Source organism: Pinus tabuliformis, chromosome 4_2, assembly GCF_031772625.1.
Source record: "Pinus tabuliformis cultivar Carrire ecotype Pingquan chromosome 4_2, CPIR1, whole genome shotgun sequence".
Classification (NCBI taxonomy): Eukaryota; Viridiplantae; Streptophyta; class Pinopsida; order Pinales; family Pinaceae; genus Pinus; species Pinus tabuliformis.
In genome coordinates, this window is record NC_142304.1 from 302,598,716 (window position 1) to 303,175,431 (window position 576,716).

The 576,716-nt window shown below is 40.0% G+C and overlaps 1 protein-coding gene across 1 annotated transcript; it reads left to right on the forward strand.

Moving 5' to 3' along the window:
* Positions 1 to 54,967: 54,967 nt before the first annotated feature.
* Positions 54,968 to 487,108, forward strand: LOC149169188 (SMAD/FHA domain-containing protein). Its single transcript, XM_089428601.1, is given in 14 exon segments — positions 54,968 to 55,199; positions 55,296 to 55,679; positions 113,186 to 113,271; positions 115,186 to 115,265; positions 156,246 to 156,301; positions 224,652 to 224,700; positions 275,472 to 275,630; positions 275,756 to 275,851; positions 330,980 to 331,093; positions 331,232 to 331,362; positions 373,733 to 373,977; positions 458,773 to 459,056; positions 459,058 to 459,637; positions 486,575 to 487,108. Coding segments are annotated over 13 exon segments (2,274 nt in total). The 5' UTR covers positions 54,968 to 55,199; positions 55,296 to 55,335; the 3' UTR covers positions 486,625 to 487,108.
* Positions 487,109 to 576,716: the final 89,608 nt, after the last annotated feature.

Genomic DNA, 576,716 nt, shown 5'->3' on the forward strand with positions numbered 1-576,716 from the left:
GTCTTGAGAAGTTGCTATAGATTCAGGAACTATTCGTGTAGAAACATTTTGAACTTCTAAAGTTGGTGACACTGGATATTATTGGATCTCCTTACTCATTTCTTGAACAATTGCCTAAACAGTTTCTTGAGCGTCAACTGATTCTTTAGCTTGTCTTCCTCATAGGAATCAATTTCCATATGATCATCAAGCTAATTTTTCTAATCAGGGGATTCAATATTTATGATCATTTTTTCTTAGAGAGAAATACCTTGTTCCTTAATTGTCATCAACATTATACTTTCAGTATGTCTTGAAGCTTTTGTTTGACTAGTTTCTGATTGAACGTGATATTTATCTATTGGAATGGAAGAAACAGGTAACTCTGAAGGATTTGATACCTCAACATTTTCTTCTTGTGTAGACCAATAATCAAATCCCATAAGAATATTTGTGAAAAAAGAGTTAATACCTTCTAGAAGTTTCAATCTTTCAATTGATATACCATAATTTACAGTTCTTTGCCTGAGGTGGTAATCATATGTTTCCTCTTTGAACTTTTGCAACTTGACCTTTTCCTCCATTCTCATGAAACGATCCTTTGATTAAACTTGATCAAAATTATCATAATTGATAAAAACATAATCAAAGGGTGGTTGTTAATGGAGATAAACTTTTGAAAAATTCATTTAGCTTAAATGAACAACAATAACATTTGATATCATTTTGGGATTCAACTGCGTTAAGTAATGGATGATTGATGCTATGTGATTCATTTCACTAGTTTCAATCCCACTTCTTCACCCTTGTGAGCATCACCCGATGCAATGAGTGCTAAGTGAACTATTCAAAAATCATGAGAAATTAGTCAGTTACGACTACCTCTCATGGAAATGGTCATACATGAATGACTTACTTAACGCAGTTGAATCCCAAAATGATATCTAATATAATGCACTGCGTAAACCCCCATACTTAAAAACAATAACATTATTTGGATCATATTTGTAATGGGGAAGTGCTTGCAACCAAATTTCATGTAGATTGTTTGCTTCTCCCATAATATGCCCTTTGTCTTTCAATAACATTTGGCTAATTTTGATAAGAAAAATAGGCCATAATTTCTTTTGTATTTTATTCAAAAACTTGGTAACTCCATTCAAAGTAGTTTTATTTAAATTCTCTTTGATTTATAATCTATCTAGAATGAAATGAGGCAAGACATGAGGTTCTACCTCAATTCCATAGACTTTAATGTAAGAAATTTTTTCTTCAAAGAACCAACTCCAATTTGAGGTAATGTGGACCAAAGTTCTTTTCTCACCTTAGGTGGAGTCCTTCCATACAAAAAATCATCAAGAATAAGCATAGCATTGTCACATACACCATAAATAAAGGTTCTTGTACCTACTTTCCAAAAGAATAGAACGTAAATGTTAAATGTCTTGTGGATGGTGTAGAAAGTAACTCCATTTCATCAAGGGGAAAGGCATTGATGCAATAACAATATCCATAAGATATGATGACATAAAGAAACCTTTTTCAACACTCGGAGGTGCGGCTAAATATACCTTAATTGCTTATGAATTGTTTTGAGATAATATATCAACCCAATTAAACCTCTCTAATTGTTTGAAGATTACATAGATGTGTGGAACCCAATTTTTTCTGGTGGAAAAATCGTAACTTTCTATTAATTATAAGAAGTTACATATGTAGATGCACATAATGCATTATTTTAGTATCCCAAGTTGCAACACTCAAGAATTTGGTGCCCATATAATCAAAACCAAAAAACTAAAAACTAAAATAAAAAATAAGATTGGGACTAAGAAAAAGATCTTAATCGCCCTCTTCTCCCTTTCTTCTTTTCTACTTTTCACCATCCTCCTTGATCAGGAGTGGTTGTTACAATAATTAGTTGGTTCTCTTTTCTTTGCCTCAAATGTTCCTTATCTGAGTTTTAGGTCCCAAATGTATAAGGACGTTTGGATCCTCATATCTCCTTCTCCGTTGGCATTTATTGGCCTAAGTGTCCTTCTACTCTTGCATTTTGTGAAACTGGTACCATTGTTTCGTCCTGGTTCAATTTGGTGTTCACTGAAGATGTCTGTGGATTTTGGACTTCCTCAGTGATGGGGGGTCCCAAGTCCTCCTCTTCCTCTTCTTCGTCCGGTTGTGGTGTTGGGAATTGCCATCCCTTAAGCTTTTTGACTGGTTTATTTTTCCTCCTCGCATATTTCTTTTCCAAAGGACATGTCGTTTGTAGATGTCCATTTTGAAGACATAAACGACATCTAAATGTTGTGTTCTCATAATCTAAGAACTGGTTGTTGTGTGTCAAAAGGATACGGTTAGGTATTCCTTTACTGAGGTATACCTCAACACATATCCTGGCAAAAGTATAAATTGCTTCTTCAATTCTTTGTGTATTCATCTTGATGTATCTCCCCAGCATGTTTTCAATTCCTTCCAGTACTTTTGAATGCCAAAAGTGAAGGGGTAAGTTATGCACTCTTACCTAGACTGGTATTTTGGAGACTGTCATTGAATTAGCATCAAAATTTGGGAACCATGGGGTGATAAATATTCCCGTGTTTCCCCAAAACCATGGAGCCTCATGGAAAACTTGATCTCTAATATTTGATGATTTGAATTTTACTATGAAGAATCCCTTGGAGCATAAATGAATCTCACATTTTACCCTCCATGTCTTAAAGATCCACAAGTTTTGGCCAGAAACCATTGAACCTGCAAATTATTTCCTAGGATTGATAGGTTGTACAAATATTATTGATCTCTGACAGATCTACTGTCTACCAAAATATCATTCATCTGCTCCATAATATAGGGCCCAAGATTATTGAGAGTTTGTTCATGTTTACATAAAGCTACAACCTTTCCTTTGAGGGCGTCTTTGAATGATGTAGATCTATTGGTTTGTCCTTTGGCTAACCTCAGACCCTTGGGGATATTAGATCTTGTCTAACCCCCCGCCCCCCGCAACCTCAGTTTAATGATGATCGAGGAGTTTTGTTCTACACCATAGTCTCTTAAGCGTCTTTGGTCCTGCATGGATCTACCCACATAGATCAAATTTTGCAATTCCATTAGAATAACAATTTTTTATAGATCTCTGATTTCAGACCTTGCACCAGTGAATCCTTTCAAATCCACAAGATGATCAATATTCCTATTGGGGTTTGTACAAAAAATTGGAAAAATGCAACCTTGCCAAAAACAAAATTTTCTCGTAGCTCACTAATGTATACTCTTCGAGGAAAAAACTTCCATGTTGTCCTCGTCGGATTCTACCAGGAACCAATTTATGGAGCTAATATCTGGTCTTAAATCTACCAGATCCGAAGGAAAGCTAAATAATCTCCTATATATTCTATTTCTAACCCCATATCCACATCCCTCCACTGATCCTTTGTCCTTGTTTCCTTTTTTTCATCCATATATATCGTGTAGGTATTGAATGGACAGATGTGTGGAGGCTTCAACTTCAGTGTTTGTTTATGCAATTAATAGGGCCATTTTGTTGTGAGCACTGCTCCCATGGAGGATAAACCCCAGATCCAGGCCAACATGAGAACAAACAATCAAAAATTTCTACCATCTACCTCTTTTATGGTCACCTCCACTAGATTTTGTCACGGGGATCCTCCTCTTTTCAATTCCAATCATCAGAATACCAGTCGAGAATTTTCGCCATGCCTATTTTGGAAAAGTGAGAGCTCCCTTCATGAGATCACCAAGACTATTTGCATCATTTTTAATATGGAAATCATTCTTGGGGCAAGCCCAAATAATGGAGGCTTCCACAGGGTTGAGCCCCCCTATTTGATTTTTCTCCTTTGACACATAACGCCAAAAAACTAGTCAAATCTCCGTAGGAAAAGGCACACAATGGCCACATACAAAACTGTGATAAAAATAAGGCACAAGCTACCCTTGCCCTAAGATGCCGAGAGGACCAATATAGAAGTAGACAACGACTGTGGTTCCATGATCATCACAACAAGACGATAAAACCCTAATGCCCACGTTTTCCATCTTCCTCCCCTTTTCAACTTTTCAAAATTCGTTGTATGGAATTAGGTTATTCGCCTTGAATGGAAAGTTCATCCTCCAAGAAACCTTTGACATGTTATAATTAGAAACATCTACGTGGAACCCATTACTTTGCAATGTTTGATTGACCATAAAATATTGTGAGCATTTTAATCACAAATATATAAGGTCTTTTAAAAAGGACTATTGGATAATCTTTTCTAGTTTTGATTCTAGCCCCTTCGGGATCATGCAGGCACTTCTTGATAACTAGGGTATAATCCTTATTATTCATACTAAGTAAATTGTTATGGAAATAATTTAGAAAATCTATATCCAGAAGAATTTCAGGAGAATTAATTTTATAAATAGACCTAAGAACTTCTAGCTTATAGGAAGAAATTGCATTTTTATCATGGTCAACAATGGAGCAAGTGTGAACATGAAATGGAGAAATAATCCAACTTACCATGTCATAATAAGGGAACATGGTTGGCCTAGTAGAAATTTTATGCATTTTGGTCCTTTTAATTGCTTCATATTCCACAAATTTATTGTATGAGTTATCATTTGAATTTTCATGGTCATTCCTTCAATGTTTAAAAAAAAACATAGACTTCTTCCCATGAAACAGAGCATGCATCCCCAGTTCTGTATGATGTGTCTGAGATAAATAGTGAATTTGGATTTCTTTCCTCGGGTTCTAGAACTTTTGTTGCTTTCATCTTCATTTTAATGTTCTGAACTTTGGGCCTTGAAGATTGAGTTTTACCTTTATTTCCCATTGTTTCATTTGTAAGCAATCAAATAAGAATGATAAGATATACAAATTTCAAACAAATGAAAAGTTGAATTCAAATAGAAAAATGGGTTAAATACTAACCAACATAACTCAAATTCTTGAATAACTTATTACTCTTTCATGAAAAATGGAGGAATTGAGCACAGAGAGCAAAGGAGGATTTAGATTGTAAAAACTCAATTTACTGGACTATAATTGTTCTTCGAATAATAAAAGGGTAACCTTTTTGAAAATCTCATAGTGTAATAGTTTCTTATAAAAGTAAATATGTAAATTTTTGAAATTCTCACAAAGTTAATAACCTGTAAACGTGTGAACTGAAACCATTAAAGATCAATAAATGCAACAATAAATTTTGAATCATTTGTCATATCAATGGTGAAGTACATGATCAGGAGTTTGAAAGGTCGAGGTGTTTATTAGGTTGATGTTTAAAACAAGTACCAAGTAGTCGAGTTCTCATTAGCATGAGTGCTGAGTTTTATTGAAAAACTTATAATAATAAAACAAAAAAGGTGAAAGAACTGAATTGAAATTGAATACTTGGAGGGTCGGGATGATCAAGACTAAGGAGGTCGGGATGACTAGGACTCAGGAGGTCAGGAGTAAAGAAAGTTGGGATGATCGAGTAACAAAGTTTTAGTGCATGTACCAAATTTTGACCCTTCAAACCTAAAAGCATATTTAAACTAAGGAAATAATTCTTTTACTACTCAAGTATTTTGGGCGGTCCTTTTTAGCGATATGAAAAATAAACATAAAAATTATAAAGGGTGCATATTTGTTTAGATTTAAAAAAAAAAAATGAGGGATTTTTGTAGACCTAACAACAAATGGCAAAACACTAGAAGAAATAGTTATCTTTGCCACTAAATATTTAAAATTCAAATAAATCTAAAACTTTAGAAATTTTATCTAAAATTAATATGATTCTAAACATGTCTAGTATTTAGAAAATAAGATGAGAAGTCAAATGAAGTACTCATAACATGTCTAAAATTTAAGAGAAGAGCCAAATGATGAAGTTCAAATTGTTTTCAGACATAAATTTAATCAATTTTGAACTTTTGATATTGAGTTTTGAATATTAATACTCTCAAAACAAATTGCTTCATGTTTTCCTCATCTCTCGTTTACCCACCATTTCAACGTCTCCTGCACGCATCCATGACCCCAACGAAGATGCCTTAGTATCATAGAAGAATTGACCCGCTGCCAATAAGCATCCATTGCTCCAACGAGTTTCCTAATGCTTCCCACATTTTGTTTTGAAATGCTTTCAACTCCTTTTAATTTGATATTGTTTTGGTACTGAATATGTGTATTGCTTTTGCAACTTTTTTGGATATCTAAGAAGTGGGGTGACATGAGAGTTGTTTTAAATAGCAAAATTTTTGATGCATTACTAATTCTAACTTGGTATTTTATTATTCATCATCAATAAAATAAAGTGCTATTTTATGTGAAAGTGAACGGAGCTCTCCTAAAAATACATGTCAAGTATTCTCTTCATTGATGAAAACTTTTAGTAAATAAAGTAATATCAAGCATAGAAGATTGTACATAATTAAAGATTGATTTTCCCTAAACATCTTGATCTGTTTGAATAATAATATTATAATGATAAATATACATTTCTTGACAAGTGTAACCTTTGTTGAGATTATACTACAAAAATAAATTAAAAGAAAATCACTTGTACAAAGAAAAATCATAAAAGTATTTACAAAGAATAAAATAAAATTTCAAGGAAACCAACTTCTTTAGTAAATGGTGTTTTATTTACATATGGTCCAATGATATTTAGGAAAAAAATCTCTTCAAAATTGGCCATTCATAGGCGTATTGTGAATCTTGCCTCTAATGTTTATAAAACGTAAGTTGAAGGATAAAGCTTTGAAGATATTTTGAAAGGGTTGAGCCATAAATTTTGGAATTTGGAAGGTATTATTTTTTCCTCGTGGCTCTTATCCCATTTGAGAACTAAATCACTACTATTAAAATCCCTATCAGTGATTGAACGTTTATCAAACCATATTTTAATGATTTGTTGAAATTCATGGAATTTGGCTTTAGTTTTTTGTCTTTCCTCCTCTAGTTCCAGCAAGGTATAAATTCTAATATCCATGTCTTTGATTGAATTTTGAATTACAACCTAAGCTAATTGCATGTATGGTAGGAAAATGTTCAGTGGGAGGATGGCCTCCTTACCATAGAGAAGGAAGTATGGGGAATTCCCTAATGCTCTCTTTGGAGTAACTTTGCCAACCCACAGAGCATTGGGAGTTGATTATGCCAATTTCTTTGATGATTTTGAACAATTTTCTTTAATCTTTGGATTTGATTCTTGTTAGTCGATTTTGCTAATCCTTAGGCTTACCTCACATGCTACCTTGTCACCTGCCACAAACATCCCGCATATTTCCTTTAACTCCTCATTCGTGAGAAAAATATCTTCAAATATATGAGATTGCCCTTGTAATCCACATCATCCTCTCACAAAGGCATAGTTCTAATTTTAACATATAACCAAAATAACAATTAAAGGTTCAAAAAGTGCAAAAAGACCATTCGAAGAAAACTTAAAACACCTTCCCAACCCTCCTAAAAAATAAAATAAAAATAAACCAAAAGCGAGCTCATTCTTTGCATCGAGAGGCACTCTCCAGCGTAGTATGGTAGAGATTGTTCAATCCAATTTGAAGATAGTCTTGTTGGAGACAACATTGAAGATTTCTTTTGGAACACTCTTGAAGCAAGGGCTGGTGATGTTTTGAAGAATTGATTGAAAGTTTTATTAATGACCTGAGAAATTTTGGAGCATATCTAGAATTATTGAAAAACCCTTGAAGACTAGCATACATATATAGTAAAGGGTTGTTGACTTGTGAAGTGTTCTTGAAGATTTGGAACATACCTTAGAGGAGCCTTCATTGTCTTGGAAAATTCTCAGGACAACTTATTGAAGACATCTTGGAGACATTTTTTTAAGACCATGATGCATTTCTAAAGACATCATGAGATAACCTTGGAGAAATTGTTTGGGTAACATGAAGAGTTGTGGAGACACCTTCATGAGAATACAAAGTTGTCATTGATGAGGTAGGTGCCTTGGAGATCGTTTGTGGGCAGTGTTGATTGAAGATATTGTCAGGGCTCATTGAAAAATATATTGGGAACCATGAAGAATCACTAAACTTATCTTGACAAATTGAAGCCGTGGGTTGGAGCCCTAGAGCTTGGTGCCTTAAAGTGACAACATTGGAGCCTTGGGAAGATAGGGTTGGAGCCCTAGAGGTTGGAGCTTCATGAAATCCAAGTCGATGCTTGGCAAAGTACATGTTGAAGCCTAGTGGATTGGAGATTCATGTATTCATATAGGGTTGGAGCCCTAATTATTATTGTACTTGATCATTGTTCAGTTTGTGTTCTAATTATAAGTGATCTTAACTAGTAAAAATAACAATTGAAAAGAAATATTGATTCACTCCCCCTAAGTATTTCCAACAGAGATTCACTACCTTTCTCCTCAAGGGAATATCTTCCAGATGAAAGATAAGAAATATGCTCCCTTCTCATAAAGAAAACTCGTGCTTCAAACCTAGAAGATGAAACACTCAACCCTTTCAACTCTTGACAACAATTAAGAATATGCTTAAAAAAAATTACGTTAAACTCTTTTGAATAATTTGGCCAGGTGCCGAACGCATTAAATTTTTGTTGCTTGCACAACAATGACTTTGAAATGGTTGCTCTAAAAGATATGTTCCGAGACTGTCACGACCCTAACGGGATAATGAAAACGGCCTTGTAGAAAATAGTTTCCATCTTGTATAAACCATGACCTCGGTGATGGAATTACGTGCATTTGGGTGGATTCCCCTTTTGCAACTCTCTCAAAAGCAATTTCAACTTGGCCTCCACCACGTGTTACCAATGTGATGACACATCCCTCAATTGATGGCCACCATGAATTACTTTGGCCGTTAGCATCCCCCATCAAAGAAACATACTACTCCACAATGAAATCGGACGTTCTTAACCAATTTGGTCCCCGTACAAATCGTAGAATAATTATTAGACAAACTACAAATTTACAGAACTTTTTTTAGCATTTTGCAATAGATATTTTGTAGAATAGCTAATGCCCTGGACAAATTTCTCCAGCAAATAGAAGAATTTGATCTTTCTTTCTCCAGGGATAATTTTCTTTCGACACCTCTAAAATAAACCCTTGGGCAATATGCAATAAACCCTTAGGCTAGTAGGAAGACCAACTCTGATACCACTGTAATGTTCAATTTAATTTTTACAGAAATTGTTCAAAAATTTCGCCGTTAGTTTAAATAAACCATGAGCACAATTTTGAACCACAAGATCAACATCAAAATGAAAATAAATTATGTAACTGAAGAATAAACAAGACAAATATGCAAAACTCAGCCTTATTTTATTAAATAGAGAGTACATATAAAACTTGTAATGGCTGAGAGAATGGCCGCAAAAGAAATCTACTCCAATGCTGCAAGGGCCCTCCACCAAAACTGAACTGAAATGTCACATCTAAGCTCTCATATGAATATTGGATGAATTCACCAAGGGGATATGGGTACTTGCCCAATCCCACTGAATCACCCGAGGGTTTCCGTCCTGGGGCTACCAAGGAAGTAGAGAAATGGGTTCTCAACCTCTCATACGAGAAGAAATATCAAATCCAATATGTCCTCTAATTCCCACCTCCTCCTCTTTTTATAGCTCTGATGGACCCCTCTAGAAGCTCCTATTTTATTATTATTATAATCATTGAGCACATTTCCCTTAATTAAAATATTCTTTTTTAATGAGGGAAAATGGTAAATTGGGCATCATGCCTCCTCAGACCACTGAAAACGAGTTCTAATTATCCCATTCGGTAGATATTCTCATTCTAGTTCCAATGCGCTATTACACTAAGGTGTTCTGCCAAGTATTCCTCCTGAAATTCCACCTTAAGCGTAATTAATTGAGTCAGACCCGCTAATAACTCTGTTTTTTGAAAGTTGTCAGAATGCAATGGAAAGAAAGGAAAACTATGTAGATGATGGAATATACCAAACGAATGCCATCGGACCACATAAAAACTCCTCAAAACCCCATGAAACATCTCCAAAAGCCCTTGGGCTTGCTGAGGAAGTAAACCTACACTTGTGACCCATCTGCCTCCAACCCTAAAAGTCCATCCATAAGGAACACCAGAAAAAAAAGGAACATCACATCCAATTCCCTTTATTTTTTCTATTTACAATATTTACATGGATTTACCTAATCCCAAAGATTAGGTGTCAACATTAATCAACTGCAAAACTTGGAAAAACAAAAAAAAAAACAAAAAAAAAAAAAAAAAAAAAAACAAAACAAAAAACAAAAAAAAAAAAAAACAAAAAAAAAAAAAAAAAAAAAAACAAAAAAACAAAACAAAACAAAAAACAAAACAGAAAAACAAAAAACAAACAAAAACAAAAAAAAAAACAAAACAAAACAAAAACAAAACAAAAACAAAACAGACAAAAAAAACCGTTCAGGGTGGAAGGAAAACTAGCTCTAATACCACTATAAATTCCAAAAATGTTATTACATAATTTTTCGAGAGGATTTAACAAGAAATTCATAGAGCTCGTGGACAATAAACTACAAAATCTAGCTACTTTATTTATTTAATTTTGAGAAGGAAATTACATCAAATTTAATATGAAACGTAACAGATAGATAAGCAGGAATAAACTGGTCTTCTTCAAAATCCTTCTTTAGCTAGACTCCTTATCTGAAATGTATGGTGCTTCAACCTTCTAACAATTGCTCCAAAATCTCACCCTTCCTTGCTAAGCACCACTAAAGAACTTGAAGTGGTTCTTCCTCTTGACTAGCTAGGGTGGAATCTTTCACCACCAAAACTAATCACCACCAACTAGGGTGTATCTCTCAACACCGAAACTAGGAACTATACAAGGGTTTTCCCGTAACACGGTAAGCTGCTAAAGTTGCCAAATCCAACTCACAATAATCCAAATATTCATGTCCTCAAATGATACCTTGGCTTCCTTTTATTGTGATGGTTGTCAGAATACCATGGGTCTTCTGAAAACCATGGGTTCTTTTCCTTCTTTTAATAAAGTGACTTTTTTATAAGGTTTATTCTTTAATTAATTTTTAAGTCACTTAATAATCACTTTTATTAATTTAATTACTCAATATCACCTTAGAGATGACATTAAATAATTAAATTAGTTAGTTGGTTTTTTGTTCTAGAAAAGGGACATTACACGATGTTTATAATCAAATAGATGAATTAAAAAAATCACTTAAAACATGTTGTATAACATGTGCTCCCTAGACTTTCCTTAGGGATGCAATTAGATTTAGATCCTCTCTGGTGAAAAAATTCAACCCTTATATGTTTCCATTCAAAATCAAAGTCTTCAGGCACACTCTTCTTTCCTCGTTGTGCCCATAGATGTTAACTATCAATGACCTCAAGTCCAACTCCTTCACTTCTAATTCAATTTTAATTCTAGACTAAATTATTGTCGATGCAAAGGCCACTAGAGCTAGATCCCATCCAATCACTAAATCTCCTAACATCCATTAACATCTAGAAGACAAAAAGACCAATTCTTTAGGAGCGACAAAAGAATCCAATATTCTTGCTACCTAAATACATAGTCTTCTAAATGAAAGCAATTTCAACTTTATAGAACCTAGACAATCTTTTAGGGGCTAGTCATTTTGGAGCACCCCTAACCCCCCTTCTATTAAAAGATAACAATATCATGAGGGGACCCTTGGATGGGTTTTTTCAATTCTAGGCACCCTGTGAATGAATTCCTACTTATATTTACCCCCCCCCCCCCTTGCCTATTGTTTAGTAAGGGAGATATGTGAATTCCTATCAATGCCCAAAACCTGATTTACTTTCAAAGCCAAATCATCCACCACTCCCATCCCTTCTTTCACTTTAGATTTAGACATTAAGGCATAATTAATCGAGCATGAAGCCTTCCTTTTAGAAGATTTTTGGCTATCCAAAGTCTCAAAGGTAGGACCCAATGGAGCGATGAAACTCTTCACCTCCTTTAACCCTAACAAGGAGATCTATTTCAAAGAAAGACTCCTATAATCTTCAAAAACTGTAGTAGACAACTTCAAAGACATAGATGAATATGACATTTCAACCTCCATATTTTCATCTTGATCATTCCAATCTCCCATCAAAGGATGATTTGGGATAAGGCAACAAAATCAAACCCATTAATAACTCTGTTTTTTCAAAGTTGTTAGAATGCATAGGAACGAAAGGAAAACTATGTAGATGATGGAATATACCAAGCGGATGCCATTATACCACATAAAAACTCCTCAAAACCCCATGAAACATCTCCAAAATCCCTTGGGCTCGCTAAGGAAGTAAACCTACACTTATGACCCATCTGCCTCCAACCCTGAAAGTCCATCCATAAGGAACACTAAAAAAAAGGAATATCACATCCAATTCCCTTTATTTTTCTATTTACATGGATTTACCTAATCCCAAAGGTGTCAACATTAATCAACATCAAAACTCGAAAAAAATAAACCCTTCGGGCGGAAGGAAAACTAGCTCTAATACCACTATAATATCCTTTTATTATTTAATTAAAAATTTCCAGAAATGTTATTACATAATTTTTCGAGAGGACTTAACAAGAAATTCATAGAGCTCGTGGACAATAAACTACAAAATCTAGCTACTTTACTTATTTAACTTTGAGAAGAAAATTACATCAAATTTAATATGAAACCTAACACATAGATAAGCAGGAATAAATTGGTCTTCTTCAAAATCCTTCTCTGGCTAGACTCCTTATCTGAAATGTATGGTGCTTCAACCTTCAAACAATTGCTCCAAAATCTCACCCTTCCTTGCTAAGCACCACTGAAGAACTTGAAGTGGTTCTTCCTCTTGACTAGCTGGGGTGGAATCTTTCACTACCAAAACTAATCACCAACAACTAGGGTGTATCTCTCAACACTGAAACTAGGAACTATACAAGGGTTTTCCCGTAACATGGTAAGCTACTAAAGTTGCCAAATCCAACTCACAATAATCCAAATATTCATGTCCTCAAATGATACCTTGGCTTCCTTTTATTGTGATGGTTGTGAGAATACCATGGGTCTTCTGAAAACCATGAGTTATTTTCCTTCTTTTAATAAAGTGACTTTTTTATAAGGTTTATGCTTTAATTTATTTTTTGATTTACTTAATAATCACTTTTATTAATTTAATTACTCAATATCACCTTAGAGATGACATTAAATAATTAAATTCGTTAGTTGGTTTTTTGTTCTCAAAAAGGGACATTACACGATGTTTATAATCAAATAGATGAATTTAAAGCATCACTTAAAACATGTTGTATAACATGTGCTCCCTAGACTTTCCTAGGGATGCAATTAGATTTAGATCCTCTCTGGCGAAAAAATTCAAACCTTATATGTTTCCATTCAAAATCAAAGTCTTCAGGCACATTCTTTTTTCCTCGTTGTGCCCATAGATGTTAATTATCAATGACCTCAAGTCCAACTCCTTCACTTCTAATTCAATTTTAATTCTAGATTATTGTCGATGCAGAGGCCACTAGAGCTAGATCCCATCCAATCACTAAATCTCCTAACATCCATTAACATCTAGAGGACAAAAAGACCAATTCTTTAGGAGCGACAAAAGGATCCAATATCCTTGCTACATAAATACATAGCCTTCTAAATGAAAACAATTTCAACTTTGTAGAACCTAGACAATCTTTTAAGGGCTAGTCATTTTGGAGCACCCCTAACCCCTCTTCTGTTAAAAGATAACAATATCATGAGGGGACCCTTGGACGAGGTTTTTCAATTCTAGGCATCGTAATGATTTCCTACTTATATTCTCTTACCCTCCCCCTTGCTTATTGTTTAGTAAGGGAGATATGGGAATTCCTATCAATGCCCAAAACCTTATTTACTTCCAAAGCCAAATCCTCCACCACTCCCATCCCTTCTTTCACCTTGGATTTAGATATTAAGGCATAATTAATCGAGCATGAAGCCTTCCTTTTAGAATATTTTTGGCTATCCAAAGTGTCAAAAGTAGACCCCAATGGATCTATGGAACTCTTTACCTCCTTTAACCCTAACAAGGAGATCTATTTCAAAGAAAGACTCCTATAATCTTCAAAAAATGTAGTAGACAACTTCAAAGAAATAGATGAATATGACATTTCAACCTCCATCTTTTCATCTTGATCATTCCAATCTCCCATCAAAGGATGATTTGGGATAAGGCAACAAAATCTTTGATTGGGTCAGAAACTCAAAGCAATGAGGAAGCTCTAATTATAGAATTCTTCTCAAGTTCACCTTGAGAAGGAAGTTGATCTATAAAATGTTGTGTATATTGCACTAGAACAATTTGTCGTAATAGATTTGATAAAATAATTGAAATCTATATTATGTGGGTTAATTATCCTTCATATTTCATATTTCTCAATAGTTGATTTTCTGCTTAAAGAATGAACTAGTTTAAATGTGAAAAATAAAGAAACACAAAAAAATACTCACATGATCTGCAATAACACAAGTTTTACCAAGGAAACCTTTATGGGAGAAAACCCAATTAGAAGGTGAGGTTGTTTTGCTCTCTTTTCTTTGGTATGGAAATGCACAAATATAAAGGAGGTGAAACTCTCTATGGAGTTATGCAAAACATGTAGCCTCTAAGGCTATTATAGAACTTTAACTACCTCTATTTCGCTCTTTAACTTCCCATTCCTATTTTTTCTTCTCGACTATGGAATAGAACACAATAACATAGAATGGAACCTCTACTCTTCCCAACAACCCAATATTTAACATAACATGATAGCCAACTAAAGCCATTGAATCACATCCTTGAAGTCCTCATTTTATATGTATGCCTCTCAACATGCATCATGGGCGAAAGGCTCCACGTGCATCATAGTTCCTATGGCTATACTTTTTGATGTGGGTGGCCTTGAAAACATGTCTACCAACCCATTTGTGTTGCCCTTCTTATGCTTGATGAGTAGATGGAACTATTGTAAGAACAATATCCACTTGCAGTATATGGGTTGTTGTAGCTTACTTTGGGCTTGCAAATACTATAACAATTGGTGATCTATGTGGACGATGATCTCCTTACACATTAAATAATATTTCCACTTTTTAACAACTTGCACTAGGGCATAAAGCTCCTTGTCATAGGTAGAGTAGTTAAGAAGTACCCCATGAAATACCTCAAAATGATAACATATAGGCCTTCCTCCTTACATCAAGACCTCTCACATGGAATACCCACTTGCATCTATCTCCACTTCAGAGGGATTTTGCAAGTTTGGTAATGTGAGAATTAGTACTTGGATATTTTTTCTTTTAAGCTCATCAAAAGCATTATGTTGATTCTTCTCCCACTATAAACTCTTGTTGCTTAGTGTTATGGCATAGAGTGGTGCAACTACCACTGGAAATGAAACTATAAAAAATCACATGTACTATGTTACGCCAACAAAACTCCTAACTTTAGAGACATATTTAGGAACTAGTCACTTCATGATGGCCTCCATCTTTTAGGATCTATCTTAAGCTCGCCTTCACCAATCGCATATGCGAATACACCAAAGACTACCGAGAAAACTGATATCTCTTAGGATTAGCCAAGAGTTTTTGTTTCTTCAAATTTCTCGCAGCTATATAAGATGTGAGATATTCTCCTCCCATGTAGCACTATTAACTAGTATACCATCTAGATAGACTATAACAAAGGAATCTAGATATGGGAATAATATATCATTCATTAGTCTCATGGATGTAATTGGTGCATTACATAAACCAAATGGCATGACCAACTATTCATACAAACCTTGCCTAATTTTGAAGGTGATCTTTTGAGTATCTTCTTCTTTGACTCGAACCTGTTGATATCGTGATTTTATATCTAGCTTAGTGAAGTATTTTGCATGTTGCAATTGATCTAACAGATCATTGAGCTTAGACATAGGGTATTGATTCTTTAGCATATTCTTGTTTAATGTTATGTAATCGATGTGCATTTTCCTTAGTTGAATCACACCCTACTCTAAAAACTATTGCAACTGCTTCTTCACTTAATTTGGTTATAGAACAAACTATCTATATGACCCTATAATTGACCATGGAGAGTCAAGCAAAAATTATATTTCATGATCCACTTCCCTCTTGGGTGGTATCCCTATAGGCTCCTGAAAAACACCTCTATATGTCGGTAGAGAATCCTCCAATTGATGCTTCTCTTCAATACACCTTGCTAGGGACACTTTTGCTCTTATTGACTCATAATGAGACTATTTTTTTCTCAAGAAATAATAAAGCATATTTCTAACTAGAATGATTGGCTTTTTCGATTGGTTGACACTTACTAATGAAATCCTTGACTTGCCTTTATGCACACTAATGAAGAAGTATCTTCCATCCTTGATGAAATTAGATTGGTTAGTTCTCTGCATGAAGGCTACACCCCTCATATACATGTAGGGATTTCCAAACACTTCTCCACATAAATCAAGTGATAGTATGTCCAATTCCACTTCATCAACAAAATAAAACTTATAATAAATTTAATATTGCACTATTTTGTTACCTTGATCTTTGCATCCTTGTTTACCCATCCCTATCGATATGGGCTAGGATGATCGTGAACCTCCATTCCAAGCTTGTTGACTAGATCCACTGTTATGTGATTAGGTCTTGAACCAAAGTCGAACATAACATATAACTTGGTATTTTTGACCTAGATCTCGTTGTGGAAGAGTTTGGTCATCTTTTTTTTCTTGGTGATGAAGGCTACTTATGTTCACCCCCTTATGTATTGATGTGCAAACAATCTTCTCATCCACAATGGAGCTACTTTCAACTTGATTGATTAAATCAGTGGCCAAGATATTATTCTTCTTTGCATCCTTCTTGCAGTTCCTCAGGTTCAACTCTACATGTAGTTTCCAACACTTTTCCTTAGTACGAATATCGATATTACAATGGTTACAATGGTGTGCAATGGTTGTTGACATCTTATCCTTTCCCCCCTTTCCACTTCTCCCCCTCCTTGGAATGTTCTTGGTGCTCTTTCTACTTGGAACCAGTACTACCTCATTCATTGCCCTTGGATTAGAAAGCATCACTCTCTTTGATATATGTTTATGTAAACTCCTCATATCTTTGAGGAGTGCATTTGGGTTCTAGGGATAGATACCTGATCCGAATTGGATCCATGATGAAAAATTAGAGAACCATGACTGTATCAAATCAGGACAAAACTTCGAATTCAAATAGCACAGAGCGATCAGAAAAACCTCTGAACAGTGGCAGTTGGCAGCCAGCGTGGAATGACGAGGACCTCGGTCAAAGCGCGCTGACCGAGGCCCATGGAGACCACATAGGAGGCGAAACTAGCACTTGGGAAGCCCGGATCGGGAAAAGGAGGCAGTTTCTGATGCGCGATTAACGCTAATCGCGCATCACTGGGCAAAACCCCTCGAGAAGGAAGGGCCCCAAAGCGCTTGGTCGCATGGAAGCCGGGAAAACCATGGGGAAAGCGCTAAAGGCTAAAGGCGGGACCCGTGCTCCAAAACCGACGGTATTTATCGGGGGCACCCTTGGGTGGTAAGCGGATTTGGAGAAAAATGAGCAATTCCACTCAATGCCCGACGCGTGGCAAGCGGAGGAGAGAGAAAACCGCCGCTCATCACGTGCTAACGGTCGAGCAAGTCAATAGTGCAAAATGAGTGAATATCATTGGATCTGAGGAATCCAGATCTAACGGCTGAGAACGCACCCAATGAAAGAACCGAATTCGACGGGGGATTAAGCGGCGATCTATAAGGATTTGAGGTTCGATTTGACCACTGAGGTGGCGGATGAGTCATTTCCCGACGTAACCAAAGAACCAAACCGGCGAGGAAAAGTTGGCGCAGTTTGTTGGAAGACAAGTGGCCACTACCTGTGAGCTGATGACCATGACGCAGAGACAGGGGATTCCAAGCGAACAGCGACAGGCGATCCGATGGGAGGCAGAAGGGGAATCGAACAGTCGTGAGATCGACTGGCTTTAAAGCCATGAAAAGAGAACAGAAAGGACAAGAGAGGACATCGAGAGGAGGAACCAGAGAGAAGAAGACGAAGACAAAGAAAGGAAGAGACAATGAAGCAAAGAGCAGAAAAGACAGAGAGCTAAGTTGACTTGTAGCATAAGGTAGCATCGAGCAATCCCTGAAAGGATCTGTCGAGGACTGAGCACCACATTGGGCTCCTTCCATTAAAGACCCAAGAGGTCAAAAGCTGGTAAGACAAAGAGTATATGCACTCTAATGGCTTGGGGAATCCAAGAACCACCCTGCCAAGCAATTCTATTTCAGGAGACTCAGATTGAGCTCCTTATTGTAATTATCTGCTTTAAAGACACAATAAAAGAAGGCCACCACTGAGAGTTGGACCAGAGATGTAGCCCTAGAGGATAGGGTGAACTCCTTATTAATTTGTTGTGTTCTTGTATTTGCTTACTATGTTTCTCTGCTGTTTTCCATTTTCAGTGTCTGTGTATTTTGCAATCTGATTAATCCGTTGCCTAAAATGACATAGACACACACCATCACATGAGTCTGTAATACCTACATTCGATAATTAATTAACTGAGATCACTCGTAGGGTGATTATCAGATCAATACCCAACATGATCGCCATCTTTTTAAACTCAATGGTCTACTCCTGTACACTTTGCCCTTGCCTCTACTTGAAATGGTACTATCTAATCCATTCATCCTCTACATACCCAATAGTGTAGAATTAAGATTTAATGAGGGTTTTACGATGGCTCTGAATGTGCGCATGGCCGCTCTGCTGTAACCCTAGTCGCGGCTGGTTGGTTACTCCCTCCTCTGTGCGGTCTTCTCCACTATGGATCTCGGAGGTGGCCCTGAGGCCCCTCCTCCCCTGTCTCCAAAGCTCGAAGCTTTTAGATCCCTCATCACAGCTGCTAGGAAACGTCCGATCTCTAGTTCACAGCAAAAATTTCATCAAAAAGTTGGAAAACATCCCCACGATGACCTTGCCTGTGGAGGAAACTTGCAGAACAGCGCTGAACCTAGCTGAAAGAGGCCTCATTGGCCAGTTCACAGGGCTATGGCCATCCCCAAAAGCAGTTGAAGAATGGGTTAAACAGAACTGGATACCTTTGGTTTCGGAAGGAATAAAAAGTCATTTCGTTGGCAAAGGGTTTTTTGTATTTGTGTTTGATAATGCGGAAGATAGAAGCCTGATCTTCAGAAACAGGCCATATTTTATGGGCCCTCAAGGGCTTTATCTGAATAAATGGTCACCAGATTTTGATCCGGCACAAGATGTGCCCACGGCAGTGCCTGTATGGGTGCGTCTTCCACATCTCCCCCTTCACTACTGGAGCCAGAGATCGCTGCAATCCATTGGTAATGCTCTAGGCAAATACATAGACCAAGCGCTAAGGAAGGATCAATTCTCCTGTGCCCAAATATGTTTAGAGGTTGATCTGGAAGTCGGATTACCTGAAGCCATCAAACTTTCGGTTGCAGGTTGGACACATATCCAAGAGCTTGACTACGAACAACTCCCCTTCAAATCTTGACACTATCACGAACATGGGCACTTCGCAAGATACTGCAAGAAGAAAAATGAGGAGGCAACAGAGAAAGAAAAAGGAGAACAATGGAAACAAGTAAAGAAAACAACAAACAACAGACAAAACAATAAAAACAAATGCAAAGAGACAGGGAACAAATCAGGGCAAGAAAGTGCAAACATTCAGAACACGGGAAGCAAGGAAACCATCAGCATCGAGGAGGACAAAAATCCTTTTGAATCTCTCAAAACGCCTTCAGATTCTCCAGAGGCAGAACGGGACGGTCTCCCCCAGCTGAACAACACCAACTCTCAAGATCCAGGTAATACTACAAGCCCAATTCCAGGTAGTACTTCTTCCCCTTCATATGCAGACATAATTATATATAAAAAAAAAGGATGTATAAAATGCGGGCTCTTCGAATGATGAGACCTTCGACAGGCCATCAAAGAGAGCCGAAAGGAAATCAAATAAGGAAACCAGGGAAGAAGAATCAGAAAGACAAAAAACCATTGGAAGTCAAGCCACCATTGAGATGACCCTCGGGAGGAATACCAGACCAAGTGTTCCTAAGGGAGGTGGACCCACCCCAACAAGTTGTAAATGATGCAGTTGGTCTCTTGGAACTGCAGGGGTTTGGGGAATCCCACTAAGGTAGAGGCTATTAAAGATCTATTAAAAATGGAATCCACAGACATACTCATGCTTCAAGAGACAAAAATAAAAAGGGAGATCCTTCTAAACACAAGCAACACAAAATGGAAATTTGATTTAGGAAAGGTAGTTAGTGCTAGAGGTTCGGCTGGAGGAATAGGCACATTCTGGTCTAAAACCACCTTTTCTCTTGAAAGATCCTATGAGACTCAACGTTGGATCTATATTGAATTGCGCCATAAAACAAGCAACTTCATCTTAGGTCTTTTCAATATGTATGTTCCCGTGCATTATGTTGAAAAGAAAGAGTGTTGGAAGACACTCTCGATCTATTTAGAACTCCTCAATCCTAAGAATATAGTCATAGGAGGAGATCTGAACATTATTATGGATCCTAAAGAGAAGAGAGATGGGACCTTCACAACGGATCCTCTCCTCTTCACAATGGAAAATCTCATTCTCCAGTGGGATTTAGTAGATTTCAAGCCAGTGAAAGGAGAATACACTTGGACCAACAATAGAACAGGGGAAAATCATATTTCAGCAAGGCTGGACAGATTTCTCACCAGCAGCTCCATCATGATGGACAAAAGAATTATTTTCACCAAGATTCTTCCAAAACTTACCTTGGACCACAAACCTATCCTTTTTTGCTTAAAGGAAGAAGAAGACTTAGGTCCTCTCCCTTTCCGCTTTAGCCCTCTCTGGGCTAAAAGAGAAGGGTTTTTCAAAAAAGTTCAATCAGCCTGGGAAAAAGATGTAACAGGCTCCCCAAGCTTTGTGTGGGAACAAAAAATGAAAAATGCAAAGAAGGCCCTAAAAGAATGGATAAAGAAGGCTTTAAAATCCCCCACTAGCCGGAGGAAAGAAGCAGTCCATCAGCTGGCAGAAGTTCAATTCGAAATGGAAAAGAAAGAAATCTCCCCCATGGAATTAGATAAAGAAAAATCTGCTCAAAGGAAAACATATAGCTCCTTTAGAAGTGAAGAAGAATATTGGCATTTAAAGTCTCGTAGCTTGTGGCTCAAAGCTGGGGGCGGAAACACTACATACTTCCACAGACAGTATAGGGCCCGCCTTTCGTGAAATTATATTGCAGAAATCACTACCTCCAATGGATAGGTGTGTAAAGGATTTGATCAAATAAAGGAAGTTGTTGAGAAGCATTTCCAAAGCCTTCTTAGTGCTGAAAGGGATGGGAGCGAGGAGGATATATAAGATTTCCTCTCAAATATTCCGAACCTAGACAGCCCAGATGATAACGACATACTCTTGAGCCCAATTACGGAAGAAGAAATATAAAAATTGTTTGGTCCATGGAGCCGGACAAAGCCCCTGGGTCTGATGGATTCTCAATCCATTTCTACAGAATATGCTAAAAGCTAATCAAACCAGATCTTCTTAGATTGATACATGGATTCATGGGGAAGGCAAAGGTCGGAGGTAGAATAAATTCCACTTTTCTCACCTTAATCCCCAAGGAAGCAAACCCAGGATATTTTGAAAGATACAGGCCGATTTCGCTTTGCAATGTTTCCTATAAGATTGTGGATAAACTTTTGGCGAATAGAATCAAACCTCTTCTGCAAAAATTAATTTCTCCAACACAAGGGGGGTTTGTGACAAGAAGACATATACTGGACAATGTCATCCAAGTTCAGGAAGCTCTGCATTCCAGCCACTCTCAAAAAGAACAAGGTATGCTTATCAAACTGGATATGCGCAATGCTTTTGATAGAGTTAATCACTCTTTCTTGTACATGGTTCTTTCTTCCTTTGGGTTTAGCCAGGACTTCATCAACCTCATCAAAGCTTGTTTAGAGAAGATATCGATTGCTCCAGTGGTAAATGGAAGACCTGCTAATTTCTTTATAGCCACCAGGGGATTGAGGCAAGGCTATCCCGTATCCCTATTCCTCTACATACTAATGGCAGATTCCCTGAGTAGAAAGTTGACCTTGGAAAAACAAGATGGCAGCATACCTGGGATTAGAATTGAGAAAGGAATTGACCCAGTGAACACTATTTGCAGATGATTCACTTTTGCTTGGGGGAGCATCTCCAAGAATAGCAAATTCCTTCAAAAACATTCTCTAGAAATTCTGTAACATCTTGGGAGCTCTTATAAGCGAGAGGAAAAGCGTTGTGTATGGTTGGAACACAGAGCAACACATAATTGACAAAATAGCAAATGATCTGGGCTTTACAGGATACGCTGGTTGGGATAAAATTAAATATCTTGGCCTCCCAATAACGCTGGGCTCTAACAGAAATCAGTTGTGGGAGGAAGTAATTTCGAAATTCAGGAAGAAAATTGTTGTGTGGGGAGGCTCTTGGCTCACTACCGGAGGCAAAATCATGCTCATCAAATCAGTCCTCACGGCTCTTCCTACATACCAGGCTTCTCTAATGTTGGCTCCAAAATCAATCTCCGATAAAAAATCCAGACTTATGCGCAACTTTCTGTGGAATGGAGGACGCGGAAACAATAACAGATTCCACTTGATAAGTCGGGATACAATGAAACGACCACTCGCAGAAGGAGGATTTCAAATCCGAGATCCCTTGCATGCATACTTAGCTATGGGCTGCAAATTATTATGGCAGCTTTACGCTGGTCCAAATCACCTAGTCAGCCAGATTTTCAAGCTCAAAGACCTCAAAAATTAGTAAAAAACTTTTTACAATGGAGAAAAACCACAAAGGAACACAGGCCTGGAAGTTGTGCAGCAGAGGCATAGAATTATTCAGATCCTACCTGTATCGAATTCCTGGAAATGGAAAAAACACAATGTTATGGAGAGACAGTGTCATGGGTCATCCCCCTCTAGCAGAAGTTAACAAAATATCTGAGTTAAGAGCCTGGTTACATGCAAAAGGAATCCGGAAAATAGAGGACATATCAGGCTGGGATACCAATGGGAACTGGCAGCGCTGGACTTTCCCTAGAATCCCAGAGCATTTAAACCTCAATTAGATGCCCTTAAAGACGTTATTTCTGATTTTGCTCCGGTGCACAAAGAAGAACAAGACTCTTGGGGATGGGGTAAGACAGGGGTGTATACGACAAGTCAAGGGTATCTCCAGATGTAAAGTAAAAAGGAATCGTCTCATCCAGAGTCCATGTGGAAATAGATCTGGGATAGCTTCAGCATCCCCAAAATTAATTTCTTCTTCTGGACTTTGTTCCACAAAAAAATTCTGACTCGAGAAAACCTGTGCAAAAGGAACATAGCAGGCCCACATCGATGCGTCCTCTGCAAATGCGCATTGGAAACTTCAGATCATCTATTTATAGAATGCGAGTTTGCGAAGGAGGTCTGGTCCATATTCCTGAATGGACTGAATGTTCGTCTTCCATCTCAAAGCTTGATTGAAATCATGTTTTCCTCTTGGAAAGCTAGCTACCCTCACAACATAGTTATCAAATCTATATGGCACCGAGTGTGGATAGCTGCCCCTAAGTATGTTTGCTGGAAGCTTTGGCTAACCCGAAATGAAATCATCTTCAATAACACTGAATTGCCAACAGCAAAAGTGGCTGAGTGAGCAAAGAACCTCCTCTTAGAAACCTTGAATCACTCTTCAGTCAAAGATGACAACTCTCTCTAAATTGAAGAAAGGATGTGGTTGGATGCTTACACTTGTAAGGCCGGACACCCAGCAAACACACAACCAATCCATAAGGAAAGATGGTAGATCCGAGATCCAGAGGACAGATTCCAACAGTGGTGGAAATCCCAGGGCAAGTGCATAATCTTTTTTGATGGAGCCTCAAAAGGTAACCCAGGGAGGTTAGGAGCGGGAGGGGCGATCTTCTTTCCGAATGGAAACAAAGAAGACTTCAGCTGGGGTCTTGGACTGAAAACCAACAACCAAGCAAAAATTCTCAGTCTATTGAAAGCTTGCCAAATGGCCAGAAAAGAAAATCCAAGCGAAATCTTAGTTTTTGGAGACTCAGAAATGTTGATAAAAGCAATAGTAAGCAAGAAAGGGCTTAAGGATCCGGTGCTAAACAAACAACTAACAAGAGTGAACAGAATCCTGAAGGATTTTCCCTCGGCTCAAATTTTCCACATTCTCAGAGGATTAAACAAGGAAGCGGACAGATTGGCAAATATAGGATGCACGCTGCAAAATGGAATGATCAGTATAAATGCAGATACACCGACCAAGGCATTTATCCCCTAAGTGGGATACTGTGCTTAAGTCAATCTGAAGAATGTAATGGTTGATTAGGCTTTTCCAAACCTGTCTTTTTATCAATAAAACATAACCAGTCTAGTTAAAAAAAAAAAAAAAAAAAGATTTAATGAGGGTTTTGAAGTCCTCCCACCCAGTTATTGGTAGATCACCCTCCAGCCTAAGTGTTTTCATATGGCTTTCCCACCAAGTTAATTCATGTCCCTCCAACTTCAGTCTAGCAAATGAAATATTTTGTTCTTCATCTATATGGTGAATGTTGAAATAAAGTTCTAGTTGTTGCAACTAGTGATTCAAGTTTAATGTATTGATCTCTCCTTGGTGTGGTTTTATGTCCACTTTCACTTTCATCTTGAATAAGGACCATGAAAGGTGAATGATACTTGAACTTGGTTACTCTTCGTTAGGCACTTTCCAAGACTCCTTTTTTGGGTCTTTTTAATCTCCAGATTGTAGAAATTTCACCTATAGAACAAACTGATATATGCAATGGCCTAAAGCATAATACTTGTTCTACTTCTACAAAACATTAAGTGGAAGCATAATCGAATTCATGAGCAACATCAAGTAGAATCATGCATATCTGATCAAGAGAAATAATCAGACATAACATAAAATATATCGTTGGGGAAAGCACCGGCATAAAACCCCAACTCTGTATTATCAATCAAGTGGAGATCCTCAACAACATACAAAAAGAATAAGCTCAATAGCTATCCTGCTCTCTCTGTAATCAGAAGATGAAATCCATGACTACCTAGGCCTCAATATATAGGTCACAAGTCCTCCAATCTCCTATAATAGATCCTTCTCCATGCAATGAATACTTACTAGAAATATCCAAGCATTTGATAGTACATTGTCCCACATCTGATCTCAACTGGGTCTCTGACAGAACTGACATGCAATAGTTATCCATGAGTCAATTCTTAGTTATCTAAAATAATAGTTGTCACATGCATGCAAGCATTAACAAACTGTATTTTATTATTTTAACAACTTGTTCAAATAATATAACTGGACTTGACTAGTTAGAACTAAGTCAACTGATTCTCTCTTTTTTCTGGGGGAATAAGGACGTAATTTTATTCATATGAAAAAATTACATGTTGTAGATGCCATAAGCATATGCAGTTCGTTGTCCATAAAGAGGACAAAAATTACAATGAAATGAAAAATAAAAATCAGCAAGCCTGTGCTTTTCTGCCCTTCTTCTTCTCCACCCTCCTCCAACCTTCCAAGTTAGGCGAGGGTGTAATAGTGGCCAGCTGGATTTCCAGTGCGTTCGATGGAAGTTCCTTGTCGAATTCAGATCCTTCAGATCCATGTGTTCTTTTTATGCCGCTTACTTCCATAAGAGGTTCTTGACGCTATTGTATATTCTCTAGCCCCAAATGAGAGACTAGGGTAATTTCCTCCTAAGTATTTTTATGCTCCGGATATATATCAGTTTCTGTTTGGTTCTCTGTAGGTTCTGTCTGCATGTCCTCTTCTTCCATCAAGTCGGTCTGCTGCCACCCTTTTGGCCTTTTTTTTTGTTTCTTTTTTCCTTTCCTTTCTAGGCAGTGGACAGTTGAATTGGAGATGACCAGTTTGCATGCAGCTGCAGCATCTGAATGCAGTGTTCTCATAGTCGAGTGATTGTGTCCTTAGTGTATTGTTGTAGTTCAATGTGATGTGTTCAGGCAGTCCCTGACTCAGGTCCACTTCAACACAAATCCTGGAAAAAGTGAAAATTCCCCTGCTTACTCTATCTTCATCAATTTTTAGGAATTTTCCCAAAGTATTCCCAATGGCTAATAAAACTTTTTGATGCCAAAAATGTAGAGGGAGATTATGGAGTCCCACCCATACAAGCATTGTAGAAATTTTCATAGTGTTTGCATCAAAATCAATAAACCAGGGAGTGATGAAGAGGCTAGCATTTCCCTAAAACCATGGCCCCTAATTGATAATATTGTCGTGTTCTTGTTCTGTGTAGAAGCTAACTATAAAAAATCCTATTGAGCATAGGTGTATATCACAGTCTGGTGTCCATGAGGAGTAAATCCATTGATGCAGAGCATCGGATTTTGGCCAGTATCCATTAATTCTACATATGACAGCAGTTTTGGATAGTTTTGTGTGTAGTTCAGTTACCTCTGTTAGAGATACTTGGATCGTTGGGGATTCCAGTTTTTGTTCCACTATATAGGGGCCTGGAACCTCTGGTGTTGGTGTTGGTTTATGCTGCATTTTTTCTTTTCCCTTGACTGCGTCTGTAAAGCAACCTGTATTTTTTGAGTTGTCTCCATTACACCCTCCAAGCAGTCTTAGATTTAGAAAAATGGTTGAATCATTGCTGATGCCATATTCCTAAAGTGAGAGGAGGTCCTGTAGACTACGACCAGAGAATATCATGTTTTGGTATTTGGTGGGTGTCCCAAGTTGGTTCTGTATTTCCTTCTTTACCTCTTGAATATTCAACCCCTTTCTGATTCTCATGCAATGATGGCTGCCCTCTGTCTTTTTGATGAAGATTTGAATCAGTTCTTCACCCACGCAGTTAGAATCAGTCATTTTGGTACCACGATCGGACGATTTGGGCTGGTTCTCTGCAAACCCCGATTCACCCCTCATGTTTATTTTTTTTCCGCTTCCTAGTGCCTCCAGATTTGGATTATGAGGGCCATTTTTTGAGTACTCTGTCACTGCGCCAGGATAAATTGGGTCCGCTTTATTCCATCCTCTTTCATTTGCTTGGGCTTTCTCTAGTTCAGATGTGAACCAGGACACTGAAAGCCCCAGTTCGCTTTTCCACACTCGTTGTGGCTTGTTAGTGGCGGGACTGTGGCTAGGGGTTGTCGCAAGCCTGACAGAAAGAGATATAACGATGACCTCGCGCAGCAAGCCAGGAGCCCAAGCCACCGATACTCCGACCAGAGGCAAGAGAGGTCAAGGTTCACGCCCAGGAGCAGTGATCAAGTATATTTTGCCCCCACCGAGGAGATCAGGAGCATGCAGGTGTGGTTGTAATAAAAGAAACCCATTTTGCAAAAATAAAAACTGTAGTGTTACCTCTTCTAAGCGTGTTTCATTTCTCAGGTGAGTGAAGACGCCATACGGCTCGTGCACGCCCTCAACCAGTCTGTTTTGAACCTGTGGGAAGGTCCCTGCAAGATGAAGAAGAGAGATCGCCATTGGAGTTGCAGAGCACAGTTCCCGCCTTTTCACTTCATGTCCATTTCATTCATCATTCATGAGATGCACATTATTGACAGTCAATTGATTCTCTCATTATAGAACTCATACTTATTCCCTCAATCAGTGGAGGAAATTAAGGATAAATTCCTCAATCAGTGGGACAACTCATGTGCATTCTCACAAAGACTTCAAAATCAAATTTCCTTAACTAATTAACTCAACTAAATTAATTAATTAATATTTCCAACTGCTGTTAAGACCAAAATTATTTTTACTTCCTATAGATAGACTAGGGACTGCTATAAATAGGAAGGGACCTAGAAATGCTATTTTTAGAACTTTCTATTTTTAGCAATTTCACCTCTCACCCAATGTGGCCAATGAATTCACTGGCCAAACTACTATTTTTAGACATGCTATTTTTAGCAAGTCTATTTTAGCACATTCTAAATTTAACATTTCTTGTTGCACATTTTTCAACACATATTTCCCCTCTGATCTAACCATTGAGTTAAATCCTCCATCCTCTTCGAATATTCCAAGATTACTTGATAAAGCCACTATGAGGAGGTTCATAATTGCAATTGATGCCATTGACTTGCACTACTAGCATAAGAAATCTATGTTAGGCCAAATCATAAGGGTTATCATGAACAAAATTGTCGACCATGGCTAGGGTTTTGCAGCTTTTTACTTAAACTAGGTCTTAGATCCTGCAACGTCCCACAAAATACCCCAAAGAAAATTGCTTTGGTATATGATCTGTAAATTGTCAGGGATATTGCACTAGAACAATTCATCACCATAGGTACGATAAATTGAAATTTATACTATGTAGGTTAATTATCCTTTAGATCTCAGACTATTAATAGTTAATTTTATGCTTAAATGTGATAAATGGAGAAACATAAACAAACACACACACACTATCTACAATAGCATAAGTTTTAACTTGGGAAACCCTTGTGGGAGAAAACCCGACTAGAAGTTGAGGTTTCTCTACTCTCTTTTCTTTGGTATCAGAAGATGTAAGTAAAAAAGAAGAGGTACTCTCTGAGTTACGTGAGACCTATGGCTCGTAATCCTACTACATAACATTAATCTTCTCTGTTTTGGTTTCCAATTTCTCTTAAACATGGTGTTATCTCAAAATCAGGCCTTGGAAGGCTGCAGACCAAGAAGACTTCAAGTAACTGTTTCAGACCAATCTTTTAGCTAAGGCTTAGCCTCCTTAGCCTGAGAGGGCTCTCTCAAAGGATTTAAGGTTTCTGATTATAATTGAGATGGCTAACTCTTTACAAAAACAAATAGGAATGAGGCTGGTAAAATCTAAATTAACAAGCATCCATTGGGCTCATGGAGTCATATGTCATTTAGCATCAACAGTGAATTGGGTTTGCAATAAAATCAAGGCATTCAGACTTCAATGTAGATAAAGTACAACAGACACAAAAGGGACAGTATTTGAGCATATGAAGGAAATTAGAACACTGCAAGTGATTTCTAAGTAATCAAGTACTCATAATACTGTATACAACATGAAAGACAACAAGAGGAATTCATACATTGAAGTCACTATGATTCTTGAGCAGCAGAAGCCATTTATTGTATTACCAAAAGAAACAGAGTCTTTACATAAGCTTGACAACAGAGCTTTTTTTACATAAACTTCCAACCCTTTTTACATTTCCCTTTCTCCTATTTATAAAGTTCTTCTACCTGACTGAGGTTCCTCCTCAAACCTAAGGGGAACTCGAAATCTATTTCTAATGACACCTGTTCAACTTTTAACTGCCTATTAAATATAACAAACTGTAACTAGACTTTCCAGAGAATTAAATCAAATAGGAGTCTAACTCCTTATTATGTTAATAATAGCCTTGATTATAAACATTCTCGTTCTTTGACATTTGGTCCCTTTTTAGTTTGGTTGTGATGAATGTTCAAAACTCCATGCTAGTCTTCAATGCCACATCTTCTCCATTGCCCTAAAACATAGGGAACTACCCTTGCTCATCGGTCTTTAGTTTGCCTCAAAATTTTTGAATCCAAAGAAGCATGTCCTTTATCCTTGATTATCCAAAATGTAACAGATGGCCACGTCCTTGATGTGTTGTCCACCTCTTTTATGTGTAAAGGCAAAAACTCTTTCAAGTTGTTTTGACCTATCTTGAACTGTGGTAAATGTGCTCAATTTATGACAAAAATTTTAAGTTGGATTCGAATCCATATTTTCTCCACCTGTCTTGACCTGGTTGAATGTTTATAACTTCAGATGATGCCTTGTATACATTCCCCTTTCAAAATTCCCGCTTATGTTTCAAAACCGGTTGATTGATATTGGATTATTTAGCTTCAGCAGTTTCGTAGCGCGCTACGAAACCGCTGAGCTCTAGTCATCACCTTCAGCAATTTCGTAGCGCACTACGAAACTGCTGAGTTGTTTCAAAAATCACAGTTTCAACCCAAAACTTTGCTATTTGAGCACTTTGTTGTTAAAACATTCTTTCAACTGTTCCAAGACCTTCCAAAACTGAATGGGAATGTTTGAAAAGATTATATCAAGCAAAACCATCAAAACTTTGAAACATATCCTTACTTGAAGTGAGATTTCTTTATGAAGATTATTTTCATTGGCTCAATTGTATCTTTAAGTCTTCAATTTGTTTCTTCATTACTTTGATCCCAGACCTAAGGTTTGTATTGACTTTTCTGATAAATTGAGCTTCTTTTATTGCAGGAGTAGTCCAGCTACGGAATTGAACATTAAAATCAACCACCTCAGGAATTTGAAATGTTTGGTCCTCCCACCGAGCTTGCATTTGGTTGAAATAAGCCTCCTTAGCTGCAAATTTCCTAGCAGCTTTCTTCAATCTAGCAATTTCAAAGTTGGCAGATTCCAATCTCCTTTTCAAGTCTTCCACACTACCTTCTTCTTGAGTGGCAACTGTTTTGCCTTTATCCTTTCTTTCATGAGGCCGTGTCACCTCCCCTGTTTCATCAGCTCTTGGTGGTACCTCCTGTACTTGTTTGAACTTCCTTGTTATGGGTCTCCTGGGCTTAAAAACAAATTGATCAACTTGATCATCAAACTTGAGTTTCTTTGAGGCTTTTACCTTCTTAGCCTCCTCTTTTCCTGGTTGTATCAACTCAGCTTGAACTAGTGGGGACTCTTCAATGTCAATTGCTTGCAATAAATCATTTAAGTCTCCCTTTGAAATAGGGCTTTCTTCAATACTCACTGACTTACCTTTTTCTTTAGCCACCTGGCTCCTAGTTCTTCTTCTTTGAACTCCTCCACCTGTGCTTGATTCATGTGCAGTTTCTTTGACCTGAGTTTTTTCTTTAATTGACTGTTGGGGTGTATCCTGAATAGTCAGTGGCTTGGTAGACTCTCCAACTTGTTTCCTTGCTTTTAACTTTGAAATCCTCTTGGCTCTTGTTTCTGCTTGAGGACCGGTTGTTGTTGAAGGTTCTTTTGCAGCTTGAGGGCTGAGACCGGTCTTGCTTTTGAAACCGGACATGAATATAAATGTGTCCCAGTCTCTGCCTACCCTCTGGAGTTCATGTAGAACAATCAACTTAACCAAGCCATGGTGGAACAATGAAGTCTCACAGGCTTCTTTTCTCAGTTGTACCTTGTCACACATTTTACTTAAGCTGCAGAATAAGTAAAAAGGTAGATCAATAGATGTTTTCCCTGTGAAATGCAACAGAAGTTTAAAATGGTATGAATACACTTTGTTATATCTCCCTTCACAGGTCAGATACTTCTGTATACAAGTAAGCAATTGGGCATATGATTCTTTAACATAACTTCTAAGAACAGACTTGCTCAAATCTGAGTTAATGAACTCCTGCTTTAGAAATTCTTTGCATGGATTCATGTCAAATTTGAAATTCTTGAACCAATTTTCTTGCCCTCTTGGAATTTTTGTAACTATGGATATCATGTCTGGTGAGACCTGCAATTCCAGCATGCCAACCTTTGAGTTTATCCCTGTGAAATTTAGTGCAAATTCCTTAGTAACTTGTGCATGACCTCCCTAAAGCTTCTTGCAAAAATTCCAACATCCAGCTTGTTTAAATGCATGCTCTACTTCTCTGCTCTTCAAGGTTATGTCTAAACCTTCAGGCTCGTTCCTCAGACATTTGCCTGATCTGTGGTCTTTCCTTTCTGTCGATCCCTCCATGAAGATTCAGTGTAATGGAGTCTGGAAATGCTAGTGCTGCTCAAAATCCAAACTCTGCCTCGCCTGAAAGCTGCCTTGCTTGATGACAATGTTTTTTCAAATTGAAATCTTGCAGATTTGTTTCTCATGCAAGGCTTACAATCATCATTAAAACTGTGCATACTTGGCTTTCCTTGGAACTTGTATTTCGTGTGTATCAACGTACCTGGTGGTTGTAATAATGGAGATAAGCGGTTGGACGTGATAAGTGGAGTGCACAAACTGACAATGAATGACGCATCCATAGATTAACTTGACAGATTTGACAGTTGGGAAAGATTCGCTGCAGAATGCACGAATCTCCGATTTCGCAGCGCGGTTAGTGTAAATTTTGAATTATGCGTTGTGAAATCGCCTAATAACGTATTGCACTGCGAAATCACCTAATGGACTTTCGCGTTGCGAAATCAACTAATGGACTTTTGCGCTGCAAAACTGCCAAAAAGGATTAATGCGCTGCGAAAACACTTCAGGATGGTTACATGCGCTACGAGATCACCTAAAGGCTTTGTGGCACAAAGTAATTTTTTAAACCAAACTGACACATGGCTATGAGACCGGTGATGAATGAGAATGCATACTTGACTCAAGACCCCCTAAGACTCAGACTCTTAGAAAAAACAAAATCAAACTTAGACTAACACCGACCTTTATCATCAAGCTAGTATGAGAAATTTTGGCATTAAAATTATTAAGTGATAACACATGGAACAAAATATAATAGCATAAAATGGAACCCTTACTCCTCTTAGTGGCTCAAGACTTAACATAGCTCGATAGCCAACTATAGGTAATGTTTGATTTCCTCAATAGAGTTATGGGTTTGAACCTTCTAGAGTCTTCTTAAAAGTCCACATGACTAGCCCATTGACATGAGTAATGGTGTTGACATGGCATCCTCTCATACCATGGTGGTCAAAATAGTAGGTCAACATGAGGGAGATATAACTTTTGCATATGATTTTCATTGACATGATTCTTGCGTCGTTTGACAAGTCTTTGAGTGTAGATCAACAACCCAAGGCTTGATGTTAAAACAATAATTTTTTTCCCCCAAAAGATGTTGTTTAATGCTTAGAAATGGCCATGGAAGGTTCAAACACTAATTCTCCAACTTAGTACACGCCATTAAAATGACCTTGCAAGTTGATTCCTCCATTTGTTTCCACTTCGAAAACATCAAGACAGATGAAAAATAATATAATGACCAATTTCAATTAGAAGATGAGAGAGGAATTCATAAGGGGGCTTACCTATAAAAATGAGCAGGTTATTTGTTGCTTTCGCCTTCAGAGCAAGGTTCCCAACATCCTTCAACACATCAGTTGTATCTTTAGATAAAATCTATTGCTCAAGACCTTTTGAGACTTCTTGAGCATCCACTTTAACCCCCACCTTCAATTTCTTATGCCAAAATTATGGAGCTCGAAGAGAGAGGGGATTGTATATTTTACATTGAGCTCTAACATGCTTGACCTCATGACATTTAAAGCGTCTAAATTCCACCTTCCAATAGTCAATTTTCTACATGAAAACCCAACCATTAACAATCAACTCAACTTCCACTGAGAGGCATTTCCTTAGATCAACTTCGACCATGACACACACTCATCAATGATCAATATTTTTATCCGACTATCTTCCAAACAAATGAAATGACCAATTGAATCCTTGATAGAATAATTTCTTTCCACAAAGGCCAAGGTAAACAAAGGGTTATTGCCCAAATATTTTTAGAAAAGCAAGACTCTCTTATGGTGTCAAAGATTGACTTCCAATGGTTTAGAACCAACCTTGACGACCCCCATCTCCAATCTACATATAACACTTTGCCCATGTCTTCTTTGCCACATAGAATAAAACTAATCCAACTCCATACTAGGGCATGTGACACAAGGATGTAACCAAGTAATGGCTCCCAATTTGCCTCCAACCATCCTTTTAACAACGTTGATGAAATTGATTTTTCATAGAACCTACCAAAAATTGCTTTCTCCATCAAGTCTTATACTGCACTCAACTGTATGTCTTCCTCCAACACTAAGCAAACTTTTCCAGGATTATAGTGTATGCAATTGCTCTTCTTAATTGATCGCTCCTTTAGTTTGATATTGCCAACTTCCTTAGTTGCCACCACCTTCTCTTTAATCTTAAATACAACTCCATGAAGCAATGACTCAACCTTCCTTAGGCACAAAGGACCTTTTGTAGCCCTATTCTTAGCTAAAGAATTGGTCTCATAATTAATAAGCTTAGACCCATTATTCAATTATTGTTGGAGCGAATCAAGTGTTGTTAGGATGTCTCTATATGAAGCATGCTTACCATCTTAAATGGGGCTTAAGGATTTGAAGGATGTCAAGGGACTTTTTATTAAAACAATGCCACATGTCCTTAGGCTTACCTCACATGCTACCTTGTCACCTGCCGCAAACATCCTGCATATTTCCTTTAACTCCTCATTCGTGAGAAAAATATCTTTGAATATGTGAGATTGTCCTTGTAATCTGTTGAACCCTGAAACTACATCTCTTCTACACACTTTTCTAGACTTTTTCCCCTCACCAGTGCCTCATAAGCTATCAAAGATCATTACCTATTGATTCTGAGAGTGCATTTAAGTGGTTTTCTAACTATATTTTTGTGTTTGCTATTTGAATTAGATTTTTCTCATCAACTATGGAATGCAGCCACTTTCCACAACTGACTTGACATTCTGCAGTTGTTTTTGTTGATCTCTAGGTTATCACGCTCGACTAATAAGTACCTTTAGGTACTCGACCCCAAGGGAGAGGATGCGTAAGTAGGCTCGACTAGGTGTCAGCAAGCAAACAAGGCACGTGGGCAATTTAGAAATGATCTGGACATGGACCAGGTCCTATTGGTTTAGCCAAATTCACAGAGGAAAGCCTTGGTCAAACGAGGAGTTCTACGGCAAACAGGTCTCTGTTTTCAACACGTGAATGGTCTGAGACCGTTCCTAGATCCATGGATTCATTTTGACAGTTGTAGACTGCCTCCACGAGGCAAATCCAACAGCCACCTTTTGGTAGATTGAATGATCATGGCAACCAACTCGTTAAGCTCACGGGTGCTGTCTTTTTACATGTCCTCTGCTGAAGGTGTTCCATAGGAAAAATAGTTATGTAATTTCCTTTATAAATAACGTGTTTGCAAACGCATGTAGCTAGTTTTTTTTTATGTAGTCTTGTTTTTAGTTCATGTACTGTGCCGTGACATTGGTCCTGCTGTTGTAACGGGAGGATCCTTCCTCTGTTTTGCAATATAACAAGACTCTGTTTTACATGACTGTGTGAGCGTAATTTCAAACTGACAGCATGTTAACCAAGGCCGTGCAGAGGGCCCCTGTTGGCTAAGGTTTCGTTTCTGTATTTCTGTAATTTTATATGTTGTTGTCTTATTTCCATTGTAGATATTTCATAGTTTGTTCACCTTTGTATATTTCATATTTTAGTTATGGTGTTAATGTTTCATTCCTGTACATGATTTTCCAAGCATTGTATATTTTTTCTAACACTGATCAGTGTGTTTCAGGATAGGTTAGGCTCGGGCATTTTCATACAATTTTTGCAATAAAATAGTGACATGAGATTGGCCTCTCTGCTGACTTTGCTTTTCTTAGCTTTCAATTTCGGTTATGCTTTGATTTCAGTCTTATTCATTTGTTGTTGATAGTTAGTTTAGATATCAAATTCTTCATGTCATTTAACGTTATCTCCAGAGCCATGGCTTAACCCCGAAAATCTACTTGGCGAGCTATCGGATTATGAGTGAGGTGATTTGATTTTACTTTCATTTCTGCAATTAGATATCAGGTTCTTCATGTTATTGACGTTATCTCCAAAGCCATGGCTTAACCTCGAAAAGCTACTTGGCAAGCTATCGGACTATAAGTGAAGTGACTTGATTTTATTTTCATTTGCAAGTAGGTAATTTAGATATCAATTCCTCATGTTATTGACGTTATCTCCAGAGCCATGGCTTAACCCCGAAAAGCTACTTGGCGAGCTATCGGACTATAAGTGAAGTGAATTGGTTTTACTTTTATTAGTTTGCAGTTTTTTTTTTTATTTGTTTGAGTGCAATAGCTTAACTTTTATTTATGTATTTAGATGAGCAGTAGAGATAGTGATTTCATGATCAGTAGTTTATCATTTGTTTGATTTGAATAGCTGCACATTTACATTCTTGTTCAAGTACTATTTTCATCACTAGTATGTTTTGAGATCCTCTGAAGCGTTAAGCTCTGGAAGTCATCATAAAGGACATAATTGCCTTAAAATCTATATCCATACTTTCCTTCTAAAGTATTCTTAAAACTTAGGAATAGGGTTTCCATTCGCATTAGGAAACAAACCAAGATAAAACCCCCCAAAACAAAATAAAATTGAAAAGAATAAAAAGTAAGAAAGAGGTTGTCTTGCACATATAGTGGGCCACACTTCATCAGTTTACGACTCCCTGATTGATAATTAATGTAGCAATTTAGGACATACTAAATTGACTAAACATTTTGGCGCCGTTGCCGGGGATTTGTAACTAGGTAGCCGATCTCTTAAAAAAAAAAAAAGGGAAAAATTGATAACTTCTTGAAGTATGCTCTCCTCTTGCACCTAGTGTAATCTGGAGGATCAGAAAAGAGAGTTTTGTTTTTCTTTTTTCTTTTTACGAAATCGGTTGCTTTATATATTCAAAAAAGGATGGAGGAGACTTAGCTCCAAGTTTACAAAAGATGAAGTCACAGTAGAAGCTTGTGACTGTATTTCAGAGTGGCAGTACAGATAAATGCCTTTCCTGTTCACATACAAATTCCTCGAGCAGGTATAGATTCTTATGAACTGAGACAACAACAAGCTGGTTTTAAAAAACATCTAGTCAATGGTGATATGGCTGATATGATGGGCGTTGGAGGCCTCAGGCTGGCTGTCTACTGCTGCAGGTCTGGCGCTGGAGGAGCTGGTGCTTGGTCCATGTGCACTGTTAATCTTGTCCACCATGAACCTGAGGATCTCAACTGACTCTTGAATATGAGCGCAGGTGTTGGAGAGGGCGTTGAATTGCTCCTGTAAAGAAAAAACACGATGAAGAAACAGATTAAGATCAACTTCATATTTAGCTGTGAGTATCCTCGTGGCAGCATCGATTTTTCCATCTAACAGGCATTGGTGAGTTCTGACTTGCTCGAGCTCGGCTTGGAGGTCCCTGCAATGTAGGCAGTCTTCGCTTTTGTCCATGAGGAAAGTTTCAACTCTCGCTTGAAGCGGCTTGGGAAGGAGACATGCTTTTACAGTTGTGAGATGGATGAAGACAGGACAGAGAGGGCAAACAACCTGAGGATCAGGCGCTAAAACAGTAACGAGAAATCCGCAGCAATGAGAAACAGGAGGAAAAAAGGGACAAGGAACTTGGAAGTATGAACCTGAGCGAGGGAAGCAGACCAAGGGAAGCCTGAGAGAACATTTGGGGCTCAGTTGATCCACAAAGGAGGAGGCAAGGGCATGAGAACGGAGGAGAGGCGCACTGTGAAAATGAAGGGGGAGATCGCTAGAATAAATAGCGGAAGAATAGACCCGCTCAGAGGACCAAATCACAAGGAGGGGGCGTGGGCTATCACATGATCTGCGATTTGAAATCCAATTTGCTGATTCAAAGCCATCATGAGTGAGATTCGACTGCGCAGGCAGAGATTTGCTGCAGGAGGCATCAAGAATGAGGTGGATTTGATCAGATTCCTTGGTGGCAGAGGCGCAGTTCATTGCATCAAGAATGAGGTGGATTTGATCAGATTCCTTGGTGGCAGAGGCGCAGTTCATTGCATCAAGAATGAGGTGGATTTGATCAGATTCCTTGGTGGCAGAGGCGCAGTTCATTGGGGGGAGGTGAAAAGGGCCAAACATGTGAGTCAGGGGATTTGGGTCAATCATAAGAGTCAGGGGATGAATTGGTGTAGACTTGCGCGATTGCATTAGAGGTTCCCTTTTTCCCGAGAGCATGCCTGACTAGCTCGCTTATCAGCTTCTTGGTTGTTGGAGCGTAGGACATGGAAGAAGTGGTATTCCCAATCCTGTGACAGCAGATTTTTGCACCGACCAATGATTTGATGGAGAAAAATATTGGAAGCTTGTCTTTTGCTGTTCATTAAGCTGATTATTATGGCCGAGTCACCAAAAATGAGGGCTTTGCTGATACCCTGTTTCTGAAGCTGCAACAGTCCTTGGTACAGTCCCAGAGCTTCAACTCTGTTGTTGGTTAGATTACCCAAACTCCATTCAAAGGAAGACACAGGTGCTCCTGTAGGATAGAAAATAATGCCCCCAGCGCCGGCTGCCCCCAGATTAGATTTAGATGCTACGTCAAAGAATAAAGAATGAGATTTCTTTGAAAGGAGCCATTTGCTAAATTCATCTTTTGTGAGGCGAATCTTCCATTCAGGATTGTCGACTCTGCGTTTGATCTTACTGATCTTTGTTGCTGACATGCTGCTGGTTCTGTCTATAAGATTACCAAAAAAATTTCGCTCCTCTGCCCAAAGGCTGACTCGATCGGTTTTCTTTGTTATTTTAGAGGCTATAGTTTCCGAAGCAAGGCTTGATATTTTGATGAGAACGTGCCTGATGGTTGTTGTTTTGTCTCGGAAGATCCTATTATTCTGAGCTATCCATATGCACCACAGAAGAGCAAAAGGAGTGGCATTCCAGAATCTTCTAGTTAGGTTTTGCTTCGTTGGTTGTCAAGGATAATTCCTCCTCCAGTTATTTAAGGCTTCATCAATAGTGTGTTGGGGATTCCAAGTTGGGGGAGCAGAGGTAACGATGTTGTTCCAGCATGAGGCTGCGAAGGGACAAGAAATAAATAAGTGTTGTATGGATTCCTCCGCAGTTTGACAGTTGGGACACCTAGAAGGTCCGACGATGCCTCTTTTCCTGAGGTTCTCTGCAGTTAGAAGCTTACCATGCAGAAGTGTCCACATGAAAAATTTAATTTTTGGAATTACTTCAGCTCTTTTTAAGATCTTCCAGTGAGCCCAGACAGCAGCGGGATGTTCCATGTTATTCATATAGTTGTATCCTGCTTTGATGGAATATTTTGCTCCCGAAGGGTCCCAACGAAACTCATCTTTTTCACCTTTAATGGTGGGAGCAATACTGTGCAGATAATTGCAAAGGGAATCAAAGCTTTCTTTGAGATAGTGGGTTATAGGAGGAAATTCCCATCGAACCCAGGTATTCGATGATACATTCCATTGTGAGATTTGACTCAGGTTATATATGCCTTTACTTTGCAAATAATGAATAATAGGTCCCATACCTGGAAGACTGCTTATGGAAGGGTTCCCCATGATTTTTTCTGAGCCAAGGTTCACCGTTTCACCTCCTTTTGGCACTTTAGAAACATTTGGCGCCATGAATGCAATGGCTTTTTTACACAGTTTCCATATCTTTGTACAGTGTCTGTTGGGTATCTCTGATGAAAGAATATGCAGTCTTGATTGATTTAGATATTTTGTTTCTAGGACTTTTTCCCACCATGCGGTTTGACTGTCCATAAGTCTCCAAATCGATTTCCCACCAAATTCTAAGTTCATAAGAGATGGGGACCTAATGTCGGGACCTCCATTCTCTGGACTTTGGATTACATGTTTCCAATTTACTAGGTTGCACTTTTTCTTTTCATTCTTGCCCCCTTGCCATAGAAAGAATCTGAGGATGTTGTCCATTTTTCGGTGGAATGATGCTGGAGCTTGGCCCAAAGAGAATTGATATAAGGGTAAGGAGGAGAGACCTGATTTTAAAAGTACCTGTCGTCCAGCTGGGTTGAGCCACAAGGTTCCCCATCTTTGTACTTTCCTTTTCATTTTGTCAAGTGTTAAAGCCCAGACTTCAGTCTTTGCTTTCCCTATGGTTACTGGCATTCCCAGGTAGCTGAACCAGTCCCAATTTAACTTGCAGGGGACACCAAAAATGTTGGCAATACTATGTATTGTTTGGGATGAGGTATTCCATCCATAAATACAACTTTTAAGATGATTTATTTGACCTCCGGAGTATCTCATAAATTTGTCGAGCAGGGACTTGAATCTTCTTGCAATAATGGTGGTCGCCCCCCCTAACAGAAGGGTGTCATCGGCAAATTGGGAATGGTTTATATTTTTGATGCCTTCTTCAAACTTGATGCCCATAATGAGTCCTGATTGCCTCGTTTGATCAAGGGCACTGCTGAATATTCTGCCATAAGGATAAAGAGATAAGGGGATAAGGGGCAGCCTTGTCTTAATCCCCTTGAAGACTGGAAGGAGGGACCGGGTCTTCCGTTGATGAGGGGAGCGATCCAAGGTCCAGAGATGCAAGCTCTTATGACATTGATGAGGAGAGGTGAGAAGCCCATCTTTTGAAGAACAACAAATAAAAAAGAATGCCTTACCCTGTCAAAGGCATTGGCCAAATCTAGTTTTAGGATGAAGCCTTTCTCGTTCCTTGCATGGCTAGAATGTATGGCCTCTTGAACTAAGAGAATAGAATCTGCAATTTGTCTATTAGCCACAAAACCTCCTTGGTTTTCTAAGATGAGCATCAGGAGAAGGGGTTTGAGCTGAGAGGCTATGATTTTAGTGAATATTTTGTAAGATGAATTGCACAAAGATATAGGTCTGAAACAAGAGAAATTGGATGGGCGATTCTCCTTGGGAATAAGAGCCAAGTGGGTAGAATTTGTTTATCCACCAATTTTGCCTTTTTTTTGGATCCACTTGATGTACTTGATGAGGTCCTTCTTTATCAGTTCCCAATAGTCCCTGTAAAAACATATTGGGAATCCATCAGGCCCAAGTGTCTTGTTGGGTTGGAGACTCCAGATTGCTTCAACTATTTCTTCCTCTTTTATTTCTGCTGTCAGGTTTTTGTTCAGATCCTCTGTAACTTTGGGATGCAAATGCTGAAGCAAGTCATCATAGGATTCTTCCTCCTGAACCTCAGATAAAAGATCCTTAAAATGTTCTGTGGTTGCTTCTTTGATATCTGTTTGCTCCACATGTTGATTCCCTGCGCTGTCCATGATGGTAGTTATTGTGTTTCTGACTTGTCTTGCAGTGTCTTGTTTGTGGAAGAAGGAGGTATTCTTGTCTCCACTTTCTAGCCATATTTTCCTTGATTTGATGTGCCACTTTTCTTCCTCCTGCCTTTTAATTTTTCTCAGTTTATTGTACAGCTCTTCTTATTGGATTTTTTCGTTTTGATAGTACTCCTTTTGCTCTATTGTACGTTGAAGTTCAACAATTTGTAGTTTTAGCTCATGCTTTTCTTTTTCAGGCTCCTTATAATACGATTTGGCCCAATGTCTAAGCGCTTTTTGCACATTCTTTAATTTGTTCTCCCATATATAGCATGGGGAACCTTCAATATGTTGTCTCCACGTTTGCTGGATGATGTTTCGGGCATCTTGTTGATCGCTCCATATATGATTGAACTTAAAAGAAAGCGAACCAAGGGCGCAACGATTATCCAATGCGAGAGTGATCAGATAATGGTCTGATATAACAAAGGGTAAAACAACAGAGTTAACTGATGAGAAGGTTGAAAGGAAGGAGATATTGACCAAGAATCGATCCAATCTCTCCATGATATTATGGCCACCCAGCCTCCGATTGCTCCATGTGAACTTGCGATTTTTTGGAGCTATATCTATTAAATTGCCAGAATGCATTATGTTTTCCATTTGGCTCCTGAAAGGATCTGGCTGAAAATTTCCTCCACGCTTTTCATTAACATGCAAAATTAAGTTGAAGTCGCCGCCTACTATGATGTTGCTATTCTCTTTTTCCAAGATGTGGTTGCTAAGAGTTTCCCGGCAGGCTTCTTTGTCCTTGTAATGGTTGGGTACATATACATTGAAAATGATTATCTGTTGGTTGCTAATATTATTTTGCAGAACAATTTTTATCCAATGCTGGTCAACTGTCTTAGCTTCGCTGCGCCAATCATTTTGATTCCAGATGGTGGTTATTCCTCCCGAAGCTCCTATGGCTTCGCATATGCTTCCTTTATAATCTTTATACTTTCCAATGATTTTGTTGATTTTTGATCCTCTTTGTTTTGTTTCCTGAAGTAGAACAATGGATGGTTTCTCTTACGCTATGAGATCTTTTAGAGCATTGATTTTGGAGGGGTGCCCAAGTCCCCTGTTGTTCCAAGAAAGAATTTTGATCATTTCAGACCTGTGGTTCGAGGAGGTGCTCTGCCTCCCTTGTCTCTGCTTGCTACTTCTTGATCTTTTATGCCCTGTATATAAGACTCTATTGGATTCTGCAGACCAAGGGCTATGTCTTTCTGAGTGTTTTCATCCCTATGTTGTTTTGATGTCTTTCTCCTTGGCTTCTTTTGGCCATCAAGGGAAGATCCCTGATCTTTGGAATTACTTCGAGTGATTCTAGGGGGAATGGGTTCATTTAAGAGGGGAGGAAGGGTTGTCATAGAGTGTGGGGAAGAGGGTTGTTCAGGAGGGTTTGAAGGAGAGGCGTCATCTTCAGGAAGGGACAGAACATGGAAGGGGTTGGAGGATGGAGGCAAAAGAAGAGGTTTTCCACCATGAGGAGGGGGAGGCGAATGATGGGAAGGGGAAGGCGGGGGAGATGGAGGAGGAGATGGAACTGGGGCAGAGGTTTTTAGAGAGGAGGGCCCGAGTTCATTAGGTAAAGAGGAGCTGGGTGCTGATTTTTTCCTTTTAACTACTTCCCATTGTTGTTCTTGAGAATTATTATCCACATTAATGATCTTAGTACAACGATTAGCAAAGTGACCATACTCGTGACATACCTTGCATTTGAAGGGGATTTGCTCATAATCAAGCTGTTGTATGTGCGACCATTCATCAACTTTGATCTTGATGGCTTATGGAAGTCCTCTGCCTAGGTCGACCTCGACGCAGATACGGGCGCATGCTTGCATGTTGTCTCTCAGCTCGCTTCTGTCAATATACTTTCCGACTGCATTTCCTATGGCTCGCACAAATTCATCTCCCCGGCAGTGTAATGGGAGATGGGGGAGACGCACACAAACAGGGACCGCATTAGGGATATCAAGCTCTGGATCAAAGTCTGGCGTCCACTTATTTAAGTACAGACCTCTGGAGTCCATAAAATATGGCCCATTGCGAAAAATCAGATCCTTGTCATTCTTCGTCTCGAAGTGGAAGGTGAAGTAACCCTTCCCACAAAATCTAATAGCAATTTTCCCCTGAATTTTGTCCGCCCAGTTTCTTTCCACCCACCTCTGAACAGTTTTAGGTGAGGGCCAAAGACCAGTGAATTTCCCTATCAAACCCTTTTCGGCCAAAGCAAGAGCAGCCATTCTAGGCAGAGCAGGAGGAAGGGAAACCTCTTGTAATCCTTCTATTTTTTTAACGAATTTGGACATTGCAGGTCGAGTTCGTTGTGGCGGCAAGGAGTTAACCAGGGCTGAAAAAGCCCGCTGCTGAGCGACCTCCTCCGGTGGAACCTCCGGAGGGGCCATCTGAATGGAGAGGAGCGCGAACCAGGAGGTTAATGGCGGCAGGCCTGCGCGCGCGCTAGGGTTCTCAGAGCTCCCGTTAGTAGTTCTTTCTGCTAATCAATTTTTATTATCCAGATCAGAAAAGAGAGTTATTAGTTCAATAATTTCTTGATTATGCTCTCTTCTTGCACCTAGTGTGACCTGGAAGATTAGAAAGAGAATTATTAGCCTGACTTAAAAATAATTAAAAAATAAATAAAAAAATGACATGCATAGAGCAAGAGATTCTAGGGGAAGGTTTATAGCTAGGGCCAAAAGTTCGATTTTCACAACTCTGGCTACTTCAAGGCATAGACAAGATACACCTCCATCTTTGACTCACACTCCCAGCCTTAGGATTCCTGGAATTCAAGGGGCAACAGCTGAATTAGGAGATTCTCCCACACTATCTACTAAATCTGATCTAGGAGAAGAACCTTTCTTCACTTCTACAGGGGAACATATTGCAATCAAAGAAGTAGAATCACCTGAAGAAGAGGGAAAGGAAGAGTTTCTCCCTCGTTCACCATTAATAGAAGAACCAGAAGACTCAGAGGAAACTATCATGACAGAGGAAGTAGTAGATGGATTTGGAGGAGGGGGTAGAGGTAGAGGAAGAGGAAATAATGGAGTAGGTAGAGGTAACAATGGGGGAAATAGGGAAGGAGATCACTCATTTGGATTCCCTATAGCCGATAAGGAAACTCATACAACAATGAAAAGCATTTCACCATCTGTCCTCCCAAAATTTTATGGGTTGCAAAGTGAGGATCCTGAAACATTTCTATTTGAGTTTGAAGTCTTGTGCTGAACCTATGACTATATGGAAGACTCTCAAAAACTCAAATTGTTTCCTTTAACTTTGAAAGGAGCTGTTTTGAAATGGTTCATGGGATTAGTCACTCAATTTATTAGGACTTGGAATGATATGAAACAAATATTTTTGGATAGATACCTGGATTATTGTATGCCCACCAATCATAAGGATGAGGTATTTAAGATGATGCAAAAAGAAGATGAAAACTTGGAGGATTTACTTGAAAGATTTCAATACAACTTAAAGAGAGAAAAAATGAGTAATTTAGACGAGGAAACATTGAAAGCCCTTCTATTGAAAGCCATTAGAGATGAATCGATAGATATTTTAAACATGACGGGAAAGGGAGACACCACTTCGTGACATATCAGAACTATGTGTCCATCTCTCAAGGGGAAAATCTAAAACTGGAAAAGGGCCGAGAGATCCTTCTTTTATTAAAGCAAACAAATCTGCAACTAGATCAGTAAGTAGGGCAGAGACTGGCAATATGCTTGATGAGTTCAAAACTGATATTCTAGGGAGCCTTAGTGAACAACTAGACACCCTTAAAATACAAAACAAGCAGAAAGCAGAAGCTGATGCCTTGGCCATCTTTTGTCCAAAATGTAGAAAGAAACATGCTCTAAGGGAATGCCCCTTGGATGTAAAAGTTGTAGAAACATGTATGATTGGTCAGAAATTCATGAGACCAAGGATTGTCCTTCAATTCCTGGGCTCAAAGCTGTCTTTCAGGAAGATCCAAATTCAGTAGAGTCCCTTTGTTTTGTTTCAAGAAGACCGTGGCAGGGGCAACAAAATCAAGGATTTAACAATCCTATGAACTTTCAGCTCCCGCCAAATTGGAATTCTTGGCAACAACCTTGGCCCCAACCTCAAAATCCATACCAATCATGGGCACAAGGGATGCAAATCCTTATGGGAGATTTGCTCAGTTTTATCAATATTCTCCATCTTTTCAATCAACAAAATCCACAACTTCCAAATCAAAACCCACAACTTTCATTGCCATTTCCACAACAACAACCTTCTCAACAAAATCCAAATTCTCAACTCTTGCTTCCATTTCAACAAAAGACAAATCAACTACCAGCCCAACCATTGCCAAATCCCAACAACAAAAATTCTCAAAATGCTTACATGGTAGAAGGACAACAATTTCCTACCTATATGATTGTTCCTCTTAATGATGTTCAACTCAGATCTGGTAGAGTTTTAGAAAAGCCTTCTATAGATGTTCAAGAGCAAGGTACCCCTGAGGAGGATTCTCTTAAAGTCAATAAAGGTTATGAGGAAGCATCTCTTCAAAACCTAATCATTCAAAAAGAAAAAGAAAAAGAGTCAACCCCCACAACTCCTATAGTTGAGCAACCTACATCTTCATCCATGCCTTCTTTCCCTGAAAGATTACAAATTGAAAAAGGGGTGGAAAAACAAATCTTGTTGCCTCACTATGATTTTCTAGATGCATTAAAGAATGTCTGTATCAAGATTCCCTTGCTACAAGCCATTAGAGAGATTCATATTCTAGCAAAAACAATAAAGGAGTTGAGTCTTAAAATACCAGGAAGGAAACTAAGAGATACAAGAAGAATCCACCTGGTAGGAAGAATTGCAAATATCATGATGGGAAAAATTACCATGCAAAAGTATGTGGATCCAGGTAGTCCAATTGTCAAGACACATATAAATGGGATAGAAATTCCAAACACTTTGATTGACTTAGGGGCTGCTATAAACATTATGAGTAGACAGACTATGGAACAGCTTAAACTTCCTAATCTTCTTTTTACACCCACCTTACTGCAACTTGAAAATAGATCAATAATCAAACCAGATGGTGTACTAGAAGATATTTCAGTCTCCTTAGATTCTTGGGAATATCCAGTAGATTTCATGATTTTGACTCCCAAGAGTAATTTAGGAGGGCATCCACTTATCTTAGGAAGACCTTGGCTAGCCACAGTTGATGCTTTCATTAGTTGTAGATCTAGGGATATGTATATTTCTGATGGTAGTTCAACAAAGAAATTCAATTTGTATCCTCCAGCAAAGAAAATTACAGAAGTAGGAGACAATGAATGGGTCGACGATGAAGATATTATACAACCTGTCTTTACTGTCTCTGAAATTAGTGAAGATAGTCAAATTTTGAAACATCTCCAGAATATGACCACACACAATTTCAATTAGATTCTAATATTGAATATTTATCATCAAGACAAATGTCCCTTTACTCTATGGAAGAGTTTGGTAGCTCTACCATTGAAATTTTTCCAGGAAAAACACTGAATATCTACAAAAAATTGGAAAAGTCATAACAGGAAGAGCTAACCAAAATCTTGCAAAGACATTCTACTGCCTTTGCATGGGAGTATACTGATATGAAAGGTATTGACCCTAAGACTTGCATCCATCATATCTATATCGAGGAAAACAGTAGACCAATCAGACAACCTCAGAGAAGGATGAATCCAAATCTTAGGGAGATAGTGAAAGAAGAGCTCCAAAAACTACTCAATGTAAATTTCATTTACCCAATTTCAGATAGCTGATGGGTTTCTCCTTTGGTTATAGTACCCAAAAAGAATGGTAAATGGAGGGTATGCATTGATTACAGGGAATTGAATAAAGCAACTTTGAAGGATCACTTTCCTTTGCTCTTTATCGATCAAGTATTAGATACATTAGTAGGCAAAAAGTATTTTTCATTTCTGGATGGTTTTAGTGGTTATAATCAAATTCAGGTAGCACCAGAAGATCAGGATAAGACCACATTTACCTGTCCATGGGGAACTTTTGCTTATCAAGTGCTTCCTTTTGGATTATGTAATGCACCCACAACATTCCAAAGAGCAGTAGTAGGAATTTTTTCTAATCTAATCCATGATTGTGTAGAGGTATATATGGATGATTTTACAGTTTATGGTGATTCATTTGAAGAGGCATTAGAAAATTTGGAAAAAGTCCTTATAAGATGTAAAGAAACAGACCTTTCACGAAGCTATGAAAAATGCTTTATGATGTTTACTGAAGGTATTTTTTTCGGACATCATATTTCAGGGGATGGGATTAAAGTTGATAGATCAAAAGTTGAAGTCATCTCCAAGTTACCTATTCCAAATTGTCAAAAAGATGTTAGAAGTTTTCTGGGATTTACTGGATATTATAGAAGATTTATAGAAAACTTCACCAAAATAGCATCTCCACTCTTCAAACTGCTTACAAAAGACTATGAATTCAAATGGGGTCCTGATTGCCAATCAGTATTTGAAACTTTGAAAACAAGAATATCTGAAGCGCCTATCCTAAGAGGACCAAATTGGAAACTTCCTTTCCATATTTCTATAGATGCTTCAGATACAGCTCTAGGCGCTGTATTAGGACAAAAAGAGTTAGTTCCTTATGCCATTTACTATACCAGTAAAAATTTAACTCCCACTAAGTTGAACTATACTGTGACTGAAAAAGAATTCTTAGCTGTTGTTCATGCAATCAATAAGTTCAGACATTGTATAATAGGCTATTAAACTTTTATTCATACTGATCATTCTGCAATTAGATATCTAATAAAAAAACCCATTACTAATGGTAGAGTTACAAGGTGGCTCCTACTTTTACAGGAATTCAATATTACTGTGTTAGATAGACCAGGGAAACAAAACACAGTAGCTGATTTCTTGTTTAGGATTCAGAATACTAAAGAAGATTCTCCTGTAGAGGACAAGTTTCCTGATGAATATTTATTTGCAGTAACTACTAAGACTCCTTGGTATGCAGATATAACTAACTATTTGGTGACAGGGAAACTACCTCCACATTTATTTCATAGTGAAACAAGAAAGATTATTCAGGAGAGTTCAAAATATTCACAGATTTCTAACGAATTGTTTAAAACAGGGCCAGATCTTGTGATCAGAAGATGTGTTAGGTAAGATGAGATGCTTGATATTCTCAAAGCATGTCATGATGAACCATGCGACAGACACTTTGCTGACAAAAGGACAACCTATACAATCCTCTCTTTAGGAGATTATTGGCCATCCCTCTTCAAAGATGCAAAACAATATGTCAAAAGATGTGACAGCTGCCAAGGAGTAGGGAAACCTACCCTCTCAAATGAAATGCCATTACAACCACAGGTACTCATCGAACCCTTTGAAAAATGGGCTTTAGACTTCATTAGACCTATTAACCCACCATCTAAACAAATAAAGTATATATTGGTATGTACTAATTATGTCACTAAATGGGTAGAAGCCAAAGCATTATTTTCTACTACTCAGCATTCAGTTGTTAGTTTTATTTATGAGGATATTTTTACTCGCTTTGGTGTTCCAAGAGAAATTGTGACAGATCAAGGAGGTCAATTCACATCCAAATTGGTGGAGAAGCTGATGAAAGAGTATAAGGTCAAGCACAAAAAATCTACTCCTTACCATCCGCAAGCAAATGGTCAAGTGGAGTCTACAAACAAAGTTATTGAAGGCATCATTACCAAGATTGTTCATCTACACAAAAGAGATTGGGCAGAAAGGCTTCTTGAAGCCTTATGGGCCTACATAACTACATGGAGGAATACAACAGAACATTATCCCTAAGAACTTGTTTATGGGAAAGAAGTTCTGCTCCCCATTGAGTTCCAAATTAGAACCTTCAAGATGGCAGTTCAATTGGGAATGGATCTATCAGAAGCCCAAAAACATAGAATGGAGCAGTTGAATGAACTAGATGAGATCAAACAAGAAGCAATCCTAAGAACTGATCTAGTTCAATATCAAAGAGCTAAGTGGCATCACAAATACATCAAAGAGAAAAAGTTTCAAGAAGGAGATTGGGCATTGCTATTTGATTCCAAGTTCAAAGATTTCAAAGGTAAATTTCAGATTCATTGGCTTGGGCCATATGAGATTGACAAAGTCTTTAGCAATGGAGTAGTAAGAATCAAAACCATTGATGAATATCAAACTCCTCTTATTGTGAATGGTCACAGATTAAAGATCTATCATAAGCCACTCTCAAAGGAGGACTTTGTCAAAATCTTTCAAGATAATTCTGCAATAAGGCTGGTGAAGAAGAATCCTTCTTCTCCACCAGCCTAATCTTTGTTCTTTTTTGTTTAAAAATAATAATTTATATATATATATATATATATATATATAAAATAATTTGTATAAGCCTGAAGACTAATCACTGCTTGGCAGTCTTATACAGAAAATACAGGGCGAAAATCAGAAACTTTTAACGCCCTATATTTTCCAAAAAAAAATCCCTCTCATTTTATTCATAGTTTCATGTCACTTCACTTCATTTTGCTTCACTTCACTTCATTTCATTCCATTTCATCATCACATCCCACCAATAAAAGCCCTTTCATGACCTGTTTTCATATATCATTCACTCAGTGATCATTCATTTCCATCCATCTCCATTCAGTCATATGTTCACTGTGTCAGTTTCCGCAGCTAAAAACTGATTCCGCAGCTAACACTCTGTTATTCAGCACTGACAATCAGATGTTAACCAAATAATGATGAGAACCAAATGCAGGTATGACAAAGAAAAATATTTTGAAGATATAAAGCACCTAAAGCACCAACAAGAAGCAACCAATCAAAGGTTAGTGGACGAAAGTGGCAAAATTCTAAGGTATGAGCAAGATTCATTTCAAATAGCATTTTAAAGGACATTCTATATAGTTATGAAACCACCAGCTCCATTATGTGTAATGATTCGCATTGATAGATTTTATAACCTCTCCATGGCCTTTACATAATTCCACCACGGACTTTGCATTAATTTTTAACGGCCTCATGATCCGCCTCCGAATTTAACTCGTGTTTAATTGTATGTTGGCATTCCACCTGTTGAACCGGGTAATTATGAGGACGTAATCTATTCGATCACGACTCTTTCTTGCCGCACGAATCCGCAGTCATTTTGAGAACACGCTAACGCCTATTCTGCAGCCTTCTAGTTCAAAGTTTTGCCAGGCTCACTCTATTTCCATACTATCCCATTGAAGTTGCATTTGTTATTTCTGGCCTGTTTACATAAGCCTCCGCTCTGTGAACTCATTTTCACTACCTGTTCTCTGCTCTTCTGTTTACAACTACTGGTTTTTCTCCACAATCCTTCTCCATCTCCCGCTAACACAACCGTTTCACCTCCGTCAATCCATTACTCACAGTCCATCACCCATAGACGTATTTTAAGGTAGGAGGAAGGAATGGGCCTTATGCTAAGAGCAGAGCCGGATGGGCCTAAATTCATGGAGGATTATCCACATTTGAAAAGCATATTAAGGAAGGCACGGTGGCTGCAGTTCATCCAGAAATTCAGAGGTCACAATAAAGAAGTCACGAAGACATTTGCAAGGTCTTTTAATGGCGTGGAAGTTGAGGTTGGAGATCTTAAATTTTTCAGTCACAAAGGCATCTATCGCAACAACAACGGAACTCCCACAGGAGGGGAACGGTGGTTCAAAAGCAAAAACTTTGATGAGAGGGCATGAAGGATTATCTTACGCAATCTAGGTATGGATATAACCATTTTCAAACGTGGAATCCCTGTCTCTGCTCTAGAGGAAAGGCAGACTAGTTTATTATTGATAATCCATAAGTTTATTACATGTGAAGGATGGTTTGGGTCCATGTACATGTACCACATCCGGTTGCTAATGAATGTTCTAGAAAATCAAACCATCAATTTGCCTTACTTTATGTTGAATAGCCTGAAAAAGATGTCCATCACTGTACAAAAGAATCTGGATGACATAGAACCGCACCTTTACCATCACAGCCTTATAAAAATTTTGATTGAAAAACAGTTGAAGGAAATGAAAGATACTTGGGAACAATTCTTGATTAGAAACTTCTTTCAGGACCCACCTAAAACACCTAAAAGTAGCTCAGCAAGGAAAAGTAGGAGAAGTAAAACAAGTGTGAACATTTAGGACACTCCTACTAACATAGCTAAAGAAACTAATAAGGAATAGAAGCTGTTTGAAAGTAGGAAGGAAAGAACTGAGGTTAGGAAGCAAGGAAAACTAGAGGGGAAAAGAAATATTGAAGCTGTCTATCAAACCCCAGAACCTTCCTCACAAGAGGATCAAATACTTTCTGAAAGACTAATTTACCTTCAGGAACAATCATCTGCAGCAAAGAGAAAAGGGAAAGAAAAACAAAGTGTGGAGAAAGGAGACACTAGCTCACAAAATCTAAGGAGGAGCTCTAGACTTAAAGGAAAACTGAAGAAAGTACAAACTAAAGGGGTCCACTTCATTGATTTAGGAGGGGAAACACCAGAACAATCTCCAACAATCCCTCCTGGCCGTAGCCCACAACATACTCCTATTTCTCAACTAGATTTTGAGATCAGTCCTTCTCAGCCAGATTTTGGGGACAACCCAAGAAAGGCTACACCTGAGATAGATCCAACCCAGTAAGAAATGTATGATTTTATTGAGTCGTTGGAGAAGACTGCCACAGATCAAGGCACTTCATCTACCCAGCCTAATACAACCCAGGAAGCTCTAATCCAATCACTAAAACAGGAAGTTTTTGAACTAGAAGTCCTAAATAGACACATCAAAAGAGAAAATGAAACATTGAAAGAACAAAGCAGGTTGGATAAGATTATTTACGACAACAACATGTTGCATCTTGTGCTGTGGCAAAAGAAAAATAGGAAATTGAAGAAAAAGAGCAGGAGGTTGAGCAGAGCTCTTATCAACCTCAAATTCAGGTGCCTAATGAGAAAGCCTAGGATGACAGTGGTACCAAGAAAGAAGAAAAGAAGGCTGGATGTGTTAGCAGAGGTCTCAGAACACATGAACTGAAGGGAGGATGGTCACAGTTTTGGTTGCATGAGGACATGCAACACCTTCACAGTGGGGGTATGTTGAGCCCTGAAACTACATCTCTTCTACACACTTTTCTAGACTTTTCCCCTCACCAGTGCCTCATAAGCTATCAAAGATCATTACATATTGATTTTGAGAGTGCATTTAAGTGGTTTTCTAACTATATTTTTGTGTTTGCTATTTGACTTAGATTTTTCTCATCAGCTGCGGAATGCAGCCACTTTCCGCAGCTGACTTGAGATTCCGCAGCTGTTTTTGTTGATCTCTAGGTTACAGGTGTCAGCAAGCAAAACAAGGCATGTGGGCAGTTTAGAAATGATGTGGACATGGACCAGGTCCTATTGGTTTAGCCAGATTCGTAGAGGAAAGCCTTGGTCAAACGAGGAGTTCTACGGCAAACAGGTCTCTGTTTTCAACACGTGAAGGGTCCGAGACCGTTCCTAGATCCATGGATTCATTTTGACAGCTGTAGACTGCCTCCACGATGCAAATCCAACAGCCACCTTTTGGTAGATTGAATGATCATGGAAACCAACACGCTAAGCTCACGGGTGCTGTCTTTTTACGTGTCCTCTGCTGAAGGTGTTCCATAGGAAAAATAGTTATGTAATTTCCTTTATAAATAACGTGTTTGCAAACACATGTAGCTAGTTTTTTTTTATGTAGTCTTGCTGTTAGTTCATGTACTGTGCCGTGACATTGGTCCTGCTGTTGTAACGAGAGGATCCTTCCTCTGTTTTGCAATATAACAAGACTCTGTTTTATATGACTGTGTGAGCGTAATTTCGGATTGAAAACGTGTTAACCAAGGCCGTGCAGAGGGCCCCTGTTGGCTAAGGTTTCGTTTCTGTATTTCTGTAAAGTTTTTATATGTTGTTGTCTTATTTCCATTGTAGATATTTCATAGTTTGTTCACTTGTGTATATTTCATATTTTAGTTATGGTGTTAATGTTTCATTCCTATACATGATTTTCCAAGCATTGTATATTTTTGCTAACACTGATCAGTGTGTTTCAGGATAGGCTAGGCTCGGGCATTTTCATACAATTTTTGCAATAAAATAGTGACATGAGATTGGCCTCTCTGCTGACTTTGTTTTTCTTAGCTTTCAATTTCGGTTATGCTTTGATTTCAGTCTTATTCATTTGCTGTTGATAGTTAGTTTAGATATCAAATTCTTCATGTCATTTAATGTTATCTCCAGAGCCATGGCTTAACCCCGAAAAGCTACTTGGCGAGCTATCAGATTATGAGTGAGGTGATTTGATTTTACTTTCGTTTCTGCAAGTAGATATCTGATTCTTCATGTTATTGACATTATCTCCAGAGCCATGGCTTAACCCTGAAAAGCTACTTGGCGAGCTATCAGACTATAAGTGAAGTGACTTGATTTTATTTTCATTTGCAAGTAGGTAATTTAGATATCAATTCCTCATGTTATTGATGTTATCTCCAGAGCCATGGCTTAACCCCGAAAAGCTACTTGGCGAGCTATTAGACTATAAGTGAAGTGAATTGGTTTTACTTTTATTAGTTTGCAGATTTTTTTTTGATTTGTTTAAGTGCAATAGCTTAACTTTTATTTCTGTATTTAGATGAGCAGCAGAGATAGTGATTTCATGATTAGTAGTTTATCATTTGTTTGATTTGAATAGCTGCACATCTACATTCTTGTTCAAGTACTAATTTCATCACTAGTATGTTTTGAGATCCTCTGAAGTGTTAAGCTCTGGAAGTCATCATAAAGGACATAATTGCCTTAAAATCTATATCCATACTTGTCTTCTAAAGTATTCTTAAAACTTAGGAATAGGGTTTCCATTCGCATTAGGAAACAAACCAAGATAAAACCCCCAAAAACAAAATAAAATTGAAAAGAATAAAAAGTAAGAAAGAGGTTGTCTTGCACATATAGTGCACCACACTTCATCAATTTACGACTCCCGGATTGATAATTAATGTAGCAATTTAGGACATGCTAAATTGACTAAACATAATCCACATCATCTTCTCACAAAGGCATAGTTCTAATTTGAACATATAACTAAAATAACAATTAAAGGTTCAAAATGTGCAAAAAGACCTTTCGAAGAAAACTTCAAACACCTTCCCAGCCCTCCTAAAAAATAAAATAAAAATAAACCAAGAGCGAGCTCATTCTTTGCATTGAGAGGCACTCTCCAGCGTAGTATGGTAGAGATGTTTTTTTCTCATGGTGAGAAAGCATATCATAACTTAGTTATCAAACCAACAGTGAGGGCAACAATCTTTGGCTGCTATCCGCAAATGTAGGCTCATGTGTCACTGTTATTCAAGGAAAATCACGCCACTTGGAATAACTCGTTGGTGGTTCGTAAGGGGATAGGCTTTCACTCCTGCCAGATGCCTCTAGGCCTTGGGCCGTTAACATGTTTCCTTACGTTTGAGGAAGACGAGCTCTTAGCCAAGCAGAAGCAGTTTTAGGGCATACTCTAGGCCCTTGTATGGTAGAGATGTTGTAATGTAATGTTTAATATTTTGAATAAGTCAAATTACACAAAAACAGATTAAAGAAAAATAAAATAAAAATATGAATGTAATATATTGTAAACATTTTAACTCCATAAAAAAAAGTGAAACTATTTAAATAACAAAATAAAAATAACCCTATAAAAAAATGGTAAATATTATTGATCTATGTTATTGAAAACCCATAATATTATCCCATTGTATTCATGTAAAATATAACCTATTTAAAAGAGAATTAAAGCCAACCTAAATCCATCTTTATTTTTTCTTATTATAAAACCATTTTTACTTTAACGAGTGATCAAACGTTATCAACTAATATCACAATATTTAAGTAACAACCGTTATCAACTAATATCACAATATTTAAGTAACAACCGTCATCAACTAATATCACAACAACATTTAAGTAACAATACAACTACATTTGACATTAGTAAAATACCATTTTCAAGTTTGGCCACTTCTTTTTCGCAAAATACTTCGGTCCTTCATTGAGCCCGGACTAATTATGTCCTTGCTAAGGTCGTTTAGCCCTTCCACATGTTGGCTGGCGAGTAACTAACTTTCTGTGCAAATCTCTAGTTTCGAATTTCAGAGGCTACAGGCACGATACAGAGTGTGCAGGTACACATTAGGCCAGGCTACATAGCCGATATCAGGTATTTTCGGTTTGCAGATGCCCTCCATCTTTTGTAAATTAATGTTTTTCTGGAGTAATTTGCCGTTGATGTAAGGCGGGTTAGCAATTGTTGCAGGGATTTGAGCGATACTTCTTTTGCTGTACAATTGAACACAATGAAGGTCCCAATGGGTCCTCCCCCTCCACGGGAACCCAAAAATCTTCCTCAATCTGTTTTGCCGCCTTCGACAATTGATGCTGTCCCTTCGAATGAGATTTCTACTGAACACGCACAAAACGCCGAAGTTGTCGTTGAGAGTGCCAATCTAACCTCACAAGAAGGAACAGGAAATACCAGTTCGGAGGATTCAGAGAGCCCAGCCATGGAGGTTAAAGAAATAGCAACCAAAACACAGATTGACAATCGACCATATCAAATACCTGCATGGAGTGAACCTCCTGGTCAGCCTTATTACCTTGAAGTTCTCAAGGATGGAGCCATTATCGATACGCTCAACGTGTAAGTGTTTTCAAATTCTCGATTTTGTAATGTTATGTTAGTGCCAATATGTTGCTATAGAAGTAATAACTGTAACTGACTTTCACTGAAGAGGGTAATTTATTTCATAGCCAACAAGGTTTATTATTAATAGGGGAATTGATCAGCTTTTTCTGTTGCCGAAACCCTTTTTTCTCACTTTTCTTAAACAAAATGTATGTCGAATTTACAAAAACAAATATTGTAGTAATGCAGAAGTATCGTGGTAAGTGCGATATTCTTTTAGCAGTGATATAGATTCATCAAATTCTGTTAGCAGTATGTCAAGTCAAAGTGGGTGACGATATTCCCCCTGCCATGGTTCAAATTCTCCGAGGCATGTTTCGCCCTCATAGGCGCCTTGCAAATGGGCCGTTTCAAGTGGTCGTGGCCAGGTGCAAGTTTTTCTTTAGTGAAAGTTGTTTTTCTTCATGCCCAACATACGTTGGAACTTAAAATATTTGTTTGCTCAAAGCTTTAACAAAAATATCTGGCAACTGATGTGTTGCCTTACGAAATTGTAGCTCTGTTACCCCGCACTAACCTCTGACAACATTCTTCTTAATCAAATTGCCTCAGATGCTTCTACCATACTGTTCCTAAGAAAATCCTGCCAGGCTTCTACCACACTTTCATACCTAGACAAACACGCAGGGCTTCCTGGATTGTCATATCAAATGGCTTCACCGGACCTCACTTTGTCTTCTCACACCTTCCGTTTGTAACCAATCATCCACATATAGTATAACAATTAGGGTCCAACTTTTTTCTGTCACCTTTGCATATTTTCAGGTCAGAGGGGCTTCTCCTGATTCTGCTCTCTTGGAAATACGGCTGGAGCTTGTCCCATATAATATGATGCTTTCCTTCATTGAAACACCAAATGTTCCATTTGATGTTCTACAAATTCTTCTGGCTTCTCCATGTACGCATCTTCATAATGAATCCTCTAATAAAGGCACACTTTACGTTCATCGGTGAACAATCTAGCTATTCTAGAGTTGCCAACACTAGTATAGTTTTGACTGTATCCATCTTTACTATGGGGGCAAATATTTCCTCATATTTTACACATTCCTTGAGTGCAAATCCTTTTGCTACCAACCTCTCTTTGTGCATTTCATCTATACCATCTGAGTTATACTTAGTTTGAACACCCATTTACTTCCCTTCAGGAAGTTTCACTAGCTTGTAGGTTCTATTTTTCTGAATTGACCCCGTCTTGGATCTCATGGCATCATGCGATACAAGTTTCTCATTATGATTTGCCTCTTAAATCGTTGTGGTTCATCCACATTTAGCAGTGTAGTCAATGATGCATAATTCACCTATGATTTCTTCCTGTCTCACAAACTTCTCCTGATTTGTGGAGTTTGTTCCTTATCACTGTGGCATCTCTTGTTTCTGTCTGTGGGTTGTGTAGTGTCCCTAGGCTGCTAAGGGACACTACTACTACATATACTTGATAAAACATACCAATAACAGGCATAGATCTCAAATATAGCATATGTAATGTGAACAGATCTCAAATAGAAGGATAGAGAGGAAACATTTACATAGAATCCAAACACTTGATTATAAAAGAGATAAAAATATACTTCAGTACCAACTGTACATGTTACCACAAAATCTAGGAGCCTAGTGCAATGCCTCACTAGGCAACCTAGATTTTAGGGAAAGAAAGAGATCAGCCACCACTCTCATCTCGGTGGCTTCTTTTCTGCTGTTTTGTGGTTGGATGTTATACCCACAAGGGAGGCTTCCCTATCAAGGCTTAGAGGATAAATGACCTAGGGTTACTAAGACAAATGATTCTCTAAGGATCTTGCTAAAAATATCACCTAGAAAAATCTTCAATGAACAAGGTCTCAAGTGTGATAAGAGCTTAATGGTTATGGGAGAAGGTATTGGCAAAGCCTTGGAGGCCAAGATAGGATTTACAAATGTTCAAGTACACTTTCAACCAACCCCAATAAACTAAGAAAAGGCTGCTATAAGTTAGGGCTTCAATGATGGGCAGATTTATAGCATGCAAAACCATATAACAGCCAAGAAATAACCTACAAAGGATAATATCAACAAAGGCTTGAAGGCTATAAGGGAGGTATGCAAGGGATAGGTCAACAAGAAGTTTTTAATGGCTGAATATGCACAAAACAACAGCATAAACCTATGATGTCAGCCTGAAATTTTAGGGTAAAACATGCAATAAATGATAGATTTTGCTTTTAAGGCAATAATAAATGCAATTCCTACCTTTAATATAATAACATATCAGTGTAAAAATGCTATTAAATGCAGATTTTGACCAAACCCTAACCCTAGTTACCATGAAATAGAAGAAAGAGAAAAAATTAGAGTGATCAACACAACAAGACTAGTGCCTCTATTCAATTGGGCAATGGAGTCAAATAGGTCGAGGTCAAAGTAGGAGGACCTTAGATGAAGAAGGGTGGAAGACAATTCTCTTCCCTTAGAAACCCTAGCAACTTCTTTCATAGGAGATTTAAGGTCAAAGGATGCATGAAAACAAGTTCTTTTGATGGATTTTTGAATGACAAATTTTGCATAAATATGTAGAAACAAGAGTTCATAAAAAATATTGCACTTTTTAATATGGCACAAGATAAACCCTAATTTCAGAAATTACATGCAAAATGGAAGAAAATAGCATTAAACTTACACCATTCAAGCAAGAATCACTTCATCAATCCACAAGATAGTCTCTCCATGCAATAAATATCCTCCCCATGACAATTCACACTCTACTTAGCCATTGCATCCAAGAGAACAAGAGAAAATGCTAATGCACACTCTCTAAATAGAAGAGAAATGAGCATGTATGATGACGATCCAAAGGAAAGTGACTTCCCACTATTTATATGAGGGCAACTGAGTCACTTTTCTTTAATTTGCAATGAAATCCCTAAATGGTTTGCTTAATGCGCTCAACAAGTCTAATATGGCACAAGCCGACCTAAAGATAGCTTTATAAATAGATAAATCACAAGAAAATGTCATAAATTCTCCACATGTGTGGGAGGAAAGGCTTTCCAACATGACGTCATCCTCCATAATGTTAGAATTCATGCAAACCTAGTACCCGCCACTTAATTCATAGCAAATTAACGATTTGCTGATTAATTGCATAGCTAGATTCATTAACACAAAAAATTAGAGGAGGGAAAAACATACCAATCTCAATCAGGAAAAGATGACACAACATATTCTAACCAATCAAAGTTCTTCATTAAATCCTTTAGAAACATATTCTAACCAATCAAAGTTCTTCATTAAATCCTTTAGAACTTACTTGGGCTCCCTTACTGGGAAAATGGCCCAATTGAGGAAATACATACAACAACTGGGTCTGATCCAACCGATCAAGCCCTCCTTGGTTGATCTAGATCTCCTTGTTGCTCCCTTCCTTGGACCGAACACACTCACTGAGATGCCTATCTCAATCTTGTGCTGGTATGGTGTGTCTTCTCCTTCTCCTTAGACTTGCTTTTATAACTTTACATTGGGCTAAATCCCTAACCCTAAACTCCAAAGTGATTAATGGTCGAGATTAAGTCTTGCCTTACTTGAGATCAAGGGTTGAGATTAAAAGATTAAAACATAATTACTAAAGTAAATAATTTGCTTTTCCTAAGTTTACTTTAGCTCAATAAGCCAACATAATAATTATGTGCTTTTCCTAAGTCTAACTTAGGCTAAGTTACAAAAACAACTTGCTCACACTAGAGCAAGCGTTTAAGGAGATCTTAGGCGACTTTTGCATGGTTAGACACTTAGGCATGTGCAAAAGTACGTGCTACAAACGTCAACGCTCCCTTTTAGTGAGGGAGGTACTTTTGTCACTTGGAATTGACTTTGACCTTGGAACTGCATCTGCTGCCTTGTCTATTTCGTCTAAGCTAGAAGCCTTCCTTGCCATCTGGTCTAGAAACATCTTCAAAATCTTGTAGTCCTTGCCCTGGTTCCTAGAATCCTCATGCTCTTTAGCATCTTGTAAGGTCATCTTGTACCAAGAGACCTTCTTGACAGATTTGGAGGAATTGTCGATTGCTCCTCCCCTCCTCAACATGAGGGATGACTCCCTCTGAGTTGCTCAAGCTTCAGAGCTACCTGATCCTTGTTCTCTATCATTATTCTTGTTAAAATTGGCAACTAGGGGCAAATTTTACCTTGGGACAACTCATTTGATGGAGATGATGATTACATTAAATTCCTCTTTTCGAGAGGACCAAAATTGATATAAAGATCATCTAATTTGGACAAGCAAAAGTGTGTTTTTGAATTTATGCCCACACATGTGCAAATTGTTCAGGTCGGCCACATCATCATGTAGGCTCATGAAGCCCAATGGACATGTCACTTCACCCTCAACGACTTGTATAAATATAAGTGACCTCTCACCTCATTTGGCATCATCATCACTCACACTTTCTCTCTCTCCTTCTCTCATTGGTTCGTACAACTATTGGGCATTCTCTTTCTCTCACACGTGTGGAAAAGGAGGACGAATTTCAGACAAAATTATAGGGCCAAAAATTTTAGACTTTTCTGCAGTTTGACCAGCAATGACTTTGACTTTTTGGGCATCCTTTGACTTTGATTTTTTGGGTGAATTTCTATCTCAGTAGGCTGCATTTTTGGGCATAGGAACTGAGGCAAAAGGAGGACTTTGACCTGCTTTGACCGTAGGTTTGACTTTAGGTTGACTTGCTTTGACCGTAGGTTTGACTTTGGGCTTAATGTGACCAACAAGGAAGGCAAAATTTGACTGGGTTTGATCGAGCTCCAAGTGGATTGTTTTCTGCTGCGTTAACCATCGTTGAATTCTTGGTTAGGGCTGATTTGACTGCTGTTGACTGAGAGCAGTATTGCAGATTTTACAGGGCTGTTTTGGATAGTGATTTGGCAAGTTAATTTTGACTTTGACTTTGTATGACTTTGTATTATTGCACTCTCGCTCTCTACTGAAAATTTGATATAATAATAACAATAATTGATCAAAGGGTTTTCCCCACATGGGGGTTTTTCCCTGGCATCTGCCAAATCTGGTGTTCTCTTGTCTTGGCTTGTCTACTGCATTTCATTTTATGTTCTATCTACAGTTACTATTAATGTGATTTATGGTTAAGGTGATTTCTATTGGAAAACTAAATTGGAAATTGTCATTGAACTGCTAAAGGAACATTGAAGTAATTGTGCTAAGCATAGAACATACCATTGTTAACTAAAATTAGCATGGTATCAGAGGACAGGTGAAGACAAAGCCCAAGCAAGAGAGAGAAAAGAAATCACTAAGGGAGATCTATTAGACAAGATCATTGGACTAGCCTCAATGGCTACTACGTCTTACTTCAAATATGAGGATAAGCTCAAGGAAAAATTTGACTATCGTGCATGGAAGATGACTTTGGATTTGACTTTGGAAGAGCATGATGCCACGGACTATGTGGAGGGAAGAGTGCTGGAGCCTCCTTCAAATGCACCGGTTGCTACAAAGACAAAGTACAAGAAAGGTGAGGTCAAAGCTAAAAGAATTATCATAGATTCCATTCAAAAGCATTTGGTTCCCTATATTTCTGATTTGGGAACAACTAAGGAGATGTATGATAAGCTGGTTGGGATGTTCAAAACAAACAATGCAAGTCAAATCCTCTTTCTCAAGAAGTTGAAGGACATCAAGATGGATAAAGGGGAGTCTATCCAATCCTATTTCTTGAGGATCATACAAATCAAGAATGACTTTTATCTATTGGAGAAGTTATTGCTGACAGGGAGCTCACTCTCATTGCATTTGGGGGTCTTTCAAGAGCATGGGATGTGTTTAACACAATCATTCTTAACAATGATAGGATTCCAAGTTTCGATGAATTATTGGCTAGATGCACTCAAGAAGAGATGAGGATGATGGAGAGAGACAAGCCTTCAAATAAAAATGAACCTACTGCTTTCTCCGCTCATGCAAAGAAGAAAAATGATGCTGGTCCACGGAGACAGGGTCAAAGATTCAAGCAAAGATTCAAAGAAAGAAGGAAAGGAAGGTGCTACAATTGTAACAGGTTTGGTCACTATGCTAGAGAGTGTCCTCATAAAAAGAGTTATCCAAGGGATGATGACAAAAACAACAACAATTTCAAAGGCAATGGCAATCAAAGGAACAACAGGTGCAACAACAAAGGAAAGAGGAATGCTCCTGCTACTTGATATGGAAATGGTCGACCTCCCAAAAGGATGAGAAATTCTAGGTATGAGGAAAGCAATGTTGTAGAAAAACAAAAGGAGTTTTATCTTATTTCTGCTTTATCTACTGCCTCTTCTCTAGGTACTTTGGGTCATTGGTTGATTGATAGTGGAGCCTCCAGGCACTTCACTGGGTACAAAGAGGCCCTCTCAAATTTGATTGAAAAGAAGACTAATTTGGAGATCATACTTGGAGATAATGGCACCTATCTCATGAAAGGGATCGGCACTGTTACTCTTCTCTTGAATCAATGTCAAACCATTCATCTACAAGAAGCATTGTATGTGTTTAATTTGAAAAGAACTTGGTGTCCATTCCTGCAATGAAAGATAAAGGCTTCAAGGTAGCATTCATTGATGGAAAGGTACGTATTTGGCAAAGAAACCCTAAAAATGCATTTACACTTGGATTTAGGGTTGATGGTCTTTATCAAGTTGAAGTCCTTTGGGAGCCTTGACTTGCGATACTTCTCTTCAATCTGAATTATGGCACCAGAGATTTGCCCACCTTCATTACAAAGCCTTACCTGGGGTAAGGAAGATGGTCACAGGTATGCCCGAGTTCAACATGAATCATGAAGGAGTTTGTCAGGGTTGTGAAGTTGGGAAACTTACAAGGGGACCATTCCCTTCAAGTGAAAACCAAATTATCGATATTCTTCAATTGGTCCATTCTGATCTATCTGGTATGTTGCTCGTAACATCATTGGGAGGATACTTATACTATGCAATTTTTGTGGATGACTTCTCTCACAAAACATGGATCTATTTCTTGAAGAAGAAGGATGAAGTGTTGAGAACCGACAATGGAATCAAATATGAATCAAATGAATTCAATGACTTTTGCAGAGAGGCTGGCATTAAGAGGGAGACAACCATTGCATAGAGGCCTGAGCAAAATGGAGTTGCTGAAAGGAAGAATCGAACAATCATGGAAGCCACCCGTGCCATGCTTCACGATCAAGGTCTACTGAAGTTCTTATGGGGAGACGCTACCAACATTGTCGTGTATGTTCAAAATAGGAGCCCGCACCAATCACTGGATTTCAAGGCACACGAAGAAGTTTTCACTGGTAAGAAACTTGATGTTTCTCATTTTAGAATATTTGGTTGTCCTGTGTATTTTCATGTGCCTAAAGAGAAAAGAAACAATTTAGAAGCATCTGGGAAGAAAGGTATATTTGTGGGCTACTCTGAAAATTCAAAGGCATATAGAATGATGTGCCTGGTCAAAGAGACGTGGAAATAAGCCATGATGTTACCTTCGATGAAGACACTGCCCTTGGGAAAGCCAAAGATCTCCCCATTCCAAGGAAGGATAATGACGATGCTGATCCTAACCTATACTTCAAGGTTCAAAAGCACATGCCTCTCATTTTTGTCCTTTATGTAGATGATCTCTTTTTGACAGGTATATTTATGTTTGAGCATCTCTACTATTCATTGAATTATTGACTTGTGGTAATCTCGGGATTAATTAAATGATATGTACTATATGTTAACAATCAATTATTTATTGCACTGAGACATGTATGGTTGTGTCAATTAATATGTTTGGGCATATCTACTGCTATTTATATGAGCTATTTCCTTTTGTGTTTGGGAATATCTACTACTACTTTTATGTATTAAGACTTAGAATATAACGTTCCTATATGAGTTAATCTAATAAAGGAACATCATATGTGACTTTTAATATATAATAATGAGGCATTAAGATTAAAATATATTATCAAGAAAAGGCAGTTAGGTTATTAACGGCCTACTAGCCAACTACAAGAAGATTGTTGTCAATGTATGCAATGACCCCACCATTAATAAAATTACTCGTGTTCATATCCTTTCTTTCGATTTATTGTGTGATGCATAAAGGATTTTATAGCATGGTATTTGAGTGATACCCACCATTAATAAAATTACTTGTGTTCATATCTTTTGTTCCAATTTATTGTGTGATGTGTTACACACGTTTTGTCATAGTTCCAAGGAAGCAGTTGTACCATTTTTTTTTTAAAGTTCAGAAACACAGTGAACAGATTATTATGTCATTGTAAACCCATTTTGCAAATTTGTAATGTAAATGATGCTAGTACGATTGTTAATTATGTAACAACCTAGGCAAGCCTATGATTTCGGCGACAAATTTCATCTTCGGAGGTTTTTTGTTTCACTGATTATCTGTGTTTCTAAACACGGATGATCGACATAGTTATTCCCTCCAACCTCACCTCAAAGTTAGTGTGGGATTTATCGTCGAAGTTTTAGATGAGTTTTAGTGTTTTAGTCGTCTTTTGTAAAAGTGATTTGGGAATAATTTAAGCTATTTGGCTAAATTATTTTATTACAAATCACTTGGTCTACTAGATCATATTGTATTGCAGAATTGGGTAAGTTTTATGAGGGTCTATGTCGAACGAGTATTTCCCCTTTGAGGGTTGAATTTGTAAAATCTGATGTAAAAATATTTTAGTGCATGGTCCCTCATACTTAGACACCATGGCTAAAATATTTGAGGGTGGAAAAATAATTAATCCTTCATGAGTCAATAATTAATTTTTTGGCAAAAATAATTTTTTTGTCTATGTAAAACTAATCTATTAATAAAAACATAATGTACAGAGAGGCATCGGCCTCTATGGGACTGGGTCAACCATATGACCATTTTAAACAACAAGTCTTGAAGTCTAGACTGCCCCAGATGGGGAAACCAGTCCGAGAACGAGATAAAATTCGATTCATTCTGCCCACGCAGGGGTGACAGTTCCAGAATTCAAAATTTACTAACAAAATAGACCACTGTGAAAAGACTATAAAATTCAAAAAGGTCTGCCAAAATTGACCACTGTAAAATTCAAAAACACTGGCCAGTATTAACCACTGTAAAACTAAAAAAACAAAACTCAGATCCCGAGCTAGACACGTGACCTGTAGCATGCAGCTGCAAGGTGTCTTAGGATGGTGGCTTTTCTTCCACGATCGGACACCAACCATAATCTTCAGAGTCAGTTTCCGCTGCCTGTCTGCCACCTGCAGTGTCCTGAGGCTCATGGTCTTCCACCTGTATGCCTTTGTCTTTGCGGGTGGCGTTGCCTCCCGGAGTCTTCTGTCTGCTGCTGGACAGATGGTTTGTTTCTATTGGCGGGCTGCTGGAGCTTGGCTCCCCCTGGATATTGACGAGCGAAGGAGAGGCCTGGTGCGTCTCATGGCTGTGTTTTGGAACTACGCATGAGCCAATGACTTCCCGGAAGTCCACCGTGACTGTAGCGATGATTACCGGTCGGTCCATGGAGCAGAGAAACCTGAATTGAGCCTGCTGGGATGTAGCAGAGAAATCTGTGTGCTGGGTGGTTCCACCGGCGCGCTGAGCCTCACGGGAGCCAGCTCGACCTCGGCCGCTGCGAGTATCCAGATATCTCCCCTGGAAGCAGGAAGAGGAAGGGCTGGGGGGTGGGGAGGCTAAAGGGGAAGTTGAAACAGAAGGAGGCGAAGACGGGGGCCAGATGGCACTACCACGACTGCCACCTCGCCTACTTCGCATGTGATGGCGTTGCCGCATGATTCTCTGGGTTGGAAGCCGCAACGAGGAATGAGCCAAAGGAGCAGGGAGCGGGGTAAGAACAACAGAGGGAAGATTGTGTTGAAAAGGTGAAGTCAAGTCTGGGCCAGAGACAGGGGCTGAGACCTCAATTTGCAGGGCGCAATGGAGGGACTGAGAGAAGTATAGACCATTACCCAGGTCGACGCAGCAGAGGAGTCTGCAATGTCTACCCATGGCGGTGCGAAGGCTGGGCTCTTCAGCTATAGGGTGGCAAGTGCAACTTAGAGGACAAATGGAGAATTGGAGAGGGTAAGGCTCCATGGTTCTGTTATTGCAGGGGATGTCTCGATCCTCCCAACGAGGTGATGGCGCCTACCGAGGGATAGTGGTCTGCGTTAAATTCCCACAAGGGAAAGCACAGGTAACCATGTGGTTCAACCACCTGCATGTCTGGCAGCACGCCTGACTTAAATACTCATCTACCACCCGCATCCAGGGATGCTGCATCCATTTGCACTAGGGTGGTGTATTCCTGTTGGTGTGTGGCATCTTTCATAATTTCGATCGAGCCTGTGTATAGAGTTCGATTGCTTGCCACCCCTAAATTGGCTAAGAGGTCAGCCACTTTGTTGCCGTTTCTCTTAATGTGTTTGAAGGTGATTGCTCTATTGGTTGCAAGCCAATGCTCAATGAGTTGCAAACGAGCTGCAAGTCTCCAGCTACAGGACAACTTGTTTACTGGAGTTCCCTGAGTAAGTTGATGGGCCATGTTGATGAGGATTTGAGAATCACCTTCGATTATTAAGGGAAAGTATCCATGCCGCTGAGCGAGCTTGAGACCTTGCCACAATCCTTCCAGTTCAGCCGAATTGTTTGTGTCCCATCTTGAAGTGCCTAGGTAAAGAAGCAGAGGTTTTCCATAGTGATCCCTGAAGATTCCTCCATGTCCGGCCTGACCTGGATTACCTTTAGAAGCGCCATCAAAGTTTAGCTGGGTGAATCCAGGAGGTGGAGGGTACCATTTGTTGGAAGGGTGGTGGTTAGGGAAGGATCTATTGGGCTGCTCTTGAGTCTGGATGATCCTGAGATTCCAATTCATCCATATGGTCTGTTCTTGCGTATCAGTGGGGAAATCAGCTTCGCTCCAAGTTTGGAGTGCTGGAGTTTCCTGAAGATTACTGCATAGAGTGCTCCATATGATTTCTATGAAGGTGGATTGATTCCTAAAGATACGCCGATTCTTTCCTTCCAAATTGTCCAGAGGAGGAGTCCTGGAACGATTCACCATAAGGAGTTAAGCAGGGGACTCTTGAACGGGTTTTTAGCCCAGTGACGAATGGTTTTGGTGATGTCCTCTTTAACTCTGCCATCTTTCTGACATCTGAATATGGTTTTTTCCCAAAGTTTGTTTGCCAAATAACAGGAGTCCATGAGATGTTGAATAGTTTCCTCTTGTATTTTGCAGTTGGGGCATCTTGAGGGGCCATGATAATTTTTTTTCCTTAAGTTGTCCCAAGTGAGAATTCTTTTATGACAGAGCAACCATAGAAAAGTGGAGATCTTGGGCCAAATTTTAGGAGACCATACTTTGTCCCAAAGAGGGTCCTTGTTAGTCTGAGTATTGATCATAAGGTTGTAGGCCTCTTGTGTGGTGTAGGTTCCACATGGTTTGTATCCCCAACGAAGGATGTCCTTTTCTTCAGAGAATCTGATTAGCCTATTGGTTAGCTCGGTGTCCAACTCCTTATACATTATCTCTGTACCCTGCTTGATGATGTGTTCTGCTTTGCGCCATTGTCTATATCCCTGGTCCAAGGTGGGAGTCCAGTATTGATTGACCGTTTTCCAACGATGAGCTTCCTCGACCTCTGTTTGTGGAAGTGAGATTAAGTTGTTGAGTTTGGGTCGCTGCTGCCATGAATCCATCCAAAAGCGAGCACTTGTGCCGTTTCTTATTTCCCAAAAGCTGTGCTGATGGATCATATTTCTGTGCAATCTAGCTGCATTCCAGATTAGGGAACCCTTACCCGTATCTGTGAGTCTGATTAAGTCTTTAGCCGGCCTATGGTTGGCATACTTGGCTCTCCATAGGATCGCCCAGGGTGTTTGCGGAGCTGTAAGCCACTTCCACCAAATTCTTTCTCCCATGACTGCGTTACTGTGTTGAGGGTCTCGAAGACCGATTCCCCCAAGGTGTTTTGGGAGGCAGACAGTTGCCCATTTGACCAAAGCCCATTTGCGATTGTGTCCCGTTGATCCCCATAGAAAGTTCCTTTGAAGATCTTTGATTTTTTTGAGAACCCATTTAGGTGCTGCTAAAACAGAGAAGAGATAAAGAGGCATAGATTGCAAAACAACTTTAATAAGGATTAGTCGGCTAGCCATATTTAGGGCTCTGAAGGTCCAAGAAGCGAGACGAGCTTCAAGCTTATCGAGGAGCAGATGCCAAGAGGAGTGCCTAAGGGCAAAATCAGTTAAGGGAGCACCAAGATACTTGGAGGGGAGAGAGGCGACAGAGAATCCTAGAATGCGGGCGATGGAGGTTTGAGTTAAGGCGGGCGTATGAAAAAAGAAGATCTGGGATTTAACGGTGTTGATGCTGGCTCCAAAGGCTATTGAGAAATCGTCAAGGAGGGATTTGAATATCCGGGCTTCTTGGACCGAGGGATGCCCAAATAACATGTTATCGTCCAAGAATTGCTGGTGGGTTATGGCCGGGGAATTGTGGAGGGGTATACCACGAAGCTGTTGCTCATGGAGGGCATGTTTGATGGTCCTACCCAGCCCTTCAGCCATTAGAACGAAGAGGAAAGGAGAGAGGGGTTCCCCTTGGTGAATGCCTCTTGAGGGCTGAAAGGGGCGGAGGGAATTCCGTTGACCAGAATGGAAAAGAAAGTAGAGGAGATTAAACTCAGGATCCATCGGACCCAAACATGTGAGAAGCCAAACGCTGTTAACATTGATTTAATGTACACCCAGCTCAACTTATCAAAAGCTTTTGAGAGGTCGATTTTTAGGAGCATACTTGCTTTCTTGTGATGCTTGAGAGAGTGGATGATCTCATGGGTGAGGATGATACCATCTATGATTTTCCTTCCTTCGACATAGCCTGATTTCTCTGGCGAGATGGGCAGGGGTAGCAGCGGCTTCAAACGGGAAGCCATAACTTTAGATATGATTTTGTAAATGACATTGCAAAGGGCTATGGGCCTGAATTTGTCCGGAGTATTAGAGTGATCCTCCTTGGGGATGAGAGTGATGAAAGTTGTATTTAGAGAGGGAAGCACCCAATGAAGTGTTTGGGACTCTTCAACTACCTGCCAGACCTCCTCTTTGATAATATCCCAGAATCTGTGAAAGAATGTGGAGGTAAAGCCGTCTGGACCAGGAGCATTTCCTTCCTGAAGCTGTTGCATTTGCTGATTCCACCTCCTGGAAGGTTATCGGATGTAGTAGCAATTGATTATGTTCATCTGTGATCACCTTTGGGATATGTGGGAGAATCTTGTCAATTGCTGGCTGTTTATTGATATCAGGTTCTTGATGGATTGATTTGAAGTGCTTGAGGAGTTCTTTTTCAATGTCCCCATGGTCTTCCAATCGGTCTCTGCTGGTTGTGAATTTGGGTGATGTTGTTATGCATTCGCCTTTGGATGGCAGTACGATGGAAGAATTTAGTATTCCTCTCGCCTTCCTTTAACCATCTTATTCGTGATTTCTGTTTCCAGAGGATTTCCTCTTGTTTTTCTCTTTCTGTAATCTGAGTCTGTAGATTCTTTTCTTGTTCGTTGAGGGCTTCAGTCCTTCCTTCTTTTATGATGGTTTGCTGGAGTTTCTCCATTTCCTGATCAAGGGCTCTATGAGCTTGAAAAATGTTTCCAAAGGTGGCGTGGTTCCATTGTTTGATTTGCGCTTTTAGGAGCCTTAGCTTTTGCCAGAATTGAAACATTTTTGAGCCTACAAGGGGAGAAAAACTGTTCCATGCATGCTGAACTAGATCTTTGAAATTTGGATGGGACAACCAGAAAGATTCAAAGTGGAAGGGTCTCCTTGTGGAGTTTCCTGGTCTTTACCACTGGAGCGAGATGGGCCAATGGTCCGAACGGGCAAGAGGTAGAATAGAGGTTGAGAATTCGCCTCCCAGGTGGATAGCATTGTCTGCGAGCAGAAATCTGTCTAGCCTTGAAGCAATCTGATGCGGCCCAGATCTTTTGTTATTCCAGGTATGGATTCCGTTGTTGAAGGGCAGATTGATTAGCCAATTGCTTTGAATGAACTCCTTGAAGTACTCACTTTCATTGTCCAATCTGATTCGGCCTCCTACTTTTTCCTCTAATTTAGTGATCATATTGAAGTCGCCCCCCGTAATCCAAAGTGGATGTGTCCAATTGGCATTGAGCAGCGTGAGCGTATCTAGAGTTGTGGTTTTGTCCGCAGCAGCTTGAGGGAAATAAACATTGGTTAGGTGACCGTGCACATTGGTCCCTATGATGTGGAAGTTAGCTTGAATGAAATGATGGTTTGCATGGAAGTCTGTGAGCGCAATGGCTTGTGCGTTCCATGCTATAGCTAATCCTCCCGAGGCTCCTATAGCATCCACCGTCATTGTGTGACTACCAGGCCATGCTTTTGAAAGAATGGTGCTGAGAAAGGTATGGTTACATTTCGTTTCTTGCATAAAGAAGATATGAGGTTTCTCCTTCTGTATCAAGTTTTTTATCATTCTGTATTTCCCCGGGCCATTTAGCCCTCTTAAATTCCATGATGTGAGCTTCATGGGTCAGGGTTGGGGAGTGGCCTGTAGTACTTTGTGAGTTTAGAATATCTTCCAGATTCTACCAACATTTCCCTGATAAGGATGGTTCGTTGTAGATCTGTCTTTCTCCCACGTTTCTTGGTATCCTTGAACAGGTTTTTTCCATCCCACTGACTTCCGGATTGAATTCCTAGAGATCGTTGTTGATGTGCCTTGGATAGGATGACCTCTAGACTTTCTAGCTGTCTTGCCGGGATCTTATCAAATTGTTTTTGCTTGCATGCTTGCTCAAGGCTAAAAATGTCCAGGTCTCCTAGGTCAATACTTTTAGGCTCATCATCCATCTGCTTGAGTTCACTGCTCTTGGCCATGTTGTTCGTTGCATGCTTGGGATCAATCAGAAGGGTATCGATGTCCATACCATTAGGTTTCCAGGCCGGATATTTATTGGAAACAGTGGAGGGGAGGACTTGGGTTTGCTCGGGGACCTGGTCAGGAGACGAATCCGCACGGGGGTGAGCAGAGGGTTCATCGGGGATCGCATGAGAGTGCATGGGGGGCTAAGAGTCCACTGAGTCATGTTGAGCTAAAATATCAAAGCCATTGCTAGTGGAGGGAGTAGGATTGCTGGCAAGGGGATTTTTGGGTTGAGAAGCAGGCTTTTTATGATTCCGTTTCCGAGTGTTCACTTTAGTATATCCTTCTTGATCAGGTTGTCTAGTGGCAGTATTGGAGGAGGATTTAGCATTAAGCGGGCAGTCCCGGAATAGGTGTCCATGGGCATGACATTTTCTGCATCTAAATGGAACATGTTCATAATCTATAGTCTGAATCCATTCAAAGTCATCATGAAATAAACTTACCGAGTCCGGAAGAGCTTTGTTCAAGTGCATGTAGACACAGATGGGACATAGGAAGTGTACCTTCTGTGTTTTGTTTCTTCTGCAACTTTTATAATCTCTCCCAAGCCATTTCCAATGTCTTTTAAGGTCTCCTCATCCCAATATTCCAGCGGCAAGGAATATATTTGAATCCAAACTGGTGCTGAGCTCAGATCTTCTTTATTGAATCGTTCGATCCAATCACGTAGATAAAGCCCAACAACGTTAAAGAAATAAGGGCCATTGTCTAAGACCCTATTGCAATCTTCTATGCAGTTGAATATCGCTGTAAAGAACCCCTTTGGTCCTAGCTTCAGATTGATGTGTCCTTTTGGTTTCCATTTGGCTGCTATCCAGCCCTGTAAGGCTTTCTCTGTTGGCCAAAACCCAATAAATTTCCCAATAAGGGCATGATCTTTCATGTATTGGATTTGGGTGTTGATTCTTTGACTGGGCAACTCTATTTTTGGTCGTTCTGCAGCTACAGGTTTGCAGGTCGCAGAGGTTACTTTGGGCATCTCATCATCGCCTACTGCGTTTTGTTGCCTGTCCGGGGGTATATTGTCTGTACCCTGTGAGTCGTTATGCATATCATGTGTATGCTGATCTGTGTGCGAAGCAGAGGCATTGTTAGATCTGTTCTTGTTCAAAATCGCAGGGTTCACCATGGGGGGAGGCCCCGAGTCCTCCCCCATCGGGGTTGCCATTGGGGCTAAACAATTAGCTGGCTTGTATGGTTGGCAAGAGTTGCAGGGTCGATGGAACAGGGGCGTCGTGCTCAGAGTGGAACGCCGTCGCAGCGATTGGGAAAACCCTAGATCTCCATGGTCCGTGCTCTTCCACTTATCTAATTTTTTTCAACGCTTGGCAAAAATAAAATTAAATCCTAAGCAAGAAAATTAATTAATTTAGAGTCAAAATTACAATGTTAGATAAATTCATTTCTCCAAGTGGAAAAATTCGTGGGTCTAAAAGAAGTTAGTTTTTGGAGGTCCTCCACCAAGAGAACATTGGAAATTTCAAGAAAAATTGGACCCCTGGATCTTGGTGGTTAAGTCAAAGTCAAATTTTTGAGGGAATTAGTTCAAAGTAATTATTTTTGGACTAATAAATAATTATTTTCGACGGCAGAAATTCAAAGATGATCAAATATTTATCAATGTTAGAGATTATTTTAATGGGGATCAAACCAACTAGTTGTTATTTTCCACTTGGAGGATTTATCTATAAATTAGAGGCCATTTTGCTTCTCAAGTCATGATGAAAGCTCTGACTCTAGTCTATGTAATTTTGTAACGTTGGTTTTGTTCCACTGATCTGTTGGGAACGTTTGAAATATCATAATAAAAGACTTTGGGGTTTAGTTCATGGTGTTCTTTGTCCGATGATCTGTGGTATGTGCTTTCCTATATTGTGCTTAAAATTTTAAAGTTTGTTTATTCATTAGATGGTGATAAGAACATTCTATTGGTAGATTTTGGGTCTATCTTAGGTGATCTGATTTGCCATATGTCTAACAAGCTTTCTTGAAGAAAATATATAGAGTTTGTAGGTTCCCTGACCCTTGGGCTCCAAGTTCATAGACTTTGGAGGAGAGCCAACCTTGTTTGGGCTCCGAGATTTTTTTTTTTTTTTTTTTACTTCACTTAGGCTATGGGAATTACCATAACTTTCGAAACACATTTGCTCTATGACCATTATTCATCATTTAAAAAATTATTTACTCAAAAATATTTATTTTAAGCATTGTATATCGCTGTATAACTTGTAAATTATTTTTGTAGAATAATTTTTGTAAATAAAATTTTCTAACCCTTGTTTTGCAACTATTTGGGTTTGGGGTTTTATTTTAAATTTTATGTTTTGGGGTTTTTAGCATACTTGTAAATATTCTTTAGATTTATTTTATTTTGTAAATAATTTTTAGATTTCAAAATTGTAAATATTGATTTATTTTTAGTTTAATTTTTTTTAATTAGATTTAACTTTTAATTTGAAATTCAAATTTTACTTGTAAAGTTTTTATCCCACATTCAAAATTTGAAAATAGTTTCTCTAATTTGTGTCTATATATACTAACCTTTCACCTTGTATTTTCTATTATGCAAATAATTTCACTAACCCTTTGCATTTTAATTTTTTCTTGTATATAATTTCTTGGGGTTTTTATTTTATTTTTGTATATATTGGGTTTTTGTGGGAAAATTTCTTTTTATTTCTACGGGTAAAATCTTTCAAGGGATCAAAGAAAGGAGTAAACTTTTAAAATTTCCAACCCTTAAAACCCTAGACGTCTAGGGTTTTTGAGACCATTTTTGCAGGTTGCTTACTTTCAAATTGGGGAAGAAACCCATTTTCCGAAGGTCCTAGCCCTTACCCATACTAAAAGGCTAGTGTTTGGAACCTATTTTGCAAGCATTAAGAAGGCCGTAGGCCCTACGAGGGCTAGATCTCATTGCAAACAAGGATTTCTTCAAGGGATTGGCATTTTAACTCTAATAATTTGTGATTGCAGTAGTCATAAAGGTCCGATCTTTGGGTTTTGAGCTAACTGTTTCTAAGTGCAGGTGTTGAGGAGTGATTTCTCTCACATCTCCAAACTTGGCATAGGCCACTAGGCCTTGGGGTTTCCTTCTATTATCTTCATCTTTCATTTGAATTGGCTGCTTAATTGATATAAGATATGATATATTGATATAACAATGGCATAATCATCATAATACAAACGTAAAGAATCCACACATTAAACTAATAACTCATACAAGACATCAAAATATATTACAAGGGTTTGATCTATCAATTTTATTGCTTTATGTTGGTTATCATATAATTTTCAAAGTCTGATTTGAAATTGTAGAGGTCTGATCTTGTTGACACCTAATCATGAGGATTGGGTGAACATTTGTAAATAATGTAAATAATAAGTAATGGAAAAGGAAGAGTCATCGGGAGGTGAAACCCAAGAGTCACTCTCTCATGTATATAACTATGAACAATCTAAATGAATGAACACAGTTGATTTGAGGAGTTACCTCCTGGCTTGACATGGTATCAGAGCCAGCTCCATTCTTGGCTTTCCTCTCTACCCTTGTAACTCCCTCCTACCTATGTTCTGCCTATTTTGCAGAATTGACACCTCTGCCATGCTCCTGAGGCCTGAACCCACCTTACCTACACTGTCATATACGTTTTCTATTCCCTGCGTGAACTACTCGTCTCCCCATACCACTCCACCATCGAGTGCCGAGTCTCCAATCTCATAAACCATTCTTATTGAATACCCTAGGTCCTGAGCCACCCTGATGTTGTTTGCTTCTTGATACTGCTTTCTTCGCTTCCATCGTCGATTATGCCTTCATAGTGGCTCTAGCAAGACTTTGTTGCCAACATTGGGGTGTGCAAAGACCCTAAAACCGAAGCCGCGAGCAGTCCCGTGTTTTGATCTGTATTATCACGCTGTCCACGACCTTGCTGTAGGGCTTGAAGTAGTCCCGGAGGGTGTCCTCCGTCGTCCAACTCCACGCATAGTGCTTGGTCTCCATACCACTGTGGTTCTGTTGTTGAGATTTGCGTTGCGGTTTCCTCCATACAGGCTTACATATTCAGTTGTGTATTAACACTGTGACGCCCTACATCACAATGTGAACGCTGCATACTCCAGTTTCCATACTTTGGTTAATACCACCATACGTTAAAGAGGACGACCTTAATATCACCACCTCTGCTCTCCGCCTTTAATACCACTATACGTTAAAGTGGATGGCCTTAATACAGCCTTAAATCGCTCTTCGCCTTTAATTCCACCATACTTTCCCATACCGTTGCCATACCCATCCCTCCATACGTTGGCCTCTGTCCATATGTTGGTCAACCAACACCCTCTGACCACGCTGTTTATATTGCGTTATTTATATGTTTATATTACACAGTTTATATTGCACTCTCCCCACATACCACCTCCCCCAAGTAATAACTCGCCTATCCAGAACGGTCGTTCAAGATCAAACACACTCATTTTTAATGAGCTGTGGAAATGAGTTTGTGTTGGAGAAGGAGACAATGAACCAGCGAAGCCTACCTCAGACAAGGAATTTCCATTTGGGAAAACAAGAACAGCAAGGCCTATGCCTTGATTGCAGCATCTGTAAATGAAGAGGTGAGTCGCCATATTTCACCATTTTCGAATTCTTTTGAAGCCTTACAAAAATTGAAGGAACTCTATGACTCACACTCTGCGCTTGAAGTTGTCCAACTGATGATTAATTTGTTCCGCCTTGAATTACAAAATGATGATCTTCTTGCTCTTGCATTGATCCAGATTTAAACAAGAACACAACAAATTACAGAGATAACCATAAACACAGAGATGCAACGGAAATAATACTTCATTTCATTAATGTAAAATACTGAAATATGCTTACAAACAACAATGGAAATAAACCAACTAGGGTGATGGTAGCTTATCTCTGAGAAGAGATGTGGCAGCCACATGCCTCTGAACTGTGTTACAATGAGGCTCGAAGGCCTATTTATTGTTGAGAAACAATGGAAAACCCTAAACATCCAAAAATCTAACCCTAGAAGATGAAAAAGCCAAATTGTGGGCCTAGTTTGGGTAAATTGGTACATTGACTTCCCGGGGTCGTAACTTTGGCATATGATCTCCGTTTGACGCGCACAGTATCTCATTAGAAAGACCATATCAGAGTGGTCTGAGTTTCCTATAGGCTCCGATAAGACGTTCCTTTTGCAAATGCAACTAGACTTTGTCGCCCACCTAAAACTTGTGTGGCACCCGATGTTGATCATGTCGCTGCTTGTAGTTGGCATTTGATTTCTCCAGAATGTCATGGACCCGCTGGCGAATATGTTGGATGTGCTCAATGACGCTGTTTGCCTTATCTATTTCGGGTTGGACATGAGCCGAATCTGCGTGAGTAGCTGCAAATGGAATGGCCACATCAATGGGACACATTGGCTGGAATCACAAGCCCACCTGAAAAGGGCTGTGGCCAGTCGAGCTGTGAAGAGTCCGGTTGTAGCTGTGCTGAACATAGGGGAGACTCGCGTCCCATGTGCGTGGATGCTTTGAGTTGTACATGCGCAGAATGTGTACGATCATCCTATTGACAACCTCTGTCTGGCCATTAGTTTGAGGATGGAAGGCTGTGGACTTAGTGATTTTGGTGTCGAGCATCGACCAGAGATTGGACCAAAATGTACTGAGGAACCTACTGTCCTGATCTGAGATGATAGACTGTGGGATCCCAAAGTGTACCCACACTCGTTCAAAGAAGAGTTTAACAGTGGCTTCTGCTGTGATATTCTTCTTGCAGGTAGCCATAATGGCCATCTTCGAGAACTTGTCGACGACCACAAAAACACAATCGTTTCCATGCTTAGTGGAAGGAAGGCATGACATGTAATCCATGGAGATGGATTCCCAAGGTCGACTAGGGGTAGGTAGCGGGGTGTAGAGGCGTTGCTTCATGATGGCCGGTTTGGCAATGGCATAGGCAGTGCATGATCAGATGTACTTCCCGAAATCTTGTCGAATATTTGGCCAATAGAAATACTTCTGCAGTACTGCCACCGTTTGCTCGACCCCGAAATGTCCAGCAGCCTGATTGTAGTGTGCTTCCCAAATCATCTTGACATGCTCGCTTGAAGGAACACAAAGGTGACCCAGGTGGCATAACAGCGCATCCTGGAGGTGAAAATCTGGAACATGCTGACCCTCCAAGAGTGTCTGGTATGTGTGGCCGAATTTTGGGTCGCTTTTGTAGAGAAGTGGCCAATCAGAAGTCTCGTGCCCACAAGAGTTGAGCACAGTGGTTAATGCCATGATCGGTGGTCGACTGAGGCAATCTGCAACTTTATTGGTGCTACCCTTCTTATATTTGATATTCAAATGGAACTGTTGCAGGTATGTGGACCATTTTTGATGGCGATCATTCTGCAATTTCCCTTGGGTCTGTATGAACTGCAGGGGTCGGTGGTCTGTGTGGATGACCGTTTCCTTCCCCAAAATGTAATGCTTCCATTGTTGGCAGACCCGCACAATGGAATACATCTTTTTGTCGTAAGTGGGATACTTCCGGACTATGTCTGAAAGTGTCTCACTGTGATATGCCATTGGATGCTTGTGTTGAGTAAGGACTGGCCTAATAACATTGTCAGAGGCATCTGTCTCGACCTCAAATGGTTGTTGCAAGTCTGGTAATGCGAGCACTAGTGCCATGCAGAGGCAATCTTTCAACTCTGTTGAGATTTAGACCAAAAGAATTTTGCTTTTGCTCCTCCCTTGGTGACTTAACTCAAGGGCCAAGTGATATGAGAAACTCCCAACACAAACCTGCGGTAGAAGTTGGCAAGCCCTAGAAAGCTGCGAAGCTCTGTCAGAGTGGTTGGAGATGGCCAATCTCGAATGACTTGGATTTTGGCTGGATCCACATGCACCCCCTGTTCATCAATAATGTATCCTAGATATTGAACCTGGGTCATGCCAAAAGTGCATTTCTCTAAATTGGCACATAACTTGTGTTGCTGCAGTGTTTGGAGAATCTGTCGGATGTGGTGGAGGTGCTTTTCCCAACTCTGGCTGAAGATCAGGATGTCATCCAAGTATACCACTACAAATGAGTTGGTGAATGGTCGCAAGATGTCATCCATTAGCCTCATGAAGGTTGCAGGGGCATTCGTCAATCCGAAAGGCATAACCAACCATTCGAAAAGGCCCTCCTTGGCTTTGAAGGCAGTCTTCCACACATTGGAGGGTTCGATTGGTACCTGGTGATATCCTGACTTCAAATCGATCTTGCTGAAATATTTTGCCCCCTTCAGTTGGTCCAAGAGGTCATCAATCCGTGGGATCGAGTACCTATTACGGACAGTGATCTTGTTCAGCGCCCGATAGTCAATAGAGAGTCTCCAAGTCCCATCATTCTTCTGAACCAACACGATCGGGCTCCCACAAGGCGATGAACTTGGACGGATGTGACCTTTTTGCAGCAGCTCTTGAATCTGCCTCTTGATTTCATCATTCTCCAGAACGGAGCGTCGATAGATTTGTCCATTGAGCAGCGGCGCACCTGGGGTCAGATCGATGGAGTGCTTGACCTGATAGTGTAGAGGAACCCCTGCGGGGGAGGTGAAGATGTCCTTGTACTCCTCCACAACCTTGTCCATCTGTAGTTGTCATGCGGAGGGGCCTTGTCTGGAGGTCGTGGCCACCGCCTTCTTCTTTCCTTGAGGGCGTACCATCAAGAAAACAAATTTCCCGGTTTTGGAAACGAGCTTACTGCATTGTTTTGTAGTAATCAAAGAGATGGTGGTAGGCGGTGCCACCTCTGGTATCCTGTACAACTTATTTCCCAAAGTAACAATAACAGCACGGGGCCTTGATTCATAAACAACATGTCGCTTCCACAGGTATGGTTGTCCTAATAATACATCACAAACTTCAAGGGGAGCAATTTCACACAATACCTCATCCATGAAGGGCTTGATGTTGTATGGAAGGCGACACTGCTGGCTCACACGAAGATCCCGTCCTTGGTGAAGCCATCTAATGGTGTATGGTTGTGGATGTGCTGTGGTCGGTAAGCCTAGCCGCTTCACGACCTCTGCCGAAATGAGGTTCTTTTGGCTCCCACTGTTGACAATGAATTGTAGCGGCGAGCCCACATCAGGTAGTGGAAGAGGCGCTCCTCCTCCTCTGAATCTTCGGGTTCCTCCTTCTGGATCTTCGTGGTGGCAACAGTGGCGTTGGGCTCTACATCGATAATCTGCTTCCCTTTGTCATTCCCCTTGTCGGGTTCTGACTCAGAGTCGGAACATGCATCTGATTCTGAAACCTTTAGTTCGGCCACTAGTGACTGCTTGGCCCGACACTCACTTGTGTTGTGAGTGGAGCTTTTATGAAACTCACACCACTTTCCTGTGTCCTTTTTTGGCTTCACGGCGTTGTTCTTTGCTTGTAGCCTTGGCAGGTTGTCTTGGGCCGCCCCGCCTTGGCTTTGTCCTTTGTTCTGCGGTTTGGGGGCACCTTTCCCTTGCTTCGGATTCGCAGATCGAAAGTCTCGCTTCTTCTGTTTAAACTTTTGCTCGACCTTGATGGCATATCGGTATGCCGTGCCGAGCGAGGGGATGTTCAGGAATTCTATTTCTCCCTAGATGTACTTGTGCAGGCAGTCGCGGTATTTGAGTGCCAAATGCTGCCCCGAATCTTTGATACACAACTTTGTGCGAAGGGTATGGAAAATATTGTTAAACTCTGGTACGTCTTGGTCCCTTCCCTAGTGCGGCGTGGTCCACTTTATGTATTGATCCTCATAGCTTTCGACAGGGTAGTACTGCTCCTTGATGGCATCCCGGAATGAATCCCAAGTGGGTGCGGCTGAAAATAGTGAGCCTGTACTTTCATCCTTCTGCTCGCAGTAGGTTTCCCACCAGTCCTTGACGTGGGGGGCTGCTTTGAGAAGAGCAAAAATAATCTTTTCTCGACTGGAAAAATCATGAACAGAAAAATAACCCTCTAGCAGATTTAACCATTTATCGACGACATCTGCGTCTATCTGACCCTCAAATATGGGGATTTCAAAATTAACTTGTACCTTAAACGGTGTGGCGTTTCTAGAGTAGCTGTTGGAAGCCGATGCATCGCCCTTGGGTAGCCGCTGAAGGATCTGGGCAAAGCTGTCCATCATCGCGTTCCTTTGTCGTTCGAGGGCTTCTTCGAGCAAGATTTTGATAGGATCTCCTGCCCCTTTCTCTTTCTTTTCATCCTCCATGGGAGGCCGTTGGGATTTGCGAGGTTGGTCTTGCAAAGGTTCGACCAGTTCAAGCCCTAACTCCTTATATCCCAACCTCGTTGGGGACATGCAAAGAAAAACAAAGAAAAAGCAGACCGCTCTGATACCACTGATCCGGATTTAAACAGGAACGCAAAAAATTACAGAGATAACCATAAACACAGAGATGCAGCGGAAATAATACTTCATTTCATTAATGTAAAATACTGAAATATGCTTACAAACAACAATGGAAATAAACCAGCTAGGGTGATGGTAGCTTATCTCTAAGAAGGGATGTGGCGGCTACATGCCTCTGAATTGTGTTACAATGAGGCTCGAAGGCCTATTTATTGTTGAGAAACAATGGAAAACCCTAAACATCCAAAAACCTAACCCTAGAAGATGAAACACCAAACTGTGGGCTCCGTTTGGGTAAATTGGTACATCAACTTCCCGGGGTCGTAACTTTGGCATACGATCTCCGTTTGACGCGCACATTATCTCGTTAGAAAGATCTATTCGAGAACCACGACTTTGGGAAGAGCAACATCAGACCCATGTTGCTCCCAGTTTTCCCAAAAAATGTCGTTTAGGGCCTCAAAACGGCTCTAGAAGTTCAGGACCCGAAAAACTGCTAAAAATAGTAAACTGTGCTTCAATTAAGGAAACTGAAAAGCTGAAAGAAATGATGGTGGGGGTCCAAGTGGATTTGGCAGGTGGTCACCAATATCCACATGGATCATGCATCAGAAGTAAAATCTATTATGCATGATATCAAAGTCACTAATGTTGAACTAGACATTCCTCTGATAGCTTTTGTCAAGGCACTTTATCCCACTTATAGATATTATCTTGAGTCATTGCAAGCAAATGGAAACCTCAAAGAAATTACCTTTGACTCCCTTGTGAATAAATTTGTTGAGAGAGAGAAAGCTTTTGGGAAAAAGATAGCTCCAAAGTCTTCTGAAGTTGTATGTCTTGCACATACAGAGAAGAATCATGCTCAAGATTCTTCCAGAGGAAGAGGTGGTCGAAGAGGAAGAGGAAGAAGAAATTTCAAAGGGGGGGGGGCAGACTCTCTCAAGGAGAAAAGTCTGATTTGCATTGCATATGTTGCAATAGAGATGGATCACATGATGCATCCACATGCAAGTTGCCTTGGGATAGAATTGAGCAGGAAAGAAATCAACCCAAAGGTAAAACCAATGACAGAGAAAGGTAAAGCACTTGAATCCGCTCACTATGTTGTGGCACATTGTAATATTGGAGTAAATGAAGACTTGTTTAATGCTTCACTTGCTTCTTGGAAAAATGATTGGTTGCTTGATTCAGGAGCAACTTGCCACATGACTTTTAGAAGAGATTTTTTTGAAGAATTTACTGACAATGTTGATGGAGCAATATACTTTGCAGACAAATCAAAACTCAAGCCATCAGGGCTTGGCACAATCAGGCTCAAATTGCCTAGTCTTCCAGACTTTCTTCTGCATCATGTTTTATATCTCCCATAGCCGAGGAGAAACTTACTGTCCTTGGTCCACATCCGCCAGCAAGGACACTCCATTCATATGTTTGATGGCAAGGTTAAGGTGAGAAAAACATCAGATCACTTACTTGTCATGACGGAGATAGAAGAAAAAAGGCTTTTCAAGCTGCAAGGTACCTCTGTTTGTGCACAAAATTTCTCATACAATTCTCATTATGATGAAGGTACATTTCCATCAAGTCTATTAATGCATGCTAGATTTGGACACTTGAACTACGACAACCTTCTCTTGTTGAAGAAAAATGGTGTTATTGGTTTGCCTACAATTCCTAGGAAACTTCAACAATGTGATGCTTGCATTCTAGGAAAGCATAGCAAACAATCTTTCATGATTCACATTCCAGACCACATAGAAAACTTGAACTCATTCATTTAGATTTATGCGGTCCAATGCCCGTTCCTTCTGCAATTGGAAATAAATATATGATGACATTTATTGATGACTACACTAGAATGTGTTGGGTTTATTTATTGAAGAACAAATCTGATGCTTTTCGAACATTCAAAAACTTTCATACATGGATTGAAAATGATGCACAATCTCATATTGGCTCTATTCACACGATAATGGAAAAGAATACACTTCAAATGAATTTTAAAACTATCTTCGCCAACATGGGATCAAACATCAAACCACTGTGCCTTATAATCCTTGGGCAAGTTCCAGATCTGATATGTTTGCTACAACCATTTATGCAGTCATATAAACTAAATAAGAATCATCAAATTTGATTAAAGATCATCTAAAAATCACTCAAATTGATTAGCTAATCATTAGAGCTTATTTGACATTAATATTTAGGCACCTTGTTGGTTTATTAAGGACCGAATCATTGATTTTCTGAGTTATTACAGATCTGATATACATCATTTTGAGGTCTGATCTGAGCATAATAAATCTGATCTATAGTGTCTAAGCAGTCCTATAATCAAGTGAATATCATTGGAAGTTAAATGCATTGATTTTTTAGTTTATCTTTGGAATCTTGCATCACTTCTTGACTGCTGATATAAAATTGTAGACCTATGAATACAAAGTTGCAGCAATAATAAATCACATATAACTCTCTAAAATTGATTAAGAAAATTTTACAATTCATAATCATTCATGGTTGAAGTGATTTGGGCTAAATTTTAGTCATTGACATCTTGTATTGGAAATCATTGGCTAATTAGATAAGTGCTCTAAGTTTCCTAAATTGCTATCATTGTTATCACTTGTTGGTCAATATCTTTGTGGAATTATTGTAAGAAGATCTCTTGTTGGTTGTTGGCACTTGTATCATTGAGCACTTGGTCTTGTTTAAGATTGTCTTTCAATATATTGTTAAGTAATCTTGTTATAATATAATCAACATCAAGTACTTGAATCACATAAACAATCTTAACTCAAGACTCACTCATAATCCTTGCATATCATCTTAAGAATATTCTTGCATCTAATAATTTACCGCCAAGCATAAGCTTAGTTGATAGACATTTAGGACAACCTTTCTCAGCTAGATTGAGGAGCCCAACACTTTTTTAGTGGTTAACACGGTGACCTTGTAGTAGTTAGAGCCACAGTCTCTGCTGCGCTAGAGGCATCAGGTGGTTATAACACAAGGGCAGGTATCGTTAATCAAGCTTTTGCTTGCTTCCCATTGGCTTCTATCCCACAACCTATTCTAGAGACTAGTTCCAAAATAGTTAAGAGGAAGGAACCATCTAGAACATGAATATAATTAAAAGTAACCAAGATTCTTGCATTTCACCTAAGTCTTAGGATTTGCATAGCATATAGGTTAGTTAAGCATTCAAGCAGCGGTTGTTCATCCGGTCATTTGGTCCTTAATTGATATAAAGCAAGTAAGTTGACTCCATAAGGCACTGGTCTCATTGATAATTAAATCTAATCTCTAAAAGCTTGCTAAATCAACCAAGTGGCTAGGCCATTCAATCGTGTCTCTCAGACTCGTTGGTTGCCAACTTGTCTTTCATTTCTATTTTCCATAGGGAATAGCCCCCATAGCTTGTTGTTGGGAGACAACGAGAACGGAGTGGGTGAGGATCAAAGTGACAACCCCCGTCGCCTTGAGTCGTTGTTGCACCGTCCGTGTACAATCTGAGCGACAACATTTTTTTGCGTTGTTGCCGGGGACCATTTTGTTCTCGACGTTTGAACGACATTCTTTAAATCTTTCATCTTCATCATTCATCTTTAATCGTTTCACTTAGCCAACAACTCCACAACATTCCTGGCATTTTTGCAATCTCTTCATCTTTTCATCACCTTATCTTTTCTCCTCTCACTAATCTTTTCATCTTCTTTATCCACACCTTTAGCACTTGTACATCTCAGTTGGTTTTCTGTGTGGGTGGCGACTCCACTTATTCATTCATTCACAAGAGCTTACTCGACAAGAAATCCTGGTAGCTTGGTTAACCTCGCTCTCGATCCTGAAAAGTCTTTAAGAGCTCGGTTAAACAAATTACATTCTAGAGAGCATTTAGTCTTTCTCAGACAGGAAGCCCTCCCTGATATCCATCTTCTTCTTCTTGACTAACTTTTGTTTTTTATCATTTTGGATTTTAGAGTTAGATTCATGTTCATGTGGCGACTCCACTCCTTCCATTTTTTGCTAGAAACCCTCTTCTTGTAGACTTTTTGCTTATCTTGAATAGGGACCTCTTGCTGATATCCATTTGCTTTCAAGTGAGCAAGTAATCATGAATGACTTGTTCCCTCCTTGTAGTTTTACTAACATTCAGGGTTATCCCATGATATTCCAGAGAAAGCCATTGATAATTTGCCTTCTTTTCAACGCAATGGTGCAGTTAATGCTAATGATCATCTGAAGATATTGAATCTTTTTGTGGTTAAGTAGTGGAACAATGTTAACTATAATCATGAAGACATTAAGATGCAACTCTTTGTCTTTTCCTTGGAAGATAATGCTATGGATTGGTTTCATCATTTTCCTAATGATTCTTTTGATTCTCTACAAGCTATAATCAATGCCTTTATTAATGAATATGGAGATAAGAAGTATGAAAAGGATTTACTTCGTGCCATTTATAGTCTGAAAAAGAATGAAGATGAGAATGTTCAAGAATTTAATAGGACATTCAATGGCATTGTAAGAGATTTATCTCAAGATTACAAACCTCCTAACAAGCTTTTGTTAGACCATTACATTAATGCATTTGACACTGACACTTCTTATGAGTTGATGCGCGGGAAACCCACTAATGTAAGGTTGCTCATACTTTAGCTAAGGAATTAGAAAAGGACAAGAAAGCATCTGGGAAGTTTGGGATTCCAGATTTTAAAGAGGAAGAAACTAAAGAAAAGGAAAGTGATCTTGTTAAAGAATTAGCTCAAATCATTAAAAGTATGCAAGTTGAGCATAAAAATCAAGTCACTGTCATGCATAATCGCCTAATTAATATGGAGGAATCTCAAGAGAATGAGCTGCAGAATAATAATGATCAATCTTGGCCATATTGCAGTCCTTGTGAAAGTTTTCATGATGAATCTACTTGTGCTATTGCAAGAGGAATCTTGGGTAGTGGCATTGTAGGGACAAGTGGCCAAATTAACAATGTTATTGAAGAATCACATTGCTTGCCTATAGAAGATCATGATAAGCATCTTGTTAAGGAATTAACTCAAATGATCAAAGACATGCAATCTAGTCAAGTAAGATTAATAACAGACCACACTAGAGAAATGAGTTCCATGGAGAACATGTTACATGCTATGGAAGTTATTCAGTATAATCAAAGGATCTGTTTTCAAAACACGATAGAGACCTTGAAGGATGATCACGCACAACAAATAAGAACAATGGAAGAAAGACAATTACAGGTAATCAATGTCATGGAGGTTAACTTCTCTGAGAAGATAAAGACCATGGAGCATAATGACACACAAGAAATGAAAGCCTTGGAAGCTAAGCATTTCACTCTTCAAGACAAATTCGTGAAGACAAAAATCAATCAAGCAAAATTAATAGTAAGACATGCCAAGGAAATGAGTTCCATGCAGAGGAGGTTGGAAGAAATGAAAAAATTACAAAAGTTGCAGCCTAATCCATAACTTTCAACAGATCACAGTCTTTCCAACCAGCTGATCCAGGACCCATCTTGTTGTGAGTCTCATGAGGCAGTCACATATCCCGTTCAGATGCAAAATGAAGGGAGATAGGTCACAAAAGTCTTGGGCATTCCATCCCACCATCTTCAGCGTCAGGCAAGTAGGTCTACATTAACCACATCATCACCAACATCACGGTCCGCCAAGAAGAAACAAAGAAAGAAAAGAAACAAAGGAAAAGACAACTCTAAGCTTCCACGATTTGCCTTGTATGAAAGAAATGGGAACATAAAGAAGAAGAAGTTTGATGCATCCGATGGCCGGGAGCAACTCGATATTCAGACAAGACAGAGTCCTTCGATATGCAGGATCGGGCATGGCACATCCGAGAAGCAACCCACAGACTTGCCGAAAAGTCGGCAGATGCTCAGTATGCACTATGTTGAAGACATCTGATGCCATAGGGCATCTTTGTATAGTATATCTAACCCTACTCCTTTTCATTTATGTCATTAGTTAGTTTTATTTCACGCATTTAAGTTACATGTTTTTTCATTTCAGTTTGTTAGAGTAGATTTTTTCTATTCCAACAGATATTCTATGTATGCATGATGATTTCGATCTTGAATGGATATCTATTTGATGGACTTTTGTTTTCTTGGATACAAGATTCTGGATTCTCACATTGCTCCATTGAAGCAACGTGTCCCCATATGGAGCCAGATGTTGCACACCTTTTGTCACAGTTCCAAGGAAGCAGTTGTACCATTTTTTTTAAAGTTCAGAAACATCAGCCAAAAGATTATTGTATCATTGTAAACCAATTCTACAAATTTGTAATGTAAATGATGCTGTTACAACAATTAATTATGTAACAGCCTAAGTTAGCCTTTGATTTTGGTGACAAATTTCATCCTAGGAGGTTTTTCGTCTCACTGATTATCTGTGTTTCTAAACACGGATGATCAACAAAGTTTTTCCCTCCAGCTTGACCTCAAAGCTAGGGTGGGATTTATCGTCGAAGTCTTAGGTGAGTCCTAGTGTTTTAGTCGAGTCTTTTGTAAAAGTGATTTGCGAATAATTAAAGCTATTTGGCTAAATTATTTTATTACAAATCATTTGGTCTACTAGATCATATTGTGTCGCAGAATTGGGTAAGTTTTATGAGGGTATATAGTGTACAGGTATTCCCCTTTTGAGGGTTGTAAAATCTTATGTAAAAAATATTTTAGTGCATGGTCTCTCATACTTAGACACCATGGCTAAAATATTTGAGGGTGAAAAAATAATTAATTCTCTCATGAGTCAATTAATTAAACCCATTTTGCAAATTTGTAATGTAAATGATACTAGTACGATTGTTAATTATGTAACAACCTAGGTAAGCATATGATTTTGGCGACAAATTTCATCTTAGGAGGTTTTTCGTCTCACTGATTATCTGTGTTTCTAAACACGGATGATCGACAAAGTTTTCCCTCCAGCCTCACCCCAAAGCTAGGGTGGGATTTATCGTCGAAGTCTTAGGTGAGTCCTAGTGTTTTAATAGAGTATTTTGTAAAAGTGATTTGGGAATAATTTAAGCTATTTGGCTAAATTATTTTATTACAAATTACATGGTCTATTAGATCATGTTGTGTTGTAGAAGTGGGTAAGTTTTATGAGGGTCTATAACAAACAGGTATTCCCCCTTTGAGGGTTGTATTTGTAAAACCTTATGTAAAAAATATTTTAGTGCATGGTCCCTCATACTTAGACACCATGACTAAAATATTTGAGGGTGGGAAAATATTTAATTCCCTCATGAGTCAATTAATTAATTAATTAATTTTTCTGGCAAAAATAAAATTAAATCCTAAGCCAAAAAATTAATTAATTTAGAGTCAAAATTAAAATGTTAGAGAAATTAATTTCTCCAAGTGGAGAAATCTATGGGTCTAAAAAAGTTAATTTTTGGGGTCTCCCACCAAGAGAACATTGGAAATTTCAAGAAAAATTGGACCCTTGGACCTTGGTGGTTAAGTCAAAATCAAATTTTTGAAGGATTTAGTTCAAAATAATTATTTTTGGATTAATAAAAAATGGGTTTTATGAGAAATTCGAAAATTCCTCAAAAATAATTATTTTCAATGGTGGAGATTAAAATATGATCAAATATTTATCAACGGTCAATATTATTTGGACGGGGATCAACCCAACTAGCCGTTATTTTCCACTTAGAGGATCTATCTATAAATTAGAAGCCATTTTGCTTCTCAAGTCATGATGAAAGCTTTGACGCTAGTCTATGTAATTTTGTAACGATGGTTTGTTCCAATGGTCTGTCTTTTTTTTTTTTAAATTTATTCTCTGAATAAGACTACTCCTATATTGATACAAAATATTTTTACAAAGAGGTAGCGACCTCAAGAGGTCTAGCCCCGGAAGGCGGCTTACTCGCTTTACAATTCTGAAAATTGACTCAAGAAAACTAGCAGAAGACCGACTAGAACCCGAACCATGACTGGTACATAGAGACAGGAACCACATTGTCCAAAAAAGTAGACTAACCGGAGTACCGAAACTACTTGATTGAGCTGATACATATGACCCGAACTGAAAACTTAGTAAAAAAAACAACTAAACCTTTAGCCTTGAACAGACACGGAAACTGCAACAGAGAACGACAACCTGATTATGCATCTTGAGTGGTGGAAGGCACTTCTTCCACAATCTGACATCCAAAACTGGAGGAATCATCATCGTCTGAGGGATGGCCCTCTTCTCTTGGCGAACCACCTTCAATCGGAACACTCGGACGCGCCAGAGTTGGCTTATCCTGGGAGGCAGAACCACTTGGGACTTTGTTCTGCTGGCTATGATACTGAGAGGTACCTGGCAACTCTTCCACCCTCGGCTCCGTAGTCGCATTTGGAGTTGCCGACACCAAGCCAACTGCGCCTTCGCTCAGCTGAATAGTAACCGAAGCAATGAAAGAGTGATTGCTAAGAGTGCAGGGGATTTGAAAGCGGGCTATATGAGCGTGAGAATGGAGGGAGTTCGACAGTAAGGCCTGGTTCCCCCGACCTCGACCACGACCTCGCCTGGTGGCTGGATGGCTTTCTGTGCCGAAACCTGATGAGCAAGAAGAAGTATCCGAGGAAGAGGAAGATGCCTGGCGAATGGGTCGACCACGGGAGCCTCCCCTTCTGCAGCCCATTCTTTGGCGCAGAATAGGCATGCTGATCAGAACAAAAGGAACAGTGCAAGCAACAAATCTTTGCGGACCAGGAGAGACTGGAAGGGGGAGAGTAATCACGCTCGAAGGAGACCTAAAAAAGCAGGAGGACAAACGACAAATGAAAATGCTGGTAGGACTTTGGAAAACCAGGAGTTCCAGCTGAGAATCTACCCCACGTTCCTGAGCGCAATGGGTCCTTGGATTAACCCAAGAGCAGAGCACTGCAGCTACGAGGAGACCAGACATTCGCAGAGGAGGAACAGAGCAAAATTGGAGGAGCACCATGAAATAAGAGCGAAGATGCAAGTATAGAATGTCGCGCTACATTAACGCAGCAATGAATAAGCTTGCCGGGAGATTGAAATTTGGCAGCGAATGAGGCCAGATGGCGTTGAATGTGCTCCACGCGCCGACCCATCCCGCCGTCTTCGTACCCCTAACTGTACTATTCACCCACATCCTGGATGTTCCACTGGTCTGTTGGGAACGTTGAAATATCATAATAAAAGACTTTAGGGTTCAGTTCATGGTGTTCTTTGTCCGATGATTTGTGGTATGTGCTTTTCTATGTTGTGCTTAAAATTTTAAAGTTTGTTTATTCATTAGATGGTGATAAGAACATTCTATTGGTAGATTTTGTGCCTATCTTAGGTGATCTGATTCGCCATATGTTTAACAAGCTTTCTTGAAGAAAATATATAGAGTTTGCAGGTTCCCACCCCTTGGGCTCCAAGTTCACAGACTTTGGAGGAGAGCCGACCTTGTTTGGGCTCTAAGAATTTTGTTTGGTTTTCTTATTTCGCTAAGGCTGTGGGCAATACCATAACTTTCGAAACACATCTGATCTATGGTCATTATTCATCATTTAAAAAATTATTTACTCAAAATATTTATTTCCAAGCATTGTATATTTGTATATAACTTGTAAATTATTTTGTAGAATAATTTTTGTAAATAAAATTTTCTAACCATTGATTTTTTTTCACAAGAATGGCTATGGATTGTATTAGTTGGTTGGCCTAAATGTCAGAATTCTGATTACAATGGGAGTTGTCCAGGTCCAAATAGAACCGACCTCCTGAAGTACTGAAGGGTTTGTATTCCGCTTCCAGCTCTTTTTGAGTTCTACAATGGAGTTGATTTATGTGATTTGCCCAAGCTTGAAAATGCAAACAAACTGATTTAGAATCAGGCAATAAAACATATCTGCTGAAATGATTATGGAATTGGATCCCATGTTTCTTCCCTGTCCCTTATCATTGCCCCGACAGAGAGAAGTATGACTTTATTTGCTTCACGATCTGCTTCTTTGTTGTTATCTCTTAATACATGAAAATATTTCAAGTTTTGGAACAACTTCCCCAAGCTTCTAATTCTATGAATCAGCCTTGCTAATCTTAAGTCCCGGGGGGCAGTATTGGTCACCATGAGCTTTATGATCACTTGAGAATCCCCAAGTATGATTGCCTCCTTGATTTCCAGATTCAATAGCAGCTTGAGACCTTGGTAGAGGGCCAATGCTTCCGCTTGAATGCTGGAATTGAACCCCAGCCCCCAGGCAAAGCTGTGGATCAGAATGCCTTCCGTGTTATTAATCGTTCCTCCTGCCCCAGCCTTGCCAGGATTTCCTTTTGCTGCCCCATCGAAGAAGAGAGAATAAACCTTATGGTTGGAGATCCAGTCTTGAAATTCTTCCTTATTTATCCCCCTTACTTGCCATTCCTCAAGAGGAATAATGTTTCTGTCGGCTTGACGGAATTGCAGGTTTAAGGAAGTCCCCCAAATAATGTCGAGTTGACTAAGATTCGAGTCGTCTTTTTGATCCTCCAGGCATTCTTTTAGCTGAATTTTTACCTTAGCCACTACCACTTTGACATCGTGCTGGGTGTTTCTGAAGATTCTGCTGTTCCGCTCTAGCCAGATCTGCCAACAACAAATTTTGAGGAGGGAAGACCAGGCGACCTTTATCACTTTGTTTTTAGGAGGGGGAGCTGGATATCTGTTCTGCCAGTTAGTGAAGAGATCGGTTATGGAGGCAGGAAGTTCGAAATTTGGATTCCAATGCTCCATCAGTTCTCTCCAGACCTGCACTGCAAATTTGCATTTTAATACAAGATGGGTGACACATTCCGCCTTCTCTCTGCACAAGGAGCATCTAGACGGGCCATAGATACCACGCCTCTGCAGGTTCTCGTCGGTGAGGATTTTTCCGTGGCATAGAAGCCAACTAAACATATCTATCTTGGGCAGTGATGGGATGCCCCAAACAGTCTTCCACGGGGCCGGATCAGGAGGAACATATGGAATTGCAGCAAGGTTCGAATAGCCACGTGCAATAGTATAGCCCGCAGCTAAGGAGCCCCAACCTCGTCTGTCTTTCCTGCGAATGTGCGAAGGGGCAGCTCCATTTAACATATCGCAGAGGTGATTGACGTCCTGTAGAAGTTCCGCCGGTGGATCAAGGAAGTTCCAGCCAGCCCAACGCGTCCCTTCCCACTTGGAGATGTCCCAGAGAGTGTATTTACCTGTGTTTGTAATCCAATCACGCAACTTCTTCATGGAATGGCAGTCACCGATCGGATCGCGATCCATTATGCGATCTGTCCATATGTTGATTTTTTTCCCATTTCCAGGGATCCAATAGGCCTTGGAGCGGATCAGAGGGGCAGCTTTAGAGCTGAGTCTGGCGAATGAAGAGGTGCCTTGGGGAAGAGGCCCGTCCAGACATCTTGTCCTCTCGCCTGCAAAGTATTTCCTCCAAAGCGCTAGCTGAGCCTAGCTAGGCTTGGGCGCTATGATTTTCCAAAGTAGCTTGGCTCCCATGGCGATGTTTTGCAGGGGAAGCTTCTTGAAGTTTAGGCCTCCCTCCATCTGAGGTTTGAGGACTGTCTCCCAGTTGACCAGGGGGATTTTCCTCTCGTTTTGCTTACCCCCCTTCCAGAAGAAATTTCGAATGTGCTGGTCCATTTTTTGAAGAATGCCGACAGGAGCTAGAAGCACTGAGAACTGGAATAAGGGGAGACTGCAGAGAACAAATTTGATCAGGACTGACTTGCCTGCTATATTTAACCAGTTATAGCCCCATGCCTGAAGTTTGATCTTGAATTTTTCTAGTTGAGGAATCCAATCCCTGCTATAGGCACGCTTGAGGAAGATAGGCATCCCTAGATACTTAAACGAGGTCCATACAGCTGAAGCAGCAAATCCTAAACATCTGGCAATGGAGTTGAGCATAGAGGGCGAGGTATTCCAGCAGTAGATGTGACACTTTCCCTTGTTGAGACTGCTTCCAGACATCATGCCAAACTCATCTAGAGCCTCTTTGAATCTGGTGGCTGAGTGGATCGAAGCAGCCCCAAGTAGCAGTGTATCGTCTGCAAACAGGGCATGATTTATGTTCTGAGCTCCTCTCGCAATGCAAATCCCTGGAATCTCCTGATCTTGCATTTTTTTGTTTAAATGAAAGCTGAGAACAGAGGCTTGGATAACAAACAACAGAGGGGACAGGGGGCAGCCCTGCCTTAATCCTCTTGTAGCTTTAAAGAAACCAGCAGCTCTGCCATTAATTAGGGGAGCTATCCATGGCTCCGAGATGCAAGCCCGGATCCAGTTTATAAAGCTCTCTCCGAATCCAAATTTTTGTAAAACATTCAATAGAAAGCTATGTCTAACATGATCAAAAGCATTTGCTAAGTCCAGTTTGATGGCCATACCTCTTTCCTTGCGCTGGTGGCTGGATAGGATTGCCTCTTGAACTAAAATGAAGTTGTCCACCAGCTGTCTTCCATGGATGAAGCCCCCTTGATTCTCTGGAATGATTTTAGGAAGGATGTGTTTCAGCCTGCTAGCAATGATTTTGGTGATCAGTTTGTAGCCAATGTTACAAAGAGAAATGGGACGAAATCTGTTGAAAGAATTGGCGCCCTTCTCCTTAGGAACAAGTGCAAGAAACGAGGAGTTTGTGCTTCCTCCAATTTTCTGACAGGCTTGCGATTTTTGGATCATTTTAAGGAGATCTTTTCCCACAATGTGCCAGCAGGATTGGAGAAACCTAGTAGAGAAACCATCAGGTCCTAGGGCTTTGTCAGGGTCCATGGCAAAGAGAGCGGCTTTGACCTCATCCATGGTGACTTTGGCTTCTAGCTGGTGATTCATATCAGCTAAGATTGAAGAGGGAACCCCATCCAGAAGACAAGAGTTCTAAGTCCCATTAACCTCTTCGCTGTACAAATTTTGAAAATGGAGAAAGGCTGCCTGCTTGATGCCTGTAAACTATGTTGCAAGAAACGTGGGGCAGAAGGGCGTTTCCGTACAGAAACGGGTACGAAACGCTGAAACTCGTTTGGTACGGCCCTGAAATGCGTTTCAGGCCGTACTGCCACGTTTCACGAAACTGAAACGTGGCCAGTACGGCCTGAAACGCGTTTCAGGGCCATACGACCCATGTTTCAGCATTTACTTGTGTTTATTTTATTTGTTTTCTAATCTATTTTTACGTTAGCCTAGTGACTTCTAGTTGCTTCCAGATGCCTGTCTAAAGTTATAAAAGTGAACTTTTGCCCTAGTGTTGATATGCAGTTCATGGTAATGTTAAATTCTTAAAGTAAAAGTGATATTCTCCTTTATTTTTCATTTTCATCCTTTTACTTAAATTTTTAACATTACCATGAAATGACTCAGGATGTTTGAGAGTGGTTTCGCCCTCATTGGATTTCATATGGAGAAAGTAGAATTTTAGATCTCACTCAAAATCCAGCAGACTTATCTGTTTTTCAGGATTTCAGGATTGGGGGGATTGCAATGTTTCCATTGGATTTTATCATGTACTAGGGTATGGAACTTGTATTTAATCAAGAGAACCAAGCCCTCTATGCAGGGGAGACTCCCAATAATCAAGAGAATGTAGGGTACTAGGGTATGAAACTTGTATTTAATCAAGAGCATTAAGGTTGTTCGACTATGTAGGAGGAGACTCCCAATCAAGCACGAGACAAGAAATTAGAAATTTCTCGTGGCTGATTTTGGATATTTCTATTTTCATTATGTGATTATTCATGAGTAAATGTGATGCAAATTTAGATACTTATAGTTTATGCATTGACAATTGACAGTTTTATCATAATGTAATAAATTAGAATGTATCATATATGCTTTATGATTGCACATATTTCTTAAATGTCCTAATATATATATATATATATATATATTCGCGTTTCCCCGTTTCCAAAATTTGGGGAGGTCGCGTTTCCCCGTTTCCAAAATTTGGGGAGGTCGCGTTTCGTATCGCTTCCCGTTTCGGAAACTCGTACCCGTTTCGTGCAACCTTGCCTGTAAAGTATTTGTGGATAACAGCTTCTTCTTTGATTTCAGCTATGTAGTTGAAGCTTTTTCTGGCTTGAGATTGTTTGTGAAAATATGAGGTGTTTTTGTCTCCTGCTTTGAGCCATAGACAGCGAGATTTGACCCTCCATGTTTCCTCTTCGTTTAGGCAAGCTTTGTGATATTGCTGTTGAAGATGGACCTCTTTGTCAAGAATTTCTTTGGAGATGTGGGCCTCCTCTGAGAGCTGATGGTGGGCATCTAGCAGGCTTTGGATTTTTTTCCTTTCAGTAGCTGGGTTAGGAAGAGTTTTGGCCCAGCTTTTTAGGGCAGATTTCACTCTTCTGAGTTTTTCTTCCCAAATATAGAATGGAGATCCGTTGATTGGCTGAGACCAACTTTGCTTGACAATTTGCAGAAGTTGGGTTCCTTGATCCAAAGAGGGCTGAACTTGAAGGGGATGGGGCCAAGATCAGTGTGAGTTCGGAGGTTCAGCTTGATGGGGTTATGATCAGAGGTGCTACAGGGAAGAATATGCATACTGGCATCTAAACCAAGCAAAAGGAAGGAACTTTGCACAAAGAATATATCCAGCCTTGCTGCAATATGCCCAGGACCTATTCTTTTATTTGACCACATGAACTTACCTGAAACAGGCTTGATATCTAGCAGGTCCCAGTCTTGAAGAAGATCCTCTGCCCATTCCCTTGCCGGGTCTCGCACAATGCTTCCTCCACGCTTTTCTGAAGAATGCAGCGTGAGATTTAGGTCTCCTGCAATGATGATGTTTTCTAGAGTGTCCAGATCCGCTTGGTTTCTTAATGAGTCCCAGCAAGTCTTTTTTTCTCCAGCGCTGATCGGCACATAAACATTGAAGAGGCAAAAGGTTTCTTTAGTAACTACATGCTGCATCTTTAACATCAACCAGTGGGTGGTTGAAATCTCAGTTATTAGTGTAACGACCCATCTCAAATCACGAACAACATAGCAATAGTAGCATGCATGTGAGGCATACATATGATAGCTACATATGCATGCATCATATACATTGCACTAGTATATATATATATATATATATATCGACTATTCATGGAGAATGTCTAAATATAAGATAGATGAATTAATTATCAAAGGTGTTAATTAAATACCTAATAGAAGAAATATACACTCAGTAAGAAACATAGTTGAGTTTATTCATATGTTTACATATAAACCAAAATGTATACTAATAAAACTAAATCCATAAACCTTATGATTAAACTTGGTATTTTATAAAACATAAAATAATATGTAATATTTAAAATCATCATAGTCTTATACTATTGATAAATTAAAATACCAACTGTCATAATTAAAGTGACATCAATCGATGTTGTGAGGATCTGATTCAATTGAAAGCAAAAATCATGGCAAAGCAATCACTGCCTAACAAAAGATATTACCCTTCCATAAAGGCGGTGAACATTATCCTTTCTTAAAGGCGGTGAACATTATCCTTTCTTAAAGGCGGTGAACGTTATCCTCTCATAAAGGCGGTGAACGTTATCCTTTCATAAAGGGCGGTGATCAGCTACGTAGAGAAGGAGGGACCTCTACTATTTAAAGGGAGGAAGGAGGATTTCAAAAGGGGGGAGAGACAGGGGAAAGGGAAAGAAAATAAAGTTGTTGGAGGGGGAAACCAGAGGGGGATTTTGGAACAGAAAATTGAAGGATTTTGGGAACTGAAAATTGGGAAGTCTTCAACTGTTCTTGGAGTTTTGGGCACGGGGGCCAGTGGACTTCCATTTCGGAAGTTCTCTGGATCTGGGGACCGCAGAGGTTGACCCCAGATAGGCAGGGAGGAACAAGTTGGTTTGGTAATGGCGGCAGAAAACTCGGAGCAATGTGATCAACACCAGACGGGAGAACCAGGTATGTAGAGATTCAGGTACACAGATGCAGAATTAGGTACACAGATGCATTTAATTTGATAGAAGTTTGAAAGAGGAAATCTGTCAATCTGATTAAAATATAAAACTGGAATATCAGTCTTTACAGTCCTTACAGTCTTTACATTTCAGTCTTTACAGTCTTTACATTTGATACAAATGGAATATCAGTCTTTTCATTTCAGTCTTTACAGTCCTTACAGTCTTTACATTTCAGTCTTTACAGTCTTTACATTTGATACAAATGGAATATCAGTCTTTTCAGTCCTTACAGTCTTTTCAGTCCTTACATATGGTATCAGAGCTTAAATTCAAACACTGGGGACCTTAGTGGCTACCATCATATAGCTGGAATTGTAAGAAAGTTCTTCTATTTAAGAGTTTACATATCCAAAACTTTATTGAAGCTTCCAGCTGATGTAAACATAATGACCGTTGAATAAAACAGTTTACATATTCAAAACTTTATTGAAGCTGCCAGCGGATGTAAACATCATAATAACCTGATTGAATAAAAACAGTGAAAACATATTAGTGTTCAAACCACTAATTAGTTCCAAAAGAACTACTCCAAAGCTGAAAACATCAGATTTTAAAGAAGCCCTTCCCATCATTGCATATTCAGGAGCAAAATATCCAAATGTACCCAGTAATTTTGCTGGTGAACTTGGTTGACCATTAAGATCAACACTTGTGATTGTCTTTGCAGTACCAAAATCAGCTACCTGAAAAAAAAAAAAAAAAAAAAAATCAACCACAACACAATAACTCTTCTTAAACCAGTAAACAAGCTCAGGTGGTATAGAAATTTATTGTTTTGAAATACTTGCAGGTTGTATGTGAAGTGACCTGCAGAACAGCTGCCACAAAGTTATTTTATAAAAGCATTACTGACGAAAGGAAATCCTTGTTTTTATGACAGTAGTTCATTCAACCTTCCAATAATATAGAATATTATGGAGACTCTGTTGAGAAAATAATAACACCAATCTAACAGTTGTAACTAACAAATGTTATCTCTCACTTGGTACCAAATTCCAAGCTAAAGAATAAATGCATTTGTTTGGGGTTCTACAATATCTGACCTAAGTGAAGGGCCATGTAAAAATAATCCCTACAAAAACATTCTGTAGACTTGTTCTTGAAACATGGGTTATAACTTATAAGAAATAAAATTTCATCAGCTTTTATTATATGGGTTGCCATTTAGCCTTTTAATGAAACAAGAGAACATGAAAAGTTTCAGCAAAGCGTCTACAACAATCATCTGACGCAGTGCAAAAGCAAGGTCTTAACTCTCGCTGAGTGTAAATCTAAAAAGCTCACTAAAAGTTTTTCCTTAACCAACAGTACCGCACCTAATTGAAGTACATCACTTTCTGTCATCAGTATGACACACTGAGTAATCAAACAAAGTAGTAAGATACAGTGTTGAAGGGGGTTAGAGGAGGAAGGGTTCTGCTATGTTTAGAGGTGCAATAAACTAGCAGGCTGACCCACAGGTGGATGAAGGCGCAGTTCTACACCTCATCTCTATTTTGACTTAGGAAAATTTTAATTTAATTTTCCCGTAGTCAAAAATTGAAGTGATCTCAACCATCCATTGAGATCTAATCTCAGCCATTCGTAGAGGTGGTGGGCACAGGTCGACTTCAAAGGAGCAAAAGGGCGCAGATTTGGTTCATTATGCACTAGACGACTTGGTGGTTTTAGCTCAGCACTAGAGCAGCTAGGGTTTTCAGCTATTGAGAGTTCAGTTCAGCACACTAAGGAAAAGAAAGGAGTGCCATATGGCCAGTACAAAATCAATCAACATTTTACATTGTCACATAAAATATTAACTCATCATATCTTCCATCAACCATGGGAACTGTTTCAAAGAAGTTAATTTTTCAACTGAAAAATTAAGGCAGGAAGCATGCATATTTATTCTCATCTTCTTTAACCAAAAGGCCAAGGGAAGGTACACTGACCCGCATGGCAGAGTAATAAAATGAAAGAAATATACAATGAACTATACAATCTACTACTGTATTTCATGGAATGAACAATCAAGACTATGCCAGACAGCAGATTATAGATACTGCTCCACATAAACCATATTCAGGTTTTCCTTGTTTATTGTAGTATAAACTGCTTATTAGCAATTCTGCATGAAGAACAGAAAGATAAGCTAAAAGTTCAATCTTGCTTCTAGGACATAAATGGAAAAACTGTACAAATGATATATAAAAATAACAAATTATTGAAATAGACGGTCTGGGCATGGTTACACATAACCTTACCATATCATATAGAACATAAATCCAAAGTTAGTAGCATCATATTCTAGCCTTATGTCAATGAACACAAACTGTTGTTGATATTTCAAAAGATCGAAACTGAAATGCTGGATTTTCACCTTAGCTCTCCACTTGCTATCAAGGAGAATATTGCTTGACTTAAAGTCACGATGCAAAACCCAGGGAGTGGCTGCTTCATGAAGATATTCCAGACCTCTTGCTGCTCCAAGTGCAATACGAACTCTGGTCTGCGTCCTGCCTCTGATTTTGGTCGCTTTACAGGAAGAGGTGGCTATGCCAATAATTCCTGGCGAAGGGTCCTTTGGATTGGTGATTTGCCCGTCTCGCGAGCTTGCGAGGCAGACATTCGAGGTTGTGGAGGAATTTGTGGTCGTCTTGCAGGAGCGGGGTATCCGGAACTGCGGCAGATGCTCTGCATCGGAGGCATAGATATGAGAGGGTGTGCACGTTGTTATAGCGACGCCAGGCCGGCTGAAGGACATGCTGGCCAAAAAGAAGATGAATCTGGATAACTGCAACGTGGCGAAGAGACAATTACCGTAAAGAAGCAGTTTTTAAACCATTATCTCAACCGTTCACCTTCCGTATAGTTGGATGACCATGTGGGGCGATGCCGGGAGAGCCAGGTGGAAAGGTCATGATCCCTCCACATTTCATTTCATACAATCGAATGGAGGCCACTTGTGAGAATTCTGGTGATCGGTGGCAGTGAACCACAGAAGTCTAGTGCGTTCATGACACATGCATCTCGTTCAAACCATCGATTCAATCAAAATAAATAAATTATCTAAAATATTCATTTCATTTTTTTGTAAAACTTATATCATTCATTATACTTTTAACTTATTTAATCAGTGTGGATATGCGAAAGAGCGATCCAGAATAATAGTAAGTAATTGTGATAATTGGGGGAGGTCAGCGATCGATTCTCGGGCGCTACCAAGTGCAAGCGCCAGAACAAGAGATGCTAGGTCCAGGCCAATTCCCTCTTCTTAAATCAAGCAGAAGCAGCAGGTGGATCTTGATTCATTGCGGCGATCTGTGGTGGTGGTTTTAAGGAAAGGTCAGGCAGAGACGTACAAGAATGGAGAGGTTGAATTTATGCCGTAAATTGGAAAACAGCTTGCGGCAATTTCTTCATTTTCATCACGATGTTCTGGATGTTCCTCTCCTAATTTTCGATTCTCCTTACGGACGGTATTTGACTTCATAGGCGCTTCGGAAGTTTCGTCGTCCTTTAAATTTGAAGCAATGAAATGATCTTGCTCAACAGCAATCAAGGCGTTTCCTTTGAAGTCTCTATCGATAATCCCTTTCCCTGAATATGGCGCTGGAGAACGGTACCTGCACGAATTCTGCAGATGCACTGGACGGCGCCGGCGGGAGGCAACCGGAGGAGAAGGGAGAGGACAAGTGTTTCTCACTGCAAAAATTCAAGCTCTACGAGACTCGATCGAAGTTTTATATAATAGGAAGGGACAACACACAGATATTGTAGTGCGAGGACGAGTGCAAAGACGAGGAGAAGCGAGTGGAGTTCATATCGAATTGTTTGGGTAAAAAATATGCGAAGCTGTTCGGTCATGGCCTGTTAAAATGCACCCGTAAATTTTGTACGCAAAATATGCGAAGCTGTTCGGTCGGCATGAAATTTGAATAGAAGACTGAAAATGCCCCGAAGGCGTAGAAGGGATGGTACTGGTATACAGGGACTGCTGCCTCTCCACAGGAGACCATCCCTGATCCATGCAGTATCCTGCTGGTAGATAATCTATTCCCATTCCATCCTCACTATGAAGATGAGCACGCCAGTTTAATATTGTATATTGTCAGTATATTTAAGTTTAATTCAACGAAGATTTCCATAGTTAATAAAAATTAAGTGCAAGGAGACCAGGCTTTAGTATTTAAGTTGTAGCAGAAGCATTTCAAACTCTCGAGGGCACAAATTGATCGGTAGAATAACATTTCTATATGGACCTGTTCAAGCCGTGTGATTCAATTTTTTTTTTTTTCGATTTAACCTAATTAGAAGGCGGCAGTTTGTGCTATTTTTTTTTTTTACTTATTTCTCAGAATTCTGTATTGTGCTTCTTAGAAAAGTTAGGTTACCAAAAGAAAAGTTAATTTCGGCATCTCAGTTTATTTATTTATTTATTTGAAAAATTTCCCAGAATATACCCTGACGAGCTGCACAAAGAGTGGACTTCCTTTGTCACTTTGGCAATCCGAGGGGTACGACTTGCACTCAGTCTCATCCTCTTGATACTTAGGCTGTACGGGTGAGGCAGACCATATCGAGAATCGAGAAGAGATCTCTTGCACCAGATCAAAACAAACGGTTGTCAAGAATATGCTATGATAAGAAAACATCCAAATCAATATTCCCAGGTTATTAAAGTAAACTAGATTACGAAATTGTTCAATAGATAAATTTGTTCAGCGGCGGACCAACCCAATGAAAATGAAAATAGTGTAAAGACTGGCCCTTTGAAGATAGGCTAGCTGAAGATTGAGGCTCGTTTGCTAAGTGGGACACATTGGATCTTTGGCCTAGAATGTGATAATCCAGTTAAGTTCACAACTTCATTTTTTGAAAATATGTTCTGGTTGGTTTTTTAAACAACATACGTTTAAGAGAGTAAGCTAAATTTTGCACCAAACTCTGATCTTATCGTATGACATAGGAGAACGTATTTCTAGTACAAAATTTGTTTAAAAATTGGTTGTCGAGGTCCCGAGGATGACAATAAACGTCCAGCCAAAATGTTACTTACCTTAGAATAGAATAATCTTATCCCTAAACTACCTGTCCTATTTAATCTTATCGTGACTTCCAGTTTTAACAGAGTATTCTAAGCGTGCTCCCAAGTGGGCATTATATCTTCAAGAACCACTTTATTTCATTAATGCCAAGCACCTCTCCTCTTTTCTTTGTTTTACACCTTTGTGAATGTGTTAGCAAACCTGTCTTCATTTCTGTTGTATACAACCTTAACTTCTGCGTTTTGCCTTTGCTTGCTGATAAGTGTTGTTGGATCTCAATACGTTTGCTTCTTGCATGAAACACTAGTTTCTTTGCGAGCTCAGTCACACTCTGTCACTGATTCGCTGAAGATCTATGCTTCCTAAAAACTCTTCGTAGCAATTTTACTTCACATGTTGCAGTTATTGTTGCTTCATATTTTTGTCCTATAGACCTGTTTGCATCCAATGCCACTCCGGCAATTTAATGAGTTTCCTTGTTTGATTTTTCTGTATGGTATCACACTCTTCCTGCATTGCTTTGTTTCATTTCTCTAATAAGTTCATCTTCAATATAGAAAGCCAGGTGAGCTATCTTTCTCGCAAATTCGCTTCTTAGATATCAATGAGATGAATCTCTTCAATTGTTTCTGCCCCATACAGAGAGATTGAGAGAGTGGTTTGAAAGTAAAGATGTCCAGGGAACAGGCCAAATCAATGCTTTCGATCTGAAGAAAACTCTAGTTGCTGGCAATCTCCACTTCTCAGATTCAATTGACCAACAGATGATAAGACAGAAATGGAATCATGAGCTTTGCAGAATTTGTGGTTCTTAGCAAGTTTCTCTCAAATATATGTATCATTTTCAGCTTTCGTTGCCTTTAAAGAACTTCATCAGTAAATGTTAAACCACTTGCAGGTTTTTGAAAATAAAATTTGTTGCAAAGGAAATGTATCATTTATGCCAGTTCTGTTTCAAAGGATATTATTTCTAGTTTTTCTATTATTTATCACTCCAGATATGCAAATAAGATCAGAAAAGCTGAGAAGAAGAGTATTCAGATGATAGCCTAGTTCTTTCATATGTAAACAATGACTTAACCCAGGATAACGATTATGACATAAAATTTTACTCTTGGAAAGAAGCAAAAGAAAATTATAAATTATCGGTTGATGCCCTACTACTGTTGCCTCCTTGATGTCCTTTCCAAGGTTTTCAATGATGAAGTTTCCTTCACATTGTGTACTCAGAGTCATTTCAATGTTATTATTTGTTCACTACATCAACATTATTGGACTTTCACAACTAACAGCTATGTTTAGCGTTAAACATATAGAAAAGAAAGCCATAAATTTCATGCACGATCAATACACGAAAGAATGATTTCCAATTATTATGCTTAACGTTGCTGGTGCATGGATACTTATATAAATTATGACTTATGTTAGGGATGGATATTTATAATTTTAATTTTATTTTATTGTACACATCAACATGAATGATGAAATGGAAATAAAAGAATGAGTACACTTTACTACAAGATGTGAAAATGAACTTACAAATATATTGGCTAGATATAGCCAAGTATGTTATATGAACTCAAAGATCAATATCATAGATGAGAGTTTATTAAACTGCATAGAAAATCGTTATCGGAATACAGTTGATTTTGAATATGTCAATGCATATGTTATAATTGTGGGCAAGTGTTTACATTGCAGATAGTATCATTACCAAACCGACTACGTGATGACAAAACTCCAAGAACAATTGAAGCCTAATGAGATTCCATGATAGGGTGTTAACCCTAATTCTGCTAGGAGGGGTGGAGGTGTTGCCCACCGTTTATCCTCTAAAACCTGGGGTCATGGGAGGATTGTGCGAGTCACGCTCCCCTAGACGTGTGATGATGACTGCCGGATGCCTACTGGGAAATCAGGTCGATATAGTCGACGCTGCCATCCTTAGAGTTTATGCATGGTTAGGTCAGTATAGCTGACGCCATGGCATACTCCAGTAGAGGACGGATAGGATGGGAGCGGAAGAGATTAGGAAGGATAGGATGATTTTAGAATAGCTTGGGAACCTGGTTTGGGCAAGGCATGACCATTAAATTAGAAATCTTTCATCGTTCAAAATCACAATTTTAAAGTGTCCTCTCGATCCTAAATGAAAATTCAATCACATAATACAATCCTTGCATACCCTAAAGGAATTATCAATATACTTTATAAACCCTTAACTTCGGGACGAAGTTCTTTTGAAGGAGGGGTGTATGTAACGACCCATCTCAAATCACGAACAACATAGCAATATTAGCATGCATGTGAGGCATACATATGATAGCTACATATGCATGCATCATATACATTGCACTAGTATATATATATATATATCGACTATTCATGGAGAATGTCTAAATATAAGATAGATGAATTAATTATCAAAGGTGTTAATTAAATACCTAATAGAAGAAATATACACTCAGTAAGAAACATAGTTGAGTTTATTCATATGTTTACATATAAACCAAAATGTATACTAATAAAACTAAATCCATAAACCTTATGATTAAACTTGGTATTTTATAAAACATAAAATAATATGTAATATTTAAAATCATCATAGTCTTATACTATTGATAAATTAAAATACCAACTGTCATAATTAAAGTGACATCAATCGATGTTGTGAGGATCTGATTCAATTAAAAGCAAAAATCATGGCAAAGCAATCACTGCCTAACAAAAGATATTACCCTTCCATAAAGGCGGTGAACATTATCCTTTCTTAAAGGCGGTGAACGTTATCCTCTCATAAAGGCGGTGAACGTTATCCTTTCATAAAGGGCGGTGATCAGCTACGTAGAGAAGGAGGGACCTCTACTATTTAAAGGGAGGAAGGAGGATTTCAAAAGGGGGGAGAGACAGGGGAAAGGGAAAGAAAATAAAGCTGTTGGAGGGGGAAACCAGAGGGGGATTTTGGAACAGAAAATTGAAGGATTTTGGGAACTGAAAATTGGGAAGTCTTCAACTGTTCTTGGAGTTTTGGGCACGGGGGCCAGTGGACTTCCATTTCGGAAGTTCTCTGGATCTGGGGACCGCAGAGGTTGACCCCAGATAGGCAGGGAGGAACAAGTTGGTTTGGTAATGGCGACAGAAAACTCGGAGCAATGTGATCAACACCAGACGGGAGAACCAGGTATGTAGAGATTCAGGTACACAGATGCAGAATCAGGTACACAGATGCATTTAATTTGATAGAAGTTTGAAAGAGGAAATCTGTCAATCTGATTAAAATATAAAACTGGAATATCAGTCTTTACAGTCCTTACAGTCTTTACATTTCAGTCTTTACAGTCTTTACATTTGATACAAATGGAATATCAGTCTTTTCATTTCAGTCTTTACAGTCCTTACAGTCTTTACATTTCAGTCTTTACAGTCTTTACATTTGATACAAATGGAATATCAGTCTTTCCATATCAGTCTTTTCAGTCCTTACAATTAGCGAGAACATGCTATCATTCCATAGGGATCCCAGCCCTCCAGAGGCTCCTTGGGCTGAGACAACTGTTGCTTTGCTCTTATTCCAGAGTTTTCTACTTAAGTGAAGGAGGTCCAAGTCCTCCATCTTAGTCTCCTGGAGGAGGAGTATGTCCGGGGCTTCTATTCTTATTAAATTTCTTATAGCCTCTTCTTTGGTTTTGCTCCCCATACCCCTGCAGTTCTAGGAGATTATTTTCATTATTTACCTTTGCTTTGGTGGGCTCCCTTGGAGCCTTGATGCTAGTTTCTAGCCATCTTTGGTTTTTTTGCTAACAGCTTCTCCAATGTAGGTTGGCTGCCCTGCAACTTGTCCTTATACGTTTCATGCTCCCTTTTCTCCCGATCTGTTTTGCGCCCTCTTGTAGATCTCCTTACAGAGGTTTGGGAGTCTCCTATTTCTTCTTCCTCCTCCGATGCTTCCGATTCTTGGTCCTCTTCCTCAACTTCTTCTGGGGTTCCTTTTGAGCTTTTTGCAACACCTGAGTCCTTGGAAAGGTTGGGCTGACCACCTTTCTCTGGAATGGCTGATTTCTGGGCCACGACTTCATGGGTGTCCTCTGGTTGAGAGTTGAGGGGATCAAACCTGTTTTCTGGGGCAGTCTTAGACGGGATCTGCTGAGCAGGGCCCTGACGAGGATTGCCATTAGATCCTCCCGTCTTCTGAGCCTTGAGAGAAGTTTTAGTTTGTTTGACTTGGTTCCAGCCGTCCTCCTTCCCTTGCATAGATTCAATGTTGGACGGACAACTTCTGGCGAAATGGCCATAAACATGGCATTTCTGGCATTTAAAGGGCAGCTGTTCATAGTTTAGTTTCTGCATGTGTGTCTAGCTTCCCACCTTGATTTTAATGGCCTCTGGAAGTCCCACCTCCAGATTTACCTCCACGCAGATCCCGGCACAATCATATTGATCCTTGTTATTCGCTCGATCTATAAATTTCCCTAGGGCATTTCCTATGTGCATCAATGAATCCCAATTCCAGCAATGCACTGGGAGGTTTGGCAGCCTGACCCACACTGGGACAGCTTTGGGTACATCTACTGCTGGATCGAAGTCCGGAGTCCATTTGTTCAGGTACAGACCCTGGGGGCCCATGAAGTAGGGGCCGTTTCGAAAGATCAGGTCTTTATCGTCCTTTGAGGTAAACTCGAAGAGGAAGAATCCTCTCCCCAGAAAGTAAGAGGTCACACTTTCTTGGATCAACGGCGCCCAGTTTCTTTTGACCCAGTTCTCGGTGGATTTGGGAGAAGGCCATAGTCCAGTGAACTGGCTGACAAGAGCTCACTCGGACAAGGACAATGCAACCTGGATCGGGGTTTCCGGAGGGAGGGAGATCTCAGGAATATCGTCCAGTTTCTTGACGAATTTCGCAGCTTCGACATTCTTCTTCTTAGGGAGACCTTCCAGGAGGCGGTTAAAAGCCTCAGCTGATGAGGTCGGCGGGGGGGGAGGGGAGATAGCCGCCTGGGGAGTGCCTAGCACCTCCATGGACACAAGCTCTGAGGGGAGCTTGCTAAACTCGATCCGGGCCTGCTCAAACCTCCATTGAACTGGCTGACCGCATGGCAGGGGGAAAGCTACCTGCGAGCCCTCCCGCAGAGAGCAGGGCGGCGGACTGCGGGCTTGCATGCAGTCTGCAGGACGCGCGGGGAGCAGATCTGGGCAGAGCCGAGGGCGATCTCTCAGAGCCGCAGCTTCTAACCATTGATTTTCAACTATTTGGGTTGGGGTTTTTTTTTAAATTTTATGTTTTGGTGTTTTTAGCATACTTGTTAATATTCTTTAGATTTATTTTATTTTGTAAATAATTTTTAGATTTCAAAATTGTAAATATTTATTTGATTTAAGTTTTAATTTTTTTAATTAGATTTAACTTGTAATGACCCATTTATAAAAATTAAGAAATATTAAAAAAAATAATATAATAATTAATTAATATAAAGTTATAAACTTTATATTTAAAATAATATTAATGAAACTTCATATTTAGAATATATATGAAAATCATATTAAAATACAAAACAAACCTTATAATTTAGAAACGAATACCCAAAATCAAATGCATAAAACATAATAGAGTTAAGGGCCAACCACGTGACTGAGTCATAAAGCACGAAGGGACTAGCTTCTGGTTTGAGAGACGTGGACAGGAGCGTGGCAACAGGGAGGGAGGCGGTGGTTGCATGCGGGAGGGCGGCCACCGCCAAGCCCGTGGTTAAAAGTTAAAACCGGAGGTCTGAATTGAGAACAGGGGGGGGAAAGAATAGAGCGAGAAACCAGAGGAGGAATTCAGCAGTGAGAGAGAGATTTTGCCATTGGAAGAGCTTTAATCAGTCTGAGGTTCTGGGCACGGGGGACAGTAAGCTTCTGTTGGGAAGCTTACTGGATTGAGCAACCAGGCTTTGCTCAGTCTAGGCTGGGTGGAATTGGTTTCCCGGTAATTGGTATCAGAAGCAACCACAACGCCATCAACATCACCAGAGCAACACCAAAGCAAGCAGCAGTTCAGGTAGGTGTCCAAATTCTTTTACTGTATTCCGGTTCAGTTTTGTTCTTACTGTATTTAGTTCTGGTTAATTCCGAATTTCAGTTTATGGTCGTTATACATGGTATCAGAGCCAAGTTCAATTTTTGAAAAGGCAACAACTCCTTTCATTTGACACCATGGCATACTCCAGTAGAGGACGGATAGGATGGGAGCGGAAGAGATTAGGAAGGATAGGTTGATTTTAGAATAGCTTGGGAACCTGGATGGAGCACGATATATCCATTAAAATCATAAACCTAAAATTCTAATTTTGTTTTAGTCTCTTGATATTAAAATAAAATTTTAAAACTAAGAAGGGGGTACTAATTACTATCATAAGTAATCAGATAAGATAAAACTCTAACTTCGGGACGAAGTTTTCTGAAGGGGGAGTGTATGTAATGACCCATTTATAAAAGTTAAGAAATAATAAAAAATAAATATAATAATTAATTAATATAAAGTTATAAACTTTATATTTAAAATAATATTAATGAAACTTCATATTTAGAATATATATGAAAATCATATTAAAATACAAAACAAACCTTATAATTTAGAAACGAATACCCAAAATCAAATACATAAAACATAATAGAGTTAAAGGCCAACCACGTGACTGAGTCATAAAGCACGAAGGGACTAGCTTCTGGTCTGAGAGACGTGGACAGGAGCGTGGCAACAGGGAGGGAGGCGGTGGTTGCATGCGGGAGGGCGGCCACCGCCAAGCCCGTGGTTAAAACCGGAGGTCTGAACTGAGAACAGGGGGGGAAAAGAACAGAGCGAGAAACCAGAGGAGGAATTCAGCAGTGAGAGAGATTTTGCCATTGGAAGAGCTTTAATCAGTCTGAGGTTCTGGGCACGGGGGACAGTAAGCTTCTGTTGGGAAGCTTACTGGATTGAGCAGCCAGGCTTTGCTCAGTCTAGGCTGGGTGGAATTGGTTTCCCGGTAATTGGTATCAGAAGCAACCACAACGCCATCAACATCACCAGAGCAACACCAGAGCAAGCAGCAGTTCAGGTAGGTGTCCAAATTCTTTTACTGTATTCCGGTTCAGTTTTGTTCTTACTATATTTAGTTCTGGTTATTTCCGAATTTCAGTTTATGGTCATTATATAACTTTTAATTTGAATTCGAATTTTACTTGTAAAGTTTTTATCTCACATTCAAAATTTGAAAATAGTTTCTCTAATTTGTGTCTATATATACTAACCTTTCACCTTGTATTTTCTATTATGCAAATAATTTCACTAACCCTTTGCATTTTAATTTTTCCTTATATATAATTTCTTGGGGTTTTTATTTTATTTTTGAATATATTGAGATTTTTTGGGAAAATTTATTTTTATTTGTACAAGTGAAATCTCTCAAGGGATCAGAGAAAAGAGTAAACTTCTGAAATTTCCAACCCTTAAAAACCCTAGATGTCTGCGGTTTTTGAGCCCATTTTTGCATGTTGCTTATTTTCAAATTAGGGAAGAAACCCATTTTCCGAAGGCCCTAACCCTTAGCCAACCTAAAAGGCTAGTGTTTGGGACCTATTTTGCAAGCATTAAGAAGGCCGTAAGCCCTACAAGGGCTAGATCTCATTGCAAACAATGGTTTCTTCAAGGGATTGGCATTTTATCTCTAATAATTTGTGATTGCAGTAGTCATAAAGGTTCGATATTTGGGTTTTGAGCTAACATTTTGTGAGTGCAGGTGTTGAGGAGTGATTTCTCTCACATCTCCAAATTTGTCATAGGCCATTAGACCTTGGGGTTTGCTTCTATTGCCTTCATCTCTCATTTTAATTGACTGCATAATTTATATCAGGTCTGACATATTGATTAACAGTGACATATCATCATAATACAAGCCTAAAAAATGCACGCACTAAGCTAATAACTCATACAAGACTTCAAAATAAATTATAGGGGTTTGATCTGTCAATTTTATTGCTCTATGTTGGCTGTCATAATTTTCAAGGTCTGATTTGAAATTGCAGAGGTTTGATCTGAAAGTTTCAGTTCTGATATAGTTGTTACAATAGTGTATTAAGGACATAAACACACATAAAATAAGGCTAAATTCATTAACAAGGCGCTTAAGGCATTGAGCATTATTCTTGTGGTTAAATTGATTGCATATTGATATAAGTTATTTTTTTGGGACTGTTGGGCAATTTCCAGATCTGATATGTTTGCTACAACCATTTATGCAGTCATATAAACTAAATAAGAATCATCAAAACTGTATAAAGATCATCTAAAAATCACTCTAATTGATTAGCTAGTCATTGGAGCTTATTTGGCATTAATATTTAGGCACCTTGTTCGTTTATTAAGGACTGAATCACTGATTTTCAAATTTATTACATATCTGATATATATCATTTGAGGTCTGATTTGAGCATAATAAATCTGATCTATAGTGTCTAAGTAGTCCTATAATCAAATGAATATCATTGGAAGTTAAATGTATTGATTTTTTAGCTTATCTTTGGTATCTTGCATCATTTCTTGACTGCTGATATAAAATTGCAGAGCTCTGAATACAAGGTTCCAGCAATAATAAATCACATATAAGTCTCTAAAATTGGGTAAGAAAAGTTTACAATTCATAATCATTCACGGTTGAAGTGATTTGGGCTAAATTTTAGTCATTGGCATCTTGTATTGGAAATCATTAGCTAATTAGATAAGTGCTCTAAGTTTCTTAAATTTCTATCATTGTTATCACTTGTTGGTCAATATCTTTATGGAATTATTGCAAGTTGGCATTTGTATCATTGAGCACTCGGTTTTGTTTAAGATTCTCTTTCAATATATTGTTAAGTACTCTTGTTATAAGATAATCAACATCAAGTACTTGAATCACATAAACAATCTTAACTCAAGACTTACTCATAATCCTTGCATATCATTCTAGGAATATTTTTGCATCTAACAATTTACCTCCAAGCATAAGCTTGGTTGATGGACGTTTAGGACAACTTTTCTCAACTAGCTTGAGGAGCCTAACACTTCTTTAGTGGTTAACACGGTGATCTGGCAGTCATTAGAGCCACAGTCACTGTAGCACCAGAGGCATAGGGTGGTTAGAACACAGGGGGAAGTATCTTTAATCAAGCCTTTGCTTGCTTCCCGTTGGCTTCTATCCCAAAACCTACTCTAGAGACTAGTTCCAAAATAGTTAAGAGGAAGGAACCATCTAGAACAGACATATAATTAAAAGTAACCAAGATTCTTGCATTTCACTTAAGTCTTAGGATTAACATAGCATATAGGTTAGTTAAGCATTCAAGCAACGATTGTTCATTCGGTCATTTGGTCCTTAATTGATATAAAGTGAGGTGACTCCATAAGGCACTGGTCTCATTGATAATTAAATCTAATCTCTAAAAGCTTGCCAAATCAACCAATTCGCTAGGCCATTCAATCATGTCTCCCAAACTCTTTGGTTGACAACTTGTCTTTCATTTCTATCTTCCATAGGGACTACCCCCATAGCTCGCTGTTGGGAAACAGCTAGAACGGAGTGGGCGAGGATTAGAGTGACAGCCCCCGCCTTGAGTCGTTGTAGCACCGTGCCTGTACAATCTGAGCGACAACTTGATGCATAGAGAATTTAATAGCATGGTATCTGAGTGATACCAAAGTATATGGGCCAAGAGATACCCGAGTCCATCACGTTATTGTTCGAGGGTATAAAAGGAGAAAGCACAGAACATTAAATCGAGAGGGTTGATGCTGTATCATATATCTACTTGGTGTATCAACGGAATGAAGCCGCCATATGGTAACTGAAAGTTGCCACTATATCAAATAGAAAAGAGAGCCACCGTATCAAATAAGAGAGGAAACTACCATATCAAATAAAAGGACAGTGCCAATTATCAGATCGAGGGAGTTGCTCTATTTGGTCATCAAATTAAAGAAGCTGCTTAATCAATTTTTTGAAAGTAGCTGCTACAGTTCAGTTACAAAAATTCAGCTCTATGCACAGTATAGAGGACCATAACAAAGCAATTTGCATAGGAATTTGTTTACGAACATAAAATTTTGCTGATTGTAATTCAAGGAATGAGCCGACCTTTATCCACTGTTCATCAAATTATAGGGAGCTGCTGATCATTCAAACAGAGCAGCCACAATTCAAACTCTTAAGTTCACCAGTGGCAAGAACAGAGCTAAATTTAGAAGGCAGAGTGTTACAACAATTTTTATCTTATTGAATTTTTTCATTTTAGATTGCTCAGCTCATTTTCTGAGAGTGCAAACCATTCTAGAAAAATTCGATAGATGTAATTTTCATACTTGGAAAGTGCAGATTTAAATGTATTTAAGGAGTGAAAATTTATGGGGAATTGTCAAAAGCACTGAACCAGAGCCTACAGAGCATAATAAATTGATTGATTGGCAAAATAGAGATAAAAATACCAAATCAATCACTGGCCTTGCTTTTTTCAGATTCAGAATTACATAATGTTGATCTAGACAAATCTTCTAAAGCAATCTGGGAGAAAATGCAAAAGTTGTTTGGTCCAAGAGGTGTAAATGCAATTTTTTTTAATTTACAACTCTTTACATTGAAAATAGCTGCTCAAACTACTATGTCCAGCCATATACATGATTTTAAGTCGCATATAAAATAGTTAGCTGAAGTTGGTGCAAAAGTAGAAGAGGAGGATGTAAAAGCTCCATTGTTAAATAGTTTACCTTCAACTTATAACGATGCTATTTTAAATTAAGTCAATTGTCATTATAGTCCTTAGATGATATGATATCATCTCTTTTTTCTGAGATAAAAGGCTAAATAAAAGAGATTCAAAACGTGGTTTGCTTCCAGAGAATGCAGCACTTACTAAAAAATTAATGAGCAGAAAAATAGGGAAACAAATAGTGAAAAAAGATTTTTAATGTTATTATTGCAGAAAAATATGTTACAACATGGAATTGCAAAAATTGATCCAATGATCTTGTAAAAGGGAAGCTTAAAGACAAACGAAAACATATTATAACCTTGACAATGAAAAATTTCATAATTGAAGGATCATCTGAGCCTAAATGTGAAGTTGAGAAACGTGACAATGAAACAGAGGAGAGTTTCTTGTTTTGATCTGTCGAATATTTGATACAAGAAGGTGTCAAAGAAGGTTTAACTTTTCATGGATTGCTGTCCCAAGTAATTTGGGAATTTGGGAATTTCAATAATTCGTGAGTTTGGTAATTCAGGGAATTCAGGAACTTAAAAATTTGTGAATTTGAGTAATATGGAAACCCAGGAGTTTAGAAAATTCAGGAATTCGGGAGTTCTACCCTTACGAGGGTGATGAGGCAGCATGATGGAATACCTGCAATATTCGAGATTTGTAGAGCAGAGAAGCTGCTTAAAGAAAATATTTCTTTTAATGTTTTTGTTGTCAATCAAGCTTTAATGGTTAGAACTTAGAAATGTAGCATTACAAGGGGGTTTTAGAATATAACGTTTCAATATGAGTTAATTTATAATATTTAATAATGACAGTCATTGAGATTTGAAAATGTTATTTAGAAAAGGTGGTTAAGTTATGCAACTACCTACTAGCCAAGTAGGAGAGGGTTGGTGTCAATGTATTCAACAACTCTCCCATTAATAAACGTACTTGTGTTCATATCCTTAGTTCTAACTTCTCATTTCTTGTGTGATACATTATCAATTTTATAACAATATGCCCCCTATCATTGTACATTAAATCGTTGGATTGGAGTTCTCTCCATGTATTCCTGGTGTCTCTCTCTCCAGTTTGTTTGTGTGGAGGTTTTTATTTGATCGTGAAACCTGTCATCATATTCCAACACTACACTGTTACCTTGGGTACCATGTATTTTTTTCTATTCAAAATAATTCTAAAATTTGTTAATATGTAGGATTGCCTCTGTGCTGAGTAACAAGGTTATGGTTGGTTTATAGAACATTTCCTTGTATAAGATGGTTTTCCTTTGGCTGCATGGTGATGAACATGTGGAATATTGCTACAAGTGAATATAATATTGACATTATCTACAATTTTTGACACACAGTTCTGAAAAAGGTGCATATATGTTTGGACGCAATCACCTATGTGATTTTATTTTGGAGCATCCAACCATTTCTCGGTATCATGCAGGTAGGGTCACTTCTCTTGTTCTTTGTTTTGGCAGATAAGGTCATATCTATAAGAATTACTGCAATATGTTTGGAAAATAGGTTTGACTGATTACATTTTGGTATGCCTTTGGAGTGTATGTTGCTTTTATATTTTTAAATATCATGATTCTAAACCATTAGAGAGAAAATATGCAAAGTTTGCTCATGTATATACCACATAAGGATGAATATAGCAAAATGGTATTGAGTACAATACATATGCAAAGCCAAATGCATACATATAGACTCTAAGTGGCATCTAGAGTCTGAGAAACATGCTATAAGCTTCTAGGTTACTACATAATATGGAGTGTTCCTTAGTAAGGATTTCTGGGAATACTTTTGTTAGGTCTTCTTTGTAGCATTGCAGGCCTTTGAGGTCTAAAGAAAAGTTAAAACAAACAGATGTTCTATTGATGAAGCAGCTACCACATGATCAACTGCATCTAACCCTTAACATTGGATTGATAAAGCATCTATCACATGATCAACTGCATCTATAACCCTAACCATTAGATTTTCATTTTGGCTTGCTTTTCTAGTATTGAATTTATTCTGGTTATATGGTATTGTGCGGCCATTAAACTTCAAGAAAAATTTCCTGTTTGGTATATTATGAATAAAAAGGATACTTGCGCCATTGAGGAGGCTTGATGGCATTCAAGTTGAATTTGTACTGTGGTTATCTGAGACTGTGAGAACCAATTTTCTCAATAATACTGGACGCTCTTAATCTATTTTGATTCTGACATGTATGTAGCTAGGGATTCATATATCTTCTGTTTTTGGAATATCATGAAATTTTTTTGATGCTAAATAGTCTCTCTCAATGGATCTTTTTGGCTGTTGGAGAGTGTGTCTGAGTCTCTGATGAAAACATGGATCATGCAATCAAGAGCCTTAGTAATCTTTGCCTTATCCCATTTGAGGAATATATTTACTGCAGTTGATGGTTTGGTTTATTAAGATGGCTGAAGTGGACCAGTTCTGTGCCAAACTGTCTGGTTTGGTATGGAACCAGCCCCCGAACTGGTTCAACCTCTAGGCTCTGGTTCAACGTATCTGGGGGGCTGACTGGCAGGTTTCGGTTCTGATTTGGCTGGTTTTGCAAAACACTGATGCCAGCTGATGCCTTTCTTCAATAAATTGAAGACTTAAATCAACTTACTGGAGATTCCAGTATCTACTCCAAAAACCACGGTATGTGGTTAGAATCTTTAGATCCAGACCATAGTAGCAATGTTTCTCAATTTCAAAGAAGGAAAAAAAGTTATGTGCTAATCTGCCTCAAGTAGCTACTTCAGAATTTCACAAAAAGTAATTGCACCATTTATTTTAAAATACCAAGTATTTATATAAAATACATGTGAATTGACTATATATGTGAAACTTTGTGGGTGGTAATAATAAAATAATAATTCCTTTAATGCAAGAGAAGATAATGTCCACGAGGGATCAAAAATAGGTCATTGGGACTAGAAAATACAATTTATAATAGTCCTGTTGGAGTGCCAAAAGAAAAGAAATGCAAGTGAAAATAAAAGGAGGGTGTAAGAAGGGATAGACCAAGTAGGTAAGCATAAAATCCTGATAAGAGAGAAGCACTCCTTAGCGCTGTATATAGAAGGAGATGTCGAGGTGGAAGAGGAGATATCCCTGTCTTAATCAATAGCTCTCTCTCTTTCTACATATAACAAAGATTCACCAACTATGGTCAATTCAATTCCCCTTTATGTATTTCAAGTGACAATGACATCACATATGGAGAGTGTAGTGTTGTCCTGAACTGATTTTTGTAGGATATCTCTGCTTCTCCCCTTTTAAATGTATAAGATGAGTACAGTTTTTGGATTGCTTTATTGTCTGATCTTCTTGCTTGTGGTTGTATTTTCAGTTCTGCAGTACAAAGGAAATGGTGATGTATTCATTTATGATCTTGGAAGTACTCATGGCACTGTTGTTAACAAGATTCAGGTAGTAATCTTCATTAAGCATTGTGCTCTATTTCTCTTAAACATATTTTATATAGTGGCGATTATTTTTATTTGAAAATAAATGCATTGCAAGAAGATTTGACATAATTATCTTGTGACTATGGAATTTCGTGGAAAAAGTCGTAACATTATCCCTGATATGAACTTATGGTTATGGTATTGATTCTGAATGATCTAAATAGTTTAGGACATTTGGAGTAAATTAAGCAGCATTTGTAGCAACCAGAGTAAATACTTTTGTTGCAGCATGTGTAGAATATCTGCAAGATTATTCCATATATATTTGGTTATTTCATTCTTTGGTAGGGCAAGCCTTAAGCTGGCCTTACTCCTTACAAATAGTCAAATGTACGTCCCAAGATGTTATGGATTTGTGTCCATGTCACCATCATGTATATAAAACACACACACATATAGAAGCCATATGGTTAGCATGCATGCAACCTACTGATACTCTAGGGCACATTGATGATGCATTTGATATACTAAATACTTTGAGTGAGATTAACAATTATGCCTGAGACTACAGCTGCCATGTGGAAAAAATTCACACATGTTAATGATTTGTGTCCATGTCATCATCATGTATATAAACACACATGCATATAGAAGCCATATAATTAGTATGCATGCAACCTACTGATACTCTAGGGCATATTGATGATGCATTTGATATATTAAACACTGTGAGTGAGATTAATATGCCTGACCCTACAGCTGCCACGTGGAAAAAATTCACGCATGGTCAGTGCCGCTTGACATCATCGCTATTATTCATTTGAAAAAAGTCCATACATGATCATGGTTCACTAATTCATGGCTCTACTGACTCAACATGCTTACCATTACTCATCTTCAAAGTGAAAAGTAGAATGGGGGACTGTAGCTTGAAAATGCATCGATCGGATTGGAATTTTGTGTATCCTTGAATTTTGAGTATCAAACCTATTACTGCAAAGTTTAGCACCCTAGTGCAAAGCTTCTCTAAGCACTCTAGATTAAATGACAACAACAGGATCAGTTACCACTGTTACCTTAGTAAGTGTTTCCCTGCTGTTCTTTGGATGGATACTATCCTCATAAGGGAGGCTCCCCTAGTGGATCTTGGAGATTAGATAACCCAAGAATTCCTAGGCTAACTAACCTCCAAGGGTTCTGCTAAATAAAACACCCAAAGATGATATTCATAATATTCAATAAGGATGAGGTGAGAAATAGTTCAATGTAACTAGTTCAAAGGAGAAATGGCTAAATCTAGAGGCCTTAAACTGACCTGGAGAGGCTCAAATAGATGCCAGATGCATTATACCATTAAATTATCAATTGTTGTAATAAATTAAGGTTTTAAAACAATACAATTTGCAGCATTTATGACAACAATTATAAAAAAACCTATAAACGATGATAAACAATAAATATGCAAAGGCTATTGATTGAGTAAATAAAGAAATAAGTTGCAACAAATTTTCAATGGCTGAAATTGTATAAAACATCTACAAAACCCTAGATGTCAGCCCTAAAAGGATGGCTGAAAAATGCATAAAAACTGATTTTGTTTTTTTAATTAAAAAAAAACCCTAGGACTATGAAGTCTAAGGTATTTTATTCTATTATATGTGGATTTTTTTGTAACATAATCGAAAATCACCCTAGGAAAAATAAAAAAATTATGGTTTATTTTATTTATAAAGATTGACATACTAAATGGATTATTGCTTTTTTCATTCCTCGGGAGGTCTATGGCTGAAGACTTGATTGGAGCGAGTTAAGAGAAAAAACCTCTATATTAAAACCCTGGTGATTTTCAATCTATTAGAGATTTAAGGTCAAGGAAACTACACTAAGGCTCCTTGATGGATACTTGGTGAAAATTTTGCAAAAGGAGATGTTAGAGCCATAAAAGATTCAATACATTAAGATGAAAATTTTGAGTGAAACATGAATTCTACAACAATTACAAAATGGAAAAAGATTACTCACAATAAATTTGCACAAATCACCATTGAATCACTTCATTAATCCAAGAGAAAATCCCTCGAAGTGTATTATCCCCCCTAAGACGATTTGCTACATCAGTGCTCCCTTGTGTTTGAGAGAAAAAGAACTAGTGGATGCTCTCTCAAGTGCGTAAAATGAGTGTGTGTGACAATGATCCAACCTAAATCGACTTCCTCTATTTATATAGGGCAACCAAGTTGATATAGGCCTAAAATTGACTAAAATCCCTAACAATAATAAATTAAGTGTTTGCGAGTTAAGTAGGACACAAGCCGGCCTAAAAGATAGCTATCTAATGATAGAACATAACATAAAGCCTCCTTTAAGCCCACACTTGTGAGCGAAAGCTCCTCCAAGTGTGATGGCATCCTTTAAAGGTGAATATCTCCATCAAAAAGTGCCATGGATAGGTCAAAAGAGTGCTCCTCACTCAAAGGTCATCTTGTCATCAACAAGGTGTCCACTCATCAAGCAAAACCCTCCTCACCAACGTCATCCTCATCCAAGCCCACGTCATCACTCCAAGCCACATGAGTGTTACATCACAAGGTTAAGGCATGATGTCTGATGGACCTTTATTTACCATTCTAATTGCTTAGAGAGACAACCAAATATGTTCAATTAATTGTCAACCCAGGGTTTGTAGGGAACTTGTGAATTGTTGTGCATCATATATGCTAGCATAATCATGTATGCGTCTGAAGTTGTGTAACTAAACGATTGTCAAAGTTCAAGATATAAAGATGCTAATACAAGTCACCAGGCAATCTAAATCACACCTTCAATCCAATCCACACTTGCAGGAATGTAAAGGCAAATTGCCTAATCTTTAAATTACTGGAAACGCCCCTTTAAAACACCAGAAACCTCGTTCAATGTTTCAGAAACGGAAATGGATACGAAACGACACGAAAATGACACTGAAATGTTTCAGGTTTTTTGGAAACACGATCCTATTTCTGAAATGTTTCAGTGTTTTTGGAAACGTAGGATCCTATTTTTGAAATGTTTCAATATTTTTGGAAACGCAGAATCCTATTTCTGAAACATTTTGTGCATTTTTAAGGGTTTTGGATCCGTTTCCAGAATTTCTTGACTTGGATATGACGTTGAATGCCATGTCTCATATGACTTTGTTTGATGAGGAGGCACCAATAATTGCATCTTCATGTGGAAATGGTAGCAATGTTCCCACTCATGGAGAGGATCCAAACGCTGATGTGGATCTTAATTACATTGATGAAGACATATTTGATGATATGTGAATGTAATTTATGATTTTTAAACTTTTGAACAATGAACATTGAATACCGTAATATGTCATATGGTAGTAGACTGCCAGTGTTAGTTTATTTGTAATTTGTACTATGTAGTGTGCATTTAGCATTATTAATTTTGGTGATGATGTTGATGATTGAATTTGGAAACAGAAACTTGATGATCTGTTAAATGTTATAATAATCATTAATGATGATGACAATGTTTAAACTTTATGCTGAATTGATGATAATAATTTGTTTATGTTGAATTCATGATGATGATTATGCATTTTTAAATATAGAATCTAGATTCTAAAAGATCAATCGTAAGATGAAATATATATATATATATATATATATATATATATATATATAAGTGTGTGTGTGTGCGCCATTTCCTTGCCGTATCCTATCTAGATTTTTTGAAAATTCACCATATCCATTTCAAACCCCGTTTCCATATCTGTTTTAGTGCAACTTAGTGCAAGAAAGTAAATCACTTTTACAGGAAAGTAATCACATTAACATCTGAAGGTAATTTGCTCAAGTATTAAAATGATCTTGGTTGTTGTAACTGATATGCAATTGCATGCGCAATGAAATGCATTCAATAAAAAACCATTAATTCACACTTGTTTGGTAAAGAATGTTGGACATGTAATCCGTTAGGGTTATGGTGAAAAATTACAAGTATAAGAAACCTTGGAAGTTGAATTCAACGGTTTCAATGTTGTATTTATATGTACATCATTCTTAATGAAAGTTGAATCCATTCCAATAGTGTTATCAGAACAATGGTATATTTGCCCTGCTAAATAGCTTGAGCCTCTATTTTGTGGCCTTTCTTTCCAGTAGTTTGTTCGGCATCCTTGTGTGTTGCATCAGGGCAGAGCAAATTTAATCTATGATTGAAGCGACACTGGTTGTTGAGATTAGGGAATTTGGTGAACACTCTTGTATAATTTCAAGTCGGCATGAACTTCTTGAACAAGCGTTCGTGGCTCTACATACCCAACTACGAGACACATGGAAGTTGAAATATGGTGGAGGTGTGATGACTCGAACCTTTGTGGTTAAGATAGCCATTCACTGATAGCATTGCAAATTATCCTTCATGTGTTCCTTAATTGTTTGAAGACTTTGCAATTGCATGATTTGATGGGCCTGAAGGAGGAAGAGCGGAAAGAGTTCCTCGAGTTCATATAAAGATCTTGCAAGAACGAGTTCTGAAACCAGAGCTACAGGAATAAATGATTAAGCGGTGGCCTCCAAATAGCATGTTGTGTTTAGATACCAATCACCTCATGCAAACACATCCTGCAAAAATGTTGACAACTGGTCATGATAGCAGACTAGGTGAGTTTTTCTCATTCTCTTCAAACTTATAGCCTTGGAGAGCCTCTATTGTCTCCTCTTAATTGAATATGGCCAATGCTTGTTTGTTCTCAGCTAATACTCATTGATGCCTTCCTTCTCTATGTTATGTACATCATTGATGCCTTCCTTCTCTATGTTATGTACATTTATTGATGAGCTTCGTAAGGCAGCAGAAATTAAAAGGGATTACAATGCTTGCATCCAAAGTGCCTCTTGAAATAAGATTTGAATTTGAGACTTTAAAACATCAAGATAGCAAGAAATTTAAGAACTTTGCAAACAAAACAAATGTGATGGAATGGGTTCTTGGTTTATTTTATTAATTAGTGCTAAGACAAAGTTACAATTGAACTCTAGTCCTCAGACCTCATCCTCGCCCAAATATTTGGATCTCACAATGAGGAGCCAATAGAGTTAGAGGGTCCCTAAAAGATAATTCAATCAACTTAAGTTGGAGGTAAGCTTTAGTGAGGTTTGGGGCCTTCCTATACTAAAATGCCTAGATGAAGTGCAATTGTGTTAATTCCCCAAATTATTCTAATGCTTCAAAGAGAAATAGTTTGCAAAACTTGAGAGGCTAGAATGTAAATAAACTCATGTGTTTGCACCATTGAATGGAAAATAAGCAAGTGAAATGGAATAGATTTCTTTAAGCTACAATTGTTTCAAATAAATGATAGTGCTCCAATAGTTTTCATGACATATAGCATAAGTTGACCAAATAGTGAGGCATATACTTGAAGAAATTATGAAACAATTAAAACTTGCCAAAGTAGGAAGTGTTTACACATAAGATGAAATTTTCTAAAATTACAATTTGGAAGCTATGCATGTGGGAATTTAAATACAAGATTAATAAAAATTTGCATGTGGAGTGAAATGTGTTGATTTTAAGCATGCACAATATGAAATTAAAAGCTGGAAAGCTAAGAAAAACTAGAAGCAAGATTAGGGCATCCACAAGAATCCCTCTAAATGAGGAAGGGGGATGCCATGGGAAAAATCCCAAGCTCCCTCCAACAATTTTTTTAATCTTTTATTAGTGCTTAGAGCAAGTAAAAATGCCTCTAAGAGGGCTGCTCACAATACGAGAGAGATTTTTACAAAGATGGGACTCTAACAAAGCTAGACTCTCTCCCCAAAAACTATAACAACAACAAACTTGAAGATGGAAAAAACTCCAAAACAGATTCACAAGGCTCAAAAGGCCCACAACCTAGATGTGTTTGCAACTTTCTTCCAAGTGCTTATGGCTTTTCTAGAAATCAATGTTTGGATAGCGTGAGGGGGTACTTGCCATAAGCACTCACGAGTGAAGCAAGTAAAAATGCCTCTTGCTCACAATACGAGAGAGATTTTTACAAAGATGGGACTCTAACAAAGCTAGACTCTCTCCCCAAAAACTATAACAACAACAAACTTGAAGATGGAAAAAACTCCAAAACAGATTCACAAGGCTCAAAAGGCCCACAACCTAGATGTGTTTGCAACTTTCTTCCAAGTGCTTATGGCTTTTCTAGAAATCAATGTTTGGATAGCGTGAGGGGGTCTTGCATACACACGAGTGAATAGTTTTCCAAAGCTTCTCTTCAAGCTCCTTGTTGCCCAATGCTCAAGCCTATGGGCCGCGAAACAAAAAAAAACCAATTGTTAGTGCGAAATTAAGAAAAAGAAACCAAAACTAAACTTAGAATATAATTTACAAAGTACTGGCTTAAGTAATGAGAGTGAACCCCTGTACTTGCCTAGCTTTGGAAATGACTCTTGAATAGAAGATATAACTTTGAAAGAACTAGAATCAAAGAAGTATTTTGAATTTAAATGGATGATCAAGTAGCTATAGAGTAAGAAAACTCCCTTTTGCTCTTTATTGGATGAAAAACTTGGAGGGCTAAGTTTTGGATCGTTGTGACTCTAGGAGTGAGTTGATCTAATTGAGATTTCTCCCACTTCCAGATGGATTCCTGCATACAATACAAAAGATATTTCTTACACACTTGAATACGTATTAGTTTGCACAAGATTAGAGCAATATAATGAATAAGATAAACCAAGCATTCCTCCTAAAATGAATTGGCAAGCTTATCCGTAGAATACTATTCTAAATCAATGATATGTGCAAGATAGCTTGAACATATCAATCCAAGCAAGATGGCAAGTATAAACTAAAGTCTAATATTAATTCAATATGCTGAATAAATTAAGCACAATAGCAGTAGCATGAAATGACATCACCTCATAACTCCAAGAGAACACCAGCCATATAGCCCCAAAGTCTTGATTGTATTAAGAAAGTATGCAAGTACAAAATGATAGAGTTTCGTCAAGCCCAATAACTCATTACATGATACGATATGAGAGCATATAGCCTCATTATGTGGAGAGTTGGGAGCAAATCCCAAGGAAGAATGCATGTGAAAACTGAACTTGGAGCAAATCCCAAGGAAAGATAAGTCAAGTTTGATGTGGAGAAGATAGAGACATCAGATAAAAATTGAATTCCATATGTGCACATCAAGGGAAATCGAATTCCATATATGGCATAGTAAATTCATCCATGAGTGAATCCAAGTACCGTGATATCTCTAGTCAACAAATGCAAACTCGAACTAAGTGATGCCACATATGTAGATGATCCCCAGATAGATTTGCGCAAGTCCCCAGGAACTGCGTGATTTCTCCATGTGCAACTCGTAGTCTGGCCAAGTGAAACTCGTAATCCTCAAGAGTGGAGTGCTAAGAGTAGAAGAACCTTAGATAACTGTGAGATGAAGCCCCATCTAATCTTCAGTCCAAATATACCATAAAATATTCCTTCAGTGCATGAGCTCCTCTAATAAATTCGATTTTCCACATGTGCAACTGCTGCTTTATCTCTGGGAAATTCGATTTTATGAAATAATGGTGTATTTGTTTAGTCATCTTCCACATGTCCGTTGACTCAACTCTTTGACTTAGGATAACTTCGATGTTATTTCCATGTCATTCTGTCACATGGAATAATTGATTTCTCTCTATTTTTTTAACTCTAGCCTAATTAAATGCCACAATTTACGCTAAACTTAGGAAATGTGGGTTTTGAGGGTCCAAAACACATTATTAACCCCTCAAAGTGTGTCACAGTAGAAAGTTGAGGGCGAGGGGTGTAATTTTTATTACTCATACCCCATACAACTTCTCTAGACTACACTTATTACAATTTAAATACAATTTTATTTGCAATTTTTGACCCGCGGGAAATATAGAAAGCTAGAAAATGACTACTTAGACCTAACCAAATTCCACGAAATTTTTGTGTGATCTAGTATGGTAATATACATCAACTCTAGACACTAAGATGTGTTAGGGCTCAACCTTCAAACCGTCACCCCGACTTTGGGGTAAAAAGTGTGAAAAAACCCAGAAAATTATCTGACTCTGAAAAAGATGGGATAATTAATCAGATAAAAAAAACTCGTTTGCTGATAGAGTCCCAACATCTTAGGCCTATTACAGACTCAAAACTCATCATTACTAGCATCACTTATTACAATTCCCTGCTGGGTGTGGAATTTGGGTACAAGAAAGATGATGAGAAGATAGAAGTAGAGTTAAAAGAACTCTGTTGATTAATGATATCTGATGGTACAAATGTCCTTTGGAGTATCCATGGGCATGGAGTCTTTCATATAATGATCAGGTGTCATCCCAGTGGTCAACAGGTTGTAGTAATCATTTTGCTCCAATAGAGTTCCAATCTCTTGGATCATATTGTTGCACATACTGTATCAAAATTGGAACTACCCGATTTGACTGTACAAGAAAAGCAACATCGATGAATATTTGAAGGCCCATAGTTTTCCACCACGACGGGCATAACCAATAAATGTTTGTTATCTTGCTTCTATCTACAAAGAATCGAAGACTGTTGCTGTTGTTCTTGATGTTGGAATTTGGGTAGCTCGAAAGGTATTTTAGAGAGAAGGAAACCCACCAAAATTCAGTTGGTTGGAAAAGTTACCCAAGTGGTTGGGGTTTTGACCCAAAGTTGTGGGTTTGGACCCAAGTCAATTAATCGTTTATTCTAATTTATGGTTAAAGGGTTGAGTGGGCAAAACCTTAAAGGACCAAGGGTTCTCCAAATAACCTAAAGGAAAACTATAAATAAGAGGCCAGGCCTAAACACACGTGGAGAAGGACTTTCTCTTGTGGAGAGAGGGAGTCTAAAGGGCCTCGTCACAGATTTGCCTTAGAGGAGCCATAATAGCAAGGAGGCGGAGTTTCTCAATGATCTGGTCAGCTAAAGGAGCTGCTACCAAAAGGGAGAAGCAGGTTGTTTAGGAGGCGTTACCCACCATTTTGTGGGTAATATCCCTAGGAGATTTTTTTTCTCTAAGATGGTCCTCAGCTGGCAGCAAACAACCCCTTACAGCCACCAACTAGCTCATTGTGCCATTTTCTCCGCCACTTGAGCCAGCCATGTGGTCCCTCGCCCATCTACCATGATCGTATGTTTGAAGGTGGGCTTCCCAAATCTAAAGGCATATTCTTTCATTTGTGACCTAGTTTGGCGAACTTGTCACCAGAAGTTAGAATATTAGCACATTATTTTATTTTTGGGGCTTATGTAGGCCAAAGAGACTAATTTGAACTCCTCATTAGTGTATAAATACAAGTGAGATGAATTCATTTTCCCATCATCACTTTGGATTGGATTTCTTCTCTATGTTGAGAATTTCATACTTTTACTTAGTGGATGAATTGGAGCTTTATGGATGAATTTTGACGTGTGGATATTGGTCTATCTTCTCTTGGAGCTCCTCTCGTCAATTGTGAATGGTTGGGTATACTTTGTTACATGTAAGTACATGCTCTTTTGATGTTATTCTTGTTTACTTTTGTCATATACGTTGGACTGAGATTTTCTCTGTTCTAAGGCTAATTGCTGCATGCATTTATTGCTTAAAATTGTGGAATTTGTTTCTATTATAGCATATCTCAATGTATGGGCCATGTAATATGAGCGAAATCTCCTAGGGTAATTCTATCAAAGAATTTGACCTTGATAAGCCATTTCCTTTGCACATCGAAGTATAAAAGCTGCAAGGTTGCTTCTCCTTGACCTAGAAGGCTAGTGAAGTGATCTTGAGGCCTCCTTGACTGGGAACCAAGAAATCCTACTCATATTCATCATAGAATCCATTCTCCCAAAGATTAAGGCACTGATCTACCAAGGGTGGTCACTAAAAATCATATTCTTTCACCTCCTTCCAGGTCTAGCCAAGTTGGGGTACCTAGGGCATCAATTTCCTGACAAGCTAGCCCTCCAAAAAATTCGATCTCCTAGGGTCTCCTGCGCTGGCCTTTCCTCAAGCTCTCCTCCAATTTTGAAGCCATTCCGATGGTGGAGTTGGGAGAAAAGCCAAGCCCTAGCTCCGGGATCAAAACTTGCCCTGCCATCCCTAAGGCTAGTATCTCATAGGGTTATAATAACATCCTCAAGTGAAATTCTTCCTTTGATCCTTCCCCCCCATCTACAGTAAGAATATCATTGGTTGCTACATACTTTCTTCATACCTTAGACTCGGGTCCACTTGGCCTTGTGTGGTCCTGCTCCTTTCAAAGATCATTCTTCAAGGACCATCTGGGATACCAATTCTAACAAGGATTTTAGGGATTGGGGCACTCCTTCACAAGTCTTTTCCCATAAACCTAACCCTCAAATCCTCTCTTCCTTTCCTTGGAATACATAGTACCTTGCTTAGAAAGCAAGCAAGCTCCAGCCTTTAAAGCCTTTTTGGGAAAGGGTTTATTTGGGTCACTCATATCCATTGACTTATCCTTCATCAGTGACTCCATACATACCGGGTCTTCTCCCATCAATGAAAGTCTATAAATAGAAGGGAGCCTTAACTGAGGTGATAGTGGGCTAATTCTGCATTTGTTGCCCTTGGCTTAGCATTTGCCATTTAGGGATCCCCCTGTTGTAGCGGCTATAACCACCCTCCATAATTTTTCCTTCGCTTCGTTTTGGAGCCTCCCTACCAAAATCCTAGCAGCATGTCTTGCACTACCTAGGTACTTTTGTTTTCAGTCAATGTTACTTGGGAGCGGGAGCAAAAACGGGAGCAGGAGCGACCATTTTTAGAAGCTCCCGGTTTGGGAGCGAATCCGGGAGCGATTTTTTAAAAATATATATTTTTTATATTTTTTAATTTTTGATACATATATGTCAACAAAAACATGTAGAATGATGAATTAGACATAAAAAACATAAAAAAACATAAAAAAACATAGATTGATCATTGAACCATATCACATCAATCATCTAGAAATTATAATTGTCATCAACCATGTCCACAAGTTAGTAAAATACATATTACAACTGCAACATATTGAGTCTTATAAATCATGATTCATCAAATTCAATCTTAAAGTTTCAACTTCAAGCTTTCAGAATTGAAAATTCAATAACATTTATCATCATTGATCACCAAAGTTGTACTTGTAAGCTAAGTTTAACCATTACAAGAAGTAATATCGAAGATATTTCTAAGTCCTAACTTCTAACTGTTAACATGATATGAAATGTTAAAAATTTATAAAATGAAACATGAATAATGAGATGAAATGAAACAACTTTATTCTTTCACAAAGCATCATATTTATAATTCACAATCATTACCAATGAGTTATAATTGCCAAGGCCCAACTTCAAACTTCAAGTTTTCATTGTCACAGTGATATAATGTTTACAAAAAATATCATTATGATATGAAAGAGTCAAGAGTCAAGAGTCAAGGACTCAAAACTCAACAGTTATGAAAACTAAAGTCTAATAGAAACTAAAAAAGACAAGTAAATTGTAAATCTACATGTGGTCCTTGCCACGAGAGTCCCCAGGAGTATAAGCAGGTCGTGGTGGTCTTCTAGGAGTCTCCCGCACAGACCGATGACCAGAACTAGAACCTCCATGCGAGGGTGTAGATGGAGGTGGCGACAACAAAGGAACAAGACTCGGACCTCGAGCACTGCTACTGGATGGTGGAGGTGGAGGTGGAGGTGGCATGGCTGCTGCTTCATTTTCATCCCTTACAAGTTCCTCTTCTAGTTCTTCAATATGTACAATGCCATCCTCCAAATTGTCATCCTCTGGGTGATTGTCCCAAATTTTATATGTGGGATCCTCATTAGCCCGATCACAGTAATGACTCAACAACCTCAAGTTGTAGTGCACATAAACCAAGCTTTCTGCTCGGTTTTCATTGAGTCTGTTTCTTTTCACATTATGTATATAACTGTAGGTGCTCCGACACCTCTCTGCAGAAGAAGAATTTACAACTTGTGAAAGAACTTTTTTTGCCAATTTTGGCAAAAGTCCGTGGCCGCCATATGTTTCCCACCATGTGAGAGATTCAAATTTATCTTTGTCGTCCATTGCATGGAAGTTACCATACAAACCAGTGCCACTGAAGTATCTGCCTATTTCAAGGCGCACAGCTACACATTCCTCCCTGTCAGATACCAACTTTTCTAATGCTTCCAAATATCCTTTAGTTACCTCTGGATCTAAATGGGGTTTGGTCCTAACCCCACCCCCTGCTGCAGGTTGGCCCAACCAAGATGTAGAGTAGTATTTTGGCGTAAGGATATATGCCAAGCAATGTAGTGGAAGGTTAAGCCTATTCCACCGTTCACACACACATTCATGAATCAGTTTGTACAAGTTGGGATCTCTATTATGAACGATGTCTTTTATTTCCCCCAACATGGTATCCATTTGCTCATACACCTCGCCAATCACTGGTTTGTCTGTATCTGCAAACCGAATCATGTGATAAATTGGCTTGGTGAAATCCAATACCTGCCTCACACTTGTCCAAAACTGCCCATCAAGAGCGGCCTCCTCCACCATTTCAAAACCTGCCATGTCAGCTACATTTGTAGCCCTTTCCTTTAACACTTGCCAATGTGAACTTGATACCATGCTAGCTAATGCCTCTCTTACCTTCAAAAGCGCCTGAAGGTGAGGTAATAGCTACCAAATCTAGTCTTCGCAATCTTCAGCAACTCCAATTTCGAGTGACTGCGGAAAAGGCCATGGGTATTGCTATGATTTGTAATAAATTTTATCATTTGTTTGCCTTTCTTGTACAAATCACCAATCCATTGGTATTGTTCATTTTTGTTTTTGACAATATCATGCAACAGAAGGTTCAATGTGTGAACCAAACATCCAGACCAAAATATGTTGGGGTATTTATCCTCAATAATTGCTCCCGCTGCCTTACAATTAGGAGCATTATCAGTGATGACTTGGATGACATTGTATGGGCCAATACGCTCAATTGTTTCAAGTAATGCTTCTGCAATGTTGATGGCGGTCTTGAACTTGTCTGAGTAATCATGTGCAGCTAGAAAGATGGGACCACTAACAGACACAACAAGAACACTTATCAATGGCTTGCCTTTTACATTTGTCCATCCATCAGATACAATGGAAACCCCATGGTCAGTCCAAGAACTTGTCATTTTATTCAAAGAATGTGATATTTTTGCTTTTTCATGATCAAGGCCAACGGTTCTTGCCTTGTCATACCCAGGGCTCTTGTATCCTTTAGGGGCATCATTTATGGCAGAAACCATTTCGTGCCAATAAGGTGAGCGTAGAACATTAAATGGTATCCCACATGCATAGAAAAACCTGTAAACTTTTGAATCCACATCATTCCTACACCCCTCATCAAGGAAATCTGATATGGTTCTACGCCTTAAAGATGATGACCCTGTGCCTCCATGTCCATATCCACTGCCTTGGGAGGATGCTGAAAGAGTTCTTTGTGATTGTGAGCTTGGTTCAAAGAAACCCCTTGATTTTTTTGTTCTGTATTGGGATTCCTCCTCTTCCCTTATGTATTTGGCTCTATCCACTGTTGACACCGCTGTACAAGTTTTGATTCCTATTTGTTTCTCTCCATCCCATGGCCTTTTCCCGCAGAGGTGTCTTCTAGCACGGGTGTATGAACCTGTGTAGTCAGTGTTGCAATGGGGGCAATGAAATTTAGTGGTTCCACCCCCTCTCCCTGTTTCAGCCCTGTGAACATATTTCCACAATGGAGTTTGGTCTTGTTTAGTTTTTTGAGGGTCATGTTCACCCTCCTCCAGCTCCTCATCGGGGTTTTCACCCATTTGACTTTCTCCGGCTTCTTCATCCCCCTCTTCAGTTTGGGGCCCCCTCCGTTTCCTACTCTCCAGCACCATAATAACCATAAAAGGGACCAGGAAGAGAAAAATTCCAATAAATATAGCCAGGTCCATGGTGTTTGATGTTTGTAGGGTTTTGATTCTTGAATCTGCAAATTAATTTAATTTATTGGGATTAATTAATTTAATTTATTAATTTAATTTAAATATATGATTTTTAAACTCAAACAGTTAAATTAAATTAACTAAATTACTACCTAACCAGCTAAACTAACTAAATTACTAAGTTACTTACCTCTGCAGGCTTGCTCCTCGCTCCTTGGCACTTGCTCCTCGCTCCTCAGCACTTGCTCCTCGCTCCTTTGCTCTTGCTCCAGCTCCAAACTCAAGCTCAATGAAGTTAGAATGATTTTTTTTTGGCCCATTGGGCTTTTAAAACCCAAATTTTTTTAAATTTTTTTTTTATTTTTCGGGTCCGCGGATTTTTTTTTTTTTTTTTCTTCGCCGAACCGCTCTCGGCCCAGCTCGAATTGCTCCCGGCCCGGTTCGAATCGCTCCCGGAGCGATTTTTAATGCCCGGGAATGATCAGGGAGCGATCGCTCCCGAGCATTAAAAATCGCTCCGGGATCGCCGGAGCGATCGCTCCCTATATCGCTTCCTAACAGACCAGGGAGCGCAAATTTTTTTAAGGGAGCGCGCTCCCGAAAATCGCTCTCGTCCGGGAGCGATTTTGGGAGCGCGCTCCCGAGCCGCTCCCGCCTGGAGCGCGATTCGGGAGCGGGTTCGGGGGGGGGGCGCTCCCCCGCAACATACTTTTCAGTTGAGTTTATCTTTGGCTTTACAGCTTGTGTTTTCTAACTTGTCTTGCTTTTCGACCACAAGCTGACTTCTCGTGACTTGGTTTGATCCCAGTTCTTGTGTTTTCTTGGAAAACTGCGCAGTCCTAGAGGGCAACCTGCCTTGCTCTCAGGAATTGCGTAGAGTAGCCCAAAAGTCTGCCTTTCCCTAAGAAACCGCGCAGAGAAGGCAGTTAGCCTTGCTCTCAGAAACTGTGTAGAGTAGGCAATCAACCTTGCTCTTAGAAACTGCGTAGAGTAGGCAATCAACCTTGCTCTCCAGAATTGTGCAGATCATCCTGGTAGTGCGCTGAGGCTCAAAATTGCGTAGACCCAACTGACAACTTGTCTTCAACTGGGAAACTACGCATAGCATGAGAGGCAGCTAGAGCCACTCAGCCCATGAATTGCGTAGAAGCATTCTTCAGTTGCTGCCCGCTGCATGTGCCGGTATGTTGCTCGGTTCCCTCCAGAACTGCACAATTCTTCCTTGCATGCATGGCAACCTTTCCTGAAAAAGCAAAAAGCAAAAAGTGAAAAAGCATCACTAGAAAATAGGGATCTATTTTTAGCACTGGGAGTTACATGCAAGTTGATTTTAGAAAGTTCCCGCCACCTGTTGCCTTTTCCTAGATTTTTGGCATGCACATCATAAAACCTAAATCTATCAAATCTATTGAAACGACGCCTCAGAGCTCACTCTACGCATTCAATCTTGGAGCTCTGGCATTCCCGAGGCATCTAGGAATCTTCGACACGATCCTCATGACTTTTTTGGGTTTCTTTTCATGCCTTTTGCTGCTTTTTTTGTCGCTTTTCTTTCCTTGGCTTGTGCGAGTGTTGTTTGTTGAAATTTGGTACCGGAGGACAGGTGGTTCCCTAAGGCTTTGATCTTTGGCCTAGGGAAAAGTGTCCAAAAGAATTTAATTTTTCTCCTAAAGTGACTTTATAATTCTTATAAAGTCAAATCTAATTTAAAAGCGACTTTAAGTGATAAAGTTACTAAAGTCTAATTTTAAAGTGACTTTAATAAAGTCAATGTAAAATTAGAAAGGAAAAGTGACTTTGGAAATAAATGACTAAGTGGGTCTTTATTAAAGTGGGGTGAATTAAAAAATAGAAAGTGAGATTTAAATGAGCATTTAATCTCAGCCCTAGATCTCAATCTATTTCAGCCATTGGATTTAGGGATCACCCAAATGTCATTTAGGGTTAGATTAAAGGAGGAAAATGAGGAAAAGGTCATTCATTCTTTCATGAGTAGATTGGGAGAAGGAGAGCAAGAGAGCAAGGGAGATTTCTGGACAGGGAGGAGAAGGAGGCAGCAGCTTGGCACGCATTCCAAGGAAGCATTTCAGCAAGTCTGTACAACTGAGTTAGCATACAGTGAAAGGCAGATTTTTGGGCATGATTTTCAAGGAGGTCGTATAACAATTTGCACAGAAATCGAGGAGCAGAAATCTGAGTTTGTTGGCACGATTTTCAAGGAGTCCATACAACAATTTTCAAGGACGTACAATAGTTTTCGGCACAGAAATCGAGGAAATCGTATAGCAGAATTTCTGGCAGCTTGCACGATTTTCTAGGCAGGCCGTACAGTAGAATTTAAGGCTGAAAATTGGCACAGAAATCGAGGAGGAAGTACAACATTTATTGCTGTTCAGATTTTGCTGTTTGCAAGTTTTTCCAGTTGGCTGTGAGGCACATAAAACGAGATAAGTTGTAAAAGTTTACTTGCTGAATATTTCTCACTGTAAAAAGCATTTTTCAGAAATAAGGAGCAGCTCTCGAACTGGTTTTCCCCAAGAGTTGTAGGGGGTTTTTCCAGGGTCACCTTGACAAAAAATTACTGTGTTTAAATGTGTTGAATGGCTGTTTATATGTGCTGATTTTTATATTTCTGCATTTTCCAGCATTCTGTAAAATTTCCAGAATTTGTGTTTTCAGCAAAAATTATTTTTCAGTTGTTAAATGTATGGATATGGGAAAGGGCATTTAACTATTTTGGATAAATAAGGTGAAACTGAAAATCGGGGTGGGAAATGAGAAATTTTTACATGGTATCAGAGCTTGAGCGCTGAAGTGCGGTTTGGGACAACAAGGAGGAAAATTATAGCTTTCTGATTTTTCACTCAGAAAATTCCAGTGAGCTGATTTTTCACAAACAACAGTTTTATCTTTACTACAACAGTGCTATTTTTCAGTTTTAGGACAACAAGATGTCATTGGGATTGAGGGTGGAGGATAGGCTGGATGGGCATACAAATTACAGTGTTTGGAAGGAGAGAATGCAAAGTATCTTTGTGGTGGCAGAAGTCTGGGACATCATGGTGCATATCACACATAACCCTGTTGTTGTGCCTACTGATGCTATTCAGTTGACTGAGTGTAATAAAAAGAATAACAAGGGTAAGAGACTGATTCTAGACGGAGTCAAAGACCATTGCATTCCTCATGTGAGAGGAAAGAGAAATGCCCATGAGATGTGGACAACATTGTCCAATCTTTACCAGAGTACCAATGAGAACCGGAAAATGGTCCTGAAGGAGAAGCTGAAGACCATTAAGATGGGTAATGACAGTGCAGCTGGATATCTCACAAAGATTACTAATGTGAGAGATGAGTTGGCAGCAGTTGGAGAGGACATTCCACCCACTGAGTTGGTGCGGATTGCAGTGAATGGCCTCCCCCTTTCATGGATAAACTTTGCTGATGGGGTTTGTGCACATGAGACCCTTCCCACATGGGAGAGGTTTTGGGATGATTGCATTCAGACAGAGATCAAGAAAGGTCAGGTTGGAGCAGCCAAGCCAGTTGAGCAGGATGAGGACGTAGCACTGTCGGCAGGAGGCAAGAAAGGCAAAGGGAAGAAGCAGGCTTCCACAAGCAATGGTGGGGCAAAGGCAAAGGTAAAGGTAAATAGGGTAACACACAGAAGGACTATTCCAAGGTGAAGTGTTGGAATTGTCAAAAGATAGGGCACTATGCAGTTGTGTGTCCGGAGAAGAAGAAGAAGAAGGGGAAGAACCAGAGCGTGGCAGCTTCAGCAGAGGTTGAGGACTTTGTAGTTCGTTTTGACCGGGAGTTTGGGTTCACTGCGTATGAGTGCTCTAGTGCAGGATCACTTGCCACACAGGTTCAGAAGGAGCATGCTTTTCCCTCGATTAGCGGAGCATCTTCGGGTATCTGGTATGTGGACAGTGGGGCTTCACGTCACATGACAGGAGTCCGTGAGTACTTCTTAGAGCTTTCAGAAAGTGGCACTGATATAGAGGTAGTACTCGATGATGACAGAGTTGTTAGAGCAGTCGGGGTGGGGACACTGACATTTCAGAGGGAGTCCAAACCTCCCTTGAAGGTGTCAGATGTTCTTTATGTGCCAGGGATGAGGAAGAACCTCATATCCGTCTCAGCTTTGGAGGATAGAAGATATGAGGTACTGTTCAGGGGAGGACAGGTGTTGATGTATCCCAGGGGCACTCTAGCTGATTCAGCTAGAGTGATAGGTGTATGCCATGCAAAGGTGTACAAGTTTGCATTCCAGTCCCTTTTGGCATTGAGCAGTAGTACCGACAGCAGAGCTAGCAGTTCTGAGCTATGTGAGATTTGCCACTGCAGGATGGGACATATGTATCATGGAACCTTGAGGACCTTGCGGGAGATCACTACACGTGTGCCAGATTTCAGTACTGATCACTTTGATACTTGCAGAGGATGTGCGATGGGCAAGTTTGCCAAATCCCCTTTCCCCAGCAGTGACAACAGAGCGACTGGGATACTTGATTTGATTCATTCTGATGTGAGCGGTTGGATGTCTCATGTTTCCTTGAGTGGATATGAGTACTATGTTTTATTCATTGATGATCACTCCAGGAGGACCTGGATTTACTTCTTGAAGACCAAGAGTGAGGTCCTCAAGCGGTTTCAGGACTTTAGAGCTCTTGTGGAGACACAGACAGGTCGGAAAATCAAGTCCCTGAGGTCGGACAATGGGGGAGAGTACACCCTTGGAGAGTTTGTTGACTATTGTGCGGAGGCAGGCATTAGGAGGGAGTTCACTGTTCCTTACAACCCCCAACAGAACGGGGTTGCGGAGAGGAAGAACAGATCCATCGTAGGGGCTGCCAAAGCCATGTTACATGATCAGGGGCTGCCATTGTTTTTGTGGGCAGAGGCTTGCAACACAGCTGTTTATTTGCAGAACAGGAGTCCGTATCGTGCCTTGGGGCACATGACTCCGGATGAGGCTTTTTCTAGGAAGAAGCCTGATATTGGTCATCTTTGTATCTTTGGGTGCATTACATACTCCTACATAACCAAGGAGAAGAGGACCAAACTAGAGCCCACCGCAGAGAAGGGTATCTTTGTGGGCTACAGTGAGACCGCAAAGGCCTTTCGGATTTACATTCCTGCACAGAGGAAAGTTGTTGTCAGACAGGATGTGAAGTTCGAGGAGGACAGGGCCTTTAGGAGGTCACGGGAGTTAGAGTATCTGGATCAGCCATACCCTTAGCAGCAGTTGAGTCAGTCGCAAGGATCCAGTGGGCGGGGATCAGGAGGATCCGGAGGTACATCTATGAGGATGTCAGGTCTGTCAGTGAGCAGTGGCTCACCGAGCCAGAGGGGTGGTGCTCCGGGCAGCATGCAGAGTAGTTCATAGAGCAGTTCACTAGGGAGTCCACTGATGGACAGTTCACATGGTACCTCAACTTCTACAGGTTCAGGTGCAGGCAGGAGGACAACAGACAGACAGTCAGGAGTTCATGCTCCTGATGATGATGGGGAGGAGGAGTTTCATTCTCCTATGGGAGAAGTGCACTCAGGGAAGAGGAAGCCCAAGTGGCTTCAGGACACCTTGAGAGATGCCACATCTGTTGCTGAGCCTAAGAGGCCGGTCAGAGAGAGTAGACCACCTGAGAGGTTTTGTAGCTATATGGCAATGGTTACCAGCATCCTTGACTCTGAGCCTTCTAGCTATGAGGAGGCAACTAGCCAGCAGGTCTGGAGAGAGGCCATGCAGGAGTATTCTTCTATCATGGAGAATGATGTTTGGGAGGTGGTGCCGAGGCCTGAGGGAAAATCCGTGGTTACTTCCAGATGGATTTACAAGGTAAAGCATGCTGCAGATGGCAACATTGAGAAATTCAAAGCGAGGTTTGTGGCTAGAGGGTTCTCCCAGGTAGAGGGAGTTGATTATGAGGAGACCTTCGCTCCCGTGGCTCGATATACTTCGATCCGCTCCATTATATCGATAGCAGCAGAGATGGGTTGGAAGATCCACCAGATGGATGTGAAGACTGCATTTCTCAATGGCTTCATACAGGAGGAGGTGTACATTGAGTAGCCACAGGCTTTGAGGTGCATGGGAAGGAGTCCCATGTGTGCAGACTGAAGAAGGCCCTTTATGGCCTGAAGCAAGCTCCGAGAGCTTGGTACTCCAGGATAGATACATATTTGCAGGGGATGGGTTTCACAAAGAGTGAGGCAGATCCAAACCTTTACTTTATTGTGATAGGTGAGGAGCCTCTCATTCTGGTGCTGTATGTGGATGACTTGGTCATTACAGGTGCATAGAGACTTGTAGAGCACTGCAAGAGAGATCTTGCGGCGGAGTTTGAGATGAAGGACATCGGTTTGATGCATTACTTTTTGGGTTTGGAGGTGTGGCAGGAGGAGGGACATTTCTTCCTGGGGCAGGGGAAGTATATTGTGGACATCCTTAGCAGATTCCACATGGAGGATTGTAGATCCATGTCGACACCGATGATCACCAACTGGAAGAAGCTTCATGCTTCAGATTCCGAGTTGATGGATCCCACATTGTACAGGCAGCTGATTGGTTCTTTGATGTATTTGGTCAACACTAGACTAGATATTTGTTTTGCAGTCAACACGATGAGTCAGTTTATGTGTGAGCCTAGGAAGGTTCACTGGGTGGCTGCAAAACACATTTTGCGGTACTTGCAGGGGACAGTGGATTATGGTCTGGACTACAGGCAGGGGGATGGAGTGAGACTGGTAGGTTATACTGATTCTGATTGGGCAGGTTGTGCTTCTGATAGGAAGAGCACTTCAGGGTGCTGTTTTGGGTTGGGTTCAGGAGTAGTGTCATGGTTCAGCCGGAAGCAGCAGTCAGTAGCATTGAGTTCAGCGGAAGCAGAGTATATGGCAGCCAGTCTAGCTAGTTGTGAGGCCATCTGGCTTCGCAAGATGTTGTTTGGCTTATTTGGTCAGCTGTTGAGACCTTCAGTGATTTACTCTGATAATTAGAGTTGCATTAAACTCACGGAGAATCCAGTATTTCATGACAGGTCAAAGCATATTGGGATCAAATATCATTTCATCAGAGACTGTGTTCAAAAGGGTGTTGTGAAGCTTGAGTATATTCCCACTGATGAGCAGGTTGCAGATATTCTTACCAAAGCCTTACCACGAGGCAAGCTTGCCTACTTCAGAGACAAGATGGGTGTGGTGAGGAACACCTTCCTCGGTAAGGAGTGTTGAAATTTGGTACCGGAGGACAGGTGGTTCCCTAAGGCTTTGATCTTTGGCCTAAGGAAAAGTGTCCAAAAGAATTTAATTTTTCTCCTAAAGTGACTTTATAATTTTTATAAAGTCAAATCTAATTTAAAAGTGACTTTAAGTGATAAAATTACTAAAGTCTAATTTTAAAGTGACTTTTATAAAGTCAATGTAAAATTAGAAAGGAAAAGTGACTTTGGAAATAAATGACTAAGTCTTTATTAAAGTGGGGTGAATTAAAAAATAGAAAGTGAGATTTAAATGAGCATTTAATCTCAGCCCTAGATCTCAATCTATTTCAGCGATTGGATTTAGGGATCACCCGAAAGTCACTTAGGGTTAGATTAAAGGAGGAAAAGGAGGAAAAGGTCATTCATTCTTTCATGAGCAGATTGGGAGAAGGAGAGCAAGAGAGCAAGGGAGATTTCTGGACAGGGAAAAGAAGGAGGCAGCAGCTTGGCACACATTCCAAGGCAGCATTCCAGCAAGTCCGTACAGCTGAGTTAGCATATAGTGAAAGGCAGATTTTGGGCACGATTTTCAAGGAGGTCATACAACAATTTGCACAGAAATTGAGAAGCAGAAATCTGAGTTTGCTGGCACAATTTTCAAGGAGTCTGTACAACAGATTTTCAAGGAGGTCGTATAGCAGTTTTTGGCATAGAAATCGAGGAAATCGTACAACAGAATTTTTGGCAGCTTGCACGATTTTCTAGGCAGGTCGTACAATAGAATTTAAGGCTGAAAATTGGCACAGAAATCGAGGAAGACGTACAACATTTATTGCTGTTCAGATTTTGCTGTTTGCAAGTTTTTCCAATTGGCTGTGAGGCACGGAAAACGAGATAAGTTGTAAAAGTTTACTTGCTGATTTTTTGCTGAATATTTCTGACTGTAAAAAGCATTTTTTAGAAATAAGAAGGAGCTCTCGAACTGGTTTTCCCCAAGAGTTGTAGGGGGTTTTTCCAGGGTCACCTTGACAAAAAATTACTGTGTTTAAATGTGTTGAATGGAAGTTTATATGTGTTGATTTTTATATTTCTGCATTTTCCAGCATTCTGTAAAATTTCCAGAATTTGTGTTTTCAGCAAAATTTATTTTTCAGTTGTTAAATGTATGGATATGGGAAAGGGCATTTAACTATTTTGGAGAAATAAGGTGAAACTGAAAACCGGGGTGGGAAATGAGAAAGTTTTACATTGTTTTCCTTGTGTTATCGAATGACCGCTGGTGTTTTAATGTATTTTAACTTGTAGAAGTGTTGTTTCAAGTTTTGCATTGCATTTCCTTAGTGTTGCACACATGACCTTGTTTCCACACTAATGGTCGGCGTTGTGGCGACTCGCTTCATGAGATTCATTGTTCTTCTATTTGATTGATTCTTGCAATTGCTCTGATTGCATGAATATCCATTCACTCAGATCTGCACCATCTTTGCACATGCATTTAGTCCTACTTGAAGAATCTAGGGCATGTAGATATTAACTTGTTTTTTCAGTACATGATAACAATTTGTGAAGCATTTATACAATTTATCTTAGCTTAGTATTCTATTCATTATTAGAATGTGTGTTTACTTCATCAAACTACTACCAAAACAAAAAGAGACAAGAACACAAATGTTTGGCTCTCTGCCAGGGCCAAAACCTCTCCCACTTGGAGAGGAAAACCCATGCGTAAATTCTTCTTATAGAAATTTCATTGACGAATACCAAGACCATGACCCATGACTCAATCTGCCTCTCCAAGACCAAGCCATCAATCCTCTTTGTGTCACTGCTGAGATCATTCTCTTCGTTGCACCACAAAGGTCATCACCATCGTGATCTTCATCATTGCTGCAACACCATGCCCTTCATCACTGCTGCAACACTATGCTCTTCATTACTGCTAGAACACTATGTTCTTCATTGAAGCCTTCATCATGATGATTGTGCATTATATCTTTAGCATGACTGTATACTTGCTGAGACAATGATTATTATTGATGCTTCTCATCATGATGCCGAGACTACTACAGAGACATCATTCCTGCATTGTTAGTATGCTATTGATTCTTCTTATTATACGTTGACTGCACTACTACTCCTTAGTGACTGTGTCTTATTATGAGATCATCGTATACATACAGATCCGAGTCTTCACTGAGATATGTTCAAGATCATGTCACAATTATGCTAAGACTTCATGTAGAATTCAGAGATCTATCAAAGGATGATCATTGTGCTTCCTATCATTGAGATATGCACTATCGAGGACGATAACACTACCATCCATATCACAGTGATCATCACCGAGACTTCATGTTGTTTGCTACAGGAATACCTTCGAGATTCATATGTGAGATCAGGTTGTCTTTAATGCTGAGGTCCTCATGAAGATTAGGACTAAGCTGAGAGTGTATCTAGCCAAGACCTTAGTTCATTGCCACGTCCATTAAACGAGGTCATTCTGCTCCATTTAGCTGAGGTTATGACTGCACTTATACTCCAAACGAAGTGCAGTCAAACCCCCCTTTTGCTGCGGCTTCTTGACACACTAGTCTACGACTGCTTAACCCTATTGCGGTTCCATGACTTGACTGCGACTAATTGCCTTGACTGCAACTTCTCTTCTATGCTTGCGGCTCCATCTCATTGCGGCTACCTTATGACTGCGGCTCCATCTCATGTGAGTTCTACCTTTTGAGCTGACTCTTCGTGGGTATTTATAGTGATGAGGGTTCTATATGTGAGCCGACATAACTTCATGAACCGATGTGTCTTTATACCACGCTGACATAACTTGTATTTATGTATTTAATTCATATTTTGGGCTGACATGAACTTCCTTTGATGTTTTCGCTTGTAGACTTCTTGTGCTTGTTTTTGAGGCATTGATCTTGGTCTTGGAGCGCTGCTACACTTGTTGAAGACTTGTATACATTTACATGGACTCATAACATGATTCTTCGACATAGAAATAAATCCTAAAGACATCAAGAAGAAGTCTTTTACCTAGAGACACTTTTTTCTCATGAGCAAGATTGCAAAAATAATTTATTTCCTTTTATTACATCAAATACAAAGATCATGTCATTATGAAGACCAAACTTAGTTACACTTTCTTCAACATTTTCAAGTCGCCCTTGGGAAAATCCGGACTACCTTGGCCCAGATCTCGCCTTGCCCGGTGTTGACCACTATATGTCAATGATCCATAGCAATACACCCCCTTTTTTTGCAAAAGGGATAGCGACTAATTGATGTGTCCGTGCTGTCCAACTATTATCATCAGCTTGATTTCCAAGATGTTATGTAAACCCATTTTGCATGTATATGATGTAAATAATCTCAGTAGAACCGTGTCATGTATGTAACGACCTAGGTAGACCTACTTTTCTAGTGAGGATCTCCATTTTAGGAGGTTTTCGTCTCATCGATTCATTCTCGGATGGTCGACAGAGTTTTTCCCTCCAGTGTTACTCCAAAGCTAGAATGGATTCTGTTGCTAGGATCTTAGGCGTGTCCTAATGTTCTAGATTGAATCTATGTAAAAGTAATTTGGGAATAATCCTAACTATTTGGTTAGATTATTTTATTACAGATTACTTGGTTTGTTGGATTTATTTGTGTCGCAGAAGTGGGTAATCTGTGAGTGTCTATTGCAAATGGGTTTTCTCCCTTATGATGTAAAACTATTAAAATCATGATGTAAAGTGTCTTGAGGATTGGGAAAAATAATTTATCCCCTCATCGACTAATTAATTAAATTTTCTGGCCCAAAATTAATTAAAATCCTAAGCCAAAAATTTAATTAATTCTAGGTCCTAGGTAAATTTAAATTCTCCAAAGGAAAAATTCCTCTGTCCTAAAAAATGAAATTTTAAAAGGTCCAAAGACTAATGTAAATTAATTATTTTGATAAATTTTAAACCTTTGATCCTTGGCGTTAAGTCAAAGTCAAATTTTTGGGGAAATTAACTCAAAAATTTAATTTTTGAGTTAATTAAAATGCATTTAAATGAAAATTTTGAATTTCCTCAAAAATTAAATATTTCGACAGATGAGATTAAAAAAAATTTTGATCTTCATCAACGGTTGAGATTACTTTGACAAGGATCACTCGAACTAGTCGTTGGAGAATTTATCTTTCAATAGGAGGTCATTTGTCAGTCGATCTATCCGATCTTTGAGTCGTGTGCTTAGCAAGAAACTCTGGTATAATTTATTTATTTTTTATTTTTTGGATAATAAAGAAAGACTTTTGGGTTAAATTCTGTTGGTGTTACTCTTCATGGGAAAACTGTAATATATTTTATTTTCATGCATAATTTTTCCTAAAGCCACTGATGATAGCTTCTGAAGAGTGATTTGAGTACATGTATCTTGCTCATTTGAGTACATGTATCTTGCTCAGTTGCTGGGGTTTGAATAATAATTTAAATTTTGAACGTAATAACAGGTATCTCTATTTGTCTGAATTTCATTATTATTTTCTCGCTCTATTTTTGAATTTTGCAAGGAAACATTGATTTTAAATTCTTGGGCGTTAGGGGAAGTTTTCAGTTGCACTAGCCAGCTCCTGATCTGTATTTTCTGAAGAGTCCAGCGAAATTAGCTCCGGGCTTATCATAAGATTTTTGTTGGTGATGCACAAAGGGTTTCGAGGTAGCACCTCCTTTAAAATTAAAAAGAAATCTTTTAATTTTTGTGGCATAATGATAGATCTGGCTACTTAAAAGTTTTTAACTTGTAATTATTGTAATTATTTAATTGGTTTTTGGGGTTTTTTTTTTCAATTTCATCTTTTTGTATATCTTTTCTGGGTGTTTTGTTTTTATTGTTTTTGCAGCTGCAGATCTGAAGGAAGATTTTTGTTTGAAGCCAGATCTAGGCCCTGGAGGGTAAGATCTGGCCTCAATATCACTTTGCAGGGATATTATTCAACCTTTTTGCAGTCCAAGGGTTTTAAAATTTAAAATTTGGAAATTTTACAAGGGTTTCAAGGCCAAATCTGAAGCATAAAAATATATTGGTGTGAAATTCATTTTTTTCTGGGTTTATTTTGGGTTTTCTGAGGCTACTGTTGGCTGCCTGGGACTGCCTGCTGGGTTTTTTATCTTTCTTCCTTCAGAAAATTATGAATTTTTTTATTATAGAAAACCCTTATCCCTCAATTACTCCAACCGTCATCTCCCTCTACTGTGTTTTTTCCCCATTCAGAATTTCGAATTGTTTGCAACAAAACCGACTCCTCAACCCCTCCCGTGGGTCATTACCACAGGACGGAAACCCTCAGGTGATTCAGTGAGGTTGGGTGAGTACCCATCTCCCCTTGGTGAATTCATAGGAGAGCTCAGCAGTGATATTTCAGTTCAGTTTTGGAGGGCCAACACAGTGTGGGAGCATATTCTTGAGGCCAGTTTTCCCATCTTAGCTATTTTATGGTATCAGAATGTAAACACCAGTTTATATTATAATAAAGATGAGATTATTTTCTGCCTATTGTTTCATGGAATTGCATGCACTTATCTATTATATTTTACATGGCGATCTTCTGTTAATAGAATGGTGATTTTACAGTGAAATTTTGGTTGAGTTAAATTTCTGCATATTTAGTTTAAAAATTTGGCAAAATATCCTGAAAGGGATATTACAGTGGTATCAAAGCTAGCTTTTCCTGCCAGCCTAGAGGGTCTCAATTTTAACTACAAATTGTCCATGGATTTAATTTTGTGCCAAACCCTATTTTGTGGAGGAACCAAACTGCCACATCTTCAATAAGAGATTGACAAAAATGTCCTTTGCATGATAATTGTGCGACAATTCAAAAATCAAATTATGAAAGTGGATTCATTTTGAATACAAAAGCGAAAGTATCATATGGAGCCCACTCATATTTTATAAAATCCGTCAAGTCAAATTTCAAAGGCCGAATATTAATTTACATTGTGAAGAGCCATGAAATTATCCAAATTTTATAAAGGGAGCCATGAACATTAATTCTTTTAAGGATCACTTTTGGCATCGAATTTCAAAGGTCGAATGCAATTAGTGTGTACAGAGTTGGTGCTTGGATCAAAAAGTTTGGAGGTTGGATGAGGTATTTTTGTTGGGCTCAGTTAGGCAATTTGGCGACGGTCCATAGCAGTGATCGAAGTTGACTAGTCTTAGTGACATTGATAAGTCACAGGCTAAGTTGCAGGAAATGTTGGCCAGGGGTCCGTTTCCGGCCGAAAACGAAACGGAAACAAGGAAACTCGCACTGTACGAATTGGAAACTTGTTTCCGGCCGTATTGGCCCGTTTCATGTTGGGGAAACATGGCCAGTACAGCCGGAAATGAGTTTCCAGGCCGTACGATGGAGTTTCCAATTAACACTTGACGTTTTCTTTTATTTTGTTTTTATTTTTTCGCTTCTAATTTTTTATTGGGCGATTAAAATATCTTCTAGATGCTTCTAGATGCCTCTCAAGTTATAGAAAGAGGATTTTTTTGAGTGGGACAGCCTAATGTTCAAGCCTATGGCCCTAGTGTTGATACGCATTTCATGGTAATGTTAAATTCTTAAAGTAAAAGGATGAGTAAAAGTGACTCAGGATGTTTGAGAGTGGTTTCACCCTCATTTGATTTCATATGGAGAAAGTAGAATTTTAGATCTCACTCAAAATCCAGCAGACTTATCTGTTTTTCATGATTTCAGGATTGGGGGGATTGCAATGTTTCGATTGGATTTTTTCATGTACTAGGGTATGGAACTTGTATTTAATCAAGAGAACCAAGCGCTCTATGTAGGGGAGACTCCCAATAATCAAGAGCACATAAGGTACTAGGGTATGGAACTTTTATTTAATCAAGAGCACTAAGGTCGTTCGACTATGTAGGAGGAGACCTCCAATCAAACACGAGACAAGAAATTAGAAATTTCTCATGGCTGATTTTGGATATTGCTATTTTCATTATGTGATCATTCACGAGTAAATACGATGTAAATTTAGAGACTTATAGTTTATGCATTGACATTGACAATTTAATAATAATGTAATAAATTAGAATGTATCATGTATGGTTTATGATTGCACATATTTCTTAAATGTCCTAATATATATATATATATATCTATATATATCTATCTATCTATCTATATATATATATTTTGCGTTTCCCCGTTTCCAAAATTTGGGGGGGTCACGTTTCGTACCTGTGCTTGTTTTGGAAACTCGTACCCGTTTCCCCGTGTCGTGCAACTTAGATCACAAGTGATTACTAATTCTCTGGAGTCGTGCGAGGCCACTAAAGGGCCGAGTTCCTATTGCAAGGAGGCAGAGATACACTTCCCTCTTTTGCTGGGTCGAGAACTGTTTATGCAGACCAACTTATCAGTGCAGAAGCCGAATTCTTCATTTTGTTAGAGACCAGTAGCTGCAATTATCATTATCCGGGAGCAGCATTGTCATTTAACTCATTTCTTGGTGTTGGCAGGGGGTCCTCTAATTTCTGGGCGTAAACATAGGGCCTGGGCATAATTCCTGCACATCTGGGCGTAATTGCCAGGCTAAGTTCCATTGATTTCCGAGGGTCAAATAAACGGTGTGATGGGCCATTATTGAGGGCTGCTTAGCAGACTAGTTTCTGAGAGTGGAAAAATTGATTTCAGAGTTTCCAAGGCCTGAGGCTGCATTATCTGTAGCAGACAAGCCATTTCAAAGGCCTGTGTTTCTTGAAGTTGTAGCTGCCTATCATAGGGGGATCAAATGACAAAAATTCTTGTGCCATATGAGAAGAGGGAAAGAGCACAAGGCATAGACCATCATTTTTCTGGAGTTGAAAACAAATTTTCCCTTCCATACTAATTCATGCTGCTATACTCTGTGGCTTGCTGAAGATCATTTTGGGCTTAAAAGGCTGTAATCCTTTGCTGGACGAGTCTTCAATTTGGCACACAAATCTGTGGGTGGAATGTGGAGCGTATTATCTCTGTAGGGAGTCGAGTTACCTTAAAAGCACAGAGATTTTTCTATTGGAGGAGACACGCATTTCTCATCCCTCTGGCTGCGCGTGTGTATGGAAAGTATTGGCCAAGTTGCTGGTGTTTGCGGGACAAATTTCCTAGTTCTTCCCCTGAAATCCCTCCTTGGTGACAGATTAGCACACATCATTTTGATTGGCTGAATCTGACACTGAAAACTGAGTGTATTGGCTGATAGGAGTGAAGTTTCAAGCTGGCACGAGTTGGGTGTTGTCCATCCCATCAAAGTGGTCATACGCTGGAACTGATGATGGATTCCCTCATGTGACTGGGTTGTACTACTGGAGGAAAGATGTTGCTGGAGCTAAAGGGGCTGAAACTATTGAAGCAGATTGCATTCCTGAAGAGACAAAACTCATTTGGAGCAAGTTCCAAAGAGGACGAATTCTCAGATTTTCCAGACTTGTTCTCAAGGAGCCAAGTGATATTCGCATTGTGGATCAGCCTTCAGATAACAAATCTATATCAGCATAGGTACACTAGGTTCCTCTATTAAATTTATGCCTTATACTTATGTCTTAATGACTGTGGAAAAATGTATGATGAAATGCAAATGGTTCTGGGTTAGTTGGTTCAAAATGCCTGGGGTTTGATGGCTGTAGTGTCAATGTCACAATGATAGATATATGTGGGTGTCCCTGTAATCCTCATTTTTGAGCTGGATTGTTTTTCATTTGCCTTGGTTAGCAGAGAGGGTAGTGTCTTGCATACTATTGTAGCTTTATATTTTGCTACAATTGATATTAAAGTAGCATTTTGCATGTTTCAGTGTGACTCTTGGAGGTCTGAGTAGTTATTGTCCATTGTATGGCTATGTACCCTAGTTTGATTTGTATTGCTGAAGGGATTTAATGAACATAATTGGTGTCAAGCCGAGTGTTGGGCTGTCATACCATGGTAAAGGGACTGTATTGAGTCAATTGGTCATTTATTGTATACTTTGTTATGCTGTCAGTCCTAGTCATATATATGTAATTGCCGTCATTGAACAAAAACATGGATGAAAATTTCACAAAATCCCTTCATAAGCTAGCAGCAACAATCAACCGATCATTCTCCAAAGGGATACTTACCTTGCTACAACAAGAGCAACCACAGAAAAAACATGAGTTGGGATACAAAATTTATGCACTTGGAACATATTTGAGATGCATGGGGGTTGCAACAAAATCCATACTCAAACTAGAAGAACTTGCTTCACTCCTTTCCAAGGTGGATCAGTCAGATGGGAAGAGCTTGATTTGGGCTCTAAAACCAACCATGCTTGCCTTAGTACAACACAAGTATTTGGAGCACCCTTGTCTAGGAGTCAAACTTCCAGTTGCCTCCTGTCTTAGTAGTATCATGATGTTAACTGCACCTATACTTCCTTACAATGACGACCTTATGAGGAGAGTCTTCAAACTTATAGTGGAGACCTTTCAGGGTTTGGATAACAGTGAGAGTCCTACATTTGGGAAGAAGCTTGAGATTCTAGAAGTCATGGCCTTGGTTAGCTCCTATGACCTCATGTTTGAGCTGGGATGTGACAACTTGATCCTACAGATGTTCCAATGTTTCTTCAGCATTAGGGAACATCATCCCGATATAGTCATAACACACATGCAGTCCATTTTCTCCTCATGTATAGAGGCCATGATGCCATTTGCAGGACGTTGTAGTTTAGGTTGTTGGCTATTTGGAGGGAAGCATAGTTGGTTTCACCTGCTGCTTATGAACTAGCAGAAAGGTTAGTTGAGTAGAACATTGGACAGTTTAGGAGACGATTGACCCAAGAGGAGTTGCAGTGGATTTATGGCGACCAACCATGCAGCAAGAATGAGATGAGGAGGAAGGGTCTTTGTTATTGATTTGTGGTAGCATCGGATGTGCTCTAGCCATGAAAATTGGTGGAGAGGCTAAAGCACATGAGATCTCCAAGACCCAGAAATGGTTTGGGGAAATTCCACCCGGTTAGAGAGAGATTAAAATAATTAATATTTTTAATGGAGTTCCCAAGTCTAAACTTAGGAAAATTAAAATATTAATTGGTATTAATATAAAACTGGGTGAGAATGTTCTTAATGACATGGATCAAGCCAAATCTAATCTTAGCCGTTGATTAGAGACTTAATCTCGGTTGTTGAAGACTCAACAGGAAAAATATAAGAGGAGGCTTGAGGGTGAGTTGGGGATACACCAAGATTGATTAGTGAGTTCGATTTTCTAGAGCGGGGTTCGCTGAGAAAATTCGAGCAAGTGATCTGTTGCAGCGAGGGGTAGTGAGTACATAGCAGAGAGGTAGAGATAGTGCTTGAGGGTCAGCGCAGTGACAGAGAGGCTACGCAGAGGCAGCAGGAGCCTCACAGAGGCAACTAGAGACTGCGCAGAGGCTGAGAGGCCTGTGTGGGTGACGGAAAGGGCCAGAGAGCTAATGCAGAGAGGCAGAAGGCTGACACAAAGGGTTCTAGAGCTATGCAGAGGCTAACAGGGCTGACGCAGAGCCTTGGAGGAGCGTAAGAAGGATTTTCTTGGGGCAAACTAGTGTTGAGAAGCTGAATATCTGTCTCCGAGAAGAGGTATTACTGCCGTGTAAAAATATCTGTTGGGTTAGCCAGTTTGGCACCCTAGTTGTACTTAAGAAATCTGCATAATAATAAAACCCTCAGAACTACTGCACCGGTTTTCTCGCATTGTGTTTTTCCGGGGATGATTGTCCAAAAATAACGGTGTCCTTTGTGTGTTTGTCTAGTATTTCAATTGTTGATCTGTATATGAGTTAAGGCTGCATTTGTGTTTATTTTCAGTATTTATATGAATAAACAACTTGTTAAGGAATAAACAAGTAGGTGAAATAAACCAGATAATGCAGTAGGCATTTCTAATGGGTAATATTTAGAAATTTCAACATGTATCAGAGGGTTGCAGATCAAAGGAGGACTGAAGGCACCAACATAATTAGAAGTATTTGCAGCAGAGCTGGAAGGCTCAGTTTCTTCAGCTGTGGGTAGATTGTGGATTAGGAAGCTGGTGGGGTGCTGTTGCTGTCGAAGCAGAACAGTACCTAACGGGATAGAACCAAGGTAGAGGGAGTTGCTGCTTTGACGAATTTCTAGCCAAGAAATCTAGATCCGAGTTGCAGTTGCAAAGAGGATTGGAGAGGAGCGGATCGACAATTGGCTGGAAGATTTCCAGCAGGGAATCCAGGACTTAGTGGGAGATTTCCAGGAGGGAAGTCGAATCTTAGTAGGAGTCCAGAAGAGGGAGCGGAGATGGCAGTGAATAGACTGAGGGATCAGGACAGGTTGGATGGGGCTTCCAACTTTGTCATCTGGAAGGCCATGATCTTGTCAGTGCGGGATAGACATCGCATCAAGGGCTTCGCCTTGAGAACCGTGGCTATCCCAGTCGACCTAGTTGATAATGAGAAATATGAGGATGCAATGGCGAAGGCAAAGTGCATAATCCTTGATGGGGTCAAGGATCATGTCGTACCACGTATTGCCGAGAAGAACATGACAAAGGAGATGTGGGATACTTTGATGACATTGTATCAGGGCACTTCCGTGCAGTGAAAGATGCTATTAGAGAATCAACTGTGGTTGTATCAGATGCAAAAGGGGGGGTAGATAGATCCATACCTCAGATTGCAGGAGATTTGGGACTAACTGACTTCCATAGGGACCACGCCAGATCAGGAGTTCATGGTGAGGACCACCCTGAATGCAGTCTCCAAGGATTGGGAGACATTTGTCCAAAGCATTTTGGGCAGAGCTAATCTTCCAGGATGGGAAGAGATGTGGGCAACTCTTCGCCAAGAAGAGATCAGACGGTTGACCAAGGTAGGGAGTAGCAACAAAGGGGGTCGAATCAAGAAAGAGGAGGAGGATGCGGATCTGGCATCTGCGGGACAACAAGGGAAGAGGAAGAAGGACATCTCCAATGTGAAGTGCTTCCATTGTGGGGAGCTGGGTCATTATGCAACCCAATGTCCCAATAAGAAGAATAAGGGAGAGGCTTCTGACTCCAAGGCAGCTCTGGCTAAGGCGGAGAAAGAAGTTGAGACTGATGGCGACTGTGCCATGAGTGCTCATGCACCTCTAGTGAAGAGGTGGGTTGACATCGAACTGTAGTCAAGATGATTACAAAAGATGAGGGGCAGGATCTTTGAGGTACCCAAACTCCTGGATCATGTCCGACTACGGGAGCCCCGAATCACAGTAGCAAGATGACGGATGTCGAGTAGAAGCAAGATGTGATGAAGCGACAAGGCAGTGCTAGAGTGCAGAGGTCTATAGCAGTGCAGTGGGGGTTGCAACAGTGCGAGAGGCACAATGGAGGTTGCAGCAGTGCGAGAGGCACAAAGGTGGTTGCAGCAACACAAAGGCAGCAGAGGGATCATATGATAGCAATAGAGGTAGCTTCAGCATCATGAGGCTTTCGGACTGACAAGGAAGTCAGTAGTTGGGTAGATCAGTTACTTAACTTCTCAGTAACTGAGTTGCAGTGCTATGGGCAACATGTTGAGAGGGAGTTGCAATACAGATGTAGCAATGGCAGTGGTAGAGCCATAGGCAGTAGTACAGGAAGCAACAGTGCAGTGGATGTAGGGCAATAGGCCCAACATCAACACAGATTCCGGTGTGGAAGGATCACTGTGATGTTCAGTGGTGGAGCATTATTAGAGCACATTCCTCGCTAGAGGGAGTGTTGATTTGTGGTAGCATCGAATATGCTCTAGCCATGAAACTTGGTGGAGAGGCTAAAGCACATGAGATCTCAAAGACCTAGAAATGGTTTGGGGAAATTCCACCCGATTAGAGAGATTAGAATAATTAATATTTTTAATGGAGTTCCCAAGTCTAAACTTAGGAAAATTAAAATATTAATGGGTATTAATATAAAACTGGGTGAGAATGTTCTAAATGACACAGATTAAGCCAAATCTAATCTTAGCCATTGATTAGAGATTTAATCTCGGTCGTTGAAAACTCAACATGAAAAGTATAAGAGGAGGCTTGAGGGTGAGTTGGAGATACACCAAGATTGATCAGTCAGTTCGATTTCTGTGGTGGGGTTTGCTGAGAAAATTCGAACAAGTGATCTGTTGCAAGGAGGGGCAGTGAGTACATATCAGAGAGGCAGAGATAGTGCCTGAGGGTCAGCGCAGTGACAGAGAGGCTACGCAGAGGCAACAACAGCCACGTAGAGGTAGCTAGAGACTGCGTAGAGGCTGAGGGGTCTACGTGGGTGACGCAGAGGGCCAGAGCGCTGACGCAAAGAGGCAGAAGGCTGACGCAGAGGGTTCTAGAGCTACGTAGAGGCTAGCAGGGTTGACGAAGTGTAATGTTCCTAAGTAGGAATATGAGTGATATTTTAGACAAATAAACAGTGCAACAGCCTAAAATTAAAAACATGCATTATACATCCATAAAACACTGTAAATTTGGAATTGCTGAGCCATATATGATAAAATCTGAGAGCATAGGTACAATATAAATGAGATGGTGCACCTAGGCTTGTCTCAAGGACAAGTTGGACCAATCCTAGGTGATGGAATAGCTGAGCTGAAGGCTGCCCAGTTGCTGCAACACTCTGCACTACGCTGTCCCAGTAAAACTGTTGTCTTGCTGAACTTCGACCTACTGGAATGTGCCCAAAAACCACCCAGAAAATTATATCCTTTCAGCCTTAGACTCCTTGGACAAAACCTAGAAAAACCCAGAAGGGAATTTCTCTGGTTTTGATTTTGGATTTTCGGCCTCCTTGGAGCCTCTCCCCAACTACTACTGCCAAATTTGACTTGCAGGAAACAACCTGCAAATCCCTTTGAAAACACCCCTAGAACACTGGGTTCACCGGTATTGACTAACTCCTTGCTCCTCGGATGACCCTTGGCCTGGATGACTGCTCTCCCAAGCACCATGGGTTTGCTGCTAGAGGCCTTTATGCAGTACCTTTGTCCAAAACTTCGACTAACTGTTGCGCTGGTCTAGTTGGCTGCTACTCCTGCAAAAATGCCCTTTCTATGCTGCCTCTTCAACTCCCCGCTCTCCCAACAAGCTGTGAATCCCCTTGCTGATCTATTCTCGGCTCTGCCTAAGTATACGTAGTTTCCTCTCTATGCTGATGGTTGAAGTGTGTCACTATACCGGACTCACTGAAACTCTCGTGGAACGACCTCCCTAGGGCGGGCATGGATGGTCCCCCGAAGAAGAGGTTGCATCTCCTGTGTGAGAGATTCGTGGCTAAACAACTGGTAGACTCGCTAAGCAATAGAGCGTACAAAAGAGTGTTTGTTTGCAAATGTTCAAGTTGAAAACAAAATGAGAGTTGATCTCTCTCTATAACTCCTTGGGCCTCCTTAGCCTCATGTGGACCCCTTCATCCACCCATTCGATTTTCCCTCCAAGCATATCGAATGGCTAATTCGAACTCCTATGTGGGTGGCCCCCACATTCCATTAGCAGCTAAATAAAGTCGATTTGGCCCCTAAGTCCCTAAGTCGAAAGTGTGGGGCCCTCTTCCTAGTAAAAAATGTGCAAAATTGTATAGCAACACCCTATTACTAATTTGTTTGAGAAGGGACATGGCAATCCTCTCTGTCCAAATGTTGCTTTCCCTCAAGCAACCTCAAAGATGGGTACTCCAAAATATGCTCACCCTCCCAGGTGGCATCCTCATTTGACAAGTTCTTCCAATGCACCGAACATTGCTTGTCCTCAAGCAATGCCTGAACAAACACCTTCTCTAACTGTGAACCCCCACTACCACCCTTAATGAGGAGCCGATAGGTACAAAGGCACCCAAATTTACAATAGAGTTGCGGGATGACAACCACCTACAACAACATGGAGAGCACATAGAGGGGCAGTTCGTGACTCATGTTGAGCCCATGGTGGAGGAGGACAGACAATCTTCTTTGGGGCATGACACACAGAGCCTTGGAGAAGCGCAAGAAGGATTTTCGTGGGGCAGGCTAGTGCTGAGAAGCTGAATATCTGTCTCCAAGAAGAGGTATTACTGCCATCTAAAAATCTCTGTTGGTGAGCTAGTTTGGCACCCTAGTTGTAATCAAGAAATCTGCATAATAATAAAACCCTCAAAACTGCTGCACCAGTTTCCCTGCATTGGGTTTTTCCGGGGACGATTGTCCAAAATTAACGGTGTCCCTTGTGTGTTTGTTTAGTATTTCAGTTGTTGATCTGTATATGAGTTAAGGCTGCATTTGTGTTTATTTTCAGTAGTTATATGAATAAATAACTTGTTAAGGAATAAACAAGTAGGTGAAATAAACCAGATAATGCAGTAGGGATTTCTAATGGGTAACATTTAGAAATTTCAACATTTGCTTCATCTGCAAGGAACCTGACCACTCATGTTTGAGAGATGCAGAGGAGATGGTAGAGGTAGAGTAGGAGGATATTCCTTCTGCCTTTCAGGATGAGGACTCTTCTTTGGATGAGTCCATGGGGTCATATGAGGGTGCCTCCGGGGAGCATGAGCAGTCATGTGGAGTTGTTGACAGCAGACCCGATCTATATTCCAGTGTGTATGGTGAGTAGTCAGTGGACCCTATGGGAGACATTCGGGATGATGAGTCACTAGTGATGATTCAGCAGGAGCAACATATGGTGGAGCATGAGTCAACTGAGGAGGATGATATGCATAGTATGCATGATGAGCCCATGATGGAGGATGATGAGCCGCTATCCTTGGGGCCAGCCATCGATGAGGAGTAGGCAGATATACAGACAACTCGCAGGGTGGTAGTGTTTGCAGACACATGTCCTCAAGAGGTGCGAGGGCTTGACGGGATAACTTTGCATGAGGTTGGTAGACTGGAGCAGCATGGAGTTTCGAGCCAGATGAGGGTGGATCTTTTTGATATGGTGGTGCATCCATCTTTGGGCTGGCCCACTGACGAGGTGCAGTACTTTCAGGGAGAAACCCTCTCCAAGAGTACATGGACAGGGCTTGCATCACAATTTGGCCACTTGTAACCATTACAGGGAGAGGTAGGGTTTTCTCGATGGATATTGTTGACTGACCAGGCAGAGTTGCGTGAGTGGGGCACCATGCAACATAGGAGACTTATCACATATACAGGTGCCTATGCATCCGATCCATCCCACAGGATGGATTGGCGAGAGATCATGAGTTGGTATCCTATTGATGGTATGATATCCTTAGTCAGTGGTGTAGTAGAGCAGGGACCCCCAGACATGTCAGGGACTACATGCTCCAATGGGTAGTGGGATACAGGTCGACAACTCTTCAGCATTCCATCTCGACATTAGGAGAGCAGGATTAGCATTGGATTGAGTCAGGGGTTGGACTGGAGAGAGGTGATGAGATGGTACGCAGTCAGTGGGGTAACATTCACAGCCAAAGCTATAGCACCGCAGGAGCCATGGAGAATTGATGCTTGTTCTCGGTGGCATTGGGATCCAGGAGGATTTGTTGATGACAGGTTTAGTCCGATATGGGCTTGGGATTCGGGCATTGAGGGGTTCGTTCATGGTGGGTTGACACAGAGGTAGAGCATCACCCAGTGGTTTGTATGGGATTCGAGCATTGGGTCTCAGTTGCGTTGGGCCACCAGACTGGTCCACAGGTTTGGATTTGCTTGAGGGCAAGTAATCTTGTGGTGGGAGGACTTGTAATGTTCTTTTTTTGGTATTCCTCATGGCATGGTTAGGATGGACTTTCAGGGCCGGGGCAAAGTGGTCAGAGGAGCAAGTTTACTTCATCAACGGGCCCAGAGGCTTCGAGAGGTGTTTCATGGGGTTTTGAGGAGTTTTTATGAGGTCCAATGGCATTCACTTGGTATATTCCATCATTTGCACAGTTTGCCTTTCGTTCAGTTGCATTTCGACAACTTTCAAAAAACTAAGTTATTAATGGGCTTGACAACATTAATTTTGCTTAAGGCAGAATGTTGGGAGGAATACTTGGCAGAACACCTTAGTATAATAGCTCGTTGGAATCAGAACGAGAACATCTATAGGATGGATGGCTAGAAGTGATTTTCGATGGCTTGAGGAAGCATGGTGGCCAATTTACCACTTTCCCACATTAAAAAGAATATTTTAATTAAGGGAAATGTGCTCAATGATTAAAATAATAATAAAACAAGAGCTTCTAGAGGGTTCCATCAGATCTATAAAAAGAGGAGGAGGAGGCCATTAGAGGACATCTTGGATTTGATATTTCTTCTTGTATGAGAGGTTGAGAACCTGGTTCTTCACTCTAGCAGTAGCCCCAGGACAGAAACCCTCGGGTGATTTAGTGAGGTTGGGCAAGTACCCATCTCCCCTTGGTGAATTCATCCAGAATTCATAGGAGAGCTCAACAGTGATATTTCAGTTCAGTTTGGGAGGGCCAACTGCAACATAGTATGGGAGCAGATTCTTGAGGCTAGTTTTCCCATCTCAGCTATTTTATTGTATCAGCGTGTAAACCCCAGTTTATATTATAATAAATCTAAGATTATTTTCTACCTATTGTTTCATGGAATTGCATGCACTTATGTATTATATTTTACATGGCAATCTTCTGTTAATAGAATGGTGATTTTACAGTGAAATTTTGGTTGAGTTAAATTTCTGCATATTTAGTTAAAAATTTGGCAAATTTGGCAAAATATCTCAAAGGGATATTACAGGTTTTTTCTCTTGGATGATTATTGGTGATCTTTGATGATGTGTGCTATGCAAATATGAGTTATCTTCTTCCAATCTTGTTCTTGTTGATGAATTAGGTTTTATTAAAAATTTCACCAAAGTTTTTTTGAAATTTTGTCCTCCTTGCACAAGATTTGTTATCAAGTTCTCTTGAGGTGGCCTACTTTTAGCTCCCCCCTTTGAATTTCCTAGAAGATAGGACACTAGGGTTAAAGGGTTGAGGGACACGACTTTGTCTCCCTTGATTTCTTTGAATCCACATCCATCTATTTTCTTCTAAATATTTTTACTCCTAGACTACATTGGCCCAAAATTGAGAAATGCACTAGTCTTATCTCTTGTGCCAATCCTTAAAACCCTATATATATAAGTTGTTCTAGGGTAAAATAGGGTTTATTTACAACAAAATCATACATTTTCAGCGTTATTTGTCTTGGATGTCATAGTCCTAGGGTTTTAAACAATCTATCTCTCGCCCCCACATGGGATTCCCAATCCAAGTATTGAAGGGCCACATTTGAGCAATCGCTCTCCCATGCCTGCTCCAAGTTTTGCATGTAACCTGCATGCATGGGACCTGCTAAAAATGTAACTATTTCTGAACTAATGCACTGAAAGTGATGCCTGTGAACCAATCTGAAGAAAACTTGGTCAAATTTTGTTGATGTTTGTAGCTTGGGTAGGTTCTTCTGCACTAACCTAAGTGTCTAGGCATGCAAAAAGCACCCACAGATCTCTTTATGACACTTGCTTAAGTGTGAGCAAGTTGCATTTGTAACTTAGCCCAAGTTCAACAAAGAAAAACAAATAATTATTATGTTGGCTTATTGAGCTAAAATAAACATAGGAAAAGTAAATTAATTACATTAGTGATTATGTTTTAATCTCAGCATTGATATCAAGTGAGGTGAGATCTAATCTCGGCCATCAATCACTTTGGAGATTAGGTATAGGGATTTAGATCAATGTAAAGTTATAAAAGCAAGGCTAAGGAGAAGGAGAAGACAAAATTGGGCCATTTTCCCAAGACAGGAGCCCAAGTAAGTTCAGAATTTTAATGAATGTGATTGGGTAGAATTTGTTGTGTCATTTATTTTGTGATTGAGATTGGTAAATTTTGCTGCCCTGAACTTTTGTGTTGATGAACCTAGCTGTGCAATTAATCATTAGATCTGTAATCTCCTAGGATATAAGTGCTGGGTACTAAGTTTGTAGGAAAACTAACAACTCTTGCACTGTGAACTGTGGTATTGAATCAAGAATATGCTTGGTATAACACTTGAATTTGGATGGGAAAATTCAGTGTTAATTGACTATCATAAATGGCCCTCGTAACTAATTGAGGGCCACATTTAAGCAATCACTCTTCCATGCCGGCACCAAGTGTTGCATGTAACATGCATGCATGGAACCTTGCTAAAAGTATAACCAAAATTTGAACTAGAATACTAAAGCAATGCTCGTTCACCAATCTAAAGAAAACTTGGCCAAAACTTGCATTGTGAATGTTGGTACCAAATTAAGAATGTGCTTGGTTTAACGCTTGAATTTGGATGGGCAAATTCAGTGTTTACTATCACAAATGACCCTCGTGACTCATTGTAATTGTAGTTGTATATGGCAATGCCAGGCAATGACATGCTATCTTGACTCATGCAATCTTATCATTTATTGCTTTCAGCCAAACATCTTCAGTAATTCAAATGTCAAACTTTGTTTTCATGGTCATTATTGTTGACCGTGGTGATTCTCAATTGTGATTGATCAAGTGGTACCTGCTGGAATAATGGACCTATGGTACACTATGGCAACAAGGTTGTTATGAATTGCATCCCTCTTACCGTACCAAGATTTCTCTTATCTGCCAGACCAGATGAAGAAGGAATTGTTCATTGGCATTTGATTTCTCATGTTGTGGTTTTGAACCTAACCTATATGACTCTCGATTCCCTTGAATTGGAAAGTTACTAATTGTTAAAATGTTGTTATGCATAGGTTTTGAATTTTGATGCCACCAAGTTTGTTCCAAGAACAAATATATTTTTGTTTCAACTGTACAATGTTTTTTTGATATCCTCTAATTTTTGGCGTTTTGTCTCTTAAATTCAGGTTACACCAAACATTTACAAACAATTGCATGTAGGAGATATATTTCGCTTCGGCACGTAAGTCACATTATATCCTTTCTAATTAAAACAAAAAAATAATAGAAATATCTTACTTGAGTCATTGAACTTTATTTATTTATGAGTGCCGTATGGATTTTACAAATTTATATGCAATTTTTCGTAGTCGTAAGAAATTTTTTAGTTGAGTGCTTTAAGTGTGCAATTTTTTTAAAGCATATATACTATAGTTGATAATTATCAAGGAAAACCTAGCATGAAATATTGTAATGAATTTCTTACAGATTTTTAAGATCTCTTTATCTTTCCCAACATGATATTTTGCAATAAGGCCTTCATGTAGAAGCTAGTTATGTTTTCTCATCATGTTTTTATAAGTTTCCTTTGGTCCATAGAAGTGGTATGCTGTAATTTTTGTAACCACTATTCTTTCCTATTAAAATATCAAAATTTCCCATGAGGGAAAGGATTTATAATAATTCCTTAGTTCCACTTTAATTGAACAAAATAGCAATTGTTAATGTGGTTAGGTGGAATTCATGAGGTGTCATTTGTTATTGTTGTTTGATAGCTTAATCATCATTCTAACTAGTTGTTTGTCCTCTAAAGGCTAGCACTATTTCTTTATTCCCAATTGTTATCACTTGAAACTCGAAGGTTCCATAATTTTATCTAAATGTTGTGCATGCAACTCAATGGAATTCTGGGGTAACAAACACTCAAGTTTCTCTCTATTTCTGCTAATAACGAAATTACAGCAAACTAATGTTGCTGTAATTTAACAAAAAATTGAACTAAAGTGATCTAAAATGCCCAATTATATACCTAAATGCCTAAGATGCACAATTCCCAATGTAGATATGATAGATCTCTTTTGTACGAGGAATTAATCAATGAACCATTAACTTTAATGGAGTCAAGAAAGATGGAAAGAAGAAGAAAGCAAATAGGGTGGAAGAACAATCTGAATCCTACTGCTAAGGTCAAGTGAAACCAAGATTGAAAGCATGTAAAATTCCTAGCAACATAGAAGTTTTACTCAAAAAACACAGATAATAGTGTTGAATTTTGGTAGCTATGATTGTTAATTTTCCATGAAATTCTGGAACTACTTGGATGATTTTCTGAAAGTGAATTCTGAAATCTGAACTAGTTTACTTCTCACCAAGATACATAATTTCTTAACAAGAGATAAACAGTTGAATAGCACATAGAGATAAAACACAGCACACAGATTTACACAATTATTTTTCTCAGGAACCCAACAGGGAAAACCTGCTTCTTTCTTTATAGTATTTGTGGATCTAGATTGTCATTGATATCAATATGGCAATATTCTGGATACTAAATAATGATGTGAAGCCAAAAAGAGCATATCTGTGAAGCAACAGGAGCAAGAAGCCAAAGAGGAGAAGCCATTGTGAAGCCAAAGAGTAAGAGGAAGAGTTCATCGGAAGCCACCAAAGAAGAGCTATCGGAGCAGAGGATAGCTATCGGAAGAAGAGCTATCGGAGCAGAGAAGAGCTATTGGAAGAAGAGCTAACGGAGCAGGGCATCGGAAGTCATAGGAGTGAAGAGAAACCACAGGAGCAATGAGCCAAGACAAAGTAGATCTATTGCATATGCCAAGAGTAAGAGCAATATCAGAGGAAGGAATAAACCGTGGAAACCTCTTAAAAAGTTCACAGCGCATAACATAAACTGGAGGAGTTAACATATCATATTGGTGGGTTCTGTTACATGCCACCGCGTAAAACCCCGATTGCGATATTACTGCGGACCCAACGACACCACTATAATATGACTCAATATGATATCGCATCCGTCGCATAATCGCAAACCCTAAAGCTCATTATGTATCATTGCCCAAAATTTGCGATTGCGATATAAAGTGCAGACCCGATCGTTCCATTATAACATGCCCTAAAGAAATATCGCATCCGTCGCATATCGCAAGTCTTAAAGGGATGTCACGATAAAACCCCTGATTGCGATATGTATTACGGACCCGATCGCTCCATTATGATACGTCCTAAAGAAATATCACATCCGTTGCATCGGAAGTTTCATATTGCAAGTCTTAAAGGGTTGTCACGGTAAAACCTCCGATTGCGATATTATTGCGGACCCCACTGCACTATTACAACATGGCTTAATATAATATCGCATCCGCAATATCACGGGTTTCAAAGGGATGATGCGTAAAACCTTCGATTGCGATAAGGTTGTGGACCCGACGATTTATCAAAATGGGTTTAATATAATATTGCATCCGCTCCATCGGACGTAGGGGATTGGCAATCTTTTGACCTTCGAAGTTGCGATTGCGTGATTTTCATGAAGTTGCGACTGCGGGATTTAAGTTGTGACGTGGAATGTGGGGACCGCCAGACATCTATTATAATGTGGGTATAACCTCTCCTTCATGATTCCGGAAATAAACAAGTCTCTGATGTATTTTGTAATGTGCGACCTCATACAACATGTTGGCCTCCCTCCAATAAACGGGTCTTTTGGGTATTGGTGAAACTCGTATAAAAACGAGTTAAAACGCTTCACTTCTATGCATCGATCTAAAACAGAGAACAAGAAAAGTTCACAACTCGTGAACTTGAAGAAATAGAGGAAGCTAAAGGCCGAGCGAAGAAGGAAGTTGAAGACAGAGTGAGAGGACAATCTTTTGACCTGATTCATCTTGGAAGGCTCGGACCCGAAGTGAGGCCATAGCGCAGACAGCGACTTGTTGCAAAGACTACAAGGATAGGGTTTGGTAAAGAAGTCCTTGAAAGCAATATAATATAATCAAACATTTCTTAGAGTAAATCTATAGGGTCGGAGCCCTTGGGGTTAGTGCCTCAGAATTGGAAGGATTGGTGTCCTTGGAGTTGGTGCTCCCAAAATTCAAGGTTCATGCCTAGGTAAAATAGGGTCGGAGCCCTAGAGGTTGGAATCTCATCAAAGTCTAAGTTGGTGCTTGGCAAAATTCATTAGATATTATCCTCAATATTTTTCTATATTTTAATAAAATCGTTTCTTTGATTAAGATTGTAAAGAATCTAAACTGGTAATAATAGCAATTGAAAATAAATACTGATTCACCGCCCTCTCAGTATTTCCAACAATTGGTTTCAGAGCCAACTTCTTCAGAATCAGCTTAACAGTTGGAAGAAGGATTCTTAGTTACAATGAAGAATCAAGAAATGACAGGAAGGCTTCCCTTGTTCGATGGTACTAACTTTGGTTTTTGGAAAAAGAGAATTTCCTACTACTTGATGTCCCTTGGACCAGAAGTTTGGAACGCTGTTTTGAATGGGTACAATGTCCCTCCCATTCTTCCTACTAATCAAGATGAAAGGAAAGCATACATTGCAAATGCCAAAGCTCTAAATTCCATTACTAGTGGAATTACTAATTCTGAGTTAACGAAAGTCTTGAATTGTGACTCGGCCAAAGAAATATGGGATAAGCTGGTTAGCTTATATAATGGGGACTCCAAGGTTAATGAGGCAAAGCTTCAAACTCATAGGAGGTAGTTCGAAAGTCTGAAAATGGATGATGAAGAAGATATTGCATCATACTTCCTCCGAGTAGCTGAAGTAGTCATCTCTCTTAAAGCATTAGGAGAAAAGATTGAAGAAAGCACTGTTGTTCAAAAAGTCTTAAGATCTGTCCCAGAGAAATTTGACTCCAAAATAAGTGCTATAGAAGAAATGGAGGACCTAGACACTCTCAAGATGGATGAACTTCATGGAATCCTCATTGCCTATGAGATGAGAAAAGGAATCCCAAGTTCCAAAGATGCAACATTCATGTTGATCAGTGGTTGTCATTGATGTCAACCCAGGTAGCACTAGGGGTTAGCCAGATCTTGCATGGGCATTTGGACTTGACAACTTACTCTATTATGAGTCAAGAATCTTCTAGATAGATTTTTTGCTGATATATGGCACACCACCTAATTCTTCACGGTTTGAGAGATATTCGTGTTTGAAGTTAGCAACTCCAATTAGTGGGCTAAAACCCTATGGGGTTGTGGCATGGCACTCATAATTGGTTGTGGTCATTGAATAGTCAATAATTAATAATGTTTTTTTCCCTAAACTCTCTCCAACATTCACTTGTTGAGGACCCTCTCAACTCAAGACATTCATATAAATAATGACCCTCATATCCTCCTCTAGTAGGGATTTTGTGGCTTCAAACAGGTCATCGTGGCATTTTCGCTATAACTTTTTTTCTGCGAAGCTTCAGAAGCTGAAATTAAAACCCATTTGAGACAAAATCATGATGAACCTCGTGATCGAATTTCAGATCTTGGTTCACTATATTTTTGGAGATATGATCTGAGGAAGTTAGGGTTTTTGCAGGCTCTCGAATTCCATGTCAAACAGGTGACGTTGGGAAATCGTCATAACTTTCTCTCTGAGCATTGGATTCAAATTTCGTAAATAGTCACAGAAAGAGGACAAACTGTAGTTTGTTGAGTAACGTTTTCAGGGCCGAAGGTCGCAACAGTGACACGTGGCACTTCGTACAAGTTCGCTCTACTGAATCAGTCTATAATCAGGTCATCGTGGGGGATTGGGCATAACTCTTTCTTGAAGAATCCAATCTTGATCAGACTAGTGCGGTTGGAACAAGGACTCATAGGGCTACCACAGGACGAAATTTCAGACCCTGGAGATCCAAAATTACATAGATACAACAGAATCAATATCGAGCTCCTAGAAGGCAAGAAAAAGCATGCATTCAAGGATGACTGCAGTAAGGACCACACATCAACAGTCAAGGGTAAGTCTCTTAGAATGAGGTATGTATGATTAGTGTTTACATTTGAAATATGAGTATCATCTCTGACATATGTTTTTGCAAGACAACGTAAGTATATATAGGGTCTCGGATATATCTCTATGTCTGTATATGTCATAGTTAGTTTTGATACCACATTTCGAATGTCCTATTCTTGATACTACACATTTGATGCTACATATTCTTGATGCTACACCAAGTCTACTAAATGTATATGTTGTTGTAAGTTCATGTTACTTGTCTTTTCATAGTTGATAGAATGGTCTCCGTTGTTGTACTTAGAACTTGGTCCATCACAAGTCTAGGGTCTGTCATAAGTTTTTATTGTATATATCTTTAGGTAGTTTTGGATATAGTCTTGCATAGAGTCCAGGCCTATATAAAGAGTGGGAGTCTTTGTCTACTGCTGCAACAAGTCAACAACAAAAGTGACAAGCACACTTCAGGTACACATTGTAATTTTAATTTGTATTTATTCATTATTATGCATTTACATGTGTTTTGCAAGCAGAGGTAAAGTGAAGGGTATTTTGTTTTGTTTTGGGATTGGTTTCGCAGGGCAAATTTTGCATGCAGGTAGAAGAAGATTCAAGTACAACTTCAAGCCAGAATTCAAGAGCAGAAGTATCAAATCAAAGGAAGCATTGCAACGGGACATCGTTTGAAGACATGACAACCATCTGTATATTGTGAATAAGTGTCAAGGCCAAGAGTCATCATTGTAAAGTTGTAAAATAGTCATTTGTAAAAGTGTCATCATTGGAAGAGTCATTATTGTAAATGTTGACACCTAATCATCAGGATTGGGTGAATATAATGTAAATAAATAATAAGTAATATGAACAGTCATCGAGAGATGAAGTGAACAGTCTCTCCCTCATGTATATAATAAAGACCAACCTGAAGGAATATGAAATACGAATCAATTTTGCTTTGAGGATTTACTGCCTGGCCTGACATGGTATCATAGCCAAATACCCAAAATAGTTGTAACTCCCTTCTGCCTACTGCGCTCTCTGTCCACTGCCCTTGTGCGCTCTGTCTGCCATAAGTGATTCTGACCCATTCTGTGCCCACTGCATAATTATATTGCTGCATAATTATTTTGCGCCCACTGCATAATTGTATTCTGAGCGGACTGAAGGCCATCTCTGCTGTGTGTTAGGATGGACTGCTGAACCGTTGCTCATTCCACGCTGTTGTGTTGAGAGCATTACTGCTGCTGCGTTGAGAGCACTACTGTGTTGAGTGCATGAATCGTCTCCATGACCAAGTTTACTGCATGAAACGTGCTGGTGCGTGAATCAAAGCCTCTGGTGCGTGAATCAAAGCTGCTGGTGCGTGAATCAAAGCCTTTGGTGCGTGAATCAAAGTTGCTGGTGTGTGAATCAAAGCCTCTAAAGATCTACTAGGGTATGTTGCATTCGCTTCTATTCGGGGAGCCCGATGAGAACATTGCCATTGTGCTCGGAGACATCTGCGATTGGCTTACCGAGAGAATTGACTGAAAATCTAACAAAAGCAATGCCAGTGCGGATTGATTGTTGAAAGTAATAATTGATTTCGATATTCAGAGTTACTGTGTTTTTATAGATATTCTAGTCTAAAGTAAGAAGTGGTGGAAGCGCTGAATGACACTGCACTTGGTACGCTGCCTTTCGATGTTGATTTCTTCAATTCCTTTGAAGATGATTTCGATGATTCCGATATAGCGTGATGGATTCCAGTTGATTCTCTGATGGCACTTACATGTTTTTTACATTTTTGCGAATACACGGTGTTAAAAACCCAGTAAGGCTTCAATAATCTTGAATGGCAACTTGTATTTATTGTTAATTCAAGGCTCCAAGTTTGAACCATGTGAAAATTGGTTTGTGGTAGCTATCCTATGATGTGTATGTGAGTTGAGCCATGCGTTGAATGTACATGGTATCCTATGATGTGTATGTGAGTTAAATGCCATGCGTTGAATGTACATGGTATCTTGAACTGTTTTGGTACGCTGCCTATGAAGCGCTGTCCTATGATGTGAGTTGAGCCCTGATTTTGTGCATGTTTTAAAATTGTCGCTGTGTGTTAAAATTTTTTGAAGGGCTGCATTGGGTGATCAATGTAAAAAGAAATTGATATATATTTTGAATAGTGCTGATATATATGTCTTGGGTATTGACATTTGCTGTCAAGTTGAGTTTGCTGTCTAGTCATATCAGAACTATATTTTTTTCCCATTAAGAGTAAAAGTTTTGCAGCAGAAGTTTTTTTGTTACAGTATGCATTCAATCATATCCATCGTGGGAATAGTTCTCACTGGCAAAGAGAACTATCCTGAGTGGTCGCGGATGATAAAACACACGCTCATTTTCAATGAGTTGTGGAAAGGAGTGTGTGTTGGAGACGGAGACAAAGAGCTAGAACAACCTACCTCAGACAAAGAGCTCATCATTTGGGAAAACAAGAACAACAAAGCTTATGCATTAATCGCAGCATCTGTAAATGAAGAGGTGAGTCGCCATATTTCGCCATTTTCAACTGCTTTTGAAGCCTTACAAAAGCTGAAAGAACTCTATGACTCACATTCCGCACTTTAAGTTGTTCAACTCATGATTAAACTCTTCACTCTTGAACTGCAAAATAATGATCCTCTTGCTCTTGCATCTGAAGTAAAGTCTATAATGCATGATAACAAATCCACTAAGGTTGAATTGGATATTCCTCTTATCGTTTTTCTCAAGGCACTTTATCCTACTCACTCCAATTATTTTGAATCATTGCAAGCAAATGGAAATCTCAAAGATATCACCTTTGACTCTCTTGTGAAAAAGTTTGCTGAAAGAGAGAAAGCTTTTGGAAAGAAGACAGCCCCTGAATCTTCTGAAGAGGCTGTGTGCCTTGCTCATAAAGAAAAGAATCCTGCGCAAAATTCTTCCAGAGGAAGAGGTGGTCGAAGAGGAAGAGGAAGAGGAAGATATTTCAGAGGCTGGGGGGGTAGACACTCTCAAGGAGAAAAGGCAGATTTACACTGCATATGCTGCAAAAGAAATGGCTCACAGGATGCCTCTACATGCAAGTTACCATGGGACAAAATTGAGCAGCAAAGAAACCAACAGAAAGGTAAAATTGATGATACAGACAGAGGTAAAGCACCTGAATCTGCTCACTATGTTGTGGCACAGTGTAATATCGAAGTAAATGAAGATTTATTTAATGCTTCACTTGCTTCTTGGAAAAATGATTGGTTGCTTGATTCAGGAACAACCTGCCACATGACTCATAGAAAATATATTTTTGAAGAATTTATTGACAATGTTGATGGAGCAGTATACTTTGCAGACCAATCAAAAATCAAGCCATCAAGGCTTGGCACAATCAAGCTTAAACTTCCTGGTCTTCCAGACTTTCTTCTGCATCATGTTCTATATCTCCCACAGCTCAAGAGAAACTTGCTGTCCTTGGTCCACATCCACCAGCAAGGTCACTCCATTCATATGTTTGATGGCAAGCTTGAGGTAAGAAAAGCATTTGACCACTCACTTGTCATGAGGGGAATAGAAGAAGAAAGGATTCTCAAGCTGCAAGGAACCTCTGCTCGTGCACAACATTTCTCATACAATTCTCATTATGAAGAAGGTACACTTCCATCAAGTTTATTATGGCATGCTAGATTTGGACATTTGAACTATGACAGCCTCCGCTTGTTGAAGAAAAATGGTGTTGCTGGTTTGCCTACAATTCCTAGGAAACTTAAGCAATGTGATGCTTGCATTCTAGGAAAGCATAACAAACAGTCTTTTCATGATTCACATTCAAGAGCACATAGAAAATTGAACTCATTCATTCAAATTTATGTGGTCCAATGCCTGTTCCTTTTGCAAATGGAAACAAATATATGATGACATCTATTGATGACTACACCAGAATGTGTTGGGTTTATTTATTGAAGAACAAATCTGATGCTTTTCAAACATTTAAGAACTTTCATAAATGGATTGAAAATGATGCACAATCTCATATTGGGTCTATTTGCACTGATAATGGAAAATAATACACATCAAATGAATTTGAAAACTATCTTCGCCAACATGGGATCAAACATCAAACAACTGTGCCTTATAATCCCCAACATAATGGTGTAGCTGAAAGAATGAATAGGACAATCTCAAATATGGTACAATCCATGCTCTTCTTCAAAAATGTAAAGATAATGTTTTGGGCTGATGTTGTTCTATGTGCTGCATATATAAAGAATAGATGTCCATCTAATGCTATTAGAAACAAGACTCCATATGAAATGTGGTATGGACATGTTCCTTCGGTAAAGCATCTTAGGGTCTTTGGTTCCACCTATTATGCCTTGATACCAAAGGTACATAGAAACAAACTTGGTGCTAGAAGTCGTAAATGTATCTTCCTGGGGTATTCAAACACCTCCAAAGCATATCGTCTCTATGATGAAGTAAATAAAAAAGTTTGTTGTATCTAGAGATGTAATTTTTCTTGAATCATCCAAAACTGACAATGTTGTTGAGCGGCAACTTGATCGCTTGGATAGATTCGCATAAGCAAAATCATTTCAAGAATTTGATAATCAGATTCCACATCTTGAAGGGGGGATTCCTATACTAGATCAACATGTGGAGTCTTCTTCTGAAGAACACTCTCCCCTGCATGAAACTCCAACAACAGATGATACTTTAAGTGATGTGATTGACAGAATTGGGAGACTCAACCTTGATTCAGTCCCAACTCAATCAACGGAGCAACCTGGACCAACTGAGAAAGGTCCCCCAAAGTGTCTGACAAAGACACTTGAAAGTGTTCATCCTGATGAGGTTGCAAAGACAGGGACTAGAAATTCAAACCGACAAAATGGAGGTGATGTAGATGACTCTAATTCACTTGTTGATATGGATGTTTCTTATGATTGTGAATTGAACTTGTCTAAAGATTTTGAACCAACTTCCTTCAAAGAGGCTGCTTCTCATGATGAATGGAAAGAAGTGATGCAAAAGGAGTATGATGCCCTCATAAAGAATGGCACTTGGAAGCTGGTTGATCCTCCATTAGGAACGAAACCAATTGGCTGCAAGTGGGTCTACAAGAACAAGTATAAAGCTGATGCCTCACTTGACAAGCACAAAGCTAGGGTTGTGGCAAAAGGTTTTGCACAGAAGGAAGGGGTCGATTATGAGGAGACTTTTACCCCCATAGCAAAATGTGCTACCATCCGGACACTTTTTGCCCTAGCAGCTCAAAACGATTGGAAAGTCCATCAAATGGATGTAAAAGCTGCTTTCTTGAATGGAGATCTAAAAGAGAATGTTTTTATGTCCCAGCCTGAAGGATTTGCTGTGAAAGGACATGAACATAAAGTATGCAAACTTGTGAAGTCCCTGTATAGCCTCAAACAAGCACCGCGGGCCTGGTATGAAAAACTAACTGAGCATCCTCTGAAACTCAATTTCAAACATTATGATCCTGATGATGCAACTTTATTTGTCAAGAAAGTTGGCAAAACAGTTGTATATCTTGTGGTATATGTAGATGATCTTTTGATGATAGGGAACAATGAAAGCTACATTGCATCCATAAAGAAGGAATTGGGGAAAAGTTTTGAAATGACTGATTTGGGCTATGTTCATTACTATCTTGGTATTGAAGTAACCCAACATCCGAAGTCAATATTTCTTTCTCAAAAGAAATACATTGGAGATTTGTTGAACAGGTTTGGCATGACAGAATGCAATCCTCTTACTACTCCAATGGAACAAAACTTAAAGCTCACAGTTATTGAAGGAAAAGAATTTGAGGATGCAACAAAGTATAGACAGCTTGTAGGAAGTCTCAACTACCTAACTACTACCAGACTAGACATTTCGTTTGCTATTGGAATCCTCTCCAGGTTTATGCAAAAGCCTTGTGAGGGACATTGGTCTGCTGCAAAAAGAGTTCTAAGGTACTTGAAGGGAACTCAAGACTTTGGAATCAAGTATACACAGGTGGACGACTTCAGCTTGATTGGATACTCTTATTCAGACTTCGATGGAGGCAAAGAAACTGGGGAATCTAATTCAGGATATGCTATGGGTCTTGGATCAGGAGCTGTCTCCTGGAGATCGCACAAACAATCAGTTCCAGCAGATTCCACAACAGAAGCAGAATACGTGGCAACAGCTAAAGCAACAAAAGAAATTGTGTGGCTCAGGAAAATTCTTGAAGATTTGCAGGTAAAACAAGTACAATCAACTCCACTCATGATTGAAAATACCTCTGCAGTAAAGTTGGCCAAGAACCCAAAGTTCCATGATCGAACGAAGCACATCAATACCAAATATCATCTGATTCGACATCATGTTGAGGCAAAAACAATCCATCTCCGTCATTGTTCCACTAATGAGCAAATTGCCGACATCTTCACCAAAGCAATTGGAAGAGAAAAGCTTGAACGATTTAGAATGATGCTTGGACTCACCAACATCCCTTTAGATTAAGGGGGCGAATGTTGACACCTAATCATCAGGATTGGGTGAATATAATGTAAATAAATAATAAGTAATATGAACAGTCATCGGGAGATGAAGTGAATAGTCTCTCCCTCATGTATATAATAAAGACCAACATGAAGGAATATGAAATACGAACCAATTTTGCTTTGAGGAGTTACTGCTTGGCTTGACAGTAAAAGAGTCAATCTGCCTAGAGTAAAAAAGGCATTATTAGGAGGTATAAGAGTCTCTATTTGGGGTGATGTCATGGTTGGGTTGTAGGTCATAGAGTGATTGGGTATTTGGTCAAGTACACGAAAATCATTATATATCTTATTGTATCTTGGATTTTTGTCCTTGGTTTGAGAATCCATAGTCTTGTCTTATTTCAGTTATTATAGGGTGATAGGGAGGTGCTAGGTAGGTGTATGAAGTCACCTACAGGTTGGGGCCGTGAACACTTCAGGGTGGTAGGGTGGTGCTAGGGCGAGTTGTGGCTTGCTAGGGTGTTGGGGCATCCATTCAGTTGATTACTGAAGAAACCAGGGCATTGGGGCGTCCTTCCAGTGGGAGCTAGAGAAGAATGCTTTTCTAGAATTCTAGGAAGTTGTTGCTTTCATTTCAGTTGGGGCTGAAGATTAAAGAATTTATTAGAAAAGCGTTCGGTGGTTTTTGACCCGGAGGGGGTTTTACACCTAAAATTCTTGTGCTTACTGTGTTCTTTTATTTACTGTTATTATTGCATTAATAATAATTGAAGATTAACTAATGCTTTGAAAAGATTTAAAAGTGTTAATTGCTAAGAAACACTGATTCACCCCCCCCGCCCCCCCTCAGTATTTCCAACAATTGGTATCAGAGCTAAGTTCCTTCAATAGTAGTCTAACAACTGGAAGGAGATCATGGAGTATACTAATAATAGAGCTCCTTTGTTTAGTGGAAATAACTATGCACTTTGGAGTGGAAGAATGCAGGTTCATTTGTTGGCGCAAGGATACGAAGTATGGGAAATCGTTGACAAAGGCTTCACACCGACCCAGGATGAACAAGGTAAGAAAAATATGGTATATGATGCAAAGGCTAAAGATCTTATTATCAGTGGGCTTATCGAATCTGTTTATCTTAAGGTATTGAGTTGCAAAACTGCTAAAGAGGTATGGGGCAAGCTTGAAAATATATATGTAGGTGACTCAAAGGTGAAAGAAGCAAAGCTTCAAATTTTCAGGGAAAAATTTGAGCAACTCAAAATGAGGGAAGATGAAGATATTGCTACATACTTTCAGTGTGTTGATGAAACAACAAATACATTGGAAGGTTTGGGAGAACTTATTGAAACGAAAATTGTTGTCCGAAAGATCCTCAGAACCTTGCCAACAAGATTTAACCCTAAGGTATCTGTCTTGGAAGATAGATTGAATTTGACCAATCTCAACATTGATGAATTGCGTGGAATTCTTACGGCATATGAAATGAGGATTGAAGAAGAGGATGGCACATCTCACTTAGAAACAACATTTGCCGCATCCAATAAGAATGGTAAGGACAAGCAGACTTAGAAAGCAAAAATTTGCAGTTGTAAGGATGAAGAAAAGGAAGAAGACGAAGAACAACTCTCAGATAAAGAATTTGCCTACTTCATGCGGAAAATGAGAAAATGTACGGGAAAGTTCAAAGGTAAATTTCCATTAATATGTTTTGACTGTGGTGAGGTTGGGCATTTTGCAGCCAAATGTCCTCACAAAAATGAGGCTGCTATGAATGGAATGAAAGGTCCTAGGAAGTTCAAGAAACAAGGCAAGAAGAAATGTTTTAAGAAAAGTTTCTTCAGCAAAGAAGATAGTTTCTCATCCGAAGAACACTGTGATAACGAAGAAGAATTCAACGGAAGAGTATTGTTTATGGCCAAGCACAATAAGCAAGAGGCACCTGATGAAGAATAAGAAATGACTGAGGTTGAATTTCCAAGCGAAGTGATCAGGGTTATCAAGGAGCCCAAAGCCGAGAAGAAGCATGTCAACACTCTTGAAGATGAATTGAAGTAAAAAAGAGAACAGGTCCTCAACCTTAAAATCAAGGTTGAAGAATACAAGCAAATTGAAGAATCTCTCAGGAAAGAATTAAAGGAAAACAAGAAGGAAAGAGAAGCAGTGGAAGCTAAAGTATTTGCTCTATGAAAGGAAGTAAAAAATGGAAAAACTTTTCAAAACTACGCGAACAGTTCAAAGACTTTGGATGAACTCATCAGCAACCAACGATCATACAATGACAAGACTGGTCTTGGTTACAAAGAAAAATTCGAAAATAAGGCGAGTTCTTCTATGACAATTAAAGAAAATGGATATGCAAAATCTACCAAGCAGATAGTTCTCTCAGCTAAATCAAGAGATCAAGACTTGCAGGAAGAACCCTGGAAGACAATTGCTCGAAGAAGATTTCCTCCCAGGTACCAACATATCTTTTATGGTCATTGTTATTCATGTGGAAGGTTTGGACATAGAGCTGTAGAATGTCGCGTGTATGTTTGGAATGAATATAATTCCAAGAGATCCTTTAGAAATGGATATTCCAGAACTCAACATAATATCAACAAATTTGATCATTTGAGAGATGATGTCGAATGTTACAAATGTAACAATTTTGGACATACGGCGAGGGATTGTGAAGTTCCAGACATGTACAACTATTATCGACAAAACCCTAGAAGCAAATTTGCAGGATCACAAGATAGACACCAAGCAAAATCTTACATGAATAACATTGAATGTTACAAATGTCATAACTATGGACACATAGCTCATAACTATAGGTACAAGATGGAATCAACCATGAATGAAAAGCTTGACGACGAGAATAAGAAGGTTTGGAAGGGAAAATAGGTATAGGATGAACAAGTACAAGATGAGCAAGAAGGCAATAAGATCCCAATAGTTATGCTTTCACGATTTGTAACAAATTGTGAGGAATCAACAGCTGCTTCGGTTAATGACTCGAGTCAAGACGGTCTGTTAAATGACACACTATTCTTAATAATTCAACTTATCGACTCTTAGAAATTTGAAGATGAGGAGTCTATGCAACAGTATATGACACAAGTCTACGATTGACAGATTCAAGAAAGGAAGCGCTGACAAGCAATCTCTATGTGAAAGTGGATCAAGACAATCTAATGATTATCGAGATATCTCAGCATTATAAACGAATATTCATATATCAAATCAAGTACATCAAGGAAATGCTCAAGAAATTCAAGATGGAAGATTGCAAACCTATCCTTACCCCCATGGTAATAGGTTACAAGAAGATTCGTCAACGGATGTGGACCAAAGGTTGTATAGATCCATGATTGGTAGTCTCCTATATGTGACAGTCTCCTTGCCAGATGTGATGTAGGCAGTTGGACAAGTTGCATAATTCCAAGCAACACCAAAAGAATCTCATATTATTGCCGTCAAAAGGAATTCTTCAATACCTTAAGGGTAGAGCGGAATATGGTATATGGTATCCCAAATGAAAGGATCTGGTTATCCAAGCTTATACAGATGCAGATTGGTCAGGAAGTGTTGATGATCGTAAAAGTACTAGTGGAGCAATGTTTTATCTAGGTGGTTGCCTTGTCTCATGTTTAACTAAAAAACAAACTTCAATCTCGTTATCCACAGCAGAAGTAGGATACATCGCGACAATAGCTTGTTGTACTCAAGTTCTCTGGATGAAGCAAACCTTGCAAGATCTTCAAGTTAAGTTTGATGAGCTTATTCCCATCTTCTGCATTAACACCAGTGCCATCAATATCTTCAAAAACACTGTGATGCATTCTAGAACAAAGCACATTTTGATCAAATATCATTTCATTAGAGAGAAGGCCGCCGAAAAGAATATCAAGCTTGAATATGTTGGCACAAAGGAACAAATTGCTGACATCTTTACCAAACTATTACCTCGTTAAGCATTTGAGTATCTTCGCCAAAAGCTTGGGATTCTCCCAATTTCTCTTGAGAATATTTCTCTTATCTAACTAAGTAGAAAGGGGGAGTGGAGGTGTGTAGAGGTCTGTAGGATGACAGTTTGTCAGGGCGAGTTACCCTTTGCCATTGATGACAAAGGGGGAGAGAAGGCAGTAGGAAGAGGTGTCATGATAGCAGGGGAGTACTTGTGTTGCCATCAAAGCTGAAGGGGGAGATTGTTGATCAGTGGTTGTCATTGATGTCTACCCAAGCAGCACCAGGGGCTACCCAGATCTTGCATGGGAATTTTGACTTGACAACTTTATTCTGAGTCAAGAATCTTCTAGATGGATTCTACTCGTCAAGATGTTTCCGTTGATATATGGCACGCTACGTAATTCTTCACTGTTTGAGAGATTTGTGTTTGAAGTTAGTAACACCAATTATTGGGCAAAAACCCTATGGGGTTGTGGCATGGCACTCATAATTGGTTGTGGTCATTGAGTAGTCAATAATTAATAATGTTTTTTTCCCTAAAATCTCTCCAACGTTCACTTTTTGAGGACCCTCTCAACTCAAGACATTCATATAAATAATGACCCTCATATGTAACAGTCCAAAATAAATATCTAATTAACTTATTAACATTAAATTTAAATCAAAGTGGCACTTACCTAGCCAAACAATCATGTAATTAATTAATTAAATTCAAACTATGAATACTGCTTGCCCGTGCTTACCTGTGGTAGAAGTAGGCTTACCGCAACCAAGTTTTGGGGACGACTCTCCACCCAACCGTAGGCTCAATTGTGCAAGGATTTGCTACAACTGGCCACCCCCGAGCCCTCAATCAATGTACTATTGCCAGTGACTCCTATGTCTTAAAACACCATTCTCCCAAGAGAATGAAAGATAGAATCTTGGAAAGATGGAATGCAAGAATGCCTCTCATCTTCCTCACCATCTATTAAATAGAACAACATTGGAAGGGGAACCACATGCACACACTCCATGTGTCTACATTTATTTCTTTACTTTTCTTTTGATTTTTAGCTTTTCTTGTTTTATTTCCTTCTTTTTGATAGTTTTCTTGTTTTATTTCTATTTATTCTTATTTAGAGTTTTAGTATGGTTATTACTATTTTTATTTTTATTATTTTTATTTATTTTCTTTGTATATATTTTTAATATCATTTATTATTTAACATTTATGATTTATTATTTTATTATTTATTATTAATTGATTTATTTATTATTATTTATTATTTATATTATTAATTATTTTTATTATTTATTATTTATTATTATATTATTATTTATTATTCTTATTATTTATTATTTATTATTAAGGGGAGGGATATTACATCATATCCTCTTCTAGTAGGGATTTTGTGGCTTCAAAAAGGTCATCGTGGCATTTTCGCTATAACTTTTTTTCCGCGAAGCTTCAGAAGTTGAAATTAAAACCCAATTGAGCCGAAATCGTGATGAACCTCGTGACCGAATTTCAGATCTTGGGTTGCTATATTTTCGGAGATATGATCCGAGGAAGTTAGGGTTTTGCCAGGATCCCAAATTCCATGTCAAATAGGTGACATTGGGAAAATCATCATAACTTTCTCTCTGAGCATTGGATTCAAATTTCGTAAATAATCACAGGAAGAGGACAGAGTGTAGTTTGTTGAGTAGCGTTTTCAAGGCCGAAGGTCGCAACAGTGACACGTGGCACTTCGTACAAGTTTGCTCTACTGAACCAGTCTATAATCAGGTCATCGTGGGAGATTGGGCATAACTCTTTCTTGAAGAATCCAATCTTGATCAGATCGGTGGCGTTGGAACGAGGACTCAGAGGGCTACCACAAGGCAAAATTTCAGACCCTGGAGATCCGAAATTACATAGATACAATAGATTCAATATCGAGCTCCTAGAAGGCATGAAAAAGCATTCAAGGATCACTGCAGTAAGGACCACACATCAACAGTCAAGGGTAACTCTCCTACAACAAGGTATGTATGATTAGTGTTTACATTTGAAATATGAGTATCATCTCTGACATGTTTTTGCAGGACAACGTAAGTATATACAGGGTCTCGATTATATCTCTATGTCTCTATATGTCACAGTTAGTTTTGATACCACATTTCAGATGTCCTATTCTTGATACTACACATTTGATGCTATATATTCTTGATGCTACACCAAGTCTGCTAAATCTATATGATGTTGTAAGTTAATGTTACTTGTCTTTTCACAGTTAATAAAATGGTCTCTGTTGTTGTACTTAGAACTTAGTCCATCACAAGTCTAGGGTCTGTCATTAGTTTTTTTTATTGTATATATCTTTAGGTCAGTTTTGGATATAGTCTTGGATAGAGTTCAAGCCTATATCAAGAGTGGGAGTCTTTGTCTATTGTTGCAGCAAGTCAACAACAAAAGTGACAAGCACACTTGAGGTACGCATTGTAATTTTATTTTGTATTTATTCATTATTATGCACTTACATGTGTTTTATAGGCAGAGGTAAGTTGAAGGGTATTTTGTTTTGTTTTGGGATTGGTTTTGCGGGGCAAATTTTGCATGCAGGTAGAAGAAGATTCAAGTACAACTTCAAGCAAGAATTCAAGAGCAGAAGTATCAAATCAAAGGAAGCATTGTAGCGGGACATCATTTGAAGACATGACAACCATCCGTATATTGTGAAAAATTTTCAAGGCCAAGAGTCATCATTGTAAAGTTGTAAAAGAGTCATTTGTGAAAGTGTCATCATTGGAAGAGTCATTATTGTAAAAGAGTCAATCTGCCTAGAGTCGAAAAGGCATTATTAGGAGGTATATGAGTCTCTGTTGGGATGATGTCATGGTTGGGTTGCAGGTCATAGAGTGATTGGGTATTTGGTCAAGTACACAAAACTCATTATACATCTTATTGTATCTTGGATTGTTGTCCCTGGTTTGGGAATCCACAGTCTTGTCTTATTTCAGTGTTTATAGGGTGACAAGGAGGTGCTAGGTAGGTGTATGAAATCGCCTACAGGTTGGGGCCTGTGAACACTTCAGGGTGGTAGGGTGGTGCTAGGGCGAATTGTGGCTCGCTAGGGTGTTGGGGCATCCATTCAATTGATTACTGACAAAACCAGGGCGTTGGGGCATCCTTCCAGTGGGAGCTAGAAAAGAATGCTTTTCTAGAATTCGAGGAAGTTGTTGCTTTCATTTCAATTGGGGCTGAAGATTAAAGAATTTATTAGAAAACCGTTAGGTGGTTTTTGACCCGGAGGGCGTTTTCCACCTAAAATTCTTGTGCCTACTGTCTTCTTTTATTTACTGCTATTCCTGCATAAACATTAAAAATAATTGAAGATTAACTAATGCTCTGAAAATATTTAAAAGTGCTAATTGCTAAGAAATACTGATTCACCCCCCCTCTCATTATTTCCAACAATTCAAGGCCTGAAAATAAAAAAAGGGGAAAGGGTGGAATAACAACAGTGATGACTCCGATGTTGAATCCGAATTGGCGCAATTTGTATGAAGGCTAAAGAAAGGATCCAAGCTAAAAGGTAAGCACCCTCTTATTTGTTTTAGATGTGGAAGAATAGGTCATTATGCTACAAAATGTCCTCATAAGCATGACAGTGATGATGAGTTAGATTCAAAAGGAAGGATATACAAAAAGAAAAAGTTTACTAAGAAGAATTTCCTTTCTAAACAAGATGAATTTGATGAGGATGAATATGTGGTCATCAAAAAGAAATCATTCAAAGGAAGTAATGATGAATCATATGAATAAAATGACTATGCTGGAAACAAGGAAGTACTATTTATGGCATTCACTGAAGATGATGAGTCAAGACAGGAAAATGAAGAAGATACAAACGAATTACTGATTAGTGCCATTGAAGAAAATGAAAAGTTACGAAAGAAGGTCATCACACTTAAAACAGATAAAGAGGAAGCTAATAGAAGGGAGGACGTCATATATGAAAGACATAAAGACATGTAGCCGAAATAGTATGTCTCAAGAAAGAATTAGAATAAATCAGTAGAAGTTGGCAAAGTTCTCAAACACTTGATCACATTCTCAACACTCAGAAATCTCAAAGTGACAAGTCCGGGATCGTTTTTTCATCAAGTGCTAAGGATAATACAAGAAGCTATGTCGACGTACTTTGCAACAATCCAAAAAAAGAAAAATCATCTGATCAAAGGGCCGACTCAAATCCAAAGAATGAAGAAAGAGCAACTCCAAGAAAGAAGGTTTATTCAAATCATGTCTATTATAACAGGTACCAAAATATCTTTCTTGGGCATTGTTATTATTGTAAAAATTTTGGTCATCAAGATAAACATTGCATGGCTCGTAAGAATGAAGCACCAAGATTGAAGGGTTAGACAAACAAACTGTTGGAATTTCTAAGTCTGACATGTTAGAAACCCTTCATGCACTTTATTGATTTATTCCTACCTACTTGTTCTGTTAATAAACAAGTTATTTACCATGTAAATACTGGAAATAAATACAAGTACATGCTCAACACATTACAGATTATCAACCGAAGGAAACAAAACAAGCATACAAGTGACACCGTTGTTTTTGGACCAATGTCCTCGGAAAAACCCAATGCGGGAAAACCAGTGCAGCTATTTGAGGGTTTTATTATTATGCAGTTTTTGAATACAATCTGGTTGCCAAAACCGGCTCACCCAACAGAGAATAATCGCGACAGTAGTACCTCTCCTTCGGAGACAGATGCTCCGTCTGAAACCCCGGATAAACACTTCGTCAGCTTCTCAGCTCCAATCTGCCCCACAAAAAACCGCAGCGTCAGCCTCTAGGGACTGCGTCAGGCTCTAGGGATTGTGTCAGCCTCTTCTGCCCTCTACGTTAGCTTTCCCGAATCCCGGCAGTTCAGGCAGCTCCTGACAGTTCCGACTTCTTCCCTCTGCGTCAGCTTTCCTGATAGTTTCGATAGTTCCCAACAGTTTTGGCTGTTCCTTGTAGTTCCGGCTGTTCCCGATAGTTCCGACTTCTGTCCTCTGCGTCAGCTTTCTCGGCTGTTCCGGTAGTTCCCAACAGTTCTGGCTGTTCCTGACAGTTCCGGCTTCTGCCCTCTGCGTCAACTTTCTTGGCTGCTGCGTTGATCCTCCTGACACTATCTTGCCTCTCTGCTTCTGTATTCATTGCCCCTCAGCTGCAACTCTGATCACTCTCTCAACTTTCTCAACAAACCCAACCTAGAAAGTCGAAATCTTGATCTCTTGGTGTGTTCTCCAAGTGACCCTCAAGCCTCCTCTTATACTTTCTCGTTGACAGGACAACGACCAAGATTAAGTCCCTAATCAACGACGAAGTTTAGATCTAGCTTGATCCATGACTTTTGGACCATTCTAACACAATTTTATATTAATTCGCATTAATATTTTAATTACCTTAAGTTTAGACTTAGGGACTCCATTAAAAATATTATTATTTTAATATCTCCCAAACTGTTTAGAATCTGCCCAAACCCCTTCTGGGTATTGGAGATCTCATGTGCCTTAGCCTCTCCACCAAATTTCGTGGCTATAGCACATCCGATGCTACCCCAAATCAACACTCCCTCTTAGCGAGGACTATGCTCTGACAATACTCCTCACTGAGTATTACTCTGATCAGCGGGTATTGGTCCCTGATGCTAGGCTTGCTGCCCATCATTTGTACTGTTGCAGCTCGTACTGTCGCCCATGGCTTTGCCACTGCCACTGCTGCATCTGTATAACAACTCCCTTTGCATCCGTGCTGTTGCCCATGGCTCTGCAACTGCCACTGTTGCGTTTGCACTGCATCCCCTTTCATCATGCTACATCGTGCTGCCCATAGCACCACCACTGCTAACTGCTGCACTGCAACTATGTTACTGAGAAGTAAGTAACTGATCTCCCAACTCTGACATCTCTGTCAGGCTAGAGACACTCTCGATGTTGAAGCTCCCTCTGTTGCTGACAAGTGCTCCCTCTTTGACCTCTGCGCTGCTGCAACAATTACCTACATCTCGCACCATTGCATACCTCTCTATGCCATCCTGCATTGGCGCAACACTCCCGTGCCTCTCGCACTGTTGCAGCCTGCTAGCCTCGCGCTGTCCTAGGAATCCTGCACTGTAGCTCTTTCTGCCGCTCCATCCTCATCTGTCTCTACTGACATCCGCTAGTCCTGCTACTCCTCTTCGGGGCTCTCGTAGCCAGGTCTAGTCCAAGAGGCTGGGTACCTTGAGGATCTTGCCCCTCATCGCCTGTAGTTCGCCTGACTACAACTCGATGTCTCCCCACTTCTTCTCAAGTGGCACATGAGTACTCATGGCATAATCGTCATCCCTCAAGGTGAAGGCCTTGATACAATGTTTATCTAGAATGGACAGGATCCTGGCCTTCTAGACCACAAAGTTGGATGCTCCGTCCAACCTATCCTGATCCCTCATCCCTACTCTTCTTTGTCGTCTCCTTCGAGTCTCTTATTTCTCACCTAGAAGTTCTCGGTTCGACTCCTGCTGAGTCTCTCTACTTCCCATCTGGAAATTCTTGGTTCGACTCCTCCGAGTCTCTCTACTTCCGTGTGGAAGTTCTCTTCTGGACTCCTTCTGAGTCCCGTTTTCCGTCCTGAAAATCCTTCTAGCAACCGTCAAGCTGCCCTTCTTGGATCGTCTGTGCAACTGCACCACTAATCTGGATTCCTTGGCTAGAAATCCGCCTCGGTAGCAACTCCCTCCCCTTGGTCTTGCCCTGTTAGGTACTGTTCTGACTACAATACCCCACCAGCTTCACTCTGCAACATACCCACAACCTCCTAAGCCCCAACAAATTGAAGGTTGGAGCTTCTAGGCTCTGCACAATCTCGGCTCCAGCAAAATTTGCAATTCCTGGCCACGGGCGTCAATCCTTCCTGACTGAGAAAGATGACCGGGCATTGCGTTGGTTGAGTATGCTCCCCTCTGCCACTGCGCTGATCCTCTTCTCAGCTCAAACTTGATGACGCAGGCATTGTGTCATCCATTCCTTGCTGCTTCTCTGCTAAGAACAACTTCTGTCACTCAGGACAACTGTTTTCTGTTGCTGCTTTGCTCGGCTGATGTCCTCAGTTCTCCAGTGATCTGCAACCATCCTCTGATACCATTGTTGGAATTTCTAATTCTGACACGTTAGAAACCTTTCATGCACTTTACTGATTTATTCCTACCTACTCGTTCTGTTAATTAACAAGTTATTTACCATGTAAATACTGGAAATAAATACAAGTACATGCTCAACACATTACATATTATCAACTGAAGGAAACAAAACAAGCACACAAGTGACACCGTTGTTTTTGGACCAATGTCCCTGGAAAAACCCATTACAGGAAAACTGATGCAGCTATCTGAGGGTTTTATTATTATGCAGTTTTTGAATACAATCTGGGTGCCAAAACCGGCTCACCCAACAGAGAATAATCTCGGCAGTAGTACCTCTCCTTCGGAGATAGATGCTCTGGCTGAAACCTCGGATAAACACTCTGGCAACTCCTCAACTCTAATTTGCCCCACGAAAAACCCCAACGTTAGCCTCTAGGGACTGCGTCAGCCTCTTTTGCCCTCTGCGTCAGCTTTCCTTGCAGTTCATGCAGTTCCCGGCAGTTCCGGCTTCTGCCCTCTGCGTTAGCTTTCCTAAAGTTCCGGTAGTTCTCGACAGTCGGGCAATTCCGGCTTCTGCCCTCTGCGTCAGCTTTCCTGGCAGTTTCGGTTTCTGCCCTTTGTGTCAGCTTTCCCGGCAGTTCTGGCTTCTGCCCTCTGTGTCAACTTTCCTGGCTGTTCTGGTTGTTCCCGACAGTTCTGGCTTCTGCCCTTTGCGTCAACTGCTTCTGTATTCACTGCCCCTCAGCTGCAACTCTGATCACTCTCTCAACTTTCTCAGCAAACCGAGCCCCAGAAAGTTGAAATCTTGATCTCTTGGTGTGTTCTCCAAGTGACCCTCAAGCCTCCTCTTATACTTTTCTCGTTGACAGATCAACGGTCGAGATTAAGTCCCTAATCAACGACTAAGATTAGATCTGGCTTGATCCATGACTTTTGGACCATTATAACACAGTTTTATATTAATTCACATTAATATTTTAATTTCCCTAAGTTTAGACTTAGGGACTCCATTAAAAATATTAATTATTCTAATATCTCCCAAACTGTTTAGAATCTACCCAAACCCTTTTAGGGTATTGGAGATCTCATGTGCCTTAGCCTCTCCACCAAATTTCGTGGCTAGAGCACATCCGATGATACCTTAAATCAACACAAACCATGTAGTCTCAAAGGGCAAGGACAAATCAAGACGTTCAACTCGTTTGATCCTTTGGTCAAATTTGATCCAATTTTCTCATTATGTAATGATAATGGACATAGCGAACAAAATTGCCCCCTCAAAAATAGAGAAGCAAAAGATGAAAATCCCAATACGGATAAATGTGTTCTAGCATTATGTGCTCACGGTGAGGAAAATCTGTTGGCATTTTGGCTCAGGTATGGCGCTATGATACAGGTGTTGTCCTTGATGGCAACTCTCTTTGATGACAGATCTCCGTTCAGTCTACAGAATGAAGAGAAATCTCATATACGCAGGTTAATTAAGTCCAAGTTGCGTATACACGCTGGTGATATGCATACTAAGTCGCGTATACGCAGGAGAGCTATATAATAAGGCGCGTATACACGCAGATGCATGAACAGAAAAGTGCGTATATGTCGGGAAGTTTCCTTTTCGTCCATGGTAGTTAGTCCTCGGTACTTGTGCCCATGTCTTTGGACCAAAGTACCTCGACAGTCGTGTAGATCTCTAGTTTCGCAGTTGATGGTTTTGGATTTCTATGGTTTTGGCTCTTGGTATTGAGCAAGGCCTAAGGCTATATAAGGAGAAGAAGATCATTAGGCAAAATCATCTTTCGAAAAGGCTTGAATATCTGAAAAAGAAAGAGATCTGATATGCAGGTTCTGGGTTGCTTGATCTAAGCCAAGGAGAGATCACATCGGTTGATGGAAGACTAGATCTAAGGATAGATCGGGATCTAATGGTTTGAAATGCACTATCATGATATGGTTGATTATGCGTATTTCTAGATCTGCATACTGTCGCAATGTTATGTTCTGGGTCTAACTGATGTCTGGTACAGCTGCAAATTGAGAAAGTTTATTTTTAGATCTGTACGCAGGTTGGCTTCGGTAAAAGCGCGTGTATACGCGGGTTTTGCTCATTGAAGTAGCGTATATCTTTTGAAGCTTGATTTTGGGTTTACAGTTGGGTCTGACTGTTATTGCAGAGTTCTGTAGTCTGCTCTGTGTTCTGGTAACTGGTGATTGACAGGGTTCAGTGGTTCAGTGATTCAAAGTTTGGTTGTTTTATGCTTCAATGATCTGTTGTGAAAGGTGAATGAATTGTGGCCTTCAGATTGTAATGTTGTGCTTCAGGAATATCCAGTCTGAAAATGTATGAAAGGTGGTACCTGAAGGAAAGAAGATTGTAGGTCAGCACCTACGTACTAGTATCTTGGCTAGTACAAGAGCAAAGGGGGTTGGAGCTCCCTTCCAAGGAAGTTTGGAGAACGAGAGAAGGTTGTAGCCTTCTGCAGGTTGTAGCCTGCGTACTGGTATAAGGCTGCACCAGTACAAAAGATTGTAAACTGAAGTTTCATATTAAAGAAAGATAGAGACAACTTGCAGCAGGTGGTTTTCACCCACATTGGGTTTCCACCTTATATCTTGGTGTTCATGTGTGTGGCTTTTGATCTGTTCTGTTATACTGCACCTGTTTACTGTTAATGTGGTGAATAATGTCCTGATGAACTTAACTGAAGAATAAGCTAACTAAATTATGAGTTTTCTTCTTATACGCTGTTTTATTTAGTCACAGTAGCGTGTACACGCTGGTTCACTTAACTGAAGTAGCGTATATGTTTCTGAGCATTGAAAAAGTTTGATTGATCTGATAATACTGATTCACCCCCCCTCTCAGTATTATTTCCAACAAAATCTTTGGTTTGTGGATAGTGGGTGCTCCAGAAAAAAGGAAAGAAATGTACCTTTGGGAGTGGGTCGGCCAAAATTGCTGGAAAAGTAACCGTTACCCTTATTAATGGAAAAGGAAAGGCTCAAAATGCTTTGCTGGTAGATGGGCCCAAACACAATCTCTTGAGTGTTAGCCAAAACTATGATCAAGGACATAATGTTGTCTTCAACACTAAAAATTGTGAAATAAGGAACTCTTCCTCAGGAGAACTTGTGGCAAAAGGAGTTAGAACATCAGATAATGTCTACATTCTGAACAAAATTCAAGAAGACAAATGTTATCTAAGTCAAACAGATGAAAGCTGGTTGTGGTATAAGCGATTGGGGCATATAAGTTTTGATAAATTGATAAATATCAACAAAATCAATGCAGCAAGGGACATTCCAAAGATGTCCGAACCAGATCACGCTGTATGTGGCCCATGTCAACATGGCAAGCAAACTAGAACCACCCACAAGACTAAGGGGTTCTCCACATCAAAACCTCTAGAGATCATTCATGCAGATTTATGTGGACCAACCAGAACTCCAACATTCCAACTAGAGATCATTCATGCAGATTTATGTGGACCAACCAAAACTCCAACACTCCAAGGAGAAAGGTATTTTGCTTTATTTGTTGATGACTATACTAGAATGATGTGGGTATATTTCATAAAATATAAATTTGAAGCATTTGAATGTTTTAAGAATCTTAAAATTCTTGTAGAAAATGAAAAGGATTCCATAATTAAATGTCTTAGAACGGATAGAGGAGGATAATTGACATCAAAAGAATTTGATGAATTTTGTAAAGAACATGGAATCGAAAGAGAGCACTCTGCTGCTAGAACACCTAAGCAAAATGGGGTAGTTGAAAGGAGAAACCGAACTGTTCAAGAAATGACAAGAACTATGTTACTAGCAGCTGACTTGTAGCCAAAATATTGGAAGGAAGCAGTCGGAAAAAGTTTATACCTTGAATCGAACTCAACTAAGACCAAATAACGAGAAGACTCCTTATGAATTATGGAAAGGAAGACCTGCTTCAGTAAAATACTTCAGGATTTTTGGAAGCAAATGCTTCATAAAGATCAATGATGACCCACCAGGAAAATTAGATTCTTGGGTTGACGAAGGAATATTTCTTGGGTATTCTACCAGAATCAAAGCTTACAAGTGCTACAATAATCGATTACGGAAAATAGTGGAAAGTATTGATGTGAAGATTGATGAAGGGCTTCCAAAAAAGAAAATTGAAGATCATGAAGTTGACCCCTTTATTGAAGAAAGCAAAGAAGAACCTGAAAATGAAGAAAAATATCAAGAAAAACCAAAAGAAAAGGAACCATCTCAAACTCCTTCAAAACTAAAATTCCTCCAAAAACATTCACCCGGAAGAGCAGATTATTGGAAATGTAGACGAGGAATACAAACCCGAAGAAGGATGACAAGTACACCAAAGAGAAATGATGTTGCTCTCCTATCTATGGTAGAACCAAAAACTTTTACTCAAGCAAGGATCCTCATTGGGTGGAAGCCATGGAAGAAGAAATGTCTCAAATCGAGAAAAATGAGACATGGGAGCTGGTACCTCGTCCAAAGGATAAAAATATAATTGGAACTAAGTGAGTGTTCAAAAACAAAATGATTGAAGATGGACAAATCATCAGAAATAAGGCAAGACTTTTATGTAAAGGTTATTCACAAATATTGAGGGAATCGATTTTGAAGAAACCTTTGCATCGGTAACTCGTATGGAAGCTATAAGGATGTTCTTGGCATTTGCATGCTCAAAAGGATTCAAAGCCTATCAAATGGACGTAAAATCAACATTTCTGAATGGGGAACTCAAGGAAGAAGTCTACATGGAGCAACCAGAAGGTTTTGATCTTGCAGAAGGAAAAGACTTTGTATGTAAGTTGAAAAAGGCATTATACAGTTTGAAACAAGCTCCTAGAGCGTGGTATGCAAGATTGGATCACTATCTACAACAACAAAACTTCAAAAAGAGGGTGGCAGGAAGTAATATCTACATGAAGATGGATGAGGATAAATTACTAATCACCCTTGTATATGTTGATGATCTGATTTTTGCTAGCAATAATGATGAAATGAGCCATGAGTTTGCTCAAAATATGTCAAAAGAATTCGAAATGTCAATGATTGGTGAGCTATCCTATTTCCTTGGACTACTAGTATCGCAAACCACAGTAGGTATGTTTTTCTCTCAAACAAAATATCTCAAAGACATGCTTAAAAGATATGGAATGGAAGAATGTGCACCTATGAGCACACCGATGACCACAAACTGCACATTAAGCAAAGATGATGAATACCCCCCGGTGGATGCAACTCTTTATAGGTCAATAATTGGAGCTCTGTTATACTTAACTGCTACAAGGCCCGACATTATGCAAGCAGTGGGAATGGTGGGAAGATTTCAATAAGCTTCTAAGCAATCCCACATGTTGGATGTGAAAGGAATTCTCACATACTTGAAAGGAACTCTTGACTTTGGTCTTTGGTATCCCAAAAACACAAATGCTACAGTCACAACTTATACCAATGCTAATTGGGCTGGAAGCATGGATGATTGTAAAAGCACTAGTGGAAATGCATTTTTCATAGGAGATTTCCTGGTAGCTTGGCTCAACAAAAAAAATCATCTATATCTCTCTCTATAGTTGAAGCCGAATATATAGCCGCAATTGACTGTTGTACACAAATACTATGGATGAAGGAAGCTTTGAAGGATGTCAACATAGAAACTAAACAACCAATCACCATCTATTGTGATAACACAAGTGCTATCAGTCTCAGTAAAAATCCAGTGATGCACTCAAAAACCAAACATATACCAATCAAGTATCATTTTCTCCGTGAATAGGTGGTTGAACAAAACATCAAGTTGGAATATATCAATACCAAGGAACAGATTGCAGATATTTTCACCAAAGCTCTTCCTCAAGAAGCATTTGAACATCTCTGTCAAAAAATGGGGGTTATTGCTCTAGCATCACACTAAACCGATTCTTAAAATGCTGCATGACAGGGGGGCAGTTTGACAGGAGGAGCAGTTCGATAGGGGGAGTCCTTGTGCACTCCTTTGCCATTGATGTCAAAGGGGGAGAGAAGAAGAATATTGCCATCAAGGACAAAGGGGAGATTGTTGATCTAGATTGTCATTGATATCAATATGGCAATATTCTGGATACTAAATAATGATCTGAAGCCAAGCAGAGGAGATCCGTGAAGCAACAGGAGGAAGAAGCCAAAGAGTAAGAGGAAGAGTTCATCGGAAGCCATCAAAGAAGAGCTATCGGAGTAGAGAAGAGCTATTGGAAGAAGAGCTAACGGAGCAGTGCATCGGAAGTCATAAGAGTGAAGAGAAACCACAGGAGCAATGAGCTAAGACAAAGCAGATCTATCGCATATGCCAAGAGTAAGAGCAATATCAGAGGAAGGAATAAACCGTGGAAACCTTTAAAAAAGTTCACAGCGCATAACACAAACCGGAGGAGTTAACATATCATATCGGCGGGTTCTATTATATGCCACCACGTAAAACCCTGATTGCGATATTACTGCGGACCCAATGACACCACTATAATATGACTCAATATGACATCGCATCTGTCGCATAATCACAAACCATAGAGTTCATTATGTATCACTGCCCAAAATCTTCGATTGCGATATAAAGCGTGAACCCAGTCGTTCCATTATAACATGCCCTAAAGAAATATCGCATCCTCGCATATCGCAATTCTTAAAGGGATGTCACGATAGAACCCCTGATTACGATACGTATTGCGGACCCGATCGCTCCATTATGATACGTCCTAAAGAAATATTGCATCTGTCACATCAGAAGTTTCATATTGCAAGTATTAAAGGGTTCTCACGATAAAACCTCTGATTGCGATATTATTGCGGACCCGACTACACCATTACAACATGACTTAATATAATATCGCATCCGCAATATCACGGGTTTCAAAGGGATGATGCGTAAAACCTCCAATTGCGATAAGGTTGTGGACTTGACGATTTATCAAAATGTGTTTAATATAATATCGCATCCGCTTCGTCGGAAGTAGGGGATTGACAATGTTATGTGTAGACCTCTGAAGTTGCGATTGCGGGATTTTCATGAAGTTGCGTCTGTGAGATTTAAGCTGTGACGTGGCATGTGGGACCGCCATACATCTATTATAATGTGGATATAACCCCTCCTTTATGATTTCCGGAAATAAACAAGTCTCCGATGTATTTTGTAATGTGCGACCTCATACAACAAGTTGGCCTCCCTCCAATAAACATGTCTTTTGGGTATTGGTGAAACTCGTATAAAAACGAGTTAAAACGCTTCACTTCTATGCATCGATCTCGGGCATCAAAACGGAGAACAAGAAATGTTCACAACTACTTGAAGAAACAAAGGAAGCTGAAGGTGCAGCAGAAGCCGAAGGTCGAGCGAAGAAGGAAGCTAAAGACAGAGTGGGAGGACAATCTTTTGACCTGATTCATCTTGGAAGGCTCGGACCCCAAGTGAAGCCATAGCGCAGACAATGACCTGTTGCAAAGACTACAAGGACAAGGTTTGGTAAAGAAGTCCTTGAAAGCAGTATAATGTAATCAAACATTTCTTGATAGAGTAAATATATTGGGTCAGAGCCCTTGGGGTTGGTGCCTTGGTAAGATAGGGTCGAAGCCTTAGAGGTTGGAGCCTCATCAAAGTCCAAGTTGGTGCTTGGCAAAATTCATCAGATATTGTACTCAATATTTTTCTATATTTTAATAAATTCATTTTTTCGATTAAGATTGGAAAGAATCTAAACTGGTAATAATAACAATGGAAAAGAAATATTGATTCACCCCCCTCTCAGTATTTTCAACAATATTTTAATGACAAACTTGAGCGATTGAATCTCTTATAAGACAATCTGAGAACAAACTTGTTATTTGTTGTACTAGATTAAAAACACCCTGCAAAACACGTGATTCCTGTCGCTGCTTCCTTGCGGCCTGCCTAGCCCAATTTCCTTTCCCACAAGTCTTCTATTTCCTAGCACAGAGGGCCTCTTATTCTTTAGGACTCGGCTCCTAAATCCTAGCGCAATTCTGCCACAAAGAAGCCTCCTCAATACTACACACTAGCTCCTCTAAGGTACACACTCACAAACAAAGATGATCTCACACAAACTTGTGCTCTCTCTCACAATCTCGTGAGCTGTGTCTTGTCACAATCCTTCATGCACAAAACAACAATGAATTCCTTGTGCCTTCGTCCTTGCTTTATAGATTTGATCCATGCTAATTTTGGGCCTTGTTCAAATTTAGAACTTGAGTCTCTAATTGGCAAGTTAACTGAGTTGAACTGTTTCTCTCTCCAATCATAACTGGAGTCACAACTCGTCCTTACTTCAATCAATGACTGAAGTTCCCAACTCGTCCTTTTCTAAACTCGAACTACCACTCGAATTGTAGCTAATCTGAAGAAGGGTCCATGTAACTGATCCTTCAACACTACGCATGAACTTGTGAATATTATTCCCACAAACTGGAAATAAACTCACCATCTCCATGAACTCGCTCCATGGTCAAAGAAGGACAACTTGTGGTCTTTCGGGCTAAGGCACACACCAGAGATTACCTTCGCTCACTACGCTTTTCAACGATTATTGGTCTTCATTTATTGCATAAGCCCACAAAATTAAAACAAAATGAAAATATAAATTTGATTATATGTTGGCTCCAAATAAAGGAGGAAAAAAGTAAAAAAATTGAATTTCAATTTTTGCCTCCAAAAGTCAAGTCGGCCATTTAAAAGGTTGTCATGTCCCTTCTCAAATGAATTAGTCACGGGGTGCAGCAACACAATTTTGGCATCAATTTTGGCTTAGGAGGAGGACCCCACACGCAAAACTTAGGAACTATAGGCAATTCGATTTATTTCTGGCAGCTAGTGGAATGTGGGGGCCACCACATGCATAATTCGAACTTGGCCAAGGAATGCGTTGGAGGGAATTCGAACTAGTGGAAGGAGGGGCCCACAAGAGGCTAAGGGGGTCCAAAGTGATAAAAGAGGATGGAGCTCTCATTTTGCAGCATTCTGATTATTTCACAAACAAACTTACTCTTGTACGCTCTGCTGCTTAGCGAGTCTACCGACTGTTTAGCCATGAGTCTTCCGCAGGGAAGATTCAACCTCTACTTCGAGGGACTATTCGTGTTCGCCTTAGGGAGGCTATTCCATAGAGGTTACAGGGGTTTCAGCATCGATTCACAGTTCATCCAACCACGCAGAGGAACGGATTGCGTACTTTCTTAGCAGCCAAAAATACGTAGAGGAGGATTGAGACAGCCAGGAGGTCCCTAACTTGCTAGGAGTTTTGGGAGCAAGGAAGGTAGAGGGCTGAGAATATTTTCTTAGGGTTTTGCAGCCAGCCATTGAGTACACACAACAATACGCATTTTTGGGCACAGGGATTGCGCAGTGGCCTTTGGTAGCAAATTCATGGGGCTTAGGTGAGCAACCATCAGGGCCAAGGGCCATCCGAGGAGCAAGGGATCAACTACTACAGGTGAAAGCAGCATTTGAGGGGTGTTTCCAGGTGGATTTGCAGGTTGTTTCCAACAAGTCGAATTTGGTAGCAGTAGTCGGAGAGGGGCTTCCAAGAGGCCGAAAACCCAAAGTCAAAATTAGAGAAATTCCCTTTAGGGTTTTTTTCTGGGTTTTGTCCAAGGAGTTTAAGGCTGAAAGAATAGAATTTTCTGGGCGGTTTTTGGGCACATTCTAGTAGGTTGAAATCAGCAGAACAATAGTTTTATGGGACAACGCAGTGCATAGTGGTGCAACAACTGAACAACCATCTTTCCAGCTATTCCATCACCTGGGTTTGGTCCAGCTTGTCGTTGAGACAAGCCCAAGTGCACCACTTCATGCATATATTCTACTCATGCTCTCATATTTCATAATATATGGCTCAACATTTCCAATTTTACAGTGTTTCATGCGTGTTTGATATATGTTGTTGATTTTATGCTGCTACATTGTTTGTTCATTTGAAATATCACTTAAATTCCTGTTTAGGAATGTTACATTGGTATCAGGGCCTAATTCTTGGCTTAGTTGTGGGGTTGGATTCCTATGAGAGGAGAAGACTGGGAGAACATCAATTACCGAACGTAGAGGTACATGAGCAGAGAAAGGGAGCTAGAAATCTTTCTAGACACGGAGGAAAGAGGGAAAACAATGGCCAGAGAGGAGGAAATGACGGAGCCCAAGAGCAGGGAGGAGATGGCTTTCAATAGCCCTCTTGAGGGCTCTAAGTGACTTGGCCAAGGGGCATAAAGACATGCTAGAGGAGATTAAATCACAGAGCCGTGATAGAGCCACACATAGAGGGTTTTTGTGTGGAGATACTTTTGGGGCTTCTTAGCCCTTCGATCATCCCTCACCACTAGCACATCACCCTTCAGTGAGTGTGCCCACTAGGGCCACACTAACCTCCTTCGTGCCAGTAACACAGATCGAACCAGCAAGGTAAGAAGACACTCCCTAGATGGGGGATTACTTCAAAGAGTGGCAGGCAATGGACGAAGATTTCAAAGAAGCCCTCTCCTTCAGAGATTACTGCAAGCTCAAGCAGAGTGAGAGGAACAAGGGGTACGGAGGACAGGGGACCCAAAACTATGAGCTGCAGAGAACTATAGGGAGGATGTACTTCTCTACATTTGATGGCACTGCCAAGTGCACAACCAGGGCTTGGGTTGAGAAGATGGACACATACTTTCAACTCAATTGGATGACGGAACAGGAGGCCATTAAGATGGCAACGTTGCACTTGGAGGGGGAAGCTGATGACTGGTGGTCTCACAACCTAACCACTTTGGGGCATGCCCAGATAGTTTCGTAAGAGGACTTCACCAGGAGGGTGGTGGAGCGATTTGATCAGAGGGATTCGAAGGCATCCTTTAGGGAGATGGCACAACTGCGTCAAACAGGCAACCCATAGCAATATTTTTCTGATTTTTTGCGTGTGTTAGTGATTGTCCCAAATCTGTTCGAGGCCAGGAGGGTATACACCTTCATTGAGGGTTTGCTTGAGCCTCTGCGTGGACTGGTGAAGTCACGCAGACCCTCCACGCTGCAGGAGGCGGTGGTGTGCGCCAGAGATTTACAGGGGGCCATCCCCAAGACCAGAGCACCATTCCCTGCACGGACCCCTTTCCCACAAAAGGGGCATGAGACTAGACCCCCACCACTGAGGACCACATAGGGGAGGGGGCAGCTAGATGAGGAGACACGGAAGGACCTCCGGAGGAGGAAGTTATGCTTCACATGCAGAGAGCCTTGGGCACCAGGCCATAGGTGCACAACGGGTAGAGCACATTACATTGAGGTCTTTTTTGACAGTGACCAGGAGGACGAGGTGGAGCAGGATTGTGGTGGGGTAGATGGAGAGAGTTCGGGGGACAGAGGGCCACCACCACCACCACCTCCATAGGGAGGGGCATCTCTTGCCTCATCAGTGGGAGTCCATGCTTTTTTATGCGGGATTCCTATGTTCATGACACTCAGGATTAGAGATGGTACAAGGCCTCAGGGAGGACGTGCTGCAGCACGTAAGGGAGTGTGAGACCTGCCAGCGGAACAAGGGGGAGCTGACTCACCCTGTAGGGCTATTACAACCACTTCCCATTCCAGAGGGGAAATGGGAAAGTATCTTGATGGATTTCATCATAGGGCTCCCCACATTACAGGGGAAGGATTGCATATATATGTGGTGGTCGACAGGCTGACCAAATTTGCCCACTTTGTTACCATCCCCACTAGATTCATGGCTGCCCAGGTTGCTGAGTTCTTCCGGGAGTTTTTCAGACTACATGGACTCCCCAAGAACATTGTTAGCGACAAAGATAGTAGATTCATGGGTCGCTTTTGGCTTGAGCTTTTCAGGTTGGTTGGGACGGAGCTTACTTCTAGCACCAGACCCCAGGCGGACGACCAGACAGAGAGGGTCAACCAGTGGTTGGAGGGGTACCCAAGGAACTATGTGACAGGTTAGCAAAGGACGTGGATTTGGTGGTTGCACTTGGGCGAGTTCTGCTACAACACCACGCACCACATGTCTATCGTTTTGACTCCTTTTCATGCCTCTATGGTTATGATGCTCTAACTTTTGCTGATGTTATTTTCGGAGACAGCTGGGCCCCAAAGGTCAAAGGCTGGATCCAAGAGAGCAATATATCCTCAAAGCTCTCGAAGATAATCTAACGACAACCCAGAATCAACAAAAACTATATGTAGATTGACATAGGGTAGAGAGGCACTTTGAGGAGGGGGACCTAGTGTATCCCTGGTTGCAGCCTTATAGACAGTCTATGCTAAAATAGAAGGGGTCGAGAAGCTACAATCATGCTTCTATGGGCACTACCAGGTGACTAGGCAGGTTGGGGAGGTGGCATATGAGCTAGCGCTGCCTCCGGGGAGCAAGATCCATAACATATTTCATGTCTCATGCCTGAAGAAGGTGTTGGGACAACAGGTGATTTACCCCCGTTGGATGATGAGGGCCATTTGGTGCTGGATCGAGAGGCCATAATGGAAAGCAGGGAGAGAACACTGAGGAGCAAAACTAGGAAAATCAGATTATATCTCTTGTTGAATTGGACAATTTCTCTAAGAAAAGGTCGTTGGGTCTTTCCCCAATTAGGGTTCTCCCAGGGTAAAAATATGTCTCTTGTGTTTGGCTGTCTCTTCATGATCCCACTGTCATTATTATTTTACTACTGTGATTTTCTATGTATAATTGCTTAATGATAAGATGGATTAATTAAGATATCATTGGAAAGTAATTATCAAACTAGAAGATCCTAAAAATCAACATGGTATGACAGATGGTTAAAGAACAACCATTAAAGGGACGTGAAATAAGGCTAAGGTGTATAGAAGAGAGTAATCGAGACCTTGAGAAAGTTAGCCAGGGGTTCTTTGCTAAGGATGCAGGATTGTGAATTTAGGCTGCAAACCTAGAAAGAGGAGGCTGAGAGGGCCTTAGGATGGCCTTAGAAAGGCTGAGAAGGCCTCAAGATGACCTTAGGAAGGTTGAATGGCCTCAATATGACATCAAGAGAGGCCGAGAAGTCTCAAGTTTGTAACCAGATTGTATAAGAATTGCCACAGACCTATGGGATGTTGAAATTTGGGCAGCTTCATGATGAATTTCCCCAAAGGGAAACCCAATGACCCCAAGGAAGTCCTACCTTGCCCAAAGGAGAATTTAAGTTGGACAAAGGAATTATTATTGTTATTAAGTTTGACACTCCTCTTATTATTTATTGGGATATAAATTTGGGGCAAGCATTTGGAAAAAAATATTATTAAAGGAGAATTTAAATTGGATTCAAGAAAATTATTATTATTATGATCGAGTTAGCCTTAATCTCAAGTCGGCTTGCCCCAAGGGACGTGCCCCTTCATATGAAAGATCAACTATAAATTCGCCATCATGTGCCTCATTTGAACACACCAGATTCGCAAACAATCTTTCTGTGGTTTGTATAGCAAATAATCTTTTTGTGGTTCGTATGGCAAACTATCTTGCTATGGGTTGTATAGCAAACAATCCTTCTGTGGTTCATATGGCCAACAATCTTTCTGTGGTTCGTATAACAAACAATCCTTCGATGGTCGATATGGCAAACAATCTTTTTGTGGTTCATATAACAATCTTTCTGTGGTTCACACTTGTAATCTCACCTTTAGCTTGCACTAGACACAATGATTCGCTATACCCTGTGTATGGTCCGCATTCTATTTAGTATGGCTCGCATCCTCATAGTGGTTAGTAGGTTATGGCTCATGTTATTGACACAATGGCTGGCTCACATCTATTTTGAGGCTCACACACTATATGTTATGGTTCAAATATCTTAAGTTATGGTTCATATAACTTATGCTATGGCTTGCATCTATGTTATGGCTCGTCCCCTGTTGCTCTTGTATGATGTATGGACAATAAACTATATATAGTGAGACCATGATTCATATAATAGTAATAACATGACTAAGTGATGATATCACATGACAATAACCCTTTGCATTGCAACGAGATTTTATATTACATGACTGTAATTTATATGATGGTGGCTTGAAGGCATGGTAATGATCCTTGATATAGAGAACAATAATCGTTGTTGATGTCTGGAAGTGGCTGTAACAATGACCATGTTCTGTGATGTCAGTAACATTGGTATCATGACATATGATGACAGTGACCATGCTCTTATGTTGACAGTGACCTTGCTCTTATTCATGACAAGTAATTATGACACTTAACAGTGATAACATACTCTTGTTGGCAGTGAATTTTTTATATGTCCAAGACCTCAATATGGCAGATATAGCAGTAACCTCTATATGGCAATACATCGCAGTAATTTTGATATGACAATGTCCATGACATGACAGTGTGGCTATGGCAGTGATAACCTGATTAATGGCAGATGCGACAGTGTCACTATAGCAGATGCGATATTGTATATGATAGTGATATGATAACAACTCTCTTGGACTTGTTTTGTTCAGTTCACAAATGAAGTTGTGAACTGACTTGGGTTGGACCTAGGAGGCTTGATGTGATTGTTGTATCTCATTCTCATTGTACTTTGTATCTCAATTGAACAATTGATGAATATCTAATAGAAGAAGAATCTGGTTGGGTTGTCCCCCTTGGTGGGGTTTTGCCTTGGTCTCTGACCTAAATCCTGGTGTCTCTATTGTGCACTCTTTTCTTCTATTGTTCCTTCCTGTTTCATTGCATTGTAGATGTTTATTGTTTTCTCTACATAATTACTAATGATTATTTGATGTTATGGGGTGAATGTAATGTGTAAGTGATGAAAACATTATGAAAATGCAATTATCTACAATAGAGAACAATCTAGCCCTAAAAAATTCACATGGGAGACCAACAATGCAAGATTTAAGGGATGGAAATTTGTTAAGAGAACAACTTGACTATTTCCCTATGCAACTAGAACCATAGGGTGCTAATTGACACTTACCATAGTTTGAAGAAAGCGATCTCAGTATGCCTTCTCTTTCTTTCAAAATTTGAAAAATCTTGCAAGGTGAATCTTGGAGGACTGAACAAATATGGTGAAGTTAAGGGCTTTCATAAGATTATAATGAAGGAGGACGCTGAGAGATCTTAGGAGGTGAACAAAAGAAGCCAAAAGGCCACAAAAATTTATGGAACAAGGAAAGGACCAGTTCAGATTGTGAGTAAATAAATATTCGCTAAAATGACTTGTTTGTGAAATTTGTTGGAAGAAGATGAACTTAATAGCAAGAGTTATTATGGTATAAATTTGTCCCACACTGATCAACTAAAAGAAGCCCCTGTATAAGGATTAGAGGATAGTCTTATGAAATTGTAGGACATGAGAAGATATTGTTGAAGGTTTGCTCTTATTGATCAGGGTTTAGATATTGGAATGCCATATTGAAAAAGACATCTTATTTTCATGGAGCATTCTTTGTTGGAGATTTGTTTTTTTTGACATGGAAGTTGGTAAAGAAGCAAAATACAAACTATATTTGCTTGGATTGATATTGGTGGTTTGACCAAGATGGAACATCCTTGATTGATTGATAATATGATGGAATAAGGCAATCACAATTTCATCTCATATGCAAAGACATGAGGATTCTATGGCATATTCATTTCACTTATGGTTTTGGACAAATTAATTACGTTCTAAATTGACTACATCAGGATTTGTAAACCCTAGAATACTTGAAGCGTGATCTGGTGTTATTCTGAAGTCTGTGGCAATATTGAAGCTATGGCATAAAATCGAGCTTTTGAAACATCGCCTAAGCCCATTCTAAGTTGATCTTTAGGCCTTTGTTGTAGCAAGATTGTGCTTGTTGTTGATCACAAGGGTTCATTGCTGAAGCTACTAAGACTGTCAATGTATTGATAAATGTTTATTAAATTGATGTTTAACTTGCCTTGCCTAAGCTTAACTCATAATGATGTCATTGAATATAGTGAGAGTGTTGGCTGTGTCATGATTAATGTACTTGATAAGTATGCTGAGTGAAGGGCCGCCTGAGCTAAGAAGACAATTGTTGCCATGATGACTAGGAAGAGGTTTTATACTGCTATGCATATTGCATTATCCAAGAACTTGTTTTTCTAAAGCCCGGTATTGCTAGGGCTATTGAAACATAATGTGTATTTGGCAGTATCGTTTATAGGAGTGCTAATCAAAAGACAACCTGGTACAAAATTGAAAATCCTAGGGTTTGTGGGATGAATCCCTAAATCAAGACCTATAATGTTGAATACAAGTGAAGTTGGTGTGATTCATCTGCTTGATAACATGAGGATGACTTGGACGAAGAAACCCTAGCTCATGCAAGAAAGAAAAGAAAGCAACTTGTTGATGATGAGGACGAGGATGATGAGCTTGTAGATGGATTTTTGCAAGAAGACAAGGATCGAGAGGGAGCTGACAATTCCCCTACAATCCTCAGATCAAAAGATAAGTACTTTATATCCTTCTTCCTTGATTATTGCTTTATTTTTGGTCAACCTCTTGTCTTTGTACCTTTTGCTTGGCCATGATTGTTTCTTTCATGACCTCCTAAAGAGGGTCATAGGCTAATAGGGCTCTTGCAGCAGATGGAAGAATCAGGAAGATCGAAGAAAAGCTTGTGGCAATAGGACTCCCCCAGAATTGAGCATAAACTCATCTAGAGTGATTCATGTTGAAGAGGGAGAAATTGTACTAACATGCCAGATGATCGGAAGAGCTCCTAGTTTAGAGGAAGTAGATAGGCTAGCAAGTTTGAAAGATGCCATGATGGAGAAAATTGTGCTGAAGACAAGTCAGTGGTGACTTCCAAGTGGATCAACGAGACTAAGTATGTAGTAGATGGCGGCATAGAGAAGTACAAAGTGAGATTCATGAGGATTCTCCTAGAAAGAGGGAGAGCACTATGAGGAGACATTTGCTCCAGTTTTCAATTACACTTCTATTAGAATTATTATTTATGTTGCCTCTATTATGGGTTGGAAATTACATCAGGTGGATGTGGAGATCGCTTTCCTGAATGGAGTAATTGAGGAAGAAGTGTACATAGAACCACCTTAGGGCTTTGAGGTACATGAGAAGGAATCTCATGTTTGCAGATTGAAGAAAGCTTTGTACGGACCTTAGGCATGGTATTTTTGGATTGATGACGAGTCTTGGTTGATGTTGTTATTATATGACTTGTTTTTAATGGAGTAGGAGGACTCTCATGACAGAGGGAGCAATAGTGGCAGGAGGATTGTTAATTTTCCAGTGCTCCATGCTTAGCACAATTGCTTATTCCAATTCTTCTTCAATTAGCAATCAATTATCCAATAAATTCAGTGTTCCAGTAGCAATAAACAATTGTAGATAGAACAACAAATCCAATGCACAATAGAAGACAACCAAGAGCAATAACAAGAGACACAAGATTTGGTCAAAGACCAGGCAAAAACCCCACAAGGGGGAAAACCCTTTCAAAATTCTTCTTCTATTAGATTGTCATCAAATATTCAACAAAGAGATATAATGTTCCAATTCATCAACAAAAGAGTCAGAGTCAAACCTTTGACTATCTAAGAGACCAACCAACCAATATACAAACGATGGGTCTCAAAGTCAAATTTGCAAATTTTGTCCAAGTTAGCAGCAGTGAATGATGCTCTAACCAGTCGAAAAGTCAATGGTCAACAATCCTCCAAATGAGCTCGGTCAACAATCAAACGACTCGACATTCTTTGCTGGTCAAACCTCAATCGAAAAAATCCTCAAAAGTTTGGTCAAAGGAGAGGGAAATTATGCCGTCAACTTCAGTCAAGGTTTGCGGTCAACCTAAATCAAACTGCCTAGAAAAGTTTGGTTCTTTGCCCAAAGAATTTGGCCTCCAAAAATCAAAATTTTGCAAGTCAGTGCAAGTCAAAACATCAAGTCAAAGTTGGTCAATGACTTGGTCAAACTGTCCCAATCAGAAAGTCAACACAGGAATTAGAAATTGCCGCCTTCACTTTGCATGTGTGAGCTCGAACCTCCAAATGTAGACTTGTATGAACCAATCAAGAGAAGAGAGAGATGTGATGATGTGTTGATGCTCCAAATTGATGTGACATGAGGTCTATTTATATGAATCTTAGGAGGTCGAATTAACATGCCCAAGGCGACTTGTACTTTTGTGAACTTATGGGTTTCACTTCAAAAATTAAATTTTTCCTTGACCAAGTTAAATTCTTCCAAGGGTGAGGAGGGGTCTTTCTTGATGAGGAAGGTTGTCCAAAGGAGGGAAATTGTCCCTGAGTTGCCAAATTAACACTCTTAGCAGCTAGGGAGAAATTTCTGATTGCATCTTGAATCTGATCTCAAAAATCTCGTTATCGTCATCACTAAACCAAGCCATTTCTTGTCTTTGCTCATCTGCTGAACGCTCTCGGATCTAAAGAAGAAGAATTCACACCACTGGAAAATCGGCCTCTCTATGCAGAAAAATCGATCTCCAAAAGACTATGGAAATTGCTGTGATAAAATCCTCCAACAATCTTGTCTCCAAGCACTATTGAACTCTCTCTATTGATGCCCTTGCGTTGCCTCCGTGCCCTTGCTATCGCTGCAATATTGTGTGTCGATGTGTTCTCCAAATTCCTATCGATTGCCTCTTGTAATCTCTTGTTGACAAATCAATGGCCATGATCTAATCTCAATCGATGGCTAAGATCATCTTGACCCCTTATCATGACTTTCCGGAAGTCTCTAGAGGAAATTTTATTTACCCCAATTAATATTGATTAATTAAGCCATTTTGCTAAGTTAGACTTGGGAAAATTAATTAACTGCCTAATTAATTCTAATCAAGGCCTTTTCTTGCAAAAGCTTTTCTGGGTATTGGAGAAAATGTGTTCCCAGGCCTCATACACACAATCTCAGACTAGAACACTTGTTCGAGCTACATAAACCAATAATGTCCATGCAACAAGATAAATCTGGGGATTCGGGTTCCAGTCCCCACTCAACTTTGTAGCAACACTGCACCAGTGGGTTACTTATTGGCTTAGATAACCTCGCATAAACTTGGTGATGGAGCCCATCTTTGTCTCGATAGTGGTGCTAAGGCATAGATTCAAGGATCTGACATCTGGCCCATTCTTCAACTGTCAAATCATTTGAATAGCCCGACCCCCGGATGTCAATGACTCTGGGACTTGTGCTAAGGGTAGTATCCAACATCTGAGTGTTAGCTTAAGTGCCTATGGTTTACCGTCTACACTCCTGGTCATCTGGGTGCGTGGTGTCCTTTTTCCCTCCGGACTCTAAAATCACTTAAAAACACCAAAATATTTAACATTGAGAAGCCTTGCCAAACCAACTTCTTGGCACGAATCCTGAGGTATGTCGCATCATCTTCCATGTCACTACAATATCATCTACCACGTCGTCTCTTTGTCACCTGTCATGCCACATTGTTTGCCATGTCACTCTTTGTCGCTTGTCATGCCACCTTTGCCTCAATAGTGGTGCTAAGGCCTAGATTCAGGGATCTGACATCTGGCCCATTCTTCAACTGTCAAACCATTTGCATAGCCCGATCCCCGGATGTCAATGATTCTGGGACTTGTGCTAAGGGTAGTATCCGACATCCGGGTGTTAGCTTAAGTGCTTATGGTTTAATGCCTACACTCCTGGTCATCTGGGTGTGTGGATGTCCTTTTTCCCTCCGGACTCTAAAATCACTTAAAAACACCAAAATATTTAACATTGCGAAGCCTTGCCAAACCAACATCTTGGCATGAATCTTTGAGGTATGCCACATCATCTTTCATGTCACTGCAATATCATCTACCATGTCGTCTCTTTGTCACCAGTCATGCCACATTGTCTACCATGTCACACTCTGTTCCCTGTCATGCCACCTCGCTGCCATGTGTCACTTCGAAAAACTTGCACTTGGCCACCCAAAAAGGCAAAATCCACTTGCCATGAGTCATGACCATAGAGTGCTATGTCATCATGCCATTTGTCTATGCCACATCACCTTGCCATGTCATCACAGTGCCAGATGTCCTCACCTTAGTGTGCCATATCATTAACTTGGCCATGTTAATCACTCTTTCACTGCTACCTATCTCCACGTTTGCTGCCATGTAATATCGGGGTCCACATGGTGTTGGGCGTTGGGCAATCAGGGATATGGCTGTTTTCTTAGGCATTGCCCTTTTGCTTTCTCTGAGGCCCAGATGCTTGGATGCCTTGGTGCATCCGGATGGGTCTGGATTAGTGGTCATCCACCAAGTTCGCATCGCTGTTTGTCTCTCGAATGGCTGGATATGCATTGACCAATTGGAGCCATGACCATGTCTTTTGGTAATCCATTAGTTCAAATTCATGTTCCCTTCATTCTTGGGGAGTTAGACTAAGTGCCATATACCATTGGTAAGCTCTCTGAGAGGGCTATCAAACCAAACACTTGTCATGGCCTTTTGAACAAGGTACTTGTAGGTAAAATGCCCTCAAAGATAGACTACTCAACAAACAACTAAGACATCAATGACAATATAAATTTAACTCATTACTAATACACTCAACAAGCTCACCCTGAACTTGACATCAATGACTAGACTTTGACATCTTTGACAGCAACAAACTGCCAACAATTGCAACAATCTTCCCCTTTGGCATTGTTGGAAACACCACCAGACATTGCTGGTCATTGATGGCTTTGGGAGCCTTGACTCCCCCTGTCAGGTTGCTGAAACTCCCACTAACTCTGATAACTCTGAAGTTCAACTGTCTACTCACTCTCCCCCTTGCTTTGAAGTGCCAATGTCTGCTCATTCTCCTCTTTGCTTTGAGGTGCCAATGTCCATGCCAATGTTTGATCATTCTTGAATCTCCCTTTCTGACATCAATGGCAAAAGGCTTTAGCTGCTCCCATTGATTGGATATAACAAGTTGCTGATTTTAAATGCTGTTGAACATAATGGTTGCTGCTACTTAAACCAATTGATTCCAATTGAAGGAAGACAAAAAAAGCTTACAGGGCATGCAAACCTTCCATTTCATCGTTCTTATAGTGCACTCTACTCCCCCTGAACATGTGCTACCCTAGCTGATCTTGAAGCTCCCCTTGAGCTCACTCTCTTTTCTTCTTTTTGACATCTTGACATACAACTATTCTTGCCATATTTGGACATCTGCCCTCTTTCCTCGTGAAAAAATCTAGTGATAACCTCTCAGCCCCTTTATGGTTCCAGACTTCCCCTGGACATATGCTTCCTTTTGGGAATCAAACTTTAGGTGCTATTCCTTTTCACATCTGATTGCCTGTCTGATATTCCTCAGGACCTGTTTGATGTGCCCTGTCTTTGCTACAGTTAAGCTTTTTGATGTAGCCTTGGTTCCTTGTCTCACTAATGTAGACAACTTTTCTGTCTTCTGCAGTGCACCTTGTGAATAACTCATGGTGTGTTGGACTGTAGTTGGGTATTGCTCTTTTTATTGAGAATGCAAAGGAGAGATTACCTTCAATCTCTCATTATTGTCTTTACTTCCTTTCAGTACATATACATTATCTGGAATCCTGATTCCTTTTGCCACTAATTTTCCAGAGCCTTCCTTCCTGATTCTTTATCCTTTAGATTTGAATGTGACTTCATGTTCTCTATCAACCATTTGACTTACACTCAAGATGTGCTTTAAATCTTTAACAAGTAGAACATTGTCAGTATTAATCCCTTTATTATCAAGGTTAACTTTTCCTTTTCCAGTTACTTTGGCTGATGTGTCATTTCCAAGAATAACACTACCATCCTTGACCTCTTTTAGAGAGAGAAATCTACTTTTATCTCCTGTCATATGATGAGAGCATCCACTATCTGTATACCATTGATCATCTGTATCTTGAGCACATAGAAGTAAGTTGCATTTATTTTGCTCTTCTTGCTCTTTTTTCCATGTCTTTGTACTTTGATTTCTGTTAATAGTATTTGTTTCTGATTTCTTCTTCCTGATATGAGTAAGTTCTTTCTGTTTGGTTTGCTTTAAAGGCTTTATCCACTTCTACAATCTTTTGCCTTGTGCCCAAAGTCGTTACGTATGTAGCATTCAACAAGATCTAAGAAGGGGGCAAAAGATTTGTGATTTCTGATGACATGCTTACGACAACTTGAGTTGCTGCTCACAAATTCATTCCTTGAGATCTTATATGCTCTCTTGCTGCTATTATTCAACATATTCTGATATCTTTCATAATATCTACAATCTATTGCCTTGTGTCGAAAAATATTGCAAGAAAAACAATAGCCATAGAAACAACTTTGGTACCTGGGAGTACTTTGCCATCGAGGAGGGAAGCTTCTGATTCTTTGATGGCTGTCTTTGAGGGAAGTGAGGTCTTTGTTGATTTATGACTTATTTTTGTGGCTATTCGAATTGCTGTTATTAACTCTCCTTTGCTGCTATTGAGTTGTATTCCTGTCATTTTCCCTTCTTTGTTGCTGTTGATTTTTCATTTGATCTTTGTGGCTGTTTGAATTGCTGTTATAAACTTTCTTTTGCTGCTGCTGAATTGTATTGCTGTCATTTTCCCTTCTTGGCTGCTGCTGATTTTTATCATTTCCTTTGGCTGCATTGCTGTCAAGTCTTTTGACTAGCTGATAAATTCTTTGTCTTCAGCTTTCTTGGTGCTTGATTCTCCTTCATAGCGCAGACCAATTTTGATGAGCAGAGATCTTTGATTGCTGAGAACACCATCTAGGATTTTGGTACTCGTATCAATTGATTTAGCTGATCATTGGCTTTTTCTAGATCATTTCGTAGTGAAACAATTACAACTTCTAGTTTCTGACAATGACCTTCTCCTTCATTCAGCTAGTTAGTCACCACTCATTTACTCATTTCACTTTTTTGGGGAATCTTCAGGATAACAATTGTTTTCCTTAATTTAACAAAATCCTGATCCTTATCCTCATATCCCTGCAACAATTCTTTCTGTCTCTTATTCGTTACTATGAGAATTTTTATCTCCTCTAGAGGATAGATAATTTATTTTTCTAAAATATATCTTCTCATCAAGGTCTTCTTCTTCTGTGGATTGTATTTCTTTAGCGCCATCTGATTTGCGATCTTTGTTCTTTCTTCTGGGTTTCTTCATTGCATCGAGGAAAGTATCAAGATCACACTCATTATCTATTTTTCCTTTCAACTTCTTCTTTCTCTAACCCCAATGTCTCTTTCATAGTCAGGAGTGGACTCTCTTCTTCATCACTACTAGAAGTACATCTATTATCTTCTTCAAATAGACAGTCATAAGGACTTCTGTTATTTTTTTCATGGGGTGTTCTGTCAACTCTCCTTTATTACTACCATTTTCTGAACTTTCATATGAACAATTAAAGGCAAGATGACCTATTCTTCTATAATTACAACAGAATAGTTGCTTACCTATGAATTGCATTGCATCTTCTTTAGCTTTAGCTTCGTCCTCTGAATATTAATTTAAAGAAAGAATATATTTAATATTTTGTAAATAAGAATACATATATTTGTGCTTTTAGTAATACTCATATCACATGTAGTTTGCCAAAAAGAAATGTTTTATCTATACTAGATACCATACTTGTATCTATATCCATGTGACTTTGGATGTATAGAATTAAACCCATGCTGCTTGATCATCTACCTATTTCCTAAAGTGACTCCTTCCCAATGATGAGAGATAATAAAGTTATTGGCATATTTAAATCCAATCTCTTACAAAGACACTCGAGTTTGGAATTCCTAGAACACATACTTTATTGCCTTTCACATAACACTCAAGCTGGTCATTCCCATAATACACACATCATTGCCTTTGCCTTGTGAAAAATCACGCAACACCCATCTATTGGATTCAAGTGGCGAATTTTGTATTTCAATGCTAGGATTTGAATGATTACTAACCTTTAGAACATTCTAATCTTAAAAGGTGAGTGGGTTTTCCAAACATCCAGGGCCCTGTTACCCACCAAAATGGGTAATCCCTTAGGAGAAAAGTTTTCTCCTATTTTGGACAACCAACAACCCTACACATTAGCTTGATGATGATGATATGCCAACTCCTCCACCATTTGCACCAATCACTAGATCTCTCACCATCCGACATTACTCTTGGATTAAGGTGGGCTACCACTCAACAGGAACTCTTCATTTTGCAATCGGGTGCTTTTACTTGATGTTTTGGGCATTTAATATGGATAAAGGGGTGATGGGTGATTGACCGATCTTGATTGTAAATCTATTCTCTCACCTTAATAAGGGGTTAATTGTTAGGTCTAGTTCAATGGGACCTCCCATGAGGCCTTAAGGTTATAGGAGGGGTACTACTTGGAAGACCTGGATTGAAGTAGCATGTTCATTCTCCCTTCACCATCTTTCACACTTTCCATCTGACATTACAAGCCTTTTATACCATCTCCATTTTTCGGGTCCAACTTATCATTGGTTCATTGGGATTTGACACTCACTTATCCACATCTTGAGAAGGGTTGGGAAACATTGCCTTGGAGGTTGTTGCAGCGAAAAGAACGGAAAAACATAATATGGTGCCAATGAAAGAAAAAGAAAATAAAAATGCAAAAGATGGCCGCGACATAAGTTAGCATGTGGGAAAGAGCCTAGCATGAGCTTTACTCTCCTCTTTAGCCATCACCCAGTTCTTGAGCACTTGGTGCTCCATCTCATTAAAAGAAACCCTTACATATGCCTACCCTAATGAGTGATAAGCTTCCTCATCTTAAAGGGTAAATTAAATTCTATATCATAAAGAGAGCTTTGATCCTTGAGCTATGTATCAAAATACAAAGCATTATCAAAAGGGAGTAAAAGGCGCACCAAAGGGGTGGAAAATTCAGGCTAATTAGGGTAACTCATGCATCGACAATTGCTCCCTCCATTACATCTATGCATTCAGGACGTGGACTCCCATTCGCTAGTCCCTTGCCCATGGCACTTGGCCATGAAGTCTTTCCCCTCCATTGCCACATACTTACACCAACATCTATTGTTTAACCTTGGAAATGCCTCCTGCCCTTGGCCGTTGGAAGCACCTAATAGGGTTAACTACTTAGCCATCCCTACAAAGGTAGGGAACACCTTTATGGGACTTGGTCTAGTTAGATATTTGAACGTGATTCCAGTTTAAAGTATTAATATTCCCTTAACAATTAATTATGGTCCACTTAGATGCATCTATGATCTTAATCTCTAATGAATTGTTGCTTTCACTTGAGTTTGAGTTGGTTTTTCCAGGTGGTTCAGAGTAGCAGAGGCCTTGAGGGCACTCCATTCCACATGATGCTCAGGCCATATACTACATTCCTGAGAGCATGATGTCTTAGCAGATGTAGCATTGCACATTTTGATGATTTGAGTAGTTGATATACATCCCAGAGCACCCCTAGGAGCGAGAACGCTGGGCTTCTCTTATCTAGCATGCATGATTCTTGATGATGTACCAGTGGACCCAACATGCCCCCAGGCCAACCTTGATACTACTTGATGGGCATGCCATGATCTAGGGCCTAGATGAGGATGGTCATCCTTAGGATGATTGAGGAGGGCTTTTTGCACCTAATGGAGCCCTAATGCTAGAGAGAGGAGGCATTGCGTTGCTCACTTGACATCTGTGTGTTGAATTTTTGTAGCTATGTTTGGTTTTCATAATCTATTTTAGCCCTACAAAGCAAAAGAAATGATAAATACAAATGTAAAATTCAAGTTGGCTTCAAAAGAGGGAAATTCTATTTTCAAAGATCGAATGTGTGAAGTCCCCACTTAATATGATTTCTAATCTCTTATGAGAAGGCAAATGAGGCAAGTGTAGATTGAAAGGAGTTTTGATTTGCAAAAGCAATATAAATGGATCATTATGTCTGACCGTGATGTAAGGATGAAGTGATCAAGGGCTTCTTAATGCACTACATAGAGAGTGACAATCATCAAGCAACTCAGGGAGTGACCGGAGCTACATCAACCATGGATTCGCTGCGCTTTTACCAAGGCATCAAATTTTGATGAGGAATCAAGATTTTTGGCACTTTTGTCCATGTAGGAGGTTTTTGTGAATATTTGGATCAGCTCCAAATCATTTTGCTTAGTCGGAAGATCAAGTGTTTGGTCAAGTCATGAAGATGGAGGTGCATTGCGCAACTGCACTGCGCTTTTGCTGCAAGAAGAAGGTTTGGGGTTTGAAGGTTTGTGTTCGGCCTAGAAGTTTTCTCATGGGTTTGAAATATTGTATGGACCATTCCATGCCATCCCAGTACCCTCAACATGTTAGATGATGGCTAGAGATAGTATAAGCTTGGAGTGCTACACTTTCACACGGTCATCATATTTTCACAATATATCTTAAACCATATACCTATTTTCCACGAAATTTTTACAGTAGATTCATGGGGGTGCGATGAATAAGCTCACTTAATTTCAGGTCAAAATGCTTCACGGTTTTTGAGAAATGAGCAATGATCATCTACATCCATTTTTGGATTTTCTCCAGATCCGTGAGTTAGATTTGGCTTAATTTTTTTGTGGAGAATGGTTATAATGATATTAACTTGCTGTCAAAAAATCAGTTAAGTCTGGCTTACTGTTTAGGAGATATTCAAAAAATTGTAGTCGCTGTGCTTCTTTGCCGCGTTTTTGCTGAACTAGGAGGTTGTGCAGCACTGACGCTGCGCTTTCACACAGTCAGCCTTCTGATCGATTTTTTCATGTCAAAATCTCTTGTAATTTGTTTTTATGATCATTGTAAATATTATGAAGCATCCTAGGACTCATAGGCTCGATTTGGACTGAAAATTTAATGTAATATGCTTGGAAAAAGATTTGGTCAAACAATCCCTAGTTTTTAGAAATCAATTCTATTTTCATTGCATAAGTTAGAAACATAAATCCCAATGAGGAATTCGGTTCCTAGAGGTGGGAACAGACTTGTATTAGCCTATTTATGATGTGATTGTAATCAAGCAAAGGGGTTGGTCAGGTTTAGGAGAAGGGACATTGTGTACTACACTTATTTTGATATATTTTATAGTGAATGAAGACAAAGGTGGAATTTACAGGGATTCTTGTGTTAGTTTTCTTTGGAGATGTGCTTTATTTCTTTGTAAGTTATCTTCTATAACAATCATGCTTTGAAATGTATCCTCTTGTTTAGTTAAACAAAGATATTGACTTAGAATTCACTCCAAATAGTGCTCTGTTTCAGTTTGCTAGACATCTATGTTTTTTGCTAAAATGATAGTTAGAATTCATCTTGGTGTTTGATGCTCTGTTTGTCATTTTCCATTTGTCTTCCACTCACCCTCCTACAATGAATTTAAACTAAAAAACTCCAAAGTGACTACCTACTTTGCCGCTGTAGAAGCTCCTCTTTCTCTTCATTTAATCACTGGAAACTTAATTAGGTAGACATGACTCCATGTCCAATGGATCTATCTCCTTTCCTAACAACAAATCTTTGAAAATTTATAGCCTAGGGAAATTACAGAGTGCTAACAGGATCTGGATTTCTTTGGCGCCAGAAATCCTTTAAGGAACAAGTTCCTTCTAGACTCCCTCTAAGTCCTGATTTCCTTCACGGAAATCCTCCTGCCAAATAATGTTGAATCACCCCTTCTCCAATCCTCCATTGCTGCTGCTTAGCAACCCGGACCTAGATTTCTTTGTCAAGAAGTCCGTTAATGTAGTGACTCCCTCTACCTCGGTTTCGTCTCCACAGACACTGTTCTGCAACAACAGAAACTATGTCCCACGAACACCATAAATTGAATCTGCACTGCTCCTACTGCCCCAACAACTAACTGATCTGAGCCCCTCAGGCTCTACGCTAGCCCAGAGAGCTGACGTAGTCATTGCGTGAGCTCTTGTCAGCTACTGCGAGCTCCTTGCAGCTTCTGCGTCTCCTCCTCCTGGGTTAGAAAGCTGACGCAGGCACTGCGTGAGCTTCTGCGTCACTTCTTTGGCACTGCATCACTCCTTCAACTGCTCCTCTGGCTCTGAAATAATGCTGTGACTCGGGACAACTGCCTCTCTGCAGCAGATTTGTTAGATTTCCCGACTGATGGCTTTAGTGTCCAATGATCTGCTTTCCTTTGATACCATGTGAAAATTTTTGAATCTTTACAAACATAAATCCTACTGTAGTCACTGGTTTAACATCTTCTACCAGCACCACAGATCGAATCTGCACTGCTCCTACTTCCCCGACAACTGACTGATTTGAGCCCCTCAGGCTTTGTCCTGGCCCAAAGAGCTGACACAATCACTGCGTGAGCTCTTCTCAGCTATTGCGTCTCCTCCTCCTGGCTTAGAAAGATGACACAGGCACTGTGTGAGCTTCTGCGTCACTCCTTTGGCATTGAGTCACTCCTTCAACTGCTCCTCTGGCTCTGAAACAACATTGTCACTCCGGACAACTTCCTCTTTGCAACAAATTTGCTGGATCTCCCGACTGATGGCTTTAGTGTCCTATGATCTGCAATCCTCTAATAGCATGTGAAAATTTCTGAATCTTTACGAACAAAACTCCTACTGCAGTCATTGGTTTAACATCTACTTGTTATTTCATTCAACAAGTTATTTAATTTATAAACAACGATGAAAAAACACTGTTGTAGACTACAATGACATACATATCATAAATTGAAACAATATATGAGACAAACACACAAGGGACACCGTTATTTTTGGACAACACGTCCTTGGAAAAGCCCAACTTGGGAAAACCGGTGCAAGAGATAGAGGGTTTGTATTATTAAGGGAGCAGAATTTGAGTACAACAAGTTGCTTCTCACACCGGCTAACCTTTCAAAGAAATCTTGGCAGCAAGAAATACATATGAGGGTTTACCTCATTCCCAAAGTCACAGCTGATCCAATGAGTGATTTGACTCCCGACAAACATTGCGAAATCCCGGAGCAATCACTGCTTGGGCTAGCGTCTTGCCTTTAGGAGACTGTGCCACCCCTTCTGCTTGATCGATTTGTTGGAGGAAGACTGCTGTTCAACCCTCCCGGCTCGTAACCTCGATTCTCCGGCAAAATCTCAGACTTCTGATGAATACTCTGCATTGCCACTCAAGAGACCCTCCTGGCCTGCGTCAGCATGGCGTGAGCCCCTCCTGGGCTGCGTAGGCCTCTGTGCTGCCTCTCTGATGTTATTGTTGCCTTTCTGCCACGTACCCTTTGGCTCAGAATTCCTTTCCGATCGAAATCTCTGCTATGCCTCTCCCACTGCAACTCAGATCACTTGTTCGATTTTCTCAGTAAACCACGCCCCAGAAAAATAGAACTGATTGATCAACTTGGTGTATCTTCAACTGACCCTCAAGCCTCCTCTTATACTTTTCGTGTTGATGAATCATTGGGCGAGATTAAGTCCTTAATCAATGGCTAAGATTAAAATAGACTTGATCCTCATCTCTTAGAAGCTTCTCACCTATATTTTTATTAATACCCATTAATATTTTTAATTTCCTATGTTTAGACTTAGGAACCACATTAAAAATATTAATTATTTTAATAACCCACAATCTAGGTGGAATTTCTCCAAATGATTTTTGGGTCTTGGAGATCTTATGTACTCTAGCCCCTCCACAAAATTTTGGAGCTAGAGCACATCCGATGCTACCCAAAATCAATAGGAATCACTTGTGATAAGTTTCCATTAGAAAAGGAGAAGAGAATCCCCATGGCTTGTATAAAAGCTCCCAAGCCTTAACCAAACACATTTAGAGAGAAATCCCACTTAATTCTATCATAAGTCTTTTTCAGAATCTATCCTTAGGAAAAGGGCCATTTGACCACAATCTAATGTTTTCTGGTCCTTATTAAGGTTGTCTAATATGAAGCGACCTTTGGTAATCTTGTTTTGTCATACTATATAAGTGCATGGAATAGTCTTAGTATTGTTGGCTAATGCTCTAACTAACCCCTTGGATAAGGTGTTGCAACAAAATCTAGCACCCCCAAATGATGTAAAGGCCCAAGATCGAAGGGGCTAGTCTTGTGCATCTTAGCAAGGGTCCCACTATGACCACTATAGCTCTTCATCTCACTTTTGGTTGGTTCCTGTCCAACTTAAGGGGGGCTTCCCTAAATGGTAAGATTGCTAAGGCTATAGAGTGGAGGCATAAGGTGATGTTGTGAAGAGTAAGCCAAAGCAAAGTGGATGGTTGTAGCATATATGGAATAATTAATGGTGTTAGAGTTAAAGATGAAAGAAAACCCCAATACTAAGTGCCTAATCACACCTTGGGAAAATGGAGTTGAGGAAGCATAGATAAAAAAGGACAAGTGGATGAAGATGTAGAGAAATAAGGGCTGCTATGCATGCCATAAACCAATCCTAGCTTGATGAAATATATTGCAAAAAGTGTCCTTGGAAATCTACGCGTTCTATTCAAAATATTGGTATGAAGGTGATACCATGTCATTCTAGCATTGGTTAGGTTTATTAACTCTAACCTAGATACAACAACAACAATAATGAGAGTGGTTAAATCCTCACATTAGATTATCCAAATGAATCATGGTGCATTATAAGGCCTTCACATTAACAATTCAAAGGTCTCTTACAATAACAATCAACATATGAAAACATTATTGTTAATTCTCTTGCAAACATAACACCTGATAATCCATTGACCTATTAGATTAACGATCTACTGAACGAATGCACGACTAGGCTATCAACATTAAATAAGCGGAAGCAAAAACATAACCAAATCAAAGAAATAATATAAAATTTGAGTAGCTAGATGCCTCCTCAATCCATGGTTTACCTTGTCACAATTATGTGGACACACACCACTCAAGAAGAACTCATCCCCCAAAAATAGGAAAGAGATTACATCAAGAGTCTCCAATAAAGGGCGCACAACTAAAAATAGGTATGGTTACCGTAGAGAATTATCTCTCTAAGAATTGATATATGCAAAATATAATAAAATAATCTTAATCTTGGAGGATCTACTCAAGGGTTTACCTAGAAGTGCGTCACAAAGTGCGCCCTCCAAGCTGCATGAGAGATAAAACAATAAAATATTCCTCCTAGGAGAATGCTCTATAACCAACCTCCAATAATGCTTTACAACCAACTTCCAATCAGAGCAAGTGGTTCATAAAATGCATGTAACTAATCCATGTATGAATCCCAAGGCAACCAACTCCATGGATGAATGTGTCAGGTGCCAATTTGATGGAGTGCTTCACAACAATAGAAGTGATCAAATGTCAAAATAGAAAATGGAACATCTTCACAATACCAATCTAAGGAGACAAGGGCAAATTAGGGTTTTGACCATGCCTAAACTCAATGAAATAATAATTATACAACTCCATAAATAGTGAGAAGTGTCTCCACAAGTGTGCCCTCCAAGGATATGCTCTGATAATAGTAATGCAACCAAGTAAATACAAGCACTGTGACACATGGGGCCCTCTAGCTATGCCAAACACCTCTCAATAAATTCCCTCCATAACCACCTCAAATAAAATGTGTCAAGTCAAAGAGGTGAGGGTGCTCTCCAATGAAGGTCAAATGATGACAAGTGTAGTTGAAATATTCATGCAATAAAGATGGGAGAGCACCTAGGACAGGTGTGCCCTAGAATGATGTTCCATGTAACTAACTCAACCATCCAACAAATAATATAACATCTCCATCTGAAGTGCACCCTAGGAAGAAGTGCTAAGGTGGTTGGAACTCATGACTATCCATGCCAAAACCATGTGTTTTTCCCGATACCATTAACAAATCCCATTAAACCTGTGCACTTTAAAGTTTAAAGAGTGCACCCTAGGAGAATGTCCCAATCTCTCCATCAATAAATCATGAATGCCTTGGAAATTATGCATAATAAAAGAGCACTTCATAATAAAGCTTATAATACCACCAAATAAGTCATCCATATGTGAATAGCTACCAAGTGAGTAGTGTGCTCAAGCCATTAACCTCCGAGGTAATCAAATGGATTAATTTAACCACTAAATAGTTAAATCATCCTGAATCTATGTGCAAAAAGGTTAATGCTGGAATAAAACCATAGTCCAATCTCCCAATATCATCAACTGATTAAATCAACATGAACATGTGCGCCAATTTGGGGGAGGGGGAGGGCGCTGGTGTGTTCTCTAGCAAGTGTGCTCCAACAAGTGTTGTACCATGGGAAAGTGATATATCTCCTAGTAAAACCCACCATAATAACAACACAATGATAAAATTGACGCTCCATCTAAGGTTGAACCTAGGTTGCACCACCAAAAGGACTATGACATGATAAACCTCATCAAATGTTAGAAAAAGGATTGATCATTAAAAATGTATGTAGTACTATTCCCCACTCTAACTCAAACTTAAAGAAAATTATATCAATGAGGGTAATAACATCATCAAACACATTCCACCTAGGTGATGTAAGTTAAATATACTATATTAAGTCCTATCACCTAGGGAAATCCCACCATGGAGAAGCACACAACCACAACACATCCATCTAACCACATCAACATCATAAGAGAAGGGGACAATAGAAATGTTAATACATCCAATCAAGTATGTCCCCACCATACATCAACATAGGAGGATCATGTAGAACACCCCTCCTAGTGAAAATCCAACATCATCACAGTTAAGTTATGGTATGTTCTATGCTTATAACAGTTTACTTCTTTTTCTTATTATATTCCACCGATTAGCAATCACATGTACATAAAGTAAAGTGCAGATAGAACATTAAACGATCGACAGAAAACAAGCCAAGACAAGAGACACAAGATGTGGCCGCTAGCCAGGGACAAACCCCACAATGTGTGGGGAAACCCTTGTTGGAAATAATACTGAGAGGGGGGGGGTGAATCAGTATTATCATATTAATAAAATCTTTTCATTTCCATAATCAGATTCATATATGCTACTTCCACAACTTCTTACGATTAAGTTAATTGATCTTCAATGAGTGCATTAGAACATTATCAACCATATCATCAGTTAACAGATGCAGTAACATAGAAAAGATCATCACACATAAGGCACACACATGAACACCATGATATAAGGTGGAAACCCAATGCGGGAGAAAACCACCTGCTGCAAGTCATCTCAATCTTCTTCTTAATAGGAAAATTCTTTTACAATATTTGTACTAGTGCAGTCTTATACCAGTACAGGAGCTACAACCCCCTTTGCTCTTGTACTAGCCGATCCATTTACTAGTACGCAGGCTGCTACCTGCTACAATGCTCCAAAGATTTCCTTTAGCTCTTGTACTAGCTTAGATACTAGTACGTAGGTGCTGAACTACAATCTTCTCACCTCCAGGTACCACGTTTCATCAATTTTCATACTGGATACACTGAAGCACAACACATAATCTGAAAGGCCACATTTCATCCAATTTTCATACTGGACCCAACAACAACATAAACAAGCTTCTGAATCACCCAAGCACTAGATCCATACATATACAAGTGAGTCATCAACCAGATCTAGTCCATCAGATCACATGAAGATAAGTCATTATGAACCCGATCCATTCATCTATCAAAACTGAAACATACTCTATCACTTCTCAGAATACTGTCATAATATCAGAAACCAGACATCACTTCAAAACCCAGAACACAACAATGATAAATATGAACAGCTAAATAGATTTCAAGAGAAGTACGCAGCTTCACCCATGTAATGCCTGCGTACAGTACGCACTGTTCCCAACTGAGCACCTGCGTACCCACGCACTGTGCCTCAAAGACTTCCTGCGTACCTGCGCTCTGTGTCCAATGAACTGCCTGCGCACCTCCGCAGCTGCAACGCTTCTGTGCCTGCGTATCTCCGCACTTTTCTTTCACTGTACCTGCATACCTTCGGGTATAGATAATTTCAAGACTTCAAGAATAACCCAGACTGTCAGATCTACAGATCTGATCATGCACCGAAGAGATCTCAATCCATCAGTAGATTCGCCTTATTTAGATCTAGACATTACTCCCAAGAGATCATAATATTTTAGATCTAGCTCTCATAAGATGTTCAACCCAAAAGCATACCCAAGCCAAATGATCTCCTTTGCTTTATATAGGCAAGCTCTTCCTCAAATCATGGATCAATACCACGGGCCAAAACCATAATAACACAATACCGTCGGCTAAATACCAAGGGTTAAACATAAGAAACCCCACGTGTGCTTTTCTCTGCCTTGAAGTAAGTGAACTGGGGGTACGCACTTCATGAACGGGATAACTGCGGGTATGTATGCACTTTATGTAAGATAGACCTGCGTGTACGCACCTTCTGTAAGGTGTACCTGCGTACCCCTTATTTTCTTCCAATCTGAGAGGCTACTCATTAATCTTTGCTACTGACTGGTTGTATTGTGATCCATCACCTGTATAGGTTGCCATCAAGGACAACACTTTAGCCATAATGCCAACAACCCTTTGATCAAATCTTCTTTTATCTTCAATAATTCAGCAGAGAGAAATAGTACAATAAATCTGATTCATATCAGCAGTAGCAAACCCTAGATCAGTAGCATCAGCATTAGCGGCTTCATTAACAAACTAGGGCAGACCATATCTCACAAACCGACAGTCGGATTGACTTCATTCCACCACCAAAAGTTTCGGCTTCCAGAGGAGGTTTAGATGAACCTACAGCGCAGTTCCAAAGAGGAGATCTTCTAGGCCACGCAAGTCAATATTTACTTCTGCAGTTGCAACTTCAGTTTCAACAGTTTTTGGCTTCAAACTAGGGCAGTCGATATCTTGCAAACCGTTCGTCGGATTGACTTCATTCCACCACCAAAAGTTGCGGCTTTCAAAGGAGGTTCAGATGAACCTACAACGCAGTTCCAAAGAGGAGATCTTCTAGGCCACGCAAGTCAATCTTTACTTCTGCAGTTGTAGCTTCAGTTTCAGCAGTTTCCGGCTTCAAACTAGGGCAGTCGATATCTTGCAAACCGTTCGTCGGATTGACTTCATTCCACCACCAAAAGTTGCGGATTTCAAAGGAGGTTTAGATGAACCTACAACGCAGTTCCAAGGAGGAGATCTTCTAGGCCACGCAAGTCAATCTTTACTTCTGCAGTTGCAGCTTCAAATTCAACAGCTTCCGGCTTCACATGTGTGAGAGAGAGAGACCCATTTCAGCGCAGTAGAGAAGAGACTCATATCTGCGCAGTAGAGAGAGAGAGAGATGTGATGAGATGAGTGAGTCTAAATGAGGAAAAGTCCTCTTATATTTATACACAACGTTGGTGGGTGAATAGATGCGACTGTTGGGCTTCTGAGCCTACATGAGTTGTAGGTCGGCTTGATAATAATTCCATAATCAAAATAAATTCATATCTCCATGAATACTTATCGGAATTGGATGATCTTTATATCAACCCTACACCTCTCGACGAGAGGAATCTAATAAAAATATTATTAGCCATGAATAAGATGACCCACATGAAGTTTTGCCCTGGTTGCCAATTTTAACACTCCTTCTCAACCATGGAGAACTTCATCTGCAATTTGTCTATCGGTCGTTACTATTCATCCATCAAATGCACTGCCTTGTACAACCTGACCCTTGCCCTGCTCTGCTCTATTTTGCCTGTTCTGCTTTGTCTTGTTCTGCCCTGCACTGATCTGTACTGTTTTGTTTTGTTCTGCTCTGCTCTTGCATTGTTCTGTTCTACTCTGCTTTTGTCCGAATTATGAAGAAGAAGAAATGATCGAGGATGTGTCATACTAACTCAAAGTCAGTCTCAGAGTATGTACCACTGGTCCCAGACCAATCTCAACCAACCCAAAGTCAGCGTCATAGTGAGTACAACTCCAATGGTCCCAGACCAATATCATCCTCCACTGACTCAAAGTCAGTCTCAGAGTATGTACCACTGATCCCAGACCAGTCTCAACCGACCCGAAGTCAACGTCATAGTATGGTACAACTCCTACCACTGGTCCCAGACCAGTATCATTGATCCCAGATCAATGGAGGTCATCCTAGCGTAGGGAGTACGATAGTTACAACGATGCGTCCATCGGTACTACTATGGTCCCTAACTTCATTTCCCTGCTCATTGATAAGATGAGAGGTACTTCCCATGAGTCCCAGACTGCATGGGTAGGATGCCTCGACAGGAGAACTAATCAATCCTGTCCTCACAGGAGAACACATCAATCCTGCTACAATTGCCATGGAGAACACATCAATCCAGGCCGCCATGGAGAACACATCAATCCAGGCCTCACAGGAGAACACATCAATCCTGCTACAATCGCCATGGAGAACACATCAATCCAGGCCTCACAGGAGAACTAATCATCCTGCTACACAGGTGATCGAATCATCCTGTTCCACAAGAGAGCGAATCATCTTGTCCCACAAGAGAGCGAATCATCTTGTTCCAGTGTGCACCACCAGGGGAGGGTGAGTCACCCTGTGGTCGTGTGTTGCTCCAGTAATAACCGCAGGCCCTCAGAGCTCCCAGAGCTCAATGTATGCAACATGCAGGACCCTTGTACAAGGGTTTCTTACGGACTCCAAGTCGTTTGGGAAAATCACAGATTAGATCTTTCCTCGGGGCTTTGACAAGGTGTATCAACCTGTACATCATCTTAATGCGATGGAGCCTCCTTGCTCATCAACTTACCATATCCAAGATGATGTCTATCTGCTGGAGCAATCGACGAATACGGGATTCCTCAATAATCGAATCCCACCTCTGGTTGTTATAGAGAATCACAGTGGTATCCAATGTAAATCCAAACAGCTCACTGAAGAGCTTTCGCAACCAGACTACCTCACACGAGGTTATGCTAGCAACAATATATCCTGCTTCGGCGGTGCTCAAAGTCATCGACTTCTGCTTCCTGCTCATCCAGGATATTGAAGCAGATCCCAAGGTGAAACAGCACCCGGAAGTGCTCTTACGGTCCACCACACTGCCTGCCCAATCAACAGCAGTATATCCAAGTAGTCTCACATCTCCGGCAATGTATCTTAATCCATGAGAGATTGTGTCCTGAAGACATCTCAAAAGATTCCTAGCATCAATCCAGTGAGGCTCAACCAAATATGAGCTCACAATGCTAACTGCAAAAAAATATGTTCGGACGGAGGTTCACCAAGAACATCAATGCGAATGAGTTTATGAAACTCAGAGGCATTTCCCAAATCTGGTCCAACATCACTACCATATAACTTCTAAAAGTTAAGATCCTTGAGGTAGTCACAGGCTTGCAGTCCATCATACCAAATCTTTCCAATATCTTTACCACATATTTCCCTTGAGATAGGAAAATTTCCCTTGGCTTCTGCCATACTTCAAGTCCTAGGAAGTAGTGCATCAGTCCTAGGTCTTTCATTTCAAATTCAGAGGCCAGCTCCCTCTTACATTTGTGAATGAGAGGGTCTGCACCTGTTAGAAAGAGGTCATCCACATACAATACCAGTATGAGAGGCTTGTCATCTTCAACCTTAAAGTAAAGGTTAGGATCGACTTCACTCCTAGTGAATCCCAGCTTCATCAACTAGCTATCGATCTTCTCATACCATGCTCGGGGTGCTTGCTTCAGCCCATAGAGAGCTTTCTTCAACTTGCATACATGAGATTTTCAATCATAAATCTCAAATCCTTCGGGTTCCTCCACGTAGACCTCTTCTTTGATCGAGCCATGCAAGAACGTAGTCTTGACATCCATCTGATGTAGGTTCCATCCTTGTGAAGCGGCAAGGGCTATGATCGAGCAGATGGTGTATATCTGGCAACAGGTGCAAATATCTCATCATAGTCTATACCTTCCTTTTGGGAGAAACCTCGAGCAACAAAACGAGCCTTATACTTTTCCGTGCTTCCATCTGCTGCATGCTTTATCTTGTAAAGCCATTTTGAAGTAACAATTGTCTTGTCCAGGGTCTGGGAACTACTTCCCAGACATCATTCTCCATAATAGACTCATATTCTACGGTCATAGCATCCTTCCATACTTGATGCTTGACGGCATCTGAGAATGACGAAGGCTCATTTTGTATGATCGTGCTCATGATGGTCAGGTATCCTTGATACCTATTAAGTTTCTTACTTTGACAGAAGGTTCCTCAGGGTGCAACATGTCCTTTAGCATCATCAAGTATCCCCCTAAGCCATGAAGGCCTCTTCCTAGAAGAGGAAGGCTCATGTGGATGAGAATCTATCAGATCCATGGGTTCTTCTACATCAGGCATTGATTCATCATCCTTTTCTTTCGGTTCCCTGGTGTTGGCTTCTTGAGAGCTCCTCAAAGTCGAAAGATTGTTCACCTTGCGATGAACTTTTCTTTAGGAGTCTTGGAACCCAATGCTTGATGAGGGCATCAATTTTGTACATATACGACAGTGATTGTAGTTTCAGCCCATAGAAACATCAGAGGTCTTTGATCATGTAGCATGGCCCAGACAGCTTCCATCATCGTGCGGTTCTTCCTTCCCACCACACCATTCTGCTCAGGAGTATGTGGGTAGTAGTCTCCCTCTTAATGCCAACCTCAGGTATGCGTGAGTGAACCAATTGTAATATATCAGAGGTCTTGCTTTGGCTTGAGGGGAATGGTCCCCTTTTGAGTTTTCCTTCAGCACATCCTGGACATACACCTTCATTCTCTATTCAGAATTCGGGCATCCCTATCACCATTTGTCTTACACCGAGTATAGCTTTATAATGAAAGGGGGAAAACCTCTAATGCCAAAGTTCGGACTGAAGAGATGTGTCATAAGACATGACACCTAGCAGACTTCCATCGACCTGATATAATGAATCAACACTAAACCCAAGAGTAAAGGCATCTTTAACATTATTTTTCCATATACATACCTTGCCATCGCTGAAGGTTACCTTGTAGCCTTTGTCTTCCGTTCCCGAGATGGACACTAGGTTCTTTTTGAGGTCAGGTGCATTTAATACATCCTGGAATTTCTGGCCTTCTTGAATGCTTGTCCTCTTCCTTGATTCCCAGCTCTCCTCTTACCTTTGCTGTTGAATTTGTCATTCCTTTGATTGCCATCAAAGGGATTTTTATCATCGTCCTAGAGTGAGTCCTTTCTATCAGGGCACTCCCTTGCATAGTGACTTGCTTTATCGCAAATGTAACATTGTCATTTCCTTCTAGCCTTAGGTCCAGCCTTTCCTTTTGATTTAGTCCCATAATTATTTCTTTTCTTTGCATGAAAAGAAAAGGCAGCAGGAGGACCTTTAGGCATGGGCATTTCTTACACTTCTTCCCTTGTTTCTTTTTGAATGCATCTAGCCATTAATTCCTCGAAACCAGGAATTACATTATAGTTCAGAAGAGTAGTCCTAAACACATACCATTCAGATGGTAATCCTTCAAGAGTTGTGAGTGCCATTTCTTTGTCAGTAATAGTTTCCCCAATAGATAGGAGATCGTTCTTGATCTCGGTGATTCTTAAGAAGTATGCTTGCATACTTTCATCTTTACCCTTCTTGATTTCCCTCAGCTTATTTCTAAGAAACAAAACTTGATTTGCATCATTAACTTTAAATAAACTCACCAGTCTGTCGTAGATTTCCTTGGAGGTGTCTAGATCAGAGATGTAGGCCACCAAGCGCTTGTCGATAGGGTCCCGAATGATCTTCTTTGTTTTGACTTCTCCATTTTTCCATTTGTTCCAGGCAGCAGCAGATGCATTTGATGAAGGCTCAACAATATTGCCTCTTACATGGTCCAATACTCCTTGATCTTCAAGGGTTAGATCGATAGACATCTTTCATCCGTGATAGTCAGCTTTCTCACGGAGCTTGTCTTCGGCAGGAAAGAGTGTTGAGGACCCCATAGTTCTTTTAGGATAGCCTTGCCAATCTTCTCTTCAATGATTGCTCTTGCTCTTGCTCGGGCTTTGTCTTCACCTCAGCTCTGATACCATGTTAAGTTATGGTATGTTCTATGCTTATAACAGTTTACTTCTTTTTCTTATTATATTCCACCGATTAGCAATCACATGTACATAAAGTAAAGTGCAGATAGAACATTAAACGATCGACAGAAAACAAGCCAAGACAAGAGACACAAGATGTGGTGGCTAGCCAGGGACAAACCCCACAATGTATGGGGAAACCCTTTGATCAAATCTTCTTTTATCTTCAATAATTCAGCAGAGAGAAATAGTACAATAAATCTGATTCATATCAGCAGTAGCAAACCCTAGATTAGTAGCATCAGCATTAGCGGCTTCATTATCAAACTAGGGCAGACCATATCTCACAAACCGACAGTCGGATTGACTTCATTCCACCACCAAAAGTTTCGGCTTCCAGAGGAGGTTCAGATGAACTTACAACGCAGTTCCAAAGAGGAGATATTCTAGGCCACGCAATTCAATCTTTACTTCTGCAGTTGCAGCTTCAGTTTCAACAGTTTCTGGCTTCAAACTAGGGCAGTCGATATCTTGCAAACCGTTCGTCGGATTGACTTCATTCCACCACCAAAAGTTGCGGCTTTCAAAGGAGGTTCAGATGAACCTACAGCGCAGTTCCAAAGAGGAGATATTCTAGGCCACACAAGTCAATCTTTACTTCTGCAGTTGCAGCTTCAGTTTCGGCAGTTTCCGGCTTCAAACTAGGGCAGTCGATATCTTGCAAACCGTTCGTCGGATTGACTTCATTCCACCACCAAAAGTTGCGGGTTTCAAAGGAGGTTCAGATGAACCTACAAGGCAGTTCCAAAGAGGAGATCTTCTAGGCCACGCAAGTCAATCTTTACTTCTGCAGTTGCAGCTTCAAATTCAACAGCTTCAGGCTTCACACGTGTGAGAGAGAGAGACCCATTTCAGCGCAGTAGAGAAGAGACTCATATCTGCGCAGTAGAGAGAGAGAGAGATGTGATGAGATGAGTGAGTCTAAATGAGGAAAAGTCCTCTTATATTTATACACAATGTTGGTGGGTGAATAGATGCGATTGTTGGGCTTCTGAGCCTACATGAGTTGTAGGTCGGCTTGATAATAATTCCATAATCAAAATAAATTCATATCTCCATGAATACTTATCGGAATTGGATGATCTTTATATCAATCCTACACCTCTCGACGAGAGGAATCTAATAAAAATATTATTAGCCATGAATAAGATGACCCACATGAAGTTTTGCCCTGGTTGCCAATTTTAATAGAAGCGCACAACCACAACACATCCATCTAACCACATCAACATCATAAGAGAAGGGGACAATAGAAATGTTAATACATCCAATCAAGTATGTCCCCACCATACATCAACATAGGAGGATCATGTAGAACACCCCTCCTAGTGAAAATCCAACATCATCACACCAACATAATGCAAAAGTCACTAGGAATTTGCTATGATGTCATGACACGTTAATTTTCTAATATCATCTTCTAACCCCTTGGGGCACTAGGTCCATCATCCAAGAACAAGATGTAGAACATCCAAGAGAAACACGTACACCAAAAATCATACCATTATGAGATAGCGTGCTCCAAGATACTAGTGAATATGTAACTAAGGAGTGATCAACAAGGCAAGCACATGCAGGAGGACCCCGAATCATTAAGCACAATCTTCTGACCAAGGAGAGTGAGACTCCCCCAACTAAAGACCTCCTTTAATTATCCAATGCCAATGAGGATAAGGGACTCCATTAAGATGAATCCCCCCAAGCTAGTCCAAAACTCCAAGGTACCAACAACAAATCTTCATCAATGTGGAGCCTCTTACAATATGAGGTGTAACAAAAGGCATTAAACAAGGTAATTGGTATCCATCCTCTCATTATGTCTCCTTTTCTCCCCATGGATTTATGATAAATTAGGCCTACATTCACATGCTCTCCCTATATGATCCATCTCCAAAACCTTCTTGCCACATAATTAGTAGATCATTAACAATTTCAATTCTTGAATTTGTATAGAAGTCAAAGGGAGCTTTTTGTACCTAGAGTTTACTATCTTCCATGCGTTAAAAAGCCTTATTTAACGTATTGGTATTTAAGGGTTATGATAGACACAAGTACTCAAACTTTGGTACTTTAGAAGGAACAACCCACCTAATAACTTCCTTCGCCTCCTTTCTATTAGCATCAAATCCTCCATAGGTACACATCCTTTGGATGTTATCATGGAAAATGTCTTTTATCTTGACTTCAGTTTTGTCCACGTTTCATAGTTTTTCTTTAATTAGTAAAATCCCTTCGAAGGCCTATTTTCACTTTAAGTAATAGAAGTACATCTTTGTGACATTCTTTCCATATTTATCCCAATTCATCTTAGCCCTATTTATAGATCCTTTGGCTCTTCAAAACGTTAAGGGAGATGTTATAATTTTGGATAAAAAAGATCATCCTCTAGTTCGTCTTAAGCTTGGCATGGTTTATCTTAACATGACACTCTTTGATTTTCAACTCCAAGGTATCTTTCCCCTGAAATCATGGACAAATTTTGTTGTCCTCAATACAACAACTCACCTCCATAAATATCAACCTACGCCACCTCTATGGGCAAGAAACATGATTCACGATTCTTGACATAACAGGTAGATGATATTCTGATTCTGAATGTGGATAATTCAACTTGTAAGGAAGATTTATTGGAGCCTCCAAACTCCATCTAGTAGCCATTGTGTCTAGTCTATAGGAAATTGGTATGCGCATATTACTGAGTCTTCCACTATGACAAACCCTTTGTGTTGCTTGTGGAAGGAGAAAATAGGATTGTTCCGTAAAAAATGAACTTGGGCTAAATACTATATAATCCCTTTTTGCGATTTGAGTAAGTGTACACCTTCCGCCTTTCAAATGTGTCTATTTCAAGTTAACTCTTGATAACTATAGAACAATCTTATAATGTGACCAACTTTTTCTGTTAAGAGGTTGTAATGTTTTTTTATTTGTTTTAATCTCTATCATCATCTTGCTGGACTAGGATGGATTTTCCTTCAAAAATGTACCTAGTGGTTGGTAAAGAATGGGTATTCAACTACTACAATTGAATTTGTCCAATAACATTATCTGATTTTTACATGAAGTTGTTTTGGCAACCAAAATTGTTACTAGCATCAAGCAAGTGGTTCTTTTTCACCTTATGTAATCAAAGATACCATCCAAGCCCACATACCACCCCTTCTCTTGCATCATTAGTTGTACGCCTAAATTCACCTTGCTGACATCTTTGCATTAATGATCTAAATTCAGATCTAGTGACTTTTATTTGATTGCCTTGAGTGCTTTCCACGTAAGTTCTTGTGTTCCATGTCTAAAGGTGTCTTGACCTTTTCAAGACATTAGTGTGAATTTCATGGTGACTATATATAAAGTCCTCACTTGAGGATTGCAAAGTTATTAATTGTTTTCACTATATTTGACATACGATTGTCTTCAGAGGAAGATGTGACATTAGTAACATTTTTTGTTATAATTTTGGTTTAGTCATTTGTTTGGATTGTGCCCCTATTGTTGTTCTAATGAAGATCGTCTGCCTTTTTTCACATCACTAGAAACAACTCTTCCTCTTGTCTTGCAACCTTTCCTTGGGATTGGTGTCTACAATTTGCCTCATTCTCACTTCTCCCACTTCGACCTGTTGAGAAGCCAAGTGTAATGAAGATGATGGTTGATTTCTCTTAACTTGATAATTACTTGTGAATATTATTTGGCTTCTTATTACTTTTATGTTCTCTTCATCAAGCAATTATACAAATGTTCAAAGCATAATCATCTTAAAGAGACAAAGAACACCATAAATTAAGCTCCAGGTTAGGGTAAAACCCCACAAGGGGGAAACCCAACTATCCTTCCTTATAGAGTCAAATCAAAATGAGATATCCAAGACCCAAGACCAAGACCAAAACTTCCACAAAGATCCCAAGTCAACCCTCCTTCAAGTCTCCTCTAATCAAGTCAAAGTCAATGCAAGTCAACGCTTGTCAGATCCTCTAAAATTTGGTCAAATCACAGAAAATTTTTGAACCTGTAGTGGAGGCCGAATTTTGGCCCTGTAATTTTCACAAAGTTGTCACAAAATCTTCTCACGTGTGAGTAGAAACAAGGCAGAAAACCCGAATTTTATCTTTCCTTTGACTTCTATCTCTCGCCTTTGACTTCGACTCTTTTTTCTTGATTAGGCACAAAAATCAATGATAGATGTGATGACTTAGTGAATGAATCGAGCTGACTCTTATATATCGTTGTCCACGAGGGTTGAATAGGTGCCACATAGGCCAACTTGGTCTTTGTTTGTCTCTGACTCAAAATAAAAATTCTTTTTCTTTTCTTACAAAATGTCCAAATGAGACTTGACTCAAATACATTTCTTTTGGACTCATAATAAATTCTTTTGACTCTATAAGCATGAAGAAAATGCTTTGACCAAAAATAAAATAATAATAATGGATATAATAAATATGTCAAAGATAAAAATTACATTTTATTACATTATCATCTCTCTAAAAGACAACCTTCAATGAGGTGATTAAGGAAGACACATTGAAAAGCCATTGTGTAAATTAAGATGGATACCTTTTAGACATGGATATGATGAGGTAAATGAAGTTGAATGATGGGTGTTAATAGGAGGGTTTTTCACTAGACCAATTTTATCACATACTCAAGTGTCTAAAGTAAATGCATTTGAATGATGAGTCTTAGTGGGAAGGTTATTCACTAGACCAACTTTATCACATGCTCAAGTGTCCTATTGCTCACCAGTAGTCTTCTGAACAACTTCATTATTTATTTCTATACATGTACCCCATTTTTTTCATTAGGTTTTCAAATTCAATCCAAAGGAACTAGTTGTGCTAAGAAGTGCATTTAAGTGAGAAATCATCTCTCTAGGATTGTGCATAAGGTATAGTTTCTGTAATCATCAAAGTTTCATTAAGCAAGACACCCCATCCCGCCTCTTCAAAACTAAGATCCACACAAATCTACTCATACTCAAATGCCAAAGAAGTAATTGCCTTCCATCTTTTGGATCCCTATTCCAATAATACTATTTATAATGTCTTTATCTAATGACATTTATCTAGGAAGGTAGACGATCACAGTTCTTTTCCCCAACCTTTCTAAGGCAAATTTGAATTTAGTATCATTTTGGAGGTTGGTATCAAAGTATCCAAAATTTGTGTTCTTTGTTTCTGGAATCACATAATATGCCTTCTTTTCCATGATGCCCATTGTATCTTGTTGATTGAGTTTTATTGTCCCCCATTCTATACCTCATTTGAATACCAAGTACATTAATCCTTAGGTGCATGTGCATGCATTCACACACTCACATACATGTAGCGAGAGAGAGAGAGAGAGAGAGAGAGAGAGAGAGAGAGAGTTATGTTTGTATATACATCTTTTGACAGATTACTTAAATTGTGGTTGAAGCATCTTAGTATTCACCTCTATTTAGGATGTTGCCTTGTTCTCCTTGTACTTACTATATTACCCATCATCCTTCTGCTTTTTATGTCTTTAGAAGTGGTTTTGTGCTATAGCGGTTGGTATAATGAAGGCGCTTTTATATTTTGCGGCATTTTCATGTGTAACTTCTCTTCCTCTTACAATAGGGATTAGCCTTTTGATAATGACGTGTCGTTAAATGAAAAGGTTTTTGTGAATTGAAGAATAAACATACCTAAGGAAAAATTGTGTTTAATAGCATTTTCTTGAAAGAATTGCATGAATATGTTTTATGGCTATTAGTCACATATCAAGGAAGTTGTATGGTCATAGTGTTTAGTGAACAACGACATGGTGCATTAGGCACTCTAAATACAGTGTATAAAGTCATGCATTTGATTTACAATTTATTAGTTGGTGAAATTAGTCATAAAAACATGTAGATTGTAGATTTTATTGGATCTTTAACATAAATAAATTATGAATATTTTGTTTTTCCCATTACAAGGATTTTGATTTTAAAGTTGATTAACAATTTCTCAAGTGAAGTGTAACACATTTTTAATGTTATAATGGTTATGTTGGTTTGAAACAGTTCCTCGCGTCTATATGTTTTGCAAGGTCCTACAGAACTGATGCTACCGGTATGCTTTCTTAAGTTATTTGTGGTTTGTGAACCATAGTAGAATGGAACCATCCATGGTAAAATTGTCTATAATAGATAAACTTGTTACGAATAAAGAGGTAAATAATAAAGTAGTAATTCTATAGTCATTTGCAATCGTTTGAGCATTTTTTTGAAGTTTTACTTCATATCTTGATTAGACTAATTTCTTGTTTGTTTTTAGCATCTTCGGGTTTTGTACATAGGCTTTTTGTGTTGATTAACAAAAATCTTCTATAAAACATTTTGATAGAAAGAACATAAAATGTCCTATAACTTGTTATGTCCTTCTAAAGATAGGCTATGACAACTATCTAAGCCTTATCGATAACATATGTATTGTAGTATTCTCTACTTTTAACACTGCAAAGTTCCCTAAGTAATATGAAATATTGTCATAGTCTACCATGTAAATGTGTAGTCTCATACATGTAACAATATTTTAGTTTTTACATTGATTGGTGGTTGGTGCAACATATCAATGAGGGTTTGTTGAAAATTGGCAGCTGAGGGATGAATTTCCTTAAAAAAAATCTCATTTCTGACAATTCTGGAGTGACTTTCTAAAAATAGAAATTTACATCTAGTATTTGAAGTATGACTTTCTAAAAATAGTAAACCACCACACATCAATTGGTAATCAAGTATAGTTGAAGGAAAATCATTTAACTTATCATTAATCAATCCTAATAGTTCAATCTCGACTTAATCATCAATATTATTATTATTATCCTTTATGATACCATGATATTATTATTGAAAGGAATTACAAGTCGCCTTACCTTCATCACCTCAATTACTTTGCACCTCTCTCCTTGATGAATCACATGGCACTACGTAACTCTCTCTCTCTCTTAATGATACATTACACTCTCTCTTACGCACTCATTAAAGACATGGCATATTCCTCTTACACTCATTAAAGGCATGTCATAAAAGATTCCTCTTACGCTCTCTTTAATGCATATGTTACACTCTCCTTATCTAAGGCACACGTACCTCTCCTTAATTGCATAAATTACTAAGGCATGCTGTTCTCTCCTTAATGGCATGAGTTACGCTCCCCTAAATGGCATATGTTACTCTTCTTCAAGGCATGCATATTTGCTTCTCCTTTATCACAAGAATTCGTTTCTCCTCATATATATGTGTCTCATGTCTTCTCACTTGACTACTACTTGTGCATTGTGAAAGAAGAATTTGAACTTGAGAAAGAGTTGGAGAGACTTGAAGAAGATTGTGAGAGAGAGACTTGGAAAGTAAGCGCAGAACTTGGTAGGCTGCAGTTTATTTAATTGAAATATTTGCCGTAGCATCAAATATTTTCCATAACACTAGATATTCAGATATCTTCAGATATCTGGTAGCATCGGATGTGCTCTAAAGCTCAAAATTTGTAGGGAGGCTTGGACACATGTATTCCACAATACCCATAAATCGTTTTGGGAAATTCCACCCGAAATTAGTTTTATTAAGATAATTAATTATTTTTAATGGGTATTAATCTAACTGTGAGTGTAACTTCTAAATGAATACAAGGATCAAGCCAAAATGATCTGAGCCATTGATTAAAATCTAATCAGGGCCGTTGGTTCTCAACAGAAGGATTATAAGAGGAGGCTTGATGGGCATTTGGAAAACACATCGAGTGAGAGATTAGAGATCGAATTTTTGAAGAGAGCAGCGCAACAGTGGCCAGAGAGAGATTCAAAGTGATTTCTTGCAGTGAGGGGCAAGGATAGTTCTAGTTGGAGAATTTCTTGATCCAGGAATACATTGCAGAGGAGGCAGAGGGAGATTCGGAAGAGGTAGCGTAGAGGTTACGTTGGGTAGCATAGGCTGATGCAGTAACAACGCAGAGTTTGTGAGGAGATCTGTATTTTGCTGGAGAGGTCAAGTTTTGGAGCCGAGAGCCGAGGTGTGAGACTGGGAGGGTAGAAATCGAAGTCCAGAAGCAAATCAATTAGTAGGAGTGATGCAATCCTTAGAAGCTGCGATGCAGGGCCTATGCAAAGATAGCTAGGGGCTATCCATTTCGTGGCTGGATGAGTCAGGATCTCCAGTGATAGTGCGAGGTATATCTCACTCATCTCTTTGTTAGTGATATTCTCTGTATTGGATAGGCAACAAGGCATCCAAAGATTGTATTCAGAAAAAACTACTGCTTAATAATACAAACCCTCAATTGGTGCATCGATTTTCCCGCATTGGGTTTTTCGGGGGACATTTCTCCCAAAATAACTGTGTAAATGTGTGTGATGTTTATTTCTCTCCTGTGCTGTATTTAGTTTCCGCAGTATTTTGTGTAGGCTGCAGTGTATTTAATTCGATATTTGCAGTAGCACACAACAAGTAAATTGGTTAATCGAATTAACAATTAGAAGAATTAACATCAGTTGCTACAATAGGAATTGGGTAACCGATTTTTCACAATGGCATCAGAGCACAAATCATGAGCAGAAGAGCCTAGAAGCAGAAAGGAAGAGGAGTTTGAAATTACTGCAGAGGCAACAGTTCGAAACCCCAACAGGCAGCGCAGTCCTTGGGCCAGAAGGTCGAAGTTTTGAGGAGAAATCAATTTCTTTGAGTGAGTCGACAAAGAAATTCGATCTTCAGATCGAAGCTTTCCGAAGGCAAAAGGGAGCAACGCATTTTTCCTTGTAGAGTAGATCTTCAGCTAGGACGCAGATATTTTGCAGCAATTGCTGACAGAATAACGTCAGTGAGAGAGAGAGAGACACTGTTGAAGGAATTCTTCCTTAGAGGACTTCCAACCAAGAATTCCGATTTCTCATTGAACAACAACAAAGAGGAGCTGATCTAGTAACTCCAACAATGAGTGTGTGGTCTAGCCTGGTGCTACATAGAGGAGAGAGGAGGTAGTTCGATAGTTCATTGGCAGAGATAGCAGCTAATGGGTTGCGAGATCAGGATCGGTTGGAGGGTGCATCCAACTATGTGATCTGGAAGGCAAGGATCTCATTCCTTCTGGATGAGCACGATCTCAAAACCTACATTGACAGTGTGGCAGTTGTACTCGCAGATTCAGATCTGCTCAAGAAGTACAAGGTTGAGATGGCAAAGGCCAAACGATTGATCCTCGATGGGGTGAAGGATCACATAATGTGTCACATTGCCGACAAGGATACAACCCGATAGATGTGGGAAGCATTGGCCACACTATACGAAGAATCTTCCGAGCAGCGAAAGGTGTACTTGGAGCAAAAAATGAGATCCACACAGATGAAGAAGGGGGAACACATTGATTCGTTCTTAACAAAGCTTCAGGAGATCCAAGACTCGTTGGCAGCTGTGGGGTCAACACCTCAACCTACCAAGATGGTGAGGTTGGCCCTAAATTCAGCCTCAGAAGAATGGCAAGTGTTTGTCCAGAGCATCCTGGGCAGAGAGAGATTGCCAAATTAGGAAGGGACGTGGACCGCTCTTCAGCAGGAAGAGTTGAGGAGAGACTTAGTCAAGTGAAAACTTGATAGTAACAGTGACAGTAGTGGGACGAAGAAAAAGGAGGATGAGAACGCAACCCTTGCATCTAAGGGGCAACATGAGCAGCGAAGGAAGAAGAAAGATGTTTCGAAGATCAAGTGCTTCTGGTGTGGTGAACTTGGTCACTACACTACACAATGTCCTCTCAAAAAGAAGGACAAGGACGAGAAGCATGATCTGAAGGTTGCATCCGCACAGATCGAGGAGGAGGAATTTGCCATGATTGCCCAGAGGTGGGGTGACATGGAACTGTAGTTCGAAAGAACTCTAGATGGGCAGGATCCTTGATATTTCCGGTTTACATTATTATATGTTGATCCACTGTTATTTTATCACTTCTAGGTTATTATATCATTTGCATATATTTGGTTGGAGTTTTTGCTGGGGTTTGAGGAATATTCTGGGTTAGGAATATTACAGTAATCCTCAAGAAATAGGATTGAATGTCTTCGTCCTTGCCCTTCTTAATATCCTTCAACTTATTCTTGAGAAAGAGAATTTGATTAGCATTACTAACCTTGAACATGTCGAACATGTCGACCAACCTGTCGTATATCTCCTTGGAGGTCTTCAATTTGGAGATATAGGTTACCTGATGTTTGTCAATGGAATCCCTGATAATCTTCTTCGCTTTGACTTTAGCCTTATTGTATTTGGTCTTTGCAGCAACCAGTGCATTTGAAGGAGGCTTAGGGATTTTACCCTGCACGTAATCCATCACTTCCTTCTCTTCCAAGGTTAAATCAAGAGACATCTTCCATCCATGATACTCAGATTTATCATGGAGCTTGTCTTCAACCGGGAAGTAGGAAGAGGAACCCATTGAGTCTTTTGTCCTTGTCCAACTGTCTTTGGTGATTGCTCTTTCACTCTTGCTTGGGCATTGTCTTCACCTCTACTCTAATACCATGTTAATTTTAGGGAACAATGGTATGTTCTATTCTTTAGAGCAATTTTACTCCAATTTCTTTATGAGCCCAATATCAATTTTAGTTTAGCAATCACATAAACATGTAAGTAAAATGCTGATAGAACATAAACATAAACAATAGAAGACAAGACAAGATAAGAGGACACAAGATGTGGCACCAGCCAGGGACAAACCCCAATGTGGGGAAACCCTTGATCAAATCTTCTTTTAGTCTTCAATAGTTCAACAGAGAGAGATAGTACAATTTATAAATTCTGATAATTTATAACAACAACAAAAGAGCCCTAACCAGAAAAGTCAACGCTGGTCAACAGGGTATATTTCTTCTTAAATTCATCTCGGTCAAACCTAGTCAACTTCGGCCTCCAACAACAAGTCTAATAAGCCCAAAACAGTTCGAAAATGTTTAGTCAAAACCAATGTTTTAAAAACCGGAACCGGTAACTGGACCGGTCCACCTAATGAACGGGGTTTCAAACCGGAACTGCTCGAATCGGGACTGGTCTGGTCTAAATGAACCAGTTTAAAAAAAATACATTAAATAATTAATTTTTAATGAAAAAACTATTTTTAAGATTTAAAACCATGATTCCAAGCCAATGGAAACAAAATATGCAAGGTTTGCTCATCTATATACCATGTAAAGGTGAATATATCAAAATGGTATCAAGTGTGTTGGAAATACTGAGAGGGGGGGTGAATCAGTATTTCTTATTTTTTGTTCTAGTGATTGTCAAAAGCATATATAGATATGTATATGTATACACAGAACACAGAAATCGACAACGGGAATAAATGCTTTTATTAAGACTCAAGACAGTGCAATGAAATAAATACAATATAAGTATATCTGACTATGAATAGTTTCCAAGCTCCAACTTGGACTTCAGTGAGGCTCCAACCTCCAGAGCACCAACTCTGTTTTGCCAAGACACCAATCTTGGACTTTAGGAGCACCAACTCCCAAGGACTTCAATCCTGTTCAGTTCTGAGGCTCCAACCTCTTGGGCTCCAACCCAACCTTGATATAAACTGGTTCTGCTGCTTCTGCCTCTGCTGCTTCTGCTGCCTCTACAGTCTCTGCTACTTCTGTTGCCTCTGCACCCTCCGCTGGTTCTGTTGCCTCTTCTCTGGTTTTTTTTTTCACCACAACAACAACCAATCCTCTGTTTTTGCAGTTTTTATACATTCCTGCGCCTCTGTCCATTCATTTCCTCTTTCTCACTGGCTCTTTGGCTTCCTCCTCGCCTCCTTCAGCTTCCTCTGTCTAATCGTTTGCTTCTTCAGCTTCCCACTTTCGGTTTCATCTGTCTATCGAACGTTCCAATATTCACAGGACACGTACAAAAGGAAGAGAGGCCGCATACACCAAGTTGTCATAACTTAACGGACAGCCACATCCCAATTGCAATCATTATCGCCAGAGTCAGTCTCCTGAACTATCGGGAGAATTATCGTATGCATTTTTGCCTCAGAGGCGCGCAGGCCAAATATCAAATTACACAGGAAATATATGAAAAAACAGGCGAAAATGCTAAAGGGCGGACTTCAAGAATCATAGCACCCGTATCTATAATGTATCGGGTCCGCAGCATTCATCGCAATTGGCGATCGCAAAGGGCCGATGGGCCAATCCACTTGTGGATGCGATATTGCATTGAACCCTGTTTTATATGCCCGTTGGGTCCGTTCCTTTCATCGCTATCGGCGATCGCAACATAACTATAGTCACCAATGGCCGATGGCCGATGCGATGGATCGGATGCGATATATTATTCAATCAAACTTTGATATGCCATCGGGTCCGTGTATATTGTCGCAATCGGAGGCAGGGCCTTTACCACTCTCGATACCCGCTCCGAAATGCCGGATGCGATATATTATAGACTGTTTTTAATAAGTCCATCGGGTCCATGCCTCTATCGCAATCGGCAGATTATAGCGCCATCCCTTATGACTTGCGATCACTGCGGATGCGATATGATATTAAGGCAGTTTACAATGGAGCCGCAGGTCCGTGTTATTATATATATATATATATATATATATATATATCCTCAGTACTCCCGATAGTTCTTTCTTTGGCATTGTTGCGCCGATAGTGTATAAAGCCCTGTCTATATATGAGTTTTGGCCTCCGATATATGAGTTTATGGCATATATGGCTCCCAATAGCTCCCGATAGCTGTTATGTGCATGTTTATATGATTTCTGGCCGCCGATAGTGTTAAGGCATATGAATATGGGTTTTCTCCTCCAATGGCTCTCGATAGTGTTAAACACATATATGCATAGTTTATATGGTTTTTAACCGCCGATAACGTTAAAGCATGCATTCATGGGTTTTACAAGCCCGATAAACATAACTGGATATATCTATATGAGTTCTGCTTCCGATGGCTCCCGATATGCTGTGTATGCTCCTGATAGGCTCCCGATAGGCTCCTCTGGCTTGTTGAAATATTAATTTCACCTGCGCATTTATTTTTACAAAACAGCTGAAGAAAACCACCAAGCTCATCGGACCGCTTTTGCTGTGAAAGTGGTATTCCGTAAATCTCACCCGATGCAATAAAATTTTTCCACACGTCAACTGTACTTTTCACAAAACCACTTTCTATCGGGATGTAACATTCGTTCTGTTTGGGCGAGCGATGATCGTTGGATTAGTATGAAGACTGTTCGCCGTCGGATCGAAGTCAAAGCTGGGTACGGTCAGAAAAATTTCCAACATGGCTTGGTCTGTTCCTATGTGGCTCCTCTTGCTCCTCTTGGCTCCGTCTGCTCCTCTGATGGCTCTGTCTCCTCCTCTTGAATATTGCCATATTGACATCAATGACAATCTGTGTCCAACAATCTCCCCCTTTGTTATTGATGGCAATATTCTTCTGCTCTCTCCCGCTTTGACATCAATGGCAAAGGAATGCATACGAACTCCCCCTGTCAAACTGCTCCCCCTGTCCTGCTGCGTCTTTATGAATGAACTTGAGTGATGATAACGAAATAACCCCCATCTTTTGACGCAGATGTTCGAATGCTTCCCGAGGAAGAGGTTTTGTGAAAATATCAGCTATCTGCTCCTTAGTACTGATATATTCCAGAGCGATGTTTTGTTCAGCTACTTGCTCACGGAGGAAATGATACTTGATTGGTATGTGTTTGGTTCTCGAGTGCATCACTGGATTTTTGCTGAGACTGATAGCGCTGGTGTTGTCACAATAGACGATAATCGGTTGATCTGTACATATGTCGAGATCTTTTAGAGCTTCCTTCATCCATAGTATCTGAGAGCAACAGTCTGCTGCGGCAATATACTCGGCTTCGACTGTGGATAATGATATGGATGACTGTTTTTTGCTGAGCCAGGATACTAAACAGTCTCCTAGGAAGAATGCATTTCCACTAGTACTTTTCCGATCATCTATGCTTCCAGCCCATTCAGCATCGGTGTATGCAGTTACCGTTAGTGTTGAGTCCTTTGGGTACCAAAGACCAAAATCAGAAGTTCCCTTCAAATATCTGAGAATTCTTTTTACAGCGAATAAATGAGATTGTTTGGGCGCAGATTGAAATCTTCCCACCATTCGTACTACTTGCATTATGTCTGGTCGTGTAGCTGTTAAGTATAGAAGGTCTCCAATCATTGACCTGTAATGAGTTGCATCTACTAGAGGGGAGTCATCATCTTTGCTCAGTTTGCAGTTTGTGGTCATAGGTGTACTCACGGGTGCACAGTCCTCCATTCCATATTTTTTGAGCATGTCTTTTAGATATTTGGCTTGAGATATACACAATCCTGTTCTGGTTTGAGATATTTGAAGTCCAAGGAAGTGGGACAGCTCTCCTATCATTGACATCTCAAACTCTTTTGCCAAGCTTTGAGAGAATTCATGGCTCATTTCATCATTATTACTAGCAAAAATCAGATCATCGACATAAACAAGAGCAACTAGTAACTTACCTTGATCTGTCTTTATGTATAGATTGCCTCCAACCACTCCCTTTTTGAAGCCTTGGTGTTGGAGATAGTTATCCAGTCTTGCATACCAAGCTCTAGGAGCTTGTTTTAACCCATATAAAGCCTTTTTCAATTTACAGACTAAGTCCTTTCCTGCTGTTAGATCAAAACCTTCTGGCTGCTCCATGTAGACTTCCTCCTTGAGTTCCCCATTTAGAAATGCTGATTTCACGTCCATTTGATAGATTTTGAATCCTTTTGAGCAAGCAAATGCTAAGAACATCCTGATAGCTTCCATACGGGCCACTGGTGCAAATGTCTCTTCAAATTCAACTCCTTCAATTTGTGAATAGCCTTTGCAGACAAGTCTTGCCTTGTTTCTGATAACCTGTCCTTCCTCATTTATTCTATTTTTGAACACCCATTTGGTTCCTGTTATGTTTTTGTCCTTTGGACGAGGTACCAACTCCCATGTCTTGTTCTTCTCAATTTGGGACATTTCTTCTTCCATTGCTTTTACCCAATGAGGATCCTTACTTGCTTCTGCAAATGTTTCTGGTTCTATCATAGATAGGAGGGCAATGAATTTTCTCTTGGGTGTGACTGATATTCTTCTTCGGGTTTGCACACCTTCATCTTTATCGCCAATGATCTGCTCTTCTGGATGATGTTTTTGGACATATTTCAACTTTGAAGGGGTATTAGGTGGTTCTCTTTCCTCTTCTTCTTCTTCTTCTTCTTTCTCATCTATTTCTTCTTTTGTAGGTTCTTCTTCTTCAATGAGAAAGTCATCTTCATGTTCTTCAATTTCCTTTTCTAGAAGATCTTCATCAATCTTTACATCAATGCTTTCCACTATTTTTTTCAGTCGATAATTGTAGCACTTGTAAGCCTTGCTCCGTGTAGAGAATCCAAGAAATATCCCTTCATCAACCCGAGAATGAAACTTTCCGGGTGAGCCATCATTTATTTTTATGAAGCATTTGCTTCCAAAGATCTTGAAGTACTTCACCGAAGCAGGTCTTCCTTTCCATAGCTCATAAGGAGTTTTATCACAATTTGGTCTCAATTGAGTCCGATTCAGTGTATAGACAACTGTCCCTACTGCTTCTCTCTAGAATCTAGGCTGTAAGTCTGCTGCTAATAGCATGGTTCTTGCCATCTCTTGGACTGTTCGGTTTCGTCTTTCAACTACCCCATTTTGCTAAGGTGTTCTGGCAGCCGAGAATTCCCTTTTAATTCCATGAATATTACAGAACTTACTGAACTCGTTTGATGTGAATTCTCCTCCTCTGTCTCTTCTGAGGCACTTAATTTTTGAGTCTTTTCCATTTTCTACAAGGGCTTTGAAATTCTTAAAACACTCAAAAAGTTTCAGATTTATACTTTATGAAATATATCCACATCATTCTAGTATAATCAACAACAAATAACACAAAGTACCTTTCTCCTTGGAGTGCTTGATTTCTAGTTGGCCCACATACATCAGCATGGATGATCTCCAAGGGCTTCGATGTACAGTGTTCCTTTGTCTTGTGGCTGGTTCTGGTCTGCTTTCCATGTTGACATGGACCGCACACTGCTTGATTTGGTTTGAACAGCCTTGGGATATCTTGTACAGCTTTGATCTTGCTGATATTGATCAGATTTTCGAAGCTTGTATGTCCAAGTCGCTTGTGCCACAGCCAACTCTCATCTGTCTTACTCAAGTAGCATTTATTTTCCTGAATCTTGTTCAGAATGTAAATATTGTTTGGTGTTCTCACCCTTTTTGCCACAAGTTTCCCTGAGGCAGTGTTCCTTATTTCGCAGACTTTGGTGCTGAAAACAACCTTATGTCCTTGATCACAGATTTGGCTGACACTCAGAAGGTTGTGTTTGAGTCCGTCAACCAGCAGAGCATCCTTAGCTTTTCCTTTTCCCTTTATCAGAGTAACTGTTCCTTTTCCTGCAATTCTGCCAGATCCGCTTCCAAAAGACACATTCCCTTCCTTTTTGCTCAGTGAGACAAACTTCCCTCTGTCCCATGTCATGTGTCTGGAGCACCCACTGTCTACAAACCACTGGTTTCCATTATTTTGAGCACATAGAGCTAGGCCGCATTTGTCCATGCTGGAGTTCTTGCTACTCGTCTTTCTTCCTTTGAGTGGGCAGTCTTGTTCATAGTGTCCATTATTGTAGCAAAAAGAGCAAATCAGATCAAATTTGGTCAAGGGATCAAATGAATTGAAGGTTTTGATTTGTCCCTATCTTTTGGGGGCATATGAGTTGACTACTCGGTCCTTTTGCGTTGTCTTTTCACTTCTGCGAGCCATACAGTGTCTAGCTTGGTGACCGAAGTTTTTACAGTGAAAGCAGTGTCCAAGAAAGATGGTTTTGAAGCAACCACGGTTTGAGTCGATTTCCTTCCTGGGAATTACTCCTCCCTCGTTCTTTGGATTTTTGATGGGCCCTTGGTGGAGTACAGGTTTGTATTTGCTGTAGTGTCCAGGATTCGACTCCACATTCTTCTTTGGAGTAATTCTTTCTTCATTCTTGGAATCTGGGATGCACTTTTGAATCTTGATAACATACTTTTTCATCTTTTGGATTGCAGGAAAGTGCATCGACATAGCTTTTCACACTATTCTTAGTGCTTGAGGATTCTCCTTTGAGACCTATTCCAAACTTGTCATGTTGAGGTTTTTGATTTTTCAGAATAGTCTCAAGTATTTGAGAGCTTTTACAACCCTTTTTAATTTGCTCCAACTCCTTTCTCAGAGACACTAATTCGGCCTCGCGTTCCTCACAAGTCTCTTCTTTTTCTTTAAGCTTTGCTACCAAGAGATCTTCTCTCCTTCTTATTTCCTCGTTGTCCACTTTGATAGAAATGATTTTGTTCCGTAGTTTCTCATTTTCTTCAATGGCACTTATTAACAGTTCATCTACATTTCCTTCCAGTCCTGAGTGATCATCATCTGTGAGTGCCATGAATAATGCTTCTTGGCTTTCATCATGATCACTTTCCTCATCTGATTTCTTTTGATGACCATAAACTCATCCTCATCAGACTCATCTTGCTTGGAGAAGAAGTTTTTCTTATTGAACCCTTTCTTTTTATGTGCCATTCTTTTAGAATTTCCTTCATCATCACTGTCATGTTTATGAGGACATTTTGCTGCATAATGACCTATTTTACCACATTTAAAACAGATAAGAGGATACTTGCCTTTAAGCTTAGATCCTCTCTTCAGCTTTCGTACATATTGAGCCAATTCGGATTCCACATCTGACTCATCACTACAGTCATTCCTTTCTTTCACTTCCTTTGACTTTGAGGCCTTGAATGCTGCATCTTTGGAGCTAGGGCCACCTTTCCTCATTTCATAGGCAGTGAGAATTCCATGGAGTTCATCCATTTTGAGGGTATCTAAATCCTTTGCTTCTTCTATAGCACTTATTTTGGAATCAAATCTGTCTGGAAGAGACCTTAATACCTTTTGAACAATGGTACTTTCTTCCACCTTTTCGTCCAATCCTTTCAGGGAATTTACTACTTCAGCTACTCGAAGGAGGTATGCTGCAATATCTTCTTCATCTTCCATCTTCAAACTTTCAAATTGTCTTCTGTGAGTTTGCAGCTTTGCCTTTTTTACTTTTGAGTCTCCATCGTACAAACCAACTAGCTTCTTCCACATTTCTTTGGCAGAGGTACAGTGCATGATTTTTGTAAACTCGGAATCAGTGATTCAGACTTCAAGGCCAAGGGACATTAAGTAATAAGTCATCGTTTTCTTCCAGAAACCAAAGTTAGTGCCATCGAACAGAGGAGGTTTTCCTGATGATTCATGATTTCTCATCATGGCTGCGGATCCTTCTTCAAGTTGTTAGGCTAGTATGAAGAACCTGGCTCTGATACCAATTGTTGGAAATACTGAGAGGGGGGGTGAATCAGTATTTCTTATTTTTTGTTCTAGTGATTGTCAAAAGCGTATATAGATATGTATATGTATACACAGAACATAGAAATCGACAGCGGGAATAAATGCTTTTATTAAGACTCAAGACAGTACAATGAAATAAATACAATATAAGTATATCTGACTGTGAATAGTTGCCAAGCTCCAACTTGGACTTCAGTGAGGCTCCAACCTCTAGAGCACCAACTCTGTTTTGCCAAGACACCAATCTTGGACTTTAGGAGCACCAACTCCCAAGGACTTCAATCCTGTTCAGTTCTGAGGCTCCAACCTCTTGGGCTCCAACCCAACCTTGATATAAACTGGTTTTGCTGCTTCTGTCTCTGCTGCTTCTGCCTCTGCTGCTTCTGCTGCCTCTACAGTCTCTGCTGCTTCTGCCTCTGCTGCTTCTGCTGCCTCTACAGTCTCTGCTGCTTCTGTTGCCTCTGCACCCTCCGCTGGTTCTGTTGCCTCTTCTCTAGTTTTTTTTCACCACAACAACAACCAATCCTCTGTTTTTGCAGTTTTTATACATTCCTGCACCTCTGTCCATTCATTTCCTCTTTCTCACTGGCTCTTTGGCTTCCTCCTCGCCTCCTTCAGCTTCCTCTGTCTAATCGTTTGCTTCTTTAGCTTCCCACTTTTGGTTTCATCTGTCTATCGAACGTTCCAATATTCATAGGACACATACAAAAGGAAGAGAGGCCGCATACACCAAGTTGTCATAGCTTAACGGACAGCCACGTCCCAATCGCAATCATTATCGCCAGAGTCAGTCTCCTGAACTATCGGGAGCATTATCGTATGCATTTTTGCCTCAGAGGCGCACATGTCAAATATCAAATTACACAGGAAATATATGAAAAAACAGGCGACAATGCTAAAGGGCGGACTTCAAGAATCATAGCACCCGTATCTATAATGTATCGGGTCCGCAGCATTCATCGCAATTGGCGATCGCAAAGGGCCAATGGCCGATGGGCCAATCCACTTGTGGATGCGATATTGCATTGAACCCTGTTTTATATGCCCGTTGGGTCCGTTCCTTTCATCGCTCTCGACGATCGCAACATAACTGCAGTCACCAATGGCCGATGGCCGATGCGATGGACCGGATGCGATATATTATTCAATCAAACTTTGATATGCCATCAGGTCCGCGTATATTGTCGCAATCGGAGGCAGGGCCTTTACCACTCCCGATACCCGCTCCGAAATGCTGGATGCGATATATTATACTCTTTTTAATAAGTCCATCGGGTCCATGCCTCTATCGTAATCGGCAGATTATAGCGCCATCCCTTATGACTTGCGATCACTGTGGATGCGATATGATATTAAGGCAGTTTACAATGGAGCCGCAGGTCCGTGTTATTATATCGCATCTATATATATATATATATATATATACTCCTCAGTACTCCCGATAGTTCTTTCTTTGGCATTGTTGCGCCGATAGTGTATATAGCCCTGTCTATATATGAGTTTTATGAGTTTTGGCCTCCGATATATGAGTTTATGGCATATATGGCTCCCAATAGCTCCCGATAGCTGTTATGTGCATGTTTATATGATTTCTGGCCGCCGATAGTGTTAAGGCATATGAATATGGGTTTTCTCCTTCGATGGCTCCCGATAGTGTTAAACACATATATGCATAGTTTATATGGTTTTTAACCGCCGATAACGTTAAAGCATGCATTCATGGGTTTTACAAGCCTGATAAACGTAACTGGATATATCTATATGAGTTCTGCTTCCGATGGCTCCCGATATGCTGTGTATGCTCTCGATAGGCTCCTCTGGCTTGTTGAAATATTAATTTCACCTGCGCATTTATTTTTACAAAACAGCTGAAGAAAACCACCAAGCTCATCGGATCGCTTTTGCTGTGAAAGTGGTATTCTGTAAATCTCACTCGATGCAATAAAATTTTGTCACGCGTCAACTGTACTTTTCATAAAACCACTTTCTATCGGGATGTAACATGCGTTCTATTTGGGAGAGCGATGATCGTTGGATTAGTATGAAGACTGTTCGCCGTCGGATGGAAGTCAAAGCTGGGTACGGTCAGAAAAATTTCCAACATGGCTTGGTCTGTTCCTATGTGGCTCCTCTTGCTCCTCTTGGCTCCATCTGCTCCTCTGATGGCTCTGTCTCCTCCTCTTGAACATTGCCATATTGACATCAATGACAATCTGTGTCCAACAAAGTGCAATACATATCCGCAACAAAATACATAATCAATGAGGCTCTAAATGGCCTGTAGAGTTTGAAAACAATGCTCTAAGCTATGGCGTCACTGAACTACTACAAGTCTACATATCAGTGATCAACAACATGGTCACTCGTCATCATGATCAAACTCATCACCACAACTAGACAAGAGATCATCAACATGAGCTACATAAATAATATGCCTCCGAGTTTGAGGACTCTTAAAACTCCTCTACAACTTTAGTAGTAGTAGCAAAAATAGACATCAAAACTACAAATCACTGATCAACATGTTCACTCATGAAGCTCAACATTGATTCAACACTACTAGAAATACATAAACATGATCAACAAGAGATGCATGAACATCATCTAGCTCAGAGTCTTCAGACTTGGATTGCTCAACCTTATAACATGATAGAAATTGAAAAGTTTAACATGCCTAACCAATGATTTTGGTTTGAGTGAAGGGTTCATCTCCTCAACCTTATAATGTGGTAGAAAAAGATTAGCATGCCTAACCAATTGTTTTCCTTTGAGTAAGGGTGCATTCTTGTTAAGGCCATGGTAGAGGAGTTCAACAATCAATACCACCAACATCAACAAAGTTCAACAATCAATGCCACCATGATCAAGGTTCTTAAAGGGCTTCATGCTCTTGATCAAATGCCAATCTTATGCCCTCACGCATGATAGAATCAAATGGAAACATTGCAAACCCCCAAACCATGAAATCCTGAAAACCATCAGGTTCACTGAATTTTGAGTGAAATCTAAAATTCTAGTTTCTCCATATGAAATCCAATGAGGTCGAAACCACTCTCAAACATCCTTGAGTCATTTCATGGTAATGTTAAAAATTTAAGTAAAGAGATGAAAATGAAAATTAAAGGAAATGTCACTTTTACTTTAAGAATTTAACATTACCATTAATTGTCAACATTGTTAGGGTTGATATGTGTCAAGAAAATGAGAGGGTAGGCATGTTTTTCTCGGACGGACTATTTTTGGAGGAAAACCTCCCCAAATTTCCCTCAAAACAGCTTCAAAACTCGTAAAAATGCATTTTTTGGGGTTTATAGTTGCCCTGGCAATAAACCGACCGGTTTAGGACAAAACTCGCTGGTTTGACCACAACCTGGCCGGTTCCGTCCTAAACCGGCCAGTTAGGACCGGTTTGTCCACTTTTTTGGCGAAATGGAGGGTCAGACTGGGTTTTTCTGCTGGTTTGACCTGGTGGGCTAGCTAACTGGTCGGTTTGACCGGTTACCAGTTCAGCCCGACCGACTTTTAAAACACTGGTCAAAACTGGTCAACAAAAGTCAACCTTGCGACTAGCCCTAATACAATCAACATTGGTCAAATAGGAGGTCATATTGCCTCGGTTCTTGTGTCTAGATCTGCAACCTGCTAGGATAGAATTCCTCCACCCAAAATCACACTAAAACAGGTCAATGCCTGGTCAACACAGCCCAAAAACAATCTCTGAAATTTTCGGTCAAATCTTGTCAACACTGAAACAAAAAATTACTGTCCTTTCCTTTGCACGTGTGGAGAGAGAAGCTGCTCAGAATCTGTACCCAATCATATGAGGAGAGAGAGATGTGTGAAGAAGACTGATGTCCAAATGAGGATGAGGCATCATGTATTTATAGGCAAGCTATTAATTTTAGGTATGTATGTTCTATGCTAGAGCAATTTATTTAATTTCTTTTCCATATTAGCAATCACATCAGCATAAAGTAAACTACAGATAGAACATAAATATAAATCGCAGAAGACAAATCAAGACAAGAGGACACAAGATGTGGCGCAAGCCAGGGACAAACCCCACAATGTGTGGGGAAACCCTTGATCAATTCTTCTTATATGCTCTTCAAAGTTCAGCAGAGAAAGAGAGATAGATAGTACATTTACAACAGAAGTCAACATTTTGACTTATCTAGATCTGAGGATAGATCATCTCCTATAACTGAGATTAGTTGAAGACATTCTGCTTCAACTGATCCTCCAAGGTGACTCCTTCACCTATCATCGTTTTGCATTTCGTCCATTTGCTGCACCTAACTGTGTAGCACCATCATGCTGTATCATCATGCTGCTCATGATCACTGTGCTGTCCACACATCATGTTGTCCATGACCTCATACATCAAGCTGCCCATGTGTTGTGCTGCTTCATGATTCTATCATGCTGCCCATTCATTATGTAGTGCTGCTTCCAAAAATTATTGAGCTGTTCTCAATCATCATGGATCTGCACCTATCTGATGTGTACTCAATGACTATGATGCTGCTCTCATTATACATCACATTGCTACCCCAAATCAACAAGTATGCTGAGAATGACAGATCCGGTCTTTTCATTGTAATATACTCCTTTAATATGGCTGTGGAGATTCATAGATCTTCTTTGCTGTCTGTGCATCATCATGTTGCAACACTATAATACTGTCATCAGCCTTAGATGCTTGCTATGGCTTGCAGCGTAGCAAAGCAGCTAGGCTATAGATCTGAAATCTTCCATGTAGTCTCAAACTACACAATCAAGCTGTCATCTACAGTAATCTGTTTTATTGCTTGAGTGTGAAAGCTGTGCGTGTATATATTGATTGCGTGTATATATATATATTACCTGAGTGACTGCATGTCCCCTGAGTGACTGCGAGTATATATATATATTCATTGAGCTGCGTATCCACTTGGGTTGTGCATATGTATATTTATTGAGTTGCTGTTGCTGTGTATCCACATGCATTCATGAAGTTGCTGCTTACATCACTGCGTGGATAGCGTATGTATAATGATGATCTCGAATAGGATATTCTAGCCTTTTACTATCTTCACTCTACATGAAGAATCATCCCATACATAACAACCTCTCGATTTTGTAATTTCGTGATGCCAAATGGATGACTATTATAGGTCAGCGAAGATAGAATCCTTTGCTTCAGTATGCAGATGCACGTGATGGGAGAGATAGGGCTTCTCTAGCCCTTAGATGGGTTCAGTTTTTGTGGTACTGATATATCCATCCAATCTGCGGCTAGATTGGATCTACAACCCAACAATGTTCCCATGAAGCCCTTCTCTCGTTTATCCTTTCACTCCGCTGTCCTTCAAGAACGAATTATGATTGAATGTGTGTATGCATATTGCTAGGGCATCATCCACGTATAAGCTAGGGCATTCATGCATGGTATTATATCTCCTTATGTATTGCGTTCTCCTCATGATCAACATATAATGTCTGCAGCTCTTCCATATGACAACGGAGTAGATTTATCACGAGACTGTCTTGCGTGAAAGGAATAGCGTATTCCCAGATTTGCGTATCAATGTACAACATCACCGTATTCCCTGATCTGCGTATTAATGGTCTCCATTATCAGTGTATAAGGTCCAGCGTATAAGGTCTTTGCGTCCATCCTCATAAGCCCGCGGCTTATTGCAGCTAGGGTATTACAGTGGTTAGGGCATCATCTTTAGTCCAGCATATCTTCTTGTGTGTCTCTCCTTCACCAAAAACCCAAGACATGGTGAGGAGGAGATCACATGAAGTGTGTGCTATGTTAATGACTCCAAATCCTCTCTTATTTATACTAAAAGTGTGGATGATTGAATAGACATGACGTTTGGGCTTCTAGAGCCTACATAAGCGCTGGTCGGCTTGATAATAATTACATAAACAAAATAAATTCATATCTCCATAAATACTTATCGGAATCGGATGATCTTTGGATCAATCCTACACCTCTCGACGAGAGGGATTCAATAAAAATATCAGCGGCCATAAATAAGCCGACCCACATGGAGTTTGGCCCTAGTTGCCAGTTTAACACTCTCTCTCAACTAGGGAGAACTCCATCCGTTGATCCATAAGTCCAACTGTATTATCTTTGTCATCAGTGCCTTGCACTGCTCCACCTAGCTCTGCTGGCTCTTCTCTGCTCAGCTTTGCTCAGCTCTGCTCAACTATGAAGAAGAAGAATTGATCAAGAATGTCTTATACCATTCTCCACTGACCCGAAGTCAGCCTCAGAGTGTGTACCACTGGTCCCAGACCAGTCTCAACCGACCTGAAGTCAGCTTCATAGTAGGTACCACTCCTACCACTGGTTCCAGACCAGTATCGCAGTCTCAGAGAGTGTACCAATGGTCCCAGACTAGTCTCAACCGACCCGAAGTCAGCGTCATAGTATGTACCACTCTCACTGGTCCCAGACCAGTACTGCACTGACACAAAGTCAGTCTCAGAGTATGTACCACTGGTCGACCCGAAGTCAGCGTCATAGTAGGTACCACTCCTACCACTGGTCCCAGACTAGTATCATTGATCCCAGATCAATGGAGGTCATCCTAGCATAGGGAGTACAGTAGGTACAACGATGCGTCCATCGGTACTACTATGGTTCCTAACTTCATTTCCCTGCTCATTGATCAGATGAGTGGTACTTCCCATGAGTCCCAAACTGCATGGGTAGGATGCCTCGACAGGAGAACACATCAATCCTGTCCTCACAGGAGAACACATCAATCCTGCTACAATCGCCATGGAGAGCACATCGATCCAAGCCTCACAGGAGAACACATCAATCTTGTTATAATCACCATGGAGAACACATCAATCCAGGCCTCACAGGAGAACACATCAATCCTGCTACAATCGCCATGGAGAACACATCAATCCAGGCCTCACAGGAGAACACATCAGTCCTGCTACAATCACCATGGAGAACACATCAATCGAGGCCTCACAGGAGAACACATCAATCCTGTTACAATCGCCATGGAGAACACATCAATCCAGGCCTCATAGGAGAACACATCAATCCTGCTACAGTTGCCATGGAGAACACATCAATCCAGGCCGCCATGGAGAACACATCAATCCAGGCCTCACAGGAGAACTAATCATCTTGCTACACAGGAGAGCGAATCATCCTGTTCCACAAGAGAGCGAATCATCTTGTCCCACAAGAGAGCGAATCATCTTGTTCCAGTGCGCACCACTAGGGGAGTGCGAGTCACCCTGTGGTCGCATGTTGCTCCAGTAAGAACCGCAAGCTCCTCAGAGCTCCAAGAGCTCAATGTATGCAACATGCAGGACCCTTTTACAAAGGTCTCTCGACGACTCCAAGTTGTTTGGGAAAATCACAAATTTGATCTTTCCCTGGGGCTCTGACCTGCACATCATCTTAGTGCGATGGAGCCTCCTTGTTCATCGACTTACGATATCCCAGATAAGGCAGTATTTGATGTCTATGTGCTGGAGCAATCATAGAATACGTGATTCCTCAATAATCGAATCTCGCCTCTAGTTGTCACAAAGAATCACAGTGGGATTCATCATGTGTACTCACTGAAGAGTTTTCACAACCAGGGAACTTCATACGAGGTCATACTCGTAGTTATGTATCCGGTCTCGACGGTACTTATAACAACTGATTTCTGCTTCTTGCTCATCCATGATATCGAAGCAAAATCCAAAGAGAACCAACACTGAGAAGTGCTCTCGTGATTCTCCACAATGCTTGCCCAGTCAACATTCGAATAATCATGCAGTTTTCATATTTCTGGCAGTGTATCTCAATCCATGAGAGATTGTGCCCCGAAGATATCTCAGAGGATTCTTGGCACCAATCTAGTGAGGCTCAACCAAATATGAGCTCACCATGCTAAATGCAAAACATATGTCTCGACGGAAGTTCACCAAGAACATCAACGTGGTTGAGTTTATGAAACTCAGAGGCATTTCCCAAATCTAGTCCGACATCACTACCATATAGCTTTTGAAAGTTAATATTCTTGAGGTAGTCACAGGCTTGCAGTTTATCATTCCACATACGGAATCCAACTCCTTCTATCTCCTACAAATGAGAGTGTCTGCACCTGTTAGACATAGGTGCCGGTATGAGAGGTCTATCATCCACAACCTTCGAGTAATGGTTTGGATCGATTTCACTCCTAGTGAATCTCAGCTTCATCAGACAGTTGTTGATCCTCTCATACTATGCCCGGGGTGATTTGCTTCAAGCCATAGAGGGCTTTCTTCCACCTGTCTACATGAGATTCCCGTTCATGAATCTCAAAACTCCATGGGTTGTTTCAAACCTGTGGACCTGCTACTTGAGGGGAATGGTCCCCTTGTAAGATTTTCCTTCTGTACATCTCAAACATGTAGTTTCATGCTCTTTTTGAATTCAGGCTTCCCTGTCACCATCTGACTCACAGACCTCCGGTGCTATGTGTCAATGGACATGGTCCTACTCGTGGACTTCCTGTAACTTAATACAACCCTGAACTCAAAAGCATCTTAGAAAATTCTATTTTCAAACATGTACCTTTCCATTGATGAATGCCACCATAAAACCTTTGACTTCCATTCCCTTTTCGGGATAGGTGGCATCAGCTCCAAGTGTAATCCCACGATTGTTTCCATCTCTACCAAATTAGAGAGTGCACCCTTCTATCCGATGAAGTGCCTTGAAGCACTACAATCAATATGCCAGATTCCCAAAGAATCTGAAGGAGAGGGCCAATACAAGATAACACTTCTCTATCTTATCAGAAACAATATTTGATTCTTCTTACCTGGGGTTCCTTGCTTCCTTGAAGAGTCGGCCGTGTCTTTGATGACCTGCATCTCTGTCAGTCAGACACTCCTTTGCATAAGGGCCGAATTCATAACCAAGACATCTACCTTTCCTTCCACCCTTAGATCCGAACTTCCCAATGAAGTGATCTTTAGGTATGCCATCATAAGTTTTGTTGCGCCATTCTGATAGTATGCTTTGCTTCCACTTCACCCTAAGTGAATTGTGAAGAACCCATTGATCCTTTTGTCTTGTCCCAACTATCTTTGGTGATTGCTCTTTCACTCTTGCTTGGGCATTGTCTTCACCTCAGCTCTGATACCATGTTAATTTTAGGTATGTTCTATGCTAGAGCAATTTATTTAATTTCTTTTCCATATTAGCAATCACATCAGCATAAAGTAAACTGCAGATAGAACATAAATATAAATCGCAGAAGACAAGCCAAGACAAGAGGACACAAGATGTGGCACAAGCCAGGGACAAACCCCACAATGTGTGGGGAAACCCTTGATCAATTCTTCTTTTATGTTCTTCAAAGTCCAGCAGAGAAAGACAGAGAGATAGTACATTTACAACAGAAGTCAACATTTTGACTTATCTAGATCTGAGCATAGATCATCTCCTATAACGATGAGATCAGTTGAAGACATTTTGCTTCAACTGATCCTCCAAGGTGACTCCTTCACCTATCATCGTTCTGCATCTCGTCCATTTGCTACACCATCATGCTGTATCATCATGCTACTCATGATCACTGTGTTGTCCACACATCATGTTGTCCATGACCTCATACATCAAGATGCCCATGTGTTGTGCTGCTTCATGATTCTATCATGCTACCCATTCATTATGTAGTGCTACTTCCAAAAATTATTGAGCTGTTCTCAATCATCATGGATCTGCACCTATCTGATGTGTACTCAATGACTGTGATGTTGCTCTCATTATACAACATCACATTGCTACACCAATTCAGCAAGTATGTTGAGAATGACAGGTCCGGTCTTTTCATTGTAATATACTCCTTTAGTATGGCTGTGGAGATTCATACATCTTCTTTGCTGTTTGTGCATCATCATGTTGCAACACTATAATACTGTCATCAATCTTAGCTGCTTGCTATGGCTTGTAGCTTAGCAAAGCAGCTAGGCTATAGATTTGAAATCCTCCATGCAGTCTCAAACTACACAATCAAGCTGTCATCTACAGTAATCCGTTTTATTGCCCAAGTGTGAAAGTTGTGCGTGTATATATTGACTGCGTGTATATATATATATATATATTACCTAAGTGACTGCGTGTTGCCTGAGTGACTGCGAGTATATATATATATATATATTCATTGAGCTGCGTATCCACTTGGGTTGTGCATATGTATATTTATTGAGTTGCTGTTGCTACGTATCCACATATGTTCATGAAGTTGCTGCTTACATCACTGCGTGGAAAACATATATATAATGCATATATTACAGCGTTCCATTCCAATCAGCAATGATGATCTCGGATAGGATATTCTAGCCTTTTTCTTCACACTACATGAAGAATCATCCCATACATAACAGCCTCTCGATTTTGTAATTTCGTGATGCCAAATGGATGACTGTTATAGGTCAGCGAAGATAGAATCCTTTGCTTCAGTATGCGGATGCACGTGATGGGAGAGATAGGGCTTCTCTAGCCCTTATATGGCTTCAGTCTCTATGGTACTGATATATCCATCAAATTTGCGGCTAGATTGGATCTACAACCCAACAGTGTTCCCATGAAACCCTTTTCTCGTTTATCGTTTCACTCCGCTGTCCTTCAAGAACAAATTATGATTGAATGTGTGTACGCATATTGCCAGGGCATCATCCACGTATAAGCTAGGGCATTCATGCGTGGTATTATATCTCCTTATGTATTGCGTTCTCCTCATGATCAACATATAATGTCTGCAGCTCTTCCATATGACAACGGAGTAGATTTATCACGAGACTGTCTTGCGTGAAAGGAACAACGTATTCCCAGATCTGCGTATCAATGTACAACATCAGCGTATTCCCTGATCTGCGTATTAATGGTCTCCATTGACAATGTATAAGGTCTTTGCGTCCATTCTCATAAGCCTGTGGCCTATTGCGGCTAGGGTATTACAACAGTTAGGGCATCATAGTGGTTAGGGCATCATCTTTAATCCAACGTATCTTCTTGTGTGTCTCTCCTTCACCAAAAACCCAAGACGTGGTGAGGAGGAGATCACATGAAGTGTGTTTTATGCTAATGACTCCAAACCCTCTCTTATTTATACTAAAAGCGTGGATGATTGAGTAGACATTACATTTGGGCTTCTAGAGCCTACATAATAGCTGGTTGGCTTGATAATAATTACATAAACAAAATAAATTCATATCTCCATAAATACTTATCGGAATGAGATGATCTTTGGATCAATCCTACACCTCTCGACGAGAGGGATCCAATAAAACTATCAGCGGCCATAACTAAGCTGACCCACATGGAGTTTGGCCCTAGTTGCCAATTTAACATAAGCGTTGAGGATGAACAGACGTGACTGTTGGGCTTTTGAGCCTACATGAGTTTGCTGGCTGACCTTGACACTTTGTCCATAATATAAATCAATTCATATCTTCATTTGTACATGTTAGAATTGGATCATCTTTAGATCAATCCTACACCTCTCGGAGAGAGGAATCCAAGATGACCCATGTGGAGTTTGGCCCTAGTTGCCAATTTTAATAGAAATCTAGGGCATTAAATATTAGGTGATTTCTCTGAGAGATAATTGCTTGTGAATGCTTTTTACCTTTTAGATTAGATTCTTCTCTTTAGATTATTATTGTGTTTTTCTTTCATCAAACAGTTACCAATGCATAAACAATAAAGAGACAAGAGACACAGAATGTAGGCTATTCGCCAGGGCCAAAACCTCTCCCACTTGAGAGGAAAACCCACACAAATTCTTCTTCTTATAGAGACTTCAATTGATGAATACCAAGACCAAGACCCTTGACCTATTTTCCACTCCAAGACCAAGACACAAATCCTCCTTGATGAGATTCTTCCTGTAATGATCAAATCTCTGCTTCTTCCTCCTTCACGGCTACTCTTCAGAATTTCGGTCCCTTGGTTCAGTACTGCACTCCTTGGTTCTAGTTTAGAAATCCTTAGCACATGAGCTTGACCAACTTTGACCTTATATCTTCTTCGCTCTAGAAGGAGACTTCTTCTTGATACTTCGACTTTGTCTTTCACCCTAAATGCTCTCTCACTGTGACTGTGATACCTTAGTCGTCTTTTTGTGATGCATAGGTCTGCAATCTCGCACGTGTGGACGTAAGTTGGCCCAAAAATAGTCCCAAAACATCACTAGTGACCTCGCTGCTCCTTTCCTTCTTCCTCGCTGGTTATTAGGCTCCCTTGATGACCTTCACACTTCTTCCTAGCTTCAGATCTTGACCAAATTACTTCTTTGAAATGGAATCCAAACTGCCCTATTTATAGTTGTTTGCCCATGTATATTACCCGACATGTCTATTTGAGAGATTATATTATTCTTTTGAAACTGACTTGAAGGAGGTGACTTTGTCTTGGTCTTGGAGGGCTTTCTTATACTGATGTAACGTGCCCAAGTAGGGTCCTTTATACATAACATAGACTCGAATTGACTTTTATGACTAGATAACGAATCCTAAATGCTCACAATAGGATCCATCACTAAAAGTAAAATTCCTTGCTCATGGAATCCATGAGACAAGCATTACAATAATAATTTTATTTTTCTTCTTTACATCAATTACATAAAATCACAATTACACATGTCATTATGAAGACCGAATCTAGTTACAGTTTTCAACAACTTCTTTAATCTATCATTCTTACAAGCAAATTTATTCTTTATTTGAAGAATGATTAAATCAGAGTCCCCCTTGATACTAAGCAATTTAATTTTCAAGTCCTTTGCCAACTCTAGACCTATCAAGAAAGCCTCATATTCCGCTATATTGTTAGTTGCATCAAATTCCAATCTATAGGCAAACTTGAATATGACCAAGGGGAGAGGTAAGGACAGTTCCAACACCCTTACCAAAATTTGAATGGGCACCATCAAAATTCATGTGCCAAATCCAATCCTTCTTACTTTCCACCTCTTTCTCCAAAGGACCATCCATAAAGTTAGCCAAGATAGCATAATTTCCCAAATCATCAGATTCATAAACAATTTCATTGTAAGGTTTCTTGGGATTCTCCACATGATACTTTCTCTCCATTAGGGATGGTAGCCTAACTTAGATCCATTTGTAAACTACCCCCTATATTAGTTCCCCACTTCCTAGACAACAACATACCCCAAGCATTAGGCACATTAATTACCACAATATCCATGGTGATCATAATATCATGATGCACTGCCAAGTGGACTTGAAGATCCTTTATCAAACAACAAACTTCAATAATTTTTGAATCCATAGCACAAATGTTGTGGTAAGGTATAGAAATCCTCTAGTTTAATTGATTCATGACCTTCTTGGTCATGACACAAGATGATGCCCTAGAATCAAACATACACTTATGCCAGTGTTGCGGGGGAGCGCCCCCACCCCCCTCGCTCCCGCTCCCGATCCGCGCTCCGGGCGGGAGCGGGTCGGGAGCGCGCTCCCGAAATCGCTCCCGATTTCGGGAGCGCGCTCCCTAAAAAAAATTTCGCTCCCTGCCTTTTCGGGAGCGTTTTCGGGAGCGTTTTGCCTTTTTTGCATTTTTTTTTTTGTAGTAATGTTCGAAATGCATATTTTTTTTTGAAAGAAACAAATAGTTTTTGAGTGGGGCAACTTAATGATCAAGTCTAGGCCCTAGTATTGATATGCTATTCATGGTAATGTTAAATTCTTAAAGTAAAAGTGACATTTTCTTTAATTTTCATTTTCATCCTTTTACTTAAATTTTTAACATTACCATGAAATGACTTAGGATGTTTGAGAGTGGTTTCATCCTCATTGGATTTCATATGGAGAAAGTAGAATTTTAGATTTCATTCAAAATCCAGCAGACTTATCAGTTTTTCAGGATTTCAGGATTGGGGGATTGCAATGTTTCCATTGAATTTTGTCATGTATTAGGGTATGGAACTCATATTTAATCAAGAGTACCAATCCCTCTATGTACCTTGATGTTAGTGACATTGGTTGTCGAACTCCTCTATCATGACCCTTCTAAAAATGTACGCATCACTCAAACAAAATCTTGACTTGACATGCTATGCTTTTTCTATCTTATGTTAATGCTTAGAGGGTGATATTAATGACAAAGATCCCTATACAGATACAAAGGTAATGACAAAGATACCTCTGGATATTAATGCTTGGAGGGTGATATTAATGACAAAGATCCTGATTTTGCAACAAGACTAAAAAATTAGACATTTCTCGTGGTGGCAAGAGGCCCAAGCATAAGAAATAGATAATAGATTTACTTCTCTTCTCTAGTTTCTAGTAGCTTTTATAACTATTGACTCTTTCATATTTATTATGATATTTTTTTAAACAATATATGACAATTTAAGTTTGAAGTTGGCAATTATAACTCATTAGTAATGAATTATGAATATGATGCTTCATGAAAGTTGAAAGTTGTTTCATTTCGTTTCATTTTATAACATTTCATTTCATGTTAGATATTATTTGTTGTAATGGTTACACTTAGCTTACAAGTACAACTTTGGTGATCAATGATGATAAATGTTATATATTGAATTTTGAAAGCTTGAAACTTTAAGATTGATGAATCATGAGACTCAATATGTTGTATGTTACTATGTTACTAACTTGCGGACGTGGTTGATGAAGATTATAACTTCTAGATGATTGTTGTTATATGGTTCAATCTATGTTTTTTTATGTTTTTTATATCTAATTCATCATTCTACATGTTTTTGTTGACATATATGTATCAAAAATTAAAAAATATAAAAAATATATATATTTTTAAAAAATCGCTCCGGGATTCGCTCCCAAACCGGGAGCTTCTGAAAATGGTCGCTCCCGCTCCCGCTTCCGCTCCCGCTCCCCGCTTCCGCTCCCGCTCCCAAGTAACATTGACTTATGCAAAAGTAACCCATTGACCAATAATGTAATAAAGAAAGGTTGATGGTCCTTGTTACCTCTACACATATCACTACTTTGCAAAATGATAGGGACATCCTCACATCCATCCTTAGAAAAATTTGACATTTCTTTCCCATGAGGAGCATCAATGGCTTTCAACAGCTTAGACTTTTGGGAGGGAATTTTGAGGATTTCAGTCATAGGTACTAAAATATTTGCATTATTTATCCTACCTCGCAATCTATATTTAGCCCAGATATAGGAGTGAAAGTCTTAGGGTCATTTTGATTTTTCTCTTGTTCCTTGCCCTTTCTTTGGTAAGTCAAACTTCTATCTTTGGCTATCTCTAAAATTTGATTTGATGAAGGCCTTTCTCCATATAATTCCTTGATCTTATCCAACTCACCAAATTTGTTCACACTTTTGGAAGATGGAGACTCCTTATTCACCTTCTGGCTACTGCCCATAAATTCCATCGAATTCTCTATGGACAAATGATGCTCTTTTGCAAACCAAATTTATTTGCTTACTTGTCCCATCCATTCCTCCTAAAATTCTTCTCACATATGGACAAGTGGCTTCATCATGCATTTTATCACAAGGTCTACAATAAGGAATAGAATCATCAACTAAATTATTAGACTCAAGTGGATTTGGTGGCCCATGTTCATTGGGAGGTCCTCTCTCTTGCCATTTCTAATTTCCTCTATTTTGAAATCTCCCAGCTTGATTCCTTTCCATGGCTACCAATCTATTTTGGATGGCATTCATTTGATTATTGTGATTTGCTTCCATGGTTTTGATGAGTTGGGTTAACTCTTTTATAGGATCATGTGCACTTTCTTCCTTGGCCTTCCCCTTGGAATCATGATACTTTGATGGCCCTCTACTATAACCAGGAATTTCAGACTTTCTTTATTCATTTCTAGCCTTTTCCATTTCAAGGGCCCCAGTTTGAGCTGCATTTAGAGTTTCAGGCTTCTTTCTCCTCAGCTCATAGGATGTGTCAACACCAAAAGCATCCAAATAAGAGCACAACAAGAAATTTTCAGGAGGCTTAACATCATGAGGCATGCTTTTCACCAAGCCATTGAATCTCTTGTTAAATTCCTCCATAGTTTCATTCTCCTTTTTCTTGATAAAGCTAATGGCATTGGTCAAGTGCTTATCTTCTTTCTTCTCTCCAAACTTATCCATGAAGGCACTAATGATGGTTTCCAATGAGTCATAAGAGTTAGCAAGACACTTAGTGAACCAATCAAGAGCATCCTCTTCTAAGGAGAGGACAAAGAGTCTCATCTTTACATCCTCATAATTAGACATTGAAATTATTAACGTGTGATGCAACACTAATGACATTGTTACCTTGAAAAGAAGACAACTTTTCAATAACCTTGTCAGGGATATTGTGAGGATAACCATTAATGTTAGTAAAGTGACAAGGAGCAAAAAGATTACTCAAGATGTTAGGCTTTACTTGTTCTTGAAAAAGCAAATGGATATCAGAAATAACATCACGCCTAAGATGAGCAAGAAGTCTACTATGAGAGAGTATTTAACCTCGCTCTAAAAACCCTTTCAGGTTCAAGAGTGGGGCTAACTAGACCACTTGGATTTCTCGTAGTAGAAATTCTTGCAGAATTTGATTCAAGTGGAGTTGCCACTTGAGTAGGATTCTAACTCTAAAAATCCAAAAATGCAAAAACCAAAAGTTAGTCAATTTCTCAGGTACAAAAAGACTTGTCCCCGACAATGGCACCAAAAGAATGTGGCCGCCTTGCTTGCACACTTGGGTAGTGTGGGAAAAATCCTCAACCCACAAGGTGTAACTTGGTGACAACCTAAGAGATGGGGCTATCACGTATTCCCAACTCTCTCTGTTAAAGCTCTCTCCTAGTTAAGCTAAAGGGGGTGTCTCTAATGAAGATTAGATGAGATGAGATGAGTTTCTAGGAAATCTGAAGTTAATGGGACTACTTCAAGATATGAGCAAGCGTTTCTAGTCCAGTCTAGAGGAAAAGTGCGAATTGTCTCAGAGAAGTAGCGACAGGTAGAGAGGTTGTCGGCAAGGGTTTTCGGTGATCAGATAAGAGATTCACAGAGCAAATCGAGCGCAAAGATACGCAACATAAGGGTTTTGCAGTTGCATATCAACACAGGTAAAGGAAGAGAAAGCACACATATTTTTCACAGAGGGATTTTCTAGGAAATTCTGAGAGGGCTTCCAACATTCTAGTAGTAAAGGAGGCCGTGATTTCCAACAGAAGAAGTTTGTAGCAGGTAGTACGAACTGCCAGTGCGAGCTTGCTAGTCGGGCCAATGCATGCTTCAGGATCAACAGTGCGTGTGCCACTGCCGGAGAAGGTTCCAGAGGTAGAGTGAGTTGCCTAGGAGTGAAGCATCAGGCAATGCGAATTTCCATAGGAGATTTCAGAGGCTAGTGTGAATTCCCCTGTATTAGTTTTCTAGTGTGAGCTATAGAGGAGAAGGTCAAGTTAATTTGTCGGAAGGAGAAGGAGATATCCTAGTTTATTAGTTCTCTAATTTTTGAGTTTCATAGAGATGGTCGCAGCAGGACTCAAAGATTAGGACAGGTTGGATAGAGCCTCCATCGTTGGCATCTAGAAGGCCAAGATGTTATTCCTTTTAGATGAGCATGGTCTGAAGGGGTTTGTGACCATAGTTATAGCTGTACCAACAAATCCTATTTTGTTACATGATTTATAGGAAGAACATGTCCAAGGCAAAGAGGATGGTCTTAGATGGAGTAGAGGATCATATTGTCCAACATATTGCAGAGAAGGGAACTACAAAGGAAATGTGGGATGCCATAAGCTAGATGTACTGGGATCCTTCAAGAATTGGAAGATGATACGCAAGGAGAAGCTCATAACGATCAAGATGTAAAAGGGCAAGAATGTAACATCCTATCTCACCAGGATTAAGGGCGTTAGAGATGAACTTGCAACAATTGGAAACAAGCTAGCAGAAGACGAACTCGTGTGTAGAACTCTAAATAGGTTTACCAAGGAGTGGCGAACCTTCATTCAGGTGATTACTAGACGGGATAAGCTACCAGATTGGGAACACTTGCGGACTGAGTTCACTCAAGAGGAGTTGAGGCTCAGTCTTGTAGATGGTAATATTGGCTGTAGTGACAAGGGACCAAGAGGAAAACATCGCTCTTGTAGGGAAGGGAAAAGCAAAGGAGGGTTCCAATGAGGGACATGACTCTAAAGAAGACAAGAAGAAGAAGTACCCGTCGAAGGTCAAATGCTTTGGATGTGGTGAACCTGGTCACTACATTAGCTAGTGTCCAAAGAGGAAGAAGGGGAAGCAAACAACAACTTAGACAAAGATTGATGATCTGTTCGCTAGGTTGGAGGATGAATTCGCTATGTTTGCAACATTATCCTTAGATGGAGGAGTATGAGATATCCCAAATTGGGTAGGGTCAGAGGTAGGAGCAACAAGGAGGTCTAGATCTAGCCAAAGAGGGCTTGATCAGTAGATCAAATCCAGTTGCTATGGGTCCCTCAGTTGGATCATTACCTTTGCTGCTGGAGCCCAACAGTTAAAAATGGCAGGAGGATTGAAAGGTCAACAAGGCGCAATCAAATACTTGACAGACAATTGCAGAGCCAGTTGTGAGGCGCAGTCAGACATTCAAGAGACAATTGCAAAGACAGTTGCAGTGACTTAGTAGATTAGGAGAGATCGAGTTTCCAGTGGCAAGTGCGAATTCCAGGAAATTCGTATGATTGGTGTGGCAGTCTGAATTGACCAGTTGCAGAGTGCAGGCGCAATTCCATCCAGAGAGAGACTCCAGGAAGGGGTTTCCAGCCAGAGTAGGTTTGCAGCATTCCAGTTAGGAAGGGAGGCCGAGATTTCCAACAAAAGAGGTAGGAACAAGTTCCCCAGTGGCAATGCTATGAAATTCAGTTAGCCAATGCATGTTGTTGGAAGGAGTGTGAGTAGCCGAGAGGTTCTATAGAGAGTTTCTGAGGATAGAACGAGTTTCCCAGTATCAGTACTGCAGAGTCCAGGCAGGAGTGCGAGTGGCAGGGAGGATGCCGATTTGATTTGCTGGGGGAGATTTCCCAGTTCTTATTCAGAGGGAGATCGAGACTCACTATTGCAGTAGTTGCAACAACAGTGTTGTGATAACAGCAACACAGGGGCATCACTATTGTAGTAGTTGCAGCAACAATGCAGTGATAGCTGCAATGCAGGGGCATTAGTAGTGTGAGATCAAAGTATGCAAAATAGCATGGCGGACAATGACTGCTAGAGTATTTTCTTCACAATGATTTCCAGTGACAAGAAGTCAGATCAACTAGAAGATGTGAAGAAATGAGCTCATCAGAGGTATCACATATGTCAGACACTAGTAGCATGGATTAGTTCGGCTACATCACGTTCCCACAAACCAATAGTTGGTTGATATACTCATGAAAGCCCAGGGGAGGGAAAAGTTCTTCTACTTCAGAGAACAAATGGGTATAGTGGAGAACACCTTCCTCGCTAAGAGGGAGTGTTAGATTATGGTAGCAGCGGACAAGTGTTCTAGTCTCTATGATGTTTAAGAGGCTAAGGAACATGAGATCTCCAAAACCCAGAAAAGGTTTCGCGAGAAAAGACTTGGAGATGCCTCAATTAAATTAATTAGCCATAATTAAAATATTTCCTAAGTTTAACTTAGGAAAATTGGTTAATTAAAGTGAACTAATTGAGGAAGTTCGATTTTGCTCTAGAGACTTCTATTGATGAAGTCAAGTTGATCTTAGCCATTGGTTGAGATGTAATCGTGGCCATTGAGACTCCAATGAGAGATTATAAGAGCAGGTCAAAGGGATTCAAGAATGTATTGAGTATTTTGTGAGTAGTTCGACTACCCAGTTGTAGGTGTTGAGCACGGGCGCAGTTGAAGCTTGGGAAGCATCGGAGGCAAGGATTTCAGCAGAGATTTGAGAGCAGAAGTCTGAAGGAATTTTCCTCAGTATTTTCTAGTGTCTAAGAGACAAGAACAGGAGGTCGCTACAACAGTGCTAGTTAGCCAGATTTCCCAATTCGAGTTGCCAGAGGAGCCATGTTTCAGTTTCCAGAGCGGTATGACGAATTGCATGAAGGTGATTCTGGGGTCGTATGAACCGCTGGAGGTACCCGTACACATTTCTAGTCAGATAGTGTGACTAGCCCGGAAGTGCGAGTTGCCAAGAAAGAGGGCCAGACCGATTGCAGAAGGAGACAATGTATATGCAATATATTTTTCCAATAGAGATTGCCAGAGCTTTGCTAAAAAGGAAAGCAGATCATTGTACTCTTGAATTACTGAATAATAATAAAACCCTCATCTCCTGCACTGGTTTTCCTTTCGAGGTTTTTCGAGGGACAATTGTCCAAAAACAATGGTGTCATAATTTTGTGTGTGTGCGTATTTCTCAGTTCCAGTTTTTATATTCTGCAGCATATGTTTATTGGTGAATTTTGCAATTGTGAATTTATCATTATTTACTGTAATATTAATTTACAGTTGACAAATAAACTGCAATTAGGTAGGAGATAAATATCCAGTAATTGCAATCGTGGAAATTTCACAAATCCCTCAAATTTTGGATCATCCAGGGATCTTCACACATGTGGACACCTCAGTGCACCTTGGCATGGCATTTAGAGCCCTAATTAGGCATGATGTAAGGATTTAGAGAATCTACGATTCACACATGTGGGAAATTATGGTCGACTTTGTTATTCGCTAGTGGGTTGGCTTGTAACCTAAGTTAATTTCATGTCAAACTTGTTATTAGGGGCTTCATTAAACTAAGTTACTTGATGTAAACTTCATATAAGTAGAGGTTACTATCATTTCATTTGGATCATCAGTTATGCATCAATTCGACTCTCTGAGAGATTTCGTCCTAGCTGAAATTTGTTTTGTATCTTGTGGAGATGTGATCTATTGTGGAGTTCTTTTCTTATGGAGCTATACTTTGGTTTTGGAGATGTCATTTTGGAGCAATAAATGATTGGTTCATGGATTTATCTTATAACTTCTCTTTCTATTGGAATTTATTTTATGGCTATTGCATGGAATGGATATTGTTTAGGGTTTCTATGTGCTAGTTATTATTGAAACTTTTTCTATGGAATCTTAACAATGGTGTTGTATGCATTACTCTTCTAGAATTTGTGTGACAATCCCATGAGTGAATCTTCATTATAAACTCTTTTCATTGACCTTGCTTGCTCTTAAAATGATAGCTAGGGTTTGAATTTCTCATTTCCTTACTCCTTGGTAGGGTTTAATATTTTCTCCTAAGTAGACCTCCCTTAGACTCCATCACCCAAGGTCAAGGCATTGGTGTAATTCACATTGTTGATCACACTTAAGTTTTACTTCAAATCATATTCTTCTCCCCAAATCTGATTTTTTACCTCTTAAGGAAAGCCGTTAGTCTAGGGTTATGTTCAATTTCAACTAGGGTTAACTGTGTTGCCTTGTGGAGGGATTCAACACTTGGTTGTGAGGTCATGTTCGCATGGCTAATTTATCCATTTTTAGGGCTACTGTCCTTTGCCCTAGTTGAATTTTTCCTTAGCTAAACCCTAGTCTTGCCCTAGGCTTCAAATTGGGGCTTACCGAAGGCTTGTTGTGCCACAAATTGAGCATACTTATCCATTTCAAGCCTTTTCATTTCCTTGCGATTTTAGGTAAGCCTATTGACCTTGCCTATTCTAAAACCCTAGGTCACTTTGTGTTTTAATTAGGCCACTTGGAGAGAACACATTGCCTTGTTTAAGCTAGCTGAGTCTTCTTCCTACGAAGAGTATCTCTCCTTGGCCTATTCTTGTCACCTCTAATCCTTGAACTTGATATATCCTTTAGGTGACCTAAGTCATGGAAGCCTCCCTTATGGTGAAAGTCCACTAAAGGGTAGGAGGTAGTGGCCGTGGTGATAGTGGGCCACACCTTATAATGTTGTCACTTTGTCTAGCCTTTGTCTTTTGAGCTTCCCTCCAAAGGCCTACTAGATTTTGAGGTAACATCTTCCGGTGCCATGCCAAGGAGGATTTGAGTCAAAGTTCTCATTATTTTAAGACTAAGCTTCACCTTTCTTGAAGAGAACTTTTAAGACGACAAAATAGATTCTCTTCTGGCAACTCCTAAAACTAATCCAATCAAGACCCTCGATAGTTCTTTTGATGATACCATAACTCCAAGAAAGAAGAATACACAAAAAACTACTGAAGCAACTACATCCCCCCATTATCCCTAAAAGTTTTGTGGTTAGTTGGCTCTTTGTAGACAACACCACCCCCAACACCATGGAGAAACAATGGCTCATAGCTTCATTTAGGCCATTCGATGTAAGCCAATTCCCCGATTCTCTGCATCCCTTACTTGAGAAATATTGCAAATGGTTGCCTAAGTTCTATGGTACTGACGCCACCACTATAGAGAAACATATGCATGAGTTTTACTAGGCAATTTTTACTAAGCTAATGATGGAGGAAGATGTAGTGATAATGCTCTTCGCCTTGACTTTAGAAGGAAGTGCTAGGGATTGGTACCTTAGTTTACCCCAAGGTAGTATCACTGATTGGGATACCTTTCACCAGGCCTTCAACAAGATATGGGCTACAACCAAGGAAGGAGTTATCCTTCTTGAGAAGTTCCTTGAAGCTACCAAAACTGAGAAAGAAACTGTTAAGGAATTCACTTAAAGATTTGAAAACGTACTCAAGGAGATCCCTATTTGGTATGAGCCAACTGACAACACCATCCTTGATAGGTATGTGAGATCAATTTATGGGCATTTGACATATGTGCTCGGAGACAAAGGGCCTAAAAACTTGGCAAAAGCAAAGGTTCTAGTTATTGAGATAGAAAAAAATATAAATGCTACTAAGATTGATTTATTCAATTATCCTAGGGCTCGAATCGAACCTAAAGTTAAGCCTAGTGCCCAGGGCAAATGACATTAATGAACAAATTGGCTAGGATGGAGAGAAAAATGGGGTCTCGTCCAAACTTCCATCCTAAGCCACAATTCAATTAAGTGAAACCTTCCAAAAAGAAGGTCACTGAGGGAGACCATGGTAATCAACAAAGTGTTCCAAACACCCTTTTCCCAAAACAATTTGGTGGGACAAGAGGAGTCTCCTTGGTGCCAACCTTGTGAGGAAGCCCTTGAGCACCTCAACGTCATTAATGATGGTGCTCCATTTAATGTCTTTCTTGGGGATTCTTATTTTCATCCAGAGCCTGATCAAGTCCATATTGATGATACTAATGATCAAGCTATAAGCCAATCATGGCTGTGGAAAATTGTGGAAGGTTTAAAGGTTTTCAATATTCGAGAAGAGATGCTGACCAAGGCCAAGAAAGTTCTAGCTCTGACACTACATCCCAAAAGAGGGACAAATATCAGGGACAAACTCAAAATAAGCCTAGGCCAAAACCTCAAAACTCTAATGCTGCTTTGGATGTTGATGTTGAAGAATCTAGGGCAATTAGATATAATAGGATTCTTCATACTTTATAACAATTTGTGAGGCACTTTTTTCAACTTAACTTGTTAGCTTGATCTTCTTCTCTTATTATTATTGTATGTGTGTTTACTTCATCACACTGCTACCAAAATAGAAGAACAAGAACACAAGAAATTGGCTCTCTGCCAGGGAAAAACCTTTCTCTCTTAGAGAGGAAAACCCTTTCGTAAATTTCTCTTATTGAAGCTTCTTATTGATCAATGCCAAACCCTAGACCCTTGACAAGAATATCCTCCAAGCACAAGTCAAGTCCTCCCTTCTTCCGACACTTCGTTTCCCGACACCTCGTCTTCCTCCTTCTAACACTTCGTTCCTTAACATTTCGTCCTTCTTCTTCCTTTGGCAACTGGTGATAGACAAAGACCTTGTTTATGTGAACTCTAGAAGAGATACTTATCTTTGATACTTAGTGAGATCCTTCACCTATGAAGATACCTTCCTTCTCTTGTCCAACTGAGCTTCTTCTTGATGTGTAGTTGCAGACTTGACATGACAACATTGCAGCTCTAGTTTTTCACACGTGTGCGAGGTTTCCTTGTAGATTTGACTCCTTTCTCCTTCGCTTGGGAGAGCCTCTTCTTCGCTTTAGTGGGAGGCCTTATAGGCCTAAGTTTCTATAGCCCAAACAAAGATAAATATGCAACTGTGATATTGCTGCTGTAGTGACCATAGACAACCCTCCTTTCCTCACACGTGTGACTGTAATCTACCCTTAGAACAACCCTTTACACTTCGGTTTTGTCTCGTCCTTCGCCGCTGCACTAGATGGTATTTATGCTCGTCTTTCTTCACCCTTTTCTTAGCTTCTTATCTCGTTGATTTCAGAGGCTTGATTGCTTGTTGTTGGAGGAGTGGACAACACCTATATATAGAGGATTGCCCCTCCTTTAGGCCGACTTGAGGCCAACCTGAGGACTTAAGGCCGACTTGACTTTTCCACTTTGTTTTTTCTTCTTTGGTGATGTCGTTGCATGGAGAGGACATGTGACTTTGCTTGGAGGGATATCTTTGACTCTAATACATAAATATACATGGTGTAACATGCCCTTAACAACATTTTCTTTTGATTGTTTGACTTACCTGTAGCACTTTGACATGTGCTAGACCTATTTCAATGAGCAAGAAACTCATTGATAAATATAACAAAAATAATATTTCTTTTCTTGTATAAATACAAATATCAAAATTACATTTATGAAGATCAAACCTAGTTACACTTTCTTCAACACTCCCTCTTAGCTAGGGAGGTATTCATAGATCATTGCAATTGTTGAAGTTTCTAAGTCTACTTAGTTAGAAGCCATCCATGCACTTTATCTGATTTATTCCTACCTATTTGTTATTTTACTTAACAAGTTATTTACAATGTAAATACTGAAAATGAACACTAGTGCATGCTCAACATATTACAGATCAATAACTAAAGGAAACAAAAACAATCACACCATATGAAAACATTACTTTTGGACCAATGTCCTCGGAAAAACCCAATGTGGGAAAACTGGTGTAGCTATCTGAGGGTTTTCTTATTAAGCAATATTAGAGTACAATCTGGGTGCCGAAACTGGCCTACCCAATAGAGAATTTCCTTGGTAGTAATACCTCTTAGCTTGAGACAAATCTCTTGGCTGAAACCCCGGATAATCCTTATGGTACCTCCTCAGCACCAATCTGCCCCGGAAACCCCAACGTCAGCCTTTTTTGGACTATGTCACCCCTCTTTGCCCAACGCTGGCCCTGCTTCACCCCGAATGGGTCCGCGTCAGCCTTTGGAGGCCCTGCATTAGCCCTCTGGCCCTCTGCGTCAGCAACGCTGGCCTCTCTGAGGCTCTGCGTAGCTCTCAACTACCTCTGCGTGGCCTTGCATGAGCTCTGGCTGCTACTGCGTCACTCTCGCTGGCTACTCTGCTGCTCTCCCGACACTATCTCTACCTCTCTGTCTCTCTGTACTCAATGCCCCTCAGCTGCAACTCCTGATCACTAATTCTATCTCTCTTAGCAAACCCCGCTCTAGAGAATAGAATGATTGATCACTCTGGTGTATTCTCCAAGTGACCCTCAAGCCCCCTCTTATACTTTTCTTGTTGACATATCAACAGCCAAGATTAAGTCCCTAATCAACGGCTAAGATTAGATCTGGCTTGATCCATGTCTTTTGGACCATTCTAACATAGTTTCATATTAATTCACATTAATATTTTAATTTCACTAAGTTTAGACTCAGGGACTCCATTAAAAATATTAATTATTTTGATATCTCCTGAACTGTTTAGAATCTGCCCAAACCCTTTCTGGGTATTAGAGATCTCATGTGCCCCAACCTCTCCACCAAATTTCGTGGTTAGAGCACATCCAATGCTACCCCAAATCAACACTCCCTCTTAGCGACGATTGTGCTCTAACAATACTCCTCACCAATGTTTTAAAACTCCGACTTCGGCTCGGTATCGACTCGGCCGGTTTGATTTCAGTGATTCAGTTGTTGTAAAAAATACATTAAATATTTTTTTTTTTTTTATAAAAAACATAATTTTAAAGATTTTCATTCATGTTTCCAAACATAGAGCTTTAGAATATAGAGATAAGACAACATATGATCAAAGTAGGCTCATGAATATGTCCATTATATCAAAATGGCACCCAGTGCAATGTCCAATACAAAGTTCATACTTAGCCACCAATGCCAAGATTCTTTTTTGCGTCAGCCTAAGGACAATCACTAGACTACAACAACAATAATACCAATTCTCTGCCCTTAATGAAGTCTCAAAACCTTTGATTTAATTATGGTCAAGCTCCAAAAAAATAAGAGGTAAATATGTATTAATTTGTTATATACCTAGGGGGGATAGGCCCATTACCTTATTACTAACTACTTGTGGTCCCTTACATGATATGGGTTAACCACCTTATTTATTACTATGGCCCATCCCATTATTACATTATTACCTTGGGTACCTCCCTTGGTACCCACATTATCCCCCCTAGGTATATAACATTATTAGTCCCTTGCCAAAACGCTTGCCTTTTTAAAAACATTGTATGGCTCAATGCATTGTTTCAGTTTTCTAACTCATGCCACTAGGATAACTATACTTCGGCCTTGTAATTTTCAAAACTTTATCATAGTGATAGATTACTTTAGGGCTATAAATATGCAATAAACAACAACCCAATCATTGATATGTAGGTGGCAAAACAACTTTTGACAAATGTGCTTCAGGCTTTTTGTCAAAGAGCCGAGCCGATCGAGTTATTACCGAGCCGGTCGAGTCATTACTGAGTCGGCCAAGTTGTTACCGAGTCGACCGAATCAATGGTTGGCTCGGTAACAACCAGGCCAACCGTTCCGTTTCGGCCACCGAGCCGACCTAGCCAGGCATTGACTCAGTTTGACTTTGCTGAGTCGGAGTCGACTCAGCTGTTTTTTAAAACAATGCTCCTCATTGAGTATTACTTTGATCATCCGACATCGTTCCCTGTGCTGATGCTAGGCCTGCTGCCAACCATCCTCTGCACTGATGTATCTTGTATTGCTGCCCATGGTTCTGACACTGCCACTGTTGCATCTGTACAACAACTCCCTCTGCATCCGTGCTGCTGTTGGTCCTTTCTCCCAGCACTGCATTCACATTGCACCTCCTCTCATCATGTTGCATTATGCTGCCCATTGCTGCATTGCAACTCAGTTACTGAGAAGTAAGTAACTGATCTTCCAATCTGACCTCCCTGTTGGGCTAGAGACCCTCCTGATGCTGAAGCTCCTTCTGCCGCTGACAAGTGCTCCCTCTTTGACCTCTGTGCTGCTGCAACAACTCCCTGCATCTTGCACCATTGCACACCTCTCTATGCCATCCTGCACTGGTGCAACACTCCTGTGCCTCTCGCACTGCTGCAGCCTGCTAGCCTCGCGCTGTCTCGGGACTCCTGCACTATAGCTCTCTCTGCCGCTTCATCCACATCCATCTCTACCCACATTAGCCAGTCTTGCTACTCCTCTTCGAGGCTCCTGTAGCAAGGTCTAATCCAAGAGGCTGGGTACCTAGAGGATCCTGCCCCTCATCGACTGTAGTCCGCTTGACTACAGCTCGATGTCTCCCCACTTCCGCTCAAGTGGCGCATGTGCACTCATGGCACAGTCATCGTCTGTCAAATCTTCCTTCTTTGCCCTTGCTGGCGCTGCCTTAGTCTTAGAAGACTCTCCCTTACTCTTCTTCCTTAGACACTGGGTCGCATAATGGCCCTACTCCCCACAGTGGAAGCAATTGATCTTGGAGAGATCCTTCTTCCAGTTTTCCTGCTTTCCCTCAGATGCTAGGGCAACATCTTCCTCCTGTTTGACTTTGATCCCCTTGCTACTGCTACCCGTCTTCGATTGGTATCTGATCTCTTCCTGGCGAAGCGCTGCCCACATCTCGTCCCAAGGTGGGAGAGTTCCTCTGCCCAGTATACTCTGGACAAACACCTCCCAGTCTTCTGAGACAACATTCAGGGCTGTCCTCACCATCTACTCCTGATCCTGTCGATTCTATAGCAGTCCTCCGAGGAAGGAGTCAACCGTTTGACCCTTCTTCATCTTATACGGCCTCATCTGGTTCTCAAGCAACATTCTTCTCTGCACAGAAGTATGCTGGTAGAGGTTCTTAAGAGCTTCCCACATCTCAATTGTTGTTTCCTTCTCGGCTATATGTGGTACCACATGATCCTTGAACCCATCAAGGATAATGCACTTGGCCCTCACCATCGCCTCCTCGTACTTGTCGTTATCATTGGGGTTGACTGGGATAGCTATTACCTTCAAGGCAAAGTTCTTGACACGATTTCTGTCAAGTACGGATAAGATTCTGGCCCTCCAGACTGCGGAGTTCGATGCTTCATCCAGTCTATCCTGGTCTCTTACTCCGTGTAGTGCCATGATGCTCTTCTACTTCTCTCCTGGAAGTTTTCTGTTCGACTCCTCCGAGTCTCTACTTCCCGTTTGGAAGTTCTCTTTTGGACTCCCTCTGAGTCCCGATTTCCCTCTTGAAAATCCTTTTGCCGCTGTCGAGATGCCCTCTACTCTGATCGTCTTGTGCAATTGCACCACTAATCTGGGTTCCTCGGCTAGAAACCCTCAGAAACAACTCCCTCCTCTTGGCCTTGCTCTGTCAAGTATTGTTTTGACTATAGTACCTGACGAACTCCACTTTGCAATATCCCCACAGCGTTCTAAACCCCAACAACCTGAAGGTGAGAGCTCCTAGGCTCTGCGCAATCCCAGCACCAGCAGCTCGACCTCCTTAGCCAACTGCGTCAGCCTTCCCAGTTTTTGCGTGGCTCTACTGGAGGCTCCCTTTGCCTTCCTTAGCCTCTGTGCTGCCTCTTCCCGGCTCATCCTTGATGACGTAGGCACTGCGTCACCCTTCCTTGTTGCTGCTCCGCTAGAAACAACTTATGTCACATCGAGACAACTATTTTCTGCTGCTATTTCTCTGCTTTGCTGATGTCCTTAGTCCTCCTATGATCTGCCATCACGCTCTGATACCATGTTGAAGTTTCTAAGTCTACTTAGTTAGAAACCCTCCATGCACTTTATCTGATTTATTCCTACCTACTTGTTATTTTACTTAACAAGTTATTTACAATAAAAATACTGAAAATAAACACTAGTGCATGCTCAACATATTACAGATCAACAACTAAAGGAAACAGAAACAATCACACCATATGACACCATTATTTTTGGATCAATGTCCCCGGAAAAACCCAATGTGGGAAAATCAGTGCAGCTATCTGAGGGTTTTCTTATTAAGCAATATCAGAGTATAATTTGGGTGCCGAAACTGGCCTACCCAACAGAGAATTTCCTTGGCAGTAATACCTCTCAGTTTGAGACAAATCTCCTGGTTGAAACCTCGGATAATCCTTCTGGTAGCTCCTTAACACCAATCTGCTCCAGAAACCCCAATGTCAGCCTTTTCCAGTCTGCCTCAGCCCCTCTCTGCCCAGCGCTAGCCCTGCATCACCCTGGATGGGTCTGCGTAAGCCTTAGGAGGCCTTACGTTAGCCTTTGGGCCCTCTGCGTCAGCAACACTGGCCTCTTTGAGGCTTTGCGCAGCGACCAGCTGCCTTTGCATGAGCTCTGGCTACTACTGCGTCACTCTCGCCGGCTACTGCACTGCTCTCCCGGCACTATCTCTTCCTCTCTGTCTCTCTGATCACTAATTCTATCTCTCTTAGCAAACCCCGCTCTAGAGAATAGAATGACTAATCACTCTGGTGTATTCTCCAAGTGACCCTCAAGCCCCCTCTTATACTTTTCTTGCTGACATATCAATGGGCGAGATTAAGTCCCTAATCAACGACTAAGATTAGATCTGGCTTGATCCATGTATTTTGGACCATTCTAACACAGTTTCATATTAGTCCACATTAATATTTTAATTTCCCTAAGTTTAGACTTAGGGACTCCATTAAAAATATTAATTATTTTAATATCTCCTGAACTGTTTAGAATTTGCCCAAACCCTTTCTGGGTATTGGAGAACTCATGTGCCCCAACCTCTCCACCAAATTTCGTGGCTAGAGCACATACGATGCTACCCCAAATCAACAACAATGTGTTTGGCTATTTTTCAATCTTGAAGAATTCACATAAGAGAAACCGGATTGGCAATCCATCTGTTATAGCATCATAATAACCAACATTGTTTCTATCAAGGCCTTGACTAACAACTCTATCTCTCATAAGATCATAGCACAATGTTGGCGAGACCAATGGCTTATAGACACATTAATCATTGTATATCAAGGTACATACCCACCCGCCTGTTCACTGAGTATGACCTTCTAGGACTATTCTTGTCTTGGGTTCCCAACCCTCAAAGAATATCGTCTCTCTTGCCTACTCTTATCTTGGATGCCCTACACATCCTCAAAGAGTATCGGATGCCAGATGATTACCCAATCCTTCCATTCTTTCTTCCCAAGTGAAGACAAGAATGTTGTGTCTATCTCTTCCTCTTAATTGAGGAAGACATGCCCAAGTTTCCTCTGACCATAATATTGATCAAGCTCCTTTGTAATTGGGAACTTGTTAGAACTCCCTCTTAGCTAGAGACGTGTCCATTTATCAACAAATTATTCTTTGTGGGTCCTTCAACTGCTTGATCTCCTTTTTTTTGATTTCATGAAGTCTTTGTTTGAACTTCTTCTTGGTAGGGCACTGACGATCGATCACTTTCCTTCCTAGCTTGTCATGTCATTACTTCCTTCGTGGAAAGTGGCCTTCTTGATATATGTTAGGTTCTTTCGTCATCTAGCTACTCCTTTGTCATCTGACTATGCTTCGGAATATTTATCACATAGATGCTTAGTTGTACTTGCTTGTTCCCATACTTCGATTTAGTAGCCCTTCATGACTTCATCTTGATATTGCTTCAACATCAAATAGTGCTTGGATGGCTTCTTCATCATGACATCTTTGTAGAGTTGAATCAATTATTTGCACCTTAATATCTCCAAGGCCTTCATAGGTGTCAAGGGTCCTTTGATCTTTTTCTTCCTTTGTCAGAGTTTTCATGCCTTCTTTCGGGAGATGTCTTTAATGGATCTTGTCAGATAGTGATTCTTTGTGACCATGGTGTTCTTCACATGCTTGATCTCTTTCTTCATTTGCTTCTTGGATTGATTAGTCAACCACTTTATACTCCTTATGGGAGCACTTCTTCATGTTGACCTTCTTTGTATTGTAGTGCATGCTTTCGAGCATGTCATTGGTGAAAAAGATCCTTTTATGCTTGATCATGTTTTAGAACTATTCCCATGACTCAATAATATATATGATGATATGACTTAAAATTTGATGTATACATACCTCATCTTGATCCTTATTTGATGGTTGTTCTTGATTGGTGTAGCCTTTCTTGCTTCATCGACATGACTTAAACTTTGATGTATACATACCTCATTTTGATCCTGCTTTGATCATCTTGGCTTCATTTGATGGTTGTTCTTGATTGTTGTAGCCTTTCTTGCTTCATCTTTTCTTGCCTGCATATCATCCTTTGTTGAATCCCATGAATGGGACTCCCAATGAGACATCTGCTCTTATTTATGAACCTTCTTTTGAAGATTCTATTAGAGGATCTTGAAGACCCTTATCCTGCAAATGTTTCTTCCTTTTGTTGATAGAGGCCTTCTAAGATTCTTAGTTATGATCAATTAATCTTTCATTGTGTATGAGGTCCTATAATAGGTATGCTCCTTCTATATGAATATCTTGAGCTATATCTACACCATGCTCCTATATTCTAGAAGATGCTACTTAACCATGCATTCTATCCTATCTCTATATGCTCCTATGCTACTCAAAACTTTGAAAGAAGACATATGTAAAGAAGTTGATTTAGTCATAGTAGAGATCTGGAGGATATTCCTTCTTTTGCTTCTTGTCTTCTTCTTTCACTTCTTGAGTTAAGTGAGCTTCTTCCCTTTTTCTCTTGTTGTTGTTGTCCTTCTTAAGTTTGGTACAATCCCTTTTGTAGTGTCCATATTCTTGACAGCGAAAGCATTGGACTTTGGATATATCTCTGTTGCTTGTTCTTCATGGACCAAATTTGCCAAATTTTCCTTTTCTCTTGGCCATGGTAGCAAATGCTTGCTCCTTTGATCCCACATCATCCGTTGCTTTGAGTATAGTCTCCTCAATTTTGCATAGAGACCGTAGTTCACTTAGTGGGGTGGCTTCCTTCTTGGCATATATGCTTGATGTGAACTTGCCCCAATCCTCAGGTAGAGCATTGAGTACTACAATTGTCATTTCTTTGTCAGACATGACTTCTCTTAGTTCTTGAAGTTGATCTCTCATTTCAGAGATCTTCATGAAGTAGGGAGCTATTCCTTCCTTTGATATCTTCATCTTGTACAACTCATTACGTAGAGATATCACTTCTCCCACTGTGCTTACCGAGAATAGATCTATTAGTTTATCATTGATTTCTTTTGATGTTTCAAATTTGGAGACATAAGGAATGAGAGAGTCCTTGATGGATTCTATTCGAATCCTTTGAGCTCTTGTCTCATCCTTATTGTAGTTGGCTAAGGCTTGAGTTTGTTCCTTAGCAGGGATAGTGGTATTCCCTTTGATGAGGTATAGAAGTTCATTCTTCTTGACAATTAAATCAATCCTCTTCTTCCATGCAAGGAAGTTAGTAGTCCCAACTAATTTGTTGCTTTCCTTGCAAAAAGACATTGATCTATGTTCAGAAGGGGACATATATATGTACTTGATAGAGTTTGTGATGTAGTAGTCTTGCTTTCTTCTTGAAGACTTGATGGCTTGCCTTCTTGGATCTTGATGATCTTCAAATTGCTTCCTTCAAATAGACTTGCTTGATGATGAGATATGCTTGGAGAGTGAGGCTTGACTTGTAGTGCTTTTTCCTTTGTAGATGATGTAATTTGGTGTAGACCCTTCTTTGGATGGATCTTCTTGTAGGTGCCTTTATATGAAAGGCTTCTCTTCTTGCTTAGTAGTCTTCCTTGATGGATAGTAGATAGTAGACCTTTCTTGTTCTTGATGAATTTGAGACTTCTTGGCTTGATGCTTCAACCTTGTAGATGTTCTTGAGATGTCTTTCCTTGATGAGTCACCTTATGAGTGTTCTTGAGATGCCCTTTCCTTGATGTGTCACCTTAGCTTTGATACCATGTTGAAGAATCTAGGACAATTAGATATAGTAGGATTCTTCTATACTTGATAAAAATTTGTGAAGTTCAATTTAACTTGTTAGCTTGATCTTCTTCTCTTATTATTATTGTATGTGTGTTTGCTTCATCAAACTGCTACAAAAACACAAGAAACAAGAACACAAGATATTGGCTCTCTACCAGGGAAAAACCTCTCTCTCTTAGAGAAGAAAACTCTTTATTTCTCTTATTGAAGCTTTTTATTAATCAATGCCAAACCCTAGACCTTTGACAAGAATATACTCCAAGAACAAGTCAAGTCCTTCCTTCTTCTGGCACTTTGTTTCTCGGCACTTCGTCCTCCTTCTTCCGGCACTAAGTTCCCTGACACTTCTTCCTTCTTCCTTTGGCAACTGGTGATAGACCTTGTTTATGTGAGATCTAGAAGATATACTTATCTTTGATACTTAGTGAGACCTTCCTTCTCTTGTCCAACCGAGCTTCTTCTTGATGTGTAGTTGCAGACTTGATATGACAGCACTGCAGCCCTAGTTTCTCACACCTGTGGGAAGTTTCCTTGTATATTTGAATCCTTTTTCCTTTGCTTGGGAGAGCCTCTTCTTCACTCTAGTGGGAGGCTTTATAGGCCTAAGTTTCTAGCCCAAACAAAGATAAATATAAAACTGTGATATTGCTGCTGTAGTGCCCACAGACAGTCCTCGTTTCCTCACACGCGTGACTGTAATCTACCCTTAGAACAGCCCTTTACACTTCAGTTTTGTCTCCTCCTCCTTTGCTGCATTAGAGGCTCCTCATGCTCATCTTTCTTCACCCTTTTCTTGGCTTCTTATCTCGCTGATTTCAGAGGCTTGATTGCTTGTTGTTGAAGGAGTGGACAGCCTCTATATATAGAAGACTGCCCCTCCTTTAGGCCGATTTGTGGCTGACTTGACTTTTCCACTTCGTTTTTCCTTCTTTCGTGATGTCGTTGCATGGAGAGGGCTTGTGACTTTGCTTGGAGGGATATCTTTGACTCTAATACATAAATATACATGGTGTAACATGCCCTGAAGGGTCTTCAATATTTTCTTTTGATTTTTTGACTTACCTACAACACTTTGACATGTTCTAGACCTATTTCAATGAGCAAGAAACTCATTGATAAATATAACAAAAATAATATTTATTTTCTTGTATAAATACAAATATCAAAATTACATTTATGAAGACCGAACGCAGTTACACTTTCTTCAACAGTTGATATGGCTAATGTTTTGGCTAAGGTGAATGTACAAGTCCCTCTTTTGAAAATGGAAAAGCTTCCATCACAAAGGAGGCAAATTAGGAAGGCTTTCAACTTTGAAGAAGAGCTTGAGGATCCCCCAGTGATCTTGCAAAACATGTATTTTGATAAGAAAAATGGAGGGCAAGCCAATCTCAATGGCAATTGCTCTCAACATATATAAAGAATACATGTATGCATTTTTTTTTTTTGTTGATTGTGATTTAAAGGGGGTCCCATTTGTGTGTGCATAATGTTGCCTTGATTTGAGCACAACTGATAATATTCTCATACAAAATGAATCTAGGTAGCTATCAAGATTATTGTTAGAGTTTATATTTAACATAATAACTAGCTGTAGCCAGTTGGGACTCATTGAGGCAATTGACTTGAGGTACTTGGCACACTCAACATACTTGTACTTGTCATACCCCATGACTGAAAAAAAATGTGAAAGAGTTCATTTTTAATGTAGAGAGAATTACTCAGAACTTTGATGATTATGGATTTGGGATACTCAATATTCTTGGCTAGTACTCAACAATATTCACGAGTATGCTGAGTATAGACAAATCAGTACCTGGTTGATGCAATTATGGAGCATATTTGACATACATGCGAGTATGAGAACTTTTGAATGGGCATCCTAAGAAAAGTGGCATACTTAGAATATGTATAGATCTTAACGATTGGATGTTGTAACAAAGAAAGATCCCTTTCCCATGCTATTTGTAGATTCATTAGTAGAGGTGGTTGTTGGGCTTGAAATCTATTCCTTTCAACTTTTCTTGGGCTATTAGTAGATTAACATATTACTAAAGGAAGAGTTGTAGACCATTTCTCTCAAAGGATATGGACCTGGTGAATATTGCAAATATGTCAAGCATAAGATCATGTTGGGCAGACCAAAGTAATTTCAGAATGAAACAAGTAATTCTTTTATTCTTGGCACAAAGTAGTAGATATTTGATTTGAAGATTATAGGAGAAGTGCTAATACAATTTTTTGCAGAAATGGAGGGAAAATACAATTTTGTTGTGTTAAGTTGACCAAGCTGTGACCAATAAAATGTATGGGTGGTGATACAGTCAACAGTAGTTTGGCTGTTTTGCCACATGCTGACCTATGTTGGTTGGGTGATGCCATGATGACTTAAACATCCTGAAATGCGATTTTTTTGGAAAAATAATTTTATTGGAAGTTAAGAAAAAAGAAATTTCATGGGAGAGAACAAAAGAAAAGTACAAAGTGGATCCATGTTGGAGATTTATTGGCAGCTTTCATGTAAACGAAAAATATATAAAAGGGAAAAGTTTAGCTGCTATGAAAGTTTCTTGCATGCAAAGCAAGCGGCAAGAGATCAAGTGCAAGAACACCACTAACACAGCATTAGAGAAGGACCTTTCTTTGAAAGGAGGAAACATTAGAGGAGGAGGAGATTGGCTCTTTTCATGCCTATCACCAGCCCCCTTGAGAAGACCATTGTAAACACGGCTACTTGGCATACTTGTTGAGCTTCCAAGTACTACGATTTCTGCTGTACGTACTATTACTATTGATATCTCTTTTTTTGTTTCCTCTTCATCTGTTGAGGATTTATACTTGTCTTTGTAGTTGAGGAGGATACTTAATATTTGAAAGCTTGGTATAGATGTTAGGTACAAATTGCATTTTTTCATTTTAATGCTGATTGTAAATAAGAAGGGGATTAATATATAATGCTGTTATATATTAAATTATGTCATAATGTACTTACATAATGAAGTGATCAATTGCAAGAATATTGCTCATGTTGTGTTCGCCTAAATCGCTAGCCATAGTTAGCCTATATGGGCATGTAGGAGACACAAGTGTTGATCATTCTCCTCGAGTCTTACTGTGGGTATGTAGTCCTCTTGTTAAGACTACAATTATATTATCCTTTGTGCAGTCTTGTAATAATAATAATAATATACTCCATTTTTCATTTATTTGTGATTGTGTCTATTTGAGTGCTTTTTGTTAGATTTGTTTGGGTATCTTGTCATGTCTCCATTTTTATTCTTCTTATAGTACAGTGAGGGTGGATTTCCAGGGCAAGAGATGGCCAACTCAGTGGAGCAGGTTTATGTCATCAGGGGTCCTGATGGAGTTTTGAGAAGTTTTTATGGGATTTGAGGAGTTTTTATGGGATTTGATGGCATTCGCTTGGCATATTCCATCATCTGCATAGTTTGCCTTTCATTCCGTCGCATTCCAACAACTTTTAGAAATCAGCATTATTATTGGACATAACTTAATTAATTATGCTCAAGGTGGCATTCCGGGGAGATTAATTGATGGAACACCTCAGTGTAATAGCCCATTGGAACCGGAAGGAGAAGATCTATAGGATGGGATGCTGAGAAGAGACTTCCAGTGGCCGAAGAAAGTATAGAGAAAGTATGGTGGGCGATTTGCCATTTTCCTTAGTTAAAAATAACATTCACTAGTCATTTAATTAAGGAAAATAATTAATTGGAGAAAAAAGGTCAAAAGTGACTTAAGTGAAATAAAATAATATTAAAGGTCACTTAAGATAAAGTCAATGGAGGAGCTTCTAGAATAATAATAAAATAAGATGCTTCTAGAGGCTTGGAGATCTATCCATCAGATCTATAAAAGGGGGGGATGAGATCATTTGAAGACATCGGGGATTTGAGTATTGTTTTTGTGGAGAGGTTTGAGAACGCAGTTCTCTACTTCAGCAGTAGCCCCAGGACGGAAACCCTCGGGTGATTTAGTGAGAGTGGGTGAGCACCCATCTCTTCCTTTGGTGGATCCATTCAGGGTTCACAGGTTGCAGTGATTTGGTTTTCAGTTTGTTTTGGGAGACCCAATGTGGCATTATTGTAGATCTGTTGAGGCCAGCTATCTCAGCTATTTTGTCATTGCAGCATGTAAAACCCCAATTTATATATTATAATAAAGCTGAGATTGTTTCTGCTTACCATGTTATGGAATTGCATGCATTTTATCTGTTATATTTTACATGGCAATCTTCTGTTTATAAGTAGAAATCTTATGTGAAGGGGTTGTTCCAAATTTTCTTCGTTTGGGACATTACATATCTCCTACTTTTTCTGTTCTCTTCATGTGATTCTGAGGTTTGTAACTTAAGGAAGTCGTTTGAACATAGTGCAGTTAGACATTTCATTTTTCTAGATATTTTTTTAGCATCGAACTCCTTTACATATAATTTTAACTGAGGCAAACTCAAACTATTTTACATTGATTCTTGAAATGAGTAGTTTAAGTTTCAAGGACTTAAAGAGGACAAGCCTTGCTGGGTGATGACAATTGTTTCTTTTGTAATATTTTCATCCAGAGTTATGTTTTTTTGAAGTAAAACTCCAAAATATTTCTGGGAATTGGTGAGATAATATTGTCCTTTGTCGATAAGCTTCAGGGAATGGGGTTATTAGGTTTTTGCCCTACATTGAACTGGGGTTTACATGTGGGTGTGATTGCAAAGTTGTCATATCCAATTTTATTCTTCTCATTAAGCAGGTTGGAATTAATTTGGTGTTCTGATGCTTGCTCATTTCCTTGCCTGAATAAAAAATGGAACAGCTCTTTTTTATCTCATGTCAATGTTGATGTTTCATCTTTTGAAATAATTCAACAATCAGTAACATGAGGGACAATGGAAAAGAAAATTCTTTTTACAAATGTGAATGAACATTTTGGAAAGCAGCAATGGTTTAGTAATGTTCTCTGTTGGTTTAGTTTATAATAGTTTTATGATCTTGATGTTCACTCTCCACAATCTAGTCTATGGTTTCTTAGTAATTCATAAATTCTTGAGTTTGATGTTTATAATTGCATCTATAGGTCCAAAATTGCAAAGTATTTGGATCAAATGTCATAACCACAGGCATTCTGTTAGTATTTTACCAGTTGGTAGTCAATTTATGCTTTACGTTATATCTGCAGGTTTGCAATTCTGTTTTCTAACACTTCTACGTCTTTCCCACAGGAAAGGCCAGCAGGTGTGAGGCAGAAGTTGAGTGAAATCAATTGTTTAGATGAAATGGCTGATATGGAAGCTTCTCTTTTACGTGCAAGGAGAGAAGCTTCACTTGCAGAGGGTATTTCATGGGGTTTGAGGGAGGATGCAGTTGCTGATGACATAGAGGTTCTCATTTTAAGTGCTGATAATTTACTACTCTATGCACACAGCGAGTGTAATTTTTCACTTCAATTTCATGACACTGATATTTTGTTTCTTTCACACTGAATAAGCTTTTAATTTTTTTGTAGGAAGAGGAAGAGGAGGTGACGTGGCAAACATACAAAGGTCAGCTGACTGAGAAGCAGGGTAAAACTCGAGATAAAATTATCAAGCGGAATGAAAAGGTAATGGATGCAGTCATTTGTAGAAAGCTGGTTTAAGTGATGAATATCAATTTCCAATGCATGTATTTTGAATTGGGATAAGAATTTCAGTTGCATATAAAATGCAGTGGTAGATGGAGGCAGGGATATCTCTTCTCCCTTTCTGCCTCAACTTTTATTTCCAGTTAAAATGTGTATGTTGAATGAGGGCCTTGTGCCTCTAGGGTTTTGCTCTTTTGCCTTACCTTGATCTTGCTAATCTCTCTTTTATTGACATTTGTATCTTTCTTTTGAGTTTTAACATTTTAGTATCTAGGATTGTTCTAGGCACTCCCTTAGTCTATTGACTATTGATTGTAGTCCCTAGTACTGTTGATCATTTCATGGTCATTTGTGGAAATTAATAAAACTATCTCATCTTATAGTGGGAAGTGGTGCAATGTAATCCACAAGTCAGTGAAACTAAGCAATGCCATTAACACTAGAAATAGCTAGCAATTTTTTTCAAGCTAACCTTTGTATTTTGTCAAGTAACCTGAGAGTTTTACATGGAATTTAGTTTGATTCTTTGAATGTTTTCAATTGGTCCAAACTTCAAAGTAGTTTCCCCTTGCACATAAGTCAATCATGACAAGGATTTCAAATTCTAACATATCTTGAAATCGATACTGAATATATCCTAATCAATGACTTAATGCAGTCGAAAGCTTTAGTAACACTAGGCATTGGTCAAACTTTCTCAACCTAAACCTGTGTAGGAAGCTTCATAGTTGTGGGTCACCACAGAGATGTTTGTTCTTCCACCTCTACATCTACTTCTACTTTGAGTACAATATAATATCTGTATGTCTATTAAGGGTTCAACCTCTTAGTTCACCCTCTATTGTTCACTACTTTTAGTTTCATTTGATTTGTGTTTCCTTTCTTCATTACTTAGGAATTCTGTCAACAGTGTGTAAAACACAGGACATGTGCCAAGCACGTGCCTTTGCCATGTATTACTTGTTTAACTATAAAAAACAGTTTTATCTGCTATTTTCTCACTTTTGGTTGTATGGAAAAAGTTGTTACGCCCTCTCATTGTGTAGGTGAAGGGTAAAATTGAGGTTTGAAGGGATCCCAAGTGTTTTCTAAATGTTCTATTTTCTCAAAAGATTGGATCTTGTTCTTTTTTCATGATTTCTGTTACGACCAAAATTCGTACTCACAAGTTAAATATTCCATAACACTTGGAATATGAAGATGTCCATTGAGGATATATATATATATATATATATATATATATATATATGAGAATATGATGATGAGATTGTTACAAATGAGGGTCTGCTTATATACCTAGGTAGGTGTCCCTTCATTAATGGTCATGTCTTTAGAGACATGTCTCTTCTATAATAATCATTAATTAATCATTATTATGATTGTTATATATATATATATATAACATTGCCTTCCTCTTCAGAAAGCTTTGTCCTCAAAGCTTATTGTTGACAAGGTGTATCCTCCATTTCGTGCCTTGTAATCTGGTTGCATCTTTTACGTTTTCTTGGAGTTGTCATCTTTGTTGATACAAGATGATATGATCCTCTGAGTGATAAACATAATTGTTGCGTTGAGAAGGGATTTGGCCCTCCTAAATTGATTTCTTGTGGAACCTTGCAATTATTTGATAGCTGGGATAAATTGTTATTGTAAGACTGGATTATGGTGTCGTCGACGATCTTGGGAACGTAAGTCACTTGTTTCTGGTTTGGGTATGCAGGCTAGTTGAGATGTCTTCTTTTATGATTTGGGTGTCAATAAAGAGTTCTTGTGATTTGATCTCCCTTTAACCCGTTTGTGGCGACTTCTTGGTTTACTAGAGGTATCTGATTTCCTTCAGGTATAAAATTCGGTTGGTAAATTGTGTTGGAAGGAAACTTGGTCGCTGAGATTTAATTGCAGGAGACACAATTAACACTTGTAATAATATGTATTTTATTCAATATTCAGATAATGAGTTACAATCCCTTGGACGATATGCCTAAATAGGTAGTGACTGGTCACGAGGTTGATTGATCATGACTTTTGACCATAAGCCCTTTCATAACTAATATTAATAAGATATTTAATAATTAAAATTTAATATAATATAATTAATTGATTATTTATTTATTTATGAATTAATTATTCATAACATTGCCCCACCCTTAAAAATTGCTTTGTCCTCAAAGCAAGGGTAACGAGGGGTATTGTTGTTGGAACTTCTCAGTTTCCCATGAGGAGTCTTCTTCTGGAAGTTTTTTCCACTTGATCAGGTATTCTCTAATAGTTTTGGAACGTAGTACCTTCTCTCTGGTTGCAAGGATACCTTCAGGTTCTAAGACAATCCTTCCTTCTTCATCGACTTCAGGTATCTCGGTTTGAGCTGATTGGTTTTGACCTAGTACCTTTTTGAGACATGAAACATGGAATACGTTGTGGATTTGATAGTTATCTAGTAGTTTCAATCCATAAGCTACATCATTGATTTTCCTGATTATTTGGAAAGGCCCATAGAACTTCAGAGCTAACTTATTCTTTCCTTGTTGTTTCAAGGATAACTGCTTGTAAGGTTGTAGTCTTACGAAGACCCAATCTCCTCCTTTGAATTCTCGTTCTGAACAGTGTTGGTCAACTTGTTGCTTCATTTGATTTTTGGCAGTTGCTAGGTTTTCCTTTAATATTTGGATAATCTTTTGACTTTCTTCCAAATGGTTCTTCATTGCTTGAACCTTAGTGTCATTTAATGCAAAATCCTTCCATCTCGGGGGTTCATAACCATACAGAGTCTGGAATGGCGTCATTTTGGTTGAGAGTGGTGTTGTCGCGCAAAGTGTCCAAGCAGCGCGACAATGCTCAGAGTAAGGGCTGTCACACTTAATCCTTACTCACTCTGTTTAGACTCTTTCCTAGGCAAGCCAAGGGGGGTAGTCCCTGAGGTAAATGGATGAGAAAGCTTGTGGATCACGGGCTCTAGGAGATTTTAATGATAGACAACTTGATGAATCTCAACGATTAAATCAGATTGATAGATTAAATGCCAACGTAAACAAGACATGACCACAAGATTGAAACAATTATAGACTAGTGCCTTCGATATTTGAATTAACCCTCAATAAAACAAGCTATCCAGAACGATTTTCAATATGTGATGAAAAGTGACAATCATAAATAATCCACAAAAACGCCCAACACTGTATCACGCAAGATATTCCAGATTTAAAGTGATTATCATTAATGATCCAAGATCTAGAAAATTTTCTCCAACAGTCAATATGATTTAACAAATTTATTGCTTGACCATAGAAAAATCATGAAAAATTGCATTTAATGACCAAATGACACTAAGGAACTTTAGGCTGAAAATTTTTAATTATTCCTTAGGAACTTAATTTAATCAAAGGGTTAAAAAATAAAAAAAGATTTAATGGGCCATAGGCCAAATTAAAAATTCTAAAGTTTAAGCAAAAAACCCCTTAATTTTGTTTATTCTTAGTCACAAAATATTTTGAGATTTTCTTATTCTTTTAGAAACTTTTAATGTTTTAAAATTTTTCCAATTTTATATTTTTTTTAAATGTTTTTTGAATTTTTTTAACTTTTTAAATGTTTTTTAAGACTTTTATATTTTTTTAATCAAAATCAAAATGAAATAAAACGAAATCAAAAGAAAACAAAATCAAAGTATCTTTATTTTTATTTTTATTTTTTATAAATTTTTATGACTTTTAATTTTGTAAAAAATAAAAATAAAGATAAAAATAAAGTTTCAAAATATAAAAGAAAAATCAAAAGTCTCTCACACAAAAAAAAAACACAAAAAAAGGTTTTTTATTTTTTATTTTTCTAAATGCTTAGATTTTTATGTTTTAAGATTTTTTAAAATGTTTTAGATTTTTTCATTAAATGACATGAGCTAACCTAACTATATACAAACTAAATGAAATGAAAATCAAATAAACTAACCCTAACACTAAAAAGGAAATATAAACAAACGGAATGAATAAAAATAAAATCGAAAGCATATGTTTTGCAGCTACAAGCTTTGACGGTGGAAGGGAGAAGAACCCGACTGCAAAATGGATGATCGATGGTCGCAGAAGGGAATGCAGGTTTGGACGGAGCTATTGGCCAGCAAGGGAGGTTTGCTAGACGGAGGGAGATAGAGGAATAACGCAGGGGCAAGATGAGACTGCGTGGAGGACGCAGACTGAGGGTTTGGCTAGCACGCAGGAAGGTATGTTGGCAGCGGAACAGAGATGGCGGTACTAGGTAAAGGATGCGAGGAGGCGTTGAAGGTAGCCACGTAGAAGTTGCGTAGATATGGCAACAACCAGCTAAATGCGTTTGCAGGGGAGGAAGGGTGTGTAAGCATGCGTGGAAGGGTTGAGGGTAAGGAAAGTGGAATGGGCAGCTGCATGGGATGAGTTGACAGCGAGGCAGAGACGGAGCTTTGGTAGCATGGAAGGTTCACTTACCAAGCTGAAGCTACACGCAGGTAGAGTGAGAAGCTGGATGGAGGATAGACAAGGTTATGGCAGCGAGGGTTTGTTGCGGATAGTATGCAACAAAAAATCATGGAGGACTGACAGCGATGGAGCGTTGGCAGTGCTAGGCAGCGAGCGTTTTGTAATTTTTTTTTCGAAATTGCACAATAAACCACAAAAACCAGGCAACCAATCAATCTGCAAAATGGTGGCCCAGAACTTCCACTTGAACCTTAATTTTTTTTTTTCCAGAAATCTTAATTAAATTTTTAAAATCGCTTTGCCTCAGATTTCTGAATGAAACCCTCACGAAAATTTCCAGATTTGAAAATAAATTTAAACCCTTGCAAAAAATGATGCTGATGGACCTGCAGAGATACGGATCTTATCCTCCAGGGCCTAGATCTGGACTCTGCACTGCTTTCAGCTTCAGATCTGTCGTTGCAATACAACAAAAAAAAATCCAAACGATATACACAATGACCCAAAAAACACTAAAATCCTGAAAACCAAAGTTAGAAAACTAAAGTTAATTACAGATCTATGCACATAAATGGCAGATCTATCAAATCTAGGGAGTGTGAATCCGACTCCGCTCCCAGATCTGATGATCTGAGGCTCTCAACAGCCAGATCTAGTGATTTAGCACACATTTTTTTCTTTTTGAATTTTAGAGGAGGTACTAAGCTCAAAACCCTTCATGCACCACCCATGAAAAAAATATCTTATGATAAGCCCGGGGTCAAATTTAAACTGGGCTTTTCAGAAAACACGCATTGGGAGTTGGCTGGTTCAACCAAGAACTTCCTCGAATGCCCGATGATCTAATAATCAAGGATTTTCTTGCAAAACTCAATTCAGCGGTCAACATAGAGCGAGAAAATGATAATAAAATTTAGATTTAATAGAGATACCTGATATTATATTCAAAACTTAAATTATCATTCAAACCCCGATGACTGAGCAAGATACTTCTACTCAAATTGCTCTTCAGAAGCTATTATTAATGGAAAAAAAGAAACTACGCATGAAAATAATAAATCTTACAGCATTTCCATGAAGAATAACATCAGCGGAAATTAACCCCAAAGTCTTTCTTTATTGCTCATAAAAAGATTACAAGAGAGAGCTTTTCGCTTAGTACACGATCAAAAGATCGGATGATATTGACTGACAAATGACCTTCCTATTTAAAAATAAATCCTCCAACGGCTAGTTCGAGTGATCTTTGTCAAAGTGATCTCGACCATTGACGAGGATCAAAATTTCTTTTAATCTCATCCGTCGAAATTTTAAATATTGAGGAAATTTCGAATTTTTCAATTAAATGCATTTTAATAAATTCAAAAATTAAAATTTTGCATTTATTTCCTCAGAATTTTAACTTTGACTTAACTCCAGGAACCCAAGGCATAAAATTTAGCAAAATAATCAATTAACCTTAGTCCCTGGACCTGTTAAGATTTAATTTTTTAAAGGATCCATGAATTTTACCTCTGGAAAATTTAAGTTTAACTAGGACCTAGGACCTATGAGGGGATAAATTATTTTTCTAACCCTCAAGACACTTTACATCATGATTTTTACATTTTTACATCTCAAGGAAGAAAACCCATTTGCAAAGGACCCTCACAGACTACCCAGTTCTGCGACACAAATACAATCTAGCAGATCAAGCAATTTGTAATAAAATAACCTAATCAAATAGTTAGGAATATTCCCAAATCACTTTTACATAGAGTCGATCTAGAACACTTGGACTCCCCTAAGATTCTAGTGACAAAATCCATTCCGGCTTTGGGGTAAGGCTAAAGGAAAACTCTGTCGACCATCCGAGAATGGATCGGTGAGACAAAAAACCTTCTGGAATGTAGTTCATTACCAGAAAACTAGGTTTACCTAGGTGATTACATTCACGACACCGATCTGCTGAGATTATTTACATTATACACATGTAGACTAGGTTTACATTATGAGATGATCCTCAGGCTGATGATGATAGCAGGATGGCAGGAACACATCGATCGGGCGTTATCCCTTTTGCGAAAAAGGGGCTGTACTGCTATGGGTTGTTGACACGTAGTGGTCAACATCTGGCTCTACTTGGGGACACATTGCTGCACTGGAGGAATTTGAGAATCCAGAATCTGCATCCACGCAACACACAACAAAACATAAGTAGCATCCATCCAAAAATCATCATGTAACGTTAAGCACAGGAAACATATAAGCTCTTCATTTATTAACTAGTCTAATAACATGAAAAACACAAATCTAACTACAAAATGAAATACTGAAATAATAAGGCATAAGGTTAGAAATACAATACAAAGATGCCCCATGGCATCAGATGTGTTCAATATAGTGCATACTGAGCATTTGCCTGCTTTCAGGCAAATTTGTCGACTACATCTCAGATGTGCCATGTCCAATCCTGCATACAGTAGGACTTTTTCCTATCTGAAAATCACGCTGCTCGCGGACATCTGATGCATGATCCTCAGGCTGATAATGATAGCAGGATGGCAGGAACACATCGATCGGGCGTTATCCCTTTTGCGAAAAAGGGGGTGTACTGCTATGGGTTGTTGACACGTAGTGGTCAACATCTGGCTCTACTTGGGGACACATTGCTGCACTGGAGGAATTTGAGAATCCAAAATCTGCATCCACGCAACACACAACAAAACATAAGTAGCATCCATCCAAAAATCATCATGTAACGTTAAGCACAGGAAACATATAAGCTCTTCATTTATTAACTAGTCTAATAACATGAAAAACACAAATCTAACTACAAAATGAAATACTGAAATAATAAGGCATAAGGTTAGAAATACAATACAAAGATGCCCCATGGCATCAGATGTGTTCAATATAGTGCATACTGAGCATTTGCCCGCTTTCAGGCAAATTTGTCGACTACATCTCAGATGTGCCATGTCCAATCCTGCATACAGTAGGACTTTTTCCTATCTGAAAATCACGCTGCTCGCGGACATCTGATGCATCAAATCACTTTCTCATTCTCTTTCTCTTGGGCTTTTTCTTTGTGGCAGGGTGTATCACTGATGACGTGGAACATTCTGTTTCAAAACTCTCAGATGAAGTATGTAGGGCATGCATGACATGTCTTTCTTCATTCTACATTTGATTCTTACCAATTTCTGTTTTATCTGGGTCACCTTCAATTAGTCACTTTTCAATGGAGCAAATGACCTCCTCATAATAAGATGGAGCTTGTTGCAGCAGATAAGGAGGCTTCTGATCTGTTGACGTTTCCTTGTTCCTTCATCCTCTGACCGATGTTGAAATTTCTGTACCTGTATTGTTATGGCATCCATCTGGTTAGAGTGCTCAACCTTCATAGCATTGACTTCCTTGGCATGGCTTTCCTCCATGGTCAATAACTTATTTTGAAGACATATCTGACTAGCTTCCACATCTTTTATTACTTTTTCATTCTTTGCTTTCATGCCCATTAAACAGTTTTGCATATAGTTTATCTCTTTCTTATGATTTACTTGCATGGTAGCCAACTGATTATTATAATCGAATCCCAAGATGGTCATTTCTTCATCCATAGTTAATAACTTGCTTTGCATAAAAAAAATCTCTCTGCCATGTTTAATTTTCATGATTTCCATTTCCTTATCACGTTTTTCCAGGTGGGTGTATAAAGTTCTCATATCCTTGACGTAATCAGTTACAAATTTTTCTTGATTAAGCTCCATATTTTTTACTAGCCGCATTAGCTCTTCTATAATTTGCTTATCATTTTCCCTTTCATTGTCGACACTAATTTGACAACTTGTCCCTGTTTTTCCACTGTCATGGATTTGATCTGCAACAGTACAAGTGGATGGCACATTCTGATATGGAGAATTGTCTTGAAATCTTTCATCGACAATTGGATCCTTCACAAAATCACTTTCATTATGTTGCATAATTTTAGGGGCACAAGGCGAGCTACCTTGATAACCATATCTATCTTTAAAAGCATTGACGATATCTTGTAAAGAAGTGAAAGAATCTTCAGGACAATTATTAAACCAATTCAAAGCATCACCCTCTAAAGAAAAGGCAAATAGACGCATTTTGACATCTTCATGATCATACTAAGGAGAACTACAATATATACGCATTGTACGAATAAACCTACATAGATGCTTTCTAATAGCGATTGAATCACCACCCGAGAATAAAGACAATTTATGAATGGCCACTTCCGAAATATGATGGAGAACATCAGTAAAGTGACACGAGGTAAACGAATAATCCATGATGAATACTGAGGGACCAAATGGATGATAGAGAGAGACTTCTGCTCAAGAATTATCAAGAGATCCACAAGAAGGGAGCTTCTAGTAGAGATTCTTGTAGAAATGAAAGAAGTGGTGTCGCCACTTGAACATGAATCTAACTCTAGGATCCAAAAGGCAACAAACAACCGGATATAAGGGAGGGCTTCTTGTTTGAGAATTAATAAATGGAAGAAGTGGAGTCGCCACCCAAACAAGAAACGAACCGAAATGTCCAGGTGCTAAAGGTGCAGATGAAACGATTAACGAGATGATGAAAGATAAGGCGATGAAAAGATCAAATGACGCTAGGAAATGCTGTGCCGCTTGACAGGCTAATGAATGGCGGAAAAAATGAGATGATTAAAATGATGTCGAAGAAACTAAGGACATAAAACCTTTGCCCCTGGTGGCAATGCCAAGGGGTGCTGACTTTGCCAGCTCGAATGAGAGATGAGGCAGAGAAAATATGAATGTCGAAGAAATGTCTTTGAAACGCCGAGAATAAAATGGCCCCGGCAGTGGCGCCAAAAAATGTTGGCATTGCCTGTAAAAATGATAAAGATGATATGAGGAGAATGAAGATAAAATGTCGGTGAAGCGCCGAGAATAAAATAACCCCGGCAACAGCGCCAAAAAATGTTGTCGTGCAAAGTGTCCAGGTAGCACGACAACGCTCAGAGTAAGGGTTGTCACTCTTAATCTTTACTCACTCCATTTAGACTCTCCCCTAGGCAAGTCAAGGGGGGTAGTCCCTAAGGTAAATCGATGAGAAAGCTTGTGGATCACAGGCTCTAGGAGATTTTAATGATAGACAACTTGATGCATCTCAACGATTAAATCAGATTGATAGATTAAATGGCAATGTAAACAAGACACGACCACAAGATAGAAACAATTATAGACCAGTGCCTTCGATATTTGAATTAACCCTCAATAAAACAAGTTATCTAGAACGATTTTCAATATGTGAAACGAAAAGTGACAATCATAAATAATCCACAAAAACGCCCAACACTGTATCACGCAAGATATTCCAGATTTAAAGTGATTATTGTTAGTGATCCAAGATCTAGAATTAAGTAATTTTCTCCAACAGTCAATATGATTTAACACATTTATCGCTTGACCATAGAAAAATCATGAAAAATTGCATTTAATGACCAAATGACACTAAGGAACTTTAGGCTGAAATTTTTTAATTATTCCTTAGGAACTTAATTTAATCAAAGGGTTAAAAAATAAAAAAAGATTTAATGGGCCATAGGCCAAATTAAAAATTCTAAAGTTTAATCGAAAAAACCCCTTAATTTTGTTTATTCTCAGCCACAAAATATTTTGAGATTTTCTTAATCTTTTAGAAACTTTTAATGTTTTAAAAATTTTCCAATTTTATATTTTTTTTAAATGTTTTTTTGGATTTTTTAAACTTTTTTAATGTTTTTTAAGACTTTAATATTTTTTAATCAAAATCAAAATGAAATAAAATGAAATCAAAAGAAAACAAAATCGATTTTTATTTTATTTTATTTTATTTTATTTTGATTTATTTATTTATTTTTATAAATTTTTATGACTTTTAATTTTGTAAAAAATAAAAATAAAGTTTCAAAATAAAAAAGCAAAATCAAAAGTCACACAAAAAAAAGGTTTTTTATTTTTATTTTTCTAAATGCTTAGATTTTTAAATTTTTAAGATTTTTAAAAATGTTTTAGATTTTTTCATTAAATGACATAAGCTAACCTAACTATATACAAACTAAATGAAATGAAAATCAAATAAACTAACCCTAACACTGAAAAGGAATATAACAAACGGAATGAATAAAAATAAAATCGAAAACATATGTTTTGTAGCTGCAGGCTTTGATGGTGGAAGGGAGAAGAACTCGACAGTAGAATGGATGATTGATGGCCGCAGAAGGGAATGCAGGTTTGGACGGAGCTATTGGGCAGTGAGGGAGGTTTGCTGGAAAGAGGGAGATAGAGGAATAACGCAGGGGCAGGATGAGACTGCGTGGAGGACACGGACTGAGGGTTTGGCTAGCACGCAGGAAGGTATGTTGGCAGCGGAAGAGAGATGGCAGTATGCATGTAAAGGATGCGAGGAGGTGCTGAAGGTAGCCATGTAGAAGGTGCGTAGATATGGCAGCAGCTAGCTCAATGCGTTTGCAGGGGAGGAAGGGTGTGCAAGCATGCGTGGAAGGGTTGAGGGTAAGGAACGTGGAATGGGCAGCTGCGTGGGACGAGCTGACAACGAGGCAGAGACGAAGCTATGGCAGCGTGGAAGGTTCACTTACCAAGCTGAAGCTACACGTAGACAGAGTGAGAAGTTGGACGGAGAATAGATAGGGTTATGGCAGCGAGAGTTTGTTGCGGATAGTATGCAACAAAAAATCATGGAGGACTGACAGCGATGGATGGCTGGCAGTGCTAGGCAGCGGGGGTTTTGTAATTTTTTTTTTCGAAATTGCACAGTAAACCCCAAAAGCCAAGCAATCAATCAATCTTCAAAATGATGGCCCAGAACTTCCACCTGAACCTTATTTTTTTTTCCAGAAATCTTAATTAAATTTTTAAAATCGCTTCGCCTCAGATTTCTGAATGAAACCCTCACGAAAATTTCCAGATTTGAAAATAATTTAAACCCTTGCAAAAAATTGATGCTTATGGACCTCCAGAGATCCAGATCTTACCCTCCAGGGCCTAGATTTGGACTCTGCACAGCTTTTAGCTTCAGATCTGCAGCTGCAATACAACAAAAAAAACACTCAAACAATATACACAATGAGCGAAAAAACACTAAGACCCTGAAAACCAAAGTTAGAAAACTAAAATTAATTACAGATCTATGTACATAAGTCGCAGATCTATCAGATCTAGGGAGTGTGAGTCCGACTCCGCTCCTAGATCTGATGATCTGAGGCTCTCAACAGCCAGATCTAACGATTTAGCACACAATTTTTTTTTTTTTTTTTTTGAATTTTAGAAGAGGTACTAAGCTCAAAACCCTTCATGCATCACCCATAAAAAAAGAAATATCTTATGATAAGCCCGGGATCAAATTCAAACTGGGTTCTTCAGAAAACACGAATCGAGAGTTGGCTGGTTCAGCCGAGAACTTCCCTGAACGCCCAATGATCTAATAATCAAGGATTTTCCTGCAAAACTCAATTTAGCTGTCAACATAGAGCGAGAAAACGATAATAAAATTCAGATTTAATAGAGATACCTGCTATTATATTCAAAACTTAAATTATCATTCAAACTCCAATGACTGAGAAAGATACTTGTACTCAAATCGCTCTTCAGAAGCTATTATTAATGGAAAAAAAGAAACTACGCATGAAAATAATACATCTTACAACATTTCAACGAAGAGTAACACCAACATAAATTAACCCCAAAGTCTTTCTTTATTGCTCATAAAAAGATTACAAGAGAGAGCTTTTCGCTTAGTACGCGATTAAAATATTGGATGATATTGACTGACAAATGACCTCCTATGTAAAGATAAATCCTCCAACAGCTAGTTCGAGTGATCCTTCTCAAAGTGATCTCGACCGTTGATGAGGATCAAAATTTCTTTTAATTTCATCCGTCGAAATTTTAAATATTGAGGAAATTTCGAATTTTTCAATTAAATGCATTTTAATAAATTCAAAAATAAAAATTTTGCATTTATTTCCTCAAAATTTTGACTTTGACTTAACCCCAGGGACCGAAGACATAAAATTTAGCAAAATAATCAGTTAACCTTAGTCCCTGGACCTGTTAAGATTTAATTTTTTTAAAGGATCCACGAATTTTACCTCTGGAAAATTTAAATTTATCTAGGACCTAGGACCTATGAGGGGATAAATTATTTTTCTAACCCTCAAGACACTTTACATCATGATTTTTACATTTTTACATCTCAAGGGAGAAAATTCATTTGCAAAAGACCCTCACAGACTACCCAGTTCTGCGACACAAATACAATTTAGCAGATCAAACAATTTGTAGTAAAATAACCTAACCAAATAGTTAGGAATATTCCCAAATCACTTTTGCATAGACTCGATCTAAAACACTAGGACTCCCCTAAGATTCCAGTGACAAAATCCATTTCGGCTTTGGGGTAAGGCTGAAAGAAAACTTTTCCGACCATCCGAGAATGGATCGGTGAGACAAAAAACCTCTCGGAATGTAGATCGTTACTAGAAAACTAGGTATACCTAGGTGATTACATACACAACACAGATCTGCTGAGATTATTTACATTATACACATGTAGACTGGGTTTACATTATGAGATGATCCTCAGGTTGATGATGATAGTTGGATGGCAGGAACACATCGATCAAGTGCTATCCCTTTTGCGAGAAAAGGGGGTGTACTACTATGGGTCGTTGACACGTAGTGGTCAACAAGTGGCATTGTACCACCATTCTGCTAAATGCAACCATTGTGACTACTTGCTTTGCTTGTCAAATATGCAGCATCATAGGTTTGTTTCTAAACACTTATTTATTATTTCTGTTTGACCATCTCTTGTGGATGGAATGATGAACTCATGTTAAGGGTTATTTCGGCTTGATTGCAAAATTCCTTCCATAATTTTCCCTTAAATCTTACATCTCTATCACTAATGATGACTTTAGGTAGATCATGTAGTTTGTAGATGTTTTTGCAAAAGACCTCTGCAATTTGGTTGGTTGAGTCCATTTTCTTGACTGCCACAAAGTGAGCATATTTAGTGAGTATATCTACTACAACAAATATTTTTCCTTACTATTAGATATAGGTAAATTGTCGATGAAATCCATGGAGATTTCTTTCCATTTTTGATTTGGAACATGTAAGAGATGTGACAATCTAGGAGTTGAGACGTTTCCGCTTTTACTTCTTTGACAGATGTCGAAGTCGGCGACATACTTTTGAATTTCCTTACTCATTCCTTTCCAATAGTATGATTGGCGTGCATTGTAGTATGTCCTAAAGAACCCAATATGCCTGACTGCAGGGGAATTGTGTGTTTACTTTAGAGCTTTTATTTTAAATTTCGATGAAGGATTTAGGTAAATCCTACCCTTATACCATAATATGTCATTTTTCCATTCAAAATTAGTGTTGAAGTTTCTAATTTTACTTAATTTAGAAACCCTTTATGCACTTTTCCTGATTTATTCCTACCTACTTGTTAATTTTCCTTTAACAAGTTATTTACAAAGTAAATGCTGAAAATAAACACCAGTGCATGCTCAACATATTACAGATTAGCAACTAAAATAAACAAGAACAAACACACCACATGACACCATTATTTTTGGACCAATGTCTCCGGATATACCCAACGCGGGAAAACCTGTGCAACTATCTGAGGGTTTTCTTATTAAGAAATATCAGAGTACAATCTGGGTGCCGTAACTGGCCTACCCAACAGAGAATTTCCTTTGCAGCTATTCCTCACAGTTTGAGAGAAATCTCCTGGCTAAAACCTCGGAAAATCCTTTCGGCAGCTCCTCAGCAGAAAACTGCTCCTGCAACCCTAGCATCTGCCTAATCTCGACTGTGTCAGCTCCTCTCTATCTCATGCTGGCCCTGCGTCAGCCCTAGGAGGCCTTGCGTCAGCTCTGGGAGCCTCTGCGTCAGCTATGTTGGCCCCTCTGTTGCTCTGCGCAACACTTGTCTACCTCTGCGTAGCCCTACATGAGCCCTTGCTGGCTCTGCGTTACCCTCCTTGGTTGCTGCACTGCTCTCTGAACAATCTCTGCCTTCTCTGTTCCTCTGTACTCAATGCCCCTCGGTTGCTCTCCCGATCACTGATTCTATCTTTCTTAGCAAACCTCGCTCTAGAGAATAGAATGACTAATCATCTGGTGTGTTCTCCAAGTGACCCTCAAGCCTCCTCTTATACTTTTCCTGTTGACATCTCAACGGTCGAGATTAAGTCCCTAATCAACGGCTAAGATTAGATTTGGCTTGATCCATGTCTTTTGGACCATTCTAACACAGATTCATATTAATACACATTAATATTTTACTTTCCCTAAGTTTAGACGTAGGGACTCCATTAAAAATGTTAATTATTTTAATATCTCCTGATTTGTTTAGAATCTGCCCAAACCATTTCTAGGTATTGGAGATCTCATGTGCCCCAACCTCTCCACCAAATTTCGTGGTTGGAGCACATTTGATGCTACCCCAAATCAACACTCCCTCTTAGCGAGAACTGTGCTCTAGCAATACTCTTCACTGAGTATTAATATGATCATCCGGCATCGGTACCTGTGCTGATGCTAAGCCTTCCTGCCCAACATCCTTTGCACTACTGCCTCCTGTACTGCTGCCCATGGTTCTGCCACTGCCATTACTGCATCTGTACGACAACCCCCTCTGCATCCATGCTGCTGCTGGTCCTTTCTCCCAGCACTGCATCCGCACTGCACCTCCTGTCATCATGCTGTCCACTATTGCACTGCAACTTAGTTACTGAGAAGTAAGTAACTGATCTCCCAACTGACCTCCCTGTTGGGCTAGAAACACCCACTGATGCTGAAGCTCCCTCTGTTGTTGACAAGTGCTCCCACTCTGACCTTTGCGCTGCTGCAACAACTCCCTGCATCTTGCATTGTTACACACCTCTCTGTGCCTTCCTGCACTGGTGCAACACTCCTGTGCCTCTTGCATTGCTGTAGCCTGCTAGCCTCCCGCTGCCTTGGGACTCCTGCATTGTAGCTCACTCTGCCGCTCCATCCGCATCCGTCTCTACCCACTCAACCAGTCCTGCTACTCTTCGTCGGGGCTCCCGTAGCAAGGTCTAATCCAAGAGGCTGGGTACCTCAAGGATCCTGCCCCTCATCCCTTGTAGTTCGCTTGACTACAGCTCGATGTCTCCCCAGTTCCGCTCAAGTGGCATGTGTGCACTCATGGCACAGTGATCGTCTGTTAAAAATTCCTTCTTTGCCCGTGTTAGCATTGCCTTAGTCTTGGAAGACTCTCCCTTACTCTTTTTCCTTGGGCACTAGGTCGCATAATGACTCGTCTTCCCATAGTGGAAGCACTTGATCTTGGAGAGATATTTCTTCTTTCGCTTCTCCTGCTTTCCCTCAAATGCTAGGGCCACATCCTCCTCCTCGTGCTTGACCTTGATCCCTTTGTTCCTGCTACTTGTTTTTGACTATTGTCTGATCTCTTCCTGGCAAAGAGCTGCCCACATCTCGTCCCAAGGTAGAAGAGTCCCTCTGCCCAGGATGCTCTAGACAAACACTTCCCACTCTTCTGAGATAGCATTCAGGGCTGTCCTCACCATAAGCTCCTGATCCGGTGTCGCTCCTATAGCAGTCAACTGATCTCGGATCTCATTCAGTCCTCCAAGGAAGGAGTCAATCGTTTCACCCTTCTTCATCTTATACAACCTCATCTCGTTCTTGAGAAACATTCTTCTCTGCACAGAAATATGCTGGTAGAGGTTCTTGAGAGCCTCCCACATCTCAACTACGGTTTCCTTCTCGGCTATATGTGGTACCACATGATCCTTGACCCTATCGAGGATAATGCACTTGGCCCTCGCTATAACCTTCAAGGCGAAGTTCTTGACACGATTCCTGTCAAGCATCGATAAGATTCTGGCCCTCCAGACTGCGAAGTTTGATGCTCCGTGCAGTCTATCCTGGTCTCTCACACCGTGAAGTGCCATGACGCTCCTCTACTTCCCTCCTGGAAGTTCTCTGTTCGACTCCTTTGAGTCTCTACTTCTCGTTTGGAAGTTCTCTTCTGGACTCCCTCTGAGTCCTGATTTCCCTCCTGGAAATCCTTCTGCTGCTTGTCTAGATGCCCCCTACTCTGATTGTCTTGTGCAATTGCATTGTTGATCTAGGTTCCTCGGCTAAAAACCCTCGGTAACAACTCCTCTGGCCCTACTCTGTCAGGTACTGTTCTGACTACAGTACCTCACCAGCGCCACTCTGCAATATTCCTGTAGCCTTCTAGACCCCAGCAACTGCCTCTCTGTGAACTGCGTCAGCCCTTCTCTGCCTCATGCTGGCTCTGCGTCACCCAGGATGGGTCTGCATCAGCCCTTCTCTGCCTCACGCTGGCTCTACGTCATCCAGGATGGGTCTGCATCAGCCCTGGGATGCTCTGCATCAGCCCTCTGGCCCTCTGCATCAGCCCTCTGGCCCTCTGCATCAGCAACGCTGGCCTCTCTGAGGCTTTGCGTAGTTCTTGACTTCTTCTGCGTGGCTCTCGCTGGCTCTGCGTCACACTTTCTTGGCTTCTGCGCTGCTAAAAACAACTTTTGTCACTCGGGACAAATATTTTCTGCTGCTATTGCTCTGCTCGGCTGATGTCTCTTAGTCCTTCTATGATTTGCAATCATGCTCTAATACCATGTTGAAGTTTCTAAGTTTACTTAATTTAGAAACCCTTCATGCACTTTTTGCTGATTTATTCCTACTTACTTGTTAATTTTCGTTTAACAAGTTATTTACAAAGTAAATACTGAAAATAAACACTAGTGCATGCTCAACATATTACAGGTCAACAACTAAAAAAAACAAGAACAAACACACCACATGACACCATTATTTTTGGACCAATGTACCCGGAAATACCCAATGCGGGAAAACCAGTGTAGCTATCTGAGGGTTTTCTTATTAAGCAATATCAGAGTACAATCTGGGTGGTGTAACTGGCCTACCCAACAAAGAATTTCCTTTGCAGCTATACCTCACAGTTTGAGAGAAATCTCTTGGCTGAAACCCTGGAAAACCCTTCTGACAGCTCCTCAGCACAAAACTGCTCCTGCAACCCCAGCATCTGCCCAATCTCGACTGCGTTAGCCCCTCTTTGCTCATGTTGGCCCTGCTTCAGCCCCAAGTGGACTTGCGTTAGCTCTGGGAGCCTCTGCGTTAGCTACGCTAGCCCCTCTAGTGCTCTATGCAGCACTAGGCTACCTCTGCGTGGCCCTGCATGAGCCCTTGCTGGCTCTGCGTCACCCTCCTTGGCTGCTGCATTACTCTCCTGGCACAATCTCTGCCTTCTCTATTCCTCTGTACTCAATGCCCTCAGCTGCTCTCTCGATCACTGATTCTATCTCTCTTAGCAAACCTCGCTCTAGAGAATAGAATGACTGATCATCTGGTATGTTCTCCAAGTGACCCTCAAGCCTCCTCTTATACTTTTCCTGTTGACATCTCAACAGCCGAGATTAAGTCCCTAATCAACGACTAAGATTTGATCTGGCTTGATCCATGTCTTTTGGACCATTCTAACACAGATTCATATTAACACACATTAATATTTTATTTCCCTAGGGACTCCATTAAAAATATTAATTATTTTAATATCTCCTGATCTATTTATAATCTGCCCAAACCCTTTCTGGGTATTAGAGATCTCATGTGCCCCAACCTCTCCACCAAACTTTGTGGTTGGAGAACATCTGATGCTACCCCAAATCAACAATTAGGATGTTGATTGATGCTTTCAGTTTTCGAACAAGACTCTGGATCCTTGGCATATTCAGTTCGGATCTCGTCCAACCAGTCAGGGACTACTACCAATGTGGAGCATGTTGTGGTGTCTTCATCTTTATGTGAGAGAGCATCGACAACCACATTATCCTTTCCCATTTTGTGTAAAATTTCCATGTCAAATGCAGCCAGTTTCTTTATCCACTCTTGTTGATCTGTTGATAATGTTTTTTGTTGTAACATGAACTGAAGACTGTTATGATCTGTGTGAATTGAAAACTTGCTTCCTAATAAGTATTGACGCCACTTGCTTAACGCATGAAGAATGGCTGACATCTCCTTGTGATAGGTAGACTTAAGCTTTCCCTTTTATTAAGCTTTCAACTTTCGTAAGCTATGGGGCGACCGTTTTGCATTAGTACTGCTCTAATCTCAAATCCCGAGGCATCACATTCTACCACAAAAGATCTGGAGAAATTTGGGTTTGCCAGAACCGAGGAGGATGACATTATCTCTTTTAAGGATTCAAAGCATTCGTCTTTCTTATTGTCTCATTGATTTTTTTTTCTTTAGTAGGTTTGTTAGGGGAGCAGTCACATGTGCATAATGTTTTATGAACCTTCTATAGTATCCTGTTAATCCAAGGAATCCCCTAAGTTTTGATCTATGAAACCGGATTCGTCCAAAACAGGCCACGTGTCTGAATCCCACGAATCCGACACGATTCGATGGGAATTCGAATCCTAAAATGGGACACCACGTGTCCTAACAGGACACCATCGAATCCCGGTCGTGCCCAGTTAGCACACTTCGTGTCCCAATTTTGGGATTCGAATCATAAAAAAGTGAGGGTTTATGAGGTTTATGAGGGTTTATGCGTGAGGGTTTATGAGGTTTGTGAGGGTTTATGTAGAGATTTGAATTTTGTATGTATTATGCATGCTATAATGTTACTAACTTACTTTGTAAATAGTAAAACTAACATCTAGATGAAGATCTATGAGTGAGGGTTTATGAGGCTTATGAGGTTTGTGAGGGTTTATGAGGTTTGGGAGGGTTTATGAGATTTATGAGGTTTGTGAGGGTTTATGCAGATATTTGAATTTTGTATGTACTATGCATGCTATACTAACTTACTTTGTAAACAGTAAAACTAACATCTAAATGAAGATCTATGTTTGAAATCAATGAATTTGTATCATTAATGAGAATTTGTGTAAGAAATATCTAATTTTTAATATATATATCTATATATATATATATATATATATATATATATATATATATATATATATATATATAGTGAATCCTACGTGTCCTGTTTCGAGGGGTCAACGTGTCCGAATCCAACACTCAAATCCCCGTGTCAGGTGAATTAGGTTTTGATATATTCATTGGCTTGGGCCAATCTTTGATTGCTTTAATCTTGTTGGGATCTACTTCTTTAAATATGATGTGTCCCAGATATTCAACTTCCTTCTGTCCAAAGGTACATTTTGATAATTTTGCATAAAATTGATTCTTCTCCAATATGGAAAGTACTTCTTCTAGATGCTTGAGGTGCTCCTTCCATGTTTTGCTGTAGACGAGGATATCATCAAAGAAAACCAATATGAATTTTCGCAAGTATGGGTGAAAGAGTTCATTCATGGTTGCCTGGAAGGTGGCTGGTGCATTTGTTAGACCAAATGGCATTACCTTAAACTCATAATGCACTTCATGAGTTTTGAACGTAGTCTTCTCAACGTCTTCTAATCTTACTTGAATTTGAAAATAGCTTGACCTTAAATCTAATTTTGAAAAATATTCTGCGCCATGGAGTTCGTCTAACATCTCATCAATAAATGGAATGAGAGATTTGTGTTTAATAGTAATCTTGTTTAATTGTCGATAATCTATATACAACTGGAAGGATCCATCTTTCTTGCAGACTAATACTACTGGAGCCGCATATGGACTTCTGCTTTTCGTAATGACTCCACATTTTAGCAAATCTTGTATTAGCCTTTCTATCTCCGTTTTATGATGATGGGGATAGTGACATGGCTTGACATTCATAGGTGCCACATCCGGTTTTAACTTCCATGATGTGCTTGATCTTCCTGAAATACTTTGTCATATTTCTAGATTAGGGATGTAACTTCATACTGTTGGTGAATCCCCTCCATAGATAATAACTCTAATTGTTGGAACTGTGCGGCGAATACCAGAGCTCCTTTGCGAATAAGTTTCTTCATTTGTTGTGCCGATATGATTTGGGTAGGAGGAGCCTGGAAACCGAAGAATTTATACTTTCTTCCATTCCACTTGAACTTAGTGAATTGTTTTTGGTGTTTTGTGGAATATGTCCCCAACGTTTGTAACCATTGTATTCCCAGGACAACAACTACACCTCCAAGGGAACTATGTAAAAGCTAGACTCCATTTCGTAATCGTTTAATTGCATTTTAACTTTATGGCACTTCCCTATTCCATCTATTTTCTTTTCATCTGCCACCATAACCTTTATATCTGTCACAGGATATGCAAATAAATTTAGCTTCTTTGCGACATTGACATCTATAAAATTGTGGGTGCTTCTTGAATCTATTAACACAATAACATTTTTCTTCTTAATATGTCCCTTCAACTTTAATGTTTGTGACTGGGCTATCCCTATGATAGCTGTCAGAGAAATTCTCGACATATTTTCTTCTTCTAGATCTAGATTGTGAGTCACATTTTCTTCATTAGTTTCTTCGTCAATCACTATCTGAAGATTCTTCTTCTTGTTCTGCTTTGCAGTTGTAGACCTTTTGTGTGTTCCACTTGTGTCCCAGAGAGTATTTGTCTTTGTACGTTGAACATTTGCCATCCTTTTTATTTTCAAAACTTTATTGTTGTTTTCCTCCTTCTCGCAATGGGGGTGGAATGTGCTTACTAGATTTGTCTAGAGAATTTTCGCTTGTCTTTTCTTTTGAGTAACTGCTGGATTTTTCATCACTGGCATGTGTTGTTTTATGGAATTTATATTTTTTCTCAGTAATTATTGCTACATGTCTCACTACTTCAATAGTTTTGGGCTTGTACAACTTCAATTCTGCTTGGATATACTGCTTAATGTTGGAAAATCAGAAAGGCAGAAAGATTTTCTTTGTTGATAATTATTTGTGATATTCTTATATTCGTATTAACTTTCTTGTGTTCTTCTTTTAGCTTAGTTCATCAAGCAATTACCAATAACCATAACATGAAGATAAAAAACACCAGATGTAGGTGAATAACCAAGGAAAAACCCCTAACTAGGGGAAAACCCAGTCAACAACTCTTCCTTTAATAGGTTAACGAGATGATCCAAGACTCCTTGACCTAAACACAGACTTCCTCCAATCACCAAGTTAACCCTTTCCTTCTTCTGTAGATAATAACATTCCAGTAACAACTTCGACCTAGAACTTTGACCTTACAGCAACAATTGGGAGCAGTAATTGAACTTCAACCTAAATGCAACACTTTGATCTAGAAGCAGCAATAGAATTCCGACCTCCCTAGTAACAGAACTTTGTCCCGACAGAACTTCGGCCCAACAACAAAAGAACTTCGATCCTGATGCAGTACTTCGACCTTCCAGCAATGGAACAACAAATTCACGAGTGTGAGAGAGAGACAACCCAGAAACTTCGACTTTTATCCTTCTCCAACACTTCTCCTCCTTCTCTAGGAATTTCACACTTATTCTGCTCCTTTTTCTATATCAAACTTGTGTGTGAGTGTCTTTTGAATGAATTGAACGACACTGTATATATATACCCTTTTCTAGAGTTCGAATTACCATCATGTAGGCTGACTTGATCAGGTAAGGGCCGACTTGGTGTGGAGGTGAAAAATGACTTATTTTACTCAATAATAATGCTTTTTACATGATTCAAAAACCCAAGCAGGGTCTCATTAAATGGACAATGACTCAAATGACTTAATATAAAACCTAGAAGTCCTCAATGGGGACTTTGACCTAAAACTTGATGACCTAAGCATAAAACTCTTGCTTTAATAAGTCATAATAATGATAATAATAATATTTGTTTTTCTTTCTTTTGATAAATACATTTCATTATGACTCAAATACAATTATGAAGACCAAACCAAGTTACATTTTTCAACACTCCCTCTTAACTAGGGAGGTATTCATACTTACACATATATATACAAGTACATGGAAGATCTCAAAACACATGAACCATGAAGATTTCAGGCACACTCGGTGCCACAGACTAGATTCCTGACCAAGGAAATCTATCAAGGTGGGACTAAGATGGACTAAAGCTTTTAACCTCTGTAGCTACCGTTAGGATTTCTTACTAATCATCAACCTAGGGAACTAGGTGCGTAATGCAAGGTCAGAGCTTTATGCCCAACGCCACCCTCCCTACTTCGGGAACTAGACATCAACACACAGGCCGATGAGATGTCCTCCCAGGTATACACAATGCCTCAACACATCAAATCTCTCCTGATCAAATAGATTGGTAGCATCGAGCATGCTTCGAAAACTTCGAGAAATTTACCTGAACAATCACAACCCCAATTAGTAACAAAATTTCAAATATACATAAGTAAACACAGACCTTTGGGGTTTTTCAATCATATTAATGTTGCTTCATAATTTATCACAGTAGGGCTTAGAGGCTTCTAAGCAAATCTTGACAAAATCTTCCTCAATCATATAGCTTCCTTTCCTACTTCTCATGCAACAACATTTTCTACAACTAGATCCTGCTTTCCTTCTTTCCATGTACATTCTCCAATTTCTTCTTCAAGGTATCCATCATGACTTCAATATTCCCTCCTTCTCAACTTGGGAGATATACCCTTTCTTTTATCTATGCTCCCTCTTAACTTAGGGAGATCAACTTCTTTTTCATAAGATCGAAGAATCTTTCGTGTCTTCCATCCTTGTTATCAAAGTCATCTTGATCATCATCATTCATGATTCATATAACTTTCTTTATCATGCTTATCAATCAAATCAACTTTACTTACGGACATCATCTTGAAAATTATGTACCTGCACAACTTTGACAACAAGTACAACCAAATACATATATATGAAGTTAACCATATTATAATCATAATGGAAGCATAAGACTTTAGACATTAAATACCTAAACCTAGTTAGGCTCACAATCAGCAAGAGATACATACCTTTTTAAACCTACTTATTTCTTGGGTTAGGTTATAACCCCTAGATCACATCAGTAACTCAATCAAGATATTAGTCTCATTATATGTAGGGTCTCAATATCTTTTCCAGAGATATGACATACTCTACTGTAGTATATTGCAAACCCTAGAAGCAATTCAAACAAGTACACTTTACAATGCATCTAACAACTTTAGAATTCATATGTTAGACTTCTACTAGGATTTAATGCAAACCCTAGATTCCATCTTAGAGACACTAAGCCTTAGATGTCAACAAATAAAACCAAGCACAACACAATCTAAGGTTTCAATGATATGACCAACTTCTACTAGGGTTTGTTGTAAACCCTAGATTTTATCATCATAATGGAAACACAATCACCATATCCTAGAATATCAAACTTCTACTCGTGCTTAGTTACAAACCCTAGAACTTATGAACATCAGCAATTAGGTTAGCACATATGCATATCTAGGATTTCATAATCATGCACAAACATATCATAATAACATATATTAGATAAACCCAAGACACAAATATCAATACATTTAAAGTTAGACATATAGCAATCTTGATTAGGGCAGGGTTTTGATCAGACAGACAAACATACACCTAGGGTTTCATTCCTAGGAGCTTACTCTCGATATATAAAGGCTTTCCTCATAAACCCTAATTTATCAAAACCTCAAGGTCTAGGAATACACAACCCTAAAGGACTAGGGTTTTCATAACAATACTAAGACTTCAAACATGACATTACTATCAAAACCCCAAACATCAAAAGAATAGTGTTTTTTAGATTTCATCAGTAACCCTAAGTAGACGAGGGTTTTTCACATTAGCATACCCTTAGGTTAGGGTTTTACAGAGAACCTTTTAGAGTTCCACAAACATGATGTTTTTAATGAGGCTATATTTAATTTAATGATTAGTCTCCCAAATAAGGATCTTTAAGGTTCAAAAGTCCTAGACATAACACTTGTTAGTAATGTAAAGCAAATTTATTTGAATGAATGAATATACCTTTATCACAAAGAGAACAAGGCTTATGGTCTAAAACATACCTTTAAGTTGTTAGACAAACCTTATAGACATCAATTCCAATAGAACTTATATCATGCGTTGTCTTGTGAGTTCTTCTCCATAGCCCCCTTGAGCATATCAACAAGCTTTTCCTAAACAAAGGAAATATAAACAAAAATGTTATTAGCATCTAGTACAAACACATTTAGATACGAAAAGGAAAACCAAATATAAAAGATAATACAAGGAGTAAGATACTTATCTTTGGAAAAATGGTGAGGGCTCCCTCTAAATCCAATCTCGGGGGATACCTATAACTTTAACAAAACAATTCAACAATGTTTTTCCAAAGCATGTTAAACCTAGTACTAACACTCAAAATACAAAACAATATAAAAACTTGGAGTATAGGGACTTAGTAGTATAAGTCCTTTATTTCTGATTCTTCGATTTTGTTCTTCTTTGGAGATCCTTCTTCGGCAACATTTGCTTGATCCCTATTTCTCTTTCTATTCCTCAGATTATTAGGAAAATAGCTTCTATAGTGACCCATATTGTGACAATTGTAGCGTTCAATCTTGGATAGGTCTATCTGCCTTCTAGGCCGTTTAGACTTCTTGAAGGTTCCTTTGTTCTTGTGATGAGCGGAATAGGCATTTGAAACTTTCTCCTGTTCATTCTCTTTGATGCTCACTAATGAAATTTTGACTTCTTCTTGACTACACGCATTCCATAATTGTTTGAATATAGGAGTTTCCTTCCAACTGTTGAGACCTGATGAAAAGGCACTCCAAGATGTTGTTAATTCTAGAAGTGCAATGATTACAAGCTCCTTTTTAGGTACGATCTCATCGATTTCCTGGAGTTCATCTCTGATTCTAGCTATTCTTACAAAGAAGGATGCCACAATGTCTTCCTTTGTCATCTTTATAGTTCTTAGTTCATTCTTAAGACTTGCAAATTGACCAAGATTCTTGATTGTGAATAATTTGGATAAGGCCTCATACATCTCTTGAGTGGAATCTATGTTGGATATATATGGGATGCGGTTGTCCTTTATTCCATCCACCATTAGGGTCATAGCCAATATCTCTGTTTCTTTGAAATTTGCCTTTCTGCATCACTTGGCTCATTTGTAGGCTTCTTTACTTTTCCTTTGACTAGATCCAAGACTTTATTCTTCTTGAGGATGAGATTATCCTCTTTTTCCATGCCCTGTAATTGGATGCTCCTTCTAATTTGTTTTCTCCCTTCATTGAGTTAGACATTGTTCTTGAAGATAATAGGCTTGACTTCTTATGTGATCCTTTTCCTTGACCCTTATTCAAACCTTTTAAACTCCTTATTCTTCTTTCAATAGATCTTTAGACTGCCTTTTTCCTTCTTCTTCACCTTAGCTTTGAAACCATGTTGGAAAATCAGAAAGGCAGAAAGATACTCTTTATGTTGATAATTACTTGTGATATTCTTATATTTATATTAACTTTCTTGTGTTCTTCTTTTAGATTAGTTCATCAAGCAATTACCAATTACCATAACACGAAGATCAAAGACACCAGATGTAGGCGAACAACCAGGGCAAAAACCCTATTTAGGGGAAAACTCAGTCAACAACTCTTCTTTAATAGTTTCACGAGATGATCCAAGACTTCTTGACCTAGACACAGACTTCCTCCAATCACCAAGTCAGCCCTTTCCTTCTCATGCAGATGATAACCTTCCAGTAACAACTTCGACCTAGAACTTCGTCCTTGCAGCAACAACTAAACTATGACCTAGATGCAACACTTTGATCTTGAAGCAACACTTCGACCTGGAAGAAACAACAAAATTTCAACCTGCTTACTAACAAAATTTCTACCCAGCAGAATTTTGGCCCAGCAACAAAAGAACTTCGATCCTGATGCAGTACTTCAACCTTCTAGCAATGGCCTAACAAATTCACACGTCTGAGAGAGAGACAACCAAGAAACTTAGACTTTTATCCTTCTCCAACACTTCTCCTTCTCTTGGAATTTCACACTTTTTCTGCTCCTTTTTCTATATCGAACTTGTGTATGAGTGTCTTCCAAATGAATCGAACTGCACTGTATATATACCCTTTTCTGGAGTTTGAATTACCCTCATGTAGGCTGACTTGATCAGGTAAGGGTCGACTTGGTGTGGAGGTGACAAATGACTTATTTTACTCAATAATAATTCTTTTTACATGATTCAAAAGCCCAAGAATGGTCTCATTAAATGGACAATGACTCAAATGACTTAATATAAAACCTAGATGTCCTCAATGGGGACTTTGACCTAAAACATGATGATCCAAGCATGAAGCCCATGCTTTAGTAATAATAATAATAATATAATTTCTTTTTCTCTTTTGATAAATACATTTCATTATGACTCAAATACAATTATGAAGACTGAACCTAGTTACATTCTTCAACACTTAAGTCCACATCTATACATTTTTAGCACTTCATCAGAGAATCCTCTTTGTCATACACCTAATACTTCCCATTCCTGGGTGTATTCGTTTACAAAGCCTTTTTGCTTGAGATGAGCGAATTTTTCGTAGACATTATCCTCTTTTTCGTCATGAAATCTCTTTAGTAAGGCATCCACAAAATTCTTCCAAATAAATGAATGAGCTTCGCATTTGTTGGACCACCATAGGAACCAATCATATGCTTCAACTTCCAAGTTGTTAGATGCAGTCATGATCTTTTCTTGCTCACCTATTAGTGGGATTGACTCAAAAATGGCCTCTATTTTATTAACCCACACAATAGCACCTCTATGATCTTTACCATCATATTTAGGTAATTCTCTTTTAATTCGTTGGTAGTCCTTTTCTGGAAATTTCATATAGTACTGACCTCCTTGGAAGTGTATTTGCGGTATTTGCAGAATTTCATGATTTAAAAAATCTTCGCCTTCTGGAGTCTTGGGACTTTGTGTTGGTTTTTGAGTGATTAAGGGATTAAAAATTGGATTGGTTCCTCCCATTAACTGGCTCAACATTCTCTATTTTTCTAATATCGCTTGCCATTTTCTCTTGAGTTACAATTATCCTTTCTTGACCCTCTCCCAACTCTGTTTGCTTCCTTTCGACATTATTGAGGTGGCGTCGCATTTTATCAAGTTGTTCTTGAAATTTTCTTGCGTCATCATTATTATTCTCCATTTTCAACCACTTCTTGGTAGAACCAAATTTTTTTTATTAACTAAATAAATTTTTATTTTTTCCAATAGTATATTTTTTGAATTAATTTTTTATTTAAATTTATATAATTAATTAACTATATAATATAGTTATATAATTATAACTTTTACAGAATAATTGAACTCTATATATAAATTATTATATGTATATATAACTAAACCAATATGGTTACACTGTTAAACGATACAACACGTGATTTATGACCACGATGTTTGGTGGTAACAAGACGACGGACTGAGGTAGAGATGTCAGGACCTAGGATGCATCGGTTGAAGAGAATTGAGCGAAAGGATTGTCGACCAATCACGTGGGTTGATGGATAAAGTGGAGTTGGTCAGCAGTGGAAGCGGTGTCGAGCTATCGGTCTGGTGGCCGACAACGAGGACAGTGTTATGTAGCGGACAGGGTTATGCACAAGGACAGACAAAAGAGAGAGCATGGATAGCGGACAATGAGCGGGTTCTGGAACAACGAGAGGGAATTGTACGCCGGTGGGGATGTGAGCCGTGGAATACAACATGGAATGTGAAGAGCGTCACAAATATGGACACAATTTGAACAGAGAAGCAATCAAGGGACAATGTTTGGTGGACAACGACAAATGTGGATGTGGCTGAACCATGTGACCAGTGGAAGGTACACAGTGGAAATGGAGACAGGGTGGATGAACAATGTTGCAGGCGGGAGAATCAAGAGCTCTGATACCACTGTTTGTAACGAATAAAATATATATAAATAATGTAAATGATAATAAGCATAAATAATTATTAGTTAATTAGTAATTAAGCTGAAGAGGCATGTCTAAATGAGAAATGACTCTTCATGAAGAGACACTTGCTTGGTATATAAGCAAGCCTCTCGTTCTCATTTGTGAATTATCATTATCATTCTTATTCACATATTTAATATAATATTTATATCCTTAATGGATAATTTGATATTCCAAGTCTTTTGGAGTAATTAATCTAAAGAAGGAACTTTGTTCGTTTCATTTGGTATCAGAGCCACGTTGGTTGATCACCATGCCTTTGGCTATCAACCTATCATCAACTTCGTTGCTGTCATAATTGAAGTGTTTTGCTACATATTGGGAGATTCTCCATTTTTTTAGGTCTTTGGCCATTATAAAAAAAAAAAATTAATAAAAAATAAAGAAGGGTATATAAAAAAAAAAGAGGAAAGGAAATAATATATTCTGAAGAAAAAAAAAAGTGAAATATATATATATATATATATATAAAAGGGTTTTACATTATTGATGAAAGTGCATAATAAGGATAAGCGGGAATCTTTTCAAGTATATTTAAAACTTTTTACGTGGAGAAGCCCGTGATTTTAAAAACAAAAAATGGTAATTGCCCATGATATTTTAGAAAGTTAAAAGAAAAAGAAAGAAAAACAAAAAACAAAAGGAATACGTTTTACTTTTTAAGTGGAGAACATTTTAACGGAGGTTTTACTTTTTACGTGGAGAACATTTTAACAGAGGTTTTACTTTTTACCTGGAGAACATTTTAACGGAGGTTTTAAAAACAACCCACGGTAATAGCCCATGGTATTTTAAAAGTTAAAGAAAAAACAAGGATACAAAAGCTCTTACGTGAACGTAAATATTACTTTTTACAGGAGGTTTTAAAAACAACCCATGGTATTTTAAAAAGTAAAAGATATTTTGATAACATTGGAGAAAAAAGGTGTGATCTAAATAATTTTAATCGTTTAAATCTAATGTGACCGTACCAAGAGTCACGTCTCATCCAAAGACTCATCCAAATTCTAAAAAAAATATTATTTTAATTATAAAAAAAGGATACTATATAAGCCTTATATAGTTACATATAAAAGAAAAGTGGGTCTCAAAAAAGTATATATTAATTTTATATAATTATAATTTTATAATATATATAAATTAAAATTATATAATATATATAATTTATAATTATATATAAAAAAAATATTATTATATAAGAATTTTATTAAAAGAGTGAACAAAAGAAGAAGAAGAAGCAAAAGAAGAAGATAATATTTGAAATATATATATATTAGATTTTTATAAGAGAGAAGTGGAAATATATTTTATAGATTAAAATAAAAAGAGAGTTAAAAAAAATATTATATATAAAAGAAAAAAAAAATCCCAAGTTCATCTTAACAAAGTAAAAATGGAGTCAACTGATAAAGAAATTGAGTGTAGTCCAAAAATGAGAGATGAAAGGTTTCCTGAAACCTTTGGTAAATATGTTGATACATTATTTCAAATCAACGGATCGCTCGCAGGAAGGGACATCATAATCTCTATCTGTCCTGCTGAAAGAAGTAATTATGTTAGTCCTAAATGTGCTAACCAATTGGTGATTCCTGAATCAAATATAGTTGAAACAAATATTTTTGGCAAACAATACAATATAAGCAATTTACACCTAAATATTGGAGATTATACTTTTACCTCAAAATTCACCGTGAAAACCTTACGTTTTGACGATATTGACATTGATAGTGACATTGTTTTGGGGTTACCTTGGATGGAAACTCTAGGTTCCTTTATTCTAAATACAAAGAAGAAGTTTTTAACATTTTCTTACAAGAAGAAGAAAATAACGCTCCAAGATTTTACACTAAAACCAAATTCAGTAACACCAGAAGATATCTCAGATATTTCAAAAGTAATGTCTCAAGAAGGTAAAAAGCTATTACAAAATATGCAAAAAGAAATTGACGAAATCAATGTTGACGAAAATGAAGAAGTTTCTCGATTTAAAAACCATAGCGAAAAATTGCTGACACAAATTAAGAAACTTGAGAAGGATAAGAAGTCATTAGAAAGCCAGGTCCAACAACTTATTAAGAAGGAAGCATCAAATGTAGGAATTCAAGTTGATGACAAAACAACGAATATCGATTCAGTGAATGTCACAACTCAGGAAGAAGACGAACAAGTTGAAGAAAACACACGCTTGGATGTTGCAGTTCAAACAATGGTCATCCCAAGTGAATGTTCCATAACCAATTCAACAACATCTTCGCCAGAAGAAAATCTAAAAACTTTATATTTGCATCTGAATCATGAGAATAGACAAATCAACCTATTAGAATATATCTCTATTTAGTAATGCTCAGTCTTTTAGCTGTTTCTATTTTTTCTTTTAGCAGTTTCTTAGATGAAACTGTTTGTTCTATATTCTACATAGAAACCTGATGTTTCTATTATTGTAAATATCTTTGTATTATCATTGAGCTGTTTGCTCCAGGTTAATCAATTCATTCGATATTCTTTTACATGCGTGTTTCGCACTGTTTTATGGTATCAGAGCAAGGTTAAGAGATTTCTTGAACAGTAAATCTCTCTGCATCGTAATCTCTTGAGTCCTTTCTAAGGTCGAGCCCTCTGTAAGCCAGGCAGCCTTCACTGAGTCTTAGCCTCGGCTTTGCTCGCTGTGATAAAAGCTTACAGTCGTCCATCTCGATACAGAAATGGATTCTTCCCTTGCATGATCGTTTTATTAAGGAAATAACTTTGTGGCGGTGACTGTTTTCGTGGGAGCGGAATTTTTTTTGGCTGACTAGTTTGCTTGGAATCGTGAATCCGGCTATCTTCTTCTTCGCCTGGTGGCTACTCGACCACAACGTGGAATTCCTCAGCAATCGTGATCCAGGTGTTTTCTCTCAAAACTCATTTGTTTTTTTTGAAAGTCGGAGTCGTGGGTTGAAAATTCGATCTGCAGGCAAAATCGTGGTTTTAGTCTCAATTGCTGTCAAACCCGTGGATATCTGTGGATACGCGTGCAATTTGAAACTTGTGGATAGATATTTGACACCTGTGGATATATATTTCAGATCTGTGGATACATATTTGAAAACCGTGGTCAATATATACATTTTGAAACCCGTGGATTTATACCTCAGACCCGTGGATACATTTTTGAAACCCGTGGTTCATTCTGTGGATAAATATTTGAAACACGTTGTTCATATATACATTTGAAACCCGTGATATATATTTCAGACCCGTGGATGCAAATTTCAAACCCGTGTTTATTTTCAAACGCGTATATGCCTGAGACGTGACGTGAAATATATATATACGTATATACCTGAGACGTATATATCCGTGGTGTTTGCCGGCATACCTGAGACGTGAAATATATATACGTATATACCTGAGACGTATATACCTGAGACGTATATATCCGTGGTGTTTGCCGGCATACCTGAGACGTGGTGTTTGACGGCATAAGTGGAGTGGTGTTTGCCGGCAGTGTAAACGTGAAGCTGAGACAACACATATCCACATAAAGGTATTTTCAGATCCACGTAGTTTCCAGATCATAGTGACGGCATAACGCATCTTTTCAGGGATTTTCCAGTGACGGTATTTTCAAGTGACGCCATCTTCCAGATTCACGTGGTTACGTAGCGGTTTGATTAAAAGTTTATTGTGATTTTCTTTTGAAGTGGTGGGACCAGAACAGCGTATACAGCACAACTTGGACAGCTTCAGTTTACAATTTGTTAAGGTTATGTGTCTCGGCCCTTATTTCCTGTTTCTTTATCTCTGAAGTTTGACATTTGTTTGCTCAAGGCTGCCTGTGAAGAATTTGTTCTGCAGCCTGTGTTAAACCGGCAGCTGTATAATCAATAAAATCACTTCAAACAGCAGTGTAAGACTTGTGAAAGAAGGGTACAGCTACAGCAGTGGAATCTGCTCTATTGCCATTTCTTTTAGACTGTGGAAATATATTTTGTGTGCTGGACTTCTGTATTGTCTTTGAGAAAATGGCCACGCTCACCAATCTGATGTTAGAAGGAAATCAAGCCTTTTACGCCTTTATGGCTAAAAGGTCTTCAGATCATGTTCCTTCTTCTGCATGGTACATTGATTCTGGTGCATCACGCCATTTCTCTCATAGGCGTGACTGGTTTATTGACTTCTCACCTTTCAGTGATTCCGTGGTATTTGGCGGAGGTGAAAAGTACACAGTAGCTGGCAGAGGTACAGTTCAAATTCAGTCTGGTGGGCGCACACTCATATTTCTGAATGTATACTATGTTCCTGGTATGGAAATTAATCTGCTGTCTGTCAGCCAGATTATGAGGAATTCTCCTTAGCTTGATGTTGTGTTCAGTGCACACAAGTGCTCTATTATTGACAGAGAGACTAGTCTAACAGTTGCTGTTGGCTTAGAGGACCATGGTCTATATAGGCTACTTGACACCGGTGACTCTCCAGAAGTGGCTCTAGCAGCACGTGTCTCTCCCATCAGTACTCTTTGGCATCAGCGATATGGGCATCTAAATATGCAGTATCTCTCTCAGCTCTCCCGGGAGGGACTTGTGTCAGGATTACCTGATATTCAGACTCAGTAGTTAGGGGTATGCGGCGCCCGTCAAGCAGGAAAGCAACATCGGTCTTCATTCAAGAATGGAGAATCTTGGCGTGCATCTAAGGTACTCCAGTTACTTCACGCTGATATTTGTGGTCCTATGAATACAGCTTCTATCACTGCTTGCAAATATTTTTTACTTATTGTAGATGATTTCAGTAGAAAGATGTGGGTGTATTTTCTAAAAAATAAATCTGATGCACTTAGTACCTTTCAGAAGTTTAAAACCTTAGTTGAAAAAGAGTCTGGCTATAACATCATGACTCTTAGGACCGACAATGGGGGGGAATTTTGTTCTTCAGCTTTTGCCAATTTCTGTGATATTCATGGCATCAAACATCAGTTAACCGCACCCTACACTCCTCAGCAGAACAGTGTTGTCGAGCGCCGCAACTGCACGGTTGTTGAAATGGCTCGTTCCATGTTACAACACAGGAGTGTTCCAAACAGATTCTGGGCTGAAGCAGTATTTACTGCTGTTTACCTTCTTAACAGATCACCCACTCAGGCTGTTATAGGGAAGACTCCTGAAGAGGTTTGGTCTGGCCGTAAGCCTAAGATCAGTCATCTCAAAGTATTTGGCTCAGTTGCATATGTTTGGATTCCAGCTGCTAAGCGCTCTAAGTTGGATTCCAAAAGCCAGAAACTCATGATGACAGGGTACAGTGATCATCACAAAGCCTATAGGCTGATAGATATAGCTACTGGTCGTCTTAGCTTCAGTCGGGATGTAGTCTTTGATGAGGACAGAGGATTCTTTCAGCAATGTTCTGAGGATCAGCCTCACAGTGTTCTTCTTCCAGTCGGTCCACCTGATGGGAGGGATGATGTAGCATCAATATTAGATAATACTCTATCTGAGCTTCCTCCAGAAGCTAACCCTCCTCTTGCTGTCCCTATTGCTCTTGAGCCTTCTCCACCTCCTTCTGATATTGGTTCCTCTGCTCCTGATATTGGTTCTTCTTCTCTTCGGCCTAAATGGTGGGCTAAAACCATAGGTGATCTCCGGGATGATGAGCTCCTTGAAGGTAGAACTTCTAGACATAAGAACAGACAACAGTCTACAGTCAATTTTGCTCTTATGGCTAACATACACAGTATTTTTGAGCCTCAAACCTATTCAGAGGCTAAGGGTACATCTGAGTGGGAACAGGCTATGGAAGCCGAATTCCAAAGTCTTCAGAAGAATCATACATGGACACTTTCTGATCTTCCTGCAGAGAAAAAACCCATAGGCTGCAAATGGGTGTATAAAGTGAAATACAAAGCTGATGGAACCATAGACAAGTATAAAGCTCGTCTTGTGGCTCGAGGGTTCTCACAGAAGGAAGGCATTGACTATGAGGAGACTTTTGCTCCTACAGCCAAGATGAGTACCATAAGGCTTGTGCTTGCCCTAGCAGCTCAGTTCAATTGGAAAGTTCATCAGATGGATGTAAAGAGTGCTTTCCTAAATGGTGATCTCCAAGAAGAAGTCTACATGACGCAGCCTCCAGGATTCAAGGTTGCTGGTCAAGAACAGAAAGTGTGTCGGTTAGTTAAAGCAATCTATGGATTGAAACAAGCTCCTCGGGCTTGGTACATGAAAATTGATCAGTACCTGACAGATCAGGGTTTTCAGCGGAGTCCATCTGATGCAAACCTGTATATCAAGCATACTGGTGATGATATCTTGTTTGTAGTTGTCTATGTGGATGATCTTATCATTATTGGCAGCTCTGCACATTTGATCCATGGGATCAAACAAGATCTATGCAGAACTTTTGAGATGACAGACTTGGGACTTCTTCATTACTGTCTGGGGGTTGAAGTGTGGCAGACTGAAAATCAGATCTTTCTTTCTCAGTCCAAGTATGCCAAAAATCTTGTGGAAAGGTTCAGAATGCAGGATTGCAAACCGGCCACGACTCCTATGGAACCAGGGCTCAAACTTTCAGCACAGTCATCCTCTCCTCTTGTGGATGAAACTTTATTCAGGCAATTAGTGGGCAGTCTCATCTATCTTACTGCTACCAGACTTGACATCAGTTTTGCAGTAAGCTACATTTCTCGCTTTATGTCAGCTCCTAAAGCTGATCATTGGATAGCAGCAAAGCGGGTGCTACGATATGTGCATGGTACTTCTGATTATGGCCTCTTATATACTCGCAGCTCCAATCCTATTCTCAGTGGCTACACTGACTCTGACTGGGCCGGTTCGGTTGATGACCGTAAATCTACAGCTGGGTATGTGTTTAGTCTAGGATCTGGTGCTGTTACTTGGACTAGTAAGAAGCAACAGGCAGTGGCTCTCTCCTCAACAGAAGCAGAGTATCGGGGAGCAGTTAAGGCAGCCTGTGAGGCAGTTTGGCTTCGTCGTATGCTTGCAGATATGCATGTTTTTCAGACAGGGCCTACTTCTTTGTTTTGTGATAATCAGGGAGTGCTCAAACTTGCCAAGAATCCAGTCTTTCATGAACGAACAAAGCATGTGGAAACTCACTGCCACTACATTCGACAGCTGGTTGAAGACGGCTCAGTTTAGTTGCACTATGTTCCCACAACAGAGCAGCCTGCCGATATTTTCACCAAGCCTCTTGGTCCTGATAAATTTGTAAAATTTCGCGGGTCTATTGGTGTTGTAAATAGATTGAGCATTAAGGGAGGGTATTAGAATATATCTCTATTTAGTAATGCTCAGTCTTTTAGCTGTTTCTATTTTTTCTTTTAGCAGTTTCTTAGATGAAACTGTTTGTTCTATATTCTACATAGAAACCTGATGTTTCTATTATTGTAAATATCTTTGTATTATCATTGAGCTGTTTGCTCCAGGTTAATCAATTCATTCGATATTCTTTTACATGCGTGTTTCACACTGTTTTACAACCAAGCTGTGTATCAGGACCATTCAAACCGTAGACAACAAATTAATGTTTCAGAGAATAATGATGTAACATCAATCCAGTCTTATGCTAACAAGTCGTTACAAATTCGAGTGATCAAAGTACTATACATAAGATTAATTTGGGATGGTTTGATCCCTTCTCAGTGCGACAATTTTGTTTGTCACTAAGAAGATCATATCAGCTTGTATCGACGAAGATGACTATTCCGAGATAGAAAGACTTTCGAAGCTGAAAAAGAGATCAAACCTTTTTCATCGACAAAGCTTCTTTTAACTGCGTATTAAAAGCTTCCTTTGAACAGTGTATTAAAGCTGCATTTGAAACCCCCTTTCTGTGCAAAATTAGACAACGTTTGAGAACCAACTATACGACTGCGGCTAGGGTTTGTACTGATTGCGGTTAGGGCACATAAACCTTCCTTAAACTGCGGCCAGATCTCCTTGACATGACTGCGGCTTCTTCTTCAATGCCTCCATTGACTACCTGAACAGGTCTGTGTTTAGGCTACTATAGGTAGCGTATGAAGGCTTCTAGGACAGCATATCAATGTCTCCCTTGACTGCATTTTAGGGCTGCTCCATTACTGCGGCCAGATCTCCTCTAACTGTGGCTCCATTCCTTGACAACGGTTCCTTTTCATGATTGTGTATAACTGCATCTAGGGCATCACATTGCTGTGTGTATAGTTGCTTCCCATTGCTAACGGATTAGGGCATCGTATGGTAGCTAGGGCATCATACTCTTTATTATCTCTCCTTCTCCAAAAACCCAAGACATGGAGAGGAGATCACCTAAAGAGTGTATCCATAATGATTCCAAATCCTCTCTTATTTATACTAAAAACGTAGAGGTTGAATAGACATGTCGGTTGGGCTTTTGAGCCTACATAAGATGCTGGTCGGCTTGACAATAAATCCATAATCAAAATAAATTCATATTTCCATAAATACTTATCGGAATCAGATGATTTTTAGATTGATCCTACACCTCTCGACGAGAGGGATCCAATAAATATATCAGTTGCCATAAATAAGCTGACCCACATGGAGTTTGGCTCTAGTTGCCAATTTTAACACTCCCTCTCAACTAGGGAGAACTCCATTCACTGATCCATATGTCCAACTGTACTATCTCTGCCATCGGTGCCTTGCACTGCCCTGCTCAGCTCTGCTCAACTTTGCCCTGCTCAGCTTTGCTAGCTCTACTCAGCTCTGTTGGCTCCCCTCTGCTCTGCCCAGCTCTGCTGGCTCCGCTCTGGTCTGCTCAACTTTGCTTTGCTGGACCATGAAGAAGAAGAATTGATCGAGAATGTCTTATAACATTCTCCACTGATCCGAAGTTAGTCTCAGAGTGCGTACCACTGGTCCCAGACCAGTCTTAGCCGACCCAAAGTCAGCGTCATAGTGGGTACCACTCCTATTACTGGTCCTAGACCAGTATCATTTGTCTCAGAGAGTGTACCACTGGTCCCAGACCATTCTCAACCGACCCGAAGTCAGCGTCATAGCATGTACCACTCTTACTGGTCCCAGACTAGCCTTCCATTGACCCTAAGTCAGTCTCAGAGTATGTACCACTAGTCCCAGACAAGTCTCAACTAACCCAAAGTCAACATCATAGTAGGTACAACTCCTACCACTGGTCCTAGTCCAGTATCATTGATCCTAGATCAATGAAGGTCATCCTAGCATAGGGAGTACGGTAGATACAATGATGCGTCCATCGGTACTACTATGGTCCCTATCCTCATCTCCCTGCTCATTGATCAGATGAGAGGTACTTCCCATGAGTCCCGGACTGCATGGGTAGGATGCCTTGACAGGAGAACTTAATCAATCCTGTCCTCACAGGAGAACTAATCATCCTGCTACACAATCGCCATGGAGAACACATCATCTAGGCCTCACAGGAGAGCTAATCATCCTGCTACATAATTGTCATGGAGAACACATCATCCAGGCCTCACAGGAGAACTAATCATCCTACTACACAGGAGAGCGAATCATCTTGTCCCACAAGAGAGCAAATCATCTTGTCCCACAAGAGAGCGAGTCATCTTGTTTCATAGGAGAGCGAATCATCCTGTCCACAGGAGAGCGAATCATCCTGTCCCACAAGAGAGCGAATCATCTTGTCCCAGTGCGCACCACTAGGGGAGGGTGAGTCACCCTGTGGTCATATGTTGCTCCAGTAAGAATCGCAAGCCCCCAGAGCTCCCAGAGCTCAATGTATGCAACATGCAGGACCCTTGTACAAGGGTCTCTCGATGACTCCAAGTCATTCGGGAAAATCACAAATTTGATCTTTCCCCAGGGCTTTGACAAAGTGTATCGACTTGTACATCATCTTAATGCGATGGAGCCTCCTTGCTCATCGACTTGCCATATCCCAGATAAGGCAGTATCTGATGTCTATCTGCTGGAGCAATCGTCGAATACGGGATTCCTCAATAATCGAATCCCACCTCTGGTTGTCACAGAGAATCACAGTGGTATTCATCATGTGTACTCACTGAAGAGTTTCCACAACCAGGGAACTTCATACGAGGTCATACTCGTAGTTATGAATCCGGTCTCTGTGGTATTTATAACAACCGACTTCTGCTTTTTGCTCATCCATGATATTGAAGCAGAATCCAAAGAGAACCAACATTGAAAAGTGCTCTAATGATCCTCCACACTGCCTGCCCAGTCAACATTCGTATAATCATGCAATTTTCATATTTCCGGCAATGTATCTCAATCCCTGAAGACATCTAAGAAGATTCTTGGCACCAATCTAGTGAGGCTCAACCAAATATGAGCTCCCCATGCTAACTGCAAAACATATGTCCGGATGGAAGTTCACCAAGAACTTTCCTAAATTTGGTCCAACATCACTACCGTATAACTTCTGAAAGTTAAGATCCTCGAGGTAGTCACAGGCTTGCAGTAAATCTTTCCACATTCGGAATCCAACTCCCTCTGTCTTCTACGAATGTGAGGGTCTGCACCTGTCAGACATAAGTGCCGGTATGAGAGGTTTGTCATTCACAACCTTCGGATGGTTTGGATCGATTTCACTCCTAGTGAATCTCAGGTTCATTAGACAGCTATTCTCATACTGTGCAAAGGGTGTTTTGCTTCAAGCTATAGAGGGCTTTCTACCACTTGCATACATGAGATTCCCGCTCATGAATCTCAAACTCTTCGGGTTGTTCCAAACCTGTGGCATGAGGGGAATGGTCCCCTTATAAGATTTTCCTTTGGTACATCTCAGACATGTACCTTCATGCTCTTTTTGAATTCAGGCATCCCTGTCACTATCTGACTCACAGACCTCTGGTGCTCTGTGTCAGTGGACATGGTCCCCTAGTGGACTCCCTGCCTTGATACAACCCTGAACTCAAAAACATCTTTGAAAAATCTATTTTCAAACACGTACCTTTCCATCGATGAGTTCCATCCTTAAATTTCCGAGATGGACACCAGGTTCTTCTTGTGATCAGGTACATAAAAGAGATTGAGGAGTTCCTTGCTTTCTTTGAAGAGTCGGTTATGTCCTTGATGACCTGCATCTCTGCCGTTCTAACACTCCTTTGCATAAGGGCCGAACATATAACCAAGACATCTGCCTTTCCTTCCACCCTTAGGTCCGAACTTCCCAATGAAGTGATTCCGCAGCTCCATTCTGATAATATTCTCTGCTTCCACTTCACCCTTAGTGAATGAGAAGAGGGATAATGATCCCATTGATCCTTTTGTCTTGTCCCAATTGTCTTTGGTGATTGCTCTTTCACTTTTGCTTGGGCATTGTCTTCACCTCAGCTTTGATACCATTTTAAATTTAGGTATGTTCTATGCTAGAGCAATTTATTTAAATTTTCACAGTTAGCAATCACATCAGCATTAAGAGAAACTGCAGATAGAACATAAATATAAATCGCAGAAGACAAGCCAAGACAAGAGGACACAAGATGTGGCGCTAGGTAGGGACAGACCCCACAATGTGGGGAAACCCTTGATCAATTCTTCTTTTATGTTCTTCAAAGTTCAGCAGAGAAAGTGAGAGAGAGAGATAGTACATTTACAACAGAAGTCAACACTTTGACTTATCTAGATCTAGCATAGATCATTTTGTTGAAATTTGGTACCAGAGGACAGGTGGTTCCCTTAGGCTTTGATCTTTGGCCTAGGGAAAAGTGTCCAAAAGAATTTAATTTTTCTCCTAAAGTGACTTTATAATTTTATAAAGTTAAATCTAATTTAAAAGTGACTTTAAGTGATAAAGTTACTAAGTCTAATTTTAAAGTAACTTTTATAAAGTAAATGAAAAATTAGAAAGGAAAAGTGACTTTGGAAATAAATGACTAAGTGGGTCTTTATTAAAGTGGGGTGAATTAAAAAATAGAAAGTGAGATTTAAATGAGCATTTAATCTCAGCCATTGATCTAAATCTATTTCAGCCATTGGATTTAGAGATCACCCAAAAGTCACTTGGAGTTATATTAAAGGAGGAAAAGGAGGAAAAGGTCATTCATTCTTTCATGAGCAGATTGGGAGAAGGAGAGCAAGAGAGCAAGAGAGATTTCTGAGCAGGGAGGAGAAGGAGACAACAACTTGACACACATTCCAAGGCAGCAGTTGAGCAGATTTGTACAGCTGATTCAACACATAGTGAAAAGCAAATTTTTGCACAAAAATCGAGGAGCAGTTTGCTGATTTTTCTGCACACAAAACGGAGGCCGTACATCATTTATTGCTGTTCTGTTTGCTATAATTTCCAGATTGCTGTGAGGCACGGGAAAGGAGATAAGTTGTAAATTTGCTTGCTGATTTTTTGCTGAATAATTCTCACTGTAAAAAGGCAATTTTCAGAAATAAAGAAGAGCTCTCAAACTGGTTTTCCCCAAGGGTTGTAGGGGGTTTTTCCAGGGTCAAGTTGACAAAAAATATCAGTGTTTTAATGTGTTTTAATGGCTGTTTTTGATTGCTGATTTTTAATTCTGCAATTTCCAGCGTTCTGAAAAATTTCCAGAATTTGTGTTTTCAGCAATATTTATTTTTCTCAGTCTGTTAAATGTATGGTTATGGGAATGGGCATTTAACTACATGGGAGAAATAAGGAGAAACTGAAAACCAGGGTGGGAAAACAGAAATTTCTACATGGTATCAGAGCTTGAGTGCTGAAGGGCAGTTTGGGACAGCAAAAGGAAAAATTACAGTTGCTGATTTTTCACTCAGAAAATTCCAGCAAGCTGATTTTTTCATAAACAACAGTTTTATCTTTACTACAACAGTGCTATTTTTCAGTTTTAGGACAGCAGGATGTCATTGGGATTGAGGGTGGAGGATAGGTTGGATGGGCATACAAATTACAGTGTTTGGAAGGAGAGAATGCAGAGTATCTTTGAGGAGACAGAAGTCTGGGATATCGTGGTGCATACCACACAGAACCCTGTTGTTGTGCCTACTGATGCTACTCAGTTGACAGCTTATAATAAGAAGAACAATAAGGGTAAGAGGCTGATTCTAGACGGAATCAAAGACCATTGCATTCCTCATGTGAGAGGAAAGAGCAATGCCCATGAGATGTGGACAGCATTGTCCAATCTCTACCAGAGTACCAATGAGAACCGGAAGATGGTCCTGAAGGAGAAGCTGAAGAACATTAAGATGGGTAATGATAGTGCAGCTGGATATCTCACAAAGATTACCAATGTGAGAGATGAGTTGGCAGCGATTGGAGAGGCTTCTCCATCCACTGAGTTGGTGCGTATTGCAGTGAATGGCCTCCCCCATTCATGGTTGAACTTTGCTGATGGGGTTTGTGCACGTGAGGCCTTTCCCACATGGGAGAGGTTTTGGGATGATTGTATTCAGACAGAGATCAGGAAAGGACAGCTTGGGGCAGCCAAGCCAGTTGAGCAGGATGAGGATGTAGCACTGGTGGCAGGAGGCAAAAAAGGCAAAGGGAAGAAGCAGGCTTCCACAAGCAGTGGTGGGGGCAAAGGCAAAGGTAAAGGTAAACAGAGTAATTCACAGAAGGACTATTCCAAAGTGAAGTGTTGGAATTGTCAAAAGATGGGACACTATGCAGTTGTGTGTCCGGAGAAGAAGAAGAAGAAGGGGAAGAACCAGGACGTGGCAGCTTCAGCAGAGATTGAGGACTTTGCTGGTCGTTTTGACCGAGAGTTTGCGTTCACTACGTGTGAGTCCTCTAGTGCAGGATCACCTGCCACACAGGTTCAGAGGGAGCATGCTTTTCCCTCGATTAGCGGAGCATCTTCAGGTATCTGGTATGTGGACAGTGGGGCTTCACGTCATATGACAGGAGTCCGTGAGTACTTCTCAGAGCTTTCAGAGAGTGGCACTGATATCGAGGTAGTACTCGGTGATGACAGAGTTGTTAAGAGCAGTCGGGGTGGGGACAGTGACATTTCAGAGGGAGTCCAAACCTCCCTTGAAGGTGTCTGAGGTTCTTTATGTGCCAGGGATGAGGAAGAACCTCATATCCGTCTCAGCTTTGGAGGACAGAGGATATGAGGTACTGTTTAGGGGAGGACAGGTGTTGATGTATCCCAGGGGCACTCCAGCTGATTCAGCTAGAGTGATAGGTGTACGCCATGCAAATGTGTACAAGTTTGCATTTCAGCCCCTTTTGGCATTGAGCAGTAGTACCGACAGCAGAGCTAGCAGTTCTGAGCTGTGTGAGATTTGGCACTGCAGGATGGGACATATGTATCATGGAGCCTTGAGGACATTGCGGGAGATCACTACAGGTGTGCCAGATTTCAGTACTGATCACTTTGATACTTGCAGAGGTTGTGCGATGGGCAAGTTTGCCAAATCCCCTTTTCCCAGTAGTGACAGCAGAGCGACGGGGATACTTGATTTGATTCATTCCGATGTGAGCGATCGGATGTCTCATGTTTCCTTGAGTGGATATGAGTATTATGTTTTATTCATTGATGATCACTCCAGGAGGACCTGGATTTATTTTTTGAAGACCAAGAGTGAGGTCTTTAAGCGGTTTCAGGAGTTCAGAGCTCTTGTGGAGACTCAGACAGGTCGAAAGATCAAGTCCTTGAGGTCGGACAATGGAGGAGAGTACACCCTTGGAGAGTTTGTTGACTATTGTGCGGAGGCAGGCATTAGGAGGGAGTTCACTGTTCCTTACAACCCCCAGCAGAACGGGGTTGCAGAGAGGAAGAACAGATCCATCATAGGGGCTACCAAAGCCATGTTACATGATCAGGGGTTGCCATTGTTCTTGTGGGCAGAGGCCTGCAACACAACTGTTTACTTGCAGAACAGGAGTCTGCATCGTGCCTTGGGGCACATGACTCCGGAGGAGGCTTTCTCTGGGAAGAAGCCTGATATTGGTCATCTTCATATCTTTGGATGCATTACATACTCCTATATACCCAAGGAGAAGAGGACCAAACTAGAGCCCACCGCAGAGAAGGGTATCTTTGTGGGCTACAGTGAGACCTCAAAGGCCTTTCGGATTTACATTCCTGCACAGAGGAGAGTTGTTGTCAGACGGGATGTGAAGTTCGAGGAGGACAGGGCCTTTAGGAGGTCACGGGAGTTAGAGTATCTGGATCAGCCAGACCCTCAGCAGCAGTTGAGTCAGTCACATGGATCCAGTGGGCAGGGATCAGAAGGATCAGGAGGTACATCTATGAGGATGTCAGGTCCGTCAGTGAGCAGTGGCTCATCGAGCCAGAGGGGTGGTGCTCCGGGCAGCATGCAGAGCAGTTCACAGAGCAGTTCACTAGGGAGTCCACTGATGGACAATTCACACGGTACCTCAGCTTCTACAGGTTCAGGTGCAGGCAGGAGGACAACAAACAGACAGTCAAGAGTTCAGGCTACTGATGGTGATGAGGAGGAGGAGTTTCATTCTCATATGGGAGAAGCATGCTCAGGGAAGAGAAAGCCCAAGTGGCTTCAGGACACCTTGAGAGATGCCACATCTGTTGCTGAGCCGAAGAGGCCGGTCAGAGAGAGTAGACCACCTGAGAGGTTTTGTAGCTATATGGCGATGGTTACCAGCATCCTTGACTCTGAGCCTTCTAGCTATGAGGAGGCATCTAGCCAGCAGGTCTGGAGAGAGGCCACGCAGGAGGAGTATTCTTCTATCATGAAGAATGATGTTTGGGAGGTGGTGCCGAGGCCTGAGGGCAAATCCGTGGTTACTTCCAGATGGCTTTACAAGGTAAAGCATGCTGCAGATGGCAGCATTGAGAAATTCAAAGCGAGGTTTGTGGCTAGAGGGTTCTCCCAGGTAGAGGGAGTTGATTATGAGGAGACCTTCGCTCCCGTGGCTCGATATACTTCGATCCGCTCCATTATATCGATAGCAGCAGAGATGGGTTGGAAGATCCACCAGATGGATGTGAAGACCACATTTCTCAATGGCTTCATACAGGAGGAGGTGTACATTGAGCAGCCACAGGGCTTTGAGGTGCATGGGAAGGAGTCCCATGTGTGCAGATTGAAGAAGGCCCTTTATGGCCTGAAGCAAGCTCCCAGAGCTTGGTACTCCAGGATAGATGCATACTTGCAGGGGATGGGTTTCACAAAGAGTGAGGCAGATCCGAACCTTTACTTTATTGTGATTGGTGAGGAGCCTCTCATTCTGGTGCTGTATGTGGATGACTTGATCATTACAGGTGCAGAGAGACTCATAGAGCACTGCAAGAGAGATCTTGCGGCGGAGTTTGAGATGAAGGACATCGGCTTGATGCATTACTTTTTGGGTTTGGAGGTGTGGCAGGAGGAGGGGCATTTCTTCCTGGGGCAGGGGAAGTATATTGTGGACATCCTTAGCAGATTCCACATGGAGGATTGTAGACCCATGTCGACACCGATGATCACCAACTGGAAGAAGCTTCATGCTTCGGATTCCGAGTTGATGGATCCCACATTGTACAGGCAGCTGATTGGTTCCTTGATGTATTTGGTCAACACTAGACCAGACATCTGTTTTGCAGTCAACACGATGAGTCAGTTTATGTGTGAGCCTAGGAAGGTTCACTGGGTGGCTGCAAAACACATTTTGCGGTACTTGCAGGGGACAGTGGATTATGGTCTGGACTACAGGCAAGGAGATGGAGTGAGATTGGCAGGATACACTGATTCTGATTGGGCAGGTTGTGCTTCTGATAGGAAGAGCACTTCACGGTGTTGTTTTGGGTTGGGTTCAGCAGTAGTGTCATGGTTCAGCCGGAAGCAGCAGTCAGTAGCACTGAGTTCAGCGGAAGCAGAGTATATGGCAGCCAGTCTAGCTAGTTGTGAGGCTATCTGGCTTCGCAAGATGTTGTTTGGCTTATTTGGTCAGCTGTTGAGACCTTTAGTGATTTACTGTGATAATCAGAGTTGCATTAAACTCATGGAGAATCCAGTATTTCATGACAGGTCAAAGCATATCGGAATCAGATATCATTTCATCAGAGACTATGTTCAGAAGGGAGTTGTGAAGCTTGAGTATATTTCCACTGATGAGCAGGTTGCAGATATCCTTACCAAAGCCTTACCACGGGGCAAGCATGTCTACTTCAGAGACAAGATGGGTGTGGTGAGGAACACCTTCCTCGGTAAGAGGGAGTGTTGAAATTTGGTACCAGAGGACAGGTGGTTCCCTTAGGCTTTGATCTTTGGCCTAGGGAAAAGTGTCCAAAAGAATTTAATTTTTCTCCTAAAGTGACTTTATAATTTTATAAAGTTAAATCTAATTTAAAAGTGACTTTAAGTGATAAAGTTACTAAGTCTAATTTTAAAGTAACTTTTATAAAGTAAATGAAAAATTAGAAAGGAAAAGTGACTTTGGAAATAAATGACTAAGTGGGTCTTTATTAAAGTGGGGTGAATTAAAAAATAGAAAGTGAGATTTAAATGAGCATTTAATCTCAGCCATTGATCTAAATCTATTTCAACCATTGGATTTAGAGATCACCCAAAAGCACTTGGATCACCCAAAAGTCACTTGGAGCTATATTAAAGGAGGAAAAGGTCATTCATTCTTTCATGAGCAGATTGGGAGAAGGAGAGCAAGAGAGCAAGAGAGATTTCTGAGCAGGGAGGAGAAAGAGACAACAGCTTGGCACACATTCCAAGGCAGCAGTTGAGCAGATTTGTACAGCTGATTCAGCACATAGTGAAAGGCAGATTTTTGCACAAAAATCGAGGAGCAGTTTGCTGATTTTTCTGCACACAAAACGGAGGCCGTACAACATTTATTGCTGTCCTGTTTGCTGTAATTTCCAGATTGCTGTGAGGCACGGGAAAGGAGATAAGTTGTAAATTTGCTTGCTGATTTTTTGCTGAATAATTCTCACTGTAAAAGGGCAATTTTCAGAAATAAAGAAGAGCTCTCAAACTGGTTTTCCCCAAGAGTTGTAGGGGGTTTTTCCAGGGTCAAGTTGACCAAAAATATCAGTGTTTTAATGTGTTTTAATGGCTGTTTTTGATTGCTGATTTTTAATTCTACAATTTCCAGCATTTTGAAAAATTTCCAGAATTTGTGTTTTCAGCAATATTTATTTTTCTCAGTTTGTTAAATGTATGGTTATGGGAATGGACATTTAACTACATGGGAGAAATAAGGAGAAACTAAAAACCGGGTGGGAAAACAGAAATTTCTACACATTTCGTATAATGATGTGATCAGTTGAAGACATTCTGCTTCAACTGATTCTCCAAGGTGACTCCTTCACCTATCATTGTGCTGCATCTGGGTCTCTTGCTGTACCATTGCATACTGCACCATGTTGCACTAATCATGATTATCATCATGCTGCCCATGTCCATGATCTTATCCATCATCATGTTGCCTTTCATGTCCATGATCTCATCCATCATCACGCTGCCCTTCATGTCCATGATCTCATTCAACTTCATGTTGCCCATGATCTTATCCATCTTCATGCTGCCCATACTAATGTGCATCATCATTATCATGCTATCCTAATATATGGCATTCTATCACTGCTGTTCATTGTGATAGGGTTGCTGACCACCTAGGAGAGTCTCTCCTAATCCACGCTGCCACCCACACTCAATGCATACTGAAATACTCCCATGGAACAGCCTTAGCTGCTTGCTATGGCTTGCAGCCTAGCAAAGCAGCTAGCTGTAGCTTATCGAATCTTCCAACAGTTCTAGACAAATCATGAATTCATGGCTATTCATGACCTTGAAACTACGCTGTCACCTACAACGATTCTGGCTGCATTTAGGGCTCCTGAACAACGTCTTGAGGCCTCTCCTTGATGATTGTAATGATAGAGCCTTCTTCTAGCTATGAGACAAAACCTTACAAGCTGTGGAGAGGTCACTTTTGGACAACGTTTAAGGTTACTTGACAATGGCTAGATGTCTTGGCTCTTGTGCGGATAAGTGCTGCACTTAACAACGTATTGGAGCTTCTCTAAACTGCGTATTAAAAGCTTCCTTTGAACAATGTATTAAAGCTGCGTTTGCAACCTCCTTTCTGTGCAAAATTAGACAACGTTTGAGAGCCAACTCTATGATTGCGGCTAGGGTTTATACTAACTGCGGTTAGGGCACATAAACCCTCCTTAAACTGTAGCCAGATCTCCTTGACATGATTGGGGCTTGTTCTTCAATGCCTCCATTGACTGCGTGAACAGGTCTGCGTTTACGTTGCTACAGGTAGCATATGAAGGCTTCTAGGACAACATATCAATGTCTCCCTTGACTGCGTTTTAGGGCTGCTCCATTACTGCGGCAAGATTTCCTCTAATTGTGGCTCCATTCCTTGACAACGGTTCCTTTTCATGACTGCGTATAACTGCATCTAGGGCATCACATTGTTGTGCGTATAGTTGCTTCCCATTGCTAACGGATTAGGGCATCGTATGGTAGCTAGGGCATCATACTCTTTATTATCTCTCCTTCTCCAAAAACCCAAGACGTGGAGAGGAGATCACCTAAAGAGTGTATCCATAATGACTCCAAATCCTCTCTTATTTATACTAAAAACATAAAGGTTGAATAGACACGTCAGTTAGGCTTCTGAGCCTACATAAGATGCTGGTCGGCTTGCCAATAAATCCATAATCAAAATAAATTCATCTCTCCATAAATACTTATCAGAATCGGATGATCTTTAGATCGATCCTACACCTCTTGACGAGAGGGATCCATTAAAAATATCAGCTGCCATAAATAAGCTGACCCACATGGAGTTTGGCTCTAGTTGCCAATTTTAACATGGATTCCGGATTTGGAATGGTGAATTGCAAGCCTGTGACTACCTCGATGGAGAGCTGAACTTTCAGAAGTTATGTGGTAGTGATGCCAAACCAGATTTGGGAAATGCCTCTGAGTTTCATAAACTCATTTGCTTTGATGTTCTTGGTGAACTTCCGTCCGGATATATGTTTTGCAGTTAGCATGTTGGGCTCATATTTGGTTGAGCCTCACTGGATTGGTGCCAAGAATCTTCTGAGATATCTTCGTGGCACAGTCTCTCATGGATTGAGATACATTGCCGGAAATATGAAGCTGCATGAGTATTCGAATGTCAACTGGGCAAGCATTGCGGAGGATCACCAGAGCACTTCTCAGTGCTCGTTCTCTTTGGGTTCTGGTTCGATATCATGGATGAGCAGGAAGCAGAAGTCGGTTGTTATAAGCACCACCGAGACCAAATACATAGCTACGAGTATGATCTCGTATGAAGCTGCCTGTTTGTGGAAGCTCTTCAGTAAGTTGTTTTTACACATGATGGATACCATCGCGGTCTTCTGTGTCAACCAGGGGGGATTCGATTGTTGAGGAATCCCGTATTCGATGATTGCTCCAATAGATAGACTTCAGATACTACCTTATCTGGGATATGGTACGTCGATGAGCGAGGAGACTCCATCGCATTGAGACTGATGTACAGGTCGCATACATTTTGTCAAAGCCCTGGGGAAAGTTCAAATCTGTGACTTTCGTGAAGGACCGAAGGACTTGGAGTCGTTGAGTGGCCTGCTTATAAGGGTCCAACATGTTGCATGCATTGAGCTCCTGGAGCTTCGGGGGGCTTGGTGTACTTAATGGAGCAACACATGACCATAGGGCGACTCACCCTCCCCTAATGGTGCGCTGTGTACAGGGTGAATGTCTCAGCCTTCCCTTGTGATACCCCGATGCGACTTAGGGACAGGATGAACGGTTCTCTTGTCGAGGCACCCTACCAAAAAAAGTCTGGGACTCATGGGAAGTACCTCTCATCTGGCCAATGAGCAAGGAAATGGGGTTAGGAACCATAGTAGTACTATTGATGGACGCATCGTTGTATTCACTGTACTCTCTATGCTAAGATGACCTCCATTGATCTGGGATCAGTATGAGTGGTTTGAGACACTCTCTTGTGATATTGATCTGGGATCAATGAATCTGACTTCGGGTCAGTAAGAGTAATATGAATCACTCTCTTGGAACTGATCTGGGATCGGTAAGAGTGGTATGACACACTCTCTTCATATGGAACTAACTTTGGGTCAGTAGAGAATAGTATGAGACATTCTCGATCAATTTTTCTCTTCATGGTTCAGTAGAGCAAAGCAGAGTAGAGTAATGTAGGGCACTGATGCTAGAGATAGTACAGTCGGACATATGGATCAGCGGATGGAGTTCTCCCTAGTTGAGAGGGAGTGTTAAAATTGGCAACTAGGGCCAAACTCCATGTGTGTCATCTTATTTATGGCAATTGATATTTTTCTTGGATCCCTCTTATCGAGAGGTGTACGATTGATCTAAGATCATCTGATTTCGATAAGTATTCATGGAGTTATGCATTTATTTGTGTTATAAGACAATTCGGCAAGGTTAGCCAACAACCAAATAAACCCCACATGTTGTCAACGTTTTAGTATAAAAGGAGATGACTTGAGAGTCATTTCTACACACACACTTCTATCTTGATTTCTCTCCACTTGTCTTGGGTTTTAGTGGAAGAGAAATCTAGGAGTGGAAGCCCTAGACATTGGAGGAAAGAAGACTAAGGGAGTTTCCCTAGAAGATGATGCCCTAGCAAGGAAAACACAGTCCTAAGGAGGATGCCCTAGCCGCAATCCCAAGGAGGATGACCTGGCCGTAGGACGAAAGGATGTCTAGCCGCAGTCTGCCCTAATCCAAGAAGACACAGTCATGTTGTGAAGGAGATAGCCCTAAGTTGGAGGCAAGGGAACTCTGTCTTAGCTGCAGCAAAGGAGAGCTGAACAATGTGGTTGAAGAGGCCTGCTTGGAGGAGTTCTTAGGTGCTCAACGCTTGGTAAAGAGCAGTGTAGACTGCTGTGGGTAAGGTGCAGCCCTACAAACTGTTTGGAGGGCAAAGTATGGTGGTTTGAGTGGGCTGTAGGTGGCAACAGAGGTCTGTGGTAGGTCGCAGGTCTAGCCACTCCAAAACAAGGCAGAGTGAAGGTGTATTGGGGGCTGTTTATGCCCAAAACAATAGTAATGGGAGCCACCACTTCTCCAAGGTTAAGCTGCAATCTAGAAGGGCTGTTTCAATAGTTGATCAAGGGTTATTACAACAGCGAAATATGCCCTAACTAGCAACAGTGGGACAACAGTGTTGCTGTATATAGCAGAAATGGTTCATGGTGCTGCAAACTCATTGGACAACACAATGATGGGACAACAACATATTGGGACAACACAATGATTAGGAAAACTATGACATTGTGTAGCAGTGGCACTATAGGACAACAACAACAACGTGCAGGAAGCATAGCGCTACAAGCACATTGGGACAACATTATGGTACTTGGTGCAACAAGTACACAAAGCAGCAATGGTGCAACAAGCACACGAGTGACAACATGGTGCAGCAAGGTACAACAGTGCTAAACACTAGGATAGCAGTGCGGCATAAGGTCCAACATTGTGATGATGGGTGCAACATGGTGCAATAAGGTGAGGTGCAGCATGATGACGAGATGCAACACAATGAGGTGAAGGTGTCACCTTGGAGAATCAGTTGACGCAACATGTCTTCAACTGATCTCATGTATCATCTTCCTAGAGATGATCTATGCTCTTATCTAGATAAGTCAAAGTGTTGACTTGTGTTGTAAATGTACTATCTCTATCTCTCTCTGCTGAAATATTGAAGAACATATAAGAAGAATTGATCAAGGGTTTCCCCACATTGGGGTTTGTCCCTGGCTAGCGCCACAACTTGTGTCCTCTTGTCTTGGCTTGTTTTTTGCGATTTATGTTTATGTTAGTTTACTTTAATGTTGATGTGATTGCTAATCTGGAAAAGATATTGAGCTAATTGTGAAAATTGAAATAAATTGCTCTAAGCATAGAACATACCCAAAATTAACACTTGCTAAGTGTGTAGCCTTTGCACACCTCTTGCTAGTCCATGCTGCACTGTGGCAACCTTGTTGCTATCTCCTTGAGAATCTTAAGTGTGCTATGGTGCAGATGCCCCATGTGCCTATGCCATAACTCCCTAAGCTCCGTGCTTCAGTTATGACCCCCTCTACCAGTTAATGATGTGGCTGCCTCAAACTGTAATTGTACAGGCTCTTGTGCCTAATCCCAATTTGCTTAGCCACCTTGGAGTTTGAGGGTTTTATAAAAACCCTACCCTGTTTGAAGGTCACCTCGTATCCCTCATCGTCTAATGCTGAAACTAAAACAAGGTTTTTCTTGAGCTCAGGTACGTAAAGGACATCTTCGAGAAACAAAGGGTTTCCATATTCCCTCTTTAATTGAACTATACCAGTACCTTCTACCCGATACTTGCCATCTTGTTCCATCTCAATGTCAAACTACATGTACCTTTTTGACAATTTGTTGAAGCACTTTTTGTTTTCCATTAAATGATAGTAGGCACCGCTTTCCACATGCCATAAACTGGTAGCCACTGAGCGTGCCATGCAAGCAATGAGTGAAAAATCCTTCTCAAAATGAGATGAGAACTCATCTATCTCTACATAGGTTGCTACTTGGTCCTTCTTGGACCCTTTCTTCCTGTTAGGGCATTTAGTAGCATAATGCCCAAATTTAGTAAAATAATGGGAGACTCTCGAAGATTTCGAGAGACACATTGCACCATGGGGGACTTTCCGTGAAATTAAGAAGCCGAACAGGTATCAAGGATATTTGACTGCCATGAGCACTATCATTCAAAATGAGCCTTCATCATTCGAAGAAGTCGTGAAGCAACAAGTATGGAAGGATGCTATGAATGAAGAATATGAGTCAATTATGAAGAATGATGTCTGGGATGTGGTCCCTAGACCCCAGGACAAATTGGTTGTCACCTCTAAGTGGCTCTACAAAATCAAGCATGGAGCTGATGGAAGTGCAGAAAAGTTCAAGGCTCGCTTTGTTGCTTGAGGTTTCTCTCAAAAGGAAGGTGTATATTATGATGGGATATTTGCACTTGTTGCCCGATAACCATCAGCTCGATCATAGCCCTTGTTGCCTCGCATGGATGGAACCTTCATCAGATGGATTTCAAGACCGCTTTCTTGCATGGTTCGATCAAAGAGGAAGTCTATGTGGAACAACTCGAGGGGTTTGAGGTTCATGACCGGGAATCTCATGTATGTAGGTTGAAAAAAGCTCTCTATGGTTTGAAGCAAGGACCCCGGGCTTGGTATGAGAGGATTGATAGTTATCTGATGAAGCTGATCCGAACCTTTACTTTAAGGTTGAAAATGATAAACCTCTCATTCTGGTACTTTATGTGGATGACCTCTTTCTGACAGGTGCAAACCCTCTCATTCACAAATGTAAGAGGGAGTTGGCTTCTGAATTTGAGATGGACCTAGGACCGATGCACTACTTCCTAGGGTTGGAGGGTTGGCGAAAGCTAGGTGAAGCTTTCCTATCTCAAGGACAATATGTTGTGAAGATATTGGAAAGATTTGGGATGGTGGACTGCAAGCTCGTGACTACCCCGATGGAATTTAACTTTAAGAAGTTATGTGGTAGTGCTGCTGGACCTGAATTGGTCAATGCTTCTGAGTATCGTCGACTCATAGGAGCATCGATGTTCTTGGTGAACTCCCGTCCGGACATATGTTTTGTAGTTAACACATTAAACCAATATATGGTTGAGCCTCATCATATACATTGGATTGGTGCCAAGAATCTTCTGAGATATCTTCGGGGCACAATCACTCATGGACAGAGATACACTGCTGGAGATGTGAAGCTGCATGGTTGTTTTGATGCTGATTTGGTTGGCAGTGTGGTGGATCACAAGAGCACTTTTGGATGCTGTTTTTCTTTGGGTTCTGCTTCAATATCCTGGATGAGCAGGAAGCAGAAATTGGTTGCCTTGAGCACTGTCGAGGCCGAATGCATAGCTTCTAGTATGGCCTCCTGTGAAGCTCTCTGGTTGAGGAAGCTCTTCAGTGAGCTGTTTGGACATGTGCTGGATACCACCGTGATCCTCTCCGACAACCAGAGTGGGATCTGATTATCAGAGAATCCCATGTTTCATGATTGCTCCAAGCATATAGATATCAGGTACCACTTTATCCGGGATATGGTACAACGAGGAGCAATAAGGTTCCATCAATCAAGAAATGCTCTTTGTTGACTAGTATCATTTCAACAAAATAAATGAGGAATGTTTCATAAGATGCCTCATCATCTTTCAAGAGAATTCACCAAGACAAGGTATCATTCAAAGGCTGCAAACAGGCTTTATACTCATGAACAGTCTTTTGCACGAAAAAAGGGAATAAGACCCATAAGTGACAATTTAGAAGGAAAACCAAGTCTATATTAACTCTCATAGATGATTACATGATGGTCGAGTTCTGGTCGAGTTTCAGGTACGAGTATGGCCTTAAACACTAGGTTCCTAGAATTTTCGTGCAAGCAGCAACATAGGTTGTATGATATTGATCCGACATCGGAATCGGTAGAGGATGCTAACTTGATAGTGTTTGATCTTGAAATTGATGACTTGGGGTGGATTGGTTTGGTTTCAGATCCACAAGCAGGAGTAGCATGAGGCATGGTAGGCACTAGGTGTGCTTCTACTAGTACTACTAATGCAGTTTCAGATGTCCTAAGAAGTTCAATGAGTTGGAGCCAAAGGATGGTTGTATAGCTCATACTAAGGATCCCATTTCCAGAGGTTGTGATGAGTTTAATGATTAATCATGTTAATTAGTGTGATGTTGTAAGCTAGTAGCCTGTACTGTGTCGTTTTTGGACTCTACAGGCCATCTGGAGCCTGGTTGATTATGTATTTGGTTTTGGATGTGCTGCACTCAGTGCCATTTTGATATATTAACCCTTACATGGTATATACACGAATATATTTCACATATTTTGTTTCTAATGGTTTAGAAATCTTTAAAATATATTTTTTTTCAATAAAATTTTAATATTTTATGTATTTTTAAAGTAAACTAAACTTTAAATTTCTCCGAGTCTCAACCATCAGCTGGTTTTGAGTTCGAGTCTGAGGTTTATAACTTCACATAGACCGATTTCATTTGTTGCACCTTACATTGCTGTTCATGGTTATATTAGATAGGTGATGTTTGTGTTGCAGGACTTCCATGATAAGATTTTGCAGCATATGTTGATATTTGGAATAGGCTCTTAATATCATAAGGTGTCTTTGTAATATGTTTTGCCTATCCTTTACATTTCCTGATTGTCAAATTGGGCATGTTTTGGGTATTTCCATCTACCAGTTTTACTTTGTAGGTCTGACAATCTTTTCTATACCCTTTAACATTTCCCAAATTGCTTGGCAGATCAATATAGTTTGACTTTTCTGCCTGTTAACTTGATGGACTGACCTGACAATACATAAAAGAATTTCGTCAGGCATATGATCAGAAGTTGTGTTGTATGAATTCCAAACATCCAAGTCTACTTATAGTTATTATTATCCTGATTATACCAGACAAAATTTTAAAGTGATGATTTTTTTCTTAATGCTGACATCAACTGCTACCCTGTGTCTGATTTTAATTAATTTTTTTGAATCCTTGTCAAGAAGTGCTACTCACCAATTTTTAGGCAATTTTGAAATGTACCTGTCTTGAGTAACTTTAATTTACTTGCTAGTATAGTAGTGATCTGATTAATTTGACATTATTAATGCACTGGAGATTGCCCTTTCATGTTTAGTTCTGATTATTTAGCTTTGTTAAGAAACAAATTCTGAGTATCTGCGACTTATCTGTTTGTAAAGGTTGCTAATTTGAAAAAGGAGATTGATGCTATTCAAGCAAAAGAAATAGCACAGGGTGGATTGACACAAGGTCAACAGACTCAAATTGCTCGAAATGAACAACATATTGAACAGGTTAGTGTTTTTGGCCGACTTGGTTGTGTATTGCACTTTTCGTATTCTGCTGAAGGTAAAAGCAATTTCTCATTCACCACAGTTAGGCTGTGCAAAATTACTGAACTTTGGTATGCTGATGTCATGATTGCTATTCAGATTCTTGATGAGCTTGAGAGTTTAGAAGAAACTCTTAACCAGAGCATCCAAGAGAGTGTTGGTGCACGGATTGGAAAACCAGGTTATGCAAAGAAGAAGCCAACTGATGAAGATGAATATGAGGGACAAAGGTAGATTCAGGAATACTTCCATTTGTACCTTTGTTGGAAGTTTTAAAACTTATGACAATGCAAAAAAGAGTATAAATTGGTTCATGAACTAATTTCAGGCTAATCCCCCAAATTGTATAGTTTAGAAGTACATTAAGAATGTAAAAGGTGTTGATGGGAAGAATGGGTGATCCTATGAACACATATCGTTGGCAGATGTATATAACTAGAAAACAAAAGTTAAAAATTAGTTACATAAATAGCTTGCTACTTTTAGTGATATGGTAACATATACACATGGATGTCACAATGAACCATGAGACTGTTACAGCAAACCCTAGCACCCACATATGATGTAAAGTCCTAAGCATTAAGGAGCTAGTTTTGTGTACTTAGGAAGGTTATACCCACAGTCAGCATTAGTAGCTACTAATTCTTCCTCACACTTTCGGTTTGTTCTTCTATAGCTCAAGGGGGGCTTTGCTAAGGTAAGATTGCTAAGGCTATGGAGTGGATGCTCAAGGTGATTTTGTGAAGAAATCGCCTAAGCAAAACAAATGGTTGTAATGAAATGTATAATGAGTGGTGTGAGAAAGGGAGCATAAAGGTGGAAATCCCTAGACCAAGTGCCAATCCATATATGGGCTAAATGGACTCAAAATTGTATGAATCCAAGATGGCTAATGCATGAATATGAAAGCGAATAAGGGCTGCACTGCATGCCATAAATCAGTCTTAGCTTGCAGAAAATTGATGCTAAAAATTATCCTTGGAGAGCAAGGGGTGCTACTCTAAAACAAAGACATCAAGGTGGTGTTGCATTACTTCAAGCAACAACCTAGTTTGTTACATGCAAGATTAATATAACAACAACTAAAATTGAAATGCAAATCTCACATTACTTATCTAAATGGAAGATACACCATTACAGGGCCTGCAAGACTAGTTACAAGGGTTTCCAACAAAATAGACATGTGAAGGAATTGCATAAGTAAAGCCTCACATAAGATTGGAGGAATTGAAGATACACCATTACAGGGCCTTTAAGACTAGTTACAAGGGTTTCCAACAAAATAAACATGTGAAGGAATTGCATAAATAAAGCCTCACATAAGATAGATGCAATTCCTCCAATCTTCCATTAAGTTTGCAAAAGTAATGTACAATGTAGTCCAAGGGGATTGCTCCTCAATCCCAAAATTCCCACGACTAGAATGGAGAGGGAGCATCTCTTTAGTGAGTCTCTTCTCTGATACAAATAAAATATTTATTTTCTAACCAACTCCATAACAAGTCCAACAGATACCTTAATAATGCAGTAGTTGATCTTTCCTGAATCCATGGTTGACTATGTTACACCATGTGGAAATTAGACTCTTGAAGGAAATTTTCCCTCATCCAAAAATATTAGTAATATGTAACAAATAATGCTCATGAAGGGGATGTGCCACCAAAAATAGGCATCAAACCAAGTCAAATATAGAGTGTCCACATGGACTGTGCCCTCCACATGTATGAATTTCGAGATAACCAATTCCATGGATGAATGGAAAGATGCCAAGTGGATGAAGCACTCCTCAAGAAAACATGTAGTCAAAACCCTTAGGGAAAATGAAGACAGGTTAACTTCTACATGAAGCAGCAATGTAGTAATTTTGCAATAGAGCAAAACAAGAAAAGAGATTTATTGTGCTACCAAGGTGTGGAAGAGGTATTTTCATGTCAATGTATCTTGGGTAGGTACTTTTGTATATGACTAAGTGTGTAAGCATGCAAAAGTCACCCAAAGTGTCTTTAGGATACTTGCTCAAGTATTGGGTAAATTGCTTTCTTATCTTAGCCTAAGTCTAACTTAGGAAAAACACATAATTTGTTATGTTGGATATTGAAATAAAGAAACTTAGGAAAAGTAAAGTATTTACTTCAATGATTGTTTTAATCTCAACCATTGATCTCAAGTGAGGCGAGATCTAATCTTTGTTGTTAATCACTTTGGAAATTAGGGTTAGGGATTTAGCTCAATGTAAAGTTATAAAAGCAAGGCTAAGGAGAGGAGAAAGACACACCGTTCAGTAGCACAATACATTGGAAGAGGCATCTCATTGGTGATTGGAGAAGGATTTCCATTCTAGTGTGCTTGGTTTGAGGAAGGTGCAAAAGTGCAACATAGGAGATCCAGATTAGCCAAGGAGATCAAGGACAGATCTAGGGTATGTTATAATTGTATTTTCTTCAACTAGGCTTGTTACCCACCAAATTGGGTAACCCCATAGAAGAATACTTTTCTCCTACATTTGATAGCGAGCCAGCCAACAACCCTTGGCAACCATTATTTGACAATGATATGCCATGTGCCTCTGCCATTTGCATCGGCCACATGCCTCTCACAATTTGGCATTTACACTTGGATGAAGGTGGGCTGCTATTCAAAAGGTACTTTGATCATTTTCCAATCGGGTGCTTATGCTTGTTTGTTTTGGGTGTTTATTATGGATAACGGGGTGATCTGGAAGGTTGAGCGATCTTGACTGTAATTTTGTTTTCTCACCTTATGAGGGGGATTAATATTTAGCCCTAGTCATGTTAATTGAAGGTAGATATGGAAGGGTTTCACTAAATTTAGAAGTGCACTAAATTTGGCAGAGGGATCCGCAAGTGAAGCTAAGGTGCAATTTTACTTTTTCTTAATTTTGACTTAGGAAATATGTAATTTTCCTATAGTGAAAAATAGAATTGATCTCAGCTGTTTGTGGAAGATAGAAGGCCAAGTCGACTTTATAAGGAGAGAAAGGGCGTAGACTTAACATATCATTATGCACTAGAGACTTTTGTGTTCAACTCAACAAAGAAGGGTTTCCAGGGCAACGCATTAGTGCAGAGAGAGGCCAAATAGCCTCAATGAATTCTTTAGCCACGTGCATCCCTTCCAGTGCCGATTTAGCCTGCACGAGTCCGTACAACTACACATATAGGGAGGACGAGTTGGTTAGAAGTGCGCAGATTAGTGTGTTGGAGGTTAGCGAATAGAAGGGGAAATTTTCCCAATATTTGTAATCTATCTATGAGATTTCATTGCTGAGCATAATAATAAAACATACAAGTTGGCAAGTTTTCCTCAATTGGGGTATCTTGGGTAATTATTGTTGTATTGCTTATTGTGTGCTTTTGTGTTCATGAATATATTTTCCACTTCTATTATTTGTTAGAATACTCGGCGTATTTAGTAAAAGTGTTTGGAGTTCAGTTTACAGTTTCTTCATCGTAATTTTTTTATTAAATTAGAAGCTAGGTTTTAGAAAACTAAATTGGTATCGGAGCGAGTCTCTGATTGAAGACCAAAGAGTGTGTTATTTTCCTTAGGAGGAAGTGAAAGATGTAGGAAAGGGGATGCATTTCACTTTAGGGTTGCACAAGGGTTTCCGATTGCATACTCTAGGGACAATTTGCACTAGGGTTTTCTCCTAGCAGGTTCTACACAAGGATTTTTGAGTAGTTCAAACAAGCAGGATGGCATATTTAGGGTTGAGATTTGAGGATCGCCTTAATGGGGCCACAAATTTCTGTTCTGGGAAGGATAGGATTGGTGTAGTTTTTGAGGAGCAAGGAGTTTGTGGAGTCCACCAACCACTCCAATCGATCCTTAACAACTGGCCTAGCATAACAGGAAGGATGCAAAGGCCAGAAGAATAATCCTTGACGGAATCAAGGATCATGTCATACATCACCTTTCCGGGAAAATGACAACAAAGGCTATGTGGACAGCCATCTTAGGGCTGTACCAGGGTATGAGTGAGGCTAGGAACCTGGTACTCATAGATAAACTCAGAAATATTAAGATGACTAAGTCTGAGTTCGTGGTCTCTTACCTGACCAGATTCACCGAAAAGTGAAGGACGAGTTAGCCGGGGTTGGGGAGACAATCTTAGATAGAAACCTTGTTAGTTTTGCACTACCGGGTTTTCCCAAGTCATGGGAAATTTTTACTGATGCTATTAGTGGCAGGGAAAATCTACTTGGATGGGAGAGGGTATGGAGTGACTGCATGTAAGAGGAGATCTGGAAGCAATCCAAATTTGGGTCTTGTGCAAAGACTGAGGAAGAGGAAAATTTTGCCCTAGCTAGCAAGGGGGGTAAGATCAAGAGCAAGAAAAATTTAGGAGGGGCCAAGTCCAGTTTTGGAGGCAAGAAGAAGAAAGATCTTAGCAAAGTGCTTCTTTGTTGAAGTTTCTAAGTTTACTTAATTTAGAATTCCTTCACACACTTTTTCTGATTTATTCCTACCTACTTGTTATTTTTGTTTAACAAGTTATTTACAAAGTAAATACTGAAAATAAACACCAGTGCATGCTCAACATATTACAGATAAACAACTAAAAGAAACAAGAACAAACACACCACATGACACCATTATTTTTGGACCAATGTCCCCAGAAAAACCCAATGCGGGAAAACTGGTGCAACTATCTGAGGGTTTCCTTATTAAGCAATATTAGAGTGCAATTTGGGTGCCATTACTAGCCTACCCAACAGAGAATTTCCTTAGCAGCTATACCTCAGAGTTTGAGAGAAATCTCCTCGCTGAAACCTCGGAAAACCCTTCTGGCAATTCTTCAACACAAAACTGCTCCTGCAACCCCATCATCTGCCAAATCTAGACTGCATTAGCCCCTCTCTGTCTCACGCTGGCCTTGTGTCAGCTCTTGGAGCCTCTGTGTCAACTACGCTAGCCCCTTTGGGCCACTGCGCAGCACTTGGCTGCCTCTGCGTGGCCCTGCGTGAACCCTTTCTGGCTCTGCGTCACCCTCCTTGGCTGTTGCGCTGCTCTCCCGGCACAATCTCTGCCTTCTCTGTTCCTTTGTACTCAATGTCCCTCAGCTGATTCTGTCTCTCTTAGCAAACCTCGCTCTAGAGAATAGAATGACTGATCATCTGGTGTGTTCTCTAAGTGACCCTCAAGCATCTTCTTATACTTTTCCTGTTGACATATCAACGGCTGAGATTATGTCTCTAATCAATGGCTAAGATTAGATCTGGCTTGAACAATGTCTTTTGGACCATTCTAACATAGTTTCATATTAATCCAATTAATATCTTATTTTCCCTAAGTTTAGACTTAGGGACTACATTAAAATATTAATTATTTTAATATCTCCTAAACTGTTTAGAATCTGCCCAAACCTTTTCTGGGTATTGGAGATCTCATGTGCCCCAACTTCTCCACCAAATTTTGTGGCTAGAGCACATCCGATGCTACCCCAAATCAACACTCCCTCTTAGCGAGGACTATGCTCTAGCAATACTCCTCATTGAGTATTACTCTGATCATTCGACATTGGTACCTGTGATGATGCTAGGCCTTCTTGCCCAACATCCTCTGCACTGCTGCCCATGGTTCTGCCACTGCCAGTCCTGCATCTGTACGACAACTCCCTCTGCATCCGTGCTGCTGCTGGTCCTTTCTCCTAGCACTGCATCTGCACTACACCTCCTCTCATCATGCTGCATCGTGTTGCCCACTGCTGCACTACAACTCATTTACTAAGAAGTAAGTAACTAATCTCCCAATCTGACCTTCCTGTTGGGCTAGAGATACCCACTGATGCTGAAGCTCCCTCTGCCGCCGACAAGTGCTCCCTCTCTGACTTCTGCGCTACTGCAACAACTCCCTGCATCTCGCACTGTTGCACACCCCTTTGTGCTTTCCTGCACTGGTGCAACACTCCCGTGCCTCCCGCACTGTTGCAGCTTGCTAGCTCTGCGCTGTCTCGGGAGTCCTGCACTGTAGCTCTCTTTGCCGCTCCATCTGCATTCGTCGCTACCCACCCAGCCAATCCTGCTACTCCTTGTCGGGGATTCCGTAGCAAGGTCTAATCCAAGAGGTTGGGTACCTCAAGGATCCTGCCCCTCATCGCCTGTAGTCCATCTGACCACAGCTCGATGTCTCCCCACTTCCGCTTAAGTGGTGCATGTGCACTCATGGCAGAGTCATCGTTTGTCAAAACTTCCTTCTTTGCCCGTGCTGGCACTGCCTTAGTCTCGGAAGACTCTCCCTTACTCTTCTTCCTTGGGCACTAGATCGCATAATGACCCATCTCCCCACAGTGGAAGCACTTGATCTTGGAGAGATCTTTCTTCTTCTGCTTCTCCTGCTTTCCCTCAGATGCTTGGGCCACATCCTCCTCCTCCTCCTTGACCTTGATCCCTTTGCTGCTGCTACCTGTCTTTGACTGCCTTCTGATCTCTTCCTGGCGAAGAGCTGCCCACATCTCGTCCCAAGGTAGGAGAGTCCCTTTGCCCAAGATGCTCTAGACAAAAACTTCCCAGTCTTCTGAGACAACATTCAGGGCTGTCCTCCCCGTAAGCTCCTTATCCGGAGTTGCTCGTATAGCAGTCAACTAGTCTCAGATCTCATTCAGTCCTCTGAGGAAGGTGTCAATCGATTTACCCTTCTTCATCTGATACGACCTCATCTGGTTCTCAAGCAACATTCTTCTCTGCACAGAAGTATGCTCGTACAGGTTCTTGAGAGCCTCCCACATCTCAACTGCCGTTTCCTTCTCGGCTATATGTGGTACCACATGATCCTTGACCCCGTCAAGGATAATGCACTTGGCCCTCGCCATCGCCTCTTCCTGTCATTATCATTGGGGTCAACTGGGATAGCTACTACTTTCAAGGTGAAGTTCTTGACACGATTCTTGTCAAGCACTGATAAGATTCTGGCCTTCTAGACTGCGAAGTTCGATGATCCTTCCGGTCTATCCTGGTCTCTTACCCCGTGTAGTGCCATGACGCTCCTCTACTTCCCTCTTGGAAGTTCTCTGTCCGACTCCTCTGAGTCTTTACTTCCCGTCTAGAATTTCTCTTCTGGACTCCCTTTGAGTCCTGATTTACCTCTTGGAAATCCTTCTACTGCTTGTCAAGATGCCCCCTAATATGATCGTCTTGTGCAACTGCATTGCTGATCCAGGTTCCTCGGCTAGAAACGCTCGGTAACAACTCCTCTATCCTTGCTCTGTCAGGGACTGTTCTGACTACAATACCTCACTAGCTCCACTCTGCAATATTCCTGCAGCCTTCTAGACCCCAACAACTGCCTCTCTATGAATTGCCTCAACCCCTCTCTGCCTCATGTTGGATCTGCGTCACCCTGGATGGGTCTTCGTCAGCCTTGGGATGCCCTGTGTCAGCCCTCTAGCACTTTACTTCAGCAATGTTGGCTTCTCGTAGGCTTTGTGCAGTTCCTGACTTCTTCTACGTGACACTGGCTGGCTCTGCGTCACACTTTCCTGGCTTCTGCGCTGCTATAAACAACTTTTGTCACCTCAGGACAACTGTTTTCTGCTGCTATTGCTCCGCTCGGCTGATGTATTTTAGTCCTCTTGTGATCTGTAATCACGCTGTGATACCATGTTGAAGTTTCTAAGTTTACTTAATTTAGAAACCCTTTATGCACTTTTTCTGATTTATTCCTACCTACTTGTTATTTTTCTTTAACAAGTTATTTACAAAGTAAATACTAAAAATAAACACCAGTGCATGCTCAACATATTACAGGTCAGCAACTAAAAGAAACAAGAACAAACACACCACACGATACCATTATTTTTGGACCAATGTCCCCGGAAAAACCCAATGCAAGAAAACCGGTGCAACTGTCTGAGGGTTTTCTTATTAAGCAATATCAGAGTACAATTTGGGTGCCGTAACTGGCCTATCCAACAGATAATTTCCTTAGCAGCTATACCTCAGAGTTTGAGAGAAATCTCCTGGCTAAAACCCAGGAAAATCCTTTCGGCAGTTCCTCAGCACAAAATTGTTCCTGCAACCCCAGCGTCTCCTCAATCTGGACTACGTCAGCCCCTCTCTATCTCACACCGGCCCTGCGTCAACCCCAGGAGGCCTTGCGTCAGCTCTGGGAGCCTCTACGTCAACTACACTGGCCCCTCTGGTGCTCTGTGTGGCCCTGCGTGAGCCCTTTCTGGCTTTGTGTCACCCTCCTTGGATGCTGCGCTGCTCTCCCGGAACAATCTCTGCCTTCTCTGTTTCTCTTCACACAATGCCCCTTAGCTGCTCTCTCGATCACTGATTCTATCCCTCTTTGCAAACCCCGCTCTAGATAATAGAATCACTGATCATCTGGTGTGTTCTCCAAGTGACCTTCAAGCCTCTTTTATACTTTTCCTGTTGACATATCAACGGCCAAGATTAAGTCCCTAATCAACGGCTAAGATTAGATCTAGCTTGATCCATGTCTTTTGGACGATTCTAACACAGTTTCATATTAACCCACATTAATATTTTATTTTCCCAAGTTTAGACTTAGGGACTCCATTAAAATATTAATTATTTTAATATCTCCCGAATTGTTTAGAATCTACCCAAACTTTTTCTGGGTATTGGAGATCTCATGTGCCCCAACCTCTCCACCAAATTTCGTGGCTAGAGCACATCCGATGCTACCCCAAATCAATATTTTCTTGTCATCAGTTTGGGCACTACACTAAGTGTCCATATAGGAAGAAGGGGTCCAAGAAGGATCATGTGGTAGCATTAGCAGAGGTGGAGTAGTTCACTTCTTAGTTTGAGAGGGAGTTTTTGCTCATAGCTTGCATGGAAAGCTCAGTGGCCAATAGCGTGTGGTATATTGATAGTAGAGTGCCCTATCATATCACTGGGAAGAAGGATATTTCAACCAGTTGACAGAGAAGGATATGCAGTTTCATATAGACATGAGAGATGATGGCAGGTACTTAGCATAGGGCGTGGGTAATGTCAAGTTTGAGAGGGAGTGTGCGAATCCTCTCTACCTTAGAGATGTCATCTACGTCCCAAGGTTGAAATAAAACCTTGTTTCAGTCTCAACCTTGGAGAACAAAGGTTATGAGGTTATCTTCAGGAGAGGAAAGGCCTTTCACAAGCCTTCCAAATTCAAAGCAACTAAGTAGATTAGAGTTAGGATGAAGAACCTCTACAGGTTATAGTTTGAGACAGTCGTGACCTTTAGCAAAAAAGATATTAGTGCGCATAGATGTGACCTTGGGGAGCTTTGGCATATGCGTATGTGTCACTTACACCATGGAGCACTAAATATTTTGAGGGAGATTGCCATAGGGTTGCCATAGTAAAATGTAGATCAACAGGACATGTGCAAGTGCTGCACACTTGACAAGTATGCCAAGACATCCTTTCCCCTCAAAGACAACAGGACCGAGAGAATCTTGGAGCTGGTCAGTTCGAATGCGTGTGGACCATTTTCCTCTGCATCCCTATTGGGATACAAATATTACGTCACCTTCATTGATGACCACTTGAGAAAGGCTTGGATCTTCTTCATGAAGAAGAAAGATGAAGTCTTCTCAAAGTTCGTGGATTTCAAAGCCTTGCTGGAGAACCAGACTGCTTGGGGGATCAAGGCACTTAGGTCAGATAATGGTGGGGAGTACATCTCCAATGCCTTCAAAGACTTGTGTGCCAAGGAGGGCATCAAGAGATAACTCAACACACCTTATAACCCTTAGCAGAATGGGGTGGTTGAGTATAAGAACCAGAGCATTGTTGGAGTGGCCAGGGCTATATTGGATGACCAGGGACTGCCTATGTTTCTTCGGGCAAAAGCATGCAACACTGTGTTGATTTTTGGGTAGCATCGAATGTGCTCTAGCTCCAAAATTTTGTGGAGGGGCTAGAACACATGAGATCTTCAAGACCCAAGAATCGTTTGGAGGAATTCCACTCGGATTGTATTTTATTAAAATAATTAATATTTTTTTATGGGTATTAATGAAAATATGAGTGAGAAGCTTCTAAGAGACGAGGATCAAGTCTAAATTAATCTCAGCTGTTGATAAGAGACTTAATCTCGACCGTTGATTTTTCAACAGGAAAAGTATAAATGGAGGCTTGGGATCAGTTGGAGGAGATGCACAGAGAGATTGAGGAAATCGATTTTCTGAGGTGAGAAGTTCTCAAGAGGGAAATCAATTGGGGAGATCTTGCAGCTGAGGGGTAGTGATAGTCGAGAATACAAATGGAGAAGCAGAGAGAGGCTTGTGGATGCAGCGCAATAGTCAGGAGAGCTGACGCTGGGCCAGTCTAGGCCCACGCAGCCTTGATGCAGAGCCAGAATGACTAGCATAGAGGGACAAAGCTGTCTTCGATGCAGAGAGCCAGAACAACCGGGAACTGCCGGAATAGCCGGGAAAGTTGATGCAGTGGGCAGAAGAGCTGACTTAGAGCCTCAGAGAGCTCCCCGTAGGCCCATGTAGTTACTGCGAAGGGGCAGCGCAATTGTAGCCAGGGCCAACCAATTTTGCTGTTGGAATTTGCCGGGTGAAGTGAGGTAAAACTCATCGAGTTTTTCCACCATTGTATTTCTATCACTGGTTTTCCGGGAGGGCAACCAACATTTGTATTCAAAACTTCTGCTTAATAGAAAACCCTCAGAGCTGCTACACCGGTTTTCCCGCATTGGGTTTTTCTGGGGACGTTTAGTCCAAAAATAAGTGTGTCCTTTGTGTGTTTGTCTCATTTATTTTTCATTGGTTGATCTCTATATTGGTGTAGGCTGTAGTGTATTTGCGTTAATATTTTCCAAGTATTTATGAAAATAACTTTTTAAATGAAGAACACAAGTAGGTAACGCAAATCAATTTACTGCAGTAGGATTTTTGGTTTGTTAGATTCAGAAATTTTCACACATTATAGTCTTTTTGCAGAACAGGAATACACAGGGAGCTAGGCAAAGTCATACTAGAGGAGGCTTTCACAGGAAAGAAGTTTGACATGTCTAACTTTCGGATCCTTGGCAGTGCTATTTACTGCCATGTGTCTTTAGATAACCTAAAGAAGTTGGAGCGCACAATAGAGAAGGGAATTTTCGTGGGTTACAATGAGACATCTAAGGTATACAGGGTGTATGTCTCAACGCTCAGGAAGACAATGATAAAGCGTGATGTGAAGTTTAAGGAGGAGAGGGCTCTCAGGAAGTCCTTAAAGCGTGAGTAGGGTGCGACACAGGAGGAGGAGTAGCAAGTTCCCAAGTAGGAGGCTCAACCAGCTCCTCAGACTTCATCACAGTTGGTTGTTGGGCAAGCCGAGCAACACATAGTTGAGGAGAAAGTGCATGAACAAGAGGAAAGAGTAGAGCTAGAGTTTCCCACTCAGCCAGTGACTCCCAGTGCAATGAGAGGACAAGCTAGGTGGGAAGATCAGTTGATTAGGGTGGCTCTGGAGAGAGTTGGAGCCCCCATCTCCACATTTAGACAGAGTAAACAACCACAAAGATATACATGGTACATGGCGTTTATGACTAAAGTGATAGACTCAGATCCTTCTTGTTATAAGGAGGCAACTTCTCAACAGTGATGGCGAGATGCCATGGTGGAGAATTCCTTTATCATGCAAAATGACGTTTGGGAGATTGTGCCAAGTCCAATTGGCAAATCGGTGATTGGTTCATGATGGGTGTACAAGAATAAGCATGTTGGCGATTGGAGTGTGGAGAAGTTTAAGGCGAGATTTGTGGCCAAAGGTTTCTCTTAGGTTGAAGGGATAGACTATGATGAGATGTTCGCACTAGTGCCTTGGTATTCGTCCATTAGGACTATTCTGGCGATTGCAGCACAAATGGGGTGGAAGATCCACCAATTAGACATGAAGACCTCCTTCCTTAATGAAGTTGTTGAGGAAGTGATATGTTTTGAGCAACTTGAGGGGTTTGAAACTTTCAAGAGAGACACATGTTTGGAGGCTGAATAGAGCTGTTTATGGGCTCAAGCAGGCACCAAGGGCATGGTATCCCCGGATAGACAACTATCTTCTTGGATTGGGCCACCAAGAGTGAAGCTGACCCTAACCTGTACTATATTTTGGTTGAGGGCCAACCTCTCATTCTTGTGTTATATGTTGATGATTTGATATTGACAGGGGACAAAGAACTCATCCGCGACTCCAAGAGAGATCTTGTGGATGAGTTTGAGATGAAGGATATAGGGTTGATGCACTATTTCCTTTGGCTGGAGGTTTGGCGGGGTGATTGGGAGATATTATTGGGACATGGTAGGTACACATATGAGATTCTTAGGAGGTTCCACATGCAAGATTGCAAGCCTATGACCATGCATCTAGTCACAAACTGGAGGAAGGTGGATGCTACCAGAGTTGAGCAAGTAGATGCTACTATCTATAGGCAACTCATAGGGTCGTTGATGTATTTGGTGAACACATGACCAAACATTTTCTTTGCAGTCAACCAATTGAGCCAGTTTATGGTTGAGTCGACTAGAATGCATTGGGTTGCTTCCAAGCACGTGTTGAGGTATCTCAAGGGCACAACAGATTATGGGCTATTGTACAAACAATTTAATGGAGTGAGCCTTCGGGGATCCATATATGCATATTGGGCAAGGGGTTCAACAGACAGGAAGAGCACTTCAGGTTGTGCTTTCAGTGTTGGATCAATAGTTGTTTCTTGGTTCTGTAGGAAGTGGAGCTCGGTTGAGGCCGGTTATTTGGTTGAGGAAGCTACTTGTTGGGTTGTTCAGTTAGAGGTTGAAGCCCACAATCATAAACTATGCTAATTAGAACTGCATCAGGCTCTCTAAAAATCCAGTATTTCATCACTGCTCCAAGCACATCGAGATTTGGTACCACCATATCATAGATTGTGTTTAGAGGCATAAAGTCAGACTCCAATATGTTCCTACAAAGGAGCAGATAACAAATATATTGACGAAGGCATTGGCAATAGGCAGATTCGTCTCTTTCAGAGATAAACTAGGTGTAACACCTTCCTCTCTAAGAGGGAGTGTTAATTGAGGTTAGAGATTGAAGAGTTTTGCTAAATTTATAAGTGCAATAAAATTGGCAAAGGGACCCACAAGTGAAGCTAAGGCACAATTTTACTTTTTCTTAATTTTGACTTAGGAAAATTCTAATTTTCCTATAGTCAAAAATAGAATCGATCTCAGCTATCCATTTTTGGAAGATGGAAGTCCAAGTCGACTTTATAAGGAGAGAAAGGGCACAATCATAGCATATCATTATGGACTAGAAACTTGTGTGTTCAACTCAACGAAGAAGGGTTTCGAGTGCAGCGCATTAGGGAAAAGAGAGAGGTCGAATAGCGTCAGCGAATTCTTCAACCTACGTGCCTCTCTTCCAGGGTTAAGTTAGCCTACTTAGAAGGGGTCAAATTAACTTGTATGAGTCTGTACAATTGTGCATGTAGGGAGGACGAGTTGGTTAGAAGTACGCAAATTAGTGTGTTGAGGTTCAGAATAATAAGATACACAAGTTGTAGGTTTTCCCTAGTTGCAGTTTCCTAGGTAATTTCTAGTGTATTGTTTATTGTGCTTGTAATTCGTGAATTTATTTTCCTCTGCTATCATTTGTTAGAATACTCATCATATTTAGTAAAAGTGTTTGGAGTTTGTTGGAAATACTGAGAGGGGAGTGAATCAATATTTCTTTTACAATTGTTATCTTATACTAGTTAAGATCACTTAGTAAAGCCAAAACACAAGATATACAACAAATGGATAACTTTATTAACAGGAATAACGAGGAATCCAATCCTCTTTTACAATAATAATTTGTACAATCACAGTTATAATTCCTTTAGGGCTCCAACCCTAGACAAAGACTCCAATCTTCAATTTCAAATTAGGCTCCAACCGGTACTATTAAAATTGGAAACTAGGGCCAAATTCCACTTTGGACAACTCATTTGAAGGAGATAATTATTGCATTGAATTTCTCTTTTCGAGAGGAGGAAAATCGACCTAAAGATCACTAAATTTGGACAAGGAGAAATTTGTTTTTGAAGTGAAGTCCACACATGCAATTTATCAAGGTCCACATCATGTAGGCTCATGAAGCCCAACAAATATGTCTTTTTACCCTAATCGATTCATATAAGTAAGATAGACCTCCCACCTCTTTTGGCACCTCATCAACCCACACATTCTTCTCTCTCTTCATCTGATTGGTTCGTACACCTCATTGGGCGGTTGTTCCTTTCACATATGTGCCAAAAAGGAGGACGGATTTTAGGAAGCCAAAGATCTGAAGCTGTCTGCAAGTTTGACCAATGTTGACTTTGACTTTTTGGTCAGAATTTTAGTTCGATCTTTTGGGCATCTTTCTATTTGGGCAGTGTATGCTATTTGGCACAAAAAATGAGAATTTTTGGGCACTCTGACCCGCGTTGACCGCAAGCCTGTTTGACCACAGGTTTGACTTTAGGTTGACTAAGTTTGACTACAGATTTGTGGACTGTTTTGGGTTGACTTTGACCAGCAAGAGAGACCAAGTTTCTCTCTCCTTTGACTAAGCTATTGTGGAAGGCTTTGACTACACTTCGACTGCTGTTGACTTTCTGGTTTGCATTGATTTGACTGCTATTGTTTGAGAGTAGAAATTAGAGAATTTGATAGGGCTGTTTTGTATAGTGATTTGGCAAGTCAAATTTGACTTTGACTTTGGATTATTGTACTCTTTCTCTCTGTTGAACATTTGATATTTATAATAAGAAGAATTGATCAAGGGTTTTCCCCATCTTGGGGTTTTTCCTTGGCTTGAGCCAAATTCTGGTGTTCTCTTGTCTTGGCTTGCCTTCTGTATTAATTGTTTATGTTCTATCTCTAGTTATTGTCAATGTGATTAATGGTTAATGTGATTGCCATTGGAAATTAAGTGGAAATTGTCATTGGGCGAATAAAAGGACATTGAAGTAATTGTTGCAAGTATAGAACATACCGTAGTTATCTAAGATTAGCATGGTATTAGAGCCCAGGTGAAGACAAATCCCAAGCAAGAGAGAAAAGTAATCACTAAGTGATCTGTTGGACAAAGATTATTGGACAAGCCTCCATGGCCTCTACATCTTACTTCAAGACTGAGGACAAGCTCAATGACAAATTTGACTACCATGCATGGAAGATGACTTTGGAACTGACTTTGTAGGAGCATGAAGTATTGGACTATGTGCAGGGAAAAATGGTGGAGCCTCCTTCAAGTGCACCTGCTGCTGCTAAAATGAAGTATAGAAAAGGTGGGGTCAAAGCAAAGAAAATTTTGATTGGCTCCATTCAAAAGCATTTGGGGATTCTGATTTGGGAACTTCTAAAGAAATATATGATAAGTTGGTTGGGATGTTCAAAGTGAACAATGCAAGCCAAATTCTCTTTCTCATGAACTAGTTGAAGGACATCCAGATTGATAAAGGGGAGTCTATCCAATAATAGTACATGACAATAACTCAAATCAAGAATGACCTACTATCTATTAGAGAATTTATTACTAACAAGGAGCTCACTCTCATTGCACTTGGAGGTCTTTCAAGACCATGAGATGTATTTGTCACCACCATTCTCAACAATGATAGGATACTTGGTTTCAATGAGTTATTGGCTAGATGCACTGAACATGAAGCAAGGATGATGGAGAGAGATAGGTCCTCCAATGGAAGAAAAGGAAGGTGCTATAATTGCATTAGGTTTGGCCACTATGCTAAAGAGTGCCCTCACAAGAAGAATCCTCCAAGGAATGATGAAAACAACAACAACAATTTCAAAGGCAATGGAAATCAAAGGAACAATAGGTTTAACAACACAGGAAAGAGGAAAGTTCTTGCTCTTCGAAATGGAAATGGTTGACCTCCTAAAAGGACAAGAAATGCCAGGTATGATGAAAATAATGTTGTAGAAAAACAAGATGAGTTCTATCTTATTTCTGCTCTATCTACTGTCTCTCCTTCGGATACTTTGGATCATTGGTTGATTAATAGTGGAGCGTCAAGGCACTTCACTGGGCACAAGGAGGCCCTCTCAAATTTGGTGGAGAAGAAAACTAATTTAAAGTTTTTACTCGGAGATAATGCCATCTACCCCGTGAAAGGTATAGGAACTATCACTCTTCACTTGAATCAAGGTCAAACCATACATCTACAAGAAGTATTATATGTGCCTGATTTGAAGAAGAATCTCATATCTATTTCTGCGATGGAAAATAAAGTCTTCAATGTGGTATTCATTGATGGAAAGGTACATATTTGGCATAGAAACTCTAAAGATGCATTTAGTCTTGGATTTAGGGTTGACGGTCTCTGTCAAGTTGGTGGAAGTCCTTTGGGAGCTTTGTCAAGTGATACTTCTCTTCAATATGAATTATGCCACTGGAGATTTGCCCACTTACATTACAAAGCCTTGCTTGGGGTAAGGAAGATGCTCACAGGTATGCCCAAGTTTAACATGAATCGTAAAGGAGTTTGTCAGGGTTTTGCAGCTAGGAAACATACAAAGGGACCATTCCTTTCTAGTGAAAGCAAGACTATTGATATTCTTTAATTAGTCCATTTTGACATGTCCGGTATCTTGCTCGTAACTTGTTAAATTGGCAACTAGGGCCAAACTCCATGTGGGTTAGCTTGTTTATGGCAGCTGATATTTTTATTGGATCCCTCTCGTTGAGAGGTGTAGGATTGATCGAAAGATCATCCGATTCCGATAAGTATTTATGGAGATATGAATTTATTTTGATTATGGATTTATTATCTAGCCGACTAGCAACTTATGTAGGCGCAAGAAGCCCAAACGTCATGTCTATTCAACCTATACGTTTTGGTATAAATAGATGAGGATTTGAGGTCATTTGAGATATATTCTCCAAGTAAACTCCTCCTCTCCATGTCTTGGGTTTTTGAAGAAGGAGAAGACACATAAAGAGAATATGTTGGATGCCCTAGCTGCAGGTATAGCTGTAGTAGAAAGAGCCGCAATCCATATGCTATGATGAGGGCACATCCACGCAGCAGATGAGGTCTTAACAACACTGACAAATGAAGATCTATCTACACACCATCATAAGAGATATTTACACGCAGTTCATGACAACGTGATGCCCTATATGCAACAATGGAAGACTTCTACACTTAGTCAACGTAAGACCATATATGCTGTTCATGACAGCGTGATGAATATGCTCCGTTGTGTAATAGAATACGCAGATATACATACGCAACAGTATGAAGACTCTATACGTTCCTGGAGACACAGTCTATACGCAGCCATGGAATATGCGGTCTTGGAAATATTGAAACGCAGTCATGAACCAACGCAGTCTTGAAGACTGATCCCATGCAGTCAACACATTGTTATGAAGACTCATTTTCAGGTCATACACATACGTTGGAAGACCTTATACACTGCAATAGAAACCAAATGCACAGCAATGGAAACAATACGCAGTTATAGAATCTATACAGCAAGGACAGTCATGGAATCTGAATGCTGTCAAGGGAACGCAACATCATATGCTGTCTAGAAGCCTCAATATGCAACGTAGTGAAGAGATGAACGATGTCAATGGAACGCAGCATCATACGCTGTCCATAAGCCTAAATATGCAACGCAGTCAAGAGATGAACGATGTCAATGCAACACAGCATCATACGCTGTCCAGAAGCCTTAACATGCAATGCAGTCAAGAGATGAATGATGTCAATGGAACGCAGCATCATACACTGTCCAGAAGCCTCAACACACAATGTAGTCAAGTGATGAATGCAACACTCATACGCTAAACCCTAACACGCAGTCAAATGTAGCCACAGTCTATACAGTCAACATAATGCTCTCATCTTTTATACGCAAGGCAGAGAGTTGATCTGTGCTCCTGCTAGCTCATTAGTAATGTCTCGGCATCAATTTAAGGATGAGCTTCTCAATCGTTGTCATCTCACAGTTATCACTACAGTTTATATATAGTATTTATATGAAACTGTCATTATAATAATGTAGCCCTAAATGAAGTTATCTAACAAAGAGCATAGTGAAGATCTCAATAGATCTCATCATAGGAAAGATGCTGTTGTAACAACTTCAAAAGGTACTGCAAGCATGATCTCAGTAAAGGTGCAGCAATGGTGCAACTGTGATGAATGATGCAACGGGCAACATCATGATAAATGAGATCATGAGCATGGGCAACATGATGTATGGGTAGTGTGATTTATGAGATCATGAGCAGCATGATGATGCATGATGCTGCATGATGGTATAGGTGCAGCAAATGGACGAGATGCAACATGATGATAGGTGAAGGAGTCACCTTGGAGAATCAGTTGAAGCAGAATGTCTTCAATTGATCTTATTGTTATACGAATGATCTATGCTAGATCTAAATAAGTCAGAGTGTTGACTTCTGTTGTAAATGTACTATCTCTCTCTCTCTTTCTCTGCTGAACTTTGTAGAACATAAAAGAAGAATTGATCGAGGGTTTCCCCACACATTGTGGGGTTTGTCCCTAGCTAGCGCCACATCTTGTGTCCTCTTGTCTTGGCTTGTTTTCTGCGATTTATATTTGTGTTCTATCTGCAATTTATTTTAATGCCGATGTGATTGCTAACTGTGAAAATTTAAATAAATTGCTCTAGCATAGAACATACCAAAAATTAACATAACTTCATTAAGAGGATACCTATACTATACAATATTTGTGGATGACTTCTCACGCAAAACATGGATCTATTTCTTGAAGAGGAAGGATGAAGTGTTCAAATGGTTTCATTCTTCAACGCATTGGTGAAAAATATCATAGGGAAAAAAATCAAGACATTAAGGACAAACAATGGAACTGAATATGAATCAAATGAATTCAATGCCTTTTGCGGAGAGGTTGGGGGAGACAATTGTTCCATACACTCTTGAGCAGAATGGCATTATTGAAAGAAAGAATCGAACGATTATGGAAGCCACTTGTGCCATGATCTATGATCAAGGTTTACCGAAATTCTTATGGGGAGAAGTTGCGAATACCGCTGTATATGTTCAAAATAGGAGTCCACATCAAGCCTTGGATTTCAAGACACCCAAGGAAGTTTTCTCTCGTAAGAAAAATTGATGTTTCTCATTTTCAAATCTTTGGTTGTCCTATATACTTTCATGTGCCTAAAGAGAAAAGGTATAAGTTGGAAGCTTCCGGGAAGAACGGTATATTCGTTGGATACAATGAAAATTCAAAGGCATATAGAATCTATGTACCTAGTCATAGAGATGTGGAAGTAAGCCGTGATGTTACCTTTGATGAAGATTCAAGACACTGCCTTTGGGAAAGTCAAATATCTCCCCATCCCAAGGAAGGACGATGATGACGCTGTGGAAAAAAAAGATGAACCTCTAACGGATGAGCCTATGCTTGATGTTGATGGGCTGATGGTTCCTATTGATCCACCTCCTGGTGATCCCTGAAACTCAAGGAAATAACCACTATGGCTCAAAGATACTCTCGAAGATCCTAAAATACATATTGCTCCAAGAGGGACATTTTGCAAAAGCAAGACGCCCAACAGGTATCAAGGGTACTTAGCTACCACGAATACTATTGTTCAAGCTGAACCTTGCACGTTCAAAGAAACTGTAAAGCACAAAGTATGGAAAGATTTAATGAATGAGGAATATGAATCAATCATGAAGAGTGATGTCTAGGATGTGGTGCCTGGACCTAAAGACAAGTCTATGGTCACCTCCACATGGATTTACCAAATTAAACCTGGAACTAATGGAAGTGATGAAAAATATAAGGTCAGATTTGTAGCTCGTGGGTTCTCTCAAAAGGAAGGAGTGGAATATGAGGAAATATTTGCACCGGTTGCCCGATATATCACTATCTGATCTATTATTTCTCTTGCTGCCAATCAAGGATGGACCCTGTTGTCGCGTAGATTAACACGACAACGTTCAGACTGGGGAATGTCACCCTGATCCCCGATCCCTCCGTTTAAGCCTGTCTCCCACGGCTAAGGGGGGTAGACCCTATGATATGACGAAGACCAACTGTCGACCAGTTGGTTGGGAGACACGAGATACGATATGATAAGCACTAAAAGGATTTGATTAATTTAGCAGACCAGTGCCTTAAGAGATTGTTGTTAAAACGATTACTTGTTAGATGATATAGAAACATAAACCGTGAACAACAATCATTTGTCATCACAAGATATCAGCTAAACTCACAATGCTCTTAGAATGACCAAAACGATATCCAGCAACTGAGAATTTTGAAAAGATGAATGCTTTAAACCACCACGAGAATCATAAATCATTAACCAGATATCATATTCGTATCTCGACTTGAAAATTTCAATCTCAGCATAAAAGATATAACATGATAATTCCCTGAGTAAAACAACTGAAACTGGCAAAAATATCCACGATGCTTTTATGCTTTTCAAATTTTTTTATTTATTTATTCAAAATGAACTAAATCAAAAATTAAATTCCTAAACTTAAATTTTTAATTTTTTTTTTTTTTTTTTTTTTTTTTTTTTTTTTTTTTAAATCTAAAATTAAAACTTAATTAAAATCTAAATAAAATAAAACCTAAGAAAATTCTGAACTAAAACATTAAATGAAAACCTAAGTCTAACACAAAAAAATCTAAATTAATTTAATCTAAAACTTTAATATAACAAGCCTAACAATTAACTATACAAACATATAAACCTAAATCTAAAAAAAACTAAACATTTAATGAGAAAAATATAAAACTTTAAACTAAGAAACAAAAATAACCTACGCTAACACTATATACTACCCTAGCTATATAATACGCTAACCATATAATACACTAACTATATGCTACACCCAAAAAAAAAACTAAACTACATACTACGCTAATCACCAAAAATGAAATAGTTCCTAAAACAAATGAATTTAATTCTTACGAAAAAAAAGGGACCCTATCGAAACTGAAAACCCAGGCGAATGATCGGGCTTCATACACGATCATATCACGACGTTAAATCCAAAATAGCTGAACGCTGACAAAACAATGAAATCGTGACCCTCCGTCAGCGTGAATGGAGATTGACTGGCTTGCGTAAGATCGAATTTTTGCTAGTCGGTTGAAATTTTCGATGGCGAACAGAGAGAAGATAGGTGACGACAGCAACCTCCACGCACGGCGCTGAGCAATCCTGCATTGAAAATTTTCGATTTGGATATGATTGAAATCGACGAACCCTTACGCTCTCAGCACGCTATGAATTCGTTCTCAGCACTCTCAGTCGATGGTGATAGTCATGTAATGAAAACCTGAGCACTGCATTTGAAAAACTTTGATTTGCTGGCGTTAAACAAACTTAAATCGAATCCACGCATGTGTGTTTTGTTTGTCTGCGTGAATGAAAGCCGGCGGCAGCCACGCTCTATGCCTTTGATTGCCCTGTTTTGAAGTTTACTTTGAGCCTCAGCCACCGAGAAAAGGAAAACGTGACCCAGCCTCAGAACCAAAGGAAGAATTTGACGCGCTGAGAAAATTCTCAGGACGTGCTTCGACCTTTATACAATGGCAATTGGAGCTGCACACTATTATCTTCTCACGGTTTTGATACCCAGGCCCACGGTTTTGCAGTTTCCGGCACTAGATGGAGGCGTTTAGGCAAATCATCTGAGTTGTTTGCAGGTATGCGGGCTGGATCAGAATGCAGACACGCTGGTTTGATAGACAGTGACGGTGGCCTTGAATATCTGAATTGGAGTGCAGGCTTGCTGGGTTCCGAAATTCGATCAACCCCTTTATGATTTCGAGAATCTCTTTCTGAAAATTTGATCTTGATGAAAACCCTGTACAAGAAAACAAAACCCTAATTACACCCGTATATAAAGAAAAACTTGAAACCCCGAGACAGTTGATTAATTTACAGATTTTGGCCCCTTAACAGCCAGATTCAGCAATAAGAACAGAAATAGTTTAAAGAACAAAAATTTCAGATTTTCACTATGAAGAACTTCAGAAAATCTCTCATGCAAATTAGGAAAAATAAACTGAATGATAGACCCAGGATCAAATCCGACTAGGCTCAGCAAAAAATGCTTGCGGGAGTTGGCTGGTTCAGCCGAGAACTTCCCCAAACGCCCACCAATCTTCTTCGGTAAGGGTTTTCTGCACAGCTCAGAACAACCATCAGTAAAGAGGGCAAAAATGCTGCTAGATCTCAAAAAGTAATGGAGATACCTGCCATTACTTCAGAAACCCTAACACCACTCAAACCCTAGCAAGTGAACAAGATACCTGTGCTCACAATACTCTACAATAAGCTATTATTAATGGCTGAAACATAAAATATGCAGAAACTAAATTAGCTCACAGCACTTCCAGAGAGTAACACCAGCAAGATTTGGACCCCAAAGTCTTATTTCATTAAACAGGTTACAAGAGAGCTTCTTCAGTACCAGACTCACAGATCCCATGATCTGAAATGACCCCCTAAGACCCTATTTAAAGGAAATGTTTCCAACGGCTAGTTCGAGTGATCCATGTCGAAATGATCTCGACCGTCGATGGAGATCAAGACATCTCTTAATCTCATGCGTCGAATTATTAAAAAATAATATTTTGCATGCATTCACTTAAAATATTATTATTTTATTATTTAGGGTTTTTGCTTTATTTTATAATTTTTATTTTTATTTTATTATTTTATTATTATTTTTTTAATTTTTTAATTCATTTTTAAATGTATCCTCGAACTTAGCCTTTGGAAAAATCACCTAGGACCTAGGACTTAGGACTCATGAGGGGGTTCCAACCCTCAAGACACTTTTACATCATGACTTTTACAATTTACATCTTAAAGGGGAAAACCCCTTTATCATAGACCCTCATAAACCACCCAGTTCTGCGACACAACTATAATCTAGCAGATTAACACACTAGGATTCTCCTAAAATTCGAATGACAAAATCAATCCCGACTTTGGGGTCAGGCTGAAGGAAAACTCTGCCGATCATGGATCGGTGAGACGAAAAACCTTCCGGGACGTAGATTATCATTAGAAAGTTAGGTCCACCTAGGCAATTTACATACACGACTCATATCTGCTAAGATTATTTACAATTCATACATGCAGACTGGGTTTACAATCAAAATGATCAAGCTGCTGATGACTGTAGGATGGCACGGACACGTCGTTCAGGTGCTACCCCTTTTTGCCAAGAAAAGAGGGGGGGTACTGCATGGGTAGTTGACCGGTAGTGGTCAACAGAGCCTACATCAAATGGATGTCAAAACTGCTTTCTTGCATGGGTCGCTTAAGGAGGAAGTATACTTGGAACGACCTTAGGGGTTTGAAGTACAAGATAGAAGGACACATGTCTGCCGGTTGAAGAAAGCCTTCAATGGGTTGAAACAAGCCCGTAGGGCTTGGTATTAAAGGATTGACAATTATCTTGTGAAGCTAGGATTTATTAGAAGCTATGCTGAGCCAAACCTATACTTCAAAGTTGAAAAGGACATGCGTCTTATTTTTGTCCTTTATGTTGATGATCTCTTTCTAATAGGTGCAGGTCCTCTCATTTATCAATGCAAGAGGGAGTTGACTTCCGAGTTCGAAATGAAGGACCAAGGATTGATGCATTACTTCCTAGGCCTGAAAGTTTGGCAAAAGCCAGGCGAGATTTTCCTTTCTCAAGGAAAATACATTGTGAAGTTGGTAGAAAAATGTGGGATGGTGGAATGGAAGTCTGTGTCTACTCCGATGGAACTCAACTTCAGGAAGCTATGTGGAAGTGTTGTTGGGCCTGAATTGGAAAACCCTTCTGAATATTGAGAACTTGTGGGGGCCCTGATGTTCTTGGTAAAATCCCAACCGGACATATGCTTCACTGTAAATACTTTGAGTTAATTTATAGTTGAGCCTCATCACATATGTTGGGTTGTTGCAAAGAATCTCTTGAGATATCTTCGTAGCACTATCAACTATGGTCTCAGATACACTCTCGAGAATTTGAGGCTACATGGATATTCTGATGCTGATTGGGCCAGTGTTGCACGAAGCGCCACCCCCCCTGGTTCCAAGCCCCGAAGCGCGTCCCGTACGGAAGCGCCTAGGAAGCTTGGCCGGAAGCGCGCTTCCGAAATTTTTAGACGCTTCCTGGAAATTTGGAAGCGCTGGCGCTTCCGAAGCGCCGAAGTGCGCTTCGTACGGTGCTTCCCAGACGCTTCCCAGGCGCTTCCCAGACGCTTCCCAGACGCTTCCAGAAAAGCTTCCGGAAAAGCATTTAGAAAATCGTTTTTTTTTCAATTTTTTTTTAAATTTTAGGTGAGTTTGCTTGTTGGGGGTGGGTCCACCTTGGGTTAGGGTGACAAATGAAAGCAAAAAAAAATATAAATATAGCAGATGCTCCCTCATCTGGTCCCTTGGTTCCTAGGTTCCATGGTTCAACACCAACAGCAGGGGGTTCTTCTTCATCAGTTTTAGTGCCACGACTTCCAGAGGCACCATCTTCTTCATTGCCACCACGTGGAGGCCCGCCACCACGTTCTATTCGTGGTGGAAGGAGGAGAGATTAGTAGATATATTCACAATCTACTACTTTTTGTCATAGATTACTCATTAGACTTGTAGACTTGTGAATTTGAATTTTGAACCTTTTTGGCTTGGCGGTGACCAAGTGACATATTTTGTAAAAATTATTATTTGAATTTTGGACATGACAAATGTTTTTTTTTTCTAGTTAAGACTAACCTAAGTACCCACGAGGGATTTGAACCGGTGACCTATCGCAAGGAGTGCCTTAACATCGCACCCATTCACCGTCAATCCAAAGCCCCGTGGGCTGGACATGACAAATGTTGACAGTTGCTCACTTGCTAGATAAATCATAATATGCTCTATGTTTTATGTTTTATAATATGCTTAAATGTTTTATGTTTTATAATATGCTTAAAAATTTGATGTATGTTTGTAATAGCTAGAATATAGATGATTGTTGTACATACTAGTAACTACAATGGAATCATGGATGCCATATCTATCTTGATTTATGCAAAAATATGCATGTTTTCATGTCTTCTACAATTAATTTGGTATTTGGGATGTTTGTTTTGAGTATAAATGCAAAAAAATATAAATATAAATATATATATATATATATATATATATATATATATATATATATATAGCAGACGCTTCCGCGGATGCTTCGCTTCCTAGATTTTTGGAAAATGACGCTTCCGCGCTTCCGCTTCGCTCCCGCTTCGTGCAACATTAGATTGGGCTAGCAATGTGGTGGATAAAAAGAGCACGCCAGGATGTTGCTTCTTGTTGGGATTTGCTTCGATTTCTTGGATGAGTTGGAAGCAAAAATCGATTAGTCTAAGCACCGCTGAGGTTGAATATATTAGTATGGCCTGTGGTGAAGCTGGTTGGTTGAGGAAACTCTTTAATGAGCTATTTGAGCATGTGTTGGATACGACCGTTGTCTATTGTGATAACTAGAGTGGGATTTGCCTTTCAGAGAATCCCTTGTTCCACAACTTCAAGCACATTGATATCAGGTACCACTTTATCTGAGATATGGTACAACGGGAGCAATAAGGCTCCAACACATCAGGACTGATGAGTAGGTTGCTGACTTCCTCACAAATCCCTTGGGGAAGGTCATGTTCTTAACCTTCTGAGAGAGACTTGGAGTCATGGAAGGACCCTCCCATGAGGGTCCCACTTGAGTTGGACATTGAGCTTTGGGAGCTCCTGGGGGCTTAGGGTACTTCTTGGAGCTATGAGCAACCATAGGGTGAGTGGTTCACCTTTCCCTACTGGTACACTGTGTATAGGGTGAGTGGTTCACCTTCCCCTGTGATACCCCATAATGATATATGAGAGCATAGGGTGAGTGGTTCACCTTCCTCCATGATGGTTGACATGTGTGTAGGGTGAGTGGTTCACCTTCCCCTATGATTTATGATATATGCATAGGATGAGTGGTTCACCTTCTCCTATGGCATAATAGCAGGATGAGTGGTTCACCTTCTCCTGTGGATGCCCCGAAATACATCCTACCCATGTAGTCCGGGACTCTTGGGAAGTACCTCTCATCTGGCCAATGAGTTGGGAAAAGAGGATAGGGACCATAACACTACAGATGGATGCATCGTGTACTGCAATACTGTTAAAATTGGAAACTAGGGCCAAAGTCCACCTTGGGACAACTCATATGATGGAGATGATTATTGCATTGGATTCCTCTTTTTGAAAGGTCCAAATTTGATATAAAGATCATCTCATTTAGACAAGCAGAAGTGGAATTTTGAATTTATTCTCTCTCATGCACAAATTGTTAAGTCCGACCTCAACTTAATGTAGGCTCAAGAAGTCCAATAGATGTGTCCTTTCACGCTCAATGAATTGTATAAATAGGAGTAACCTCTCTCCTCATTTAGACATCATTCACTCACGCATTCTTCTCTCTCTTCTTCTGATTGGATCCTACAACTATTGGGCAACTTCTCTCTCTCACACGTGTGGCTGGAGGATGAGTTTTCTGGGACAGATTGCAAGCCGAAAATTTCAGAGTTTAGGGACAGTTTGACCAACGTTGACCAAGGTGTTCTTGACCAAGTTTGACCATGGTGGGCTAAATCAGAGAACCGAAGTTGTAGAAATTTCATACTATTAACCAGCATTGACCAAGACCTTCCAGGCATCATTTGAATTCGATCTTTTTACCTTCTGATTAGGCCGAGTATGAATGGAGAAGATCGAGTTGTTTTGAGGACATTTTATTGCTGCTTTGACCAATGTTGACCTTCTAGTGAGGGCTGATTTGATTGCATAATTTGACAGGGTTGATTTGAATGTCTATTGGGCAAGTGACTGTGTATTTCTCAACATCTCCAGCACTGGAAAATCCTTTGAAACTCTCTGTTGTTGCTCCCTCAATATTTGTTGGTCTCCTTCTCTGGCTTGAACTCACTTGTTGAATATCTGCAACTAGATAGCTCGATCTGCCAAGGAACTCACTCCCCTCTTTTTCGATGTGTCTATCTCCATCCCCATCAACCTGCTCTTATAATCTCTTGTTGGAGCACCAATGACCATGATTAAATCGTTATCAATGACTAAGATCATCTTAGACTCGATCCGTGTGAGTCTCTAGAGCTTTCTCAATATTTCTTAATTAATTGTTGTTAATTAATCAATTTTCCTAAGTTAGACTTAGGCATTTATTTAATTATTGATCAATTAACTTAACTGAGTGGTCTGTAGATGTTTTCGCCCTAAACCTTTAATGGGTTTTGGATATCTCGTATTATTTAGTCTATCCAACACAAATCGAGACTAGAAGACTTGTCCAATGCTACAAAAACTAACTCTCCCTCTTAACAAGGAAGGTGTTCTATCTTCTCCACTGCATTGCTATACTCATCGACTTGATGAATATCCTAAAGTCTGTAGTTGGACCATCTCACACTGCTGATGTTTAACAACTGTGATACAACTAGATCTCACTGCCCACCAATACTGCGCATGCCTTGATTCATCTGCTAGCCCTTAATTGAATCACCTTGCATCTGCGTTGTTGCTAACACTGCACTGTGCGTCTTTGCACTATTGCCAACACTCCCTGTGCTACATCTAATCTCATGTTGTTGCTGCTGCTGCAACCACTGCAACTGAGAACTAATGTGCAGATCTACTATGTCTCTATACTGACTCTGCAACTGTCTCTTTAGTCTCCGACTGTGACTAGTTTTTGCACTATCTACTGAGTAATTGTCTGTGCTACATCTGTCTCTACACCCCTCTGGTAACTGGCTGCAACTAGTCTCTGCATTGTCTCTCAAGATCTCACCGTCCCTACTAACACTGATCCTCCTGCTGCTGAAATCTGTGGGCCCCTGTAGCAAAGGTTATGATCCATATGAAGAGTATACTACCACTGCTGCTGCTCTTCCATGGACCTTGCCCGAACTGCAACTCTGAAGTTATCACGCTCCTCCATTTGGAGGTGTTGTTGTTATCAATGCAAACTCCTCCATCCTCGAGGTTAACTCATCTATCTCTGCCAAGCTGCAGTCTGCTACTGCCCCTTCTTGTCCTTCTTTTTCTTGGGACATTGGCTATTGCAGTGACCAAACTCACAACTCCTGAAGCATTTGATCTTCAACAAATCTTTCTTCTTGTTCTCTCCTCCTTTTGAGCCTTGTCCTTGACTAGGACCTTTCTTCGCCTTCCCTTTGGATGCAAGGGCTACGTTCTCCTCATCTTTCTCAACCTTTAGGCCCTTTTCTACTGTTGTTGGTAGTACCCTAGACAAGACTAAGCCTTAGCTCCTCTTGTGTGAAATCACTCCATAGGCGTTCCCAATCAGACAATTTGTCTTGTCAAGTAATTCCCTGGACAAACATTGCCTACTCTTTGGTAAATCCATGTAGTGCTATACGCACAAGTTCGCCATCCTTTGGTTTCTCATCTACTACTACTAGCTCATCATAGATGTCCTGAATTCTGGTGAGATAAGGAGTTACGCCTTCTCCTTTCAATATTTTTGTGGTCCTGAGCTTCTCCTCAGGAATCATCTTACGATTCTTTGAAGGATCCTGGTATTGCTTCATGACGACAACCCACATTTCCTTTGTTGTTGCCTTCTCTACAATATGTGGAATGATATGATCCCGAACCCCATCTAGGATCATCCTCTTAGCCTTGGCCATTTCTTTCTTGTAGGTTTCCTGTTGTTAAGGATTTGTCGGTACGACAATAACACTCTCCACAAACTCCTTCAATCCATATTCATCCAACAGGAAAGTCATCCTAGCCTTCCATATGCCAAAGTTAGAGGCTTTATCAAGCCTATCCTGATCTCTTGAGTCATGCTAAGGCCATCTCTGCGAAACTCAAAAACTGGGAAAATGAATCAGGAAACTCCCTCTCTTTCCAGTGGCCTTGCTTTTGCTACTTGCACTCCGTGGCGGAGATCTGTTACTGTTTGCCTCCAGAAGTCCTTCTTAGGTAAATGTACTGCCTTTTGTTTCTTACTGAGATTACTCACTGAACCTTTCAGATATTGTTAAAGTATATGCAACTACGCTCAATTTCCATTTTGGATAGCTCCTTTGATGGAGATGATCATGGCATTAAATTCCGCTTTTCGAGAGGACCAAAATCAACCTAAAGATCACTCAAAACAGATAAGGGAAAGTGTACTTATGAAGGAAAGCCCACATATGAACATTTGGACAAGGTTGACCCCATATCAAATTGGACACCCATGAAAGCCTATAAATATAAGTGACCTCAAGCTCATTTGAAAAAAATACAAGCATCTTCTTCTTCTCTTCTTCATTGATTGGTTTGCATAGGTCTGAGGCTGGGACGACAAAAGAAGTTCACAAAAGGCCCGAAATTACAGGGTCCGAGGCTTGCATTTGTTCTAGGGTTTTGTGTTACAGTCGGTGCTTGCCACAGGGTAGATTCGACCACAGTCGTAGGCATCACAAGCTCAAGGGAGCGATTGGAAACCTTCAGTTGCCTGCACAGTTCCTCATCCATGCGACTGGGAAGTTTGACGGAGTTTTGATCATTGACCATAGATGGGAAAAGTTGTCTTTGATATATTTTGATGTTGGAAACATATTTCTGAATATTGTTGGGTTGTTTTGTTGGATGATATTGTATTGGGCTCATTGTACTCTTTACTGAACATTTTATGACAATCTAATATAAGAAGATTTTTCAAAGGGTTTTCCCCCTAGTGGGTTTTTTCCCTGGTCTTTGACCAAATTTGGTGTCTCTTGTTGATGTGTTGATTGTCTCCTTTGTCATTGCATTTATTGTTCTATCTTCAATTACTGTTGATGAATGGAAATAATAATTGTATTTGGAAAGATTGCTAATTGAAGTATTGAATTGGGCTAAAGTAATTGATACAACATAGAACAATCTGAAAAATTAACATGGTATCAGAGCTAAGGTGAAGTACAAGCCCAAAAGTAGACAATATTTGAAGCAATCATCTTTGGAAAGTTGAAGGATCTATTCTAGTCAAGTTAAGATGTCTTCTTTCTTCAAGGAAAATGAAAAGTTGGGTGACTCATCTAATTTTGCTGCATGGAAAGTCAGGTTGGAGATCATAGCTGATAACAATGATGTTATGGATTACATTCAAGGAGAAGTGCCTAAGCTTTCGAAGAATGCTTCCATTGCTGTCAAGAACAAGCACAAGAAAGGTGAGTTAAAAGCAAAGCAAATTATAGCTGATGGTTTACAAGATAATCTACTTGCATATGTTGGAAATTTGAGAAGGTCTAAAGATATGTATGATAAGATATTTGGCATGTATGAAGTCAACAATTTGAATGAAATCATCTCCTTGAAATATCAATTCAAAAACACGAAAATGAACAAGGAAGAGTCTGTGCAATTTTACATTATGAGGATATCTCGCCTTAGAGATCAATTGCAAAGAGTTGGGGAAATTGTGTCTGACAGGGAATTGGTGATCGTAACTCTAAGAGGTCTCCCTCCTGTTTGGGAAACCTTCATCACTACCATAAGAAACAACAATGTCCTCCCGTCATTTGATGAAATAGTTGGAAAGCTCACTCAAGAAGAATCAAGGATGATATCAAGAGGAAGGATTCAAAAGCATGAAGAAAGAGAACTTGCTGCATTCGTCACACAAAATAAAAATAAGAAAGAGAAGGTCCATCAAGAAAGCCTCCACCTCGAGATACAAAAAGAAGGAATGATAGAACATCATCTCACATTGAATGCTACAATTGTCACAAGAAGGTCATTATGCTCGAGATTGCCTCGAGAAGAACAATGGTCCACGCTACAACACTAGAAGCAACAACAAGTTTGATGATCAAAGAAGAAGAGATGACCGAAGGAATGATTGCAATGGAAGAGATGAAAGAAGAAGAAATACTCCAAGTGACCATGAAGAAGATCATCGTCCTCAAAAGAAGTCAAGATACTCCAGGTATGAAAGTAATGTCGGAAAACAATTTGAATATAATCTTATTTTTGCTCCTACTAGTTCCTCTCCTCCATATTCATGGGATAGTTGGTTGGTTGATAGTGGGGCCACTCATCACTTCTTTGGTTATAAGGAAGTTCTCTCCAATTTGGTGGAGAGGAAGTCAAATTTGAAAATCGTTCTTGGAGACAACTCCACTCATCCCGTTAGAGGTTTTGGGTTCATCAAATTTCATTTGAATTCGGGAGAATCTATTTTGCTCCACGATGTGATGTATGTGCCGAGGTTAAAGAAGAATTTGGTATCAATATTCACTTTGGAAGACAAAGGGATGATGGTTGCCTTCATCAGGGGAAAGGTTCTTACTTGGCTTGTTGGATCACCTATGAGAGATGCATTCACATTAGGATCAAGATATGAAGGACTCTACAGGGTTACTAGAAGACCACTTCTAGCATTGTTCCATGATACTCATCATTTGAGCGAGCCATGGCACCAAAGATTGACCCATCTACATTATGATGCTCTTCCGAAATTGGAGAAATTAGTCTCAGGGATTCCCAAGGTTCAAGCCCAACATGATGGAGTATGTCTAGGATGTGCCAGTGGGAAGAAGACAAAGGGACCATTCCCCTCCAATGAGAAGAAGACAAATGACATCCTCTATCTCATTCATTCCGACTTGGGTGGTCTAATTCCTGTACACTCTCTTGGTGGTCATCTTATATCACCTTGATTGATTACTTTTCAAAAAAGACGTGGATATATTATTTGAAACACAAGGATGAAGCCTTCAAAATGTTTAAGGAGTTCAAAGCTTTGATTAAAAATCAAACAGGGAAGAAAATCAAGATATTCAAGTCTGACAATGGTGGAGAGTACACTTCAAATGAATTCATTGATTTTTGCAAGAAGGAAGGTATCAAGAAGGAAACGACTGTGCCCTATACTCCCAAACAAAATGGAGTAGCTGAAAGGAAGAACATGTCTATTGTAGAAGCCGCTCGTGCCATGCTCCATGATCAAAAGTTGCTAAAGTTCCTTTTGGGAGAAGCAACGAATGTTGCCGTATATGTTCAAAACAGGGTGCCTCATCAAGCATTGGACAACAAGACCCCTGAAGAAGTGTTCACAGGTATCAAGCCTAATTTTAGCCATCTCCTTATTTTTGGATGCCCCGTATACTTTCATGTGCCGAAAGACAAAAGAAACAAGTTGGAAGCCACAGGAAGAAAAGGTACATTTGTTGGATATTGTGAAAATTCTAAGGCATTTAGAATATATATTCCTGGTCAAAGGAAGGTTGAGATTAGCAGGGATGTAACATTTGATGAAGATGCTGCCCTTGGAAAAGAAAGGGACCTTCCTCTGCCTCCTCCTCTTGAGAAGAATGATGATATGGATATTTTGGATGGTCCTGCTATGCCCGAATCTAAGACAGATATTGTTGATGATCCCATGGAGCCCTTTGATCCCTTAGATCCTCCTCTATGTGATCCTCCCGCTAGGAAGAGGTCGCTTTGGCTTTGGGACACATTACAGGATGATGAGAGACGAGCTCCTGTTCAAAGATCATTTAGATAAAGGAAGAAGCCATGCAGGTATCAGGGATATGTTGCAGCCATGAGCACTATGGTTCAAGCCGAACCTCCCACATTCAAAGAAGCCGTAAAAGAACAAGTTTGGAAAGATGCTATGGCCTAAGATTATGAATCAATAATTAAGAATGATGTATGGGATGTCGTGTCGAGACCAAAGGGAAAATCTGTTGTGACTTCAAAATGGCTATTCAATCTCAAGCATGGAGTTGATGGTAGCATTGAAAAATATAAAGCAAGGTTTGTGGCCCGAGGTTTCTCCCAGAAAGAGGGAGAAGATTATGATGATATATTTTCACCTGTGGCTCGATATACAACCATTCATTCGATAGTTGCCCTTGCCGCAAGTCAAGGATGGACCCTTCATCAGATGGACGTGAAGACTGCATTCCTCCATGGCATGTTACAAGAAGAAGTGTATGTTGAAACTTGAGCAACCACAAGGATTTGAAGTGGAGGACTGAAGGACACATGTTTGCAGGTTGAAGAAGGCACTATATGGTTTGAAGCAAGTCCCCAAAGCATGGTACATCTGCATAGACAGTTATTTGGTAAAGCTGGGATTCACAACAAGTAATGCCGATCCCAACCTCTACTTCAAGGTAGTCCAAGGTATGCTGTTGATTTTGGTTTTATATGTTGATGATCTATTCTTGACAGGTGGTGAGCCTTTGATGATCTAGTGTAAGAGGGAGCTAGCCTCTGAATTCGAGATGAAGGACCTTGGAATTATGCACTACTTTCTAGGCCTTGAGATGTGGCAAAGGCCTAGTGAGATTTTCTTTTCTCAAGGAAAATATGTTGTGAAGTTGTTGGAAATATTTGGAATGATAGAATGCAAGTCACTACCCACACCAATGGAAATGAACTTCAAGAAGTTATGTTGAGAAGCTACAAGACCCGATTTGGCGAATCCATTCGAGTATAGACAGTTGATTGGGGCTTTGATGTTCTTAGTAAACACCCATTCAGACATATGCTATGTAGTGAAGACATTGGCTCAATTCATGATTGAGCCTCTCCATGCACACTGGATCGCTGCCAAACACATAGATATTTGCATGGGACTATCACACTTGGTCTGAGATATTCTGCTAGAGATGTTCGACTTCATGGATATATTGATGTTGACTGCACAGGAAACCTTGTTGACAAGAATAGTATGTTTGGATGTTGTTTTAGCCTTGGATCTGCCATGATATCTTGGATGAGCAGGAACCGTTGAGACAGAGTATATTGCCGCTAACATGGCTAGATGCAAAGTAGTTTGGTTGAGGAAGCTCTTTGGAGAGCTATTTGAGCAAGTCCTAGACACCACAGTGATATATTGCGACAACAAGAGTGGGGTCCGTCTGGCAGAGAATCCCGTATTTCATGACAAGTTCAAGCACATAGAGATTCAATATCACTTCATTCGAGACATGGTGTAGAGAAGAGCCGTGACTCCATCACATATCGAAAGATGAGCAAATTGCAGATATTCTTACCAAGGCTTTGCTGAAGGGAAGTTCTTGGTCTTCAGAGAGCATCTTGGATTGACGGATGTGACCCCTCCTAATATGGGGCATCACTGATCGAGAAAACTGAGCCAACTCTTCCCCTTTGTCTAAGCTCCTAGGGTGAGGAATTGAGATAGAGGGCTCCTAAGGTTGAGGGATCTCTAGACAATAGGGTCATAGATGTTGCTCCCCTATTTGTTACCCATAGGGTTGGATATGTTTCTCCCCTATCTTGGTCTTTGCAGAGTATACCCCAGTTAGCATCATACCCACAAGTTCGACTTGTTGGGATTACCACTCCCCGTCTAGCCAACAGGTTGAGAGTGTACTTGGGGTTGTACAACCCAAGCTGATTATGATGCAAGTGTTCTACCACATGAATCTTGAGGGTCATTGTTGGGAAGATCAATGAGCAATATGATGGGTTGAGATGTGCTCCCCTATATCACCTATTGCTCTATATGGGGTTGTAGATGTTTAGCTCCCCCATGAGATTTTGGGTTGAGATGTGCTCCCTGATATTGTTTTTGAATTGAGATATGCTCTCCGACATTATAGAGGGTGGAAGCTAATGCTCCCCGATTCTTCTTCTTTAGATTCGAGAATGTTTCAGCAGATAGAGTTGAGCAGAGATGGGACATGATATGATGACAGGATATACATGATAAGATGTTCGATGATCAGATATTGACAGGTGGAATTCTCCCTAGTTGAGAGGGAGTGTTAAAAAATATGCAACTACGGTCAAATTCCACTTTGGACAACTCATTTGATGGATAGATGATGGTATTAAATTCTTCTTTACGAGAGGACCAAAATCAACCTAAAGATCACTCAAAATGGATAAGGGAAAGTGTACTTGTGAAGGAAAGCCCACATATGCACATTTGGACAAGGTCAGCCCCAAAGCAAATTGGACACCCATTGAAGCCTATAAATACAAGTGACCTGAAGCTCGTTTGAAAAAAACACCAAGCATCTTCTTCTCTTCTTCTTCATTGATTGGTTCACACAGGTCTGAGGCTGGGACGACAAAAGAAGTTCACAAAAGGTTTGAAACTATAGGGTTCAAGGCTCACATCTATTTTAGGGTTTTGGGTTACAGTCACTGGCTTGCCACAGGGTAGATTCGACCATAGTTGTAGGCATCACAGGCTCAAGGGAGCAGCTGGAAACCTTCAGTCGCACACACAACTCCTCATCCATACAATCAGGAAGTTTGACTGAGTTTTGACCATTGATCGTAGTTGTCTGCCAATGGGAAAAGTTGTCTTTGATATATTTTGATGTTCGAAAGATATTTCTTAATATTGTTGGGTTGTTTTGCTGGATGATATTGTATTGGGCTCATTGTACTCTCTTTCGAACGTTTTATGACAATCTAATAGAATTTTTTTTCAAAGGGTTTTCAACTTTTCCCCGTAGTGGTGTTTTTCCTTGGTCTATGACCAAATCTTGTGTCTCTTGCTGATGTGTTGATTGTCTCCTTTGTCATTGCATTTATTGTTCTATCTTCAGTTACTACTGATGAATGCAAAGACTAATTGTATTTGGAAAGATTGCTAATTGAAGTATTGAATCGGGCTAAAGTAATTGATACATCATAGAACAATCTGAAAAATTAACAGATATCCTTCTCCGGGATCTGGCACACGATCTGTACTCTTGACAACTCGAATTGGCTATTGTGGCAAACCCACATGACTTTTTGCAACTGGAAATCTCAGATCTCCTCTTGATAACTAGATTTGGAAACCCTCTAAGAAAACTGGCAGTCTCCTATGTGTGCTTTTCTCTTCCACCTAGCGCTGATTTGTTGCTGCAAAACCTGCAACAAGCCAATTGCACCCAGATCTGCTCAACAAAATCACTGATTTGCTCACCAAAACCCTCTATCCCACAAATCCACTGAATGCAAACTCCGCTTTTGAGGCTAATTGAATTATCCTCCAACCCAGATCTGGAAATCGAACCGTCTTCTTTTGCAATGCGCACTTCTTGATGGCTTGTGCAAATCTTGAGAAATTCGTGCTTAGAACTCCCTCTGAATGCGCATAATTTCTCCTTCTTGCTACTGAGCCTCTGATCTAATCTTCAATGTTTTGATACCATGTGAAATTTCCTTGAACTGTAGTAACTGGAATTTACTCTTCTAACTGGTTAGCCGTTTATTAATTTTCTGATTAATACTGAATAAATCACACTGTAATTCTTCACAAATAAATTCAACGAAAGCTAAATAAAATGTTGGAACTGAGAAAATAGATGCACACACAAAAAAAAATGACACCAATAGTTTTGGACCTAACGTCCTCGGAAAAACTCTGAAGGGAAAACCGATCTATCAGATGAGGCTTTTTTCTATTATTATGCAGCGAAAATTTGAGTACAATAATCTTGATAACAAATTGACAATCCTCCAACAAATAATCTCGTCAAAATAATTTGGAGAAAGTTTCCCCTTCTACAAAATCATTGAGCCTCCCTCTCGCCTGCTCACACTGCCTCCTGGCTGCTCACACTCTTGGCCTACACAGTTCATTCGACCTTTGGAACTGCTCCAAAATTGGCCGTCTAGCTTTCTCTTGCCACTAAATGTTTTTCTAGCCTTTGGCAATTGATCCAACCTCTTCCTCTCGATTCGTCCTCTTGGATTGGCTAACTCGCACTCCCTGGATGACTTTCTCTGCAGAATATTTTGGCCTCCCTTTTGCTGACTCTCTAGCATTGGAAAATCCTCTGAAACTCTCTGTTGTTACTCCCTCAATCTCTGATGCTCTCCTTGTTTGGCTAAAATTCACTTCCTTGCTCAATCTCTGCAACTGGATAGCTCGGCCTCCTGGCGGTTCACACTCTTGGCCTACACAGTTCATACGACCTTTGGAACTGCTCCAAAATTGGCCGTCTAGCTTTCTCTTGCCACTAAATGTTTTTCTAGCCTTTGGCAACTAATCCAACCTCTTCCTCGCGATTCGTCCTCTTGGATTGGCTAACTCGCACCCCCTGGATGACTTTCTCTGCAGAATATTTTGGCCTCCCTTTTGCTGACTCTCTAGCATTGGAAAATCCTCCGAAACTCTCTGTTGTTACTCCCTCAATCTCTGATGCTCTCCTTGTTTGGCGAAAACTCACTTCCTTGCTCAATCTCTGCAACTGGATAGCTCGATTTGCCATGGAACTCACTCCCCTTTTGTTCGATGTGTCTATCTCCATCCCCATCAAGCTGCTCTTATAATCTATCTTTGGAGCACCAACGACCATGATTAAATCATTATCAACCGCTAAGATAATCTTAGACTCGATCCATGTGAGTATCTAGAGCTTTCTCGATCTTTCTCAATTAATTTTTGTTAATTAATCAATTTTCCTAATTTAGACTTAGGCAATTTTTAATTATTGACCAGTTAACTTTAGTGAGTGGTCTCTAGTTGTTTTCTCTCGAAATCTTTTTTGGGTTTTGGAGATCTCGTATTCTTTTGCCTCTCCAACACAAATTGAGACTAGAACACATGTTCGATGCTACCAAAACTAACAATAAGTGACATAAGACAACTTGAGAATACAAATCATTGGAAGTGATTATCAAGATTAGACAATCGGTTTCTATTATAAGAAAAATCAACATTGTGATCCTAGGTAAGCCTATTGACCTTGCCTACTTTTAGACCCTAGGTCACTTTGTGCCCTAATTAGGCTTTTTGGAGGGAACACATTGCCTTGTTTATGCTAGTTGAGCCTTGTTCTTAAGTAGAGTGTCTCTCCTTGGCCTATCCTTGTTACGTCTAACCCTTGGACTTGATATATCCTTAGGTGACCTAACATTGCGAAGCCTCCCTTGTGGTGCAAATTTGTTAATGAGCATGAGGTAGTTATTGTGGTGATAGTGGGCCAAACCTCATAGTGTTTTCACTTGGTTTAGTTCTTTTCTTGTGATCTCCCCTCACAAGGCCTGCTAGATCTTGAGGCAACATCTTCTAGCCCTGCTACCGGGAAGGATTTGAGTCAACCTCCTCGTTATCTAAGCTTTGTTTCATTCATTGAGCTCATCCCATAGACAAGTATAAATCTACTCATTTGGAAACTTTATTGGAAGAACGAAGCCCTAGAGTTCTTCACTGAGCTTCAAAATTTCAATGCTTGTAGGGTGAAGCAAGCATCTCTTAAGACATTTTGAATTCACCTTGGGGACTCCATATGGGAAGATAATGAAAATTTCATGGGACAAGAAATGGTTGTTTGAGATTTGCATGACATATTCCCTACTTTGGATGTCAAGAACACTCCTAGATATCCAAATAGTTGGGTTACAAGTACTATGGAAAAGGTCCCAAAGTTTGATCATAATTCATTTTCAACAATTGATCACATAGGAAAATTCATCAAATATGCTTTAAAGGTCAATATCATTCATCGAGATACTCTTGTAAGGTTATTCATTTGTTCTCTTTGGACTTGTTAGAATGATTCGATTAAATATTCTAGTGAACTTGGAAGACTTCTGTTGAAGTTTTTAGTGAAATGTTTCTTCAGTATTAGGCGCCAAGGTTCTGAAGTGATGAAGATGTCCGTCAACATCTGGCCATAGCCCTCCAAAGGGAATTTTATTTTTCTAAAGATGTAGGAGCTAAAGAAAAAGATCATTGTCATCCAACAGAAGGCATCAACCCTAATCATCAAGTCGATCATATTGAAGAGAATCTTGATTATTCCATTGATGAAAGAAATTAGGGCTTTGGTTAAAGAGGAATGCTATGAGCAAGAGGAGGAATCCCCTCTGGATCAAGACGAATATGTCGAAAGTGATCTTGTAGATGACCCAGGAATGGAGCATGGTGGGGATCTTGCTGAAGATGATACCTTGGCAAGTGGAGTTGAAGCAAACTCCACCCTTCTCATGGACGTTAAGTTTGATGATGCACTTTCTAAAGACCTTGAAAAGGGTGATGCTATAATTCCCTGGAGGTTAACATTTGTGACTTTTTGCATATCAAATAAGGGAAGTGGGATATGAGTAACCATCATTTTGACAAGGATCTGATTTATGACACTGAAGATGATGTTAACAACAACCTTGTCCTCCCTTGCGCTTCATATAATCAGGAAGATATGATTGTTGATGTATTTGAGCCATCCTTAGATCCTCTTGTGGTCATCCTTCAATCATATTCAGGTCGCATAAATTTTGAATATGATGAGCCAACATTGGTTGACCCTTCCGAATTTGATTGTGGTGACGAGTAGCGTGGTTGTCGAGATCATTTCCACCAACCATCTTCTTCATCGTACCACTCCCAACATGTCCCTAAAGATATCAATGAAAATTGTATGCCTGAGATAGCTATTGAGAAAGAGTTCCTGAAGTTGATCATCAGTTACTCCATACTTTGGTTGCAAGAAAGGATTAGCAGAAGTAAGCAAAATTTTGTTTCCCCTTTTTCATCATCTATCCCTTCTCATGGTAGCAAAACTGATCCATGGATATTTTATTTTCCCATCTTCGACCTATATGATTCAATATGTGGGTATTATGATATAGATTATTGTGATGTTTTCTTGTTCGATCTCATGATTAATCATAGAGGTAAGAGGTGTGATATAGATCTAATGATATGTTGGCTACATTGAGATATATGATTATACTTAGGCGATGTAACATGTGCTAGCATAAAGTAACTAATTGCATTTGTGTGAGCATTCTAATATCCTGCATTCTTATATTTTGTTTCATTGTAGATTAGATTGCGTTTAGATACATTTTTATTTTTTGCACACAATTTCATCATCTATAAAACATGGGTGATAACCTACACCCAATGCACATGCTCCCAAACAAATTGACTTGGATGTGTAGGTTATAGGTCTGCGAGCCCAGGGATTGCTGGAGTTCTCTTGAACTCCCCGTTCAAGCATATGGATAGTGGAGCCACACAACATATGATAGGAGCATGGGAGCTATTCGACAACTTGACTGAGTAGGACCCGAAATTGCATGTTAATTTTGGTGTTGATACCAAACATGTGAAGGGAGTTGGAATAGTGATATTCCAACTTAGTCACGAGTCAGTTTGGAAGTGAAGGACATGTTATGGGTGTCGGATTGTCTCTATGATAGAGAAGAAGGGGTTTTTTGTAGCATTCCAGGATGGATAGGCATTGATTAGATCCATGGGATCTAACTCTAATGAGGGCCATGTCATTCGAGTTAGAGAGACCAACCTGTGTAGGATAAAAGGCTACCCTATTCTAGTGATGAATAGCAATAGGACAATGATAGAGAACAAGAGATGGGAAGCTTCAAAGGTTGGGCAACATAGAGGGAGTCAACGTTTAGGTTCAGGCATGAAGGACCAATTGGCGTGTTCTTCTAGGTCTGTTAAAAAGGTGTCATGGTATGAGATGACCTTACATAATGTTCTAGAGTTGAAGGCTAGTAGGAACAAGTTTAAAGGGAGCAGGTCATCGAGGGTGATTTCCGAACTAGGTGGTAGGGAAGGCTTCCAATTTAGCCGGAGGAGCCATGGCAGCGGATCTAGTTCCATGATCGGAGCCTGTTCTAGGTGGTAGAAGTACCTCCCTTGCTAAGAGGGAGCATTGATGTTGTAGCTTGGGCAGGTACTTCTGCGCAAGCCTAAGTCTCTAGGCATGTAGAAGTCAACGAAAGTCTCTTTAGGATACTTGCTCAAGTATTGAGTAAGTTGCTTTTATAATTTAGCCTAAGTCTAGCTTAGGAAAAGCACGTCATTAATTCGGTTGGCTATTGAGCTAGAGAAACTTATGAAACGTAAATTATTTACTTTAGTGATTATGTTTTAATCTCAACCATTTATCTCAAGTCAGATGAGATCTAATCTCGTCCATCAATCATTTTGGAGATTAGGGTTAGGGATTTAGCTCAATGTAGAGTTATAAAAGCAAAGCTAAGGAGAGGAGAAAGACACACCATACAACAACACAACATATTGAGAGAAGCATTTCAGTGGTGAGTGAAGAACAACTTCCATTTTAGTGTGTTTGGTTTGAAGAAGGTGCCTAAGTGTAGCATATGAGATCCAGATCAGCCAAGGAGATCAAGGACATGTCTAGGGCCTGATCAACTGGATTGGATCCAGCATATGTTGTAGTTGTATTTTCTTCACTTGGGCCATTATCCTAGGATGGGAGCCCAAGCTGGTTCCGTTTGAGTTACTAATGAAGAATTGATTTGATTGGGCAAGAATTTGTATGTGTGGTATGTGATTGAGATTGGTTGTTAATAATAAATATTTTGCTTCCACTGAAGAATTATGTTAAGAACCTGGATGTGCATTTATTCAGTAGATCTGTATTCTGCTAGGTTAAAAAAGTGCTAGGTGCTAGGTTCAAGAAATTAACAATTCAATGTTCAAATCAAAATTTGAACCAGTTGTGGAGGATTAGAATTCTTCAGCCAATCTTGACTCTCATCCGAATGGTGAGTCAGTGATCAGATGGATAGTTGGTGATATGGCTTGTTCCACATCAATGATGTTGGTTCCATGTCATGCAGTAAAGGTACAGTTGCTGATTGCTGACACCATTTAGAAGAGGACTGCTGATGATGTTCACAGCTCGCTTAGTACTGAAAAGTTGCTTTTGTTCTGGGACAAGCAACTATGTTTAATATGACCATTATGGGAGGGTATAAGATAAATATCATAATGGCCATATTATTTACTCAAGAGTTTCTGTTTATTAGTGTACCTTATTATAAAGTTATGTTGTGATCTAATCATGTTATAAATTAATGTGAGTCCTGACTTCAGTAAGAATGTCATTATTTAGGTGATAAGGTGTTTGGCAAGTTACATAACGTACATTCACTATTCCTCAGAACCTCTGAGAAATGATCAGAAAATGTTCTGTCATCCTTTTCTCAACCTTTTATTGTGCTTGGAGGCTCGCTATGCAATTGGAAACCCTTTTTCCCTTTTCTTTTTTCTCATTTCTTGTTGTTTGAAGGGGGTCGGCTGTTTAATCAACTATGGTTGCCCGAAAGTGGAATCCTAATACATCCTGTTGGTTTAAGAATACATTTTGCTAATGCTTTATTTTTAACTGTGTTTAGATTTCTATTATTAATATACACATGCATGTGCAAACATATATTCACACATAAACACTCTGTTTCCGATGTTGCAAAATTTTCAAATGGGTCCATTTCTGAAACTTTTACTTTTGGAACAGTTTTGTCTAACATGGTCGATATGTAGTTCCTTGAAATTTTAAAAAGCTAATTCTTCATCTGTAGACTGTTATGATTTAGTAACACACTGGTTTGTTTTGGTTGAGGCAAGAGGGAATGGAAGGGGTTGAAGATGCTGTAGGTGGGCAGACATTGCTATCCTTGGCTGTCTGTTTCAAGTAAAACTCAGAGTTGAAGTTGAATTAGAAAGCTTCTCTTTCCTTCTTTGTTTGGCATGGGATTCAAAAGGAATGGGCATGTTCATGTTGGTAATCAGTTGTAGGTAATTGTCATTTTGATCTTTGTATAATTTTTTCTTGCAGTGATGATGATGAATTCTATGACCGGACAAAGAAAGGAGCAAGAGAGAAAAAGGAAGAGAGGCAGCAGATGGTTGAGACTGCAGAGACATTGCTTGAAAAGAAGGAAAAACTTACCAAAGAGATAGAGGATACAAGGGTAGCACTAGAGGCAGAGGAACCTACTAATGAGAAACAAAATGCTGAAGGGAATTCTGAATCAGACGATCCCTTGGATGCATTCATGACAGGAGTGTCATCTCAAATAGGTTAAAGCTTTTACCTTCTATCATGTGTACAATTGTTATTATTTCATTCTAAATTCCCTTTTTATTGGCATCCAACTCTGCAAACGAGATTTCATTAATGTGCATACTCAATCACCTCTTTTGACCTTGTATTTCTGCAAATTTATCTTCATATTTACCTCATATACTTATTAATGATATTTGCCAACTATTTGGCGGTGTATGCTGACTCTGTGAAATCAGGGAATATGTTAAAGGATTAAATCGTTTATAGGTTGGCTAAGAAAATTTATTAAATTTATTAGACGAGGAAAATTATGTTATGTGGAAAAGTAATTACTTGCTAATTATGTTAGATTTGGCAAATGTCGAGAACTAATATCTTAAACGAGTATTTGAAAGATATTTAAATGACCGATGAATCTATGTTTTCTTAATCTACTTAAAGACAGCCAAATGGCAATAAGTAGCTGTAGAGTTCCTTGGTGATAATAATCTTTTAGTAGAAGAATGTAGTGTCCTAGGAAAATTTTGCCCTAGTGTTTCCTTAAGTAACTTAGGGTTTTCAAAAATTCCTTTTTCTTATTCAGATAATGACACATAAATTTCAATAAGTGTGATCTTTAGCAGAACAGTAATACTTTGTTCAACAACATAATAACATTCAACACAATGCTTCAACAATGTCAATGCAACTCAGATTCAACAGTTCCACTATAAACTGAATTTCAACTGACTTAAATTACCGTGCAAACCAAATGTCAGCTATTCTGATCTGCACCTTTGGAAACCATCTTACTAGTATTAACCAGAAAATACCCAGCTAGCTTAGGACTGATGACTTCCTCTTCTGTGTACGGCTCCCCTCAGGAGCTCTTCAAACCCTCTTCACTGCTTGTGAACTGACCCAGAAGATCTCGATCTTGTGACAATCTTGGATCAAAACCTTTCCTGGCCTTAGTCAATAATTCAAAACTCTGTACAGGATCCCGAGTTTCTCCCACGACTTCAGGACTGCCAGCGCATAAGACCTCGGAAACCCTCTGTCTCAACTTGGCACGAATTGAATAGTTTTGGGTACTTCAGATCTGCTACAGGTTAGTATTAGCCATCCGACAGTCTTGGAGTAGTGAGGAAAAGTGACATCCACTACAGAGAGATTCAGCCTGCTTTAGATTAATTTACTCAGGACTTCGATCTGCCTCAAATTCGGATTTTGTCTGTCTAGTAAGCCTTGTCAAGCTTCAGGCAGGAGCTTCGCTGGTCTGTCTTGATTTTTGGCTGCCACAGAGATTTCGGCCTGCTGGCCTCAAATACTTCGGCTGCCTCAGGACTGCATACCCCCGCTCAGAGAAAACTCGATTTATTCCAAAGAGATCTCAGATGAGTTTGTCCTGCCTTTCCTTCGATTTTCCACCACAAAACTCACTGCCTTCACAGTTAGGATGTTTTCCCTGTTGCCAGAACAAACAAATATAAAAGATAAAGACAGAATTACTAACGAGAGTGGAATATTTCACCACCGAAATTAGTTGGAGAGAAGGGGTATTAAAAGGCTCAAAGCTATAGCTCAAGAAAACAAATGATTTGATCCAGACTTGATGATGATTGATTTGATCTCAACTCTCCTCTATTTATAGGTTTTCCATAGGCACTGAAATGTGGGGTTGTGGGTGCAACCCCCAATTTTGGGTGTTTTTAGCCCCAAACGACCCAACTTGTGCCCACCTTTATCAAGACTACAGCCTATGGGGTTGGATAGGCTATTTCATCCTTCATCACCCCATCAATTTGGAGACGACATTACAGTCCTCCTTTACTGAAATTGCTTGCCCTCAAGCAATTTCAAATTGGGAACTTGTAAAACTCGTTATCCTTCCCATGTGGCGTCTTCTTCCAGAAGATTCTTCCATCTAATAAGATATTCCGAAATTACTTTGCCTCTTAGTTTCCTTTCTTGTAGTGCCATTATTGCTTCTGGGATTAGCTCCAACCATCCCTCTTCATCCAAAGGAGCTAGTTTGATAGAAGTAATGACCTGTTTCCCGACAACCTTCTTGAGAGAGGAAACATGGAAGACATTACGAATTTTTTATTTTATTTTGGCAGCTCTAATTCATGTGCTTCTCCTTTTTTCCAGAAAACTTTATAGGGTCCATAAAACCTCAGCTTCGACTTTTCTGCACCTCTTTTCTTAAGTGTAGATTTCCTATATGGTTGCAGTCTTAGAAATACAAGGTCTCCTACCTCAAAACTACGTTCCATTTGGTGCTAGTCTGCGTACACCTTTTGCTGATTTTGGGCAGCGTGGATGTTTTCTTTGAGTGTCCTGAGAATATCCTGACTTTCTTGTTTCCAATCTTTAGCTAATGGGGCCTGGCTGTCTCCAAAGACAATTTCAAGAAAGGATAGACCATCATAACCGTACAGTGCTCTGAAAGGTGTCACCTCAATAAACAAATGATAAGTGGTGTTGTAACAATGCTCCCCGAGGTATAGCCATTTCATCCATGCCTTCTATTGACCAGTCATGATGTTACATGAGTATCATTCACTCCATTTATTCACAATCTCTATCTTGCCATCTGTTTGCAAATGATAGCTGGTACTTGGGGTTAATGTAACGAACAAAGTTCGTGTACTAAGAGGAATACTCTGATACCAATGTTATGAACAAAGTTTGTACTTAAGTTAAATACTCCAGAAGACTTGGAATATATAGATCTCCATTGAAGATACAAGAATATATATTAAAATGTATGAATAAGAATGATAATGCCAATGAGAGTGAGGGCCTGATTATATACTCTAGGCAGGTACCTCTTCATGGAAGGTCATGTCTCATTTAGACAGGCCTCTTCAATACTAATCAGTATTATAATTATCATCATTATTTATATTTATATTATTTTTATATATTTTATTCATAGCATTGCCTTCCTCTTCAAAAAAATGTCCTCAAAGCATGTTGATGAAAAGGCTCGATTTTTTATTTTTATTTATTTTTATCTGTTTCGAATGTCTTCTTGTATCGGAATTGTCATCTTCGTCGATACAAGACGATATGATCCTTGGAGTGATATATAAAATTGTCGTATGAAGGAAGGATGTGACCATCCTAAATTAATCTTCTATGGAATCTTTCGATTACTAGAAACTTGTGATGAATTGTTATCCCTGGGTTGAGTTGTGTGCACTTCATTATCCTTTTGAACATAAGTTTGTTGTTTATGCTCTGAGTGATATGGATTCGTAGATTGCTTGAGATGTCTATTCTTGTGATTCAGATGTAGATAAGGAGTTCTTTTGGTTTGTCCTTCCTTTATCATGTGTGTGGCAAGATTCTAATTTACTTCAGGTTCTAATGTCATCAAGTTGGTTACAGAATCTTCACTTGGGTTTTTCATCGTTTGGACTGCAACTTTTGTATGTGTTCTCCTTCCAACTGGGTTGTCATCTTCTTGAGTTCTAATATTGACTAGTTTGGTATTTGTTCCTTTTTGTTCAACTTGGATGCTATGTCTGAAGACTTCGATATGTCTTTCATGTTGAATTATTCTAGCTTGTTTTTCAAGGATTTCTTGTCATTTTTAAGTTTCTTAATTTGCGTCAATAATTTCTCGTTGTGGTCCTTGAGGCGAGTAACTTCTTCATTCTTGTCCACGGTGATTTTGTTAATTTCCTTTTGCATATTTTGTATTGCATTTTTACTTTCTTGAATAATGACTTTTGAAATTTCTTGTATATCTTCTGGTGTTATGGAATCTAGCTTCACTGTAATATCCTATAATGTTATCTTTTTCTTTTTGTATGAAAATATCAAAAACGTTTTCTTTATATTTAGGATAATAGATCCTAATGAATCGATCAAGGGCAAACCCATAATTATATCACTATTGTTGCAAAATAAGGTTTTAATGGTGAATTGCAAGACAAAAGTATAGTCTCCAATACATAGTTGTAGATTGCTTATGTGTGTCAACAAAATTCATTTCAATTATATTTGATTCAGGAATCACTAATTGGTTAGCACATTTAGTATGAACATAATTAATTTTGAGTAGAATCAATAGAGATGATAATATCATTTTCTGCAAGTGATCATTTGATTTTAAATAGAACACCGACACATATACTAAAAGTTTTAGGAAATCTTCCGTCTTTCATTTCTGAATTAGACTCAATTTTTTCCTCGTCAGCGATTGTCTCCATTTTTCTTTGTCACAATGAACTTAATGTTTTTTTAAAAATAACACTTTTATCCTTTATAACAATACTTTTATTTTTTCGTTAATTTGAACGTCAATACTTTTAATTTACCCCTCTTTTTTCTTTAAATGATGTCTTTTCCTTTTTAAATTAATATATATATATATATATATATCTATATATAAACTTTCTGGCTATATATATATTCGTAAATATCGAAGAAAATAAAAATTGGCTTTCACAATAATGTTATTTTTTTAAACCTCTTAAACCTTTAAGCTTGAAATATTTCTTCGAAAATTAAAATTTTCAGACGTTGAGGTGTGACTTTACGAATGGATGGAATCGAAACGATATGCGGAGGTGTGACATTGCGAATGGGTGGAATCGAAACGATACGCGAAGGTGTTTTGATTTGGAACAGATTAATGGAGGATTGAAAAAGGGGGGCGACGGAGTAGTCAGATGGAAGAATATGTCGGGTTGTCGGAACTGACAGGGAGAACGGTCGTGAGTGTGGTCGATTGCGGAGTTGTGAGTTCCCAGAGGTTTGTGTGTCAGTCGGTGGGTTCTTGCAGTGGTGGCGGTGGTGACAATGGGCAGGGTTTGGCGGCAGAGCATATCTTCGCTGACAGAGACAAACCACGACAACACCGATTTTTTTATTTATTTTGGCTTTCTTTTCATTTACATATATTAGTATGTAACGAACAGGAAAAAAGAACGTTGATAGCAGGTAGGACTGCGGCTATTGTCACCAAATTGATGGCGTTGATTGTTGCGTGGTTGTACGAATGGTTTGAGCGGTTGGAGTGATGGGCTGTTCGATGGGTTCGAGCAGCGTTTTCAAAAGCAGGATATATGCGACTTTGGTTTGTGTCGAATTTGATTAGTGGTGATAGTAGTGAGCCACGGTGGTGTACTGAAGCGACCAAGTACTTGTGGCAGAAGGGGGGACGGTCCAATCGATCATCAGTGACTCGAGAATTTGTTGCCCGTTCAGTGACTAGGTAAAGTGGATTTTGGTTTTTGATTTATTTATTTATTTACTTTCAATATAGAACTTTGATTTATTTATTTATTTTTGTATTTTGGTATTTTTTCACTCTTTTTTTTTTAAATATGTATCTCCTTTTTTTTATGAATATGTAGTCTTTTTTTAACATATATATATATTTTAAACTTTTATTTTATTTTTATTTTTTAAATTTTGTTTTTTTATTTCTCTTTTTTTTTCTAATTTCCATTTTTTTAAAAATATCTATGTATATATATATATATATATATATATATATAATTTTAATTTCCCTTTTTTTAAAATGGTCGAAGGCTTGAGGATGAAACTTACAAAATGGATAACCTCCACACTGTGTAGTGAAATGCTTCAACAACAACAAGGTTGATGAATTTTGTCGGCAAAAGACTTGGATCGAACGACAAGGCTCTGTGTAGCGGTTGAGCAGCCTGAGGATCACACTGCTTTGATACTAATGTAACGAACAAAGTTTGTGTACTTAGAGAAATGCTCTGACACCAATGTTACGAACAAAGTTCATCCTTAAGTTAAATACTCCAAAAGACTTGGAATATATAGATCCCCATTGAAGATACAAGAATATATATTAAAATGTATGAATAAGAATGATAATGCCAATGAGGGTGAGGGTATGCTTATATACCCTAGGCAGGTACCTCTTCATGGAAGGTCACGTCCCATTTAGACATGCCTCTTCAATACTAATTACTAATAAACTAATCATTATTACAATTATCATCATTATTAATATTTATATTATTTTTATATACATTTTATTCATAACAATTAATTTTGTCTTGACTAGCCTAAAGAGTTCCTGCCAAAATGCCCGCATGAATCTGCTATCTCAATCACTGACTATATTTAAGGCAGTCTGTGAAGCCTGAAAACTTCCTTGAAGAAAAGCTCTACTGCATGTTTCGCTGTGTAACCAGTGGGAATTGCAAAGAAATGTGCAAATTTCATCAACCTGTCAACCTCTGTATAGATGCAATCTTTGCCTTGTGTTTTGGGTAGTCCTATAATGAAGTCCATTGAGATGCTTTCCCATTTTTGTTATGGAATTGGTAAAGGCTAGAGTAAACCTATAGGATAAGTGTGCTCGACTTTATTCTGTTGGCATGTCATGCATTCCTTAACATATTTTAATACGTCATCTTTGGGACCTTTCCATCAAAACCATTACCTAATCTGTGGGTAAGTTTTGAAGAATCCCTTGTGTCCGGTTGATGGTACATCATGTGCAACCTTCAAGATTTTCTCCTTAAGCGTAGATTCAGGAACCATCTTGTCCTTATAGTAAATGACATCATTAACTATTGTGTACTTGTCATCTTGAATGAGTTCATCCGTTAGTGCACCGACAATTTGTTCTTGAAATACTCCACCGAGAGGTGAGCCTTTTAGTCTTCAGTGAGCTCTATGAGAGAACATGTTGCTGGTTTTCTGGAGAGTGCATCAACCACAATATTCTTCTTCCCCTTTATGTATTCAATTTCAAAATCATAAGCTTGGACCTTGCCTACCCACTTTTGTTGTCGTTCATGTTACCCACCACCCATTGGTGACCCCATAGGAGATTTTTTCTCTTAGAATTGTCTTCACCCGACAACCAGCAACCTCGACAACCATTAGTGTAGCCAATATTGTGCCAATTGATCTTCGTGCCCTGAGCTAGTCATACGTCCCCTTGCCCATCTGTTGAGAGCATGTGTTTGAAGGTGGGCCATCTAATCTTGATGGTATGTTTTTCAATATGCGATCGTGTGCTTATGCTTGTTTTTCCTTGGGCACACTTGGGTATGGATTATTGGGTGACTTGGAAGGAGGAAGGGTTTTGACTATAGTCTTGTTCTCTCACCTTAATTGGGGGGTTAATCCTCAACCCTAATCTCGTGGGATCTCCCCTATTGACTTATAGCTTTAGGATGGGCACTACTTGGGAAACCTCGATTTTAGTGGCGCGGTCCCATTTTCCCGTTTCATATTTTTCACTCCTATCTGCACATTACATGCCTTATTTCAACATCTTCCCTCTTTGGGTCCACATGGCTCTGGTACTCCCACTCCCCTTGTCTACATGTTTAGGTCGGGCCTGGAATGTTAACCAAGAGATTGATGCAGCTCATTTTTTTTTTTAGCATATCATGGCCACATACAAAAGGAAATAATACCACAAAATGCAAAATATGGTCAGGACGTTAAAAATTAGCGCGTGGGAAAAAGCCAAACATGATCTCTACTCCTTATCATTATGGCTATCACCTTGGTTCCGAGGGCCCCTATGAGTTCCCTCTGCATCATTAAGGAACCCATGCATGTCCCAACCCTTGGTGGACGATGAACTACCCCACCCTAAGGGGGAAATAACTGCTTATATTATACACAACATGCTCTCATCTCTTGGAGCCCCGAGCAGTAGAATATAATAAGGAAGGGTGGAAAAACAAAGGTCGAGGTAACTCATGTTCCATGCTTGCTCCCTCCTACATTCATACACCCAAATATGTGGACATCTCTCAGCATTATCACCCTTGAGTCAATGGCATTTGGCCTTGAGACCCCCGTGTCCCCATCCACTGCATCATTATCCACATGAGACCTAACACTTGAAGGATGTACCTTGGACATGTCCTTCCTTTTAGGGGTTGGGAACACCTAATAGGGTTGTTCATTAACCACTCCTACCTAGGTAGGTAACAACATTGCATGCTCAAAGCACCAAATTGCGAAGAGAAACCCACTATGAAGTCTCATTTTTGCCCTTGACTAACAAGCTTATTCACTCAATTGCGCTAATGAATTATTGTGTCTGAAGGTGAGTAGACACATTGGGTCTTATACAAGATTGGTAGGTGGTTTCATCATGGGCTGGGCAACTTAACTAAGGCCTAAGCCCACCTGAGTATCTTATTGACACTTGTAGGGGAAACGTTGAGAGCCATGGGTTTCCATCATGTGAAAGAGCATTATCTCATGCCATGGGCAGCCTCAGCACCTTCAACAACTTGTTCATTGCAACACATTATATGCAAGATGATGCACTTGGACAAGCAGTGTCCCCAACCGACTTTACAGTATATCTAGGGTTTGGCAATTGATCTGAAGCCCATAAGAGGTTTGTCTCATCCTTGAGATATGGGAGATGTTACCCACCACCAGTGGGTAGTATCCATAGGAGAAAATTTTTCTTCTAAATGGTCCTCAGTTGGTAGCCAACAACCCCTTGCAGCCTGCCAGATAGCTCGATGTGCCACTATCTCCACCACCTAAGCCAGCCATATGCTTTCTCGCCCATCTGTTATGATTGTATGTTTAAAGGTGGGCCTCCCAACCCCGGAGGTATAGCTTTTCATTGTGTAGTTGGGTATTTTTGTTTACTTATCATGGACACTTTTTGGCATGGATTAGTGGGGGGATTCAATGGAAAGAGTGGGCTTGGTTTGTACTCTTGTCCCCTCTGTCCAATTTGATGGTTACCCTTGTATCCTAGCCCCATGGGACCTCCTTTATTGGCTACTAGATTTAGAAGTGGCACAACATGGGAAACCTCGATTTTGGTTGCGTGCTCTCGCTTCTCGACACCATATATGTCACTCCCCTCCCCTCATTATAACCCCATTCACCATGTTTCCCATCCATGTCCACATTTGTCCACTGGGCCACAAGGAGTTAGCCTCCCCCTCCCCTTGTCCACACCTTGGGTTAGGTATGGAACAATGCCCCAAAGGTTGATGCACAACTAAAAGAAAAGAAAAAGCATAATTTGGCCACTGTCAACAGGAAATGTACCATAACATGTAAAATATGGTCGGGACATATAAATTTAGTACATGGACAAAAGCAAACATGAGCTTTACCCCTTTCATCATGGTCGTCATCCTAGCTCTTAGGGCCCCTGATATTATTTAGGAACCCATGATTGTCCCAACCCCTGGTGGGCGATGAACTATCCCACCTTAAGGGGATATTCACTGCTATACCCTACACATCATGCTCTCATTCCCTGGAGCCCCAAGTAGTTACAAAAGGGAAGTCAATCAAAGGCAAAAGGCATATGAAGAAGGGTGGAAAAACAAAGGCCGAGGTAACTCATGAACCGTGATTGCTCCCTCCTACATTCATATACCCAAGTGCGGGCTTCCCCTATTATAGCTACCCTTGTACTGTGGCATGTGGTTTGGAGCCTTCCCCCTGATGCCCCACTCCATTCCATCATTATATCACATGCCACCTACCACTTGATGGATGTACCATGGACATGTCACCCCTAATAGGGTCCTTGCTTAACTTTCTTCTTGAGCCTAGAGACACTTGTACATGCTAAAGGATGCTATGGAAGGGCATGCCACTATAAAGTGTCCACCTGGTTCCATGATTTGTAAGATCTTTTGCTCCATTGGGAGGCGAGGGGACGCATTGGATCTTATAGGATTGCAAGTGGGTCTCCATTTGGGGTTTGGTCTCGCTATACGGGGTCCAAGCCTTCAAGAGGGTCATATTGGCATTTGTAAGGTGAGCGTTGAGAGCCATGAGCCTCCACCATAGCAGAGAGCAGATTGTCACTTCATGGATCCTTCAACACCATTCATTGATTGCTCGTGTTCCACCTTTTTGGATGAGGATGATGCACGTGGACCACCATGTCCAGCGGACTTCACACTTGTACCACACACTTGGCAGATGTTCCAAGGCCTAGATGAGGATATGTATCGCCATGGGAGACAGAGGGAGGGATTATGTCATCATTATAGCCCTTAAAGATGGTATACAAGCATTATTGATCCACTTAGAGATCCATGAGGATGTCATTGTGCCCCCCGTACCCACTGTTGAAATTTTTAAGTTTTACCCGTTAGAAATTTTATCTGTATTCTCTGGTTTATTTTGCCTACTTGTTTAATTACTAACAAGTTATTTAACCATATAAATACTAAAATAAACACAATACAGTCTCAACCATCTACAAATCAATAGCTGAAAGAAATAGACAAACACATAAGTGACAACATTATTTTTGGACAATCGTCCCCGGAAAAACCCAATTTGAGAAAACTGGTGCAATAGTTCTGAGGGTTTTATTATTAAGCAGCTTTTCTGAGTACACTAGGTGCCAAACTGGCTCACCCGACAGAGATAAAAATCTGGCAGTAATACCTCTCTTTGGAAGTAGATATTCTGAAAGTCTGCCCCACGAAACCCTCTCTAGCACAATTTGAAGCACTGCATCAGCCCTCTTGGCCTCTGCGTCAACCCTCTGAGGCTCTGCGTAGCCTCTCTAGCACTTTGCGTCACTTCGGCAGCCTCTGCGTGGATGATGCAAGGCCTTTTGGCCTCCGTTATCCAAATAGAAAATGGCATCAACCCATGGTATTCATCCACCCATAGTATTCATTCACCCATGGAATTTAACTATGGTATTGTAAGTGGCATCCACCCATAGTATTCATTCACCCATGGAATTTAACCATGGTATTGTAAGTGGCATCCACCCATGGTATTGTAAGTGGCATCTACCCATGGTATTTTCCCATGGTATTGTGACATCCACCCATGGAATTTACGTGTGGTATTGTAACCGAAAAAGGCTATAAGTAACAAGTCGCATTTTATAAAATGACAGGTTGTCCACCACAATGTAGCTTTTACAATTATTCTCCGTTTTAATAAAATGTTTCTTTGTGGTTTTGTTTATTGGGAATTCTCGTCTTTTTCTTCTGGCAATTCAATTTTTCATATCTTTTTCTTCTGACAATTCAAATTTTTAGATATTTTTCTTCTGGCATTCTCTTCACATCTCTTTTATGCGAAAAAGAGGAAAAGGAGAAGGTCAAAGAAGGACGAAGAAAAATCAAAGGAAGTCAAAATGCTTGGATTAGTTCTCTCTCAACCACGTGCAAGTCGAAGTTAGGGTTTTTGCATTGGGGTTATCTTTGGTTCGATCTTGGAGGAAAGAGAAAAAGGAAGTCAAGCAAAGGTCACTTAGGGTCTCACTAGCCCTAAGTCTCAAGGAGAGACATGCGAAGGGGAAAGGAGGCCATACGAAGAAGATCAAAGTCTTCTTGAGGAGCAGCAATTGTTGCTGGGAGACAAAATTTCGGATCTGAAGTAGGAGGTTGAAGATACTGTAGTAGGATGCCGAGTTGATCTTGATCTTGGAGTGTATTTGTCTAAGTCACTAGGTCATGGTATCCGTTAATTGAAGGATCTAGATGAAGAGAAGAGATTTAAGGGTTTTCCCCTCAAGAGGAGGGGTTCTGGCCTTGGCTTGCAACCAATATACTGTCATTGTTCTTATTGTTTTGGTAGCTATTTGATGTATCTCACACTAAAATAATAAGGAACAAAGCTAATAAGGAAAAAGGTAACAAAAACAATTATAAAGTTAAAGAGAATTAACATATTCACTGCCCTATTGAATTCTCAACATGGTATTAGAGCTAAGGTTATCTAAGGGCATCATGAAGATATCCTCTACAGTGAAGAAGTTCATCAAGAAGATCGCAAGCCATCTCAAGAAAAGTATCAAGGAAGCATGAAGTTTGTATCTTCTTCAAGGAAGGTATCAATCAAAGAAAATGACGAAGGTCTCTTCTCGGCTCTCTTTGGCACATTCCAAGATAAAGACATTTGGGTAATTGATAGTGGTGCATCAAGGCACGTGATTGGCCATTCCATTCGATTGAAGGCCTTATCAAAAGGAAAATCCACTTATTTAGTGGAACATGGAGATAACAAGAGCTATCCCGTGAAAGGTATTGGATCAACCTCCATAAAGTTGGAAGATGGAAGCAACATTCACCTCAAGAAGATTCTATTTGTTTTGGGTTTGCACAAGTACTTACTTTCCATTTAAAGTCTAGAAGATAAGGGTGATAGAGTAGCCTTCATTAATGGAAAGTTCGTTGTATGGAGTAAAGACTCAAGTATAGATCAAGCTAAAGTCATTGATATTCGAGAAGGAAGACTTTATAGGTTGATATCTCCTGTGGCCCAAGCCCTAGTTCACATTGAAATTTGCCCATGTGAACTTTGGCATAGAAGATTTGGTCATCGACATTTTAAAATCCTTCTGACTCTGAGTTCCATAGTAGATGAAATTCCTGATTTGAAGGAAGATCATGAAGGTGTTTGTAAAGGATGTGCATTAGGTAAGAATACCAAGAGACCACTGGGAAGCAGTGCTTCACGGAAAAAAAAATCTTGGATCTCATTCACTCTGATGTATGTGGCCCCATGACTCCTTAATCACTTGGAGGTCATCTATATTATGTCACATTTATAGATGATCATTCAAGAAAAACCTGGGTTTACTTAATGAAAACCAAGGATGGAGTATTTTCAAATTTCAAGAATTCAATGTTGAAGTGGAGAACCTTATAGAAAAAGAAAAGTCAAGATATTAAGATCTGATAATGGAAGAGAATATACATCCAATGAGATTATAGCATTCTGTAAGGAGTGTAGGATTAAGAGGGAGTTGATAGTCCCATATAATCTTGAGCAAAATGGAGTTGCAGAACGAAAGAATAGATCCATTGAAGAAAGTGTGAAAGCAATGTTACACGATCAGGATCTACCTAAGTTTCTGTGGGGAGAAGCCATGAAGACATTTGTTTACATTCAGAATCGAAGTCCGCACGGATCTCTAGACAACAAAACTCTGGAAGAAGTGTTCACTGGAAAGAAGCCATCTGTAGATCATGTCCAGATCTTTGGGTGTCTTGTATATATCCCCATACTAAAGGAAAAAAGAAAGAAGCTAGATCCTTCAGGCATGAAGGGAACATTTGTTGGGTACAAAAATTCATCAAAAGCATATAGGATCTACATGAAAGATGGACATCACATAGAAGTCAGTTGTGATGTCATATTTGATGAAAACATAGCATTCAAGAAATCAAAGGAACTTTCCATAGACTCTGATGATGAAGAACTTCCGGTATTTGAGGAGGAAGTTGACAAGGGGGGAGAAGAATCACACCATGAAGAAGAAGGTCCTAGTGAACCTGTTCAACCTGTGGTCATCCCTGAAACAACAAAAATACCTAATTGGTTGAAATCTACTCTACTTGAAGCAAAAGGTCATGATGCAGCGAAAGGATCATTCAAAGAAAGAAAGAAACCCAAGAGATATTTTGGATATGTGGCATACATGAAAAATCTAATAGAAGCAGAACCATCCACTTTTGAAGAGGCTGTAAATAATCAGGAATGAAAAGATGCCATGAATGAATAGTATCAATCTATAATGAAAAATGGAGTCTGGGAGATTGTACCTAGGCCCGAAGACAAATCTGTGGTTACTTCCAAGTGGATCTATAAGATCAAACATGTAGCAGATGGAAGTATAGATAAGTATAAAGCAAGATTTGTGGCTAGGGGTTTCTTTCAACATGAAGGCATCGATTATGATGAGACATTTGCTCCAACAACAAGATATACAACAATTCGATCATTAATCTCTCTAGCAGCATCGATGGGATGGAACATCCACCAAATGGATGTCAAGACTGCATTTTTGAATGGCACAATAGATGAAGAATCCTATATAGAGCAACCCTTGGTATTCGAAGTTAAAGATAGGAAGGCAGATGTTTGAAGATTGAAGAAAGCATTATATGGCCTCAAACAAGCACCAAGGGCATGGCATGCTAGAATGGATGCATACCTACAAAGAATAGGCTTCACAAAAAGTTTTATTGATCGAAACCTCTATGTTAAGGTTGTAGATGGAGAACCTATAATCATTTTTCTATATGTAGATGATCTTCTCTTGACAGGTGTAGAAGGTTGAATTGAAAAATGTAAGAAGCAACTAGCAGCAAAATTTGACATGAAGGATCTGGGGCTGATGCATTACTATTTGGGACTAGAAGTCTGGGAAGGACTTGATGAAGTTTACTTGGGTCAAGGAAAGTACATGATCAAAATATTAAAGAAGTTTGACATGACGGTTTTGCAAACCTATGACCACCCCGATGATCACAAACTTGGAGAGACTAAGGAGTTCTGAATCTAGCCCTGTGCATCCTTCCAAGTATAGGCAACTTATTGGCTCATTGATGTACTTAGTGAACACTCCACCAGACATATGCTTTGTAGGAAATGTTCTCAGTCAATTCCAAGTGGAGCCAAAGCATGATCATTGGGTAGCAACAAAACAAATCTACAGGGAACCATACACTATTGTTTGAAGTATGATAGAAGGAATGATGTCCAATTGATTGGAAGTATAGATTTTGACTGGGGAGGCAGTGAGCAAGATGGAAGGAGCACTACGGGAGGATGTTTTAGTTTGGGATCCTCCATGGACTCATGGATGAGCAGAAAGCAAGACACAGTTGCTTTGAGTAGTGCTGAGGCTGAATATGCTGCAGCTTGTGAAGTAGGCAGAGAAGTAGTATGGTTGAGGAAGCTCCTATCCGACCTGTTTGAAGGACCGATGAATCCTACATTGATACTTTGTGATAACACCAGTTGTATACATTTGTGTGAAGATCCAGTGCTTCATGGAAAGAAAAAGCATATAAACAACAAGTATCACTATATTCGAGAGCTTGTGCAAAATGGTGTGTTGCAACTATAGTATATCTCCACTGATGAGCAGGTAACTCACATATTGACAAAGTCACTTCCGAACAAGAAGCTTGTGTACTTGAGAGACAAGCTTGGTTTAGTTGATGTATCCTCCCTAATTGAAAGGAAGATATAGACACTACATTCTTGTCTTCACTTTGGAAGAAAGAATGGAGGGTTGGGTAACCATCTGACATTCGATACTATTTGAGAAGTTTCACCCATAGTTTAGCTTAATACTCGTTATTTATTTTAATTTCCTAAGTTTAGACTTAGGCACCCATTAAAAATAATTAATTATTTTAATAAAACTGTCTTCGGTGGAATTTCCCAAAATGATTTCTTGGTTTTGGAGAATGCATGTGTCTAAGCCTCCCTGCAAATTTTGAGACTTGGAGCACATCCGATGCTACTAGAAATCAATAGGTAGTCGTGGGCCGATATTCTTTGAGAACTAGCTACCCAAGATAAGAATAGTCCAAAGAAGGTCATACTCGGTGAACACCCGGTTGGAGTATGTACCTTGAGAGACAATGATTATGGTGTCTATAAATCATTGGTCTTGCCAGCATTGTGCTCTGATCTTGTGGAGAGATAGAGATGTTAGTCAAGGCCTTGCTATCTAACAATACTGGTTAAATATGATGCTAGACAAATGGGTTACCAATCCCACTCTTTTTATGAGATCTCTTTAGATTGAGAATGACCATGTACCTCTTATGAATACCTTCCTAGTTAAGAGGGAGTGTTGAAAAATGTGTAACTAGGTTCGGTCTTCATAAGTATGAAATGTATTCGTTTAAATTATAAAATGAAAAGAAATTATTATTGGAGCATGGGTTTCATGCTCAAGTTCTTTTATTTTATAGGTCAAGCACCCATTGAGTGATTCTAGGGTTTGTCCTAGGTTTAAGAGTCATTGTCATATATTGAAGACACCATGTGCAATTGTATCTTGTAAAGATGTTTTTGTCTTTAAAGTGTCGAAATTCCCTTCAAGATCAAGTTGGCCTAGAAGTTGTCAAGTCGGCCTACATAAAGAGCCACATCTACCCTTGTAGAAGCCTATATAATAGAGAGGAAATCGTCCTCCATTAGACACACTCACTCACATCTCTTTTATGTGAAGAAGAGGACAAGGAGAAGGTTGAAGAAGAAGGACTAAGAAGAAATCAAAGGAAGTCGAAGTGCTTGGGTTAGTTCTCTCTCTCCCTGTGGAAGTTGAAGTTAGGGTTTTTGTGTTAGGGTTATCCTTGATTCAATCTTGGAGGAAAGAGCAAAAGGAAGTCAAGCGAAGGTCACTTAGGGTATCTCACTAGCCTTACGTCTCAAGGAAAGACAAGTTAAGGGGAAAGGAGGCCATACGAAGAAGATCGAAGTCTTCTTGAGGAGCAACAACAATTGCCGGGAGACAAAATTTCGGATATGAAGTAGGAGGCCGAGTTGATCTTGATCTTGGAGGGTATTTGTCTAAGCCACTAGGTCATGGTATTCGTCAATTCAAGGATCTATAAGAAGAGAAGAGATTTAAGGGTTTTCCCCTCAAGAGGAGGGGTTTTGACCCTGGCTTGCAGCGTATATACGGTGTCATTTTTGTTATTATTTTGGTAGCTGTTTGATGTATCTCACACTATAATAATAAGGAACAAAACTAATAAGGAAAAAGGTAACACAAATGGTTATCAAGTTAAAGAGAATTAACATATTCACTGCCTTATTGAATTCCCAACAATTGTTACTGAAATCTATTGTGATTGCTATTGGATTCTGAAGTGGAATTGCTATTGGGTTAGTAAGAGATTGAAGTAATTGTTGCAAGCATAGAACATAAATTAAAAATTAACACCATCACCCTGGTTCCTAGGGCTCCTATGAGTGCCCCTAACCCCTGGTGGGCAATGAATTGCCCCACCTTAAAGGGGTAATGATTGTTGAGATTGAAGTAATTGTTGCAAGCATAGAACATAATTTAAAAATTAACACCATCACCCTGGTTCCTAGGGCTCCTATGAGTGCCCCTAACCCCTGGTGGGCAATGAATTGCCCCACCTTAAAGGGGTAATGATTGCTATATCTTACACATCATGCTCTCATCCCCTAGAGCCCCGAGCAGTAAAATAAAGAAAAAATCAATAAAAGGCAAAAGGAAAATGAAGAAGGGTGGAGAAACAAAGGCTGGGTTAAGTCATGTACCGTGATTTGTCCCTCCTACACTCATATACCCAAGGTATGGGCTCTCCTCATCATAGCTACCCTTGTCCCATGGCATGTGGCTTGGAGCCTTCCCTTTGTCGCCCTTTCGTTCTATCATTATTTAACATGACACATGCCATTTGAAGGATGTACCTTGGACCTGTCATTCCAATAAAGGTTGAAACCACCTAATAGGATCCTTCATTAACCACTCCTACTTAGAAAGGTAATACTATTACATGTTCATAGCCCCAAATTTAGAAGAGAAACCCACTATGTAGTTCTCATTTTTGCCCTTGATTAACAAGATTATTTACTCAATTGCACTAATGAATTATTGTATTTGAGGGTGAGGAGACACATTGGATCTTGTATAGGATTGCAGGTGGGTTTTCATCTTGGACTTGACCTCCCTCTAGGGGATCCAAGCCCTCTAGAGGATCACAATGGCATTTGTAGGGTGAGCGTTGAGAGCCATGGGCCTCCGTTCACGCAAAGCATTGATTGCCACACCATGGGCTTCTCAATGCCACCATTTGCTTTTTCGTGCCCCAGTTATTCAAGATGATGATACACTTGACCAAGATGCCCCAACTGGCTACACATTGCACCCAAAACTTAGCAGTTGATCCAAAGCCCAAAGGAGGTTATGTCTTTCCTAGGAAGACATGGGAGGGCATGTGTCATCTTCTAGTCCTCATTGATGGAGCATTGACTTGATCTTGAGCCAGTTGGAGACCCGTGAGACCCATTTTGGTGCCCCAAACCCAAAATAGGGGTCTTGGAGATGTTTTGCAACATAAGGTGGTTGTCACCTTCATCATCATTTTTGAGGCCCTCTCCCACATTTCTAGCACAAGAGGCCTCAATGCTGCCCCTCTAGGCATCCACACATGCATGATGTCAGCCTTGCGTGGGCTTTGGAGAGATAAAATCATTTTAAAGGCTATTAGGGTTGGTTTGTAACCATGGGTGGGTTATTTAGTACATTAGACATGTTTTATGGGCTTTGTCTTTTGTAATTTGAACTAATAACACTAGTATAAATAGATGAGACCTATTCTCATCTAGACATCATCACTTGGATTTTCAACCTCATTAGAGAATTTGGCCCAGTAATTTGAGGATATTTTTGGATGTCTTTGGGATGCATTTTGATGTTTGGATTTATCTTGTCATCTTTTTGGAGCTTCTAATGTGTTGTTGATGAATGGATATACTTCACATTGTCTTGTCAGTGTTTCTTTATGGTGAAATTATCTTGCAAGTAATGTCTAATGCATGGAATTTGTTCTCATGATAAGAATTCACACTTTTTTTATTGAATTTTTTTCAAAATTTTAATCTTGGGAAGTTTTGCATGTGTTATATGATGTGGAAAGAATGTTCCAAGTGGATAATGGTTGCATTGAAATCCTTGAAACTTCATTAACTAATGCTAAAGAGGGTAATTGTTGAAAGGGGTAACTAGGACTTCCTCTTTTAGCCTCCTTACAGGTCAATTTAGCCGATTATAAGCACCCATGACTCCATACTCCCAATGGTCTAGGCACTAGTCGAAGTCCCTTGGTGGTCACACATAAATTTTCCTTCCTTTTCTCTTCTAAAAATTTGATCCTTTAAGGATAAGGAGGCCATCTAGGGCTTGGTGCAAAATCTCTTGGAGGAGGAATTTTTGAGTTTGGCTTGGATAGAAATCTTCCTTTGTGTCTCCTCTAAAGGTGCTCAAGTTTTGGTGGAATTCCCACGATGGATTCTCCATAAATTTTGATGCCCTAGTTATCGCATCAAGAGGGAACCCTAGAGGCTAATCCTTCAACTTGGGGATTCTTTGAAGCCAAATCTCTTTAGTGCTTGGTGAAGTAAATCATTCATTGCCTTTTCTCTCTCCTACCTTGACTTTGGATGCACATATATATTGTATCAAATTTCAACCCTAGGTCTCGTTAGTTTCTTTTTCCGAGGGGTTCTTCATGGAAAGTCTTAATAGCTTCTCCCAAAGCTTACACTTTGTTGAGCCTTTCCATTGAATGAGCTACCTTGCCTCACTTCAAGCCTATTATAGAGACATATATCACAAGTGAGTAATATTGGGGCTCCTCCCATTGATGAAAATCCAAGAAGAGTAGGGGACTAAGGTTGTGGTGATAGTGGGCATCTGTCCCAGGTGTTAAGCTGCCCTCTAGATTTTTTCTATTCAGAAGGCCTGCTAGTTTTTGCAGCAGCATGTCATAAATAAAGAATCTTTGTCATTCCAAATTCACATTTTGATGCCTTGGCATAGAGTGATTGTTGTTGCATTATGCACAAAATTTCATCTTGGTGCCCCAAGTAATCTTCCCATGTCTTGTTGTATATCTTCCTGTCTTGTTGTATATGAGAAGTCTTGGAAAATGTAACTAGGTTTGGTCTTCATAAATGTACTTGAAGTCAAAATGTAATATATTTGTCGAAATAAAGCAAATTTTTATTATTATTAAATTAAATGTACTTGTTAAAGTATGGGTTTCATGCTTGGGTCAATTGTTATAGGTCAAGCCTCCATTGTAGGCTTTATGATTATTTATTTGGGGTCAAAATCAATTTGTTTATTAATCAAAGACTCCTCCATCATGTCTCCTTCTGCCGGCTTCAAATAGATCATCATCATGTTGACTTCATTCAAGAGAAATCATGTCGGCCTACTCACATATGGAAACACAACCTTTCGACGAAGTTATGTCGGCCTATTACACATGGAAACAACTATATATATGCAGGTAAGGTCTTTGCATTAGAACAATTACAGAAGTTCGGATCTCATAAGAAAAGTTTCGGTGCCATCTCAGAGAGGAGTTACAGGGACAGTTTCGGTGCTATAACAAAGTTCAGACAAGAATCTCTAAAGTAATATTTTGATGTCACTACAAGAGTTCAGATAGAGTACAGGGATGATCTCAGTGTGGTCACAGAAACTCGAATTATCTCTGAAATGAAATTCGGGTACCAGGTAAGGTAATGCGGATTAAGGTTTTGTGCTACCACAATCTTGGTGCCTCAATAGTAATAACAATCAACAATAGATCTTGGTATAACTACAGTGATACAAATTTGGTATCACAACAGTGAGAAAGTTTTCATCACAGTAAGAAGATCTCCGTGCTATTTATTTGGGGTAGCATCGGATGTGCTCTCGCCATGAAAATTGGTGGAGAGACTTGTTAAAATTGGCAACTAGGGCCAAATTCCATGTGGGTCATCTTATTTATGGCAACTGATATTTTTCTTGGATCCCTCTCATCGAGAGGTGTAGGATTGATTTAAAGATCATTCGATTCCTATAAGTATTCATGGAGTTATGAATTTATTTGCGTTATAAGACAATTCGTCATGAAAATTGGTGGAGAGACATGTTAAAATTGGCAACTAGGGCCAAACTCCATGTGGGTCATCTTATTTATGGTAGCTGATATTTTTCTTGGATCCCTCTCATCGAGAGGTGTAGGATTGATCTAAAGATCATCCGATTCCTATAAGTATTCATGGAGTTACGAATTTATTTGCGTTATAAGACAATTCGTCAAGGTTGGCCAGCAACCAAATAACCCCCACATGTGCACAATGTTTTAGTATAAATAGAGGTGGCCTTCAAGTCATTTCAACACACTTGGGATCTCTTCCTCTCTCTACTTGTCTTTGGGTTTTAGTAGGAGGAGAGATCCTAAGGAATAACGTTGCCCTGATCCAGAGTGCAGAAAGGCGGAACTGTCGGAAAAGCCTAAACTACCGGAAAAGCCGGAACTGTCGGAAAAGTCGAAAAAGCCGGAAAAGTTGGAACTGCCGAAAAAGCCAGCAAAGCTAGAAAAGCCAGAAAAGTCGGAAAAGCCGGAAATTCCGGGAATGCCGAAACTGTCAGAAAAGCCAAAACTACCGGAAAATCCAAAAAAACTGGAAAATCTGGAATGGCTGGAACTTCCTGAAAAGATGGAACTGCTAGAAAAGCCAGAAAAGATAGAATTGCCGAAAAAGCCGGAACTTTCGAAAAAGCCAGAACTGCCAGAAAAGTCGGAAAAGCCGGAAACGCCGAAAAAGCCAGAAATGTCGGAAAAGCCTTAACTGCCGGGACTGCTGGAACTGTCGGGAACAACCGGAACTTCCGGGAACAGCTGGAACTGCCAGAACTACGAGGAACAGCCGGAGCATCTGTCTTAGGAGAGCAACATGCAATGGACAACTAACATTGGGACAATTGTATGGTACTTAGCATCAAATACACCAAGCATGCAATGTTACAGCTAGCATGCAAGGCACAACTAGCATGCAACAACAAGCATGCTAAGGACAACAAGCATGCTAGGGACAACAAGCAAGCAAGGGGCAACCAACACATAGATCAGGGTGGCAACATGGTGCAACAATGGCACATGATGCAGTACAATGATCGGTACAGTCATGATTAATGAAGCGTGATGAGATGCAGCATAGTGATAATGGGTGCAACATGGTGCAACGCGGTGAGGTGCAGCACGATGATGAATTGCAGCCCAACGATAGGTGAAGGAGTCACCATGGAGAATTAGTTGAAGCAACATGTCTTCAACTGATCTCATTATCATCTTCTTAGAGATGATGATCTATCCTCTTATCTAGATAAGTCAAAGTGTTGACTTCTGTTGTAAACGTGTTATCTCTCTCTCTCTCTGTTGAACTATTGAGGAACATATAAGAAGAATTGATCAAGGGTTTCCCCACATTGGGGTTTGTCCTTGACAGGTGCAGACCCTCTCATTTGCAGAAGTAAGAGGGAGTTGGATTGCGGATGTGGAATGATAAACTGCAAGCTTGTGACTACCTCGAGGATCTTAACTTTCAAAAGTTATATGGTAGTGATGTCGGACTAGATTTGGGAAATGCCTCTGAGTTTCATAAACTCATTCGCGTTGATGTTCTTGGTGAACTTCCGTCCGGACATATGTTTTGCAGTTAGCATGGTGAGCTCATATTTAGTTGAGCCTCACTGGATTGGTGCCAAGAATCTTCTGAGATATCTTTAGGGCACAATCTCTCATGGATTGAGATACACTGTCGAAAATATGAAATTGCATGATTATTCGAATGCTGACTGGATAGGCAATGTGGAGGATCACTAGAGAACTTCTCAGTGCTGGTTCTCTTTGGATTCTGCTTCGATATCATGGATGAACAAGAAGCAGAAGTCGGTTGCTATAAGCACCGCTGAGACCAAATATATAGCTACGAGTATGATCTCATGTGAAGCTGCATGGTTGCAGAAGCTCTTAGTGATTTGTTTTTACACATGATGAATACCACTGTGATTCTCTATGACAACCAGAGGGGGGATTCGATTATTGAGGAATCCTGTATTCGATGATTGCTCCAGCAGATAAACATCATATATTGCCTTATCTGCGATAAGGTAAGTCGATGAGCGAGGAGGCTCCATTGCATTTAGACTCAAAACCCCGGGGAAATGTCATATCTGTGACTTTACCGAACGACTTGGAGTCGTTGAGAGACCTTCTTATAAGGGTCCTGCATGTTGCATGCATTGAGCTCTGGGAGCTCTGGGGGGCTTGGGGTACTTACTGGAGCAACATACGACCACAGGGCGACTCACCCTCCCCTGGTGGTGCGCTATGAATAGGATGATTAGTTCTTCTGTGGACTGGGATGATTAGTTCTCCCGTGGCAACTATGGAACATGATGATTAGTTCTCCTGTGGGCCGGGATGATTAGTTCTCCCGTGGCAACTGTGGAACAGGATGATTAGTTCTCCTGTGGGCCAGGATGATTTGTTCTCCATGGCGACTATGGAACAGGATGATTAGTTCTCCTGTGGGCCAGGATGATTTGTTCTCTGTGGCGACTGTGGAATAGGATGATTAGTTCTCTTGTGGGCTAGGATGATTAGTTCTCCGTGGCATCCACTGACAGGATGATTCATTCTCCTGTGGACAGGATGATTAATTCTTCTGTCGAGGCATCCTACCCATGAAGTCTGGGACTCATGGGAAGTACCTCTCATCTGATCAATGAGCAGGGAAATGAGGATATGGACCATAGTAGTACTCTCGATGGACGCATCGTTGTATCTACCGTACTCCCTATGCTAGGATGACCTCCATTGATCTGGGATCAATGAAACTGATCTGGGATTAGTATGAGTGGTTTGAGACACTCTCTTGTGACATTGATCTGGGATCAGTATGAGTGGTTTGAGACACTCTCTTGTGACATTGATCTAGGATCAATGAAACTGATTTGGGATCAGTATGAGTGGTTTGAGACACTCTCTTGTGTTATTGAGATGGGATCAATAACATTGACTTCGGGTCAGTAAGAGTGATGTGACACACTCTCTTCAGATGAAACTAACTTCGGGTCACTAGAGAATGGTATGAGACATTCTCGATCAATTCTTCTTCTTCATAGTTTAGCAGAGCAGAGCGAAGCAGAGCAGAGCAGAGCTCAGCAGATCAGAGCAGTGCAGGGCACTGATGATAGAGATAGTACGGTCGGACATATGGATCAACGGATGGAGTTCTCCCTAGTTGGGAGGGAGTATTAAAATTGGCAACTAGGGCAAACTCCATGTGGGTCATCTTATATATGGTAGCTGATATTTTTCTTGGATCCCTCTCATCGAGAGGTGTAGGATTGATCTAAAGATCATCCGATTCCGATAAGTATTCATGGAGTTATGAATTTATTTGCGTTATAAGAGAATTCGTTAAGGTCGGCCAACAACCAAATAAACCCCACATGTGCTCAAAGTTTTAGTATAGATAGAGTTGGCCCTCAAGTCATTTCAACACACTTGGGATCTCTTCCTCTCTCTACTTGTGTTAAGTTATTGTATGTTCTGTGCTTATAGCAGTTTACTTCTTTTCCTTATTATATTCCACAAATTAGCAATCACATGTACATAAAGTGCAGATAGAACATTAAACGATCGACAGAAAACAAGCCAAGACAAGAGACACAAGATGTGGCGGCTAGCTAGGGACAAACCCCACAATGTGTGGGGAAACCCTTTGATCAAATCTTCTTTTATCTTCAATAATTCAGCAGAGAGAAATAGTGCAATAAATCTGATTTATATCAGCAGTAGCAAACCCTAGATCAGCAGCATCAGCATTTGCGGCTTCATCATCAAACTAGGGTAGATGATATCTCACAAACCGATTGTCGGATTGGCTTGATTCCACCACCAAAAGTTGTGGCTTGCAGAGGAGGTTCATATGAACCTACAACACAGTTCAGATGAGGAGATCTTCTAGTCCATGCAAGTCGAACTTTATTTCTGCAGTTGCAGCGTCAGTTTCGGCAACTTCCGGCTTCAAACTAGGGTAGTTGATATCTTGCAAACCGTCCGTCGGATTGACTTGATTCCACCACCAAAAGTTGCGGTTTCCAAATGAGGTTTAGATGAACCTACAACGCAGTTCAGATGAGGAGATCTTCTAGTCCACGTAGGTCAAACTTTCTTTCTGCAGTTGCAGCTTCAGTTTCGGCAGCGTCAGGCTTCAAACTAGGGCAGTCTATATCTTGCAAACCGTCCGTCGAATTGACTTGATTGCACCTCCAAAAGTTGCGGCTTCTAGAGGAGGTTCAGATGAACCTACAACGTAGTTCAGATGAGGAGATCTTCTAGTCCACACAGGTCAAACTTTACTTCTGCAGTTGCAGCTTCAGTTTCAGCAATTTCTGGCTTCACATGTGAGGGAGAGACCCTTTTTTTGTGCAGTAGAGAAGAGACTCTTTTCTGCGCAGTAGAGAGAGAGATGTGATGAGATGAGTGAGCCCAAATGAGGGAAAGTCCTCCTATATTTATAGACAACGTTAGTGTTTGAATAGATGCGACTGTTGGGCTTCTGAGCCTACATGAGTTGTAGGTTGGCTTGATAATAATTCCATAATCAAAATAAATTCATATTTCCATGAATACTTATTAGATTCGGATGATCTTTATATCAATCCTACACCTCTCGACGAGAGGAATCTCATAAAAATATTATCAGCCATGAATAAGATGACCCACATGAAGTTTTGACCTAGTTGCCAATTTTAACACTCCCTCTCAACTAGGGAGAGCTTCATCTACAATCTGTCTATCGGTCGTTACTATTCATCCATCAAATGCACTGCCCTGTACAGCCTGACCCTTGCCCTGCTCTGCTCTATTCTGCCTGTTCTACTTTGTCTTGTTCTGCCTTGTACTGATCTGTACGGCTCTGCTTTGTTATGTGCTGCTCTGCTTTGTTTTGTTCTTCTCTGCTTTTGTCCGAATTATGAAGAAGACGAAATGATTGAGGATGTATCATACTGACTCAAAGTCAGTCTCAGAGAATGTACCACTGGTCGTAGACCAGTCTCAACCAACCCGAAGTCAACGTCATAGTGAGTACAACTCCAATGGTCCCAGACCAGTATCATCCTCCACTGACTCAAAGTCAGTCTCAAAGTGCGTACCACTGGTCCCAGACCAGTCTCAACCGACCCGAAGTCAGCTTCATAGTAGGTACCACTCCTACCACTGGTCCCAGACCAGTCTCAACCGACCCGAAGTCAGTGTCATAGTATGTACCACTCTCACTGGTTCTAGACTAGTACTACACTGACACAAAGTCAGTGTCAGAGTATGTACCACTGGTCCCAGACTAGTCTCAACTGACCAGAAGTCAGCATCATAGTATGGTACAACTCCTACCACTAGTCGTAGACCAGTATCGTTGATCCCAAATCAATGGAGGTCATCCTAGCGTAGGGAGTATGGTAGATACAACGATGCGTCCATCAATACTACTATGGTCCCTAACTTCATTTCCCTGCTCATTGATCAGATGAGAGGTACTTCCCATGAGTTCCAGACTGCATGGGTAGGATGCCTCGACAGGAGAACTTAATCAATCCTGTCCTCACAGGAGAACACATCGATCCTGCTACGATCGCCATGGAGAACACATCAATCCAGGCCGCCATGGAGAACACATCAATCCAGGCCTCACAGGAGAACACATCAATCCTGCGACAATCGCCATGGAGAACAGATCAATCCAGGCCTCACACGAGAACACATCAATCCTGCTACACTCGCCATGGAGAACACATCAATCCAGGCCTCACATGAGAACACATCAATCCTGTTACAATCGCCATGGAGAACACATCAATCCAGGCCTCACAGGAGAACTAATCATCCTGCTACACAGGAGAGCGAATCATCCTGTTCCACAAGAGAGCAAATCATCTTGTCCCATAAGAGAGCGAATTATCTTGTTCCAGTGGACACCACCAGGGGAGGGTGAGTCACCCTATGGTCGTATGTTTCTCCAATAAGAACCGCAACCCCTCAGAGCTCCCAAAGCTCAATGTATGCAACATGCAGGACCCTTGTACAAGGCTTTCTTTATGATTCCAAGTCGTTTGGGAAAAATCACAGATTAGATCTTTCCTCAGGGCTTTGGTAAGGTGTATCGACCTGTACATCATCTTAATGCGATGGAGCCTCCTTGCTCATCGACTTACCATATTCCAGATGATGTCTATCTGTTGGAGCAATTGACGAATACAGGATTCCTCAATAATCGAATCCCACCTCTCGTTGTTACAGAAAATCACAGTAGTATACAATGTAAATCCAAACAACTCACTGAAGAGCTTTTGCAACCAGATTGCCTCACAGGAGGCCATTAGCAGCAATATATTCTGCTTCAGCGGTGCTCAAAGCCACCGACTTCTGCTTCGTGCTCATCCAGGATATCGAAGCAGATCCCAAGGTGAAACAACACCTAGAAGTGCTCTGACGGTCCACCACTCTGCCTGCCCAATCAGCATCAGTATATCCAAGTAGTCTCACATCTCCGGCAGTGTATCTTAACCCATTAGTAATTGTGCCACGAAGATATCTCAGAAGATTCTTGGCATCAATCCAGTGAGGCTCAGCCAAAACATATGTTCGGACAAAGGTTGACCAAGAACATCAATGGGAATTAGTTTATGAAACTCAGAGGCATTTCCCAAATCTGGTCCGACATCACTACCATATAACTTCTAAAAGTTAAGATCCTCGAGGTAGTCACAGGCTTGCAGTCCATCATACCGAATCTTTCCAATATCTTTACCACATATTTTCCTTGAGATAAGAAAATTTCCCTTGGCTTTTGCCACACCTCAAGTCCTTGCTCCTTCATTTCAAATTTAGAAGCCAAGTCCCTCTTACATTTGTGAATGAGAGGGTCTGCACCTGTTAGAAAGAGGTCATCCACATACAACACCAGTATGAGAGGCTTGTCATCTTCAACCTTAAAGTAAAGGTTAGGATCATCTTCACTCCTAGTGAATCCCAGCTTCATCAAGTAGCTATCGATCCTCTCATACCATGCTCGGGGTGCTTGCTTCAGCCCATAGAGAGCCTTCTTCAACCTGCATACATGAGACTTTCAATCATAAATCTCAAATCCTTCGGGTTGCTCCACATAGACCTCTTCTTTGATCGAACCGTGCAATAATGCGGTCTTGACATCCATTCTATGTATGTTCCATCCTTGTGAAGCCACAAGGGCTATGATCAAGCGGATGGTCGTATATCTGGCAATAGGTGCAAATATCACATCATAGTCTATACCTTCCTTCTGGGAGAAACCCAGAGCAACAAAATGAGCCTTATACTATTCCGTACTTCCATTTGCTGCAACTTTATCTTGTAAAGCCATTTTGAAGTAACAATTATCTTGTCATGTGGTCTGGGAACTACTTCCGAGACACCATTCTCCATAATGGTCATAGCATCCTTCCATACTTGATGCTTGACCGCATCTGAGAATGATGAAGGCTCAATTTGTATGATCATGCTCATGATGGTTAGGTATCCTTGATACCTGTTAGGTTTGTTACTTTCACGGAAGGTTCCTCGGGGTGCAACATGTCCTTCAGCATCATCAAGTATCCCCCTAAGCCATGAAGGCCTCTTCCTAGAAGAGGGATGCTCCATAGGTTCCTCCACATCAGGCATCATCTATCCATAGAGATAGCTTCCACAATCGTATGGTTCTTCGTTTCCGCCACACCATTCTGCTCAGGAGTATGTGGTGTAGTAGTCTCCCTCTTAATGCCAGCCTCAGATATGCCTGAGTGAACCAACTGTAATATATCAGAGGTCTTGCTTTGCCTTGAGTGGAATGGTCCCCTTTTGAGCTTTCCTTCGGCACATCCTGGACATACACCTTCTTTCTCTACTCGGAATTCGGGCATCCCTGTCACCATTTGTCTTACACCGGGTAGAGCTTTATAATGAAGGTGGGCAAACCTCCGATGCCAAAGTTTGGACTGAAGAGTTGTGTCCCAAGACATGACACCTAGCGGACTTCCACCAACCTGATATAAAGAATCAACTCGAAACCCAAGCGTGAAAGCATCTTTAACATTATTTTTCCATATACGTACCTTGCCATCGTTGAAGGTTACCTTGTAGCCTTTGTCTTCCATTGTCGAGATGGATACAAGGTTCTTTTTGAGATCAAGTACATATAATACATCTTGTAAGTGGATCGTATTACCTTGATTCAATTTGAGAGAAACATTGCCTACACCTTTCACAGGGTATTTCATCTCATCTCCAAGGACAATTTCCAGGTTAGTTTCTTTCTCTACTAGATTATGGAGAACTTCTTTGTAACCAGTGAAGTGTCTTGAGGCACCACTATCAATGAGCCAAATTCCCATTGAGTCCGAAGGAGCAGAGGTAGATAGAGCAACTGGTAGATAATATTCAACCTGCTTATTGTCAACAGTGTTAGATTCATACCTGGAATTTCTAGCCTTCTTGAATGGTTGCCCTTCTTCCTTGATTCCCAGCTCTCCTCTTACCTTTGCTATTGAATTTTCCATCCCTTCGATTACCATGAGAGGGATTTTGATCATCGTCACGGTGAGAGTCCTTTCTATCAGGACATTCCCTTGCATAGTGCCCTGCTTTATTGCAAATGTAACATCGTCCTTTTCTTCCACCCTTAGGTCCAACCTTTCTTTTCGATTTAGACCCAAAATTATTTCTTTTCTTAGCATGAGAAGGAAAAGAAACAAGAGGACCTTTAGGCATGGGCATTTCTTGCTCTTCTACCCTTGTTTCTTCTTGAATGCATCTAGCCATTAATTCCTCGAAACCGGGAATTACATTATTGTTTAGAAGAGTAGTCCTGAACATGTGCCATTCGGATGGTAATCCTCCAAGAGTTGTGAGTGCCATTTCTCTGTTAGTAATAGTCTCCCCAATAGACAGGAGATCGTTCTTGATCTCGGTGATTCTTAAGAAGTATGCTTGCATACTCTCATCTTTACCCTTCTTGATTTCCCTCAGCTTATTTCTAAGAAGCAAAACATGATTTGCATCATTAACTTTAAATAAACTCACCAGTCTATCATAGATTTCCTTGGAGGTGTCTAGTTCAGAGATGTAGGCCACCAAGCGCTTGTCGATAGAGTCTCGAATGATCTTCTTCGCTTTAATTTCTCCGTTCTTCCATTTGTTCCTGGCAGCAGGAGGTGCATTTGATGGAGGCTCAATAATATTGCCTCTCACATGATCCAACACTCGTTGATCCTCAAGGGTTAGATCGATAGACATCTTCCATCCATGATAGTCAGCGTTCTCACGGAGCTTGTCTTCGGCAGGGAAGAGTGTTGAGGACCCCATCGTTCTTTTAAGATAGCCTTGCCAGTCTTCTCTTCGGTGATTGCTCTTGCTCTTGCTTGGGCTTTGTCTTCACCTCAGCTCTGATACTATGTTAAGTAATGGTAGGTTCTATGCTTATAACAGTGTACTACTTTTCTTTATTATATTCCACAGATTAGCAATCACATGTACATAAAGTAAAGTGCAGATAGAACATTAAACGATCGACAGAAAACAAGCCAAGACAAGAGACACAAGATGTGGCGGCTAGCCAAGGACAAACCCCACAATGTGTGGGGAAACCCTTTTGATCAAATCTTCTTTTATCTTCAATAATTTAGCAAAGAGAAATAGTACAATAAATCTGATTTATATCAGCAGTAGCAAACCCTAGATCAGCAGCATCAGCATTAACGGCTTCATCATCAAACTAGGGTAGACGATATCTCACAAACCAACCGTCGGATCGGCTTGATTCCACCACCAAAAGTTGCGGCTTCCAGAGGAGGTTCAGATGAACCTACATCGCAGTTCAGATGAGGAGATCTTCTAGTCCACGCAGGTCAAACTTTATTTCTGCAGTCGCAGCTTCAGTTTCGGCAGCTTCCGGCTTCAAACTAGGGCAATCAATATCTTGCAAACCATCCGTCAGATTGACTTGATTCCACCACCAAAAGTTGCGGCTTCCAGAGGAGGTTCAGATGAACCTACAACGCAGTTCAGGTGAGGAGATCTTCTAGTCCACGCAGGTCAAGCTTTATTTCTGTAGTTGCAACTTCAGTTTCGGCAACTTCTGGCTTCAAACTAGGGTAGTCGATATCTTGCAAACCGTCTGTCGGATTGACTTGATTCCACTACCAAAAGTTGCGGCTTCCAGAGGAGGTTTTGATGAACCTACAACACAGTTCAAATGAGGAGATCTTCTAGTTCGTGCAGGTCAAACTTTACTTTTGCAGTTGCAGCTTTAGTTTCAACAACTTTTGGCTTCACATGTGTGAGGGAGAGACCCTTTTCTGCACAGTAGAGAAGAGACTCTTTTTTGTGTAGTAGAGAGAGAGAGATGTGATGAGATGAGTGAGCCCAAATGAGGAAAAGTCGTCCTATATTTATACACAACATTGGTGTTTGAATAGATGCGACTGTTGGGCCTCTGAGCCTACGTGAGTTGTAGGTCGGCTTGATAATAATTCCATAATCAAAATAAATCCATATCTCCATGAATACTTATCAGAATCGGATGATCTTTATATCAATCCTACACCTCTCGACGAGAGGAATCTAATAAAAATTTTATCAGCGATGAATAAGATGACTCACATGAAGTTTTGCCCTAGTTGCCAATTTTAACAATATGTCTTTGGGTTTTAGTAGGAAGAGAGATTCTAAGCAATAATGTTGCCTTGATCGAGAGTGCAGAAAGCGGGAACTGCCGGAAAAGCCTGAATTTCCGGAAAAAAACTGGAACTGCTAGAAAATCCAGAAAAGTCGGAACTGCCAGAAACGCCAGAATTGTCAAAAAGCCAGAAAAGCCGGAAATGTTGGAACTGCCGGAAAAGCCGGGAAAGCTGGAACTGTCGGAAAAGCTGGAAAAGCTAGAAAAGCCGGAATTGCTGGAAAAGCTGGAACTGCAGGAAAAGCTGGAATTGCCAAAAAAGCCGTAAATGCCTGAAATGCTGGAACTGCCAGGAAAGCTGGAAAAGTTGGAAAAGATGGAAAAGCTGGAAATGTCGGAACTGCCGGAAAAGCCGGAACTGCCGGAAAAGCTTGAACTGCCGGGAACAACCGGAACTGCCGGCACTGCCAGGGAGAGCCGGAACTGCCAGAACTACCGGGACCTGCTGAAACAGCAGGAGCATCTATCTCCGACGGAGAGTAGCATGCAACAGACAACTAACTAACATTGGGACAATTGTATGGTACTTAGCAGCAAATACACCAAGCATGCAATGTTACAACTAGCATGCAAGGGACAACTAGCATGCAACAACAAGCATGCTAAGGACAACAAACATGCTAGGGACAACAAGCAAGCAAGGTGCAGCCAACACATAGGTCAGGATGGCAACATGGTGCAACAATGGCACATAATGCAGTATAGTGATGAGTACAGTCATGGTTAATGAAGCGTGATGAGATGCAGCATAGTGATGATGGGTGCAGCATGGTGCAGCGCAGTGAGGTGCAACATGATGTTGAAATGCAGCATAACGATAGGTGAAGGAGTCAGCTTGGAGGATTGGTTGAAGCAGCATGTCTTCAACTGATCTCACGTATCATCTTCTTAGAGATGATCTATCCTCTTATCTAGATAAGTCAAAGTGTTGACTTCTGGTTTAAACGTACTATCTCTCTGTCTCTTTGCTGAACTATTGAAGAACATATAAGAAGAATTGATTAAGGGTTTCCCCACATTGGGGTTTGTCCTTGGCTAGCACCACATCTTGTGTCCTCTTGTCTTGGCTTGTCTTCTGCGCTTTATTTTTATGTTCTATCTGCAGTTTACTTTAATGCTGATGTGATTGCTAATCTGGCAAAGATATGGAGCTAACTGTGAAAATTAAAATTAAATTGCTCTAAGCATAGAACATACCTAAAATTAACAAGATTAAAGCACATGAGATCTCCAAGACCCAGAAATTGTTTTGGAAAATTCTTTCCGGATGAAAAGTTATTAAAATAATTAATATTTTTAATGAGGTCCTCAGTATAAACTTAGGAAAATAAAAATATTAATGGGTATTAATAAAGATAAGGATGAGAAGCTTCTAAGAGACGAAGATCAAGTCTATTTTAATCTTAGCCGTTGATTAGGGACTTAATCTCGGTCGTTGATTCATCAACAGGAAAAGTATAAGAGAAGGCTTGAGGGTCAGTTGGAGATATACTGAGGGAGACTAGTCAGTTTGATTTCTGGAGCAGGGTTTGCTGAGAAATTCAAACTAGAGGTCTGCAATGTCGCAAGAGGTAGCGATTATGGAGCAGAGAGGCAGGTACAGTGTCGAAGGATTAGCGTAGAGATCAAAAAGGTAGACGCAAAACCGCTCAGGAAGACGCAGAGGTAGCAGGACCACAGTCACTGGAGGGCCTGCGTGGGTGATGCAGAGAGGCCCAGTGTTGATGTCGAGAGGCAGAGTGCTGACACAGAGGGTCTGGAAGCTGCACAGAGGCTAGCTGGTCTAACGCTGAGTCTAGGAGAGGTGCCCGAGAATTTATCTCTGTTAGGTGAGCCAGTTTGGCACCCAGTGTACTCAGAAAGGCTGCTTAATAATAAAAATCCTCCTTTGTTGCACCAGTTTTCCCGCATTAGGTTTTTCCGGGGACAATTTTCCAAAAATATCTGTGTTGATGTGTTTGATTCTTGTGCATGTATCGTTTGTTTATTATGGTGTGATATCTGCAGTAGAATTTTTTTTAATATTTACTGAAGGGTTTTCATAAATAACTTATTGAAAAATAAGTAGGTAAAATTAAAATAAATCAGTTGTTGCAGTGATAGAATTTTCACACCTAACACAGTCTCGATGCAGTCTCTATCTCGGTGTAACCACAGTGACAAGGGTTTGGTGTTACAACTATGATGAGGTCTCAATACTGTTACAGTTGTAAGATCTCGGCCTCGGTGATACTGCAATGATGATGTCTTGGTGCAAACTCAGTGGCATTCGATGCAAACATAGTAAAAGAACGTTGACTTGATGGAGGGAGTCTAGTCTAGTTTGTAAGGGTCATGGTTGTCTCATCTTAAATCTATTGAAGGAAGAATTTGTGACTGGGTTTTGCCCTCGAGGGGGGTTTTTCCTTGGCAGCATGCCTATATCTTGTGGTCTCTTCTATTTGTGGCTTGGCATTAATCTTGATGATAAGAAAAGATAATTAAGAGATCTAATACTAATAATGAAAATATCACAAGTCAATGTCATTAAGAGGAAAATCATCTAACTGCCATCTCTATGGATTTTCCGACATGGTTTCAGAGCTATGGTCAAAGTTAAAGGCAACTTAAAGAACACTCATACATCTTTGAAGCATTCTCAGTGAGAAGTTTTGTTTGCATTGAAGATCAAGATCAAGATCCCAAGGAAATTTCTGAGCTAATATTCTGAGGTATATTGAAAGGATGGATACCAGATTACAGTGAGCTAAATTCATTCACACTTTGAAGAAAAAGCAGGATCCCAGTATTCCTTAAGGTGACAAGTTCAGATCAATTTGCAGTAGTATGAGGATCGGTAAAATCACAGTCAAGGAATGATACTTCACTTAAATTACAAAAAAGGTTTCAAGAAGACAAATCAAGTGATAAGGCTTTACTTCAGTGATATCTCAGAAGTAAGTACAATGTGAAGTTCGATTTCATCACAGCGAAGAAATTCAGATAATAGGATAATTTGGATTATCTTAAGGAATTGAGTTCATAATTGAAAACAACTTTAGAAATGGAAGAAGTCACAGTCACAGTCACAAACATGAAGAATTCGAGCTCACTGATGTGTTGAAGCACTAAGTACTAAAGCAGTGATAAGATTGAAGCAGTGAGTGTATATAGTGAAGTAGCACATTCGGTCTACAACTCGTTGAGGAAAAGGATCTCAAAATAGCTGCCTATGGAAATCCACCAATGATCTAAGGTATCTATGACTACAAGAAGTATTCAGTTTGAAGAGAACCCAAAGTTTGGAAAGCACAAAGAACCAACTCAAGGAACTCAAGTAAGTATTATGATTTCTATGTTTTAGTCTTCTAACAATGTGTTTACAGTTTCCAAGGAGAGCATCAAGTCCTATGAAACATTGATCTCTCAATTAAAGAAGTTCAAGGTGTGTAAACTTGAGGTACGGATATTTATAAGCTTTTATTATCTTTCGATGGTGCACATAATCCTAGTCTAGAACATACAAGAACCTTAACCCTTATCTTCTAGGATTTATAAAGCAATCTAGGATGTCAAATAAATTAGAAGGAAAGAAAAAATTGATTTGTATATAAAGGATTCCATCCTCCATTGTTAGAAAATATAGCTTGAGAGCTAACATCATATTCTAGGTATCGCATATTGCGTCTAGAAGTATTTGTTAGAGGTACAAAATATCATGACACTTCATGGAGTCCCGACAAGGTTTGTCAAGGAACAAAGGTATGCCTTAAGCTACAAAACATTGATTTCCTTATAATAAATGTCTACTCATATATTACTAACATCATTGTGTCTAGCTATATTGAATCATTATGATTCTTGCTTTAGGTGATTCATCACTTGATAAATCTACCCCCTCATATTCTTAATTGACTTTAAAGAATCCTAGGCTGGTTCTTTGGAAAACCCTAACCTAAGGGCATGCTGACAATGTGTGAAACCCTAGCCTGCTTAGGGTTATTGTGAAATGCTATTTGAAGTTTTTGTTGATGATATCATGTTTGGGATTTCTGTATGATCATGAAATCCTAACTTGTTAGGGTTGGATGATGTTTGTGTAAGATCCTGAACCTTTGAAATTTTGGAATAGTAGGGTTTTCTTTACTATATTATGAAACCCTAGTCCCTACAAGGTTTACTATCTTATGAAACCCTAGGTATGTGCCCATATGGTTGAAACCCTAGCCTATTCTAGGTCGATATATGTCTAACATATTAATATTGTCTGACATATGATGTGCTTATGATATGCTGATGAATTCCTAGATATATGTGTTGACCTAAGTATTAATGGTCATGAGTCCTAGGGTTTGGAAACAAGCCCTAGTCAAAGTTTGATGGTCTAGGATGATGTTTTGAAAATCTAGGGTCTTGTAGATAAACCCTAGTAGTAGTTAAATTCTCTATGTATGTATGAATCTATATAGTGATTAATGAGAATTTGTAGATTGAAATCTAGGGTTTACATCAAACCTTAGTAGATACTAGTCACGATGTTGATTAAGATGTGATTGGTTTTGATTGTTGAAGCTCATATATGAAATCTAGGATATGTATGCAAATCTTAGTGAGGAGTCTAACATATGAATTCTGAAAGTTGTTAGATTCATTGATTTGATTCTTTCTAGGGTTTTCTATATGAAGGAATTTGTCACTGAAAGAATATTGAAACCCTAGATATAATGAGTTTGATTGATGAGCTATGAATGTGAGTTAAGTTTTGTAACTAATCCTAAGCAAGAAGTTGAAATGTAGTCTCTTGTTGATTATGTTTGAAAAGGATAATGCCTATTATAAGTTTTTTATATGGCTAACTTCATGCTTCTATAATTTTGGTTGTACTTGCTATCTAAATTGTGCAAGTACATCATCTTCAAGTTGGTGAAGATGATTGTAAGTAAAGTTGATGTGATAAGCATGATATATGAATGACTCCGATAAGAAGGATGGAAGCCATGAAAGATTCTTTGATGTTGTAAAGAAAAAGTAGAATTTCCTAAGTTAAGAGGGAGCCTGGATGAAATCTCACTAGGATAAGAGGATGGTCGAGAATATTCGTTGTACCAGAATAATTAGATCCTCTCTGTTTAAGAGGTAGTGACAAATATGATTCTCTACTTCATGTGTCATGCACTAGGCCAGGACTAACAACCTTAACTTTTAGTGAAGGCCATGAGTGAGAGAAGGAAACTAGAGAATGCATTTTGAGGTGTTGCTAAAAGAAGGAAAGCAGGATCCGATTGGATAATATATTGCTACATATGGAGTAGGAAAGGAAAGTGTATGATTGAGGAATCTTGAATAGATGAGAAGCAACATCAAGTTGTTTGGAAGACCCCGGAGGTTTGTATTTGATTATGTACATGTGCAAGTATATTCTTGATTGGGGTTGTGTTTGTACAGGTAAATCTCTTGAAGGTTTGGATAGCATGTTGGTTACCGATCAATTTGTTTGGGAGAGATTTGTTGTCCTTGATCTGTTGGATCAAGGAGAGGCTTTGTGAGTGAAGCATTGCCTGGGAGGACATCTGGCCGGCACTTTGTGTAGATGTTTAATGTCCCAAATGAAAGAAATTTGGAACAATCACTTCAGAAATACTTCAGAAATTTAAGCCGTCAATACCATAAACAAATTGCACAATTTTAACCATGAAATTAACAACAAACCACGAAACATAAACTGCAACTTAAAATGGACAAGAAATATAGGCAGAATCCTCAACCTTACTTTATTAAAAATAAAGAGTACATAGAAAGTTGGAAATGGTTGAGAGTATGGCCACTAAAGAAATATGCTCCCATACTGCATTAGGCCTCCAAAACTAAACTGACCAATCAATATGTTGCAACCTGTGAACCCTGAATGGATCCACCAAGGGAAGAGATGGGTGCTTGCCTGATCTCTCTAAATCACCCGAGGGTTTCTGTCCTGGGGTTGCTGTTGGAGTAGAGAACTGGGTTCTCTAGCTCTCATACCAGAAACAATACCAAATCCAAGATATCCTCCAATGGCTTGCTCCTCCTTTTTTATAGATTTGGTGGATCCCTCTAGAACCTCCCATTTTATTATTATTTTAATCATGGAGTACTTTTCCCTCTTTTATTTTAATTAAAATATTCTTTTTAATGCGGGAAAATGGTAAATTGGCCATCCTGTCTCCCCAGGTCACTGAAACTCTCATCTAACCATCCCATCATATAGATCTTCTCGCTCCAGTTCCAACGAGCTATTACACTAAGGTGTTTTGCCACGTATTCCTCCCGGAATGCCACCTTAAGCATAATTAATTGAGTCAAGCCCACTAATAACTCAGTTTTCTGAAAGTTGTCAGAATGCGTTGGAACGAAAGGCAAACCATGCGAATGATGGAATATACCAAGTGAATGCCATCAGACCTCATAGAAACTCCTCAAAACTTCCTTGAGACCCCTGATGACATAACCTGCTCCATTGACCTGACCATCCCTTGCCCTGGAAATCCACCCTGGCTATACTCTGAAGAAGAATAAAAATTGGGACATGACATGATGTCTAGGTCCCAAAGTAGGGAGGGTGGCGTGGGTCGTAGAGATCTGACCGTGGATACGCACCTAGGTCCCTGGGTTGATGGTTAGCAAGTAAGCCTGATGGTACCTAGAGACGCTGAAAGCTTGAGTCCATCTTAGTTCCACTCAGATAGATTGCCTTGGTTAGGAATCTGGTCCGTGGCATTGCGGTGCCTAAATTGTTGAGACTTGAGAGACCAATGGATAGATTTCCCTAGTCAAGAATCTAGTCCATGACATTGTGATGCCTAAATTTCTTCATAGATGATGTGTTTTGAGATCTTCCATGTACCTCTTGGATTATATGTAAATATGAATACCTCCCTAGTTAAGAGGGATGTTGGAAAATGTAACTAGATTCGGTCTTCATAAGTGTAGTTGAAGTCAAAATGTAATATATTTGTCAAAAGAAAGCAGAAAGAATTTTATTATTAAATTAAATTGACTTGTTAAAGCATGGGTTTCATGCTTGGGTCAATTGTCATAGGTCAAGCCTTAATTTTAGGGTTTAGGATTATTTTTTTGAGTCAAAATCAATTTGTTTATTAGCTAAGTAACCTGACTCGTGGATTCAAGATTCGACGGATACGAGGATTCGAGTGTCGGATACGGACACGTTGACCCCCCGGAACATATATATATATATATATATATATAAAAACTAGATATTTCTTCATAGATCTTCATCTAGATGTAAGTTTCACTGTTTACAAAGTAACATTATGCATAGTACACACAAAATTCAAATACAATTATAATTTGTGACATGTCACATAAATGATAAATCATTAATTCTACATATTCAATTCATCAATGATCTAATAGGAGAAATACAAGATAGTAAGATAAATATACTAACAACTGTAGCTTTCTCATTGAGTCATTAAAATTGAAATGTGTTACATAGGTAGTGCAATGCCAATGGCAAATAGAAATAGAAAATACAAAACAACTACAAGTATACAAGCCTCAAGGCAGTAGGTAGTTCATGACTCATGAGTCATCAATCCTTATAGTCATCATCAAAATCAACATCATTGCCCTGATCATCATGGTCACCACTGCTCTCCTCTGTCGCATCCTCCTCCATTGTATCGACGGTCATCTTTGCATATGCTGGTGTGGAGGATGACCCCTCTACAGTATCACCATCATCAATTTTGACAGGCTCCAGCGCTGGATCATTGAGATCCATGTTGGCCAATGCCAACTCAACATTGCCATCTAGACCCATATCATCAGGAAAGACATCCCACATCTTTGTCCTTCCCTTTAACCACTCATCCTTCTGCCTGTAAATAAGACAAAGGTTGGTGTGCACATACACTATTGTCTCTGCCCTGGACTGCTCAAGCTTGCTCTTCTTAACACTATACAAATTCCCATATGTGCTCCAATTCCTCTCGCAACAAGAGGATGAAGTCACCTAAGAGAGGAGCCTCATGGATAACTATTGTAGAGGAGGGCTTGTTGCCCATGATTTGACCACCAAGAATAGGGCTTCTTAGCCCTTTGTCTCTAATCAAATCGTATTCTGCAAATCGACCAGTGCTAGTGGAAAACTCTGCAAAGGCATCCTCCACCTCATCAAAGCAATTCTCTATCTTGAAAAACCTGCTTGAATGCATCTTTCTTCCCTTGTGAGATTTCACCATCCATGTGTGGAGGGAATCTGTGGGAAGGTCCACCATTCAGCCACTCATGGCTGTAGTATTTTGGGTTCAATGAGTGAGCCAAGCAATGTAAAGTTGTGCAATTCTTGTCCCATCTGCTGACAAGAATATCCTGTATAGTGGTGAAGAAGGCCTCTGCTGATGTCTCATACTCTGGGCACTCATTCTGTAAAATAATGCTCCTCACAGACTCAATCATGGAATCCCATCCCTCATAAACCTCTCCTAGGATGGGTTGGTCCGTATTTGCAAATTCAAGCAAAGAAATGATAGGGTCCATGATCTGAATAAGTAGATCTACCCTCTCCCACCAAGCATCATCTAGCACTGTGTCCTTCACTCTTTTAGAGGCTACTTGATCTGTCTTTCTCCAAAAAGACCAAAAATCTGAAATAACCATGGCCCCAAGAGTGGTCTTGACTTCTCTCAACCTTTTCAACATGATGAATGAAGAGGCAAACTGTGTATCTACAATCTGCAAGAATGATAGATTGTTGTACTCCTGGTAGATAGTGAGGGCATTGTATGATTTTGTACAAAGTTACAGATATGTCGTGCATCCTCAATAATGTTACCAATCCAAAGCACATCAAAAGCAATGGATTTCAGTGCTAAGTTCAATGAATGGACAATGCAAGGTGTCCAAAACACTTGTGGATGTTTAGCTTCCACAATTATGCCAGCAACCTTGCAAATAGGTGTATTATCTGTAATGACTTGCGCATAAGAATCAACACCTACATCTTCAATAACTTCAATAAACAACTCACCCATATATTGTGCATCCTTGTATTCTCCAATTGCATTCACTGCTTTTAAGAAAACTGGACCATTCAAGGAAGACACCATGAAGTTGATGAGTGGGTGCCGTGCTAAATCTGTCCATCCATCAGAAACAATGCTAACCCCAGATGTTGGCCATGATGCTTTAACAGGCTCAAGCATTTTTTGCACCTCTTTTTTTGCCTTCATCAACAATGTGGTTCTAAGCTTCTCTGAACTAGGAGACACATACCCTGATGGAGCCCCTTGATTTAGAGCTCAACACATTTCGATAAATAGAGTTGAGCGTGCAACATTAAAGGATATGAAATTTTGATAGTAAAAAGGGCAATGGCGAGATCAAGCTCTTCTCGTTTCTCCTTTTGAAAAATCTTGTCCACTGGACCAAGTGAAATTGTCTTTCTTTTTGCTGCTTGTCCCTCACTAGATCTCTCAAATGTAAATTTGTTGCTACCTTTTCTCAAAAATGGAAGGCGGTCATCATTCTTGGTTTTTTTTAATTTTGCAGCCACATTTGCCTTACCAGCATTGGACTCTCTTTCCATCTCTTTCATCTTTTGTAAAGCCACTTTTGCACAAGCTCCAACTCCACAACCTCGTAAAGCCAACAAATGGCCTTTCACACGGAAATATGTGCTCGTGAAAGTATTGTGGCAAAAGTTGCATCTCCAATTCACATTGCCTCCCTTCACCTTGCTGCTTGGCCCTTGCTCTCTTGTGACATATTTCCACAAGGGATATTTCTAAATGTTAATTGAGGAGGAAGTCTTCCCTCAACATTACTTGCAATAGAGGGAATACTTGTAGCAGACTCTAATGAAATTGGGAGAGGAGGGGCATCTCCAATGTTGAAATTTATAAGTCTATCCGTTAGAAATTTTATCTGTATTCTTCTGGTTTATTTCTCCTACTTGTTAATTGTTGGAATTTCTAAGTCTAACCTGTTAGAAACCCTTCATGTACTTTTTAATTTATTCCTACCTACTTGTTCTGTTAATTAACAAGTTATTTACCATGTAAATACTGGAAATAAATACAAGTACATGCTCAACACATTACAGATCATCAACTGAAGGAAACAAAACAAGCACATAAGTGACACCGTTGTTTTTGGACCAATGTCTCTGGAAAATCCCAATGCGGGAAAACCGATGTAGCTATCTAAGGGTTTTATTATTATGCAGTTTCTGAATATAATCTGGGTGCCAAAACCGGCTCACCCAACAGAGAATAATCTCGCAGTAGTACCTCTCCTTCAGAGACAGATGCTCTGGTTGAAACTTGGGATAAACACTCCGGCAACTCCTCGGCTCGAATCTGCCCCACGAAAGACCCCAGCGTCAACCTCTAGGGACTGCGTCAGCCTCTTCTGCCCTTTGCGTCAGCTTTCCTGGCAGTTCTAGCAGTTCCGGCGGTTCTCGGCAGTTTCGGCTTCTGCCCTCTGCGTCAGCTTTCCTGACTGTTCCCAGTAATTCCGACTTCTGCCCTCTGCGTCAGCTTTTCCGGCTGTTCTGGTAGTTCACGGCAGTTCCGATTGTTCTTGGCAGTTCCAACTTCTACTTGTAGTTCCGGCTTTTGCCCTTTGCGTCAGCTTTCCCGGCTGTTCCAGCAGTTTCGGCTGTTCTCGGCAGTTCTGGCTTCTGCCCTCTGCGTCAACTTTCCCGGCTGTTGCGCTGATCCTCCCAACACTATCTCTGCCTCTCTGCTTCTGTATTCACTGCCCCTCAGCTGCAACTCTGATCACTCTCTCAACTTTCTCAGCAAACCCAGCCCTAGAAAGTCGAAATCTTGATCTCTTGGTGTGTTCTCCAAGTGACCCTCAAGCCTCCTCTTATAATTTTCTCGTTGACGGATCAACGACTGAGATTAATTCCCTAATCAACGGCTAAAGATTAGATCTGGCTTGATCCATGACTTTTGGACCATTCTAACACAGTTATATATTAATTCACATTAATATTTTAATTTCCCTAAGTTTATACTTAGGGACTCCATTAAAAATATTAATTATTTTAATATCTCCCAAACTGTTTAGAATCTTCCCAAACCCTTTTTGAGTATTGGAGATCTCATGTGCCTTAGCTTCTCCACCAAATTTTGTGGCTAGAGCACATCCGATACTACCTTAAATCAACATTAATTACGAACAAGTTATTTAAAGTTTAAACATATAAATATCGAAATAAACACAATACAGTCTCAACCATCTACAGATCAACAACTGAAAGAAATAGAAAACACACAAGTGACATTGTTATTTTTGGACAACTCGTCCCCGAAAAAACCCAACTTCGGAAAACCTGCGCAACAATTTTGAGGGTTATTTATTATGTAGCATATCCTTGAGTGCAACTGGGTTCCAAACTGGCTCACCCAACAGAAAAAAATAACTGGCAATAATACCTCTCTATTTGGAAGCAAATATTCAGAAAATCTGCCCCACGAAACCCTCTCTAGCACAACTGAAGCATTGCGTCAGCCTCAAAACCCTCTGCGTCAGCCCTTTGAGGCATTTTGCAGCCTCTATGGCCTTCTGCGTCACTCCTGTTGCCCTCTGCGTGGATGATGCAGTTCCTCTGGCCTCTGTGCTGTCTTCGCTAGCCTCTGTGTGGCCTGCTCTGGCTTCTGCGTCTGCCTCTCTGCCTCTGTTCTGGTCTCTCGGCACTATCTTTGCCTCTCTGCCCAATACTCGCTTCCCGTCACTGCAAACTGATTATTGATTCGATTTTTCTAAGCAAACCCCGCTCTAGAAAATCGAATGACTGATTACTCTGGTGTATTCTCTAATTGACCCTCAAGCTTCTCTTATACTTTTCCTGTTGATCCTTCAACAACCGAGATTACATCTCTAATCAACGACTAAGATTAGATTTGGCTTGATCCATGTCTTTTAGAACCTTCTAATCCAGTTTTATATTTACCCATTAATGTTTTATTTTTCCTAAGTTTAGACTTAGGACCTCCATTAAAAATATTAATTATTTTAATATCTCCTAAACTGGGAAGAATCTGCCCAAACCATTTCTCGGTCTTGGAGATCTCATGTGCTTTAGCCTCTTCACCAGTTTTCATGGCTAAAACACATCTGATGCTACCCCAAATCAACATCCAATGGGGACATTCTTCCCCTTCCTTTGCCCCCTCCTTGTTGCCCTTGATTGAGCCATGAATGGTGTAAAAGAATAAACAAAAAATGCACAAATTTGTAAAAGAAATTCATATGCAAACTATTGTAATAAAAATGAAAAAATATAGAGAGGAAATGCACTTACTTGTTGCTTGAATCTCCTTGAAAATGCTTCCAGACCCTTTGCTCCTTGCTTCAACACACTCACAACAAACCCACAGCAAAATAGAGAAGTGAAAGTGAAAAAAGACAAAAGCAAATTCACCTTTTAGCGTTGTGCGGGTGACTTTTTTTGGATTTGTGTCTGGAAATCAGGACACGTCGTGTCCCAATCAGACACGACGTGTCCCGATTTCTGGACACAAATTGGCACGAATCGTGTCGGATTCGATGGATTCATGACACGTCGACCCTTTTGAATGAATCTAGTTTCATAGTTTATTAGTCAAAGACTCCTCCATCAATCTCCTTTTGTTGGCTTCAAATAGATCATCATCATGTCGGCTTCGTTCAAGAGAAATCATGTCGGCGTAATCACATATGGAGACAACCTTTCGACGAAGTTATGTCGGCCTATTACGCATGGAAACAACTATATATATGAGGGTAAGGTCTTCGCATTAGAACAATTACAGAAGTTCAAATCTCAGAAGAAAAGCTTCGGTGCCATCTCAGAGAGGAGTTACAGGAACAGTTTCGGTGTTACAACAAAGTTCAGAACTTCAGACAAGAATCTCAGAAGTAATATTTCAGCGTCATTACAGGAGTCCGGATAGAGTACAGGGATGATCTTAGTGCAGTCACAAAAACTCGAATTATCTCTAAAATGAAATTTGGGTACCACAGTAAGGTAATGCAGAGTAAGGTTTTGTGCTACCACCGTCTTGGTGCCTCAATAGTAAGAACAATCAATAATAGATATCAGTATAACAACAATGATACAGATTTGGTATCACAACAGTGAGAAAGTTTTCATCACAGTAAGAAGATCTTAGTGCCTAACACAATCTCGATGTAGTCTCTATCTCGGTGTAACCACAGTGACAAGGGTTCGGTGTTCCAACTATGGTTGTCTCACCTTAAATCTATTGAAGGAAGAATTTGTGACTGGGTTTTCCCCTCAAGGGGGGTTTTGCCCAGGCAACATGCATATATCTTGTGTTCTCTTCTATTTGTTGCTTGGCATTAATCTTGATGACAAGAAAAGATAATTAAGAGATCTAATACTAATAATGAAAATATCACAAGTTAATGTTAGTAAGAGGAAAATCATTTAATTGCAATCTCCATGGATTTTCCAACAAGAAGGTCATCAGAAAATACAATAAGAATTTCCTTAACTTCTTGTTGAAGATGCTATTCATGCAAGATTGGAAGGTGGCGGGAGCATTGGTTAGACCAAATGACATGACCAAGAATTCAAAGTGTCCATAGTGGCATCAGAATGTTGTCTTTGGCACATCTTTCTCTTGAACACAGGTTTGATGATATCCTAATCATAGGTCTATTACCACTCAAACTAGCAGGGGACCTAAGGGGAATCCCTAAAGGGAAAATGCTAGGCCAAGGGCAACAAATGGAGTCTTAGCCCACTATCACCTCAACTAAGACTCCATGCTCTTTATGCACTTCCACCGATGGGAGGAGACCCAATAGTTAGGAAGTCACTTATAAAGTATAGATCAATAAAGAGGTGGGAAGTGACCTTCGAAACCCTTTCCCTATAATAGAATGAAGAGTGGAACGTGCTTGCCCTTTGCAAGGGACTTGATCTTCTAAGGAGAGTAGATGAGGATCAGAGGGTTGAGGTAGAAGGATAAGACCTATAAAGGAGGTTGTCAATCCTGAAAATCCTTTTTAGAACTTGGATTCTCGAATAGTCCTTGATAAATAGGCTTTGGTGAAGAATGGGACCACACGACGCCAAGTCGACCGAACACAAGTTAGGGGTTGGATTTTGGCACCCAACGATGTTCTTCTCCTGGCCAAGGTGAGGGGAAAGGTGTTAAATTTTGATTAACATGTTCTTTGCTTAGGACAATCACTTAAATGATCTACATCATCCCATGAATTAGTCCGTGTTATTTCCATTAGCAATCAAATACATCATCTCATTGACAGTAATTGAAGAAAGAACATAAACAATAAATGAGGAAGACAGGCCAAGACAATAGAACACAAGGATATGGCTCAAGCCAGGGAAAAAACCCCCAGATGGGGAAAACCCTAGTCAAATCTTCTTATCAAATGATCAGCATAGAGAAAGAGTACAAGAACTCATAGTCAGAATTGACTTGCTAGTGTAGAGATCCAATAGTACAACACTTAGATAAATAGATGGCTAAAAATGCAAAATTGACAACAAACCGTTGTAGAAGGTTGATCAAGTTAGGTGTTGACTTGGGGTAGCATCAGATGTGCTCTAGCCACGAAATTTGGTGGAGAGGTTGGGGCACATGAGATCTCCAATACCGAGAAAGGGTTTGGGTAGATTCTAAACAGATCAGGAGATATTAAAATAATTAATATTTTTAATGGAGTCCGTAAGTCTAAACTTAGGGAAAATAAAATATTAATGTATATTAATATGAATCTGTGTTAGAGTGGTCCAAAAGACATGGATCAAGCCAGATCTAATCTTAGCCATTGATTAGGGACTTAATCTCGGCTATTGAGATGTCAACAGGAAAAATATAAGAGGAGGCTTGAGGGTTACCTGGAGAAAACACCAAAGTGATCAGTCATTTTATTCTCTAGAGTGAGGTTTGCTAAGAGAGATAGAATCAATGATCAGGGGAGCAGCTGAGGGGCATTGAGTACAGAGAAACAAAGAAGGAAGAGATTGTGTCGGGAAAGCAGTGCAACAGCCAAGGAGAGTGACGTAGAGCCTGCAAGGGCTCACGCAGTGCCACACAGAGATAACCAAGTGCTGCGCAGAGCACTAGAGAGGCCAGCGTGTCTGACGCAGAGGCCCAGAAAGATTACGTAGGGCCTCCTGGGGCTGATGCAGGCCAAGAAAGGCTGATGCAGGGCCAACATGAGACAGAGAGGGGCTGACGCAGTCCAGATTGGGCAGACGCTGGGGTTGTAGAGCAGTTTTGTGCTGGAGCTGCCGGAAGGATTTTCCCGGGTTTTAGCCAGGAAATTTCTCTCAAACTGTGAGGTATAGATGCTAAGGAATTCTATGTTGGGTAGGCCAGTTTCGACACTCAGATTGTACTCTGATATTGCTTAATAAGAAAACCCTCAGATAGCTGCACCAGTTTTCCCGCATTGGGTTTTTCCGGGGACATTGATCCAAAAATAATGGTGTCATGTGGTGTGTTTGTTCTTGTTTCTTTAAATTGTTGATCTGTAATATGTTGAGCATGCATTGGTGTTTATTTTCAGTGTTTACTTTGTAAATAACTTGTTAAAGAAAAATAACAAGTAGGTAGCAATAAATCAAAAAAAGTGCATGAAGGGTTTCTAAACTAAGTAAACTTAGAAACTTCAACATGGTATCGGAGCGTGATTGCAGATCACAGGAGGACTAAAAGACATCAGCCGAGCGGAGCAATAGCAGCAGAAAACAACTGCCCCGAGGTGACAAAAGCTGTTTCTAGCAGCGCAGAAGCCAAGGAAGTGTGACGCAAAGCCAACCAGAGCCACACAGAAGAAGCCGGGAACTGCGCAGAGCCTTAGAGAGGCTAGCGTTGCTGACGCAAATGGCTAGAGGGCTGACGCAGGGCATCCCAGGGCTGATGCAGACCCATCTGGGGTGACGCAGAGCAAGCGTGAAGCAGAGAGGGGTTGATGCATTTCACAGAGAGGCAGTAGTTGGGGTCTAGAAGGATGCAGGAATATTGCAGAGGGGAGCTGGTGAGGCACTATAGTGAGAAGAGTACCTGACAGAGCAAGGCCAGAGGAGTTGTCACCGAGGGTTTCTTGGCGAGGAACCCGGATTAGCAGTGCAGTTGCACAAGACGATAAGAGTAGGGGGCATCTCAATGAGCGACAGAAGGATTTCCAGGAGGGAAATTAGGACTCGGAGGGAGTCCAGAAGAGCACTTCCAGACGGGAAGTAGAGACTCGGAGGAGTCGAACAGAGAACTTCCAGGAGGGAAGTAGAGGAGCATCATCGCACTACATGGGGTAAGAGATCAGGATACCTTGGACGGAGCATCGAACTTCGCAGTTTGGAAAGCCAGAATCTTATCAGTGCTTGACAGGAATCATGTCAAAAACTTTGCCTTGAAGGTAATAGTTGTCCCAATGGACCCCAATAATAATGACAGGTACGAGGCAATGGCGAGGGACAATTGCATCATCCTTGACGGGGTCAATGTTAAAATTGTCAACTAGGGCCAAAACTTCATGTGGGTCATCTTATTCATGACTGATAATATTTTTATTAAATTCCTCTCATCGAGAGTTGTAGGATTGATATAAAGATCATCCGATTTTGATAAGTATTCATGGAGATATGAATTTATTTTGATTATGGAATTATTATCAAGCCGACCTACAACTCATGTAGGCTCAGAACCCAATAGCCGCATCTATTCAAACACCAACGTTGTGTATAAATATAGTACTTTTCCTCATTTGGACTCACTCATCTCAACACATCTCTCTCTCTCTCTACTGCGCAGAAAAGGGTCTCTCTCTCACGCATGTGAAGCTGGAAGCTATTGAACCTTAAGCTGCAACTGCAGATCCAAAGTTTCACTAGCGTTGACCATCAAATCTCCTCCTTAGAACTACGCTGTAGGTCCATCTGGATCTCCTCTGAAAGCTGCAACTTTTGGTGGTGAAATCAAGTTAATCCGACGGACGGTTTGCAAGATATCAACTGCCCTATTTTGAAGGAAGCTGCTGAAACTGAAGCTGCAACTGCAGAATTAAAGTTTGACCTGCGTGGACCTTAAGATCCCCTCATCTAAATTGCGCTATAAGTTCATCTGAACCTTCTCTAGAAGCCGCAACTTTTGGTGGTGGAATCATGCTGATCCGACGGTCGGTTTGTGAGATATCGTCTGCCCTAGTTTGATGATGAAGCCACTAATGCTGATGCTGCTGATCTAGGGTTTGCTACTATTGATATAAATCAGATTTATTGTATTATTTCTCTCTGCTAAATTATTGAAGATAAAAGAAGATTTGATCAAAGGGTTTCCCCACACATTGTGGGGTTTGTCCTTGGCTAGCAGCCACATCTTGTGTCTATTGTCTTAGCTTGTTTTCTGTCGATCGTTTAATGTTCTATCTGCAATTTACTTTATGTACATGTGATTGCTAACCTGTGGAATATAATAAGAAAAAGAAGTAAACTATTATAAGCATAGAACATATTTTCCTATCTCAAGGAAAATATGTGGTGAAGATTCTGAAAAGATTTGGTATGGTGGATTGCAAGTCTGTGACTACCTCGAGGATCTTAACTTTCAGAAGTTATATGGTAGTGATGTCAGACCAGATTTGGGAAATGCCTCTGTGTTTCAAAAACTCATTCGCGTTGATGTTCTTGGTGAACCTTCGTCTGAACATATATTTTGCAGTTAGCATTGTGAGCTCATATTTGGTTGAGCCTCACTAGATTGGTGCCAGGAATCTTCTGAGATGTCTTTAGGACACAATCTCTCATGGATTGAGATACACTGCCGGAAATATGAAACTGCATGATTATTCGAATGATGATTAGGTAGGTAGGGTGGAGGATCACTGGAGCACTTTTAGTGCTGTTTCTCTTTGGATTCTTTTTTGATATAATATATGAGGAGGAAGCAGAAGTCGGTTGCCATAAGCACCGCTGAGACCGGATACATATCTACGTGTATGATCTCGTCTGAAGCTGCTTGGTTGGGGAAGCTCTTCAGTAAGTTGTCTGAACACATACCATTGTGATTCTCTGTAACAACCAGAGGTGGGATTCGATTATTGAGGAATCCCGTATTTGTCGATTGCTCCAGCAGATAAACATCATCTGGGATATTGTAAGTCGATGAGCAAGTAGGTTCCATCGCATTAAGATGATGTACAGGTCGATACACCTTGTCAAAGCTCTGAGGAAAGATCTAATCTGTGATTTTCTCAAACAACTTGGAGTTGTCAAGAAACCCTTGTACAAAGGTCCTACATGTTGCATACATTGAGCTTTGGGAGCTCTGAGGGCTTGCGGTTCTTACTGGAGCAACATACGACGACAGGGTGACTCACCTTCTTCTGGTGGTGCACACTGGAACAAGATGATTCGCTCTCTTGTGGGATAAGATGATTTGCTCTCTTGTGGAATAGGATGATTCGCTTTCCTGTGTAACAGAATGATGTGTTCTCCTGTGAGCCCTGGATTGATGTGTTCTCCACAGTGTTTTTAAAACCGGAACCGGTGACCGGACTGGTCCACCTAATGAACCGGTTTACCGACCGGAACCGGTCTAACCGGGACTGGTTTGGTCTAAACGAACCGGTTTTAGAAAAATACATTAAATAATTATTTTTTAATGAAAAAAACTATTTTTAAGATTTAAAACCATGATTCCAAGCCAATAGAGACAAAATATGCAAAGATTGCTCATTGATATACCATGTAAAGCCTTAAAGGTGAATATATCAAAATGGCACCGAGTGCAATACATATCATCGACAAAATACATAAGCAATGAGGCTCTAAATGGCCACTAGAGTGCAAAAATAAAGCCTACAAACTATGGGGCCAGTGGCCTACTACAAGACTTCAGTCTAGAATCTACATATATGATAATAGTAATACTATAATAGTGATCAACATTATCACTTGAAGTTGAAACTTCTCATGAGTCTCATTCATCATGATCAAACTCAGTTGGTTGAGTCTCGACTCCCAAACTGTGTAGCCACAAACTTCTCTATTGGTTCAGTGACTTGAGTCTCAAACTTCTGAAGGTATTCTGCCCTAATATGCCCTATTATTTCATTTGGTGCTCCACATGGCTTTACATGGCCTCCTATCCCAGCCAAGTGTTGCTTGAACCTGTTAATACCCCCTCCTTGAATGGATTTTTGGCAATATTTGCAGATCATTTTGCCATCAATCATATCACAATGAGCCCATGCAGTATCTTCGGCTTTTGGAGGCATGATGACTCCCTGGATGGTAGATCATAGAAGTGAGAAGTTTATAACACAAAAAAAAAATTCATGGACAGCAGACTCAAATGAGGAATTATCAAGTGCAAATCCTTACCTGGAAATGCAAACTAGCTCCCTTAGCCTCCTCTTGAAGATGGCAACTCCACTGACAGCTACACACTATCTCCAAAATAGCTCCAACTCCAACTCCAAGATGACTACTTCAGCAAAAACTCCACACTCTCCAAGCTCACAAACAAACTCACAAACACTCACAAACACTCCAAATCAGTTGTGTGAGACAAATGAGAGTGAGAGGGGTCTCTTATAGCAAGTGTGAGGGTGTTTTTGGAGGGAAAATACCTTTCCCTCACCCCCAAAACCCCTAAACCACAAAACCGCTGCACTTTTTGTCATAATTCGGTGGGCTGTCCATAAACCGGCCGGTTTGCTACAAACCGGCCGGTTCCGCCCTAAACCGGCCGGTTTTGACCGGTTAGGGCCAGATTTCGGGCACATGAGGTATCTAACCCGGTTTTTAGGCCGGTTCTGACCGGCCAGGCCTCTAACCGGCCGGTTAGACCGGTTACCGATTTTTGTGGCCGGTTTTTAAAACTATGGTTCTCCATGGCGATTGTAGCAAGATTGGTGTGTTCTCCTGTGAGGTCTAGATTGATGTGTTCTCCATGGCGATTGTAGCAGGATTGATGTGTTCTCCTGTGAGGCCTGGATTGATGTGTTCTCCATGGCGGCCTGGATTGATGTGTTATCCATGGCGTTTGTAGCAGGATTGATGTGTTCTCCTGTGAGGACAGAATTGATTAGTTCTCCTGTCGAGGCATCCTACCCATGCAGTGTGGGACTCATGGCAAGTACCTCTCATCTGATCAATGAGCAGGGAAATTAAGTTAGGGTCCATAGTAGTACCGATGGATGCATCATTGTATCTACTGTACTCCCTACGCTAGGATGACCTCCATTGATCTGGGATCAATGATACTAGTTTGGGACCAGTGGTAGGAGTTGTACCATACTATGACGCTGACTTCGGGTCGGTTGAGACTGGTCTGGGACCAATGGTACATACTATGAGACTGACTTTGTGTCAGTGCAATACTGGTCTGGGACCAGTGAGAGTGGTACATACTATGACGTTGACTTCCGGTTGGTTAAGACTGGTCTATGACCAGTGGTACACTCTGAGATTGCGATACTGGTCTGGGACTAGTGGTAGGAGTGGTACCTACTATGAAGCTCACTTTGGGTCGGTTGAGACTGGTCTGGGACCAGCAGTATGCACTCTGAGGCTGACTTTGAGTCACTGGAGGATGATACTGGTCTGGGACTAGTGGAGTTGTACTCACTAAGATGCTGACTTCGAGTTGGTTGAGACTGGTCTGAGACCAGTGGTACATACTCTAAGACTGACTTTGAGTCAGTATGATACATCCTCGATCATTTCTTCTTCATAATTCGGACAAAAGCAGAGCAGAATAGAACAGAGCAGAACAATACAGATCAGTACAGGGTAGAACAAGACAAAGCAGAACAGGCAGAATAGAGCAAAGCAGGGCAAGGGTCAGGCTGTACAGGGGCAGTGCATTTGATGGATGAATAGTAGCGACCGATAGACAAATTGCAGATGAAGTTCTACCTAGTTGAGAGGGAGTGTTAAAATTGGCAAGTAGGGCCAAAACTTCATGTGGGTCATCTTATTCATGGCTGATAATATTTTTATTAGATTCCTCTCGTCGAGAGGTGTAGGATTGATATAAAGATCATCCGATTCCGATAAGTATTCATGGAGATATGAATTTATTTTGATTATGGAATTATTATCAAGCCGACCTACAACTCATGTAGGCTCAGAAGCCCAACAGTCGCATCTATTCAAACACCAATGTTGTGTATAAATATAGGAGGACTTTTCCTCATTTGGAATCACTCATCTCATCACATGTCTCTCTCTCTCTCTCTACTGCGCAGAAAAGAGTCTATTCTCTACTGCGCAGAAAATAGTTTATTCTCTGCTGCGCAGAAAAGGGTCTCTCTCTCACACATGTGAAGCCGGACGCTGTTGAACCTGAAGCTGCAACTGTGGATCCAAAGTTTGACTAGCGTTGACCATCAGATCTCCTCATTAGAAATGCGTTGTAGGTCCATCTGGATCTCCTCTGAAAGCCACAACTTTTGGTGGTGTAATCAAGTCAATCCAACGTACGGTTTGCAAGATATCGACTGCCCTAGTTTGAAGGAAGCTGCTGAAACTGAAGTTGCAACTGCAGAAGTAAAGTTTGACCTTCGTGGACTAGAAGATCTCATCTGAACTGCACTGTAGGTTCATTTGAACCTCCTCTGGAAGCCGCAACTTTTGGTGGTGGAATCATGCCGATCTGACGATCGGTTTGTGAGATATTGTCTGCCCTAGTTTGATGAAGCCACTAATGCTGATGCTGCTGATCTAGGGTTTGCTACTATTGATATAAATCAGATTTATTGTACTATTTCTCTCTGCTGAATTATTGAAGATAAAAGAAGATTTGATCAAAGGGTTTCCGCACACATTGTGGGGCTTGTCCCTGGCCAGCTGCCACATCTTGTGTCTCTTGTCTTGGCTTGTTTTTTATTGATCATTTAATGTTCTATCTGCACTTTACTTTATGTACATGTGATTGCTAATCTGTGGAATATAATAAGAAAAAGGAAGTAAACTGTTATAAGCATAGAACATACCATAACTTAACGGTCAAGGACCATGTAGTTCCACAGGTTGCCGAGAAGGAAACGACATATGAGATGTGGGAGGCCCTCAAGAAATTGTACTAGCATATTTTTGTGTAGAAAAGAATGCTACTTGAGAATCAGTTGAGGTTGTATCAGATGAAGAAGGGAGAACCAATTGACACCTTCCTCGAAGGACTTGAATGAGATCCGAGATCTGTTGACTGCTATAGAGGCGACATCGAATCAGGAGCTGATGGTGAGGACAACCCTGAATGTTGTGTCAGAAGAATGGGAAGTATTTGTCTAGAGTATACTAGGCAGAGGGACGCTTCCACCTTGGGACGAGATGTGGGCAACTCTTTGCCAGGAAGAGATCAGACAAGAGTCAAAGACGGGTAGCGGCAACAAGGGGATGAAGATCAAGCAGGAGGAGGGAGATGTGGCCCTAACATCTCAGGGGAAGCAAGAAAAGCGAAAGAAGAAATATCTCTCCAAGATCAAGTGCTTCCACTGTGGGTAGCTGGGTCATTATGCGACCCAGTGTCCAAGGAAGAAGAGTAAGGGAGAGTCTTCCGAGACTAAGGCTGTGCCAGCACAGGCAGAGAAGGAAGTTTTGACATATGATGATTTTGCCATGAGTGCACACGAACCACTTGAGCGGAAGTGGGGAGACATCGAGCTGTAGTCAGTCGGACTACAGGCAATGAGGGGAAGGATCCTCGAGGTACCCAGCCTCTTGGATTAGACCTTGCTACAGGAGGCCCGACGAGGAGTAGCAGGACTGGCAGAGTGGGTAGAGACGGAGCGGATGGAGCGACAGAGAGAGATACAGTGCAAGAGTCCCTAGATAGCGTAGAGCTAGAAAGATGCAGTAGTGCGAGAGGCACAGGAGTGTTGCACCAGTGTAGGATGGCACAGAGAGGTGTGCAACGGTGCGAGATGTAGGGAGTTGTTGCAGTAGCGCAGAGGTCAGAGAGGGAGCACTTGTCAGCGGTAGAGGGAGCTTCAGCATTAGTGGGTGTTTCTAGCCCAACAGGGAGGCTAGTTGGGAGATCAGTTACTTACTTCTCAGTAACTGAGTTGTAATGCAGCAGTGGACATCACAACGCAGCATGATGAGAGGAGGTGTAGTGCGGATGCAGTGCTGGGAAAAAGGACCAGTAGCAGCACAGATGCAAAGGGAGCTGTCGTACAGATGCAGCAGTGGCAGTGGCAGAACCATGGGCAGCAGTACAAGAGGCAACAATGCAGAGGATGTTGGGTAGGAAGGCTTAGCATCAAGCACAAATACTGATGCCGGATGATTAGAGTAATACTCAGTAAGGAGTATCACTAGAGCATAGTCCTCACTAAGAGGGAGTGTTGATTTGGGATAGCATCGGATGTGCTCTAGCCATGAAATTTGGTGGAGAGGTTGGGGCACACAAGATCTCCAATACGCAGAAAAGGTTTAGGCAAATTCTAAAGAGATAAGGAGATATTAAAATAATTAATATTTTTAATGGAGTCTAAACTTAGGGAAAATAAAATATTAATGTATATTAATATGAACTTGTGTTAGAGTGGTCCAAAAGACATGGATCAAGCCAGATCTAATCTTAGTCGTTGATTAGGGACTTAATCTCGACCGTTGAGATGTCAACAGGAAAAGTATAAGAGGCGGCTTGAGGGTCACTTGGGGAAAACATCAGAGTGATCAATCATTCTATTCTCTAGAGCGGGGTTTGCTAAGAGAGACAAAATCAGTGATCAGGAGAGAAGTTGAGGGGCATTGAGTACGAAGAAACAGAGAAGGCAGAGATTTTGTCGGGAGAGCAACGCAACAACTAAGGAGAGTGACACAGAGCCAGCAAAGGCTCACGCAGTGCCATGCATAGGCAACCAAGTGCTGCGCAGAGCACTAAAGAGGCCAGCATGTCTGATGCAGAGGCCCAGAAAGCTGACGCAGGGCCTCCTGGGGCTGACGCAGGCCAAGAAAGGCTGATGTAGGGCCAGCGTGAGACAGAGAGGGGCTGACGCAGTCCAGATTGGGCAGACGCTAGGGTTGCAGAGCAGTTTTGTGTTGAGGAATTGCTAGAAGGATTTTCCGGGGTTTCAGCTAGGAGATTTCTCTCAAACTGTGAGGTATAGCTGCTAAGGAAATTCTCTGTTGGGTAGGCCAATTTCAGCACCCAGATTATACTCTGATATTGCTTAATAAGAAAACCCTAAGATAGTTGCACCGGTTTTCCCACATTGGGTTTTTCCGGGGACATTGGTCCAAAAATAATGGTGTCATGTGGTGTGTTTGTTCTTGCTTCTTTTAATTTTTGATCTGTAATATGTTGAGCATGCACTGGTGTTTATTTTCAGTATTTACTTTGTAAATAACTTGTTAAAGAAAAATAACAAGTAGGTAGGAATAAATCGAAGAAAGTGCATGAATGGTTTCTAAACTAACTTAGAAACTTCAACATTAGGGTTACATTTAGTCCACCACAATCTCACATAACAGGATCAAAACGCCTCCTTTTGACTGCTTCAATCTCAGTGAAAACTCTTGTCACTCTTTGCTGCCCTTCACGTCCTTTCTCAACACTGTTGAAGGTATTCACAATGACCCTACAACAATCTGATTGCTACAACGATCTTCTAACCAAAGAAAATACCTCTAATCACTGTGCTGCTCCTTGGAGTGACTGCGGTAAGGGTATGTGAGCCTACCCATCCTTCTCGGCCCACTTAAACATTCCCTCCACCTGACTGTTACCTGCAATAAGGACTGCAGTCTCCTTTTAATGACAGTGGCTTAGAAAGGAAGCACTTTAACTGAGGCCTTTCATCCGTCAAACAATATGCCAGCTGCTACAGGTTCAACTCCTATCTGCGCCCTTAGGATAGAGGCAAAAGCCCACACAAATATGCATAGAAGATATGTGTAACATGCCTCTAGACTGCCCAGCTGGTGCGGCTTCATCTCCACAGTAAACTCGGATGATTTGCTCTCAAAATGATGCCCTATCTCAAGCTCAGACCCATCGCAATACACCAGTCCTTCTACGGCCTTCAGTCTTGTGGAAGATAAGCCACAACTCATCTCAAAACATCCCAGAACTATACCCATAACCTCGGTCTGCACTTCTGATCATTTTAGCCCCAAACATTCTTCAAGAGGTGCTCCAACAACCCTCTTCTGCCTTCGTTGAGCTTGCCTCTAATCTGTGGTCAAAACAGAGGTTAACCCCTGCAAGTGTGAGCTCCAAAATACTCAAGAAAATGTATATAATGAGGTTGGAATCCTCCTCTATTTATATAAATAATGGTGGGTGAAGAAACAAGTCGCTTGGGCTTCATGAGCCTACATAAGTTTGTTGGTTGACCTTGATAATGTCCATAATCAAAATAAATTCATAGCTTCATTTGTACATGTCAGAATGGGATGATCTTTAGATCAATCCTACACCTCTCGGAGAGAGAAATCCAAGAAAAATATCAATTGTCATAAATAAGATGACCCATGTGGAGTTTGGCCCTAGTTGGAAATTTTAACACTACCAATCAACTAGGGAGAACTCCACCTGCTAATCCATCTGCCAATCTGTACTATCTTTGCCATCCATACATTGCTCTGCACTACTCTGCTTTGCTCTGCTGAACTATGAAGAAGAAGTGACCGAGAATGTATCATAGCATTCTCTACTGACACGAAGTCATTTCCAATCAAAAGAGAGTGTCCCATACCACTCTTACTGGCCCGAAGTCAGTTCCAATCAAAAGAGAGTGTCTCATACCACTCTTATGGACCCAAAGTCAGTTCCCATTAATCCTAGATCAGTATCGATCATCCTAGCATAGGGAGTACGATAGTACACGATGCGTCCATCGGTAATACTATGGTCCCTCTCCTCATTTCCCTACTCATTGGCCAGATGAGAGGTACTTACCATGAGTCCCAAAATACATGGGTAGGATGTCTCAGCAGGAGAAGGATGAACCACTTGTCCTGCCTACATGTCACCAAGGGGTATCACAGGGGAAGGATGAACCACTCACCTTGTACACAACAAACCACTAGGGGAAGGTTGAACCACTCACCCTATGGTTGCTCACCGCTCCAAGAAGTACCCCAAGCACCCCGAAACTCCTAGAGCTCAATGTCCATCACATATAGGACCCTCATAAGAGGGTCTCTCCATGACTCCAAGTCGTTCTTGGAAGGCCAAGAATCTGACTTTCCCCAGGTGCTTTGTCAGAATATTGGCGACCTACTCATCAGTCTTAATGTGATGGAGCCTTATTGCTCCTTGTTGTACCATATCTCGGATAAGGTGGTACCTGATATCTATATGCTTGGACCAATCATAAAACACAGGATCCCCTGATAATAAAGGATCATGGTGGTTTCCAGCACATGTCCAAATAGCTCATTAAAGAGCTTCCTCAACCAGACAACTTCATAGGAGGCCATACTAGCAGTTATGTATTCGGCCTCGGTGGTGCTCAAGGCAACCGATTTCTGCTTCCTGCCCATCCAGGATATCAAAGCAGAACCCAAAGAAAAACAACATCCAGAAGTGCTCTTGTGATCCACCACACTGTCAGCCCAATCAGCATCAGAATAACCATGCAGCCTCACATTTCCAGCAATGTATCTCAGTCCATGACTGATTGTGCCCCAAAGATATCTCAGAAGATACTTGGCGGCAATCCAATGTATATGATGTGGCTCAACCATGTACTGGCTCAATGTGTTAACTGCAAAACATATGTCTGTTCAGGATTCAACCTCAATAATGCTTCTAGAGCAACCAAATGAGAAAGGTATAGCACTAGATGTGCTTTTTCGATCCATCACACTGCCAACTGAGCCAGCTTCAGAATATTCAAGGAATCTTAGATTCCAGCAGTGTAGCTTAAATAGAATCACAGAGTTATCTCAATAAGCAGTCATTCAGTATATGAGGTTCTTCCATAGATCAACTCAGAGACTTCATAGCGTGGCATATCACTGATAGGGTGTTTATCAAGAACACCAGGGATGCAGACCAACAACTTCTCCATCTCATCAAACTTTTAAGCTAAGGGAGAAATCGACTCCCTCTGAATCATAGCTCCCTCTGAATATCTTAAAGAAGATTTCGATGATTGGGCCAGGAAGGGCTGAAAGAGGTCTGACATTAACTACTGCTCAGGTTCAATCATATTAGCATACAGAGAGGACAAGGGTACAATAACCATCTCCTTTTCTTGGTCATGGTTAACTATTGTCATGGAGATAAGAATAATGGTGCTAGCTCAGACAGAAGCTGTTGTAGCAAATATCCCTTTATTGATCCATTTTTTTTTCTTGAATTCCTCCAGAGACTTGGATACAGATTCAACCACCAGATGGTGAGGTTCTTCCTTGCTATCATGGATTGAATTATTTCAATCAAGATGCACATCCCCATCTTGACTAGAAATCCTCCCAAGTGTCTTTGCCACCACATCCGCCTCTGTACTTTATGATCAAAGGCCAACAATGGGATGCCAAGATCTTGTAACTGTTCTTTTAAGAATGAAGCTTCCAAATGTACTTCATCCAAAAGGTACTGCAATAGCTTGTGCGCACAGGAACAATGTAACAAAGTTATAGCTGACTGATAGACCACACTGTATCATGGAGATTGATGTACAAAATTCAGTCATTTAGAGATGTCAGGCAATCTTACTCTTGATACTGAGAGAGTACTTGAGAATGTCACTGAGGAGTCAAGCTGGTCTACTTCCAATTATATCTTTCAGGTCAAAGATACTATTATTATCAGGAAATGCCTTGCATTTTACAATTATGATTACATTCTGAATAACTTGAAGTGACAAACTGAAGATTTGCTTTGAAACTTGAAATATCTTCAACTGTCATCATAACTGGGAATTTTCATGATGATACCAACAAACCCTCCTTAAGATGATTGATAGGGCAATGCTACAGTCTTGTCCTTTTAGGCATTAATGCACACATCTCTGCTTAACTATAGAAGCATGACATAAGTGCCAAAACCATAATTTAAGGTATGTTGTCCACCGTCCTGTACTGATCTCTGACCTTGATTGCAAGAGATTCATGCTCAGGATTGTGACATAGGAGAGTTCAAATAAGAGCGGAATAAAATGGTAACTGTAGCTATAAGAATTTTAGAAATGTGACAAAACTTGAGAAACCAGACTGTCACAAGACTTTGGGCTTATTGTGACACTGCCTTCATGTGTCGCCTTAATGTAATCTCAGGACCGAATGTTTTATTCTTAAACCACAAACTTTAATTTCAAATACATACCTGGTGATGCATGCTTCAGAAATTCAGATGGCAGTTATGGATCAGGATTTGTAGATCAAATAGTGTGTATTCCTTCAATCAAGGATTCAAGCCCTGCTGTGACAAGGAGTCCACAGATTCACAATGTCTCTAACTCATTTACAATAAGCACTGCTTCGGAAGTCGGTCATAATTAAGGGCTAATCCATACCATAGTTCTGAGCCTCAATGTTTCAACCACTGTCTCACCTAAGTGACATCAATAGGACCGCATGCATATAAATGTAAGCTATTAAGAAATCTAAACTTTTCTCTTGAAGCAAATTTCCAGAATAATATCAAGCCAAGTGAATAACTCTAATATTGATTTTCATGACTTGCTTCAGAATTTGCTCACAGCTGTAATGGCTGTCTTGGTCCCAGGATGGTTCAAAGATCTGAAATGGATCCATGCTTCAAATTAGGTTCATAACTAAGGCTGAAAATATATCCCTTGGTCCTTGAAATAATCCAGTATGAGAATAGCTAATGAATGCCCTTCAATTTACTTCAGCATTCTGATTCAGACTTGATGATACGAATAGTAAGTTCAGGATTTGAAGACGGCAGAGTTGAAGGATCTCAAATTGTTCGAAGTATTGAGCAAGGGTTGTTGCTTCAGAGAACTGCAACTTCCACCTTCAAACTTCCAGATGAAGGAGATCACGAATTCTTATCAACAAACTTCTAAGTGATTGCTCTTTCTCTTACTTGGGCGTGTCCTCACCTGAGCTCTGATACCGTGTTAAATTTTGATTAACATGCTCTTTTCTTAGGACAGTCACTTCAATGATCTACATCAGCCCATGAATTAGTCCATCTTATTTCCATTAGCAATCAAATACATCATCTCATTGACAGTAACTGAAGAAAGAACATAAACAATAAATGAGGAAGACAAGCCAAGACAATAGAACACAAGGATATGGCTCAAGCCAGGGAAAAACCCCAAGATGGGGAAAACCCTTGATCAAATCTTCTTATCAAATGATCAGCACAGAGAGAGAGTACAAGAATTCACAGTCAGAATTGACTTGCTGGTGTAGAGATCCAATAGTACAACACTTAGATAAATAGATGGCTCAAAATGCAAAGCTGATGACAAACTATTGTAGAAGCTTGATCAAGTTAGGGTTACATTCAGTCCACCACAGTCTCACATAACAGGATCAAAACGCCTCCTTTTGACTGCTTCAATCTCAGTGAAAACACCTGTCACTCTTTGCTGCCCTTCACGTCCTTTCTCAATACTGTTGTAGGCCTTCACAATGACCCTACAACAATCTGATTGCTACAGCAAGGAAGATCGATCTTCTAACCAAAGAAAATACCTCTAATCACTGTGCTGCTCCTTGGAGTGATTGCGGCAAGGGTATGTGAGCCTACCTAGCCTTCTCGGCCCACTCAAACAGTCCCTCCACCTGACTGTTACCTGCAATAAGGACTGCGGCCTCCTTTTAATGACAGCGGCTCAGAAAGGAAGGCCCTAACTGAGGCCTTTCATCCGTCAAACAATATGCCAGCTGCTACAGGTTCAAATCCTACCTGCGGCCTTAGGATAGAGGCAAAAGCCCACACAAATATGCATAGAAGATTTGTAACATGCCTCTAGACTGCCCAGCTGGTGCGGCTTCATCTCCACAGTAAACTCGGATGATTTTCTCTCAAAATGATGCCCTATCTCAAGCTCAGACCCATGGCAATACACCAGTCCTTCTGCGGCCTTCAGTCTTGTGGAAGATAAGCCACAACTCATCTCAAAACAGCCCAGAACTATACCCATAACCTCGGCCTGTGCATCTGATCGTTTCAGCCCCAAACAATCTTCAAGAGGTGCTCCAACAGCCCTCTTCTGCCTTCGCTGAGTTTGCCTCTAATCTGCGGTCAAAACAGAGATTAACCCCTCCAAGTGCAAGCTCCAAAATACTCAAGAAAATGTATGTAATGAGGTTGGAATCCTCCTCTATTTATATAAATCGTGGTGGGTGAAGAGACACATCGCTTGGGCTTCATGAGCCTACATAAGTTTGTTGGCTGACCTTGACAATATGTCCATAGTCAAAATAAATTCATAACTTCATTTGTACATGTCAGAGTGGGATGATCTTTAGATCAATCCTACACCTCTCGGAGAGAGGAATCCAAGAAAAATATCAGCTATCATAAATAAGATGACCCATGTGGAGTTTGGCCTTAGTTGCCAATTTTAACAAAAGGATCAAACAAGATTTTTCTCCCAAAGATGTCAAATTGATCCTACTAAGTTCTATCCTTGGGAACACCTAGGCAAAACTTGATCCTAGAGCTAGGGCTTGGGGTATTTGGAGATTCCACTGTCAAAATCACTTCAAATTTGGAGGAGAGCAAGGGGACCCACCAACGCAATTGTATCTAGGAGATCTAAGTTTTCTTGTGGCTAGCTTTTAGGGAAATTGATATCCTAGGTGACCTAATGGGGCTAGACCTAGGAAAAAAAGGGAAAAGGGTAAAAGAGGGTTAAAATGATCACCCTTCTTGAGGGACCAGTGCTTAATTCTCTTGGGGATATGGAGTCAAGGATAATAATGAAGAAGGGTTTAATTTCTTGTTCAAGGAGGCTCCAAAAGTCAACTTCATCCAATGTTAGAGGAAAGAGAAGAAAAGTGACTTTCAAGCATTTATACTTCATACAAATGGTGCAAGCTTATCAAGATAACATGATCTCTAGGACATTTCATTCATCTAACAATGGCCCATACAAAGAATAAGCTAAATAGACACATAATTCCACATTTTGTACATGTAGCAATTAGCCCTAAATATATTGAAATTCAAATGTATACCGCAACAAGAAAAATAACGTTAAATTTACACTTACAATGTTAGAGGGTATATCCAACTAGCATCACATTTGCAAATAAGAAGCTCCAAGATAAAAATAGCCCAAATCCATAGATCAAAATTCATCCATCATCCAAAATTATCCTCCAAGGAAAAAGTGCAAAGTTCTCTAAAGATAGAGAGATCCCAAGTCAAGTGATGATACAAATGAATCCAACTCACTCATATTTATACACTAATTAGGAGTTCGATTTAGCTAATGAGCCTACATTAGCCCCTAAAAATAAAATAATGTGCAAATGACCTAACTTTGGTGACAAGCTCACCAAACTAGCTCACAAATGAAAAGATAGGCCTCTCAAGTGGACAAATAATAATCTTTGCATGTTGTAGGGCCCTCTAAGAGGCCTAATGAGGTCCATCGATGCTACAATGAAGAATAGGACCCTCAAAAGCAGTGGATAAAGGGTTGGCCCCTTGTAATAACCTATGGTGCTCCAAATAACTAAGGGGGCACACAAGTGTCCTCATGGGTTTCCAAACAAATCGAAGATGCCTATAGGTTGCCCTCAAGGGCCAAGATGACAATGTAGGAGATGCCACATCATTGTAGAAGTTCTGGATCGTCTGCCAAGTGTATGGTGTAGATCTGAGGTCAGTTAGGCATGATGGATCAGGTGCATACTCCTCGTCCAATGAGTGAAACATGAACAATCTTTGAATGGATGTGGGGATCCATGTTGTGTAATCTATTATTGTGGAGGTCCATAGTTCTCAATGCTCACCCTATATGTGCTAACGTAGCCCTTTGGAGGATTAGGACCCCATATAGGGAGACCAAACACCAAATGGAAACAATTTGCAATCCTGCATAAGATCCAATGTGTCCCCTAGGCTTCCAGTACAACAAGTCATTAGAGAAATCGAGCAAATGAGCTTACCTAATCATGGACCACAGGTGGGGACTTCATAATGGCCTGCCCTTCCATAATGGGCTTCGGGATGCGCCAATGTCTCCTAAACTCCTAATGGAGTTAACCAAGTATAAGGTGGTTTCTGCTTCTAAAGGGGATAATATAGTCAAGGTACATCCGTCAAAAGGTGGTGGCATGTGGCAGATAGGTGAATGAGGTAGAGAATGAGAGGGGGCAGCCCTGGGTCACATGCTGGGGCATAGGGGTAGCTAATAAGAGGGAAGCCCACAATTGGGTTTATAAGGTGTAGGAGGGAGCAATCGTGGTATATGAGGTGCCCCGACCTTGATTTTTCCACCCTTCATTATATGCCCTTTGACTTTTTATGATTTTCTTTGATTAACTGCTTGGGGCTCAAGGGGTTAGAGCATGATATATAAGATATAGCAATGAATTTCCCCCTTTAAGGTAGGGCGGTTCATTGGCCACCAAGGGTTGGGACAATCTTGGATTCCTATATGATGAGGAAGGTTCATAGAACTTGTTGGAACCAGGGTGATGGCCATGATGTTGGGGTAGAGCTCATGTATTGGCTTTTGCCCACGTGCTAAATGTTTTTTTGTCCCGACGATCTTTTGCATTTTGTGGTACTTTTCCTGTTGAATGTGGCCATATATGATTTTGACTCTCCTTTTAGTTGCATCAACCTCTTTGCTTCATTCCAAGCCATGGCCCAAGGTGTGGGCAAGGGGAAGGGGTGAGTTGATCCTATGTGGACCCGATGGAGGATTGTGGACCCAGGTGGGAGAAATGATGGATCGAATAGTAGAGTGGAAAGGGGGTAATATAAGTGGAAAAGGGAGCGGGACCACACAACCTAAATCTGGGTTTCCCATGAAATACCATCCTTAAAACCAAGTGATCAGTAAAAGTGATTCCATGGGACTAGAATCCAAGGTTAATTCCTAAAAGGGGTATAGGGGACAGAAGCATAGACCTAGCCCATTCTTTCCACCGAATCCCCCCATTAATCCATGCCTAGAAGCGTCCGTGATAAGAAAACTACAAAACTCAATTTCAAAATGACATGGCATACCTTTAGATTTGGGAGGCCCACCTTCAAACATACGATCATGACAGATGGGCAAGGGACCACATGGCTGGCTCAGGTGGTGGAGAAATGGCACAATGAGCTAGCTAATGGTTGTAAGGGGTTGCTGGCTGTCGGCTGAGGACCATCTTGGAGAAAACTTTTCTCTTAGGGATATTACCCACAAAATGGTGGGTAACAAGATCAATCTTTGAAAAGTAAATCTCATCCACTAACTCATCGATCCTGGGAATAAGATACTTGTTCTTGATGGTTATTTTATTGAGTGCCTAGTAGTCAATACACATTCTCCACGTTCCATCCTTCTTTTTTACCAGAACCAATGATGAGGCAAATAGACTTGAGTTGGGACTGATGTGGCCCATCACTAGCAATTCTTGGATTGCCTTTTCTATCTCATCCTTGAATTTCTTTGGGTGTCAGTATGGTGTAGTGATTACTGGCTTGGCCCCTTCGTCCAACTCTATAGTATGTTCAAATCCTCTTATTTGAAGGTAATCCCAGGGGAATATCACGAAATACTTGGCCATGCTTGTCCAACACTCGTTGAATGTCTGCTTTGTATTGTGGACTTCCATTTCTTGGTGTCTTTTGGCTCGTAATCATGCATTCTGCAACATATGCTATATCTCCATGCCTAAATATGGCCTCCATTCTCTTGGCGGAAACAACTTGTGGGATACCATTTACCATGCCTCTCAAAAATACTTCACTGCGTTTAAGGGCTTTAAATTCCATCTCCATCACTTGGTAGTCCATACTGTGTTTTCCCAATGAATATAACCATTAAACTCCCAACACCATATTGATATCTACAAGATCTATTACATAAAATCATCGATGAAAGTGTAATTACCAAGTATTATGCTCAAACTTGGGATCATTCGTGTGCAATCCAAGTTGTACCCATTTGCTACTATCACATCAAGGCCTTCCAACTCTTCGGTGGGAACAATGTTGCAAGAAATGCCCCCCCCATCAAAAGCCCGATCCGCGATCTATAGGGATGCGCGGGGGAATCGCCTATCGAAACGCGGATCAGGGTGATAAATATGATTCTTGCCATTTTCAGAATCGTACGGCTGATTCACGTTTCGGCTTTTTCGAAACGCGTTTCGTACGACAGTTTGGTCGTACGAAGCGCGACACTTTGAGGTCCGATCCGTACAGATCACGACTACTTCGCCCGGTCGTCCGCCGTTTCTGTCATGTGGGCCAAAAAGAATTGTTTTTTTTTTTCTTTTCCTTGGTTGGGTGTGGGTCCACCTTGGGTTAGGGTGAGGAGTGAAGGGATTTAACACCCTTTCATCTCTCATTTGCTCACTTTTAGTTTATGAGTGCTTGGAGAAGTGAGGAGAAGAGAAGAGAAGAGAAGAGAGGAAAAGAGATGACAACTTGGAGGAGGAGCTAGGAGAAGGAGGAGGAGCTTGGAGGAGTTCCATCTACAAGAGCTAAAGAGATAAGTGCAAACCCCAAACTCCCTCATTTTTTTGACATTGTTTTTTGTATTTTTCTCCTCCCTCTCCTACTCTTTCCCATTCTTTCTACTTGTTCATTTAGTTGCAGGTTGTCCACCACCTATATCCATATTCCAAGATGATGTTCTTTTGGCTTGTATGTATCATTCCACTTTTGGTTTTAATGATGGCAAAGGGGAGTAGGAATAGAAGGGAAGAAGAACAAGAGGATAGTGGTCCCAATATGAGTGACCCAATGTATGATGAGGAGGAAGGGTTTGAAGAGGAAGGGGATGAAGTTGAACCTAAAGGGAACACTGAAACACTAGAGGGGAAAGCTGTATTAACACCCTTGTGGAACTATGTGACCAAACTTGAAGGGGGGGGAAAGGGTCGTGGAAGCTACAAATTTTTGTGCCCTCATGGTTGTCATGGAGGAAAACCATTTAGTGGTTCATATACCTATGTGAGGAGGCATCTTCGTGGGGTGATGGACAGTGATGACAAAAAGGGTGTTGTGTGGATACAAATTTGCCCAAACATTTCAGCTGAACAAAGAAGAAAATACATTCAAATAGAGGAAGTTGCACAACAAAAAAGCAAGAAACAAAACACTCATTCTGAATCAAGTGCAACCTCTGGATTTGGTAGCTCATCTCCTCATGGTACTTCTGGAAGCTCTAGAGGTAAAAGAACAATAGGGGATTTCTTGAATGCTGCTGGGAGGGATGATGTGGATGGAAAGATAGTCCGATTTATTTGTGCTTGCAGGGTACCATTCAATGTGCTTCGCTCTCCCTATTGGCATGAAATGGTAAAGGCCATCAATGAAGCCCCAAAAGGATACAAGTCCCCAACTATGAGAAAGGTAGAACAATGTTATTAGAAAGAGAAAAAGCAAAGGTTCAAAGAGCTTTGACACATTTTGCAAATGAGTGGGTAGATTGTGGGGTATCCATTATATCAGATGGGTGGACAAATATTAGAAACCAACATTTGATAAATGTTCTTGGTGTTTCTGCTAGTGGTGCAGTATTTATTACATGTCATGAATCCTCTAGTAGTGCATCTTCCCAAAACATTGCAGATCTCCTATTGCAATCAATCAGAGATGTTGGTTTGAATAATGTGGTTCAAGTGATCACAGACAATGTAGCAAATTGTAATGCAACAGGAAAAGTTATTGAACACACTCATCCACACATCTTTTGGTCTGTGTTAAAATTGGCAACTAGGGCAAAACTTCATGTGGGTCATCTTATTCATGGCTGATAATATGTTCATTAGATTCCTCTCGTCGAGAGGTGTAGGATTGATATAAAGATCGTCCGATTTCGATAAGTATTCATGGAGATATGAATTTATTCTGATTATGGAATTATTATCAAGCTGACTTACAACTCATGTAGGCCAGAAGCCCAATAGTCGCATCTATTCAAAAGACCAACGCTGCGTATAAATATAGGAGGACTTTTCCTCATTTGGACTCACTCATCTCGTCACATCTCTCTCTCTACTACGCAGAAAAGAGTCTTCTCTACTGCGCAGAAAAGGGTCTCTCCCTCACACATGTGAAGCCAGAAGTTGCTGAAACTGAAGCTGCAACTGCAGAAGTAAAGTTTGACCTGCGTGGACTAGAAGATCTCCTCATCTGAACTGCACTGTAGGTTCATCTGAACCTCCTCTGAAAGCCGCAACTTTTGGTGGTGGAATCAAGTCAATCCAACGGACGATTTGCAAGATATCGACTGCCCTAGTTTGAAGGAAGTTGCTGAAACTGAAGCTGCAACTGCAGAAGTGAAGTTTGACCTGCGTGGACTAGAAGATCTCTTCATCTGAACTGCGTTGTAGGTTCATCTGAACCTCCTCTGGAAGCCACAACTTTTGGTGGTGGAATAATGTCGATCCAATGGTCAATTTGTGAGATATCGTCTGCCCTAGTTTGATGATGAAGCCACTAATGCTGATGTTGCTGATCTAGGGTTTGCTACTACTGATATGAATCAGATTTATTGTACTATTTCTCTCTGTTGAATTATTGAAGATAAAAGAAGATTTGATCAAAAGGGTTTCCCCACACATTGTGGGGTTTGTCCCTGGCTAGCCGCCACATCTTGTGTCTCTTGTCTTGGCTTGTTTTCTGTTGATCGTTTAATATTCTATCTGCACTTTACTTTATGTACATGTGATTGCTAATCTGCGGAATATAATAAGAAAAAGAAGTAAACTGTTATAAGCATAGAACATACCATAACTTAACATGGTATCGGAGCTGAGATGAAGACAAAGCTCGAGCAAGAGCAATCATCGAAGAGAAGATTGGCAAGGCTACCCTAAAAGAACGATGGGGTCCTCAACTCTCTTTCCTACCGAAGACAAGCTCTGTGAGAAAGCTGACTATCACGGATGGAAGATGTCTATTGATCTAACCCTTGAGGATCAAGGAGTGTTGGATCGTGTGAGAGGCAATATTGTTGAGCCTCCATCAAATGCACCTCTTGCTGCCAGGAACAAATGGAAGAATGGAGAAATTAAAGCGAAGAAGATCATCCGGGACTCTATCGACAAGCACTTGGTGGCCTACATCTCTGAATTGGACACCTCCAAGGAAATCTACGATAGACTGGTGAGTTTATTTAAAGTCAATGATGCAAATCAAGTTTTGTTTCTTAGAAATAAGCTGAGGGAAATCAAGAAGGGTAAAGATGAGAGTATGAAAGCATACTTCTTAAGAATCACCGAGATCAAGAACGATCTCCTATCTATTGGGGAGACTATTACTGACAGAGAAATGACACTCACGACTCTTGGAGGATTACCATCCGAATGGTACGTGTTCAGGACTACTCTTCTGAAAAATAATGTAATTCCTGGTTTCGAGGAATTAATGGCTAGATGCATTCAAAAAGAAACAAGGGAAGAAGAGCAAGAAATGCCCATGCCTAAAGGTCCTCCTGCTGCCTTTTCTTCTCATGCTAAGAAAAGAAATAATTCCAGAACTAAATCAAAAGGAAAGGCTGGACCTAAGGGTGGAAGAAAATGACGATGTTAGATCTGCAATAAAGCAAGACACTATGCAAGGGAATGTCCTGATAGAAAGGACTCTCACCGTGACGATGATCAAAATCCCTCTCATGGTAATCGAAGGGATGGAAAATTCAATAGCAAAGGTAAGAGGAGAGCTGGGAATCAAGGAAGAAGGGCAACCATTCAAGAAGGCTAGAAATTCCAGGTATGAATCTAACACTATTGACAATAAGCAGGCTGAATATTATCTACCAGCTGCTCTATCTATCTCTGCTCCTTCGGACTTAATGGGAATTTGGCTCATTGATAGTGGTGCTTCAAGACACTTCATTGGTTACAAAGAAGTACTCCATAATCTGGTAGAGAAAGAAACTAACTTGGAAATTGTCCTTGGAGATGACATGAAATACCCCATGAAAGGTGTAGGCAATGTTTCTCTCAAATTGAATCAAGGTAATACGATCCACTTACAAGATGTATTATATTTACCTGATCTCAAAAAGAACCTGGTACCCATCTCGGCAATGGAAGACAAAGGCTACAAGGTAACATTCAGCGATGGCAAGGTACGTATATGGAAAAATAATGTCAAAGATGCTTTCACTCTTGGGTTTCAAGTTGATTCTTTATATCAGGTCGGTGGAAGTCCGCTAGGTGTCATGTCTTATGACACATCTCTTCAGTCCCAACTTTGGCATTGGAGGTTTGCCCCCCTTCATTATAAAGCTCTACTCAGTGTAAGACAAATGGTGACAGGGATGCCCAAATTCCGAGTAGAGAAAGAAGGTGTATGTCCAGGATGTGCCGAAGGAAAGCTCAAAAAGGGACCATTCCCCTCAAGCCAAAGCAAGACCTCCGATATATTACAGTTGGTTCACTCAGGCATATCTGATGCTGGCATTAAGAGGGTGACTACTACACCACAAACCCCTGAGCAGAATGGTGTGGCGGAAAGGAAGAACCGTATGATTGTGAAAGCTATCTCTATGGGTAGATGATGTAATAATGCCTGATTTGGAGGAACCCATGGATCCTATTTATCCACCTGAGCCTTCCTCTTCTAGGAAAAGGCCGTCATGGCTTAGGGGGATACTTGATGATGCTGAAGGACATGCTGCACCCTGAGGAACCTTCCGTCAAAGTAAGAAACCTAACAGGTATCAGGGATACCTGATCATCATGAGCACGATCATACAAAATGAACCTTCATCATTCTCAGATGTCGTCAAGAAACAAATATGGAAGGATGCTATGACTGAAGAACATGAGTTTATTATGAAGAGTGATGTCTAGGAAGTAGTTCCCAGACCCCCGGACAAAACAATTGTTACTTCAAAATGACTTTGCAAGATAAAGCTGCAACAAATGGAAGTATAGAAAAGTATAAGGCTCGTGTTAAACACACATGGACAACAAAGAATAGGAAAGATAAATCAGTGAGTACATTTTTTTATTAACATCAGATATACATTTATAGTACAATATGTGACTCTTGGGTTTCAGATCCCAAGGTCTCTTGGACTCCTTTTGTCCATTCGTCTTCCACACTAACCCATTTAGGATTAGGTGTCCAACATTCCCCCCCTTAATCCGAAGGGTTATGTATGAGTCCAAGAAGAGAGCTATAATACAAAATGTGCAAAAAATGCATGGCAGCACTAGGCTGAATGTGCTCTATGAAATGTTGGTAAAAAAGGGCGGTGGTTTAAGGATGACCACCAACACTGGAACGCTTAGTGCAGTTCCCGGAACTCTTCCAAACTAGCGAGAAACTGAAGTTTTCTGCTAGAGGAAGTGATCCTATTGTTTTAAAGAGGGAAACCTTCAACCATAAAAGGGAGGTCTCACCCCGCATAAAAGGTAAAACTTCAACCTGAAAAGGGAAGTCTCAACCTGTGATGGTTTAAGGATAACCAACAACTCTGGAATGCTTAATGCAATTCCTGGAACTCTTCCAAAGCTGGCAAGAAGCTGGTGTCTTCTGCTAGAGGAAGTGTTCTCAATTTTGTTCCTGGAACTCTTCCAAAACTGGCAAGAAGCTGAAGTCTTCTGCTAGAGGAAGTGTCCCAGATCGCCAACTGAAGGCATGTTCAGGGGCATCTTTGTCTCTGGCTACAACTCTGAAACTGGTGTGGCAGGTTGTGGCTCAGGCTCGCTTGATGTGACTTTGAGGCTTGTAGATGACCATCATTTCCCCCCCTGTCAGATACAAGGTGAGATGATGGAGGAAACTCGACTGCAAGACTGTTCAATATTCTGGAACAAGTTCTGACATGTGTTTGGAATATATTCTTGGCTGTTGATGCCCATTGCCAAGAAGCGATCCATCCAAGATGAATCTTTGTTCTTGCAGGACGGTTATTTCTGAAGCATCTGTGTGAAGAATGGCTGGTTTTATGACAGTGCTTACATGGATGAAGATCAAAACAGTGATCTTTCAAATGGCCAACTCGATCACAGTGTTGGCATTTCTCAATCTGTTGTTGTTGTTGTTGTTGTTGTCGTTGTTGTTGTGGAAGAGGGGCAGAATCTGGAATAGCTGAAGCTGAACTGTCATGAGGAGCAAGTGAACTGTTATGAATGAATCCAGCACTCTGAAATTGAATGGGCTTGGCATAGTCTGGAATATGCAAGGGCAAGTCCTTGTCATATCCAAGACCAGTTCTGTGCTTGTTGTGGACAAGCTGTTCCCAAGGTCTGATGATGGGCTTGGGAAGTGCAGACTGAGTTTCTGCATCTGCATGTACAACTGCTGCTTTATTTGAATGAACTGTACCATTATTAACATGTTGCTGATGGGTGGTTGTCTCAATGTTTTGAACAAAAACAGGTTCGGAATGGTGTCTATTTTGATGTAGCTCTTCTTGCTGTAGCTATGATTCAAGCTGCAAAAAATCGATCTTTTCCTGTGCATTTTGTAGACATGTCTGAATTTCTGAGAGATATCCTTTGCTGATTTGTAATGTGTCATCAACAGTAGATAATATCAGAGTTTTAAGGAACTGTAATACTTCACTGGTTCTGGCCATTTTTTCTTCAATGTCTGATTTACACCTTAAAAAACTGATCACAACTACTACACAATGCAAAAAAGTAATATCTACTCATAGTACACAGCAATATCCTTTATAAATGTCAGCAAATGATCAGTGTGCAATATAAAGGATTACAATCAGCTCACCAAAATTTTTATGCAGCAGTGGAATCAAGGAATCAATGCACTATAATGAGTTTTAAATACAATGCCACAATTGGGGCAGCAGCAACTGCAAACTTGTTTAGATCCTTCAAATACTCCTTCACTCTTCAACGTATATCAACACTTCAGTATCAGCTAATGAGAAGAATATACAGCCACACAAATAGTCTCTAAATGGCATCCAAATTGTGACAAACTGATTCTAGTATGGTAGAAATTGACCCAGAATACCAACAGCCAACAGCAATATATTAAGTAACTAGATAACTGTGTTTTGAGCTCCTCCAAGTACAAACACTTTATAATTCGGCTCAGATCAGGAAGATGAACTCAGCGAGGCGAGCTGTAGTTTTGAATCGGAAACGGGAGTTCAGTGAAGCCTTTAGAGATGGAGATTCAGTTACCATTGCATTGTCATTTGGTTTCTTGTGTGTAAATTATGTAGAGGAAGAAGCCAGATAATCAATTTGGTGCAGAGGTTATATAAGAATACTGATATATATAGCAGTGGCACCCATAAATAAACTTTTTTTTCTTTTTAATCTGAATACACAGTCAACAAATAGAAGTACAGAGGTCATTTGCTTCCTAATAGTGGCCAAATAAACAAGGTGAATAAAATATTGGAACCTGGTTGCTTTGCTTAATTTGCAGCCCCTATATCTCTTCAAACTCGGCTTCTTTACCCTAGCAATCTGCCCAGAATTTATCTTTGATGTAACACACTGCCCCACTCTATCTTCTGTACAGAACGTTCCGCAAATTGTAGATTTGGACCTCTTTTGTAATGCTTGAAAGCAAGCAACACTTAATTTCAATTATCAAAGAAAAATTGATGCTAACAATCACTCAAACTTAAAGCACCAAAAATTTACAATCCAAACTCAATCGGTTCAGTCTTATTTAGGCATGGTTACCATTTCCATTCGCATTTGAGCAGTTAGGAGGTCGATTCCTTTTCGTAGGACCATTCACAATGCCATTTCCAACACCATTTGATACAAGCCCATTATCAGCACCATTTACACCGCCATTTTCAAACACATTTCCTCCAGGTGATACAGGAGTTCTGCTACAATCATCCACATGAGGACTTCGACTCGAAATTGAAATTGCAACAAACCAAAATAGAATATAACAGGGAACCAGACAAATATTCAAGACTTTCAGATGCCTGAAAACCTAGAGAAAATGCAGAAATTTCTTATAAGATATAACAGAAACTCCGCCGATATCAATCTTTCACACATGCTGCTTATCAGACTTTGGGCTTTTTGTTGAGACAACAATCTTGTCAGCAACGACAGAAATAGTAAAATCCCAATAGAGTAATTGTCTCGTTATCATTATATGGTTTTATGTGGGTCTCCAAGTAACCACCATATCCAAGTACACTAGGGTCAGTCACATTTAAAAACCGCAGTTTATCTAGAGCATCACTTGCATTACCAACAAGCTCCCGAAGGAAGACTTCCTTGTGGCTGAATGCTGAATAAGCTGTGGACTACGAAATCCAACAGCCTATTGAATGCCTGACATTCAAATTTCTCAGCTGGTGATTCTACTGTTTCCTCAACTTCGTGAGCACAAATCTCAAATGACACATGCACAAATAACTTCTCACTATGTTCTCTTAATTTCTCCAATGGCATATATACTTTGGTACATACAAAAGCAAAATTGAGGTTCTATCTAAAATTGGATTGAACTAGGGCATCCAAGTCGAACGCCCATCCAAATTCCAACGACATAATTATCAGATGACGGTCAAGTAATTAAAAGATGGTGGATCAATCCGTCAACAAACAGAAGCCCACCCAGCGTTTGGGTTATCAGTGAATTCGACTAGGTAAGGAAAAAGAAACATCAACGCATAGCTCGTATACCCTGCCAGAAATCCGTATGTAGGGCCGTTGTACGACGCCATAGGTGAGAGAAAGCGACTCAGACAATAGCCAAATTTATCCAGCCAGGGAAGGGATTCCTCCAGGCAATGAGATGATGGTCCAGCAAGTGAAAATTTCACCCAGCAAAGAGAAATCCGGCCAAAAGGGTGCGTACGGCCATGAATACATTCACATCAGATATATGAACCAACGCACCAGTATTTGAACACAAAGATTCAAATTTGCAAACCATTGTTTCAATTCTTCGACTTCAAGGTTTTAACCATCTTACATCCCAGCATTCAAATGTTACCATTCAATATCGATACCAGGACATGTCTCCCCCGCAGGATTTGTGCGATGACAATTGAAGAATGGGAGTAAAAGTCCCTGGCATACGCGGATCCCATATTCGAAGCACAGAATCAGCACCGCCTGCAACAATTAGTGAAGAGCCTTCACCACCGATACTCAGACAACGCAGTGCTTTCCGGCAACCCACTGTTAATGAATTAACGCCAGTTTCAACATCCCAACTCCGCACTAAATGGTCCCAAGAGGCAGAATAAATAGTATCTTTTTCGACCCAGACAACGGAAGAAACACATTGGCTATGTCCTTCCAACGTCCTTGATGCTTCAATCTGAGAAATAATCTGTTCTCATACCAGGTCATGACAGTAAATGACAGAGGGCGCAGGTAAAGAATGGCACAAATAGCGCTGGGTGAAGGATCGTTTCGTATGCAGAGAGCAGCGTATTAAATGCAGGTGGAGCAGCTACAGGAGCAGCGTAATTATCATGAAACACTCATGGACAGTGCAGACAGCACGCAGGAAAGGAATATGCACAGCCCAGGGAGTGCAGAGGGTGCAGTCAAGTAGTTACAATTAATTTTAGGAATTCTAAAAATAGGGCTGGAAAATTGACAGAGGTTGCAGCTAGAATTTAGCTGAGAAAATATTTACGAAATGCAGAAGTCATGGCAGAAATAACCTGCACATAAAGGCCATAAACCAAATGGCTCACAGTAATTATGCAGGGCAGGAATACGCCTGCTCTGATACCATGTTAAACACACATGGACAGCAAAGAATAGGAAAGATAAATCAGTGAGTACATTTTTTTATTAACATCAGATATACATTTATAGTACAATATGTGACTCTTGGGTTTCAGATCCCAAGGTCTCTTGGACTCCTTTTGTCCATTCGACTTCCACACTAACCCATTTAGGATTAGGTGTCCAACAGCGCGTTTTGTTGAGAAGGAAGGTATATACTATGATATTTGCACCTGTTGCCAGCTATACGACCATCCGCTTGATCATAGCCCTTGTGGCTTCACAAGGATGGAACCTACATCAGATGGATGTCAAGACCGTGTTCTTGCACAGTTCGATCAAGAAGAGGTTTATGTGGAGCAACCCGAAGGATTTGAGATTTATGATTGAAAATCTCATGTATGTCAGTTGAAGAAGGCTCTCTATGGGTTGAAGCAAGCACCCCGAGCATGGTATGAGAGGATCGATAGCTACTTGATGAAGCTGGGATTCACTAGGAGTGAAGTCGATTCTAACCTTTACTTTAAGGTTGAAGATGATAAACCTCTCATACTGGTGCTGTATGTGGATGACCTCTTTCCAACAGGTGCATACCCTCTCATTCAGAAATGTAAGAGGGAGTTGGCTTCTTCTGAATTTGAAATAAAGAACCAAGGACTTGAAGTGTGGCAGAAGCCAAGGGAAATTTTCCTATCTCAAGGAAAATATGTGGTGAAGATTCTGAAAAGATTTGGTATGGTGGACTACAAGCCTGTGACTACCTCGAGGATCTTAACTTTTAGAAGTTATATGGTAGTGATGTCGGACCAGATTTGGGAAATGCCTCTGAGTTTCAAAACTCATTCGCATTGATGTTCTTGGTGAACCTCCATCCGAATAGATGTTTTGCAGTTAGCATTGTGAGCTCATATTTGGTTGAGCCTCACTAGATTGGTGCCAAGAATCTTCTGAGATGTTTTCAGGACACAATATCTCATGGATTGAGATACACTGCCAGAAATATAAAACTACATGATTATTCGAATGCTGATTAGGCAGGTAGTGTGGAGGATCACTGGAGCACTTTTAGTGTTGTTTCTTTTTGGATTCTGCTTCGATATAATGGATGAGCAGGAAGCAGAAGTTGGTTGCCATAAGCACCACCGAGACCGGATACATATCTACGAGTATGATCTCGTATGAAGCTGCCTGGTTGGGGAAGCTCTTCAGTGAGCTGTTTGAACACATACCACTGTGATTCTCTGTAGCAACCAGAGGTGGGATTCGATTATTGAGGAATCCCGTATTTGTCGATTGCTCCAGTAGATAGACATCATCTGGGATATGGTAAGTCGATGAGCAAGGAGGCTCCATCGCATTAAGATGATGTACAGGTCGATAAACCTTGTTAAAGCCCCAAGAAAAGATCTAATCTGTGATTTTCCCAAACGACTTGGAGTCGTCAAGAAACCCTTGTACAAGGGTCCTGCATGTTGCATACATTGAGCTTTGGGAGCTCTGAGGGCTTGCGGTTCTTATTGGAGCAACATACGACCATAGGGTGACTCACCCTCTCGTAGTGGTGCGCACTGGAACAAGATGATTCGCTCTCTTATGGGAGAAGATGATTCGCTCTCTTGTGGAATAGGATTGACGAGTTCTCCTGTGAGGCCTGGATTGATGTGTTATCCATGGCGATTGTAGCAGGATTGATGTGTTCTCCTGTGAGGCCTGGATTGATGTGTTCTCTTGTGAGGCCCAGATTGATGTGTTGTCCATGGCGGATTGGATTGATGTGTTCACCATGGCGGCTTGGATTGATGTGTTCTCCATGGCGATTGTAGCAGGATTGATGTGTTCTCCTGTGAGGACAGGATTGATTAGTTCTCCTGTTGAGGCATCCTACCCATGCAATCTGGGACTCATGGGAAGTACCTCTCATCTGATCAATGAGCAGGGAAATTATGTTAGGGACCATAGTAGTATCGATGGATGCATCGTTGTATCTACTGTACTCCTTGTGCTAGGATGACCTCCATTGATCTGGGATCAATGATACTGGTCTGGGATCAGTGGTAGGAGTTGTACCATACTATGACACTGACTTTGGGTAGGTTGAGATTGGTCTGGGACCAGTGGTACATACTCTGAGACTGACTTCGTGTCAGTGTAGTACTGGTCTGGGACCAGTGAGAGTGGTACATACTATGACACTGACTTCGGGTTGGTTGAGAATGTTGAGAATGGTCTGGGACCAGTGGTATACTCTCTGAGATTGTGATACTAGTCTGGCACCAGTGGTAGGAGTGGTACTTACTATGACGCTGACTTCGGGTCAGTTGAGACTGGTCTGGGAGTAGTGGTATGCACTCTGAGACTGACTTTGAGTCAGTGGAGGATGATACTGGTATGGGACCAGTGGAGTTGTACTCACTATGACACTGACTTCGGGTTGGTTGAGACTGGTCTGCGACCAGTGGTACATACTCTGACATTGCCTTTGAGCCAGTATGATACATCCTTGATCATTTTTTCTTCTTCATAATTCGGACAAAAGCAGAGCAGAACAGAACAGAGCAGAACAGTACAGATCAGTACAGGGCAGAACAAGATAAAGCAAAACAGGGAGAATAGAGCAGAGCAGGGCAAGGGTCAGGTTGTACAAGGCAGTGCATTTGATGGATGAATAGTAACAACCGATAAACAGATTGCAGATGAAGTTCTCCCTAGTTGAGAGGGAGTGTTCAAATTGGCAACTAGGGCAAAACTTCATGTGGGTCATCTTATTCATGACTGATAATATGTTCACTAAATTCCTCTCGTCGAGAGGTGTAGGATTGATATAAAGATCATCGATTCCGATAAGTATTCATGGAAATATGAATCTATTTTGTTTATGGAATTATTATCAAGCCGACCTACAACTCATGTAGGCTCAGAGGCCCAACAGTCGCATCTATTCAAACACCAACGTTGTGTATAAATATAAGACTTTTCCTCATTTGGACTCACTCATCTCATCACATCTCTCTCTCTCTCTATTGCGCAGAAAAGAGTCTCTTCTCTACTGCACAGAAAAGAGTCTCTTCTCTACTGCATAGAAAAAGGTCTCTCCCTCACATATGTGAAGCTGGAAGCTGCTGAAACTGAAGCTGCAACTACAAAAGTCAAGTTTTACCTGCGTGGACTAGAAGATATCCTTATCTGAATTGCGCTGTAGGTTCATCTGAACCTCCTCTGAAAACCGCAACTTTTGGTGGTGGAATCAAGTCAATCCAATGGACGGTTTGCAAGATATCGACTGCCCTAGTTTGAAGGAAGCTGCTGCAACTGCAGAAGTGAAGTTTGGCCTGCGTGGACTAGAAGATCTCCTCATCTGAACTACGTTGTAGGTTCATCTGAACCTCCTTTGGAAGCCGCAACTTTTGGTGGGGGAATCAAGCCGATCCGACGGTCGGTTTGTGAGATATCATCTGCCCTCGTTTGATGATGAAGCCGCTAATGTTGATGCTGCTGATCTAGGGTTTCCTACTATTGATATGAATGAGATTTATTGTACTATTTCTCTCTACCAAATTATTGAAGATAAAAGAAGATTTGATCAAAGGGTTTCCCCACACATTGTGGGGTTTGTCCCTGGCTAGTCGCCACATCTTCTGTCTCTTGTCTTGGCTTGTTTTTTGTCGATCGTTTAATGTTCTATCTGCACTTTACTTTATGTACATGTGATTGCTAATCTGTGGAATATAGTAAGAAAAAGAAGTAAACTGTTATAAGCATAGAACATACCATAACTTAATAGTCTGGGTGTTTGGTTCACACGTTGAACCTTTTTATGCATGATATTGTGAAGCTTAAAGAATTTAATGCGCTTTACAGGAGAGGGAAGCAACTCATTAAATTCATCATAGGGCATACAAGGGTAAACTACTTCTATGGCACTTACTCCAAGTTGCAGTTGCTTAAACTTACAAAAACAAGATTTACCAGTTACTACCTCACCTTTAGGCGGCTAGTGAAGGTGAGACAAGCTTTAACTAATATGGTGTGTGCTGAATCACGAGAGGAAATTAACACTGATAGAGATGGTGCTAATGTAGCCAAGGAAACTATTCTTGACATGTACTTTTGGTCACAGGGTAAATATGTTTTGCATTTCACCAAACCAATTTATTACATGATCAAGTTTGGAGATTCAGATCGACCAATAATTGGGGAGGTGTATGAGCAAATGGATAGCATGTTGGGGCAGATTAAAGACATTGTTGAGCCTAGAGATATCACCTTGTACAATTATATTCATGCAGAGGTGGAAAACCGATGGGAAATGCTAAATGTTCCATTGCATGCATTAGCATATGTTTTGACACCTAAATACTATCATCCATCATGGCTTTCAACACCAGCACCTGGGGGGGGGAAGTAGGAGAAAACCACACCAAGATCAAGAGGTTCACAAAAAAATATGATTACATTGAGTAAATTAGTCCCTGATGAGGAGGCTGCCATGGTACAGAGACAATTGAGTAATACGCTTAACACTGGTCCATTCAGGAGCATGCATGCAATTAGAGATCGAGAGACTTTTTCTTCTCTTGAGTGGTGGAACATGCATGGGGGGCCTACTCCACTTCTACAAACTTTGGCATTGCGGGTGCTATCACAGGTGGTAAACACTTCTTCTGCAAAGAGGCATTGGAGTTCTTATTCTTTCATCCACAGTGTTAAAAGGAACAAGTTGAGTTTAGATTGGGCAGAGAGCTTGGTTTATGCTCATTACAACTTGTGATTGTTGTCCCATTACTGTGATGATGCAAAGACTAATAAAGACCTTAAGATTTGGGATAGGAATCCAGAGGAGCCCAATTTGGAGGATGGAGTGTTGCGAATGCTCTTATCTAGGTATGTCCGTTGTGGTATGAATTTTGCTTATAAAGCATCTCTCTAAATCTTGTTTTTAATTTTTTTTGTTAACTAGTGGTTTTTTTTGGTATGAATTTTTTGAGCGATTCTAAGATGATGATGATCAAGTTGAGATGCCACCCCCATCTGGTCCCTTGGTTCCCAGGTTCCATGGTTCAACACCAACAACAGGGGGTTCGTCTTCATTAGTTTCAATGCCACAACTTCCACAGGCACCATCTTCTTCATTGCCACCACGTGGAGGCCCGCTGACACGTTCTCTTCGTGGTGGAAGGAGGAGAGATTAATAGATATATTCACAATTTACTACTTTTGTCTTAGATTAATCATTAGACTTCTAGGCTTGTGAATTTGAACCTTTTTGTCTTGGTGGTGACCAAGTGACCTATTTTGTAAACATTATTATTTGAATTTCGGACATGACAAATGTTGACAGTTGCTCACTTGCTAGATAAATCATAATATACTCTATGTTTTATGTTTTATAATATGCTTAAATGTTTTATGTTTTATAATATGCTTAAAAATTTGATGTATGTTTGTAATTGCTAGAATATAGATGGTTGATGCTTGAATAATTAATCACTGATGTACATACTAGTAACTACAATGAAATCATGGATGCCATATCTATCTTGATTTATGTAAAAATATTCATGTTTTCATGTCTTCTACAACTAATTTGGTATTTTTGAATATAAATGAAAAAAGATAAAAAAGAAAAATAAAAATAAAAATATATATATATATATATATATATAGCAGACGCTTCGCTTCCTAGATTTTTGGAAAATGATGCTTTCGCGTCCCCGCTTCCAAAAAACGTCCTTGTTTCGTCCCCACTTCATGCAACATTGGGTGGGAAGCCCTCTCTTTGCTACTAATGATGCATCAATGAAGTTGTGTGTAGCTCCCCCATCAACCAAAGCTATGATGCATTGTCCCTTGACGACTGCCTTGATCCTAAAGGTGTAAGACCTGGGGGTTTCCAATAGAGATGCAACCTTAACTTGCGGTTGACATTTCTTCTCTCCACATGGCTTTTATTCTTCTTTAGCTTCCTCATGGGATTGTTCTTCCTCTGGGCTAATAGGCTCAGCATTTTGAGTGGGCTCTTGTTCTTCATCTTCATCGTTGGAGACCTCTTTGATGTAGTGGATCTTTCCTTTGCCTAAACATCAATGTCCTAGCTCCCATGGCTCCTTGCAAGTGAAAGAAAACTTTTCCTTAGTTCACTTCGGGTTTCCTCATCCAACATGTTCCTTTTGGGCCAATCACGTTGGAAGGGTTTCTTCTCCTTATCTTTCTGAGTGGCGAAGGGCTTGAGTGGGGCCTTTGGTTTGGATGATGCATTCCCCATATCACGAGTCTTCTTGATGGCGTCTTGGAGAGTTGTAGGATCAAATGCCTTAACCCAACCTTGTAAAGGTTCGTCTAGTCCTTCCTTGAAGAGCATAACTAGTCTTTCTTCAGATATGTCTATTACCATGACCGCAGTTTGCTCGAATTCTGAAATGTATTCTTCATGCAATCCTGTCTATTTGAGTTGTGCTAATTCTCTAAAGTGTATGTCCGGGTCCTTTTCATCAAATTTATTCATCAATCTTTGTGTAAAGTCTACATAAGAAGTGATATTTGCTTGCCCCAACGTAACCAGGCCATGGTACCACCAATCATATGCTTCTCCTAGATGTAGTGTGGTGAATTGGATAGCATCCGTTTCCAACATAGGGTTGAGCTTGACATAGGTGTCCAATTTTTGCACCCAACCTCTTGCTGAACATTTAGATGATCCATCAAATGAGGAGAGGGAAAGTTTACTTACCTTGCATGTTAGATCAGATTTAGGCTATCTCCTCAGTCTATTTATGCAATGTTCCACCAAGACTCCGGTGCGGGGAGACGCGGGTGCGGGGATACGCACAGGGGGGACGTGTGGGAGTACCCTCAAATTTTAGGGAAATTTCGGGGGTGCGGAGAGTCATCGAGGTATATATATATATATATATATATATATATATATATATATATATATAATTCAAGTTCATATTCATTGTTCACTGTTCAATAATGAAAGCATATAAATATTAAGTAGACAATTGAAATTTGAATCATTGATCCATCCTCATCATTCATTTTGATACATACATCATTCATATGACATACTCAAGTGACAAGTCTCATTATTGAATTAATTATTATTCATACATACCATGAGATTCGAAAAACAAAAATAAAAATCAATAATAAAATATTCAAATAATGCTCATGTGGTAATCAACGATTTTACACTTGCAGGCTTGCAGCTTGTGTCACTGTTTTAATTTATTTTGCAATTTTTTTTTTGTTTTTCTGCCCTGCAGGAAGAGTTTAAAAAAAAAATTCATCATGTAAATTAAAATTTACAATGCAAATATAGTAGAATTAAATTTTAATTATTAAAATTTAAAAACAAAAACATAAGCAAAAAATAAGAATTAAATTCAAGTCACTGTGTTTTGAAGCATTTTGAAGTTTTCATTAAAATTTATATTTAAAAATTATTAAAATTTAAAACATTATAATTATAGTTTAAACAAATGATATCAAATTTTAAAAAAAAATTAAAAATTTTAAAAATTACAGCAGGGCCGCAGGCTGTATGTTCACTGTTACAACATTTTTTTTTTAAACTACAAAATTAAAACAGTTCAGATTTCAAGCTTTAATGGCTACCTGGAGGTGGAGCCGCACAGCGTCAGGGACAGAGGGTTGACGGCAAAGGACTCAGGAGATCCGAGGACCCTGGGCTGCGGCTGAAACTTGAAAGTCGTGGTCAAAACTTTAAACAACAGCGGTTGGAGCAACTGCCAACAGCAAGCCTGCAAGGGGATGCAACACGTTGTCTCGGCTCAGTGTCTCTCAACGGCAATGACTTGGCTCACCATCCCTCAGCTTAGACTTTTAAGTTTTAGTTATTTAGTTTTAATTTTAGTTTAAAAAAAAAAATTTAATGGCTTTGATTTTTGAATTTTTGATTTTTAATATTTAATTTTTAAGTCTTATTAGACAAATTTAAAGGGGGACGCCCAGGCGCACCCTTTTTGGGGAGTCTAGACTCCCACACTGAAGGGGGACGCCCAGAAGCACCCTTTTTGGGGAGTCTAGACTCCCACACTGGGGAAACGCACCCCCTTGCGTCTCCCCAAGACTCCCCAAAAAGGGTGCGTGGGGAAACGCACCCCCAAGAGACTCCCCAAAAAGGGTGCATGGGGAAACGCACCCCCAAGAGACTCCCCGTCCCGGGTGCGTGGGGTGCGAGGGATGCGCGCACCCGACCCTGGGGGACGCGTCCCCGTGGAACACTGTATTTATGTATCAGATGTTTCTGTATTCTTGGAAAATCATGGCTGCTCGAGTGTTCTCTTCTAGTGCTGCATTCTCCCACAAGTACTCGTCAAAGAGTCTATTTGGTTCAATGGCTTCTTGGGTTGCTGTTGCTTGATTATTTGTGAATTGAGGAAGTAATGGTCTGTAACTTCTGCTGGCTACCCTAGTGTTGGTGTGTACAGTAGGACCAGAGTTATGGTTACTTTTTTCTTCAGTGGTGGCTTTGTTGTTGCCAGCAACGTTTTGGATTCCTATGAGTTGAGCCATTAGTTGAGTGAATTGTTGCCGCCCTTGAGCTAATGCCCAGGCTATTTCTTGTTTCCCTTGAATCAACTGTTGTCCTTGTTGTTGTCCCTGCATTAATACTCCGGTCATTTGCTGCTGCTCCTGGAGTATTGCATGTAGTAAGGTACCCAGATCCTGTTGTCCTTGCCCCGCTCTATCTCCCTTGGCTGAACGATGGGTGTTCCTCTTCCTCCTTACTGTGATGTTGCTGGTATTTTCTGGAAGCATAGAAGTCTCATGTACTCACAAACTGGTAGGACTCCAATACCACTGTAGTGTCTTAGGGAAATTTTGCCCTAGGGTTTCTGTAAGTAACTTAAGGTTTTCACAAATTCCTTTCTCTTATTCAGATAATGACAGAAATTTCAAGAAGTGTGCTCTTTAGCAGAACAGTAATACTTTGTTCAACAACATAATAACATTCAACACAATGCTTCAACAATGTCAATACAACCCAGATTCAACAGTTCCAGTATAAATCGAATTTCAACAGACTCAAAATACAGTGCAAACCAAATCCCAGCTCCAGCCAGTGATGAGATCTATGTGAAAGAATCATTGCTGCTGGAGCTTTATAGCCTATGCCAAATTTTCAGCCTTTATACCTTCATTGCAATGAAATTTAAAACATTTTCAGTACATACAGTTAAATGTCCCTATAGATATTCATGAAGCATCCATTGAACTCTGTTTCTTATAATGTTAATCTTTTATAATTATTAACATTGACAGAAGTGTGCAAGATTATTAACTTATGTCTATTCTACATGGATAGATAAGCATCATCCATCTTATTTAATTTATTAAGATTTTGTTTTTTGAGCACGACTTGACACTTAACAAATTCGAGGAACAGCTTCATGATAGTTCTTTTGGTATTCCTTACGGTTTAAGTTTTCTCTAAGCTTTGATCACAGTATGTCATCTGCTTTATACTGTACCTATCCAAGACCATTCCTAGTGTTTGTGGTATTCTAATGTTTCCGTATGGATTTTATGATTATGTGTAAAACCACAGACATCTGCACTGTCGCAGAGATGTGAATAGAGGCAGATGGGTATGACAATCCAACTAAAATATTTTAGTATGAAAATCAATCTTATCGTACTTAATGGCTTCTATTTTTTGTTTTTTAGGAACGAATCCACGATTGAGGGCACAACAGTCCAATTTATTTGCACACAGTGTCTTAATGTTGTGACAACATACTTTAATTTGTCTGCATATTGGAATGACTATATTATAATTTATACAATGCATTCTGTTTTTATACCCGTTAGAATTAATTTCGAAGCTGTACTTTCTCTAGTCTTCAAGTTTACGTTATGCAGATCCAATAGCATTGCATAAAGGTGTGAGAAATAGCTAGGCTTCTTTTAAAGAGTTTTAACTTGGTGATACCAAATTTCATGTCTTCAGTGAAAGATCGGGCTATACGGCTTCAACATAAATTGGAAAGTCTTCAATCTGAAATGGAGAGGGTTGTCTACTTACTTAAAATTGCAGACCCAACTGGAGAGGCTTCTTTAAAACGAGAGACACAGTTGTATTCATTGAACACAGGGCAGTCTCTGTCAGTTTCAGTTGGTAAACCTATCAACAAAAGAGCTTCTTCAGACCAGAAGAATCCTACAATATTACAAAAAAATTATGATGTTGAAAAAATAAATTCTGAAGACAAAATATCATTGTCAAACAGCAGTGGCTGATGTTAAGGTACTTGAACATGATAAGAATACTACTGTGGGTATTGTTAAAGAGACGTCAGCTGTAACGAAGCCACGATGGCTTGGGGCTGTGCATGATCCAGAAGACAAGGTGCAGAATCAAGGGGACTTTATCAGTCCAGAGAATGTGTCTGATTCAAGTGAGTTTGTTGCCTACAAAGATAGAAGAAAGGCACAGATTACAAGCAGCAAAGAAGTAGAGATATCAGCATCTGTTCTAGAAGATGCAGAAGGCCTTGTGCTGAGGAAACCAAAAGAAATGGGTCAGAAATCTAACACTAGAAAAGAAAACAGGGAAGATGAAAAGAATCAATGTGGGTTGCCATCTACTACTGGAGTGGATACAGAGACGTCTGCAGCGGATGCTGTTGCTTTATTGCTGAGGCATAAACGAGGCTTTGCTGCTTCAGATGATGAGGACCATAGTGAAGAGCCAGAATTACCAAGTGGCATTGCACATGAACCTCAGAAAAAGAAAAGCAGAAAGCTTGGACCTGAAAAGCCAGGTTTTTTAACACAGCATGGCACAGATTATGATGTATGGGTTCCTCCTCAAGGTAAATGTCATGACAACACCCCTACTAGGATCTTTAGATTTATTTATTCTTTCTGAAGCACCAGGTCCCTCTTAAAATTGTTATTGGGTGTAATATCATTCATGTTATTTCGGTTGTGCATACTACCATAACAAAACATATGGAAAGAATGATAAATATCTCATATCAATATGGCAAAAATACATCAGAGCACCAGCCCAAGGTTGGGAGCCCATGAATTCATACACATACCATACCACTCTCTCTTGTAGATCATGTCACATTACAAAGTTTAGATGACCCTTTTACAGTTATGTGCTAGTATTATTACCTTTAGTAATAATGACGAACGAACTTAGAGAGTATCAGGTTTGATCATAGAAAAACCAACACCTTCATTCATGTAAATCACCAATCAATTGTATTTATTTACTTTTATTCGAAATTAAAACAATCAAATATAAAAATGAGATTTATACTCCAGATGTTGCCATGTGGAATTGTCTAGACTTGTAGTGGAGTGTGCAATGTCCAGTTTAGTGGATGCAGTAGTGTAGTTGAGTTGGAGACCATGCATGCATTAACTATTTTTGGAGTTTTGTCCACTTGCCCTTGTGGACTTTGCTTGTATTACACAGAGTTGACTTGTACAGCAAGAGGGCACACTATTTGAGGTGGATACATGTAGTTTATTTTGAACTCAGCCTTAAGTATTTAGGTGCAGTTGAGTGCACCTTCCATGTGGTTTTATCCACTTACATCTGAAGATTATTGTGCTTGACATGAGAGACTACTCCTGTGCCAGTTCAGCTTGAGGTTTTGTTAAGAGTTTGCATGAATCATTGAGGTGGCTAGGAGTGTGCACAAAGTGAGGTGAATATGGTGGATCCTTTGACTATGCATGCATACTATTAGTTTTAACAAGAAAAACCACATGTAATGTTCCAACTTTTGTGAGTGCAAAATTCACTAAGTAGTAAGGAGTTTTGCCAATTTTTGGTGATATTAAATAAAAAAGAGAAAATATTATTTTGTGGGAGAAAAGCGGAAATTATTATTCTAATGAAGAATGGCGACAAAGTAATATTTTATTAGTGGAAAGTGGGGACCACCAAGGGAGGGAACTAGCAATTATAAATAGAGCTTGGAGGCCTCCATTTGGTATCTTTGATCATTTGACAATTCAACATTAGTTCTCTTCAGCTGCTTAGCCAAGACAACTGTGTTCATCAGCACAAGGAATTTCTGAACGGGAATTCCACCCTCATTTCGGAGAACTTCAAGTATCTCCCTAGTGAGGCAATTTAGGGAGCTCAATTTAGAGTTTCCATTGGACATATTTGCAAGTTATTTCAGCTGGGCTGAGTCGAGAGAATTCTTGGGGATGAAATTCTACATTTCTGGAAGTGCACAGGGGTTGGAGGAATAGAGGTTGAGGAGAGATAAAGGTCGGAGATTGGAGGTATTCCTCAGGGGAGAATTTAGCCAAAGTTGGGAGAGATTTCTTGTGGTGGATTTTGGCTTAATTCAACAGTATTAGTTTTTGGGGCGTTTTTTGGCCAAATTGGGAAATTTACACTTATTGGGGGTCACCAGGGATTGGTGGATTCAACCAAAACCTTTTCTGGGTTTTTGTGATTTTATTGAGAGGAGTCTATAGATAATTTTACAGAATTTTTCGGGTGATATTCAGACCTAAAATCCTAATTCTTATAGCAGGGTGAATTGCTAATTAGCTGGGGTATTTGCACCATTTTGTGGGTTCGACTTTGGCTTAGAGATAGGCCAAACCCTTTTTGGGTTTTGGGCAAAGATCACTCTTCTAATTTTATAGGATTTTCTGGGCACTCTAGATTGGAAAAGTCAAGGGGTGAAGTCAAGCAACAGTTTTGGAGCAGCAACACAGTTTTCTAGAAGAGCTTGCTATTATAGTTGTTGAGATTTCTCGTATTCATCACCTGGTGCTTGTAGCTTGCCTTGTGCAAGCCCAGGTGCATTTTTCTCCAAGTCATTTGTACCACAAAACTATTATTAATAAAATCTTTGCCAAATTGTGGATTTGGAGATATTTCTAGTTTATGTTTATGCACTTTTAAAAAAATTTGTGTTATTATATTTGCATGACTTTGTTATCATTGTAAAATTTCCATTAGGAACATTACAATGGTATCAGGGCATGATCTTGGCCAGTTGTGGGGAGGCTAGCAAGATCATGGAAGAGTTGATGAGGTAGAGCCAACAATTGGTGAGGCATAACCAACAGATTCTAGAGGGAATGCAACGACTAATACATAACCAACACAAAAGCCAAGTACATACACATGCATCCCAACAGTACAACACCCACACATATGGTCAGTTTGACCATCCTACCATGCCTCATTCCTTGGATGAACAGGAGAAGGAGAAGTATAGTTCAAGGGTTGGACCATCACGTAGAGATGGGCAGTTAGACGATGAGACCCAGAGGCGATTTTGCTAGTGGAGACCTGGTTTTAGACATCATGAAACTGATGAGGAGGTCGAACATGAGGCTGAGGCCAAACAAGGTTGTGAGGAGCACGTAGATACACATAGAGTGACACAGGAGCCACCCTTGTGGGAGTTTCCTTTGGTAGACCCAATTGACACATTGGTGGAGACAGTTGGGCACACACCCATGGGACCATCCATTGACGAGGTGCCAGTAGGCACAGAGGTAACCAGATTTGTGACAGTGTTCCCAGATGATAGCTACATACAAGAACATGAAGAGCACCTTGAGAAGCGCGAACTAGATGAGGATGTTATGCTTTAGGAGGTATCTGTGGTGGGGCAGCTCGAGACTCATGTTGATTCCATGGTGGAGGAGGATGTGCAACCATCCTTTGGGCTAGCCATTAATGAGGGGAAACATAGAGACTGCACGTTGGGATTTCAACACAGTTCGTTTTAGAGGCACATTGACGAGATCTACAACGCTATTATCCCACCCTTATGCATTGGATTGAGGGAGGCAACATTGTTTAGACATACCCTAGGGGATGGTCAGGTTAGCAGGACTGAGCGACATGAACTGAGTATGACACTGCCTCATCTTGGAGGGCTTGTTTCTTCCACAGGAGATTGTACATTCGATCCCTCCTTTGGGTTGGGTGGCGAGAAGTACTGAGCTGGTACTCGATGGAGCAGTCTAGGCGGTTAGATACATCCATGGCCACATTTCAGCAGAGGCCATGGATAACCAGAGAGACTCGAGGGCCAGACTGTTGTTGGGATCCAGATGGGATTTCCCATCACATCATAGAGCCGTTAGGTGACGGTAGTAGCTACGTGATGGATTCGACATTTGGGAGCACACACATTTTCAGATCTCCATCAGAGCCTGAGACAACACTAGTGACAAGATGGTTTGACAGGGAAGCAGACCAATTTCATGAGTTGTCTTGGCATATTGATTGTGCATGGAGTCACGGGGTGATTAGCCTACTCCGGCAAGAGCTGGTAGAAGGTGGCTTCGACAACCCACCAGACAGGGCATTACATGGAGACGATGCTCTCTCAATGGTATATTGGAGACTGGAGCTATTGGGGATAGACACAATAGTGTCATTCCCATTGGCATGTGAGGAGTCAAACCACTCAGGTCTTTCAGGTAGATGGGGAGATGTAGCCCACATCATGGAGAGATTACTAGCAGAGTGGTGGATGCGTTTGCACATGCAAAATGGCATATGATACAGGGTGGTACGACAGTAGGCAGTGGTACCCAGGGGTGCACAAGGATATGCTGTAGAGTCCTGTCTTATGCAGAGGGATGTGACCTGATGCATATAGAGCCAATTTTAGAACCTAGCATCCAGTGTTGTATATAGGTATGCAGTGATGAGTAGTGGCCTGCAGAGGAGCATGGAGATGCATGGTTGTTTGATGTAGCATGTTGATTTGCATTGAGCGACTCACATCGCATCACGTACATGTGGGGAGAGCCAGGTACAACGACACAGGTAGGATACGAGACGATACAGGATGGTACATCAATAGCACGGGGTATCCAGTGGTGTACAAGGATAGGTTGCAGGGTACAGTGCCAGGTTGAGGACTACAAGGATACTCGGTGGGATGCATGGGCATATGGTGCTGCACAACAAGGTCTTGGAGGGTTGCCTCCAAGGAGACTTATGGATGGAGACACCGGGCATACCTTTGGGTGTACTTCACCTAGGATCGACGGGGATGTAGATGAGCGATACTTGATGGTATCCATGGGGACTCACATGCTTGTCCCTCTTATACATCACTTACAGGCACAAATGATTTGCCTGTTGTCCTTTGACACTTTGGGTGTGAGCAGCTGGGGATAGGGAGCTCACCTGAGATATTAGGATGACATTCAACACACTAGGGGAGAGACTTCTCAGTGGTGGCATTGGGTCGGTGCACAAGTTGACAACCACAGGTTGGGGGATGAGGTGATCATCTGCAGGGGTGGCATATCATTCATCAGTGAGCCTACGCTTGGGGAGCAGGTCACAAGGGAGACATGTGTCACTCTTTCCACAAGGCATGTCAAGACCATGCATGAGCAGAGGATATTGTGTACGATTGAGGCAACTTTCCAATATGTGTCCAACCTCCAGACATTGTATTGGCACATTATCGAGAGGGTGGATGGAAGACTTAGTGGTGATGGTTGGCAGGAGTGGGATGGGTTTGCATACATTGAGTTGATTGCGAGTATCAGATACCCATCTATTGGCTACCTTCAGGGGGTAGTTATTTGGCACATGTGGCTTCCAACAGTCATCGATACTACGCAGTGGCAGGCATAGGGCAGTTTAGCATGCATCAGATTAGTTCATGATATATGGGGCCTATATGTCAGTTTCATGCAGGGATTAAGGACGAGGAATAGGCAAATTCCAGTAGTTGTTAGAGCTATGCCGCAACAGGTTGTTGAATTTTCTAAGTCTATCCGTTAGAAAATTAACCTGTATTCTAATGGTTTATTTCTTCTACTTGTTTAAATTCGAACAAGTTATTTAATACATTTAAATACCGAAATAAACAAAATACAGTCACAACATCTACAGATCATCAACTGAAAGAAAACAAGCACACAAGTGACACCGTTATTTTTGGACAAATGTCCCTAGAAAAACCTAATGCGGGAAAACCAGTGCAGCGATTCAGAGTGTTATATTGTTATGCAGTCTATCTGAGTACAACAGGGTGCCTAACCGGCTCACCTAACAAAGAAAAATATACGGCAACAATACCTCTATATTCGGATGCAGGTATTCAGAAAACCTGTCCCATGAAACCCTCTCTAGCACAACTGAAGCTCAACGTTGGCCCTTCTAGCCTTTGCGTCAGCCTCCTGTTGACCTGCGTCAGCACCAGGATCCTCTGTGTTAGCCCTCTGAGGCACTGCGCAGCTTTTGGGACCCTCTGCATCACTCCAGTAGCCTCTGTGTGGATGACGCAAACCCTTTGCCTCTTCGTTGTCTCTGTTGGGCTGTGCGTAGCCTGGACTGGGTGCTGCTCTCGCTTTCTCTGCTTCTGCGTTGGTCTCCCAGTACTGTCTCTATTTCTCTGCCTCGTACTCACTGCCCCTCGCTGCTGATCACTAATTCAACTTTGCTTAGCAACCCCGCTCTAGCAAAATGAATGACTGATCACTCTGGTGTCTTCTCTAACTGACCCTCAAGCCTCCTCTTATAATTTTCTCGTTGGTCCTTCAACGGTCGAGATTACATCTCTAATCAACAACTAAGATTAGATTTGGCTAGATCCATGATGTTTGGAACCTTCTAACCCAGTTTTATATTAATACCCATTAATATTTTATTTTTCCTAAGTTTAGACTTAGGAACTCCATTAAAAATATTAATTATTTTAACATCTCCCGGGTACAATCTGTCCAAACCATTTTTGGGCCTTGTAGATCTCATGTGTTGTAGCCTCTCCACCAATTTTCATGGCTAGAGCACATCCGATGCTACCCCAAACCAACACATGTCTAGTTATGGGATCTAGGGATTGAGTTGTTTGATAGGGCACTCCATTCTATGATGAGTAGGTTCATGGGAGAAAGTGATCTAGTTCACCTTGGGTGTGACGTATGGGAGACTGTTGAAACTTCCATTGTATGGCGAGGTAGAATTATCTTGTTGCTGCTCAAGATTGAAATTGATAGTGGATGGGTAGACAATGACATCATGGAGATGTTGAAAATAGCAACAAGAAATGCTAAAAATAGCATTGCTATAGATAGCATTTCAGGATATATTCCAATTTTAATTTGTATTTGAATTAAAATTGAGAATTAAAATTCGAATTTAGTCTCATCAGTTGTTACTTCATTAATTCATCTTGAGTTAATTAGTTGGTGAAATTCAAACATGAAGTCTTTGTGAAGTCATGCAACAATTATCCCTTTGATTGAGGAATTTATCCCTTAATTAAGGAGATAAGGATGAGTTGTATTTGAGTTGTAATTAGCTAGCTCAGTTAACTGAGTTAAGTCCAGTTAAATTAGTTCCAAATAGTTTGTGGAATTATTGTGAGTTCAGCCAGTTATGCATGCATGCATGCAACTAGTGTTCTTTAGATAACTGAATATTCTCTCATAAATAATTCATGCATGTCAGTTCAGACAAAGACCCATTTGAGATTAAAGATAGGGACATTGTACTATCAGTTGGAGGAATTTTCCTATAAAGGAAACTCATCCATGTAGAAGGAACAAGGTTCCTTGAGGATTGCGCAATTTTATAGTGTGTAAGAGCAGTGTTCCACTTGGTTGAAGGTGAATCATCCCAGAGGAACAACGCAAGGGAATAGGAGGCTTGGAGGACAGAGGAGGAGGCATATGTGTTGTCTATTCTGTCTATGAGCAACAGTGAGAGATTGTACTGAGAGCTGGATAGCTGTGAGAGCTAAAGCTTTGTGTAATTTTGATGTATTTCCACCTTGTATGATAATACAAATAGCGGGGTTTTTAGCTCAGGCTTTCCCCAGAGTATTCTTTTGTGTTTCGTGTGCATGATTTCTTCTTCTCTGTTATATGTGTTCTGTTTGATCTTGCTCAAATCGATTAAGCTTCCGCAAGTTTGATAGTAGAAGTAGATTAAGTATTTTGCTTTAGTACATTGCATAATCAGATTAATCTACAGTGAGAATTTCTACAGGAGATGCTTGGGCAGGATAAGCTTGGCCTTCATAGATATTCCACCATCAGGTTTCGGGAGGGGAGGATACAGTCTGAGCATGGGAAGTTTGTCATAGTCAAAGTGGCGCAGCGTCAACATGGTGGCACCCTCTTGAAACTAGCATGGGATCCGGGTACAACAAGATTTGGCAGTTCATCTACCCTCAAGGGTAAGCTGCTTTCTACAGGGGGATATCATTCAGATATTCCATTGGAATTTGGTGATTCGCTTTTTACATGGGGATCGTCACTAATATGGCAGGATGTTCAACAACGAGTGGTTTAGTGGCACATTTGGGACCCTGGCATTGGTTAGGCCAAAGTTTGGAGCAGCAGGATATTGATTGAGAACAAGCAATTTTTGGCGGGGACGACTGTAATGTTCCCAATTTTTGTGAGCGCAAAATTCACTAAGGATTTTTGCCAATTTTTGGTGATATTAAATAAAAAGGAGAAAATATTATTTTGTGGGAGAAAAGTGGAAATTTTTATTTTAATGAAGAATGACGACAAGGTAATATTTTATTAGTGGAAAGTGGGGACCACCAAGGGAGAGGACTAGCAATTATAAATAGAGCTTGGAGGCCTCCATTTGGTATCTTGATCATTTGACAATTCAACATTAGTTCTCTTGAGCTGCTTAGCCAAGAGAACCGTGCTGTTCAGCACAAGGAATTTCCGAATGGGAATTCCACCCTCATTTCGTAGAACTTCGAGTGTCTCCCTAGTGAGGCAATTTGGGGAGCTCAATTTAGAGTTTCCATTGGGCATATTTGCAAGTTATTTCAGCTAGGCTAAGTTGAGAGAATTCTTGAGGCCAAAATTCTACATTTCTTGAAGTGCGCAGGGGTTGGAGGAATAGAGGTTGAGGAGAGATAAAGGTCGGAGATTGGAGGTATTCCTTAGGGGAGAATTTAGCCAAAGTTGGGAGAGATTTCTAGTGGTGGATTTGGGCTTAATTCAACAGTATTAGTTTTGTGGGGCGTTTTCTAGCCAAATTGGGCAATTTGCACTTATTAGGGATCACTGGGGATTGGTGGATTCAGCGAAAACCCTTTCTGGATTTTTGTGGGTTTATTGAGAGGATTCTATAGATAATTTACAGATTTTTTTAGGCGATATTCGGACTTGAAATCCTAATTCTTATAGCAGGGCGAATTGCTAGTTAGTTGGGGAATTTGCACCATTTTGTGGGTTCAACTTTGGCTTGGAGATAGGCTTAACCCTTTCTAGATTTTTCTGGGTTTTGGGCAAGGAGCACTCTCCCAATTTTATAGAATTTTTTGGGCACTCTAGAGTGGGAAAATCAGGGGCGAATTCAAGCAACAATGTAGTTTTGGAGCAAAAACGCAGTTTTCTAGAGGAGCTTACTATTATAGTTGTTGAGATTTCTTGTATTCATCCCCTCGTGCTTGTAGCTTGCCTTGTGCAAGCCCAGGTGCATTTTCTCCAAGAGTCCAACTCATTTGTACCAAAACACTATTATTAATAAAATCTTGCCCAGTTGTGGATTTGGAGATATTTTTAGTTTATGTGTATGCATTTTTAAAAATTTCGGTGTTATTATCTTTGCATGACTTTGTTCTCATTGTAAAATTTCCATTAGGAATATTACACCACAGGGCTCTTGTACTAAGGAAAGTGGCCCTTTACAATCCTTGTACCTTGCCAAAATATAGAAGACAAAATACAATACTTGTACAAGTTACCTGGTCTGAGATTGAGTATTCTTAGCTCTCATCTGCCGTTAACTATTGGCTGTGCTTTGCCACCAAAACCTACAGCTAGTCTTCACAAGTCTAGCTGCCCACCTGGCAGCCCTTTAGATGTTTTTCAATAGCTACCAACCTTGTTGCCCACTTGGCAGACTTAGCACAATCTCCAGCGACTATATGGTTGCCTTGGCCTACCTCCTTTAGCCTTCAACCCCCTTGTTGTAGCTCTGTCAAGCCTCATCCTTCCCCCTTAGGTCTATGGCAAGCCTTTTCTAGACCTCAGACTACTCCTTTAGCCCACGACTAGCATAGACAGGCCTACGACCAAGTCCTTGAGCCCTTTGCCTACCTTTCTTGCTTTGTTCAGGCCTCGACCTCCTTTTTCTAGCCTGCAGTTGTCCTTAACCAACAGACAGATGCCCTAACAGGCCTGTAGCTGTCTTTTCATTGTTGCAGGTGGTCTAGCACAGCCAGCGGCCTTCTCTACCTTTCAAAAGAGGCCCTACACGGCCTCCTTTTCAACCACAAAAACTCGGCCAGCTTCCTCCTTGGCTGTGGCCTCCTTTAGCATGTATATGATAGTCCTTTGTCCACTCTCTTGCTCCTGTGGCTAGGTCTGTGATTTCCTCATGCTCACACAAGAAGAATACCCTTTCATCTCCTTGTCCTACAAACTTCTCCATTGGTTTCTTACTTATACTTGTCCTTAGGTCTCTTAGGAAGCCCTTTTTTCCTTCAAGAAAATTCCTACACAACCTCAACATTAACTTAGAATTTCTTTGGCCCCAGAACCCCATCACTTTGGGTACAAGGCCCACAACATGGGTGTAAAGCCCACACATCACACTTTGTAGGTGTTTCTTTCTCACAAGTCTAGCATGAAGAACACATGAGAGCATGGCTGCTTCGAATTCGATTCTGAAGCGCGCTCCCTTAAAAAAATGTTGCTCCCTACCTTCCTAGGAGCAACAAGGAAGCGGTCAAGGAGGTCTCGTTTCCCTTTCTCATTCCTCCATTACATGGACATTGAAACCTGCCAAGAATAATCTCCTATAGTCTCCTTGAGTGAGGCGCGCTAGTTAGGTTGGAAATAGCAGCCTTGACCTTTTTATTTTTGATATTGTAGATTAGATTAGATTTGCTTTTATCTTTATTTTATAAGATTAGTATTTCCACTCCCACTTTGTAAGGAAACAAATGTACTTAGTAATCCCATTGACATATTTTTGGTCATCTGTTGGATATTAATAAACTATCTTTTCTTATCCTTGTCTAAGGAAAGAAAACTATGTGTACGAAATACAATGATAAGAATTGCCTACAATAACCCCAGTTATGGTGAGCCCAGTCCTTTTGCCAAGAATAAATTGGATCTATGAAAGATATGAAGGGTAAAATTAGTTTCATGGTTGAGCACCATTCTTTGGTTTAAAATATCAATAACATGCTCAAAATAAACCTCCCAAAATGTACGTGTATCCTCACATACTGCTTAGCTTTTGTTTGGAATGACACTCAAATTGGATAGGATCAGCCTAGCTTTTCTTGGAATAACACTCAAATTGGATAGGATCAAAATTACAAGCATCAACATCAGGATAAAAACAGCACAGTTCCTGAAAACAAAAAAATCGTAAAATCAAAAAAATATTAGTAAAAATTGGCAAACATCAGCAAAATTAAGATATGAGCAAAATATAGGTCAAAATCAGCAAACATCAGCTAGGCTAAAAAATTGCTATGTCACGATCTTTTTGCGATAAAATCGGGATGTTTGCAACACTAGATAGGATAAGGATAGAACTCCCAATTTTGGCTCTGACCATTACTAAAAATAAATCCTGCAGTTGCTCAAAATAAATGTAAGTGGGACACATACCTCTTTGAGTCAAGATAGGTAACTTCTGGAGAAAACATCATCAATAAAATCTTAAAATAAGACAATGGATAAGATACTCTATTCCAAAAATATCTCCTCAAGGTAGCTGGCGTTTACAGGTAAATGTAACTACTCATGCGATAATAGATGCTAAGTTTATACTCCAAACTAGTCCAGGCATGCTCAAATTGTGTCTTGAAATAGTGTACTATATCTAATGGGATAAGGAAAAATTTAATGCCTAAATGTCTCCTCTGTTGGTTTTTCTTATACTAGAAACTGATTTTCTAGTCTTGATAATTACTTCCGATGATTTGTATTCTCAAGTTCTCTTATGTCACTTATATCATTAAGCAATTATACATAGAAAATCTCATCTGTAATGCAATGATAACCATAGGATCATAAAGAGATAGCCAGACACAAAAGAGACACAAGATTACCTTGGGAAAACCCAGCCAACTTTTCTTCTAAAGAGAATTCAATCTTCAACAAAATTTACAATATAAATTGTCTAGAAATTTGTGCCAATTTCCAAGCTTTTAATACCAATCAAACCTGGTCAAATGAGAGAGAATATGTGACTTATTTTTAGCTTAGTCAAATCTGGTTAACAGGCCAAATTTCAGTCTTTGCAACTTCCTCAGAAAATTTGGTCAAACTGCCATAGTTGACCTGTGGTCAACACTGGTCAAACAGGTTTGGTCAACGTCCAGATTTCTGCTCAGAGATTTGGTCAACATTTAATCAAAGCTGCCCAGAATATTTGGTCCAATAAGCAGTCAAAGATTCCTAGTCAAAGCATCTCAGAAAATGCCAAAGTCAACACTGGTCAACGAGTCAAACTTGAGTGCAGAATTCTGTGGTCAACCTTAGACTTCTTCTCCTTTGCACGTGTAAATAGATGACTGATAGCTCTTGAGATCCGAATTGATTTTATGATGAATTGAGGAGGTCGAATGGTCTATTTATATTGTGGTCAAATGAGATGGGTTTTGACCAAGGGTCACACCCATTCACAAGTTGGGCAGACTAGACTTTTCGGGCCTACATGAATGTAATGTTCCTTTTCTAGAGTTTCTTATGACATGGTTAGGATGGACTTTCAGAGTTGGGGACGGACAGGTCACAGGTGCAGGTTGGTGTCATCAACAGGCCCAGGGGGATTTTGGAGGGGTTTTGAAGAGTTTCTATGGGGTCCGATGGCATTCACTTGGTATATTACATCATCCACATAGTTTGCCTTTCGTTCCGGTGCATTCCGACAATTTCAAAAAACTGAGTTATTATTGGGCTTGATTCAATTAATTACATTTAAGGTGGCATTTCGGGAGGAATACATGACAAGTCACAGAACACCTTAGTGTAATAGCTCATTGGAACTGGAACAAGAAGATCTACAGGATGGGATGGTTAGGAATGAATTTCAGTGACTTAAGGAAACATGGTGACCAACCTACCCTTTTCCCGTGTTAAAAAGAATATTTCAATTGAAATAAAATAGGGGAAAGTGCTCCATGATTAAAATAATAATAAAATAGGAGGTTCTAGAGGAGTCCATGAGATCTATAAAAGAGGAGGAGGAGACCATGGGAGGACATCTTGGATTTGTGATTTCTTCTTGTGGAGGGGTTTGAGAACTTGGTTCTCTACTTCAGGAGTAGCCCCAGGACGAAAACCTACGAGTGATCTTGGTGAGAGTGGACGAAAACCCACCTCATCTCCTTGGTGGATTCATGTTAAAAGTGACAACTAGGGCCAAACTCCATGTGGGTCATCTTATTTATGACAGCTGATATTTTTTTTGGATCCCTCTCATCGAGAGGTGTAGGATTGATCTAAAGATCATCCGATTCTGATAAGTATACATGGAGTTATGAATTTATTTTGATTATGGACAAATTGTCAAGTCGGCCAGCAACTTATGTAGGCTAAGAAGCCCAACAGTCATGTCTATTCAACCTCTACGTTTTAGTATAAATAGAAGAGGACTTGAAGTCATTTGTCGCACGCACACTCACTCTTGTGATCTCACTTCATCCTGTTTTGGGTTTGATGAAGATGAGAGCTAGAGGGAGTGCCCTAGGGTATATGTTGCCCTAGATAACATGCCCTAGATCTAAATGCAGTCATGGGAGAATAAGCTCTATGTTGCTCAAAAAGCCAGAAATGCCAGAACTGCCAGAAAAGACGGAACTGCTGGAAATGTCGGAAACACCGGAACTGCTAGAAAAGCCAGAAGAGCTGGAACTTCCAGAAAAGCTGGAACTGCCGAAAAAGACAGAAAAGATAGAAAAGATGGAAAAGTCTGAACTGTCAGAAAAGCCGAAACTGTCGGAAAAGACGGAAAAGCCAAAACTGCCAGAAAAGACAGAAAAACCGGAACTGCTGGAAAAGCCAAAAAAGCTAGAAAAGCTGGAATTGCTGGAAAAGCCGGAACTGCCAGAAAAGCTGACACTGCCGGAGCTGCCGGGGATAACCAAAATTGCCAGGAACAACCGGAATTGCCGGGAACAGCCGAAACTACTAGAATTGTCGGGAACTGCCAAAACAGCCGAAGCATCTATCTCCGAAGGAGAGCAGCGTGCAAGGGCCAACTAACTAACATTGGGACAGTTGTATGGTACATAGTTGCAAATACACCAAGCATGCAATGTTACAACTAGCATCCAAAACTACCGAGAACTGTCAAAACAGTCGGAGCATCTGTCTCTGAAGGAGAGCAGCATGCAAGGGACAGCTAACTAACATTGGGACAATTGTATGATACTTAACAGCAAATACACCAAGCATGCAATGTTACAGCTAGCATGCAAGGGACAACTAGCATGCAACAAGAAGCATGCTAAGGACAACAAGCATGCTAAGGACAACAAGTAAGCAAGGTGCAGCCAACACATAGGTCAGGATGGCAACATGGTGCAGCAATGGCACATAATGCAGTATAGTGATGGGTACAGTCATGATTAATGAAGCATGATGAGATGCAGCATAGTGATGATGGGTGCAACATGGTGCAGCGCGGTGAGGTGAAACATGATGACAAAATGCAGCACAACAATAGGTGAAGGAGTCACCTTGGAGAATTAGTTGAAGCAGCATGTCTTCAACTGATCTCTTGTATCATCATCTTAAAGATGATCTATGCTCTTATCTAGATAGGTCAAAGTGTTGACTTTTGTTGTAAATGTACTATCTCTCTCTCTCTCTCTGCTGAACTATTGAAGAACATATAAAAAGAATTGATCAAGGGTTTCCCCACATTAGGGTTTGTCCCTGGCTAGCACCACATCTTATGTCCTCTTGTCTTGGCTTGTCTTCTACGATTTATATTTATGTTCTATCTGCAGTTTAATTTAATGTTGATGTGATTGCTAATCTGGAAAAGATTTGGAGCTAACTATGAAAATTGAAATAAATTGCTCTAAGCCTAGAACATACCTAAAATTAACAATTCAGCAAGAATTCACAGGTGAAGTGATTGATTTCAGTTCAGTTTTGGGAGGGCTAGCTTCAGCATCCAGAGCAGATTAGTTTTGTAGACTAGATTGTCTATCTCTGCTATTTCAATTATATCATCATGTACACTCTTTCATTCATTTATTATAATACAAGCTGAGATTATTTTTGCTCATTGTGTTATTGAATTGGATGCACTCTACTTGTTATATTTTACGTGGAAATCTATTGTTAATCGAATAGTAATTTTATGGTGAAATTTTTGGTTGAGATAAATTTCTACATAATTAGCAAACTATCCCATTTGGGACATTACAGTGGTATCAGAGCTATGCATTCTACCAACCTGAGGGTTTTTATCAGCAAATCAGATTTCTATTTGGAGGATTGAAAATTCTTGTCCTAGCTTCAGTGGCATTATTGACTGTAGGATCAAAACATGTGGCCCTAGTTTCAGAAAATTCCCAGCCATTCGAGCCGTCCATTGGGAGGAAAGCGTTGAAGATTTGAAGCATATATTGGTAGCCCAACGGAAGTGCAAATTTTGGGTACTAATTTCAACAAGGTTTAGATCATTATTAAGAGAACCCAAAAATCATTCTCAGGGTCGAGCCCATATTTGGGTGACTGCATTATTTTTTGAATGAAATCAACAAGACTGAAAGGTCCAGCTATTGCAAGAGATTTGGTCAACCTTTAGTCTAGATCAAATCACCCATTGAGGATCCAGATTTGTCATAAAGGATGAATTTCTTAGATTACAACAATTTGGCTGTTTGAAATGGCGGTGGTGATGATTAGAATTACGAGCCTCGTTGGGACCGATATCTGAGTGTATAGGCCAATGTGGTCTGTTGCTCCTTTACAAGGCGGAAATTAATTATAGATTGGGCCTAATTATATTTCCAGAAGTCGATTTCTTTTAAAATTATCTTAGAAGGGCTCGCGCATAACTATTAAGTATCAGATCGACAGTGGGAACCAGATCTATTCTATTCCGTGCGTAGAGGTGAGAATTGGGCCAAGTATCGTATGAGTTTCACTATTTTTCCTTAGGGTTGAGTTGCCTTTCTTGTAGACAGGAGATCAATGCTATTGGCTGTGGGAATCTTCACAACAGTGGCAGAGGATACATGGGCACTGTGCAACTATTTTATTGAGCGATCAGAGGGCAATGTGTGGACCACCAGAATGTAGAGTTGCTTGCATCGAATCGATCTGCTACAGGAGAATCACCTGAATTCTTCAACCAACCACAATTAAACAAGGAATTAAAAAGGAATTTCATGACAGTGTGGTAACAGGGACCATCACAACAGTATTGAGAGGCCAAATTATCATTCCACGTAAATTGGAAGTCAAAGTCTTCCCCAAATCGTTGAAAATATGTCTACTTGCACAGTGGATTGGACGTTGTGGCATTTAAAGAATCGAATTCAGTTAAACATGGACCGAACCTTACGTTAATCCAAGCATCGGGACAGAACGATAGCAATGGTCGTAATAACCGCTGAGTTAACGTTTACTGTCTGCGCGTATGGAGCAATACATTTTGCAAGGTAATGATATATATGCATGAGTGCAAGTGACTCATTGATGGCTAGAGGCAATACATACATATTTGCAGGGAGTAAAATTGTCAACAAAGGTTAACAAGAAATTGGTTGCAGACAGTACGTGGAGGCCCTAGTCACTTAATACACTATGCACATAACTGAGTCATGGTTGAGTTTGGTGATCTATGCATGTTGCCTTGAACTGTTCGGTTTTGTGAGCATCAATCACTCATCGTTGCATGGAGGAATCATACTATATGCTGCATCTTTGCGGTCCGTGTTAATGTGCTGGGGTCATTGAATAATAGCATATAGCTTAGCGACTGAAATATAACTTGTGCGTGAGGCAGCCTGAGCATTGAAGCAAAGATAGTCTTGAAAGTGCCCTATAGTTGTGTTGTGCGTTGATGGACAGAGTAACGACAGAGAAACATCCGATAATTATGCCCGTTGTAGGATTCTATGCCGGGAAGCTATAGCAGAGGATCTTCATATTTTTAGCAAAGAGCATTTTACCGAGAAACAACCCAGGTTCAAATATTGCTTTACCCTTGAAATTTATTTTTGCTCTTTCTCTATCCGCAACATGTTTGATTAAAATTTGTCAAAGAAAGATTTAAAATTATTAGTCCCAAACCATGTTCAAGCTGACCTCAACTACTCAGATTTGAGTGTCAGAACAAAGCATTGCATAACTGTTCTTGAGAGTAGCGTATGATTATAATACTCTGAACCAAGGGAAGCCATCTGGTATAAGAATTCCCTCTGGACCAAGTTATAATCCGTATTGTTGCTGCCAAATGTTCAAGATTCGAATCACCTTGGGAGCCGAGCATAGAAGGAAAGCGGTTGAAAGTAGACACCCTTTGGGCCAGCCATTGGTGAGGAGCAAGTAGATGTGCAAGCAGCTTCCAAGGATGTAGTATTTGTAGATATTGGTCATCAAGAGGCATTGGGACGTGACATGACAATGTTGCAAGTGACGAGTAGACCAAAGGACTATGGAACTTCCAGACAGATGAGAGAGGACCTTTTTGAGATGGTTGTGCACCCTTCTTTGTGCTTACCCACTGATGAGGAGTAGATAGGAGCAGTGGCAGCCATCAGAGCTACAGTGTTTCTAGGCAGCAGCCCTCTCCAGGAGTACATAGAGAGGGCGTGAAACTCAGTTTGGCCACTCGTACCCTTTATAGTGAGAGAAGCAGGGTTCTCTCAATGGATATTATTGATTGACCAGGTAGAGCAGCATGAGTTGAGCGTGGACCAACATCAACATAGTAGACTTGTTTCTTACATCAGAGTCCATGCCCTCGATTGGCGGGAGATCATGAGTTGGTATCTTATTGATGGTGTGGTATCCTTAGTCAGGGGCGTAGTAGAGTGGAGACCCCCAGACATGTCAGAGACTACATGCTTCAATTGGCAGTGGGATACAGGTCTACAACTCTTCAATATTCCATCCCGACATCAGGAGAGCAGGATTAGCATTGGATTGAGTCAGGGGTTGGACTGGAGAGAGGTGATGAGTTCGTATGCGGTGGATGGAGCAACACTCATGGTTGGAGTTATAACACAATAGGAGCTGTGGAGCCTTGATACTTGTTCTTGGTGGCATTGGGATCTGCTTAGTCAGAGATTGGTTTGGGATCCGAGCTTTGAGGGTTCCATTCATGGTGGGTTGACACAGAGGCAGAGCATCACTCAATGGTTCATATGGGATCCAGGCATTGGGTCTCAGTTGTGTTGGGCCACCAGATTGGTCGACATGTTTGGATTTCTTGAGGGCAAGCAATCTTGGGGTGGGAGGATTTGTAATGTTCCTTTTTCTGGTGTTTCTTATGACATGGTTAGGATGGACTTTTAGAGTTGGGGGCAGACAAGTCACAGGTGCAGGTTGGTGTCATCAACGGGCTTAGGGGGATTTTGGGGGGGTTTTGAGGAGTTTCTATGGGGTCCATTGGCATTTGCTTGGTATATTCCATCATCTGCACAGTTTGCCTTTCGTTCCAGTGCATTCCGACAATTTCAAAAAACAGAGTTATTATTGGGCCTAACTCAATTAATTACGCTTAAGGTGGCATTTCAAGAGGAATACATGACAAAACACCTTAGTGTAATAGCTCATTGGAACCGGAATGAGAAGATCTACAGGATGGGATGGTTAGATATGAGTTTCAGTGACTTGAGGAGACATGGTGGCCAACTTACCCTTTTCCCGCAATTAAGAAGAATATTTCAATTGAAATAAAAGAGGGAAAAGTGCTCCATGATTAAAATAATAATAAAATAGGAGGTTCTAAAGGAGTCCATCAGATCTATAAAAGAGGAGGAGACCATGGGAGGACATCTTGGATTTCTGATTTCTTCTTGTGGAGAGGTTTGAGAACTTGGTTCTCTACTTAAGCAGTAGCCCCACGACGGAAACCCTTGAGTGATCTTGGTGAGAGTGGACGGAAACCCACCTCATCTCCTTGGTGGATTCAACCAGAATTCATAGGTGCAGTGATTGATTTCAGTTTTGTTTTGGGAGGGTCGGCTTCAGCATCAGAGCATATCAGTTTTGTAGACCAAATTGTCTATCTCAACTATTTCAGCTATATCATCGTGTACACTCTTTCAATCATTTATTATAATACAAGCTGAGATTATTTCTGCTCATTGTGTTATTGAATTGGATGCACTCTACTTGTTATATTTTACATGGCAGTGTTTTGTTAATCGAATAGTAATTTTATGGTGAAATTTTTGGTTGAGATAAATTTCTACATAATTAGCAAATTATCTTGTTTGGAACATTACAATGAAGGCCAGAAATAGTAATTTTATTTTCCATATTTAATCTTCTCTTGGCCCGATTTATGAGGCCAATTTGGCATGCGAGAATACCTCCCGATGCAACAAAAATCAACACTTCCTCTTAGTGAGGGAGGTATTCTCGTGCAATAGATTTTCCTTAGCTGGGAATTCTCTTTCCTTAAGAAAAAATTGATGAGCTTGTCATAATGATGCATGTTTTTTTATCAACATAAATATCCAGGGTGGGTCAAGTTCCTTTATGGCTCCTCAGGCAAATATATCAAACTCCTACCCAAGTCCTTCTAGTATTTAAAGGTGAATTTCATCTATCTCCTTTGGTCGACATAGCCAAGTCCTTTTGGCTTCTAAGAAAAAGATTTGTCCAATCTTATAGTTTCCCCAGCACATTCACTTTTGGTCGACCTAGCGTAGTCCTTTTGGCTCCAAAAGTGAATGTATACATCTCTACTTGGTCAAAATCCTTTATGACCCAGCCAAATCCTTTCTGGCTTCCTCATCATTCCATTCAATGAGGGAGACATCTAGCATCATTTTAAGCTTAATTTTGTCTACAATATATTCATTTGTGAATATATATTGGAGCTCTATTGTTCCTTTCTTCATCATGTCTTAATGTGTGAAAATTCCTACACTGAAGGAATCCTACTGCAGCAAATCTGAATCTACTTCACCTACCTGATTTTTAACATACATTAACCAAGTTATTCTTCTGAATATTGAAGCAGATTACTTCTGCAGCCTACACTAATTAAATGTTTGATCTCATGAAACATAAAACAGAGCAAAGAACAAGATACATAGGACACACTTATTTTTGGACACAATAGACCTTGGAAAAACCCAATGCGGGAAAACTGATGCAGCAGTTTTGAGGGTTTATTATTATGCAGGAGAAATATTTGAATACAAATCTAGGATGCTCATCTAGCAATCCTTTATAGAGAAAACACTGGCGGAAAATCTGAGTGAGTTTTACTTCACTTCACCCGGCAGAATTCCGGTTGATCCGGCTCAAGACTGGCTAACCCCGGCTATTTCTACGCTAGCTCTGCATCAGCCCTGCATCACCTTCTCTTCCCTATGCGTCAACTCTCTTGGTTGTTCCGGCAGTTTCAACAGTTCTAGATTTTGCATGACAGGCAACTTTTCTATGTCAGCTCCCCCAACTACTGCGTTGCCTCTACGTCAACTCTCCTGGTTGTTCCGACAGTTTTGGATTCTGCATGATAAGCAGCTTTTCTGCGTCAACTCTCCTGGCTACTGCGCTACCTCTCTGCAAGCTCTCTTCGCCTCTCTGTTCTGTATTTTTCGGAATGTCCTCTCAGATTCTCTTTGCCCCTCAGCTGCAAGATATCCCCAATTGATTTTCCTCCCGAGAACTTCTCACCTCAGAAAATCGATTTGCTCAATCTCCCTATGTGTGTTTCTAAATGAACCCCAAGCCTCCATTTTATACTTTACCTGTTGAGTCTTCAACAGCTGAGATTAAGTCTCTAATCAACGGCTAAAATTAAAACATAACTTGATCTGCCTTATAGATCATTCTCGCCCATATTTTGATTAATACCCATTAATATTTTAATTTTCCCAAGTTTAAACTTAGGAACCCCGTTACAAATATTAATTATTTTAATAAAATACAATCCGGGTGGAATTTCACCAAACGGTTTCTGGGTTCTTTAGAACTCATGTGCCTTAGCCTCTCCACCAATTTTCAAGGCTAGATCACTTCCGATGCTACCAAAAACTAACACTCCCTCTTAGCAAGGAAAGTGCTCTAGCAACAATGTCCACCTGCATGCTGCTCTGTTTCTGAAGCACCTCCTTTTTGCACTGCTGCTGCCAGCAACAGTGTGTTGTTGCTACTGTATTGTTGCCCATGACACTACCACTGCCGCATCTATACTACATCTCCCTCTCAAATGCTACTAACACTGCCACAGCTAACACTGCATCGTACTACAACTCAGTTGCTGAGAGAAGCAACTGAAAAACATCCTAAATTAGTTGAACTTAACTGTGTTCAACATAATACAATGAATGTTGGAATCTCACTGTTGTTGATTCTGACCCTCTGAATCTTCTGCATTGCTGCTAACTCCTACACTGTGCCAACTGCATTGCTGCCAACCTTTTTCTGCATTGATTAGTCTCTGGTCCCCAGCTACTGCATCTGTCTTCCAAACACTCCACTGCATCATCTGACACTAAGTCCATCTCGCTACTGCTGAACGTTGGGCTCCCCTAGCAAGGAAGTGATCCAAGAAATGGACTCCTCAAGGATCTTGCCCATCCTCCTGACTACAGCTCAATATCGCCCCATCCCCCTCCTGGAGATGCGTGGGCACTAATGGCAAACTCATCCTCGTCAATCTTTGTTGAAGCAACCTTAGGATCATGTTTCTCATCCTTGTCCTTTTTCTTGAAAGGACACTAGGATGCATAGTGGCCCATCTCGCCACAGCTGAAACATTTCACCTTTGAAATGTCCTTTTTCTTTGGCTTCTATTGTCCCTTCAATGCTAGAGTTGTGTTCTCCTCCTCCTTCGTCTTTGTGCCACTCCCACTGTTGCCATTGAGGTTGACCTTCACTAGGTCCCTCCTTAACTCCTCCTGTGAAGATTTGCCCACATCTCCTCCCATGAAGGTAGTTTTTCTCTACCCAATATGCTTTGGACGAAAAATTGCCATTCATCCGAGACTCCATTTAGGACTGTCCTCAACATCGCGGTTGGATGAGGAGTGGACCCCACTACAACAAGCTGGTCTCTAGTGTCCTAAAGACACTAAAGATAGAGGTTCACCCCTTCTCCTTTCTACATCAAAGTCCGCTGCAACTTCTGCTCCAAATACATCTTTCGTTGTTCAGAAGAGCCTTCATACAGAGAATACAAGGCTTCCCACATCTCTCGAGTTGTAGCCTTGCCCTGCAAGTGTGAGACCACATGATCTCGAACTCCATCGAGAATGAGCCTCTTTGCCTTCCCCTGCTTGGCTTTCTACTTCTTCTTTTGATCGTTGTCAGTAGGAAGAACTACAACACTATTATTGTAGTCCTCGAGACCATATTCCTCCAGAACAGCTAAGATTCTGGTCTTCCATATGACATAGTTGGAAGCACCTTCCAACTTGTCCTGATCTCTGAGCCCATGCGATGCCATCTCACCCAACTGTTGAACTGACTCGTCTAGTCACTGCTTACCACTACTCAGCTACTCAGCAAGTGAGAAATTCGAACTCTTTGGCGGAAATTTTTCTGAGGAGAAAATTCCCCTTCTACGTGTCTTCGTTCCTTTCCAACAGATTTCTGCCTCGACAAAAACTGCACCCTTCAAGCACTACGCTGACGCTTTGCGTCACTCCCTCTGCCTCTGCAAACTCATGATCTAGAAATCATACCTCTGTCATCTCTCTCAGAGAGAGATTTCCTCGGATCTGCTTCCCAGCAACGACTACGCAATCCCTTCTAGGGGATTCGAATTGCTACCAAGTGCAACTTTCGACCTCACTTCTCAGCACTGGATCTGCTCTTCCTGTTTCAAAATCAATGCTCTGATACCATGTGAAAATTCCTACGCTCTAAAGGAATTCCTAATGCAGCAAAACTAAATCTACTTCACCTACTTGATTTTTAACATACATTAACCAAGTTATTCTTCTGAATACTGAAGTAGATTGTAGATTACTTCTGCAACTTACACTAATTAAATATTTGATCTCATGAAACAGAAAACAAAGCAAAGAACAAGATACATAGGACACACTTATTTTTGGACACAATAGTCCCCGGAAAAACCCAATGCAGGAAAATCGGTGCAACAGTTCTAAGGGTTTATTATTATGCAGGAAAAATATTTGAATACAAATCTAGGATGCTCATCTAGCAATCCTTTATAGAGAAAATACTGGCGAAAAATCTAAGTGAGTTTTACCTCACTTCACCTGGCAAAATTTCGGTTGATCTGGCACAAGACTGGCTAACCCTGGCTATTTCTGCACTGGTTCCGCGTCAACCCTACGTCACCTTCTCTGCTCTCTTTGTCAGTTCTTCCGGCAATTTCGGCTGTTTTGATAGTTCTGGATTCTGTGTGACAAGCAACTTTTCTGCATCAGCTCTTGCGGTTACTGCGCTGCCTCTGCTTCAGCTTTCCAAGTTGTTCCAGCAGTTCTGACAGTTCTTGGCAGTTTTTGTTGTTCGGGGTATTCTAGATTCTGTGTGACAGGTAGCTTTTCTGCGTCAGCTCTCCTGGCTACTGCGCTGCCTCTCTGCAAGCTCTCTCTGCCTCTCTGTTCTGTATTTTCCGGAAAGTCCTCCCAGATTCTCTCTACCCCTCAGCTGCAAGATCTCCCCAATCGATTTTCCTCCTGAGAACTTCTCACCTTTGAAAATCGATTTCCTCAATCTCTGTGTGTTTCTAAATGAACCCCAACCTCCATCAACGACCGAGATTAAGTCTCTAATCAACGGCTACCCCATTAAAAATATTAATTATTTTAGTAAAATACAATCTGGGAGGAATTTCACCAAACGGTTTCTGGGTTCTCTAGAACTCATGTGCCTTAGCCTTTCCACAAATTTTCAAGGCTATAGCACTTCTGATGCTACCAGAAACTAACAAAATGAAGTGATTTGGTCAAAGACTCACCTCATTTCTTGAAATATATCTAATATACATCATAAGTAGCAATGTACTATACTTGAGGTGTTCAATTTCAAATATTTGGTCCATGAATATGGATTTGTAGTTCATCAAAAAGCTAGACAATGTACTTCAAAAAATCTTTCATCTTGAGGTTAACTCCTTTTGAAGTTGAAGTAGGTCTTTCGTGTGGTGATCTTGGTTGCTCCCTATCACAATAACAATCCTTCTATTATTTCTTTTTCATAACCAAGTTCTTCTGTTACTGTTGCTCCCTCTGTCATGTAGACAAGTCTTTTGTATCATTGCTACTCCTCCTCACTTGAGACATCATATCAACAATGTTCCTACAAACCATATTCAGGTAAAAGAAACAATTATTATTGAGTAAAAGATACAAAAACAAAGAATGTAAGAGAAGGAAATAAAATAAAATCAAGATAGAAGGATATAGATTACTTATCTTTTGAGAGTTGTATGAAGTTGTTTTTTTTAACCTTGCCTCCTTGCAGATATCCTTCAAATTCTTCTGCAATCCTTATATACAATATTCCAAATCTAATTCTAGAATTTACTTTCTAGAAGTTTTCAATAGGCTGTCCTTTGCCTTTAACATTTTATAGAGATCAGTTCCTTTTGATCATCCCATGATCCTGGGTAGTTATAAATTATTTTATTTGTAAGGGGAGGAATATATCTATAGACCTCTACCTTTGTAGGAAATTCCTTCTTCCTACTACATTGCCTTGTACTACAACAGTGTTTAAAAAAATCTTCCTTTATTATAACAAAAGTAGGAAGTACCAAGGCTACAACCAATTGAAAATAATATATATATATAAGAGGAAGATAAATACCTATCTTTCAATTGGTAGCTTCTTTAAATGAAGAAATCCTTTGACTTCTTTAGAGGTGGCTTTACATCATTCTCTTCTTCATTGACATTGGCAGTAGAAGCTTGCTCTTTTTCCTTCCTCTTTCTTTCAAGGCATTGTGATGCATAGTGACCAAGATTATGACAGATGAAGCATTTAACCTTTGATATGTCTTTCTTCTTTTGATCTGATCTTTTTGGATTTCTTTCATCAAAATTTCCAAAGTTCCTCTTATCAAATTTTCCAAAGTTCTTATCAAATCTTCCAAAGTTCTTTTTATTGATTTTTCCAGGATTCCTTCTTTCTTTCCCTTTAAGCAACAAGGATTTGAGTTTCATCATTCTGAGGTTCATTTTTAGCCAGCAACCTGGTTTCTTCTTGAATACAATCATCCCATAGTTCATCAAATGATGGCAGTTTTCCATGTGCATAAATTCCTTGAATAAATGGTTCCCATGATGAAGGAAAACCATTTAGAGCAACTGTAACTAATTCTGAATCTTCAATTTTCTCTTCAATGGCTACAAGTTCATCTTTGACCTGAGTTATTTTCATAAGATAAGAGGTGACAGAATCTGATTTAGTCATTTTAATATTGCGAAAAGGCTAATTTCCTGTTAGTATTGCTGCTTGCATATAATTTTACTAGAGCATTGTACATTGCTTTGGCAGTCTTTAGTCCTTTAACATGAGGAATCAAGTGGTCTTTTATGGAGTCTACAAGAATTCTCTTTGCTTTGGCCTCACTCTTTTTGTACTTTGCTTTCTCCTCAGCTCCCTCTAGTTTTGGAATATCTTTCTCCACATGTTCTAGAAGGTCATTTTCCTCCAAGATGAGAAGTACTCTAGTTTTCCAAGATTGATAGTTGATTGCACCTTCCAACCTGTCTTCAATTCTAAGGTTTGGAGCCATTTGTCAAACAATAAAGGAATCAAGTATTTGTGAACTCTTGTCTCTAGGACTGACTTCAAATTATTCGAAGGCTTGGCTTCTTCAAAGTACTATAGTGGCTGCTCTTTCACCTAGGCTTTGATACCATGTTGATTTTTCTTATAATAGAAACTGATTTTCTAATCTTGATAATTACTTCCAGTGATTTGTATTCTCAAGTTGTCTTATGTCTCGTTAAGCAATTATACATACAAAATCTCAAGTATAATGCAATGATAACCATAGGATCATAAAGGGAGTCGAGACAGCCATACAAAAAAAAGACACAAGATTACCCTGGGAAATCCCAACCAACATTTCTTTTAAGGTGAATTCAATCTTCAGCAAAATTTACAATTTAAATTGTCTAGAAATCTGTGCCAATTTCCAAGCTTTTAATTCCAGTCAAACCTGGTCGTGAGAGAATGTCTGACTTTTGTTTAGCTTAGTCAAATCTGGGTCAACAGACCAAATTTTTTCCTCTTCAACTTACTCAGAAATTTTGGTCAAACAGGTTTGGTCAACATCCAGATTTCTACTCAGAGATTTGGTCAACATTTAGTCAAAGATGCCCAGAATATTCAGTCCGATAATCAGTCAAAGCAGCCTAGAAAATGCTAAAGTCAATGATGGTCAACGAGTAAAACTTGGACCCAGAATTTGGTGGTCAACCTTAGACTTCTCCTTCACACGTGTAAACAGATGACTAATAGCTCTTGGGATCCAAATTGATTTTATGATGAATTGAGGTTGAATAGTCTATTTATAGTGGTCAAACTGGATGGGTTTTGACCAAGGGTCACACCCATTCACAAGGTGGGCCGACTTGACTTTTGGGGCCTACATCAAGGCCAGAAATAATAATTTTTCTTTTCCATATCCAATATTTTCTTGGGCTGATTTAGGAAGGCCAATTTCGCATGCGAGAATACCTCCCGATGCTACAAAAATGAACATCGTCTAGGACGGGGTGCTCTTCACTTAAAAGGCTAGTTGACTTTTCAAACCCATGTTAATGCTGATGATAAACAGATGGGAAACTGGTTTAGAATATCTGAAATCTCATGAAAGTCATGCAGTCCCCATGGTCTACTGCTTAACTTGATAAGGATGGACTGTAAATTTGGAAGTTAAGGATTTCAGGAGCAATCTTGGGTGCTAACAAGAGCTCAGCCATTGATAAACAGTCACAGATAAGGTGATCTAGGCTTCAGCACAGGAAGCAACGATTAGGCAGGGTATGTCCCTAACAGGCTGTCAGATCATATGTCTGCTATCCAGATAGGGACATACTCCTTCAAGTCCTTATACAAATTAACTTCAAGGAAAACCCTAGACTCCTAGTGTTGCAAAAGAACTCAAGCTTACAACAAAGGAAGCCACCAACGAAGGTGGAGATATGTTCCACAAATGCCCAAAGCTACACAGGGAGACAGGGAAGTTCAAACCACATTGGGCAGGATAATTGAGTTGCCTTGTCATCAGGAAACTCTTCACTCCAACCAATGTGTTTTTACAGACAACCTTAAGGACATGCCTTATCAGCAAACTGGAACAAGAAGCAGCTTTTAGTCAGACTGCAGGTATGGACACGGTGCCACTATGTGGCTCATGTCGACATTATTCTAACAATTCAATACTCAAAATATAAGGCTATGAATATGATGCTCTCACTTATTGTTTGCTTTCATTTGAGTTTTGTTAAAGTAGGATGTCTTAGTTTTTCTCACGGTGGTTTTTACATACAATCCCCTTATTATGAGGGCTGCTTGATCATGATTGTTTTTCCAGGGGATGTAATGAATTTATATAGCTTCTAGTTCTGCGCTTCAGTTTAAGATGTGCCTATATTTGGCTCTCATGTTGATCAGAATCTCATTTTGATTTAATGCAGGGCAAACAGGAGATGGCCGCACTTCACTAAATGATAAATATGGATATTAATCGGTCCAAAATTCATATGGTTATGAGCTACAAATATTATTCTTGTGCCTATATCAGTCCAGTTCACTTCTTATAAGCAAAGAAAGCATCATTTCCACGGTCCAAAACTACATAGACTACATAATGCTAATTTGTTATGTTTGAGTCACTTTATGAATGTTCAATACAGGCAAAGGAATTATAGTCAAAACTGCTAATAGAGGAATCAGAAGACTTCACAATTCATGTGGCCCAGTATTTTGGCTCGAGGAGAAATATATCATAAACTTTGGTTACTACATGGCTTTCTAGCAAGCTTTCTGCGATCATAATTTGTGGAGTTTATGAGGCTAACTCACCAAGGCGCCTGCCATATTCAATGTATTTTAATAATTTGTTCCTGTGCAATGGATCAACTTGGATCGACTATTGCTTCGCGGCAGTCTTGCATGCCATCAAATCATCTTGTATATTAATAATATAAACTTGAGAACATTTTTCATGAGTTGTGAATGATAATAGGATGTTTTTCCTTTAGCGTTTCATCGTTCATGTCAAATACTGTATCTGTTAGAATGGAAATCTTGGGACCTAACTTAGTTTCAAGTTTTGTGCCTAGAAGAAGAGTTGATCTGCTGGTGTCTCCACAGATCTGTACTTACCTTCTCACAATTATGAGAACATAGTGATTTGTTTCTAGAACTTGTTACCTAACAAAACCCTTCAAGCTGTGGTAAGTATCATATTCCAGTTCAATGCAAGAATTGTTGCAACACAGGTTCCAGGGTTCTTGTTATATCAAACTCTCTTCACCAGGAAATATTTGGAGCTGGGACATCTGCATTTTACCAAGTGAAATTAAAGTTGTAGTTCCCTATTAGCATGGGACACGTCTGATTGTATTTTGCTGTACCTGGACAAACTTCTGTGTTGCTAACAGGGAATCCTATTTCTCTTTGCCTCTAAAAAGGAATTCTAACACCACTGAAATGAAAATAAAAAGTGAAGCTGTGCGGGAGAGACTCTTTTGTAAGAGTAAATCAAGGGAAGATAAATTTTACAATTGTGTTTGTAGGAATTATGCTTTTGTGATGGTTTTATGTTGTTTGCAAATCTAAGTTATTAAGATACAAATGTATCAGAAAATTGTAGCCACAATATATTTTGTAGGAAAAAAGTTGTTATTGATGTCAAAGGCAGTCCAGATGGAAGGAAAAACTTCATAAATAGATAGCCCATTTAAAAACCTTTCCAGTGATAGATTGCAACTCATAACAATTGAAGAGAAATAAGTTTTTGAATGCATACATATATAAATTGTGACCCTAGTTAAAGTCAGCCCCCTCATAAAAGCTAACCGAATCCAATTTTTAAGTGGACAAGTCGGCCGCTAGACCTCACCTCATTTAGTATAAATATGCCACTCTTGTGGCTCATTTTGGTCATCAACTCAGTGTGGAGTGAGTAATAAGGTCTCTAACATATCACAGGAGATCCAAGTTGAGGGAAATATGGCCAAACTTGTTGATTGGAGTAGAGAAGTGGGGGTTCTGCTTGCGTAGGTGCCAAGGCTAGCAGAGGGACCCACAAGACAACCACTTAGCAAAATATTAATTTATTTAACTATTTCCTAAAATTGGACTTGGGAAAACATTTAAATTCCTAAAGTCAACTTTCCATCAGATTTTAATCTCAGCCATTGAGAGTGTTGGTGGGGCCCAAACTGAATTATAAGAAGAAATAGGGTGCATAAGTGGCCAACCTGGAAAGTGTGTTGTCTCAGCGAAAAGGATTAGGGTTTCAGTAGCCAAGCAAAGATTTAATGACCAAGAAATAGAGTGAGAGAGGGTCAAATAGCCCTAGCTCAACATTTTCAGCGTAGTCGTACCATCCACGTGTGTGCAAGAGAAGGTCGAGTTGCGTGTTCGTACAACGTGAGCATGGCGCAGAAAGGTTGTATTGCATAGCCATATGACAGAGCAAGTGTACAAGAGGGGGTTCAATTTCTCCTTGAGGAGTTAATCAATGATTTTATTTGGTGAAAGGGAAGTATTCCCTTTGTAAATTTTCCGAATATTACCCTTACTGAAGATAAATAAAACACCTATAGCATTTCCAATAATAGGAGTGATGCTTAGTAAGCTGACATAATGCAGGCTCTAATCCCATATGAGTGGTAACCAGAAACTATTCACCCCTCACGAGCAGAGGTTAGATTTGGTTAATCTCGAAATGATCTACTTGGAATGATCGAACACGCAATTTGCACGTTTTCCTCAAAGTTGGGGTTTCCTAGAGATATCTTATGTTATATGTGTTGAATGTTTTTGTCTTCAACATTTATTTATTTCCGTTGTGCATGCCATAGTTATAAAAGTCAATGTATTTGTGATTTAAGTTTCCAGAACAAGAAGGATTTATATTTCTGGTTGCATACTTAGAAATTTACAAATCAATTGATGGGTTTTAAGGAAATCTAACATGGTATCAACATTGGCCTTTGATTGAAGGCCAGTCACTTTTCATCTTCAGGCGCAAGTTCTATGATTTAGAGGGAGCGAGTTCACCGGTTCACTGTTGGAATATTGAGGGGGGTGAATCAGAGCAACAAACAAACACAATTGGTTAGTTCTTTTAAACATTTATAGCAACAAACAAAGACAAGCAACAACATCACATCAAGATTTCAGTACACATGATATGTTGTCTCAACAAGTACTTTGTTATGTATGATGTACATACAAATTTACCAATTGAATTGGAAGGAAGTACAAGACTCCCTGAGGGGTTTTACCAGCAAGCTAGAAGGAAGAAAATGCTCCCTGAAAAGTTTGGGTTCCCGTACCAGGGATAATGGCCCAACTACAATCAAGCTACAACCTCAGTTGTTGCAGTCCACTGCCACTTCTTCTGCTACTATTGCACTACCATTGTCCATTGTTGCCTCTGTTACTATTGTTGTCACCGTTGCCACTCATTGTCACTATTGTCCACTCTCTTTGCTATTGTTGTTGCTACCATCCACTATTACTCCCATTTCCTTCGTTGTTGGTATTGTTGCTGCACTTTTGCTCAATATTTCTTGCTCCCGCCACTACTGCACTACGATACTCAGTCATTTAGCCTCACTGCTTTGCACCTGCCATGAGCATCACAATTTTTGTCACTGGGTTAATGTCATTATGAAGTTGTCTAGGAAGCAATGTTTTAAAAACCAGAACCAATCCACCTATTGAACTGGGTTTCGAACCGGGACTAGTAAGGTCTAAATGAACCGATTTTTTAAAAATACATTAAATAATTAATTTTTAATGAAAAAACTATTTTTAAGATTTAAAACCATGATTCCAAGCCAATAGAAACAAAATATGCAAGGTTTGCTCATCTATATACCATGTAAAGGTGAATATAGCAAAATGGCATCGAGTGCAATACAAATCCGCAACAAGAATTAAGACTAGAGTTCGAAAACATTGCTCTAAGCTATGAGGTCACTGACCTACTACAAATCTACATATCAATGATCAACAACATGATCACTCCTCATCATCAACATGAGCTACATAAACAATATGGCTCAAAGTTTGAGGGCTCCTAAAACTCCTCTACAACTTTAGTAGTGGTAGCAAAAATAAACATCAAAACTGCAAATCACTAATCAACATGGTCACTCATGAAACTCATCATTGATTCAACGCTACTTGAAATACATAAACATCATCTAGCTCAAGTCTTTAGACTTGGATTGCTCAACCTTATAACATGATATAAATTGAAAAGGCTTAACATGCCTAAGCAATGATTTTGGTTTGAGTGAAGGGTTCATCTCCTCAACCTTATAATGTGGTAGAAAAGGATTAGCATGCCTAACCAGTGGTTTTCCTTTGAGTGAAGAGTGCATTCTTGTTAAGGACATGGTAGAGGAGTTCAACAATCAATACCACCAACATCAACAAATTTCAACAATTAATGCCACCAACATCAAGGTTCTTAAAGGGCTTCATGCTCTTGATCAAATGTCAATCTCATACCCTCACGCATGATAGAATCAAATGGAAACATTGTAAACCCTCAAACTATGAAATCCTGAAAACCATTAAATCCGTTGAATTTTGAATGAAATCTAAAATTCTAGTTTCTCCATATGAAATCCAATGAGGTTGAAACCACTCTCAAACATCCCGATTCATTTCATGGTAATTTTAAAAATTTAAGTAAAAGGATGAAAATGAAAATTAAAGGAAATGTCACTTTTACATAAATTTTAAACATTACCATTAATTGCCAACATTGCTAGGGTTGAGATGTGTCAAGAAACTGAGAGGGTAGGCATGTTTTTCTTGGAGGGACTATATTTAGAGGAAAACAACCCCAAATTTCCCTCAAAACAGCTTCAAAACTCAAAAAAATGCATCATGTCGAGTTTATGGTTGCCCTGGCAATAAATCGAGCAGTTTATGATGGAATTCGCTGGTTCCATCCTAAACCGAATGGTTAGGACCGATTTTTCTAATTTTTTGGCGAAGGGCAGGGTCAAACCAGGTTTTTCTTGCTGGTTTGACGCGGTGGGCTAGTGAACCCGCCGGTTTGACCAGTTATCGGTTCAAACCGGCCTGTTTTTAAAACACTGCTAGGAAGTTTGTTGCTCTACTCAAAAGATCAAATCACACAATGTTGTTATACACATTACCATCACTATAACATCCATTCATTGTTGTATCAAGGGTTACTGCCATCCGAGATTATTCCCATCAAAAGAATGTTGTCATCAACTTCATTGCCATCAAGGTATCAGAAGCAATGTCACTTGTTGTCATGAATCACAAGCAAAGATTACCGTTGCCATGTATCGTAAAAGATCATTATCACATATAAGATAATTGTCACCATAGAAGATCACTGTCATGGAAACACTGCCATAGTGTCACTTCCATGCTAAGGTAATTTTCATAACTATCAATGTCTCACTGTAAACTAGGCCATTGTCTTACATGAATCACTATAATCCAAGTCACGGTTAACATGGTCATTTGCATACCAAGGGTCATTGTTGTCGTCAACAAGGATATAGATCACAACCTATCATCATTGTTGTCACACTGTAACAACTACCACTACTCTCCACTATAAATGTCACTTCTGCCATAGAGGCATGAGCACAAAAACACTACTACACATCAATGTTTCATTATCATGCTCCAAAGGTTATTGTTTTATCAAGGATATAGACCATAGTCATACTCACATATCAAAGACACTATTCTACAAAAGGGCACTTACAACATGTAGTATTGTTGAAGATATCCCTCTGAACCCCTTGCTAGATTTATTTGTCACAGAAATGTTCTCTACCTTAGTACACATTCACCATTCTATGACCAACAATTGTATTAGCACCCTTTGTTGCAACCACACATATTCGACCACAAACCCTAACGTTATATAACTACATAACCCCTTCAATAATATTGTTAACTTAAATGCTCTGCCATCAATCATGAGCTTTTCAGATCATTCCAAACTACATTCTGTTGGAAACACTGAGGGGGGTGAATCAATATTCCTTTTCAATTGTTACTTTTACCAGTTATATCACTTATATTTAGAACACACAATGAACAATAAGAATAAATGCTTTTATTAATTTCTTTTTCACAATAAATCAAGTACAATGTATATAGGGCTCCAACCCTATCTTCAATCTTCCAGGCTCTAACCTAAGCACCAACTTGGACTTTTGTGAGGCTTTGACCTCTAGGGCACCGATCCTATTTTCTCGAGGCACCGACCTTGCGTTTAGAGGCTCCAACCCCTAGGGCACCAACCCTTCTCTAATACATACTCCGATCTGGTTTCTTGAGGAATCTGATCCTCTGGGGCTCTAACCCTATCTTATCCAAGGCACCAACCTTGAGTTTAGGAGGACCAACTCCAAGGTCACCAATCTTATATTTGCCAAGCGCCAACTTCGACTTTCCAAGGCACGAACCTTGTCAATTCTGGGGAACCAACCCCAAGGGCTCCAACCCTATAGCTTCACTTTGTCAAGGTATGTTTGGTTGTATTTCACAGCTCCCAAGGTCTTCTTCATTGAGCCCTGTCAATATTTAGCTTCAATGTAGTCTTCACATCACGTCAACAATGACAAACTTATTCTTCACATGAAGGTGACACCACTTATCTTCATGTCACCCAAACAAAACATCTTCAAGGTCACAACTTCAATGTATCATCATCTCTAAGGGTGCCTTCAGGAACAACTTCTAAAAATCTTCCAAATGTCTTCAAGAATTCTTCAAAGTGTCTTTAATATGTTGCCCCAAGAACTCTCCAAGAGTTCCAAATTTCACTGCCCAAGGCTCTTAACACTTTACTGTCCAAATACTTCATTGCTCCAAGCTTAACCAAGGTATTACTTCAATGATGCTCCAAACACTGCTCCACAAATCCTTAAGTCAATGCAAAATGCTTTTGAATGAGACCACTCCAAGGTTGTCTTCAAGAGTATTCTCGAAGCAGCTCCAAATCCACTTCAATATATACAAAAGACTGTCATGAGATGTTTCCAAAAACAAGCTCTTACAAACCAATGTCAAATATGTACTTCAAATCTTGGAGGCACTACTTCCACAGGTTGTTGTACTTCGGATCACAGGTTAATAAATTGAGCAATTATAACTCCATAGATCAGAGTTATCTCAAAGGTGGTTGTCTGAGCTCACTGCACTAGGTAGCTTCCACACTTGTTCGAGATATCTATTACCGAGCTGCAAGCTAATGTGACTGCTCTTAAACTTGTATTTTTTCCACAAGTCCAAGTCTCTTCTATTATGAGCCCTTCATAAAGTTAAGCTACAGGTGAAGTGTAGATCAACTGAGCTCCTAAACAAGTCTCTAGCCTGAAGTTTAGATGATTGTCACAAGACCACAGGCAGTTGTTTAGAGTGCATAACTGAGTTATTACAGTGGGTGATTTGACCCTCCAAAACTCCACAAATTTTTTCGAGTTACCATAGTTTGAGGCATTGTCCCATACAACCCAAGCTACAGAAATACTATAATAAGGGATAGTCCAAGCACTGTAAAGGAGGCACAGTCCGAGCCACAATCTACACTAATACGAGGTATAGTCAAGGCTTAAGGAGACTGATAGGTATCTCTGTCTTGCTCGCTGATCTTTGGGCTAATAACCAGCCCCAACACCACCTAAATGCAGCTCTGTTTTAGGATAAAGTAAGGCCTGCGGCCTACTTTCCTTCTCTGCCTGGACTGGGGCTAATATGTAGGAGATAACCTTATCCTAAACCACACAAAAAACTTCCTTCTTTCTGCTCAGAACTGTGGTTGCTTTCCTTGCTCAGAAATCGAATTACAGGAGGAGAAAAACATCCTTAAGACAACGACTGTCGTCCTATACTAATGGGGCCTTCTTATAGGTGTAAACTTGCCCTTAAAAATAGACCCAATCATAGAAGTATGCCCCAACAGTGTTTTATAATGTGCTCCTCGACCTCCTTTTAATTTTGTGCTCCCTCTCTGAAATTATCATCGAAAATGGATGATGCTAAAATGAGGTGTCCAAACTCATATTAGTATTGGTTTGGCATTTAAGATGAATAGCTGTGTCTTATGGAGGGAGACCGACATGACAAGCCTAGCACAGGTCGGCTCAAGGACCAGAATTAATAAATTAACTTCAAAAATTCATTTCTCCCAAACCGCTTGGAGTTTCGAGCTAAGTAATAGCTCGTTGGAAAGGTAAAATTATTCTCTATAAGATGGTGTAGGTCTCATTGAAGACATCTATGTCTAAGATGGTGAAAAATAATTTTTAATGTGACTAGTCCTTTATGAGTGCAGAAATAAAGTGTAGGGTTTCTTCATAGTGATTCCTTCGTTAGTAATTGTGTCCTTGTCATGTCCTTGTCTCATAGGGTCATCATTATTATGTCCTTGCCTTCTTCAATGAAGGGTCATCATCATGCTTGCCTTCTTCAATATAGGGACACCATCATGCTTGCCTTCTTTAATGTAGGGACACCATCATGCTTGCCTTCTTTGATGTAGGGACACCATCACATCCTTGATTTCCTTCTTCATGACCTTTTCTCCTTCAAGATTATTGGAGGTTTGTCTTCATGAAGATCATTGGAGGTAAGACATAAGAGCTGTAGTCATCTTCTGACATTTTCGAGAATATTTTCCATCCCAGCCACTGTGATATTGACATCAATGACAACCTAGATTAACAATCTCCCCCTTTGTCATTGATGGAAATATTCTTGCCCTTCCACCATTCTCTCCCCCGTTGACATCAATGGAAAACGAGGTGCCCAAGTACTCCCCCTGTCAAGCTACTTCTTTTCTTTGTCAATTGTAGTTCATAGGTATGTTACTCCCCCTGTCATGGTGCTCTTCCTTTTGGCGATGTGGTCCATGATAGATGTGTTTACATTTCTTCATGTGATGAACCAACTCCCCCTGCATGCATAAACTCCTCTAGCTTTTTTAGACAAGAAATATTTATGGCTTGTGATCAAGTGGAAGAAACCTTCAACAATAGTCCATTGGATGAGTAAGAAATCATGTTCTTCAATGGAGTTTCTCCTGAGAAATTATCTATCAAAGAATGATTCTCAATATAGCTCATCAAGGATTTCATAAGGCCCATTCACGAATGGCTTCTGCAAGAATTCTTAATCATCATAAGCTCCCCCTAATTGTATGCATGGTCTTCCTTTTGGCAGAGTCTCCCCATCAAATACTTGGAATATCAAGGATGACTTCATCAAGTCAACAACATTTGTTGTTTGCTAGAGTGTCAAGGAACTTTTGGATTCAATTTGCTTCCTTCTCCATACTTGTATAACTTTCTTCTTTGGCATGGTTCTTCCGTGTGTAGGGACCCAAGTCAAGTTACAATCATGTGACATATGTCCAATGTTATGACACTTGAAGCACTCTATGTTGTTCATGAATAAGAATTCATGACTTCTTCTTGCAAAATTGCTTCTCGGAGATTGACAGGGACCATTATATTTATCTTTGTGACATGCTCTACAATCTTTTGCCATGTACTCAAAGTTTGTACAAGAATAGAAATAACCAAGAAATATACTTTGGTACCTGGGAGAAGAAGGTTTCCTTGATGTACTTTTGAAGTCTTTTTGCCTTGGGATCCTTTGATGATAACCATTGCTTCTTGCATCCTTGACACCATCTGCATTTCTTCTTGGAGTAGGATTTCTTTCATTGTTGTCTTGATTCTTCTCCTTGCCTTTGCTGGAACTGAGAGCATCAATATTTATTCCATGTTTCTCCACATCCTTATTGTTTGAAGCATTAGGGTTTGCATCATTCTTGCTTGAGGGTTCACCTACATAACCAAGACTTGATTTATCAAGGGGAGACCTTTGATGGCTTAGGATGTCATCTAGGGTTTGAGAACGTTTCAAGTTTTTATTCAGAAATTCAACTTCCTTTTTAAGAAAGACAATTTCTTCCTTCATTTTCTTGCATTCTTCATCCTTCTTTGATAGAATGATCTCCATTTCTTCCTTCATCTTGGTTGTTTCACATGATTGGGCCTTATGTGAAGTGATTTCTGATTTTAACTTGGTGATGGCATCATCCTTTTCTTTTAGTTGGCATATCATGGTGTTTCTCTCCTTTTCTGCTTCATCAACTTGTCCTTCTATGAATCTCAAAGCTTCCACCACCTTCTCAACTCCTTGTGCTTGTTTCCTTGCTTCTTCTAGTTGAGATCTAAGGGAGGAGACATCTTCCTTGTATTGACCAATCTCTGCTTCAAGTTTGTTCAAGCTTTTGTGCCTTTGTTCAAGGTGGCTTGACAAAGTATCTTCCTGTTTCTTTTCCTTATCCAATTGATTTGTCCTGGATATGACTTCTTCATGATGCTTTCTCTTTTTTTGATGAAATTATTCCTTAATCTTGGCAATCTCCTCATCTCTTTCTTGTACCTGAAGCTTGACAGGGTCAACTTCCTTCCTTGTCTTGTCCTGGTCACCAACCTGCGCTTTCTTCTTAAGTTCATGATTTTCCTTTTTCAAATTATTAATATAAACCATGGTGTTAGGCCCCTATACTACTAGTGTAACCCCTTATTGTTATTAGTGAAACTTCCTTATTATATTGTTGTGTCCATGTAGTCCCCACATTGTTATTATTGTGCCCCATAGAAGCCCACTATTGTTATTGTTGTGCTCTTATATTATGATTGTTATGTTGGCTCTGATTATATTATGCCCCTTAGATTGCTATATATAGAAATGAGGTCTTGTCATTTGTATCATCCAAGAATTGTTCATTTGTGTAATGTAAAGGAGGTTGCCCCCTCGAAGAGGCCAATTTTGAAGTCGTTGAACTATCTTCTCTATGTTTTTGTAAGCTAGTTTCAAAACATTTTGTATTAGAGCTTTGGATTCTAGGGTTTCGCTGCTCCAAACAGGTCATCATGACATTTTCGCTTTAACTTATTCTCTATGGCGTTTCAGAAGCTAAAAAAAACCCATTTGAGCTTAAATATTTCTGAACCTCAGGCCTGAATTTCTGATCTTGTCTCGCTATATTTTTGGAAATATGATCTGAGGAAGTTAGGGTTTTTGCAAGCTCCAGAATTCCATATCAAACAGGTCATCGTGGAATTTTCGCTATAATTTTTTTTTACAAAGATTCAGACTCTGAAACTAAAACTCATTTGAGCCGAAATCTTAGTGAAGCTCAAGCCCGAATTTCAAATCTTGTTTCACTATATTTTCAGAGATACAATCTAAGGCATTTAGGGTTTATGCAAGCTCTTGAATTACATCCCAAACAGGTGACCTTGATAAAATCGTCATAACTTTCTCTCTGAGCATCAGATTGAAATTTCTTAAGAAGTTACAGAAAGAGGACAATTTGTACTTTTTTGTATATTACTTTTATGTCCTAAGGTCGAAACAATAACATGTGGCACTTCGTACAAGTTTTCTCTACTGAAAAAGTATATAATCAGGACATCTTGCGAGATTGGGCATAACTCTTTCTTGGAGAATCCAATTTTGATCAGACTGGTGGCATTGGAAAGAGGATGCATAGGGCTGCTGCACATCGCAATTTCAGACCTTGGAGATATGAAATTTCAGAGATACAATAGATTTAATATCGAGCTGCTAAAAACAACAAAAAAATGACTCGAATCAAGAAAATAGAAACACCTAGTAAGAAAAACTGGATGGAGGATTTGAAGAATGCGATCGAAGCTAAGATAAATAGTTTTTTATGTGCGATGGAAGCTAATATCGATGGTAGGGAAGAAGATTTGAAGAAAGGCATGGAATATTTGAAGAAAGACATGGAAGGTTTGAAGGAAGGTGAGACAAAGCTGCTACAAGAAAAGCATCCTAATGACGAAAAGACCCACCATATTCCAAAGGTTGATATGAGGAAGTTTGATGGAAAGGATCCCATAACATGGATATTACAGATGGAGAAATATTTTGGTCTACATAATGTGCAACTGTTATAAAAGGTACATATTGCATCTTTATATTTAGAACCGAATCAATTTTTATGGTATAAAGGGATTTTTTCTCGTAAACCACTTGTCACCTGGTCAATTTTCATGAAGGAAATGATAGCACATTATGAGGATACACAGAGAAGCATCTTCTTTATCCAATTGATAAATCTCAAACAAAAGGGTTCAGTGGAAGAGCACATTGAGAACTCCCAAAAATTGAATATAAGGTTAAATGATATTCCAGAAAAGCAGAGGATTGATGTCTTCATAGGGACTTTAAAGGATAACATTCAACATGAGGTTCGACTTTGGGAACTTGATTCATTGGAGAAGGCATACAAGTTGGCAAGAAAAATTGAAAACAAAATTATGGCAACAAGGAAGCCTACCACTCAACTATAAAGATGGAAGTGTTGTTTCTCCTAGCCTTTTACCACCTACAAGGTTGATGCCACAACAATTGGAAGAAAAAAGAGAAAAATGGCTTTGTTACAATTGTGATAGAAAATACACTAAAGGTCATAAGTGTGTTGAGAAGAAACTAATTTACATAGATGGGGAAGAGGAGCAAGAAAAGGAACAAGAAATGTCAAAATAAGAGGATATACACCAGGAACCAATCCCAAAGAAAGAAGAAATGGATCTGACCATATCTTGTAATGCATTGACATGAATTACCACTCCTCAAACTCTCAAGATAGAAGGGCATATCAAGAAGAAAAAGGTAATAGTGTTGATTGATTTAGGTAATACATAATTTTATTCATTGTAAGAGAGCCAAGGAATTGAATTGCTTCCTATATCCAGCACCAGAGTGTCAAGTAATGGTTGCAAATGGAGGAACCATAAATTTCTCTAGAAAGTGTCGTAATATCAAGCTATCCATGGGAAAATATGTCTTGAATAGTTCAATGCTTGCCATTCCAATGGGGGGTCTGGATGTTGTACTAGGAGTTCAATGGCTACAATCTTCGGGTATGATAGCTTTTAATTTTCAAGAACTTTTCTTGAATTTTTTTTGGGAAGGAAAGGAGGTTGAATTAAGGGGTATCACAGGGAGACCGGGAAAGATAATCAGCTCTAATAGGATGACAAAGCTTCTAAAGAAAGAATAATAGGGTGAAATGGCATAATTATGTTCACTAGAGGTACCCACATCGAAATCATTTATTTCTCCAAAGCTCCAAAAAGTTCTAGACAATCATTCCAAGGTATTTGAGACTCCCAAAGGCCTCCCACCTATTCATGATCCTGATCATGCTATTCATTTAATTCCAAGAAGTGTTCCCCCAAAATCAGGGTTTACAGAGATCCATATGCCCAAAAGAGTGAAATTGAATGTATGGTTGCAGAAATGCAAGAGGTTGGTATAATTAAACCTAGTGAAAGCTTTTTCTCTGCTCTAGTGGTATTGGTACACAAGAAGGATAGATCATGTCGCATGTGTTCGAATTATAGGGAGCTCAACAAACATACTATTAAAGATAAATTTTTGATTCCTGTCACTGATGAATTACAAGGAGCAATTTACTTCACCAAGTTGGATCTTCATTCAAGATATCATCAAATCAGAATGAAGATTGAATTCATTCCAAAAAAAACATTTAGAACTCATGAGGGTCATTATGAATATTTGGCCATGCCTTTTGGCCTTACTAATGCACCTTCTACATTTCAAGGTTTGATGAATTCCATTTTCAAACCCTTAGAAAATTTGTGTTAGTATTTTTTGATAATATACTAATCTACATCAAGTCTTGGAAGAATCATGTTCAACATGTTGACAGGGTGCTCAAACTATTGGAGGAGAAACAATTATATGCAAAAAGCTCCAATTGTTTCTTTGGAGTACAAGAGGTGGAATATTTGGGTACTCAGTTAGCTCATAGCTCATCTTATCATCCTGAATCTGATGGGAAAATTGTGATAGTGAACAAATGTTTGGAAAGATATCTTCGTTGCTTTGCATCTGATAAACAAACATAATGGGTCAAGTGGTTTCCTCTGGCTGAATGGTGGTATAACACTTCCTTCCATACTGCAGCAAAAATGGTCCCATTTATGGCACTTTATGGATATCATCCACCATCCAACACATCATCTTCAAAAGAAAATTCTAAGGTTCAAGCAATGGAGGATCACATCAACAACAAGTTCTCAAACTCTTAAAGGATAACCTCACTTTGGCGTAGAATAGAATGAAACAAACAAATCAACATTGCAGCATAAGAAGTTTTGATGTAGGTAACTGGATATTTCTACGACTACAACCATACAAACAAATGTCCCTCAAGCAAGCTAAGAAGGATGATAAATTATGGCCAAAGTATTATTGTACATACAAGGTGTTACAAAATATTGGTACTATGGCATACAAATTGGAACTCCCTGCATCTTCCCGAGTGCACCCAGTTTTCCATGTTTCATGCTTAAACAAGGTTATAGGTGGGAAACTCCCAGTTCAAACAATATTGTCGGAACTTGATGAGGAAGGAAAAATCATATTGGAATCTAAAGAAGTCATGGAAACAAGAACCCGACATCTACGAAATCGATCAATTTCAGAGTATCTCATCAAGTGGAAGAACTTACCTGTTGAAGATTCCACATGGGAGGATGAGAATTTTATACAGAAGAATCTAGAACTACTCAAGCATTGAGGACAACACTTTTTGAAGGAAAGGGGTATGTTGTGTCCCTATACTACTAGTGTAACCCCTTATTGTTATTAGTGCAACCCCCTTATTGTATTGTTGTTCCCATGTAGTCCCCACATTGTTATTATTGTGCTTGATAGAAGCCCACTATTGTTATTTTTGTGCCCTTACATTATTACTGTTATGTTGGCTCTGATTGTATTATGACCCCTTAGACTCCTATATATAGAAAGGATGTCTTGTCATTTGTATCATCCAAGAATTGTTCATTTGTGTAATGTAAAGGAGGTTTCCCCCTCGAAGAGACTGATTTTTAAGTCGTTGATCTATCTTTTCTATCTTTTTGTGAGCTAGTTTCATAACACATGGTAGCCATAAGTTTAGTGAGGAGATCTTCTTCAAAATCTTTTTCATTCTCTTCATCTTCTAGCTCTTCTTTAGCCTTTGTTATCACTCTTATCTTCACCTTCCTTGATGGGGTTTGGATTTCCTTCTTTTTTTCATCATTTTCTTGACTAGAGATCATTCTCAATGCTCCTTTTGAGTGAAGATCATGAATTTTATCCCATATGCCTTTTGCTGACGAACATTTTTCAAAATTGACCTTCATAGAATCAGGTGGCCCATTAAAAGTTTCTTTCATTGCTCTTGTATTATGTTCCTTGGATTCTCCATCCATAATGCTATCAACAATCACCGATTTCTAGACTTCAATGCCTTGAGTCTTTAAGAAATTCCTCATTCTTGCCTCCCATATATCAAATTTTCCATTGAACAATGGAGCCTTCACAAATTGTTTGATTTCAATTTCGGTGGTTGAGGGAGACACATCTTTAGGAGGATTGGAGACTTTCTCCCTTGGCTTCGCCATTTGTGTTCTAATGATCAACCTTCAAGTTGTTAGGCTTTGAGTGAAGGTGTTGGATCTGATACCAATTGTTGGAAACACTGAGAGGGGTGGTGAATCAATATTCCTTTTCAATTTTTACTTTTACCAGTTAAATCACTTATATTTAGAACACAAAATGAACAATAATAATAAATTATTTTATTAATTTCTTTTTCACAATAAATAAAGTACAATGTATATAGGGATCCAACCCTAGATGAAGACACCAATCTTCAATCTTCCAGGCTCCAACCTGTTGCCAAGCACCAACTTGGACCTTTGTGAGGCTCTGACCTCTAGGGCACCAACCCTATCTTCTTAAAGCACCAAATTTGCGTTTAGAGGCTCCAACCCATAGGGTACCAACCCTTCTCTTGTACAAACTTCGATCTAGTTTTTTGAGGACTCTGATCCTCAGGGCTCCAACCCTATCTTATCCAAGGCACCAACCTCGAGTTTAGAAGCACCAACTCCAAGGACACCAATCTTATATTTGCCAAGCACCAACTTGGACTTTCCAAGGCACCAACCTTTTCAATTTTGAGGCACCAACCCCAAAGGCTCCAACCTTATAGCTTCACTTTGTCATGGTATGTTTGGTTGTACTTCATGGCTCACAGCTCCCAAGGTATTCTTCATTGAGCCCTGTCAATCTTCAACTTTATTGTAGTCTTCACGTCACGTCATCAATGACAACCTTGTTCTTCACATGAAAGTGTCACCATTTCTCTTCATGTTACCCAAACAAAACTTCTTCAAGGTCACCTCATGACGAATTCAATGTATCATCATCTCTAAGGGTGCCTTTAGGAACAACTTCTACAAGTCTTCCAAATGTCTTCAAGAATTCTTCAAAGTGTCTTTAATATGCTACCCCAAGAACTCTCCAAGAGTTCCAAATTTCACTGCCCAAGGCTCTTAACACTTTATTGTCCAAATTCTTCACTACTCCAAGGTATGTTAACTATTTGCTATCTAGAGACTTGTTTCTCAACAAAGGTATTACTTCAATGATGCTCCAAATATTGCTCCACAAATCCTTAAGTCAATACAAAAGGATTTTGAATGAGACCACTCCAAGGTTGTCTTCAAGAGTATTCTCAAAGCAACTCCAAATCCACTTCAATATATACAAAAGACTGTCAAGAGATGTTTCCAAAAACAAGCTCTTACAAACCAATGTCAAATATGTACTTCCAATCTTGGAGGTAGATTCTTTTTATTTATCACATGTATCATTGTTATATAATGGTGATTGACCACACTTTCCTTTGAGAAATACTTCCACAGGTTGTTGTACTTTGGATCACAGGTCAATAAACTGAGCAATTATAACTCCACAGATCAGAGTTATCTCAAAGGTGGTTGTCTGAGCTTACTACACTAGGTAGCTTCCACACTTGTTCGAGATATATATTACCAGGCTACAACCTAATTTGACTGCTCTTAAACTTGCATCTTTTCCACAAGTCTTAGTCTCTTCTATTCTTAGCCCTTCATAGAGTTAAGCTATAGGTGAAGTGTAGATCAACTGAGCTCCTAAACAAGTCTCTAGACCGAAGTTTAGATGACTATCACAAGACTGTGACTTTGGTCTTCCACAGGCAGCTGTATAGACTGCATAACTAAGTTATTACAGTGGGTGATCCGACCCTCCAAAACTCCACAAAATTGTTTGAGTTACCATAGTCTGAGGAATTGTCCCATACAACCCAAGCTACAGAAATACTGTAATAAGGGATAGTCCAAGCACTGTAAAGGAGGCACAGTCTGACCCACAGTCTACACTAATATGAGGTATAGTCAGGGCTAATAACCAACCCCAACACCACCTAAACGCATCTCTGTTTTGGGACAGGGTAAGGCTTGCGACCTACTTTCCTTCTCTTCCTGGACTACGACTAATATGCAGGAGATAACCCTCTCCTAAAACACACAAAAAATTTCCTTGTTTCTGCTCAGAACTATGGTTTCTTTCCTTGCTAAAAAAATTGGATTACAAGAGGAGAAAAATGTCCTTAATAAAACAGTTGTCCTCCTATACTAATGGGGCCTTCTTACAGGGGTAAACTTTCCCTTAAAAATAGACCCAATCACAGAGGTATGCCCAAACAATATTTTATAATGCACTCCTCGACCTCCTTTTAATTTTGTGCTCCCTCTCTGAAATTATCATTGAAAATGGATGATGCTAAAATGAGGTGTCCAAACTCATAATAGTATTGGTTTGGCATTTAAGATGAATGGATGTGTCTTATGGAGGGAGATCGACATGACAGGCCTAACACAGGTCAGCTCAAGGACCAAAATTAATAAATTAACTTCAAAAATTCATTTCTACCAAACCGCTTGGAGTTTCGAGCTCAATAATAGCTCGTTGGAAAGGTAAAATTATTCTCTTTAAGATGGTGTAGGTCTCATGGAAGACATCTACGTCTAAGATGGTGAAAAATAATTTTTAATGTGGCTAGTCCTTTAGGAGTGCAGAAATAAAGTGTAGGGTTTCTTCATGGTGATTCCTTCGTTAGTAATTGTGTCCTTGTCATGTCCTTGTCTCATAGGGTCATCATTATTATGTCCTTGCCTTCTTCAATGAAGGGTCATCATCATGCTTTCCTTCTTCAATATAGGGACACCATCATGCTTGCCTTCTTCAATGTAGGGACACCATCATGTCCTTGATTTCCTTCTTCATCACCTTGTCTCCTTCAACATTATTGGAGGTTTGTCTTCATGAAGATCATTGGAGGTAGGGCACAAGAGATGTAGTCATCTTCGGGCATTTTCAAGAATATTTTCCATCCCAACCCCATATTGACATCAATGACAACCTAGATTAACACATTCAAGCCAAACCTTTTCAAAATGCATTGTAATTTCAGAACCGGTCAATTATGAGAACATACTGCCTTGTCTTGATAAATAATGATGGACAACCCTTACTCCTAATTTGCTTGTTCCAATGCATCAGGGTGTTTATGTTGGACATTGGATATACCAACGCTCCCTATGTGTTTCATGACATGGACTAACTGCCTCTCATGGATCCTTATCTCTGGCGATGTGATCGTTGACTAATACTTGCGGGTTTTGGTCTCATGGAAATCGTGGTTCCCAACAAGTGGTATCAGAGCGTAGGTCACGAGTTCGATACACACTTGACTCATGTTAGGGGGGAGATTGTTGGACATTGGATAAACCAATGCTCCCCATGTGTTTCGTGACATGGACTAACCGCCTCTCGTGGATCTTTATCTCTGACAATGCGATCGTTGACTAATACCTATAGGTTTTGGTCTAACGACAATTGTGATTCCCAACAATTTACTGTTGAATATAAGGTTTTTTTCCTCAGGATACCAATCTTCAAACACAATCACTATCAATAATATATGCCCAGAATGATGCTTGTATTACATTGATCATCCAAATAGGTCGGCTCAATTTGGTCTGTAAGCATTTAGGACAGTAATATATAATACCCTTAATTCCACTGCATACATGTTACTTCAATCATGGTTTTGCTGGAAATGTTTTAGCCTTGTTGATCCTTTAAATTAATGGACCGCAAGCATAAGTTACATAGGTATTCATTTTAATGACTGTAGGTAGTATGGATCAAACTTAGAAATCTGAGACAATGTGCTCCAACAAAAGGTTGAACCATGAGATGAGGCCACATATATCTTAATTGTTTCAATCAAAGGCCACAAATAGAAGCCAAACTTCAAAATAATATTGGATAGCGAGATTAGCCTTTTTACAAGGCCATAGAGCAACTCCGAGCCAAACTGATTTCATAGAGATATTTTTTTTGTATCGCATTGTTAGGAAAATAATGAGAGGGAGGAGTGGGGGGTGAATCAGTATTTTACACTTCAATTTTTCAATTTATTCAGATTTATGTACGCTATTTCCATAAAGGAAACAAGCATATGTACATGACTATGATCAAAGCAACCCATATACATCCAAGTAACTAATTTATCATTAATTTCATTAACTGCTCATCTTCAACCAGTGCATCATTACTTCATTATTCATTCATTAAGCAACAATAAAGAGAAGATAGATCATCAAGACACAAAAAACATATCAACACACATGAACACCAGGATTTTAGGTGGAAACCCAATGTGGGAGAAAACCAATGTTGTTGTTGTTTGTCTTCTTTTATGATAAAGGATAAGTTTTTACAATCTTACACTGACACAGACTCTAACTAGTATGCAGGCTTGCGCTTGTAGAAGGCTATAACCTTCTCTCGTTTTCCAACTCCTATTGGAAGGGAGCTATAACCCCTTGAACTTGTTTATTGTCTCCTACTGGAAGGGAGATCCTACCCCCTTTTTGAAGGCTGCTACCCTTAGCTCCTTGTTGGCCAATTTTCAGAATGTTTCAAAATAGATCCACCTATCAAATAATCATCAAGGCCACATTTCATCAAATTTTCAAACTGGACCCATATCAATAAACTAAAGCACTAAACCTGAGATATTGTCACACTTAAAATAAATTGAAATTTTGAATTATCAAGTCACTGAATGCAGAACCAAATTGAAAACAATAAATATCAAATTATGTGTGCGATTGTGCTGAATAAAACTCATGTCTATACACTCTTTCTCTGTATAATATATGCGTACAGATCTAAGAATACTGAACACTTAAATCATTAATCACTAAACTATTATGGACCATTTCACCAGCTACACATCATAGAATCAATCATAGATTTTTGAACCAATTACAAATCATATACTCAGTCGTACTTATGTGCCATTAAACTTGAAAAAATTAACCAAGTCCCCTCAATCATGATAAAGACATCATCAACGAATTGGAGCAAGTAAACCAGATAACATCAACTGTAAAAATCAATAATTAGATATCTAAACATCTATCAACATATCAAACCCAGGTTTATGTACATGATCTCTATAAGGAACATCAACATATGTACGTTCTTACCATACACAACACTCACAAACAGATCTACACATACAAAAAAAACATCGTAGAATATATATGCAACCCTTCATAGGTGGATCTACGTATGTACGTGACTATGCCTAAAAATACATCTGTATAGATATGAAAATGTTCGCTACAAACACAATTTCACTTTCTGCAACCTTGACTGTCAATGCTACAGACTTCTGAATAAATTGTTTAGATCATAGCATCACAGTTTCATCAATATTAGACATTTGCAGCAAGTAAATCAATTAAGCATACATGTCAACATATTTTCAGATTTTCAAATCTGAGTCTTCTCCTTGCTCCCTGGTGCACACCTGTTTCAGATCAAATCATTCATAGACAACACAATACTTGCACACATAACACTTTGATCTCCATCTCCTTATATAGCTTTATCCTTAGCCAATACCTTAGGCCAATCCCTTAGTAATGTTGTTGGTATTCTTTGATGGGATCAATTAATCGTTGTTGTACTCAATACTATGGGTCAATACCATGGTAAAAACCCCTGGTATTCAAGCTACCATGGTGCAGATTATGTACACGACTTTTCTTCACAATAATCGCATATGTATGTGACCTTTTTGCATAGGATCCACGTATACTTTCCCAAACTTTATATTCAACATCCATCTATATTTGATCTGTTATTTCTTTGTTCATCACTTATGTAGCATATGTTCCATCCTGCATAATGATCTTGTTATCGTAATGTTGACATTTTTATAAAGTAGGTTTTCATCAAGGACAATGCATTAGTCATAATGCCAACAATCTCCCCCTTTGTACTTGATGGCAACCACTTTGGTGTGTGGCCAACATTTGAGAATCTGCTAACACACCTGCGAATACCAAGGCTTCTTACCAAGCATTCTTCTCCAAACACAAAGCTTCTCTCCCCTCTAACATCAAGGGCAAAGGGCTTGCCAATGCTGAATGAAGAACCCCTTTGTAGAAACTGCATACTGACCATGCTCGCCCTAAGCATGCACTGAAGATATCCAATGGACTCAAAGAAATGAAATTTCCTAACACCAATGACTCATTATTACATCAGATACCCAATCATTTGGGTTTACATTTTTTACTCATCATTACATCAATTTCCAAAAATAATGGGATTACATACAAAGCATGATTTGATCCCAATAGCCCATACATGACTGAATATTACAATGATTATATCATGGGTCTTCACATGACCTTTACATCAAGGGACAAATATGACATATATAACCAATAACCAGGACCTCAAAAATGAGGGTGCAATATCATATAGGAACCTGCAACATGAATATTTGATAGCAACAATATAACATCAACATGTAAATTTCCAACAATAATAGTAGAAGTATCCAGACATGAGAAAATATATGCAACAAGACATGCTTATGGAACCATAATGCCAACAAGGAGCTTTAGAGTTATAATAGTTGCTCTCCCTAGACAAATAGACTACAACCGACCAATGTCAGCAACAAAAGACCATAATGATGAATGCATATAGGAGGCTCCCCCTGAATCTGTGTCAATTTTACCAATCATTGAGATGTATAGGCGTATGTCTAACTCAGAAACCATGTACATATGCGACTCTCCTTCACATCATCCGCGTATAAAAATTAAATTGTAGTAATTTGCAGCCTCAGTTGAACCTGAACATGAAATACCTGTCATAATAACTAGCTGAGTGATGAAGCAGGAATCATTCCTAATCTTTTTCTAAGATATTCAAAGGAATCATGTGGCAACTTGTTCCTTTGAAGGAACATACTCCAATTTGACCTATTTTTCAAGCACTTGTGCTCTCAAAAAATGATATTTGATTGGAATGTGCTTGGTTTTTTAGTGCACGATAGGATTTTTAGAGGTGCTTATGGCACTGGTATTGTCATAGAGAATAGGTATCGGTTGATGACAAGTGATTTGAATGTCTTGCAATGTTTGGATCATCCATAGAAGTTGAGTACAAAAAGATGCAACAACAACATATTCTGCCTCAGTAGTAGATAAAGAAATGGAGCTTTGTTTCTTGTTGAACTATGACACCAAGCGGGGTCCCAAATAAAATGCTCCTCCACTAGTACTCTTGCAATCATCAATATTACTTTCCCAATCTGCGTTTGTATAAGCATGAAGTGCAAAGTCTGCATTGTTTGGGACACCATAGACCAAAATCTTGATTTCCTCGTAGATAAATGAATATAATCTTAATTGCTTGGAGATAAGTTTCCTTAGGATTGGATTGAAATCGTCCAATAATTCCAACTGCATGCATATTGTCTAGTCTTGTCACTGTAAGGTAGAACAAGTTGTCAAGTTGTTGAACTGATACCTATTCTCTATGAATAAGTTCAAGTGACTTACTTGAGGTACCTTATATAGCATTAAACTAAACTCTGGTTTTCTTACCAAATTGGCATGATTTGCAAATGCTATTTCGGGTGGAGAGATGTTGGGCAAGTCACAAACTGCTCCCATTCTGCTTGATTTATATAATTGAGAAACTTTAAGCATGTCTCAACCTTTTGTGCCAAAGCCATCTTTCTTTATATTTTCTTAAGTAATAATGTTCTTGGCCACCTTCTAGGGCATAGACATTGCCTAGAGTTCTTGTTCCCTTTATTACGATCTTGTATCTATATTTATTACCACACGGCTCTTTGATTTGAAAACAACTTCATGCCCTTGGTTACACATTTGACTAACACTCAACAAGTTATGTCTAAATCCATCAAAAAATAAAACATTTCCAGCCTTGACCTTTTTCTTTAACAACATGGTTCCTTTCCCTTTGATAGCAACAGGTGAGTTATTACCAAAAGTTAAATTATTTTATATCTTTATTTCATTGAAAGATATAAACTTATCTTTGTCACATGTCATATGCTTCGAACATCCGTTGTCAACGTACCACAAATTTTCTTGATCTCTTGCATAAAAATTAGGCCACAATTTTCAGAGTCTATAGATTTCTTTTTCCATATCTTGGATGTTATTTTCTTCTGTTCATGCTGGTAAGATGCTCTCATTCTTCTTCTGTATTCAATTTCTTTATGACCAATGTTATTGAATAGAGAACATTAAATTTCATCCTGAAGAAGTGATAAATCATTATAAGAAGATTTCTTTGCTCCGATCTCATTCTTTCGTTTTCTTGCTTCTCTAGTTATAATAGTTTTATAAGGGACACACTAGACAACTTTGTGCCCAAAATTATGACAAGTGAAGCATTGACCATTGAAATAGGAGTACCTGGGAGTATAATACCTTCTTGAGAAGATTCCCCTTTGATTATGGTAAGGTTGTTTTGCTTAAGATATATTTGATCCTTCATTCTTTTGCTGAGAGCTATAATTCTGATGATTGCTTCCTTTTACTGCATTGAGATAGCTTCATGTCCTTGTTCTAGAAGATTTTATAGTTTTGGATGATTCACCATTTGAATTGTATCCAAGACCTGTCTTAATTAGAGGAGAGTGTTGCACTTTGATGATTTCATTTAAAGTCTCAGATCCTTTACCAAATCTAAGATTTAGAGCCCTTGTTTTCTCAAGTTCCTTTCTTAGACCCACTATTTCAAGTTCTAGAATTTCACTGTCTTTCATTTTCTATAACTTGTTTCTTTAAAACTTCTTCAACTAATTTATTTTCTTTCTAGATGTCATTTTCTTTTAGAGCATACATAAAAACATCATCATTTCATCTACACATTTTTCTTCAAATTCCATAAGCAATTGACAATCATGATCATATTCAACATCCTCATTATTGGAAGAATATTCACTATCCTTGTGAGTATAGAAACTTTTATTGTTATCAGACCTTATTTAAACATTCCCTTTTGAAGAGTTCTTCCCTATCTCATGATTTTATTTATAAGGACATTTAGCAGTGTAGTAACTAACCCTTCCATAGGCAGAGCATTTGAAAGGAAGCTTACCTTTAAACTTGCTAGTTCCTACTTGAAGTTTCTTTACAAAATTCGCTTCTTCTTTGTCGGAAATGTAACCTGTTTCCTTAATATCTTCCTTTTCCTTTCCTTTGTATGTAGCTTTGAATATTGCTTCACTGATATCTGATGGACCCCCTTTTCTCATTTCATAAGTTGTTAATATCTCGTCGAGTTGTTCAATAGTGAGGTTCTTCAAATCCTGCCTTTCTTCAATGACAGAGACATTGGAATCGAACTTTGGGGTTGGATATCTTAGAATTTTCTCAATAAAAATTGAACCTTTTACTTCATCACCAAGATTTCTCATTGAGTTAACAATCTCATCTACACTAAGAAAAAATCTTGTAATACTTTCATCATTATGCATTCCGGGAGTCTCATATTGAATTCTAAATGTTTGAAGTTTAGAGCTCTTTACCTTAGTGTCACCTTCATAGCTCTGGATAATATTGTCCCATATAGCTTTTGTGGTATTCAGCTGCATAACCTTCACAAATTTTGATTCTTCCAAGCTTCCTAAGAGAGCATTGACTGCCTTTACATTGGTCTCATATTGTTTATTTATTGCATCACTTGTGGGAATGGAGGATGAACATTGATAGCCTCCTTCAACGATTGCCCAAACTTCAACTCCAAGTGACTGCAAATATGATCTCATTCTAAATTTCTAGAAAACCAAGTTAGTTCCATTAAACAAGGGTGGTAAGATAGAAAAACTCTCTCTTGATTGCTTATCTTGATGGATCTCCCTTCAAGCGATCAAGCTTCTTCAGAGGGACCTGCTCTAATACCAATTGTTAGGAAAAATAATGAGAGGGAGGGGTGAATCAATGTTTTACGCACTTCAATTTTTCAATTTCTTATTCTGACTTATGTACGCTATTGTCATTAAGGAAACAAGCGTATGTACGTGACTGTGATTAAAGCAACCTGTGTACGTCCATATAACTAATTTATCCTTAATTTCATTAACTGCTCATCCTCAACCAGTGCATCATTACTTCATTATTCATTCATTAAGCATCAGTAAAGAGCAGATAGATCATCAACACAAGAAACATATCAAAACACATGAACATCAAGGTTTTAGGTGGAAACCTAATGTAGGAGAAAACCATTGCTTCCGTTGTCTCAATCTTCTTTTACTATAAAGAAAAACTTCTTACAATCTTGTACTAGTGGCGAAGACTCTAACTAGTATGCAAGCACGCACCTACAAAAGGCTACAATCTTCTCCCGTTTTCGAGCACCTATTGGAAAGGAGATAGAACCCCCTAAACTTTTTTACTGACTACTACTGGAAGGGATCTCCTACCCCCTTTTTAAAGGTTGTTACCCTCAGCTCTTTGTGGACCATTTTTCATAATGTTTCATACTGGATCCACCTGTCAAACAACCATTAAGGCCACCTTTCATCACATTTTCAAACTGGACCCATAAAAACAAATTGAAACATTGAACCTGAGATATTGTCACATTATAAATCAATTGAAATCTTGAAGTATCAAGTCATTAAATGCAGAACCCAAATAGAAATAATAAATGTCAAATTATATACACAATTGTGCTGAATAAAACTTACGTATATATGCACTTTCTCTGTATAATATCTGCGTACATATCTCATAATACTGAAGACTTAAATCATTAATCACTGAACCATTCATAGACCATTTCACCAACTACAGATCACATAATCAATCACATATTTTTGAACCAATTACTGATCATACACTCGGTCATACTTTTGTGCCATTAAACTTGAACAATTTAACCAAGCCACCTCAATCATGATAGAAACATCATCAACAGATAACAGCAAGTAAAATAGATAACATCAACTTTAAACATCAATAATAGAATATGTAAACATCTATCAACATATAAAACCTTGGTTTATGTACGCAATCTCTATAAGGAACATCAGCGTTTGTACGCACTTACCATGCACAACATATGTGTACATATTTGCACTTACTGAAAAATTACTTCACAGAATATATTACGCGACCCTTCAGAGGTGGATCTACATATGTACATGACTATGAAAAAACATATGTGCATATAGATATGAAAACTTTCACTGCAAACACAATTTCACTTCCTGCAACCTTGATTGTGAATGCTACAGAATTCTGAATAAATTGTTTAGATCATAACATCACAATCTCAGCAATATTAAACATTGCAACAAGTAAATCAATTAAGCATACATGTCAACACATTTTTAGATATTTCAAATTAGAGTCTTCTCCTTTCTCCTTGGTGCACGCCTGTTTCAGATCAAATCATTCATAAACAACACAATACTTGCACACATAACACTTTGAGGCCAATCCCTTAGTAATGTCATTGGTATTCTTTGATGGGATCAAATAAAAGTTGTCACACTCATTACTATGGGTCAGTACCACTATAAATACCCCTAGTATTCAAGTTACCATGGTTCGGACAATACCCGCATATGTACGCAACCTTTTTGCATAGGATTCGCGTATACTTTCCCAAACTTTATGTTCAACATCCATTTATCTCTGATTTGTTATTTCTGTGTTCATCACTTCTACAACATTTGTTCCAGCCTGCATAATCATCTTATTATCATAATGTTGACATCTTTATCAAGTAGTTTTCCATCAAGGACAACACATTGGTCATAATGCCAACAATGTAGCCGTTGGGGATCATAGTGAATCAGGAATCTGAGACTTGCATAAAAACTTTAATGTATCCAAGACAAAAACCTTTTAGAATTTCGCTTGATTGGTCGCAGAGGTATTGTGCTTAAAAATGATGACCACCTGCAATGAATCATATAAGAGACTTATGACCCAGAGAATCCAAAATCCTTAAAGCAATTAATTTAATTAATAACTTGATTTTACAGGTCTCCACACATCTGCAGGATTATTTCAGGGTATACTAGCTACAGGTATAGAAACTCATAAAATACCTCCAACGAAACTCTTCTACCTACAACAAAACCTATGACAAATGTAAACATCATCGAAGCCTTCCTTGATTGCTCCACAAAACCACAATTCAAATTTTAACGATCTATTTCAGAGAGATCAAATTTTCTTGATGCACTTAAGGTCAGATTTCCTTTGCTTTATAGAGATTTGTAAAGGGACTTTGAGAATGAGGCTGACATGATAGTTTAGGAGGGAAAACATTGTTTAAAATTTGAATTTTAATTTTGGAGCCAAGACTTTGGTCCAAAATTTATTTGAAAGAAATAAAATAATTTATTTTAATAATGAATTCAAATTTCTTTCAAACTCATTGACTAAGGATAATTTTCCATCTCATAATATTTGAGTGTGTTTTCCATGATGAAATTATTCAAACCAAATGACAAGTTGCCATGTCATCAAACAATGGGGACTTTGGACACAAACTGGGACTTTCATCTTCAACTGAGCATATTTCTCAAACTATGAGGGTTCTTATGGAACTCCATATATCAACAAAATCATCATGACGAATAGGATCCAACAGCGAAGGTCTCCAAGACAAATTCGATGATTTGCATCATCAAAATCCTCAACAAGTGTAGGGTATGTCCATCGTCTAGGGAATCCAAACCCTAGATCTAGTGTTTCACCACTACATCATCTCATCCATGAAAACCATCATACCAAGGACATCAATGACTACATCCTACACTTGCAACACCTGCCTTGAAGCCAATGACAACATACTCAACATTCGTTTTCTCGATAAGGTTTCTAGGTAATGCAAATTGGTAGTATGACATATTAGGGTATTAGATTCGAGGATAGGTTGGACGATGCCCAACTTTTTCTCATTCCGTGAGAGAATTATTATGGTGTTGGAGGAAAAAGGGCCATGGGAGCTTGTTGATAATGTCCCCGCTTCACCCAATGGCCCTCAGTAGTTGGTTGCACATAACAAGAGAGATTCCAAGGAAATAAACATTATCCTGGAAGTAGTCAAACACCACATCATTCCTCACTTGACCAAGCATAACTCAGCCAAAGCCATGTGGACAACCATCATTTTTCTCTATTAAGGTTTGAGCAAGGATAGGGAGCTAGTATTAAAGGACAACTCAAGACCATTAAAATGACCAAGTCAAACTCTGTGGTCTATTACCTCACGAAGTTCACCCAAGTTAGGGACAAGTTGGCTCGTGTGGGCGAGACAGTTCTAGATAGGGACCTGGTGATTTTTTCCTTGATGGTTTTCACCAAGGCTTGGGAAGCCTTCATAGATGGGATTTGTGCCAAAGATAAACTTATGGATGGAGAGTGTTTATGGGGTGACTGTGTCTAAGAAGAGATTCACAAACAAGCTCAATCTGGGTCTTGTGCTAAGACTGAAGATGAGGAGAAATTTCCCCTTTCTAGCAAATAGGGAAAGTCAAAAGCCACAAAGAGCAGTGGTGGTGGAGAGTCGAGCTCTAAGGGTGAGAAGAAAAAGAAATATCTCAACAATATCAAGTGCTTTTCGTGCCACCAATTTGAGCACTATGTTACTAAGTGCCTTAACTAGAAGAAAGGATCTAAGAAGGACCAAGTAGAAACCTCTACAGAGATAGACGAGTTCTCTTCTCATTTTGAGAAGTATTTTTTCCTCATTGCTTGAATGGAAAGCTCATTGGATACCCGTTTATGGTATGTAGACAACATTGCATCTTGTCACATGACGGGGAACAAGAACTACTTCAAAAAAGTGATAGAAAGGGACATGCAGTTTGACATTAACATAGGAGATGATGGGAAATATTTAGTTGAGGGCACTAGTACAATCATATTTGAGAGGGAGTCTGGAGGCCCTCTATATCTCAAAGATGTCCTTTTCGTACTAGGGCTCAAGAAGAACCTCATTTTAGTTTCAGCATTGGAGGATAAGGGGCACGAGGTTAACTTCAAACAAGGTAGTGTTTTTTAAAACCCTGATACCCCAAGGTGGCTAAGTATATTGGGGTTAGGCATAAGAACTTGTATAGACTGTAGTTTGAGAGAGTCGCAACATTAACCAGCAAGGGGAGACGTGCCCCAAACAGGGAGCTTAGGGAATTATGGCATAGGTGCATGGGGCATATGCACCATAGTGCACTCAAGACTCTCAAGGAGACAGCGACAAGGCTATCACAATGCAGTGTGGAAAAACATGAGGTGTGCAAGGATTGAACACTTGGAAAATATGCCAAAACCTCTTTTCCTAGCAGAGATAACAGGGCCAAGGGCATCTTGGACCTTGTTCATTCATATGTTTGTGGTCCATTCTCTTCGATATCCCTCTCAATGTACAAGTATTATGCCACCTTCATAAATGATCACTTAAGAGCTTTGAATTTCCTTTTAACTATATGCTAACTCCTTATTAACATATGAGCAATAATTTATCACTCAAGTATACAAGGTTAACTATTTACTAGATTAAGGTTGTATATCGTAAATGTGTTTTACTTGCATATGGTTTTATTACTTGGTAGTCCAACCTATAGGATAACCATTGTTACATTGGAAGCATGAACAAGGTAACACGATGTTGGAAATACTAAGGGGGGGGGGGGGGGGGGGGGGTGAATCAGTATTCCTTAGCAATTAGTACTTTTAAATATTTTCAGAGCATTAGTTAATATTTAATTATTATTAATGTTTATGTAGTAATAAAAGTAAATAAAAGAACATAGTAGACACAAGAATTTGAGGTGGAAAACCTCCTCCGGGTCAAAAACCACTGAATGCTTTTTTAATAAATTCTTTTATCTTCAGCCCTAACTGAAATGAAAGCAACAACTTCCTAGAATTCTAGAAAAGAATTCTTCTCTAGCTCCCACTGGAAGGACGCCCCAACACCCTAGTTTCTTTAGTAGTCAACTGAATGGATGCCCAAACATCCTAGGCCAACCTACCACCCTGAAGTGTTCATAGGCTCCAACTTGTAGGCGACTTCATGCACCAGCCTAGCACCTCCCTGCCACCCTATAATGATTGAAATGAGACAAGAGTGTGGATTCTTTTACCAGGGACAATGATCCATGATAAAATATGATTTACAATGATTTTGACCGAACACCCGATCACACTATGACCTACAACCAAACCATGACATCATCCCAACAGAGACTCCTATACCTCCCAACAATTTCTTTTCGACTCTAGGCAGATTGATTCTTTTACAACAATGACTCTTCTAATGATGACACTTTTACAAATGACTCTTTGACAACTTTACAATGATGACTCTTGGCCTTGACACTTCTTCACAATATACGAATGGCTTTCATGTCTTCAAAGGATGTCCTGTTGTAATTCTTCCTTTGATTTGATACTTCTGATCTTGAATTCTTGCTTGAAGTTGTACTTGAATCTTCTTCTACTTGCACGCGAAATTTTCCCGATGAAACCAATCCCAAAACAAAACAAAATACCCTTCAACTTACCTCTACCTACAAAACACATGTAAGTGCATAATAATGAATAAATACAAATTAAAATTACAATGCGTACCTGAAGTGTGCTTGTCACTTTGTTGTTGACTTGTTGCAGCAGTAGAAAAAGACTCCCACTCTTGATATAGGCCTCGACTCTATGCAAGACTATATCCAAAACTAACCTAAAGATATATACAATAAAAACTGATGACAGACCCTATCCTTGTGATGGGCCAAGTTCTAAGTACAACAACAAAGACGATTATATCAACTATGACAAGACAAGTAACATGAACTTACAACATCATATAGATTTAGAAAAATTGGTGTAACATCAAGAATATGTAGCATCAAATGTGTAGTATCAAGAATAGGACATCCAAAATGTGGTATTAAAACTAATAGTGACATATAGAGACATAGAGTTATAACTGAGACCTTGTATGTACTTACGTTGTCCTGCAAAAACATATGTTAGAGATGATACTTATATTTCAAATGTAAACACTAATCATACATACCTTTCTGTAGGAGACTTACCTTTGACTGTTGATGTGTGGTCCCTATTGTTATGATCCTTGAATGCATGCTTTTGCTTGCCTTCTAGGAGCTCGATATTGAATCTATTGTATCTATGTAATTACAGGTCTCCAGGGTTGGAAATTTCTTCCTCTAGTAGCCCTCTGAGTCCTCTTTCTAAATTCACAGGTCTGATCAAGATTGGATTCTTCAAGAAAAACTTATGCCCAATCTCCCACGATGACCTGATTATATACTGGTTTAATAGAGCGAACTTGTATGAAGTGCCGCATGTCACTATTGGGAACTTCGGCCCTAAAAAACCTACTCAACAAACTACAACCTGTCCTATTTTTGTGACTATTTACTAAATTTGAATCCAATGCTCAGAGGAAGTTATGGCGATTTTACCAACATCACCTGTTTGGAATGGAATTCAGGAGCCTGCAAAAACCTTAACTTCCTCAGCTCATATCTCCGAAAATATAACGAACCAAGATCTAAAATTTGGTCACGAGGTGCATCATGATTTCAGCTCAAATGGATGTTAATTTTAGCTTTGGAAGCTTCACAAAAAAAACATTATAGCGAAAATTCCAAGATGACCTATTTGAAGCCACAAAAATCCCTACTAGAGGAGGATATGAGGGTCATTATTTATATGAATGTCTTGAGTTGAGAGGGTCCTCAACAAGTGAACATTTAAGGGATTTTAAGAGCAATTTTATTATTATTAATTATTGACTATTCAATTACCACATGATCTAAAATGGGGGCCTAACCTCTTGTCATACTTACAAGAACCTCCCACTCCAAAGCTTAACAAAAATATGATCTAGCTTAGGTTGACAAATGCGGAATTAAGGACTTGAAATAGGTGTATGTCTTTGTTTTAACTATTAAAGTGCTTATTTGTTCATGCTGATATTAAACATATATAATAGTGAATGCAACAAATAGACAATCACACATAACAACAATATAATCTAGGAGTTCACCCTAATATCATGGGCTACGTCTCCTTGAGCTCTTGTCAACTTGACTAGGCTCTTTGGGATTATGGTAAAAACTTCTTTTTCAAGTTCCACACTCAACTCCAAAGGTTTACAAAAGAACCAATGGGCTTAGAATACCATCTTATCCCTGGCTGTCCTTACTCTACGGACAGATCTAGGCTTCCTTGGACTTGATCCCTTCAATTAGTACTCTGAGTTGACTTGAGCTTTTGGATGGAACTAACTCCCTCAAAATTCTCCATACTATCTATGGAACTCCTTCTTCTATCTTTAGAACACATCAAACTCCTGCAACAAACTTGATCATTTGATCATTTGCTGTCTGAAACTTCCCTGTAGCTTCTTGGCCCTTAGAAGTCTTCATATGCTTCTGGAAATCCCTGCAATGGATTCAAAAGGTCCTTCATAGTCAGAATTGACTATTGGAACACTGAGAATGAGCTCCGGTAGCTCCTGCAACTGCTCCAACCTCTGGTGGCTTCTAAACTCTAGAATCAATCTTCTTGGATAGAATTCTCCATGAGATGTCTTCCTATGCTTCTATGGATCATTCCATTAGCTTTATAAGGCTTGTTCAACTCTCTTTGAGTTTCTTGAACTCTCGAGCTCAGCCTTTGTCTCTTTGGACCCTGCTGTCTCTCTGTCTGCCATCCTCTATAAAACTACTCTATATATGATTTTATTTGTTAACTCCACCAAAATTATCAACTGCACCTGACTCCGAATAAACTTAGAGAAATCTGCTAAACTTTAGCCACTCTACCAGGCTGACCATCAGAGGTAGTTGTTAGCATTACTGCAACTGTTGGGCACATATATGTGCGATATAACCTCGGTGGTTAGGGACATTCATCCATAGAGCTTTTGCAGTCGGGTTAATCTTGGACCGTCGATCTATCCCGTCGTCCAACAACTGTCCCATTGTCCGATGGCTAACTTTCCTGGACAATCTCCACTGCTAATGTGACCCCGCTCGATCCAACAATCATCGCTAAATATCGCACAGATTTCCTACACGAACAATATCTGACAGAGGGCGCGCGATAAGAGTAGTTTTTCTCTGCTACTTGTCGCCTACTGAATGGAATCTTGTGTTCTTGGCCGATTACCACTTCCAGCCTTTCCCCCACGTGATATACCATTTACCGCTTGGCCGATACTACCCACGTGCTTTATTCAGGATTTAAATAAAAAGGCACTTTATAAAGGTTTAGCGCTTAACAAATGTTTTTGCGCTTTAACAAAGGATTTAGTGCTTAACAAGGTTTTTGCACTTTAACAAAGGATTTGGCACTTAACAAGGTTTTAGCGCTTTAAGGCAATATTTAACCCTTTAACCTTTTAACCTTTATTCTTTACCTTTGATTATTGACTATGGTTAAGGTCCTAGATCATTTTCTAATCACTCCTCCCCATTGACACTCTTTTGGACCCAAAAAGGCTGATATATTGATCTGAACAGTAGATGAGAGTAACAACACCCTCTTCTTTCAGCCTCCATACACTTGCCTTGGATAGCTAGTGCCTCTGAACCAAAACTCTAAACATGTTCCTTCTTGGATGCGCTTGTTCTCCTGCTAAGAACTATCCTCCTGTTAAAACTGGTTTTCCTTTAGAATTCATGCAGAACTTCTGCTGAGAAGGTTACAGAAGGTATTTTGAACAACTCTTCCTTTATCATTGATCCAATATGGTTCAAAAAAATATGAGGTTACATCTTCTTAACATTTGTACCAATTACAATATGTTTTTCTGACATATTGTCAAAAACAACAAAATACAAGAAAAATAACTAGATGGCCTAAACTCTTGATTCATCAAAAGAAATAGATTTCATATCATGTGAATCACCATCATGTCTTTACATATTTGTACAAATGATTGACTAGCTAACAAGCCAACAAAACATGCCTTTACCACAACTGACCCTTCAAGTCAAGCATGTACAAAAAGAACTTAAGGATTCTTTTTCAAAGATGAAACACTTCATCATTATCTCCCTTTTACTATCTTGGAGACCAAATAAAATTTCCCCAAGTCAATATTACATTATATGCATGATTAAAACATAGCAATCAACCACCAAGTCAATTACACATACATGTTCAAAATACCAGGGAATCATCAACATCCCTGTGTTTATGCATATCATTCTCATGCATGTATTCCATCCTTCAACTTTCTCTTAAGCACACTGTACTTACACAGCTGAAATGAATATAATTTTGTTGTAATGAAGTGATTCTACATACTCAACTTTTCCTTTCACCTTATTGGTAAACCTTGCAACTTGCATCTCATTAGCAAAGAAATGCATCAAATCAAAAGAAACATGCAACCTTAATTGGATAAGAACTCTAACCATTTCTTACCAATCCATTTCAAAGGTGCTTCCTTTGTCTGCACATTGACATCAACCTGTGAATCATCTTGTAGCACATCAATTATGGAAACTTCCTTTCCATTCTTGCCATTCTCTCTTTCCACCTTCTCCGGATTTCATGGAAGCATTGTTGGATTCAGAGTCCAACACTTTTCAGCAATATGTCCTTGCTTATGGAAGTAAGTGCAACACATGTGCATCTTCTTGACAACATGATTTTCCTTGTCCAGTGGACCTTTGGCTTCTTTCCTCCTTTTCTTCAATAATTTCCTGTATGTGACCATTCTCTTCTAGCATCTAGAAACACTATGATTATCCAAACCACAAAAGAAACATGAAATTCTTTTCCAATACTTATATGGAAATTTACCATGCTTTACATGATCAAATGAAATATGATTGAAATCAGATTTATACCTTTCTCTTTCACCTTTGTTACCTTCGTGAGGAGGTGAATTGAATGAAGAAGTGGCTCCCTTTGGAACACCATCAATCTCTTCAATGCTTTCAAAGCTTTTACAACTCTCTGTTTCAATTGCATTCTTATGAACCCCTTCTTCTTGCAAAGTATGTTTCAAACTATTGCATTTCCCAAGAATACAATATTTACACTCTTGAGGTAGAAGACCTGACATGAAACTCCTTCTAGGATCTGTTTCAATTACCTTCATGGCTGTTTTGGAACTTTCTCCATAAGCTTGTTCATAGCCAAGACCTAAATACTTAGGCATTTCCTCAACCATTATTGGCTCAACTATGCCCTGTGCATGTTTGCCCAATCCTTTTCCTTCATAACCCATTTGTGACATCAACTTGGACCCTATGCCTCTTGTATGTTTTTCAAAAGAACCAACATAACCATTCTTAGAGGAAATTGAAGAAAAACTAGAATTGTTTACCTCTTCTTCAAGCTGATACTTGACTAAGGCTTCTTTGGCAACAAGGAGTTGTGTCTCCAACTCATGCATCCTTTCCACGTTCATATTTGCAATATGAAGTTGACTCTCCATTTCCTGCAATTTGTCAGAAAGCAATTGCTTCTCTTCCTTCATGGAATTCAATTGCTCTCGAAGTTTGATGTTATTCCTTCCATCCTCATACATCTCTCTCACCATTCCCATCATGATGAACATGTCTTGCTTCAAGTCTTAATCAAAGAATCTTGTGAAGGAGGAGGATTTTGAGAACTCACTCGTAGAAGTTGTCATTATCGGAATGAACAAAAGAAATTCAACAAAATTCACAAAGAGCTTATTCAAGCAGCTTTTAGAAATCAAACCTCTTGGTTCTTCAAGGATTGCCTTGGGGTAAGGAGAATGCCTTCAACCCTTATTCCTTCTTGTCCTCTCCTAGACTTAACTATCAGTAGCTTTCCCTTCACCTTTTCAAACTCAAACTCATACAATAGTCAGTTTACAAACAATCAAACAGTCAAGTCCCTTGTATTGTTTAACACCTTTCAAGTCAAACAAGAAATCTATTGCTCTGTCAATCAAGCAACTATGCTCTGTCAATCAAGCAGCTAGTTTTGATACCACCTGATCTGAAATGGGGGCCTAACCTCTTGTCATACTTACAAGAACCTCTTACTCCAAATCTTAACAAAAATATGATCTAGCTTAGGTTGACAAATGCGGAATTGAGGACTTGAAATAGGTGTATGTCTTTGTTTTAACTGTTAAAGTGCTTATTTGTTCATGATGATATTAAACATATATAACAGTGAATGCAACAAATAGACAATCACACATAACATCAATATAATCTAGGAGTTCACCCTGATATCATGGGCTATGTCTCCTTGAGCGCTTGTCAACTTATCTAAGCTCTTTGGGATTATGGTAAAAACCTCTTTTATAAGTTCCACACTCAACTCCAAAGGTTTACAACTGAACCAATGGGCTTAGAACACCATCTCATCCCTAATTGTCCTTACTCTGCAGACAGATCTAGGCTTCCTTGGACTTGATCCCTTCAATTAGTACTCTGAGTTGACTTGAGCTTCTGGATGGCACTAACTCCCTCAGAATTCTGCATACTTTCTATGGAACTCCTTCTGTCTTCAACACACATCATACACCTGCAACAAACTTGATCATTTGATCATTTTCTATATGAAACTTCCTTGTAGCTTCTTGTCCCTTAGAAGTCTTTAGATGCTTCTGGAAATCCCTGCAATGGATTTAGAAGGTCCTTCACAATCAGAATTGACTATTGGAACACTTAGAATGAGATCTGGTAGCTCTTGCAACTGCCTCCAACCGCTGGTGGCTTTTGAACTCCAGAATCAATCTTCTTGGGTGGAATTCTCCATGAAGATGTCTTCCTCTACTTCTATGGATCATTCCATTAGCTTCATAATGCTTTTTTCACTCTCTCTGAGTTTCTCGAACTCTCAAGCTTAGCCTTCGTCTCTCTGGACCCTGTTGTCTCTCTGTCTGCCATCCTCTGTAAAACTACTCTATCTGTGCTTTTATTTGGTAACTCCACCAAAATTAGTGACTACACCTAACTCTGATTAAACTTAGCGAAATCTACTAAACTTTAGCCACTCCGCCAGGCTGACTGTCAGAGGTAGTCGTTAACATTACCGCAGTTATTGGGCGCACATATGTGCAATATAACCCCGACGGTTAGGGACATTCAACCATATAGCTTTTGTGGTCGGGTTAATCCTAGACCGGCAATCTATTCGGTCATCCAACGGTTGTTTCTTCATCTGATGGCCAACTTTCTTAGAAAATCTCCACTGCTGATGTGACCCCACTCGATCCAATGGTCATCACTCAATATCGCCCAGATTTCCTGCACAAACAATATCTGACTAAGGACATGCTCTTGGCCGATTACCGCTTCCAGCCTTTTCCCCGCGCGGTATACCATTTACCATGTTAGCACCTAAATCTGCGTTAGCCTGAAGGAAGGAAAAAATTAGGGTAACCACAAACCACGCTCAGTTTGGTAGCTAGCCCTACCAGAGCAGGAGAGGGATCTCTCCGAGTCATGCTCAGTGAATAGATGATCGAAATGGTCTGAGATGACTTACAATACAATGTTTACCTTAGGCTAGTAAGTGAATAGAGATTCTGGAAACAATTTTATGAAATGACCGAGCTTATGGGATGTTATGGGACTCGTGCTCAGTGAAAAACAAAGAATTTAATACAAAGGCACAGATTATTCCGTGAGGTAAGGTAGGTGGAAAATGTCACAATTTTAATTTGAGGTAATGCAGCATGAAAAGAATGTTGAAGAAAGTGAAAAGGGCATAGTGACATGAATCCTTTTCAACAGAAGAGAAACACTGAACATGAAATTTTCCCACAGGCAGAGCAATAAAAATTGGATTCTACCTAATCTCACTCAGAAAATTTCACTGGAAATGAGAATGAAATGAATTATGAAACATGAATAAATACATATGAACACATAAGAAATACATTTGCTACACTCACAACCACAAGAATCTCATGAAATAGAGCTGCTGCCTTTCATTAATTCTCTGTCAAAAATACACAGTGAAGAAATAGAGTTTCTTTCCCACAGTCTCCCAGAAGTTACAAGCCAGCCAACCCTTTGCAAATAACTTGCATACAATATATAGAATGTGTGAGGAATATATATAATGCCCAAGGGTTGGGGAGTTACTCGAATAATTGCGAAATGGAGATGGAGAGCCAACCATCAGCTACAGGTGCAACGCTACAAACATGACATTTGGCATTAGGGTGACCGTTTGCCTTCCTTCGCCACTTGGATAGAAGCCAATATGGATAAAAAAATCTTTAAATTCCACCTTTGGTGCCAAAAAACTGAAGTGTAGAAGACAGGGCCCACTTGGAGAAGTCGCGAACCGAAATTTCGTGAAACAGAAGAAAATTGGCAATTTTTCCTCTGTGTGCCGTGCCATTTTCTCTGTGCATCGTGCTACTTTGGGGCCTGTTTTGGGGCACTTGCAGGTGTCCAAAATGTGCGCAAGTGGGCTTGTTGGAAAGCATGTCATGTCTACTTTCTAACCCCACTGGAATTTTCAAATTTGGTGCTCATTTCCCCCTCAAAATATTCATTCTCCTAAGACTTCTTTCTATGTGTCAAAAAAGTGGCAGAGAGGCCATTTTTGGGTGTTTTTTGACCTTTAGGAGACCCAAACCTTCCCCAAATCTCTTGCCCGGACACCAGTAGTCATAATTTTTGTGTTGAATCCAAATATGTAAGCAGTTTCTCTGTTGGAGCCCTAGAATTTTAGCGTCGCCAGTGGCGGGGTGCACAGGGAGGAATTTCATGTTTTTTATCCAAAAATTTGCCAAGTGACCAAATTTTGCTATGCTATGCCAAGGAAGCCTCAGCCAAGATTTGAAGCTGACCTTGCTCCTTTGCCTCTTTTGTTACTTTGCTCAATTTTGCCTTCAGGCTCCTAATTCTTGCTTTGGAGCTCATGTTTTGGGCCATGTAGTGGTGAGTCATGCGCCTCAGCATGTTTTTCTCCCTGTTAGCCTTATCCAACCGTTGCTCCAAGTGAACGTTCACTTTCTCTAACACATACTCCGGTCCTCATCTCTTTGCTCCATAGGTCTGCCTTGTGCTGCCATGATGTGTTGCCGGTTTTCCTTGATCATTTGCAAATCTATCTCAGCTAGCCGATCCTCAAGTTGCTTGTTTCTCTGCTCCAAATACTTCACGTTCCACTTGGCCCTCTCCAACTCCAGGGATAAGTTCTCAATCACTGATTGCTGCTCCTGAATGATCTCTCCAAGCTCAACATTTGTAGGTTCTGAATCCGTCTCATCATCCTGGAGGAGAAGGAATTCTATCTCTCATTCACTTGATGGCTCACCTGAAGGCCCCTCATCATGCACTGGGTCCTTACCTCTGCCCTGCTCCTGTGATGCCGATGTCGGAAGCGAGGCCCCTTCCACCCCGGGTGGAGATAACACTCGCTTTGCTGCTGCAAATAAGGGTCTACTACCTTTCTGATAGGTAATATATACTGGCATAGTGGCTATCTCATGTCGCTCATACTGATGAGATGGGCCCCCCACCTCATGCTCTGCCTCTGAAACTACCTGTGGAGCGCTGAAGAAGTCACGGGAGATGAAGTCCTCCCAAGCAATACCCTGCAATCTCAACTGATAGTCCACCAAAATCCAGATAAGAGAAAAGTGATAAACGTTGTTGAGCTGCTATTGAGGGGTCTTGTGTTGCATGAAATTCTTCATCCTCTCTATGTTCCTGCAGATGAAAAATGGGAGGCCCATCATCTGCACCTTGGTGAAGTGCATGAGCAACCTGATGTGATAGACATAAAGGCGAGAAAACCTCCCCTCGCAACTGAAATACTTCATGATCAATCTCATGAGTGGGGCATACTCATCCCTCAAAAATCTGAATGGAAAAACTCTGGTGAGCTGGCTCAAACAATTGTCCTTGATGTAAGGCTCATAATGATGCCTCTCCACCTTCTTTTTCTTATGCCACTGTTCCCCAATGTTTAGTATTCCTGTTGCCACTGATATGGTTTCCGGTGTCAATGTGAAAGTGACCCCAGCCAGGACAGATTGACCTCCCTGTAGATGAAGTTCAAAAAGACGGGCAAACTCATGATGGACTCTGACATTTGCCACCCTTTGAAAAAATTCGTAACATGCCAAGTGCTGAAACAAGACATGGCAAGATGGCATGCCTGCAGCTCAGTGAGGGTGCTTGGATCATCTCTAAGATGTCTGCCACTCCGGTGATGTCTCCTATGGGCCCTCTCTCCTGAAGATGTGTCACTGTGGGTCCCCTCCTCATACTCTGATGAAACTTCTGATGCCATTACTGTTGTTTGTACCCTGAGTTTTATGTTGCCCTCTAAATCCAATGGAACTGGTAGATGCTCTGAAAATCTGTCACCAAGGGGACAATAAAACAGGGAGTATTAGGAGAGGAATGATGAAATGGGAATAGGGGCTAAAGGGAGAGATTTATCAGGGATTTTGGAGTGTTTTGGGTATAGTATTGATGGGGTAGGGTTTGAATTTATTTTGGTAGGGTTTGGGTTTTTTGAGTCATAGGAAGAGGGGGAAAAAGGAATATGGTTTTAGTGTTGTTAGGGTAATGATAAGGGGAAAATAATATAGGGAAAATAGTGATAGGGGTAGGGTAGGAGAATACCTTGGCAGCACTGTTACTGTAGCGAAACCCTAGGACCATGTTTTCTTTATGTCTTCTTTTGTTGGCTTTATCAAAACTTTTGCATTTGATTCATACTCCTAAACCATCCTACTCTTTCCAAGTTTAATGCAAGAGTATATGTAGGTTGCCTATCTTTTCAAATTTGATGAGCATCCAAAGTTTTTAGGCAAATTTATTGTTTCTTTGGGCTTCATATCTCTGTGCGTCGCGCCAATGGCAATTTTACACTATGTCCGGGCTCCCAGTGTGCCGCGCCTCCTCGTGTGTGCGTCGCGCACTGCCAAAGTTGCCCTGACTTGCTAGGAAAACTAGGGGGAGGGTTTTAGTGGTGGATTTAGGGTGGGTTTCTTAGGAAAAATGTTGAAGGGGAGATGAGAAAGATGAGGGGTGAGGGGCCAAATGGAGTGAAGTGAAACCTTGGTGGCATTGTCACAATCTTGCAACCCCATCTGTCGTTTTTCTTAATGATTTTTTCATGGTCAAACTTGTGCTTTTGGGGAACCATTTAAACTTCTTATGCACACCAAATCATTGAAAAATTTGAGAGAGAAGAGGTGTCAACAGGGCCTACCTCTTGATTTGCTAGCCTTCACCGAGATTTGAAATGATTTGCAATGTTTTTATGCCCCTGGCTGTGTGCGTCGCGCGCCAAGCCCTGTGCGTCGCGCGCCAAGCCCAGTGCGCCGCACGCTGGGTGCACGTTGCGCCCTTGCAAATTTCCTACAGTGGGCTAGCTATGTGTGTGCCGTGCCCTCTGTGTGCGCCACGCTCCTTGGTGTATGCACTGCGCTCCTTGAGAACCAACTCTCACTCACTCAAAATCTCCAAATTTCGCTCTCTTACCTTTGCAATGTCTCTCCCACGTTTGCAATAGCATAATGGATTTGATTTAGGCCACAACAAGTATATATAGGCTTGGGAGAGATGGGTTTGATTTTTTCTTCCTTGAAAACCCACTTTCTAATGTTGAGTTTTGCACTTTTTCATTTACCTTCAAACACACTGATTTTCACTTTCCCTTTGACATTTTGGCTCAAATGATGAAATTTTCGGCACCTCTTTGCAGGGACTGTACGACAAAGCATTGGGCCATGTAAATCATAACTACATATGAAAAGTCAACTGGTGATTTTTTTTTTTTTTAATTTGTCATAATTGAGTTTGTTTGACTTTTCTTCAAAATAGAGTTTGAAGAAGAGTCGAAGTCTTTTCAGGTGATGATGAAGCTTTCTGAACCATAGCTATGTAAGGCCTCCCTCTGGCCTGCATGGCTTTGTTCTGGACATGTTTTCAAAGACCAAATTGATGAATTCCTAGACCCAATCATAAAAAATGATTTTGTCCTGTAAAGGACCAGACCTGGACTATCATGAGCTTTGCTGATTATGGACCAAGACCTGAGCCAGCAGGGGCCAGACATGAGGGAAAATGACTAACATGACTTTCTCCATCAGATCATGGCATGTTCCTAGCGAAATGCAGCTGAGTGAATGGAGCGGGACACCTAAAATTGAAATGCACAAAGAGTTTTGATCTCTGACGGAGGGCTGACCAGGCCGACTCTAACATTGGCTCCAATGGGGGATGGTAGCTCCTTGGAGGTGCCAAGAATAGCAGATCTCCAGAGGAGCTAGACAATGCCTTTTGCCCATTGGGCTATGGAGTCATCATTTTGATAAATAGCACAGGACTCTGACTTATTTATGAAACTGAAATGACCAAGAAATTGGCTCTACTTGACACTGAAATAACTCAAAAACTAACACAGACTGAAACCAAACTGAAATAAAAATGGTATTTACAATGACAGTGGAAGCAGCGTTAATAGATCAACAGTGATACCGCTTGAGCAGCCGACCATTGATTGGCCCTCCAAGACAATCTTCCCTGTTAATTTCCTTCAGAAGGAAGGCATTCTGACCCCTATATGCTGCAATTTTGAAAGGACCTTTCCACAGATTTTCAAACTTTTTGTGCTTGCCTTTCTCTTCATTCCTTGCATCCCACTTCAGCACCACATCATCCAACTGCAATTTATCTGCTTTTGCTTTTGTGTCATAGATTTTCTTTATCTTCTCCTGCAACTTGGATGTGTTTTTGAAAACTTCTTCTCTTGTTTGCTGCAAGTGGATCATTTGATTCAGCTTTCTCTGCATGGGATCTTCTTCGCTGCCGGCCTCTTGAAGAAGTCTGACCACCGGGGCAGCAAGAGAGGCGGGGAATACTGTGTCAACTCCATAAACAAGCTCAAACAGTGACATACCAATAGACTTTTTCTGACTGATCCGATCTGCCCAAAGCGCATGGACCAACCTCTTGTTCCAGCTCTTCTTATTTATTTCCAGTAGCTTCTTGATGATGTTGACCAAAGATTTATTCGAATATTCCGCCAATCCATTGCCTTGTGGATGATAGGCAGTTGAATGACCCAAAATTATGTGATATTTATTACAAAATTCTACCATCCTTTTCGATTTGAAAGTTGCTGCATTATCAGTGATTAATTTGTTTGGACAACCAAAGCGAGAAAAGATGTTATTTTCGAGAAATGAAATGATTACCGTGTCCGTTGATTGTCTGGTAGGGGCTGCCTCAATCCATTTTGTGAAATAGTCCGTCGCTGTAAGGATCCATCTATGTTGTCCGGAAGAGGCGGGATGAATTTCTTCAATGAAATCCAACCCCCACTGCTGGAAGGGAGCGCTCACCTCAATGGGCTTAAGTGGCAAACACTGTAATTTCTATTTCCCTTCGAAAATATGACATTTATGACAGCGCTTGACCATCTTATGCACATCAGCAAACAAAGTAGGCCAGTAGTACCCTGCTCTCAAAATTTTGTTCACTGTTGACTTCCAAAAAAGATGACCTCCACACTCTCCTCTGTGGAAATCCTCCATGACTTTCTTTGCCTCCTCTTCCACCAAACAATTTAACAAAAAGCCACTAGGATCTTTCCAATACAGTGCAGAATTCAAAATACAAAACTTGGCAGCCTTCAATTTGAGTGTTCTCGCTTTGTTTCTAGTCATGTTGGGCGGTGGCGATAGATTTTTCAGCACATATATTATATCCGAATACCATGGGGACAAAGAAAACATTTTGGATACCTAAATTGATGTTCCTTCCTCATTCTCATCAGACATGGCAGTGATCAGATTTATGTCCAAGGCATGCAAGTTTGATTCAGCCATTAGCTTTGCCAACCTATGCCCTTTGACCAGCTTTGTAGGCTTTATCTCCACATCATATTCCAGCAAGGTTGCAATCCATTTGCCTCTTCTCCCTTCTGGATCAGTCTACACTAAAACATCCTTTACAGCAGTATTAGGAACATAGGACAGAATGTGAGAATGTAGGATATACACCCGGAAATCCTTCAGTGCCTTCACCAATTCCAGGGCTTGCTTCTCAATGATGTTTTACTTTAAAGTTGCATCCCTTATAGCCCTGCTGAAGAATGCAATGGGTCTTTCATGATCACCTCTCTTCTTCAATAATACCGCTGCCATAGTGTGCTCAGAAGCAAATGAAAACAATATGAAATCTTGAGTGTAGTCCGGGCTGACTAGAACTGGAGCTGAAGAAAGGGCCAATTTGACCAAGTTGAAAGATTTTACCACCTCATTCGTCCATTTTACCTGACTTTCCTTCTTAAGCATGTTGGACATTTCCCTTAAGTGTTCTGCAAGATTAGGCACAAAGCGACGCAGAAAATTCATCTTACCATTGAATGATTGTATCTCCTTTTTGTTCCTAGGCAGATCGATTTGCTGAATTTCTTGCACCCGTGTTGGGTCTATACGAATGCCATCCTTAGAAAAGATGTGCCCAAGTAATTTGCCTTCCTCCATGGCGAACAAGCTCTTCTTAAGATTCAACGATAGACCATATTTCCTGCACTTTTAAAAGACAATTTTTAGGTGATGCATGTGCTCTTCATCAGATTTGGAAAATACCGTCAAATCATCCAAGTACACCATCAAAAACACATCTTTCCCATTTGCAAAAGCCAAGTCCATTGCTCACTGAAATGTGGCACCTGCATTCTTTAAACCGAAGGGCATCTTGGCATAGTGAAAGGTTCCCCATGGAGTGGTGAATGTTGTCTTGTCTCTATCATCTTCATGGACAGAAATTTGGTTATATCCGGAATAACCATCAAGCAGTGGCATACGAGATGCCCCCACTACTCGCTGAAGTATATGGTCCATCTTGGGCAGTGGATAGTTGTCCTTCAATGAGACCTTGTTCAGATTTCTGAAATCAATGAATAGGTGGATCTCACTGGTCTTCTTGCGTACAGGCACTAAGTTAGATACCCAATCTGAAAATCTGATGGGCACAATGATACCTAACTTATATAACCTATTCACCTCCTTTTCGATAGATGGCAGCAACTTTGGATTTATCCTTCTCAGCTTTTGTCTAAATGGTTTTTGGTTGGGCTTGATAGGTATTATGTGCTGAATAATATTTGTATCATAGGTCTTTAAATCAGAATAATCCCAAGCAAATACATCTGCAAATGAAGCCATCAAACTGATGTATTTGTCCTTGATCTTTAGCGGTAATGCTTTAGACAATTTTACCAACTTTGGATTGGTTGTTGTACTGATGTTGACTTCTTCTACACCTTTCTCCGTTGGCTGCAATGTTGGCTTGCAGGCTACATCATCCTGATCAAAAAGTTCCTCTAGGGGTATCAAGCCTTTAGGAATGATGTCATTCTTCAGCGGCAATACTTCCATTTGATTGATCTGCACTTCATCTGTACCATTCCCTTTTCCTTCATCGTTATCTACATCAATTGAGGTTTCTTTGAACTTGCCTTTGTTGAGCAGAAAATCCTTAATCTCCTCATCATCTTGGAACACTTGCCAATGTCGCTGATTGTCTGGAATGGTTGGACGATGCTTGACATGGATTTCAAATTTATTGCTAGAGTTCATGGGGATCTTCAAGCTACTCGCTGCCTTGGCAAGAGCATCAGCAATACTATTTTGTATATGTGGCACACATGTCAAGGTGTATTCTAAAAATAGCTTCAAGATGTCTAAAACTGCATTACGATAGGCCCGCATCCTAGGATGTTTTGCTTGATACTCACCTCTGACCTGTTTTATTACCAACTCGGAGTCGCCATATACCGAAATCCTCTTTGCCTTCAGCTTTCTAAGATTCTTCAGGCTAGCAATCAGAGCTTCATACTTAGCTTCATTATTTGAACACTCAAAGGCCAGCTTGTAAGAGCAAACTCTCACACTGCTAGGCACTTTTTTTGGGGCGGAGAAAGGACTGCGTACCCAAATTCCAATACCAACGCCATCATTCCCTACTTCTCCATCAAAATCCATGGTCCACAAGCCTTCTTCCTCCTCTTGTAAGTGCTGGAAATCCGTTTTCCGTGCCTTGTCTGCTTGCTATCTAGTACTTTCAGCTGATTTCCCAACACTTTCCTACTTTTCTTGTCTTTCTTTCTTCAAAATTTCTCTGAAATTTTCTGTTATTTCCAGAAGGTCGTCTGCTTCTACTATCTGAATATCTATCTCATTTAAACTATCTAAAAACAAAACAAAAGACTCTAAATCTGTATGTACATAGTTAATAGGATGATTTATTGGTTTCTCCTTGCTTGTGATCATATATTTCATTTTTTTTTCTCGATATAACTTCCTCATTTGTCCAAACACCAGGATTGTTGCATAGCAGAAATCCAGCTGTAGTGTCCCTTTCAATTTCGCCACCCAAGACCTGGAAAGAAGCATGCCAAACCTTGGAGGAATATTTGCTACCACCACATCCATCAAAACATTTGTCATAGGAAGTTGATCCAAACTCACAACTAAGTCTTTGATGAGCCCTATACACCTTACTCTACTTGAATCGAATGAATAGAGATCATGATATTGCCGGGTGATGTCCAGACCAAGCTTATCCATGATAGCCTTGGGCATGAGATTGTGAGAAGCTTCGGAATCGAACATGGCATTGTGTAACACAAAATCATGCAATCATAAACTGATATAGAAGGGCGGCACATCGCTATCAGGAGACTCACCATTCGTTGTTGGTCCAAAAATCATTTCAGGCTAATCATCTTCTACATTTACCATGTCAGACATTGGGTCCAAATTCAACATTTTAGAAATCTCTCCTCTATAACTGTTGTTCTTCATTATTTCAGTGAAGGGGATGGATACCTTTAACTTAGAAATCTCGTTCTCTAGGCTAAAAGTGGGAGTTTTTTCTACCTCTTTGACTAGGATCTCTTTCCTTTCCTTTTCTTTTGATGTGGCTGGTTGCTGTGATTGTTCTGCTGATTTTGATTTACTGCTATCCGGAACAACCGCCTCCTTTCCCTTTCTTTGTGTCGTTGATGGATCATTCCTTGTTGTTTCACCCTCCTTGTTTTTCTGAATTGGTTTGGCCGGCACATCTCTGTTTCTAAGAGAATATCGCTGCTGTTGAGCAGACAGAGCATTCATATACCCCCTTTGATATTCTTCCGATTCTTCTTCCAACATGGTGTCGCTAGCTAGAATAAAATCAGCGTCTTGGTGTGCAGTTGAATTCACTACACATTCTTCCTCTTTGGTAACATAAGTAGGTAGCTCATTTGGAGTAAAGAGATGGTTTTCTTCGCCTATTACATTCCCGTCCCCATCTGACTCCGGTCCACGTACAAAATTCTGCTACAAAGGAGTTTGTACCGGTTGTTGTGCTGTCTGCTCTTGAGTTCGCTGATCTCTTTGTCTTATCCTATATTGTGGTTGCTACTGACCACGAAAGTTAGGATTCCTAACTTGTGGCTCTGGCTTGTCAAGTTTTACCCTTTCAAGCATTTGCTCTACCTTTTTGAGAAGTTGATCCATTTAAGAAGATTCTTCTTTCACGGTGGTTTTCTTCTCTGCTTTCGCTCTAGCTCTTTTGGACGGCAGATTTGCCTCAACGCTGACCGCAATTTTCTGCATGTCTTCCATTGTAGCCGATTCTCTCTCTCTTAATTGGTACGCCATGTCAGCATCAAAACCATCTGGAAACTTCATCATCGCTAGTCCCACAGGTGGCTTTAGATGGTCTGGAATTTCGTTGTAGACTGCATTAAATCTAACACAATAATCTTGGACCGACTCACCGGCATTCCGTTTGATTTGTTCATACTCGGCCAGAATTTGAAGGGGATTCTTTTTCACTTCCCACCAGTTCAAAAATTGTCTTTGTAGTTCATCTAAGGTAGTGATACTTGCAGCCGTCAAGCCTCTGAACCATTTCCTCACATCACCTGCAAATGTTTGTACAAATAGCCTCATTGCCACATTCTTTGCATCAATCTCATGAAGCTCATAGAAGTCTGCCATTTTGTCTACATGTTGCTGAGCAGTAATGCTGTTAGGAGTGCCATCAAAAAATGGGATTTTACTTTGATAATCATTTGGCATGTCATCTAGGACTTGGGGCAGAACAAGGGGTGCGAAATGGGCAACCATCATTCTCGGTGGATTTGACCTTGGAGGTGTTGGAAGAGTGTGCACAGTTTGCAAGGGGCTTGCAATTGGAGTTTGGGGCTGTGTTGCAATGTAGTTATCAATTAATCTATTAGCTCTTTCGGTTTCGAGGTCTACAAGAAATTGCGGATTGGGGACAGTATAATCAACAACCCTTTCGGATTTACACTCAAACAATGATATCTCAAACCTTTCGTCAAACTCAAGCTCTTCAAGATACTCAAAATGTCGGGACATGAATGGGATTTGAACACAGGAGTTATGGTGCTTTCTTGACGAAGGAGTCTTGGGATCAAATTGGGGTTTTCGTAAATATGAGGAGGATCCGGGTCTGGATTGGCTTTGGTATATCGCCTTGAAGCCAGCGTGCTATTGAGAAAAATCACAAGACACGACCAACTTACTCAGCCTTTCCAATCCTAAGCTCATCATCCGGAAGCCTAGAATTATTATGAAACAAGGGGATTTGATTTCAACTTACCTCCCCAGTGGAGTCGCCACTATGTTAGCACCTAAATCTGCCTTAGGCTGAAGGAAGGCAAAAATTAGGGTAACCACAAACCAGGCTCAGTCTGGTAGCTAGCCCTACCAAAGCAGGAGAGGGCTCTCTCTGAGTCGCACTCAATGAATAGATTATCGAAACGGTCTGAGATGACTTACAATACAATGTTTACCTTAGGCTAGTAAGTGAATAGGGATTCTGGAAACAATTTTATGAAATGACCGAGCTTCTGGGATGTTATGGGACTGGCGCTCAGCAAAGAACAAAGAATTTAATACAAAGGCACAAATTATTCCGTGAGGCAAGGTAGGCGGAAAATGTAACAATTTTAATTTGAGGTAACGCGACATGAAAAGAATGCTGAAGAAAGTGAAAAGGGCATAGTGACATGAATCCTTTTCAACAGAAGAGAAACACTGAACATGAAATTTTCCCACAGGCAGAGCAATAAAAATTGGATTCTACCTAATCTCACTCAGAAAATTTCACTGGAAATGAGCATGAAATGAATTATGAAACATGACTAAATACATATGAACACATAAGAAATACATTTTCTATACTCACAACCACAAGAATCTCATGAAACAGAGCTGTTGCCTTTCATTAATTCTCTGTCAAAAATACACAGTGAAGAAACAAAGTTTCTTTCCCACAGTCTCCCAGAAGTTACAAGCCATCCAACCCTTTGAAAATAACTTGCATACAATATATAGAATGTGTGAGGAAGAGATAGAATGCCCAAGGGTTGGGGACTTACTCGAATCATTGCGAAATGGAGATGGAGAACCAACCATCAGCTACAGGTGCAGTGCTGCAAACATGACATTTGGCATTGGGGTGACCGTTTGCCTTCCTTCACCACTTGGATAGAAGCCAATATAGAGAAAAAACTCTTTAAATTCCGCCTTTGGTGCCAAAAAACTGAAGTGTAGAAGACCGGGCCCACTTGGAGAAGTCGCGAACCGAAATTTCGCAAAACGGAAGAAAATTGGTAATTTTTTCTCTGTGTGCCGGGCCATTTTCTCTGTGTGTCACGCTACTTTGGGGCCTATTTTGGGGCACTTTCAGGTGTCCAAAATGTGCCCAAGTGGGCTTGTTGGAAATCCTGTCCTATCTACTTTCTAACCCCACTGTAATTTTCAAATTTGGTGCTCATTTTCCCCTCCAAATCTTCATTCTCCTAAGACTGATTTATGTGTGTCAAAATAGTGGCACAAAGGCCATTTTTGGGTGTTTTTTGACCTTTAGAAGACCCAGACCTTGCCCAAATCTCTTTCCTGGACACCATTAGTCGTAATTTTCGATGTTGAATCCAAATATGTAAGCGGTTTTTCCGTTGGAGCCCTATAATTTTAGCGTCGCGCCACAGGGAGGAATTTCCCGTTTTTTATCCAAAAATTTGCCAAGTGACCAAAATTTTCCCAATTTTTTGAAATTTGGGCTGGAAGTTCCCGATGAAGTGCTATGCTGTGCCAAGGAAGCCTCAGCCAAGATTCGAAGCCGATCTTGCTCCTTTGCCTCCTTTGCCTCTTTTGTTGCTTTGCTCAATTTTGCCTTCAGGCTCCTGATTCTTGCTTTGGAGCTCATGTTTCAGGCCATGTAGTGGTGAGTCATGCGCCTCAGCATGTCTTTCTCCCTGTTAGCCTTATCCAACCGCTGCTCCAAGTGAACATTCACTTTCTCTAACACATACTCCCGGTCCTCATCTCTTTGCTCCATAGGTCTGCCTTGTGCTGCCATGATGTGTTGCCGGTTTTCCTTGATCATTTGCAACTCTATCTCAGCTAGCCGATCCTCAAGTTGCTTGTTCCTCTACTCCAGATACTTCACGTTCCACTTGGCCCTCTCCAAGTCCAGGGATAAGTTCTCAATCACTGATTGCTGCTCCTGAATGATCTCTCCAAGCTCAACATTTGTAGGTTCTGCATTTGTCTCATCATCCTGGAGGAGAACGAATTCTGTCTCTTGTTCACCTGATGGCTCACTGTTGGGTCCCTATAATACTAGTAATTACCTCATTACTATTGTAGTTACACCCCTTATTTATATTGTTGAGCCCCTATTACCCCCATATTGTTATTTCTGTGCCCCATAGAATCCCTCTATTGTTATTTTTGTGGCTTTATATTATTATTGTTAGGTCGGCTGGATTATATTGTGACTCCTTAGACTCCTATATATAGAAAGGATGTTTTGTCATTTGTATCATCCAAGAATTGTTCATTTATGTAATGTAAAGGAGGTTTCCCCCTCGAAGAGGCTGAATTCTAAGGCGTTTATCTCTCTTTTCTATCTTTCTTGAGCTGGTTTCATAACATTTGGTATCGGAGCTTTGGATTCTAGGGTTTCGCTGCTCCAAACAGGTCATCGTGGAATTTTCGCTATAACTTGTTTTCTGTGACGTTTCAGAAGTCGAAAAAAAAACCCATTTGAGAAGAAATCGCGCTGAACCTTGGGTCCAAATTTCAGAGCTTTTCGCGCGATATTTTCAGAGATATGATCTGAGGAAGTTGGTCTTTTTGCAGACTCCTGAATTACACTCAAAACAGGTGACCTGGGGAAAATCGTCATAACTTTCTTTCTGAGCATCGGATTGAAATTTCGTAAGAAGGTACAGAAAGAGGATGGACTGTAGTTTTCTTTTATATATTTTTTAGAGTCAAAGGTTGAAACAGTGACACGTGGCACTTCATACAAGTTCTCTCTACTGAACTAGTCTATAATCAGGTCACTGCGGGCGATTGTGCATAACTCTTTCTTGGAGAATCCAATTTGGATCAGACTAGTGGCATTGGAAATAGGACATAGAAGGCTACTACAGGTCACAATTTCAGAACTGGATGATTCGAAATTACAGAGATACATCAGATTCAATATCAGGCTTCTACAAAGTAAAAAAAAGGTGTGTAGTTTTTTTTTTAATTTTTGCATAAGCTTGGTTTGAAGGAATTCAAAGGGCATAGTAAAGAATTATTATCGGTAACTGATGCCCCGAGGAAAGAAAATGCAAACACCTAGTAAGGAACTTGAAAGCTCTAGAATGACTCATGAAGAAGAGGAAGAAATGCTACATGATATATCAAAATTACAAGAACAAGTGCAACAAATGTCACGCTCACAAAAGCTAACAGATGCTAAGATAAATGGCGTGGAATCTAGGATAAAGGGCATGGAAGCTCAGGTGAATGGCATGGACGCTAAAATTGATGGCATGGATGATAAGATGGAAGAATTGAAGATAAATATGAATAATTTGCTACAAGAAATGGTCACTAAGGGTGAAAGAGTACTAAAGGAAACTCATGATGAGAACAAAAGAAATGTTAATCATGATTCCATAGACTCTAATGTTGGATCGAAGACTCACCATGTTCCAAAAATCGATATGAGGAAGTTTGATGGCAAGGATCCCGCCACATGGATATTACAGATGGAGCAATTCTTCGATCTCAATAATGTGCAAAACACACAAAAGGTACGTATGGCAACTTTATATTTGGAACCAAATCAGTTTGTATGGTATCAATGGCTTTGTTCTCGTAAACAATTTATCACTTGGGCAATTTTTACGGAAGAATTGATAGCACATTATGAGGATACAAAAAGCAACACTTTTTTTAGCCAATTGATAAGTCTCAAACAAAAGGGTTCAATAATGGAGCACATTGAGGAGTTCCAAAAATTGAACATAAGGGTAAAAGATATTCCAGAGGAGCATAGGATTGATGTGTTCATAGGGTCTTTAAAGGATAATATCCAACATGATGTGCACCTTTGGGAACCTGATTCATTAGGGAAGGCATTCAGGTTAGCAAGAAAAATGGAAAGCAAAATTATGGCAACTAGGAAGCATACCATTCACAACTATAAAGACGGAAGTGTTATTGCCCATAGTCTTCCATAACCTACAAGGTTGACACCACAAAAATTGGAAGAAAAAAGAGCAAAAGGGCTTTGTTACAATTGTGATAGAAAATACACAAAGGGTCATAAGTGTGGTGAGAAGAAATTATTCTACATAGATTGTGAAGAGGAAGAAGAAAAAGAGCAAGAAAGGTCAAAAGAAGAGGATATATTCCAGGAACAAAGCCTAGATGAAGAACAAATAAATCCGACCGTATCTTGTAATGCATTGGCGGGAATTACCACTCCTCAAACCATCAATATATAAGGACAAATCAAGAAGAAAAAGGTAATAGTGTTGATTGATTCAGGAAGCACCCACAATTTTATTCATTGTAGGGTAGCAAAAGAATTGAATTTCTTCCTATATCCAGCACCAGAGTGTCAAGTGATGATTGCAAATGGAGGAACAATAAATTGTTCTGGAAAGTGCCATAATATCAAGCTATCCATGGGAGAATATGTATTGACTAGCCCAATGCTTTCCATTCCAATGGGAGGTGCTGATGTTGTACTAGGAGTCCAATGGCTACAATCCTTGGGTACAATAGCTTTTAATTTTCAAGAACTTTTCATGAAATTTTCTGTGGAAGGAAAGGAAGTTGAATTAAGGGGTATTGCAGGGAAACCAGGAAAGATAATCAGCTCTAATGGCATGACAAAGCTTCTAAAAAAGGAGCAAAGAGGTGTAATTGCACAATTATGTTCGCTATATGTTTCCACATTGGAATCATCTATTTCTCCAGATCTCCAAAAAGTCCTGGACAATCATTCCAAGGTATTTGAGACTCCCAAAGGTCTCCCACCTATGCGTGATCATGATCATGCTATTCATCTGATTCCAGGAAGTGTTCCTCCAAACATCAGGCCGTACAGATATCCATATGTCCAAAAAAGTGAAATTTAACGTATGGTTGCAGAAATGCTAGAGGCTGGTATAATTCAACCGAGTCAAAGTTCTTTCTCAGCTCCAGTAGTATTGGTGCACAAGAAGGATGGATCATGGCGCATTTGTCCAGATTATAGGGAGCTCAACAAGCTCACTATTAAAGATAAGTTCCCCATTCCTGTCATTGATGAATTACTGGATGAATTGCATGGATCAATTTACTTCACCAAGTTGGATCTTCGTTCGGGATATCATCAAATCAGAATGAAGATTGAAGACATTCCGAAAACGGCATTTAGAACTCATGAGGGTCATTATGAATTTTTGGTCATGCCTTTTGGCCTTACCAATGCACCTTCAACATTTCAAGGTTTGATGAATTCAATTTTCAAACCATTCCTTAGAAAATTTGTGTTGGTATTTTTTGATGATATACTAATCTACAGCAAGTCTTGGAAGGATCATGTTGAACATGTTGACAAGGTGCTACAACTATTGGAGGAGAAACAATTATATGCAAAAAGATCCAAATGTTTCTTTGGAGTCTAGGAGGTGGAATATTTGGGTCATATTGTATCTCATGAAGGAGTTAAGGTAGAACCTAGCAAAATTAAAGCCATTAAGGAATGGAAAATCCCCACATCCATAAAGCATCTGCGAGGATTTCTTGGGTTGACAGGGTATTATCACAAGTTCGTTAAGAATTATGGGAGAATAGCAGCACCTCTAACAACATTATTGAAGAAAGATTCATTTTCATGGACTCCGGAAGCAACAAAGGCCTTTAAACATCTCAAAGAGGCAATGTGCCAAGCAACCGGTCTTAGCTACACCGGACTTCACAAAAACCTTTATTGTGGAATGTGATGCTTCAGGAAATGGAATTGGTGCTGTTCTAATGCAAGATGAAAGACCCATTGCTTTTGAAAGTCGTCCAATCAAGGGAAAGTTTTTAAGCAAAGCTATTTATGAAAAGGAAATGTTGGCAATACTCCATGCACTTAAGAAATGGCGACCCTACCTAATGGGAAGACACTTCAAGGTAAAAACGGATCATGATAGCCTTAAATACTTTTTAGAACAAAGATTATCCTCTGAAGAGCAACAAAAGTGGGTCACAAAGATGTTGGGTTATGACTTTGAAATCATCTACAAGAAAGGGAAGAAAAATGTGGTGGCAGATGCACTCTCAAGAAAGGATGAGGATATGGAAGCATTGTTGTGTGCCATTTCTATTATCCAACCAGATTGGATAAACGAAGCAAAGTAGGAATGGAAGAATGACGAAGAAGTGTGGGCACTTATTCGAAAGCTACAACAAGATTCCAGTACTTCTGATACATTTAGCTGGAAAAATGATTTGTTATGGTACAAAGATCGCTTATACCTCTGTAAGAATTCCCAACTAAAACAAAAGATTCTTATGGAATTGCACACTTCTCCCTTAGGAGGGCACTCAGGATTTTTAAAAACTTACCACAGGGTTAAGAAGGAATTTTTTTGGGATGGCCTTAAATCAGATATTCAAAGTTTGTGGTGGAATGTTTGGTTTGCCAACAAAATAAAGTTGAAACAATTAAGACACCGGGTCTATTACAACCTTTATCCATTCCAAGCCAACGTTGGGAGGAGGTTTCAATGGATTTTATCACAGGTTTACCCAAGTCTGAGGGAAAGAGTGTCATCATGGTGGTAGTTGACAGACTTACCAAGTATGCACACTTTTTTGCATTATCACATCCATTTAAAGCCAATACAGTTTCTACTGCATTTATGGAAACAGTTCAAAAGCTACATGGAAACCCAAAGATTATTGTAAGTGACAAAGATCCCATTTTCACTGGAAATTTTTGGACAGAATTATTTTCTTGTCTTGGTACTCAGTTAGCTCATAGCTCATCTTATCATCCTCAATCTGATGGGCAAACTGAGATAGTAAACAAATATTTAGAAGGATATCTTCGTTGCTTTGTATCTGATAAACAGACACAATGGGTCAAATGGTTGCCTCTGGCTGAATGGTGGTATAACACTTCCTTCCATACAACAACAAAAATGACCCCATTTATGGCACTTTATGGGTACCAACCACCATCAATCACATCATATTTAAGAGAAAATTCTAAGGTTCAGGCAGTGGAACATCACATCGAACATCAACAACAAGTCCTCCAACTCTTAAAGGATAACCTCGTGTTGGCACAAAATAGAATGAAACAACAGGCAGATCAACATCGCAGTGAAAGAAGTTTTGATGTAGGTGATTGGGTATTCCTACGGCTACAACCATATAAGCAAATGTCCCTAAAGCAAGCTAATAAGGATAATAAATTATCACCAAAGTATTGTGGTCCGTACAAGGTGTTGGAAAAGATTGGTACTATGGCATACAAATTGGAGCTTCCTGCAGCTTCTCGATTGCACCCAGTTTTCCATGTTGCATGTTTAAAGAAGGTCATAGGCGACAAGCTCCCAGTTCAAACAATATTACCAGAACTTGACGAGGAAGGAAAAATTATATTGGAACCGGAAGCAGTCACAGAAACAAGAACTCGACAGCTACGAAATCGATCAATTTCAGAGTATCTTATCAAGTGGAAGAACTTATCCGCTAAAGATTCCACATGGGAGGATGAGAATTCTATGCAGAAGTACCAAGAACTGCTCAAGCGTTGAGGACGACACTTTTTTTGAAGGAGAGGGGCATGTTGGGTCCCTATAATACTAGTAATTACCCCATTACTATTGTAGTTATACCCGTTATTTATATTGTTGTGCCCCTATTACCCCCATATTGTTATTTCTGTGCCCCATAGAATCCCTCTATTGTTATTTTTGTGGCTTTATATTATTATTGTTAGGTCGGCTGGATTATATTGTGACTCCTTAGACTCCTATATATAGAAAGGAGGTTTTGTCATTTGTATCATCCAAGAATTGTTCATTTATGTAATGTAAAGGAGGTTGCCCCCTCGAAGAGGCTGAATTCTAAGGCGTTGATCTCTCTTTTCTATCTTTTCTTGAGCTGGTTTCATAACACTCACCTGAAGGCCCCTCATCATGCATTGGCTCCTTACCTCTGCCTTGCTCCTATGATGCCGATCTCGGAAGCGAGGCCCCTTCCACCCGTGTGGAGATAACACTCGCTTTGCTGCTGCAAATAAGGGTCTACTGCCTTTCTGATAGGTAATATATATTGGCACAGTGGCAGTCTCATGTCGCTCATATTGATGATATGGGCCCCCCACCTCATGCTCTGCCTCTGAAACTACCTGTGGAGAGTTGAAGAAGTCACGAGAGATGAAGTCCTCCCAAGCAATACCCTGCAATCTGAACTAATGGTCCACCAAAATCCGGATAAGAGCAAAGTGATAAACGCTATTGAGTTGTTGTCGAGGGGTCTTGTGTTGCATGAAATTCTTCATCCTCTCTATGTTCCCGCAGATGAAAAATGGGAGGCTCATCATCCGCACCCTGGTGAAGTGCATGAACAACCTGATGTGATAGGCATAAAGGCGAGAAAACCTCCCCTCGCAATTGAAATACTTCATGATCAATCTCATGAGTGGGGCATACTCATCCCTCAAAAATCTGAATGGAAAAACTCTGGTGAGCTGGCTCTAACAGCTGTCCTTGATGTAAGGCTAATAATGATGCCTCTCCACCTTCTTTTTGTTATGCCACTGTTCCCTAATGTTTTGTATTCCTGTTGCCACTGATATGGTTTCCGGTGTCAATGTGAAAGTGACCCCAACTAGGACAGATTTACCTCCCTGTAGATGAAGTGCAAAAAGATGGGCCAACTCATGATGGACTCTGACATTTTCCACCCTTTGACAAAATTCATAACATGCCAAGTGCTGGAAACAAGACATGGCAAGAGGGCATGCCTGTAGCTCAGTGAGGGTGCTTGACTCATCTCTAAGATGTCTGCCACTCCGGTGATGTCTCCTATGGGCCCTCTCTCCTGAAGATGTGTCACTGTGCGTCCCCTCCTCATACTCTGATGAAACTTCTGATGCCATTACTGTTGTTTGTACCCTGAGTTTCATGTTGCCCTTTGAATCCAATGGAACTGGTAGATGCTTTGAAAATCTGTCACCAAGGGGACAATAAAACAGGGAGTATTAGGAGAGGAATGATGAAATGGGAATAAGGGCTAAAGGGAGAGATTTATCAGGTATTTGGGAGTGTTTTGGGTATATTATTGATGGGGTAGGGTTTGACTTTATTTTGGTAGGGTTTGTGTTTTTTGAGTCATAGGAGGAGGGGAAAAAGGAATATGGTTTTAGTGGTGTTAGGGTAATGATAAGGGGAAAATAATACAGGGAAAATAGTGATAGAGGTAGGGTAGGAGAATACCTTGGCAGCACTGTTACTGTAGCGAAACCCTAGTACCATGTTTTCTTTATGTCTTCTTTTGTTGGCGTTATCAAAACTTTTGCATTTGATTCATACTCCTAAACCATCCTACTCTTTCCAAGTTTAATGCAAGAGTATATGTAGGTTGCCTATCTTTTCAAATTTGATGAGCATCCAAAGTTTTTAGGCAAATTTATTGATTTTTGTGCTTTATATCTCTGTGCGCTGTGCGCACTGCCTAGTGCGCCACGCGCTTTGAGTGCACCCCGCCAGTGGCAATTTTACACTGTGGCCGAGCTCCCAGTGCACCGCGCGCTTTGAGTGCGCCGCGCCTCCTCGTGTGTGCGCCGTCGCTGCCAAAGTTGCCCTGACTTGCTAGGAAGACTAGGGGGAGGGTTTTAGTGGTGGATTTAGGGTGGGTTTCTTAGGAAAAATGTTGAAGGGGAGATGAGAAAGATGAGGGGTGAGGGGCCAAATGGAGTGAAGTGAAACCTTGGTGGCATCGTCACAATCTTGCAACCCCATCTATCGTTTTTCTTGATGATTTTTTCATGGTCGACCTTGTGCTTTTGGGGAACCATTTAAATGTCTTATGCACACCAAATCATTGACAAATTTGAGAGAGAAGAGGTGTCAACAGGGCCTACCTCTTGATTTTCTAGCCTTCACCGAGATTTGAAATGATTTGCAATGTTTTTATGCCCCTGGTTGTGTGCGTCGTGCGCCAAGCCCAGTGTGCCGCGCGCTAGGTGTGCGTCGCACCCTTGCAAATTTCCTACTGTGGGCTGGTTGTGTGTGCGCCACGCCCTCTATGTGCGCCGCGCTCCTTGGTGTATGCGACGCGCTCCTTCAGAACCAGCTCTCACTCACTCAAACTATCCAAATTTCGCTCTCTTACCTTTGCAATGTATCTCCCATGCTTGCAATAGCACAATGGCTTTGATTTAGGCCACAAAAAGTATGTATAGGCTTGGGAGAGATGGGTTTGATTTTTTCTTCCTTGAAAACCCACTTTCTAATGTTGAGTTTTGCACTTTTTCATTTACCTTCAAACACACTGATTTTCACTCTCCCTTTGACATTTTGGCTCAAATGATGAAATTTTCGGCACCTCTTTGCAGGGACTGTACGACAGAGCATTTGGCCATGTAAATCATAACTACATCTGAAAAGTCAACTAGTGATTTTTTTTGAAAAAAATGTCATAATTGAGCTTGTTTGACTTTTCTTCAAAACAAAGTTTTGAAGAAGAGTCGAAGTCTTTTCAGGTGATGATGAAGCTTTCTGAACCATAGCTGTGTAAGGCCTCCCTTTGGCCTGCATGGCTTTGTTCTGGACATGTTTCCAAAGACCAAATTGATGAATTCCTAGACCCAATCATAAAAAATGTTTTTGTCCTATAAAGGACTAGATCTGGACTGTCATGAGCTTCGGTGATTATGGACCAAGACCTGAGCCAGCAGGGGCCAGACATGAGGGAAAATGACTAACATGACTTTCTCTGTCAGATCATGGCATGTCCCTAGCAAAATGCAGCTAAGTGAATGGAGCGGGACACCTAAAATTGAAATGCACAAAGAGTTTTGATCTCTGATGGAAGGTTGACCAGACCAACTCTAACATACCACTTGGACGATACTGCCGACATGCTTTATTCGGGATTTAAATAAAAAGGTGCTTTATAAAGGTTTAGTGCTTAACAAAGGTTTTTGCGCTTTAATAAATGATTTAGCACTTAACAAGGTTTTAGCGCTTTAAGGCTAGATTTAACCTTTTAACCTTTATTCTTTACCTTTGATTCTTGACTGTGGTTAAGGTCCTGGATCATTTTCTGAACAACCAATTTTGAGTGCCATGCCACAACCCCATAGTGTTTTAGCCCACTAATTAGGGTTACTAACTTCAAACATGAATATCTCTCAAACCATGAAGAATTACTTGGTGTGCCATATATCAATGGAAACATCTCGACGAGTAGAATCCATATAGGAGATCCTTGACTCAGAATAGTGTAAGTTGTCAAGTCAAAATTACCATGAAAGATCGGGGTAGCCCCTTGTGCTGCTTGGGTTGACATCAATGACAACCACTAATCAACAATCTCCCCCTTTGGCATTGATGGAAACACAAGTACTCCCCTTACGATCATGAAACATCTTCCTATTGACTTCTCTCCCCCTTTTTCATCAATGGAAAAGGGTAGCTCCCCCTGACAAACAACCATCCTACAGACCTGTATACACCTCCACTCCCCCTTTCTACTTGAGTAGATAAGAGAAATAGTTTAATGAAAACTTGGGAGAATCCCAAGATTTTGGCAAAGATACTCAAATGCTTCATGAGGTAATGTTTTGTTAAGGATGTCAACAATTTGTTCCTTTGTGCCAACATATTCAAGCTTTATATTCTTTTCAGCGACCTTCTCTCTAACGAAATGATATTTAATCGAAATGTGCTTCGTTTTGGAATGCATCACAGGATTCTTGGAGATACTAATGGCGCTACTGTTATCGCAAAATATGTGAATAGGCTCACCGAACTTGAGTTGAAGATCTTGCAAATTTTGCTTCATCTAAAGAAATTGAATACAACAAGTTGCTACCGCGACATATTCTGCTTCTACTATGGATAACGAGTTTGAAGACTTCTTTTTACTTAACCATGAAACAAGACAACCACCTAGATAGAATGTTGCTCCACTGGTACTCTTACGATCATCAACACTTCCTACCCAATCTGCATCTATGTAAGCTTGGATGACCAGATCATTTCCTTTGGGATACCATATACCATATTCCACTGTGCCCTTAAGATATTGAATAATTCTTTTGATGACAATAATATGAGATTCTTTTGGTGCTGCTTGGAATCTTGCTACTTTTCCCACTGCCTACATCACATCAAGTCGGGAGGCTATCGCATATAAGAGACTACAAATCATGGATCTATACAAACTTTGGTCCACATCCTTTGACGAATTTTCTAAGCTTAACTTGCAGCATGTTACCATGGGGGTAAGGACTGGCTTGCAATATTCCATCTAGAATTTTTTGAGCATTTCTATGATGTACTTGGTTTCATATATGAATATTCCTTTATCTTACTGAGAAACTAAAGCCCTAAAAAGTATGTCAATTCGTCAATCATAGATGTTTCAAACTCACTTTGAATTTTTGTGGAAAAGCCTTTACTTAATCTGTCATCACTTCTTCCAAAGATTATATCATCCACATATACTTCGATAATTGCTAGGTTATTTCGATCCACTTTCACATAAAGATTATTGTCAACACTTCCTCTCTTGAATCCCTATTGATGTAGATATTTGTCAAGACAAGCATACTATGCCCTAGGAGCTTGCTTGAGACCATATAGGGCCTTATTTAATTTGCAAACATAGCCTTCTTTGTCAGAGAGCAGAAAACCTTCGGGTTGTTCAATGTAAACTTCTTCCTCTAATTCACCATTTAGAAAAGCTAACTTAACATCCATTTGGTAGACCTTGATTTTTCTCGAGCAAGAATAAGCAAGAAACATCTTGATAGATTCCATTCTGGCAACAGGAGAAAATGTTTCTTCAAAATCGATTGCTTTAACCTATGCATATCCTTTGCAGACTAATCTTGCCTTGTTCCTGGTAACCTGTAATCCTTCAACTATTTTTCTCCCTCTTAAACCTGTAATGAAACTACCATCTTGTTCAAACTACCTTCCTGTCAATTGTAGACTTGTGAAATATAATACTACATAGACTCCTCCTATACCAACATTCAAGAGTCAACAAGCCAAAATTTTCAAAATAGTGAGTCACCTAATAGGCCATCTTTACTTGAGTCATTATCTGAAGCAACTGCTAATTCCTGATGACCTTTTTCTTTTACAAATCCTAAAAGCATAACTGTTGATACCTTGTTATCTCCTTTTTCTTCTTGTACCTGTTTCCTTTTCCAGACCTTCTTATTCCTGTAATCTCAATCCATGTGCCCATAGTTATGACACTTGAATCATTCAATGTTGTCCATAGGTGATTCCATCTGATATCTGCAACCGCAAGAACTATGACCATAGTTATGGAATTTGAAACATTCAATGTTTGGCCCATCTAGAATGTATTCTCTTCTGACAAAATCATCGTGGAACCTATCTCGTGATCCTGCAAACTTTCTTCTAGGGTTTTGCAGATAATTGTTGTACCTATAAGGAACTTCAAAATACCTAGCCATATGTCCATAGTTAGCACATAAAAAGTAATAACCATTAAATAGATGTGCGTACCTAAATGGTTCATTCAGATGTGATGGTCCTTGATAGTTATTCCTATCAATAACTTTAAATACTTAGCCATATGTCCATAATTAGCGCCTGAAAAAACAATAACCATTAAATAAACGAACATACCTGGAACATTTTTTATCCTTCTTTGGACGCGGCGTTGTAGTTAGTTGTGGTCCTTTGTTCTTGATTTCTTTGGTCTTCTTATTTGGAGTTGCAACATTCTTATTTAGCTTTTCACTTTAATCAAATTCCTTCTTAGAATCATCTTGCGAAGATGTGGAGCTTGTACCTTCATCAACTGGAGCTTTACCATCTTTAATTGCCTTCATTTTTGCTTCTTCATTTGTCTTATCTTATAAAAAAAAATTTGTGACCCCTTGCGTTTGTTGATCTCATCACAGGTTGCATCAAGGTCTTCTTTCTTTTGAGAAATATCTTCTTGAAACCATCTTTCCAAGATCTTCCTTCTTTTTTCTGCCTCCTCAACCTGTAGCTTGAGAAGAGTGGTATTCTCTACTTCTCTGTTGAGAACATGTATCTGTTCCTTCTGCTTCTCATTTCCAATCCTGAGTTTGTTTATTTCTACTGAATATGTTTCTAATTCCTTTTGGTTTTGGTCAACAATGGATATGTATCTTTGATCAGATTCCTTCCTTTCAATTTCTGTTTCCTGCATCTGTTGTGTGATTTTGCTAATCTCTGCAAACGTTGTGTTGAGTTCTTGTTGCTTCTATTGGACTTCTCTCTTGAGGTATCATGTCGTTGTATTCTTGATTTATTTCAATTGAGTTCTAAGACTACTAATCATCTTCTCAAACTCTTCATTTTCTTTTATGAGTTCTTTTGTTGTCTTCAATTCTGCTTCCAAAAGTCCTTTCTTTTGCTTTTGACTTTTGAGTTCCTTTATCACCTTGATCACTTGATTTTGAAACTCTATTTTACTCATTTCTCCCATTTCTTCATCATAATCAGAAGGATCTGAATTTTCAATAACATCTTGACCTAATTTCTTTGTTGAATAGATATTATGAAGCTTTTCCCAAAGAGCTTTAGCTATTGAACATTGACCAACTTTTGTTTTCACAGGATTTGGCAAAACATCCAAAATTGCATTCATGGCCTTTGAATCGTACCTTTTAGCTTTGTCGGTAGATGTGTCTCCATAAACAAATGATTCCCATGCTCCATGTGCATGCAAGCATACTTCCATCCTAGATTACCATATCCAATAATTATCTGCATCAAAATCAAGGGTTGGTACACAATATGCACTTTCTTCAAATTTTGTTGTACCTATACCTTCCTTTGAAATCATTGTAACCTGCTTCTTTGACTTTCCCATCTCTATGCGTTGAAAACTTACTTCCAGCAGTTAAGATGTTACTGAAGGAACCAAGCTCTGATACCAATTGTTGGATATATTGGGGGGGTTGAATCAGTGTTCCTTAGAAATTAGTACTTTTAAATCTTTTCAGAGTATTAGTTAATATTCAATTATTATTAATGTTTATGCAGTAATAACAGTAAATAAAAGAACACAGTAGACACAAGAATTTTAAGTGGAAAACCCCCTTTGTGTCAAAAACCACCAAACACTTTTCTAATAATTTTTTTAATCTTTAGCCCCAACTGAAATGAAAGCAACAACTTCTTAGAATTATAGAAAAGCATTCTTCTCCAGCTCCCACTGGAAGGATGCCCCAATGCCCTGGTTTCTTCAGTATTCAACTGAATGGATGCCCCAACATCGTAGACCAACCTACCACCCTGAAGTGTTCACAAGCTCCAACCTGTACGCAACTTCATGCACCAAGATAGCACCTTCCTGCCACCCTATAATGACTGAAATGAGACAAGAGTTTGGATTCCCATACCAAGGATAATGATCCACGATACAATATGATTTATAATGATTTTTACCGAACACCCAATCACACTATGACCTACAACCCAACCATGAAATCATCCCAAAAGAGACTCCTATACCTCCCAACAATGCCTTTTTGACTCTAGGCAGATTGATTCTTTTACAATAATGACTCTTCCAATGATGAAAATTTTAAAAATTACTCTTTTACAACTTTATTATGATGACTCTTGGCCTTGACACTTCTTCACAATATACGGATGGTTGTCATGTCTTCAAAGGATGTCTCGCTGCAATGCTTCCTTTGATTTGATACTTTTGCTCTTAAATTCTTGCTTGAAGTTGCACTTGAATCTTCTTCTACCTGCATGCAAAATTTTCCTAGTGAAACCAATCCCAAAACAAAACAAAATACCCTTCAACTTACCTTTGTCTACAAAACACATGTAAGTGCATAATAATGAATAAATACAAATTAAAATTACAATGCGTACCTAAAGTATGATTTCCACTTTTGTTGTTGACTTGTTGCAAGATGTTGACGATGATGGGCCTGCAAGCATTCAAGGGATATCCTCGGTATGAAGTCCCAACTGGACCTCACACCGTTTGTTGTAGGAGTCCCATCCAGTATGATGGCTCGGTTTCCATTGTCTTAAAGATTTGCCTCAACTCTTGTTTGTCAGCACAGGAGAGTGGTTTTCTTTGTCTTCAAGAAGTGAGCTTCGCATTCCTGGTGAGTGTAAGTGTCACTTGTTTCAATGGTTCTTTCATTGTTGAGGGAGAGGGTGAGAGTGAGTTCTAGGTCAATTGGGAGCAGTCCCAACACTGATAGGAACACACAACACAACAAGACATTCACAGCTTCTGGAGGAGTAGTCCACATGGATGCGACAGTCACAACATAAAATGTAATATAACACATACAACACTCAATGGATCATTCTGAATGAGTGAAATGGTTGTTACTACAAGTTTCATGTGAAAGGTCTGTCTGATGTCCAAGAGAGTAGTCTACACGGGCGAGACAGCGTTAACAACATATACAACACATTTCCATTAATAGATTATGCATTACGACAAATGAAGAAGTTCATATTAGAACATTGTTTAAAGCAACATGCATTACAAGTGTTAAAGATTAGTCTTACAACATATACAACACATGTGTGAAAATTTGCTAACCTGTTAGCGGGCTTCTGAATTAAGAAAAAGTTCCAAGACACATCGTTACAACATACATCACTAACCCTGAGTGCGGGGAGTTGGAGCCACTACTTACTCCTCAAAGAAAATATTACAGACTCTCTTGGCTATGTGGGAGGAGCTGAGGTGAAAAAGTCCTATACATGTACAAATGAGGGGGTATTTATAGCCAAGGGTGAAACTGACCCTTGTGGCTATTCAACTACCCTCATGACCATTTGACTTCCATGACTTTTCGACGTACATGACTTTTTATTCAACAAGTGGGTCTCTTGGACTTCCACGTTACATCACATTGATTGACAACAAGCCCATAGTGGAGATGTGGGTGGCATGACTCGACATGACTTGACATGATAGTGCTGGTACATTTGTGCTGCTGCTGGAGTGCATGTCGAGCTACAATGTCGTTGGGTGATGAATGTCTTCATGGTGTATCATAGCTTCACCTTCGCATGGCGAAGTGCATGGAACCTTCGATGGTCCTTAGTTTGCTTGATGAAGCTTTAACATGTTTTTCCTTGCTCGCATTTTGGAAGGCTTGATAGGCTCATCTGTTCGTGAAGGTGCATGTTCGTCGCGTTTGTCCATTTTGCATGCATTGTTTGTTCATCCGTTGGTGAGCCTGTCCTTTTGCATGAGCTCCCTTCATTCGTCCCATTCATCATCTTGCCATGTTTGTTGGTGTACCTATACCTGCAGTCACTCATGACGAGATGACATCAAATCCAAAACACTCCTAGTCTACCATGGCACATGATCATTTCGGATGCAAGTGACTAGGAGAGGCAGTAAGGTTGTGAAGCGGGATGATGGCTTTGGGCACTACTGATGAAAACTGCGCAAGAGTCACTGAGTGATGGAGACAGACAATCTAAGTCGACAGTTATTGTCTACGAGGTCTGGCTCGGCTGGGAGGAAAAATTGCGCAAATTTTAGGAGGGACAGTGTAGGCTATAAGAAGGCAAGATTTGCGCAATTTTCCAAAGGAGTGGGCTGGGCTGCATGAAGGGTTAGCAGGTAGGGATTGCGTAGTTTTTTGGAGGAACTTCCCAGGGGACTGGCAACCAAAACTGCACAATTCCCAGAGGGAACTGCAAGTTGGCTGCTGGGGTCACTGGCAGCCAAAACTGCACAATTCCTAGAGGGAACTGCTAGTTGGCTGCTGGAGACACTAGCAATAGAAATTGTGTAATTCCTGGAGGGAATTGGCAGTCTGCTGCTAGGGGATGATGGCAAGGGAGATTGCGTTGAGGCTGGGAGGTCGGCCTGCTGATCATCTCTCTGCGATTTCTGAGCTGAGCTAACTGATGGGCAACAAAAGGCCTGCCCATGAACATTGCGCAATTTTTGAGATGAACATTTGGTCGACTGTCGGGATGACTAACTGAGAAAACTGCACAATTTTATGAGAGAGATAGGGACGGGCACTTGGTGTCTATCTGGCCTATCTGCGCAATTTCCTCAGCCAGCTGAGTGGGTAAGGTCAGTGGCCTCTATGCAAATTTTGAGGGGATCTAGTCCTGGGGTGACTGTCGGGTCTGACTGTCTGGGTCGCCAGCACGGGGGTTGATTGAAATGCTTGAGAGCAGTGCATCTTGAAAATACTAACTTGGTGCTTTTGCGTTGTTCTGGTTGATAGTCGATCAAGTCGAAAGTGGCAGAGGGGAGCCTGGTTGCCATAACTTCAGAAAAAATAACTAATTGTGTAAATGATCGAAAGATGCATAAGTGATCATACGAACACACACTCACATGAATTGATGACTAAATGACCCAAACCATCCAGACACACATTCCTAACACGATTGACCGATGGTGCAAGTGACAAGCACGACACTCGTGATTGACCATTCATTGATCGAGATGATGCTCGCACGACAGTGAGTGTTACTTTGTGTGTGAGTGCGACAGATGCTTTCATAGCAAACACAACAAGCACATACGAAGCGAAGACTTTGAGCATAACCAGACCATGGTCGCAAGCATGACTTAGACACCAACATGTAGAAACTTGAATGAAAAGAGAAAGAGAGGCGGATGTAAAGACTCACAGGAGCTCACAGAGTGAACCTGAGTGTGTGCAGTCATCAAGTGGAACTCTTCAAGGGAGGCTCTGAAATTGGTGCAGGCCAAAATTTTGGAGGGTGGTTGTAGCCGCTACAACACTTGGCGACACACTAGTAGAACTCCAGCTTCTCTGTTTCAGTTCATTTCTAGCACAGGGCCTTGGTCTTTCAGGGAGTATTGAATCACTGTGTGGGTTACTTCAATTTCCCCACTTACCCCATGGACATACATGGTTTACCCTTTTCCAACTCAGTCAAACACAATCAAAATTTCAGCTTAGATCTCAGTGTTTGGAATCCAGGAAGGGTAGTTTATCTTGCGAGTTGAAGATTTTCAGAGCATAAGTTTTCATATCTGGTGTTTCTTCGCTGCCAGTAGGCCTGGATAGTACCCAGAAGGATTCATGCAAGAACACACACATTGCTCCACTACCAGCGAGCTTGGTCAGTACCCTGGTGGAGTTGCATGCTTCACCTCTCTGCGCAGGAAGCCTTTCTCGTCTTTTGCCTTTGTATTTTTCAAGAGGACTGTGCATAGGAACTTATTTATTTTTGGGGAGGAAGAGGTATCCCAGCTTATTGAGAGCAGAAGAGGTTGTTCCTTTAGAGAATAATGTAAGACCTCTGCCATAGGTTTTCTCGTTTATATTTCCCCATTCTCCGTTTCTACTAGTTAGATGAGCTTTAACACACAGAGAAAAATGCTAAATACAGGCAGGCATGAGGTTTTCTCGTTTATATTTCCCCTTCTCCGTTTCTACAAGCAGACTATGTGCAAGGCATGGGCACGGCCTGACATACTGAAAATAATGTTTGGGATCTTGGTCATTGGTAGGAAGATTGTCAATCCTCCTACCTAGTGATTTCAAATGATACGTGTGTGGGCTAAGCTTCTCGTGGACCAGTGCAAGTCCATCGAGTTCCTCTATTGGAACTTGGTGGCGTTCTAGAAGACCTTCAAATGAAGACAACGCCACTATTTCAGGTACTGTGTGAAACATGGGCTCGAATGATGGCACAAGGTAGTTTTTTTTATTTTATTTATTCCGGGAAGGGTTCAAGTTCCCGAAGTCAATGTGTAATCATATTTTCCCATATTTCTTATGTGTAGTATTTAAATTAGAAAACCAAGTATGATGACAAACTTTGCAAGTAGTCCAATCACTTAAAATGTTAGTCAATTTTTTTTGTAAAAGGAGTGCAAAAAACATGTATGTGTTACCTAGTCTTTACTGTAATGGCTTGTCTCCTCCTTAACCTGGAATCTCATGTTGGATTACTTGCATATATTGTGTACTCAATTCATCATCTACCCATGCATATCAATCCTGGTACTGTTTGGTCGAGCGGCCAAAGATTTGTTGTTGTTGCAGTGTGTAGTTTGCACCAAGATTGGCCATCTCCAAATCATGATAGGTCCCCAAGATGCTTTGTTTGTTCATAGTGATGGTCCTTTGTATGTTCATCGTGATATCTTCATACTTAGCATCGTTTTTTGTGCATTCAAACTTCAAACAATTCGAAATCGTGCATTGTCTGTTGTTTCGAACCACTGATATACACTCAGTCCTTGAGCCATCATGTGTTTCAGATTCGTGTTGAGGGCCCCGAAATCAGGTCGACAACAAGGGGGATACCCACCCGGTCTGGAACCTGGTTGGCGGCTCCTTGCCCGTTTGGAGTAGCGGGTCCGACTGGGGGTAGTGGGACCAGTTTCCCAATGTGAAGGGTGTGCGTGTGTGTGTAGAGTTTGATGGTATTGATTTAAAGGTTTTTCTAAGCTAGTCTTAATTCTAACTGCTAAACTAACTCTATACTAATGTAATCTAATGAAGAAAAATAATACATCTAATCTACGCTAACCCGGGGTGTTTTCTTTTGTTATGCGATCTAGAAAGATTTCAAACAACAGCTGGTAATAAAGATCATTCAGCTATTATCAGAATATGAATCAATAAAGATAAACCACTCTGCATAAGAAGTTAGGCAGAACAGTTGTGAACAACATATCGCATAATTAGTTATTCATATGTCAAGCATAAATAAATGACTCCACCGTACAGAAGTGCCAAATGGTAATACACACATTCATACAGTAACATATAAAGAACTCAGCTGCATATCACTTTAGGAATACTAGCAGAATTTAGTCAAGAGATAAAAGTACCATTTATGACTGACTTCACTAATAAACTTCAAGCAATAATGATTTATTTCTACTTGTTCTAATATCTGCTAAGAGTACAGAAGTGCAACATCAGTAACAGACATTAAAATGCAAACATAAATAAATCTCGATCCATCCATTCATCAAAAACCTCCTCCGAGGGTGCAGAAGTGCATGTTCTGAGGACAAGTTTTTTGACAGATTTCCGGACCCTTCTCCAAATGCCATGAGAAGGGTTAAATACTACTAACTAATTAATCTTAATTACACGAATTTAGGGAAACGGCTTCAAATCACCGCCCTTTACTAAAAGCAAATTTATTTCTAAAACTTAAATCTAATTTCTGACCGTTTCTGTATATTCTCCTTAGTGCTGTAAACAGTGCAACGTTTGCTTGGGAAGAGTCGGCTGGTTGCCTTCTTCTTTCGCTTGGGAGATAAAAGTGGAAATAACAAGAGCTGGAAACTCCTTCTGACAGACCAGAAGATATTTTCGAAAATCTTTCTCTAGCTGGGTGTATTCGCTGCGTATATACTTAGCACAACCCAGGTTCTTCTCGAACTGATTTTGCTGTTGCTATTTTGGTTTCTGGTCGTGCGAATGACTGAGTGAGTTAGGAGTCGTGCTGTATGGACAATTCCCTGTGTCGAGAATTTCTTCCGTTCTTTGTTCCAGGCTTTTCTGGAGCATCCTCCTTCTCTTGCGCTTCTTTCTCTCCTTTACCAAGTCTGAGCTTCAGGATCTTTTGCAAACACGCTGCTTTTGTGCGCCTTTGACTCTTCGTCTTGGACAGTCTAATTTCATCAGTGCCGGTTGGCTGATAGTTTGGAATCTGCGGTCCTGCTGCATGCGGCATCCATTTGCGGAGGCATATTCTCTCTGTTATCTGATTGGCGCTTTCTCCTTTTCCTTAGATGTTTCCTGCATATAGATTTATATCAGTTGCGTGTCTTGCAGTCTACGCAAAGAAGAAGGAAAAATGAAAAGATTGACATGAAAGCATTAAATTCTAATGAATGCATAATCCTGACATTCATCATGACTTGACTCTCCGGAAAATGCGATGCAATCATTTCTGGATACTCAAGCATGCGGTCATTAATTTCATTTAAGGTGCGCGCTCAATCTTGGGTCTATCGTGTATGTCGAAGAATTCTTGCGATGAGTCTTTTCATATCGCAGATCGCTGACATCGCAGATCGCAGATCGCTGATTTCATTCAATGGTTTACGCTTCTTAGTGCGACGTTTGCGATGTGCGATGTCGCATATCGGCGATCGGCGTTTCTTGAAGATCTTCTTTTTAAGAGTGCTTGGAATGCATGCGACGCGATGAACTTCGCGTCGCTCTTTCGCAGTTTTGCTTTTCGCGCTTGGGGGATGCTTCAGTCTTTCCTTGCGATGCGATTTAAGCCTTAGGGAGAAAAATACAAAAATTTTAACAAAATATTTTTTGGATTTTTTGTTCAGGGTCCCCCCTTTGCTTGATGTTATAGCTAATATCAAACAAAGAGGGGGGGTTGTTGGTGACCACAACAATGGCGATTCACTGTGAAGAACCAGTTATCTCTGCTTGTTCTATTGCACTTTCACTTCCAAAACAGAAAAATTTTCGTATATCTAAATTTTGTTATGGACAGATAGAGTATTACCTCTTATCCTGTCAATGATGTTTCGTCAGAACTTTTATTTCATTCCGATTGTTTGCTTCCTATGGGTTATTTCTTGTATTCACACCAGACATTACTCGGTCTTTTCAAAGATAAAATAAGGTCTTCTTTGCGTACTGGCTTTGTAAAATATGCTCATTTGTCGTAGGTAGAGCCTCTGCTGCCCGCAAGCGTCCATAGCCTCGACAGGGTTACCATGTTATCCAGCAATGATCCTTTTTCCTGCTTGAGGTCATTTACAACATTCCAGAGAAAAATCCTTTCGACCCTTTTTCTTTCTTTCTTAATTTTTTATTCTCTAAAGAACAATGTCTTGGTTTGGTGGCCAAATTATGACACAGTCATTCACTTGATTTACACTTTTGCTGAACAAGCTGGCTCGTGATGAGACCCCTTGTATTTTGATTGCAACAATCTTGAGTCGTTGCCCTCTTTTGGTAGACAATATTGGCAAAGTCAGCAAGTTATATATCTGTGATCATGATAAGCCGGCTCGTGATGAGACCTCTTATTCTTTGAGATATGGTGTTTTCTTGGATTGTTTCTCTGGATGTTGCGATTTTCCTTAGCAGGGAGGAAGTCATTGTTTTTCCTTAAGAAAGCTCTGGACGACAATAATAGAGTTTAAAAACAACAGTTTTGCAGAGAATACTTATTTTATTATTGATGATACCTTTCATTGCGTTGGCGTAAAACAATTTTTTGCCAAAAGTTACTTTCATCCCAGATTTTTTTGAGGTTGAAACTAACATCATATTCAGGCTAAAGTTAATTCTATCTGTCAATAATAAAAGCCAGATTTTCGGAAAGTTTTGCTATTTATACAAGTGAAATCAAAATCTGATAGAGAAATGGTATGTTCCTTCATGAATACTATTTATGATCATTCACAACCAACCTTTATTTATAAGAAATGAAAAACTAAAATAAAACTAAAATTATCCTACAAAAATAGAAGAGTGACCTTCTATGGGAAATACATTTTGAGAATTTGTCCATTCACAGGCAGAGAATCTTTCCTGCCTGTTAAGTCCTGCAACACAAAGGTCGATGGGCCTATGACTTCTACAATCTGAAAAGGACCAAGCCATAGCTTCTGGAATTTTGTATGTTTTCCCTTTTCTTCATGAGCCTTATCCCACTTCAAAACTAAATCTCCCATCTGAAAGTTTTTTCTGGTCATTATGTTTGAGTCAAAAGAGGATTTTATTAGCGCTTGGTGGTGAGCATGGGTTTTCTTAGCCTGTTCTCGTTGTTCTTCTAGCTTGATTATTTCCATTTGTCTTAATTGTAAGGAGGAAGTAGATACTTCATCAATGTATTGTACTAAGGACAAGGAGGGAATGACTAAGTGAGTAGGAAGAACTGCTTCTCTCCCGTAAACTAGATTAAAGGGAGAAGTGCCGATAGAGGCTTTCTTTGTAATTCTGTCTGCCCATAAGGCGTTTACCAGCGCTTTGTGCCAATTCTTTTGGTTTTGGTCGACTGTCTTTTTAATAATCCTGATTAGGTTCTTGTTTGTCGATTCAGCCAACCCATTACCTTGCGGATAGTAGTTGGCAGAATACTTCAGTTTGAACCCTCTTTTGAGCGCGAACTCAGTCATGGTATTTCCAGAAAAATATGAAGCATTATCAAATATTAAGGCCGTTGGCAATCCAAACCTAGTGATAATAAACTGATCTATGAATTCAATAATGTTTTCAGAATTAGCTGTCTTGAGAGGAACCGCCTCTACCCATTTAGTAAAATAGTCAGTTGCTGTGAGGATATACCTATGCTGTTTAGAGGAGTGAGGAACGATCTCACCTATTATGTCCAGGCCCCATTGACTGAACGACTGTTCGATGTTAACTGGCTACAGTGGCATGGATGACTTCTTTTGTATTCCTGCAGTAGTCTGGCAGACCTGGCATTTCCTTACGTGATTGTACGAGTCTTTGAACAGCGTGGGCCAGTAATATCCTGCACGTAAGATTTTATGTGCGGTGGCTTCTCCAGCATAGTGTCCACCTGCTGGTCCATCGTGGAGTTCCTGCAAAACCTTTTCGGCTTCAGTTTTCTCAAGACATCTAAGAAGCACAGAATCATAATTTCTTTTAAACAGGACATCATTTACGAGCTGGTATTGTTTAGCTTTCAATCTCAGGGCTCTCTTCTTGGTGTGATCCAGGTGAAATGGAGCATACCCGTTCTTAAGGAAATAAATGGTGTCAGCATATAATGATTCTGTGTCGTTTAGGCTTACCTCATACGCGTGTACCTCTTCAGACGAGTTTTCAGGGATTTGCGATGCTCCAGCTAACATCTTGCAGAAGCCTTGACCTCTTACGATGTGTGCCGGCTTGATCTCCAGGTCGTATTCTTGTAAGGCGGTGATCCAATTCGCTCTCTTTTCGCCCACATCCTTCTGTATCAGGAGGTTTCTTACCGCTGGAAACGGTACTATGACCTTGGTATGGGCCTTTAGCAAGAAAGGTCTGAAATATTTGATCGCTTTGAAAACGGCGTATGCCTGTTTCTCTACGTTCGAATAATTGAGTTCAGCACCTTGTAAGTTTGAGCTAAAAAATGCGATTGGAGCTTCTACCTTTTCTTGATTCGCTTGAGTCAAAATTGCAGCATAAGAATTCTCTGAGGAAAACGTGTATAAGACAAAAGGTTCTGAAAAATTTGGGGTTGCTAAAGATGGAGCGTTGATGATGGCTTGTTTGATTAAGTTAAACGCTTCGTGCTCGTCTAGACCCCATTTAAAGTTTGAATTCTTTTTTATCATTTTTTGTAAAGGAGAAATAATACGTGAAAAATCTGGGACAAACCTTTTCACAAAATTGATCTGTCCTAGGAAAGATTGCATGGTCTTTTTGTTATGGGGCATGGGTATCTCGGAAATTTCCTTGATTCTGTCAGGTTCAATGTGGATGCCCGATTTGGACACTATGAATCCTAGCAATTTCCCTTCACTCAACGCGAAAAAAGATTTCTTCGGGTTAAGCGAGATCCCATACCTTAAACATCTTTGAAAGATTTGCTTCAAATCTTTGAGATGGTCATTTCTGTTCTTGGAGTACACAGTTATATCATCCAGGTAAATCACTACCGATTTATTGACTAAACCTTTAAATGCAATGTCCATGGCTCTCTGGAAAGTAGCGCCGGCGTTGATCAGACCGAATGGCATCTTCCGATACGCGTAGGTACCCCATTTGGTTCGGAAGGTGGTTTTTAACTGATCATCCGGGTGTACTAGCACTTGATTATATCCTAAAAATCCGTCCAGGAAAGACATTAACTCTGAGCCTGCTACTGCCTGTAATATTTGCTCCATCGGTGGGAGGGGAAAATTGTCTTTCTGACAGGCTTTGTTGAGATTCCAGAAGTCGATGCAGATTCTAATATCTCCGTTTTTCTTCCTAACAGGTACCATATTGGATACCCATTTGGAATGTCTGACCGGGAAGATTATTCTGGCTCTCAACAACTTATTCAGCTCAGTTTTTATCTGATTTTCCAAGTTGGGGTGGATTTTTCTGAGCTTCTGTTGGACAGGTTTCTCGTTGTCAATCATAGGGATAGTGTGCTGAATGATAGAAGTGTTGTAAGTTTTCAGCTCGTCGTAATTCCAGGCAAAAACGTTTTTGTACTGTCGTAGAAGACGGATATATGCTGATTTTTCTTCGGGGGCTAGGCCTTGGCCTAGATTAACGTTTTGCGGCTTCTCATCGGTTCCTAGGTTCACTGATTCGTAGTTCAGAGTTGAACTGTAGAGCTTGGCATTAGCTGACCTTTTGAACCGACTTTTTAAGTCATATAAGTCTTCTAGTTTGACCACCGATTTGGGTATAGCATTATCAGTGCTATTTTGTTGTATTTGGTGATCATGACAGTCTTTGTCAATTATCTGGTTTGAGTAGGATCCTTCAGAGGTGAGGAAACTTACGATGTCTAGGTCTTCGTTGAATACCCTCCAGTTGGTGATGTTGTCAGGGATGGACAGTTTAAAAATTAACTCTATCGAGAATCTATCTGGACTAAAGTCTTCGGAGGGAATGAGTCTGGAGGCTATGTTAGCTAACAGGTCTGCACTTGCATTTTGGAGTCTCGGGACTGACAAAATATTGAATGCTATGAAATGTGCAGTGAGATCTTGTACTAAAGATTGATAGTGCTTCAAATGACTTGACAGGCAGTGTATGGTGTTACGTACCTGTTTGACGACGATCACGGAATCTCCAAAGACTTGAAGATACTTGACGTTCAATCTGATTGCTTTGTATAGGCCTTGCACCAAGGCCTCGTATTCCGCTGTGTTGTTCGTGCAATCGAACTCGAGTCTGCATGTAAGCATAGTCTTATTTCCGTCTGGGCTAGTTAGAACGCATCCTGCTCCTGCTCCCTTGTTGGACTTAGAGCCATCAAAATATAATTTCCAAAATAAAGATGTATTTACAGGGTTATCTAAAAAACTAACACATTTTGAATCATCAGTCTGGGAAAATTTTTCTACTTGGGACAAAACTGAATTTTCCAAATAAGGTGATATGTGAGCATTGAAATTTCCGAGGAAAGAATCTACCGAGTAGTTGCCTATGATGCTGCTGTTGTATGCTATGGCTTCATTCTCTCCTTCCAAATCCGTCACTATGTATTTTTGGTGCAACTCTCGTTCAACCTTTATTTGATTTGGTTTCCCGTTGGAGGGTAACCACATGTGCGACCAGTCAGTTGAAAAGTATCCGTGGAGTTTCCCGGACCAGTCCCTGCTAAGAATCAAACCATAAAATTCAAGGATATCAGCCACTAGAATGTCGATAACCTGGCATACCTTGGGGTTAGACGACAGTCTTATGGTCACTTGGTTAAGTTCACCTATCACTTCGACTTGCGATCGATCAAGTTGAACTATGCGCACTGTGGATTTTTGCGGTTGAACATTCAGTTTGGCACATATTGACCTGGGTAAAATATTGGTTGAGGCACCAGAATCAACCAAGCAGTTGTGCACGTTTCTATTAAAGATTTCATAAGTGAGGAGGAAAGGAGGAGTATGAGATCTAGATCTTCCTCCAATCAAAGCGATGTCATTCGGATCGATTTTATTGATCGTGTTGACCGGAGGTCTTCCTATATGGTGGGAAGCTACAGCTGTAGGTAAAGGTGTAGTAGGCACGGCATGTAGCTCTTTCATCATGATTTTCTGTTGGTGTTTCAATTTGCTCAACTCGTACAGAGTGATATTAGCCCTAGTCTTTTTCATGTCATCGATGATGTTATACTCCATTTCATCCGACACTATCAGTGTTCTTGATGGAGGCGTTTGATCTGATTGGACTGGGCTAAATTGGGTCGCTTTAGCAGTTGTTTTCTTTGTTGCGACCTTTTCTTTTGTTGCAGGGCTTGCGCCCTTTGTTTGGGGGTAGTTTGGGGAGGATCAATTTGATTTTTGCTTCGTGTGCTAACCGGAAATGCTTCTTGATCTTCTTCTTGTGGGAGGATGAAATCCCACATTCCTTGCAGTTCCACCACTTCTTCATCGTCGGTCTGTGTTTCGATGGTGCTCTCTTCTTCTTCTTCTTCAGATTCAACGTTTGAGACCACATTGGGTGGCTTCGTCTCCATGGGAGGATTTCTTTTAAAATTCCTAAAAGGCTTTCTTGGGGACGATTCTGCTACTTGCTTTCTTATGTCAATCATCTCATTAGACATGGCCTTTAACACCTTTTGTAATCCTTCCATATCGAAAGGATCTTTCGTTTGCTTCTTCTTGGTGTCTTCTTTGAAAGAGATTTTCTTAGATTTACGTTCTTCGATTGCAGATCTCTTTTCTAGGGCTACTACGCGTTTTTCAACTGCTAACGCCTCAGTCAAATTTTCAACTAAGGTTGTCTTGCTTGCCCTATCTACGAAGATGGCCAAGTTGGAAGGTAAGGCTGTGATGTACCATTCACATCTCACTTCCTCGCTGGGTTGGGAAGCATCGGGGATTTTGTTGAGGATCTTGTTGAACCGTAAGTTAAAATCTTTAATGGGTTCCCTAGCCTCAGCTTTGAGATTTGATAAATCGTTGATCAGTGTCGCTGTCGATCTATCATCACCGAATTTGGTAAGAAATTGATTTTGAAAAATGTCCCAGCTCGTGATAGATCCGGAGGGCAGCGAAAAATACCATGACCCGGCTGTCCCTTGCATTGTATAGGGAAAAAGTCGGACCACGGCATCTTCGTTGGTAACTCCGTTGAGATTAACAGAAAGCATGAAATTATTGATATGTTCTTCAGCTAGCATTCTTGTTTCTGGATTGAACTTCGGTAGCCATTTCTCAGGATGGGCGGCTATTGGACTTAGGGGTGGAGGCATTAAAACCACCCCAGGATTGTTCCATGGAGACTGGGCCATCGCTGAGTTGCTAGTTAACAAAAGTGCAGAAGGTGATCTCTGATGTTGAGAAGATGGAGATATTATGATCTTCGATGATTGCGGAGGAAGGGTTGTGGAAGATGGATGGGTGATTTGAGGTGAAGATGTGGGTGGTTGACTTCGCGGAGAGGGAGTTGAAATGGACGAAGTGGACGAAAGAGTCTCCCTGTCAGACTTTGGAAGTGCTTTCCTTGCTCTTTTCCTAGTGGGGAGAGGAATTTCAGTTGGCTGGATGCCAAACCTTTCACTCTTCAATCTGGTCAGGGGATGAGCAGGATTGTACTGCGAAGTCACGTTGCCTTTAGATTTATCAGACCTCTGAGTAAATATAGAGAATCCCTGGAGTTTATGGATCAAAGTTTGAAATTCAGGGGGATCAATGATAAGTTGGTCTGATGTATTAGGGTGTGTAGCAGCGGTGGATGCCCGAGCGACCTCTAGTTCCGAGTTTAATCGTACCGAAGAAGTCGGGGAAGTTGGTGAGGGTGATTTGCTCTCAGAATGGTATTTGGATTTTGAATTATGTGCCATTCATAGCTCAGGCCCTCCTTCTAGCGCCAGAAATGTTGAGGGCCCCGAAATCAGGTCGACAACAAGGGGGATACCCACCCGGTCCGGAACCTAGTTGGCGGCTCCTTGCCCGTTTGGAGTAGTGGGTCCGACTGGGGGTAATGGGACCAGTTTCCCAATGTGAAGGGTGTGCGTGTGTGTGTAGAGTTTGATGGTATTGATTTAAAGGTTTTTCTAAGCTAGTCTTAATTCTAACTGCTAAACTAACTCTATACTAATGTAATCTAATGAAGAAAAACAATACATCTAATCTACGCTAACCCGGGGTGTTTTCTTTTGTTATGCGATCTAGAAAGATTTCAAACAACAGCTGGTAATAAAGATCATTCAGCAATTATCAGAATATGAATCAATAAAGATAAACCACTCTGCATAAGAAGTTAGGCAGAACAGTTGTGAACAGCATATCGCATAATTAGTTATTCATATGTCAAGCATAAATAAATGACTCCACCGTACAGAAGTGCCAAATGGTAATACACACATTCATACAGTAACATATAAAGAACTCAGCTGCATATCACTTTAGGAATACTAGCAGAATTTAGTCAAGAGATAAAAGTACCATTTATGACTGACTTCACTAATAAACTTCAAGCAATAATGATTTATTTCTACTTGTTCTAATATCTGCTAAGAGTACAGAAGTGCAACATCAGTAACAGACATTAAAATGCAAACATAAATAAATCTCGATCCATCCATTCATCAAAAACCTCCTCCGAGGGTGCAGAAGTGCATGTTCTGAGGACAAGTTTTTTGACAGATTTCCGGACCCTTCTCCAAATGCCATGAGAAGGGTTAAATACTACTAACTAATTAATCTTAATTACACGAATTTAGGGAAACGGCTTCAAATCACCGCCCTTTACTAAAAGCAAATTTATTTCTAAAACTTAAATCTAATTTCTGACCGTTTTTGTATATTCTCCTTAGTGCTGTAAACAGTGCAACGTTTGCCTGGGAAGAGTCGGCTGACTGCCTTCTTCTTTCGCTCGGGAGATAAAAGTGGAAATAACAAGAGCTGGCGACTCCTTCTGACAGACCAGAAGATATTTTCGAAAATCTTTTTCTAGCTGGGTGTATTCGCTGCGTATATACTTAGCACAACCCAGGTTCTTCTCGAACTGATTTTGCTGTTGCTATTTTGGTTTCTGGTCGTGCGAATGACTGAGTGAGTTAGGAGTCGTGCTGTATGGACAATTCCCTGTGTCGAGAATTTCTTCCGTTCTTTGTTCCAGGCTTTTCTGGAGCGTCCTCCTTCTCTTGCGCTTCTTTCTCTGCTTTACCAAGTCTGAGCTTCAGGATCTTTTGCAAACACGCTGCTTTTGTGCGCCTTTGACTCTTCGTCTTGGACAGTCTAATTTCATCAGTGCCGGTTGGCTGATAGTTTGGAATTCGCGGTCCTGCTGCATGTGGCATCCATTTGCGGAGGCATCTTCTCTCTGTTATCTGATTGGCGCTTTCCCCTTTTCCTTAGATGTTTCCTGCATATAGATTTATATCAGTTGCGTGTCTTGCAGTCTACGCAAAGAAGAAGGAAAAATGAAAAGATTGACATGAAAGCATTAAATTCTAATGAATGCATAATCCTGACATTCATCATGACTTGACTCTCCGGAAAATGCGATGCAATCATTTCTGGATACTCAAGCATGTGGTCATTAATTTCATTTAAGGTGCACGCTCAATCTTGGGTCTATCGTGTATGTCGGAGAATTCTTGCGATGAGTCTTTTCATATCGCAGATCGCTGACATCGCAGATCACTGATTTCATTCAATGGTTTACGCTTCCTAATGCGACGTTTGCGATGTGCGATGTCGCATATCGGCGATCGGCGTTTCTTGAAGATCTTCTTTTTAAGAGTATTTTGGAATGCATGCGACGCGATGAACTTCGCGTCGCTCTTTCGCAGTTTTGCTTTTCGCGCTTGGGGGGATGCTTCAGTCTTTCCTTGCGATGCGATTTAAGCCTTAGGGAGAAAAATACAAAAATTTTAACAAAATATTTTTTGGATTTTTTTGTTCAGGGTCCCCCCTTTGCTTGATGTTATAGCTAATATCAAACAAAGAGGGGGGGTTGTTGGTGACCACAACAATTCGTTAAGGCTCATGGCCCATAGCTCATTTGCACATGGACCGTTTGGTGTGCTAGTACTACTGCTTTTGTTATTGCTTCTACTATTGCTACTATCGGAAAAATAAACTATACAAGTTTCATTACCATCAGTTGGGCAAGGAAGGAGTCCCAACTACATGTCTGATGAGGTTGGAGCAAGCCATGCAGGATAACAATCCAATGTTGTTTCTAGGAGGAAGTTTCCAAACATGAGTTCTGCAAAGGCCAATGGTTCGTTCTCGTTGTTAAGGGGAGTAACAATATGTTTCATATACCTCTCAGATAACACACAGATTTGGTTACATTTTCCCCTATACAAAAGCCACATGTGAGACCAGTCGGTAGCAAAATATCCTTCTATATTGCTGGACTAGTCTCTGCTGAGTAGCAAGCGATAAGCTTCTGGTATGTCCACAACAACTATGTTGATGCATTGGTGGACTTTACTATCATGAGATAGTTCCATGTTCACGTATCATAGTTCACCAATTGCTGGTACTGATGTTCGATCAAGTTGGATGATTCTCGAGGATGTTTCGCCTCATTGTGCATTGATCTTCTTAGAAATGGAGAGCGGCATGACGTTGGTTGCTGCGCCAGAATAAACCAAGCAGTTGTGAACATTGTAGTTTAAAAATTCAAATGAAAGTAGGAATTGGGGGCAACCTAAGTTTGTTTCTTCCATCTAGAGTGTGTTAAGCACTGTGGAAAGTGATCCGGGAGGTGTGCCTGTTCCCTTGCTGGTAGAGGTTGCGCTGTCTGTTCTTGTCTATCCCAACGAACACAGCAGTATATCTCACTGACTCTAGACTTTGGCTAACTCAAAAAAACTGATGTTCACTCAAATATTCTTCATGTCATCAACTATGTTGTAGTCCAAAGGTGGTAGACTCACTGAGGTGTCTGGGGTGGAACGGATGTTCGTGTTGTGTGGCGGAGTGTTCTGCAACTTGCTGCTCATGGTTGTACTCTTGTTTTCCAGTGTCTTCCCGAACTTGCTTTGTGTTTGTTGCTTTGAGGAAGTCGGTGGATCAGCCTTATTTATTAGCTGCCTCACCTTCTCTTGCATTTCCCCAAGTGTAGGGGGAGATCCTTTACTCCTAAGATTGTAAGGATCATTTTTCTTTTGGGGCTGCTTATTGGTGTTCATCTTCGAGATTACGTGTGAGAATTGATATGCGTTCACCACATGCCTAGAACTTGGTGTTTCATCAAGTGCAACCTCTTCGTTATCATCAGTGTCTTCTGGCTACTCCTACATATCACCTTCCGCATCGAGTGTATGACTGCAGACAGAGCTAATGACCCACTTCCATTCTAAACAAAAGTTATCGGGGTGGAACTTTTTGTGGAAGGAACATAAATTAGGATCAGTGCACTGATCAATTTGGAACACAAGCTTCTGCACAAATTTGGAAGCGAACATGTTGTTGCTTGATGAGTTGGTCGATGAACTATTTGCCTATCTCTGTCTGGGCGGATGACTTCTTGCGAGTGTGTCCATTTTCTGTTGCTTGAGTTAGGACATTTTGGTGGTCAATTTCTTGATAAGATGAGTGAGGGTCTCAATATCAGTTGCTTCCTTGTCTCTAACCTTGCCCGCTGTTGCTTGGGGCTTTCTGCTTGCATCTTTGGAGTCTTTCGTTGATTCGTCGTCATTGATTACTATGATTGCGTGTAGGTCCTTCTCAACTACAATAGCCTCTTCGCAACTTTCTAAAAGTGTTGGCTTCATAGCTCGCTTGACAAAATGCGCAATGGTGGCTAGCAGTGTAGACGTGTAATAGTCAACAATGATGGAGTCATGAGGTTTGGTGTCTGCTCAAAACTTGTTCAAAATATGCATAAATCTCTTATTGAATTCTTTCACTTTCTCTTTTCCCTCCATCTTGAGGTTTCCCAATTCTTTGAGAGCATGGCTGGGGTCTTGTCATCAGCAAAATTTTCAAGGAACATACATTTTAAAGAACCCCAGTTCTGTATGGAGTTGGGTGGAATGTTGTGATACCAAGTAGCTGTGCGGTTGTCTAAGGTACATGGGAACAATGTACATGCTACCTCGTCATAACCTACCTCAAGGGTCTGCAGTTGTAGGTAGAAGTTGTCTAAGTGGTCTTCTGCCTTCACCATGCTATGAGGGTTGAACTTGGTGTTCGTTCTCTCCGCTTTCTTTGACATCTTGTGCAGAAAAACTGGGAGAGCCAATGGTCCCAGAGTCATCCATTCAAGATTTTGGTCAGCCATCTCTTCATCTTCTTCATCCTATTCCTCTCCTTTATAGTCTGATGGTTCCAGGGGTGAGTTTGTCGGTTCGTCTCCACCTCCACCCCCTCCACTGCCTTCCCCACCACCTCCTATGCCAGAGTTTAATCCCAAGATCAAAAGTGTGTCTTGTTCATCTTCAAGGAAGATTGGAGGTTCCTCTTCATCTTCAATAGCTTCTTATAAACCTTCAAGAGTGGCAAGGACTTCTTCTTCCACCGTTGATACAACAACTCCTGTGGGAGAAGCTTTTGGCTTCCTAGATGTGTGTGGAAGATGTTATACACCTGAGATCAGTTCGATTGCTTTTGCAAACTAGTGAGTGATGGGAGGGACGAAGCGAAGGTGTTGACATGAAATCCCATGTTCAATCCTATGGGATGAGGAGTAACCAACTGGAGAGTCATGTGAGAGGGAGTGTGAGTTATTGCTTGAACAGATGGTTTATGAGTGAGTGTGAGGGGAATTTCAGCCATGTACAATTGGCTGCCCTCCTTCTATCACTAGAAATGTTGACGATGCTGGACCCGTCTGTTAGCGCTTGAGATTTCACCCTAGGCTGAAGAAGGTAAACCTTCAAGGCAACATCAAACCATTTCACCTCGTAGCTAGCCCTACGGGGTATGAGAAGGCTCTCTTCGGTCAAACTCGGTAGATCTTCCAATAGGATGAGCTGACCCAATTAGGAACACTGATATTTAGGCTAGTAAACTGATAAGGAGGATTGATTTAAAGTTTTTGGGGTTTTTGGTGGCAATTGGAGGGAGTGCAATTCAGGGTGTGGGGATTGAGCTCAGTTTTTTCAGGGGGATCTTTGGGGCAAGGTAGGAGTTTGTGCTGATGCCTTTAGCTGAGATGGATGATCAAGAATGAAAGAGAAGATGCTACAGAGGGCAAACAATGACTTTGAATCCTCTTTAGACAGTGGAAAACATAAATATTAAACAAATTTGAAAGCTGCAGTAAAGAAAGAGATGGAACACATAAACACACTTACAATTACAATAAGAGAACACACCATCAACACAAAAGTCCACAAGAATCCCAATGATGTCTGCAAAACCCTGGCCTTCCTTTTCCTCAAATTGCAGAGATACAAGTAAAATATACAATAGAGCTTCTCCCTCAAGAGTCCAACCATGAAAATGAGTAAGAGAAGGCATAATATAGATCATCTAACTCCTTTCCCCACCTCTAGGGGTCGAGCTCAGCTTCCTAGGAGCAGTTTGAACTAATTCTAAACTAAGCACTAGATAATAGGCAGTCAAAACAACTTGCCTCTAAAACTTAGGTAACCCATCCATGCATTTAATATTCACTATTTACATCAAGGAAACTTCTAGAAGGGTTAAAGGAGAGTAAATGTATCCATGTGCCATGAAAATTATCCAAAAATCCATCATTTACAAGCATTAAGAGTCAACCATAGTAAAAACTGAGTTTTGCAGGCCGAAATGGTCAAACTGGCAAAATTTCCCTGAGTGGTCGCGCTCCTGCCTTGGAGTGGTCGTGCACATTGGCAGCTGTGTTTGAGGGCCTTCCTGGTGTCCAAATCAGGTGCAAGATAGCTCATTGGAAAGGACTGTGAGTCTACTTTCCAACCCAACTAGAATTTCTGAATTTGGAGTTGATTTGACCCCTCAAAAGTCATTTCTCCCAAGACAGCTTTCTGCAACTCAAAAAGTGGGCAGAAAGTCAAAATTTGCATGTATTTTGAGCTTTTGGAGGCCCAAATCTCCATAAAAATTTGACCCCATGCATAGGCAAGTGTATTTTTGCATGAAAATTCCAAAAATGCAAAGTTTTTCTCATTCTGAGCTGTCCCCCCGAGTGGTCGCGCACGGGGTGAGACCACTCCAACGGCCAAAACCTGTAAATTTCTCAAAAATGTAAAAAATGCTCCAAAACTTCTCAAATTTTTTGGTTTTGCTGCTAGAAGAAGGCTAGTGAGTATCATGGTGAGTAAGAGAGGCCTCAGCCAAGATACGGAGTGGGTTGGTCCTCTTCTTCCTCTTTCGGGCCTCGGACAACTCCCTTTGGAGTATCTTCATTTTTGCCTTGCAAACGTGTAACCTTGCCCAGTAATGGTTCTTCATGTTTCGTAGCAGCCTTTTGTCCTGGTTGGCTTTCTCTAACAGCCTCTGCAAGTGTGCATTCACACGGATAAGCATGGACTCCCTCTCCTTGGGCAGCAAGTCACCGGGCCTCCTACGGTTGATGACTCGGTCACTTCGAATCCTCCACAGCTCATCCAACTCTTTCTCATCCTCAAGTTGCTTGTTGCGCTGCTCAAGATAGTTTATTGTCCATTGGGCCATGTCGAGCTTCTGCTGTAACAAGCGGTTCTCCGCCTCTCTCTGTCGGATGATCTCATGCAAATCTGAAGTAGGGGAGCGAGCATCAAGATCAATGATGTCAACCTGTGTGTCACCGGCTCTCTCCTCCTCTGTCATGGGCTGCTTGCCCTCCTGCACTGCCTCTGCTGATGAATAATGCGAGGCCCCTTCCACCTTGTGTGGAGATAACACTCGCTGATCTGAAAAAGATGACGAGACCCCTTCCACCTGCTGTGGAGAAAGCACTCGTCGAGCTGCTGCAAATAAGGTCCTATGACCTCTCTGATAGGTGACCCGAGGTGAAGAAGCCATATGTCTCGGAACAATAATCTCGGGCTGGTGTGATGGACCTCCCTCCTCATAAATGGTCTCTGGCTGTGGCTGTGGCTGTCGCTGTGTAAAGAACTCACGGGAAATGAAATCTGCCCATGAAATGCCCTGCTGACTCAGCTGGTGGGAAACAATGAGCTGGATAAGACCATGATGGCACAAACTCCTGTGCTGCTGAGCTGGGGTCTGCCTCTGAAACACGGACACCATCCTCTGAATGTCCTGGAAAAAGTAAACCGGGATGTTCATCATCCTCACCCGGGTAAAGTGCATCAACAGGCGAATGTGACAAGCAAAGACTCGTGAAAACCTTCCCTCGCATGTGAAGTAATGCATGATAAGCCGCATGATAGGAGCATACTCCCCCTGGAGGAATCTGAAAGGAAAGTTCCCTGACAAGTTATGTGTGAATGCTGGCCTGACATATGGCTCAAAATAGACAAAATCCAGCCACTTGCGCTTTGGCCACACCTCACCCACATTGGATATCCCGGTAGCCTGTGAAATCACCTCTGGAGAAAACACAAAATTCACCCCTGCAAGAGTGACCTGCCCATCATGAAGGTGCAAAACAAATAGTCGAGCCAACTCCCTGTGGTGCTGAATCTGGGCAAGCCTCTCACAAAACTGGAAACATGACATGTACTAGAAACAAGTCACTGCCAAAGGGCATGCCTGTAATTCTGCTAAAGATGTGGGCTCTTCTCTCCTATGATGACCACTTTTGCCACCCTTACGAGGCCTCTGCTGTGTCTCAACCTCCGTAGAAGAAGACCGGTCATCACCTTGCTCATTAGTTTCAGTGGTTGACATGGTGTTATTGAGCAAGGTGGAGAAAATAGGCAAAGTTGACTGCTGCCCTGCCTGCAAAATGCTGAGAAGTATGCTGTTTTCAAGGGGAAAAACCATGAGGGAAATGTTAGGGGAGGGATTTTATCATAAGCAATGGGAAAATATATAAAAACGGGGAACTTTTAAGGAATAATTCACACAATGTCAAACATGTTATCCCATCTCTCATCATTGGGAAATCATTTGCAAAGACATATCTTTATTAGGGAAAACATGTAATAGGGTCACCAAGGGAAAGGACAATACAATTTTCAACAGGGGGAAAAGGATAGCATGATTACAGGGGTATAGGGCAACAATGATAACTAGCATCAACAACTTGCTTTTTAATTATGTCCTTTGACTGTACATTTTGAAGCATACTCTGTTTTTCCAAGGGACTGATATGCTTTTGATGCTAAGGGGCAATAAGGGATTAATTTGCATTTGTCATAAGGGGAGGGGAAAGGCTTTATTTGACAGATTCAAAGAGAAAGGAGATGTATTGCATCTAGGGGAATAGAAGGAAAAAAGATACATAGGTTTGGGTCTGAAAACACAACAATCTTCCTTTACAAACAGTATTTCAAGGCAACCTGTCCTTTAACAAATAGGTACAGTTGTATTTACTTTGTTTTTGTTATGAATAACAGCCTCCTTTTCACTGTTTTTATGAGGACTATACACAACAATAAGTTTCTTTTGTCTTTGCAATAACTTGGCTACACATAGTAATCTTTTTCTCTGTTTTTTGTCTTTTTGTTTTATTATTGCAATTGCTCTTTCATTTTCACATCACTATTTGATCTTTGCTGTGGTTTTACATATTTTTATAATGATATTGCTGTGGGGAATGAATTAGGGTTTTGGGACAGATTTGTATAGAGGGTTTAGGGTTTAGGGATGCATATGAGAGGGATTAGGGTTTTAGGTGTAGGGAATGGGGAATTGAGATTCATTCTTTACAAATGAGATGAGATTGAGACACATGATGACAAGTGTAAATCTAATAGGAGTAATGGAGGGAATAAAAAGGAATTAAAAACCTTGAAATCAAACATAACCCTAGCAAAATTGCCTACAAGAACAAGCAATCACTTAACCTATTTCTCTTCATAATTTTGATGATAAAAATGCACAAACACAAGCTCATCATCCTTATTTTCAACATTCAAAACATTTGAGAGGCCTACCTCGAGCAATTTACAAGTCACAAGGCAATTTGAGTGAGTTTGGGCCGGTTCTGCAAGTTACAGCTCGAGTGGTCGCGCGCAGGGTTGGAGTGGTCGCGCGCAGCTCGAGTGGTCGCGCCAGTGTAAAATTTGCACTGCGGAGGAGGGCTCGAGTGGTCGCGCACCGCCCAGGTGGTCGCGCACCCTGCCCGAGTGGTCGCGCACCAGAGAAACTCTCCAATTTCACTGCAATTCGACCTCCTTCACTATTTTCGCCCTCTTGCTCCTCTTTGTTAGCTCATAGAGGCATAATGAAATGTTTAGAGGGAAATTTAGCTCTTGTAGGTTGAATTTGAAAAAATTAAATCACAAAACCCACTCTCTAATGTTCTATTTTGGCATTCACTTTTAACACTGCTTTTTGAGTTGCTTTGTCCTGAATTTAGCTTTTGAGGCGCTTTAACTTCATTCTTTTTGCAGGTTGACCATCTGATGGACTCTGGCGAGGAGACCAGGGTTATTGCCGGCATTTTGAAGACTTTTGAAATTTTTCTTATTTTTTACAAATATTACATGACCTTGGGTTTAAAAACAGGGTTTTTAAATCCAAGGTATAAATGATCCGTACCTGATGAAAAATATCAATGGAACATATGTACAGACCTCCTTCTGGCTTGCTGGGCACTCATGGACCTTTGACTCGTGACCTTGCAGTGATTTTTGACCAAAACCCTAGACCTAAGACTTGGGACCTCAAGACAAAAATAAAAAACAAGTATGACCCAACCTCATTATGATATGACCTGATCCAGCAAAGCCAAGAAGGGAACAAGGACCAGCTCCTCCATCAGTTTTATGGCATGCCTAACGGGATGCAAAACTGACACTGATGAGACACCTACCTATGCATAATGCAAAAAGCTTTTGATCACTGATGGAGGGCTCAAGACCGACACTAACATTGGCTCCAATGGGGATGGTAGCTCCTTGGAGGTGCCAAGAACCTTAGACCTCTGGGAGAGCAGACCAGTGCCTTACAATCATTGGGCAATGGAGTCATAAACTCAAGCTGAAATGCAAGACTGAAAACTGACACAAACTAACTTAACCACAAGGCTAAAATTGACTCATAAAGGACTCATGACTCAACTAAAAACTGACTCGATACTTAAACACACTCGACCAACTGAAAATGATGCTCAAAGTGGAGCTTATTCATCAAAACCTACTCTAACAGTTTCATTCATCACCTGGTCAAGTGAAATGAAACAACCAATGTAACCAAGTAAGTGTCCCATCTGCTATTCGAATTCTCCACAAGTGCTTGCTTATGAACAACAAAAGAGAACTATTGAAAGGCAACTCCCATGACAACTTAGAAACAGACCCATTGAATGATATGAATTCTCTATCCGCCTCCAATAACACTGCATAAGGATCTTGAAATTCAAGCACACTGGAACTTAGCTCATCCAATGGATTACTTCTCTTTTCCTCATTACATGAATGCAAACTTTGATTTGAGCCTTGTGATGAGACCTCTGCTGAAAATGACAAAGAAACCGGCTGCCGGATCAAATTCATATCAACACATGTTTCAAGCTCACATGTGGTCAATGGAGAAAGACTTTGACTGCAAACCTCATCCAAAACATCAGCTATTGGATCATGAAAAACTTGAAAAGACTGTTGCAATGTATCCATTGAAAATGCATGACATCCTTCTAGCTGTTCAGCTTGTTCTTGAGAGATTTTATGAGAATTCTGCCTTATAAACTGAAATGCTTCGAAACAAAAGGGTATAGAATCTTCCTGTATCATCAAATCATGTATTTCATCTGCCACACCTTCGTCTGTAATCTGCCTTTCAATTTCATTTGGTAGCTGCAAACCTGATGCTATAGGCTGCTCAAGAATGTTGTCATCTGTCTCATCCTCAACATTTACACTGAGAGATTGCTGATTTGTTATAGGCTGTCCATTTAAAGATTTACTATACAACCTACCCTTCAAAAACTGAAATGATTCGAAACAAAAAGGTAGGGAACCTTCTTGTATCATTTGATCAAATATGTCAACTTCCATGCTTTCATCTGCAACTTGACAATCAAAGGCATTTGGGGACTGCAAATCTGAATATGAAAAGTCTTGAACAAGGTTTTTATTGCCTCCAAGATGGTCTAGATCAAGACTTGTTGACAGCTGATTTCTAATTTCATGGAAGTTGTCTTTAATGAACTGACATGAATCAAAACAAAAAGGTAAAGATCCTTCACTTACTTCAAAATTTGCTGCACTTTCCTCGTCACTGTCATAGCTGATATGTGATGGGTGATCATTATATTTGAGCTGCTGAAAATGAACCTCTTCCTCCCACAAACTAGCTGTTGGTTTATCTACAAGATTAGCTTCTGTTTGGAGAACATAATCATCGTCATATTGATCAAACCGAGGCAAATCATCGGTATAAAACATATCATCAAGCATGCAGGTCATATCAACAGTTCTTTCTTCGCCAAGGTGATCTACAAAACAATCATTATCAGATCTACGACAACTAGGATAAGAAACAAAATGTTTTGGATCAGCAACTTGTTCTTCTTCAATCAGCGAGCCTTGAACATCATAAGCATTTCTTGAGGTGACCTTCTCCATCATCTTTTCCACTGCACTTACCAAAATATCAAGCTTCACCTCTAGAGATGTTGATTTTTCCGGATCTATGTTTTTCATCTCTTCTTCCTTCAACCTTGCCCTTCGGATCAGCAGATGCGCCTCTACATTTACTGCACTGTTTTTCATCTCGTGAAGTGTTACAATATCCCTTTCTCTCAGCTGAAACTCCATCTCCAGATCAAAGGCACCCGGATAGTGCAAGAGAGCAGATCTAGGAGAAGGTCTTATATCAACTGGCATCGAATAATAAACTTGATTAAATCTGGCTGAAAACTGTTGTACTGTCTCACCTGGCAGTCTTTTCAACTGGTTATACTCTTCTACAATCAAGAAAAGGTTTTGACCGATCATCCACCTGTCGAGAAAAACTTTGACAAACTGCTGGAAATCTGAAATGCTTGCATCAGGCAGGGCTTTGAACCAACTCTTCACTTCAGCTTGCAAAGAAAGAGCAAAAAGCCTAATACTGACA